Genomic DNA, 576716 nt, shown 5'->3' with positions numbered 1-576716 from the left:
AAGTGTGAAATGGAATGATGTCAAATACACATTGCCGTCGTTTGCTGTGCACAAAAAATAGATATTATTACGGCCTGGCGTGTATCTATGTGCACGATAAAATGTACTAAGAGTAAAGATATGTTTTATTTATTGCCTTAATTGGAAGAGAAATTATAGTTTAAGTTACGATTTTCTGTTATTTTGAGAGTAAAAGCTCAATACAACAAAGAGTCGTGAATATTCTAATCGAAGTTACCTACTTACGATTAGGTTCAAACCGAAGCCAACCTTTTCCTCATTTTGTGGAATGGGTAAGAATGAAATAAAACGTTTTAAATAATTGATTAAATGTTTGAAATTGCGTCAAAAGGTTGGTTGGTGAAAGATTTCCGTAATATTTAGGCATATTCTGGCCAGAATTGACCGGTTTTAGAATAAAATGAACGGATTTGTCTGTAGCCTTACTTGTGCTGAAATACAGCTCGATTGACACAAATGAAAAAACGACTTCGTTTTTTCATTTGTGAACTTTAACTTCCACAAAGTTGAGCCTGACACCATTGAACGTATACAGCTCGATTGTATGATGCACGCATTGTCTCAAACAAATTTTACCATCTCTCATATCCTGAATCTTATCCTATCTTGAATTAATGCTGCTATGAAGATCGCTTAACGTACTGGTGAGGTGATTTTTAATACGAAATTGAAAATCTATTATTTGTGTAGCAAAGTTAATGGTATATTGTTACATCTTTACTTTCTTGCCTTTAATTTTTTTGCTCTCACACACTATTGACGGGTATGGTATGGTATTTGGAGGAGGCGACCGGCAGCTAAGATCACTTGCGCCATGAGGGAAGGGTATGGAAGGAAGGGTGGAGAGAAACCCAGCGTCGGCATTAGCCTGCTCTTAACAAAAGGTGCCAAGGGGACCACGGATTAACGTCCCATTCGACGGACGGAGTATTACACTTGAAATGTCCTCCACACGACTCCTCTAGCAGGTATCGGGCAGTCTTTGAAAAATCTCTGCCACCGCCGGGGTTTGAACCCGAGCCCACGTGGTGTGAAGTTAACACTCAGCCCGCCACACCAACCCGATCCCCCCACTCTATTGACCTAAAATACATTTTATCATGCAAAAACGCTTCATGCATAAACTTTATTGTTATAAGCGAATATTGAAAATACTTTAAGCTTATCTCCGTTTTAATGCTTTCATTCATTCAAATGGGAGGCAATCAGTCAGCAATGTGCTCACGCATGCACACCTGAACAAAACAGTTAATTTTCTCTCAATGTGCTCACGCATGCACGCCTGAGCAAACCAGTTAATTTTCTCTAAAACCTGTCGTACTTCGACCAATTGTGGCCAATATATTCCAGAATATTCCGGAAAATTTAACCATTATTCTCGTTCCGGGAAGTATCTTCGGCTTTTCTTTTCTAGCGCTGCATGTCACGGGTATTTTTTCTGTACCCGAATATTTCCAGCGGTCGCTAGGTAGTCGTCATCCCAGCGAGTCCATCCCTCTTTGGAACTAGAGATTTAGTAATATAGTGAAAAAATTATTGCTTAAAATCAATATTGAAAATTCTACAAGTTTATCTCCGTTTTTACGTTATCATTCGTTCGAATGTGATGTAACCTACCGATGACAAGTTCACGCATGCACGCATACCGCGTCGAAGAACGTATATTGTAATGTATTCTCATTCCGGGAAGTATCTTAGACATTTCTTTTCTAGCGTTGTACGTCATGGATTTTTTCCTGGACCCGAATCGCTTCAGTGTTCTCTTGGACGTCTTTATCCGAGTGAGGCCATCTCCTCTTCGGAACTGGAAATTTTGTGCTATAATCATGCTTTATTGTTATAAATCCATATTTAAAATTCTTCAAGTTTATCTCCGTTTTTATTCGTTCGAATGGAAGGTTACCGGTAAAGGTAACGATAAAGTGTTCACGCATGCACGCACGCATAGTGGGTTGAAGATCATATATTGTAACATATTCTCATTCCGGGAAATGTCTTCGGCATTTTTTTTTCTAGCGTTGTACGTCATAGATTTTTTTCTGGACCCGAATCACTCCAGTGGTCACTAGAACGTCGTCATCGGAGTGGTGAAGCCATCTCCCCTTTCGGAACTGGAGATTTTTGCGGTCGAAAAATCGTCTCCCTGGGAAGGAAGAGGAGGGTCTGATTCTGTGGAGTTTCCCGAGTGGGGCCGGTCGGTCGGATGGAGCGTGTGGGGGGTGGGTTTCTTGGAAGGACGGGGAAGATGGCCGGACTGCGCGGGGGAGGGTCCACTACGAACGTTGGACGAGGAGATGAGGGGATGGTTGGGTAGTTAAGAGAGTTGGTCGGTGGTGTGTGGTGGGGTTTTGGAGAGGGGTCCCTTGGGATGGGTGAGGTGCAAAGTTCTCGGAGGAAGGCTGGCTGCTGCCGAGAGTGGAAGGAACAGCCTCAGAGTTGAGGGTGAGCGAGGGAAAGTGAATAGGGAGAGTCTGGGGTGGAGGCGCGTGATGAGGCCGAGTTGGAAGTGGGGTTGGGAATCAGGGACAGAAACTGAGGATGGCGATTTGGCTTTCGTGTCTAAGAGTAAGTCATACATGTGCCTTTTGTTCATGAATCCATTCTCATTGTGGCTGTGCAAGATAAAATTTCGCTGTCTTCTTGAAAATTATTTGATCTGTATAAGTTTTTTGACCCGTGGGAATATTCTAACACTTGTTATTCAAACGTATAACATATTACTTTTTTATGCGTAGAAAAGTATTTATACAGTGATAATTTCAAAGATAGACGTTTATATCGATAATATAAGTTGAACTCAAGTATCGTATTCCTTGAGTTGGAAAGAGGTGGATAAATAAATGGTGCGATTAGAAAATTGCAGCAAAATTGATATTTTCGGCGTGTCAGATGTGAAGCTATAGTATTTCTTCTCCAATTATTCTACGTCACCTACCTTCACCCTCATTACGGATTTACAATATATTATCTCGCTTTCTTTAGAATATTTTGATCCGAATAAAAAAAAAATGAGTGGTAAGATTAGAAAATTTCGTTTAGGCATGTTTTCAGCGTGTCAAATTCGAAACTATACCCTTTCTTCTTCAATAATTCTACGTCGCACGACGACGTTCTCTTTAAGGTTTAAAATGTACTGTCCCGCTTTATTGAGGGTGGCGATTTGGCTCTTGTGTCGATGAGTCGGTCATTCATGTGCCTTTCGTTCATGAATTCATTCTCATTACGGCTATGGGATATACTATCTCGTATTTTTCAAGCATACCGGGGCTAGCCACGGTGAAAACGTGACGGAGTCACCCGAAATGCACAAATTTTGCGAAAATTTCACAGAAAAAAATCATTCGCCTTGGGATCCCGTTCGAGGAGAGTGATTTTTTTTCTCATTCGAATTTTTACACGCATTATTTTCATTGCGCGCATTCAAGTTGATGGCTTAGTTTCGTATAGGGAGAGAGCCTGGCGCTTGTATTTGTGTACCTCAAATCATCTATGATGTTGGAAGTATGTGGAGTAAGAAGAAGCTAGGAATATGAAGTCAGTGGAGTGAAACAGTGTCTTTTCCTCCGGTACATTGTGTCCCTATCCCTCTTCTTAGGTCTCATCTTAGGTTAGTAGTCATATAATTGGAGAGGAAATCAAATCAAGCATCTTGATACGACGGGAATCGATTTGTGGAAGCGAAACTCTATGTCCTGGAAATCTCACATGTCCGTGCCTGTGGGAAATATCTTGGTTTTGCGGAGCATGGTAAAAATAAATTTATGTACTTTCCCTGATATAGCTGTGGGAAATGTGTTTTGAACAGTTATGCGTCATTTGGTATTATTTCCATTACCTCGAGTTTGACCTTTTCTTGAATTTTAGGTGCCTATTATGGTTTAAATTTTAGGTTTCATTAGAAAAGATCGCATGCTGTTTATATATACCAAATTAACTTCACGCATGTATAATTTTTTCTTAGGTATTCTCGCACTTTTTAACGAGAAGGAGCGCAATCAATAAGCAAAATGGAGATTTTATGGGAAAAATTCATTCTTCAATGTTAGCAGGTCAACTTTATCACCGTAGGTGAAGAAAATGGAAATGTATTAGCTTACGCTACCACACGCTAAGTTATTTGAATGGAGAAAACCAAAAAATACAATACAAATATAGTCTCCTACTTCATGATTTTGCTTACCTTTTCATGTAAATTTTTTATTTCTACTTTTACTCTGAACTATTAATAGTTAGCGCTAATTTTGCACCAATAATGTGACATGAAACAGTCGCTATTCGGCTTTTGAGGAATAAAAAGGAAAAACGTAATAAGCGAACTTTAATCATGGTAAATACATTCCTTATTATTATTTTCATCGAAGCACCTAAGCGTCATTAAAAATAGACTTTTATGAGAATTTAAAATTTTATACAACCTGTGTCGTTCATTTAACCAATATGACCAATTTAAGCAGAATTTATTTACTAATATTGAAGGCCTTGTCCACAATGTGGATTCATGACAATATTGTTATTATTTTCTTCCTCATCAATTTTTTATATAATTTAGCATTTTTGGATACCGATTGATTCTGCACCACCAATAAAGATGGATTTTTTAAACTTTCATGATCTTACTATAAAAGCTTGGCCAGAGTAACAAAAACGAGAAAATCATTAATAATGGCATCATAGCTACCAAAATTGTCAATTGTCAAAGCAGTGTTACAAAGGGGTGATAGAGTACGTACCTGCAATGTTTTAACGTTATTGGCCGGTCAAATTATGTTACTACCCCAACTCCCCAACCGTTTTTACTTTTCTCTCCACATATATATTGCCTCTCCAACGCTGCGCTGTGCGACCATAAAACCGCGAAATAATTTCTTTCCCGAAATTGAAATCTCGGCATGCTGTCGTGAGCGTCGGTTATCGGGGCTTAACTGTTATTGCCATATATTAGCAGCTTTACCCAATTGAAAAAGTTTGCCAATCTTCCCCGTTGCGTTCGTAACCCATTCTCTGTTTCGGAACGGCCCTTCGATACTCACTCCACCCTTCCACTAGCGATCAAATCTCCACCTAACCTCCCTTTCGACACATTTAATTGATGAGCCATTAATATCTGAAGCTATTGGTTCCGATACATCCCACCTCCTAGTCATCAGTAGCTTTTATCTGTTGAAAGAAAGTTAAATGCGAGATAATTGCAACATAGCGGTTGCCCGTTTCGCAGTTCTCACTATGAAGGCCTTCATCACGGACTTTCATCGATATCGTATGGTATTTGGAGGAGGCGACCGACAGCTGAGGTCATTTGCGCCATGAGGGAAGGGTGTGGAAGGAAGGGTGGAGAGAAACCCGGCGTCGGCGTCAGCCTGCTCTTAACGAAAGGCGCCAAGGGGACCACGGCTTAACGTCCCATCCGACGGACGGAGTGTTGCGCTTGAAATGTCCTCCACACAACATTCAAGCAGGGATCGGGCAGTCTCTGAAAATTCTCTGCCACTGCCGGGATTTGAACCCGAGCCCGCCGGGTGGGAAGCCAACACTCTAGCCACCACACCAACCCGATCCCCTCATCGATATCCATGACAAGTAAAAGCTCTCAACAAACTTAGACGATCATCGTATCTTAGTAATATTCTTATATTACTGAAATTACTTAAGTTATAAAACAATACATAGTTCTCTCACTGTTACCATCTATTACTTAATTATAACCGTATAACTCCTCGTGATTTAATAGCCGCTGAGATAAATTATTACATTCGCGTTGTTGTCTTCGCAAATAATCGCAAATAAATGTCCATACATTGGCCCCTTATGTGAAGCAAATTTTTTCTTGTTGTTTCCTGTTACTTAAATTTGTTAACTCACTAAATATTCATCACCTTTATGTTATGGCTTAAGTGGCATGTTACACCCTTCATAATAATGTTTAAGTGAAAGTTTTGGAAAAACCCGTGGGTAAAAATGCACAAAAACAAGATGTTGTCATAAAGCTCTTGCCTCTAATTCACCTGATTTTATAATTAAGCAATTAATTCGGATAATCGAGAAATAGGGGCAATGAAAATAAAACACGAGATCTACTACTATGTGAACATCTACTAAAATGTTAACAGATTTATCGGTGCTATTATGTAAAGCTTGCTGCGAAAAAAAGGCTATTTTTCTATGATTTGACGGACTTTTTTGCGTTTTCATGAGGCAATTACGTATATTTTTCTCTGTCCTGTAGAAATTCTGTGAATTCCGCTTTCCAAATCTCTTGCTTAAGAATCTTAACTTCTTTTCGTCGGTTTCCCTCCGCCTCCAGCTGTGGTCTTCGGGTGAAATGAATTTAGAGAGTAGTGCTCAATCAACGGTAAATTCGGGGCCAAATATTATTTTGTACATATCGGGTTTAGAATCATGCATTCTTTAGAAGGAAGGTATAAAACGGCTCTTAGATGATGAACCTTGGGTCATGAATTTAGCTGATCGTGCCGGGCAACAATTTAAATTCAACGGTAAATTCGGGAAGTGGAGAAGTGGGCATGTTGAAACATACTTGACCTGCTAGCTTGTTAGCCTATCTCTAAATGTTGACTCAGTTTTAATGGTACCTATCAGAGTTTGATGTCAAAAATTATTTTGTGGGTGTTGAGATTGAAACACTTTACCTGCTTGCTTTGTAGACTGTCTTTAAGTTTTGACACGGTTTTAATAGTTCCAGCAAGAGATTGCTGCTAAATATTATTTTGTGCAATGCACATGCCTCTAGCATGGGGGAGTGCTTTAACCGCTTTCTAGAGCCATTGCCCTACAACCTTTACTATCATCTTTTTCACCTCATCCCCTCGTGGTGGTCCTGAGGTTAATGAATACAGCTGACCCCAGTGGATAACAATGCAAACGGATCCAGTCATACTCCCAGCACTCCTACACTACCTTCTACTATCCTTTCCCGCCTTCCTTCCTGAATCCCAGGCTAAAAAACCATTTCTGTCATTTTTTGTTCCGGAACCGGTCGACCCGTCCCTCTTCTTTAATCGCTTTCCACGATATCCTTTTCTATCCCCACTTTCTCTTCCTCTCTTTCCGTACTCTTTCCGAAGAAAAAAAAAGTCGACGTGTCTCGGTTTTGCAATCATACATCTGCCGTGCGGGTAATTTCGCGGAGCAGTTGTTCCATGTTCTTTTAATGATACTGCTGCGTCTGTGCAATCTGGGTCATTGCGCTGCGTGGGCGGTTCGAGTTGCTGCTTTTTACCTGGGGAAAAAGAGCTCCTCGTGCCTAGTTTTATTTTCGTGATTGGGAAAGAATGAAGTTTTAAATTGTGGCAAAAGGCTGAGTTGAATTCAGCAAAGGAGTTGGTGGAATTTTTTCCCGCAATGCCGAGCGACGGTATTAAATTCATCTCCGTATTGCCTTCTGTACCTTTTTCTGTCAGCTACATTCTGGTTTCCATAGTACCAATAAAAAGTAAAATGGACACCATCTGTTGAAATAATTAAGTGTTTGTTTTTGTGATAATTTGATGGTGTGGAAGGCATTTAATAAGAAATGTGTATGGCGGAGATTTGACAGCAATGTCAATTAGTAATTCAGCGTGCAAGGCTTTCTTTTCATGATTTGTATAGTGAGACATGATGAAAAGTTGTCGCGTTATTGCTTTTCTTCAACTTAAATTCCAATTTTAGGGCAAGAGATTGAAACTGGGAGCCCAATTTTGATGTACCAATGGGTCATGAAATTTCATCATGGGTACCCATTTATAGACTCGGACTATTATTCCGGAATTTTTCGTCTTCAATCCTGTGCTTTTAATCTAAAGGAATCAAATACATAAAATATTCCGTATAGCTTGGTCAGAATTCTCATATTTTTAGTACCGATTGTAATCGTAGTTTTTAATATAAATTAGGTGTACATTCATAGTAAAATAATGCCGCAATCTTTTGTATTGCTTTACTTTGATTCGAAAGTATGTAGCTGGAGTAATTCTGTAATTAATAACTGTAATTGGTGTTCGGAAAGTGTTATATTTGGATTCAAAATTGGATTTTAACCATTTAGTAACCAATGAATCACACGCATCTAGTGTTAATTTTAAAGAGAATTATATTGTTAACGCTGCCAATGTATACAATATATGCTGAATGCTATGTCATGCTCCACTATTTGCCTTAGCTCATAGCTACGTATCTCGTTTCTCGTTAGCTATTGAACCTATGGTGTATTTAGAAAAATCCTTTGGGTGCAGACCAAAGTTTGAATACATCATCAAAACCTTTCATTCAGCTCGTAAAACGCAAAACTGTATTAGTTTACAGAGACCTGAGGCTTCTAAAGTGGAAAAATATTATTATCCAATAATTTTTATTCATTTATCGCCTCTTTGTTTGGTGACCCACTGGTAGATACTCCAAAGGTGCACATTTTCTTATCTGTGAAAGGAAAGTATTTTAATGGAAATACACCGTGGGTAGAGTGGAATTGGTGCTCAATTCTGACTTTGTGGACTCAAAATCCTTCTGTGCTCACAAGTTTGCACCTCTTGCGAAAAAGAAGCCGAGGTTTAGGACAGCTAGCCTGTCTGTGCTGCATAAATTTCGAAGAGCGTTGATGTTGATACTTTGAGCTGTAATAAATATAATACCATTTGTTTTCGGTGAATATTTTACCGGGTTTAAAAATTATTTATGCAATTCTGCTATGTGATTCTTCTTCAAATGGTAGGAAATGAAATGATATTTCGTAATTTGTAATCAACGTAGAACCGTGAAATAAAAAATAATAATTAAACATGGAGAACACAGATATCGCTACTACTCGAATAAAATCATTTTAATCCTTCCAATGCATCATGATTTATGAAATATGAATTATTTATGTGCACTTTACGTGTTTTTAAATTTTTAAGCTTTCAAAATAATTATATTGTTCCTCTAAATAGTGCTAAAATAAATAAAAAATCCGATGACAAGATACACTCGTCATTGCGCGGTTTGACATCGATTTTTTTCCAAATTGGGTATTTTATTGCACAAATAAATGAGTCAGTATTGTTTAGAAATATTGATACCCACCCTTTATTGAAAGCCAATTCAGTTTCTTAACTATGGAGGAGGATCAGAGGAAGCCATCAAAAGAGAGAAAAAGAAATATGTGTACTAAAGAGTAATTTGGTGCCGCCAACTCTCCCATGAAGAAATCCTAGAACACAGGCAACCCTAATAACGTACCGGTGTGGCGGTGGCTATGAATGTACGGCGTGAAGCGGAGACTTCATAAGTTGGATGTAGCTACGTACTTCAAACTAGAAGATAATATTACTCAAGCTGTCACAGCATGCTAAATAATTTTTTTCTATGAGCGCTTATAGCTCATTATTAACATATCATTGATGTTCTTAGCAGAAAAATAATTGTCATTAAATTCATTGGAAAGTCTCACGGTTGGAATGTGTAATGAATATAGCAGTATTTGAATGTATGGAGTATTTAATTTAATGTATTTAATTAATTAATAAGTATTAAATTTTAAAGTAAATAAAAAAAATATTTCAAAAAGTAGGACCATAATGATCAAACTATTTTTCGGTTAAGTAAAGTGTTATGTTCGCCTATTGTTTTTATGCTCTTCTATAAGTAGTAATTTAAGCTGATGGGAGCCGTGATATTTATGATTGCATTGAGGAATTAATAAATAAATGGAAACTTATGTATGAATCTTGGCATATCTAATACCTTGTCATATTTTACTTAATTTTACCCCGGGTATCTGATAGCTTTGATCAATGAAACGTCTGAGTTCAATAATACTTTATATTTCATTGCTATCAAAGTGATCCATTTCAAAATAAAGAATGAGAATGATGAATTGGTAGACGGCGTAAAAAAATAGTTTATCATGGTTATAGTCCAAGCAAGGACCAAGCATAAATTTGCCGTGTAAAGAATTATTTGGCTTAGCTGAGATGCGAACTTGGATGTCTTGATTGCTGGTCAGGCTTCCTACCAGTTACATCACAAAACCCTCTTCCTTCGAGGTGAATCTCAGGTAGCATACCTCTTGCCTCTATTTAGATTAGAGCTGAAGATGAGACATGTTGTATTCTGAGTCGTCTATTTTGGCTTCCAATCCTTAATCGCGAGATTTTTCTCCATTTATGCTTTTTAATTAGGCTGTGCTTTCTTAATAGTTGTGTAATAGTCCAATGTTTCATTTTTTTAACGCGAAAATAGTTTGAGTATCATTTGGTATGCGTATGCAAATTCGGCGTCTAATGATTTTGTCTTCCTGTTTTATCTTTTCCTCTGAAAGTGAATGGGAAGAATGATGTTTTCGACTGAATGATTCTCCCTGGTTTTTAAGTTATAATATTTCTTTTTAGTGTAGTGGATGTTAATTCACTCCTTGTAGTAAGCAATCTGAAACCTGTGATGGCGTTAATCTATGAGAATTATTCCTTTTTACTCCTATTAGGTTTCTCTTTAACAGTAGATTCTTGATACGGAGAATGTAGCCGACATTATTGTAAATTTATTCACTTTCTATTGGCTATTTGCCACGGGTATTGCCATTGAACTCAAATGCTTTTGTGACTCATCCCCTGCACTAAAGAAGTTTCAGTCACCGGTGGAAATATGATATGCTTGCTTTCAAATTGGCACGACAGTTAGGTATCTCATACATAATAGAATCTTGGTCCGCAGAATGCAGCGGACCCGAGCTTAAAATTATTTTTCTATTGGCTATTTTCCATGATTATTTTCATTCAAATACCTTATCACTTCAGCTTTCGCATGATCAAGCGTTTGCTAAGCTTTTGAGTTCTATGGCCGCCAATATATCTGAGTCTCTATTAAATACGCTGGCTATATATGCATATTTTTTCTGAAAAATTTCATTTCATATTATTTGCAGAATCGTTGGAAGTTGTGAGTGCGTGGTAGGGATGTGTTTGTGGTTCTCTTTTGGTCGATTAAGCTTTGTGTGATGGGCTTATGATTGAAAAATCATCGCAATCCCAGAAATAATACTACGGATAGCTGCGACGAATTCATTTCCATCCTTTTGACGAATGCGAAGAGGAAATATCATTGACTAAGTCGTACTCCAAATTTTTTCGGTTGTTGCAAACGGGTCAGGTTTAGTTTACAAAAATGTTTTGAGATATTCTCCACCCCTTCTCAACCATGGATTAAAATCTCGACTACATCTCTTTTTTCGTAATAGTTGCTTTGAGCGGGTAGACTTACGTGCTTACGTGAATGACACAATTTCCAGTTTCCCTACTGACTGCCAGGATATGCCTCTCTTGCTGAGGCAGGACTTGATTGTACGTGCAGTGTTATTTTATCTAAAAGCAATATCAATTGGGATTGGACTGCCTTTTCAGTTCCATGTAAAACGGAAAACCTTTGTACTTGGTTTACACCATGTAAACTTAAACTTGAAAAAATAACCGTGACCTTAAGCCGGTATGAATTTTTAAAGTATGTAATTATTCTCTGGGAAAAAAGCGTTTAAAACTTTTTATTATGGCTTATGACTTTTTAAATATCAAGGAATACGTGTAAAAAATCTTTTCTGAAGTAAAATATTTTAAAGACGCTTTGACTCATGTAAAGCAATAAATATCAAAAGGTACACTTAGAGCCAATTTCTCTTATCTCACAATGGCTTTTCGGCGAATTTTTTTTCTTCTTCTTTCTCAGGATAAAACATTAGTATTTTTACTTAATTTGAGGCCTTTTTGCTACCAGATCCTCTTGGCTTTGAGTTCGGTATGAATAATAGGTAGCATATCTTTTAACGGAGACAAAGTATTAAGTGTGGCAATATAAACTAATGCAGCCTCGTGTAGGTAGAAGTATGAACTTACGAATAGGTTGGTGAATAATTAATTTGTAATAATTCTCCTTCAATTGCGGCAAAATATGTATTACCTTGTGATGTTAGTGGTGATTATGGAACATGGTGGATAATCCGGAAATGTGAAACCACAAATTCCAAGGAGCTTCACCTAATCCTTGTAACGTCTCAACTAAGTTATCTCAAAATAAAATGATTTGGTTAATATTCGCAATTGAAACTTGTTAGATCACTATACTGTGTAAGAAAGTGCTATTTACCTAAACCTTAATTGAAATTGACTATTTGTGTGTGAAGACGGTCCTAAAACTCTACAATTTTTGAAGTCTTGAAACTGAAGTTATGAGTGATATTGAGCGAGAGATAAATATTGAGTCAGGCATAAGTAGAGGTTGAGAATATTACTGACATCTTTATCATCCGTAAGTGCCGTATTTTATGTTACTTATCGTACTTAGTAATTAAGGAGTAAGATTTAAGTGTGGAGACAGACATAGATAGATAGAGGTTGAAAATGATTTTGAAATCTATAGCATCTTCAAGTACTATATTTTATGTAAGTTATTTGCCACTGAAGGGGTATGATGGCCTATTAAATGTCAATTGACGTCACGCAGCCGGGACTTGAGATGCGGAGAGAAGGAGTAGCGGTCCGGGAATGTGGCGTGTCGGTGGCCGCGGAGGCGGAAGGACGGCTCGCGGAACGTGTCACGCTCGCCCGCGTGTCGGTGCACTGGTTCGTTAAGCTACCGCCAGTGGCGCGCGAGGAGACATCCTTCCGCTCGCTTTGTCAGTCCCCTTTTCCATGACTGACTTCCATCCTCTCCTCCCTCACCACCGACTCCATTGACCATCCCACTTGAGTGAATCAGGATTCGCTCAATGAAATAAAGGCCAAGTTAGGAAAAACAACAAACTTTGCCTTCGAATACTTAAATTTTTAAGGCACTAAGACCGGCATCTGCTAAAGTCAAATATAGTCGGGCCACCTATTATTTACTCGGAATAGTTACCAATAAAACGGAACCAAAATAATTTCGAATGAAATCTGAGTGCAATTTTGCACCTCAGCACAATGCGAACGTCAGAAATGATTTTTAAAAGGTATTTGCAGTAGTCAACTTGACTAGTTTCAACACCGATCCGAATCATTGCACACTGAACTCTTGAGGATACACCTTGGCTAAATATTCACAGTATTAGTAGTATATCCTAAATAAATATAGTTATTTACGAAAGATATGTAAGGCGTTTATTAAAACTGGGAAACTAAATATATTTTCATAATTTAGGCGAAGTCGTTGTAGCGATTTTCGTTTGGCTATGTTGCTAGCAGAGATCCTGGCGGCCATCTTGGGAGTTTTAGGCAGTTTTTTCAAATATTTTCCTTATCTTATCGTAAAGTTATACTTTCCCGTACATATTTATATTCTTCGTAACATTTCGCTTCTAATAAGTGCAGTCTCAACAACGCCTAGTTACAAACAGCTTCGGTATCTCGAAAAAACCGTATTTCTCCGTAAAACCCAATGCTATAGTGTCGTAATTTTACCGCTGAATATAAAAAAACGGCACTTTGTAATCCTTTTCTCTTGGGTTCCTTGAAAGTGCGTCTTTCAATGAACATGTGACCATGATTTCATCAAATTCTTGTTACTTATACCGAGACGTTCTGACTACCCTTATCGTTGAATAGTTTCGATTTGCTTTATCATTTTCCAGACTAGTGGTCTAATAGGTACATTCCAGGAAGCAGAGGCTCATTGTAGAAGAAAAAATGCACACATTTACATTTTACTAAATACTATCAGTGTCGTAGTAGAGCTTGATAAACATCTATATGATTTAAGTCACTAGTCTTGAAAATGATACAGAGTATCGGAACTAGTCGACGATTAGAGGTTAAGTTGAAGACAGCAAAGTTTTTTTTTTCGATTCTACAAGTTAAAGGCTTCAATTCAGTGCATGAAATAAAGGCTGTTTAATAAAGTATTGTTTGCAGGGTTATTAATGTTATTTCATGAAGTTGGGAGTTGTGTTGTTGGGAGTTGAAGATGCTCTGTAATCAGCTTGAAACAAAAATAACGTAGGTAAATAAGTGGAGTTTTCTTTAAGTACTTAATTTATACTCAATGCGGTTATCCCAGGATTGTTATCCTAGAGTCCTTTTGCCCTACATTCAAGCCAACTATTTATTTCAGCTCCTTTATATTATGATGACTATATCCGGACGGATTTGGAACATGTACATTGCAGTAACCGCAGGCTTATGGTAGAGGAAAAACATGTATGCATTTATATTTCAGTAAATACGTACTACTTCATGATTTCATATTAATGGTTAGGGACTTTGAAAATATAAAAAAATGCGATAAAAAACCAATTCCGGCATTGATTTTTATTTAATTTTTTTGTCCTTGCGTGTTTACAATAATATATTAAAAGCACAAATGAATATAGTTGACCGAGTTATAAGCGTTCGTTATATGATATAAGCTATATCACAGCTCGTGTATAGAAGTTAAGTGGATATTCTCGGACATTCGTGATGAATGAACCCTATATTATTTTTTGGTTATTGCCTCCCCTTCCTTCCATATTAACGTTACCACCGTGGTGACCTTAGACCGCATCCCATTGACTGTCGCTGCCCACCAGTGGGAAAGCAATATTGCCTGTCGTCCTTCGCTGCGAGAGAATCGTCTCGCCACCCCCTGTATCAGCTGCTGTCGAACCTTGCGATGTTCCTGCCCAGTGAGACGCGTCGACTTGGGACACTCGTGCTGCTGTCGGATCGGGAATTCCTCCATCGCCCCTCGGAGGTCACCGTAAAACCACGGTTTAGCGAACAATGTTGTCGAATGAATTCTAAAATAACCAAGGGTAGCTATACTACCGTTGCGATTGTCATATCTAAGGCTATTCATCTCCCAAGTGCATAGTATTAACATAATTCAGTTATATTTAGGATATGCTGATCCAACCTCTGTGCTCAGAACCGTGATTTCCTGAATGGCACAGTACTTGGGACATAAGATCAGTTTTGTTGCCATAGAGAGCTTTGTTTTCCGGAGAGTATAATGCAAATACTGATATAAACAATTAAAAACCTCAAATAAACAATTACAAAGACCTTGAATACCCTAGTTTTTCGTAATTGTTCCAAGTTCACTTTCTAGGATAGAATTTTAGCAAGAAAATTTATAATTCTGGAAACTGTCCTTGCCTGAATCACCTGACTCTTCGTGCTATGCTATCATTATAAGCTTTTACCGTATATAAACTATTGAAAATCGTAATAAAAACGTTACAAAGTTTAAAATAGACTGTTCGATGACTGCCTTGCCCTCAATAGGAGCAAAACTGTTCTATAGTTGGACCTCCGAGTGAAAGTTGAACAACAAGGATGAGAACAAGTATGACAACTAGAATGCTAGAAAACATGCAGCATTTCCGGTATACAAGTCCTGGATCACACAATACTTACTTTGCACCACTTATTGAGTTCTCGTTATTTTACTGAGATCTGTGATTAATCTGGATTATCCTTTTTTCAAAAATCCTGTGTTCGATATCCTAAATATTGAAAATTAACTTTATAATTATATTATAAATTAAACATTTCAAATCCATTTTATCACCTACTTAATCTCTTCTTACGAACAAAATGAAATGAATATGATTATTTGGTCACCAGATATCAACATTTATGAAAGTGTTAAGTGATGGCATATTACGGGGTGGAAATAATTTGGGATACCTGTCTTTAATAAGTTTCACTGAAAATAGAAATAAAATCATTACGATTATCATCCAATCGGTTACATAATTTTGTCGACAAAATAAACGTGACTAGCTTAAATATGAGAATCAATTTTTTTGCTCGCATAAATCAGAAATAAAATTTAACGATACCAAGCAACAACATTTTCAACCTATTTCTACCTTATATTTCTCAGAATGCACTATATTAATTTCTTTTAATTTAAGTCGTCTTTTACCGTAGTCATGGGATGCGCACTGTAAACGTAGTAAGGTAGTTACGCCCGAGCCGGATGTTTTCCCTTTCGTTGAATTCTAGGGAGCATCAGTGTTGGTCACGCGTTCGTCCGTCTGTGTACAGGTCGTCGCTTAGAGCGGTGATTTGAGAGGAAGACGGAGGGAGGGCAAGATTGATGGGATTCATAATTGGCGAGTGGACCGCCAGGGGGGGCCACTCTCTCCCTGCTGTTTGCGTGCGTGGGGACAGAAAGACGAAATGGGGACGATGTGACGGAAATTGTGATAAATGCAAAGAGCTTACCTACTTCCCTACGCTACTATTTCAGCTGGACCTTCAAAGTGGTGCGTTGAGGTTACATAATGCATATGTGTTTACCTAAGACTCCAAAACACTGTCAGGAAAATAAATAATATCCTGACTATTGAACAATAGCGTGATGTATCAAATGATGTCTTACCTTTGGAAAAATAATGGAATTCAGTAGAGAATGTTAAGTTTTCCGCCAGGACCTTCGGGAGTGTGTGTTGAGATTACGTCATGCATACCTAGTTTACCTAGAACTTCAAACCTCTGTCAGGATAATGAATAATATCCTGACAATTGAACAATAGCAAGATGTATTTGGCGATGTTTTACCAGTGGAAAAATAATTGAATGCAGAAGAAAATGCAAAGTTTTCCACCAGTTTATATTTAAAAAAACATCCACCTTTAGTCGTTTTCTTTCTCTTTTCATTAAGAATCTGTGATGTTCGTTGTATCTTTGAATAGCTGGTTCATTCAAAACAAATACTAATAATCCATTTGGCCAATGAAATCCATTAATATTGGGTATTATTTCGGACAACGTCTTTATTCATTTATAGGTAATTGGGTATCAATTAAATGTGTTTGTATGCATGTATGCAAGCATTAATGGCCTTTAGGTATGAATGCAATTCAAACCAGTGTCAGGAGAATTGATAATATCCTGACATTCGAACAATAACATGGTTTATTCTACGATGCTTTACCAGTGGAAAAATGATGGAATATATAGTTTGCGATGTTTTCCTACTCTAAAAACCAGTTTATATCAAAACTTGTCCATCTACGGTAGATGTATGCATCTTTTTATTATGAATATATGACGTATAGCTAGATCATTAAAGTAATAATTAATAATTCACCTGACTACTAAAATACATTAATATGGGGGATTATTTCTGTCAACTTATGTAGTTCATTAAATAATACTCTATTTAATATCAAATGTATTAATATGCGACATAATTTGGGACAAGTCAATCAATTATATATAGATCGTTTGGTATTCATTAAATGTGTTTGTATGCATGTATATAAGCATTTACGCTATTTATGTATGTATATACCTGCATACATAAAGATCCTTTTCCTTGAGAGTCATTAGCCTTCAAAGATGAGTGATGGAGGCAGTGATAAATCTTTCAAAAAACCCTTCGATTATGAATTATCATTTCACCACGCCTTTGACAATTCAGGAAAGGGAAAAAGGGTTTGATTTATTAAACGGGATTACCTGCGCAATTCCTCTTTTTCCCTCGCAGGCTTTTTGAAGAATGAAAAGGGGGAGAAAAATGATTCACGCGGTTTCTGCGATCGCTCTACCTCGTAAAATAAAAATGAGAAGGAATTCATCTCAGGAATGTAATGTCCCGCTGCGTACCTTCGCTATTGATAGATTTTCTAGGACCGGTGATCCTCTTTCATACCTACCTGTACGTATTGGTGGAATGCTGTGGAAGGTATTCATATTGAAAACTACTTTGTTTTAAATCCGCTGTTTTTTTATTTTCAAGCATATCCATGGGGAAGGGAGGATTTTTGAAAATCAGGGTACAATGAAGGGGGTTTTACACTAATTTTAACACTTTTAATAATCGAAAAAACTTTAAGAATTTATTAAAGAAATATTTTTTTTAATCCATGATTTTTCAGTATTTTGTTTTCTTTTATGTAGGAAAGAAATTGTGTTTTTATATTTCGGGGGGGGGGGGGGGGGGGGGTCTGAACCCCCGCACCCCTCCCTCGCTACGCCACAGCAATCCAGGTTTCGAATCAGGTGTGACATTGTCTATATGTGAAGATGGCGCTTCCAAGATAACCCAGGTGATGGCTCAAAATTAATGGGACTGGGTCGGTTTTGGAATCAAGACAGCGGATTTCAAACTGTGATTGCACTTGTTCTCTCATATGCAAGGAGGTTGTAAATATGTGGAGGCACTCTTTCCGAGTCTATAGCGTGGTAAAAGTTCCGGCATCTTGGTTTGACAATTTTTGGACTAAGTCTCCTGCTGATATTTTGATTTGGCTGTGTTCTGAAAATGCACTACAATGAGGGAAAACGCTACAACAATCAGTAGTATTTCGCCCGTGATTGTTATTGGATTTTTCCTTTCATTCGCGATTTTTCTATTAATGTATAAACACTGTGTCTGTTAGCCACTTTACTAGTGGGAATATCCTTGAAAATATACTTTATCAATGTCATTGTTAGATATCCGTTGGATATAATGAAATTCAATACCAGTATAAGTTCAAGTAAAAGGCTAGTTTATTTTCGTAAATTTTATTTTCAGCTGTGCTGGTTAAGGAACGTATTCATGGTGATTGATAATAAATTTTCTCTGGGAAAAGATGTTTGAGTCATAACTTCGCGAAGCCTACCGATGAAGTAAGAGAAAATTTTTAAATTGTACGTTCCATAGGTTATTTTAATACAGTAACGAGTTATGACCAAAAATTTCACCAAATAGTAAGCATTGACCCTTATGGGATTGTCAACGTTTTCGTCAAAGTGGGCGTGGCTTGTCCTACCCAAGCACGGCCGGCCACACTTCGCTCCACGCTCGAAACCAGTGGTGCCCCTTCCAGATATTTACAACCTCCTTGCTCATATCCAATAACCACCTGAAAGTTACAAAATTTACTATGATTAGGTCTAGTCGACGTGCTAGCGGTAATTATTCCCTAAATGTTTCTCGTGAACATCCATGCATCCCAATACTTTTCCTTCTAAGCGTCAAATTGTAAATATCTGCTCTTGCTGACTTTGTTTTTTTTTTAAATGTAGAACCAAGCAAGGAACTAAAATCGAGCGAATCTCTCTAGAACCAATATCACAAATGTTGTGCATTAAAATGTAATCTCTTTAAAAATAGCTGTCTATAATGCGTACCGTAACATTATATATTTTAGAGTGAACATTTAGTCTTCTAACTATTTGGTAAAGAGATAAGTGCTTTGATGTGTGCATCATTTATTATGCGTGTATCACGCTATTTTCATGTAGCTATCAATCTAAGTTAGACATAGGCTCAGTATCAGTAATCTATTCTACACTAAAATCAATAAATGTTGAAATCTAATTACAATTAAAATTTTTGTCGAAGTCGAAGAAAAAATTTAGGCGGTAATTATGAAGGTATTCATTCACAAATTAAACACGACCACCATAAGATCATGAGTATCATTTACGAGTCAATTTTATCCGTAAATATTTCATTTAAATCTTAAGAAAAACTCCCATTTTGTTGAGTATCAAAAATTCTAAAGCCTTGACTCTCTAAAAAGGAAATTTGGCTTAGGAGATTCTAGGGTACACGACAGACCCTCCAGGCCTTGTCGCTATGCAAGGACGCAGCAGTTTTATCGGAAAATGCCATCTTGCCGGAACGTCGACCGTGGGAATTTTAGAGGCGAGCGTAATATTCGCCTCAGCTAGCCTTCGCCAACGACGATATACCCTCCACCTGTCCGCCAAAGCGACCCAAACGTCACATCACGCTCCAAAGGTTTGGCCGGCGCAGCCCGAGGCATGGGTGGTGGGTTGAGTTCATTTGAGGGTATTCGGGACATCGTGTAGGATGGGTAGGAGGAGACGCATATGAGGGCCGGAGGGTAACCCCAGGATCACGGGGATGAGGAAACTTACCTTTCGGACGCGTCCACCTCTCTCTATAATTCTGCCGTAATCATTGCCCCGGAGTTTGCATCAGCACGCTGCGTTTGACCGGGTCAAATTGGACGAGAAGGCGGAACATCGTATTCGTCGAGATCCTCCTTTCCTTCGACACGATACTGCATCGGTTTGCTCTCATGGCCTGCCCCTGTGAGTGCGCATGGATCAGGCCGAAGGAGCTTTCATTGGAAAAAGTTGGGGCGCCTGATGGTTGGATAAACATGGATGCGGGGTCTGCACTATGACGAGGCTTAGAAATGATTGCGCATACGAGAGATTGAAAAAAAAGAGTTGGGTTACGGGTCAGTTGTTTGTGGCGGTATTTTGTGGAATTTGCTGAAAATTTTGTATGAATAAATTTAAAATTTGTTTTTCTACGGAATGCTTCACCAGGAGATGACGCTAGTTGTTAAAACCGTGGTAACAAAAATAAAAATATGTAATAATTGATAAAAACATTGTGGAAAACAAACTTTAAGTTTATTTATACAAAAAATTAGGTTAGAGGCATGTTCATGTGGGTGCGCGAGTCTTAGTTATAATACTGAATTAAATAACTATTTTGGAATTGCTTACAGGCATAGGCACATTTTGTATTCTAGTGTTGAGTAAAGGTAACTATCAACGATTTAGATATTTATACAAATGGGCACCTACAGGATATGTCATTAAATCAGTGTCATATTTTAAGTAAAGTCTCAGCTTTAACATGAACCAGAAGTCCTTACTGAGAGTATTTGGTGGAGAAATTGACGGAGTTGTATGATTTAAGGTACTTTTTTTTTGGCAACATTAAAAGAGGAATTGGTCAAATGTTGTGCACTAATTATTTTTTTATCAATACGGTCGTGGGCTATTCAGTTTGATATGTATTTGCGGACTTGAAGAAATTTTATAAGTATAATGATGTTAGGATCAAGCGTTTGCTCATCATTCCTCATCTACTGTTTTATTGAAACATTCCATTAATTATGAATGTTGAATATTTTTGAGTTTTTTTTTCTGAAATCAGACAATTTTTCCCTAATTCTACTTTCACTTGAATCCGATTTTGCCCAAAATACTAACAAAAAAAAGTACTAATACTAAAATATTTCAAGGTTTTGCAGCAAATGATTCTAGTCTAAATTTGAAAGTCACATGAGTTAAAGCACGGCATTTATATCATCGTACGATCACGTGATCTCAAACGTGATACTGCGTTTTCTGGGACGAGTCTGGCTGAATATTTACCCTCAGTCTTTTGACTTCTACCATCACCGTTCTACCATCACTTTACCGTTGTAATCGGCGTGATAAAGTTAAAAAATGGATGGAATGCAAAAACTATTCGTAAAAAACTCATCATAATAATCATCAATTCGAAAATCGGTATGACTTCTCTCTCCCATATGATGATGACCTATTCGTATTTACGTATTTATTTTGCTGCAAAAATGCCGCCAGGGTGTTCTCAGCAGGAGTTAAAACTGCAAACAAAATCATTTTAAATACGGTTGAAGGTGGAATCTTCAGTATTGGAATTTTGACACCCACATTTAAAAAAGTTATGAGCGGAGATTTGAAAATTCGTATTTATGATAAGTATTTTTTTAAGTCCACCTGTAAATTATCGGATGGTTGTGTATCGATTGACCCCGTGAATTTCAATCCATCCTTTTATGCTACCGATACGAAAATGCTTATACGAGCATGAATTTCCCAGGGTTAAAACATAACTTTAAGACCACACGCTAAGAAACGTCTGCAATGCATGAACAGTATGACAATGCGATAATGAGATATTTGGTAGAATATCGCAGAGCTCTGAGGAGACTATAGAGGAGGTGAAATGGAAAAGAAGCGGGAAAAGGATTCAATTCCTACTCAAAAAATCTTATTATCTCGTCATAATGAACACCAATCGGAAGATAGGTTTGACGAAGGCCTCCACTCCTCTATTCCATCTGCCCACATATTCATTGTATTACGTATTTTCTTTTTACACCCTTAATAACTTCTCCTCTGCAGGAGTGAAAACGAATTAAATCGTTAAAATCATTTTGTTTAAATCATACCATAATTATTGACTCGTCTCTTTTATTAATTTACTATTTAATCCTTTTTACTTTTTACTCTATTATTTTAAAACCTTGCAATAATCATTGGTGCCTCTACGTATCAAATTAATGTAATCATATTAATTCATAGCCGTTATGAAGGCATAAAAATTTACCGAAACGTTGGCAAAAAGTTTGCATAAAATTCTTAAAAAACTACACTGCAAGACACTAATCGACGTTAAAACTACTGGCAAAATCTTTTATAGTACGTATTATGAAGGTTCACACGAGTTAACACCCCAAGAACCGTCTGTAACGCATGAACTATGCGGCGATGCAATGATGAGATTGGCGGCCGAATACCGCAGAGCCCTGACGAGAGACGGTAGAGGAGGTGAAATGGACCAACATTCCCGGTACCCTCAATCCCTCTATCTCTCATCGCTCTCCTAGACCTGCTCATCACTCCAAAAGCTGTCCCACCCACCCAAGCGCCTTTCCAGTCCCTCGCAGACCTGTCTCGCCCCGTGACTCCATTCTCACCCGGATCTATCGCCGGTGTCCCCCGCTCATCATCATCCGGCCGTGCGATAGAAGAGGAAGGTTTTCGCGAAGTGCGGGCTCTGAGGAGAACGGCGGTCGACAGCGGAGAGTGAGAGAGAGACTGCTGGGCGGAACAGCAAATGACACTGACGTGAGGAGAAACTACGGAGGCGGGTGGGAGACGAAATCGTGTTTCCAATTGGTCCGTGGCGAGATATGTACCGGCTCCAACCACCCACGCCCCGCACAAATGCGAAAGTGTGAGACCACAGGGCCTCTATCTCACCTCAAGCCTTCATTACTTTCCACCGCCACTCCCGTGCTCATCAGCTCAGGCTACCACTAACGACACCGGTGGTAACCACGTATGCGTTGCATTAGGAGATTATCATTAAAGGTGTACTATCGATCAAGAAAGCGAATCACTGCCGGTCTATTCGAAGTTTTTGCTGGTATATTGGCCTTTCAAAACTAATGACATTTTCTTGATTACCCCTATAATGGCTTGTAACTGATAATGAGAAAGGGGAAGGTGATAGTCCAGTGGGTACAGTGTTTAACTGTTGATATAAATTAACGGATAGTTGTCCATTCATTGATTGAATAAATTACATTACAATCCTTTTATCTTATCAGTATGAAAATGTTGAAATGTGCATAAATTTCCCAGAGTAAAAATAAAGCTATATTTACACAAGTCCTTTGCAATATAGACGGATGTGGTTGTTGATGGTGAGTGTTTCACGTTGGAGAGATCCTCATGCTATGTATTTACCAATTGAAAAATATGGATTGCTAAATTCGAACATGACGTAGTTATTTTACTAAGTTATATCAAGTATCAGATGAATGTCTGGTAACTGATCTTATAGAACACAATCTAATCTAAATTCATTGGTCATATAAGTATGCTTCCCCAATTTTCGTTGAGTTGAAATGTTCCTCCATATGCAGTGGTTCTTTGTAAGATGGTCGAATGCGTAATCTTTATGCCTTTCCTGTGGAATGGGCCGTCATCTAGTGTAAAGAGTCTAGCGACAAAACGTGGCGTGAAGCGTAGTTTGTGTAACGATCTCACGAGCATGGCCGCGCCGAAAGCGCGTTGAAGAAGCTGTTCCGGTGAGTCCAAAGCTCATCACAGCCAGCCAGTTTACTAAAGGATATAGGACTAAAGGAAAAAAACATGGCGCATGTGTATCGTTGTCAGTGAGATGTAATGTTTGTCTGAAAATAAAACTAAAATCTGTTGAATTTTAGCAAGACTTAAAACATTAGAGCATTGAATGCGAGTATTTGATTTTTTAAATCAATCTAGAGATATATAAATTTTTTTTCGCTCTTGCAAAATTCGTGAATATTTTTTATTTTTTATGTATTTTGCTATACCCAGTCGATCGCGTTTGTTCCCTTTGCCAAATTTATATTACTAACTCCCTTTAGAAAATAATCACACGTACGTCTTGGCTTCTCACACCCTCAATTATAGGAATATCGCAAATCGCGGGCGATGCTACCGGATTGCCGCAGAGGTGTCCCTCCCCTCTCTTCCTTTACCCCGTTCCTTCCCTGACCTTCCCTCTACGCCACCCCCTCCCCCAACCTTTCCCCAACCCACTTCCACCGAAGGACGCATTTGGAATTCTAAATAGAGGGAAGAGGGGAGAGCCGAAGACTGATGCAGGAGGATCACTCGAGGGGACGTACCCTGATTTAGGAATGTCGCCTTTCCTACGAAACTGCGCATATTTGAAAGGCTGGCGTCGTGTTATTTCAGTGTTGCAGGAGTGTCGAGGCCATGAGCAGAGATGACGGGAATGATGATCATCGCTTCGAGTTCAACTTCGGGGCTCTCTTCGGGGACTGTCGTATTGATCTCCCATCTTCTTAACGTGTATGCGGTGATTTCTTTTGTTTTTCAAGGTTAATGCGCGCCCCAGTCTTTTCGGTTCTGCTCGGATGGAATTACAGTTGTGAGATGAACTTTAAAGTTAAATGGGATGTGGGATTAGTAGTTGAGAGGAGTTTCTCATCCGCATTTTTCCGATTGAAGTAATTGAAGTTTCATCGCTTGGGGATCATTTAAGTTTTTTTTTCTTTTTCAAGCCATGGAGACGCAATAGTTTTATATTTATTACGAAAAGGGAGAGATTCTGAGGGTCTAAAACCAATTTAAATAAGCTTTTCGCGCAGAATTTTAGCTTGAATTTTTATATGATTACTGCTGCATTAAAAACAGTAAATCGAAGTGTTTAAAACATCTTTTTAGTATGACAACGACTGTCGCATATAGTGTTGTTTAGAAATTATTGTTTGAGACGGTTATAAACCGCAACTGTACAATTTTTGTTGTTGTCCGTGATTCGGCTTTCAAAACTGCGTACCGGCTTTTTTTGCTGTAAAAAATTTGGAAACCTGTTTGTGATATATCTAACATTATTTTATTTATTATTGGTTGGCAGATTTCCGGGTTTTACAGAATCTTACATTATTGATTCAAAAACAAACTTTGTTATATTTCACACGTTATTATTTAAGAACTATCGGTTTCGACATTTTCGGGTTTTAAACAAGAGGTGATTGAATGTTTGATAGTGACTTGGTCTTGATTAAGGGGTGACAGAATTCTTTTTCCTCTTGATAATGACCTGAAAAAGTCGAAACCGGTAGAGGTTTACATAAATACTGCCAGGAATTTTAGAAAAAGTCTATTTTTGAATCTATCATGTCACCATTCCACGAGGTAAACTCGCGAGCTATTGATTTAAATACTAATATTGCCTCAGCAAAGTTGTGCGCATCATTATTATTTTGTGTTCTATCAGTTTCAATGAGTCACCGCCGAAACGTTAAAAACTACCATTCCAGTACAGTAAACTTAGTAAACGTTAGAACTTCCTGGTAAATATCTCAGTAATATTCAGTCATATTTGGGTGTTCAAATGAGTGGCAAGAGAGTTCGGCTTTATCACTTGTTTCCACTATCTTGAGATCCAAAGGTCATGGGCCAACTTGGCTTCCCGGGAGCCAAATGTAGTTTGTTTCGACGGTCCCTTATTGAATCACTTAGCTCGATGCGATAGTGCCGGGAAAGGGGACAATGAATATGGATAATGGGTTAAAAAATTCACCCTTCCCTCCTCGGCCAATCCTTGGGGTAACCCTCTGAATGAATTTTTTTTGGGGGCTTGTCAAGGTCAGGCTGGAAGGAAAGAGGCGACAGTTGGGGAATGTTTGTCGTCACGTTTTAACAGTGTACGAAATAAAGAAACAAACGTAGCCCTTCTCTTCTTATATGAATATATTTAAGTGGATGAAAGGTATAAAAAACAACCACCGTTACAAAAAACAACTTCCTGCCACGATTTGTATTGTAATAGTTTTTAGTTCACCACATACATTTTTTATTACATTTTATCTCAGTCTTGCCACCGTCAGTTCTTAGTGGCTGAAATAGTTTATTTATTGATGTGTGTTTATTTCATATTTGTTCACGCCTCTCTCTTATCTTAAATCTGCGCCTTTAATAGAACTTTCTTTTCCATAAAATCACTCATCAACCTCATAAACCAACTGCGTCTTCAAAAAAAGAAACCTTAAGAACTATGGGAAGTTCATTTGGTAATCTCATGGTTTTTTCTCTTTCAGGTAAGAACCTGCTCCTTCTTGGAATGTATACTCATCATCCTGTTAGTGTCTAAGGAGATGTCGTAAGTGGAAAATGTTTATATTTATATTTTCTTGTTTGATTGGAGGGAAATATTTATTCACATGTTACCCACCCGAAACTTGTCTTCGTCGTCTTGCATTTGTAACTTTAATTTGCGTCACTAAAATTACGAGGCGTTTTCATAGAAATCCATCAAAAATAATTGAATCAGAGGTAAATCAAAAGGTCTGGATCCGTCTTTATTTGTCCCTGACCCTCGATTGCGCGAAGTCTTGGAAAATATTTCTGCAAACTGAGATCGGTCCGTCTCCGAGTCGGCTTAAAAAAAACTACGTCCACTGGGTTGAGGAGGGCAGTTTGGGAAAAGGATCGAGAGTTTGCTGGCTTGAAATCTCCTGATGACGGTGAAAGGCTAACGGATAGCGCAGGCGGGAGTAAGTGTAAATATACGATTTTGGGCCGATGAAATTTGCGGTCATAAGGAAAAGGTCTCCGATTCCTTTCCAGTTCCCTGACGGTAAGTTTAGGATGAAAAGAAACGCTAGGAAGAGGAATTGTGATAGAATATAGGAATTAGCCAAATCTGGAGAATTTAAAGTACGGGGAATTTATTCCTGCACTTCCTGTGCTCGAGTAAAGAGTGACTTATACCTCACCTGGATATCCATGATGAATTACGCATATTCATACCCATGGTAAAATATGAGCCATATTCGTAAAGTAAGGGCCGTTTGCTTATATTTAAGTATTGGAGCTTTAGTACACAGTTTTACTCCTTCAGCGCCATCAACTGATTCATTGAGAGGCTATAGCAGCATTTTTAATGTTTCAGAAGTCGTTTGCCTGTCCGTGCATTCCAACAACGATATCCGCGACAATCCCGCCAGCTGTGAAGTGCGTTCTGTCATACAATTCTTGTATGGAAAAGGATTGCCGGCTGCTGAAATTCATCGGGAGTTATACCTAGTTTACAGTCCTACAGTTATGAGAGAAGGAAATGTTAGACAATGGGGCCTGAAACCAACTTCAAACAGTGACTCGGTGGACAACGTTTGCAAACCGAAAAGGAACTCGGCATTTTCAATTGGTTCAACTCTCAGGGGGCGAGCTTCTATGTGGAGGGGTAAAAGAAGCTGGTGCAGCGGTACGAAAAATGCTTATAAGTTAACGGTGATTATGTAGAGATGCGAAGTAGCTTTGTAGCTAACGAAAAAAAGCCAATGAAATGTGTTTCATATTGGTATATTTTTTCCTGTGATCAAACGACCCTTACTTCATGAATGTGCTTCGTGCATATTTAAAGAATATACGCTTGGTAGTATCGACACGAACTGAGGTTATTTTTTCCATAGATCTTAGAGTAATCGGACGTAGGCTTTATACTTAGAATTTATGCAACCTTTTTTGATGAATTTGGTGTACTATATTGAAAAACTCCTATATTCATATATTCTGCTGCTTTGTCTATGCTGATAATAAGGAGACTGTTCTTTTTTTTTTTGACACTCAGGTGATTTCCACTTTACTATAATCATTTTATATTTCCCAGCCATATTAATTTTTTTGATATTTAAATCTCCTTTTCTCTTATGTGAATTCTAAATTACATTTCATCACTTTCTTTTTTATTAGTTGATTGCATATTGTTTCTTATTTCATAGTTTACTTTTCCTCATTGAAATGACGACGGCTCACTGTTACTATTACCTCCGACACATTGTTAACTATGTTTGTGTTAGTGACTGCTTGCTTTACAACGCATAAAATAAAGGTTGTATGTTGGAAAAGTGTTATTGATTTTTTTTAAAGCTTAGTTCATAAATTATCCATTTCTTATTGCTTGGTTTAAATATACACTTTATTATTCTCTTTCATTTTTTGTTGACTCTAATTCTTCTTGCCTATTCCCTTGTTTCCGCACCAAAAATTCATGGGGTAAATTTGTCTCCTTATTAAACTCAATATATAATGTATTATAGAAAGAGATGTAACGAGGCTTAAAATATGATACACAGACCATGAAGAGTGAAACCAAATGAAAAAGCACTCTTTGCCTCAAGCGCTTTATCTGCTGAATCCCTGACCTTCACATGTGAACTTGTGTGTGGGAACGAATGGCCATAAATGTACCACTTCGTAAATGGTCATCAAACAACTCCTCGAAATCGTCAGTCTTCCGATCCCGTGGTGGATTGGCCGATGGACATGGAGCAAGCGGTAGAGAGGGACAGACTTCCATCGCCCACCGCTGCTTTTGCTCGGAACGGGCTTGTGTATTTTCTTGCTGGTGTCGAGCAAGGCAACCGCCCTGCATTAATGATTCGCGGGGCAGTCGAATACAGAGGCGCCACCTGGTGCGGAACAATGGCGGCAGACCACTCGGGACAGAAACAATTGCACCCGTGGATGTCAACAACTGGAACTCGGTGATAAATGAGACGTGACCTCCACGGTTGGACTGTCGGACCTCCAGCCGTTTCTCGGGTGACAGGCTCCCTTTCTTGATGAGGTGTTCATCGCCTCGCTCCCAACTTAGAGCGAGATTTTGATGATGAATCCTGTCATTATTTTTGCTTCGTTTTCAGATGGATGACTTTGAAGGCGCTTTGTGTATGTCACAGATGAAAACACGATGATATTGGTTAGGGTGTCAGGGAATTGGACATGATTATAATTCCTCTATAAAAAAACTGGGCGGATATTCTGGATATGTAATAGCGCTGCTTTATTCAGGAATGGCAACTTAGGTAGAAGAGTCACTTCCAACTCAAAGCGAGATTTTGATGATGAATCCTGTTTTTACTTGGTTCGTTTCCGGATGGGTAACTTTGAAGGCGCTTTATGCAAGCCACGTATGAAATCACGAAACACGAAGGCTTAAGATGACAGGGACTTTTTCTTGGTCGTAATTCCTCTATTTTGAAGAACTCGGCATATTTTCTTGCAATGAATTAGTAGTGATTTAATTAGGAATGGCACCTGAAGTCGAAGCACTACGTTCACAGTTCGGGATTTTTTTTATATCCTTAAAAACCGAATGGCTTTCACCTTTTGAAGGGGCTTGCAGAGAAGTTGATAAAAATTGCTTGTCTCGAAGGATGGAAACAATATGGTTTAAAAAATTGGTGCAGACGAAAGAATTACACAAAACATGAGTAGGTGCTCATTAAATTCCATTAGAAGTTATAATCGAATTGGATAAATTTGATTCTGGGGTGTATTATCCCTAGCTGTATTATTTAAGTAGGGAAAGCTAGAGATAGAAATGGATATTCTGTCATAATTAGTTCTACAAATTTTTCTCGATTATGACTGTACTAATCTTGTGGTTTAATTTTTCAATCGTTTATCCAGCAAATGAGGCTGTTGAAGATTTCATTCTTTAAAAGCCCTATGACCTTTGGATTTTGTCTGTTCCTCAGTTGAAGTGGCGTCAACTGCCAAGGCTGGGTGCTTCTTGATGTCTGTCACACGTTTTGAAATTAATGCCAAAGGGATGGTACCTTGATGTGGGTTGACATGTGGAGGTCAGGGCGTCGGGAGATACGATGATGAGCGTGACACGTGGCATGAGTTAGTTTTCAGGGAAATGTCTCATGACATCTGTATTTTATTTTATATTTCTGATGCTATTATTATTTTAATAATTATTTCTTGCTGTAATAATGACAAAATTAGTCGAATTTGCCTCAGGAATCTTCATTTGACTGAAGGAAAAAGTAGATAAACCGTTATTGGTGCTTCGTTTAATAACTTGTAATCTTTTGCGAGAACATAGATTTAGGAAATATTGGAAAATAGAACTAAGTATTACTAGGCTACGGTAGCGTAACTATTGGGGGATGAGAGGATAGATCCCCCCAAGGCCTCAGAGAAACAAAAAAAATATTTAAATTTATTGTCTACTTTTGACTACTATTATGATAATAACCACAACTGCTTAAAATTAAATTTTTAGTGCCAAAATGACGTAAAACATATTTCCAAGATGGCAATTTTTTTTAATTTCCTGGACCCAACGTTGCGTAGGGGGGGTCGTCGCCATCCCACCCGCTCCCATAGCATATTCCTAGTTACGCAACTGCTAGGCTAAAATACTCTAGTCTAGCTAGGATAGCTGTTTCGAAAGGGTGATGCACTATAAAAAATGTTAAGTTATTGTATTTCCTTCCCGCAGTGGTTATTACGTACTATGGTTGGAATCAATGGTGTCTATCCCCAGTATGTTTACCGATATACTCTTTTACTGTGATGACCATATGATATCCTTTATACAGTGGATATGAATTTTACTCTCACCGTCTCATTTACTACATTGGTTGCGGGAATATTCATATCGAAATCATCGCACTCTTTTTCGTATTTTTCTCAGCATCAAAAATGGAAGAGGGCAGTACTTTCTGAATGGGATTCCCATTCGAATCACCAGTATGACCGTGTGTTGGAAAATGCCTCGACCTTGCCCCTGCGATGTCGCTGCGTTCAGCAAGTCACCGGGAGTCTTTTTAAAGTATTTTCATTCGGAAGATTCTAAAGGAAGCTGGAGTCAAGCCGGAAAGAACGGTGCTGGCCGAACCGTGGGTAGGAAGTGAAAGGGATGCTGGCGATAAGGGTGAAACCGTGCTTCCCCGGATGGTCCGCCAGTAAGCGACATCCGGCGCTATGTTTATGTGGATGAGATATATTTTTGTTTGCGCTCTTTTAAGTCCCTGTTGACCCACCCATCCGCAAACATTCCGCCCCATCGATGACGCCGAGTTTTATTCCGTGCCATAACGGATTCCCATTTTCGGGTAGTCCACTCGTGGATGAGGGTCCCTAGGAGTAACAGGATATCGTTAACGCCAGCCATAATTTTGCCTGCGCCGAAAAATTTTTTTTCTCCCTTTTCCCACTTTCTGTTTTATTTTTTCCTCCACCCTGGCCATTTTGTTTTCGCCGTAAGGAGAATGGATGTCCCACGGCTAAAAAAGCTTGACCTTTGAGGAGAAAGTAGTGAGCTCTCCGAATTCCTCCTTCACCTCGCTCCGGTTTCTGGTTTAATGGATCGAATGAGATGTGGAAGTCAGAGTTAATTCATTCGGAAATTATAGGGTTTTCCATACTACTTGTTCATTGATGCTTTTAGGAAATGACTTAAATTGGGGATGCTTACTTTTATATTTTTGCCGTAATAATTATTTTAGCTTCTATACCTATTGTAGTGGTATTAACATGTAGTTTCTGTTTGCCACCTTAAAATAGATCAAATTAGCCTCTTATATGGCATGATACAAACCATCTAGAAATCATTGGAGGGTTTTGTTATTAAAACTCGCTTTCTAAGTGGAATAAAAAAACATTATATACCAAGGCTGGATAATGAGTTTTTTACTCCGTTTGCATCAATACTTGGCATGCTAACGTTCCTAGAGAATGTAATTTGGAAAATATGAAATTGGGTGACGGAACCACTTTTTATTAAAAATTTTCATATGATTTCTTTTTCACATTTAACTTTTAAAACTGAAAGTAAATCTAAGTCATCTCATAGGAATTCCAAGATATCGTTTTGCAGAAGTTCTTTCTACGAAAACCTGGATACGCATCAAAAGAAGATAGCTTATTTATTAAATTGGGATTGAGAATCTATGATGGGGAACAGTAAAAAAAGGTACCTTGCTTCCGTGAAATGTTTTACTGGATGTTGAAGACGCATAGCTTTAAAATTTCGAAGAAATTCCACAGGCATAGAAACAAAAACTCCTTTAATCGGCAAAGGCCGCTGCAAAATCATTTTTACCCCTCCTAAAGTAGCATTTCTGGTATGAATACATGTATTAAAGATTTGTTTTTGTGTCGTAAAATGCATGCTGTTTCTTCAGGAACCTTCATTTTATCATTTAATATGTAGATTAACATGTATCATGTCTTCCCTTGTAGCATTTCAGTCCAAGTATTTAATTTTTGTGGTTATTCACAATATTTGAGCGTCATTAGGCCATCATTTTAATGATAATTTGTGTTTAACCCGATAAATTTATATTATACCATACTTAATTTATTTTAGTTTATGTAAACATTTTCAAAACCTTTCTAGTTCTCATAAAAATATTGTTTATCGCTGGCCTCATTCACTTTTTACATATACCTAATTCAAAATGGAGCTTGCTTGCTATTTGTCCTTATTGTAACTATTCCATAAGAATTATTTATTTGTGGTAAGAGTGAAGTAGTCGTGAATACTAATAATAGATAGGATTTCATTGGAGAGGCTATCATGGAATGTATATTTCATTTAGTATACGTTTAATTATTTCAAATCTCATGAGCAGGTCATTGTCGTATCTAAACCATTCCCATCGGCTGTAACAACTCCTTTCAGTTGATATCACGGAAACAATTTATCGTGCGGCTGCAAAGTTGCACGGGAAATTTCATTTATATTCATTAACGTCCCTCATGGATTTCCCTTGTTCATTCAGCTTCACGGTGAACACTCGACTCTCTAGTATTCACTGAATCGCCTATCTCGTCGTGCACTCGTGCCTACGGTCGAAATGCATAACAAAGGACGATGGCCGTGCCGGCTGCGGGGGTATATATTGTGTGAGCCTGGTGCAGCGGACTGATAAAAACAAAATGCTCTCATTGAAAAACTTTGTAGACCACCGCAGTTCCGTCATTTTTAACCCCTCCTGCGCCTGAGGCATACGCTGTACCTCCTGAAAGCGGGCGGTGACATGAGATGCAGGCATAGGGGCTTGGTTTGTGTCCCTTATACGAATTTATTGTGCAAAACTGTTTGCTGGATTTGTTATCGGGAATGGTGTTCATGCCCATGGTTTGTTACTGCGCGGACAAACGGGCTCGCAGGAATTGTTTTCATTCGATCGACGGCCCCGTGTTTTATTTGTGTGAGATCAGTGAGACAGAGGTGTTTGACGTTTTTGACAGCCCAAATCTATTGCTTTGAATGATACACTTGCGAACTTCACTCCTGCGAAAGATTTTTCTTTTCGCTGCTGATGACAGAAAATATTTTTTTCCACCTCCCAAAATGCATGTATTTATTTCAGATATTCGTTGCTAAAGGTAAGCAATCTTTTAACATTGTAAAGAACTCCTTTCTTTGGATGTCGATTCAAAACATTTAGTGGTAACATTTTTTACACAGCCATAATGTGAAAATTTAATAAAAGACACATATATCTTTATTGCTTATTCCGCCCCAAGTTTTGAAAATGACGCTTGCATGCTCAGGAATAAATAATTTTTTTCTTTCGAACTGTGATAGACAAATTTAAACTGCGTAAAAAATTACTTGCAATTGTTGTGCAAGAGACGATGCTTGTAGGAGGAGATGTATTGATATTGAATGGTTCAGTGAGATATATGTGTTTTGCATTTCCCACTACAATAATTAGGTGATGAAGTCTCTGTCGTTTAAGAAGATTCGTTATGGTTTTACGAATCTTACAACATTATGTATAAGGGGTCAACCCAGAAGCACCAATGTAGCGTTCGTCCTTTCGATATAGCCATTAACGCTTTAACCGTACAAAATAGCTTATTTTATCCATGTAAGCAATAAACCTTGACTACCGTAGTGCCTTACACGTGCCTATCGTAGTGTTTGTCTCTTCAATTCAACTGACCATACCATATTATACCATTAAACTTTCTTACCGTTTTCTTCATCTTAATGGATTTCAATGATTTAGGCTGACGCATGTAATGAAAATTACTGTTCATGTTGGGAATTAATTATCCAACTTGGCATATGTATTCTCCACCGTGTTTTTAAGTGAGGGCCACCACATTATCACCAGAATATGTTCAATTTGAAGAGCCGCTGAACGGTACGAAAATCAGCTGCCTACCTTGTCAGATAATTAGCAACAGTAGTTTTGTCACTAGATTTCCATTGGCTCTGGAAAAAGTACATTAGGTGGCTTAATACAAACAGCCTTTCAAGGGAATAATAAAATTTTATCCCATAATGTTTTGCAGGCATATGAGAGCCATAGAAAGCAAATAAAATCAATAATTATCATTACGGTACTAAATATATTAGGATTTACTTCGTATTTACGAGGAAAGTAATGAATTAAAATATATTTTAATGGAAAAAAAACGCTATCTGTCTGCACAGATATTGGTCCCACTAGTATGCATATGATCATCAAAGTAGGGCTAAACTCAAGAAACTCCCTTGCTAACTACGTTGTCGCTGGTATTAAACGAGGTCTAGTACAAGGTTGAACCCATCTCAGATTTTGGTCACATCCGTCCTCGCAGCCTATGTACAATCCTTAAACAAACGACCTTCAGGTCAGTATATGCCATGAGAACCTTGAAAAGGAGCGAAGTTGGGTTGGCGGTGGCTCAACTCCTTGATGGAAGGCACGTCACCTCACCTTGTATAAGCCTCTCATTTCGAAGCACTCAGAGAAATTGCTTGGATTCTACCATCGCACGCTCTCCTGGCGTGACGATTCCTCTTCAAGGTGAAAGTAAATCCAACGGAGGACAAGCAACTAGTTGCATGTTCAGCCCAAGTCAAGGAGCCTTTACACCTGACCTGGCACAATAAACGGGAGAACGAAGATATCTGGGTTGAAGTAAGCCAGGCCTACCACTTCGTGGTCAGTTGAAGGACCTAATTTCTCAGTGCATTCCTTCTATGCCATCAAGAGTGCTGACCAGGGCTTAAAGTTCTCGGTGTTGATGAATGAATATCTTAATTGAATTGAATTGGTTTGGATTGCTTCAGAGAAGAGAACGCACCTAAGTATCAAATTCCAATCTGAAATATGTCTACATCTACATAATGCCCTGCGAGCCAATTTTAGGGTGCTTGGCATGGATACGTCTTTTGATAAATTTTAAACTGAATGTCAAGTTATCTTTTTTTTATCTTTACCTGGTATTGCGTAAGAAAAGAAATTTATTTCTTGTATTTCTATTTCCCAATGTTGATATTTACGTTGGAAAATTTAAATTTATTTTTTGAACGAATTTGTATTAGATACGAAGAAAAATTTGTGAAAAGCAATCTTCTTCAATTATTTATGGGTTATCCAATTTTGTCATTTCTGTGCATCTCGAATTATTTCGCTGAAAAGGTTCTTATTTGGAACTATGGTGCTTAGTGAAATAAATGTAATTGGCTCATCAGGATAGGATAATAATTGATATAAAAGGTAGTTAAACTGCTTGCACAAATATTTAATGCGTGTGACGTCTCACAGATCCATCATCTGGTACAAATTCTTGTGCCTGTATATATTGTGCAAGACTTTGCACCAGATGATTGCACCAGACGTCATACGCATTAAACAGTTGTGGAAAAGTACAACTACCTTTAATTTCTATATGTAGAACTTACACTATGCCACACATGAATTGGTTGAACATATAGGATACTTGCTAAATGGGTTCAGTGAGAAAATCGAAAGAACATCCTTCTCATTGGAACAATCCAGTTCAACTTTAAGCTGGACAAACATTATAGAGCGTAGACGTCAAGTGGTGAGAATATTTATGCATAATTCTCGTGACTCAAGGATAACTTGAAACTGTTCGCGCGTTGTTGCCACACATTTCGTGACCGTCGAGGCCTAGTGAAGGAATGGCCAACGTCGATATCCTGCATTCACCAAAATCCGACCCTGTCCTTCACCCGAACATCCTTTCCCTTTCCAAGTCCCCCTTCCCCAATTCCTCCCTTAGGTCCACCTTCCGAATATTGGCTCTGTATTTTTCAGGGACGTGTCCCAGCCGAAAGTTTCCCCAGCCACGAAGGACGACGCGGCAACGCTGGAAAGGGATAGGAAGTGATAGAGGAAACGCTATAGCTAAGGGTAGAGATAGCAATGCTGTTCTCCAATATGTGCTGGAGGAGGATGGTAGCGTAGAGGACTGCGTAAACATTTCGCCGAGTCTTAACAAGTATCGGGGTGGCGAATAGAATATTCTCGCCGACGATCAACGGGAAGCTATGGAATGTATTTTCGATAGACTTCCCTTCCGTGAGAGATAAGCCCTTCTGTTCGAAAACTTGGATGCTGAATTCGACCCTCCTCCCTCTTTCCGCCTCTATCGCATCTCTTAACCGTTGCTTCCTCCGGCCATCCTGTCCGTAAATAAGTAATTTAGTATCGAGGAACGCAGAAGCTTTCGTGCTCCTCCGGAAAACGGGATTTATTGTCCTGATTTCTTATAAAGACTTCCGAAACCAAGGAAAAGGCCTGTGATAGAAGGAATGGATGTACCGATCGGGGCAATCGGGAAATAGCGTTGTTTGGGACACATTCATTTGAAATATCAAATATTTTGATAAAATCTGTTTGACCGATGTTTACGTAAATCTTTATTCATTATTCAAATCAAGGGAATTCAGCATAGATTAATGATTTGCTTAATTTTTCCTTTTGCTCCTGTAGCCTTTCATGGCAATTATGATTTTGATTTTTCCATGGCTAAAAAGAGAATATTGATTTGTTGCTTCAAATTCCGTTTTTACGCAAAATTTTCCAGGGTTCTACCCTTTGAAATGTGTTTGTTATTACAATGCTGCATTTATTTGCATTTTTACTTGTTGGACACAAAATTATATATTTTTGCATTTGTAAGTGTCACGCTGACTTGCATTCCCACCATGGTTAGCTGTAGAGCAAGCAGATATATAATGCCTTCCTCCCACCCCCCTGCATCCGATGAGGAAAAGCTGGGAACTGCAAGCTAGCGGATGCGTTGGTGGGTAGAAGATACGACGTTGGAGTTGGTTTGGGGACGACTTGAGGGATGGTTGAACCTGAACGCGAATAAAGTGGAGTTATGAAAAGGACCGTGAATTTGTCACTAATTCCTTAATTCCCTTCCTCGCGTTCCCTCTGCTGCCTCCGGCGGACCCGAGAGACTTACACATTGGTTAATTTGGTCTATGATTCAATCCGAAGCTATCTCTCTCCCTTGGACATTTTGAAGTCTCTCTTACCCATTGGAAGTATTCCGAAATTTACTGCTACGCTCTCTTATGTAATCCTTTAAATAATTTTGAGCATCTTGTATAAGCATGGCCAATTTTTTTGTTTCCAAAGATTTTCTCCTTCGGAAGATAATGAAGAAACTACCCTCAGGTTGAGTCAATTAATACTCTTTGCCCTCATTTACGTTACTCACTGGTCGCGCAGAGCTGTCTGCCGGCCATCATCTTATTATTCATGCCTAGAAAAATACCACGTTTTAGTACTGATAACGGTAAGCGCCAAAATCTATTGGGAATGTTGACGGACAAGCCCCATACTTCGGGCGGAGGCTAACATTTCGTTTGAAACGATGACGTTCACTTCGTCCCTCAAATATTCGGGATATCAGTTGGTATGCGGATGAGAAAAGGGTTTTATAGGACAGGCAAGGGACGCCGTTCTGGCGGGATTTTCTCCTTGAACCCTCCCCCTCCATGACGTCAAGCGCTTCATATCAGTCTCACAAACACTTCCCCCTCAAGCAATTTGCATAACCAATGGCTGTTTGTCTTTCGCAATCTTCGTTGCTTTTATTGCCCGCTATCCATATAATTTAAGTTGTGTATTAGGGTACTCATGGGGTATTTTTTGGTCATAAATCGTTCATTTGTTTTTTATTTTAAAAAGTCATTTTTCCTGCTCGAACGCTCTTTTTTTGGTAACGCGATACTCTTTAATAGCTAATTTTGTCAAATTGAAATTTCCAGGACACATAGGGTTGACCGTTCTCAGCGTTTGCCTTTATCTTAAGTTCTTTCAAGATTGACCTAGGTGATTTCTCAAATATAAATATTTTATTTTTGTGATGCAAGTGATTGTTCATCATGTCTTATCTGCATAAACTGAAGTTTTCAAGGTCGCAGATCATTTTTAAATAAGTAATACGTCTCCAAAATCATGCAGTACAACTGACCGAAATTTGTTGCATCCTCTCAGCCTTAATATATGCAAGGGATCCTCGACAACATTGAAACATTGTTCCCTTTGCATTTCAATGCAGTTTTTAAAAACATAATTCTATGTATCTTTTTTTTATAATTTGACTACATTTAATTTCAAGTGCAACTAGAAAATGTATTCCTCTGCAAATATTTATAGTTTAACGAGGGTTTAGATAGAAAATGGGACTTCGTAGCCCCAATATTGTCATATGTAGACAAATTCTTATTATTATTACAACAAGTATGGTATTTAAAATGGAGCTGAAACTTGATAATATTCTGTTTTTGTCAAATCCTATTAATTTTATATTTAATAATGCATAGAAATATTAATATTAAAAGGGATTGTACACAGTGGATGAAAGATTCGACAAAAAATATTTTGACCCAACCGTAAACTTTGCCATACATATTTGGACGCAATTATTGGATTCCATTCATTGAACCTTACTGTCAGCATGAATTTACCCGTGACGAGCATTAGTAAATTTTGCTCGAACGGGCAAAAATACTCCCTCAGTTTCGTTTCAGAGCATTTCTCTTTTTATCCTTGTGTGCTGAAAAACAAATTGGAACCATGCAAACGCGAAAAAGAGGACAACTTGGAAGGGGAAACGGAACGGAAGGCGAAAATCGCGAGTTTTTCCGCCACGGAGGAATAAAAGAGATGTGAAAAAAATACGCCGAGGCAAAAAAAATCAGAGGAAACATAAGAATGGAGGAGATGACGAAAAATATAAACGTATACAATACACATTTACCGCACAGCTCGGGAAATATTACAGCGCATGGAAATGGCTCGAGGGACATAAAAACGAAGTACAGTGGCGACGTGTGCTTAGAGGGAGTGGGGAGAGTTGGAAATGAATTTTTTTTCCTTCTATAAAGTAATTTTTTCCTTTCTTTCTCACACCTCGTGTGGCCACGTGAAGGCTGTACTTATGTGTTATGTGTCCCGTTTTTCTATGGTGAGAGAAGCGAGAGACAAGAGGCGCGCGAGGCGGGAGTTTGGACAATTTTTGAGGTGAGATGGTTGTGTACACAACTCCGCGAGGTATGAAAGATGGAAGGGTGTTGAGCGTCCGAAGCGGCGGTCCCAGGATGTTGCCTCGCCCGCCGCACTTCTCTCATCTCGGGAATTATTTTTTTCTGCATAATTTTTCTCCGCGACAACAGAGAGATCGGTATCGCGTTACGGTGGAACGTCCCAATTCGTACTCCATTAATAATCCGCCTCATCGCTCGCGCCTCGTCCTTCACGCGTTCCAGATGGATATTTTATTTGTAAAATCGGTGTTGTAGAAAGGGGGATTTAATTCCACGGGAATCCGCGGGAAGGATTCGGATCCGCTACGTGGCCTCGTCTGTCTTTCCCGAGTTTTATTCCTAGGGGGCATGCTCCACACAGAGTTCATTTTAGGGACATGTCACTCTGGCATCGCTTCCCTTCTTACGCATCTCAAATTGTATATTCAGAATCATCCGAGTTTATACTTCCGAGTATTAAGTGTCATGATGCCAACCAATTTTACTAGCTGATGACTATATTCTGACTGACTGCCGACCTCGTTGGCCCTTTCCGGTTCAATTTTTTTATTAAAGTAATAAAAAAAAATAATTTTTAGGAAAAAAGAAATAATTGACAGCATTGATTATTGCCCTCTAAATGTCATTAGTTTATTGTTTAAAGTAAAAATCAACTGGTTACCAACAGAAAAGGAGTACCAACAGAAAATGCGACACCTCCTAGAAGACCCAACCTATCGAACCATCACCCGTGACCCGACTGACAGTATTGCAAGGAAGACATCTGCTCTACTTAAGAAGTCAATCCCAGCATCGGAGGATACAAAAACCTTATACCACCGGCCTCAGTTCCACCCAGGCTGTACGGCCTGCCCAAGGTGCACAAGGAAGGCGTTCCCTTACGGCCCATTGTGAGCGCAATAGGATCTCCGATGTATAACCTGGCGAGACATCTTACAAGTCTTCTGTCCCCCTTCGTGGGCCGGTGTAATCACCACGTTAAGAACTCCGCAGAATTCGTCCGGACCCTAAAAACAATTCAGATTGAAGAACAGGAGATGCTACTGAGCCTTGATGTCGTTTCGCTTTTCACCAGAGTCCCAATCAGTGACACATTGAAGCTCCTCGAGGCGAGATTCGACCAGAAGACCGTCGACCTCTTCCAACATGTCCATTCCTCAACGTACTTCCTGAATCAGGGGAAATTCTACGAACAGAAGGAAGGAGTACCCATGGGTTAATTCCACGGGAATCCGCGGGAAGGATTCGGATCCGCTACGTGGCCTCGTCTGTCTTTCCCGAGTTTTATTCCCGGGGGGCATGCTCAACACAGAGTACATTTTAGAGACATTGTCACTCTGGCGTCGCCAGGTTATCCGTCGGAGATCCTATTGCGCTCACAATGGGCCGTAAGGGAACGCCTTCCTTGTGCACCTTGGGAGTGGGAGTACCCCACTGTCACCGGTCATCGCCAATCTATTCATGGAGGACTTTGAGGAACGAGCACTTAAGTTGGCCCCTCTCCGCCCGAATCACTTTTTTAGATACGTGGATGACACATTCATAGTCTGGCCACATGGACCCGAGTCGCTGATGCCATTCCTCGCAAATATGAACAACGTCCACCCCAATATCAAGTTCACCGTGGGGACCGAAAAGGACAACCGGCTGCCCTTCCTAGACATCCTAATTGAACGAAGGGCCGACGGCAGCCTGGGACACAGCGTCTATCGAAAACCCACGCACACGGACCCGTACCTCAATGGAAGGAGCCACCACCACCCTGCGCAGAAGAATGGAGTTTTGAGAACTCTCATCCACCGAGCCAAAGCTGTCTCTGACACCGAAAACCTGAAGTCGGGAATCGAGCACCTGAGGACTACCTTCCGCTTAAATGGATTTACAGAGGGAGACATTAAAATGGCCCTAAAAAGTTCCTTAAAGAAAAAAGGAGAAGCCGAAAAACCTAAAGTGAAACCAACTGCGAGAGCCTGTCTACCATATGTCTCTACCGTATCCAACAAAATTGCCAGAATATTAAGGAGGCATAATGTGGAGACAATCCATAAACCACCAGGAAAACTCGAGGCCCTTCTCGGAACCACCAAGGACAAATTGGGATTGAAGACATCGGGAGTCTATCGCATTCCATGTGAATACGACCAAGTGTACATTGGGGAGACCGGACGCACCATTGAAAAATGGCTGAAGGAACACGAGAGATGCATCAGACTGTACTACCTTAATAACTCTGCGGTGGCCGAGCATAGTTTAGAAAATGGACACCGGATAAAATTTCAAGACAGAAATAATATGCCATGCCAACAATTACTGGGACCGTGTCGTAAAGGAAGCAGTGGAAATCAGACTTGAGAAGAGAAAAATGAACAGAGACGCCGGCTTCCACTTGAAAAATCTGAAGGGGGAGAGGACACGCATTGGCCCGACTGTCGACCGATCTGAGCCCACCTGAACCCAATGCGACGGTATATATGACGGACACATCTAGGCTAATCCATTCACCATGAAGACGATGGCAGACTTAGCCTTCGAAACGTCGGTGCAGAAAAACCCTTGTACCCGGCTGGAAACCTGAGAACTCTTCCTTACACAGTATAATTTTAATCCTTATTCCACCGGCCTTTTGCACCCCCCTGCTGTTGCGAAATGCTATAATATTATAATGGACATTTTTCATCAAATAGAGCTTACGTTGATATAAGGTGTAAATAATTTATACAATGTATTATATTTGGGAGACTAAAAATAATAAAATAAATTTTACTAACTAAATATTTTGTGAGTTACAGTAAAAGAATTTTCCTTTCTTTTCTCTTTAGACTCGACTTCATCTTCTCACACAATGATGTTTACCGTAGGCGATCAACTACTCAAATATTTATTTAGAAAGTCTTTCGCAAACCTCGTTTAAAAATAATATTTGCAGGGATTTTAGTCAATACAGAATATTGTCTTTGCTACTTTTCGCAGGAATATTTTGGTGCTTTTAAAGTAATATTATTTTACTAAATGCTGTGGCTAATGCTAAGCCGCATTGTTCGAGTTTAGTTCTTGACTTGGAATAGTTGATTTTTGAACGAAAATTGTAAAGATTTGTTGATATTATTTTAATAATTTTTTATCGTTTTAGACGTCGCGCATGCTATATAAGTTTTCTAATGTCGAAGGGGCTAGTTTGTGTTCTATCTTCATCCAATTTCCGCATTATGATTTCTCATCATTTAAGTGGAGGAACTTTCCCAAACACTTATAAGGCATTTATCCGAGGGTAAGGCTGGTAATCGTGTTTCCAGGAAGAAATCCTTCTCTGGAGACCCATGATGGATCACGGTGGAAGTTATCGATTCCTCACCGATTCCCCAGGCTTAGTCAAGGTCCGAGAATCAGAGTTTTTAATGGCCTCCTTCTCTGGTCTTTCGATTCCAGCAACGCGACAACCCCCAGGGATGAGGCCTTCGCCAAAAAGGAGGACTGGGTGCGTAAAGTACCTTGCGCGTTTCAAGTTTCGGAGGGTCGAAGTGCTTCTCTGGAAACATTTTGTCATGGGAACATTCGTCAAGAGAGTTAGGGTCTCGTTTGTTAGTGCTAGGTCATCATTGGATGAGAGGTTTTAAGCGTGATGACAAGGATTTAGAACCGAAATTAAAAACATGTCTTTTTTATAAAGTTCTATAAAAATAACCCACATAATTCAGTTAAATTATAATGAAATTGACGTTAGAACTTTACATGTGATTAAATTTTTGTGTTCATGGTAAGGGTTAAGTAAAATGTCAAATAGGATGATTTTTAAAATTTGATCGTGTTGACTATGTTTTTGTTAGACTTTTCAATCGTGAAAGTGTATGGTCTAGTTTTTATGTAATGATTTTTCACTGCTGGTTAAAATGAAAAAAAATACTCTGGGCAATGTAATTGCAAGTGTAAACAAAAACAGTGCAATTTCACCGCTACAATTTGATGGAGGTAGTATACCTGCTTAGCGACGAAAGTATTTCAGATACGCCGAATGCATGTATTTCAACTCTAGAAAATTTGGTTGTGGAATTTTCGGGGATAGTAATCGAAGATAATGAGGATGGATGAATGTACGAGTGTGCCAAGAGCACGGTGTTGTTTATATCTCAAGGCATTCTGAGTTGTCTGCAATTGAATTCCCTGGGGAAATGTAAGATTGCTGGTGAGGAGCATTAAATGTATTTTTTCGAACTCATGAGATCGTTTAACAGTTGATCGTAGTGAAAACCTACCAATAGGGCCTTTTGCCCTGCCGATATATCTGCTTTGTGACTGTATCATAGTATCATAGTTAGAAGATGAAATACGATGCTTTGAATATATGTTTTAAGGTTGTTGTCTACTTTAACATATAGTCGTTGCGGTTATCAGCGGAACATCCTTGGCCGGAACAACCTCGATTTTTCATCTCTTTTTTACGTCCAGCCGAACTAATACCTTCCAAGTATTAATTTAATAAAAATAATAATTTAATTCCGAGCTTTGCGATTGAAACCTATATTTTTGAAAAACCATACTAAAAATTTCATGCAATTTTGGAAAAAAATATCCCAAAACTTCAACAATAACAATAAGTAATAACAATAAACTGGAATATAAATTAAATATTCAGAACATTACAAAAGGAGGCACTTACGATATCTGGGCCATACTGTAGAGAATTATGAGGATGATAGAGAAAAAGGTCATGAGAAATGACACATTTGGAAATGAAGCCATGAGAAGAAGACAGAATGAATACTTGTGTTATAAAGATGCATTTAGTGCGGAGAAGATTGGTTTTGCTTTTATTTGAACATGAAATCTTATTTCATGGGTCCAAGGGGTAAGGGAAGGAAGATGGTTGCAGCCGGGGAGATTTCTATGGTATATAAAAGATGTGAGTAAAAGAATTCATTCGAGATTCGGAGAATTAGCTATGGGTTGGAGGAGAACAATCGGTTGAAAGCTGCTATTAGAAATTGTGTATCGCATTGATGAAATTGATGTGGCAGCAGTCGAGGATATATTAAAAAATATGGTCATGGATTGGTGCCTACGAGGAATGAAAATAATAGTTTACTATACGTTTACAAGTCTGAATGGCTTCTTCTTCGACTGCACTAAGAAATGGGTACTATCTGTAAAAATCTTCTGGGAGTGTGGGTATAGATGAATGGGATGCCAAGGAGGATGTGATATAACTACATGATTAATTCTGTGGTGAAATTGAACTGTAGTGGGGAAGGTGAGTAGTCTTTGGCACCACATCATTCAGTAATGAGGAGTGCGTATTGCATATCTTACCTAATTTAAACGGGCCGTTTATGGTTAAATATACTTTCAGGCATTACTGACAGTCAATGCGCAATTCAGATTGAAGTTAAAGCAAAGGAATTTTGTTAATGCAGTTATGGCTACGATTGATGCAATTATATGCATTCGATTGATGCATTTGATACTTGCATTTTGCAGTGTAATTATTGTAGCTACGGAAATTTAATTTATATAATGTATTTGGACGAAAATATATTATTTCTACATAACTTAAACGACTTTTTAGGTAATTTTTGGGTATTCGAACTACATATTGGCAGAAGAGTCAAACACACGTGACGTAAACATGTGTCAATCTCTTTTACTCACCCGCTTGAAATACGCAATAGTTGATTGACTCGTTTATATGTACTAGCTGTGTCTGTTTTATTTTATGTAATTCTCTAACAGCAATGGGATTCACCATCAATATGCTCTGTTCGAAGGGGATGAAAATAAATGAATCAAGTTAACGTGACTCTTATTAAATCTATGTTAAACATTTTTTTCCATTTTACGCGTGAACTTAACTGCTCCAGGTTTGTTGAAGATTATTATTCTTCTTGATTTTCTCTACCAATTTCCAATTCTGATGTGATACCTTAAAAATTCAGGTCTCAGCGTTAGAATTGGCGAAAATATTCGGCAGAATGAGAGCGTACTTTCAGGTTCTTAATCGTTTTGCATGCTTTCGGCTATCGTAATGCTACTCCAGGGAAATGGTCACTCCGCCACCCGAATAACTGGCTTTGGAGTTTTCATTTCTATTTAATTGGATTTTTGGACTTCTTTCGTGAAACTGAGGGAAAGGGTAGCTAAGCTCATTTTCCAATATCCCAGCGACTTTCCTCTTACGAACTCGGGGACGCAAGTTTAAGGGTGGTGTGTGATCTCGCCACCCCCATGTTCACTTTCTTCTAAAGGGGATAAGCCGTTTGGCTTGGGCGCTCGCTAGACTCGCTGCACCGCCATCTCCGTTTAGGAGGTTTCTCCAAGAAACGAGGTATGCATCATTTTACAGAAAATTTCAGGATATGGTCCCCTTTTTTATAATAACGTATTTATAAACTGGCTTTGTTGATTGTCATCTTTTCCAAGTCAAATCTTGCAATTCAATTTTAACCCACTTTCCTATGAGATATCAAGCTGGCATTTTTAAAATAACTCAGAACTAAATGATGATGCAGCATTGTGACACTTTAATTATGATTTTCGTATCTCGAATTTTGTTCACAATTTAAAATTAAATTAGGGGAATAGATAAAAAAATGGCCACCAAAGTCCTATGGCTACGCTGCAATAATTTATAGGAGCGAGAATAATGGACAGCCATACAATAAAAATGTTTGCATTAAAGCGTATTGAAAAATTGAACGAACAAAAATTGACAAACAAAAGATGATGAAGGATCAAAATCTATTGCGATGAAAACGTTGCTTTTTATGAAAATTTATTTTTTATATCTCAACTACTGAGGCAGCCATAAAAACAGTCTTTCCATGGCATAATTCCTCGCCTTTTATTTTGAAAATTGCATTTTTATATAGCCTCTTTGCCTGTTTTTTTTTTACCAAGTATTGGAGGAAGCAAAGAATGCAGCAAGAATTCAAGAATATACATGCCATTTCTATCACGAGACGGAGAAAATATTTGCCATACTTTAAAGATAATGGTAAAAATAAGATATAGGCTAATAACCAACTTATTTTTGAGTTATTCGAAAACGAATGCAGTGTTCGAGGTTAAATAACGTCAGTAACGTGAAAACCTTTGAAGCAGTAGTAGACTAAAATACCTTAAAAAGTGTGAACTTGAGGATATGAGGATTTAATCATATACGTTCACTCTTCCTTAAGTCTGATTTTTAACCTCGATAGATATATATCAAGGTGGAACATTTTTTTAACATCATATTAGGAAAGTATTTATTTTGAATCGCGTATTTGCGCACCTACCTCCTGTAGAATGGAAGCTTACTTCATTCGAAGAAGTGTTTTATTTTTTTGTTTTACGTTTTTCTCCTGACGTGATTTCGTTTATCGTGCCGGAAGGAAGTTCGGCAGCTTGGCTGAAGAGCCCTCTTTCGTCGCTGCTGCTTGGATGAGCTAGAAAAAAAATACGGGGGCAAGACGCTTTCGTCGAATATTTCGTTTTTTCCTTATCCAGACTCTCCTTTTTTCATCCTTTGAACGTTTCATGTACCTTTTTTGTTTCTCTATCCGTTCGTATTTTATGCATCTTCTTAATCCGGAATCTGAATATAGTGGTGTAGTTCGTCGGTCCTTGCATAGTTCTTTTATGGATGGATACAAACTGCCTCTACTGTAAGAAGGACTGCGGTGTTTAAGTGAAACGATTTCCGATTAGGAGTCTATTAACCTATTATTACCAATTTTTGCTTCTCAGCAATATAAGAAATGTATAAATTTTCAGCTATATTCAGAAAAGATTTATACTACGTGTTATTTTGTGCTTTAAAGTTTAATGGCGAAATATGTAGTTGCCGCAATTATTATGATAAAGTAGAAAATATTTACATTTATAAAATGAGAAGTTTTGAAATTTAATTTCTCCCAGAAGTAGATCTGAGTTATAAAGGGTTAATGGAAAATTTATCATATATTTCCATGTGGCTGAAAACTTGTAATTCTATTCAACACCTTTCTACTTTCAACACCATTCTAGCTGCGATGAGGGCTACGAGATCTTAATTCTCAGTAGCAGATACTCCTCAAGTAAAATTGAATGAGGTGTCGTAAAAATTATTACATGAGGAGTTTGAAGCCGATTGAATGCCAGTATTAGAGTTTGAGGTTAGTTAAGTTGTATCTTACTGACTGTGGCTAAGTTTCATCTTTAGTCTCTTTACGACATTTGGTTTATTTTGTCGTAATTGCCGAGAAAATATTTGGATCACCCGAGACATAGGTCTATGTCATGGCTAATAATGGTTTTGATACTATTCAGTAACCGGTGATAGTTCTTGGCAAAATATTACAAAATCGCCTAATTTTTATTTTGCCCTTCTCACTAGTTATGAAAACGTAGAACGTTTACTGAAGTTTTCTCATTTAAAATTGTTTGATTATGGTTAGTACGGTGCTTATTAACGAAATACATGCTTTTAAAAAGGGGTGATTTCAGCCAAAGTGCCTTGCAGTTGTCTAACACGGGGTGTTTCATCGATTTTTTACATAACATGCATTTTTTCTTTTTTTATTGCTTTTCCTTGAAAACGGAACAGGCGCTAATCATTCGATTCGCTCCATGACACCTTGATTAGGTCTTGTATATCGTTCCTTTTTTAGCCTCAGTAGACCTTGGGTCATTGAATATATGTTATTTCTACAGGTGATATTAAGTGAAAATACGATATATTGTTAACCTTTTTGCTCACAAAAATAAGATAAGATTAGGCCAAACTTTCGAAGTATAAGTTTTTGTCTCATGTAGCGACAACTACCTTTATTAATTAGACCACCTACGAGGTGAGTTCTTTCTGATCTTCATTTTCATGAAACAGTGTTGTTCACCATTAAATGTCCTCTCCATTAAGTCATAGGGAGGTCTTTCAAATATTGTTGGGCCTCTAATACCCTTTTTTGCCGCCGAACTCATCCACAGGCATGTACCAAACCCCACCAAAACGTTTGAGTCCTGTATTACTGCACCCTTGTCCCCTTTCTCCGGTCGCTATCCAGCCATCGAAATTCAACATATGCCATGTTGCCGTTGCAACCACTCCGGGCCGTTTTTATTTTCCATCGCACGAATGAGAGATTCTCGTTCTTTTCACTGTCGCTAGCCACCCTTTGTTTCCTGTCGTGGCGTGGCCAGTCAGAGTGGAGGCTTATCTTCGCTCTGTAGTCTGTAGGAAGCCGTTGTTGAGGAGACCGGCCTGTCGGTTTGTCGTGGGTTCCAATGTCACCAGGAAAAAAACAGCACAATCGGTTTGTTTTTCTCTTTGCCGGTAATTTTGCTCCCCTTTCATTTCAACGGGGACGAAAATATCGCACGCTTTGTCTGCTTTTTATATCCCCTCGCATGCGACAGTTTTGATACCGCTGCTTTTTGCGGCATCCGTGTTTGCGGGTGTATCTTGGGACTACAAGTTTTTATCGGAATAGATGGAGTGGAGTTATGAATTGACGTTAATTACTGATGCAACAGACAGGACCGGCCAAAATAACGAGGCATTTATGACACCCTATTTTTTACTAACTAAATGTTAGTTTACATTAGTGAATCCTAGAATTTTCATAATCAAATAGCGATTGACATTTTAGCGTATTGTATAAGCTATGAGGGTGAAAATATTCATCTCTATGTGCAGTCTTAAGGTCCTTTTCTTAAAATTTTGCAGAATAAAAGTGAATGATGGAAAATTTCAGTATATTTTGGGAAAATGTCGTATATAAATAATCAATTAACCGTCTCAAATTAACTGCGAATGTTACGGGTTTAAATAGCACGGATTCCACCAGTTCAGTTCGTTTGATATCGGGTACCTAAAATGATTCCAGTAAGACTAAATGCTATTATTATTTCATTGGAGCCCTTTCAAGATGTCAAAATTGTACCAGAAGAAAGCTATTTTCTTAAACCTTGCCGACCAACCTTTCCCTATTTATTATCACCATGAGCCCCAAGTCCTCGAGTATATATACTATAGCTTTATGATTTACCATGGATAATCATATCCCGCAAATACTGGTGTTACACAAAATTAAACGCCTTTCGTGAGTATGTAATCATATTTTTGCACACAATAATCACCTAGACCCGATGTTTGGACAAAATTTTAATGAAGATGATTTTCCTTAAATGGCTCCAATAATCCCAACGACCGATTTTAAATATGTATAGCTGAGACAATGAAACATTTAGAGTAAGTTAGAACTTAAAAATATGTTCAATAAAAATAGTTAAGCTTGGTTTTTTCAGCGGAAGCCTAATGCAGCCTTTATGCTAAAGATCTTAAATATGGCATTAATAGTAATCCCGTGAGTTTTAACTTATCTGCATTGTTTTAAAAGGTTAAAAATACTTTATTAATTTTAATAAATACTGTAAATTCATCACTGTTGTTTTATAAATGGTTTAGCCTTAAAACCAGTTTTTCTTGCACAAAAAGATATCACAAATCCATTACTTTGTCCAGTATTTTCGTACCTTTTCTTACAAGTCGAGAGAAATTATATTTTCGAGGAGAGGATAAGGGTTATGAGCCCTTTCTTGAGAATCGATTCGAGAACTGTAGAATTCTGCGCGTTGAATTAATGAAGGTACCATCCTTCTAATGTAAAACAGTCGGGGAAAGGGTCATCTAAATTCATTGTATTGAACTATATTTGGAGAGCTTTCCCTGAAATTAAGTGGAAAATAACCCCTTCTATTATGCAAAACAAAAGAGCTTCTTCGATATTAAAAGAGGACGAACAACTGTCTTTGTTGTCTTTAATTAATTCTTGCCCAACGCGTGAATGGGAAGCAATAAATCAAGGAGTTAGCGGGAATTATTTTTGGCTTCATTTTGATCCAGCATTTATAAGGAGCAGATGATGAAAGCTTTCAAGGAAAGCGGTTAAGGCGTCGATATATATTTTGGGAGAGCTCTTCTCAAAGCTTCCTTGATGCGAAATTAAAGTTGAAGAAAATAATGTATTGAGTACCAAGGGGAGAAATTCTCGCTGCGAATATGTATACGTGTACCTATTTCTTTCATAGTTTGCGGTTGATGGAGTTATATAACCGTCCATGTTTTTAATCATGATTGAATGAAGGTGGCTTGGAATATGTGTTCAATAACATTTCTCAATCTAAAAATAATTTTGGGCAGAAGTGTATCGCCTATTAAATACCATAGGAAGGGAATGGTAACGCACCGTGAAGCCTATGGCAATAATACCCTTCTTGGAGCCGTTTTACACGTTTTTTCGAGCCGTATTTCCAAAATTTGAGGTGTGTACGAAGGTGCAGTCGGAATTGCGTCGTGTAAAGCGGTGTATTGCTAGAACACATGCGAGAATGCGTGAATTTGAGATGGCAAAGTAGCCCCTGTTCTAATTTAGTTCATGCATTCGCGCAATTCCACGCCATTTTAGAAATTAATGCAGTTCTAACCTGCGCAATTCCGTTCCCCGCGTAAAACGGCCTATAACCATTGTCTTCTGCAAAAATGACGTTAGTTCGTCTAATTTTATTCGCTGTATGTCCTGTTATTGTGCAAAGGCTCACAAAGAGGCTGTAAAGTTTTGGCGTTTGAACGGGACTTTTGGTAAAACCCTCGCCGTAACTAAGCAATGTTTCTGCAGAAATTAATACTGTAAACAAGTGATGTAGAAATTCTTTCCTATGAGGCTTTTTACCTTCTTCTGCCAACTATTCATTGAAATTGTTTTGATCACATTATAAGATAATCAATAGAGTGGTTGTCAAAATAATAACTTACAAACGTTTTCATGTGCCTCAGATTTTTATTTACTGACCAAGATATTGGCAAACTCCAACAATTTCTAGGTGCTATCTGCCCTAAAGTTAATTTAGAGAGTTTTCGCAGAGGGAGAGCTGAATTAATTATTTAAAAACCCACGGATACTATGAACTTTGAAATTTGCTAAGAGATACTCGTGAAGAAAATTAAATTCTCTTTCCTATTCTAAATTAAATTTAATTATTACACGTGAGTTACGCTTGAATTGTTAGGGGAAGAGGAATAAAATTAGAATTTTACTCATGAAAAAAGAAAATATATTTCATATCCTCTTGCACTGGCAAGCAATTCTTCATTCCGCGGCCGGTGGCTTAAAAGAGATCTTCCCTTTCACCTGTATTTTAATCAAAGTAGGAAAGCTGAGGTCGGAGCTTGTTTACTATTGGAATGCAATGTTATTTTTTCGTCGCGGTTCCAGTTTACAGCTTCAAATCCTTACCGCCCATGGGACCTCAAAGTTATGCCATATGTTTCACGCCCCTGATTGAATGGGTGTCACCGAAAGAAAAAGTAGCGCAAAGCATTATTTCCACGGTATTCGGATTTCTTTGGTAGTTTCCTACGCGAAAGAAATATTTTTCATCCACGAAAAGTTAGTAGTAAAACTCTGAACTACATATTATTCTGAGAAAATAATTTTTGTTTAGTAACGTGAAGATAATCTGCAATTAAAATAAATTCGCATGACGGAATTTTTGAGAAGATAGTACTGGTAATAAAAGAGAATGATAGTGATATATGGCCATGGATGTAAGAAGTAGCACTTTCTAAAGCCAAAATCATGCTTAGTGTTCCTAATGCCTAATACAATTAGTGACCACATTGTTTTTGTTTGTGAAAATAAATAGGCGCATTTTTTGATATTTTACACCTGAAAAATTCCCAGTAATTTTAGGATTCACCTAATACAATTAAATACCAATTGACGCTTTGAAAAAGTGGAAATAAATCGTATTTTAACGGTGGCATTCTTCGAAAATTGGTGAATAACCTATCATTATAAACATGGAATCGTTACCAAAACTACTGACTCATATAAAAATTCCTGATGAATTCTAACATATAGAAGAATATTTAAAGTTTATCTGCTTATTGATCATTAATACAGTGGTTATCATAATGATAACTAACACACGTTTGCATTGACCTCAGACTTAAATTCTTCACTTGCTAAGACAAGGATAAACTGTGTCAATTTCTTGGTTCTAGGAAATTTGTAGTGGATTCAGATATTCTTTTATGAGGAGGAGCTGAATTTATTACTTTGCCATGAAATGATGAAATTTTGAAAAGGCATTCTACGCCTAAAAATAATGATTTTAACTTTTACGTTCCAGGAGGAAATTTTGGTATTTTTGACCAGCTCGAGGAAGGATTCCATTTCTTTTCCCCGTAGAAATTCGTCCCTGCTTTCTTCGAATTCTTCCCTGCTTTCTTACCGTGCAGGAAATATGACCGGGAATGAATCACAATTTCCTCCCTTTCCTCGGCACGGCGCGGCCCCGGAAGGTTTTAGCCCGCGAGGAAGCGGGTGATCTCCGGCGTTTTCCCTCGGAATCATCGGGACCTCTCCGGGGCGGCAATGTCAGATCCAGTACAAATCCTTTGCTTTTCCTTCCCGACCTAATCCCAGCACATTCCGGGTCAGCTTTTTTTCCAATGTTGAATCCCACCTCTTCGTCTTTCTTTTTCAACTGTCAAGCCGAACTTTGGAACTCATTTTTCCACGCCTATCCTCTCGCAGTTGGCCGGTCACTTTTTTTTTTCTTTGGCCCCCTTGCCTTAAAATTTATTCTTATCGGATCGGCTCCGCCTACAAGGAAGGCTTTTTTTTAGCGTTCGACGTTCAAAAGTGGAGAGTATGTCAAGAATCCTCACCTTTCCCGTTAGATGTCAGCGTGTGCCCTCGTGTGTCCTGGGATGGATCGCTCGCAGGTTTTTCCTAAACGCCTTTTTGCTGCCCAAGTGATATATATCCGCGCCCCTGAATTTTACCGGAAGATTTTCGATTGAATTAACAGCTCCCAATGGAAGGAACCGATGTCAAAAAGCGTGTATCCATGATTTGACGACACCTAACTAATCGAGGTGTTGGATGTGTGGATTTTGGTTGGTTTTACATCTATAGAAGGAGTTTGGAATGATAATATCATAAAAATCGCCATCATAGTCTTATAACGGTAATAATCTCACCATTATACAGGAAAAATTTAAAGCACCGCATGAGCGTTGTATTGGAACCACTGGTCACTTTGCTTCTTCTCATCTGTTGAATTTCGATACTTCCACTGCAAAAACCACGAATATCACAAATGAGGATCATTCCGTCGGTCTCTTAATTGTTGTCAACCACCGCGCATATAAATGGCTTTTATCGCCGATGGACAAATTGATCCGAGTTTCACGGGGAAATAAGGTATCATTAGGGATATCAACCGAAATTTATATACTTGATGTGATTTATCAAACTCATTGATTTTCAATGCTATTCCTCGCAATGTCAAAATTGTATTAGCAAAATAATGGGAAAAAGTGGATCGCATTGCACTCATTACCACGCAGCGGATATTTTTGAATACCTAATAACACGTTCACCTCTAGCGGTACCTATTGGTACCAGCTGGTAGTGCAGTGCTAAACGTAAAGTTTTTGTCATTTATCTTAATTTATTAGGGTTTGTGAGAGTTTAAAATTGATAAGAATATTTTTAATGACATTTTTCCGCAATTTTTCCATTTAAATGCTGTAATTGTCGCATTTAGAGCCGTTTGAAAATTGAGAATTATCAGCTAGCCCAAAAAAAACGGAATTTTTAGAGCGAGCATTTCGATTTTCTTTTCTCACGCCTTATGTACTGTAAATACAAAGGTTTTATTATGTAATTATAATTAATATAACATGTAGGTATATCTCATATAAAGAATGGTTCTTTGATGTGAGCCTAATATTTGGGATGTTATGATGCAAAACATTTTGGTGGCTACTCGTAACGCGTAGGTATTAGTGGTAAAAAAATAAATTCTGCTCCTAATGACTCAGAACTTCATTGAAATTTACATACATGATTACCACAAAAATCGCAGAAACATTTTGAGTAAGGCGTTACCGGGTTAAAACACGACCGGAGAGGTAAAAGAAATCAGCCTTCTATGGGATGGAACTGGGCCTCCTCCTTGGCAAAAATGCTCAACAACCGCCCACCGAATCAAATCCCCTCATAAAGTAGCCCAACAATACGAATGCGCTCATCTGGTAGTATCCGGGGCATAAACGCTCACCTTCAAAGCTTGGAGAATTGGAGGTGAGCGTTTATTCTTAATGCCATCTGAGAGCATTCGGATTGTTGGGCTAGTACTAGATGAGCGGATTTGATTTGGTGGGCGACTGTTGAGCGTTCGTGCAGTGGAGGTATCGATTTAACCTCATTTATTGCTATTAGTTAGGGTCATAGTTTGGTCTTATTTTATGTTTTTTTCAAACATTGGATCATTTTCACTACTTCTTTGTTTATTTTTGCCGTAGACGAAAGCCTATATGTGGGAATATTACGAATGAGGTACAGAAAGATATGAAAATTACCAATTGGTTAACTGCTTTTAAACAATGTAAAATGATCAATGACGATGAAAGTATGAATGGTGATAATCTATCATGTTATCACTGTCGCGTTTGTTAATAAATGAGGTTGAAAATCTATTTTATAGAAGTTCATGGAATTTTTCACGATACACGAGAGGATAAATTGTAAATCGAGTGGTGGGCCATCAAGCAATCCAGTTGAATCCTTAGTTGCGAAACTTGAACCCTGAAGGGCTAAGCCTTCTGCTGACGGGCACCTTCGTTCAATAAACTACCCACAAGAAGTAGGATGAGTCGACGAGCTCTGAAGAGAATTTGATCTTCTCAAGTTTATAACTTTTTTCAATTTAGGGAGATTAACGTGCGACGTTCCTCCGCCGAGACACTCTTGTGGTGCAATGGGGCATTTAGTGTTATTCGATGAGGAATGTGTTGGTGAATTAATGAAACGAGCCTAAGGCGAGAGGCATTCCATTTTCTTCTACCTTAGTAATGCATTGCTGATTTTTTACATGATTATTCAAACTTCATTGACGAAGCGCTAACGCTTCTAACTAAGCTCCGGTGGAACAGGGTTCGAATCCCGTCCGTGGCAAAGATTATTCAGATGTTTCTCGATCCTTACTTGAGTGGTTAATGGAGGGCAAGAATCATGAGGGTTCAAGGCGAACCCTCTTGAGGGTACAACGCACCGGGGCCGGGACCCATGCCCGAGGCTTATACGCCCGATCACCCGGGGAGGAGCTGGAGAGGAAGGGAAAAGGATAGAGGCGCCGCCGCGTTGGGAGCCCGCCGACGCCTCTGGGAATGGATAGGAGCGGAAGGGAGGGACGGGGAAAAACACCTTAACGCTATAGAAGCGAAAAGGGCCCACTAAATAGCGAAACCAAGCATACGCAATTAATTTTCTACCAATTCTAGTAGATTTTCCTATGAGGAAGAAAAATCTATCGATCGAATCGGTAGATTAAATGGAGGGCATTTCAAGTACAGCTTTTCGTCCGTCGGATGGGACGTCAAGTCATAGTTAGCTTGGCACCTTTCGTTAAGAGCAGGCTAATACTACGCCGGGTTTCTCTTCACCCTTTCCGTCTTACCTTTCTCTAATGGCGCGAATGATCTTGAGGGGAATCCATTAATTACGCGAGGCGTTCACGGAGGGGGGAGTAATCCTGGCAAGTATCACGTTATTTTTTTCCGCAAGAATCAGTGTGAAATGTGATTATAGATTACGATCTTAGTAATCTTAAATAATTGCCTAAACGTTTCGTAAATAAAAATAATTAAAAAATTGTTATTAAAAAAAACAAATTAAATGAAGCTCAAATTAAGGTATTTACACTGAAAAGTCGCGTGAGATTAAAGCGTAGGGGACGAGACAAATCTCACGATATCTCATCGAGGGGATAAGGTGGTTCAAAAATCGCCAAAATTACCTCGCGTAATTTTGGACGCCTCCTTACTCTCGGTCGCCTCCTCCAAATACAATATTATATTTAACGCAGATTTTGTGCAATTTACGGTGTTTTATGGATTCAGTATTTCATTGCAACTGGGTTTGATAGCACGAAAAAATCATCCATGCACCATTTTCTACTGTGGCGTACCTGTATCACAACGATACTTTTTGCGTCCTTCGCAACCGCGAGCCTTTTCAATGGGTTGTGTTGCTGATGGCCGTGTTCGGATTGAGTTCTCGTGTGATTGGACGGCGGCAGCTGTCCTGCAAACCGTCTCCCGGTCTCATCGGGACGCTTCAATCCCTCAGGTGCACACGTCGCAATGGCAGAGGCTCTGGGAAACTGTCCTCGGCTAGTTGACGAGACGTGCGGAGGAAGTCGATGCGACAAATTTCCATTCGAAGGCCATTCGATCCGAGGGTCTGTTCTTTTTAAAAATCTGGAACGCGGAGCTTTCTCCGTAATCCACGGCTGCGGATTCAGCCATTACGGTCACGCTAATTGGGCAGCTAATCCTACACATTATCTCTGGTCATCTTTCACATTGATGCCTCTTTTGAAAATCCCTTAAGCCTGGGATGTCGGTTGCATATTTAACGCTTTTTACTGAAAATGATATATTTTCCCTCCTAAAATCGATTTTTAAACTCCTCTTTATGCAGACTTCTTTGTTGTGATCCAAATTCTCTATTAGTTTTAAACTATTGCGTCCTACTGTTTGTCGCAGGATCGTATGAAGTCAAGAATCAACATTAACTTTCAATAAATGCCTTAAGATCTTGGTGCTTATCCCCTGGAAATAATTTTTCAGTATGTTTGTTTAACTCATAACTTTTTTTTACCGAAATATTTGTCTAATTTAGTGATAAGTGTTTATGTAATGATGATTTCAATTTTTGACATGAAATAGAGAATACTGCTTTCTTATCGCATTTATTACCTAGGCTCAAAACTATGTATTTGCGCTATTAATTTTGATTTTCACTATTTCGAAAATGACTCATTGTTTTTTAACTTATCACTCACTCTAAATCACGCTATATATTTTGGAGAATTACTTGCGTTTTCTTTTATTTTTCCTTATTTTTAAGAGGTCAATTTCTATAGATTATTCTGATAATGGTGTCAAAGGCATGTGATATTTTTACATGGTTAATGGTAAGTTAATCTCAATATGTAAACGAAAAAAGAGATCATTGCTTTCGTATCTTTGACTTCCATTTTAGAATAAAGGTGAACATTTCCATGGTATCTTTCATTAAATAAATTTGATAATTTCGGCATCTAATAGGTGATATGATACATTCAGTTTTTGTCTCAGAAAGAGTGCGCTGTCCTAATATCGTTGCAAATCATTGCGATCTGATATGCACGAAGTATATCCATTTATTTAGAGGATAAAGACATACAATATATTTTCATATAATGATAAAATAATCTCAATTTTTAAACATAAAATAGGGATAACTGCTTTCGTATCTGTATGTTCTATTTTAGAATAAAGGCAAACACTTCTTAATTATACTTCATAAAGTAAACGTGATAAATTGGTCATCTAAAAGGTGATGCGTGATATCCAGTTTTTGTTACCGAAAGAATGCTCTACCTCAATATGATTGCAAATCATCGCGATCTGATATGTAACAAACGTCTCGAATTATTCCCAGTTCTCATCTGTATTCGAATTTTGGTCATATCCGTCGGAATTTTTACGAGCGAAGATTTGCCTCGAGAACGCCATTGTTCAGAAAGTAGTGTAGGCCCCGGACGAGACCGGATTCAGGAAGAAATCATGTTGGGATTGCGATTTCATATTTTTTCCTCCCCGGTCTTTCTCTTGCCAAGAGGAAAAGATCGTTTCCTTTATCTCGGTAACCTCCTCCTCTTCCCGTCCCCTGCATTAATTGGTATTCACCGCATATACATTTTTATCGCTTGTGGGTTTTTTTCTTCTTATTTTTCAACATTCATAACTCTGACTCCGTGCGCTTAAAATTTGTAATTGCCCTGCGCGCGGTCCTTTTCTCTTGGTGTTTTTACAACCATCTTCCCTTCTCTTTGTGCTCTTCCTCTCGTAAGGGTAAGAAATTAGGTCAAGGAAATCCGAATGCGACAACTCGTTAATATCCAAGACAGTGAACTCGTACCAAAATTCTCCTAACCCACTGTTTCCGGAAGTTTTTTTTTTGGTGAATTACTCGAGGAATTTTAAATTTCGCGGAAAAAAATATTTTTTTTTCTTCTTTAGTGCCCCGGTGCAAAACTTAATTCTTCCCGCTCCTCATGTTGATTCAGCCCGAATAACAGGATTATGGCCTGAGCGAAACGCGCGGACTTGGATTTAGAAATTTTAGCTACGTTTTCCGGGTTTGTACTTTTTTAGGCGTGCCCACAATTTATGCTGTATCTACTTCTTTTGTTGTTCCTTGTTCCTTCGTGGAGTTTCTTGCTGTTTTAACGGCACAGTTCGTTCATTTTCATTTTTCTTTAAGTCACTGATTACGATAGGTTTCCGTAGAACACTTAAAATTTATTCTGGAAGGCTCTCTTTCCTTCAAGCACCTGTACAATTCATTATAAAGCCTACTTCCTTTCATACTATCTAAAAATCCAATACCTACTCTTCCTTCCTTTCCCTTATTTTCCCAAAATTCTACCCTCTAACTCAGTTTTCAACATCCTCTGCCCATTAAGTACTCCTTCTAGCCATACTTTCTGTCTCCTCCGTATCTAATTCATTAGATGCCTCATTTCCAGCACTTCGTCCTTCCTCCTCTCCTCTATCCACTTCATTTTCTCCATTCTTCTCCACACCCACATCTCGAATGCCTCCAGTATTCTCTCTTCCTCCTTCCTCAATGTCCACGTTTCCGCACCGTAAAGCGCTACTCTCCCTAACAGACTCTTCACTAACCTTTTTTTTAAACTCTTACATAGCGATCCTCTCATGAACTCCTCATCCTGTTCATGAACGCCTCCATTTCTGACGCAATTCTCTTCTTAATGTCCTTACTGTTGTATCCGTTTGCCTCAAATTTGGTGCCCAAATATTTGAAATAATCTTTCCGCTATGTGCATTGAGTCCAATTTAAACTGCGAAGGTTGGATTTGGCGGAATTTATCTAATAGCTTGTGAGTATTGCTATCCGCTAACGGTTAAAATATCCAATCGTACGAAAATCTCAGGAACTAACTCCATACATTTCAGCCACGCCCACATTTTATGCTCTACTCACTATGCTGTTGCGTCTTTCTATCTATTAATTAAAGGTTTTCATTGTATTTATGTCACGGTTTGTTCTTTAAAGTTATGAGTGCATTTTAAATGCCAGTAATGAATCAGCCAGAATTTATCAAGTGATTATCGCCCTGCGCTACGATTGGAATCCCATTTTATCTGGAAATTTTGTGAATCCATGCCGAATCAATCGACTCGTCGGAAGTTAATTACAAATTGTGAGATCTATTCTCTCATTTCCGCGAAGGCTCCGGAACTTTAACCAGAATTTTATTATCTCCACTTGCCAACATTTCTGCGTGAAAGGGACTCGAATGGCGGTAGAATTTGCATACTTTTGCAGTGAACTGTGCTTCTATCCTATGAGCCATGAAAAAAGAAATGTCGAGCGCATGGACCAGCGTGTTAATTTTTAACACTGGGCAGCATTCGTTCTATCGGGAATCGTTGTACTCTTTTGTGATTGGTCGATGAAATAATTTTCGAGCACTCGCCCACACGCAGCGCCGCTGGCATATCCAAGTCGGGCCACGAATGAAATGTGAATCAAGAGCCCGCTCTTTCTTATTGAGCCACTCTCCTAGATCCATAAAATGGACGTATTTACGGCGGTTTTGGGGAAATGAGGTGCAGTAATGAAATTTACGACTGCATATTAGTCGTTAATGCTTTTCGCTTCATAAGCCATAAAATGAAGCGGACCTTTTTTTTTGCAAAAATGATGGGTGGAATTTTGTCCAAGCTCGCCCGGCTAATGACAGTGATCATCCTTTTTATTGCAGTCGTTTTTTGCTATGTTCACTGGGATTTATATGAACCAGGGGATGGTGTATAACTGAGTTACCCACTTAGGGAGGGGCAATTTGGTCTGCCAATAAACATACGGTGTATAGTGAGAGAGAAAAGGTGTTCACCAAAATTAACGTTAGTGTTACAATAACCCTGTACTCATTTACTGGTCAACAGTCCGTCACTCATAATAAACAATGTTTAATGCAGAAAGGGAAACGGAATGTTGTCAATTTTGAAATAAGTTATTTTTATTTATTCTCATGATCATCGTATGAACTTACTGTTTAAGTATTCCTCGGTAAAGGTTTGCAGTGAATTTCTTTACAGCACGTCGCGTTTTGTTGTCTTGAGCAGCATTTTTAAATGCAAGTGGTATAATAAAAAAAACTCATCGTGCGCTCAATAAATGAAGTGAATAGATGTGGATCATAGGGTACAATTAGGACGAGATTCGTTAAAATTGAGATAGGTATTATTATTAAAAATCAGCAGGTATTACTGCTAATCAAACAAATTTTCCTCTTACCGCTGGAGCTAAATTCGTTCCAGTATTCAGGTGACTATTTTTTACGGTTTCAATTTAAAAGACTAGATATTCTCTTAACCCTTTATAACCCATTGTTGCTTCTAAGCAACATCAAAAATGCTTAAACTTTCAGCTCTATTTAGGTTAGGTATATCTAAGCTAAATATTATTTTGTAGCGTAAATTTTAATGACGAAATATTTAGCTGCCAGGATAATTATCATTGAGCGTAGCAATTTCAAGTTTTCCAAATGAAAAATCTTGAAATTTGATTTCTCCCAGAAACAGCTCTTGGTTAGAAAGGGTTAGTGGGAAAGGTATTATGACAAATAAAGTTGTTTTATAGGTATTGAAGGAGAAATATTAGGGCTACGAAATGGTAACGGTACGGCATATACTGGTAGGATGGTAACAGTATATTTGCGGCCATTAAGGAGCTGGTCATTTTTATGAAACGCTGGGTGAAGTGTAATGTGTGCGCGTGTTTTCAAAAAGAGGGAGAGCTTCCATTTCTACGGTATCGTATTGCTGGTTTGTCTCTTCTCCCTGTATTTTCGGAGCTCTTTTAGCTAAAAAGGATTTCAACGGTTGACGCAGGTTACGAAGACTGGTTTGAAGCTCTTGACGAGATGAGGATATACAATTCCCTCTCCCTTTGGTCGTGGACCCTCGTCAATCAAGGAGACTTCGTCGTTTGGCTGCTCGGGACAAAATTTTGATTGCGGCATTCATCGGAGGACACTTTCAAAAACCCTGTCGAGGTAAACAGTTCAGTTGGGTGCGGAATCTGTTGGTGATTTTTTGACGGCGCTGAAGCGAAATCTTCCCTTTCAATTTGTCGCGCAAAATCTGTTTATTATTCGAAATTTTTGGCTTCTAAAAGTGATGCTTCAATCCCAAATGTCTTCATTGTTTTCTCTTCTTTCCGTGTGAGGGATTCATTAATTACATGCTCAGGGGTGCTCGAAATATCGTATTTGGACCTGTTATGTAAGTGAAAAGTGCTTGCTTATGTCGTGTAAGTCATCGGGTATGATGGTTGATTTGCCAGTAAAAATTGATGGTTTTTCTCTTGGTTTATCATCCAAACAATACTCATTGCGAAATATCCCTTTAAACATGGTTTAGGGTGATAGTTACTTGGAAACATTTTTAAAGTGAGCGACTGAATATGGTTATATGTAGTGAAAATTATTCTCCGTTAGACATTTATACTGGCGATGGCGATTTGATATTTTTGTGGTATATTATGAAGAAAGGACAAAGTGCTACGAGTCTTCTCGCTCGTAACACTGACATTGCTTGGTAATCATGCATACAATGAGCAACTCCTTGTCTAATTAACTGTTTGATGCGATTCCGTTACTGCAATTGAAGATTCCAATTACGGATATCTCTATTCGTGATGAAAGTGCTCTTAATGTTTTGTTGTTTCGTGCTATTTGAGCTTGAATTTTACGGTTCGTAATTGAGGAAAGTGGAATAGCGCAGCGGACCTGCTATACAGAAGCGAAATATTGTGGTATGTTTCGTGCATTTGCAATTACGAGTGGGAGTGATTTTAATGAACAGTGATTATGCTCCCACGCGGGATTCTCATCCTCGATATCGCTGATGGTTCCCTGATCTGCTCTAAATTCATGGTGATTTGGCCTTCACTTGATTTCATTGGCCAATATTTGTAGTGACTTCCGCATTCTAAATTCATATCTCCTCGCTTCTTGCCGCATCCATTTTTACTGTAACTAGCGTAATCTCATTCCATGTTTCCAATCTATCATGTTCTAACGTGCAAGTCTTTTTTTCCGAAAGCATAGCGTTTTTTTAATATTTTAAAATGCATCTTTAAATTTTAATGTTTCTCTCTTGAATATTATCTTGCATTTAGTTTCTAACCTAACACATTGTTGTATGCGTTATCCTTGGATTTTTTGGCTCGGAGAAAAGTCTCAAAGTGCTAGTCATTCTATTTTTTAAGTGTGCAGCCGTGTTTGTTTTCAATGTAAGCGTAGAATTTGATAAAAGTTGCTCCTAGTAATTCATTGTGTGATAAGCTTCGAAAAATTGGTTCTCTGAACCGCAAACTTTTGCTAAGTACTCGAAGTGTATGTGTTTTCAAAGAGCGCACTTTATATAGTATTCAAATATTCAGAATAACTTCGTTTTGATAAACTGAATGTCGTGTATAAATTTATTACATATTATTTCCAGTGAGAACCTCAGTTTTTCCCCAATGGAAACAAATTTTAATTTAACTTTTGAAGGCTGGATTCGGAGGACTTCGAAAATTTGAACAACCAAAATCTCCCAGCGGCTTATCTGCTAGTGAAGTAATGTAGCTTTATTTTTATGGTTTTGGATTGAAATAAAAAGGGTGTATCTTTATTATTGCTTGTAATACCTCAGTTTTACCCAAAAGAGCATTCTGTATGTGGTAGTCGCTTCTGGAGAAACTGGACGCGTTTCCCGAAAAATTCTGGAGTGCGTAAGTTTAGTCGTAATAAATTCTTGAAAAGGGGCGATAAAATATATTTATATGCATGAAATAGCCCATACGGTCACATTTTTCTGAGAAGCTATCGAAGGTGTCTCGGTGATATTTTCTATGCCGGTGAAAATCTTTTTCATTGGTATTGTAGTCTCTCTCTTTCTCTTTAGCATTATATTTGTTATTGTTTCCATCTTCCATATCATTTTTATCGTCCTGTTTATTTATTATCTGTTCTCTGTCAGAATTTTCATTTTTTCAATCCTGGGTTTAGCTTGATGATTTAGGATAGTGCTTTCTCAAAAAAAGTCTAGTCGGGCAAGTATTTTACATTTTAGTTAGGGATGATACTCTTTATTCCAGAAGCGCCTGCGTTGTTTCTGAAAACTTATCACTGCCGGAACCTTTGTTTGGGATATCCAAAACATTTAGCACGAAAGAAACGCAATACTCAGTGTATACTATCTAATTTCTTTGTGCTTTGCCAGCATGATTATTGGCACGTACAAAAACTTTTTATTTATTCTGTGCAAAACAATTTCTTTATGCGTTCTAACACCATGAAGCTTTTTGTTCTATAGCTAGATAAACCATTGTCGCAGTTGTTTCATGAAAGAGCCGAAAATGATGTATGTTTCAAGGAAATAGGATGAATCTATAGGATAAGCTGACGGGGTCGAATGCTGAGGTCAAAAAGAGAGTGGCATAAGATAAGATGGGAATTGGGAGTCGAATATGCCAGGAGGAGTTCAGAAAGACGCGTTCGGAGGTAACATGGGTGAAAGGGAGTCGGGTTGACAGGAATAGCGCGAGAGGGAGATAGGGGAAGAAATCCTGCAAGAGGATTGTAAGTTACTCGAAGTATGAAATGCCATTATGGGAGTTATCCCTGGACCGTATGTGTCAAAGGTTTTAAATATGGCCTCTAAATTCTGAATCTTCCGTTCATTTTAACTCCGTTCAGAATCAATCATATGGTTAGTTCATACATTTCATGTTAATTATAATACAATGGCGTAACTAGGGATATGCTTGGGGGGGGGGGGGGGTGGGGGTGAGATGGCCTGGGGTAACTAACCCTACCCCTGGCAACTTTATGCAACTTGGGAAAATTTTTGAAAAATTGTATGCCTCTAAATACATTTTATATAATTTTGGCACTAAAGATTTCACTTTAAGCAGATGCAATTATTACATGTCCAAGCTAGGCAATAGGTAAAAATATTTATTTATTCATATGAGGCTTTGGGGGGGGGGGATCTATCCCCTTTTCCCCCTCAATAGTTATGCCACTGCATTCATGCATTTCATGTTAGTTCATGCACGAATGAAAGATAAATTGCCAAAACCTTCTTTTGATTCCTTTCTTCTGATATAAATTGAAGTCATCGAATTATTTCTTGGATATTTTATGAACTGCCATGACTACTAGCTTAGTACTTCGATTATTATTATTTTTTGTTATTTCGAATTCTTTGGCGGATAGAACTCACAGCACTGGGCAAGAAGCTTCAAATTAGCCGATGGCGAGAAAATTTATCGTCTCATTGGTAGAGCAAGGTAGGGTAAGATTTACTCATAATGATTCCGTAAGAATGATGAAGATATGGAATTGGGAGTTCTCAAAGCCGGTGTTGCCAAAATCATACTAAACTTTGAGAAAAATAAAATTTTTGTGATCTAGCTAATGAATGTCAATGGAGTGATATTTAAAAAAAGGGCTTGAAATAACTGTATTGCTTCATCCGCCAAATTAATACTTATGTTGTAAAATAGTACTTTAAAGAATATACTTGTTTCGTGATCAATGTTTTTCGCGTTAAAACTTTAATTTTTTCATTTATTAAGTGGATAGCTTTTCCTGATTCGTTCTACAGGAAGCTTTGCTGTTCGTTTAAGTATATGAACTTCGGAATGGTATCGCGGCACTATAACGACCTATTACGATATGATTTCTGCAAACGCAATTAAAAAAATAACGATCTCGCATCGAAGCATAAAATGCTAGAACCACTGAAGTGAGCAACAAATTAGTGGGGGAATTTTCCTATTCCAAAATATTCTGCATATCGATGGAGGTTCTTTGTACGTAGTGTCCAAATATATCAATCTTTGGGAGCCGTAAAGTGAATGAGTAAGTTTGAAAGAAAAACAGCAAACAGGCCATAGTCATACCGCCACATATCCATTCGTAAGTTCTCTCAAGTTGCATTAACTCCACTGGAGAAATATCTTCTTCTCTATATTCACCATAAGGATTTTCATACAGAGTTTTGCATCGGTATTGAGGTTAGGAGAGGACTGACTGATTCTACGGTATACCCTTAAAAAACTCAATATCAAGAATTAGGGCAGGCTGGTGCCGCACGGTGGCTCAAAATCGAAAAAAAGGTGGTCGAAATGGTTACCGCTTTTATTGCTAGTCGCTGTTGTATTATGAAGAAGCGTTTTACAAGATTTTTGTCCGCTGAATCCAAATTTGAAGTTATTTTTGTTGTATCTTTGATATTTTTGTTTTTATAAGGCCAATTATTTAATCAATTAAATGTTAAAAATAGAAATTGCATTCAATTTTTAATTCAAGGTGTTTATTGATACGCATCAAATAAATGGAGGTATTTTTTCAGATCTGTGAATGTTATTTGTTAAATTTAATATAATTGATAAATTATGTAAACAATTAAAGTTGACCGTTTTTAAATGCCACGGCATGCCGTGGTTATAGAGGATAAATAGGGAAATGTGTGTGGAGGATCTGCTGGTTAAGAACGGTGGGAGAAGGAAGTGGTCTTGGGAAAATCTGGAAGAGGGTGAGGAAATGGCTGGAAGATGTTTTTAAAGTTGCTCCACTATGACTTTAAGAGTAAAAGTGAGGATTTTGGACACTTTAAACTGGTTGAAAGACAATATGTATGGAGAAAAGGTTTGATTATGGAGTAAAAGACAGTATGACATATTGGATACACTACTTAAAGCTTATTAAGATTAGAAGTTATGGTCGAATGCACTTGGGCTAACAAATAAAAACCGTATTTGCGTCAATTGATAGAATTAGCGGAAAGTAGTCAAAACATAAGTCAGATGCGCTATTGTTTTTATGCTTCTATTCTCAATATTTTCAGTTTTTCCAGATAATTGGTAGAAAAGACTAATAGATTTTGCTTTTATTGGTGTAGACTCTTACTAAGACGAGATTGGTATTACGGAAACGAGTGCCCTCTCACATGTAGCATCTGAATGAAGATACCTGTCCTAAAGATAAGCATATTTTGGAAATCAGGTTAATTCAGAGGCAACCTTCTCATTTTCCTTCGCAGCCTTATCATATCCTCGCTCGATTTCCTCCTCTTCTTCATAAGAGCGTAGCATTTGTTTTCAGGAGAGAAAGGGTTGGTTGGTAGGCAGGCGATATGGAAACATCCTCTCCTTTTCGGCCATTTAATTCTCCACCATTCCACCTCCAGCTAGGCATTCTGCGAACTTGCCGTCCGTAGTGCCTGCATAACCCGGCCAGCTCACCAAATGGTCGAGACCACTAGTACCCCTAGCCTTTCTATAGATATTTCCCCGTCCTCCTTTGAGGAGGTTCTGCTGTTACTAAAAGGTTTGAAAATAATTTTAAAGCTGAATTGAGCAAAGAAAAATGTCAAAGTTTGTTTCAATATGACTGGAAGTGTAACAGTTAGGATTTTAGACACTATAAAATGGGGTGTAAGGCAATATATATTTAGTATAAGTTGATGCTAGGTACTATTTGAAGAAAAATTTTAAAGATGAACGCAGGTGTGAGCATGGTACATTAAATACGTTACTTTAAGCTTGTGATGATTAGAAGTTATGGTGGAATGCATTTGAGCCTACACATATATACATCCCGAATTTTGGTAACTTGATAGAATTAGCGGCAAGTGTTATCAGTAAATGCTCTGGGAAAGTGTTCTAAGTAAAATTTTTCATGAAATTTCTTGGTTACGTAGAAGACAAAAATCCATTTCATGGTGCGCAGATGGTGCACAGTTTGAAGTTCATATGTGAAAAGTAGAAATCGTTTTCTAGCTTTGTGAGTAAAAATAAGTGGGTTACCTATTCAAAACACTAATGTAATTTGCTAGAAAAACTTCAAGAATTTATTTGTTAATTACTCATAAAATGGTCTGGTGGCACTCCTTTGATTTATTTTTATTTTCATTCCAATCGTGTAACGAATTTTGCCTGTCTTTCTCTTTGAAAATGCATATATTTTTTGACTTAACATTTGAATAGGATATGATAATTTTCTTTCTTTATTCCTTATCACGATAGAAAAGTAGACATCAATCCACGAAAGATTACTTTCGATACCGAAATACTATTAGAAAAATCATAGTCGAGGAGAGAGTACTTGTGTAAACGTTCATAGTGAATTTTCCTCACGGTATGGAAGTCCAATTAGAATAAAATATTTTGCCAATAACGTAATTTAGGATGGATTTTATATTTGAACTTCGGTTCTGCATTTCGTTTACGATTCAAGAAAATATTTAGTGGAAAACCCATTTTTTTTTTCAAATCGTCAGTCGCTGACGTACTATTTAGAGATCATATTTTGGGAGTTTTATGAAAATGACATTTCCTTCATCTCTCGTTGGAATTTCGCTTTTCCCCTCGCATCTTCCACCCCCACCCTCCACCGCCCTCATTCTCTCTCGCGAGCAGAGCGTCAAATGCCGCCATTTCGACATCCGTACACGTAAACCCCGCCGGGATTCGCATCTCCTCTCATCCTCAGGGCCTTCCCCTTGCGCAAACTTTCCACCCACCCTGTGTCCCTGGCAGTTCCAAAACCTTGCAGGGATGTCTCGACCCCCTTCTCTCTCTCTCTCAGAGAGATTTCCCATTCACTCCCCCACTCCTCTCTCTCTCCCTGAAACGTTTCTTGGAAAGGTGGTTAACGACGGTGGCCTTGATTAGGTAATCACGGCCGCTTGGAGGTGGTGGTTGCATGATTCCAGGCTCAGGTGCTGGAATACGAGCTCACTTTTGCATTCCGCACGACTCTCATCCCTTCGTTTTCCACGGAAATAATCTAGGGGAATGGAGAAGCATCTTTTCGCGCTGCATAAGTCTGTTTTTCTCCGGAAGTATTTTGATAGCTCCCACAGTTTTATTTTTTTATACTTGCGCAGGGTTGTGTGTTTGATGCATAATAACATAGTCGAAATAATTGTCATAAGGAAAAATTTCCCGGGCCGGGAATCGAAGCACGGACCTTTGGATTTTCGAGATACATCGGTGAGCAATAAGCTATCCAGGTTCCTTCATGAAATTTTCATGAAATTTGAAATTTCATGAAAATGAACCTTGGTTCTTTATATGAAATTTCAGGCCCAACGTGTTAAAAGTACGATATATCCGTGATAAAATAAAAACAAAAAATTGTAATTTCCACACTTTAAAAAAATTCCACTGTCAACCATGGCTTCGATACTCAATGCCATTTTCAAGGTTGAAATTGACATAGTGTAAAAACTATGGTCGGTAGTGGAATTATGCATTAAATTGTGGAAATTACCATCTTTTGTTTCTATTTTATCATGAAGGTTCATAGTGTTAGATCACTGCGGTCAAGGATGGAAATATAATTAGATAGATTCACGTATTATTTCCGTTTTCAGCCACCAAGTAAATTATTGCAGGCTATGAAGAGTATTTTTAGCGCCTGAAAACGTAGGACTTTAGCAATTAGGTATTAATTGGTCAATTACTCTTTTTTAAAATTATTTTAATGCCTTATTTTCAGTTAATTCATGCAGACAAATTCTTACTCTTAGAATGCCAGTCTCTGATTAAAAACATTCTCTGGTATTCCGAGCCAAAGTAAGTGTTCTGTACAACGCGACACCTATTTGAGCGTCTGTTGAATTCCTCTTTTTTCCGAAATTGGAAATCCTATACAAAATATAAAATTAATGACTAAGCATGTCAATATTTATCACCGGTCGACTCTCGAAGGTTATTTTGCCGCTATTGTCTACCAATTTTTCATGTAATTTAATATTTTCATGCGTATATCATCTGTTATTCATTTTCTATCACTCGACTTTTATATATTATTCCTAAATTTAAGGCGAGTGTAACAAATGCTTGAATAATATCGTCATATTATAGTCTAGATAACCAGTTTAAATTGCAATGAATTCGTAAGTGCTAATTTTTTAGTTATAACTACTCAATAATTTAGCTCAGTGTGAAAAAAGATAGTTTAGCCAATGAAAACTTAAAATATGGTACGTAAACTTTAAACATGTCTGCATATCTTTGCATGAGAGAAGGCGGCGCAAGCTGTAATAGAATAGATAATTAATCAGAGAACTCATAGTAGTAAAGTAAGTATTTTGGGTATCATAAAGATCGCTGTTGATAGTCTTGATTGCATATTTTAAATTCGCCTCATTTTGATGCTTAAAAGTCCTATTTAGTCTCTGCGATTCTAATGTTTGTTGAGGAAAAATTGATCAAATCAGTTTCCAAAGGGTATTTTTGGCTCTTGGATCCGTGTACGTGTTTCATTGCTTTATGAAATGAATCTTAGATTGGAAACTAAGGTATGAATGTTCGGCGATCGTCTATACTATCAAAGATAAATCTTCTGAGCTGAAATATATTCGCAAATAAACAAGAGAAAAATAGGCGCACTTGTTTCAGTAGTGAGGTCAGTGCACAGTAGAAAAAGCATAAAAAACGAGTTTTTTAAATGCTTTTTCCGGCCATGCGGCGTTTGATAGACAGTTGCATATAAACAGCTCGAGTTTTTTTTTAACATTACATGTTAGTTTTTTGATATTTTCTGAGAATATAGAGAAACATTTCCCTGTAATTTATGTATTTTATTATGTTATGACAGCTAACGGACATTTTATTTACAAAATCGTGACACTTTTCACGTTGCAAAACTTGTCGTTAGAACGTTTTCACCTTGAAATGCTTTACTTATGATAATAATGGCCAATGCTTTGCATATCTTCAAAAATTGAAACGGTTTGGTGATTTGCGGAACATACAAAATCTTTACTAAAGAAGAATGAAAAAAAAACGTTTTAAAACTCTGTTAGGATGTAGCGAACATGACTTGGAGATCATTGTGCTTTATGCCAGCCCAGGTGTAACCAGTGCTATTTTAAATAACGATTTTTTTAAAAATGGCGTTTTATTGACAGTTGCATAGTATCAGATGGAAAATTTTGAAGCACATTCACTGGAAATTTAATGCCTAGCTATTTTTTGAGTTATTGGTGCAGTAATGTTTGTGGTTATGGTTCTAACCCTCCTAGGAAACAAACGTGTAGATAACGGTGAATGGCTCAGCCTTTTTCTTCCTTTAAGAACCTCGACCTTTGCTGTTTGTTGTCGGCGTAAGCATTAAGGAAATTGAAAAGCGGGATGCTATATTAACAGAGAATCCCGTTCATATTCTATATTTTTTTCATTATCTGCTTTCTTCCGCGCTAAGAAAAGTTAATCCAGACCATACTCGAATGTTGTGTGCATCAACCATGGTATTTAGTAGCTTTGCGATTTGAAATCGCTTCACGCCCGACATGGTGGAAATGATATTTATCCATGACAAGATTTAAACATCAAATGGTAATTTCCTCCCTTTTACGTACAACTTTACTACCGAGCATAGTTTTGACACTCTTGAAAATGAAATAGAGTAACAAAACCATATTCGGTGGTGAAGTTACATATTAAAGAATACCATAAAATTACCATATATTTATATTTAATCACGGATGTATCACATTTCCTCCAAGTCGAGCCTGAAATGATTTCATGTGCAAATAAACCCATATCGTTAGCTAAGTTCTATCAACACGTATCCCAAAATTTGGCCGGTTTGACACAGGTATCTTAAAAAAAAAGTGTTATGACATTAAAAAAATAATATCCAAGCAAAAATCAACTCTCTCTTTTCAAATGTATGCTTCTTTTTCAGTTTTATGAATTTTTGGTTTTTAAGTTTAGGGTACCATTAGAAAAAATTATAGTTTTGTTGCTCTCCTGAAAAGTTGCTATGCTTGAGATACGTTTTGTTAAAACTTAGCGATCGATATACTGCCTTCTTGAAATCATATCTCGCCCTTCAGCATTAATGCCATTTTAACTTTTATGTAACCGAAATATTTACATTATTGCAATGAGCTCACGGAAGACTCCTTAAAGAACTAGATTTCATTCAAGATACGTACACAAGTTGAAAATGACATAAAGGGTGTAAACTGTGGTCGGTAGTGGAGTTTATAGTTCATGGAGGTAGTGAAGTAGATAGTGGAGTGCATTAAAGTGTGGAAATAATATTTTTGCTCTTTTTTTTACACATATAATTGGTATCTTTGCCACCTTTTATTTGTGACCTGCTTCCCTCTTCGCTTTCTCCATTCACCTTCTTGCCATTATTTTCCTCAGCCTTCATAATTTTTTAAGGCTTCACCTTTTTTCGCTCCATCCCGTCTCTCCACATTCTTTTCTTGTTCTTCACCTTGGTCATTCCATCAAAAAAAGTAGCTACTCCACGCAATCGGCTAGAACAGTGTGAACTCAAGGTAATTAGTTTTTTTGCCTACCATTCTTAATTTATAAATTTATTATGATTCAAATTTTATAGAGAAAAAAATTATATTTACCAACAGAAAATAAATGCATTGATGGTTTTCTGCACATTAATAAGATAAAGAGGTGTGAAATATGAGAGATAATTATAAGTTTTCGATCGTTTACAGCGATAAGCAGCACGAAAGACAGTCGCAATCGTTGAGAAAGGCGCCAATTTGTGTCAAACGGCAGAAGAGGCAGATGAATGTATGCTTAAAATACTTCGCTTTTTTCATTCGCCTTCTTGCCATTATTTTCCTCCGCCTCCATCATATTCTTCTAAGGCTTCTCCCGTTTCCTTTTCTATCTTTTCTCTCCCTCACTCACCCCCGTATATCCTACACTCCATCCCCACGTTCTTTTCTCATTCACCACCTTGGTCATTCAATTTCTGGGAAATCATATGTACGCACCAGGATTGGGGAGAAGGGATATATTCTCTCCCTCTTCTTTTAGCATCCCTAAAAGCGTGGCAGGTTTCCCTTGGATACGAGATGTTTCGGCTGAAAATGCCGCAAAAGAAGCTCTCTCTCCCTCTCACCCCATCTTGCAGGGATAGCCTCGCTGACGGTCCTCATTATTCCCACTCATTGTTATGCCTTGGGGGCCAGATGGTGCCTTTTGCTCCTTTTTTTTATTGCACCCGGGAAGATTGCAAATCTTGGCGTTGGTGGCCGAGAGCAAAAAGTAAAAGTAATTAGATCTGAAATATAGTGTCTTTTTTTTGCTGCCGTTCGAAGATGTTTTTAAGGGTGTGAAATGTTTTTAGCCTCTTAAAGTAGATAGTTTAATTATGCTTGTCTACCCCGAGAAAATACAGCGTTGCGCAATCGACGATTTTGGAAGTAGAGGAGTGTATGCGTAATTATGTAACTAATGCTTCGAGACTGACGCGAGAAAGGCGGTGAAATCAGTAGTAATTGCAATGAAAAAAAAAATCCCCTGGACCTGGAGTCGAATATTGGCTCAATGGCGGTCCGAGCAACTGCGCAAACCACTATTCTGTCTAGGTCACTGAATTCCTATGCCAATTGATCCGAGACCCTCGCGGACCATCAAGAATGACAACGCGAGGGAGAAAGGATTTCAATGGAGCCACATCTGGTTGAAGTCACGCGGCAGGGCTCTAAATATTACACGTTATCGTCATGGTTTAGCGCCTTTAGCACCGGTTTGAGGCTCTCAGTCCAGGTCTCGATTCAAGAGAATTTTTTCTCATTGCAATTGACCGGCCAAGTAATGGGAAAGTCCTAAGAATAGTAGGAGATGAAATCGACTTAGCATAATGAAATCGACTTAGCATAATGAAAAGTAAAAATATTTATAGTTCACACGAGGGGCGTAGCTAGGAATACGCTCTGAGGGAGTCTGGGAGGGCGACCGTTGCCTGAAAATTTTTGAAAAATGGAAATACTTTTTCGTAATTTTGTATCTTAAAATTTGGGTTTAAATAAAAAGTTAGGTTGAAATTTAGACTCTTAATTAAGACTATTTGGTTAAAAGCTAGACTAGTTTTATATAATTTTTTACTCCGAGGCTTTGGGGGGATCCATTCCCTCAACCCCCCATAGTTACTCCACTGGTACACGCATAAATGTAATAGTTTATGACATAGGTTTGACTACAGTTTCCAGATGATGACGTTCCACGTCGTTACCTATGTCATACAGTATTAACATTACTTGGAATTTTAAAGTTTTTTCATTTAATTATGTTAACTAATATTACCTGAGAATTAAATAATGATGCCTCTTGGTTAATTGCGGTACCTGTTACTAATCGTTTGATGTACGACTTTAAATTGATTCTAACTGATGTCGTTGTGACGATTTATATCGTTTGTGAATGGGAAAATTTACGAATAAAGTATTAATTACATACGAAATAATTAATTGCAGAATTTCCTAACGGTTTATTTTCAAGGAACTAACAATTAAAAAAGGCGTGCAAATAGTTTTTATTATTAGTGGCGAAGAATAGAGCTTTCTGAAAAGTAATTAAAATTACCTGAAAGTGTAATAAATAGTCATTTCTCTTAGTTAATTTCTGCAGCTATCGTTGGGTGTACAACTTTAAATAGGTTCTCACTGATGTCTTTGTGATGCTTCGTTCTCTTTGTATCGTTTGTGGATGGGGCAATTTGCGTATGGCACCGAGCTATATGGGTGGTCACTCATGAAAATCAATCTTAATTTTCCATATCCCGACGACTGCGCGGACGATTTTTAATTGGTCTTTTCGAAACTCGACTCGGAATCTCCGCGGCGTCCCTTTTGAGTCAAACGTTGTTAAGCGTCGTCTCGATTCTTTCCGCTCGCACACCTTCCCCGTGTCCCGAGCTCTCATCGCTACAAATCTCATCAAGGCATTGCGGGATTCCAGTGATGATGAAAGCTTTTGCTGACGAAAAGCCGAACCGAATTACCCTTCCTTTTGCTGCATGGGGGCGAGCTCAAATGTATGAATGGAATCAGTCGTCGGGATAAAATACGTGTCGATGTTTTGAGTGGCCCTTGTTAATGAGACCACGGGAGGTTCTCTCGACGTGCTTTCCTCTTCCTACTGCAAGAGTTGAATTAATACTCCCGCGCGATAGAATTAAAAAAAATATTTATATCCGTACCTCCGTGCGGTAATTCACTTCGGAATGCGTTTCAGGCTGGGAGACAATGGAAATAAAGCGGGAAAGGATGTGTATGAAGACTTGTTATTCGAGCACGTTAGATTTTTTGTCATCGAGGTGAGTTCTGTGTGAGTTAGCAATGAACTTGTCCTGTTTCTGCGTGATCATTTGATTAATGCGCTGCAGATCGATGTGTTGGATTCGAGTCTTTGAGACCGAGTAATGAGGGTTTATTAAATTTTGGATGGAATGCGAATGTGAATGAAGACGTATTATTCGAGCGCGTCAGCTTTTTTTGTCATCGAGGTGAAATGTGTCTGAGTTAACGATGAACTTGTCCAGTTTTTGCGTGATCATTTGATTAATGCGCTGCAGATGCGCTGTCTGATGGATACAACTCTTTAGTTTGGGAAGGTTTTGATTATTATTAACTCAAATTTTGTTTTGGGTATTCATTCGGATTGTGAAAAAATTTTTTGCCTATTGGTCTAAGTGATTTCATGCATGTAATCTGAAACGCATTAAAATTATTTTATCTTTACAGTTAGTAATTGTTAACCTTGTATCATCTATGCATTACAAACCAAACTCCTATCTAAGCAAAATCTAAGGTCATGATGAAATTTCTCTAAGTAATTTAATCATGAATCGGGTCAGATCCCAAAACCAGGGAGCATATTAAATATTTTGTAAGATTTGGAATAAAGTAGATTGTTTGTAAGGTATGGATAACATATAGTTCTGAGACCTGCCTACAGTAGATAATTTATACAGATTGCCTCGTCAATTAGACTTTACTTTCATTAGTGACCACCTACACCTCGGTGTTTTACACACATTTCCCCATCCATTCGTTTTAGTATTCTATCGATTAAGGTAGGTTTCCATGGAGTGCTAAAGAAGTGATAACGGAGCCTTCCTTTCCTTCCAGCATTGCCTTCTTCAATTCACTGTAAGGCTTACCCCCTTTCAATCTATCCAAAATACTATTCTTTCTCATCCCCTTCCTCGTTTCCCAAACATTCTACCTTCTAACAACATTTTCAACATCCCCTCCCCGCAATGTACTCCCTCCATCCATACCTTCTGTTTCCTCCGTATCTCATCTAAAAGCTGCCTCTCCTCGCCAGCCACGTCCAGAATTTCGTCGCTCCTTTTCCTCTCCGTCCATTTCACCTTCTCAATTCATCTCCAAACCCACATCTCGAATGCCTCCATTGCTCAACCTCCCCATCAATAAACGATATAAAATCTACGGGCGCCAAAACGCTATACTATTGTGAAAGTTATTTACTGTCAATTATTCACTGTCATTGCACATTATGTCTTCAGGGAGCTTTTACTGCTATTCTGAGATTTAAAATAACTTCACTCTTTCCTTAAATCGTTTTAATTGAGTGAGTTTCACTCGTCTTAAAAGTCACTTCCGATACTTCTTACCATTTCACGTCATTATATTGCATCTCATTTGACAGAATTTATTCATAGTAAGCATTGTGATGTTCACAGTTATTGATTTTTCAATTCCAAGAATGCCTTCTCCCCACATTTTTTCTACATTTTTCTCTTCTTGCAAACTGATAGAATGAAAAAAAAATATTCGGAAAAGTTTTTCCTTTCTAACAATTTTTTCTGTTATGTTTGCCATTACGATATTTATAATTGGCTCTTATGAGAAGACGTGTTTAGAGTGGCTTCATCACGAAGAAAAATATGACGCGCATTAGCAATACAGTGGACCTTCTCACGCGGAAAACATTTGCTCCCTTTGATGTTCAAAGGATTCCCAAGTCTTATGGATTGTTTTTATTCGTCGAGTACGAGAGCTGAAAGCTATTAAAATTATACCCGAGCACACGGATGTAGTTTAAACTGTCTTTTAGAATCGATGAATTACTTGAAGTGCTTTTAGCATTCTCACCCATTAAAAATGTCTGCATTTACCTGTAGAATGAAAATAATGAAAAAGAGAAAAGTTGTTGAATAATAAAAAATAAATTATCTCTATCTCTTAGAATGAATGGAAATTCTGTATTTTTTAATCTAATTAGTAATCACAAGTTCTTTCGTATTTTTACGCCGAAATTCAGTTCCGTTTTTGCTACGTAGAATTGGATAGTAATAACATGTTATCCGATCTGTTGAATGAAGTGTATTTTATCCTTTTCTCATTTCTCTTTGGTTATTCTATGAACAATTGAGTTTTAATTTCTCGTTGTAATGGGGGAATCAGTGAATGAAAAGTCCTCAGGCATGCCTGAAAAGAGGAAATGTTTATTATTAGTGCTATAGCATAACAATTATAATGTAAGTTATAATTGTTATGCTGTAGCACTAAATTATATTCTTCTTCTGAATAAAAATTTCATTATCTATGAAATATTTGTTTGCCAGTATTGGGCCATTTTTTTGAGTGTTAAATTGATGTAATGCGCGTTGCGATATCATTAGCTGCTACATTATTATATTTCGTCCTCATTAACATCCCTATGTTATGAACTGAAGATTTGATTAAAACAATTTTCATATCTAATTCTTGAAACAATTACAACCCAATGTATTTTGTTGAATGTATTTTAACTCTTTCTCTTTTTTTCATTTTAGGTAATGCCAGAGTTTACATAATGGTCCTGCCAACTTTCCTGTCTCTGCAACTTACTGGTAAAGTCGGGTGAGAATATAATCATTATAATCCATACAAAGATATGTTGACTTTCGGGCAATATTTCGCGACGCATTAGCATATAAAATTTGAGAAAACCGCAGTGTATTTACTAATTTATGTTTCACTAAATATTATTTGGAATTCCCATATTATTAATTAATTACTGATATTAGCCGTGGAAATTGTATGAGGCTACATATTTGGTAAATGTGCGATGTTTTTCTTTCCCACTTCGCATTGTTTACAATGAGAACAGATGAATGTTCCTTTCTTTAAAGTGACGTGATACTTTAACTATCTCAAATAATAGGTCTTTTATCAATTATTCATTACGCTCTAACATGATATCGTGTTCCGCTGGTAGGTAGTTAGTCGGTGAATGTGATCTTCATAGCTTTTCGGTCTTTATAAATTTTCCTGCCGCTCACCCTATTTGTACACAGTTATTTATTAGTAATTATTTGTTAATTGGTAATTGGTTATTCAATTATTATACGTTCATTATTTTGAATGCATTCTTCTTCTTCCTAACTCGCAAATATTCTGTTTCCCCTTCAAATCTGTGCTTTTGTTAACCGAGTGAAGGACGCATCTGTACGGGTACGAGGTAGGCAGTACTTGGCATCAGTTGAGATTGACAGCGTGTGACTACGAAGAGGAGGCACTAATTGCGAGGGGCAGTTATGCCGGGGGGCTGCTTGGGGGTATGAGATAGTGGGAGAGATAGGCCGAGCGAATACTTGAGGATAGGATGAGGGTTAGAAGCGAGCGCGGAGAGGCAAAGATCCGTGGGCGAGGTGATAGTGGTGTGCCTGGGGCCGTTTCTTGTGGCTGGGAATCACTTCCGATGCTCACGTGAAATCTTCTCGGGTTATCCATCGAGTGAGTTGTTACGTCGGCCTACAACCAACTTACCCGGTAGAACCGTATCACCAGTACCATACCCCGGGAAAGAACAAAATAATATCCCTTCTCCATATTGAACCAGAGAGTCTTAGTGGTTGGAAACATATTCTTGTGGTACTGTGCATGTAAAAATGGAAAGTGAAGTTGGTGGATTCTGTTAAGTATATATTGGGCTTTATTAGGCTAATTTACCTATTTTAATTGAATGTATCACCTCTACTTCATGAAAAAAGCAAAATAAATTTTTAAATTATAATGATAAAATGATATTACTGGTACCAAATGTGTGGCCTATAGTGGACTCTCATAAGTAGCTTAGGTTTTCTTTATATCAGCCTTACAATGATACAAAAGTTTGAGGATATTAATTCTGATTGCCATGCGTGAAATTTATCTGCATTTCTGATTATTTTTCTCTGCGTAAAGCAGGATTTTAGGATGTGAGGAATATTATTAATGACGGGTTTACGAATCAAATATCTACCTACTCTTAAGAACGTAGTTAAGCTTATGTAATATCGCACGCCGCGATATTAATCTGTAAAAGAATTAAGTAGAATCTTATTTTGTTCACCGTTCCTTCTCAAAATTCCATAAAGTACAGTGTGTGTTCTGTAAAAAGTACGTTTATTTCATGTTGAATATAAGAATCGTAGAAAGGTTTTGTCAAAGGAAGTTACCGTAAGACTACCAATTTCCGTGATCACATTTCCCAATGTTTTTTCATCGAGAAGAAGATACTGGAACAAATTTAAGCGTTGATGATTCTGCATTTTTCTGTTTACAGCTCTAACTATCGGACATTAAATTGTTTCTATTTACCTTTACAAATTTTTAATTGGCACTTTTACAATGGGAAGGATTATTGTTACTCTTACTTTGGTTGAGCGTACTCACTACTTTAAAGCCAGCCTACTCTGCAACATTTTCCAATGCTATTCTCATTGGGTAGAAGTTTCTGGAATCATAATTTATGCATTGATTTTTCAGCTCTTTTATCTATTGCCCCCTTATTTTCGGACATTTAATTATTTCTTTTTACATTTGTCAAATTTTAATTGGTACTATTACAACAGGAATGATTATTCATAATTTGTACTTTTGCTGAGCGTATACACTGATTTACAGCAAGCCTACTCTAGACTACACTCTCATACTTTCTCGAGATTGTCCGGGTGTGGATCAGGAGAGACATGCCTTTTGTTTGCAGGAGAAAGACGACCTTATCTCATGCTGTTATTATCATCCGAATGGCAAAATCCATTAGCGTCACATTCCCCTCGGGGATGTCCTCCGTGTTTTTTTACGCAGAGCATGCACTCGGTCCAGGGTGAGCCTTATCTCGTTAGCGTCGTCACGGAAATCGCAACAAAGACGGAAGAGAGAGAGAGAGAGAGAGAGAGAGAGAGAAGAGGAGGACTCCTGTTATGTTGAGTTACATCCGCGGATGAGGAGACGAAATTGCCCAGAGCGTCCCATCAGGTCTGCAGATTTAGATGTGGGGATGGGAAATCTATTAATCAGTGTCAAAACCTCCTTCGCGGAACAGTGAGAGAGAGAGAAAGTGGTGCCTGAACGTGAGATGTTTGCCAGAAAGAGGATGTAGCAGGTGGCCTAGGGGACTTAGGGGAGCTCATCATTCATAGCTCTTATCTTATTGTTGTGTAGTTAAGAATATTTATCATTCCATCAATTGAACGATTGATCACCCTTTTGGACCCAAAATAGTTGTCATGGGGGTAAAAATATGATTTTTTACTTTTTCTATTGTCACGTCAATATTTCTTGAACTTTGATTTCCTCGTAGGAGTGTCATTACTAACTCTCTTCTCTCTCTCTCTTAAACGTTTCATTCTTCTATCCAAAAGTTGTTTTGGACATGTTAGTGAAATTGGTAGGTATTTTCAGCGAAATTGAGTGATCAAGTCGTGTAAAATTTGGAATATTATAGCGATTTGAACAATTTAAAATTCTCCTTGTTTTTTGTTGTAGTGAATTGCGAGAGTTTTATGCAGAGAAAAAGCACTAAAAATCGTTGACTGAAAATGCATTGTGAAATATATGTTTCAAATATTTATCTTAATCAAGGAAATTCGATGCATAATTCAATAAAATTCGTTTCAAATAATGAACGCCGAGGCCGGTCTGTATATACAATTTAGTATTCTTTCTTCCTATCTTGTTCAGTCGGTAACTAATCTATCTCAGTCGGTTGGAGTGTATCTTACAGATCCGTTAATTATGATTCATATTTGAGGATGAAAATCCTGTTAATATTTGATAAATAATGGCTGTTCTGAAGGGTACCGCAGCGACGTGTCGCTCCGTAGATTTTTATGTTGGCTAATTACTATTCTTTTATTCCAAGAATATAAGTGATTATGCTTTATATTAGAGCTTGATATTAAATCAATAATTTGGTAAATACGGTTAATCGATAGAAGCTTTAGTAACGGAAAGAAATGAAAGGAGTTAATAAATGACTTTGTTGAAACAGTGGAGGGATTTCGTATTCTTTGAATCCAATTTCTTTAAGTCCCTAGCTCGGTATCGGCAATATGTTTGAAGGAAGTAGACTTTTCCCTGGCATCTCTGTCGTGGTAAACTCTTTGTTCAAGAAGAGCTCTCAACAGCTGATTTTAATTCTTATTAGTGCTATCTCATGCATCAGCGTTCATGTAATTATTCATAATATGCTTTGTTGTATGAAAGTCTTTCCCGATATCTCAATATACGAGTTTGGTATATTATGGAAACTACTGCTAATTGATACTGCTCTTAAAGAAAAATACAGTTATTTTCTGATTCAATATCTGTATGTTGCAAACCTTCATATTTCTCTTTCCCAATCCCAAGATTGAAAACCAGGCTAATGTCTCATAACATCTTCTCTTTTCTTTAAAGAGCATACAGAGAGCCAGCCGTAAAAAAACCCATTCCGTAAATGGAGTTTTAAAGACGGGAAGGTTGAATTATGTCATACAGAATCTTTTGTTTTTCCTCTAATGAAGCAGGTATTCATTTTGTGACTGCGAAAACAAGGCACCGAAAAGGAAACGAACGAACCAAAGTGGAATGGCTTCTTCAAAGGGAAGCCGTCTTAACCATTTACCACCACTCACATTTCACTCTCGGGGGCCGGAGAAAGTGAACCAAATCTCGCTGTTTGAGAGTCCCTCTCCTCATATTCCTCCCTCTTTCATCATCATCATTATCATGGTTGATGATTTCCTCTCTTCCTCACCTTTATCAAAGGCGCTAATGGCTTCTGCCAATTACGAATCCGAAAACAATGCGTTTCCGCTTACGAACTCCCATCCCCTTTCTCTCACCTCTTTCTCGTCTGTTTTCACATTCCTCTGTGGTGTTCTTAAGGATAACATGCGATCTTCGCGCATGCCCTAGTTGCCATTCCCTTTCACTAATTACAGTTTTCATTGAGTTACTCTTCATTTCCTGCCTTGGAGTGTCTGTGTCTGCTGTGGAATAGTTGTTACTCTACTAGTCACCGTCGTAAACATATCATTAATAATCATTTTAGTCTGGGTCTCAGAGCATATCTACATCATCATCATCACTGGTGAACAATCCTAAGATTGGTTTGACGCAGCTATCCACTCTATTGTCCAATCAGTTAGCAAGGAAGAAGTCCTAAGAACATTAGGATAGAAGAGAAGCATCTAGAAAACCTTTATTGAATAGACGGAAAAATGCCTATTCGGCCACGTCTTGAGACGTGATGGCCTGATGAAGGCAATCGTAGAAGGCCAAGTAGATGGCAGCAACGGGAAAGGAAGATCTCGAAAAATATATGGAACAGGTAAACAATGATCTGAAAGAGATGAAATAATTCATAAGAGTAGAAAGACTAGCTGGTAGGGGAGTGGCGTTGAACGAATCCTAGGACGTTGAACAGTATCGATGATGAGGACGACGACGAGCTAAGACTATCACTTTATATAGTATTTATACATAGTTTTATAGTGTTGAGCTGTAAATAGTTAAACACTCGTATGTTATAAATATTTTGATTTTCAATTGTCGAGCAACGTCATTCAACGCGATTACGTCAAGTAATTGACGAACGATTCCCAAAAAAAATGATTTTTTAATTCAAAATACGGTCGAACTCTTTCATTAGGCGTGATGATTTTTTTGAGAATCAGCTAAATTTTTACATAAATTCTCTGCTATTTAAAGGATAAGAATTTATGGACAATTTAAATCGGTGTGGAATGGATATTTGCAAGAAAGGTACTGATCGTATGGGGAAGATAATATGAGAGGACTTGCCGACACACTTGTGGACATATACCGCACTGTTTATGAAACGGTTGTTAAATATACCCCTTAATTAAGAGTTATATTCAATCTTTAAACAAGATTGTGTGCCCATGCATCATTTATGTTTGTATTCCTGTTGAATCAATCCTCGTAATCCTCCAAGGAAAACCTTATGGGTAAGCAAAGCGAGCCAACACTGTATAACCGGAGGCAAATTTGGATGTGTTGTGAAAAAAGAAATCCATAGTCTCCGAGGAACCCGTCTCGGCGTCTTAGGGACATCCTTTGGAGGACGAAAAATCAAAACAAAAATCAAAGCGCCGTCTTCACATGTCGAATATCCCTCCCGTGCTAGGGCGGTCGGGGATAGCTCCCGTATACACGCTCTCCCGTACCCCCTGTTCAACTCCCGCGAGGACGTACCATGTTTGAGGATAGCCAACTGAGGGGAAGAAAGCTGATAAGGTAGGGATCTCGAGCGCAAGGCCCTTCGGGTAGAGAGAACAAGTTGCATCATAGACGGGCCGGAACGAGGCACGAGACATTTTCCCATCCTGCAGAGTTTGCGGTAAGTAGCGGCCGGAGGGAAGTATGTGCTTGGGAATGAAGGGGGAAAAAAGTTGGTTCGGGCAAGTTTCTCCTCGGTAGCATCCCCTTGCCTTTTCAGTCTCTTGGGGGAAGACGGGAGTTTCGGACCAGGTGAATGGGGTGGGGAGAAAAAAATTCCATCTCCGTGCCGCCGTCCTCCCAAGTCGTCCAAGAATCAAACCACCACCTCCCTCTCCAGCATTTACCCCCGCTCTGTACCCCTGGGAGGACGCTCGAAGGCGAGAAGAGCTGGATACGGTATAGAGGCTTGCTCGTGCGTAATGGGAGGGTATCGTGGGTGCGTAATGGGGAGTGGATCAGAGCGTTGACTTAGGGAGTGGATGAGGCGAGTATGAATTCACAGGAGAAAGGAACTGGGGGTGCTTGATTTGGATGTTTATTTTTCATTTATTATTCACTTTAAACCAACCGTGGATTTATTTCCTGCAATATTTCTTCCGTAATGTGTCATGTAATTACACTGGCTATGTATGATTATATTATAGCCATGTACCATTATATCGGTCTTTCTTTTGAATTACTCCTCGTAATCCTCCAAGGAAAACCTTAGGGGTAGGTAATGTGAGTTAACTCGGCATTAGTGAAGGCAAACTTGGTCGTGTTACGGAAAAAGAAATCCATACAGAAAAGTATCATGGTTGAATCGGCAGTAAATTGATTTTTAACTCACATGAGAAGTAAACTTTGATGGAGTAAAAAAAACCACAAAGATTGTTCCTTACAAAAACTATAATATAGTTGAAAATATCATTTCTATAATATCAGTGAAATCCTTTCGTAGTTTATCCGTATGCCTACGGAGAAATTTAAAAAATATCTTGTGTACATAGCATTATGATGAGCAGGGATGTACGATAGTGAGTTTAATTATTTTTTGATGTATTGGGAGCATATGCATGGAACAGTGAGTTTGTTCATCAATTATATGACTGTAGCCGATACTATGTGCAGTGATACACTGCGATCTTCATTCCATTTTATTTGTATGCAAGCAGAATGAGACACTGTCACGCAGTGGCGCAGCGATGGGGGCGGGGGGGTTTGGTGATAAAACCCCTTCATAGCTCAGGAAATGTTTTTAATAAAAAAAGTTTAATGTGAAAAATTTTGTAACTAATATTAGGGGATCATATGACTCAGAAACAAAGCATCGAACTATTCACATGGCCGTAAAACTCACCATTTTGAACCATTTATCGTAAAAAATTTCAACTGGCCCCCCCACCTCCCGATTACCCCGGCGGGTATCCCATACCCCCCGGACTCCCCAGTATTAGTTGCGCCGAAAACCACCCTAGCTTTAATTCTTAGATGCGGCTGTCACGTACAACTTGCGACAGCGATTTCCTGCGTTGATATGCAACCCACATTTTACTCATGTTATGAAGGGGGTATGTTTCCATAGGATACTAGGAGAGGAGTAAAGCAGGCCGTGAAATTCTATATGAATGGCATTAATTACGCCGTCAATTGGTATTGGGAAGGAGATAGGTACAATATTCCGTCCTATTTTAATGAGAGGATTAGTAGAACAGAAAATACATCTAAATAAATGGCAGCGGGAGACAAGAGCGCTGTACAGCGTCCACGCTTAGTAGCTTCAGCCGTATATCTTCCAATTTTCTCCGATTTCATAATATTTTCTCTTGTTCAAATCACTATTAACCAATACCTGTGATCGTAAAATATTACGGTACATTATATGGATCTATAAACTGAATATGATTGATAGTATACATCCTTCTATGGATTATTTCTGACTTATACCTCTAATTATGATTCCTTTAAACCTCGCTTCATTGGGGATAATGGCATAGCAAACTAAAATGAAGTACTGCTAAGTAATAGGCCGAGGTACTTCATCTGGATCTCCTGATCCGGAATTCTGACTGCGTACGAAGTCACTTATTTCTGCAGTACTTTGGAATTCGTCGTCGCCGACCTGCGAGATATAAGGGGTTTTTCACTCCGTCGCGACGGTGGCTTAGTAAGCATGACCCTAGCCACATGTGCCACAATGTGGACTTGTGATGTCAACATCTTGTTCGGTAAAACCGATCCCGAAGTTCGCTCTGAGAATATGGCTTGGTGGTGTAATTGGCCAACACACCTTACCGGCAATCGGGAGATCCTGGTTCGAATCCCGGATAAGTCAAATATTTTTTCATGGTGAACTTCATCCTTTGGTTTATTTGAAAATGAAGTAGCTTGTCTTGCCATCAGAATTAAAATTCACCATTGCTAATGATGGACCTGGACGTTTACGTTCTTCTGCACGAAATTTGTTCCTCTATTACACTCGAGGCTTAGATTGTTTGAACAATTGAGAATGGATATCTTTAAGATCGACACAGAGAACATAACATTAGAGCCACACTATATTTCCAGGTCCGATAGAAGCGATAAATTAAGAGAGATGTTTTGCCGAACGGAAAGATGTGGGAATTCGTTTTTCCCCCGAACCATAAAGGACTTTAATAAACGCTAGTCCCAACCTCGTTAGAGCACTTCATTTTTTTTGGCTGTAAACGGCTGGTGTCCTAACACCCCCTGCCACACGCCTTTTAGGCGGCTTACGGGGTATTATTTAGATGTAGATGTAGATGAAGACTAGCCCTCCCTGAGGTAGAGTTATGGGAATGGGGGGTGTATATATGTATACAAAGAAAGAGTTGAGCAATTCAATGAATCGCCTGTTAGGACCGTAGATGCCTTGCGCCGGCGTTGACGACTCTTGCGTCAACTCAAGATGGTGAAGCGGACTGGTTCTTCGGTACCCTGAATATATCCCTTCACCACATCCTTACCCTATCCACCAGAGGAGCTCCACGCTTACCTCACTTCTGTGCTCGTATTTGTGTGCGTGTGCTGGAGTTGGCGTAATTAGTATGGGCCTGAGTTAGAGTGGATAGGAAAGGAGGGGTAAGGGAATAGAGAGGGCGTGTGTTTATGCTGGGACCGAGTCGTAAATGTCAGGGGCAGCGTCCATTTGAGGGTTTCAAATGAGGACTCTCAGTGCGAGGGAATGGAGACTGAAACTTAATAGTACTGTGGAACCCCACTTGGCGTTGGTTTCCACTTACGAAGTATTCGGCGAACGAACTGAGATGATATTGCGGGCGCTTTATGAAAATTAAAATTTCGCCGATTATTACCGCTCGTACAATATTTCATCCATTACGTAATTCTACGCCTTGTTTGATTACGAAAACTCATTGAAATACAACGAAGTTTACATGTACTCATACTTTTAAAACGTACTCCTCGTTTGGAAATAATTCCGATCCTACGTACGATGTAGTGCTTTCTAGGATCGTGTGCTTGAAAGATTTTATATCAGAGAGCGATGATCTACCACCATTTTATATTAATCGAGTGTGTGCTGGCTCAGTTGGTTGGGTGTTTAGTTAGTGATGGAAGGTTTCGGGTTCAAATTCTGATTTATACCCTCCTGAAACTTCCAAAAAAAACCGCGAAAGGCAATGGTAAAAGGAAATGTCCCACGCTTATAACCTGAATGCGTGAATGTCTCATAACTGTGGCTTAGTTTGGGGTCAAGATTTACCCTCACCTATTGTAACCCATTTCGGGATTAAATCGCTTAATTCTCTTATTTGATCCATTTCGTTTCCTGACAAATATTTGGGGGAAGTCTTAAAGATTCTGCACGACCGAGAATGGATTTTAAGGATTGTGTATTGCTGTTGGACTTATCAGTGTTTAATGAAAGATTCATGGATCCGGATATGGAAATTGTGTTGGAATTTTATGTGGATGAAAAATATGTGTAGCTCCTTGGTAAGTTTCTGCGCTCGTCTCCAATTTTAAGCTCTGAATATCGATTGGTATTTCTTTGATTTAAGGTATTTCTGGTGAGGGATTAACTCTAATTATTACGATGGGAGATTTGCCGATCAAGGATTTATATCTTCCTTGCCATGAAAGTGAGCCAATGTATGAATAGGTCTTCTGTATACTGTTCCTCCGTACCAGAATACTCCCACCGTTGCCATATATATCCTATCTGTTCTAATCGCGTTCTAAAAGCAGCTTAATTTCGGAGAGGAATATGTCACATGAAACGAAGAGAGAGAGAGAGAGAGAAAAGTACAAAGCTCCTGTCATGGATCTGTAAATCCTGCACAAGTCCAGAATTATTGCGAACGTTGGTGGAGGAAATTATTAAAATGCAGAGATTTGTGTCATCTAGACGTTTAGGATAAATATAGGAAAACTGCAGGTGAGAACTAGGTTATATTATCGAGTTGATATTTAAAAAAAAATAATAATATCTCTAGCTTGATGCTAGCGATGTATGATGTCAAAAAGTGCTTTCGTACTCATAACTATCGAGATAATTCTATCCTTGTGTGGGAGATAGAGGACAGTAGGAGGAATCATTGAAATTCTTAATCATATCTGAAAAAGGGTCTGAAACGCAGTAATGTATCTCTTATAAAAAAGCAGTTTATATTCAAATGAGTTGTTGACCTATTTAGTAGTTGATCCAGTCGGGTATATTAACTGTGGATGGGTAATTTGCTGCTATCGTTGGTTGTTTGAGAACTAAATGATTACGAGACATGGCATTATCCCTTACGTACGCAAAATATGAGTACACAAACGTTAAGTACAAGTTGAAAGACCTATATGTTCTGCCTTATGGGTTTTAAATTAAGCTTCAAAATTAAGACTTGTGCCATCAACTGCATGTTTATTACGTGACAACCAATTCTGTCAGGAGTGTTGGGGACAAGTGCTACGTTACCTGCATTTGGAACTAAACCTCTTTTGGCGTGAATGTTACTCATAGCAGTGAATATTAAGCAAAATAAGAATATTAATAATTATATATCCATATTTCCTCCAACTTGTTCACGAGTTGGAAAGGCGCCATTACTCTGATTATAATACCTCTTATGAAGTTTATGGTCAATTAGGGGGTTCTTTTTAGTACGCTGTGAGACCCATTGATAGTATTACAAACAGCAATCTGGTCCAAGCATTACGCCCCCAGATATAATTATATGATATTTGCTTAGTCTCCTCTCAATGGACCTGGGTCACAATGATAATTCACGGGTGTGCATGAACATACGCATTAACCAAATTGAATACACGTCTTATCTCAACGCCATTACCATGCCATTCCTAATATAATCCCAATTCAATTGAAAAGTCCATTATCTCCGAGTGAAGGCTTTATGATATCCCATTTCCCCTTATGATGAACACCAGCGTCAAATACAAGAGGCAATTTTCTCAAACATTATACAAAGCGTGAGTGACAAATAGCGAATTAGGCATCCGTATTTCAAGCAGTGCTATTTTCCGAATGGTCAAGTTGTAACACGCCATGTTTTTGACTGAGCGGTGACTGGGATTCAACAGAATAAAAATATAAACCTATGACATTCGGCAAAAGGAAGAAGTAAATTTTCGGTATTATGGCATCTACAAAAATAGCTTACGACCTCAAGAAATATTGTATGAATGAATCATAATGCAGGTTAGTCGGCGCTGATTGCAGGGCTGAGGTAGGCGAAATATTTTATACTGACAGCGATGTGTCAAAACTAACATGTACATAATACATGGTCCAGGCGTTAAATGGCATTTTAATCACCTCAAGGTAAAGGATTATTGCGGCCCATCCGGTGAACTCAGGATTAATGAACTCGGGGATTATTCCCATCAATCGCTGTGGAGAAAAAAACATTTTGTGACCAATTGCTCAATATTTGAATACCTTGCTCATCATCAGGTAATTAAAATGTCGAGGTAAGAAATGTTTTCATATTGCTTCTTCGTCAAGTTCAAATGATATGTGAAGCATTCACATTGACTATGTAGGTCACTGTGTATATCAATTTTATTGCACCAGTGAGATAAATCTCTTTTATTATTGATCTAGCTTGAATATGAATGATTTAAATAGGTCTTTAAGGGTACAGGTGGTTCTTGAAATCACATTAGGGATATGATTATCAGATATGAGGGGCGTTGAATTTGCCTGCACTCTGATTGTCAATAGCTGCAACTTTTGATTGTATTGGACCTCATCCATGATGTTTTTTTTAACTGTAATCTATTTTATTATTAATGACGTATTCTTATCTATGTATCGATGTTTGAGTAACCTATTTATACAATATTTTTAGACCTCTAATCGAATTGAAATAGATTGATGTCATGACTCATGGAATAACTCACGTTGTCAGCTACCAATTTTTTACTTGGCGAAATGTATATATTTCTGTAGTTTTCCATAGTTTTAATTCAGTGTATACACATTAATAGAATGCCAAAATTTCAGTTAATCCTCATTTATATTTGCACGTTTTATTAAATGCCTCGTAATCAGATGCTATTCCATCAAAGATTATGATACAATTTCGGTCGTAATTGCCTAATAAGTTTGAGTTTTACGAGTGGTAACAACGACAATCCACATGCCTTGTCAGTCAGGCTTTGGATTTAATGTTCGTTAATGCCTAAAGCAAGCTGCGAAGCCCCTGCCCCTTTTCCCTCGCGGATTCTAATTGAAATCCACGCTGATGGTAAATGAGGTGAATTTCAAGTCTGGAAACGAGGTCGCGCGGATTTCGGGGATGCCAATCCATATTATACGCGGGTGCGATGTAAGTCTTGTCGTGCGGTGTCTTTCCGACGCGGCGGCGGCCGAGGCTGGATTAATGCAGCCGCCAATCCGTTCGAAATCAGCGGAGTGATAAACTAGATGAGAAGGAGAATAGAGAGGTACTCAAATTCCTGGTGGCGGAATATGGGATGTAAATTGGGAAAAAAGGAAGCCTGTGTGGAAGAGGAGAAGCAAGGAAGGAAGGAAGGACAAGAAGCGTGGGGAAGATTTCGGTTGATATGGGGAGGTGAAGGCATCTGGCTGCGGAAAACGGGTTACTCTTGGAATTCTTGGAAATCTCGTCGTTCGCTCATATCAGCACGATTGTGATTTCCCTCCAAGCGTAGAATGGGATGGAGGTTGTAGAGGCTATCATGCAATGTCTATTACAAGTGTTCATTCACAGTTATGAAATCCTGAGATTGAGAAGATGCAGCTCTTTCTTCATAAATTCAACCGATTCATGCGTTATATATACGGAGGGATATTCCATTGAATAAGTAGTTGGAATTTTTCATTATTATTTTTATGTCATCATGCATCTGTCTTTCACCAGTTGATGAGTGAGCCAAAACGCGTCGAACGCATTAAAATAGCTGTAAAAAAGATCAACTACCTTCAATTTCAACCATATTTTTCACCTGGTGATCATCTAATTTTAAATGTCAATCGGATGCATTTTTTAAAATTTAAGATGCGCAATACAAATGAGAACACTTGAAGGAGAGGCTAGTCTCTTTTTCTAAAATATTTTTATAAAATAAACTTCTAAGAAGATTTTTCTGAAATATTGTACCATATACCATTCGATATGCTGTTCCACAATATCTCTTCGGGTAGAGGTGGGCTGTTGGATAACCTCCTCAGTCCCAGGACATATCTACCAATATTTTTGGTCGGAATTTCATGTTTTCTGGTTAATTGCATGTTAGCAAATAACATTAGCGATTTCTGTGAACCATGATTTCGATGCATTGCATACAAAGCGCCAGGACCGAGGATGAAATTAGTGGGCTGTTCGATATGTCTGCCTATCATTCGATATTCTGTTCCACGATGTGTCTCCGGAAAAAGTTGATTTTGAAAATCATCTTCGTAAAATGTTCTCGGGATCTCCACCGGGTAAGGAATTGCATGACTGCCGTCGTTTCGATGTCCGTCTATGCCATCGACCTCAACATGAAAAATCAGAATTAAAAGAAAAATGTGGATCACGATTAATCTTACCAAGAGTTATTCACTAGCGGTCTCAAAACAAACTGCGCAAAATGCTCTCCATTGAAACACAAATTTCGCTGGATCATACACCGATGGGTGATAAATACAAAGATAACGTAATACATTCTTGATTTTCCTGAACCCAGCATTCTGTGAATAACTAAATGAGGAAGCGGCTGTCACAAAATGTAAACAGTGATCAAATTTTCCTCATCCGATGGTAAGAACACCGACCCCACACGTTAATAAAACAGCGATACGGACTATGGTCATTTAAGTAATAGAAATGAGCATTAGGGTGCGTCGAGGGCTAGGTCACATCCTCCGGCTGTGAGTGTCGAGTTAGGACGATGGCAGAGTCGGGCATCGAAACGTCAGAAGCTATGCAGTCCTGTCCCGGTGGCGATCCCGAGAACATTTTACCAAGTCTATTCGCCGGGAAAGCACTGAACATTTCTTTACAAAGCATACTTTCACTCTCACGGGGGACGCGTCGAGTAATTCCAGTAGATGCATATTAAATTTCTCGCGAACGCTCTCTCGAGAGAGTAAAAGGCGAGACCGTGTATAACAATAAATTAGGAGGGGAACACCCCCGCTGAGGGAGAATTTATGACTCATGGGCGGAGGGTGGTGAAGGAACCGCTCTTGTTGTGGCGTCGTCGACACGAGTCTCGTAGTCCCACCGTTTTCCACCTGTGTCTGTCTCGCCTTCTGTGTCATCCTAATCTCCGACCCCTCACCCCGCAGATGACACAGGTTCAACGAAAGATAAACGTAAGGAGAGCAAGAATTTGGCTTCGTGCAATGCAAATGAGGCCGACGGAAAACTTTGCATGAGGCACGAACCCGAAAATCGTGCGAGGATGTATCGCAACGTGTGCAGATGTCTCTCGTGTCTTGAGCCACGTGCGTTCTTTGGCGTGGGCTGCATATGCATGCATAAATGAAGAGTAAACGAGTTAAGGTGGTGAAATGGAATAAAAAATACGCGGATGTTTGATATCATCGAGAGACACGTAGCATTTAATAAATATAAGAGAAATGCTTAGTAAATTTAGTGTAGAAATCGTAGTAAGAATGAGGAGGCATATATCTGGAAGCCCTTAGAATTTTGGAGTTTATCTATATTATGAATTGAGGAAGAAACTTACAGGATATATATTTGTAATATGTTTAAAGGGGAATGGTATATGCGCCAAAACTTTTTCAACACTTCAACCGTGATACTATGAATAGGGCACTTTTTTCAGTTTCATCCTTTCGTCAAATATTTCCATATTTTATTCTAGTGCAGCTGATTTTATTTGCTGCACTTCCTTCAGCATCATTTACATACATTGAAAGTGAGATACCTTCGGTGAAAGGAAATCATATTTTGAGTAAATATGCCATTGTAGAGTAGCTTCAGATCTTGTAATAAGTATCTTGTATGATGCTAGGCACAATGTGGTGGAAGTTCTTAATATAAGTAAAATCGGAAATTGCAATATTTCCATTGAGTTTTATTTTGACACTACGGGTTACGTTGCTACGATAATGTTGTTTGTAGCAACGATACGCGTGGTGTCAAAATAAAACTCAGTGGAAATATTACAATTTCCAATTTGACTTTTCTTTTAATTAGTATTAACCTAGCTTTATTAAGTATGTTTATCAGTGCTATTTACACTCCCATGCTTCAAACTGAAGATTTTGGTAATCAATTGAAGTTACTTAGCAACACACTTTGAGCAGCAGCACTAATGGCAGAATTACCAGAGGTTTAATGGGAGGTGCAAAATGACCTAGCCCTCGACGCACCCTAATTCTCATTTCTATTACTTTAATGACCATAGTCCGTATCCCTATTGAAGTAACGTGTGGGGTCGGTGTTCCTACCATCGGATGAGGAAAATTTGATAATTATTTACATTTTGTGACAGTCACTTCCTCATTTAGTTATTCCCAGAATGCTGGGTTCTGGAAAATCTAGAATGCATTACGTTATCTTTGTATTTATCACCCATCGGTGTATGATCCAATAAAATTTGTGTTTCAATGGAGAGCGTTTTGCTCCATGTTTGTTTTGAGACCGCTAGTGAATAACTCTTTGTAAGATTAATCGTGATCCACATTTATCATTCAATTCTGATATTTTCATGTTTTGGTAAAGAAATTCCGATGACCGATATTTCTGCTATGCTCATATTCCCCGGTTAGTTTTTGCATTGCCTACACGTGTACCATCCGCATTTACAGTGACCTTACATGTGCCAGCATATTCCGAGATCGTTCAAGCGACCTATTAATTTCTTGTTTGTATATCCCATGGCTGTTTGCGTATTTCATTTCTCGTAATACACCCTCTCTCCCTTCAACAAACATCATTTCCTTTTTTCAAGTCCAACTTCAAATCGTTGTATCCAGCCCGCGTGCATTTCCAAGTGAAGCAATGTTTCAATAGTTTTTTTACAGAATAATTTACGTAGAAAAGGAGCGAGAAAGAGAACAAGTTAGTAATTTTGGTGTGAGCTCGCTTTTCCTCCCTTTCAAATCTGCAAAATTGAGGTACGGTTAGAGAATAAAATGGAATTAGAAATTGACCTTCCATCATTGCATTCATAGTAAGGGATTGGCTCCAACTTAGTCGTTTCTTCATTGATATTCTGAAGCTTAACTGTGAATGGATCCATCTGAGACACCGTGCGTATCGAAGTAAAATCACTGGAATTCCGTACTATCTCCAGCACTGTGCCGATATAAGCGTTTTCCCCACAAGGAATCCGCTAATATATTCAATATGTAGGGTTTCTAGTATTAATAAAGAACAAAATTCAATGAAGGGAATTTTTTTTGAAATTTCACGATTATCGCTCTACTGGCTAGAGTTTTGACTGAAATTAAGTTGAGAATATATCTCTGCAGCATTGTTTTGCGAGGCATGCAATTTTTTTGCTATCTTTAATTCGCGTTTTGAGGAGAAATTCAAGTAAAAAAAAGGTTGTAGCACAGGTTAAGCTATTTTATAATATATTTATTCTCTGTTTTTAAACAAAATTACCTTGTTAGACACATAATACCTCATTGTTGGAGATGTTTTCTTCTTATAGCCATTTCCTTTTCATACATGAAAAAGTAAAGATGAATGTTTATTGGGAGTGAGAGAAATATGAGAGTTTACAATAATTACTGTTAATCTGTTAAAACAAGCTGTTAATCTTTCGATCAAATAATTGTAATGATATTTTACTGAATATTAAAGAAATTCGACGTTTTTTGTTTGTGCTCAGTGATGATAACATGCACTTTTAACTTCATTTAAAAATTCGGCTGTTAAATTAACATATTAATTAAATTATTTCAAAACCACCTAATGCAGAAAATATTAGCAATTTTAGATCGGGGTATTCAACAAAGCAACAATCAAACATACACGAACATCCATACCCTGGATATGGGAAAACCACCCGGGAGGGACTCGAACCCGTGACTTCTTGCTTGGCAGGCTAAGACTTTACCCAACCGGCACCGAGGTCGACGAATTTGAATTTCCAAGTGCCCCGCATTTGTATTATTAGGATACGTTTGATATTTTTCTCCATCCTCAATGCCTGGACCTCCTGTGTTGACACCTTATTTACTTTTTACGTGTTTATTTTATTCTCTTTATCTACAAAGAACCTTCACGTTTAAAACAAACATGACCTTTTATCAGCGTCAGTTTGCAAAAATATTGCACCAAGTGTATTTGCTGAATATAATATAGGTCAACGCATGCAGCACAAATTATTTTGAAAGGAGCTTTTGATCCATGTCAAAATTTCTCGGGACTCCAATGCAATTTTCCTCACCCGTCGCATCCTTTCCTGCATTTGATCAGTTAAAAAAATATTTTTTCTTGAAAGCCCGAAGTGCGCCAACATTTTCCGATACCAGGCGGTCCTCATCCGGAGCACTTGTATCGCTGGCACAGCGCTATAATCACGATGAGGCGTTTGGGTGGCCCTCATTGGCAAAGGGCGGCAAAAGATGAAGGATAAAGAGTAGATTGAACAATATTATTAACGTGTCACGCACATACAAGTCCGTCTGCCTCCACAAAATCGATAATGTGACCCAGTCTTCCGAGTTTGATTAGACTGGGGCGTGCCTTCAGTCTTGCGCGTCATCGCTCGGTTTTTGTTTCCGCGTGGACAATGTCGGCTCGCCCCCGCATCTGGCGCTCAAGGGAGAATAAAAACGTTGCAACGCCGACGCTGCAGTCTGTTTGGGAACTCACTATAGTGGGTCTAACACTTCGACAGAACCTTCCTCCGGTTGATGTGTCGCAACATATTGAGTATTACTTCTCTCGTCTGCTGTATCCGTTAGTGAGAACGACAGAAGTTCAAGATTTTTTAGTGCAATGTGACAAAAAATGAGTTACGTGGCGTGAATGGTCTCTGTCATTTATTTTTGCCTTTTCCTTGCGACCAATTGTCTTTAATTTAGAGCTCGCAACTGCAAAAGCACTATATTTTTTAGCCTACCATAAATTTTATAAAGTTGACTCGTATTTAAAATAGAAATACACCTCTTTCTCATGACTTCTGTATTATGTATCGTCAGAATGTGTGCAAAAGTACCCACTATGTGTATTAATGTATATCGAGTCTGCCTACTATTTCTCTCTCCAAAATTTATACGTACACCCAGTTTCAGGTACATTTGGGTACACTGATACTTTGTATTAAACTAAAGCAGTAATATGTGACGTTGTTAATAAAATTTATTTTCAAGTGTAAAGCCCCCATTTTATCAGATGAAAATCTCTGAGTAGATCTAAACAAGAAAATTACGGGATGTATTGCATCACACCAATATTGAAATAAGAAATGCTAGTTGATCTAGTGGGTCTAGTGGGCTCAATGCGACGATAGTGTTTGTTTTTTCGTGGTTTCTTTCCATCGGAAAATTTATTTCCGTAAAGTGGTGTGATAAAAAAGAGAAATATCGCAATTACAAAAAGATCAATTCATAAGTATTTCATTTGCCTACCTTTTCGCTAAACCGCATTATCACCGAAGTTGGTGTTTCAGAGCGCCCTATATATAGTATTTGAGCGTTTGTATTTACCCTTGAGTTGTAGATCGTATGCAGTTTGAGTCCCTAGTCTGTAATAAATATTGATACTGTTCAGTGGCGGATCCAGGATGGGGAAAAATGTTTTTTTATTATCAAATCCGGATTCGAGCTTTCTTATATTGTCTAATCAAATGATTCTACGTGCAGTAAGATTACAAAGAGACGTACTCATTTTCGTGCATGATACTCTGGCGATGTACCCAAGGTACAGTATACCCATTCATCAGGCGCGCCGACTTACAAAAAATATTGGGGGGGCCCTAACCGGGGATCTTGCCCTGGGAAATTTTATAAGTAGTGAGTTTTAAGTTTTTTAAGCATTTTTGAAGAGTCATATGATCAACATTAGAACACGATAACTCGAATCTCGATACCTGAACACTCCGGGGAAAATCTACAAGCCTGACACATTATTTCCTCACACCCATAACGAATTTTTGAAGGGGCTCGGGCCCCTTCAGGCTCCATGGAGTCGGCGCCACTGCATGATAATATCACTTAATTAATTTCTTGAATTATTGGGGGGGCTCCGCCCCCCCAAAAGAATTATTGAGGGGGCTCGAGCCCCCTCAGGCCCCATGGAGTCGGCGCCTATGCCATTCATTCGTTCGCGTTGTGTAAAATTCGTTCGATTGTTCGTAATCCACTCTATATAATATCATAATAAATGAATTGCAACTCGGCTTAAAGTGTGTTGTGCGCGTGGTAATCCTTCTTTATCAGAGAGGGACTAAATCCTCAGTTGGCCCAGTTAACATGCAATCAGAAAAAAACTCTGCATTCGTTCACCTGATTAATTTATGCAGCCGTGACCTTCTTTGGTGCCTGGATGCAATGAAATCCCTTTTGCTAGAATCGAATTAGCTAGTTCTGTATCTGGTTGAGAGCAATCAATGGATCTGTGGGCCAACTCAATCCATGATCAATATTGCATTTTCACTTCGCAGACTTGGACTATAAAGTCTCTGGAAATCGCAGTTGCAAGTTAAAGCTAGTGCAAATGGGTTTCGTACCTATTCTCGATGATACATTTTGTAATTAGTTTTGAGTTGTCAGAGGTGGTGAATACATTCATTGTGAATGGTTGAGGAATTTATGGGTAAACACGCTGCGTAATGGAACGAATCGTCGTATGAAAAACTTGCTTGACCTTCTCGAGGTAAAATGAAATTTTAATTAACGTACGTTGCGGCCGCGGCGTACTTTTATGCAGAGGTTAGTGAGGTTTGAAGGAAATGGGAAAATAATTTTCGGGACAAAACGTGCGGTGACGAATTTCTTTGTTGATAATCTGTTTCTTGGCAGTAAAGTGAGACTGATTCGTGAGATAAAATTAGGTTCACACGATGGTGTGTGGGCGCTAGTCGTGAAATTTTCTGAGCATTGGATCAAATCCCAGAAGTACAACCTCGTGCACATGGTTCGGTTTGGAGATGAATGAGTTCTGTAATACATTATGTTTCTGCGAAGAGGAACGCGTTCATTGAAGCTCCAATTCGGTCCAAATTCAGTGGATAATAGCAGTCTTCGTAAAAGATAGTAGCTTAATGTTGTAGTTTTTAATGTAATTTTTTGACAATTCGACTAAAAATGTAATACTTTCACGGATATTGATGTTTATTTTAATGACTGATCTTGCTCGGGGCGCTTGCATTCTGTTTCAAACCCACCAATTTTATCTTATGCATTAATTAAAACAGATTTTCCTGGCAAGGTGTCTGGGGTACAGAATTTTGAGCCAACTTATTCACCTCATCCGTTATGGCCAGGCTTTCCGTGGTTGAGTTCTGAATTATTTGCCTCGCACATCCCAGTGCTGCATCTTCATGAACACTAATGGAAATAATTAAAGCCAGAAACATAGCTTCCCTCTCTAAAACCCATTGGAATGCGTTTTTCTGGATACTTAGGGGAATTCAAACAATGGAAATAGATAAAATCTTCTCGGGTTTGGCTCATGGTAAAGCTATTTGTTGCCAAAATCTCGATGAGAAAATCCCTCGTTAGGACTAAGAATTACTCAAATTTACATAAACAAAATAAATCGTAAATCGAAGCTAAGTGCAGTGATGATTGTACAAAATTACAATGATTGTACAATATTACGATGATTACTATGTCACTACAAGTTTAAGTTTTAATTATCGTTTTAAGAAAATGGAGTTATTTAAAGAGAAATCACTTTCTTAGCAGTTTTTACAACACATAATTATATTTACACAGTTGATTGTTTTGTATGTCAGCTGATTTCCGCTTAAATTTTGGTGTGGAGTTAAATATTTAAAAAAAATTTATCTCAGCTTTGCATTTTACTTCCTGATCCAAATCTCTCATTAAACTTATCTTTTTAAGTCAGTGTTAGTCCTGATCACGAAGTTTCATCGAAACTTTGGCCTTAGAAATCCTTACCCGTTACCAAATCCGGAGAAAATTTTATGTGTAGTATTCGCCGGAAAAGCCTAAGATCTTTTATGAAAACAAATTCGGCGTCCTTACTTCAGTGACCTAAAGGAGCCCACTGCAACGTCAGCAAAACTGTCTCCTTACGAATAGTACAGGCGGAATAATCACGGAAGAAACGGTAGCTAGCATGTAACCACTGAGCTACCGCATTTCTGTCGTTACCTTGCACATTGTATTACTGTATCGAATTGAACACAAACGGGAATAATTTCAAGCAGAAACACAGCTTCCCTCTCTATAACCTACGGAATCACGTTTTTCTAGGGATTTACCGGAATTCAGCAAAACAAAATTCGGCATCCTTACCTCAGTGACCTGAATGAGGCGACTGCAACGCCAGCGAAACCATTGCCTTACAAATGAGTACAGGTGGAAGGCTAACGGAAGAAACAGCGCTTAGCATGCGGCTACTGCGCTACCGCGTTTCTGTCGCACTTCGTAGTCCCCCAATATGACGCTGAATCGGCGACTCATGGCTTCCCTGAGGGGATCCTGCCCCTTGTGTGGGACGAATTGGAAGGGTGTGGAGGGCAGGTAGAGAAAAGAGCTGAAAGCGGCAGTGCGAGTGGCTGTAAAAGAGACCATCTTCCACCCTTCCCGTACAGATGCGAGTCACTCTCCCCATCATCGTGGCCCAACGCCTCCCATCCGTCCAAATCTGTTTGATGGATGAGGACGGAAAGAGGCAATGGGGAGAAGTCTTGGAAGGGAAGTCTTGGGATATCCATAGTAGTCGCCGAAGATGGCGGAGAAGCCAAACATCGTCTCTGCTCTTGCTTTCACTGCCTTTTCTTCCGTCCACAATCATCCCTGTCTGCGTGTTGACTCGCGGCCCCGTCGCGCTTGCCACGTCCGATCATAAAATATGTTCTCATGCATCGCCTGTGGTGGAAATATCTATTTTTTTTAGCCATTCCTGTTCTTTTCTGTTCGCTCAATGGAGTATTTCGTCATGATTCAATATTTTAGGAATTGAATACTTAATTGATTTTTGGCCTTTGTCCTCATCATCTTCACTTCACAATCGGAGTTAGGGTCAGGAAAGTGTGATGATTGATGTATATTTTTACTATTTTTAAATTACCTTTGTGTGTGTGTGTCCTGAATCTGGTATTAGGACTCTGGAAGAAGAGGGTTATGACATTTTTTTTCCATTTTGTGTTTTAGTTTACGGTGGAAACATTTACAAGATAATCTTCGCGCTGGAGTATTTTCTGAGAGCAATAATACTTTTCCTATTTTCCTCTGTAGTCTTTTGAAGTATATAAGCCAGGGATTACGTAATATGTTTCTAATATCCGCTTTTGCAGTTCTACTGCTTTTCAATTATTGCTACCTATACGCATTGAGTAACAGCGATGCTAAAATGTTGGATGTCTAAAATCTTATTTACTTTCATATTACGCTGCTATGGATTGTGTCGTGTTCGCAATCATTTTGCTTTATTACAAAAAGTGTTTCAATATACGGCTTAATTTTACAGACGATGATTTCAAAGTTCAGGCAAAAGATTCGCTGCGCGGTATCCACTTCGTAATGTTGAATATAGGCCATTTTGTTATTATTTTGGCTCAAGTTTCCTTGCTGCCTACTCTTTATAAGGATTTTTATTTTTTTAAAGTTTAATTTACTTTCAAAGTACTTTGATTGAGAATATGTCAGTTAGGATTTTATAATCGGAAATTGCTTCTTTTCATGCACTGAACTTGTGAATTTCCCATTTATTTATCTTTTTTAATTATAACTGGAAGCAAGAGTAGGTCTATGTCGACACGAAATGCCAAAGCATTCCATGTCATCCCGTTTGAAGCCTCACTCATCCAACACATCCTTCTGAAAAAGGAAGTTGATTAAAGAATAGTTACAACTACCAAGAAAAAGCATTGTTGAATTTAAGTAATTTATTTGTTGAGCCATTATGATGTGACCTCCTTTTTTCATCATAGCCTTTGCGCTCGGTAGACTCATTTTTTTAAGCGTACTTCTAATATTTTATAATGAAAGAGATGAGGAAACGACTTTCATCCGTTCCCTACTAATTTGATTGCAGGTTGAATTTTATGAGCGGTGATGCGTATGCTTTTGCTAAAAACATGTAAACATTTTTTCATTACATGATACAACCATTAACAAACTTTTATAATCTATATACTTACTTATATAATTACTTGAAACAAATGAAATTAGTTCCATGCTTATTACTGGCAGAAAATATATGAACTCATTGCTTTTTTTGATAAATTTTCTTTTCACGTTTCGTGCAGAAATTCCTCGATTAGAGTCGTATGCTACGATCTCGCTTCGATCGTCAGATCCTCACCTCTGTGTCAAGCCTACATTGTTTCATTTAATCGCCTCTGTAGTTGAAACTTCCTAAATAAGGAGTTGTGACCCCATGTTTGTGGGATAAATATGCTTAACCCTTTCGATCCCAGAGCTGTTTCTGGGAGAAATTAATTTCAAGACTTTTCATTTTAAAAACACGAAAATTTTGTACTCAATCATAATAATTGTGGCCGCTAAATATTTGGCATATAAAATTGCTAATGAACGCGTAGTCGAAATCTTTCCTGAATGGTGCTGAAAATATATACATTTTTGATGTTTCTTAGAGGCAACAGTGGGTTAAAATGGGTTAAAATTGTCTTCCTTACCACCCCCTGATGTATTGCAGGTCTCTCCTGAAACACCCTGTTTATGCGCGAGACCTTTAAAAGAAATTCGTCCCGCCCACTTTTGCATGGCCTTCTGGTTTTGGAATGACCTCGACACCAAGTCGGGGATCTGAGTGGAACAATCCTTTTACGGCTTCAAAACGGATTACGCGGTCCTGTAGGACCACCCTCTGGCGCCAAATAATCGAAAGCAAACAGAACTCGATAATGGGAATTTCGGCTCGAAAACGAGGGAGGACGATGTACGGAAAGTTGGTAAAAACATGGAGGCCCTTCGCTTGGTAGCCTAAGGGCCGAGAGATGCATGTGATAATCCTGGGTTTGAATTAAGTCTCCCAACTGATTATTCTGCGAGATTTCCAGGATATTCGGGTGAAGGTTGAATCATACTATGATCTGAAGGAATTAATGCGACATGAAAGAGATTTGGTTCCAATATTTTTTAACGATTTCTTGATTTAAAAAGTTTTACTAGCTAAAGTTTGTTTTTCTCAATAGTTTTTTAGAAAAGAATATTATTTCTCATTATTCATCCAAATCAATTAAATATTTAATCATATTTTTGGCGAATTTTAAATTATCACAGGAATATTTAGAAACCTTAGAAAAGAATATTATTTCTCATAATTCATCCAAATTAATTAAATATTTAATCATATTTTTGGTGAATTTTAAAGTATCACAGGGATATTTGTCTGTATTAGATTATTTTCTATTGTCCATGTTTCCTCTTTTATTCCTTTTTTATGCAGATGATCTTTTCTGTACTCTTTCATATTACCATGCTCTCCCACCAAATTTATGCCGGTAAACTTTGAGGAATAATTGAATTGGCTGCCCTATAAAGGTCACTCATACATCTACTCCGTTCATATTGTTAAGTGTGAATATATTAGTCATGTAGTTTCTAGAAGTCTAAAACAGGCACGAGGTATAAATTTAATTGGTTAAAAAAGAACATATCAAGATCTTTTTCTTGTTGTTTTAAATTTGTATGCATTTTTGATGAATTATGGACTGCAAATTGTAGCAAGAAGCTTGTATTTATTTCAGTTAGTATAATAATTAAATTCCCTTGGAATTTTCGCATGCATTTCTTTCGAAAAGCGAAATACACTTAAAAGTGCTGAACTCGCTTCATAGTCGACGTTAGGAAAGCTTTGTTCTTAAAGGAGAATTTTTGCTTAATTATTTGAAGCATGGTCATCGAAACGTAAAAATCGCAAGTATTTACTGCAAAATAGGCTTGTATAATTGTTATCCGGGAAGGTATATTCAGTTTTTCATTTTTAATGCCTTAGAGCTCACTTGATACCCTGGTAATTAGTTTGAACTGCTTACTGTGGCAATGAAAAAGAATTTTTCAGGGAAATTCCTATGACTTCATTGATTTTTGGCAGGATACATCATCACTCCACTGCCTAATTTTTACTTATAAGAGAACAGCTTTTAGTTTCATTAATAAATTCTTATGCTTAGCATAGAGTTGATTTTGTAACTTTATTTTTTCCATTGGTGTGTGTATGGTTTTTCCTTTATTTTGAAAATATCTTTGGACATTAGTCATCTTAACTGGATATTTTGTCAATTTTGCCGTTTTCAGATTTTGTAACCTCTGAATAATTGAAATAATGTTTTTAAATTGTAAACGTAGTTTTTTCATCCCATTTCATTCTGTCAGCAGTGGCCACGTTAAGTCGGGAATTAAGTGAATTATAACTAGGAGTTCGTCCGAAAATCACACCCTCAATTAGAGACCTTCAACCAAGATAAAGCCGAGACTAACATTAAAACAGGGAAAAAAGCTATTGGAGGTAGAATAATTCTGCCATTTGCGAAGAAGGATAACTAGTGATGGGAGAAGCAAGAAAGAAATTATCACCAGAATAGCTCAGGCAAAGGGAGAATTTCACCCCAAGGAAGATAAAGTGGGAACACAGTAAAGAAAAAATTTATCAGAACTTACATTTGAAGTATGACTCTTTGCAGAAGACAATTGTAGTAGCGGAGAAATGTAAGGTTGGGAGACCTTGGCATTGTAGTGCTGCAGAAAAATATGAGGATCAAATGGATCGACCGATTTATTAATAAGGATGTGCTAAAAAGAGTAGGGGAGGAGAGAAACCTTGTGAAAACCTTAATAAGAAGACGGAACAGCCTTATAACAGCCAAATCTTGAGGTATGATGGCCTGTTGAAGAAAATCGTCGAGGTACAAGTAGATGGCAAGAACTGGAAAGATAGACCGAATAAAAATAATGAAAAAAATATAATAATCGAATGAAAATGTATGAAAAAGATAAAGAATCATATAAAAGAGAATAAAAACGTAGGTGTGATAAGTTTGCTGATAGGAGAATTGAGTGGAGAGCTGCTTCAAACCGATCTTAGTATTGTGGACCAGTGATAATGATATTTTTTATAACCTAAAAACGCCGAATGTTCGTATTCTTTTAAGGAATTTAGAATCGGTATGCTTTTCTTCCACATTCCTGAGTCACTCGCCGAGGTAGATAAAACAACTTCTCACCCTTGTCTTTCAGTCTCCACCCTTTTTGCGCTCCTGCAGGAAGCGAAGACTTTGGCGTCGGCACTTCATTCTCCCCACATCGTCTCATTCACGCTCGAATGGATAAATTTTGCGGAGATAAAATGGCTGAGGCTTTTTCGGGGAGGGAGCTGGGGGTGTCCTTGAGAAAGAGAGATGGAAAGGCTGGTAAAGTGCATCGCGACGGGGCTACCGGGAAAAAGGCTGACTCCTCCCGACCAAGCCCCCCAGCCTAAACCTCTAAGTAGTCGCGTGAGATAAAGTTACGTGCAGTGTTGGCAAGTAGTCAAGTAATAGGAATTGGATTACTCGTAACGATTGGCTTTGCAGTAATTTGTACTTGTGACGATAACTTTGTACGAATTGTAATTTTTATTTGTAATTCACTCTTTACGGTGAAAGAGGAATCGTTAATTTCGTTGTGATTGCTCGTAATCGGCGATTACTGTACTAATTTCACTGATTTACCATGGCCTACAGATAACTTTGGGTCACTGAGTACCTTAACTTGCTTGTTTAGGTTCAGCCGCTATTGTGTTGTAGCCTAGTTGTGATGGGTAGAAAATAAGACGCCCCTTTTGTTGACACAGCAGTTATAATTGTTGCATCACAAGTGAAATTGCAAATTTATCAATCTCTATGGCTCAATTATTCCACTTGTTTTACCGAAACATTTGACAGTTTCCAGGTGGCGTCTAAAGTGGACAATCTCACGAGAAGTAAATGAAATTGTAAATTTAATTCTACTGATCACATCAGTAATCTATAGTCGTAATTGATTAATTTTTTACGAAGTAACTGTACATAGTTGAACCCAGTTACTTTTTTTCAGAACTTTTACCAACACTGGTTACGTAACTACTCGCGTCGGTGTATATTAACCCAGAATTTAAACTTGATGACATGATAAACGTGATTGGGAATGAATCTGGGATTTTTTAAAATGTGAAACTGAATCTATTTAAATCATTTTATTTTGAACTTTTCCATTAAATTCATCTATACTTATATACTACCCCGCAAGCAGCCTAAAAGACGTGTGGCAAGGGGCGTTAGGATACCAGTCGTTTACACATAAAAATTCAGTGGTATAAAGCGTAGTTTTTGAGACAATCTGCAAGTACCGTCTACTTATATACGTAAAAATTTTAATAACAGTGTACTGCAAACGCCCGCGAGGAGTCATAGAACGGTATTTTTCAAGGCGCAAACGCTAAATTGTGACTCAAAATGCGAATTTATGGACACAAAAGTGGCATGTAAAGAGATTGAAAAGTAGGTTATGATATCTCATGGGATGCAAAATGCTAAAATATCTAACTAAAGCTAAGTTTTATTCATTAAATTACATCTTTCGGGCCATACAGACCTGATGCCACTACCTAAGGGTTTTTCAAAACTTTTACCAACACTGGTTGCGTAGCCACTCGCGTCGAGTATGTTGACCCAGAATTTGAAACATCAAAGTAATAAAGGTCACATGATTGGGAATGAATCTGGGATTTTGTAGTAAGAAACTGAAGCTATTTAAAACATTTTCTTTTAAACTTATCCATTATATTCATCTAAATCTACATACTACCACGCAAGCTGCCTATAGGCGTGTGGCACGGGGGTGTATCCGCCAGCGTTAACTCCAAAACCCAGAGATACGATACATCCCCTCTCCTTTCCGTCAACCGCTATCATTTCTTCCTCTCATCGCCTCTGCAGACGCGGGGCTTCCTTTTGAATGCCCTCTCTCGCCTCTTGGGAAATGGCGAGGTGTGAAGTGGGAGAGCGTTCGATATGCTGCGGCTAGGTTTGCTCAGCGGGGTCGTTCACCAAGACCAAAAGTCGTAATTTATTAGAATAATTTGGCGTATTCGGTATTTAAATAATTCGTTAGAAGGAAAAAATGTTACAGCAATACAGCCTTCATTACTCAAAAACTCTCATACTTTTTAAAATAATCGCGAACGATGTTGCCCATTTTTTTTTTAGTTGGTGACGTCTTTAGATTTCTTAAACTATTTCTGAGAGAATTGCTCATTAAATCTAATAATCGCTCACAAGTGTGCCCACAAACTCGAACCCAGACAGACCGATAAATGAGGCCGAGTAGTAGCAAAGACGCGATGACCCGCTCCCTATGAAACGGCATCAAATTACCTTGTTAAGAGTTATGGCCGCCAATTTTTCGCTGCGCATATCTCGCGAAGTAGGTGACAGATCGAAAAATGGAAACATTCACGTCTCACCATTTTTCACTCTAAAGCAATAAAAAATAAAGGGACACTGGTTGACAAGCCCATTATTCGATCAATTGGTTATTCGTCTTGGCACTTTTAAATCTCTGGTTCTGAAAATCAAGAGTTACACATCCTTTTGAAATGCTTAAAGTCAATACTCGAAACGCGAGTTGGCCCAGGTATAGAAACTAACCTAATTTTTTCATAAAGAATTGAGTCTACTCACATTGATATAGCACCCGAGTTCCTCGATTGGTACTACTGAGAGAATTGCTCATTATAGGTCGATTAATAATTTCATGAAATGGCATCATTCTGCCAGAAGTTGAACTGGAGTAACAAAAACTGACTTCGCAGTATCTCTTTCGTGCAACCAAATGCTGATGTATTTGAGATTGAATTACTTGTGCTTGACTGTTGTAACGTTACTTATGAAATCTTTAAAAAATTTAAATATATTCGAAAGTTTTTTTCTGTTCAATACAAATGTACATGTACATACTTACATGAAAATATTTTATCTTTATAATATTCCACTTAACAGTTATTATTACCTAACGGGTTTGATTGCTGTAGCGGTGTCATCAAGGTTCTCACATTTGTACATGTTATCTTCAGGATAATCCGCAAGGCTCTGGCTCTTTTAGGGACCTTTTATTATGATCCACCAGTGTTGAATTCATTCGGGAATCATAAAATGTTTTGTTTGGGTTTAAATCATTTGTTCCTTGAATATCTTTCGAAAGAACTGGAAAAAGATGCTGAGACATGATTGAAATCAATGTAAAGGCATTCATAAAAAATGTTCATGAAGTAGGTATTCTTTGTCACATTTGTCGATTAATTGATTAAATCACGATATTGATAACGATTGATTTCATTTTTTTCAATTATTATCAATCTAGAAATAACAGCTTCTTCCCTTTATGGGCACATTGGCTTAGACTTGTGCGCAGTCGTAGTTGTAATATTTGGCGGATTCGGTTTCAAAATGCCTGCAGTTACGTAAAGATTACTTTCTGCGTTTTCATGAGCGAGTACAGTCAGCATTGTTGCGTGATGCAGTTAATTACGCTGAATATAACTATTGGTGCCTGTAGCAATGATGATTAGTCTCAAATTTTTGCCTTGCTGGCAATTCGAGATAATAAGAGATTTGATTCATTGTATTGACATCGGTATGGAAAATATAATTAACTAAACCATTTGAGATATTTGTCTGAAAAGCTCACCTATAGCTGTTTAATTTATTCGGAATATTCATTGAAATTTGTAGCGCCCAGGGTACTTTACCAGCACCGTTAGAAAAGTCCCTTCCCTCATTATGAACTCACCTACTCTACCTTCTCAAGTGAATAAAGTTGCGAATCGCCTTATTATGGCAGTAAAAGTTGGGGTTCCGTAGGACTTATTAAAGAGGATATTATCTGGGAAGTTATGATAGTATAGTATACCTACATACTAATTAATTAATCCTAACAGTAATGAATATAAGGTACAGAGAATGAGGGCTTAGGGGAGCCCTTCGAGGATACAACACACCGGGGCCGGGAACCAAGCCCGTGGCTTGCACGCCCAGACACCCGGGGAGGGGAAGGAAAGGAAGGAAAAAGGAAAGAGGCGCCGCCGCGATAGGAGCCCATCGACGCCTCTGGGATAGGATAGGTGCGGAAGGGACGGGACGGGGAAAAAAAACCTCAACGCTGTAGAAGCGAAGAGGGCCCAACTAAATAGCGAAACCAAGCAAAGCATTAATGTTCTAACGATTTTGGAGGATCATTCTATGAGGAAGAATAATCCAACGATCAAATCGTTAGATAAGTATAAGGTACAATATTATAGTCTTCTTCAATGGTTTATTTTACCCATTCTAAAGCATCTCTGCTCAAAGTCCTTGACGCCGTAATCCGAGAAAAAGAAAGTGAGGCGGCGCAACCTACATTCTACGTATGAGAAAATCAATGTCAGGGAGAAAGGATTGCTTTTGAGATGACACGCTTCTGACGGCAGTAAAAATAAATGTGAAAGAGGAATCTTCATCTGGGTGTCATTGTAAATAAAATTTCGCGCACACTCATTTCTGCTCATGTTTCCGACAATATCTTAGAAAGCCCTTGACCTCACTGCCGTCCGTAAATACTGTATGCGACGTATTTACAGCCGTTGCACGAAAATTAGTACTTCAAAACATCATTTGGGTCATTATTGTTAATCTCATAATTCATTATGCCCTTTTTTTGTATGAGAGACTCTCCTTTTAGAACTCATGAGGTTGGTATAATGAGGAGAAGTACACACATGCTATATTCACGATAATTTTAAAGTACGCTTTTCCATTTAATATGCGCTATTCAATATTATATGATTAATTTTATAATTGTTCATTCCCTAATTTTGACTATTAACCTTGAAAATGGTCGTCCAAGGAGGCAAAAGTCTTATCAGTCCTTTCCATGGTTTTCGAGTTAGTTGCGTGGAAGTTATTTTCAAGATTACATTTAATGGCAGCAATTAAAACTTTCGTCACTAAACAACTGTCTTCGCTGAAAGTCTTGATAAGGTACTTTGAGTACATTGTGTTATCGTAAATTTATTTTCTTCTTAACAAGGAAATTGACTTTTAGATTTATACCCACTGTTTATTTGAAACGAGAGTTAATTTTGTTTACTTTGGCAATGCTAACTCTTGTTGGATAATTATTCTTCTGAATTTAATCTCTTCTTATAAGCCTATGTATTCGTTACAGCATTGTACGTGTCCGGTAGTCTTTTATATGCATTGCATTCGTGCCAACAGAAGTGTCAAAATATAATTATATTTTCATAGCAAAATCGTGAAGGATATGTGGAAAACCAGTTTAAAAATGCGCACTACTTACTTTTTTCGCAAACCGTTGCTAAACTGGAAGCAGTAAAGCTGAAAATTTGAATTAAATACCACGTGTTTGGGTTTTCATACCCTTCACAATCCCTTTTGTAGGAGATAGGGAGATCTACATATAAATCTACATACTACCCTGCTAGCCGCATAAAAGCCGTTTACGCATAAAAAGAAAATGCGAACTTACAATTGGCATTTATGTAAGTCCTTTATGGGTCAGGGGAAAAACCGATTCCTATATCTATCCGTTCGGCTAAATATCTCTCTTAATTTATCGCTACTCTCGGACCTGGAAACATAGTGTGGCTCGAATATTGTGTTCTCCGTGTCGCTCTTAAAAATGTCTATTCTCAATTCTTCAAGCAATCTAAGCCTATCGCACATACTCAGAATCTCCAGCGGCTCCCAGCAAAATTTACTTATCATCTGCGTAACGCTGTCTGTACGCCCGGTACGTAACTGTTTTTGACGAATCGCGCAGCCCTCCTTTGTATTTTATTCAGTTCGCGAATTGAGTCTTTCTGCACCGGATCCCAAATAATCGCTGCATATTCAAGGTGCGGCAGGACGAGTACGAAATAGCATCCTTCTTTTACTTTCATGTCTCATTTCAAGATCATGTCGATCTACACTCCGTTTCATAACGCCTTGTGAATTGCTTGAATAAAGCCAAAATGTTTAACGCTAGCTTAAGAATGAACATCATACAGACTTCTACGATCCATCTTAAGATTAGCTATGGAATCAATTTGCTCGTTACATAAAACATTTATTTGTAATTACCATAAGCATCTACAAATAAGAGTGTGAGGTAGATAAGGTGGAAGGTGTTGATAGAGCAGCATACAAGAATATAAAGGAAATTCGCTGCGCCTTGTGAGTGATGTGACTCTCTGAGTTCAAAGTTGCATTTATTTAATTCCTTTATAGACAACAGCTAATTCGTGTAATTATCTGTTTGAAAATTTATGCTTATATTTTATTGCAGTCAGACCGATCACTAGTACGTGGTTTTCAAGTCTTCTATTGAATCATAAAATATTCTATATTTTTTAAATCAGTAAGTGTGTATTTTATTCTATATATTTTTAATTTTCCACTATTTTTATTTTGCGATCACTCAGGATACGTCAACGAGTAATAGCAAAAAAATTTATATTGCCTCTGAGTCAATGCGATGGTAATTGAAAAATCACCTTGACTTTGCCACTAAGTGCCGATATTTCTATCAAGTTTGTTTATTGTGTCTGCCTTTTTGTGGCAATAGTTTCTAAGTTTTTACTACTGCTGTTTGTCTTAAATGTAATTGGATGTTTTGTTTGAAATCTTTTTAATGCTTAGTGCTAAATTTTTCACTTAAGATCTCTTAAAGGCTTATTACCAGTAATTTTTGCATGGTAAATATTTTGTGTAATTATCAAATTGTTGTATGTTTTAACATTGAATGCTCTAAAATACATCTGGTACATTTTCACTGAATAATGCTCTAATTGCACTTTTAGAAATCCATTTTACTTGCCATTTTCTCTATGCAATAGCCAATCCCTCCATTTTATTGATAAGGTGTTACGCAAAGGCAGATAAATGGGGGCTTACGTGAAAATTGAAAATTATGCTATGTCACGCAAAAAATAAGTGAAAGTAATTCATTAGAATTAATATAAATGACTGAGATGCTGATGCTTTATGTCTAGGGGATAAATAACTTCCATCAAAGCATATAACTGCCTGCGTTCGATTGGTGTTTGATGTGACGTTAATACATGCATTGCTTCATCTGGGACATATCAATCTTGACTCACGGCAACTATGACCTACATGACGTCACGAGAATGAGACGTTTTTGGCTTGAAGTCTGTTTTGTCATTAATTTCAAACCAATGGGACACCAGGTTTGCAAAATAACCGCTCATCACTCATGGGCCACGCTCTCATTAAATTCGAAATTAATTCATACTCGGTCCTTTGTAGGCCATTTTTTCAGTACTAATTCCTGCATTGATATACCTCCATTTTGACTTTCTAATCTAATATAAGGCAAGTGAAATTATACCGTATATGTCATTCTTATCATTCCATCTTAACAGTTGAGAAATATTAATAACCTGCTGGTCACATTTTTGAAATAATGGATTTCTAAAGATTATTTTTGATGTTTGAGCTTTTGTTTTTCGCTATGTTTTGCTGTTTTTTGTGTTCCTCATCCAATCCCGTTTAACTCCTGGCCTATTTTATTTTCCAAACCCTTTCATTTATTTTCTTGCCTCATTATCACTTCATGCATGACCTCTTACAAAGAAAGTTATTAACCATGGATTCACCCTCCCACTGCATGCCACCTGCTTATTAGAACATTTTTAATTCATCATGCTCTCTTTTTCTGTTGCTAAAAAGGGTTTAATTCGTTAATTTTCTATTTACACAGCCATTTAGGCCTCGCGCTACTACTTCCACTATAGTTGTATCGTCTGCATGTCTACTTGTTCTCTTTTCTCTGTTTTTCTAGTTGATTCAAATGTTTCATGCATTCCTCAATACGCTTGCCATTGAAGCTGTATCGTCTGCATGTCTTCACATGTTCTATTTTTTAATCGATTCACATTTTCATCTCTAAAGTAAATTTTTCAATAATTCCACACTATGCTTGTCATGAAGCTGTATCGTCCGCATATCTTCAAATGCCCAGTTTTCTTCTATTTCTAACCGATTCACATGTTTCTTCTCTGCCGTAAAATTTTCAAATATTCCACAATACGCTTGTCATTGAAGCTGTACTATCCGCATGACTTCAATTATTCTATATTCTAATTGATTCACATGTTTCATCTCTACTGGTGATTGGCTAATGGGTTCTCTCTCTTTCTCTCCTTTTTTCTCTCTCTACCTCATGTCTCCCCCTTAACTTAAACCCTAATCCCTAAAATGTCCTGAACCTTACGCCTCCATTACTCCCCTCCCCCCACCATCATCACACAATCCCACGTTTAACCTGACCGTCTTGCCCCGGCATCCTAATTTCCTTTTCCATTCGTCCACCCTTTCGTCGTCTCTCTAACCCTTATCACTTCTCGCTTCCCTCAAAAACTTTCGTCCAAACGCCGACACTTCTCTCTCTCTCTCTCTGTCCGCACGAAACTCAACGTCTTATTCTTTTTCTCCTCCCATCCTCCTCGGACGTCTTCCCTCAAAACGTCCGATGCTACCCCATACCCGTTTCCCGGCCTCTTCCGTCCTCTATCCCCGCGTCCATAACCCTCTCCTTCCCCCCTAACGCTTGCTTCACACGAACCTGAATTCCATCCGCTTCCTTCTTGGCTTATCTGTACTGCGTCCACTTATCTCTTCCTCTTTACCCTCCGACATTACCTATAATTCTCCGCACACCCTACCTCACTCTCTCTCTCACGATCTTTTTCTTTATTTTGAAACCTCCCATATTATACACAAACACACAAATCTCCTCTCTCTTGCCTATGTGGTCTTAATTCACTTCGCATTTCTTTTTCCCGCCTGCTCTTTCAACCTTATAACTCTTACGTAACCTCTTTGCTTCGTCATCTCTCTCGATTGCTTTCTTCGTACTCACTATTATTCCCACGCTCTCAAATACTTCTACTCCTATTTTCTTCTCTATTTTCCCTTGGTCTTCATATTTTTTGTTTTCTGCTATGTTTTCCTGTTTTTTTGGTGTTCCACGTTCATCCCCGTGTAACTCCTGGTGGCCTATTTTCTTTACCAAACCTTTTTCATTTCTTTTCTCGATTCACACGCAACTCTTGCCTATGTGCTCCTAATTATTTCCGACATGTTCACTTCTCTCCTATTATTTTCATCTTCTTTCTTACTTTTACCGACATGTTTCCTCTCTCATACTTTTTATACATTTAAACTCTTTCCGTCTCTCTCCACACTCCTCTTTATATTCCCATCACATTCCGGCTTTCTCCACTCACGGCTTGGTTCCGCTATCCCTCTGGTGCACTCCATACTCATTGCCTCCATTGTATTCCTTCCTTACTTCTCCTTTTGCCACGAAAACATCCCCTGCGGCACTTTGCATCCGTCTCTCCACAAACCTTTTTGCGTCCACTTTACCACGTAATTTTTTATCTCCCTAAACGTCCGAACCTAACTCTCTCTCTCTCTGCCCTCATCTACCGTTTTCCTTGAAAACCGCGTTCCTCGCGTTATTAATTTTCATTTCCCAACCCTGGTGTTCGTCGTAATTATTCCCGACGTTTCCCTTCCCCTTCGTCCCGCGTGTATTTCTTCTTGTCCCTCGTCTTGTAACCTTTCCGTCCGTTTTACTCCCTGCTTTATGTCCCTCTTCCTTCCTCTCTCTGTGTTTCCCTCTTTCTTTGGCCTCGCACACTTTTTTTTTGGTCTTTGTCATCCCTTACTTTTTGTGTCTTATGCGTATTTCTACTGATTTTTACGGACTTTTTCAATATCTGATGACTTGACTTCCTGCCCTCACACAAACAAATTCTATGCACACACTCTTAAACACGCGTAAAAATAAAAAAAATGTCTATTCTCAATTATTCTTATGCCCTATACTTCACATTTCTCTCTCTTTCCCTTTTATCCCTTCACTTTTCCTTGTATTTCATTTTATTCTGCTCAATTTCTCGGTTTATACATTATTTCTGTCTTCAATTACCTATTGCTGCACCTACTCCTTTCCGTCCTCAATAACCCATTGCTGTGCTTATTCTATCCTGTTCTCAATAACCTATCGCTGTACTTACTTCATTAATGACTCTTATCCTCCTGTTTGACATTAATACAAAAATTTGACGCATAACTCTATCCTGTTCTCAATCATTCATTTTGCTTACTCTTGACACTCCTTTTATTCATGCTTACATTTTTGGACCACCTATCCTCTCCTCTCTTATGCGATATCCTATATCTTATCCCCTTCATGGCATTCGGCAACCCTGTTTTTATTCTCCTCTCTCCTTTTAACCTTGCCCAATTGTTCAAATCCACTCGAATTTCACTCACTCACTCCGTATATTCTCGTTCTTTCCTCCCTTTTCCCCAACTTTCCTCTCTGACCTCTTCGCACGCCGTCGCTTTTCCTCCTTCCTTTTTTATCTCCGACACATCTATCGTCGTCGTAACCGGGTCCTTTCTTTCTCTCCTCGCTTTCCCATCACCCTTTCTCTCTTTTCCCACCGGCGACACGATGATACCCTCCTCATTCCCCTTTACTTTTTGCGTTCATTTCGAAATGTGAACCTGTCCACAAACCGCAAATGCCTCTCTCTGCTTTGTACCTACATTTTTGTTGCCTCTTGCTCCACTCGCATACTACGTACTCCTTAAAAATGTCTCCATTTCGGGTTTGTATGGAAATTGTTCCACCCTCCCAAAATATTCACTTTTCTCTGTTTTGTGGGCTTACGCCGTTTTCAACAAACCACACCTGGCTATGACGCCTATCTGTGTGTATGTTGTGATGGCAAAAAATAACATTCTTCGCTCTCTCTCTCTCAACGTGTTCTCCATTTGTAATCCAATGCACCTGTTTCTCATGGGTGAACCGGAATGCGTAATACGACGCCGTTTCGTTCTTTCTCCTGTTCGCACAATCTCTTAACTTTGATGATTTATCGTTGTGACCTTTTGTCTTTTGTTTCTATTTTTTCCTTTCCGTATCCCATCCTTATTACCCTTCACGTATTCCTTTTCTTCTTTTGAATACAAATCAAACTTTTGTTATCAAACCCAACCGGCTTTCTGTCCCTTTGTGGGTGTATTGCGTGCAAATTATTCTTTATTTTGTTGTTTTTTCCCTTCTTGCTGATATGTGACACTACTCCTCCGTTTATTATTATCCCAAACATTCTACCATGGCTCTTTATTTTGTTTCCAATCACCTATTTGACCGATATTACATATATCTGTATATTTATTGAACACCTATGCTTCTCTCTACGTCGCAATCTTTTTTCAAATTCCCTCTTTCATCGATGACCGTGTTGTTATCCTGCTCCATCCTTACACAATCCTTACGTGTGTCTTTATGGCCCGAACCTCTCCATCGTCTTCACTCGATGGCAATTCAAAACTGACTCACACCCATCGCATCGCTCGCTGTTCCTGACGCGCTCTCCTCCTTGTTCGCCGTGCAACCATCACTTGCTCCACGCCCACACCTCCGCGCTCCGCCCCCATCCGTCCTCCAACCCCTAATATCCCTCCATTCCTCTGCACCCGACATCCGCCCTTGTCTACCGCTTCCGTCTCCGCTCCTCTTAAAAACTACTCACTCCTCTTCCTCTCCCTTACGTTCCTTGTCTTCTCCGCCTTTTTTCCTCTCAAAACTTCCTCTCTCTCTTCGTTTTTTTGCTCGTACTCCTTGCCTTCCTCGCTTTCCTACTCTCCTATCTTCACGCCGTATTTGTTTCCTCTCGAAAATACCCCCTTCGATCTCTAAACGTACGTTTTTTTTTACATTCTCATCATCCGGTTATTCCTGTATCCCTCAATTCCTCTTCGTTCTTCGCTGTATCCTATTCGAACATTTAAATGTTTGGCTTTGATATCTATCCTTCCCGGCCCTTCTATTCTCTTCCTTTTTAACCTTTCCTCCATCTCCCCTCTTTTTTTCAATTATCTCTCCCTCTAAATTCTCCTGACGCCTCCGTATTCGGTGCCTGTCTGTCCCAAATCCGTCCTCAAACCTCTTACTTCGCTCTTATTCACGCCTTGTCTTATCTTCCCCCTGTTCGCATGGTCTTCGGATCGCTCTCATGGCCTTCTCACTTCCACCAACCCCTTTTTTTTATCCCTCTTACCTCATCACTCTCTCTTCTCCTTCCATCCTTTTACTCTTCCTTACATTCTATTTTACCCTGCTCCATTTATCGGTTTTTATACCATCTCTGCCTTCAATAAACTATTGTTATATCTCCTCTATTCTGTCCCCTGTAACCTATTGCTGCACCTACTATATTCTGTCCTCAATAACCTATTGCTGTATTTACTCTATTCTGCCTTCGATAACTTATTGCTGTACCTACTCTACTCTGTCCCCAATAACCCATTGCTGTACTTCATTTATAACTTTCATCCTTCTGTTTCATATTAATACAAAAAATATAACTTATAACTCTATCCCGTTCTCATTTATTCATTTTGCTTATCCTTCACACCCATTTAATTCCTGCCTATAATTTCTGCCCATCTATCCTTCTCTTTCTTTTGCAATATCCTTTATCTTATCTCCTTCATGGCATCCGGCAACCCTGTTCTCATTCCATTCTGTCCTTTTACCCTTGTCTTTCTATCCTCTTTGGCTTCTCCCCTTTTTGTCACCTTCCAAACTATTACCGTCCTATTCCTTACCTTAACTGCCTTTATCTTCACCCTGATCCTCATTTCTCGGTCTTGCTCCTGCACCTCCGCATATTACGCCATAATTTCCCCTCTTGCATCGCTTCTTTTTGCCTCATTACCCCTTCGCTTATCCCTGTTTATCTTTCTCTCTTTCTTCTTGATGTCTCCATTTTTGGGACGTCTTTTTCGTTCCTCTCTGTGCGTTTCTCATCTATCCTTATTCCCCTCGTGTGTTCGCTCTCCCTCCGTTTTTTTTGTCCACATACCACATTCCTGCCTCCGTATCTTATCTGTGGCGCCATTCCTTCCCCCAAATACATGTTCTTGCTCCATATTCTTCGGCCTCATTCTCCTTGATGCCCCGCATTGAACCTCCTTCTTCGTTCACACGCTGAACCACCCGTAACTCTTTTTGTTTCCGCTTTTGCGATCGAAATTCTCCGTGCATGTCCTACATACCGAAACCCTTTTTTGCGTTAATACGTTAATATATTATTCTGTCCTGCTTTCCCACCTGCGCCCTTTGCATTCCATTCATCCTAACGTTTATTATTATTCCTGCATCCACCAAACCTCCCTTCCAATCTTTAAATTCCCATTCATGCTCCTTTCTTCTCCCTCTATCCTGTTGGCATATCCGTGGACTTTTCCCCACTTAAATTTTCTCCATCTCTTCATTGTTATGTTGTCCTTTAATCGCTTTACCGCCCGTAATAAACATTCCATCACTTTTCTTTACCACGTCTCCTCCTTGCATACTTCAATCATCCGCATTCTTCTCGCCTTTTGGCCTTCTTCATTGATCTGTCCTGTTCTCATTCATTCCTCATCCATTCATATTTTTCCTTTTTACTGACCCCGTTACCTTCCAATCACGTCTCCGATCCGGAAAAAATGAATACCAATCGCTTTCCTTCCGCCTCTGCCTACACATTCCCTGCTCACTTGTTCCCATTCTCCTCCGCCTCTCATATTTCTCTCTCTCACGCATTTCCTACCTCGATCCCTCGACTATTTTCCTCGTCTGATTCGATAACACGATCCCTCCATCATTCTCTTTCATATCTGTCTCCCTGCGCACATTCTTATTCCTTCACCATCGTTCGCATCCTCCCGATTTGCTCTCGTTCTACCCTCTCTGTCCTCCACGTTTTCCTTCTTCGCTTCCTTCTCACAATCTCCTTTCGCGACTCCCATCACTCTGGCCACGTCTCCTTACGTGCCAAACCTCCGGACAACCCAAACCTTCCTTGGACGACCTCGTACTCCTCAACCGCAACGGCTACCACCTTGATCTCTTCCTATCCTCACCATCCATCTTTGTTTCCTCCTTCGCTTCCTTCTCGCTATCCCCTTTCGTCGCTCTCATCACTCTGGCCACGTCTCCAAACCTCCGGACAACCCCGTGCCCGAAACCTTCGTCCTTCCACGACCTCGTCCTCCTCAACCGCAACTACAACCGCCGCCGAACGCTGCTACGCTTCTCTCCCCGTACCTCACCAATGAAGCTCTCTTGTCAGGTACGCTCCGCACCTACCAGCGCGCCGGCTGCGAAGGCGAGCAGGTCATCCTTCGCTGTCCGCCTGGCACTTCCATCTCCGTCCAGGTGGCCCAGTACGGTCGGCCCCCCGTCACCTCGCCCTCGCATCACTCCATCGTTTCTTCGTCGACGCTGTACAAGCCGCCGCCGCTCTGTCCCGGAGGCAATGCGCCGCCCAACCACGCCGTCAACACCACCTGCCATTGGCCCAGTGCGCTACAGGTGAGTCTTCTTCCTATTCAGCTTCCACTGCTATTGGGGGAACAAAACTGTTGTGTTTTTTCCACAGTCATTAGATGCATTGTGCTGGGACTAGACCACTACTCTTTTTAATGATGGCGGTATGTAATTGAGGTTGGATCGATTAGATAATTATAATTAGATAAATACTCTTAGATGCAGTGTGCTGAGACTTTTGATTGACCACTGTTACCTCGTTACCACCCAGTATAATGTGTATCACCCAGTGTACCACCAATGAATGCGGGGCATTCTGAAGAATAAAGTTGGTTTATCACCAGAATATTTCACTGGTTTACTAATCTCGACCATAGGAGCAACGTATCGAAACATTTTCACACTCACGAGAGGAAAATTGCTGGGCGGAAATGGTTTAAAGATGACAGCGATATTTTATGGAAGTTTGAACAATTATTATACTTAATTTATTACACAATTACTGATGAAATTTCATGAATTTTGTTGCATCATATTTTTTGTACTCGTCCTAAGGGTTCTAAAATAAGGAACAAAAGATAAAGTTGGTTCTCCTTCGTTTTAAAACCTGGCTCTTAAAATATAATTGTCGAAATGCTGCATTTGCAAAAAATTAGACGTAAAATGATTTGACGTAAATTGATGACACGTACAAAGAAAACCCTAACAATGTTTTTTCATCTAAAGTTTTAATGCACGCGATCAGTTTCAATGCTGTGTTGCTCATCCTCAAATTAAAAGCGGTGTCACTCACGGATTATGGCTTAATGCATAATTTATTTTTCCAAATGCGCTAATTTTTTCACTAAAAATAAAAGTTAAAAGTGCGACGGTTTCGTCACCGCTATAAATTTCCATCCCCTGAATTTCATGTAGCAATTATAGCGAATCGCCTTCTTTTTGACTGATAAAAGGGTTTAATAGAGCAAATGAGAAAATGGTGGTTTTATTTTTGCATTTGGGATGCTTTTAATAACCTGTTAATTATATGAAAATTCTTAGGTAATTCTTGTACAATTAATTGGATTCTTGAATTCTCTCTAAAGGAATTATATGTGGCTTTCCCCTCGGGCTTATACAGATGCGTATTTTTAGGAGTGGTTGTGAGAATCTATATCTGTGGGACTGAGTGTACGGAAATAAAAGAGCAGTTTTGTGCTTTGGAAAATCCTTAACTCAATTGCTTAGACTTTAATCTGTCGCTTTTATGTCAGCCAACTTAGTGATTGGCATCGCAAGGTGTACCAAATGTCGTGTCAGTTAGTTGAATACATAAATATTTACACAAGAATTTAAATTCTCCAAAGAAATAGTCGCATAAGCGAATGAATTTCTAATAATATTAAACTATTTTATTTCCATTTTTTTCATTGTGAATTCATGATGGCGATCATATTACTGGGCTTAACAAATACGTTTTACAATTTTAAAATAAATAAAGTTTTCTTGAGATATCTCCATTAGCAAGCAAGAGTATTTCTCGGGACCATGTTTATGGAATTGGGTATCACAGAGTTGATCGTGATTGCATTGTAGATACCATTCCGAAATTCAATAGAAAAGGCCGTACCTCTCAGGATGAAAATATGTTGCATAAATATGTACTAGTTTCTTACTGCGTACTACCCTCTTCCCTCGTTAGCTGCCGTCTTTTTATCCATTACTTTTGGAAAGTTAAGTCACCTGTCCACTCAGTATTACGTTTTAAATTAGATTTTCTCAATGCTAATATTCATTATTTATTGACCAAATTCGATGTCACTTATTTAATAAGTCCCTAAAATTTAGAAAAATGGATAGTAGTTTCGAGATTGACTTACCTTCGCCCTCCGTTCTTCGCTTTATTTTTGCTGGGATGATAAGATTATATACGCAGAAGTTGGGATGCAGTTCAGGAATTGGGTCTCCAGGGCGAATAAAGATCGGCAGTTGCTCGGGCAACGTATCCGGCGACCGTCCAAAATGTAGTGTCGATCCTCAGTCACTGCCTATATCCTGTGCGGTCGGCTGTCGTACCGATGTCCCCCGACCAAAGTACTCGGAGCACACGTCGCGATGCAAGGGAGCTGAAAAACGAGGGTGCCCCGAAGGGCTTTTGGACCCTATTGGTCGTGCAAACTTCCCTCTCATCCCGTCAACCAGCCCCGGCTTTCATTTGATCAATAGATTAATCAGTCAGAAGACTTACCCTATCCCTCCATATCTCTTCCTTTTTATCCTCTCTTCTCTCTCTCCGTCTCCTCCCGGGCAAAATGCACAATGGAGTCGTGTTCTCTTGAATTCCGGGACGTATCATCCCCAACACGGTTTCCCCCAACTTTATCTTCCGCGCGGGGACATAACTTTGCCGCTGTAAAGTGGACGGTTGATAAATTTCGCGGACGGGATGAGTGACGGTATCAACTCCGTACCGTAGTGGGTACATTTATTTCGTTGACGGTCCTCAATAAACTTGCCGTATCACCATTTTGTTCCTGTCCATCTCCAGTGTATAAAATTCGTCGCAGCCGGAAGCGGGAATAGATTTATCGGAGAGCGATTTATTTTCATTGGGAAAATTTTCATTGGCAAATTTTCTGGGTATCTCTTTGTTGGTAAAAGTGATATGATTCAAGAATTTATGCAGAGGAAGGAGTCATTTCGATGCCTAGGAAATCATTATGTATCGTAAATTCAGAAGTTGTTTTCCAAAAACCTCTATATTTTCTGAAAATTACTGCTTTGTTTTTTGTCTCACTCCGTCGAGGTTCTCTCCCTTTTTAATTTTCTTCTCAATAATCCCCTATCCTACCACCAACAACTCCTCAACAATGTTTAACATAAACAATAGAAAAATATCAAACGTTACAGAATCTGAGTTTGCATTGGTTGTTATTCGGTACCCATACACATATGCTTATAGTGATATCGTTAGAAGGGATTTTGTCACCTTTTTTTCATATGCTTAAATGTTGTTTCCTTGTTTGCTTGACGTAGGAACAACGAAAATGCAGTCTTTGAGCATCAGCATGAGCTTATTCGTTTCAAATAAGCTATTAATATAATCAAATTGAAAGCCGAGCCGAGCTTTGCGAAAAGTGTCGTTTATATAGGAATGATTAAAAAAATAAGCCTTGGAGGTAAATATTCGAGTTAAAAATTTTATGTTCTGAATAATGCTGTATTTTTTTAAAGAAAGCATTTTAACTATTTTATTTTTTTATGTCTGTTTGCTCTTGAGAATTTTATTTTGGCATATAATGGCAGAATATCGCAAAAATGTAGCTCACTGTGTGTGTTCTGTTGCTGTAAAATTTATGTAGAAAGCTGTAGAATTTCTTTATATGGAGTAGTTTTTCATCAAATGATGACCATTTGGGGGACTTAAAATACTTGTTTGTACATAATTAGGCGGTATAAATTCTTATCCAGTGAATTTTGAGATCCTCTGTGCAATATTGCATGGTATGTCTATTTATTGCACCAGTATGCAAAAAAGTCCTGTTGAAATACCTTATTTGGTGCAGCATCTGAGCCTGGGGCGTTGTATTAACTTTCGACCCTTGACTTACTTAGCTCGAGTTCATCCCATGATGGAGTAACTGTCGGAACACGAGAAGTTTTTGCATGGGCTATTAGTCTCCTCCATGATTCCGGTTCAATATATGCCCATTCACTTCCGCACGAACTCCTCCTTGCGCTAGGGGCGCTCCTTCAACCGCAGAGTACTTCTCAGGACGCCAGTTTCGTCAACGCCGTTGGACGCCATTTTCGTTCACATCGCTGCCCTGCCCTGGAGTGTAATCACTTGTTTTACCAGAGGATTCTTCCATGTTTTTTTTGTACTTGTCAAGGAAACAGGATTGCCAACGATGTTGCCACTAGCGCAAACTTGTGTACACCACCGGGTCGATTTTTTTTTTGCTTTTCTTCTTTCGTTTCCTCCCTTAGGTCGACGTAAACTTTTGTTGCAATGATTTTCCGGTCGAGAGGGCTAAATTTAGAGGGAACGCGTGCATCCCAAAGTGTATGCTAATTCCACTTAGCTCTCGGTTGTCTGTCTCTCAAGTTCTCATGCTGCCGCGTGTGCGGAGGGAGCAGCCGGCATGAAGGCTTTCGCGTAACATGCCGGCCGGGCAAGTTATGATGCATTAATTATGTGCTCACCCCGAACTTCGCTTTGTGTTGGCCGCCATAATGATGAAGGGATGATGCATGTCAAGGCGTGATGGTTGGAGGAGGTCTCGGAACAGTTTTTCTGTTTTCAACGTTGTTTTCATGTTTCATCTGATTTGTCCGCTCGTATTATAAAAGTGTTTCATTAAGATATGTTTGTCGTGGTGTCGATTTATCTGTGTAGATTTCTTATGTAAATTTTCGCTGTGGCAATAATGGCTGTTTTTCATGAGGTAGTGAGGTGTGAAAACATTTTTTATCTTGGAAAAAATCGCAAACAACACTAAAATCGTTAGTGAACTACAAAAATCCTTAGCAAATTTTCACACCGGACATCTATATCGAAAACAGCGCGTAATTATGTAGTTTCACTCAGTATAAAGACAGCGCAGACTCAGAACAAACAAATTGGACATCTTGTTCAATTTATTTGTTCTGAGTAAACAACTTGAAATGAGGATACCACAAATAACTTCGGTTATCAAGGTTCCTTTTATATGCCTATATATTATAAACATTGGTTATCTGTTTGTTGTGTTTTAGAAGTGAGAGTGTCAGGTTAAAAAATAAGGCTTTTTATATTTCACACAGTATATATTGAAAAACTCTACCGGTTTCGGCCTTTTCAGGTCATTATCAAGAGGTAACAGAACTTGTACTTGTTACCTGAATGCTCTAGGCTCTGCTACCTCTTGGTAATGAGATATGAAAAGGCTGAAACGGGTATAGTTTTTCGATAAAACTGCGTTGAAATATAGCAATGTATATTTTTGAAAAATATACACTGTATTTATATTTGATTTGAAATGAGATTGACGATTCAGTCGTTGAAAGGGCTTTTCGTACTTGGCGTCTAACATGCAGATGTTGGTGCATTTTTAATATTTGCACACACCTTTTTTTGTTCGCCGAATCATTCTTTTATTTTCATTCGAAAAAAGGGAACGCTTTTGAACATGGTGTGACATTTATCTTCTGCTCGCAGATCGGTGATCGTCTTACTTTTCATTGCCGCTTCCTTCCACTCCCTTTTGTTTCGACCGCTCCAATTAGCGTGCCAGGGTTCCGTGGAGTCGGTGCCAAATCATTGCTCTTCATTCGAAGCGGTCGTTTGAGTCTTCGGAAACGGGGACGCCTTCGATCGTTTAATTCGGCGACGACCGGATGACTCAATTTTCGGAGAAGGGCGTGAGATTGGCCGTAACAAAGGATCTCTCTCTGATCATGCCTTCTGATACCATCACTCTTTCCTTCCGTAATGTGCACCTTTATGTGGACTGGAGGGTTGGGCACGATTATTCTCCTGGGACGAAAAAAAAGAAATGGGGTATGAAGATCAGAAGCTGGCTGTGTTCCCAACTGGCTGATAGGATCTCTGTAGATCGCAAAATGTGGGTAAAAAAGAAACGTTGTTAGTATAAGAAGTAGAAAAACTTAGTGATGAGTAAAATAGGTGAAATAAAATGTACTTTCTGTTAATAGATGAGTAAAATTTTGACCTGAAGTGGTCAAACGTTAATGAAAATTATTGAGTTAGACAGTGGTTCTCAAACTTTGGTCCATTAAAGCTTTCAATGTGATCTGCTGGGCAGGTGAAGAAGCAGCCTGTGAATTGGAATTTTGAAAGCAGTAGTTCAATGGAAAAGGTGTAGGTGACTATTCGAGTCAGCTGAAGTTAGATCAATAAAATTAGGTGTAGTTGATTGGTGCTTGTATTTTCATAAGGAAGATCAGTATATTTGTGAATGCATTTTCCGAGTGGAAAATAAACTTGAAAGCGGATATGATTATCCATCGTCGGTAGAAGCACTTATTATATTCTGTTGATGATTATTCTTTCCTTAAGACAAACCTAATAACCAGTAAAATTAGTGAAATAAAATGCACGTTATGTTAATAGTGTAGTAAAATCCTTCCCCAAAGTGTAAGGTGTAGTGGTGATGATGTATTCAAGTCAGATGTGGTTTTCTCATTAAAATTGAATGTAGTTTTAATTCTTCGTTAGAACTGTCGCGGGTACTCGTCATGTTAAATAAAAATTATTAGGCTATGTCGCCGCGTCAATTTTTTTCGGTGGCCCCAACGTTTCCCGACCGACCGATGCTGTTCGCTTTCTCAGGGGATTCTGGTAAGAATTCCTTCTGGTAAGAGTCTGGTAAGAAAGATTCTTACCTGAATCCCTTGATAAAGCAAACAGCATCGGTCGAGAAACGTTGGTGCCATCCAAAAAAATTGACACGGCGACATAACCCAAAAGTTTTTAGTTAACTTAAATGTTGTTGGTTGGTACTTGTATTACCAGGCTGATCAGAATATTTTTAAATGCATTTTTCGAGGAGAGAATGAACTTGAAAGGATTATCCATCGATGATAGAAGCGCTCAATATATTCTGTTGGAAGATTATCCTTTTCAATCAAAAAGTAATAGATTGGTACTCAAATCTCGAATCCGAAATAATAAGTTATAGATGGCGCCGCCTACCTATTATTTGCTATAGAATATAAAAGTGGATCGTCCAGTCGGGAAATGAGGAGATGAAAGAAAGAATTCTTTAAAAAAAACCTAGGAAGAGGATGGAACAACTCAATCGGCCACATCATGCGAGACAATGTATTGATGAAGACAATCGTTGAATAAAAAATATACGGAAAGAAAGGCAAGGGACGGCCCCGAATGAGTTGCATAGGACAAGTTATGCAAAGAGTGAGATGTTAATTAAAAAATATAGAATATTTTAATTTCGTGAATATGAAAAGGTTTGCTACTATGAGAGCACAGTGGAGAACTGCGTAAAATCAATGTTCGGATTGATGACTTACGCCTATGAGAAGAACCACGAATATTATTAAGGATCCTTAAGTCGGCCTCACAATATGTCCTCATCCACCGCGCATGTTAATGGGTCCCCGCTCGCGTCAGTGATCGACAAATTGATCCGAGTTTTACGGAGAAATATGGTATAAATAGGGGTGTTGACCGAAATTTATATGCACGATGATGTAATCTATCAAATTCATAAATTTTCAATGCTCATCCTTGCAAATACAAACATATTGGAATAAAGTGGATCGCATTGCATTCATCACCGCGCCGCGGACATTTTTGAAAACCGATTAAAATGCGACAGTAATCAGCCTTCTATGGGATGGAATTGGGCCTACCCTATGCAGTACCCTTGAGAAGAACCCTCTGTATTGATCTTTGCAAAACACCCTCAAAGTCGCTCTCTATCCGTGCTGGTCGAACGGGAAACGGCGCAGAGGTTTGGGGCAACACGGATAATCGCTTGGAAACAGAGGATGCAACGCAAGCGGTCGACCGAACGGGGAGCGGAGACCACGCAGGCGTGACTTGAAGTGCGGGAAGGCGGAAAAGGACATCGCGGCGGCGGCGGACGCACTCTCGAACCACTCACTCGCAATCTCTCGCACTCAATCCGCACGCACCAGGGTAAATTCGCAAACTAGGCATCAACCGATCGCGCTCCCAAAAAGCCCCTTTCACAGCAGCTTAACTTTGGCGCAACTTTGCATAATATCACCCAGGCCCATAGCTGCAACATCTCACCAATCACAGCGGAGACCAGTGGCGGATCTATGGAGGGGCTAAGGAGGTTATAGCCCCCCCTTGGATATCCAAATTACACTAGATAGAATGGTAATTATTTTCCGACCCCCACTACTGCTGGAATTTTAACCACCACTTACTCCCCCCCGTGTCCCTATCCTGGATCCACCGCTGGCGGAGACCAAGGGTGGATCCAGAATTTTTTGGGGGGCAGGCGGGGAGAAAGAGGATCTGACAGGCAGTCGGTCTTCTCATATTTGGGATTAAATAAAAACCATGCAGCAATTACTGTACGAAATAATTTCTTTACTTTATAATGAAAGTTATTAATACGAAATTAAATGATTGACGCTCCGTTATACAAATTAGCGATTGTAATGATAACCGTATTAAAAATCTTGTCTATATTTTAAGCGCCTGGTTGGGTAACGTACCCCCGTGCCCCATTTTATGTTTTTGAGCTTTCAGGGCATAAATCACTTACCCAGACTGATTTGAAGTAAAATCGAAATAATAGCAAAAAAACAGATATGACATTTGTGCATAAGTCTCTCTTAACTTATCCTTCGGCGGGTAAGCGCATAGTCCCCTTCCTTGTTAGCAATTGCCTATGACAATCACACAAACCGATTTAGAATATATTTTCTTCGATCTATTGGTGGTTTTTGGGTTTACTGCCTTCGGAAATTTCATCACAGTGTAAATGTTGTAATAGCAAAGATTAGCATCAGTCACTCAAGGATGCGACAAAAATACTGACAATAAGAGAGGGATAAGGTGCTCAACAGTGGGAATTAGTGAGAAGTAGGTGTTATAATGTCTGAAGAATGGCGCGGAGATATTCTTTATCGATAGATTATTTAAGACACATTCACAGCAACTTATATCTGGAACACAATTACAAGCAAGACTCAGACTGCGAATCGATAGATGAATAAATATTAGAGGATTATAGATAGTTTCTACGATTCCGAAAAGGAACAAAATGCTCCTAATTACTCGTTTTTTTATTTAAGAGATATTTCTGCTTTTTCAAACTACAGTGACAGCACAAATGTCACAGTGGTTGGTACATGTGACAGTACCTTGTCGAGTTATACCTTTAAAAGTTATTTTGGACCAGTGAACGCTTTTTTCATCTACATAGTGGCGTCGAGTTAAGTTACGTTGTTGCGAGCGGGGATCAAAGTTTTCTGCACTCGCGCTCCGCGTTGTGGGGTTAGCGCACGACATCACACCCACCTTATCTCACATCTAGGCTCATCCCCGTCTCCCTTCACGAGGTGGAATGATTCGATGAATAATCGTCCCGCGCGCTCGTAATCGGCTTTGGAAGCGTTGGGCGGTTAAAGGGAGGCACAGAGAGAGAGAGAGGGAGTCCGGCGATGAAATAGCCGTCCCACGTGAAAGACGTCCGCGTAATTATTTCCTGCCTCTGAGGTAGGGGCGGTAGCGGTCGCGACTATTAGAACGTGGTGTCGTGGTACGTAGAGCAAACAGCCGGGCCGTCGCCTTCTGCTGTTTATGCCCCGTCGTGCTGGAATGCACAAGGTGATATCCTGCTGCAAATTGAGATCTAAAAAGAGATATGTCAGTGGATGGACGCAAAGCTTGATCTGATGCAAAGTAAATAAGCGAATAAGGTGGCACCTACTACATGATAAATGGCGTTTCATATCTTCTTACAACAGTAAGTCGCCAGGAATGTAAATCTCCTATCACAAAAACTCGGTATTACTTGGTTTTTATTGATCCATACCAAGAAGTAATATATTGCCTATCACAGCTCATAGTCAATAGCAATCGTGGAATCAATTACTGGAGGATTTTCGATATCTGTAAGAACTGTCAAAAGGCTTTGCTGTTTTCCATGCTTACAGTTAGAATTTTGAGAAAGACGAGGACTTCTCAAATAATGTCTTCACTAATTTAAGTCATGCTTTTTTAAATTGTTGTGAACTAGTAAGAAAAATATTCTCAACTTAAACGGCACACCAAGTTGTAGTGAGTTAGGCTTTAGCCTGCGAGCCACTATTTAAATACAGAAAATCACAATATTTGTACCTCTATAAGTGGGAGAGGTCACTCCGGAATATTTTTAAGCGAGAAACTGGGTAAGTTAGAAACCTCTAGATGCGAGAAATAATACCGGTCCCATGAAATCTCACATATTAAGGTTCGACTTTAATTGAATTTTGTAAAAGCCCCGAAAATCAATTACAATCTTATTATGTGGAAGAGGAAAGTTTTATTACTTTTCAGTATTCTCTCTGAGCCGGAAAAAAGACCGTCTCCGTGCGTTCACTACATTGGAGGATCGGTAAAAGGAAAACGGAACTCAGTTCGTGAGACTCTCAAGCCTCGCGACGTTTTCATGCTCCTTGCTTCGCCCGCGGCATCAAGGAATCAGACCCCCTTCATCACCTCGTAAAGCTTTGCACGTCTGCGTCAAGAAATATGTTTCCAAGTGATTTTACTTCTTCTGCCTGGGGTTGCGACCGTATCTTTGCGAGCGTAAAAGCCGTTGACTTTCCTGCCTTTCAAGCGGCATAAATAGATCGAATAGACCGTAGTACTATACCTCAATAAAATGCTCCCTTGGTGGTATGATATGATATCAAAAGCCCTCGGCGTTGCTTTCTTGGGCTTTTCATTCTGTTTTCATCAAAATTTGTGCCAGTTTCTGCTTGCTCCTGCGTGAGCTTTCAGCTTACGTTTTTCTATAGATTCTAAGTGAGAGAGGATGATGTTCTTTAAAGTATTTTGCGTATTTGAAAGTTTTTCACGTCGCAGAGTTGCAACCTTTTGTAATATTTTTAGGCAAATTAAAAGTACAAAATGATCACTTTTAGATCCTCGAATTTTTACCCTTACGTCATTCTAAAACAGCTATTTATTTTTATAATCATAGTAAAAAAATTTTTATTGAGAGTTGATATTTTTACAACTAATGAACTTGATTCACGAATGTAATGTGTAATTCTCTTTACTTAGAGAATGTATGACAGTAGGTAAAGACATCCCAAAGTCTACAGGTCTCATGAAAGCACCGTCATAATGGGGGAATAAATATTGTTTTTGCCTTGATGATGGTGTAAGTTATCCGTTTTTGCAGATGGAGTTACTATCTTAAGTTTAATATTTAAATTTGATGTTTCTAACGGTTTCCGGAGATACTACTTCTAATGTTCTGAACGTTGAGTACATATAGTGTACAAATTCCGATGTCCAATATTTCCTCATCTTTTATTGTCATCTCTTTAAACCATCTTTTTGGTATAACTTTCCGAGAAAACAAATCAGCAAATGTAATCTCAATTGTTTTTTGTTGGTAAAATCCAAAATATCTAGTGAAGTAATGAAGTCACGTTAACCGTCAAATAAGGATATTCAATAATTACTGCTATGGTGATAATTATTATCCAGGTACTGTTAAATATTAAATTTCTTTAGCATTATATATTTACAATTGATTGATCTCGTGAGCAATTGAAAGTATTTGTGGAAAATCGATGGGAATTTCGCCGTGTGCAACGGGTTTCATTAACATTTCTTCTATTCCTTGAATCGTAAAAGAATTTTGGGATGAAAGAGGAACTTATTGAACCGACAGTACTCGAGTATTGTCAAGTCGTCGTTTTATTGAATGTTCATGAACAATTCCTAACACACTAATGACTGTTATAAATTATAAATGGTTGGCTATATTCATTGAAAATTTTGCATAACTAAATGTGCTATAGTATTGAAATCTCTGATCACCAGCCGAAGCGGATGTGGAGGAATTTCGCCGTGTACATCGGAGTTCATTGACAAATGAAAGCCCTTTGACGACTTAAAATTACATATTTTCAATGAAATTCATTGAAAATTTAGTAAATACTGAATTTACTATCATTTAAAACCTGTGATAGCGAGCGAAAGTGGAGGGAGATGAATTTTGCCGAGTGTAACGTGGTTCATTACCTATTGTAAACGCTCTGACCCTTATAAATCAAAACAATTTAAGCACATCAATTTAAAATTTGGTTAAAATTAAATTTCCACCAATTTAAAAACTGCTATCGCCAGCCAAAGCGGAGGTAGAAGAATTCCGCCGAGTGTAAAGGAGTTCATTAACAATTCTTAACGCTAATATGACTCTTAGAAATAACAAGTTGTTAAGCATCTTCGTTGAAAATTTAGTAAAAACTAAATTTGTTATAATTTTGAAATCAAAATTCAATAACTCTTGCTTTACTTTGTGGTATTCCATCATAAGTTTTCCTGGATATACACAAATACCATTTATTATTAATTACTTATGCCCATTATTATTTATAAGGGTTTTAAGTAATTGTGTATATCCTGGAAAACTTAATTTTGAAATCTCTGATCTCCAGCCGAAGCGGAGGTAGGGGAATTTCGCCGTCTATAAAGGGGTCCTTAAACAATTTTTAACGCTTAAATTACTGTTAAAATTATAAATTTTCAAGCATATTCGTTGAAAATTTAGTAAAAACTGAACTTGCTATAGTTTTGAAATCTCTTATCTCCAGCCGAAGCGGAGGTAAAGGAATTTCGGCGTGTGTAAAGGTGTCCTTAACCAATTCTTAACGCTTAAATTACTGTTAAAATTATAAATTGTCAAGCATATTCGTTGAAAATTTAGTAAAAACTGAACTTGTTATAATTTTGAAATCTCTGATCGCCAGCCAGAAAAGCGGAGGTAGAGGAATTTCGCCGTGTGTAACGGGGTCGACGTAACAGCATGCGACTAGTAATGCCAGTGTGTGTTTGTCTGCTGCTTCTGCTGCTAAGGCCCGAGGGTGTAAAGTTGGCTGCGATGAGAGAGCAAATGTGACGGCAGAGAGAGGTTTGCGGGGCTTGAGCCTCGGTCATGTCACCATTGATCCGGGTAGTTGCCTCTCAGTGAAAACTTTACGCATATTCAGGCCAGTCAAATTAGCTCCCATGGTGAACCGACTTCTAGCCTCGGGCAGAAATGTCTCATTGGCGAGGAGGCACCGAGCATTCCCAAGTGCTCATAACCTCATTGGCAGGGGGATTAAGGGGATAGATGAACGCGCATGCAAAACATTTTTTTTTACCCTCAAAGAGGATTGCCGTTATACCCAAGATTCAGTGACAACGGATAATTCACGAAACCATTCAATGCTACTGAAATTACCTATAAGAGATGAAATTTTGTTGGTAAGTTCACGATAAAAAATACAAATGGTAATTTGCACACCTTGATAAAAAGCTCAACTACCGACCATGGTTTCGACATGCTATGCCATTTTCAAGGTCGAAATATATGTGTCGAAATAGGATATCGAACAAGGTTGAAATTATATGTAAAAATGTCGAAATAACATGTCAAAGCCATGGTCGGTAGTTGAGTTTTATATTAAAGCGTGAAAATTACCATTTGTAGATTTAATTATGGAATTATCGCACTTCCACCAAGTTAATATTGAAACAATTTTATGCGTTCGCGTTTCAAAGTTATTGAGCTTAAATACTTTAATTGAATAATTTTCTTGATAGATGAGCGCTTGCAAAACATTTTTTACCCTCAAGATTCAAGAAGATTGCCGTTATTCCCGAAATACAAAAGGAGACCAAGGAGAATTTGTCCCAGGGACAAAGAAGAATCCGTGAAACGATTCAATACTACTTTAATTACCTAATAAGGAAGAAATTTTGTTGGTAAGTTCGTGCTTTAAAGTTGTTGAGCTGTAATATTTGATTTGAATTATTTTTTGATAGATGAAAGGCTGCAAAACATTTTTTATCTTCAAAAAGTTGAGAGGAATGTCGTTATTGCCGAGATACCAGCAGAGTAACAGAAGAGAATTCGTGACACCATTCAATGATACTTTAATTACCTTGAATTTTGCGTGTTATATGCGTAATTTTACGATCCTTCCTACATTCTCGATTTTTGCTACGAGGGTATTATTACGCCATTCGTATTTTGAAAAATCGTAGTTTGCCATTTCTTATTAACAAAGTGGTATTAACCTCTACGAGTTTTCTTCAGAAAATACGTAGACTGATGTCATAAAACAAATATAATTAATTTTTTATTAATTATTAATAATTAATTTTGGAGTTACACGTCCCTATCCCCTTCAAAGTACTCCCTTCCCTGACGGAAACACTTATACCAACGGGGTTTCCACTTTTGGTGATAGTCCTGGAACGCTTCTGAAGCGATGCTCTTCGGGTGTGTCGTCGCATTTGTCTTGATCTTGGGAATCGTCTCATATGGTAATTTTTGCCCACTATTTGGAACTAGTATAGCATTTCTTCGGTCTCTGATTGAAATTATCTTTGAAAAGAATATGTGCAAGTGCATTCGTAAAATATCTTATAAAAACGGACTTCAAAAACCAACGTAAGCTTTACTTTCCTCGCAAACCATCATTTTTCTGATTCATTCTACGAGGATTCAAATTGAAAATATTTATTTTTTGATATTTCTTTAATGATGTTTTTCCTTTCGAATGTTGCGTTGTTTTAAGTCCGACGGGAATGGGCTTTTGAGCTCACTTTGTTGCTTTGGATGTACGGTAATAAAATAATTCCGTTTAACTTGATTGGAAAATTGGATTTTTTTATTATATCATTCTCAAAATTATGTCGGCTTCTTGTATGTTTTAGTTAGAACATTTTATAATTTTTTACTTAATCACTTGAAGGCTTATGGCGATGAAAGCTCGCATATCCAATGCGCATGAGGTAGCTGTTATAAAATGTTGTCTATTTTGAATTTTGAGACGCATTGAGAACGATTTCCACTGAATTGTCCATTTGACGTTCACAATACCATATGTTTTGACCATTTGTATACGAAGGAGTGAATACAAAATTGGAAGAAAAACTCCCGGTGTAACCTTTTCTATCAACTTTATAAATTATTTTTAGTCATTTTAATGTGGATGTTGTGCACCAAAGTAGTTACCAATAGCCGTAGCGATATATAGAGAATTATTATCTCAATTCAACTCTATGGTGGCTTGTTTTCGTTCAATTATGAAGAACAATAGGCTCAACATATGAATATGACGAAGAGATAACTACCGATGTATCAGTGCGTTGATACAAACGTTTTTTCGCATCGATTAGTTTGTTTGTTATTGGGATCGTCAAAAATAGCCACAGATGTGGACCGGGGCATCCGATACCCATTAAGCGCTCTTTGTTTTTGGCCTCTGCAGTGAAATTGTAATGAAGGACGTGAATATGGAATAGAATTGCTCACTATTCGCGCAAATTACCTCGTAGAGGGATTGAGGCTGGTCACGGAATAATGATATGATTACGAGCAAATTGCACTCCAATACACATGCATACATGCATGCCAGAGAGAGTGTATAGGTATTATCCGCACCCAAAACCAATTATCAAATGAACAAAGTTCCGAAAGAGCCGTGCTTGAAAATTCCCTTTATTCGACTTTCGCTGGGCCCATTTCTGTGGCCTGTGAGGGAGGGGTAGAAGGGTTTTTAGATTTTGAGTGGTTCGTTGCAGGTGTGGGAAGGGAAGAAAATTCGACGGAGAAGGTCTGTTGGACGAAAGGGAATGGAAATAGCTGCACGTGTTTAAAACAAGAGGGTTTAAAGGGCAAAGGTGATGCAAACAGGTTTTAATATTGTCTTTCTCTGCATATCTTAATAGTGCAAAATTATTTTCAGAGTGAAATGAAATAAATTCTTGGAGTTACGTGTGGATTAATCTATCAACTAATCTTAAGTAATAATAATAATAATAATAATAATTGAAATTTCTGAACAATAATAATCGAGCTCTCTGACAAGCCTCATGGCTAAGACGGACCAAGTTGTGTATAAAAATAAAGGTAATTGTTGTTATGTAATCATGATAATGTTTATTACTCCATAATAATTATGAGCAAAGACATTTGCAAAATGAAAGCAGCTTTAGTTAACTAGAAGGTGGACCTATGTTTAGGGTACCATCATTATATTATCAATTGTATTCCATGCATTGGTTTATAAATAGCGGAAAAAAGGATTCGCACCTTCATTAACAAAGTAATATCTTTGACTAAATATATTACCATTATTATGAAATTAGATTTAGCAAGGTAGTTCTTCAATTTTAAGATAAGAATAAAAGTAATATAATGAATAAATCATAAAATATCACGGGTAATCCTAATTCAGTAATTTCAGTAATACCTAATTTATTATTTTCATGTGTCGCCCATTCGCGATTTTGTTTCTATTTAATTATAAAGTATACCATATTAATTCTCAATGACCCGTGACGCATCGTACGCTTTTAAATAATTGCGGAAAAGGCCCTTTATATGTTATTTTTATTATGTCAAACTTCCATTATACCACTCCTTAATCGGTGGAATTAATGCCTATATACTGGACATTTCTTCTGTGGCTTGATTTAAACGGTTGATTATAAGGCACATGACCTCATGCTGCTTGAGTTCATTCTTATTTCATTATTTTCGTTAAATTCATAGCTTATCATTTCTCCCTTTATAGGCAACGAACTAAAATCTTTGGGCATAAACCGTGTTACCTCATAAAAACTCAGAAAATCATATTAAGTCACATTATATAGGCGACCATTATTTTATTGACGATTTATATAGGCATTTTATATGTTCTTTCATCTTTTACATCTGTAGGGAATGTTATTTATGATGCAATTAAGTTTCTTTTCTAATTGCTAGCTCTAGTGTATATAAAATATTACTAGGATTATACCCAGAATTTTCACTGGTAAGCCTTGAATTTTGATTGCCTTTAATGGAGTTGGCTTTGGGAAATCTCCTCTTGCATTTTGCGTTGTCTATCAAAAATAAATGACGGTAACAGATGGATGGGAAACCGATGAAGAGATTGGGAAGGGACATTGATGTTTTTTAGGAAAGTTGGAAGTTTCACATTTACGCGAAAGGTGGAAGGTCACAGTTTGTATGATACCCCATTTCAAACATGCTCCTGGATATATTGGCGTTAATTGAAGATTTCTGTTCAAATAGCTTGCTCAAATACGTTATTGAGATTTATTAGTTTTCATATTAGGATACCGTGTGTGTTTTATTGCATTGTTATTTTTTGCGAATCCTATGAGGTCGTGTTTTTAGTTATCTTGTTGACTAGGTGAAAATCTGTAATAACTTGCCCAAGGTAAAATTACCTTCGAGTGAAATTCACGTGTCTAGTTTGCTCTATATTAGCTTAAGGAGTCTTTCGTAAGTTTATTGCATAATGTAAAAATTTCGGTAGCACACATCGGCAAGATATGGTTTCATGTAGGCAGTATACAGATTTATTTGCACATGAAATATTGTCAGGCTTGACGTGGTGGAAATACAATATGTATCCATGATAAGACATTAACTCCGATAGGAATTACCACTCATTGCCACACCCATTACATCCCAATGTTGCTTCTCAGTGACATAAAAAATGTATAAATTTTCACCTCTATTCAGGATTGATTTAAATTATGTGTTCTTTTGTGCTGCAAAGTTATATGGTGAAATATGTAGCTGCCGCATCAATTATGGTTGAGTAAAAATTTTCACATTTTTAAAATGAAAAGTCTTGAAATGTAATTTCTCTCAGAAGCAGCTCTGAGTGAGAAAGGGTTTAATATATAACTCCACTACCGACTATGGTTTTGGCACTTTGTGTCATTTTTAAGGTACATATTTCATGGCATGGAAATGACACAGAGTTTCAAAAATATGGTGGGTAGTAAAGTTATATATAAAGGTGTGGACATTACTGTTGGCGTTTATATTTTATTTTGGGTTAATTAGCTTCATTTTTGGAATATATGTTTACTCATATGGTCGTTGTGGTCACCTCCCACTCCAAATATAATATAATTTCAAGTACTAATTGTATCATCTCCGCACCCCTATTCCATAAATCGCCTCCTGAAATTTTTCGTCGTTGCTCTCCGAGTTGGGTCAATTGGTGGGAGTGGACGGAAAATATCGAAATAGGATAGTAGGGCCAGGCCAGAGAACAGGTTGGCGATGGAGGCGAGAAGATTGCGGTGAAAGGAATTGGGACCGGGGGGGGGGGGGGAGGAGGAGATCGTTTTGTGGGGTTGAAACTTGGCCGATTTGTGGATCGCAGCTGCGACTCGCGGCGTATTGCAATCTTCTTTTCAACAAGACACCACCTCTCTCGCCTCAGTTTCTCATCTCTTTTTGAGAAAATCCTACCGCCTCCCGTCTTTTCTTTCGAGAGAAGATCAAGGCCAAACAGCTGTACCAAACATCCCTTTTTATTTCGTTGAACATTTTTTTTTCCTCCGGCTGAAATTCGTTGTTTCAGAAGTGCTTGTGTTTATACGCAAAACCAATTGTATAACTTCTCCCGTAATTAGTTTTGGCAAACCTTTTGAATAAATCAATGCTAGAGAAAACTATTGGAATAATGACAATGGTAAAGGTTGATGTGATTGATAGAGGACCGTCATTTAAAACGTGTAACCCTGAGTTGCTTATTTGACTTTAGAAACTCAAATCTGATGTTTAGAAACCCAAATATATCTCATTAAAAGAGTTAAACTGTTTGAAGTATTAGTAATAGTTACCATTTCGACTTTAAACATTTTAAGATTACATGTATATTCACGTTTACTTTTCAAACTTACTGAAAATAAATCGCATGGAACCCGAAAATAGTTCCTTGATGCAATTGACACATAAATATATGTAGACTTATTTCTTTGGTTTCTTTAGTTTATGCAGAGTTGCATCTCAATTTTTCAAAAATATTAATGAGAAAGTGAATAAATAAAAATTACTTTCGTTTGATTTTCCATGAATATAATAGGACGCTATTGACCTACCAGTTTATGATGCCAGTAGATTCTAATTCATTATTGGCTCTGCTGTAACATTTCTAAATCTTAAACATTAAATTTATGACTCGCATGAATTGCCATTGGAATGAACTCAAGTAGCAATACCAAATTGTCCATTTGCTTCGCGTGATGTACTTATGCACTGCGGTTTATTGACTGTCAATGTAGTGATTTGTAAGAATGAGATGGAATATTTTGATTTTGGAGGAATATGCGTACTCACTTGCATGTTGGGCGTGATGCGGGAAAAAGTCACACTTTCACTTACGCAGCTTGAAAGGAAAAAGTCGAGCATTCCAAGGAGACATAAATGTATTTTCGGAGACCCTGACTCTACCCTACCTCCGCTCCCTTTCTCTTCCGGGCTTGTGTTCCATACCCGACTTTCACCTCCTTAAGGCCCCTCAAACCTCCTTTGCCCTCTCTGTCTCTCCTTCCGCACTGCTTCGATGCCAAACTCCTCCTCTTCTTTTAACTCAATACACCGCAGTCACTTACGAAAGCCCCTTCCATCCTTCCCCGTACATGCGACCTTAAAAGTTGGGAGCACGTAAGTGAGGCATGTATAAAACTCGAATGGCTAATAGCACGTGAAAGACGAGTCTGTTTTACCCTAAGCACTGCATATAAAATTATCACGTCTGGATATCCGCCTTATTTGTCCAACATATTTGTAAATAAATGAAATGTAACACAACGTTCTACAAGAACACATGTATTGCATCTATTGATCCCTCAACATCTCATAGAGATATGCCATAGATCGTCCTAAGTTTCTGTTTTCCGCAGATGGAATTCACTTCCGAATGATTTTAAAGCATGCAAATCCCTGGCAAGTTTTAAAAGAAAATTGTTTGATGCAATAAATTCCAACGTGCTAAAATTAAAACAGAAATTGATTGGTAAATATTTTTGCATTGTTTTATTCTCATTCACGCTAGCCCTGTTTTTTATCTATTCACTTTATTTGTACACATTATTCAGGATTTTTGAGTTGTATTTAAAAAAATTATGTTTTATTTATTTGTTATTTATTTAAATGTATTACATTGGATTTTCATTTATCAAAATGCCTGAAGGACCAATGAATCCACGGTGGAAAATATTTTTTAATTAATTCATTTATTAATATACGTACCCTCGAGTTCCTCACCCAGCCAGAGCTTACCATTTCCCTCCTCTTCGACCGTGCCTCCTCCGTCTTCCCTCGCCCGAACACCTCCAACCCCCCTCCGCCTTCCTCTCCGCTCTGCTTCCCGAGTTGGCTGTGCTCGGGGTTATTTCCTTCCGCGTCTATTATTCATCAAATTCTGGTAGGAAGTTTCTCCACGCTCACTCACACTCCACCCCGCCCGCCTCACCGCAACTCCTCGAGCACACAAAACCCTGTGTGAGCGCCATCTTCCGATCCATTTGCCATCTCAGCCTTCTCGGTGGTGCATCCAGCGGCGGTGCAGGTTGGTGCTTACGTCATGAAATGTGTGCCGCGTGCGAAAATTGACGTGTCCTTGTTCCATGATGATTATGTGTAGGTATTTATTCACTTTTGCGAAAATCAAAGGGGAACAGAAATCCGATGAAAACTTTGAGATGGAGACGGAGGCATCACTTAGGAGATATTACTTACGGCATTACTTAAGGCAATACTTAACACATTTCTAAAGACGTTACTTAAGGCATTACTTCAGAAATTGTTTAAGGCATTACTTAAGACATTACTAAAAGCATTACTTAGCATTACTTAAGGCATGTTTTAAGGCATTACTAAAGGCATCATGTAAGGTACTACTTATGGTATCATCGACGTGAGTTCGGGGAGTTTGAGACTGGAGGGAGCCCTCTTCCACCTTGAAGGGGGATGTTGAAGATAAAATGAACAGATGGAGAATGATATGAAAAAGATGTGCCTCAAGGAGGTAAAAGAACTAGCTTGGGATTGGGAGAATAGGAAGGTTGCATTATTGCAATTTTAGGATTAAATTACAGTGTGTGCATCCAAAATTGTATTAATTATTACATATGTGGGACTATACCCTATAAAAACAAAGATTAATATTCTTTTTGTTAGCAAAATAAAAAATCAATAATTTGGAACAAACTTGGTGAAAAAATATCAATTAATAAAAATTTCCCAATTAAAATGCCGAATGAAAAGTAACTTAGACATAACTTTAAAAATCCATCTTCATACTTTTTTATAATTGAAATTAGAAGAACTGCTCTTAAAAACTAATTATATTAATCAAATATGTAAACACAACTATTACATGCAATAACTACAATATGCAAAATAATACCAATATTTAGTGGTCAGCAATTAACATATTGTAATATTTCATTTAAAAACTATCAATAGGAGAACAATTTTTTAAATGTTTTTGGGCCTGTTGTTCCGTAAATGACTCATTGTGACCAAGAAAGAATTTTAGAATTTCTTTGTACGATGTATAGGAAAATAAAGATACCCAGTATCGCATTGAGTGCGCATATCTCTGGAGAAGTTCACGGAAAACATGACAAATTCAGGGGATTTTTCTTTAAATAAGCACTACAAGTAGAATCCGAAGAAATATTTCCTTCGGATTTTACATTGAGTCATCGTATTAGGGGGTCATTAGGACATATTTTTTAAGTTTAAGAATTAACCAAATGCATGAATGAACAATATGATGCAATATAAAGTGCACCCTGCCTTCAATAGGAGAATAGCGAGTAACAAGGAAAATAATACATTTTAATGACACCACTGGGCTCTTTTTCTACGTGCGCATTTGGCTATTCCGTTCATCCCTCTATTCTTCGCCTTTAAGTCTTGTCGCGGTTTTTCCATTCATCTTTTCCTTTCATGACCCAGCCGAGGCGTCGGTTTTCCGCGCATCCCACTTCTTTTCTTTTTTCCTCTCGCGCTGGAGTCCTCCGAGAAAATAATTATGGAGGGAATGGAGGAACGAATTCGGGAGGGCCCATTTTTCTTTGACCCGCTGTCGCTGACCCCACTCCCGAGGTTGCTTCCTCATTTCCCGGGCGCGCGAACTGCCTCATGACGCTGTCTCGTTCGTCTTTTTTTTTATTTCAGAGGGGGTTATTTCCCGCCGCGCCTTTGACGCCATCGCACTTCCCCGTACGTTGCACAAACCGCATCGCCCTTGCACTGCGTGGGACAGTGGCGCCATCTGCATCCGGATCAATTAACCTTTTTCGGTCGCCTTTGAATCATTTTCTTTTCGCCTCAATGCATCACAGACGTTAAAAGGAATCGGGAAGGAGCTCTTCACGCTTCTAACTTATACTAGGCGCTCTCTACGCCTGCTGTTGTGGGAATCTTATGTAATCTTGACTTTATAATATGTCAGAATTTATGGGTGGTCTTGTTGTTGCTACACATTAAACTTGGATATTTCCATGAAAATAATGCTCAAATTATATTTTAATAGTACAAAATGTGAACAGGAATTCTGGATTGACGTTACATGTCTAAATTGTCGCTAAATAGAAAATTTGGTCCATGTTTCCACCATGTCCAATTGTTTTCGTTTCTCAACTAAGAAAGTAATTTTCGCGCTGCAGTGAAACTCCTTTGTGCCCACGATTTTCTTTCAGCGTTGCTATGGCCTGAGGAGACGCGAAAACTGAGGTCACAAGAAAAGCCTCCAGTGGTTCTATATCCTCGGAGAAAGCTCATAATATGAATGAATGTAAAGCTCGCCTTGAATGAAGCAAAAATGTGAAGTAATATCTCTTTATTCATCAGGGATAAAAATTTAGAAGGTTTAGCGTGACTTAAAATTCCTCCTAAAATGACAGCTTTTTGAATTCTGATTTCAATGTTACTTAATGTTAATAATGACTCCTGGAGCATATTTATTCCGTATATTCACAAAATAAACGTCCTTATATTAATTTAAGGTTTCTTAGATAGATAAAAATTACGTATACCCCATCGGTTTTAAAAGAAGTGGTATACGTATTAGTTGCACATCCAACCTTTAAACCTAGAAAACTTTAAATGGAATGACACAGTTAATAATGAGATAGATTTCTTGCATTTAACTTCAAGTTGATTAAATGCTAGATACAGATTCTAACAAATCCTCCTTAAATTACAGTCCCTATGTTCCCAACACCTCTTTATTACTCTTCAGCAACGTTTCTATACCTTGGAATCGCATTCGAAACTTCCCCTCTTCGCCCTCCGCGGATGAAATTTCATCATTTTTCTATTTTCTATTCTTAGGCAACATTTTCTTTCCGCGGTAGCGTCACGGGAGCTCACAATCTGCGATCATCGTCTCAGAGGGAAAACCTTGCGAGTGGCGCCCCTAGGGTGACGCGACAGCAAAATTTCGCGTTTGAGCCGTGTTGAGATCCAGACACTATTTCGTGCCTCTCTTTATGTACGCGGTGTATTGCGGTGGCTCTGAAGGAGTCGCATGTGGAGAGTGTTAGAGAAAAGTTTGGGTGAGGAAGAAGTCGTTTCATGAGACGGCATGAATTGTATCCACGGCGTAACAAAAGATGAAGAATATTTGTAAACCCCGAGCGCTCCGATTACAGGTCTTTCGCAGTGAGTAGTGCTCTTTAGTGACCCTCGAGAGTTGCATGTACTTCACCATACGGTCATCTGCATGTGTCAACTTTTTTGTTCTCATTCTGCCTTATCTCTTGTACTCACTTGGTCCAGCCCACTCGGCTTTTTAAAATGTAATTCTTTTACTGAGTGGTATGATGTTGAATATTTTCTTCTGTTCTCCTTTAAAAATTATCCTGGTTTTAATAAACAGAGAAAAGTATTCACTCTTTCATTTAAATATTTATTTTTTAATGAGTAAATCTCATAATTTGTTTTACACAGAAATGAGAAATATCTATTTTGTTGTCATAATTTGTCAATTTACTATTTAAATATTAATGAAGTCCTAATAAGGTGTATACCCGTAAACGTTGCCTTCCAGTTGGGCTGTTAATGTGAGTGCTCTATTAGTTCTATCAGCTTCAATGTAGGGATAAGATATTATTAGGAATTTAGTGCCTGATATTAAAAAGGTTAGAAAAACGCAAATTCAAGGTATAAAGCAATAAGTCCATCCTTAAGTTACCTCCGGTGTGGTCTCATCATTCTTTACCGTCATGAAACTCGGTCAATTTATCTCTTTGTAATACTTAACCTATTCGAGCATAATTAGATTTTTGTTAGCCGTTTCCTTGAAAAATGCCATTCAACTGTCGTTGAAAGACGACATACCTGCGGTACTGTCCATGCGAACATAGGAGAAAATCCTTTTATATGCCCTTGGCTGGTTTTTATTTTCTGATACGTGTTGCACTTCCTTACAATTTTCTGAAAACACCCCCATTAAATATTGGAACATTGTTTCTATTTGAATGTCAATTGATACACTTAAACCGTCAGGTATAAATGAATCGTATTAGGTGTTTAATTTTTTGGGGGTTATTATGACTTAAATTCCCAATATGTTTCATTGTGTAGTAAAATTAAAGCATAAGTATGTAGTGAATCACGCAATCATTTTACTGTGACATGATTTTGGCAGCTGGTTTTCTGGTTATGGTCTATGTGGGTAACGTACTATTTAAATAGATTATGGACGTGTAAATATTATTGCCAAAGATGTTGTGGATATTTCAGGGTAGTATTTTTATATGAGTATTTTTTCTAAACACAGAGTAAGTACAGAGATTAATAGAAGAAATTTACAAAGACTTGGTGGCCAACGTATGCGAGTAATTCACTATTCTGTGCTGACATGGAGGTTAAAATTAAATACAATGTTGATATGTAGTTGATTTCGTTTTTTTTTGCCATATGTCTGCATCAAACTATATTTAGAAAAAAAATCAATTTAACCCCATGGCTTTTCACCCCTTCAATTGTAATTTTTGTCTAGAAACGGAAAAACTAGATAAGTTACGGGACCCAGAAGTCCGGGGAGTTTTCTTAGAAATTGCTCCAAGGAAATAGGAGCGTTAATTTTCGGCACGCACGTTGATAATTCTTCAAATCACTTGCTCCCTTAAATTGCAAGGCAGCATTTCCGCAACCACTAAAAAATATGCGATACGATAATTCCTATAAGCCTATTGAAGGTGGAGGCACGGTAAATATGGATCGGAAACGTGTAAGGCAGCCAAACCATGGTGAAATCGGAATGCATATCGGATACGCGAAAAATAACTCAGTAGGTATTTTTTGGTTTCATTGAGAAAACTATTCTAGAAGTTCACTGGATTTAAGCGTATGTCATGGCAATACGCTTCGTAACCTTGGCCTATTGGTATATTGAATGTCAACTAACAACGCTTATAGGAAGAAATTTATCGATTATCGGCTTCCGATTCATTTTTATGATATGCCGTTGATACGTTTCAGGGACCTTGAGGCTGACAATGCAAACCTGAACATCTGCGAAATGCGAAGACATTATCTGGAAATGTCTTCCTTTATTTTCGAATACCGGGTTTATCCAACTTTGGAAAATGTTCACATCAGGTGAATAGAACTCAATTATTAAAGCGCTAATTATTACCATTTTGGGTATGATTGAGTCGTAGATACTAGTGAATCTCAATTATTCGAGGAAAATGATCCATTTGTTTCTCTGCAGGCGAAAGGAGGGAAGGATGGGGATACGATGAAACTGAAACGTGGTCGCCATTTAACGCATGATGAGTATCGTTACCATTTAGGATAATTTATTATTCTATGCTGACTTCACAGGAATATCTATCACCCATCCTGAATAATTGCCGCTCGAATACCCTGTAACTGCTGGGAGAGGGAGATGATTAGCAATGCGTGGCTCCCAGTAATATCTGGAAATACTGGAAGAAAATACCAGAAAGTTCCATTCCAACTTCCCTCTACCCCCCTCTTCAGGGGCGGGTCCAGAATTTTTTCTGGCACCAGGTTCTGAGAGACAAACGATCTTCTCATACGAGAGATTAAAAACAAGATGCAACAATTACTGAGGGAAATATTCTCTTAATTATAATATGAAGTTTAAAAATATGAAATTAAATGATTAAGACTCTGTAATACACAAAACAAAACAAACGTAATGATAACAGCGTAACAAATTTTGTCTATTTTTTAAGAGTCTGGGGGGGACCTGGGGGGACGTACCCCCCTAAATCCGCCTATGGCCCTCTTCCCCTTCTTCCCCCACCGTGACGATATATAAATAAATACGCAACCTTTCTATAGTACATTAGTCCTAAAGAGGCAGAGAGGAAGAAACGTTGACGACTCTATAGACGCAAGACGCGGGTTAATCCAAAAGTTTTATTAATTGATATCTCTCATGTAGTTTACAAACTAAGAATTGGCAAGTAAAAGGGCCTCATAAGTATAATAGACTAGCGGTCTCTTTTCATCTAAATCCGTCCATGCTTGGTATATTGCTCTGTGCCATTTAAAAATATCATCCCCATTTCTGCTGGCGGGGTTCTTACACAATTAAGCCTCGGAATTTTCCCATGTTTGTTCATTGATAGAAAAGGCTCTCAACTCAATTGGGAAGCAGTGCAGTTCCCCGGATTATAGCGTTGGTACAACGTGCAGTTAATATTCGTTTACTCGCTGCCATAAATTGTAAGGGTAGGGTATAGCCACGATGAAGCTCATTTGTCGTCGCCATTTAGCGCGAGCATGATGCTTATCGTTACCATTTAGGATAATTTAGTGTTCGCCTGCTGTCTTTGCAGGAATTCCTATCCCCCCGCCTCGAAATGGCCTTTTTCCTCGGAAAGGTTTTGGTGGCTCGATTAGGAAAAAAGCACCCTAGGCGGCCTAATTAAAACGGGATATCCTTCCTGCGTCCATATTTAACAATGATCGTCACTTATCAAAAATCGTTGCCCGTTAAGTCTCGGCCAACTCGATGTGGAGGATTTATTTTGTTTCCGAAATTAATGGCCCGTTAAACCAACTTAAATGTACCTTTGTGAAGCTCTTTGCCCATGGTACCGGTTGATAGTTAGGATGCGAAATGATTTCTCGTATACGGCTTCGGAATGTGCAGTACAGGGTGCAAATCCTAGGAGAATAGCAACCGGACAATGATTAGTGATCACTAATGGATGCTATCGCGTTGTACTTTCGGTGTCATTATTTAACGAGACGAATTCTGCTGAAGACGGTGTTATTAGATATTTTGGTGGTCCATTGTGTACGCCGCTGAAATAGCGATTCTATGAGTAACAATCCAATGACTTGAAATTTCCATCCGAATCCATAGTATAGTATTTGCTTATTTATAACCTTCCCTTGTAGTGATTATGCTATTCCAAACTTCCTCGTATTTCCTCTTTGCCCCAAATTTTGATATTTGTGGTGGACCGCAATGTCGATCTTTTTGTAATGGGAGGCAGAAAATGAGGTTGTTGTTTATCTATGTATCGTGAAGACTTAATTTTGGTAGTACACGTTAAGCGCATCCTGATTTTTGATACCTCCTTCATGTACAGCAACCTAAATAAATGTAACTGATGATTTCAGGCTTAATTTTGCGAAAACTTTCCATACTTGAAAATGAAAGAATAAACATTGTAATATTTATTTGATGATTGAATAATTCCTGGAGTATAGGTCATATAATGAAAAAAGGTTTTTGCCAACGTTTCGGTTTATTTTAAAGCCTTCATCAGGGCTATGAATGAAAATATGAGAGAAAAAAATGTAACCTAGTATATGTATTTAGAAAAATAAAGGGCTTTGTTAAGTTCAGTAATACATTTGAAAAAGTACAAACAGGGTTTCATAACATACTTACATTGTCAGGTACGCATTTCCAAATAAATTAGTGTACCTAACAACGTTTATTCTTTCATTTTACTCAATGGAAAGTTTTCACAAAGTTAAGCCTGATACCATCAGTCATATTTATTTAGGTCACTGTACAATGAACGTGTATTTACAGTGTACATTTACGAGGCGCCAAAAATCCGAATGCGGGATTCCTGCAAATAATTTCCGCCACAACAGAGATTGAACCTGGCCCCTTGGGATAGGAAGGCAATACCCTACTGAATTACTTTCGTATGCTCTCCTAGCGTACTTCTTCGTCCTGCCGTGCCGGATACAGCGCACCGCTCCGTATTCTCACACCACACGCCTTCTCTCCACTCACCCCACTTCCTCCAGCTCCCGCGGCTGGCTGACTGAATCACTTCGGGTCGTCCCTGACGCCGTCAAAATCTCATTTTCAGGTACGTTCGCGAAACTTGTATGAAGCCCATTGAGCTCCGAAGTCTCAGGGATTTATCCACCCTGCGTATCCCCGCGAGGGAGTGGATAAAAAAAGGACGAAAAAAAGAGAATCTTTCATCCCGGCATCTATTCTGTGGGTGTGGGTGTTTCCCCGTGAATTGGTTTGCGTAATTTTTGGTTGTCGATCCTGGAGGAAAATCGAATCGCCTAGTCTGTAGGTCAATCGATGTAGCCCTGTGATGTTAGAAGTGAATTAGTGGGTGGAAAAATATGCTTTGCTGAATCTCAGTGTTCTAGGCAAGCTACTTACTGCTTGTGACGCTGTCGTTAAGGCGACAGCTCAGCGTGGATGGGGTATTTGAGTGGCAATGTATGTACATTTCAAAAACGTTTTTCATGGTTGCATTTGACTGTGGCTTGCCTATATGTGAGAAATATTTATCTCCACAACCGGGGAATGGGAAGTAGCGGAATTAATTCACCCCTTTCTAAAGGACGTTAGGTTGTGAACTCTGTGGCATAAATATTATTTTCCTCGGTTTTCCTTGGTCTTTGCATCGAATATGTATGCTTTATATGCTATAGCTGATGATTTGATGTTAGGAGATTGGAAATATTTTCAAATCGAAAGAGAAAAAAGCAAAAATGCCAATTTGTAAAATTATTTTCATGCATTGATAGAAAATAACTCTGCCACGGTCGTTTAACTGCTAGTTGTGATTTTTGGCTGGAAATGACGCTGTTGTTTCTCTGTGCAGAATTTAGGCAACGCAATGAAGAAAAGTGAAAAACCAATGTTGGGGAAATGACCTTAGTTTAATGCTTTAATTGACATTATATTTCAATTTCCGAAGTTTGTGATAGTAGTCGGCAAAAGGAGGCTGGTGACATTTATCCAATCATAAATTTTTATTAATTAAAAAAATCCATCTTCAGTTATTATATTCTTTTCAAGATTCTCCGATGAATAGTTGACTGTACTAAATGTTATGAATTCGTTCCACTGGAATAAATACATTATAATTAAAATCGTTCTAGCTTATAATCATGCCCTCTATGATTCGACCATATATCTTCATGAAAGTTGACTCATACCTGTATTAATGATTTTCTCACTAATTGAGACATTCTTCCTCTTTCAGTCTCACTTTTAAAATCCCTATGATCATTAATGGTGGCGTAAACAGTATGGACCTTTCTCCAAACGGAAAGCATTTGGTAGTTCGTATAATTGAAAAATGGTTTTCATCTCGTCGCGTCGTTCTACTTCCAAGAAGTGGAGCAGGAAAACTCGTCGAATTTTGTGCGCCACTAACATGCAATGGCCCATAGAGGACAAACTCAAGAGTCATTAATTAAGTTAAAATAGCCCGTTTTTATCGGTATTTCAATTGGAAGTCTTTTTGATATAGTATGGTATTTGCAGGTGGCGACCCACAGCTTATCTCAATTATGCCTCGAGTGAAGGGTAGGGAAGAAAGGACGGAGTGACCCGTCGTCGGCATTTTCCTGCTCTTAATGTAATGCGCCAAGATACCCAAAGGCTTAACGTCCCATCCGACGAACTTAGTGCTGTACTTGAAGTACCCTCGACAAAGCGCTCAAACAGTGATCGAGGTCTCTGCCGCAGCTGGGAATTGAACCGAGAGCAATTGCCGAAATGAATAACCAATTATGATGGTAAGGATTTGAACCTTTGCCCTTCTTGAGGAAGATGATTTCTCTGTTAAAACCTACCTCATCTAGTGTTTCCTTTGATTTCAACGTTCCATTAATAACTAAAAAAATAAAGCTATAGGTCGTTAAATCTATTTGGAGAGATAATACCAAGGATAGAGGCAGTGGAGTTGGGAATGCCGAGGTGAATTTCAAAATTGAGCGAGAAATTCAACAACCATCAATGTAATAAATCATTGCATCCCAAAAATGTATTTTGTACTTATTGCCACACCACTGAAAACAGCGTTACTTGGCATTTACGCCGGGGATTTGCATAATTATCGCATGCATTTGTGAGCCACTATTATTTTATGATCCGTATCAATACCCAAATGTCATCGAGAAATTTTAAGTAGTTATATATTATTGGCATTTCAATTTAATGTTTTTCTTATATTAATATCCATGCCTAAGCGAGACTTAAACCAGAGGCCATCAGTTTGGAAGGACTTTACCCCGCCGCCATGGAGGCCGGAAAACGTTAAAGTTTGAAAGGATAGAACGTAAAGCTAATTCGTTCCAAATAGTGAGAGATTTTTCTTTTGGGGAATAAGGATTGAGAGCGGAAATGGAAGAAAATGAGACTAGAGGAGATCGCATCTCTTGATCAAAGTGGCTCGTGTTGTCGCGAAGGATTTTATCTCTTCTTTTGGGGAGGGGCTTTTTCGAGTAGTGCCTCTAAGGTGGAGGGTTAAACGGATTTTGTTATGTTTTAAGACGCGAGTTCTTCGCCGGAGTTAATGGCTCGCTCTCTCGGGAATTGTGAGGGCCTTTGTTATTTCGCTTCATTTTATTCTCCTTTGCCCGAGTCGCTCATTGTCTTCGCGTTTGCGATATTTCCCTCTCTTTTGTCTCTTGGCAGGCGCGTGTCCTTTTCGTTCCTTGTCTGAAACTTCATTCCCTTTTCTCTCTGTCATCCTCCTACTCCCAAAGTTCTCGGACTCTTCATAGTTTCCGTTCTTATTCTGCGGTCTCTTTTCTGTCCCTCCTGGGTTGATTATTCTGTTTTCCTTTTATATATATTCGTTAAGACGGTGTTTGTTATACAAGATCTTTGCTCCAGTAGATGAAGGGAAAATCGGGATTGTTAAACTCGTGGTGACCGAAGGCTGTTGTTTCTCACATTATAAAAGTATTCTACCAATTAAGGTTGGTTTTCAAAGATTATTTAAGAATTATTCTGGAAATCTCCCCTCCCTTCATGGACTTTTCTCCATGCACCTACAGTGTGGTATCTGAATTTTGCACCAAAGAACAGAAAAAAGCAATTGGAGATCTATAGGTCACACATAATTATAAATAGTGGTAAAAGTATTCTACCGATTAAGGTAGGTTGCCATGAAGTGCTTAAGAAAAATTATCGGCAGTATCCCCTCCCTTCGTGGGTCCCACTCTTCAATTCATAATAATGTCTATTCTTTTTTATTCTATCTAAAAATCGTAATCCCCTCCTTCCTCTCTCTCATCTACCTAACATTCTACCCTCTAACACTGTTTTCAACATCCTTTCCCCGCTGAGTACTCCCTCCATCCAAACCCTCTGTATCCTCCGTATGTCATCTATAAGCTACCTTTTCTCACCCACCATGTGCAGCACTTCATCGTTCCTCCTCTACATCCACTTTACTTTCACTGTTTTGGACATTGGTTTTGTAAAAATTAAACTTTGTAAGTACCAAATTCAGAGCATTATCGCATGGCACGAGATAAATGCTTCATGAGTAATCACTCTATTGCTTCCAAGAAAATGACCTCCTTTTGAACAATAGACTGCCTTATGAAGCCTTTTGGATGTCTGGAGAACACTTTAATTCGTAGCTATTAAGAGCACAATCCCAAGTTTCCGTGATTTGGATAAGTGTTGAATGCTGGAGAGACTGCACTAATCCGATATTTCATGAAGCTCACGGCCACAGTGCAGCTTTCAGCGAGTATTTAGATCCAGCCATCTCATGCGCAAGCTGACAGTCATCTTCCCTTCTTTCCTCATGAGCTTACGCCTCGGCCCTTTCTTTTGTTCTTCGCGTCTCAAACTTCCGTCCATCCTCTCTCTTTCGTGCCCAAACTCGCGTCTACCCTTCCGCGTCTGCTCACTCTTTATTAAAACAAAAGAAAGGGAGGAGGAATGGCATTAAGGTTGGAGATGCCTACCCCTTTCGCATACCTACACGCCCTTCTCACTCCGCTGTTTCGCGTGGACGACTCCCCACCTCCGCTCCTCATTAAGTCTCGCCTCCCTGCTGCCCTTCTCACTTACCAACTTCCTCTCCCACCTTCCGTTCATTCACTCCATTGTACCCGTCTTCGCTGCATTTACCAAGAGCCAGCCTTCCACCATTTTTCCCCGTGCTAACCACTGGAAATTTCTCTTCACAGTTACCATATCCAAGCCCTGGTTTCGAGTACCATTTGCAGAACGGTAAAAATGGAATAATGTAGTGAACATTTGGGTAAATGAAGTCCCGTTTACTATGAATTAACTTGGTGCAACGCGAATTTGTATCACTCCGATTGCCTCCTCCACCGTTTTTTCCCAGTAATAACCGCTTTTAATCCCCCCAGCCCTTATATTTAAGCAGTATTTGTTGAAAATTTAAAATGGAGAACATATTTGCGAAAATTAGGCAAGTGAAGTCCCGTTTATTTAGAATTAAATTGGAATAATTTGAATTAGTATCACTCTCACAGCCTTCCTCCATTTTTTCCCTTGCTTACCACTATACTTTTCACTCTTACCATCCCCAATCCCTGGTGTTCAATTAGCATTTGAAGAAAATAATAAATTTTGTAAAAATGCGAGCAAGCGAAGACTCATTCACTATGAATTAACCTGACGTAGCTTGAACTAGTATCACACCCGCAGCCTTCCACCATTTTCCCCTTTGCTAGCCACTGGATTTTTCAAAATTACTGTACCCTAACTGTGATGTGTAAGTGGCATATGCAGAACATTAGAAATGGATAAATGATTTTAAAATGTGGGCAAATGAAGCCCCTTTCACTATGTATTAACTTGAATTAGTATCGCTCCCACAGTCTTCCACCATTTTTCCCCTGTCTAACCACTATACTTTTCACACCCCAAATCCTGTTCAAGTAGCGTTTGCAGAACATTATAAATGTTGTAAAAATATGAGCTAGTGAAGTCCCATTCACTATGAATTAACTTGGCGTAACATGAACTAGAGTCACTCCAACAGCCATCCATCATTTTTCCCTTGCTTACCACTTTACTTTTCACTCTTACCATCCTCAAACCCTGGGGTTCAAGTAGCATTCGCAGAACATTATAAATGTGCTAAAATGCGAGCAAGCGAAGTCCTATTCACTATGAATTGACTTGAATTAATGTCACTCCCACATCCTTCCATAATTTTTTCCCTTGCTATACATTGTATATCCTCAAACCCTGATGTTTAAGTAACATTTTGGAACATAACAACAGGAAAAAAGTTGTGAAAATGCTGGCAAATGAATTTCGTTCACTATAATAAAATAATATGGCGTAGCTTGAATTAGTGTCACTCCGAAAACCTTCCACCATTTGTTCCTAAGATAAGCACTGTACTTTTCACAGCTATCATACCCAAACTCTTGTAATCGAGTAGCATTTGTAGAACGTTAAAAAAAATGGAAAAATTTAGTGAAAATTAGGTTATTGAAGTGCTTTTTGACTATGAATGAAGTTGGCTTAACTTGAATTTGTATCAATCCAACCAGCATGCAAAATATTTCATCAATCAAATCAGTTACCTCATAACAAGGTTTCCCTATAATAAAATTTTTTGGTATAAAAGCTGGCCACAAACAGTGCTGGTGAAAAAATTAGCAATTTTGTTTATGCTGAAGAGAAGAATTAATAAATGTAGTTTAGCCTATTCATGAGTCTGTGTGGAAATCGGTCTTCAAAAAACGACCTGATCAGTAACCGAATCATGAAAATAAGTCGCCAAGAGGTAGCCCTATGGTAACTTGATCACACAACTTAGTCATTAATTATTCCTTGAAAAATGATTTTTTAATTAATTTTTCTATTTCGAAATAAGGATACGTTGTTTGTTACATAGATGTATTTCAATGTAATAATGGAGTTCACAGCATGGTTATTAGATATTAATCGATCCCATGCCATTAGGTAGAAATAGTTTTTTGTATAGTTTTCTCTCTATATTTGTCTTTTGTCATTTATTTATTTATCCCTGTAGCACCGAAAACTGCTACATTGGCCTTTCACATCGGGGTTTTTAATTCAGAAATCAAACGCACACAAAATGCCCTGGAAACGGGCAACCTTCCCACGAGGGACTCGAACCCGCGACCTCTTGTGTAGCAGGCAAAGACTTTACTCCACTGCCACAGAAGCCGGAAAATATTGTAATTGACTTGATTTTCCAACCCTTATTTTTCTCGCTTGATTTCTTTGCGCCGTTGGATATATTCTGCTGCCATTGTTTTGTTAGCCCGTCATAATGTCATGATAACCGTCCTTGACGACCTGTATTTCCCCCTGTTTTCACTTCATTTTTTCTCCCTTCAATGATGAATCTTTCCCACTTCCTTGCGCGGTGTCGCTGGGTGAAATATGATTGCAATTTGTTACTGGTGTTTCGAGCGGGCGTGGGAGAAGGAAAAGAGCGTTCCACAAACAAAAGCATTAATTTAGGATACAAAACGCGTATTAACGCCCTAAGCGGCGAAATCCTCTCTGGAACGAGTATTGTCTTTTTTTAAATCAAGTTTTCTCTGACGATTCATTCGACTGAGTCCTTTTTTTAATTCGATTATCGTATGGTCGTATATATCTGAACAGTTGGTTTAGGGTAAAATCGTTTATTTATTTCTCCGAATCATTTGCTCGGGTTTCCCTTACTCCCATACGTTGTCAACGATTGGTCATTACCGCATACAGCAATATGTATGGCGAGTGTATCTTTGAAATTTTCAATCTCGGATAATTGTTTTTCACAAAAAGCTTCAATGAGAATCTAGAGTTATTTTGGATTTTCCTTAAGAAAATCAGATGAAGGATATCTCTGGTGAAGTCTTCTAGGGTTTTCCATCGGGTGAGCTGATTGTAAGCCCACGTTTCGATGGCTGTTTCTACCATCTGACCCCCCTTGACGCTCGTGAAGGGAGAGAAAATAAAGGAGCGTCGAACACTTGGATCAAACACTTATATTCAACCCACCCGGTGGAAAACCGGACAAGACCTCACCAGAATCATAGTATTTTTCATAGATATAGCCATAGATTTGTCTTACGTTTAAATGGTTGAGTTTCGATGTATTAAATATCCATCTATAACTGAAATCTAAAGCTAAAGTTTCAAATAAACGTTATCTCCTCTATCTTAATATTATTGCCTGCATACGGTGTTCATTATCTCAAACGATAATTAGTTAGATTTGATTTTGTACACTTCGTTATTGCTAAAGACGAAGATTATCTGTAATTCGTGGAAAGATCAGTGGTATCATGGATATAATAGCAGTAAAAATATTCCATTGTAAGGTTTCTTGGACATTACACTTTTGTTTAATTTTATAAGTAGTGGTATGAGTAAAGGTGAAATATATACAAGAAACCTTACGCAGCAGTGCCGAAACGTTTACTTTCCTTATTAATTTAAGTTTTCCTTTACTGTAAGTTACGTCTGAATATTTTAAAGTAAATACTTGCATTGGTTACAAATGTAAATATTAGAAATTTTGATACACCAAAATCGATAAAAGTTTAATTAGACTAGTATGCCTTTTCTTAACTTCCGGCACTGGTTTAAAGTATACCGGGACTAGCCGCGGTGATAACTTTTACGGGTAATAGGCGGTGGTAATTTTTCGCACGATTCCGGCACTGGTTAAGAAAAAAATCAACTGGTTTCCGACAACCTGACACCATGGGAAAGATAATTCAAATTATGAGAGGCATGAGCTATATATTATTAGGTGGAAGTTAGTGTGATGATGAAAAAGCAACTCCATGCTGTAATAAAGACATCAATATAATCGACTCTTGCGGAATTCAATTCAATTTATAGCGAAGGTATGATGCAAAAAGCCTTACAATGGTACGAGAAGGCTGAAAAATTTGGGTTTCATTGATTTTGATAATTATTTAAAGATTTTCGACCAAACATGATTGGTATTCTCTATAAATTATAGCTACGGTGGACACGTGGGCCATCGAAGAAATAAAATTCCAAACGTATTTTCATCATGCTCGAAGGCCTTAGAGTTTCCATCAATTATACTATGGGGCAGATTTTTTTAAATACTATCAGAAATGTTAGCCAAAAGTGAGATACTATAATTTACGGAAAACTGGTGATGCATTATAATATTTCATTAGTTGACACGTTTGCGTTCATCGTCATTAAAAATTGCTCGCCAATAAAAATGAAATATTATTTCTGCTAATTGGTGAAAAGATCTTCTAATATTTTTATTGCAAAATATAATTCTGTGGGTGGGAATTTTGGAAATTTCAGTTTAATTACCTTCAATGAAATACCAAAATGAGTGCTAATTATTTTATCTACTGAACCTTATTTACCTACTGTTTATTATTATTTAGGGTTAATCGTTATCACCATCATAAATTTTGTTGGCTGATGAAATATGGGAGGTGATTAATTTTTATCTTTTCGACAGGTAGCTCATGAATAATAATGCTATTAGCGCATGAAAATCAGTTTTTTTTTGGTGTAATTAGGCGTTAATAATTTACCTCTTGTTTTACTTCAATGCGATTTGCCAAACTTTTTATTGGATTAACCTTTTGATTTTAAGTATTATGTTATCTGAAAAAGTGGTAATCGTTTGGATTTAACCTTTAATCAAAATTAAAATAATTAAAATAACTTTTGAACTAATTTTACTACGGTCGTAGTGATTCATAAGTTTAATCTAATTCAGTAATTTAGTGGAATCACGGTTACGAAGTATTCTGTGGATTTTTTAAAGTTAATCTTGCACAAATTATTTATTTAGCATTTAAAAAATCTACGTTCTCTTATATTCAGCTCTGATGCGATAGTCAGAATGTCATTAGCACTAAGTTTGTATTGAAAAGAATATTTTTTTTTTATTGAACGAGTCCGGTATGTGAAAAGCAACTCCAAGTTGAAATAAATAAATCAATATAATCGACTCTAACGGCATGCGATTCATTTTATAGCGAGGAAATACCGTATTAGGCGTTTCAATGGTACGATAAGGCTTGAAAACTTGGGTTTCATTGATCGTGCTAGTTCTTTAAAGATTTTAGACTAGGCATAATTGATTTCTAGATAAACTATAGATAGGCTATACACGTGGGCGATCGGATAAATAGACTTCTGAACATATGCATTCTCTTATTAGTGATGGTTTGAATGTGCTTTTAAAGAAAACAGTACGCCTACGGTGAAGCAGTTACGTTTCTGTTAGTCTCCGAAACGACAACATTCCCATCAATTCGTCACTGGGAGCACTCTCAACCATGCTTCTTTCGTCTCGTTTCAATCGTTTTCATCCGATAATGGATCCTTTATCGACTTAGTTTCCGCAGCACACGACATGACTTTTCAGCCGAATGGCGTGGTTCCTCGGGACCTAAAAATTTCCAAACTTGCGCGGCGGGAGTCGTTCCCCATTCCCATAAACCTGCGGAACGAATTTCGGAGCAATTTATTGTGAATTGCTCCACTCTCTCGCGGTCCCTCTTTTTCATTAGCCGGAAGGCTATGGTTTTTTTCTCCCCTCCCTTTCACAAGAAAGGGGAAATGCTTGAGCAGTACGAGACAGTGAAACCTGCGGGGAAAAATAGTCGTTAGGATTTCCTTTAATGGGCTTAACTGCTCGTTTATCTGAACGTAGGTATCAAGGGGACTGCATAAAGGAGGCCCAATTCCATCCCATAGAGGGTTCAATTCTGTTGCCACTTTGGTTGCATATTAATCGGCTTTCAAAAATGTCCGCAGCGGGGTGATGAGTGCAATGCGATCCACTTTTTATAATATTTTGCAATATTATGTTTGTAATTGCGAGGAATGGCATGTAAAAGCTATTAATTTGATAGATCATATCATTTTGTATATATATGTCGGTTCACACTCCTAACGACATGTTATTTCCCCGAAATACTCGGATACTCGACTTTCGTAAACCATTCACATGTGCAGTGGGTGTCAACACATTTAGAGGCCGACTTGGAGATCCTCTTGAGTCCTAAAGAGTAATGAATTTGAAAAATAATATCAACATGAATCTAAATTTTGGTTAATACCCCTAATTATACCTTATTTTCCACTGATATTCGGAGTAATTTGTCCGTCAGCGACGCGAGTGGCGACTTTTGTAAACTTATTTAAACGCGCGATAAACCATTACGAGGCCGTCTTTAGGAACTTCTTTTGTAATATTTTGTTATTATGGTGTTTATCTTCCCTGCTATTCCCAAAAAAGGGAAATGCTTGAGGAATTTGATGCATTGGAACCTGTGGGAAAAATAGTCGTTTGAGTTTCATCCAATGGGCTTAACCGCTCGTTTTTCTGAACGTAGGTATGTACTGTCCGGGAGAAACACTCGCCTCGCAGAGCGCGGCGCGTGTGCGAGCGAAGTTGAAGCACCGGAAATGTAATCACAGTCGCCCGAGGGCCGTGAATCATTCCCCGGGACTCGATATGCCAGTGGGGATTAGCTTATAGTGTCGTTAATAAAGTCAGAGGAGCGGGATATGAGGGTTTCGGGAGAAAGGATATATGCGGATAGGGCTATGGGAAATCTCTCGACCCCTTCGCGCGTGGCTCCGTGCCAGCGGCTCTCGTCCGTACCAATGGGGTCAGAGGTCAGCGTGAAATATCATCGGGAATGATTCTTTTTTGTCTGTGTATGTGTTTGGGTGGGAAAGGGAGGGAGAAATTCGTATGGGCCCAGCTGCTTGAGGGTGGGCCGTTCTCCAGACTTATTTTCGGGAATGATATGCGCATGACCGTGGCGAGCACGGGTATTATTTTTTTTGTCTACATGGGCTATATTCGGAATGTACTTCATTATTGCCCCACGGCTCGGCTCCTTTCGTCCGAGGGGACCGCGTCTGCATGCATTTTATTGAGGGCGGTGCAGCGATGGAGCAGGCGGGAAATGCCGTGAAGGAATGGCGCGGGGTTGACTCCGGCCAATTTTTGCTCCCTCGATCCAAGTTAATTGCATTTTGGCCTGCTTTTACTTCGGTCTTTGACGCTCCTAGTTGGAGTTTTGCTTACTGTAGAATCGCTCCAGTGATATTTCTGGGTTTCGTGAATAACTATTAAAGCATTAAATGTTCCACATGTAGGGAGTCCTCTAGTAGCGTAAATACAAGCTGTCTCTGGCGTTGATTTTTTAATATATAATGAAGTTCTTTAAGGTTAATATTTTTGTGAAGGTGCTTTCCGATGATGAACTTATTGCATTGTAACTAATATTGCCTTTAATTGTCTGTAAATCCGTGGCGTAACTATGGAGGTGGGGATGAGAGGATAGATCCCCTCCAAAGCTTCAGAGAAATAAAAAAATATTTTAAATTATTGTCTAATTTAGAAATGTGATAACTTCATCTGCTTAAAGTTAAAGATAATTTATTATATCATGGCAGTGATAAGAGTCACTTAGTGCCAACCGGTGATTAAAATATGAATTTCATTCTGAAATTTGGAATTCCCAGACATCGGTTTGTGCTAAAAAAAAGTTTAGTTTTTAAAATATTAAGAAGCGACAGCTATGAGAGAAAATCAGAGATCTTATTGATAGCTACGTACTTGTAGGCAAGGAAAAAAAATATCCTCAATTGCTATCGCGGTCCATGAGCACCACTTCTTTGCTTTGAATGACTAAGCGGTTTTTTATTTCATTTTAAAATTTTTTTATCAAGGGCTAAATTTTAAGATATGAAAATACAAATCCGTGGTGTCACATAGTTCTTGGTGGGTAGGTTTTATTTATAAATTTATCAGGCCATCTGCTACCTCGGTTGTCATTATATTTTGTTTCAATGAGCCGTTTTTATACACTAAATGATTTTGGGTGATGTGATTTCAACTTTACGGTTTGTTGCGGAAAGTTAACATTTTCTAGATTTTCACTGTGGCTTAAATTAATTTTTTCTCGCTGCGCTCTGGCTGGGTGCCAGTGGTGTTCATAAAATATATGATTTTACGCCTTAAGGACACTCAAGATTAGTGTGATATCCTGTATTTATGATATGCTCCAGTACTCCATTGTGTTCCGTATTATGTGATTGTATTGCCACATTCTATTTCTTTGTGGCGGAGGCCAAAGAATGGTCAGTTCAACCGGATATGATTCATCTTTCGTCTCTCTCTAGCTATAGATTCTTTTTCGTACATGTATAGAGTCTGAGTGTGTTCTCCTACATGAAGAGAGCTATCAATGGAGTAGATTATAGAAAACTTATTGCGTGTTTGAACATAGACGCAGTAGAAAGTCATGCTCTGCTACTTTAGGTTGCAGTAAGAACTGGCAAGGCTTTTTATACCGAATGACGATGTTCTGAACTCTCTTTATTCCAAGAATTGAATGACTCTCCGTGAAATCGAAAACAATCCTAATGGTCGATTGAATCCCTATAAAGAAATACAGAATAAAATTTGTCGGAATAAAATTGATATAGACCGCTCAAGTGTTACGCTTGGCCAGATTGGGAAAATGTTTTTGTACCTAATATTCCTAAGTCAGTTTTATCTTTTCAATTGATATCTGGAATATAATCTAAAAGTATAAAAATACAGTGTTTTATTTAGTGGGAAGTCGAGAAATTTTAGAAGACTCGAGCCAATAATTTTCTGTTTAATACTTGGCCCTTCAGAGTGCAAATTAATGTAAATAATGGGAGGACTACTATTAATTTAACGATTGCGAATTTGAAATTATCTTAATAATTGTCTTTCGGTAATGTTAATATAATTTTATCTTTTTAATCCTTTATCCCTCTTAACATTGTAGTTTATCGATAAGCTGCGTGGTATTCTTATGTCATTGAACATTGGCTGAAATGCACCAATGGCGTTGCGGAACGTGAGACTAATAAATTACAAGTACTTCCATCTGGTGTAGTGATTGTGTATTGGTCAGAAACAACCTCATCCCCATAACATTGATTCTATGAGGTGCAAATTATTCGTATTGTGGTGATTTATACTCGTTGGGCCTGTAGAGATGAACTCCGTTGTGTTTGATCGGCGTGGTGGGCAATTTGCTTTGTTTTGTGCTCAGAAAAAAGTGTGTGAGGAAGGCGAAGATTAGGTCATTGGTGCAAAATTTGTCTGATAATTAGGTCTGAAACGATGATTTGAATATAATATTTCTTTAAAAAACATTCGTATTTACCTTGAAACAGTACGCCGGGGAAAACAAAAAACTATACAATAAAGACTTTTGCCATAGAGACACAATAGGGTGGTTTCCTTTTATTTTTTTATTGCCTAAGCCGAAAGATTATTACTCCTGGAGTACGCATTTCACACATTTAGATTTTTAAATGACGATATCTATTTTTCTCGATTAAATGAAAAGTGAAAATTTTCAAGCGCGCGAAAACGCGACGGGTAAGTATGAATGACGGGAAAAACCCGTGTGACGTCATTCTGGTTCCCGCTGCCGCAAAGTGAGGTGACCTTGGGGCGAGGACATGTGCGCTTCCAGGCGCAGGCTGCTGATGCAGGCTGCTAGCAGGTAGCAGAGAACCCTGCTAGCAGGTAGCGCTTGGCTTACTAATGGATTATTAATACCTTATCAAACGAAGGAAACTTTCCGACGATAGCCAGTTTTAATAGGTGGTTATTAAGACATGTTTCCCTGAACTCTGTGCCTCATGCATGCATTGGTAATCTCAGACGATGTAAAACTCCTATCTACTCGAGTAGAAACTAGGTCCCTGTGACGTCACGTGGAGTGGAATCGCATGGGCACCAATCTGGGCATTTTCAAATGCGGTTTAAATTGACCACTAACATTCGTCTAAACTGGAATTTCTAAAACCAAATAATTTGTATATTATGAATACACTAATGGTGGGTAACGAATCGCAATCAATGCCTTTCGTTTTCTTTGGTGAAGGAAACTACCCTATTGTAATATCCGTGTCTGTGTGCGAGAATTATTTTTTGTTGTGGTTAAGTGAGGACTAGGGGGTGGGTGGGGATATAAGCCGTGGCTGAATTTGACCCCGTTCATCGCCTTCATCCCACACCCTTTTCCCGACACACACTTCTGTGCCCAGTATCCACTCCATTTCTTGGCTACTCGCATGCATCCCCTCTCAGCTCTCCCAGAGGTCAGCAAAACAAATGAGCTCCCCTATTGCGATCCCGGGGAGCCTAGACACTCTCGCGGTCCACCAGTATTTCGTCCATCAGTCCGGTTGTTCCCGCTCTCTGTAGTTCCATTTCCATCCACTCCCGCGTAACTCCCTTTTGGCGCCCGAGCAACTGCAGCGTCGGTGAAGAGGAAGGAATATGTGCGGGTGGATTTGCGGAGTCCGTGTGATGGAGAAAGGTCGTCTCGGGATGTGGAGGGGTGGAATACCAAGGGAGGGGTTGGAAGGCGCGCGGCCAGTTCTGAAATCTGAACCTTTGAGTGTTGAACTCGATGCATACGCCAAAGCGTGGAATTGGGGCTACCTAACGGGTGAGGTTAGGCAGTATTGATCTCCACAATGAAGATCGGATATAATTCATTATCCGAAATAAGAAAAAATAAAATTGTTTTAGGTTTACTAATATGTTTAACCCTTTTCTGTCCAATTTTTTTATCATATTGTTTTTTTTTTCAAAATAATTTTTAAGAAAAAAATTGCATGATTGATTGTTGCCCTTTCAATGTTCTTCTTTTATTGTTCAAAGTAAACATCCACTAATTTTAAAAGTATCGATGTTCTATCATAAGAATTTATTCTTGGAAAATTTTCGATGCGTGATATCTCTTGAAATAATCCACCCTAAGCCCTTGTATATTAGCAGTGCCTTGTGATGTCAAGCTAAACTTTTCGTTGGATCTGAGGGCTTTTCACTTGGCCTGTAGAGTCTGCCTCGACGTTGGACCGCAAGGGATTATACCATTTCCGCCCACCGTAGCCGTATGGCTACATCCTAGCATTCTGACCATATGATGCTCTTGAAAGAAATCTGCACTCCTTTTTACTATAGAACTGTCGCAAATACGTTGTTGATGCTTACAATAACTTAATTCACCTATTAGTTTATTTTTAAAGCCGATCGAAATCAGCTCTCTGACCGAAAAAGACGGGTGCGAAACAGCAGTTCAATATGAACGGCTACTGCCGGTGAATTGCATGCGATTAACATAAAAGTAAACATGAGATGACACTGTATAGATTATTTTTACTTTTCTTTGTCCAAAAATATGTTTGCCTTGAAGACTCATCCCTTCTCTCAAGGTCACTCGTAGAAATTGAACAAAAGTAGATTCTGACCTCGTTGCCATCCAGTGTAGCGATGTGATTACGGGTCATTCCGAGGAAACAAGTTGATGTAGCTTCAAAAATTTTCAGAGCTGTTACTAAATACGACAATAGGAGCGACGTGCCTAAATATGTACACAATCCCAAGCTGAAACTGTTCTGGGCGGAAATGGGTTAAAAATGTACGACCAGGGATTCATAACATATATATCTCCAGGTTTACATACATAAATGGAAAAAATTTCCACCATATCAATAATTAATATTATAATTAACATCAAAACAATTTAGACTCTTTTAATCCGAAGGTATTCATGATTTATACTTAAATTTGAGCCTCCGTGTTCTTAAATTGTGGGGAGTCCCAATCGCAAACTTTGAGTTTATTTCATTTTTACTTCGTACAAGTTTTTTAAATACTTATTGTGCTGAGAAAGGAGTGTTATTAAAACTGCGTGATAGCAAATAAGCCACGAAAAAAATTCGAGAGTTTTGAATAGACTTGTTTCATTAAAGTAATATTTATATTTCCGATATATATTTCTCTTTTTGATTCCACCCTGTAGGATGATTCAATATTTTTTATGTGTTTGGTCCTTCTTGTAGGAAATGTTTAGGTATGCATACGTTCTGTCGTTATTTTTTTGTGAAACGTGTACATTCTTTCTATTGCGGGTAAAATAAAAATATATATTCTGGAAAGGTTAGCATTTGTGATATTTATTTATTTCCTGTAGAGCATAATGAAACTGCGTTTTTAAAGGTCAAGAACTATGGATAATATATAGAGATGGCTTAATGCCATACATATGATGAAGACAAAAAATATTAATGAGACATAGGTACCATTTAATGTGAAAGAAAAGGTAAAATTAATTCAAATGTCTACTCTGTCTAAATATCCAATACTTTAGTTCAACTCCAAATTTGCGGCCCACGATGTTTGGCATGGGAGAGCCTTATAATAATACACAGCTTATTTTAGCATCGTTGAAAATTTCCTCAATGGAACAGTCCTATAACTATGAAAATGATGAAGTACTTCTTTGTGTATTTCCAATTTCACGTTCACAACTAATCCAATGAAGTTCACTTCGAATAACAAGCAAGACTTGTTTTGTCTAACGCTCATGGTGACGTATTACGTGCAATAAGTGGTATGAAAATTCATGTGGAACGAAAGGCAGCTCTTATTTGCAATTGAAAACAGATGAAAAAGTTTGCCCGGAGTTAAATAACTTGTTTCATTTGTTATCACGTTGAGTGTAAAATGTTTTGAAAGTGACACGATTTTTATGCTTAACGTGAAGTTCTCGCTCGCTCCTTCATACATACATGAACACATTCCGGGAATTTCATAATTTTTTTAGAGTTTTATTGACAAAGTGTGACAGAGTAGAAAGACTTGAACACATTTATATTCTTGTTTGAAATGGTTTTCTTCTGGAGAAACATTTTACTGCACATCTTCCTCCCATCCTCATGACCCTGAGGGCGTTTAGTATCTGAGGACGACTGAGTTTTTTACGAAGCCTGATTAAAGATAACGGAGGATAGTCATCTCTCTATGCCATAAAAAAACTCCCGGCACTCTTAAATATCAAAACTTCCCGAGGAAATAGTCGTTTTATGAAAAACGTAAAAGAGGTAATGGGCTAAAACTGAGGGAGAAAATTAGGACTTACTTCCCTGAAGGGGGAAATTATTTTTTTAAACTGCGATCTGCTTTTCGAGAAACGCGTTGTGAGCTTAGACATATTCTATTCCACTTTTTTATCAGGGCTCAACTGCTGCCATTGAAGGCTGTGTCTTCCGCAGATAGACTTCCCGTCGTTATTTTAATGTTGTGGAAAGGAAACGAAATGAACGAAGGAATTGGTTGTCTTTCCTTCACTTCACTCCTTCCCTCGATTATGGATAACGTAATTAGTGTTGCCCATTTTTTTGGGCACGGCCCTGCGGGAAATAAAGCAAATTTAGGTCTTTAAAATCTTATGAGTTATCCCTATCGTCGCCTGAATTTTCATCGTATTTTCATTATAATTTGTCACTGAATTTCATGAAAAATCGCTTTGTATATTTTTTATGCTTTGCAGCATTTAATATAATAGAAAGGATTGTATTACTATTAATAATTGGTGTATTGCAAGCAAATTACAGTCGAATCAAAATAAGTTTTTTGTTATTAATGGAAAACAAAGATCATTCAATATGATTCAATTCCTGGGTTTGAAGAGAGTCCAAGAGAACCGTGACGTTACTCTTCTTTAAAGAAATGAGTATCTACCACATATGTCCCCTATAATACATATAAAAGTGGCATTGCCTATAGTATTGCAGAATTATTAAAAAATTCATTTTAAAATTACAGTAACCAGAAGTTATTGTCCAATATCGCTCCATTGTTATTTACTTTCCATGTTAGTATAAAGTAGCACGGTAAATGTCAGTCAATACCATTTAATAATGACTTAAATGATATGGAGAGTCTTTTTACATATTTTCAAATCAGCATTTATGTTCTAGTTGTAATAGACATGTTTTCTACGCACACGCATCCAATGCCATTAGATGTTATAGGAATTATAAAATTTTATATGATGTAAATAGGAAATATCTATATTAGAAACAACTAAGTTTTTTTTAATTGACAGCCAGTGGAGTAACTATATTTGGACCTACACTTTAAAATACTCGAAAATATGAAAATTTCTTGCATGAATTCTACTCAAGTTTCCAACCGGGTTAAGATCTGCATATTATAGGCCGACGTTTCGCTGCAGGGAAAATATCCCAACAAAACGTCGGTCTACAACATGTTGGCCCCAACGCGGTTGGAAACCCGAGAAGAATTCATTAAAGTCATTCACCGGGAAAAAAAGATTCTTCATCGCATGGTCATGGTTAGTGGATGGAAATAAGTACTCTATTTTAAATATACTTTCAGGGTATAAATGGAGTAAAACTTCCTCTCTAAGTCTTTCAATAAGTTCGTATTATCTCTTATAGGCTCTTTTTTTTAAGAGGATTTTATAAAATTCCCCACATGGTTTTGATTTACAGTTATCCCTGCTTGAAATTCACCTCAAATTCGCTCGTGACCTTTTAAAGGTGGCTCTTTTAAGAATGGAGGACTCCAGAGAGGCAGTTCAGCTCGCGATGTACGCCGTCTCGCCATTCCGAAATTCACTCGACTGGGACCTTTTTATTATTTCCATTTCCTACGCTGAGAACGAGTGACCGAAGAAAGAAATATATACTCGAACCTAATGCCCATCCGGTTTCATACAAAGAGTATGGAATGTGAGGGTATGGAGTGCCGGACTTCGCGACCCACGGTAGGAGGTTACGGGGGATATTACGCAAGGAAAGAAGCGGTCTCCGGCGGGTGACCTTTTTCTCTCTTAAGTTTCATTTTCGCCTTGAATTACGGGACAAGTTCGGAGCGGTAGCGCCGGTCTCAGCGCCGCGTCGTGCCAAACGAGTGTTTAGGGAGTAGCCGAGAGACCCTTAAATTTCGCGTTTTGCTCAGTGCGTGCCCCTTTCGCCTCTGATCCTAAATGTTTCCTGGAAAAGAATGGTCCAGTATTTTCGCTCCACCATTACAGGTCACCCGAGAGCCTGGCAGCCTTAATCTGGACTTCGGGTCATGCTCTGCAAACAAATTTCTGCGTTGAGTTTTCACTTACCCCCGATTTTTCCATTGAGTGAATGATACAGATTATGTGATAGCTTGTGGAAAGGAGCGTGTATAACTTTTTTCACTTCATATCTACCGTCATGTATTTTATTTTCCCCTGTTATCGTTTCGGTACATCATTTCACAATATAGGTGATATGAGCCTAGGGACACAATTCGTGGAAAATATTCATTTCAGGAAGGTAGCCTATAAATTATTGATTTTCTACCCTTTTCCAATTATGACACTTTCATGGTCTTAGAGTCATGCTCCGCGATCAAATTTCCGCATTGAGTTTTCACTTACTTATACCTGATTTTACGATTCAGTGAATAATACTGATTATGCGATTGCCCGAGGAGAAGAACATTTATGACTTTTCACTTAGTATCAACGGTCCGCATTTTATTTTTCCCAGTGATTGTTTCCGTAAATCTTTTTGCAATCAACTTGATGTGAGGCGAACAATTTGTGGAAAATATTCCTTGCAGAAAGAGAGCCTATTAATTATTGATTTAGCTACTATTAGACAATTATGAGACCTTCATGAACTGGGATCCTTGATCTGGACTTGGAGACATGCTCTTGCGTTGAGTTTTCACTTATCCATGGTTTTACGATTGAGTTAATAGTGCAGATTATGCTAATCCCTGTGGGTATGAAAATTTATAATTTTTTCTCTCCATGTCTACTGCTTGCATTTTATATTCTCCTGTTGTCTTTTTTGGTAAATATTTGCACGATAAAGGTGATGTGGTTGTAGGTACATAAATTGTGGGAAATATTCCTTGCAGAAAAGGAGCGTATTAATTAGTCAGTTACTCTCTAACAATTACAAGATATCCATGGGCTGAGATTCTTGATCTGGTCGGCGGGGCATTATCCACGTACAGTATGTGAGTTTGCAATGCGCTTTGCGAATCATATATATACGTTGCGCGATTATCTAATGATAGGCTTTTTCCCGTGGGAAATAATATCTGAAACTTCTTCAACTCATTCTTAAGTTCCATATTTTATCTGCACCAGCGATTGTTATGTTTTTTCACGATGATAATGATAGTATCATCTGTAACTAAATATGCCACACATTTTGACAGAAAATAATCTTATTAATCGGGATATAAGTAATTTTTGCAAGTACAAGATAATCAAGCGCCGTAATGCGAGATCTGGACTTCGGGTTATCCCACGAAATTGAAATTTATTCCTCAACATCCCTTGATTTAAATATACTTGATTAATGTAGATTTTGACCAGCTTTTGATATCCTTTTCTGTATTTTCTGTTGAAAAGAGAACTGAAAGTTAACTTTTGAAAGAAAAAAGTCGCATTCTTCCTTTTTTACATGGAAATGTGCAGATATCTCAGTGATGTTATAAATATTATGTAAGATATACTTATGCCCTGTTATTATTAGTTCCCTCAGATGTTTTTCAAACATTATTCCACTATTTCAAATATCTCTCCTTAATGCGTCTACTGAAAAATCTCCCTCGGGTAACAATCTATCTTTACCATTAAAATTTAAGAATAATTACTATTTTTAATATGAATTTTTATTTTGTCATTTTTAATCACCTCAAGTATAGGAATGTAGCCCATCCAGCTGCATCTTTCATACATGCCAGTAGCCTCGCTCAGTCCTTATCCACATTATAGTATTCATAACTCAGTTCCTCCTGGAGTATGTCAGCGTTATTAATAATATCGATTCCAATAAGTTGAAATAAAAAATTAGTCTCCAAAAAATCACACTCTCTGCGCAGGTTCAAATTTATCTGGCCAAAAATAACTTATCCCTCTTGTCTTTAATAACAGAAAATAGCAATTTTAGTAGAGAAACTGTTTAATGATGTTTGATAAGGGGAAATCGGACCTACGCCTGTTACTACCCAATGAAAGGTTTGTAAGCGCCGTTACATCATCGCTTATGGTTTGAAATTTGAGCCCAGATATGACTCCATGCGACAAATAAGAAGGATAAAGTGTATAAGGATATACTGAATTCAAGCATAAACTGCGTAGCCGAGCTCGGTAGTGAGGGCGAGCTAAGGTTTTTCCTGGAAATTTCGTGACTTGGAGGAGACGGAAGAGATATTATATGACGATCATACCATTATTTCGGTCGTTCTATACTGGCCCGATCCCTTGCTATATCAGCAGTAGTCTTAGATTGTCTGGGGCTCGCATACAAGTCCTCGATCCACATTATAACCACTAGCTACGAGTATTTCGCTGTTATTTAAGTGTATCTTTCTGAGGGCTAAATTGTAAATATTCGCTACTTCTAACGATCTATCATAATTATCCACTTATAATATCGTATTAAATCATGCGAGAACTTAGACGGTGGAATATAAGTTTACAATACCGGGAGTATAAAAAGTAAAGTAGGTAAAGGAGGAAAATGTATTATTATGTATCAAACGGATGAATTAGAAGAATCGATTTACCTTCATTAGTCCTTGGAATTAAAGCTTTAGCATTTTTGAATTCGTTTCACTTTGAGGAATAACTCATTCTTATTATTGTGTGCAAGTATGAAAACTCAACCAAGTAGCAACTTGTCGTAATAGTATCATCTTAAAAAACCGAGAATTCAACCAAGACATTGTACCTAATCAGGGATATTTACGTGAAATTTGCCCGCAAAAGATCGGACAGCCCTGTAAATAAAATGCGGTATTTTTTATCTTTCCCTGATTTTCAAAAACATAAGTTGAAATGAAAATTATTACTGGAAAGTTATTATAAAAAAATAGGTTGAAATTATACGATATTAAAGAAAAATAAATTGAAAAAAATAAAGAAGTTGATCTCTCTTTCATGAAATGTTAATCTTTCTAAATCTAGACCTCATTTCGAACAGCGTTCATGCTTTAACAGCAGCTGTTACGTAATTAACCCTCTTGCGTAGGGAGCAGTGGCGTAACTGTGGGGGTGGTGGGGGGGGGGGTAGAGAGGTTATATCCCCCCAAAGCCTCGGAGAAATTAAAAAAGAAATATAAAGCTATTTTTTAATTTTGAAATTTAATAACTGGTTAAATTTAATTTTTTAGTGTGAAAATTATGTAAAAAGTATTTCTAGGCATGTCATTTTTCATAAATTTTCGCGGACACCCCCAAGTTACCAGTAACCCCAGGCCATCCCATCCCCCCCAAAGCATATTCCTAGTTACGCCACTGGGAGGGAGTATTGCTTTTTTATTTTCCCGGTCTTTTAAACGCTGCCTTGGGGGGAGGACAACGACCGCTCCCGGTCCGCAGCGCAGCGGGCCTAGCTCCACTCTCCAGGTCCCGGGTCCCCGTTTCCTAATGTCCCATGGCGATCAACTCGATCGCAGCCTTGATTAGAATGGGGACTGCATATTGAGAAAGGAACTCGGGAAGTAATAGGCGATCTATCGTCGGCCAGGGGATATAAAATGCGTGTTGTGTCACTGTCTCAAACCAGCCTTTAGCCCGAATTACACGGTTATTTTTTTCCATCCCTTTTAAGGAACAGCTCCAATGATCGTTCCAATGATGACGAAAAAATTATTATTTCACGCAATGGCTCGAGGGATGGGATTTCAATTCCTTTTTCCATCCCTCAGCACGTCCCTTTTTTCGTCGTGGAAATCATTTCTTTCACCTTCCTTCAGCCAATCAAAACGAACGGCCGCCAACAGCGAATGTAAAGCCACGTTTGGCTTTTAATCGAATTATAGTTGTAAATAAGGAATATACGGACTAAGTGATGGAAAAAGGGACGGTAGGAATGAGCGTGTGATACAGAAAATGATTCAAACCACTTTTTTCCTGGATATAGACAGTTACTTATACCACTTATTTTATAAGAGCGCGACTCGGGTTTCAATGAGTAATCATCATCATCAGGCGCATGGTGATGATGATTACTCATTGAAACCCGGGTCGCGCTCTTATAAAATAAGTGGTATAAGTAATTGTCTATATCCAGGAAATAATGGAATACCACATAGTTAACCAAGAGTTAGTGAATTTTGATTCAAACCACATTGGGAAAACTATTTTCACTCCGTTCTGAACCAGTCTGGTTCCAGGAAATGAAAATTCACTTTATGAATTCCACACAATTTCTCAATTCACGACCCTGGTGTTGGCAACATTATCTTTTCAAATCAATGCAGGAGAACCTATATATTTTATGCATATATAATAAATGCGATGGTGGTTGGCGTAACATGGTGAAACTCCTTCATGATGCACAAAGGTTAAGAAAACACTTAGCTGTTTCACAAAATAAAATATATTGCGACCGGTTTCGATACAGCGTATCATCATCTGGCGATTGCCTACTCTGTATACGATATGATCATGTGATTCAGGCTTTAGGGGATTAAACCGTTAGTGAATGAATGCCAATGTTTGACATTTAGATGTTAGCTTTCTCTTATTCTTTTAATTCTTTTTATAAATTGTCTAATATTTCAATGGAGTATTATGCATCAAAGCGATGATATAAAATGAAAAACTTTAATATCACTTGACACTATTAAATCTTTCTTTACCACTTGCATATCAATATGACTTCACCCACACCAATTCCTTGTTTTTCTCTCTGTATCCAAGGCTCCAATTCAACACAAAACACTAAAAAATCAAAACCCAAATGCAACAAACAGACCATTGCACATTTGTGACGAGTTAGATTTTTGCTACTCTAAATTACAATTGCGAAGTAATTTGAAGTAGATTTTGATGCTTCATTCACAGGATGTGTCACTAAAAGATCCCTGAATGTTGAATTGCTTGGACCTTGTAGCTGGCGATTATCATGTATATTGATTTTTTGATGATTAGGTAGCTAATATATTGATTTATTGGCGAAGTAAGAACACTGAAATCCTGGTTACCATATGTATTTGACAAATGCTTCCCTTCTCTCAGCCAATCCCACTAAACTCCAGAAATATATGCCCTCCACTACTGGATTTCATGGTCCATCGAATATTTCCAAACAGAATACAGTGACGCTGTTATCCGCAATTTCCGACTTGGACGTAGAGACTCAGGAGATAATGAGCCATGGGGCAGCGAAGTCAAAAGCCCCGCTAAACGGGGCGAATATCGTTATTTTTCCTTACGTGACTTTCTTCATAAGGATAAGTGAAATGCTTTCAGTGGCCAGGCGCTAAAGAAAGCATACGATCTTTCGATAAAGTACTCCGCTGGTGGCCTTTCTTGGGATTACCCCTTTCTTCCCCCATTAAGTAGTGGAAAACAATTTGAGAAGCAAATAGTAGCTATAGGTATTGGGATAAAAACGGAAAGCGACCGCTGAAAGTAAGAGCTAGGTATTGCTAGACTGTTCAACGTTTGCGGCTTTACTTTGTGGAACCACGAAGTTAGAAACGAAAATTCACTTTAAGCGCTAAACGTTTGTTCCGTCGATATTTTCGGCAGTGAAACTTCATCATAGAGGTATACAATATATAGTTTCTCTTATTTTGTTTTTAAGTGATAATCTTTCCAAAACCAAGTTCAGGAATTGAGCAATTGTGTGGAATGCGCATAGTGAATTTTCATTTCCTGGAACCGGACTGGTTCAGAACGGAGCGAAAATAGTTTTCCCAAAGTGGTTGGGACTCTTCACTACTATATCGTTTTCGGGAATCTACAGTGAAGTTGTTGACTCTTGTGGAATTACGGTGTCGCGGGTTATAGTCAAAGCGAATCTGCCTAACTCTTAAGAATGCTTAATTACTTAAGTATCGAAAATCTTCTTTATTTTGAGTACTATCAAATTTTCTAGCCTGAATGCAATTGGTGGTATTATCCTTGAAGTGCGTTGAAAGCAAATATTGGTGGTTTTGAAGTCAAAACTTCCTTACAACGCTAACTTTGTTGTTCAACTTTAACCTTATCATAATCTGTGTTTAACGAGTATTGAGTGTTCTAATTTTCTGAGTGGCATTTATTAAGCGTGTCATTCCAAGCAATGCAGTGAAAAGTTAGAATTTCATTGTTTTTGGTAAGGAAGGACGCTAAATTCCATTGGGTTTATTATGTGGCGTTGTTAGGTTAAGCTTTTAAGCTCAGACAAGATGGCCTCCAGGTTCTGGAAACATCTTATAACTGTAATTAGCGAATCTGGTTGCATGTTAATGGAACTTTTTGTTTGTTGTTGGTTAATTTTCTACGGCCTAAAATGTTTCCAAGAAGAATTTTTTGTTAAAAAACCCTAACATCTGTTGGGAGTAGAAAATAATTTTTCCTAGAGCTATTATCAAATATTTGAATGAAGATGTACTGAGCTCTTTAACCAGTACTTTTTGGTATATAATTTGCATTGTTCTCTTATTCTTCGATTCATGAAACGTTTATATCTGATTCACGTCATTTCGATATTGATTTTGCTTTTCTAATTTCTCAAGGGACGTATTAGCTATTGGAAAATATTTGGCTATACGTCTTTAAATTTTTACCTAAAAGTGCCGGTATATTTAATTAAGAACCGTAGAAAACTGCGAAAAGATTAAGATATTTTACGGTTTTTATCTTTTGATCTCTTTGAGTGTTAATAATATTGATACATAACAATGATTAAACGGATAATGATACCTAAGTTCAGCAGTAAAGTTGCTGGTATCTCTAGAATTCATTCCTTGGTAAGCAACTATACCATGAAATTGATAATTATCTGAATTCTGCCATCAGTCTCTAGTTAAAAATTAAAATTTTAATTTAAATTTCGTGCCCCTTCATTCAGAACGGGGCGTAATAAAGGCCTCGACAAAATTTTAGTTTGATCAGGAAGAAAATGAACCGGACCATGGAACTTGTTAAATGAAGAGAACGCAGTTTATCCTTCAATTCTTCTCCGTTCAGTAATTAGATTTCGGTAGATCTTTTGTGGAGCGTCTGAGAAAGATCAACGATGATTCCATTATCTTTTTGTAAAGGATATCTTGGAAAGCTTGGTCGGGTGAGTAATCCAAATTTAGTCCCTCACCTAACGTCAAAGTTAAATTTTCAACTAATTCTCAATTAATGTAGTGAGCGCCTTTGAGGATCCCGTTTAATTTCAAAGTTCGTTGAGAATTTTATTTCATCTTTTTTCGTGAATGCAATAAGAGTATTTGAAACATCAGCATTTCTTGGCCTCAAAAGAGAAATGGATGTATTAATTATGTTAAGGAGTTCACCGTATTTATTTTGCCCACAATGCTCAGTCGTGACTTGAATTTAATGATGAATACATAAGATTACGGCTTTATATAATGAATCTTCTCAGACTTAACTCTTGAAGAACGCTTCTTGTACTTGATGCCATCAAAATGAAATTAGGTATTGCTATCTTCAGTGATAAGTCTGCGCTCTATGTGGGGGTAGGCCACTCTTTAGAAGATGCGTAGGTTAATGGATAGAAGACATCCTGGAACCAAAACTAATGAAATAGAATCTGACGATTGCACATTTACTGAGCAATAGCTATGGTGATATTCTAATATCATGTTTCTTAAAATAAAATTCTTAAAGTGAAGTACCTGTGAGTTATGATAACCTCGAACCTCTCGTGGGGAACACATATAAGGAATATTTGCGCCATGGCCCTGAAGAAATTAGGATTCGTCAAGCGTGTTGTGAGATTTTCGGATGAAAAAGTAAAAGAAAGGTGCTATTCCGCACTCTACCGACTGCACCTTGAATATGCAGGGAGAATATGGGATCCGGTGCAGAAAGACTTAATCCGCGAAATGAATAAAAGACAGATAAAGGCTGCTCGGTTCATCAAAAACTTCTACGGGCGTACAGACAGCGTTACACAGGTGTCAAGCGAATTAGGCTGGGAGCCGCTGGAGACTCAGAGGCTACGCGCTGGGCTTATATTGCTTGAACAATTGAGAATGGATATATTTAAGAGCTACACGGAGAACATAATATTATAGCCACACTCTATTTACAGGTCCGGCATAAGCGATATCTTAAGAGATATTTTGCTGAACGGATAGATATGGGAATTCCTTTTTCCCCCGAACCATAAAGGACTTTAATAAATGATACACGTAATTTCCTTAGAGCACATCCTTTTTATGTGTAAACAGCTGGTGTCCTAACACCCCCTGCCACACGCCTTTTAGGCGACTTTCGGGGTATTATTTAGATGTAGATGAACTTCAACATAACTATGATAAAAACTCAGACGAAACTCGTAAACGAATCCAGTGATTCAGTAAAACGTTGCGAAAAACTTCATAAGCAATTATTAGTTACTATCTTAAACAAAGATAAGTGACCAATATTTCAAGGTATTTTTATCTAATATATTCCTTGATGTGATGGGAAAGAATGAAGTAAAAAACGTTATTTTTAATTACGCATTTTCGTCAACATCAGCGATAAAATAAACAGCTGCTTCCGAAGATTGCGCGTATCTGTCGTCTCCCCAGGTATGCGGAATGTTTTCAGGTATTGTTACTATTTTTACTGTCCTTTTTGTAGTTGGAAACAATTTTGAAACTGAGTATAATATGCTATTACTAAATGCGTTTTTTCATTAAAATTAGCAAGAAAACGAGCGGAACCTCAAGTATTGCGCATATCTGTCAACTCCTTAGGTATACGCAAAAATCTAGGTGCATCATTTTGGCTAAGAAAAGAGAAATCATGACGTCTTTATTGTTGCTCTAAGGCTACGTAATGTACCCTCTTGAAGCCGACTATCCTCAGTGCTTGCGCATACGAGATTCTCGAGTCAAAATGGATGAAAATATAAGCTGCGAGGCCTCTTTCTGTTAGGTGAGCTTACTCTCTCTTAAAGCCGACTATCCTAGGCGTTCACGCTTGCGTGCCTTCTGAGTCAAAACAGATGAAAATATCAGCGATGTGGCTTGTCTTTTGAGCCCAATATCATGAATGCAGCGCAGTGCAACGCTATGGGATGGTCGTGTGAAACGAACTGGTAAATGAGGTTTTTTGGTCTGAAAATTTAGGCAAAATGTAATCCCAAGGCGGCAGTCTCCTGACTGCATTTCGACCTTTATGCAACGTACGTGGGTGAGCATCCTTTGTAGCGTGCATATTTTTTTGCCGCAATTTCGCTCCATGCCTCTGCCCTTCCATTTTTTCTGTTGCTGCATGGCGTGTTTTTATTTTTATTTCCCGTAAGATTTCCTAGAAAAGTTGGATGCTGCGTGAGGATTTCCTAAAAAGTTGATGAGCAAAATAATTTTTCTCCATGATTCAAATTTTCTTGAGGAACACAAAGAATTCACATTAGAGTAACCCTTGGTTCAATTGCATCACCAAAAGCATCGGAAGATATTTTGTGCCTAATGCAAGCATCTTGTAGTTTCAAAATTGCAGTTTTTGTTCTCCTCGAGGCATTACCAGATGGAGATATTTGTTATTTCCGAATTTTTAAATATTTCTGTATTATAACTCAATAGCATTCATAAGATTCGATAAAATGTAATTACCATGTAAGGTCTTCTTTGCGGATATTCTTTTGATGTGAATGAGAGATCGATCAGGAAAATTATAATATTTTAGTTTTCTAACAGGAACTTTTGGCTCTGGTGATGATGCTTATAGGGAACTTCAGGCAATCACGATGTTTGTGAATTTTAATTATGTTGGACTAATAGAAATTTTTGTAAAATTATGGTTTATGCTGGGTACTACAAGTTCCATTCGATGATGAGTATCGTAAAATTAATTACATGTTAGTGAAGTATGACGCTGCTGCATTTACTTAACCCCGTTAATTAAGTCATGTTCACGTTTCTGAAATACAGATAGTTTATCTCTGAATAAAATCACAGGGACATTAATTTTAACTATCAGTAACAATGAAGTGAGCAATATTTCTTAGTATTTAATCGTATTTTAAGTTGAAAATAATACCATAATAATGCTGAAATACATGTTACATGTGACGAATTATTGTGTTATTCATACATTTAATATTTTATTTTGCGTTTTCATTTCATGCCTGTAGGCTCTTACGTTAACAGATGGAGGTTTTTGCTATTTTCGGGTTTGTAAATATTTCCGTATTATATATCAGGCAATACCATTTATAATATTCGATATGAATGATTGTTCTGTAGACTTGTAAAATGTTTTTCTTCTATAAAAATTGTCCATGCTTTTCATTTTGGAGGTTTTGTCAGTTGATCCTACTTCATGGTATGCTTCCTTGCGTCATCGGAGTGGATTATGATCGCAACAAAGATGCACCTTTTTTTTGGCGTACCTTTGTTTGGAATATTAAAAATTGAAGAGCATGTACGACACTATGTATTCATAGGAGTAGGACTTTTTCTTGTTCCTTCAAGTCTGTTTCGTCAGTTAGCCATGTGTATCTTTGTAACGATCGACGAAAAAATATCACACTCGTTTGAAGGCTATTCAATTTGCTAGCGTTTCCATATCATAAAATAAATCTATATTTTTAAAGAAACGGCGAGGAATACCTTCTGAATGCATATTCAGTAAGTGAGTTTCGTCTCTGAGACACCTAGAACGCCGGAATTACCTAAACGAATTCACGTTTGACGAAATTTGGTACGCGAGAATCATCTGGATCTTGGGATATCACGCTGGATTCAGATGTGTTTTCCGTTCCTATGCGAAAATCTAAGGGCTAAATCTGAAATTCAGGCGTAGAAAAAGTTAATTTCCCTTCAACTTCAAAGATTGTCAAGAGGTTATAGAATACGGATTATTTGGTTTGATTCGAAAAAATGAAACAAACGAGTTTATTTGCCGGAAAGAGTTTTTAAGGACTGTGAAAGATCTTACTGTAGCTATTCAAATATTTTTTCAGCCAAAGCAGGAGGTATTTAGGAGAAAGCGCGACTCAGTTCTCTTTCAGTGATAGGACATTTTTTGCTGTCGTCTAATCCTTTAGCTTCACAGAGGTTCTTGATAATGGATGAAAAATAGCAGTAATAAGAATGATATTTCACTAAAATAAATATTCCCAATTTTGTGAACAATCCAATTTTAAAAATCACCTTAATTACAGAAGTTAATGCCTTAATGAGTGGTACATGTATTATGTAATGTTATGAAATATATCATTTCTGTCATCACCAATTTCAAGGATATTTCTTCATTTTTTGCGTAGGTATTTAGCTATTTTCGTTAATGGCTAATTTCTTATTTCGTTTGTTATGGTTTGATCACCTCGTAGACTTTATGCAGTTTTTTCCTGAAATTATGACTTTTTATTGGACGCAAAGTTCTCGTAAGTCATTGAATTTACTCGGAAAGCAAGTGGGTGCATTTAGAAAAGAAAACTTTCGTTAAATTTAAAATTTTGGATGAAAATGGGTCATTTAAAGGTGACAACATATGTCTTATTGTTCTCGATGACTTCGGAAGGATTTAAAGGCGCAATAAGTCAAGTATTTTAACGTTCCAGCCACGACCCTTCGTCGGTAAGAAAGGTGAATCGCCGTTGTGAGCGGCTTCAATAAACTGATTTCTATATCAATTTATTTTGTGCGTGGAGTTCAATTTTCCTCATTTTTGCATTTTCAAACTATTTTATTTCACCATCTATGATACCAACGAAGACAAGATCTTGGATCTGTGCTGACCCGCTCCGGAGTACGGCTTGATTTTGAAAATTTAAATAAACACCATGTGTTAATAATAATAAAATTATAGTTTTATTAAATGCCTATACAGTAAGTCATGTTGATAGTTTATTGAGGAAGCGTGGTTGCCTAGTGGGTAGTGCGCTTAGCTGCTTGTCTAGAGGTCTCGGATTCAAATCCTTCCTCGGATCAAATGAAGCCTTCGGACACTCCCAAACAAACTCCTCCAAGCGCGAGGTGGCCCAGGGAATGAAACTGAACTACCTCAGTGGAATGTGTTAAAATTCACAACCCTATGGCTTAGTTCGGGATGAGTTCTACCCTCACCTATCCTTTGTAACTTTTGGGTGAGATTGGGTGAATTGTTTACTAAGGTTTGGTGTATCATGACAGTTTTATTGATTCGACTTTTTAAACTATGCCTGAGATGAGAAAGTGCCCAGTAATTGTTTGAGTATAAATATCACTGTTATGTATTGGGTATACACTACTTTATAGCATAGTAAAAACCAAATACAAAATTGATGCAATTATTCATAGTTCAAAATAGTAACTTCTGTATTTATTAGGATTGAAACTTGATAGCACACGCGCATGAAGTCTTATCGGGATTTCCACCGATTTAGACCATCCTGTTTCACAACGGGCGACTCGTCCATGGGTCGATTTCACATGGTTTGGTATCCGAAAAAAGTTGGCAGAAGTAATATAACTATGTCATTTTCATTCTGTGGAAATTGAGGGCGCTTCATTTTTGTTACAAAAAACTCTATTGTAGTGTAAATAAGAAGGCTATAACTATTTTAAGGCTCGTAAGTGTGAAAACCCATTATAATAAAAAAATTTCTCTCTTGCAGGTGAGCACATATTTTTGCGATTCCAAATTGGTTTCTTCGAAGAATTAGTGAGTATGCAAATCGTTTCTTCTTCAAAGACCTTAGTTTATTTCACGGTCTCTTTCGCTTCCCTCGAATAAAAATATTGTCAAAGAAGACTTGACTGAATTGCATTCAAATTCAAGCATGATCCTGGCAATTTATTTTCGGTATTAAGTCATTTGAATACACTAACTGTAGTTTTTGTATCTATATAATTGGGTATGAAATAATTTATTCCTCAACTTGAATTCACTAAGTCACGATGGCGTTGAGAGTAGAGACCAGTGTATCAGAGCATGGGAATATCTATTTGTAGATAATAATTATATATACGTAAAGCACCCTTTTAGTTGAGAAATTACAGTAAATTTATCAGTACTCGTTTGAGTTGTAATTCAGTAATATTTATGAGGAGATCGTGTGAAAATAATCTGTTCTTATATTCTTTGAATACTTGTATGTAAAAGGGCAATGTGTTGTCTTTTAACAGTATCTTTTGGTTTAAAAATTCATGTATTTATGCTATATTTATGCATAAAATGATATGACATGCTTAAACTAATGTTATTGAGGTTTTCGCATATTTTTGTGTCCAAGTGATCCGAGAATACGAAGAAGTGTGCGAGAATGGATTGGTATAGATAGTTTTAAATTGTTAAATGCACTCGCATGGAAGATGAAGAAATATTTTAATGGCTCAAAAATGGTTTATCTGGCAATGAGCCACATATTGTTTTCCGCATTTAATTATTTATAACACGGTTGCAGCTAGAATACCGGAATGCTTCTATCAAATCATTGGATTTATTTGGATATCAGTCAAACTACTATAATGATCTTCTCTTCGATTTATTGAACGGTATGTTTGCCAATCTAATGGAGTTGTTCGTTTCGTAAAAAAAATTTAGAACTCCAGAAACGTTTTGAGCCTTCCATGCAAGTTGTTAGTTAGGTTTTAATAATTATGTGCCTCCATGCTCTTGGACATAAAATTCTTTTGCAGTATTCCTTTGTTCATTTTAGAGAGTAAAAACGTAAATAAGTGAGGAACTATTTGCAATACTGATTGGGTTGCTCAAGAAGTTGAATTTACTCATTTATTGTACTAGTTGTGAGGATATTTCTTTTTTCGTTAAGACCCATATTTGATGAATATTGTACGGGGTAATTTTAAGAGAAAATATTAATGTTAACCGAGAATGAATAGTGAGGTAAGAATAGTGAGTATGTAATGAAGTAAGAATAGTGAGCTATGACAATTATGCTATTCCCTAAAGGATGGGATTAGCATAATTGTCATAGCTCAATCAACCCATTAATGACTGAAAAAATTCGGCTAGCGATTTTTTACCATGTCAGGTTTTTCTAGCTTAGAGTCTTACAGCTGTGCTGGACTCCAAAAGGTGTGATGCACTCAATGTTCTCAGAAAACTCTTCTCTAAAATGGTAATTGCGTTCGCCTAATGGCGAGGTAATGAAGGTACCTAGTTCGCTCGTTTTTCACTGTAGCAGACGGCAAATTACCTGAGCCATTGAGAAGTAATGTTCTTCTTAATGTTCTTCCATCCAATCTATCAAACGCTCTGTTTGCCTATCTAATGGAGTAGTCCGCTTCAAAATGTTCAGCGCCAGTTATATTCATCGTACAGGCGGGTACTTACTGAAGCACTTAGTCGCTCTCGTGATGTTGTGTGTGTACATATTCCTCCTGTAGACTTAAAGGCTTGTGCTATTCTCGTTTGCGAGAATGTACTATTACGGTAATATCAGTAATTTCATGTACCCAATAATTTGGGGTTTTATTATCGCGTAGTGACTGAATCAATTTATGGTTCTGCTGCAATGAATGACGGTATTACAACAAGATTACTGGGAACATTTGGGGGCATAAATTACATTGATTTATATTTCTGAGAAATGTTTGTCTGTTCTTTTAACCTAAAGATAAAGATTGGAGTAGGTTTGAAAGAGTACATACAGCGCAAAGCTATGAAAGAAATGTCGATGAAAGTTCGAGAAACAAGTCATAGGTCGCAAATAAGATTTTATATCGGTAAAACATTTGCCTATAGTCTGTTTCTATCAGAGAAAATATTCATGGGGAAAACTTTGAAATGCCTGTAACTATAGCAGCTAATCGGAAGATATCAATCCGTATATACTAGTTGTTTCTACGTATTAACAATTTGTATGGCTCTGTGTATGAGTATGATTGGCTTAGGTACGTGCCTAGGTAGTGACTCGTCTGATTAGCCTACTTCCATTATTTGTTGAGGATATTAGTTTCCGCTATATGCATTTATGATTTTATATTATCTTTATATGAGTTGCTGTTTTAAATGATTGCCATTTCTAATTTTAATACACGATCTATTTATTTGATTCTGCTCTTTCACACCTCTCAAACGACTCGAATCTGGAGATGTGCCTTAGGGAAATTATTTTTTTTAATGAGGTCTTACTTCGTGGATGATATATTATCTTCTTTGAATCTTTCTATTGTCTTTAAATGAGTTGATGTTGCTTCATTTTCGCTAACAGCGCGCAATGCCCTTGAATAGAAATATTAATGAGACTTGTAGGGCTCAATTGATTGCAAATATTATCGCGGATCTGTATAATATCCATGAATTTAGGATTGAAGCATTATCTCGTCTGATGAGGGGACTGAAAATTATCTCGCCAGGAATTTAGTAGGTATTTAAGGGAATTCCAAGCTGAGGATATTTTACTGCTTACCACCTCTCGCCACCTCGTGGGTAACCGAAGAATGAGTGAAAATTAACGGACGCCCGAAGTCTAAAACGTCTGTTGCATGAATTTTTGATTATGGCCGCTGTTTGAAAACGGAAAGAGGGCTTCATGGGAATGAAATTTTCTCTCCACGCTGCCCAAAATCATGCAAATGTATGCCGCTAAAACTTCACCCCTAAAAGCTTTGATATTGCATTTAACTTTTTATTAAGGCACATGCACATACTACTCGGGGATAAATGGTGGGGCGAGGTGAAGTTTTACCCTCTTTATCGCGAGTCTCGTCGTTATTCTCTTCCCGAGGTACATCTTCAGGCCGAAACGGCGGCGGCCCAAGGTCTGGGCGTAAAGACTCCTTTAATTGTCCACCGTAAAGTATGTCCCCGGCGGGAACGATACGTTATCTACCGGTGCACTGGTTGAGAAGTACTGCTAACTGCTGCGTCTTCGCAAGGCGGTCCGTGGCTTTCTTCCCGAATCATTTTTTGTTATTTCTACTCAGGAGAGGAGTTCAGGTTAACTTATGGGAAGTAACTTTGCTAGAATTGCGTCGAGTAGGAATGAAACTCGTAGTAAATGAAAAATTTTAACGTTTTTGTGGGTATTAATTTTACGAATTAGTTGCTTTCACATTTGTTAAAGGTGTTTACCTTCTTTAAAAAAATTAATTGTTAATGAAAAATATGTTTAACTAGATATTTGTCATTGGGTAAAGGAATGATTATAGTGATTTCCAAATATTGTCAGATTTTGGTCTCATATGATTATATCGATGGTTTATTATCTTTTTTTTTAAAATATGGACAAATGTGATTTATCTTTAATTGTAACAGTCAGGCCACATTACCATCTCCAATCAACAGAACTCAATTGACTGATAAAATGTAATGTTTGAGGGGTGGTAGCAATTTCAACCCGTTTAAAATTGTTTTCCTTCTGCAAGCAAAGCAACTTTGATGTATCTCCGTGAAGTATCTACCATTGTTATCACGGGTGTATGTAAAATTAACTTTTTCTTATGATCCTAGTGAAGTGAAGTGATTTTGTCATGGATGTACGTGGTCGTTGGAACTTTGAAAACCGCTTCTAGATAAGAGTGTAGGGTCGTTTTGAGTTATACCTAGTTGAAGCGATAAACGGGTATGTTAAGCCATAAAGAAGAGAATGCCTCGTGAAATGGTATTTTCATGTAGTGAATTAGAGGAACCGAAATTTGGCGAACCAAGCAGGAAAATGCTGAGTTTCCTTTTATATATAATACAGGGATGAATAGCTTAATTAAAATCTCGCAGTTCTTCCCCAAGTTTCGTATTTGCTCATCATAGCATGTGGTTGTCCATATTTGCAAAGAATAAACTCCATACAGTATAATCAATACAGAAGTCCCTGTTTCGCCTATATTTTTTCATGCATTATTTATATCGACCGCCAAACATTTCATCTCTCGAATGCTAATTTGATGCTTGGCAGCTAGAATACATAAAGGAATTAGTTTAGCATAGTGAATATATCGATGATAAAATGATAAAAACACAAGTGGTAATTTCCAGACAATTTATTTTTACTCTTAACGACCGAACATGGTTTTGACACTTTGTGTCATTTTCAAGGTAATCCGACAAAAACTCTTTCGATATTTATACGCAGCCCAAGGTAGGAGGTGGGGGCATATGGATTTGGAGTGAGGAGAGTGGGAGGGGGAAGAGTTTAGGTGAACACTTCCTCCACACTTCCCCCTCCCACTCCCCTCACTCCAAATCCATATGTCCCCACCTCCTACCTTGGCCTGCGTATAAATACCGGGAGAGTTTTTGTTGGATTACCTTGAAAATGACACCAAGTGTCAAAACCATGGTCGGTCGTTAAGTATTAAAATAAATAGTCTGGAAATTACCATTTGTGTTTTTATCATGGATATATCGATATTCCATAAAGTCAAGCGTGAAACGATTTTATACATGAAAATATCGACTTTTTTGCGGCTACTGCTGAAGGACTCGTTAAATATACTAGGTATCAAATCCGACTAGGTTTATGTAGCATAAAATATCTATTTTTAGTAGGGATTGGAGATACAAAGTAGAAAACACTGAAAAATTATGGAATTGCAGTCGCTCCTATCATCAGGAATGAGAGTCATTTTCAATGATCCTTCCCTTCAGATGTGAATTCCTTCCGCGTTACATTTTTTTTAGCATGTGAATTGGCGAATATTTCAAACGCTACAGTCACGAGAGATGATGCAGTAGAAGAGAACGAGACATTATGCTATTTGAAATGATTCATTACACTATTATTCAAAAATTTTCTTGTAAAAATAACGGTCTGTACAGAGTTGCACCTTAACGCCCGTCCCTTTGTAATATTTTTTTTAAAAACGACTTGGACAGTTTTTTTGAGAATTTAAAACGTTATAAAATATTTGTTTAAAACACCAGCGCTTATTGTTATTTTTTGTTGGTCGATTTATTTTTCAGAGGAATTTTTTTTCTTATTATTTCTTGAGTTTTGAGTTTTTAATGTAAGCCCTTATTACTCATTTTATATGTTCGAAAACAGCGGTAATTGCTGGAACTAGTAATTTTCACCTTTGGGTGTCCCTTTTCTTTCATTGATAATGTCATCTGTTTTCCGATTTGAATTTTGCTATCAAGCTATTGAAGTGATAAGCGTACTTCATTTATGTGAGTTGTTTCGATAACATAAAAAGCGCAACTGGAGAGATATAACATTCTGTTGAGCTAATACCCATATTATGCTTTATCATTGATTAATGGCACTGTTATCAGGCCTTAATTACTTCCTGGTGTGTAGTGATATCAGCAAATTAAAATTATATTCCGTTCGAGGAGATTTTAATGGCTCACATGTAGTGCAGCGTGGGCAAGTTTAATACAATAATATATTCAACCCCAACCTTTGAATGATATAGGCATTGCTTTTATCGAGATGGCCGTAAAAAGCAACAGACAAATAAAACTCTCTCTGAATGTAATGAGAGGTAAATATGAATATTATCATTTTAGGATTTATTTTATGCAGCTGAACGCTGGACTCTCTTATCACCTAATCTTTCTGCATTTACCAGTGTTCTTTCCTTTATATCCGTTATGACTTGCCATTTATGATGTATGGGGTATTTTGGCATTCTTTCAGTCCAATTATATCCTTTGACGACTGTCTTCATCATATCATAATGCCTCATGATGTGACCAATCACATTGTCCTATCTTCTTCTTAACACTGTGAAAGCCAGCCGCTAATTTTAAAGCCCTACTGAAAAATCCAGCCATTTTTATTAAATTAGTACATTTTTTAAAACATTAGCATCAAAAATATATTTTTATCGATATGTATTTCAATAAAAATGGACTTTGCTCTTTTTTATGAATGAGTTGAATAACATTTATTGCTAATTTTTAAATACATAATTTAACAATGAAAACCTACTGTTTTTGAAAAATAAAATAAGTTGCAACATATAACGTACCGCCATAATATGCTTAATAATTTTTTATTACGCTCAATTTGAACTATTTAAAGCATGTAAATCAGAAAAAAGCATTGATCCAAGCAAAGCATTATAAATCCTGGATGAAAAAAGGGTCACTGCACCCTCAACGAATGGTACATCGGCCCAAAGAATTTTCACATTAAGTGGCCTAAGATAAGGATACCGGTAGATACAGAGGACTTTTCGTCCTCAAGATACAAAGTGAACTCTTTTTTCATCGAGCATTTGATATTTGAAATAACAGAACCACTAAGCAGTAAACTGGAAAAGTATCATGGGCGACATATTACGGCTTCACGCATACAAAGCCAATTAAATAGAAAGACGTAATATTACGTCCATGGCAATCATCAGAAAGATTAACAGGACGTAATATTACGTCCATGGCACGCAAAGTGTTAAGTCATTCAGAAGACGTCCCTTTTCTCCCACGCTTCTTAGCACTCCTTCATTACTCTTTCGGTCGATCCATTTCATCATCCACGAGCAAATAATTGGGAAGGCGTTGGGATATCTATCTTAATTCTCTTCGCTCGATGCGTAGATGCTATAGGTAGACAAATAAAGTGATAAATTTTCATCCTATACCCAGAAGTGTCAAATATGAATCATTTTACAGAACGTAACTTTTTACAATTCGATTCGCTTAAAAAAATCTTCGTTTTAATTGTGCCATTAATGATATGATGGAAGCCCTTCGGTTTTAATACGAGGTCTCGTATAATTGCTGTTAGACCTAACCGGATGGATCACTATGGAGATTTACATTATAGTTTTTATGAGCGAATATTTCTCTCATATTTCAATCTTGAAAATACGTTTTTCCATAGGCCGATAACTTTTTTACTCAATCAATGCGTACTGTCTTCTATATTTTTTTCCACAGAAATTTCCATTTAGATGTATGCTGCATATTATATTCACACTGCACCATATATACTTGGTAGCCATTGAATGCAAGTTAGTAAAAATTTGTGAAAAATGCCGAGGTTACGGAAAGTTTGATGCACGAATTTCGAGTGCACTCAGTGGTCATTTTTAGAGAACAATGTTTACTGCCTCGTATGCTGAAAGAGAAACACGTAACGAACCATATATCCCCGTTGCTTGGTCGCCAAATTTGCAATACATGACACTTTGATCCTTACCGCTGATTCATGCATGTTTGTTTTGAAAAAAAATAGCGAAAGAAAATCGCGTGAAGGGCTCGTGGAAAAGGATGGGAAATAGGTGTATCACAAGGCACGGACTGATGAATGAGCCTGCGGTTTATCAACGAGCATTGTTGCACGTTCGTAAATAAAAGTGCGGCGCAGAGACCAAAGCAAAAAGATAGGAATCTGCCTTTCCCTCGTTTTCATGTATTAGTAGCGCCGTTAACGGGTTTCCAACGGGGATGCGCAATAAATTGCAAAACTCCTCTCACCCACCTGTATGACTAACAACCACGAATTTCCCACCGCAAGGACTAGAAAGTCTGCATCCTACAATCACGATGGCCGATATCGTGATGGGTGGTCCGAAAATATATTGGTGCATGTCGCAGCTCATAACAGTGCTTGCGTCCTGTCTAGCTTTCCATCACTTCCTTTTTTTGTTGACCTTATGACAATAGAATGGTCACAGCTATCAGTAGACAATAGAATGGTCACAGTTTAGTATTTTTGGGGCTAGGTTAACCTTTTATGCCGCTAATCATGAAGAATGGTGATGTATTTTTTCAGGTAATAATACTGTAATTGCATCGTCTAAAGTGCTGTACAAATTTAGGAGATATTTTCACTTTATTTTATTACAATCATAATTGACATATATTTATCGTCTTCAATTCTTTCCTTTGAAAATATTGGTGGATGTATATAAAGATAATTTTTAGCGGTTTATGACTATTTTTCTTAATCTTCCTATCTGATTACTTTACATTTGCACTCTTTCATCAAATACTTCATATTTACCCTAGGAGCTCAGGCAGGGAAAGCATGGTAACTTGGTGGGTTTAGTTTGGCTCCTGATCATAGGTCCTAATGTTCAAATTCCAGCTCTGTCCCTATAGCAAGTAGCGAGGATGCCCATATGAAGGAATTGCCCACTACGTAAATATGTGTAAAACTCATACGTATGCGGCTTAGTCTGGAATGACGTATGCCTCAAATATCCAAATCAACCGTGGTATTGTATCACTGAGTGAGCGAGCACATTTGGCTCCTCCGACTTTAGTATTTTCATGTTTCCAAAGCATCATTTGCATTGATGCTCGTTTCTGCTCATACATACATTTATTTGTACTTGAATGTGTAAAGTTCTCACGTCCGTGGCTTAGTATGGGATGACCCCTACCCTCACCCATCCCAACCAACCGTCGTTTCGAACCACTGAGTCATTGAGCTCAGTTTGCACCTCTGAGTCTAGTATTTAGTATTTTTTCTAGTCACCGAGTCCTCATCTGAATGGATGCTCTTTTCTGCACTCGCATGCATTCATCCGTACGTGAAGTTGCACGCTCGGGAGCTGAACAGAGTCGACGATATCGAAGTCTGGAATGGAGTGGGTAGTGGGAGGGGTCGGTGGCCGATGTGGGCATGAAGTTATGTTGGGAGATTTGAGATAGCGGGTCGTGCGATATAAATTTTGCACAGATTGTTCTCTCAGATTGGGGGAAAATATCCGTGAACGATCGGTGTTGAAAAACTTCCGCACTCTTTCCCCTCCCCTATCTCCCCTCCCCTATCTCCCCTCCTCCCTCCCCCCTCCATACCACTTTTTCCCCTGTTTCCTACGTCCCACGAAATATCCCATCCAGTCACAAGCGCACCCTTTCCACATGGGTTCCCGATGCCCGGCCGGTGCGGCGGAAGTCTGAATACCCCATTTCACTCCTCTCCTCTCACCCTAACACGGCCTAGTGCACCATCTTTTCTCTTTCCCATCAACACCATGTGTGAGGGCAGTGTTCTTCGAAGGGTCGTTCAAGTCGTCGAGAAAAAGGTCGAGGTAGGATGCTGAGAATTGAAAGAATCCGAACCAATGCATGTGCTTTAAGTGGGGGAAAATTTTTTTATGACGTAATAAAAATAATAATGCATATTTACTCCATAACTGTGTGCATTATTTAAGTACATATAATTCGGAGCTTTAGGCAGCCTTAAAAGTACAAGCACCAGTATTGAGACTGCCTTCCGTAAATAAATGCATGGCATTGCTGGTGTTACTACACAAAATTGAAATTCTCCCAACACATATATGCACACTAAAAGAACCACTTTATGTATTTCAGTGTGTGAACAAAGATAGAATACATGCGTTTGCTTTTTAAATACATCGAGCTATTGTTATATAAAGATTTCACATGTTTATTTTTGGAGTATAATATGAGCTACAAATCTAATACAAAACTTCGAATTTTTTTATGGATAGCATCTATTTCTTTTAGAAGCTTTAGATTTTTTTTCTGTTTTTTTGCAAATTTTAATACCATAGTATACATTTAATATTTTAGGTCCTATGTGAGAATGTACCCACCCAGAGGTAATTCCTTATGAGTCTTTGTGGTAAATTATTATGCGCTGTGTTTGACGACTATTGAAGGGGCCTAGGGTTTTCAACATTAAGAAAGAATTGAAAAAATGATGTTGAAAATTGAATCAATCTGTGCCATCGGTTTGTTTCTTGGGGTAAAATATTTTTCTAGTGACCATTATTTACGGTTAATTCGGCTTATTTACTACTCGCATAAGTTATATCATGCGCCTTTTATTGGAAGCAAGCAATCGGTACTTTGATTAATCCAGCAGGGTTGATTCCACTCAGTTCTCTGAATGCGTATTTTTTGTTTTATTTTTATTAATTAAAAAAAACAAATACACGGCATTTATAACTTTTTATCTCAGAAATAGCGTTCCCGGCTAAAACTATGAAAAAAAATCTCATATCATTCTACTTGCATGTAATGTTGACTTCGAGATGGTCCGTCCATTGTGCTAAAATCACGATAAGAACGTGTTATTTTAATTTTTAGTGCGTATCTGTCAGTTAAATATCGTGTAAACAATAGAAATCCAATCCATTACGTCAAATCGGTTGCTGATGTAGGGAATTTCTAATATGAAATCTAAAAAAAAACATTAAACTAGGTGATTATTTTTGGGGATAAGAAAGAAATTATTTATATAATAATAATAATAGCAATAAATATAAGTCACCTATCTATTTTATTTACTCAATTAATGAGTAGGAGTTTAATTGATTTACAATTATAATTATACTGGGGAGACAAACCATAACGCGACACATGCTTTCACCTTAGTCTCTTTCAGCGTAAAAGAACTTCAACTGCCTCACTGGCGTGGGTGTAGATGCATAATTGATGTTTGTTGGATCTGTATCCACCAGTGTAATTTTATACCATTTGGGCAATCGGCGTTTCTCGTCGACTTTTATTTGTTATAGTAGTTGTCATGCATTTCTTATGCAATTAGCTACACATTTCGTTGTGTTCGTGGCATGAATTTAAATCGTGGAAATCATAGTTATAACTCCATTGACGATAAAGAAGTACTCAAGCAGAGGGAACAATGGAGAAAGGGATTGCTTCTCGCTCACTCATTGATACAACCCTACAGTTGGTTTGAATTACTCGTAGTGCCGGGCGCAGCTTCATGGCTTAACTCAACATGTTGAAAAATAAAAAAAACTTTTCTAACTCCACATAAACGTAATATGGTAAGACCTATGTTACTACGCGCCGAGATGATGACGTGTTACGTAGAATCGTAGGTCATACAACATTCAATCTATGAGAAATTAAAAAGTTTTTACGTATAAATACACTTGGTTTGAATTGATCAAGGAAGAGTTCACGCTGTAGTAAGCCATGGGTAAGCTTTGTAAAGTAAAATTTGTATTTCAAGCATTCAGGGCAGGAGGTTCAGATTCTTTCCCAGGAATACCTTACACTCCAGGGATTTCATTGGGCGTGTCGGAATACTTCACCCAGGATGTATTTGTAGTGCAGAGTACGAAGCAAGATGTGGTGGTTATGAAATGGCTTAAATAATGGTTGGAAGAGGAGATGGAAGCGAAGTATGTTGTTTTTCACGGGAGTTTGAGAAGCTCTATGGTATAAACGAAACAATCCATTTTAATGGAAATAAAGCAAATGATTGAGAATTTATTTCTACGTTGAATCATTTGCTTCAACAAATTTTCGGCTTTCATAGTATTTCCTGTACTTAATTTTTTCTAAAATTAGTTATCCGTTGTATGCGCATAAAATCAAGTTGACCAACTTTGAGCGATTGATATTCCCGTAGTTTTTGTTCCAGTAATTTGTTATTTTGGTATAAGAAAGCCAAATATATTATTAACAATTTGTATGAAACAAATTGCTTACGCCACTAAAATTGATTAATTTATTATAAAAACAAATTAGTGCTAGCTTCAATTAGTAAGACCGCAACAGACAGAAAGGATTCAAGCAGGTGGAACGACGGAGTATAGTGAAGCCAATCACTCATTCATTCTGAAGTTGGTTTGAATAGTTGAAGGTAGAGCTCACCCATGGATATGGCAGGGGTATTTGCCTTCACGGATTCAGGGTAGGGGGACCAGTGTCTTTTCTAGGGCTACATGCACTCCGAGGATTTCATTTGGTGGTGTCGGAAGGATTCACCCAGGATGTATTTGCAGTGCAGGGTGTGAAGTTTTGATTTGGTGGTGTGGAAGCGGGCTTAAGTAACGGTTAGTAGAGGAGATGGAAGCAAAGTATTATTTTTTGCACAGGGTGAGAGAAGAAGTTTCCATTAGGGCGAGGACTGGGACAAAACGATGCCGTAGGTTGAGATGAGTAGAGTTCCGCTCCAAGAGGAAAGAGTTTGGTAGGAGCTATAGCGTTGGCGAGGACAGGGAAGGAGGGGATAAGGGAGCACAAAGTGGAGTTGTAAATTGTCGTGCACTGCGGGCCATAAAGAGAGCAGCACCAGGCCAGATTTAATAGCGGTGAAAACTTCGTAGGAGTTGCCCAAAGTGGAGGAGTAATGTGTTAAATGTTTGTTAGGCGCCTCCTTTATACTGTTCGTCTTAATTTTTCTTCCCGTCTCTTCCTCCATGCGAACAGAGATAGCTAGTTATACATCTCGGTAGCATCTCGATAATGTATTTATAAATTTTCTTTGGCATAGGTATTCAAATAAGTAATTGTCCAGGGGCCGCTATACACGGTGAATGATCATGCGAATGAAATCATTCGCCGTGTGGAATAACGGAAAAATTATCCGATGAACCGTGATGCGCATGATCATTCAATGAAAATTAGAACGTGCTCTATTTTTGCTCGCATGATTCTGTGAATGAACGCTCTGCGGATGATTTCATTGGCTTGATCAATCAACATGATCATTCACCGTGTATAGCGGACTTAAGGCAGAAGTTTACCGATAGCGTCAGACGAAAATTACACAAAATATTCATCAAAAATGAGAAGAAAAAACAAAATTATCATAAAGATATCTATAACCAAAGACAGAAAACAGCACAAAGGTTATACAAAATTAATCCTTATCAGTGCTCTTTTTTACGTCTCATACATGCACTATAATCAGTTTATAAAAAAATTTCATCAAAAATGAGAAAAAAAATTATCATAAAGATATGTATTACTATAGGCAGAAAACAGCAAAAGGTTATAAAATTTTAATCCTAATCAGTACTCTTTCTTACGTCTCATACATGCTCTCTAAATTTTTATAAAAAAAATTTCATCAAAAATGAGAAAAAAATAAAATTATCATAAAGATGTATGTAACTATAGACAGAAAATAGCACAAAGGTTATACAAAAGTAATCCTAATCAGTACTGTTTTTTTCGTCTCATAAATACACTATTATCAATTTTTATCGATATTTTTTCACAGTTCACGCATGCAAAATGAAAATCAGCTGAAGGCTCAGTATTTTCTTTTTCAAAGAGGAATTTTAATAGAAATTACATGAACGTGGTGTAAATTAAAATGGTATTGCGTAGTGCATTAGTAGTCGGAGGAAGCTCACCACTCGATGCGCCATATGCACTGCGTTGACTTTGTATGCGTGTGTATTTACGTGTCTGTGTGCGCTCATTTGTGTGACGCTCCGAGTGGTCGTCTTTCGCTAAGACAGGCGCAAGCGTGTTGGGCGTAAAGGACAGAGAATAGAATAGAATAGAAATAGAAAATGAAATTTATTGTTCCAGGACAAGTGTGTCCCTTGTGGAACATACATGATTATAAATTTAATAGAGTCGGAAATATAACAAAAATATGTAGATTTACATTAAACATCGATGTCACAGGATGCAACTTATTGTTAGAACAAAAATACAAGTGTATTTATGTATATAATTATCAGCAAGACAAACGTATGAACTCATAAACACATCTGATTTTATTAACTTTAGCACAATATTCAGTTAACTTACAATATTCAATTCACATGTGGTAATATTTAATAGCATTCCTTTTTGAACTGACTTGCATTTTTAGATTTTTTTAAATCGTATAGCTATTGATTCCATATTTCGCAAGAGGTGACATAGAAAGACCTAACGTAAATAGATATTCGATAGTATGGTATGTAAATTTCTTCCATGTGGCGTGTTGGACGTTTAATTGTTTTAGCATTATATTGTACATTTTGATGTAAATATGTGGGAAGTGGGAAGGGACGGTCGCAAGTGATACAAACGAGGTCGCTCCTCCCTCCTGTGGGAGGAATTAGTGGTTCACTTATGGCCTTTTAAGAGCATATGCCGATCCAGTGGGAATTGGATCGCTCCACCGTTTAGACGTAACTTTTATCTTCAACCCAATGGTAATATTATCATGGGTATTTCTATAAATATTGATTCTAACAAGAAAAAGACTGAATAACCTATCTTTACTTATGCCGATCGTATTTTTATTTATTTTCACGACTTAAATGTATGGAAATCAAATTACCATTCGACCCAAGCATTCTGAAATACTTTCTCATGATGAAGATACCCCCCTACGAAAACCTTAGAGAACTTAATGTACATATAGATACTTATATCAACTTATTGGTTTTATTTTCAAGAGAACCTAGTAGTTGATACAGGTGAACATATTTTCGTTAGCGCGCTTGAAATCATGATTATATCTTGGTTATAATTTAAGTCTGTGGATTTTAAAAATCACTTGGGTCTTGAGAAATTTAGAAAGAGCAAAACCTCAACATATGGATCAAATAACCTCTTGGGCTACAGAAGGTGTTAACAGAATTCGGCTAGCGGAGGGTTTCAAGAAAGCGTATTACTGACAAGATAGAATATAATCCGAGGCGCCATTTCGTGATGGATGCTTAAAATTAGTAAAATAAGTGGAAGGAGTATTCCTTAAAAATAACCTGTTCGTATTCTCTTGTGTTATTTATACCCCTTATTTGATGGAATTTACACCCTTCTGTTCCTATTTAGCTTTAAGGAACACCTTTCTCCCGCATAACAAGGGAGAAAATTTGACTATTTTAGCGCATTTGCGCCTCTCTTGATGTATTGAGCTTTCACAAGCCCTCTTGAGTGATTAGCTCTTTAATTTGCTATTTTGGAATATCAAGATCTTTTCTTGCATTAGATTGGCAGTAAAAATATGTTGTTATCCGACGATACCAAGTTTTAAGGGGGATGATGGAAAGGCCTTTGCATACAAAACGTTTTCCTGTTGAGGGTGTAATCAAACTTCCTGACAGTCTCTTGTGACGGCGGTTGACTAATTATTCCTTGTTGGTTTACTTTATGGGTTATCGCTTGTTGTTTATTCTGCAACAGTTTTTGACGAGGAAAATATGAGTAAAAAGAAGTTTTACACGATAATCTATTGAAATATATTTAAATAAATTAACTATTTTTCTGAGATTTGCAAACACTTTGAAGGATGGGGTCCTCATTTAATGTGCTTCGCGGAATGATAACCTATCTTGATCTTATTGTGTTATCGTATAGAATCGTAAAGTCTTGAAGAGTGTAGTTCAAGAAAACAATATTACTCTGAATGTGAGAGAAGACAAAACAGTGTGAGCTCTACTTAAACGTTAAAGATAAACGTTTTGGGAAAATAACTTATATATTCTTCTAATGTATGGTAAAAATGCGTGTTAATGTAGCGAAAAATACATGAAGGTAGGCATTTATTTTAATTTTCCGGTTAAAATGGTTTTGCATTGTGTGATACGAATTTAACTATTATTTTACCTATTTTTTCGAGGATTTTTCTTTTTAACGATACAATATATCTTTGTGGAAAAATATCGAGCGTCATGTGGTTTAATTTTTTTGCAAAAGTATTTTCAACCTCATTACAGATGATAATCGAGGATGAAAATTCACTCACCTTGGTTGGTCGGGATAAAACAACACGCAAAGCATTAATGAAATAACATAGTGAAAGCAAATATGCGTGTGCGAGGACGATTGCTGAAAGAACAAATTTTGCGGCAATAAATCGAGTGAAAGGCCAATTTTGAATTGCATTCCAAACATTGAGATAACCCCCAAAATACCTCCGTGCCATCCTCCTGCGCATTCCTGCGTACTGCACCTCGAACGGGACTACCATCTATCTTTTCCGAGTCCTGTCAATTGAGTTTAATGTCCGTAGAGCAATTGATTGCTCGACGAGCTTTTAAGCAGCAATGGGATATTGGGCAACGATTTAATTTGAGCGCAGAAACAAACAACTGCCGTGTGTGTTGTGTTTGATTACGCACCTCTCTATCCCTTTCTGATGGTGTATTTTCCGTTATCCATTTTCTGGCATCCACACCGTTTCTAACACACTACCATCACATTTCCGATGCATGAATAATATGGGCATACATAGCTTTATTTTCAAGTGTAGGAATATCGACTATAGCAATAGAGTGTTAGTTCGCACTTACAATCTCTATATTTATGCCTCTCACAATACTCATCGGTCAAGCATTTTTTCTGTTTTATGACCGTAATATTTTCTTCCTCTTGGCCTATATCATGAATGGGATTACCTACCACTGTACCGTTCAATAACCCAACGCAGTTAGTTTTCATGTGTTTCATTGTGTGAAGATTCAAATCTGATTAGATGAATTCTTCTCCTATGGTCCATTTTCTATTAAAGTATTTGCAAAGACCTCTCCAATAATGTGTAGTTTATTGCAGGGGAATCAAGTTGGCGAGGTTTCTCTGGAGACATATTCATGCAACGATCTTCGGTCCCAGATCTTCATCAGTCAAGGGTCAAATTTGTGATTATCTTTACTGCGAACTGATTAGGCGTTGTAAAAACCCCTGGAGAGTTGATTATACGAAAATAAATCGTAGTGTGACGGTTAAATCTGACTTTAATGGCTTCTGCAAGATGAGAATATCCGAGCACTAAGGCATTTTGCGGGACAAAATAATCTAACTACCACTCGTGTTAGCTAATAAATCTATACCAGGTCGTCCGTACAATATCTATCAGGTTTCATAACTGAATTGATTTTTAATAAATTATTTATTGAGAAAATTGAAGCTAACAAAATATCTTTGCCATTTTCATAAAAACATTAACCGGATAAAATATGTAAAACTGAGCTATAGTTCATTGACAATGATTGCCCTGATAATAATACATTTTTTCAATACGCATTTTCGATATGGTTTCTATGTTAACTCTTCAAAGCCCAATGTAATATTCAAATGTCTCCGAAAAATGTCTCAGTTTTCGCTTTTTAAGTTATCCTTGCCTGAAATTTTATCTGCAAATAGATTTATAACATGCTGCAGTCAAGTCGATTCTAATGTGGCTAAATGTGGATCGGGTTTCATTATTGGTGAAGAATTAGCTTTTTACAAGGAACTCTTGTATGTGAATCAATCCAAAGCTTTTTTAAAAAATAATGTGTTAAAACGGTTCATGATGAGAATTGTACATATTTGTTGTTTGGTAAATTGGGACAAGAGCTTCGGCACAATGCGACGCGACGGCCGTAGTATATCCTTGAAGGTGGTCAATCCAACATACCATAGTGGCCCATTAGTTGCCTATATCCGCGGTAAAGTTGGATTCAATGGCGATTCGAGAAATTTCAAGTCAAATGACTTTTTTTTTACTAAAATCTTCTGGATATTTATGCATTATTTATAATTCGTTTCATGTCATTAAAAATTATTTTTAATTTGTTCTTCGTGAATCGGAAACACGGACCTGATGCACCACAATTAATGTCAATGCAAATTGTTCCAGTTAAAATTAGGCTACAATTAATTGCCTCAGCTCAAATAAAATAGTAAGTTTTGAAGTGAAATTATTGCGATACCAATTGTGTCAATAATGTATCTAATTACGAAATTATTTATTACAGTTTTTGGAAACGCATTATATTATCATATTTTTTCTCTTCCTACCGTCAAGAATTAAGCACGCTATTTTCCCTAAACCCACGGGAAGAAATTCTTTTATCCTCGAGTGATTGGTTTTTCAGGGCGAGTCTGAGTTGTACGAATGCGTATACGTACGTAGCGCCTCTCCCTCGGATCGAGGGAGCTAACCGCTCTACGCCGTGAACTGTGAGGCGGACATTGTGTTGGGGGCGATTCGAAATGGCGATTACCGCGCGTGAGTTTACATCACCATTCCTCTCCTATCTCCCTCAGTTCTGCGGGAGATAACGTGCCCTGGGCTTTATCGCCGGATCCTAATTGCAAGCGAGATTTTAAATGACCCTCGACTGTCGACACATGTATCCGTGCGTGGCCTTTCCAGAAATGCATACCTTTCCGCTGCACGCACGATGTGCGAGTGTGTGTCTGTGCTTTCGTGAACATATTTCGTGCAGCGGAATGCACATAAAAACGCAGGGTATCCAAAGCCAGTGGGTTTTGTGTGGGAAAAATCCTTCCTTTCTGATTTATTTTCTCTTCTGGTACATATTTTGTACCTTTTCTTTAGTTATTTGTTCTGCACGAAAATTTATCGGTTTTGGTGCATTTATCTGAAATTCCAAACGTGGTGAAAGTTTTTCCCTTCAACGAACCGATCCTTTCCATCCTGTGGGAACACGCTAGGTTTTTTAAAAATGTTGTGTTAAGCACTTCAGGACCTGATGTTACATATTGCTCGTAAGGGGTAAATTCAAATTGTATATATTTGTTACGTATTTTGGGGCTAAATGTCGCTGTGATTGCTATTTCTATTTCAGATTTAAAACATTATGCCAGCAAGCATATATATCCCTGATGTAAATTGACTTCTTTCATTTTGCAGTAACTAGGTAATAGATGTCGATATAGTTTATTAATGTATTCATTAGAAGGCCATTTTTGAACCGCAGTGCGAATATGCGTTAAATAATTGAAAATGTTTGATTAAAAACTAACTCCTCCTCATTTGTCCATCTTCTTATCTAGATCATAGTAATTGCAATCAGTATTTGCAGTTAAATTTTATTGATTTGTTAAAATTTATTTTAATTTCGTAATGTCTCCATGTTTATTGATAAGAAATATTTTATTAAAAAATAGTGTTTACTTGCAGCCCTTAAAGGCGCAATCTGGCGTACGTGCGAAGGCGCAATCAAAATTGCGTCGTGTAAAGCGGTGAATTGCTAGAACACATACGAGAATGCGTGGATACGAGACGGAAAAATAGCCCCTGTTCTAATTTCGTTCATGCATTCGCGCAATTCCACGCTATTTTAGAAATCAATGCAGCTCTAACCTGCGCAATTCCGTGCCCCGTGTAAAACGGCCTAAATAGCATATCTTTCTGCTATACATATTGCTGAAATTACCATTGCTTTAATTTCTTGTAATCACCATAAGAGTTTGTGTACATAAGCTTAATTTATTTCAGCCGTTCGTTAGCGGATTTTGACTGAGGTATGGCTAGAAACCTGGTCTCAGCATTATCATTTCATTTGCGAAAACGGATTCGAGAATGAAAGCTCAATAGCGTATTCTAGCATCCACTTAAAGTTCACGCAGAACCTAGTGAATGATAGAATGTGAAAGATATCCTCCCTTTAAAGTATTTATCTCGGAGATCTTAGAAATAGATGATATCTTTCTATTTATATGGGAAACCTATAATTTAACTCTTAAAACATTCTTATCCACTACCTTCTGCTGCCTTGTCCTTGTAGCAGTAATATTGCAATGTGTATGAGAAAGTATTCATTTATGGCTTGGTACTCTTAAGCCTTAAAAAAATGTTTTTTGATTCATATCAGTAAGCAAGCAGATTGGGCGTGTAGCAAAAGTTTTTTCCAATTGGATTTGGCATTTATAAAGTACATCATTATTTGTCTCGTACGTGAAGATAATCTATCGAAAACAATGTAATTAGTCTAAGAATTAGTGTATAGTATAGGACCGACAACATTTATTATTATAATTTCACTCTTTTTCACCCTTTGCCAATTACGAGAATGATAATTTTTGGGTTTCTTGCATTAATTAACTGAGACACTATGCCACATACGTCGCAGTAACCGGCTCTCCTATTGAAGAATTCTATTTATTGCTTGTCTGATCTTAATGGAATTGGTAGGTGAATACTACAAGCGACAGAAAATTAGCTGGGGGTTCTAAATCTCTTTTCAGGAGCGTAGTCCAGAGACCAAGCACAATTACTTGTGCGTCATCGTAGTAAAAGCCGAATGAATAATGGAATCATAAAGCGGACGCTATCCATGTGTTTTGGGAGAGCACCAAAGGCTTTTGCGTCTCCCATTTTCCATCTCGACTCTAAAAGCTGAGGCACTTAAGCTTTGCGTGTAGCATTAATTTTGATTCCCATGCATTTAATGCTTACTAGGGCTGCGAAATCGTAACAATGTCTCCCATGTTGCAGGCATCATAAAATGATGGAAAAACTCTTTACTAATTTATAAAGGTTTTAATTTTTCATGCCAGATTGTGTAACTGTTTTCTTTCTCCGTGAAACGACCTCTCTAAGATCATTTAGCCAAATATTTCATAGTAACTACTAGTTTTTCTAGCATCCTCGAAAAAGGCTCGCCAAACATGGTTTTAATAGCTGAATTAAATTTACTGCATGAATTAATCCGTATTTGTGAGTGTTACGCATTCGGGTTTATTGGTAGAGGATTAAAAGGAGGCCTTTCTCTTTATATTTTTTTTCTTAATCATTAATTCTTAATGTAAAAATAGTTAAATATAAATGCTTGAATATAGCTATCGTTGGAAAATTTTCCCACTATTTATAGTTCTTTGAGCCATTTTAAGAGCTATTTATTTAATCATATCAGAGAAATCAGATCCATGTTAACAACTAAAATGGCTTTTCTTTTGGACGAAAACTACCTTAGAGTTGATAATGATGGTTACCTAATAAAATTGAGAATATTTCAACGAAGTATGCATAATCAAGCAGAATTTTTATCAAGAAACTAAATCGATGAGTTATTGTCTTGGCATTTTGCTGATGGTAGCGACGCATTGTGGCTTATTGTTTTTTTTCCGCAGCTCTGAAATAAATGCTCATGAAATATGATGAAAATAATTATAATTACTGTTGTTAAATTAATGCGGTGGTAATTATTTGTGGTCCTTAAGTTTTCTTCGCAATTTATCAATTGTAATTTCGTGATTTCTAAAGATGCTCACTATGAACATAGCATTACAAAAATAGCTGTTTTCCGATAAAATCTCTATCTAAGCCGTCTATGTTTCCCATATGTTGAACTCCAAGTCTGAATGAACGAGGAAGTTAGAATTCGATAAAACGAGGAAATTGAGGATGCGTGTGTGGAAAATAATCTGTCGATGGATATGCAGGCATTCATTCCATTAGTGACAGCGACAGAAATTAGCGGGATTTTGAACGCATTGAGGTAAATATTGCTGTGTAGTTCACTCAAAGGTGAACTACTAGGCGCTATAATGTGGTAATAGACCGTATGGAGATAATTTTAAAAGAATTTTTCCGTTCCAGTAACTTCCACGTTAAGTGGATTCAAATTTTCGTCATAATGTCTGTTCATAACTTCCTAGCATCCAAAAGGGCTAAACCTAGAGCAAGCGGAATAGTATTGACATTAACTTTGCATACTACGAACCGCATCATCTGACTCTTCCATGCATATTTTGGTGAAATCAAAATTACAGGCTATTTATCACATTATTTGTACCACTTCCTCTGTCGGGTATTTAATGTTCTTAGGTCACGTACAAGTGGATGAATTCTGAAATATAAAAATTGACTCTTTCTCGGGAATTGATTTTAATTATTTTTACTGTACACTTATCCTACTTTCATGCTCTGTAAATTAGCTGGCAGATAAAAAATGCGGCTTTTGGAAGAGGTTATGCGACTTTATGGTCGTTGAATAACTGCTAATAATTTATTATTTCTAATTAATAAAATGATTTACTCTTTATATAGGTGTTCTGGGATTCGGTACTTCTATTTAGTTTTCAAAATTTGCATGACCATAATTGAAACGCTGTCTTTGATTTCTTAAAGTGAATTCAAATATAATTATTACGGCAATATGTTAAACATAGCTAGTAGAGGACTTATTTACTCACTGAATGGCATCCCTTCACTTTTTTCACTTCAATATATTTTTTGCTGATCAGCATACTCAGAGAAATTTCAAGGAAGCGAATACATTTAGTAGCAATAACCGGATCAGCAATTTGCCGCATAATTTGGCTCGATTTTAAACCCTTTCTTCAGTTCTTCGCCATAAAATGGATACATCACCAGTTCCTCTGACACGAAGCACATTCTACGAAATTAAGCGCTAGTGAACTCACCCATTTTTTTGAGAGGGTGGTATTGCGAGAAGTTCGGAGTGCCACTCCATGAAGACAGCTGGAGGCGCGAAGTACTTAAAGAGCAGGGCAAAAGAGGAGGGCATTTGACGTTGGGAATTGAAGCATTTTCGTCGAGAGAGAGAGAGAGAGAGAAAGAGAGAGAAAAATTTGCTGTGCCTATAATTTCGACTTTCAAGAACGATGCGCGAAGTCCCCGAGAGATGGCAGGCTGGCTGCTTGAGGACAGAGTCCTCTATATTGCCATATAATAACTACGAAGTTGAGTCGTCGCAATCCGCCATTGTTGGTCAAACCATTAATGGCGGGCTGTGTTGTAGCATAGGCGTAACGTTAAGTAGGTGCAGTTTTTTCCATTTTTGTAATTGATTAATAAGAGAGATGGGTGGTTCTTCTGCACCAAACTGTTCCAATAGTTGCAGGGATGGGTTCCGTTTTTTTGTTTTTCCTTGTAATCCTGAGGTAAGGGCGAAATGGTTACAAATGTGCGGGATGGATAAGTGGCAACCATAGCCGTCTTCCACAATTTGTGAGGTGAGTTAGAAGTTGATTTAATTCAATGTATTGGGTAAGTATCCATATGAAGATCAAGATTTACTTAGTTTCGGCTTAAGTTGATGAAAGGCTGTGATTTATTTCAAAGTTTAATACCTTTGGTACTCAGTTTTACGTTGTACGTGATGTAAACAGAAAAGAGTGCATAATAATTTCTGCTATCGTTGAGAGTTTTTCATGTTTATAAGGTTATTTGTGGCAATAGTTTTTAAAACGTTCATACACTCGTGAAACTAATACAAGTAACCCGAGATACATTCAAGTGATTAATTTAAACAATAAACATTAGAATACGCAACCTATTCACATGATGGAATGTGGTTAGTTGTTATTATTTCGTCTCGTGAAAGTTATACTTGTAAGTGTCCTTGAAAGTTATACTTGTAACCATAAAAGTGCTTTCACGTTTGAAATACCATGAGGAACTTTTACGTGCGATGGAATCAATGATACCAGTTTTTATTAAAGACTTACTGAAATAATGTAATATTTATGTCCCTTTTGGAACTACGTTATTGGTAACGAATGTTTGCAGGTAATTGTATTGGAATTCATGCTGGATTTTACACCTTGTAATTACATGTCACGTCTCCTCCGTACCTCATCTAAAAGCTGCCTCTCCTTGCCAACCATATAATCCTCATCCCATACTCCTCGCAACGCTCTTATAGCGCATTCACTAGAGCCTGAAGATCCCTCGCTGACTGGCTAATCAACGCCTGATCATCCGCGAATCTCACTGATTTGAACATCGTTCCTCCCACTTTTATTCCAGCTTCTAACTGTTCCCACGCTTCTCTTACCACTTCGTCGTTCCTTTTCCTCTCCGTCCATTTCACCTTCTCCATTCTTCTCTATACCCATACCTCGAATGCCTCGAGTCATCTCTCGTCTTCTTTCCTCAATGTCCACGTTTCCGCACCGTAAAGCGCTACACTCCAGATCAAACTCCTCGCTAACCTTTTCTTTAAACTCTTAAATAACAATCCTCTCAGAATTTCCTTCCGATTCACGAACGACTCCTTTGCTAATGCAATTCTCTTCCTAATGTCCTTACTACCGTATCCGTTTTCCTTTAACGTACTGCCTAAATAGTTGAACTGCTCAACCTGCTCAAATTTTTCACCACCCACCTTTATCTTAAGTCTCACATTCCTCGCTCGTGATGCTTTACAAAACCGCATAACCTTAGTTTTCTTGTGATTAATCCTCATCCCATACTCCTCGCAACGCTCGTATAGCGCATTCACTAGAGCCTGAAGATCCCTCGCTGACTGGCTAATCAACGCCTGATCATCCGCGAATCTCACTGATTTGAACATCGTTCCTCCCACTTTTATTCCAGCTTCTAACTGTTCCCACGCTTCTCTTACCATCTTCTCAGCATCATCATCATCATCATCACTGGTCAACAATCCTAGGATTGGTTTGACGCAGCTCTCCACTCAGTTCTCCTATCAGCTAATCTTTTCACACCTACGTAATTCTTCTCTTTCACATCTCTCTTTACTTGTTCCATATATTTTGTCCGAGGTCTTCCTTTTCCATTCTTGCCTTCCACTTGCCCTTCGACGATTGTCTTCATCAGGCCATCATGTCTCAAGATGTTGTAAGATCATAAGGTTGTTCCGTCTTCTTATTAAGGTTTTCATGAGGATTCTCTTCTCTCCTACCCTTCTTAGGACTTCCTCGTTACTAACTCGGTCGATCCATTTGATTTTCATCATTCTTCTGTAGCACCACATTTCGAAGGCCTCTATCCTTGCTTTCTCCGCTGCGGTCATTGTCCATGCCTCACTTCCTTATAGGAGCATACTCCAGATGTAGGTTCCTATGAATTGTTTCTTTACTTCCATATTTAAGTTTCCCGCTGTAAGCAGGTCTCTCTTTTGGTGGAATGCTCTCTTCGCCTGGGCTATTCTGCTGATAATTTCTTTCTTGCTTCTCCCGTCACTAGTTATCTTGCTTCCCAAATAACAGAATTCATCCACCTCTATCAGTTTTTGCCTCCCTATTTTAATGTTGGTCTTGACTTCTTCTCTTCTGCTGCATACTAAGATCTTGGTTTTCGTCGTGCTTATTTTCAGTTGATATCTACTCATTACCCGACCCATATTAGCCAGAATATTTTTCAAATCCTTCTCTGTTTCTGCTATAACGGCTATGTCATCGGCAAATCTTAGCATGCTAATTTTTTCTCCATGGATATTCACTCCCAATTCCTTTTATTTGATTTCATTAATGGCTTTCTCAATGTAAACGTTGAAAATTACGGGTGACAATGTACAGCCTTGTCGCAGCGCATACGATAAAAAGTAGGCATACGCGGCGATAGAGGACAGCCTTTACTCATACCTCGGCCAATGCTTACCCACCCAGGTTCTCCGTCCGCTACCCACACTTGCGCAGTCTGGGCCATATACAGATTACAAATTAGTCGTCTATCCCTCCAATACACACTTATTCTCTTGAGGATTTCCATTAACTCTAACCAGTTCAAGCTATCTAACGCTTCTTCAAAATCCACGGAAGAGCCATATGCGTCCTGGTCATATTCTAGGTTCCTCTCCACCAGGGACCTCATTATCGCTATTGCATCACGAGTTGACTTCCCTTTTCTGAAACCAAACAGATCTTCGCCCGAATACTCGTTTGCCCTCGCCTCCATTCGTCTGTTCAATACCCTCAGCACCACTTTCGTCGCATGCGATATTAGGGTGGTAGTCCTGTAATCTCCGCATCCCACAGCTTTCTTCGTTTTCGGTAGCGGAATTAAAACAGTCTTCACGAAATCCTCCGACCAACATCCCTCCTCATATATCCTGCGTACTAGTTTGGAAAACCTTTTCTTAGCTTCCTTCCCTAGATTCTTCAGAAGCTCACACGGGATATTGTCCACGCCCACTGCTTTACTAGCCTTCATATAACGAAGTGCTCTCTCTATTTCCGAATCTAATATCCCCGGCCCAAAATTATCCTCCCCCACTTCACTTTCATCCTCTATAGTCAATCTCTCCGGTCTGTTCCATCCTTCATAGAGATCCTCCACGTATTCTTTCCATGTACTCTATACATCTTTAGCTCGGTTAGCATCCTTACATCTTTAGCCTTAATGTTAGACATGGCTTGTCCTCTTTTGCCGCCCGATAGTGACTTAACTTTGGCGTACAACGCGCCTACTTCTCCATCCTTCTGGAACTTTTCCATTTCCTGAATCTGTCTTTTCCACCATTCCTCCCTTGCCCTCTTAGTTTCACGTAGTAATCGATTATTTAGTTACCTATACATTCTTTTGCCCTGATTTGTGTCCACGTTCTTCCACTACCTACTTTCCTCCATTTCTTTTACCATTCCCTCCGTAATCCAAGGCTTCTTTATCCTTCTGCTGTCAACGTAGCCAATTGACCTCTCCGCCGCATTGACTATTCCCGTTTTAATACTATCCCACCCTTCCTCTTCAGCCTTTGTACTTCCAGTCTCCCGTATGCTAATGTACACTTGTTCCTGATATCCTCCCCTTCAGGTTCTTTCTACGTTCCATTTCTTTGCCTTTCTAACTTTAGTACATAAGTGTTTTGAATCTTACGTTACATTTTATAAGTACTAGGTTGTGGTCTTAATCCGCATCTGCTGCTGGGAAGCTACGCCAGTTTTTCACACTATTCATAAACCTCTGTCTTACCATAATGCAGTGTATTTGATATCTCCCTACATCCCTTGGACTTTTCCATGTGTACCTTCGCCCTTTATGATGATTGAACCACGTGTTTGTGATGAATAACTTGTTTCTCCTGCAAAATTCTGCTGCTTTCTCATCCCTGTCGTTCCGAATTCCTAATCCAAGAGGGGTTAGATGGAAGATGGGACTTTCTAGTCCCAATCTCGCCCAATAAAGACGTATTATTATTATTATTCTTTATTCCACAAGATTTACTTGGAGGTCTGCCAGCGTCGGGCCTTGCCAAGACGCTGCCTCAAGTTACAATTCATTTAAAAACAATCTAACTGTTCTACATGTATCCAGTATTACATATTTTTGAACGTTATATATTGTGTTTCTTTTAATTTTTAATTGTTCAATTCCAAAATTTAGTGATGAATGTATTATTCCTGTTGATGATATTACTATGGGGATGATGGTGACCACGTCCTGTTTTCAGATAGTTTTTATTTGCCTTGCGAGGTCTTGATATTTTTGTTTCTTTTCCTCGTATTTCTTCTTAAGGTTGTGGTCAGCCGGAACTGCTATTTCAATTATAAAGGTCTGCTTTTCTTTTTTTTAAATCCAGATTATGTCTGGTCTGTTATGCTGGACAGGTTTGTCTGTGTAAATTGTGTTGTCCCAGTATAATTTGTAATTTTCATTTTCCAGCACTGTAGCAGGGGTGAAAAGGTAATATGGTTCATGATCCACTTTTAATCCGGTAACATACGCTATTTCTAAATAAATAATTTTGCATACATTATTGTGTCTTTTGGTGTATTCATTACCTACTAGATTCGTACATTCGCTAATTATGTGTTCTATCGTCTCACTCTTTGCATTACATTTGCGACATAAGTCATTTAATACGCTTCCGTCTTTGATCATATATTTCCTATAATTCTTCGTACCAATTACTCTGTCCTGGATGGCTACCATTGTCCCCTCCGTTTCCTTATATAGCTCACCTCTTTTTAACCAGGCATTTGATAGTGAGGCGTCTACACATTCCTGATGAAGAAATTTGTGATGAATGCCATGTATTTGCTTGCTTCTCCATGTGTCTTCTAGCTCCTCTATTTTTTCTTCATCTATCGATTTGTCTCTGACATTAAGCTGGAGTGGTGTTGCTTTATCATAATTTTTTACGACTGACTTATAGAGGTTAGTCGTCTCGCCTTTTTGGAAAAAGTAATTTCGAAATTTATCTATAATTCTGTAATGTACGTTCTTAATGCGTATTAAACCTCTACCACCATTTTTTCTCTTAATGTATAACCTTTCGACAGCAGCATTTGGATGATGTGATTTGTAATCTGTTAACGCTTTCCTTGTCAATCTATCTAGGTCTTCTAAATCCGTATTAGTCCAATGAATTACACCAAATGTATACGTTAAAGTTGGAACAGCAAATGTATTTATGGCTTTTGTTGTATTCCTGCTATTTAACTGCGTTTTAAGTATAAGTTGAAGCCTATTTTTATATTCTCTTGTGACTTTTTCCTTAATTTCTTTCTGTGGGATTTGAGTGTTCTGCAGTATGCCAAGATATTTATATTTTTCATGTTCTTCCATGTTTTCGATTTTTCCGTTATCTAAAAGAATATCTTGCCCTTTAACGTATCTCCCTTTATTAATTTCTAATTTTCTGCATTTATCTATTCCAAACTTCATACATATGTCATTACTAAAGCTCTCCGTTAATTTCAACATATAATTTAACTCCTTCTGATTGTGGGCATATATCTTTATATCATCCATGTAGAAAAGATGATTAATCATATGTGTCTGATTTCTATCAATTTTTAATTTGAATCCATATTTTGTTGAATTTAATATATTTGATAATGGGTTCACAGCTAGGCAGAACCATAATGGGCTCAGTGAATCCCCTTGAAATATTCCTTTTTTTATTTGGATAATACTACTTTGAATTTGACCTTGAGAGGTATTCAATACCAACTGAGTTTGCCACTTGCTCATTACTGTGTTTAGAAACTCCACAACTGAAATATCTATTTTGTAAATTTTTAAGATTTCTTTTAGCCAATAATGTGGAACCGAATCGTATGCCTTTTGGTAGTCTATGTATGCTATCAATAGATTTCTCTTGGCCTTTTCCGCAGTGTTCATAATTACACTGTCGATTATCAATTGCTCTTTACAGCCTTGTGATTTCTTTCTACATCCCTTTTGTTCCTCCGACAAGATTTCATGTGTCTCGATATGCTTGTAAATTTTTTTTTGCCAAAATTGATGATAGTATTTTATAGATTGTGGGTAGACATGTAATTGGTCTATATTTATTTGGGTCCATTGTATTATCGGATTTTGGTTTTAGGTATGTTATTCCTTGTGTGAGGAAGTTTGGTGAGGATTCTGGGTTTTTAAGGATCTCGTTTAGACCAAACGCTAGACTTTTGTGGATGGATGTGAATTTTTTATACCAATAATTCTGGATTTTATCTGCCCCTGGTGCTTTCCAACTTTGTGTGTTTCTCACACTCTCCGATACATCATTTTCTGTCATTTGTATTGCACCCATTTCTTCAACTTCTTTCATCCTATTCCTCTCTTCTTTAATCCAACTTGTCTCTTCTATCTTTTGATCAGCATCGTCAGCCCATATACTCGCCCAATGGGATTCTAGGTCAGCAATTATTATTATTATTATCCAAATTCTCCTACTTCGTTCCATCCCTCCCTTCCCCAACTAAAGCGTTCCAGTCCCCCATCACTACCAGATTTTTCTTACCCGGGGTTTCTCTAATTATTTCCTCGAGCTGTTCATACACCTCATCTACTTCATCCTCCCTATGATTGCTAGTGGGCATGTAAACTTGGACCACCACAAGGTCGGTGGGCCGCGCCTCAATTTCTATCACCAGAATCCTACGCTTACCTGATCTATACCTACCACACGCTTACCCATCTTACTGTTTAATACTAATAAAGCTATCTCTCGCTGGCTTACCTCCCCACCACTATATATAACCCTATACCCATCACTCTAATAGTCCCCCCAACCCTCCACCTCACCTCGCATAATCCTAAGATATCTATCCTCCCTTTATCCATTTCCCTTTTCATATATTCTAACTTCCCTGCCCTCATGATTGTCCTCACATTCCACGTCCCTACATTTATAGCCGACTTCTTCTTCCCCATCTTCTTGGTCTTCTTCTCTCTTCATTGCTGCTGCTGCTGGTGATGATGATAAGTATCTGCAAGGATTTCGCATGTTGACGACCCCGAGGACCTTGCCGACCCCGCTGCCGTGCCCGACACCCGCCCTTTGCGGACGGGTGCTGGTCGATGAGATTCCGAGGCTCATTTGGTTGTACTTCATGTTTTCAGGGAAGAGATAGTTGGTAGGGTTTCCCACTTCCATTCCAACAGTGTTTTTCACGTGACACCATCACGTGGACTACCTTTCGTCTGGCTCCTACCCTTCGACCTATTTAGCATGGGTGGCCCTACCGGGAATAATTTAGAATTAATCCCGTCAGTGCAGCTCTAGGGGTCATAGGGACGCGCAAGCCTTTCCACCGCGACACGGTTGTAGCCCAGGGAAAGGCAACATGCAGTACATGCACGTAATTATTTAGCCATTTAATCATTATGAAAACATTTTCGTGCGAGTTATCTTCGTTTTCCTTGCCACAGGTGCACTTATACGAATCAAAATTTGAATCCGCTCGGAAGGAAGGCTGGAATAAATTAAAAGCCTACTGATGTTCCGACGATTTTCGACGTCGCGAATTATCCTAAGCCTATTACACCAAAGAGGAGACCTCTCATATTCTATTTATTGTATATCGTTTCATACAAATGTTTTGCATGAAACCAAAATCATTGACGTGTGGTATCTCGATAGTGTTCCTTGGAAAAATCCCCTGTGTGTAATTCATGTTTGGCATAGTCGATGGCTGGATGATTCCAAGGTTTCGTTTCTTGGAGGGGTTGAGTGTTTTTGATGGCTAGATGCAGTCTTAGGAGCTGGAGATACTGAGCATGTCTTTATTTGTGCTTTTATTCATGTCATAAGCACCTATTACCCTGAGTTAAGGACTCCTAAAATCTCTTGTAGTTTGTCTTTTTCTATTATGCCTCATGATAGTGTCTTTCGGTAGTGTAAGTCATTTCTCATCTTCCATACGTGTCACCTGCGCTTGGTATTTTGCTGAGATATGACTACATATGTATATTTTTAAATGAAGTAATTATTAGCATTATCATTCATCTATAATTTTTTGAGAAATCAGCACAGTTGTTGAAAAATAGGCACGCAGTCTTTGTTAATGCTTATCATCTATCAAATGAGGTAGCTACTCAAATTGACGTGTTTGTTTGAATGTAAGATTGATCTATACATTACAAGTTCTTTTCTTTCACATTGCCTTTGTTTATATTCTGGCAATTTTTCAGTTATGCCATTTTTCATTACTTCTATAGCATCAGCCTTGCGACTTTACATTGAAAAATGGTTTTCAAAATACTTCTAGAGTAATTTAACAGAGTCACTAGTTGCTCTTGTGTTAAGCTGTTTTGATGGTCCATGATTGTCAATATACAATAGTATTTTCAGTGATTATTAAGCGCAATTGACTGTCAACCCATTAAAAGAAGGGTTCTATCAGGTCGTAATACGTTTAGTCTTTGCCGTGGTTTTATCTTTATTTTCACCGTTTCCATTGTTGTCATGCCTAGAAAATTTGTATTTATGTTACCGAAGGTTTCGGGAATTAGTATCAACTATCCGAAAATTACCAACATTCTTTGCATACCAAACAAACGAAGAAATCTGCCCACATCTCCTTATGGGTAAATGGGCTGCTAGGACTAACAATGGCGGACGTCGTCATTCCCATAGTGGAAGCCTATGCGACGACTCGACATGATGAGAGAGTAGTGTTGAGAGAGCAATCTAGAGGACTCTGCTTGAGGATAGTCGTCCAAGGACGAGCCATGAGGGAAAGAATGGGAATAGTGAGGCGAGATGCGTCACTCCATTTCAATCATACCTCTAGTGACTTTTAGGACGTGAACACTGAGTGAACCTTTTCTCTCGTCTCCGTAGGTTTTTTTTGCCCTTGTCTTGGTTGCTTTCTGCGCTTGTCATCCGTGACAAGGAAATGACTTCGCCGTCATGTTATGTTAAAGATAAACAAGCTATTTTGACAATAGAGAGAATTTTCCTTATTCAAACTGTAGTCTATTCGAATGAGGAAGTATTGTGATGGAATTATTGAATCTCCAAGTGTGTAGCTTCTGGAAAATTTTATTTATCTTATGCATTTCAAGTAAATGGCGTTAGGAAGTAAAGTCAAAGGGAAGGATTGTGAAAATGTTGCTTTTTTGGTGGTAGAGAGTTTTCCAATTTCGGGCTGTAGTTTACTCGCATTAAGAAGTATTTTACGGAAACATTGGACCTTAGTTTTACGTATTTTCTGGAGAATTTGATTTTTCAAGTGCAAGTGCAGTAAATAGCGCTTGGAAGTAAAGTCAAAGGGAAGGATTGTGAAAAAGTTCAAACAAGCAAATGAATGGTCAAAATGATCAAAAATTACCGAATAATAGTATATATTCAGGGTGTTTCTGGAGGGCAATACTTCAGGAGTTGGTTGGAGAGACAATTTTAATCAACTTTTGTCCCATAAACATGAGGTCGAACATCCTCAGTGACTGAGTTATGGCAACGTTTTGTTGGATTCACTTTGCAGCTGCCATGCAAACGCTAAATACCGTAATGCGCAGTGATGTAAGGGATCTGAAACTTGTGATTGTTGTTCTTCAGATATGTTTTTTTTAACTTTATGCAATACACAACGATGATGGTGGGTTATTCTTACAATCGTAGACATTTCAACATTCAAAGGCGTATTTTTCGAGATAAAAGCATTATTTTCAGAGGTAACTCAAAAAATTTCCTTTACTAAATTTATGGAAAATGTATTTTATTTGTAGTAGTAAGTATGTATGTATATTAGCTTTTGAGTGTATAAACGTTTGAAACAGTTAAAAAATTAACTGCGTCCTCATACGAGTTAATTTAATAAATTCACGCGAATGATAGTTGTTGAAACTTTAACCCATCTCGCTCACTCCATTCATGAAAATAGCTTTTTTAGGTGAAATCGGTTATAATATATAATAGTGCTTTGGTGAAAACATCTGAGACTCACGGGATTACTTTTTATAATGCATAAATATTTCTTTCGTACCTGTTTACTTGGATGCCATTTTTTCCACATAGATTTTATGTAATTACACTCGAAATGGTATTTTAAATCTTAACGGTGGAATTTTCCTCCCACGAACTCAGCATTAAATAGAGAGAGTAATTAAATTATTACCACGCATTGTATACACGCAAATCCCGAATAAAATACTTTTAATGCGTAAACCCTGTGGGCATAGGTAACATTATCCGTGATACTCAATGAATTCATTATTTAGGCTTAGTTTACGAAGATTGTTGACGGCTGAAAAACAATTTGAAAACAATAGTCTATAATTTAAGCTTTTACCCGTATAAAAATTATTATAAGTTTTTACAGATACCGTTGGTGCTATTGGAACATGTTGTTGAAAGGAAATTTTCATATATTCTTTATTTGTGCAACAGTGGGATAAAGTACCACTGCTGAGTGCACAGGAGTCAATAAGGAATTAAAATTTTGAGTGAGCTACTACTTGGTAATATTCTTTGTCACCGGTTTTATGTATTTTATTCCAAATTTATGGAGAGCGTTACACATAAATTTATGAGAAATTTATAGCAAAAAAAATGATAGCACGATGATTTTTCTTCCATGCGTCAATTTCCCACGATTATATATTTACTTTTTCCCTCTTTCAGCCTCCCCACATTTCTTTCCTTCACATTTTCGTCTACATTTCATTGCCAAGGCAAGCTTGTTTCTTTCATCAGCCCTTTTCATCTTCCTCGTCTTTTAATCTTCATTACGTCCTTCCTGCTTACTTTTCCTTCCGTTCATTTCGCTTTCGTCCGGCCTCATGTTGGCTCTTGCCTTCTCATTTCATCGCGCTTGCACTTTGTTGATTACAACGGTCAGCCCATTCTCGTGGCCTGACTTTTATTGATCCAAATAATTTCTCTCCTTGAGACCTCTGAAAAATATACTAGACGGCAGGAATAATATTAGGTATAATTCTATGAAAGCTGTTCATCAAGTAAAATTTAAATAACTTAGAATTGATTGCTATCAGTGCCAAGCCGCTTCCACACTGGTTAGGAAAAGAAATGATAGCAAAATTACACTTTTATCAATTTTGTTGCTTCAAAATTTCTAATGTGTAAATTCGAATTCAAAACAAAAATTTTCTCTAAAATATGCAGACGTAACTGGTAATCAAAAAAACACACAGAGTAATATTTCACTAGTAAAAAAGTTAAGGAAAGTGCGTTCCGCCACTGCTAATTTTGCTATGACACCACTGATTGCTATGTTTTCAAACGACATGATTTTCAGCCAAATGGGTATACTTATGATGCACTGCAAACTTGGCTATCCCTCTTCGTTATAAATCTTATGTAAGACGCGGGTTGGGTGTGGGAAATGTGTGGCAAGTAGATAGGAGGATGTTAGATGTGTTAGTTAGTGGGTGAAAGGTAAAGGTATTTAGGCATGGTTAAGTAGGAACTTAGATTTGAGTAGATAAAGTCTGATTGGGGGTTGTTGCTGGGAAATCCAGTGTTGCTGTTTGTTTGAGCTAGAGATTAGAGAAGAATAGAATTAGTCTCGTGAGAACAAGTAAGGCCTTGGTTATTAAGGGAATGCTCTTAATTTTATCATTTCTACGTCATCCCTGTTTTTAATTTTTGGTGTGAAGAATGGCTTAAGTTCATACGATAACTAGATACATTGTTATTTTTTTAAATAATGCTGACAATGAAATAGGAATACATTTTAAAGTAAATCTGATATCTTAGCTGAAGATTTATGACTCACTCTATTTCAATGAAAAAATATAAAAAAGCAAAAACGTTTTATATATTAAATTTTTACCCTATGATGGATTATCGTGAAAAAGTTATTTAGAATATACGTTTTATATAGTAAAATACATCATAAATATTCTTTCCATGCGTAGGTATAAAGTATAAATTATCCAGCATACATTTCTCAGCACTCATTTTTCTGTTGTTTTATTAATGTGCTATCTTTCATGAATACCCAAGATAAAGTATGTAAAATCAATAATTTGTCGCTGAGCATAGTTATGTGTTACTTCTAATGTGCGTAAGACATATTTAATGCTTTTGAGGACGAATGAAGAAGCATGGATGAGAGCGAAGGTGTTAGTGATCGAAATTGGGTCAGTGATACAAACATTGTTATCTGATGACGCAGAGTATTCCAATCTTGTCGATAAGAATACCATGAAAGGTAGAATTTCAGCACGCATATTGGCTGAGTTATCGCAGCACACCATAGCAAATGATAGGGATACTGATACGATACTATTCAAACAGATAAGCATATCATCGCTTTCTGCCACTTCAACTCCAGCTTAGTCTCTGTAAGCTAAATTCACCTCCAATGTATTCCAAGGCCATTTTCTCCCATAGATCCTATTGGTATAATATCTGGAAGTTTATGCTGATATTTTCCTGAGATTCTGTCTTTTTTAGGCTTAAATTAATCCTCCTGACATTATATTTTATTTTCGTAGCTGTGAATGTACCTCTCTTATACCTTTTTCCGTATAATAACTACACGTTGTGTCGATAATTAAATAAATAACTTTAATAAGACTGGAAAAGCAAATAATGCAGTTTTTGTATCCTTCATTATAAATAAAATGAATCATTGATTTGAACTATTTGCTGCATTTTAGCAGTACTATTTTCCATAGCATTTTTGTTTCCCTTAGTATGAAAAATACCCAATACTTGATAGATTGATACTTGATAGAACATGCAATTTCGTTTTATATACCCGAGTATCCATGTAGATTCTAATGAAATTTATATGGAAAGGTTTTCCAGTCATTCCGATTCGGTGCGGATGGTTATTAACTATTACTACCTTTCTGCAACTAAGTCGTTTACTTTTATACCCATTTTATCGTTTGCGAAGGAAATGGTGGAGGATTTATTTCAAAATTTCCAATTGTGTGAGGCTGTAAAATTGTTAATATTCTGACGAATTTGGGAAGAAAAACAAGGGAAAAATTATTCTTTCTCTCTTGGGCTACAAAATCATATTTGTCAATGCATAGTGCAAGCTTGTGGTAATTTACTACAAGTTTGAATTTTACTTTTCCCGTAAAAAATCCAAGTCTCATCATAATCATAATAAAAGAAAATGTTTAGATGTTTCTGCTCCATTTCAAATTCATCCATTGCAGTGTTTATCCATGTGTATTGTTCGCTAAGAAGTTTTCTTTTTCTTTCTATACTTCTTGCATCTTGTATTAAAAATAAGGAAATGGCAGAGAAAACGTGAAAATTTTCAAACATACGGGAAAAGTAAAACGTGAAAAATTTCTTTTTCCTATAAAAATTTTAACAAGGATATATGGTGGCTCTCTTTCATGGTTATGATGGTCATAAAGTTTTACCCCTAATAGTTAAGTTTTTTCCTCACGTATTTTACTCCCTTCTTCTCTATCTACTTCTCTCCCTTCTTTAAGCATGTGAAATCCTCCCCCACCCATTTCTTAAAGGTGTAAAGGTGATTTTCATTTGTAAAATACCTTTTTTGCATACTTGAGTTAGAGGGTGGCTCTGTGAGCCGAAACGCGTCGTGCGCATTAAAATATTGTGGAAAAATGCTACCAGCTTTTGTTTGAATATATCGAACTTCCACTATGTAACGCCTGAATCTGTTGAACTTATAGTTTACTCCCATTTACTAAAATTCCTTTAACCTTTTGTGGAGGAAGTTTGTTTGAAAATTTTTACACCATTCATGTACCATACTGGAGGCTTGTATCATCACCTTAGTCTTTACGTCTACTCGTCCTCTTCCCTCTTATCGTAGGTGTTTGGCATTTTAAGTTTTGTTCTTTCGTCAGTTTAGAATTCCTTGTTTCAATTTTCTCTGCTTCTTCTCCCTCCTCCTCTTTCATCTCGCGTTTCATCATCTTCTTTTGTGCCTCTTTCCTCTCCTCGCATCTAATCTCTTTTTTCCCATTTCCTCAAGTCTCCATTTTCATGTCCCTGCCTCCAACACAACACCCCAAACGCTGTTAACCATTCCCATTATTTCCTACTTCAGTTCCACTGTATTCAATCTTCTTTTCGCTCGTTTGATCATCTTCCCACGAGTTCTCTCCATCCATTTCCACCGTGGCCTCCCTTAATTTCCTCCCTCTTTACCTCTCATGTTTCTTCTCGTATACCTCTCTCTCTCTCGTATTCTCTCCGTCTCATCAACATCACCGCCTCCATCATCTTCCATCGTCTCTCATTCTTCCATCTTCCATTCAAAATCTCCTTTCCCATTCCCCATCCTTCTCGGAGACGTGGAGGGAGAACATAAACACAGAAGGATGGTTGTTTCACGTCCGGGATGTGGGCGGATTGAAGGCTCATCCGTTCTCCAACGTTGTGTTATCGGGCTCTAAACTGCGAGGCGAATTTTCGGATTAGGTGACGCGGCTCCGCGGGGTGGGCGTCTTTTCCCCTCGCCCTGTAATTCATCATAATTTAGCAGACCTTTAGTTCCGCTGATGGAATTACTTGATTCAGCTGGCTCTGACAAAGATCGTACTGTATCTGATTGTGAGGACATTTTTATTTATCCCTTCCAGTTTCTGGTCACGGATTGAATCAATATTTACTATTTTTACTCGGTAGCGCATTATTTGCTGATATGAGGAATACTAGGCTCTGTATCCATAATACTGGCTTGAACTTCTGAATATTTTTAGGATAGTCTGGATACCATACAATATCGTTTTAACAAGGCAAATAAATGGATAAAATGATAAAAGTGCCTGAAATTAATAGCTTAGACGTAGATTAACGTAGACTAAATTATTCAGTTGCTCACTTGGAAAAAAAATCCAGGAATGGCCATGGATTTATACCTGGGCACGGTTTATCTTTGATTACGTTTTAAAGTACCACATTATTTTATTTTTACCATGTTGCTGAGAAAAACATAACCATCTAACGCCGCTACGCGAGGTGGGGGTCTTCTCTTCTTGTCCTGTAATTTATCTTAGCGTAATTTATCTTAGCCTTTGATCGATTTAACTGGCTCTCTCAAACGCTGCAATCGTATTTTGACATTTTTTATTTTATTTCTCATACGGAGTTTTTCTTTGTCGATGAAACTTTTAATTGGCCGGTAAATCAAGATTTCCTAATTTTGACTATACTGTGCAGTATTGGTTAGTGTGGGTACTGTGAGGTGATATTAATCATACTGGAACACATTTCCTAATGTTGATTCAGGATTAGCTAAATACTATTTATGTAGCATTTTAACCAGACAAGGAAACGAAAAAGTAGTACATCAGTTCCTTATATTCATAGTTTCATTAATTTTCTGTATATTAAACTGTTATAAATTGTTATCTCTTTAAAGAGCTGACTTTTCTCTCTTAAGAAAACTATTTTGTGTCAGATTTCTATTGAATTTCTTCTTACATTGACATCGATAAGCTAGCAATGTTTGTGTCTACTTCTATCACCTACTACAGAGCTAGATATAGGTAGTGAGGAAACCGAATATATAACTACATTTAATTGATTTATTCTTTAAGATCCTTCAAGAGGGCTCATGCAAGTACATGGGGCCGTCATGATTGCAAAATATTTTTCCAATCGCGGTTATATGTTGATATTTGCATGCATCTTTATTCTTTGTGAAATAAATTTTTTTGAGTGAAAATTTTTTTCCAAGGCGAAAATTTTCAAACTCTTTGTATTGCTTAGCTGGATAATAGCTCATTTAGTCTCGAAACTTACTGAAATTGAAGCAAATATTTATACCTTTGCTGTCGTAATGAACTATCTTTAGTTTTTCTTGATTTCTCATTATCGTAGAGACATTGTATGCGAGAGTCGTAGTAAATATTGCTTCTCGAGCGTAAAGACTTACGGTCTATGTTGCATGGCTCATTTTCATTCAAGTTTTACTAAAAATGAGGGGGGATGTTATTTCTACGATCACTAGCGAGTGTTACTTCCCCTGGGTTCGTATGAAATGCTCCGTGAAGTAGAGACTTCGTTAATGTGTTAAAATCGAAATAAATATAACTTTCCAAAAGAAGAATATTTACGCTCTCTTACGGAGCTAAATGGTGCAACAGTTCGCTTGGAATCCGAGATTTACTGGGACTATCCGGAAACTTAGTAATGAGGCAAGTTCGGGAAAACTCGAATGGTCCTTTATGGAAGGACAAGGCGACCTCTTCTCGTTAAATTCTTCCGGGCGGTTGTTCGCCCCTCCGTCGAGTGCATCCGTTTGCGAGGCGCCTCAAAAATGCATCGAAGTTTTGTGCACTCTTGGTTCCTCTTACCCCCCTTACTTTCTGTCATCCGAGTTCCCGGAGGCTGGTAGAGCGTGTAGAATGTCCGTATTTTCTCCCGAATACAGCATATATCCGTTGCTGACGCGCTGAACGGTTAATTTTTTTTTAAATCAGAGCGATCTTTTTCCGTGAATCTCGGGGGTAGCCTCCTGTAGCCTCGAGCGAATGGTTGCAGCAAATTGTATATTTATATTTGAGTCCTCTCAGTGATTTGCGTTCATCGCGTAAAAAAGTAGGAGGGAGGTAAAGCTATCTAGGGTATGACTAAACTGTCGTATGGATGCACCCCCGTGAGGCCACGATGATAGTTTTTAGGGTCCAACTGAAATTGCTGGAAATATTGAAAGTGCTTTTCATACATAATTGAAATTGATATCGAAAGTATTTTCATTCACAAGCAAGATGCTTGCTGGTTTAACTCTTTCTCTCTCTCGTCTTTCCTCACACTCCCATTTGTTTCATGAACTTTTCATCTCAAGGCCTTTGTCTCCAGGAAAAAAATATGAAAAAGTTAAATTAGCGAAATTAAATATTATGTTCAGCTCATCAATTATTTCTCATGAGTCTTCCGTGTTTATTTCCAATTTTTGCACACTAATGTGGCTTACATTATTCTCATGCAAAGTTTGGTAGCCCTGATTTTGGTCCACCGCTCTCACAATGATCTTCGTCCTATATCATGTCTGCCTAAGAAGGTTATGCTCTTTCAAGACTTGGTGGTCATTGTATGCTGTTTGCTCATTGGATTACTCGTCTTGCCATTTTTCCCCGCAAGTCACATCAATTTCTGTCATTTGACTTCATGCTTTATGGAAACACTATTTTACCTGATTTACCTTCATATCGAGTAGTGAACGAACATGAAAGGTTGTACTCGAATTTAAACGTAGATCTGTATTGGAACAGTATCTTCTCTTTTCTCTCAGCCATAAGGATCCAACCGTTCTTTAGATCCCTATCTTTCTTTGAAAGGGGCATCTAGTTGCTAAATGATAGAGTTTGGTGTTTGCCTTTACGTGGGGACAGTAAAAGAACAGTATACTGATTGGAAGTATGCCTATGAACTACTTGGTCCTTTATGAATGATCGTGGACTGTTCCCGCTTCTATGCTCGGTGGGCCTCATCTTTTCGCATGATTCCATTAGACACATTTTTATCATGACGATATTGTGGGTTATAAACGGGTGTGGTTATTTTTACTAAAGGGTCCGTAGCCTTGCTAAGTAGAAGAAGAAATCAAAGAAAATCTTTCAAAGGGAAAATTATTTGAACTTCAGCTTAACCAAGGATAACTTGTATATGCTTGACTTAGTTATGCATGAATAAATGAAAGTTAATTAATGCTCTGGGTTTCCCCGTAAGAGTAAATAAAACACAGCAATTTCTGCTTAGACAAGAAAAATATAAATACGCCTGATTTGATAAACCAGATTTGATTGTAGCTATGTAACATATCAACAAATGAACAAATGCTTCCACGACATTTAAATTTAGAAACAAAGAAGCCATGGTGTGCAACTGCAATTTTCATAATTATGGATATATGTGCAGATAATGGCTGCTGAGATAAACACTAAAATGTTAATTAAACGAATCCATGGCAGATAGTGGATTTAAAAAAAAGTTCAAATGATGACGGTGATAGGAATTACGGATATAAATGCCCATTCTTTTAGTATTAACTATTAATTTAAATTCTTTACAAAGAATGTCATAAACTCTTTTACAGATTAATTACTCAATGTCTCGTCGCTTGCATTGATTTCCTACTTTCCATCTCTCTTGCTCAAAACGGAATACTCAGCTCGTATTTTCATTGTTGCTCGAATCGGATTATCCTTCGATTCCTAAAATTTGTATCAATAGATGCCGGCGCCTCATTGTCCCGATCCATGCCGTCGCGAACAAAACATCGTGAAATAAAAATGGTTTTGAAGGAATCGAGGAAGAAAATGAAGTCGTCTCGAATTCGGAATTCCAACTGTTCCCGCTCTGTTAGAGAGGTACATTCTTTGCCTTATTCTCTCCACCCCTTTTCTTTTACCCTCTCACCCCTGTCCTCCCCCCCACAGCCTGATTTATCCTACAACCCTCGTGTCCCTGTTCCAAAAATCCTCCCTTTTCCTCTCTCCAAAAACTGTCCCCCTCTCGTGAAAAACTCAGCTCTCCGAATACCTCCCGCAGGACTTCCTTCTCCTTCCCTTCCACTTTTATTTTTCCCCCTTACTCATCCTTCTCTTATTGCCCCGATTTTTTTTCTATAAATCTAACCACTCATCTCCTCTTCCACCATCTTCCCTCCTCCATCATTTTGCTCTCCCATCTTCGGATTTCTTCCCCTCTACTTGAGTATTTCCCGGTGAGTGTGTCTCCATGCCCTTCCTATTCCCTTCACGTTTGATAATTTTTTTTCAAAAAGGAAGGTGACCCCAATTTTTAATCCCATATCTCATGATTATGCATGATGCGATAAGCAGGAAAAAAGGGGCATGATGTGACCTGGAGCTTACTCGGTGCATGGTGGTATGTTTTATGGAACGGAGAACGCTCCTTATTTTGAACACAAATTAAGCTGGGAGTCGCTAGAGACTACGAGGCTTTATCCTTGAGTTAGACTGCTTTAAAAAATTGAGAAGAGATGTCTAGATATCTTCCATTTCGACACGGAAAATTTTGTTAGAGCGGCATCATATTTCTAGTTCCTACAGGAATTATTAAATGTGAGTTATACTTTTCTACTTTTACAATGCACAGTCCAAGCCACCACCAGGATGTATGGCACAGGGTGAATCCACATCAGGCATGTAGCAAACATTCTAGCCTTGATCAGACAAAAGCTCGCTTGCTGGACTCAGACAAAGCACACATGACAGCGAGATGCCATTGATCCAGAAATTAGGCGAATGCTAAGGACACGAACATGCTATCATGCAAATATAGCTATTAGTTAAGAAAATAGAACGAAAACTTAGCCTGAGATTCATTCATGAGTTATTACAAGAAATGCATGCAGATAACTGGTATTGACTGTCGCCGTAAGTTATTAAATATAAATGCAAAGCCTATTTTACGCAATTCGAGTCAACCTTTCCCCTAGCTAAAATAACTAGAGAGCTAAAACTTCTCCGAACGCCTAGGAGTTCATTGTTCCCCATAACCATATGGAGCTAAGAAAAAAGTTATACGTGTAATAGCCTAAATTTAGCTAAAAACGGATTTATAAATTATAAAAAACAAGGTATTACATCATCAAAAAAGAGCCGTGGTGTTTAATTAAAGGAAATTCTAAAATACAACGTATAATTTATGAATAATAAATGGGGTACCTATCCCACACATTCGTTAGCTTAAGTTTTCTAGGCATAGTCACGGTAGGGTTGAGATTAGGTATTCTTCCCCTACTCCATTTGATAGGAGGGTACGTTAAATGTTAACTTGACGCTTGAACGAGGTGGAAAGGCTCCATATTAGCAATTAGTAACACTTCGTGACTTCCACAATTTATTTTAAAAATACAAGCAGTTTCGGCTACCAATCCATATCAAGTACATAAAATTGTGAACTAGATAATGGCGTGGGGACCTCTTCGTAGGTACGAATAAATCACTGTGTTGGTATGCTGATACGGGGAGATTCTCAGCGGTGACCAAACCCCAGACTTTCATACGGAAAACCTTCACAATCACTCGCTCAAATCTGAAGGAACCTTTGCGAGGGTTTGGGTGCCTCGCTAAGGCTGCTTCCGTTGAGTAATCACACACAAAATCACTCACACACACTCAAACAACGCTTACTCCGTGGGATGAACTCTGGGAGAATGCTCGGAATCGAACGATGATAATGTCTTGATAGCCGAAACCGGTAGTATTTTTAAAAAATAAATCGTGGAAGACGCGAAGTTTCACTGCTAATATGGTGGTACATTTTCGCGTTCATACTATCAGCTATACTTCTATGCATGAACGTGTGCGTATTACTGCATCCGCCTTAAGAATCGAAACCCTCATCTCGTGGTAGAAGCGCTGTTATCCAGCACCGTTACACGACCGATACTCCCACAGTCCCCTGCTAAGCCTCAACTTGTACGACTCATTCCTCGATATTTTCGTTTCCCTCCGAAGAAATCCCTTCCTTGAGCATCATCCCACACACCCGGGGACCGCACCCCTGCCTCCCCGCTTTAATCCCCTCTCCGCGATCCCACGTGGAGCACCCCTTTTGGACCACCCGCATCCACGGCACCCCCCGCCATCGCATTCATCCACTCGCGAGAAAGAGATAATCAATCATGGCGAGGGAGCGTGAAGCGGAGGGTGGGGTTGGAGAGGTGGTTGATTTCCAATGGTAGTTTGTGGCGAAAAGGAGGTGTGTTGAAAAGGAGTCTTAAGAGCGAGTTGGCGGGGTGTGTGTAAGAAAGTGTTGATGTGACGAAAGGAGGCTGATAAAAAGGCCCTTTTTAGGTTTTGCGGGGGGGGGGGGGGGCGCAGGAGTTTCAGGGGGTGCTGCTGTCGAGGCTTGGATTAAAGAATGGCGGCATCGGTTAGAGTTTTTTTTTGGAGTGGGGAAAAGGGGACATTGACCGACTAAGTGGTGAGAGCATTTGCGTCTTGGAGAGCGGTTGAGGAATGATCAGCCCGATAATTTAGCGTAGGACGGATAGTTGTACATACCCCTATGACGTTTGAGGATGGGCAAACCCATGTAAAACTGTATTATACATGCTATTACGTTTTCTTGGAGTATTGATTTTTATTTAAGTAAATTCGGGTTACGTACTGGTAGTTACGAAGGAAAGCGTCAAAGTTATGCCCGTCATCCCCTTCAGATTGAAAATGTGGACTCATTGGTATTATGGCGAAGATATTTAAGCCGTAAAATAAATAGAATACCAAAGAAAGCGGTGTAATTAGTTAGAAACTGCTACCAGCCATTAAAGAACTTAATGCGACTTTGGTATAAATTAGTTAGGGAAACACTAGACACTCCGAGGTTATGCGCTAGGCTTTAAAGGTTGTGGAGCAATGAATGATCGATACCTTTGCTTTTGGCAAGAAGAGCATCATTAGAGAATCATAGCATACATCCGAGTCTGACAGAAAAGATGAAACATATGAGGTATTTCGTTGGTGGGATAGGTTTAGCCGTTCATTATAGTCTCTTGAATGAAGGAATTAAATAAATGGAAGGTCGCATTTAGGCAGTCAAATCTCTCAGAGTTCGCACCTAAATTTCTTTAGTGTTCTTGCTTTTTCAGCCAAACACCGATTTAGGCGAACTATGTAGAATTAGATAAGCAATGCAGAAAATCGGAAGAATTTTAACTTGAACCTCTCTAGACAATAATATAATTATCCATAGAAAATTTCGTACCATAAATCAATGCCACCTGGCGGGTAACCAAAGATTTCTTCATCCCACAAGAAGTGGCTATATCTGTAAAATTAGTTCTTAATAGAAATATTACAAAAAATCCAGAGCTTTATTTTTTAAATTTCCCGTGTCAACTATGCCCGTAATATTAATACGTTTACACCACGAGGAAGGATGTGCGAAATTGTCCTCTGAGACTTGCCACCGGTTATGAATTGATTCTACATTCAAAATAAGCTTGGTCAAATTTTTTGAACATGTTTTATTTTGCTATAGGTATTTCAAACTTTCCCATAAGCTAAGGGCATACATGTGTCCTAAATTTTTTGAAGCATTATAAACGGCTTGTTCCTTGGAATCAATGTTGAAGTCAAGCGATCAATGACAATATTAGTCGAGGAAATAAGTAAATACACCATAATAAGGGGTATTAGGTGCTTAAGATTTTCATGAAGAATGGTTTATTGTAGTTTTAGAGTGATTTAATCCCTTACCTATTTGATAATAATCATACTAGTTATAATAATCTAAGCGCGGAATATTAGTCATCATTTATAAAAATTAATTATTTCTTTCCTACGAATGTGTTGTGAAATCACTTGAAAAGAGATAATTCATTTACTTAGAGATATTCATGATTTCTGATAGATTTTCTTGTGACCAAAACCAATACATGATCGCTAAAACTCCTCGACAGTGATATTTCTCGATCACCGCGAGTTAATTTCGCGCTCAACTTATCGAATCGCCGCGGCCAATTTCGTCAAATAATGGCTCCATCCACCGATCCGAGTCCGATTGTTCCATCCATTTGCTTATTTCATTTCTGTTCGAAAGAGAGGAATTTGGTGAGGGGGATAAGAGAGGGGATGCGGTATGGACTGATAAGGGAGGATGGGAGGAAGACAGTGATAGAGAGAGAGGGGGTGGTTTTGTGAGACGAAAGGGCTCAGATTAAAAAAGTAAATGGCATGTAATGAGAACGGCTGGCGGAGGAGGAAGAGGAGACGGGACAGGTTGGGTGGAATGGTTAGAGGCTGCGGTGGCGGGTGAAGTGGATGAAGGTAATCGGGGGCTGGTTTGGGGGAATGAAGTGGATCTTTTCTTTTCTCACACCCAAAATCTCCTACGTATATATCTCTCTCTCTTTCTTTCTCTCTCTCTTTGTGTCCCAGAAAAAAATCCCAATCTCGTCCCCCTCCCCCACCTCTACTTCTCTACCTTTTTATTGATGGAGAAGAAGAGTGTGATAATTGAGACGTGGTGGAGAGGTCTCCTCACGGGTTGTTGGGACCCACGGGGTATCGGGAAAGGGCGAAGAAGGAAAGAGGTTGTCCTTTATAGATTTGAGGGGAGGGTCTAGGCAGGGAGGTTTGGGTGGAGGTTTTATGAGGGTGGAATAAAAAAAAAAGAAAAAAATATATATAAATTTTTGAGAAAAAAATCATTTTGGGTGGATTGATAAAAGAAAATGACGAGATGGGGTATTTTATTCTCGAAATCATTAAGCAGCTCTTATTCTTTGAAATCAAGTCATTTATGTTGTAACTTTGGCTTGAGTGAATTATATCCGCTCGTTGATATTCCCACCGATTACAGAGTGCGTGCACCTTACTCTGAACATTGCACTTGAAATAACTCATGAAATTGAAGCGTGGTCTTAAAGACGATAAGACCAAAGTTTTATGATGTAATGCAGGAGAAGAAATACTTTTTCTATAAATGGAGGACAACGTGATCTGTTACAAATGCTCTTGCAACAACTATCGCTATGTAGAATTTACTAAGCTATTGGTTTGTGATAACTTAATTCATTGCAGTAAAATAAAATAAAATAATTTTTTAATGATTTAGATAATTATTTCCTGACCTTTACTGCGTCAGCATACTCAGTAAAGCTTTGCTGAACTGAACATTCAATCATTGCCTCCCCAAAATAATGGAACCCCATTTACTAAGTGTTCATAGGCGAATGCACTTTAGCATTAATTATCTCCAATCGGTCCTACAGTCCATGGCAAGGATATTTATTTGCTGTTTCATATGTGCTAAACATATTGCTATTATTTCATAAGTTGATGTTTAAAATGGAGTATTATTCATATTTATAGTAAACTAGCTGACCCGGCGAACTTCGTACCGCTTAACAATCAATGAACTTACAGTTTACTTACACCATTTATAAATCAAGAGCGGCTGTATCGTTTTTAATCATGTTTTATTTATTATAATGAAATAAGGATACAAATTCAATAAAACTACGTAAATGAGTACCAAAATTGCTTGTTAGAAAGACATTTTCTTTATTGTATCTACATAGGGTGAATCGGAGCACGTTTACGCGGATTTTTTTCAACAAATTTTCTTACGTTTTAGCTTAAGAAATTTTGGGCATTGTGGTTTAATAAAGCAGTTCATGAAATAAAAATTATACGCATTCAGTTGTTGGCTATTTGCGTTATTAACTGTAAAAAAATGTTTTTAGGTCCAAGTCTGTTGCATACACTTGGCCCATTCAGGGGGCAGGTTGACACGACCCCAGACCGACGCTTGACTGATGCTCAAAATCGTGCAAGAAAAGCCCCTATGAAGCAGCATTCGCATTAAATGATTTAAGGCGCGCCAGTTTTAGTATCTCTGTTTGGAAAAAATGCACTGCGTAAACGTACTGCATGCGTAAACGCACCACGGTGAGCCCTACACATTCGGGTTTAATGTCTTGCGTCAAGCACCTTCTGAGAAACAACAGTTTTTGTTTTGTTATCAGGCGCAAGATGAAGCGGATGAAGCTAAATAAATATAGCGAAGCAAAGCAGTGACGCAGCGAGGGAAGGTTTTGGGGGATAAACCCCCCCCCCCCAAGAGCTTAGAGAATTTTTTTTATGAAAGATTTTGTTATTAATATTTGGGGGACGGATGACTAACAAACAAAACATATTTAACTATTCAAACAGCCACAAAACCCACTATTTTGAACCATTTATCTTAAAAAAATGTCTGGGGGAAGTGCCCCCACACTTCCCGCTTACCTTAGCGAGTTTTCTATACCCTACAGACCCGTGGTATTAGCTGCGCCCAAAACCCCCTATCCTAGCTACGCACTTGAAGCGAAGGAAGAAATACAGAGGATGGTTTATCGACTCGTGAACATAGTACGCTAAATTGACCATGAGAAAATCATGGGTTTTCATTAGCACATGAGCACAAACAACACAAAAACTGAAAGAATGACCATGCAATCTTTTAATCGTTATCACGAATGCAACACAAATTGTAAATTGAATACGTTTAGGCTCAAAAGGGCATATGAGTTGAGATCATGGAATCTACGGAATGAGGACTTCCTAACCTTTGAATTTTGCTTCGAGTAAAGTTGCGTGAATCACATTCATCACCAATTTTTTTTAATAATCAGTCACGTTCCGTTGGATAGTTATGGTTGGTTTAGGCTTCGAAAGATCATGAACACAGAAACTACATTTTTCTGTAAATCGTGCCTTGGTAAGCCAGGTACGTCCAAGGACTTAAAATATTCAGATAGATAGTTGGTGATTTCGTCTTCGTTTGTTACACATTTAAAAGATTCGAATCCATGCAGAGTACGAACTATTTGAATTTACCTCGTTTTAGTCATCCACATCTTCGTTCTTTCTCGCTAAATCAACTATCTTTGATTCTTTTGGTGATCAATCATATTCTGGAACTCTTTGTTGATGAGCTCACCTTCCGCTCACCTCAGGAACACGGACATTATCGTTTGTCAACAATTACTTGGAGATTTGTTTACAAACACGGTAGTTAAGTGTCAACTCGAGCTGGGCCACGGCTGGGCTTACAATCAGCTCGAATTAAATTTTTTAAATGTAATTTCAATTTAATTAATATTTTGAATATATTTAGTAATTAAAATGTTATATTGTTACTAAATTCAGTTATTAAAGTGGTAAAGACAAAACAAATTATTTAATTTGTAGTTTTGACCGACTTATCAATTGTTGTGTTACTATAACTCCTAAAAGCATGCCCATAGGAAAGAGATGAATTTTGTTTGTGAAATTATCCTTTTTTTAATAGCCTATATGTTAACCCCGCCTGAGACGAATCCAAAGAACCAAATCTCATTGAAATCGGTGCAGCCGTTCTCGAGTTATAAGTGTTCTAACTAACACGATTTTCGACTTTCTTTTATATATATAGATAACAGGTGGATTGGAAATGACGTTGAGTAATACTAATAGATTTTATTTCGTCTCTATGCATAAAATTTTAAACTTTCATTTATATACACTCTCTTCTTTCTTATATAATGAATGTACCAAAGCTTTCTAATTTACTTGCAGGAAAGATAATGAGCGAATCTACCATTTCTCCAGTATTCCTCCTCTTAATACTTTCATATATTCAATCGAGATATTAATTTTGCAAGCACAAGAGTATAGTATGTTTAAATAAAGTATGTTTATATGAAGAATGTTTATGTGTAGTATCTTTTTATGAAAAATCGACCAATTTGAGCATATTAAAGATTATAATTTGACTGTCAGTAACTTTATGTTGGTTTGCAGTTTTGCTGAATATGTTAATCGTGGAATATGTATTACGTAAATCGTGAGAATTGAAAGTCTTCTCTCGATTATTTTGGGGTTGGGGAGAGAAGTTTAGGATGGAACAAGGGATTCTTATCCTTTCATTTCCTCTCTTTGTCCCCGAGAAGTCTTTAATAAAGGAGTCGTGGTGGCGGCGAGCGGTAATCCTCCTTCATCTGTCTACGGTTCTTTTCATTTCTTCTTCTTCTTTTCGTCGCTGGCGTTCCCGCTGCGAATCGCAATCAAAGCGTTTTGTTGGGCCCGTTAAAGGATGGGATCTGGGAATGGAGTGTTCTGGGGATGGGTATGAGTTGAGCGGAGATCTGTTTCATTGAAAGGAAGGACGAGGAAAAATGTCCGAACGTAAGAGCAGAGGACATGCATGCTACCTCACGAATAGTTTGATCATACGGGTGTGACTCTTTGTTTTATTTTTTGTTTTCGTCAAAGATATTTTGTGGAACGTTATTTATTACCCTTTGCATTACTCAAGCATTATCTACAGCTAGTGGTGGTTATGTTTTGCTTGTTGATTTATTTTAAATTTAGGAACGTTAGGGTACTTATTGGATGAGGCGTGCATGTGGAAGTATCTCTCTTTTCTTATCATACTAATATTAGTGAAAATTTCGTGCGATGGGGATTTTGAAGAGCTCTCTGTACATGTAAAATGTGATGCGTAAACTATTTCTTCAAAAGAGGTGGTTTCTCGTGCTAAAATATCCTATTTCAAGGACCCGAAGCCTGAAGAAATTAGGTCACTCACAACATTTTAAAATATCGATTGAGCATAAAAGAGTCTTCGTGCTTACTTTTGCAAATATGCGATAATCTTAAATGAGCATTAAAGGCTCTTCATGTTTAGTTTTTTCGTTCTCATAATAAAGGTATATATTTTTGCTATCCTCATTCTTGCGAGACGGAAAGCCTAATTGGTATGCTATAATTGCATCGCACGTTACGGAATTCCCTTTAAAAACGCAAAATGATTTTAGATGTGCGTGATAGTTGAGTAAAATTATATTTTAGCATATTCAATTGCAATGGAAACGCCCACACAGGGGTAGCAGTTGACACAAGTTTCCGTGGCACAAACGATGGTATTAGCTCACATATACTCGCGGTGAGTTTACAGCAGTTTAGAAATTGAGTTCTTTATTCTCCCTGCGCTCTCTGTTTAACTATAATGAACGGAGTTGCATAACCTCTCTTCTTAACGTAATTTTGCTCTCTGTGTGTCTCTCTTTCATTTTATTAACGTTTCATCCCACACTCATTTCGTTTCTGCCTTCAATCCGAACGATTTTACGTTTGCACACGCTTTTCCGGCACACATCTTTAATTTGTTCCCGGAAATCTCACTCCAATCGTCGTGAAAATTCGATTTCCTCCTTTAACCTCAGGGAGTTTGTCGATGTAAATGCGAGACAAGAGTGATTCGCATTTTCGGCTGTTTAATTAAACGTCGAGTCTTTTGAGAGTTTGCTCGGAACGTATGCCTGTCGACCTTTTATCCAGCGTGTCCTAAGTGGTGTCGACTTCTCGGATTAAATCTCGATGAATAAGTGAGACAGCATTCCCAAAATGTTTACGCTGTTTCAAGTGTATTCGACGTTAATTTGATCGCTGCACCACCATGAAATCTATGTCACCGTCTACATGTCAGTGCCATAAAACTATTTTCTCTTACTACCAATGCGATATTAATTGACACTGATGAATAGGGAGTCGTGAGGCTCATGCAGAGACTTTTATCCAATGGTGGATCGTAATTTCATAATCATACGCTAATTTTTAGCCTCGTGTACGTTCCATCAACCGTATGCCAGTTCCGCTCGTAGTGGAACAGTTCAGTTCCGCATTAATAATATTTTAGGACATTCACCTTTATTACCGTGAACGGTTTCGTAATACACAAGCAAGACCCTGTAGGCATCGTCCTGCCTTTGTATATTTCTGTGCTTAATGCATGTAATTTAGATTTATAAATAGTATAACAACATGTTGAATGAAAATTAAACTATGTTTTTCCTCATAAAATATTTATTAGATCATTACCATGGTTTCAACGCACTGCGTCATCCTCAAATCTTTCAGCATTACGGAGTATTTATGTGGAAAAACATTGTTTAATTTTTAGTCAATATGAATAAATTCCATAAAGTAACGCCTTAAACCATCAACTAATTTAACATGATTGTGAAAAATCGAATAATTGCATAATGATAATATTGCATCACTTAATTGCCAAAAACCAACAATAATGTATATAATTTTACTTTTAATAATTCAAGTGAGTGATATTCCTTTTATAATTCACGTACTAATGAATTAAAATTAAATTTAAAAATCTATTTGAAATCCTTTATGAATATAGGACTAAAATCTGCTGTTCAACTCTTATTGGCATAGTCTCTGGTCTAGGATCTCTTAACAATTAAATCACTCTCTAGCTCATCCATTATAGCCATTTTTCCGAGTATCGCGCTGGTTTTAAACCTACTACACCAGTCAATGCGATAGTCGTCTCGTTCATCACAGGCATACGGGCGTTCTTGCTCCTTAGGTGCGGTAATCTAACCGACCAATTGTTTACATAGCCTTGGCATTCATTGGAAAAAATAGCTCTGATGCTGATTGTTCCAAAAAAATTCATGAATTAACTTCAATTCTTATTGATTGGTAAATTAACCAAAGAATTTTCATTGAAAAGACAAAGATTTAGTTTTAAATTAAAAGTAATGTTGGGTAATTAAAAATAAGAGAACAAAACTCTTTTAGGTTCACTTGTGTATTTGGTGTGAGCCTAAAATTGCAACCATGTTACGTAGAACCTGGGTGATGCCTTTTTTAATATAGAAGTGGATCTTTCGAAGTTTTCTTCTTTTATTTTTCATAATCGAAAGGCTTCATATATAAGACTGCAGTTATCAGTTAAACATTTATAGAGATAAAAGTTTTTACTGTGTATTTATAAAACAGCATCAATTATTTACTATTTTTTCCGAATGAAGACCATTGATTTCTGATCTCTTTCATCACTGGATGGCAAATAGATTAAAAAATAAATCTTAATATGCTGGCTCTGAAATTAGAAAGAAATCTAGTTACAATTTTTTTTAGCAAATGTATGTGTTCACATTCGTTAGAGGTGTATTACTAAATTCCTTATCGCGAACGTCCTCCTCACTTGAGGCTTAATTACGTTCCTCATTAATGGGTATTCACGTCGATACCATAGACGTAAATGTGTTCAATGAAATATTTCGTCATTCACCGCTACCTGTGTACTCACCGAGGGTTCGCTATTTATCCTTATCGGTTGCATTTGGATTCAAAATTTACTGAAGAGTGACGTACTTCTGGCTGTAATATTGTTAAGTCAATATCGGGTTTTATGTCAAATTCGCATTCTTATTCCTATGAATATTTCGTTGAGGACGAGGTCCATAAATCCTCACCGGATATTCCTAACCCTACTATGATGGATTGGATGGATGGATTGAGGTCGGATGTCCATTACGGGTGCAAAGTTCTTAAATAGGATTCTCTTGCTCCTATCAATTTCGTTAGCCGTGGTGTCCAGTCTGATTTGTCAAAACCCTTTCTGCAAGAGATAGTCAATATTGAAATCTCTTTGTAAAAGCCTCAATTTTCCTGAGGTCGGACGTACTTGCAAATACGCTATTGGGTTAATACATTTTAGAAAATAGCATTAGAAGGCATAGGGAATACCAAGGAGGATCGTATTTCTGACGAATTCAAAGGAGTAACCCGCATAAATTAGGGATAGAAAAAGCTATTTTAGCTTATTTATTAGCTGCTTAGGTGACAAAATTAATTTTGATTTAGTGAATCAGCTATTTTCCCATATATGGACACATTTTGTCTCATAACATTTCATATGGATAGTGTGTGTACTCTACCGTTCAGGCCTTTGGATTCTAATATTTGATATCTTATTGCTAAAACTAATAACTCAAGCTATTTTTTGTTCTAATGGGTTATTTTAAGTAAGGATAAATGCTCTTGTTTTGCTGGAAATGATAACGGATTTTAATTGTAAGTAGGCATTCCTGGACTGGCTTTATGCAATCCACATTTTCCTATTTTCTCTCGCATGGTTTTTTTATTGCAAGAGTGATATTTCGCCGACTTTCTAGTTTTATTATTTTCCTCAGTTTCATTGAGAACATACCATCAGCAATGACGCAACAAGTCAAATAGATTACTGCATGACAAACTGATCAGGTAATTTAGGATGGAATCATTCATTTACAAAAAAAGTTATTCATGCGTTTATTTTAGCATAATTTGTTTCATGTTTATAAATGTAGTTTCATGTTTACTTATAAAACGATGAATGAGGATTCATAAAGAAGAGGGAGAAATAATTTCTTGAAATTTGTCGATTTGCCTTTTTTGGAGAGATCTTTTTACACACAATTTTCTTCTCAACTTTCCATATACTTGGATGCCTTACATGTGGTATCATATCGTTCTCTATTCCAAAATCATGCATGCCTCTCTTTTTTATTACGACTCATTTAGTTTTACTTGATATTGTTGCTAGTCTTGTCTGACTGGGGAAAACTGGGCTTCCTGTGATGCAAGGAATAGTAAGTTTCCAACGAAATTTTGATGAGGACTATAAAATGTAATTTTGAGCAAATGCACCTTGATAATGATACTTTAAATAAAGTCTTTTCCACTTCTAATATAATCCATTTTCCCGCAAAATTTGTCCAAATGGGAAAAATTGCAAGCGATAGTGATAAATATATTACTTCTACATTTTGTTCGTATAATTATTTGTTGAAACAGCAATGAATATCCCATTTTGACGATTGTAAATTGTATCGGAAGTAATCATTCTATAAACAGTGCCATTTTTTGTAGACAAATGAGGGAGTATCTGAAGTGGTCCTTCATCATATAGTCGAGACTGGTCTTAGTACTGCATTTGTGTGTTTGTTCGTTTGCCAATAAGTGGAACACGTGTGTCGGCGGCCCATATAGCTAATTAGACTTCACCTTGATGCGCAGCGGTTGCCGTGGCCGGAATTCTGTACGCTTCATAATGCGTGGGTGGTATTATCGATAATTACAAGTGTGCATTGACACACTGAGAATATCGCATGTCCTGGGAGTACTAAAAACCAACGAGAAATCCCTCTTGGCTAGTGAGCGTCATTAAATTGCCGAATTCCCTCTGTACAGATATGATTTAGATAGTTTAATTATGCATGTGAGTCTCGACCATCAGAACATCATCTCATTTCCCCAATAGTGAGCTGACTTTAGTACTGATTTTCACGGTATTTCTCTGCCGGATAGTCATTTATCCCTTTTTCATAGTACACCTTAATTAAGTTTCCGTGACTATTAGGTGCAGCCCTCATCTGCTAAACGAAAGGTCACGGTTCGATTCCCACCTGGATGTATTTTGAAATACCTGTAATGGTTCACCTCAATAATTGTTAAGCAATTCCCATATCGGTATACGTTGACCTCTTCATGCAGTACTTAATCCGTTGTCTTTTCATGCTCTCTTCCCTTTAATATCATCTCAGTCTTTTTGGTTAACATTTGTTCATTTTGGCTACATTTTACTATTATCATTCTTCCTCATGATCTTGGATAGGTATCCATTGGCAGTTCAAAATGTCATCTGCATCCAGTTCACTCTTTTCTTCTGCTCATATCATTTCGGTCATGGTCGCCATTTCTTATTTTCCTAATTGATCTGCGCAGCATGATTAAGCCGCAGACTACCCAGTAGCATAAAGTTTGCAAATGCATTCAGTCACGCCTTGAGAACTAATATTGCTGTTGGTCACGATAAAATACTATCTATCAGATTTAAATGACGTCAGCTATAAGATGTGAAGTAAATATATTTTTCATTTTCCCTCATAAATATTTATATCAAATTTAGTCAATATGAAGAAAGATTTAGTGTTTTCCCGGTGAATAGACTTCGTGAAGAGTTCTCGGGATCGCCACCGGGTCGAGAACTGCATTACTGCTGACGTTACGATGTCCGACTCGGCCATTGTCACCCATAGCCCTGAGGACGATGGCCCAGTCGGGTATCGAAACGTCGGCATTAATGCAGTTCCTGACCCCGTGGCGATCCCGAGAACTATTCGTGGAGTTAATACGTTTCACTGTACTGCATTATCACGGGTGAAGCATATTGAGTCCCTTCCCCTTTTAACTAAATATTTATGTGGAAAAGTGCAATGTATTATCCATAAAAGATTACACTTCTACATCCATTTTCAAGGGACTCAAGTCGGTGAATAATATTAATTTTTTTAGTGTGCTATCCCAAGTTATATGAAGTTTTTTTCTTAGTTTTCCTATTCCTCTTGCTAGTTTCTGTTCTCAATGATTACTTTGGATAATTTCTGCTACAGCTTTTTTTTGCTTTTGGTTGCAAATAACTGTCCCAGGTGTATTTTTGATTTTTCCTGTTTAATTAGAAGTTGTTTTTTTGTGTTTGAATTTTCTTATCTGGCTAAGCTCAGAGCATTAATAAACATTCATTCGACCATTCATATGTAACTATATCAACCATGTACACGTTATCCTCAGTGCAGCTCAAGTTCAAATAATTTTCTTTTGAAAAATATTCTTTGATTTCTTCTAGTTACCAATGTTATTCACTACAGTGACCATCACCGAGGTTTCTTTAGTGGAACAGAAACTCACCCGTTTATCATCCGCTGTATCTTCAGGATAAAAAGGTGGCTTGAGGCACCATTAGGAAAGATAAAGCTCACAAAGAAGAGAAGTAGGTTCAGGTTCACTCTCATAAATAAATCTCCAAGTAGTTTAGAGTTAAACCTCCATTAAGTATGCTGTTATGATTTTGTCGAAAACAGAATTATGCCAGTTGTATTTATATTTTTGTTATTTGATCAGGAATTTTTGCATCTGTTTGCATTTGATCACATGGGGTAACCCAGGGAATTAATATACTTCATTCATCAAAAAATTGAGTGCCAATAATTGGATAGAAGGGAAAATACGAGCTTCTAAACGGAAGAAAGGTTGATAAAGATGGACAGGGTTATTAAAAAGGTTGATAGTACTAAGATGGAAAGCTTAAGAGTTTTTATATGGAAAATAGGAATGAGGGTTGGAATAAAAAATAAATTGTGTGAAGTGTATTTTTATATTTGTCGTTTGATCAGAAATTTTTGTGCGTGTTTGTATTTGCTCTTATGAGGAAAATCAGAACGTTAAGTACCGATGGTTGAAGAGAAGGAAAAATATGAATTGATGTGGGCAGAATTTTTAAATGGGAGAGAGGGGGGTTCACAGGAGATCTCGGGGCCTTTCCGGGGTTGATGGAAAACACCACAGGTCGAATGGGGGGTCGTCCGCCGGAAAATTTTGGGATTTTTGATGTTGAAAACATGATTTTATAGGCTCAAAAACAGTGAATTCCTACGAGTATTTATTAAAACATAATAAAAAAATTAGATGAAGTAAAACCTCAAATTGAAGGCAAAAGAGGGGGTTGAAACCCAAAACCCCCTCCCATCGGGGCTACGCCACCGAAAATACGGATTGCAAACCGAAGGAAACGTGGGAAAAGAAGGAGATGAATATAAAGAAAAGGCGGATAGTGCTATGACGAAAGACGGAAAGCTGTTGATTTTTTTCTCTGGAAAATAGGAGTGGGGGGGTCGGAGAGGAGGGATTTTTGGGAAAACTTTTTCAAGGGGTTCCAAAGTATGGCAATCATCAATTTCCGTGCCCGCAGACAAGCCCTTGCTGCTGGACCCGTAGCGCGGAGACGTTTTCTTTTGTCAGAGGGTTGGTAGGGGGAAGCTTCTCCTCCTCAGGGATTTATATCCGTTCGTTATGCCTCTATCTCACGATTTTTTCGACGGAAATTTGTCTTCCCTTCCCAGCTCAGCATGACTCTTTTGCTTTAATTCTACCGTGGCTCGATTTATATTTGGCAGCCTGATTGATGCAGGGAAGAGCATTGGATTAATATTTTCTGCGTTCAGTTTTTTGCTCGCATAAAATTCAGCATCTTTGTTTTTTTATAAATTTAATGGGAAGGCTTTTTTTCCCGTGTAATCTCTTGTAATTTCGTACATGGCTAACGAACCATCTTACCCTAAGCCTACGGATGTTATTAATATTTTTATGATTTGGTTGTAGGTGAAACTATTCCGGCCAGTTTAAATAAACAGCTTCAAATTTTCGGTAAAATACATTTGTGCGCCCCATTGGAGGTACATCAGTTTCATCAAATATAGTAGAATCATATTCTCTTTTTATATTAAAATGGGTTTATTACAGGACAGTATCTGAAAATCAATTTCCTAACCAGTTTTTCCGGTACATACTTTGATCTTATCTTTGGTTTAATATACCTATGTTTCATCTAAATGATTATGAAAAATCTAAACCTCTGACGAGTTTATTTTTGGTGATCTTGGTTAATGAAAAGAACGAGATTTTGAAAAAAATACAAACCTAGTCTCTCAGTCTTTCGGAAGGCGAACGAATTTTCTTCGCTGCATGTTCCTCTTTAGCTTTTCAAAAACGTGAGCATTGTCACCGTTGCGAAGCGAGCCGGATATTTTCCGCACAAACAAAGCTAGTATTCCGCTCCATCGGAATTTTTCAAAAAGTCACCGATTTCCGAAAATTACGGAAAAAAACAGAGAGGCCGCCACCATCGTTATACGGAGCTCGAGAGGAGAGACTGGAAGGGGAAGTTGGGACGGAAACCAAAAACTTAAAAAAAAAAAAAAAAAAAAAAATCCCCTAATCAGTTCGATGCTCGTTCTTACACTCCCTTCTGGAGGGATCGAAAAATCTTCGTGGTCCGTGGAAGAGAGAGGGACTCCCGTAATGCTCTTGCCCGCCACCCTCTTTCCCTTTCTCCCTTCTTCATTGAATACGGATGAAAAAGGATGGGAAGAGGTGGAAAAAACTGAAGATTTTTCATTCGCCTCATCTCCCTTCCTCCTCAAACAAAAGCGCAGCACGCCACGCACTAGTCCCCCGCGGATAGTGGAAATAAAAGGGTGGAAGGAAAATAATAAAAATATAAATAAATAAATGAAGAATCCCTCTTTCTCTCTCTCTCCCTACCATCTCTCACGCCGGAAGAATGAATCCCCAATTAATCTCCTGCGCCTTATTGTTTTCTGCCTCACGCTGCTTCCCCAAAGTCTTCCTCCGCGTCCTCGTTTTCTTCTTCATCACCACGCGCCACGCAGCAGCGCGTTATTTGCCGTGATTCGTGACCCTCTCTCTCCCTTGAGGAAACTCCCGTGAGACCATAGACCATCATCCATCGTAGACCTGATTCGTATTCAAATCCGAAACTCGCTCTCTCTCTCTCTCTCTCTCTGACCAAAATTTAGAACGCTCTGTACTCATCTGTGTGTCTCAAGAGGACTTGTAACGGCGTGAACTATCCAACCCCATTTTTATTTATTTTTTAAATTTCATTCGTTGTTTGAGTTATTTATTGTATAAATTTGTGTGATAATGTATGTTTTGATAGGTTGCTGCTTTAGATTATTTATTTTTTGTTTAAAACAACGTTGCCCTTTGTTTTTGGTAAAAAGAAATTTTTAGACAGAAGTCGTGGATTAAAGAGGGGCAATTCCAAATTGAGATTTCAAGGAAGTCTTTTTGATAATGACATTGATACGTTGAAATCGGTCAATTGCTGAATTAAGTCTTAAAAAAGAGGAATACAACTTAGTTAAATTGTTTTACCTACCATGTCAAAATTCTACCAAATACCTAATCTCGAAAATCATTGATTTAATGTCAAGGAGTTCTATATTATTTGAGGGTTCTCGATGTCACAGATTATTCATTCCTGCTCGATAGGTCTATTTATCGTGACATAATACTCGCACCAAACATTTTATTCAGAAATTCACCGAAAAGTACACTCTAGAAAAGTGCACTCTGCCTAAATCTGTATTTTCAATTGTTTCCTTTTCGTTTTCTCTTGCTGTAAAGTTTTGCCTTAATCTAGATTAGGAAAGAATCTGGAAAGGGAGTAATATGTCCTATTTATATAATGAAAAAGATAATTATGCTCTCCTTTTATTTAATCTATATTCTTTATCCTTTTGATTTACGCCAATTGGAAGAGCCTATATTCTTCAATTACCATAAAACGTTTTGCTCCTCTGTACTCGTTTCTATTTTGTCAAATATATAGGGTTTATCGTTATAAGCATTAGCAACTGTTAAATTTGAGAATTCGTATCATGTATAGCGCATAATGCCGTAGAATTGATTGCCAGTTCATTCTTAAGAAGATATAATTTCCATTTGATTTTTAAAAATATATTTAAGTATTCACAATCTGTTCCTAAATGACACATTGAGAATCAATAACGATGCAATTTGTTTAGTACTTAAGTAAGTACTTAGTAGTTGTTGTAGGATGACGTGGTTTGATAGAGCGGTTAGAACTAACTTCGGGTCACTGATCGAAAAGTTCGCGGTGCAAATCTCAAGCAAACCCCAGAAGGAATTCCTGAACTGGCGTGGTGGCCCAGGGAAAATCACTTCCCATTACAACCCTAATGAGTGATATCCTTACTCCTGTGACTTAATCAGGGTTGAGTCTTATCCGTAACAATCGAAACCAGGCCGGCCAGTAAAGTAAATAGGGGTTAAGTTCTCACCTTCCAAACAGAAGATATCGGTTTCGAGTATCATATAGGTGGTTTACCCCTGTGCAGGGCATGGATGTTTGTGATTGCACATTGTTTATCAGTAAATGTCAAAATTCGGACGGTAATCAGGGTCGGGAAAAGCATAGATATTTCGAGTTGATGAACAGAGTAAGCCCTCGTATTTGTCTTTTCTTAAGCCTCTATCTCTTGACCCTGTTCAACTCTTAGGATATTCAATAGTTTGGATTTTTCGAGCAAACTATGGAAAAGATCCAGTAGGCCACCAGGTCGGTCCAATGGCTAATACTAGCTAAGTTTCTCTTTTTTGTCACATTTGCTGCATTAATTTAAAAGTAGCTCCCAGTAGGACTTTTGAAACAACTTTCGACCAATTAAGTTAGCCTTTGTATTTGCTTTTCAATCAGTGCATTATTATCTGCGACACCCCATCTAAGACCTTAACACAAGCTAACAGGCAACCTAACATGTGCGGGTGCCTTGAGAATTAACAGGTAGGTACGCATTCGTTTGGGTTTTCTAAACACTCGATATCAGTGCGTTCTTCTCCTTTGATACGTGCAATTGTTATCCATGATGATAGTGTTATAACGCCGCACTGGTAAATTAGGTCGGTTGATGCACCGAGTGAGAAGTGTTTGTTTTCATTTTGACTCTTCTTAACCGCATCTAATCCCTTAGCACAAGATATCGGCGCGGATAAGGTTTCATTGACGTTAATGGAAGCTTACACATGAGTGCAGACCGTCCGCACGCGGAGGAGCCATCCGCGTGGCCCATCCGCCCCGCGGATCATCCGCGCGCGTACGGACCACAGAGACAGGTTTGTGCTTGCACCTGAACACGGACGGCTGATGCGGACCAAATAGATTTGCCTGTAGAATTAGAGCTAACTTGGAGATAACAGTGCGATCGCGTCTTTTTGCCATGGATAGTGAAATTGACATCGAGAAAATAATTGAAAAAATTATGGTTCATAACCGCGTAGTTCAGTAAATATGGTCACTAAAGCGGCTTTTGATATTCTTCGTGCCACAATAGAGTTCACCCAAATCCTCATTTGAGGGGCACTTTTCTTCCGATTCTTTCTGACCTGTAATACAGCAATTGCTTTAATTGCTTTTGGCAGCATGACGTTATTCTACCTTGGCAAGCTACACAAAGCTGACATTGTGCCGGACGCCAACAGATTTCGTCCACGCCTATGTGAAGAATGGCGCGCGTAGCGCGGACCGTCGGCGTCCATGTGAAACGGGCCTACCGAGTTGGAGGGTACCCTGTAACCGAATAGGTGCGCAATATTTTGGGTTCTCGTGATACCAGTTACTTCTTCTTTTTCAATGCATGCGCTTGTTGGCCGCGACAATGGAGCCCTAGTGCCGCACTGGTGAACTCGTTCGAACGCGCCCGTCAAATGGTGCCCTCTCTCTCTCTCTCTCTCTCCCGTGGTGGGAAAGGAGTGGAAGCAGAGAAAGAAGAGCAAAAAATATACCGATCGAGCAAATCATCCGTCGCTTTCGCTCGCGATGAAACGAACGTGGAGGAGGGGGGTAGTTCTGTCAGGGGGAATTTACGGCGCCTCCTGGGTGTCCCCCTCTCTGCTCCGCTGGGGTGCCTACTTCTCCCGCACCCTCTCATCCCCTGGTCCACAGGCGAGGAAGGGATTGCTGCTGCCGGTGGTGGTGGAAAACAATTCCCCGAGGGGAATGGCGGGTAGAGTGGAGACACGGGACGAACCCCTTCGGCGAGGGAAATAGATGCGGCCTCGACATTTTTTTCTCCTCTGGTGGCTGAAGGTGGTTTTGGGAGATGCGGTTGGGGTGTGCGGGGAAAAAAACAACTGGAGGCGGGAGGAGAGAAAGTGGCATAGTCGATTGAACGTGTGGCAAAGGGGAGGAAGGGAGAGATTTTTTTGAGCGTGTCCCCGTTAGCCGGTGCGATACACAAATTTCAGTGCCGCAGATGTGTTGGGAGTTACCTTTTTCCCCGAAAAATGGGGTATTTTTATAATTTCCAATGCCTGAAACATAGATGGAGTTGCCTTTATCAACGAAAAATGAGGTATTTCTCTTATTATCGCTGGGTGTCGAAGGAATTTATGGTACACTTCCGATAGTTGAGCCGGTATCACATGATACTTGACCTTTTGCAATTTCAAGGATATTCACCAGTTTGGTATTTTTCAAGCAAGTTATGAAAAAAATCCAGTATGTTGGCTAGTCGGCGCAATGGCTAATACTCGTTATGTTTCTCGTTTTTGTGACATTTGCAGTATTAATTAGCTAACAGTTCCTTGTTGGACCTTGGAAACTTCGACCATTGAAGTTAGCTTTTCTTTTTCTTTCCCTACCAGTCTTCAGTTTTTCTAATAAGTGCATTATTACCTGCTGACCCATTTGTGATAGAATATCTCCAAACAAACGTGATTCAAGTTCACGTGTAGTGTATGTGAACGGTTTTGAGCATGCACGGGTTGTTATTGGGTTTTGGTACACGTTCAAGTATCACGAAATTCAGGCTTAAAGCGAGAGAACTGAGAGCCTGCATTGTTTAGAGCGCAATCCATGTTTTGCCCTCAGAAACGGAGCCGAGAACGCGTTGCGTTGGTATTCTAATTAGAATGTTTGCATAAAGTAAACATACGTCAGAAGAAACTGGCGACTTCCCTTGGACAACACGTGAGTTGCAGAACTAGAATAGATTCACTGTTCTCACTACGAATGTTTGCTATGCGCACACTGTCGACCTCTGCTTAGCATTTCTTGCTGTGTAAAGAAACAAAGCTACAGACCTCGCCAGGAAATTTACCAATGGCTGCTTTATTTATTTTTTTACCTTCATCGCCCTAAAAACAGCACTATATGGACTTGAGAAGGGGGAATTTACGGCAGTAAGCATCAGAAAGTAACGCCTAACAGTGCCCTGGTTAGTGGTTACCTTCCCAGGTGGGACTCGAACCCGCGACCTTCAGCGTAGCAGGCGAGGACTGTACCATGACGCCATCGAGGGCGGATTTCTCCAAATTGTGCGACTTTTTACCTCATTGAGCCGAGTAGGGCTTTCAGACGGGCAAATGGATGGAAGGCCGTTGAAAACCTTCCCTGTGTCATTAGTCCGTATTCCCCCGATGATACCAACTCCGCTTTTCCGATATATTCCTTGATCCTTCCAAATCGGCAATCCAACAGATAAACAGCTTGTTTTGTAGCTATACAATAATGTAGTACATCTACCTACTACCCCACTAGCCGCCTAAAAAGGCGTGCGGCAGGGGGTGTTACGACATCACCGGTTTAAATATGAAAAGAAAATGCTCAAACAAAATTACGACTAACATTTATTGAAGCCCTTTATGAAGCGGGGAAAAACGACTTCCCATATCTTCCGTTCGGCGAAATATCTCTCTTAATGTATCACTTCTGTCTCAATCACTTCTTGTTTTCTATCATTTCCGCTTTGGAGTCTTATAACTGAAATCAAGAAATTTTTTCTTTGACATTTCTCATGTGTAAAGGAAAGTGGGAGCAAATTATGTAGCAATGATAAAATATTTGTTATATATGAATTCCACATGTTGTCAACATAAACGACTGGTGACTTACACACTCAGACAGATTCAAAACCTATCTTTCCTCGTGACTTTTATCATTTGCATCTATCCTGTTTCAGCAAAGATAGTGAATAACTGACTTCGTTTATTAAAACCAATTTTGTTCAATGCGTCCATTCTTGTCCCATCGTGTTTTTAGTATAATTGATCATTTAAAACTCCTGTAATTATCTTGCAATTTTGAGTAAACTTCAGATTACACTTATGAAAACATTTCATCGCAGTGATTTTACCAAGTTCTTACGGACGCGTTTTTTTGATCGTGATGAAACTTCCATTTCAAGCATGATGTATGTGAAAATTTGACTATCCCTGTATTTTGGAGGAGAGAAAAGTGAGTGACACAATAACACACATTTTTTATTATTATTCTATGAATAAAACAATTATGTTGCACTTTTTCGCTGCAAAAAAACTGACGTTGGTGATATGGTTGTATCAGAAAACTTGTAAAATCAATGCAGAAAAATTCCTGTTTCTAAAGTATAAAAATACTGACGAGAAATTTTCAAATTTGTGTTGAAAGGAAATAATGAAAACAGCGTCTGCTTTTATAATGCGAAAAATTTTAAAAATGATCACGCAAGTTTTTCAAGTCTTAATGAACGACTAATACTTCGTGATAGATTAAAAAGTAAAATTTGTTGTATTCAACAATATTTATTTAAAGACTCGACCGGTTTCAAAACTTTTTCGGTAAACCAACTAGTCGTTCACACCCAGTATTTCCGTGCCCGTAAGAACCGGTTGTTCACCTGCAGAAAGGTTTCTCGGGTTTTTCATCTGATAATTTGCTCCATGTCTCCCGACGTTTCGAAGAGCGACTTGCTCTTGATCTTCGGGTGATCTTCAAAATCATTCTGAATCGACTTCCTCTTAATCCTCGGGAGATCTTTTGAATCATTCATAAGATCCCCTGAGGATGAAGAGAAAATCGCTTTTCAAAGCGTCGGGATACATGGAGCAAATTACCCTTGGAAAATCCGAGAAACATTTCTGCAACTGATACGCCGAGAGAATCTATGATCCACTTTTTCACCTCTTGTTAATTACCTGAAAAGTTTGAAACCGGTTGATTCTTTTTTAAATACTGTGTGGAATACAACAAGAGTTTACTTTTTAATCGATCATGTAATGATAAAAAGTAACCTCGCAAGCCATTCATTTCAGACTAGTACTTCACTTAAGAAGATCGGTCGTGCGAGAGTGATGCTACCTCTGGACTGTTGACATTTTTAAATTTTGCGAGCGACAGTCACCGCGCTGACGGGACTCCCATCGCCACCATTTCTGACTGCGGGTAGTGTGCGGGCGTCGGTGAAAGTCCTCTGGGTGTGCTGCGGAATAATGTGGACTGAAGCGATGGGAGGCGCGGTTGGCTGGGGACCCAAAGTGTGGCCTATTGGGGTTCTCGCTTTAAAGGGTATGAGGAGGGTAAGGGTTTTAGCCTCCACTTCGTGAGACAGCGGATTGAGGGTGGGTGGGTGGAGGGAGGATGGGTGGATCCAGGGTTGGGCGGCTTAGGGAGTCGGTGATTAATCTCCAACTCCCCCTTTCTCTTGAAATCCTCGCGTGGTGGAAGAGAAGAAAAAAAAACACACTACGACTCCATCCCTCCATGGTGAGGCGTTGAATTTATTTCGTCATCATTATTTACTGTTTTAACCGAATTGACTGGCGGGTTATTCAGCAGGAAACGGTGCATTAACTTATCCCTTTTGCATTCATCTTTAAAACTTTCTTGTAAGAATGTTTTGCATTTGTTTTGGCCATTAATCTTTCATACGTCATGTCCAACGTACTCCATCTGTTTCTTTTTGTGCGTGTTCAGTGTTTGGTATTTTTCAAATTGCTAACATAGAAAATTCTGATGAAAATGGATAGGTTGGAGCATAATTATCTCACCGTTTAAGCCTGTTTATACCTATGCCTACCAAAGTGTTTCATTATACTATCTGTCCAAAACTTTCATGAGTAATTACGATCTTATTTTTGAACGAGAGTTAATTGCGAAGCTTCCGCTATTATGGACGTCAAACTATGACCTGTGGGAGTGCCCAGTAATGAACTCTCTACTAATTAAAGGATGAATACCATGGAAAATTATTGACGAGTATATGAAGCAATTGTTTCCTATCCCAAGTTTTTCATTGTATGAGCTTCAGTTGGAAAGTATGTAGGTTTGAGGTAATAAATAGATGTTACAGATTGGAGAGTGCAAAATGTATTTTCGTTTATAACTGACAATTTGTAATTGGCTAGGGTAGAAAAATAGATCCTCGTACCATCTTGTTCTGCACAAATCGAACAGAGCTAGGTTTTTTTAATTGGTCGACCCTCTCTCACAAGCATACCGTAATCAATGCATGCGAAAATTCTTTTGCACATTATTGCTTGTATAATCATGTATATTTCCGGGTTATATGTTTACATCAATGAAATGTTTTTAGTGGCTTGTAGCATATTCGATAGGTTTCATGACAAGTTGCATGGGAGTACTTTTTAATTCTCATTTTCCGTTACTTTTCCGTTATTTTACGTTTTACGAACAACAACCTAGCCACCATTTGGGTTCATAGTTTCTACAGAGTGTTGAGGACTATGTTAGAGATATTTACCTGTTCTACTACAGCTATTATTCAACATATTATCATCGCTTATTCGTGAGTGAGTTGTAAAATTTAACTGTGACAAACTGCTCAAAGGCAGTTGAAGGCTCTACGTCGAGATAAGGCAGAAACATTCACATGTTTCTGAAAGCCATTCGAGCGCAAACCATTTCTCGACGCAATATGCTTATGTTTCTCAGGATAAATCGCAATTATCCGTCTTTCAAGGTGTTATCTATTTAATGAGGAACGCAATGTTGTGACAATACCAATTCTTGACTTAATTGGCTGCCAAACGGTTGTCCCGGCAACCGACGACGGCAGTAAATAAATATCATCATTGTCTATTCGCACTAATTCCCGCTTTACCGTATCCTCATTCTTAAATAAAGCCTTTACTTAGTCACTCCGTCTTGTGGCTGGAAAAGAGGATGGTTATACAGTGAGAGATTAGAAGGGAGGAGGGGAAAGAGAGAGGCTTTCCTTGTTATTGTTGTTTCCAGTCGAGCGGCCCAGAATGGGGGAATTAGCGCAAGACTGACGCCCGGGATGAGGCGGCAGACGCCGCGGCATTTTGAAGGGAGGGTGCGGGGTGGTTTTATCACGGCCCTATGGGAGAGGAACGGCATTTTACCATCACTCCCGTGAGTTGGTTGAGTGTGAGGCGGTGAGGGCGGAAGGAAGTGGGGGATAGAAGAGTTGCTAATCTTCCTTCTTCACCATAAATTCTCATATTGGTCATTAATCACGCCGTCGAAAAATAACGGGCCTGTCCTCTATTTTTTACGCCCCCCCACCATCCATCCACCTATTTATCTCCTCGTCCTATATCTCTCTTCTTTTCCGCTACCAAAAAATGGGATGGCTCACGTCGTATATATTTACAGTCGCATGTATATACAGTGGCGGATACAGAGAGGAGCCAGAAATATATTCTGTGCCCAATACACCGTGCGAAGTAATGCTGTTGCAGAAATCTGGCATGGAACAAAATTTGCAAGTAAGGTGATCAGACGTCCGTGTTGTCCTTTTGAGTTGTTCGTGCGGTGTCCGGGCAATTTTTTTAAGAAACGGAAACTGTCCTCCATTTTGATAATCATGATTGTATGAATAGTAAATCTGGTTAAAGCCATTCAGAACTTCTCAAAATTTCTGAATATTTCTTCAGCATACCGGGGAACAATACAAATTCAGAAAGATTATTTTTCTAATTTCATATCATAGGAATTCCGATAAAACAAATTATAAAATTGCCTCAGTAAAAATTTATGACAAGAGTTCCGATAAAAATGCAAAAATTGCTTGAAAAAATTCGATCTACAGAAAAATTTACAAAATCATAGTGCAAAAAATTTTTATTGTTCTTATTTATGGAATTGTCTTTATTTTTCACGGGTCCCATTGTTCTCCCTTAATCCTCATTTTTATAGGGTCCTGTCCCCTTTTTCTCCTCATGGCATTCTGTCACTATTTACAAGCAAGTCGAGTGTGGAAATGAATTGGTCATTGGTGCCGGCAGAAACGATAAATATATGATTTAGTGTCTATGCAATGATTTTTACAAACTAATGAGTCTACAAGCCCTCACAGATGAAGAGAATGCCAATATGTGGCATAATTGCCAAGCTATATTTTCTATTTTACTTGATTTATTACTGCTGTTAAGGTTTTCGTCATTTTGAGTTTTGATTTTGCCTCCACCTCTGGGGTATCCAATTTACTCCAGATAAAATGGTAATATTGTTCAGTTGTCGAATGCATATTGGAGAGGGGAGCCCCGAAAAACCAATTTACTTTAAATTTAAATAAATGTTGGTTTTCAATACTTAAATCTTTAGGAAAATAAGCAATAGAATAACCTTTATGTGCTATTACAAGTCTAGAAATTCTCAAAATACTCACTATCTCCCGGACTCCACTACTGCTGGGAGATTACCCTCGGTATTCCCCAAATATCCCTTACCTTTCCCCTGCCCTTGATCCATATATACATATATTATACATATGTATACATACAGTGGTGGTATACATATATTTATTGGTGTGGTCGAACGCTTGAAAAGTGTGGCGCCACGTTTTTACGTCACTTAACGGAAAGCTCCCAAGACCATGCTGCATTACCGACTGTAAAATCGTTGATTCCGGGAAGTTTTTTATGCGGAGCATGTTTTTTTTTGCTCCTGTCGGCGAAAGATAAGAAACGCGAATGCAAATTGCGTGAGCGAAAATGTTCTGGCGATTTCTGGAGAAAAGATCTGGATGAGAGAGGGTTGTAGGAGTAATGGTTGGACGGCCATCGCACTCAAATCGGCGCTGGACGCGTTTACCACCGAAGGATATGCAGATTTTCGTCAAATGCTTAGGAGCTTTCAGCCTCTGCTCTTCACTCGCTGGACAGAAAGAAAACATAAGCCGAGAAAATGTTTCGAAAATGGGAAATCCTGTGGAATAGTAATTTTGGGAAGAAGATTTAAGGGAAGAGTAGAAATTTATCCCGTATTCAGTGCACCGTGCGAAGTAATATTGTTGAAAGCTGGTATGGAACAAAATTTGCAAGCACTTCGAGTATGAAAATCCATAAGTTATGCATGCCGCCAATAATTATGGAAATATTATCTTGTGACTATGGAGTGATGATTACAAATTCTTCATTCCACAAACTCTCATTTATGAAATGCATGCCATTACGGGCATCACTTCAAAGCCCTCTTTTCTATTTTTCCAATTCATCATTGTTACCTTCTTTTACCCGTTTTTTTATTTTGAGTTCAAATTTTAAGGCAAAATCATTCAATTATTTGGGCTTAATATCTTCATGTTCTTTCAGGAATTACGCGCAAAATAATTTAACTTCATAGTAAACCATGCAAGCAGGAGATATGAGTAGAAAACGAAAAAAATAGAAAATAAGCTCTTAATTTCGAGGTGATTTTCTGGGAATTTTAACTAGAAGAAATTGTTCTCGTTTTTTTGTGTAGATAATTATTTTCAGACCCATCCTTTGCAAAAATAAAAATAAAATTAATCATGCGAATCATATTTAGTTTAGCTGTCTTACAATTTTTAACTCCTGAATTTGAACTAGCATTATAAAACTCATCCTTGTTTTCCTTTGCCCCCATCATCGCTGTAAGTATTTATGTTTTTTATGCGAATCACTGGTCGGGGAAAATTGAAATGTCAAAGACCTAGAGAACCATGAAAAGAAGAAAAGTTCAATGGGATTACTTTTCAGGTGGTCTATAAATAAGCTCTGCTTGAATGAGCCATACAGTTTAAATCTTATACTACATATTAAAATGAATAGACAAAGACATTCACAGATTTCAGAAAGCTTTAGTACTCAGAGCTTTAATGCTTTAGTAAGTATAATATGTTTGAGCCTCACCGTGAGAAATAAAGTGTTTGAAAAATGCTTTACCGAACATTTTATCTATGCTTGTACGACTCGCGAGAACTATACTCTGTGGACAGATTTTTACGGTAGATGGAACCGTGATACAGAGCCAGCGCTAGCGTGAAAATTGGCTTAAAAAATGAAGCCCCGCAAAAATTTCCGTAAATTCATCCGGAGCGGAAGCTTTATTTCTTCCCTCATTTTACTTTTCTCTAATCCTTTCATTCATACTGTTTGTCTGCCTCGCAGTTTAAAGGGTGAAGGTATTTGAGTGAAGTGTCTTAATGGGCACAGTGCACATCTGGGCAGTAGAGGCCATAGATTCAAAGGCTTGGTTTAATATTTTCTTCATTTAAATGATTGTTTTAAGCTGATAAAGATGCATATTGGTATCATTGCATAAGTTTTTTATATCATCTTAAACCAAAGGAGAACCTATGTATCGTAAAAATTGATCAAATGAAGTGAAAATCTTCTCATTATTTTTGCTATCATTCCCAAAATTGATGTAGGTATTCAACATTACCACCATAGTAAGACCTCTCTGTCAATTATAATGATTAGCAGTTATTTGGTCTTCACCTGGATGATAGCAAATAGCATGTTTGAAGCTATGAAATTATACTATTCCATCATCCTTAGGGTTTTTAAGCTATTTTTCTGTCATGTTAGTCCACTTAATCGATCAAGTTAGCGTAGAGGAAACAATACACCTGCTTACGCTCTTTCGTCAGCATCGCAACGAAAATTCTATAGAAGTTAGCATGCGGTGCAACTCGCGTGAGGTGATTATTGCGCCCTAAGCTTGCATTAAGGCCAACAAGTTGGGAGATATTTTTAGTTTTATTTTTCATTTGTAGAAAAAACGTCGCATGTTGAAGGGGAGGGCATGGAAACACTAAGTACAGTTGTGTGAAAAACTCTCGGGCCTTCAGCTAGGTTAGAATTGTTTCCCTACCGACGTTTCAACAGTAATCATTACCTCAAGATGACAACACACTGACATGTTAAAACGCTGGCATAGATCCAGCCCTAACCTCGATGGAAGATCTAGAGCAGGGGTTCCCAAACTGGGGGTCGCGCCCCCCTGGGGGGGCGTGGACAAAGTCCAGGGGGGGCGTGACACCCAAATGAAATAAATAAAAAAATTACAATTTTTTTATTTATTTCATTAATAAAACAATAATTTCCTCAGATCTTTGAAATAAATTCTTTCTAAGTTTTCATAATTGTAATCTTTCCATTCTGCGCTACCGCATTCATCAGTGAACAAAAAAATCTACCTACTCACCGTATCAAGTAGGCACATACTTGCACGAGTACAAGTACTTGTGAAAGTAGGAGGTGGTATGTACGGCAACGTGGAAATAGGGTATTGCAAAATGGAAAGCTGGTATGTGTAGCGGGGGGGGGGTGGTGTGGCACAAAAAAGTTTGGGAACCCCTGATCTAGAGGTTTTCACCGACCCATTTCACCGGGAAAATTATAAGTCACTTATCATTCTGAAATTATCCATAAAACCGGAAGGGGTGAAAAAATTAACCAAAAACGGAAAAAACACTCAATGCGCTTGCTCTCACGAGCCGAAATCCAGCTATAGTGTCCAGCGGGTATGATGGAATGTCACGGCAGCATCGTGGGATTTCCATTTGATGCTTTATAGGTAGAAGAGAGACCTTAGTTTCCCTCGGGTCGGAATGCTACCGAATACCGTCACCAGGGAAAAAGATAGTGGGGGAGAGAGGCATGGTGAGAAATTTTCGCGCAGTTTGTGCATGTACTAGGCTCACGGTCGAAGAAATTAGGCACGAATATTACATTAGAGGATTCCTAATTCCGCCGCTAGAATTGTTATCGCTACGCGCGCATTCATACTTCAAAATCGCCACTCGCTACACTACCAGTCATCTATAAACAATTTTCACGAAGAAATGCACGGTAATAATATGTAACCGAGACGATAAATCATACAAACCACAAATTTAACTCATGCGAGACGATTGTCGACTAAAAAAGACCATTTCCGCCTCGGTTAATGGCGAAAGTCACCCTAAACGAGCGACATCTCTCTAGTGGCGCCGCCGAAAAAAATTGGCACGAAACTGCAACAGATATAACGCTTAACCGTCATGTTCTTGGGTCTCCTTTAATTGAGTCCCCTTGGAATTAGGGATTCTCCGTCTCTATGTAGCTTAGCTCAGAATCGCACCATGTGTAGTGGCTGTGTAGATTCAAAGAAGGGGAAGGGAGGGCCATTAAGGCGCGGAGGGAGAGTTGGCGCGATCCGCCATTAATCCAGCCCGCCAATTCGGAGCCGGTGGCAGCACTGTTGCGAAGGCGAAACACGTGCGAGCGGGCGGAACGTTGGGCATACGGATTCCCTGGGGTGACTGAATGAGAGCAGAGGATGGATGCGAGTGAAATGGAAGCCGAGGAGACAGATGCAGATGGAGAGTGGATGTCTGGTGGTTAAGAGAGACAGAGAGGTTAGGTTAGGTTAGGACGTCGTGGTGAAAGAGTTCAGATTGAGAAATTTTCGTGGAGTGGAGTCGAGGTGCATTGTTAGGCCGAAATCGGGGTGCCTGAAGAAAGACACTGTCTTCGCGAAAGCTTTTACCTTCCAGTCTAGCGTTATGAGTTCTTGGGCATTTTGAGTAAGAAAGTTACGGACAGATTGGGTTGCTTACGCTATAGGTAAGGGGTGGGAAGGAGTGATGGAGAGAGATACGCTATCGCTATTATCTTGTTCTCACAGAAAGGTGTCTACAGAGCCAGAGCTTAACGTTCCATGCGACGGATGGAGTTCTGTTCTGCACTCGAGGTACTGTCTACAAAGCAGACTCTGAAAAATCTCCACCACCAATGGGCTATAAACCTGGACCCACTAGGTTGGAAGTTAACCACCACTCTTGCCACCACACCTACCGATCCGCAGAAAATAAACACAGTTGTGCCAAACTTTAAGTGCTTTATCACCAAAAAATATCAAGCACGGCTGAGACGGTTTCTGAAAATTCTTTTCCAACTCCAAAATTTGAATCCAAGCACTGGAGATGGGAGTCCGTCTGCTCATTTACGAAAGGGACAACGGCCCCCTCCGCAGTTCACTTCGGTGAAATACTGGGAGCACAAATTTTCCTATAGTTCCCTCGTCTGTGGACTTTCACAATCTCTGACATTATAAAGTTGAAAGCAGCCCCGAAAGTACTAATCCTCATCTCTTACTGATCAACTTTCATAAATAATACTCTTCCAGTCCGAAAATCGTCGTCAACGCAGTTTATTAACCGTTATCCACGGTAGTTCAGATGTATGAGATCTGGTGTTTAGAAGAAACTATATCATGTTTAATACTCAGTCAGGTAGCCTGTCAGATTTTTAAGAGCCTTATCCGGTGTTCAATCTGAAAAAAATCATCTTTATTACAGGTACGCTATGGCGGCTTTCCTCATCATTGAACTGTTAAATAGTTAGGGCGATATTCAGTCTAGGCGTATTTCAGCCAGTTTTGGGAATCGGTAATGCTTGAAGAAGTCAGTCAAGTCACTTTAAAGTAAGGCATGGAAATATTGCCGTAAGGCCATTTGAGTTAAAAAGCTGATGAATATCATGCGTTAAAATAGCATGAATGTAAAAAGAATGGCAAAGGCGCGTGATAAATGCATCAACTGGATAGCGAGCTTAAGGAAAACTGCGATCAATTCTTGGAGTGAATGTGGAAATAAAATTCACTGAAACGTATCGATGTACTCCTTGGTTTAAGCCACTGTTTTCAATTTTCCTCATGATTGCAAATTATTTATCGCGGAGGGACTATTCCCTTGTTGGGAAATGAGTGGGTGGGTAAGAAAAAAGCATAGGGAGAAATTAACACCAATTTAATGTTTATTTTTGTATGTATCTTTTTAATTCGTGGGAACTACTTTGTCATTGTCCAAAGTTGAATTTTTACCCGTAAACCGATGGCATCAGTTTGAGGTCTTGGCTTTGTTGCAGCAGCTAGCTTGAATGTGTCATAAAATTGCATTGACATATTCTCCCCAAAGTCTCAATGATCTCAATATTTTTGTCCACCGGAGATGGAAAAAATTTCGCATTCTTTAGCCGGGATGGTGTGTACTCTGTTGTTCTTTGTGGTTGATAGATTGTGTGCGCTAGCCGGAGGAAAAGCGTACCGCGGGTGGTCCCAGATTGGTTCCGAGAATTAGGACACACAAGTGCGAGGCACTTGTTTCGCAAAATCCAAGCATATATTTTTTTCCATGGTGACCTTCACCTCTTAAACTGGTGTAAAACTCAGTCCAAAATGTTCGTAATTTTGGGTTCTCCTCAAAATTTTCATTAGGTCAAGAGACTTACAAAATCTCATTTTCTTTTGTGTGTGCGTGTTAGAAAAAAGAAATAACGTTCCGTTTCCCGTGTCAGTAACTGTGTATGCACCCTTGACGTGAGCAGGGGAGACATTTTATGCATGGTTGGAATTGCAGTTTTTCTGTGACTGCCGTGGAAAAAATAACTTGCGTCACTGAATTTGAACGCCTCGTTTCTCTCGGAGATGACGTGTTTTTCGCATTCATTTTTCTCGCGAAGAGTGTTCGTGATTTAGGTGTTTGGATTCGGGAAGCCGTAAAACTCTGTACGCTCTGCTGCCGTGAAATATCACCTACGACCCTGGAGCATCTGATATTCCCACTGGCTAAGTTGCATTTTAAATTTTACTTATTCTGCTTGTGTATTCGTATCCTACGTTAAGGGAGGTTTGTGGCAAACGATTTGTGGCGTGCAACAAACAATCAAATTTTTTAATTCAACCATTCTACATAATAACATTTAACTGTTTTATAGCTACAATGATAATAAATCACTATACTTTCCCACACTTTTTCCATTTTGCGTCATTAATCGATTTCTACGGTTCTTAATAATTTTCATGAGTTAAATTTACAACCTACCATCTTTTATATATAAAAACACGGGCTTGATGTAAAACTATCTTTTTAAAACGACGTGGAATCGTTGAAGTCGATGAAATAGAGAAATGTGATAGTGTAGAAGTGTTCTAGGGTATTTGTTATCATGGTGTATTTTACTTAACCCCCAAAGAAAAACCTTACTGCATCAGAGCCTACATAGCAAATCAATCAGCATCTCGGCATGAGAACTATCTTAAAAAAGTCTATAAGTGTTTTTGTATTTTCATTGCATAGATTATTCATAAAAAGTACACAAAAATATATGTATAAATGGACGGTATTTTTTCTTTATCTGTCTACGCAGGGACTTTTATCTTTGCATTTTTATTGCCACTTGATTTGTGTCTTTCTGCTTGGGTTTCATGGTCAATATATTTTATTTCCCATCAATTTAAGATCTTGGCACTTTATTCAATGAATTTGTTCCAGAAAATCCGCAAAATATTTTCCATGATTAAAAGAGTTTCAAAGCTACAAGACTGTCGTTGGAGGGGCATTTGTTTGGAAAATATTTTTGTACTATTCGAAAATGGAATTGTGAAACCAGATAACTAATTAATCATTTTTCTTATGCTTTACCCCCGGTGAGAACTAATTTGAATTTGAAATTGAAAAAATTTGTAGTTTTCACTGAGGGTGTGTCTCACGTCACATTTTTAGTGATAATCTTGCATATTATCCATGGCTGGGCTTCTATCGTTGCTGTCATAAAAATAGTTTCGATTGCTTTACATTTGATGTACATGATTTTTGAATGAAACTGGCAGACACAACCCATTCCATTGAATCAAAAGTCAAGCGTCTGAATTACACCTACGTGAGAATTTAGCTGGCGTGTGACTGGGTCAGCAAGCTGTACTTACCCGCTAAATGCGTCAAGGTGTGGTTTTAAAGATGCGGCATCATGATAAATTTTAGGCTTGTAAATTTCTCATATGCTCCCACACACTGCTTATTTTTACTACCATCCTGAATCATACGAAGAAAATTTCCTCTGATCCAAACACCAGCTTGTAAGAAAAATTATGAATTATGAATGAGATCATCTTCAGCGGTGGCGAATTGAATTTTTTTCTGAGCCTTAATATGAAATGTAATGGAACAGCCGTGAAATTCCATATTTTAACCGCGCGCGCGGTGGATATTTGCAAATCCTTTGATTCTGATGTGAGATAAAGTGCACTTTCAGGCCCGTCACTTTGATGGCATTCTCCGTTGAATATATCTGCATTTGAAATTTCCGAACCTCCTCCACATTGAAGGAACTGAAAGCCCTGGAGAGAAAATGGCTCGGGAAAAGTTATTTATGTCACAAAAAAATGTAAAATTCTTCATGAAATGTATTTTAAACGTTCTAGGGGATTCACTTGAATGTGCGAGGCATTCACCTCCTACAATTCTCAACGCATCATTATATGTTTCTTTTTTTTTTGCTCCAGCCCATGGTGTCGAAACACTCTCAAGTCTTTTGGCCCTGGAGCTAAATGGAGAAAGGTACCTGAGTGCCAAGGAGGCGGAAGAGGACTGGGAACGAGTAGAGAAGATGCTTAGAGATTGAAAAAGACGGGAAAAAAATAAATAAATGGCGGTTTAAGAGGGTTTCAAGTGAAATGGAGGGGAAATGAGAAAGAAATTGCTCGGAAGTAAGGGGAGAATTATGGAAATTGTGAAGGGGCGATGAGAAAAATTGAAAAATGTCGCTTTAATTTCTGTCATTAAATAGATATCTCCCCGCCGTTGACAGCATTGCTTTGAAAGATTTAATCATGGAAGTCACACACGTGCTGAAGGATAGGAGGTAATCTCCGCTCTGAAACTTTCTATCTATTGGTAATTTATATCTCCATTGGATAAAAAACACCTATTTCAACGTAAATTTTGAGTCGGTATTGTTTAGCAGTGTACATCCATAAACGATTACCTTGACGCATCATAGCGGAAAAAATGAAAATATGTATTTATTTCAAGTTAGACGATTTCGGGTCATGAAACCTAAAGCACTACCTTTTTGATTATTGGCTATTAATGCGTTTGTAAACAAGTTTTTCAACGTTATATCTATTTGCTTAGCTAATTGATGCATTTAAAAGATTAGGCTACTTTATATAGCATCTATTATTTGAATGTTAGTGAAACGGATATGCATATATAATTCAGTTTTTGTGGAGCATTTTACAATTTTCATTTTAATTATTTACAGTGTCTTCTCTAGAAGGCGAAATTTAAAAAAATCGAAGGAACATGTAGATTTAAATATTGAATTAAGTTCATTTACTTCAGTATACTTACCTATGATGTTATGTTTACTTTATCAATCAATCAATGGTTATCAATCTTTTATTAAAATCTCGCATTACCTTCAAATACTTCTGTCTCTGAAGATTAAAAAAATTCCGACGTTCAGGAGCAGAATAGTTCCCTTAGGCTCTTGGTGCCATCCTTGTTATCTAAGATCCACATCATCATCCATGGCAAAAGTCCCCATGAATACTTCTTAAACTGTATCTCCAGCCTCACTGCCTTAAATCTCGGTGTGCATAATCAAATCAAACCCTATACTTATATATAAACGTACTACGGCCGTTTAATAGTTGAAAGAATAAATTCCCAAAGGACGTACTCTTTGGCCGATCTTCATCGTTTGCAACCAGACTTATTACAAACAGGACTACGGTACTACGATGGGTAATTCACCCTCCCACTTCTTTCCTAACGTGTTCATGTCCTTCTTGGAAGAACAGTGCCGTTAAAAATTCCCCTACTTCCCACGGATCTAGTATAATGGTTACACTTATGAAATTATCGCTGTTTATGACTCTGAAATACTTAGAGTATGGACTTGGGGAATTTATTTCTTTCAACCAAAGAAACCATTATTTTCTGCATTCATATTTGAAGAATTTGGCTGTGGTTTGTGCCAATTCTCAAGCAGTTTGGAATTTTTTCTTATCCTCCCTGATCGCTCGGCTACATCCCATCTCTCGCACAATGTCTTGTGGAACATCATCCTTTAAGTTCGCTTTTGACGTTGATATTTAGAAGATGTGACAATTTTGACCCGAGCAGTTTTCAGGTATGAGTGTTTTTAAGTCGGAGGAGGTCTTGACGTGATTCGCTGGTATATCCGTTTGAGAAACCAGCGAAGAACCAGAAATGTTGAGTGACAGAGGTACGGGAAAGAATATGAAGTTGGTGTGGAGGAAGACGGGGAAATATTTGGAAGGGGGGCCTAATGTGGAGCGGTATCTCTCATCTGCGGGAAATCGCTTCGCTATACATTCCCCAAGGTTTCTGGAGGAATGATTTGAGAAGATTTCGACGGCGATGTTCGTGAAAATCTAGTCTCCCGGATAAACTCTCCTGGAGAGCATTTCTCCTCTTTGGAAGTGCAAGTCGAAATTGGGCGGGATAAGCCTGCCATTCATTACGTACGTGGCTTGACCGCGACAATTTGGAGTAGATAATGGAGAATGAGGAAATCTATCTTTTGTTGTTTTCAACTTGAGGCGTTTTATTTCCCTATAATCATGGTTGTTTTATTCATGACTTGCCAGTAATTATATCTAAATGAGAGTGTAATTAAAAACTCTTGGTAAAAAAAGTTTCTCGAATTTTTTATTTAAAATGAAGACATTTTACCATGCGAAGCAGCAAACTGTAGATTCTAAGAGAGGCAACAAGGTAGAAGTGAGCCTAAATATGTTCAACATGTTCATATCGCTTTAATTAGGCATTTATGTTTCTACTTAACCTTTTCTCAAGTTCTTTTGGTTATAATCATTAAGCGCACATGATGATCAGGAGCCTAAATATTTAATCCCATCTGCTCTGCCTTCAGCATTTTGTAACTGATTTCTCCGATCCATAATTAAGGGAAATGCACATATTAAAGTCAGAAATTGGAGATAAAAGAATGTCTTTATTTAGGTTTTTTATGTTTTGAACAATAAAGTTAGTACATTTTAATCTTACTTCGAAATAAAATGGTATATACCTGATCTTTAATGTATTACTCCCTTGAACTTCTGGGAATTGGTTTTCGATTAATTTATTTAATGGCACCAATTTTATTGTCATGATGATTGACACTAATACAGCATTATATTGGCCTTAATCTAGTAACTTTTATTTTTTTCTGCAGGTAGTTCATTTGAATACTTTTTTTGCTGTGAACTTTGACGACACGCTGGCTATTCTTGCGAACATCTCGTCCACTGGAATGGATCGGCGCTCTTAAGCACGCATTGTTTTGTCCATTAAAAAAATGTCACCTGTCCGCCCAGCAGTCTTTTCATTCACAGCTTATCAACCCATCTACATTCGCTTTCTCTCGTCAAGGCCAAGTTGAATGTTAATCAAGCGCGACCGTGAGACCGAATATTCCGGGCATATCGTCGTCGCTCCGCCGCGACACCAGATTAGCGAGGTCCGCTGTCATTCAGTCAACCGAGTGGTGTGTGGGTACCACTGGAAAATCTCCGACGGAACTTTTGGGTTTGAGAGGCAGCCGTGGGAGGCAGACGGGAGAGATGATGTCGAGGAATGTAACGAGTCCTCTCTGTCTTTGACATCTGACCAACGGGTTCATTATGCATTCATATCCTTGGCTTCGAGACGATCGGTCACGGATTTATTCCCACCGAACGAAATCACGTTTTCTTACAGGCAGTACAGCTAGCTTTTTGCCTGAGAAAGGGAGCAAGTTATATCGTTGCGTAGCGTTTATGTCCGATATGTCTGGCTCAAGTGTTTCATCTTTACAAGATCCGTAAAATTTGATCACTCCTAGGCCTTTGTTTGTGCCATTACCTGAGGACCAATGATAGTGGTATTAAATTTGTACCTTTTCCTTTCAATTGAGCGACCGGGGGTAGCTCTCATGTATGACATTCAATCCTAAATGCGTTTCAATGTTATCTTGGTAGTGGAAGATACATAAAAAAAAATATATACTAGCTGGACACGCGGCGTTGCTCAGGAAGGATATTACCCCGAGAAGTGGGAACCCTAGAACTTGGATTTCATGGTCAAATAGAAGGATTTTTATGTATTCGCTATTAGTGTGTCAATAGTTGTGCCTACCCAACAGGATATCAAACTGCAGAAGTTTTAGGATGTGACGTAGCAAACGGTAATGAGAAAACGACACATTGGACGCAACCAAATGTAGCATCACTGGGTTCGAGAGCATTAAATGTTTAGTATTAAGTTTTATTAGTTATTATTTAGTAAGCACTTATAATATTAAGTTTGGTTGCTATCCGTGCCACCCTATGGAAACTCATAACGGACTGGCAAATAGACATCCTCTTTTATATGTATAGATTTATATAAATTATTATGGCTCACTTTACAAAAAAATCACGTTCTTTATATGATATTTGTAAGCCATAGGATCTTAAATTTAAGTTTAAGTAAATGTGAATTACAAAAATCCCTTCAAAATAACAAATTTAGCGCTTTATGCAGCAAATAAAGGCTTCTCATATTTTCCATTGCATGATGACTGGGCAGGTTCTATGTTGCGAATATTTGGATCTTTTCCTAATAAAATCTACTAGAAAGTCGTTTGATACAATGCAGAAAGTTGAAAATGAAGCATTCCATTTTTTACACAACAAAACTATCAAGTTATGATGAGTGAACTTGATAATGTTGTTGTAACAACGAGGCGAATTCGAATAAATCCAGAGGAAATATTGCAATGCTTCCTTCGACTTATAAAAAAAAGTTCGATCAACTAGTCTAATTAAGAGCTAACAATTGTGTTAACAAGAATCACTGTGGCATCAAAATTTCTCTCTTCAAGCAGCACAAGTGTTTTATACTATGGTAATATACTGAGGAGTTTTATATTTATATTTGGAGATAGGAAAAAAAACAATATAGTAATTCAGATATCACATAAAAAAGAACGTAGCCACATTACCTTGTAATACATATGTGGATCCAGGCGGATTCCCTGCGGTACACGCCTCCCTGATCGCGCGCGGTGCAGAGGCGTGCATTTGAATCGTAAATGCCGGGCATGTCACGTAGATGGAGTGGACCGTTTCGTCCCCAGCGATTGTCTCGATCGCGTCTCATGAAACTACGGCGAGAGTTCACGGATCGGGCGTGATTACCTATCTACAAGCCTCATACCGTTGAGGTGTGTGTGTCCTGACAAGCCGTTCTCCCATTGCATTCGCCTAAGAATTATCGCCGGCTAACCGCCCTCATCCCACCGTCTAAGATACCTACCTGAATCCGTCGATTCCACGTGAATGATTGCGGAATCAAATTAACTGCCCGCACTGACGCTAGTTACCCATTTCTCATCATTCCCCCCCCATTCCTCTTCTACACAATCAATGCCGACCCCTAAGGCTGCTTATCAAGCGGGCAGTCTCAGATCGGTGGTTCCGCATGTATCACTTGACATCCGTTCCTCCTTTGCCCTTTGACCTATTGATCATATTACTTTCATTCATGCATTTTGATAGTGGGGTAATGGCCTGTTTATAGTGGTGTCTGGTGCTGAAGACAAGCTACATATGTGCTCCTTCCCTTCTCTCCCTTCACCCACGCAACTGCCTTCTCCTCCTCTCCCATCTTCACCATCAAAATGAAATGTGTGGAGAGTATTGTTGTTACACTTAACCATTCCTGTGACACGGTATTTTTTGCTTCTGTCGTAGGTGTTTAGTCTGGGGCTGCGTTTTCTCCCGATTTTCATCCCATGGAGTTTCGCGGAATCTGGGAATAAAGTGCCTATTTCCTAATTCAATTTTTGCGCGATTGGGCAATCGTATTGTTTATACTTGCTCAAACCTCTCGTTTAATCAAGCCCCAAGATTGATTGTCTCGTTGTTTTCATCGCCTATATTGCGTCATTTTCCCAAAATTTTACCCTTTAACACTGTTTTCAACGAAAATATTCGGCAAATGAGGAGGATGGAAGGAAAGAATAGGATGTTTAGATTGAACGAAAGGGATTCGTCCTTATTACGAATTTAAGACGTAAGTCTAAAAAAGGAAGGAAGGGTGACAGAATACTACTCAAACACATCATGCAAACCTAACTAAATCGGTAGAATACTTAAATAATTATATATATTACCTAATTCGAACATATTATAGCTTTTATTTTTCGCAAGTACCGAATGTTCCGTATTTTTCTAATTCCATGTCCCTCTGAAAACTATCAGGCTTTATTTATGCGTATTTTTTTGGATTAATTTATTGGTAATTATTCATCCAACGAAGGATCCAAAAGAATCTATATTACCACTTTTATGGTATTTTTCTTAAAATCATTTCAGTTGGAAGTAAATCACTACATAAAGCTCCGAAGCCGTAACAAAAATGGATAGAATATATTCATATTTTATATTTCTGTTCTTATTCTCTTCCAGTAATCGAAGACCTAACGCAATATTCTCTCGTATGCATTCACTCTGCGCAAACAATTGATTGAGGATAAAAAAGGGAGATTATATGTGATAAAAGTTCCTGTCTTATACTTGGGATCAGATTCCTCATTATGTGCACTGCGTGTTTCACGAGGAATATGCAATACTTCAGACAGTGATAGTGGAGACAATTTTCAGCATTTTTGTACCATAAACATGGGGTCGCAACTCCTTAGTTACTTAACTATGGCAACGCAAACATTTATTAGATGCACTTTGTAGTTGCCATGAAAATGGTTTTTCTTGGATATCCAGCTCTCGCGATATTTTATTTAGTTCTCTGGATTTGGGACATCAAATGATTCAGGTTGGATGAAAATGTGCAATTATAATTGTCTGAAACAATCTCAAAGTGGGTTGGATTGAGCAATCGTATTGTTTATACTTGCTGAAAGCTCTCGTTCATTTAAGCTCAAAGATTGATTGTCGAGATATTTTCTTCAAAAATTAAAATTGTTGAGGGAAATCTTGAGATTTTCGCAAACTTGGTCGATAATAAAGTGATGAGTTCTCTATTTGGTTACGGCGTCGTAAATCCCACGTATAATGATTACCTTTTTTCATGGATTTCACAATAAATTATGCTTTTATTAACGAATCATTGCCTGTAGCAATGTTTAGTGATATTGTTATGCACATTACTTTTTGCACAGAATCCGTTCTTACATTTTAATTTTGTAGGTTAATACTTATATTATTAGCATGAGTCGCATTTTTACATAGTTTTAGAAATGTCGCAGTGTCTGGTCAAGGTGTGTCACCGAAAATGAACCAACTCTCAGCTCAAATGCCAAGTTTTCATTAAAGGGTATCGATAGACTCTATACGCGTTTTGAGTATTTTTTTCTTCCTTTCTTGAGTACAAAAAAGGATCCCAAAGTTAGTACCATATCTAGTTTTCGGAAACTTCGCGTAATAGAAGGAATTTAGAAGAAAATAACAGATTTATAAGGGACATTTTAATGCATAAACCGTTAGGAATAACCTTTGATGCATTCTTTTTTGAAGTTCACTCAGCTACACTCTTTTACCTGTATTAATTTCGGATTTAGTTGCCACGCGAAAGCGCTTTTAATACCAGGGGCATGTCCTGTTGACTGGGTAGCCGGGAAATAGACGGTGCGCGGGAGTGCAGTCTGGTCTTGGAGCAGCAACAGTTGGTCTTATCCGAATGTTTTTGTCCAAAATACCCGCGGTTTTTCACTTCCGCGATGAAATTCACTCGCTCCCAACGAGGTTGTGCTAAAAAATCAAGACCTGCAGATGGATGAGAAAAATATTTTTGCGACAGCATGAGCGACCAACTTGTTATCAAACGAGTGTACTCTTGCTCCCTGTAGTATTTCGGGAAACTTTTCTAGACTTAAATTCAGGTGCATTTTTAGAGTTGCTTGTGTTATGATAAATTTATTAATTAAATTAAAAATTAATTTAAAAATGTGGGGTAGTGCAGAGATTGTTGTTTAGAAGTGAGTCGGAAAAATGTCTTAGAAGGAAAAATACTGGAAAGTTGGGGTGAATTTGAAGAAAAGAAAAAAAATGCAGAGAGGATTTAGGTACAAACATGTATTGTAAAATAATTAATCGCGAATGGAAAAGGGAACCTAATTCAAGGGATGAAAATAACGAATTAGAATAAGTATTAATGGGTAAATATAATTTAGACTCAATGTGGGGACTTCTTATGTTGTATTTGTTCAGTGGCGGATCTATGGGGACTATAGCCCCCCCTTGGAAATCCAATTTACACTAGATAGAATGGTAATATTGTTCGGACCCGCAATACTTCTGGGAGCTTACCCCATACTTAGCCCCCCCCCCTGTGCCTGTTCTTGATCCGCAACTGTATTTGTAGAGAATCATGTCCGAAAAGTTATCAAGGGGGTACGTCAGTGGTGCTTTCGACACGTTTACTGAGAGGAATATAATCACCTATGTTCATCACCGAGGCGTAATTTCTCGGATTAATTTGGCTTTCCACCGAGTTCATCTATACTGCCGCAACCAAGTTGTTCCATCAGCGACATCCGGCTCCACCCTCTCTGATTAGGAGTGAGTTACCTCTCTGCTGACCTTTGGTCATCATATCACAACCCTGATAATTTATCATAACGCATGCTTAGAAGCCGACGAGGATTCCCCCTTTGGTAGTTCCTTTGCTCTATTACCTCGCTACTTGTTTCCTTGAGTGTTTCTTCACGTGTCCTAAGCCATAAAGGAGAAAAATCCGTGATTCCTCCCTCGCTACCAGCCGATCATCTTGAGCTTGAAGGGTTAAAGAAACTATTTTACGGCATTCATAATCCTGTTAGTACGAACAGGCCGTTTTCCATTCAAATCCAAATGCATGTCTTGCCTAAAAATTGAGAAGAAACTAAGGAGGATGTTCTTCAATTCCCACCCTCAAAGAACCGCAGCTGGATATCTTCACGTTCTGCATAAAAGGTGAAAAACATAATCTGGAATCGATGTAAACTCTTAGATTTTATCAAGGAAATTTTTAAATATTTTGCCTAAAAATTTGCCTAGTATTTTATTCGTATCGTGCCGTATTGTAACCTCTTTACCATATCATTGGTTCACGGGTTCACTTCGTGGAATGGTTACGTGATAGAATACAAGATAAATTTTGTTATTTTCGTATAAAAACGTTTCTGGCTCGATTATGTGGAAGTTCGATATACATGATAAAAGAACACAAATGATAATTTCTACACTTTTAATTCGAATCTCAGCAACCAATAATGCTTTCAACACATTTTCTCATTTTCAAGGTGACAAAATGTGTTTAAACTATGGTCAGTTTTTGAGTATTGAGTTAAAAGGGTGGGAATTAACATTTGCGTTCTTTTATCGTGGATTTTTTTCCGCACTGTATTCATTAAAATTTCTACCGGTTTCGACCTTTTCAGGTCATAATCAGAAGGGAATAGAACGAAAATATAACACGAAACAGCACAAGAGATAACAGAACAAAATGTAATATTACCTCTTGTCATCCCTTGATAATGACCAGTAAATGTCTAAACCAGTAGGTTTTAAAATAAATATTGTGTGGAAAGCCGCAAAATTAATTTTTCTGTTTTCTTTAATTCTATCTCTCTTTAATCTTTTTTCATCTAATTATCTATGTGTTGAATCAAGATGAGTACTTTACCTTGAAATAATATTGTGGAGCATTCCAAGGTACAAACTTTGTTTTTTCACTTGTGTAGGGTCCATGATTCATGATATGATAATGATTATTTTCTATCTCTCCCTTCTCCAGTATTCGCTGCTGCAGACGGTGGTCGAGGCTTGCCAGAAGAAACCACACTGCAAGTTCCAGGTGACGGCGAAGGCGTTGGGCGGAGCCGCGGCCGCGGTTGAGGACATCTGCCCCGGATCCTCCAAGTTCGTCGAAGTGGCGTACAAGTGCCGACCGTGTAAGTATTCGAATAGAAAGGAAAGGGCACGCGCAAAATTCCATTCGGGATTCCACACCTGGATTCGAACCGGGACCCTATGTTCAATGTTTGGGATTCGCTCTCCGGCTATGGCTGATTGCCGCAGGACTTGTACCTACTGCTCGGCGCATAATATGTTAAGCTGCCCTGATCATCTTTTTTTGTGAAGTCCACAAATTTCCATTAACGCTTCGGTAAAATAACTGGTTGAAGTACTCGGCCGGAAATAGAGAGGTCCAGATTCGAATCCCGGTTAAGGCGAATGATTTTTCTCGTGTGGAATTCCGCATATTTGTGCAAGGTGACTCCGTTAAGTTATCTAAAGTAAATTACTCCGTATCTTTTCTTACTGTGCATTCTCAGCATCGCATGAAAAACTTGACGGCTAACTTTTCCCGGAGAAACATCTTGGAACTAGTTTCTCTCTTTAACAGGTTTTCTGTGTAAATGACGTGACAGCCAGATTCCTCCCCTTCAAGCGGGCCAAATGCTCAGGCGAGCATTCGAAATTTATTTCAATAACTCTCGCAAAAAGTTTTCAGAACGTTTTAGCGATTGTCTTTAGCTTAATTTTCCCTATAATCCTCATAAATTAGTTAAATTAGATTTAGTTAGATTAGAAATAGCTATATTAGATTAGAATTAGTGTAAATACCATAAGAAGTAGTATAAATACCGGCTTTTTTCGGAGAGATATCGTGAAACAGCACATCAAATGATACACAAAGGTATCGTTCTGCCCTCTAGTTTTATTCAACAGCTCACTACACGTTTTTCGACTGCCTTGCAATCACAAGCAGACACAATACCTTGGTTTTTGTAGTATATAGTAATTAAATTTAACTAGTGGGCAGTACTATATCATTGTGTGTTATTATTTGTGTGAATGCTATTTTTTTCGAGGGTTCCTCACCCTTGAGGGAACTGAAGGCGAAATTATATATACAGCAACAGGTCACTCTTGCTTGGCTTCGAGTGGGACCGATCCACTTGAAAAACCTTTTGTCCCGGCCTAACGGAGCGAGGGTGAAGAACTCCCCTACACCTTTCCAACAAGGAACGCTCCTTCGCTTTGTATTTGAAGTCCCTCGGTACATGTTATCATTAGCCATTTCCTATCATGTCATCATGGTCATTGGCACCTCTAGAGTCCTTATTTACTAGCTTTCTGACGCATTACCCGACTTAGCATTTATAATGAGACTCTTTGAGTAATTCCTACATTACTCCCTCTTAACAAATGACCATTTACTTTTATCTTTATGACATAAAGAACACAGGCCAAATACTCACAATAACTTTTGCAATATACCCATAGTGATGAATCATTTTAGATGCATATCATGTTATGAGAATACGTAACTCGTTTTAAGAGCTCTGAATTGTGAAATATATTGAGAGGATTTCTTAGCATTCGATAGCGAGACCATCACCTATCACACAGAAACTCAAAAATCTTCCTCGTGATTAGAACCAGTTAAGCTGCTTGGAAGATTATAATCACTTTTACATGTAAACAATATAATATGAGCTACCAAAGCTAGGATAGATATTTTTGTCTTCGTTGGGTAGCAAATTAAACACATAAACTGTATGTTGTTTTGATCAACGCCGTCGACAATTGTTAATCGTCTTACAATGGAAGTAATTTTTTAATATTTTGATCTGAGTACACCTATTAATTTATGTTGCGGCGGACTTAATTCGTGATAAAGTAGTATCACTCAATTACGATTTTTTGATAAAAATGCTCAGTAAATCTAAATTTGCTCTTTCAGAATGTTTGTGAATTTCTCGATAGAACATTTACTTCTGAATTATCGTGCTAATGTTTCGTCGCTCTGAGATAAAAATTTGATTATTTTTGCTTCCGGCATAAATAACTGATCCTTCACTACTATTTTTTAATAACTACTACGATAAATTATTTATTTAGCGCCAAGAGTGTACAACATCCTCACTCATAATGAATAACTTTAATCAATTTATGCCGTACCATACCCAAGTCTGTTTCTGAAATGTCATCATTTTAAGACCATGCGTCGTGCGGTGGGACTTAAGCGGATGAGTCCTTGCCATAATTAACTTCGCTATTTCGGCTTGGATAAATGCTATCAGCCACAATTTTCGTGGTAAATTTACTCGTCCCAAAAGGAGAATACTCCTTGAGATTAAAATCTCCTTTCTCAACACGCAAAATACAGACGGCGCCCATTAAAAAGCAGTTTTCTGGTTCTGATTCTGAAAGGTCTTTTGTGGCTGGTCGTTAATTCTAGTTAGCTAGGTTAATTGAAAATCTGGTTAAAGGTAAGCGAGGTCTTTGATTACTCGCGAAAAGGAGGATTTGGGTGAAGAATATTCGTGAAGAATTGCAATCAGGCGAGCGCGGGTGAATAAATTGCATTTGCTTCTGCGAAGAGAATTGTCTTTGCCATCATAAGCATGGCTTAGTTTTCTTGATTTCTGTGAAGGAGAGTGGTGTACTTACCGTTTAAAGAGAATAATTAGCAAGCAGAGTTTTGTATTTTGGTATAAAAATACATAATTAAGAGCTGTTAATTCTTGCCTTTCTCGTAATCTTAATTTTAATTATCTTCAAACATCTCAAACTCTAAACATTTCATAATCTATTCAACCGCATTACCTCTGGTTCAAAAATATTTTGGGAAGCACATGACAAATTGGTAACTGTAAATTAGGTTTTCCTAAATTGGAATGAATTTGAGTTTTTCAAACTTGCGAATTAACTGACGGCAAAAGATATGATTTAGTTGCACCTCTGTTGCTTTGCATTGCGAACAAATAATATCATGTCAGTATAAATTATTTCTACATAACATTATCAATGGGTTACTGGAAGCTGAATCAATATTAATAAATGAGAATTTTGTACCAAGATATTATAACAATTTTTTATTAGATTTTTATAATTTTATTATGCTGTGTTAATTTAGAGAGAGTGCTGTTTTACTAGGTTTTTCTAGGTACGGTAAACTATTACTTACAACGATGTTTCTCGACTTATCATAGCTAATGAATAAGCCATTTATTAATCTGGTCCATCATAAGTAAATGTACGCCAAATTAACCCCTTCATTCAATCATTTTCTGATTGTCATGCTCTTATCCTCTGTCCATTTTTTCTATAGTTCTTTGTTAGTAATGTGGTAGATAATGAAATGATATTTTATAGTTTTTATCAGCATGAAACATTGAAATAATAAGCGATTTTTACCTAATATTGTAAAGCATTTGGTTAAATACATCGAGAAAACAGATGTTGCTACTCGTAAAAAATAATTTTCTTACTACCAATGCATCAAATTTTATGAAATATGAGTTCTTTATGGACATTATGGTTGTTTTAAATTTGCTGAACTTTCAAAATATTTGCATTTTTCCCCTTAATAGCGCTACAATTATTAAAATCTGATGACGACTTGCACTCGTCACTGCGTGATTTGGCACCGGAAGTTCATGACGATGTAAACTCGTCATTATAGCGGATTAGATATTTTGTAATTCTTTGTTAAAACTTTCGCGGGTGCTCGTCATCTTATATATAAAAATGAATCGCAAAATGTGTTGGTAAGCGCATAACTCAACAACGCCTGGACCAATTTGGCCAATTCTTTTTTTAAAATGTTCGTTGAAGCCCAAGGATGGTTCTTACGGCGAGAAAAAAATCGAATAATTGCCGGGAAACCCTAAAAACAGCCCTTTTCTTTTTCACACCTGGGACCTGGGACGACGAAGTCCAGAGTCGGGACCTGGGACGACGGAATTTCGGATCTCGAAAAAAGATCAACCCACGGTGGGATCAGACTACGGCACCAGTACGATCATACTACGGAATAGACCTACGAATCTGCAGGCGCTCGAAGGGAAGAAAATTTTTTTGACGATTTTCGAAGTGCCGAAAAATTTCAGTCCAGAGTCCGGACCTGGGACGACGGAATTCGGACGACATTTTTCAAAGTCCGAAGCCGGACCTGAGACGACGGAGGGACTTCGAAAAATTTTCGAAAGCGGGGGTCTCGCCGAGTAAAGCAAGACGAATCCCCAAAGCTAGGGCTGAGTCTCAAGAGATCGCAGCGTGGCAGCTACTCTACCGAGTACAACACCCCGCTCGGTACCAAAGTCGTCTACAGACAATTCCGAGACCCGACGCCGTCCTCAGTCGGTCACCCATGTTCGACCGCTTGGGGGAGGCATCCCGTCGGCGCTGGATACGCCCCGGGAGCCCCGGTTTCCCCGATCGGCAAGTCGGCTCGGATGCCGACGAACCCCTAAGCAAGGCGCGTCGACTAAGAGCAAGAAAAGTGTCTCGAGCCTGCCGGCTCTCGGGCCTCCTCAAATCACCGTTGCCTCATCGGCTAGAGGGGATTCTGCCTTAGAGGCGTTCAGGCATAATCCCAATAATTCACACCGAATTATTACCAGGGTGACGGTTCTGTTCAGGATAATTTTTTGCAAAGAATATAAAAAAGGTAGGAACAAAACACTGCCACATGACAAATATTTTTGACAGGACGAAGTCTGTCGGGTCAGCTAGTTATGAATAAAAAAAACGGGGCAGTCGTGGGACTGGCCGACAGAAGTGAAAACTGAAATCATTATTATCCATTTATTTGTTATATAGATTTAATATTATTAAAGAACTAATTTTTCCAGTAATACTCATTTTTCAACAAAAATTTTAATTATTTTTTTCAGCAAACTGTTTATTATCAAATAGATATTAAAAATACGATGTGTATGAATAGAAAGTAACATCATTTATATATTAAAATATAATATGCTTTTATTTCTTTGCCGTACAAAATTTTTACACCTATAATTTATGTTACAATATAACATGCTTTTATTGCACTATTTTACAATATTTTTAAAACTAGTTTACATAAAACATTTTATACTTCCGAAAAGTTAACTTTCATGTACAGTTTGAACAAGACTTTCACCATCTTGACGACCAGCACCATCATCATCAATTTGTAAAACTGAAACAATAGGGTTATGATAGAAAAAGTACATATGTACAGTATAGAACTAGAAGCAGACAGATGCCAGCATTCAGTATGTAAAAGTATAGCGGTGACGCAACCTATACCATTGTATACACTATACACACTATACATATGTATATCGCGGTGTCGGGTCGGTGACGCTCACGCGAATTCTATGCTTTTTCCCCATCCCGCAAAAGTGCTTAACGCCGCTAAAGAAGTTTTCACTTCAAAACTTTGGGCTGTGTCGCCGCGTCAATTCTTGGGTTGCTCCAACGTTTGCCGAACGATGCTGGTCGCTTCTTCAAGGGATTCTGAAGAGTTGGGAATTGAAATTCTTTTATATAGGTATCTGTGTCAGGTGGTGGGGGGAGGGGAGCGGGAGGATGAAGGAGTGGGCTGCTTATTGTTTTTTCTCACTACGGGTTGCCAAGTACGGCTAATTTTAATGCCGTTGTCTCTGTTGAAGTTGTTCTTTTCTTCTTTGGATATTTCAATGGCTTCTCTGGCGAGTCTCCGTTTAAAACCTTTTACTTTAGCTAGGATTTTGGCTTCCTTGAGGTCGATTGTGTGGCCAAGCGCTGCGTGTTCGCCTACCGTGGACTTCGTTGACTGCCCCAGTCGAATCACTCTCTCGTGCTCCTCTAGACGTATTTTGACTGATCTGTCTGTTTCGCCGATGTAGTTCTTCCCGCAGGTCTGGCAAGGAATTCGGTAGACCCCTTCCACTTGTAGTGGATTTATATCCTTAACGGTTTTTAGGAGATGTTTTATCTGTATGTGAGGCGAGAAGGTTAACCTAATCTGGAAATTTCGTAGGATATTTCCTATTACCGTTGTGGCCACCCAAGAATTGACGCGGCGGTATATCCCAAAAGTTTTTATTCATAATAAATAGATATTTTGTTTTCGCTTGGTAGCAAATAAAGCACTTAAACTGTATCCTATGGTATGCATACGTGAACGAGGCTTGGAGATGGTTTGTTAATTAGTAATGATATATGATTGGGATAGATTAATCATCGTCTTCATTTCCCCTTCCTTCTTCCTTTGCAGTCGAGTTCCGGAGCAAAGTAGCGTGTGAGGATGAGGCGGCCGAGTTGAAGTGTGGCTCCCACGCCCGGATCGCCGTCTACTCTGCAAGCTTCGGGCGAACTGAGTACGAGAGCATCCAGTGTCCGCAGCCGCAAGGCGTCCCCGAAGAGAGTGAGTATCTAAACCCCTGGGAAACAATGAAAATCCCCCAAAAGACGCGGTGGGCATTAAAGTCTCTCACGGTCATATTGCTCTATTCAAACCTGGAATTAAAATTAGTAACAATATTGATAGATTAATTATCAGGAAGTCTAAAACTAAGAAACTAAATCCCTTGATTATGAATCCATCGATATTGTTTGTAATTCAAATTTTACTTATGTAAACCTAGTTAAACCTCTTAATAATGACCAGAAAAGGTTAAAAATTGTGTCTCTGTGTGTACTGACATTAACTTAAATTATTTATATATATATATATATATATATATATAAATAGTTCAAGTTAATAACGATAAACACAGAGACACAAAAAAGAAACACTCACATTGAAAAAATAAACTCGTCGAAGCTATCGAAGCACTTCAGGCTTCTTCGTCAGCTGAAGAATGAATGGTGAGGAAAGGAGAGGGTTGGAAAAGGGAAAAGAGGGGTAAGGGGAGAGGTGTATGGGGAGGGGGAGTTAGGAATAGGGGTTAGGATGCAACGTTCAGACCCGGAGAGCTATTGGCTTGAAAGTGCCAAATGCACGCCAATTCGAGGGTGTGGAGGTTGAGGGCGGAGTCGGTGGGAGGGAGGGAGGCAATAATGGATACTTTGTAGCAATGATTGAAAATGGAATCATGTGAAAGACAATGTGTAGGAACTGGTAGAGAGGAGTGGGGGGAAGATGGACAACAGGAGGCGCGATGATTGTTAATTCTGAGATTGAGAGGGGTAGTGCATAGGCCAATATAGAAAGCAGGGCAGAAATTACAATGAAGAAGGTAGATGATGTTGGTGGAAGTACAAGTAGTGGAGGGGAAAATCGGTAGGCATTTAAGCTTGGGGAGAAAAGAGGCAGGGGGTGGAGAGAATATCTTGCAGGTTTTACACCTGGGACGATTGCAAGGTGAGGGTGTGGAGATAGTGACTGACTGTGACTTTTGGAGAGGGCGGGTGGCTTTAAATATGGTGTTTAAATTCGGTGGTCTCTTAAATGTTATCCGAGGAGTGGACGGGAAAATCTGAGAGGTGGACTTGTGTTTGGAAAGGATGGGGTACAGGTCCTTCAATAAGTTTTGTAGCAAATGAGCACCAGGGAAGTAGGTTGTGAGCAGAGAAGGAGAGCAATGTTTGTCTGCGCGGGGTTTATTGTGAATAGCCGGTTTTTTTCTTATTTTGTTCAACAAGAGTTTTTCGGGGTAGCCGCGGTGAAGAAGAGAGGTGTGGAGTTTGGAGAGGAATTTTTGAAGGTCTTCGGGGTTATTACAGATTCTGTGTCCCCGGACAGAGAGGGAATAAGGGATGGAACGTTTGGTGTGTGGTGGATGGCAACTGCTGTAGTGAAGGTATTGTTGTTTGTTGGTAGCTTTGATGTGAACCGATGTTTTGAATTTGTTATTATCTGAAAGGTGTATGTCCACATCTAGGAAGGTGATATTGGTTTTGGAGATGGAAGAGGTGAAAGAGACTGAGGCAGAAGCGTTAAGTGAAGAAACAAAGGTATTGAGAGAGTCGATGTCATGAGGCCAGAGAATGAAAATGTCATCTATGTATCTGAGCCAAAGAAGAGGTTTTAGAGGGTAATCAGTGAGGAAATTTTCTTCAAACAGGCCAAGGAAAAGATTTGCATAAGAAGGGCTAAACCTACTGCCCATGGCGCAGCCAGATATTTGCAGATAGTAGTTATTGTTAAAAGAGAAGGCATTGTGGGTGAGAATGAAATGGGAAAGATCAAGAAGGAAGTCAGTGCTAGGGTTTTGAGGAGTGGGTCGTAATGAAAGATAGTGGCGGAGAGCAGCGAGTCCCTCAGAATGAGGGATTGAAGTGTAAAGTGAGGTTACATCAATAGTGGCCATGATAATGGGTTGATTGGGGGGGAGGGAAATGGAGTTGAGTTTAGAAAGGAAGTCATGAGAATCTTTGATGTATGATGGAAGGGACTGAACGAAGGGTTGGAGATAGAAATCAACGAAGGCCGATATTCGCTCCGTAGGAGAGTTGCGAGAGGAAACTATGGGGCGGCCTGGGTTATTAGTTTTATGAATTTTTGGAAGGATGTAGAAAGATGGCGAAGTGGGGTGAGCTGGTAAGAGAAGAGAAATGTCTGACTGGCTTAGGCCCTCAGAGGGAGCATTTGTTTTTAGTAGGGCATTCAATTCTGTGTGAAAATCAGAGGTAGGATCTGATGAGAGAGGGGAGTAGGAGGAAGGGTCTCCTAGTAGTCGGTTGCACTCTGATATGTAGTCACTGGTGTCAAGTACAACGACCGTGGAACCTTTGTCGGCCGAGGTAATCACTATGTTAGGGTTTTTTTGGAGTTTCCTGATGGCGGCGGACTCCGAGGGGGAGAGATTTGGCGGCGGGTGGAGAGAGCGTAGGAAAGATTCACTCGAAGCCCTAGAGAGGAGACAGTTGATAAAAATTTCAAGCGGGTGGTGGGGAGGAAGAGGTTTGGGCTGGTGAGAGGACGGGGAGCGGAATTTGAAGAGGGCATTGTGAACACCCTCCGGAGTCTGTTGTCTCATGTGGGAATTCCAGAAAACCTTCCACCGAAGGTTTCGGCAAAAATGCAAAATGTCCGTGAGAAGAGTAGTGGGGTTAATCCTAGGCGTTGGGGAGAAAGAGAGTCCGCGGTTGAGGACAGAAACCTCGGCGGGGCTGAGCTTAGCGGAAGAAAGGTTTACCACTTGCTGGTCGGTGGGTTCCAATGGGTCCCGGTCGTTAGGGTCAATTGGCAAAGGATCGCGTCGGGGAGGCCGGGTTGAGCGCTCCGGGGCCGCTGTGGGTCGCGGCGGAGGTGGGGGTGGAGGGGGGAGTTTAAAAAGTGTGGCCAGGTCTGGTTTGACACCTATGAGTGGAGGGGGGGCCTGTGGGTGGGGTGAGAGACGCAGGGGGAGGGAAAGGCCATCTCGGAAGTGTGAAATGCATAGGGAAGAGAGTTTGTGCAGTGAATTCTCGCGTTTCTTCTCGAGGAAGAGGTGCGCCGAAACTAGAATCGTGTTAACTTCCTTAAGAAGGTGAGGTGAACAGAGTGAAATTAATTTTATGAGAGAGAGCAGAGAGTTATAATATTGATCAACTAACCCTTGGTATTGCGTGAGAGTGAATTGGCATAGGGAAAGCGAGTATTGAAAAGAAAGAATGTGGAAGGAGGGACGCAGAATAGGTGGAATGCCCGAGAGAGCGAATTTTACTCGAAGGCCATTCGGAAAAGTACCTAGTGAAATGCAGGATGAGAGAAATTCCGTGTGGCAAGTGTATTGGGCTAGTTTGAAGGAGAATTTTTTGATTCGTTTAATCCAAAATGTAGTAGGTTGAACGTGATCCATTGCAAGGGAAGTGGGAATAGGAGATGAAAGAGAAATGAAGAGAGGAAGCTTGGATTAAAGGAGATGAAAGGAGAGACAGGACATTGAGGGAAGTCAGCTACAACTCACAGTACAGGAACCGAAGAGGCGGCCGATGGACGGACGAAGAAGAAGATGATGCGCCGATCCAGGCACAATTCATTCTTCAGCTGACGAAGAAGCCTGAAGTGCTTCGATAGCTTCGACGAGTTTATTTTTTCAATGTGAGTGTTTCTTTTTTGTGTCTCTGTGTTTATCGTTATTAACTTGAACTATTTATATTACGTGCCACGTGCATATCATATTTTCCAAAACATTGTGTATATATATATATATATATATATAATTTATATATATATAATTTGTATAAACATATCTTGACACTTGACTCTTACGCAGAGCTGGTTTTGCAGCTCTCTCCTTGGTTTTCGAGTAAGCAGAGTCTAAGTTATTTTCCTGTACGACGAAGTTGTTTTCCTCGACGGATCAGGTCTGATAATAACTCATATCTGGTCTGAAGATGTGACCAGAATATACCACGCAACGTCATACTGGAAAAACAAATTCGACGAAGCTAACTCGAAAACTATGAAGAGAACCTCATAAAAATACTTTTACTAGATTATAAAATTTGAAAAAATAAATACAGGAATTCGTTAAAAAGAGTCTACTCAATACTTTCGGATTATTTAAAGCGATAGCTTAAGTTTTAAACGAGGAAAGCTATCATCAGGACGTACACAGTTAATATTTTGCAAAACTTACTTGGATATGAAGACTTACAAGTTTGAAGAAAGTACTGGAGTAATTTTTTTGTATATTTTTTATTATGTGGGATACAGTCAAACAGTGAAAAGGGTGTACTACGAAAATATGCGCCCCGAAAATTTCAAGATGATAGCTTAAGTTTCAACCAAGTCGTGCCTCACGTGATAAAGACCAAGTGGTGCGTCATCTTAACCCGGCGGTGTATCCATCGCATCTACCCGCCCGTTCCTCGAGCTCGCAACTCGGCTGCCTCTCTAACACGTGACGTGGCGGCGAAGCCTCTCTTCATTCTCCGCCAACATTCCCGCGGTCGCGTTCAATCGCGGATTGAATTTGAATGCCTTGGCTCACCGGAAGATCGGTCTGCGTCAACAGATGCGAGTCGATTACGCAGCGGCAGCATTCCTTCCTTCCGTCGTCTCGGACTTGGGATTCTGCGCCTGTTGCTCCTCTTCCCCGCTGTTTGTTCTGGGGCGCCACGTTCGTCGTTGCGTCGTCTCCCGAGTGAACTTGCGAGATCGCTCCTTTAAACTCATTTCTCCAGGAGATCAGCGTTGATTTCTACAATTTCATTCCCATGTTGAAATAGAAGTTAGTTGCACTTTTCCACAATAATATTGTTACTTAATATTACACCCTCATGTTAATAATAATATTATTATCCATATTTAAAAACGAAATGGCTAAAAAACTTAAATTTATTCCGTAAATATCGTAGTAATTTTTCATCGCTATGAGATAAATTACTTATAGTTTGATGATTTGTGCTGTCGGGCTAATTAACTGATCCATCGCTATTATGCGATGAATGTTTTTCTTAAGCACTAAGAGTGTTCAAATCCTCTCTTGTAATACTAACTGTAATGAAGTTAAGGGTGGTTGCTCTTTTCCACAAAATGTTGTTATGAATATTGTTATTATTATTAACATGATAATATAATAATCAATAACAATATTTTTGTGGAAAATTGCGAATACCTTTTGGTTCAATATGGGGATTAACTTGATACTATTATTAGCATAATATTATTATTGTTGTAGAAAATGCAACTATCTTATATTTAAATATATCCAACTTCCACTATTCGGTTGAACTCATTCTAATGTGTTCATCTCGTACGACTCTTTCTCTCTTGTATGTCTAAGTTCGCTAATAAAGCTTCTTATTTTATTTTGAAATGGAAATATTATTGCTTCTCTTATTTTATTCATTAGAGAATAATTTTCCATGCTATGCAAAGCATACATTTTTTACGAAATTAAGTTACAGGATAGAAATAAAAATCATATTTTAACTCAAATTATCATGAATGAATAGTGAGTGTTTTTCTCGCTCATCACTTAGCGATTCTACCCGAAAGTTTTTTGGGAAAGTTTTTTGGGAAAGTTTTGGGCAGATCTCACAACGCTCTATGTCATTAGCTTGTGAATAGTGAGGCCAAATCCATTCCCTGGAAAAGTTCGCACTTCGCAGGTTTTATACTCGGTTTTGTGTGTCCTAGGGAACACCAAGAATAAAACCAGTGGTGTGGAATTGACGCGGGATTTGGTGTAGTGACTCTTCGATTAGCAGCTGAATGCTATGTCCATTAGACATTGGGCTGCCTCTCCAAAATTAATAAGTTCATTTTTTTCTTAATGTATGATATTTTCTTATCATTTCTTTATCCCACGCTGTTTCTATAATGAATAAAAAATAAATTGTAATAAAAGCTGGGACAATTTTGCCATGATTTAATCAAATAAAATGCGTTTATGTATTTAAGTTTTATAAATTTTTAAAATCAGAAATGATTTCGATTGTAAGAAAATTCTACTTCCTTAGATACATATGCCCTGAATCAGTGTTAAAAATGGTATATTATGCTCTCGTTAATTCAAGATAGCAATACGGAATAGCCTGCTGGGGTGGAGCATATTTTATCAACATTAAACCATTGATAGTGGCGCAAAAAAGGGTTATCAGGGTTATAACGCGATCGTATAGGAAAAGCCACTCATTTTCTCTTTTCAAAAAATTAGATATCCTCCCACTAAGGCATTTATTCATTTATAAAGTCCTTAGAGTTTTCTATAACCGTAGTGGTGAAAAGGCCAGACCACAAACTTATGATATCAGATCTTGGAGAAACTTCCATATACCTAGGCCGACGATTTATCGACAGTCATACAACTACTTAGGGCCTAAATTGTTTAGTATGTTACCCAGTAATGCAGCAAACTCGGAAAAAAGATGGGGATTTGCATCCGCTGTAAAAAAATGGCTTATGAGGTGTGAGGAAGTAGAGTTTCTACTAAGAAAGGTGGCTTAAAAAGTTTACAATAAAAGGTATATTGTATATTCTATGTATTTAATTATGCGTTTATATAAGTAAAATAGTTATCCTCGTGCAAATATTTGAAATACCATATTGTAATAATGAATGAAATCGGCAAGAGAACAAAACACTGAATGCAAAGAAATTTTACTTCTCATGTGTGCTAGCACCAGACCTATGTAAAAAATTTAAGATGGTAGCCCCAAAACTATACAATAAGGGGTACCTATATATTCCAATATTATTTAAGTATGTCCTATTGTAATATATTTGAATGTTAATGGAATAAAGTTATATATTATTATATATATGATTATTAAATAAATTGTGGAAGCCACAGTGTTTTCATTGCTAATCTGGGGCCATTCCACCACGTGCAAGCTTGAAGTTTCGATTTAATAAATTATCAGCCCTAGTTTTGATGCTTAGAATAGTGCAGTGTAGTGACTTAGGTACCTACTGTTTGAAATGTTGATCACCTTCTCTAAATTTCATTCTGCCCACAGCTTGCCTTGTGAGCTACGCCACGGAGACTGCGATGCAAATGTGTCACGGCAAGAGGAAATGCATTCTCAACGCGAACGCTGCCACCTTCGGCAACCCTTGCAAGCAGGAGTCCCGCATGTACCTCAAAATCGTCTATACCTGCGGTAAGTCTCTCTACGAGAGTTTTTTATTAGCATCTTGCTGTATTTAATAGTTGATTGTGCTTTTATTTTATTCAGAAAGAGAAATGTTATAATTTAGGATTACTGGGACTGATTTGGTGATAACTTTGCGGGAATCACCCGCAACGTAAAAATTGTGCGAAAATCCGGAGAGAAAAAATCATTTGCATTGACCTGGATTCGAACCCTTTCCCCGATTTCCGGTTGAGTACATCATAGACCTTGTCCGGTATAGTTTACAAATTTTCACTACTCAAGTACTCAACTCAAGGATCCGGGTTCGAATCCCGGTCAGGGTGAATGATTTTTTTCTCTGTAGATTTTTGCAAAAAATATAATATCAGGAGTGTTACTTTATTGTACGACCTACGTAAAATCCTAGTGTTTTTCTTCTGCATGGGGAAATCTTTCTGCAGAAAAATCAAATCATGATTTCGATTGTAGTGGCGTATGCCGCCCGAATGACGGCGTGGAGTTTCCGTATCCCCGCCCTTCCAGCACTATTCTAACCCCGGAGGCGTCGGCGGACTCCATATCGCGGCGTTGCTTCTGTCCTTTTGTTCCTTCCAATCCATACCTCTCCCCAGGGTGACTAGGCGCATAAATTAAGGTACTTGTTCCTGGCCCTGGTATGTTGTAACCTTCTAGTAAGGGCCCGCCCTGGGTCCTCATCCGCTGTTACTTTATTGCACGCTCGTGCTACGTTTTATGAACGGAAGAAAAATGATTTTATTTGTATGCGAAGACCCACGCACCGATTTCAAAGTATGGTTGAATGAATTATAGGTTCGGCCTACCTCCATTAGATGCATGGGGCACTCATATTTTTTCCACAAACAAGCGAACAGTGAATGCAAACTGGAAATTCGATTTTTAAGCTCTTTAAAGGTTAAAATGGTTTCACCTTTCTCTATTCTGTGATGAAATAGGAGGAAACTATTCCCTCTTATCCCCCTCCACTCAACTTCTGGGATCGAAACTAAACCATGAGAAGCAAATTTTCGATTAATTTAGTTTCGTTCCAGGGAATAAAGTTCCATCCCGGGTCGAAACTAAACTCCTTGTTGATTTTAATTTCGTGAGGGAACGAAACTAAACCTAGGCATACTCTTGTTTCCCTCCTGGTGGAATCGAAATATTTTCGTTTCGTTTCCCTTGCCATCACTGCCGGAAACCAACAACTTCCTTAATGGGAGTGCTGGAGGCACGAGTACCGGGTTTTTACTACTGATATTATTGGTAAATAATGGTGACAGTATATTTGCACCCTCAAGACGATGACATATCCATGATCTTGAAGCGGCACGCCGCGGCGACTCCGAGCGACAATGCAACGAAGCTGGAAACTTAAGGTCCTCTTATACTTGTAGGAGAGTGGAAAACTCTCATTTGCTATCCCGTAGTGACATTTGTAGGCGCAGTCTAAAGCAATTTTATCGACAGTTTAACGTTGTGGACTTGAAATAACAACTGAAATATATAAAGCTGAGATGCAGACGTTGGAAATAGTGTTGCATTCGAGCAATTTATATTAGTAAAACAAAGAAGAAGCTTTAGAATTTATGATTTCTCCTTGATAAATTGTAAATATTCCCTAAAAGGTATACATTTTCTCTAACCAATCATTCATTTCAATTGCTAGCTTTTGGTTTCAAATAATTAAACTTTAAAGGAATAAAATCTAAATATTATTTATCTATTGTAAATTTTCCTATTAAGTAAGTATCCGTAAGTAGCTAACCGGAATCTATTTTCTGTATGAATATATATTCTCAGACGCGAAATGTCTTCTCGGGTGTCACACCGGGTGATATATCCTAATGACCGAGAAGTTTCGCCAGACGACTTCTCTATCATCGCGTGGGAGTTTTTTTCACTGCTTTCAGTTTGCGTTCTGACAAAGTAATTGAGATCATGAGGTCACAAGTCATCTGTAGGAACGTCGGCTTTATTAGAAAATCATCGCCCGTCGCAAAGCCCGAGAAAAGCTCTTGCATTCAATTCTCTGAAAGATCACATAATTAATTGTTTTATCTTTGTTAACTATTACGTTCTCATGCAGTGCAACTTGATTATTATGGCCTCGGCAGTAACGTCAACACGGATGTAATGTCATTCGTTCCTCCGTCATATTAAAGTGTAAGCATTCATAAAACCTCGAATTTATCGTCAATTGATTTCCAAAGCCTCGTATGTAGCGTCAAGAAAATCCGGCTCCAAGCTACAAAGTAATATACAGTTTGATGAATTTTTTTGCATAAAATTTAAATAGCACAACACTATTGGTCGGAAACATAATGAAGATACACTTTTGTATGTTCCACAAGAGTTTTTAATACCGACCCAGGTTTCGGCAGTACACTGTCATTATCAAGGTGAATATACAAAAATTTTGCGAGCTTATATATACCTTAGGGAGAGGGGGGTTAAGACAGGGAGGAGGTGGTGATGGTGGGAGGGGAAAGGCTAACGAGGAATAGTTTCCTCAAGGTCAGTGGGTTTACTTGCCGAGTCCAGCAGAACTGATAATAAAGGGGAGGAGTGGGAGGGGTACAAAAGGTCGTTTACTACCCGTACATTTTTGTTTCGACATGCTCTTAAAATTTCTAACTGCTCAAGAAAATCCAACTTTTTACCTTTACAAAGATTGCGGAGAACCTTGACATTGAAATCAATGCTATGGTTGCAGTCTAACAAATGTTTAGCAAGTTAGAGGTTGAATCGCCTCTTACCTCTTATTGGTCGTAATTTTAGTCGTATTTACACCAATAATCTTATTAAAGTATTTTTATCATGAAAAATCGTAACTTATTATTCCTCCTGCGTTGTTGATTAATTAGTAAAAATAACTCTTTTACAGTGTCTTTCTGATGTAGCGTCAACAATTGTGTGGTCCCTTAATTAAATAGCGCCATAACCAAGTTATCCTGTAATTTTACTCGCAAGGTATGTTTTAATTTTATGCTATTATTCGAGAAAATGATGCGTAGTTTCAATTTAGGAAGTATGCGGTAATAATACGAGCTTCATTGCACGCGCTGTTGTCATGCACAAATGGTGTTCGTCTGACTATCTTTATTAATCACGCACGGATGATATTAAACCGTGCGCCGTAATCACCACAAGGTGCCTTTTCATGAAAACATATCGCCTCCCATTGCCTGAGTTTGGTGCTGCAGTCTTACTCCGAGAGCTGTCGCATAAATTATGGCCAACTCAGTTCCCCCACTCCTCCGCGCGCAGAATGCGTTCCTCAAACGGATTCTCGTGATTCGACTCGAATGGAAATGGTCCTGCATAAACCAATTCATCTACTTCATTGGGTAAGACCATGCATGAATTTGAACCGTTCGCTTTAATTAACAGATGAAACCGCATCTTGCTCTTCTGTTGATTATATTCTTTTATTCCCTTTAGTAAACGTTTTTCTACCTTTAAAATTAGGTAAGGAAATTTAAGGCAGTTCGATTCTTTGTCAAAGTCGTTCCCTTTAATTAACAAATGAAACCGCTACCTTCACATTTGTTGATTGCACTTGTTTCTTCTCTTTCCAAAGCATTTTTATGTCTTCTATAGTGGCCAGGAAAGCTCTGATTAGTTCAAATCGTGTTGTTTACATCGCTAAGAGAACCCCATGGTAAAAAATAGAGATTGTTCTTTCACTAAAGTTTGTCAAAGTCTTCAGTACATGGCGTAGGATTGCTGATGGATAAATTGAATTCCCGAGCCGTATCAAACGCGGTGGAAGGACTTATTAATTACTACCCTAACTTACTTACTTGCTGAATAACAAGTTCTTTGAAATTTACCATTTCAAGGGCAACTTCATCATCTTACGCTCAAAGTGCTAACATAAGTATGATAGATCTGTACCCCAGTTCTGGCTATTTTCAATACTCTTGAGTTATTTCATAACAACTAACCTTTAATGCGAGGAATAGATATTTGATGTCATATTAAAGAATGGAATTTGCTTTTGTTTTTTCATTTGTTTACTTTGAATTTTTTCCACTTTGCTTAAAAATGGCAAGCTACGATGTTTCAAAAGATGGATAGATAGATTGCAAAAATCAAAGGATTTCACGTGGCGTAATATTACGCTCACTACACACAAAATGTTAAAAATTACATAAGTACATAAAAAAATGAAAGTGGACTTGAAGGAATATTTATTGATGTGATATGATGGCTGTTGAGGCATTACCGCATCCGTGAAGGAGTGGATGTACCTACACGCGGCTCTTGTTCAACTTGAGTTTTTGCCATGTAAAATAAGTCGGAGGGAAGTGTGGGTATAACGTTCTTTATCGTTGGAAACCACTCTTCCCTTTTCATTGAAGAGATAAAATTGATCATGTTGCGTCGAATACCCCAGCGTCTCCCTCTATCCCAGTCAATTTTCCGAGTTCTAATGGTTCAAATGGGTCCACGCGTTCGCATTTATTACCTGAGAGCGAAATAACTCATCGCGTCCGTACTCCCGCTTGCTAATAGTGTTTCGTTTTCCTTGCGTCCAATTACAGGTGCATCGTCGGAGACGAGTTCGTAAATAATTATTTCCCGCGGTGCAGTGCCGTTGGTTACTTATTCCCTCTGGTGCTTTCAAGTCGAACTGCTCTATCGCCCATCTGGTCTACTCTAGGGGTCGTTATTCTTTTTTTTTTATAGATCGTCTTGCCATCCGATGCGTGCCCCGTTTCGTCATTTTGTTCGGGAATATATATATATAGTTTGCCGACCCCCAATAGGCCTTCTATTGTGGTTTTAGTGTGACGTGCAGGGAAATGTTTTGCACTGAATCATTTGCATTTAACGGGCGAGTCAGGGATATTCCCCAGCGCGTTGCCGAGGAGTTACAACTGACCCCATAATCTATGGGAACGCGATAAAACCCTGACCCCATTTTGGTGTTTATGTGAGGAAATAGGCGGACGATAGATATACTTGGTATAAGTGGTGGGATAAAATTCGTGCAGTATATTCTTCGAAAGGCACTAAATTACCAAAAAAGCATTCTGTAAACAGCGTTAATATGCGTAAAAAAACTATGGAACTTAATTTGTACGCATGTTTGCTCTCATTGTTATGCACCGAGGTTCATTTGCGCTCATGCACGACTGTTAATCATTTGTTAACTATTTAGAACTACTGAAAATCATGTGTGCCTGTTGAGCTTTGGAGTAAAATAATTTGAAAATGTGAATGCGTTTATTTATTTTTATGTTTGAAAGCTGAGCGAAGATTTTATTTCACTGCCGGAAAAATTTACGTCTATTTGAATTTCAAACGATCTATTGCAATGAATTCTGTGAAAATTTTAAAACATGCTATTTTATTTTCATTTAGGCCGCAATCATTTACAAAGCTCGCTGTGGAATCAGCGAAGTGTCGCTATACCCTTTTATGTTGTAATTTAAATATTTTTTTCAACGTAGCACATCCTCTTTTGCCTATATGTGGTCACAATTTGCGTCGATTCCTCGGACGTTCTCAACATTTCTGCATTAATGCTGCTAAGCTTTCAATGTCTAATTTAACTTTAAAATTCACATTTTCCACATGGAAACGAGTTTCAATGCAACTAAACGGTCATGTTGACTATATATTTACCTATATATAATTATCTTTAACTAGTATTACCAACTTTATAATTTCCGAATATGCGGGGTAGACCCTTTTTCAGCATATACCTATCTGAATATCGCGGGGATTTCACATATTAGGTACGGACTAAGGTCGTTATTTCGAGGGTTCATTACTTTCCGCGGTCCATTTGTGGTATGCAATGCTTAATTTCGGTCGGAACGCACTGGAATGGTGGAATTGGGTTAATTAAAAAAGTCATCGTGTTTTAATATTTCGTAAAACATGATTCCTCAGTGCAGCTGAAAATTACAGTTTTAAAAATCGGAAGTTTTAGAGGGACGTTGGCTTGTATTTGAAAGTCATGCGTAGATTAAATGTGTGGGTATGCGTTCCGGTACCTAAAATTTTATAAATAAAACACAGACCTGTTATGGGTGGACAAGTGGCTTTTATCTGGTAATCAATTATTTTCGAATTTGTTTTTTAAGCTGTTGAAATGAAAACTGACATTGGAAGGTCACCTTTAAGATAAAAATCTTTTATTTTTTCCCTATTTTACGGCGCCCCGTTTCTCCTTCACCCCTGAATCCGTTACCGTCTCATAAAAATTTTATATTTGAGATAAATATTAAAATTTTATAAATACTCATACTAGCAATAGTCTTCTCTATGTCTCCAGAACATTGTAAGATGGTAACTTAATTTATATACGAGTGCATGAAACGGTTCCAGGATTGACATGGTGGAAGTGCGATACATTTTTGATAAAATATAAACAACAAATGATCATTTCGAAACTAAGAAAAATTCGAAATTGATAAAAGCCTGGATGTACTTCGTAATGATGTTTTGTTCTGTCATGACTCAGCTTTGTTAAGCCTCCCCATGAGGGAAAAACCTTTACCTTAAACCTTACCCTAATTTTTTATCTTTTTTATCCATTGGCATTCATTAATTAGTCCACCCAAACTGCTTACTACACTCCACTATCATATGAATTGGCAACTGCAAAAAGGTATAATGTCCAAGGTGGAGAATTTTTATTTTTTAAAGTTGTTGCTAGGTGCAGGACTCAACGTAACGTTTATAGCGTAAATGTATCAACCATCATAATAGTCTTTTTACTGATGCCTATATTCCTTCATTTCCGTATTGATAACCTTGCAAAGAGAGCCCTGGCCCAGAGGAAGAGGAGGCCGGATTGTGGCTTCATCTGGGTCAGGTAAAAGAAACAAATCAAATTAACGATTCCTACAAAATGGGAACATGTCATGCTATTAATACCGAGTGGACATGTTTCCTTTTAGTTGAAAACGTTTAGTCTTGGACCTAGCAACAATTTAAATTTAAAAAAGACATATTGTCCAACTTGGACATTATCCCTTTCTGCAGGTAGCGATTAATATAGCCCCTCCTCCTACTTTGGCTCTGGTATAAATGCATGAAGAATACCATATTTGATCACCTTGAAGGTGTTGAAACCATTGTCAGTAGTGGAGTTATATATTAAAGTGAGGAAATTACCATTTGTTGCTTATACATTTTAAATGTGTGAAACGCAAAAAAAACAGCAAATAAGACCTGCTGAGAAGGAGTGAGACGTTCTATTCACCATTAAAAGCAAATAAAAAGCCAGCCTTGAATATTCATACATTCCTGGGCGCGAGTTTGACCGATGAATTTCTCAGCTTACTCTCTTAGTGCCTGACTATGTCCATGTAGTAGCAAAGGGATAGGAGTGAAATTAGGGTCAACTCCTTATGAACCGATCTTTTCGAATTCATGCGTATTACACACCATCAATCCAAAAATCGTGAGCTGCTTGACCACTTCTCGGTATTTTCCAACAATGAATTCTCAGAGCATAAAATATAAACCGAGAATATCAGTGGTATGTAGAAAATCTCGAATCATTTATGCTTTATGTACGATTATGCTCTGAATGTGACAAGTTTTCCGATGGGCCAACAGCTAACTGCGATATTTCTAATCGTGCGGGCTTTCCTTCTTATCTATTGGCGCATGAGATGAGGCTGACTGCTGCAAAAAATACTCATCTAGTGGTTATGTGACTACGCATTTCTCTTTTAATTAATCTAGCCATAATTTTATATCCATTTTAAAACATTCAGAATCTGCGCGATCATCATGAAAAATGACATCCCTTGCGGCTTTAAAATGACTACAGTTTTTTTATTGAATAAGACAATTAAAGTTTGGGTAATTTTTCAGAGTATTGAAGCTTAATTCTAATGTTGGCCACTACCATTATCGACCCCATAATATAATCAAGGGTTCATGGGGTTTAATTTGGGTTCTTATGTATTCTCTGCCATTAACTTACATCTGGCTATCTCTAATGCTTTAAAGATATTGTATACTAATATCGTGAGATTTTAAGTTATTTTTATCTAATTTTACGTTCAGTTTTTAAAATATTCATTTAATGAATTTTATTGGTAGCTACTTTCCCTCTTTGACTGCATTTAGCTTTTCTAAACATCTTTTTACGGCATACCTCCATTTATTCTCGTTCATTTTCCACATGGATGTCATTCTTATTTTGCCTATTTTTGTCTAACATTCCATGAATATTTTGTTCGAGCTTTTCCCATGACTTCTTCAAATTCACAGCCCCGCGATTCGACGTGAATGCGAACCTGGTACGTGATTAACAATGGAGGCTCTCATATCTCTCTCGCAGATGAGTTCATTAGAAGCGAATTATTTTCTTTTTCCTGTACAGGACTTCCTTTTTAAAACCTCATTTGTTTGGAGTGAAGGCTCACTTTTTATTTGCCACGTTTTTTTTCTTCAATTTATGACTTGCGCATAGGCCTGCATTTGACGTGTCCGTAAACACATTGTGAAGGGAATAGATTCGATACTTGTCGGCTTTTAAAAAATATCGTATAAAAATGGAAACATATTTTGAAAAAAGCGGCTCGCCGACACGAATTGTCGCCCTAAAAATATAAAACTACCCGTTAGGCCTGTTATGGGAGGCATCAAAACGTAAACATATCGTTTGGTGTAGATTGCGAAACTCTTGTATTCCCTTTTTTTTCGAAGCGTGGCCATCACGTGTTACTGTGGAAACGTGAAACGTAGTACCGTTCGTAATATTTTTATGGCATGTGAATTTTTTTGTTTCCCATGAGCTCTTTCCCCTAGGTGACTTCTCTTTTCACTGGTCGTACGAAGTGATTACGTGACAGGATTTCATTGCTGTTATGGTGATACCCTGTAGATTATTGAAAAAAAATTGTAGCTCTTAAATATTTATAGCTCTGTCTTGAATTAGTGGAAGTTTGAACGAGCGTTGCTCAAGTTTGAATAACGTGTGTTTCTATACGATGCATCTTTTAGCAACTCTCATCCTCAGCTTCCCATTGTGTTACATATTTCTCACCTCTATTCGTTTAAAATGATTTCTCCGTCGCACGATTAGCAATTACTTCTACTACCATGAAGTCCTATTAATATTATACTTCCTTTTGCTTTTTGTCAGCTTGCAGTTTTATGTGTTATAAAAATAACCTTTCCATCTTCCTTTCAACCGATTCTGTGACTTATTACAAGAAGGGAAGACCAAAAAACGTATTCTCATTGTCAGCAAGGTGCAAATGTTTCTTATTGATTATAGATTGTTGCATGGAATACAATTCATGGATAGTATTGAGAGTCAAAACAATGCCACGCATAGCTTAAGACATCTGAGTTTCATGCAGTGTTGAAAGCTTACTACAGTGATGTCGCTATCACGTATATAATTTCTTAGAAATCAAATATTACCCCGTCATTATTTTTTTTCTCCATGCAATTCCTCTTTTCTCGCAAAGTTGAATAAATCATCCTTCCCGGTAGAGATTTTTGAAATCTGATTCGATCCTTTGCCGGCGAATAATTCCGGTAAAATCTTCTCGGGATTCCCACTTGGTTAATGTATCCATGACGGCCAACTTTTCAAGTTCCAACTCGGGGTTCATCCTCAGGGCTGAATGTTGTTATATTAACAATAAACAACAGCACTGGCCATTGTATATAAACTAACCCGGTGGGAATCCCGACAAGAGTTTACCTGAATCTTCCTTCGTTTCTATGAATGCGAGCTATGAGAACATCTTTACTTTATTTCACTTTGAACGTGCGAAGTGCAAAGTTTTACATAAATACATATACCTAGCATACGTAACCTTCAAGCCCAAGTACTCAACAGACCTTGCTCGTATCGAAGGGCTAAAATTGTATCCGTTTCAGTGCGGGGAAGGGCAGGTTTTAGAGTTGATAATACGATCTTGGCCGCCGGCATGCAACTGGGGTAAACAACCCCCTTGTCGCATCTGAGGTTGTGCTTTGCTTCCGCATGTGGGGACGGGTCGTAAAGATCGCTAGGTTAGTCTCTCCCGTTTCACGATCGAGGCCCGCGGCTCATCGGGGAGGACTGAAAAATTTAGCCCTCAAAGCCCGACCCCCACGGCTCGCGTGGGATTTGCCGTTACTTATTAACGAACGCGTGCGAACGTCCTCTGCTTAAGCACTCCACTGAGATGGCTACCTTACCTTCCCGTGGCCGGAGGTTTCTTCTTTTTTTTCATTACCGATGAGCTCGTTTGCTTCCAACACAACCTCCGTATCAATCACTTCGCCACGCTCTTCTTGCCTCCGTCTTACGCCACGCCGTGTGTGTAGGTAACTGATAGCAGTGATTTCCCTCCCCCTCCTACCTCAAGCTCGAAGCCGCAAAAGCCCTTGCCGTAATTGGTTCTTCTCTTCCTCTCCTTTAGTTTCTTTTTTTCCTTGTCCAGTGTTTCGCGTATCTTTCTTATTCCTAACTCATAGCTAGCTATTTTTTTGGGTATAGAGCGATGGAATTTACAGCATTAACAAAATTCTCAGTACTCGCGTCACTCAAATTTTTTAAATTTTAATATACCGTGACTAGCCACGGTGATAACTCTACGGAGTCACCTAAAATGCACAATTTTTGCGAAAAAATCATTCCCCTCAAACCCGGATCTCCTGATATGTGGTCGAGTGCTTTAGCCACTTATGCTACCGAGGCGTCATTCTCCACTGTGAGTATTTGTGGACTATAGCGGACAAGATGGTTTGGACTGCTGAGTTATCACCGTCTCAAAGTGCGCACGACTTGGACTGCTAGTAGCATTCTTATTTTGTTTTTAATTTTCATGTGAGTGACTTTGTTCTACTTGGAATATTCTCGTGAAACTATTTCATCAGCTACAGTGGAATGAAAGATTTGCGTTTGTTTAAGGAAAGTCAACCCGTGTCGCAGTTATAATAATTAGGAGGAAACAACTTGTCAGTGCAGCTTGTAGCATTATATAGCATATGCACTCCAATCGACGATAAAATTACGTCACGGTAGCAAATCGTGATTGGTATCCCTACTTTCTAGTTTAAAAGGTGAAAATTTTCATCATATTCAAGGAGGTATGTTTACGGAGTTTATCCAAGAATGAGATTTAATTTTCGAGAGGGACTATTCAGCAAATGTATCTGCCATCAACAGGGCTAACAACTCTTCATGAACATCCAATGCCAAATCGCGCAATGATGAGTGTATCCCGTAACCAGATTATTTTTAATTTTAGCAGAACTTAGGGGATTATTATAAATATTGTGAAATTTTAACAATGAAACAACATCCATAATGAACATAAAGAATTCATATTTATCGAAATAAATTCATTGGAAGAAATAAAATGATTTTTTACGACTAGCAATAGCTATTTTATCGATGTATTTAACTGGATAAATTACCATTATTATTAATAAACTATTCTACCGATTAAGATAGATTTATAGGGAGTACTTAGGAAAAACTCTGGGAGCCTCCCTTTCCATCAAGCACTTCCCTTTTCAATTCCCTGTAAGGGCTACTCCCTTTCATTCTATCTAAAAATCCTTATCTTTTCCTTCCTTCCCTCGTTTACCTAACATTCTACCCTCTAGCACTGTTTAACATGAAATTATAATCATTCTTACTATATTTCACTGTTAAGCGTTGATTACAAACTACAAAATATCATTTCATTAATACCATTCCATTTGAAAGGAGCCACAGAAAAAATAAATAGAGGATAGGAGTTCAATATTCATAAAATAAATTGGTATTCATAAAATAAAGGGGTTAATAATCCCTCCATTGTCTACATTCTCTTTCCTGTACAGTTCCGCGCAAGGTGTTGAAGGAGCGTTACGAGGAGAAGACGGAAGATGGAGACTGGGGCCAGGGCGATGACGACGAAGACGAGGAAGAGGACCCATCGAGAGCCAACGAGGAATACGACTCGTACGGCGGCAACGACGAGGACCTCTTCCGAGAGTCGAGCCCCTTCTCGCCGCCGCCTCTCAGGCCCGACGACGAGGACGGCGAGTTCGGCGGGGGGCCCGGCAAGGCCCAGCCGTCGCTCGTGGGCAAGGCCGTCCCAGGGGGCCCGACGCCCAGGCCCCATTCCAAAGGGGGCTCGCTTCCTGCGCAGTCCGGCGGTGAGTGTTCTGAGAAATCATCAGATTGCCTCTCTGTACAGCTGCACGCACACCTCACTTCACGCTGCGAGTACCCTGGGATGTATAAAGAATGTGTTTGTAAAGAAAGGAGGAAAACATAATAACCCTTTAAATATTGAAATCGTTAGTTAAAGAGTGTAAATATTGAAGAGTTAGTTTTTCCCGGTGTGTAGTTAGAAGGAATAATTCTCATATTTATCTCCGGGTGTGGTTTTGTGTAATTGGTCCCAAATTTTCTTTTGACATGTATCTATATGTGCGCATTAAATATTTGTATTTTTCAAATTAATTATCAAGAACTTTTCTCATTGTAAGTAAAAAATCATAAGGTTTATTCAGTTCTGGATGTTTTTACGAAAAATATTTATTTCTCTTTTTTATCTCTGCTTCTAATGGAATATACCTCAAGGAGGTTGCAAGTTAAATATTTCCATGCAGATTTTGTATGCCTCTAAAATATATAACGAGCAATCCATTCTTTTTTGCAAGCAGACATTTCAAATGAAGCACTTTGCTACTGTGAAAATCATTTAGCTATACTCCCCACTTCGGTGAATTAATTACTTTTACTCATCCATGGTGCGCAGTCGATCGCCACTTTTATGGATATCGTATTTTGCTCCGCTACAGTTACATTTGATGCTATCTATTCTCTGTCATAACCTATGCTTTATATTTATAAAACCAGGGTACTCCAGCGTGAAATGAGTTTTGAAAACTGCCGTTTCCTGTTCATGTCGAGTGTGCATAACTGTATATTGTATGTTGGTGATGTTTGGTCTTGCTTACATTGTTGTTTGTATTCATTTTTTTGCTGACGTATGTCACGCTCCAGATTTAGAGTGGATGAATTGGTTTGGCTGTAGGCCAAACAGATGTGCAGTTAGCATGTTGATGGAAACGGCTCAGCAACTTAAGTGGGGTGGAAAGTAATATGTGCTGGACTGGAATAAAATTCTGTGGGAGGAAGCAGACAGGGAGAAGTTGACGCCAGATACTATTTCGTGGCATGTCAATATCCCGAATTGATTCGGAGTAACAGTTTATTTTGAATGATACTCGCACGAAATTAATCCAATTTTCAGAAAACAGTAACTTGTTAAACGCATTACATGAGCTGGTTCCATCGATTGTTTAGCATAAATGAGGAGAAAATACAAGAGCTCACTGCTGTCAATATTGTAAATATGCAAAATTAGCTTATAGCGTTTTCTAGTCGTGATAGACTGTAGAGCTTCATTGTTTTTTTGTTTCTGTGGACATAATGTGAAATTCGATCGCAGAGGTGGTCAATTCGAGATGAAAAAGTGTTTTCCTTTAACGCAGAAATGAGTTACAAAAACTAATGCGATCAAATCTACTGGTGTCCCACTTTTCATGACTTGATCCATTTATAACCGTGATGGTGAGTCTTTGAAGGGGAGGCTTTGATTGGAAATCTTACCGCATCGGCATTTTTAGAAAAAAAGGAAAACATTTTCATCGATTGACTTCCTGTGCTTACACATCTTTCTTTCAGGGCAGGGATGCTGCCGTAATGAAAGGAAGTATTTTCTCTTTGAAGTCGTGATTTTCCTCCTTTTATTGCCTAATCGTAGTCACTGCATTATGCAATTATATCTTCAGCTCTTTATCTCCTCTTTCTTATCTTTATTTCTCTTTAAGTGGTTCGCTTTCTCCTTCCTTATGACTTATTCATGGCGTAGCTAGACTCTTTGCATGCCGTTCACCACCTCTTCTGCATATTTTAATGATGTTTCCAGCCTTCCTGAGTGTGGGAGATCGGGATCCACTTACATCCACGGTGGCGTTGCACCCATCGTTTTTCGTGTGAAAGACCTTCACCCAATAATTCCTTTACCTTTCATCGTTGCAGCTCTGTAAGCCTATGAAAAAAGCTTCCAGCCGATTACTGTGTTCCATTTCTTTGCATTCCTTAAATTTTACAATAATTATTTTTATGCACTCCGTACTCTTTGTGATTTTGCGTCGACTTTCATATTAATGTCACGTTTGTAGTGGTACCTTTACGTTTTCGGTGACTGTGAACATGTTTTAGTACGAGCGTGATGCGCCCGCTCCCAGCGGGCTTCCCCCGCTCTTTTCAATGCAGGTCCACAGAGGGATAGTCGCGTTTCTAATTTTAAAATGTAGAAAAGAAGGCAGGGTCTTATGTACAAATTTAATTGGAATGTTCATGTACAAATTGAGATCAGAGGACTTCTTTAAACACAACATTGTAATTACACTATCCTCTGTTAAACGCGCATGATGACTAATACTTACGTATCAACAGGAGACTTGAATGTGAAATCAGCCGCATTTTGGTAAAAGTTATGTAAAGAATGCGAGATATTGTTGCAAATGAACAAATGTATCAGTTCGTGCGCCGTTAACCTCAGGAATATTTACCGGTTTTTGTTTTTTCTGTGTTTTTTTAATTTATTTAAAAACCAATTTCAGGAAACAATAGAAATATTTGTAAGATATGCCGTCGCATGTTCTCTGATAAATTCTGTGCATTTTGGTACCTAATTTGTAGAGTTTGGTTGCGTTTAAGTTGAGAAAAAGGTATCTATATAGTAGAAATAATATAGATGATTCCTCAAATTTGTGCGCGCTCTATCAGCCCTGCATCTATGTCTTTACCTGGATGTTTTATAGATTTCAAATTAATTATTATCACCATTTGTCTTCCATCATGATTAATCCCGGTGATTCGTATTCCTTGAACATGAATTTGATTTTAAATAAAGGAAGGTGGTTCTTCATTATAACTTTCTAGGGTGTCCATGAAGGAAAATCCGTCCATCCGAACCAAAATATTAAAAAAAAAATTCTAAACAATCTTATGTCTCATAAAGGTAAAAACGTTATTTTTGGTGGAAAAAAGGTAAAGGCATTCATTTTTCCTATCGAAGCTCAGGTGCTTGCAAAATATAATATTTTCTCCAGGCTGCTCCTTTCAGGGATTCGGATAAAAAAGGAATATATGCATTAATAAGCTTAAAAAGTAAATAGGAGGGCAGAAAGTCCTTGGAATACCTTTATCAAGGTAGCAAGTATAGCCTACGACGACGACGCCATGTAAATATCCCTAAGGAAGGCGAAAGACGAAGTCTAGCACTTCATCATTCTCCTTATTAAGGGATATTCCTCTTCCAATGCGTCCACTTCACCTTCTACATTCCTCTCCACGCCAATATTTTGAACGCCCTTAGTCTCCTCTCATCCTCCATCCTCAACGTTCAAGTTTCCGCACTATTGTCCGAAAGAGGGGGCAAAATATTTGTCGGCTTCCTTTTCTCACTCTATTGTACATAAGGCAATACGGAGATATCAGTTCCTCCTCACTCATGTTTCCTGACATTCCACGAAAAATATTCTTTCTATCAAGGGTAATACTAAATTGAGGAGGTCCAGTTCCATTAAATTAAGGTTGATTACTGTTGCCGATCCGGCCACGTTTTAATCGATTTTCATAAATGTCCCCTGCGCGGCGATGTTTGTTTTGCGATTCAATTTTTTTACAAAATTTTGCAGTACTGCGTTTGCAATCGCAAAGAATGGTATTGAATAGCTATGAATTTGATAAAACGTCATCATGAATATAAATTTTGTAAAATACTTAATTATACCTTATTCCCCCCTTCAAACTCGGATCACTTCGCCCGTTCGGGATGCGGTGGCGACTTCTTTAAACCAAATAGACCGTGAGGTATCCCGGCGAATTATATTGATAAATCTTCTAGGGTATGGCAAGATTGACTTATTATTTGCATGGTACTTGGAGGAGGCGACCGACAGCTGCGGTCATTAGCGCCATGAGGAAATGGTAGGGAAGGAAGGGTGGAGAGAAACCCGGCGTCGGCATTAGCCTGCTCGTAACGAAAGGCGTCAAGGGGACCACGGCTTAATGTCCCATCCGACGGACTAAGTGCTGCGCTTGGAATCTCCTCCCGATAACATTCAAGCAGGGACCGGACGGTCTCTGAAAATTTTTTGAACCTAGGTTTTCGCACCCGGAAGCCGTTATAAACGAAGTCTCTGAAAATCTCTGCCACCGCCGGGATTGGAACTCGACCCCACGGGGTAGGAAGCCAACACTCCAGCTACCACACCAACCCGATCCCCATGACTTGGTATTGACGTCACTTATTCTTTCTCAGTCCTAGCCCTGATGACGACCAAGAATTTTCTCGTCAAAACGTTGGCCTTTAACAGCCTTACCCAGTGCCAAAGCCTATAAGATGTCATTAATTCTTCAAACCCAATTAAATGCGTAGTGAGTGACGGCACATCTGGAGGCCGACTTGAGGATCCCACTTTTGTAGTATTCGTGCTTTCTACCTAGGGGACTGCATAGAGGAGGCCCAATTCCATCCCATAGAAGGCATTCCAATGACTTCTGTTGTCATTTCCGTCGCATTTTAATCGACTTTCTAAAATGTCCTCAGCGCGGTGATGAGTGCAATGCGACCCACTTCTTTCAAAAGTTTTCGTTATAATGCTTGTAATTGCAGGGAATAGCATTGAAAAGTAATGAATTACATAAATGACTTCGTCATGAATGAAGGTTTTGGTAGACACCCCTAGTAATACCTTATTTCCCCGCGAAATTCAAATCAATATTTCCGTCAGCGACGCGAGTGGCAACTTCTGTATACCCATTTAAATGCGTGGTGAGTGACAACCAAGGATGTTGTAAATATACTGGAGGGGGCACCACTGGTTCCGTGCGTTGAGCGCAGTGTGTCAGGAATGGGGGTGCTTGGGTAGGAAATCCACGCCCACTTTGACCAAAACATTGATTTCTTTATTTCAATAGTCCGACACCGTGTACCTCACCTCCGTAATTATTCTCGCTCTGAAGTAATGTCTGCCCTATCATTGGTCCCACTATCCTCCCGAAGGAATTTCCACGATATTTCCTTCATTTACAATGCCTTAAATGGCAAGTTCCGATCCTCAGATATGCTGCCTTTCTTTTCACTCCACATTCCCACCCGCGCCGTCCGTAATAACCACCTACTACACCAACCTAAATTCCGCCTTTCTCTCTCTCAGAGATCACTTTTTTACAGACTCCGTACCTCCTTCAATTCCATTTCGAGTACTCACCCTTCCCTGGATCTTTCAATGCCCATAAGATTATTCAAGAGGCAACTTCGAAAAGCCATCTACTGAATCCCTTTTTTTTCCCTTTTTTATATCCTTTTTATAGTTTTTTTATAGTTTATATTTGTTAAAGCTGCAGATTTTATGTTTTGTATTCAATGTAAAGGCCATTATGGCTGTGTTTGAATAATTTAATAAATAAATAAGAGTAAATGCTATCTATTTGGTGACATATTCGGTGATGGTTGTTACATTAACACTAGAACCGCTGAACTTTCCAACCCCACCAAAACCGCGGCATAGGACTTCTTTGTTCCATTGACAAAATACGTTGATCCTGTCATGTTTAAGTATAATTGACGGTTTTTTTGTGGTTTATGTGAAAAAGACACGTGTTTAGGTAATGTTTAAAACGTTTTATTAAGTATAACTAGGAATACAGTAAACTTATTTTGACGTGTTGGTTGCAAGCTCAGACCTGCAGACGCGCCGGGCAGAGGTGACGCGGCCGGCGCTGCGTGAGCAGGCGGCCGGCGCAGTGCACAGATTATTCCCTTCTGCGCTTCCAACTGGCAGAATAACGGTATCTGTGCATTGCCCTTCGTAATAAACTGTTATTATGCTAAATACAAAGTAAGTGTACAAAAAAAACTGAAATTTTATGTTTTCCCCATGTGGGTCAAAAAAGTCCCATCCCGCGGTTCTAGGTAAATCGTCGTTTTTCTCGCGAACCAAACATTGTACTATGTTTTCAATATGACCATTCGAAAGAACATTAAAAATTACTAAAATTCAGAAAATTTCAAAGGGATAAAATCACTAGTACATGAATGGCAAACATTTGCAAAGGGCGATGGGACAAAAAAGTCCCGTCCGCGGTTCTAGTGTTAAAATAAAAGATCGCAAACGAACACAGTAAACCTTTTTTCTATCATTATGGGAAGGCTTTGTGAAAATATGCCTCGATAATCTTTTCCCAAGGAAAAATTATTGTCAGTCACCACAGTTCCGCTGTGCAACTAGCTTAGCCGAAAATAACATTTTACAAGTGTAAAATATCCACTCCCCTGCACTTCTGCTGGTAATTAATAAGATTACAACCAATGGAAATCTTGCGTTAGGGGACCGGTCGCTATAATAGTACGAAAGTATGTTCACGACGAAGTATTATCACCACGATATGACTCTGGACAGTTAAATATACAGAGTAGTATGACGATTGATCGGAAAACTCCGACTACAGTCAAGAAGTAATTGCTGCATTTTCATTTTATGAATCAGAGGCGATATAAGGAATAGAGTACTTGATTATATACGCACACTGTTTCAAGGCTAAGTCTGGAAATTGTCAAACTAAGATGGCGGAATTCTGACCACGCGTAAAACTCGTATACCTACAGCGCCTCCAAATATTTACAACCTCCTTGTTGCCAACACATTTGGATGCTGACTTGAGGATCCCTTTTTATAGTATTCGTGCTACTACACTCACGATTGTACACATTCCATCGTGTTCTACCTTCGAAAACCGAAATGCCTTTGGCGAGACTGTCGCCTTCAGTGGACTACGAACCCGCTAGGGCGAGGAAATCCACACACATCTCCTCAGAGTCCCAAAAGCGTTGATTTTGCAACTTTATGATTAGGTTACGTGGCTTACTGTCGAACGCACACAGGACTTTGCCGTGTGATCCCCCTCCCTTTCCGCTTTGCCGTCAAAACTTGTGTGCGCGGGCCCGTCGGAAATCTGGTCGAGAAATCTTATGGAGGGAGGAGTTCTAAAGGGAGGGAGGACTGAAGGAGTTCCGCTCAGTTTACGTGCCTCAACGTTCGTCGGCTCTGTGTGCGCTGTCAATCGCAAGTTTCCCGAATTTGGAAGTCTCCGCTCCCATTCCTTTCGTCTACTGACCTTCCCCATGACGGAATCTCCACCACCACACCGACTCCAGATAGCGGTCCCGTAGGCAATGGATACCATTTCTTCAACGGTGTGCGAGATAACCTTAATAATCTTCAAGCTCATGGATACATCTAGTTACCTATTACTATATTGTAGAATAATGTGTGTCATTGCGAGAAAATAGCATTGAAAAGTTATACATTTTATAGATCAGATAATCATGTTATATATGATTTAACACTTTCCCGGCGAACAACTTTTGAAAAATCTTCTCGGGATACCGCGCGGGTAAGATTATTTGAGAGCGCGCGAGAGTTTCGGGTACCGACTCGCTACCCATTCTCACGGCTACTGATAGAAAATTCGAAATGAGCGTTGAAGCCCAGCGTTAGAAGGGGCCGGATTGGTCGAGATGCGATTGTTGTCGTGGAAGACCGTGGACTAGCGTAGACTTAGCTCTGGTAAGCATAACTCTTTTAAGAAGAAGAAAAAACAAAAAAAAAAAGTCTTGAAAGAGTTATGCTTGCCAGAGCTAAGTCTACGCTGGTCCACAGTCTTCCGCGACAACAATCGGATCTCGACCAATCCGGCCCCTCCTAACGCTGGGCTTCAACGCTCATTTCGAATTTTCTATCAGTAGCCGTGAGAATGGGTAGCGAGTCGGTACCCGAAACGTCGGCGCTCTCAAATAATCCTACCCGCGCGGTATCCCGAGAAGATTTTTCAAAAGATCATCATGTGTTTACATTTTGCTTAATACTCCTAATTATACCATATTTCAGTGAATCTCAGATCAATTTGTCTGTCAGCGACGCGAGAGGCGACTTTAGTGGGTTATTCTCCCATAATCGTACAAAATAATGTCCATGGACTGCCATAAAAAACCAAAACTGGTAAATCAAAAATAAAGTGGTATATTATTATATGTACCCTTTTACTAATTTTAGTGACAAATTAATAAATAAATAAAATATATTCCCCAAATTCAATGTTCACAGACTATGATTCATCATGTCCGTGAACAGTCCTACATAGATTTTCGAAGAGGTATTTAGTGTATTAACAACCTTTACCTAATAATTTATTATAAAATCTATGATTAAACAAGATAAAACAATATAAGCATTCCAAAAAATTCATTTTGGGTTGCTTTTATTACATAATATTTATTATAAAAAAAACATATGTCCTACCGAAAAAAGCAATGTCCGTAGACACACAGGAAAAAGGGGGAATCATTCAAATGATATGGTGGCAGCACTGAAAAATCAGTGTGCAGAGAAAGATATTGTCAGCTATATTGGGTTGTTTGAGTTTATACTTAGTTTAGTGAATATTTTAACGGTGGAAGAAAAATTTTAACTATAACTTAATTTAGAGGAAATCCTTATGTCCGTGGACGTCATGTCCGTCGAGATCATTTTCGTGAAATCTGCAGTCCATGGACTTAACAGATGGTAACGGACATGATGATACCTACACGATGACTAGTTGCAGAATATCCAATGACAAAAAAAATTTCGTGAGTAAACACAATACTCCTAATGAAACACTGACTTGCAATTTTCCACAAAAATAAAATTTAATTCGACTCGAGTTTCGATGTTACTACATCATTTTCAAGGTACAAGTTGTGATGATGTAGTAACATCGAAACTCGAGTCGAATTAAATTTTATTTTTGTGGAAAATTGCAAGTCAGTGTTTCATTATGAATCAATTCCACTCCATCTCGCTTGATTCTTCGAATTTTATACACAATACTCCTCTTCTGCTATGCACGTGGACGTATATATCATGTCCGTAGATAGCAAAAAAGTAAAAATAAAATAGTGTACAAATATTACTAACGATCTCTGCCACCTACTTCATTAGATTGTATGATTGACAAACGGTAATTACGCAGTTCTGGTTGTAAATAACAAAAATTATTATTTTTTTTCATTTTGCCTGTAGAAAATGTACTTTTTTTTGGAGATTGACCCTAGTACACCCCTTTAAATGAGCGGTGGGTGACAACACATTTAGAGGCATAGTTGAGGATCCGCTTTTGTAATATTCGTGATTTCGACTCTGAGATTTGAGGGAGGGAGCTAGAAGTGTCTGCAGTTTGACTCTTTTAACTCCCTGCGTTGATTCGGAGGGGAGGATTCGGATTTCTTCCCCGTTCTGACTCGCAGACGGCAGCTGGGCACGACTGACTGAGAGAGAGGGGAGGCGGTATATCTCGGACTTCGAGTTGATGTGCCCTCCGGTTGCGTCTACCTTAAATGGAGCGCCGGCACGCCAGCCGCCGCACCTGCGGCCTTGTCAAACTGGGCCCTCGCAGCTGGTTTGCCCTCCCAATCGAAGCTCTCCCCCACACGCTCCGCAGCCTCTCGTTTTAGTGCTTCGTAAACGGCTGTTCCTCCGTGGAGTCTCCCCGTCCGACTTGAAAAATGTGCAGGAACGATCGTGCACTGCCGAACTCCTACAAATTGATTCGACTAGGTTTTCTCGCCATTCCTCCGAAGATTTTATTCTGCCTGAGGCCTCAATCTGTGATTCTTCCGATTTTACGGGTCGTAATTTTTGTTTTAGTACTTGATTATTGGAATAAATGTCTTTATTGCGGAAATATACACACCATGGGCGTACCCAGTGAGGGGCAGGAGGGGGCAGTTGCCCCTTCCTAGACGTAAAAATCGCATAAGTCTTTAAGAAAAATCAGGGCTGGGTTGAAACGAAAATTTTCGACAAATTTTCTTTAAACCGACGAAAAATGATATTAGTGTAAGACATGTGGCAAAAATAACTTTTTCAGGCAAATAATTAAAAAAAAGGTAGTAAAGCGCTGTTACAGCTTTCTTGAAATGTTAGTTTCACTCACCTCTTCCATACTTAAATATTACAACTTGAACAACCATACTCTCCCCCCTAGTTTTGATCCTGGGTACGCCCTTGATACACACTAAGGGTGAAGTACACCATGAAAAAAAATTTGGCTCACCCGGGATCCCAAATATTTTACTGTGGTGAACTACATCCTTGGTGTTTATAGATTTGCACTCGTGCGCGTGACTGCATATGAAGTCACTTGTTTTATGCAGTGCTTTGACATTGTGGAAATAGTGGTGGACCAGAGAGTATAGATTTTTGTGGAAACTATGTTTTTTGTTATATGTAAAGTTTCAAGCATTTCCTGAACTTGTTTTCCTGGAATACAGTCTGCAGTTTGAAGATTTTTGTTTTTTTTTTACTGCAGAGAAGCTAAATATTACAATTTTTAAATGGAGACGTGGGAGCTTAGTGGGTCAAGCTGTTGGCTATTGATCAGGGTTCCCGGTTCTAATTTCGGTTGAAGGTATCGGACATACTCATTTAGGACATAAAAATATAATTGTACGTTGGTTTATGCTATTTACTTCGTTGAAATTCTTATTCATAATTGGCTGTAGTACATTTCGCAGTACTATCATGCAATGCAAAGATAGTCAATTCGGAATAAACGTCGTGCGTAGCAGTGACGTAGCCAGGAACTTTGTTCGGGGATAGGGTCCAAAATCAGGGGAGAAAATTTTTGAAAAACAGGGTATGAATTAATGGGTTTTAAACTAATTTTATCCCTTTTCATAATTGAAATAACTTCATTTGTTAAAGAAATACTTTGTAAATTCATGATTTTTCAATATTTTATTTTCTTTAATGAAGGAAAATAATTGTGTTTTTATATTTTGGGGGGGGGGGTCCGGACCTCCTGGACCTCCCCCCTGGCTACGCCACTGGTGCGTAGATTAGACTTAATTACAAAACTTCGGAGTATCGGTGCAGCTTATTCCATTATGAAATTAATGATACTTTCTGCAGTGGTTATATCAAATTTCGCCGAAACACCTTGATTCCAGTTTCATTATTGTAATTAATTTTTTACACTTATAGACCGATAGTGTATTTAAAAATGACATTCTCAGATTGTTTTGCGTTGTATTTTTCTACTACATACACTGACGCTAATTGTAAAATTATGTGATATTTAAACTATCTATACCCTCTCCTTTATTCTACCTATTCCTTCGTAATTTTTTTTGCTGTAGAATTCATTATCCAAGTTTTACGAAGAAAATTAAAATTAACTGAATGACTTTTAAGGGTGATTTCATTCATCTTTCATTTCGAGTTTTTATACTTTGGTACTCTAAATTGGAGTGTCGGAATTACGTTTGTTTAATAACATAATGAAATCATTTACTCTTGAATTAATGATTACACCTTAATGCATACTTTTTCTCCGTTGCTTCCATGGTATATCAATAAGTTCGAGCGTAAGTATTTAGATTTTCGTTTATCGGACGGTTAGCCACATTTAGAGTTTAAATGAGTTCACTCCATAATATACGAACGCCAACTTTTACCCAAAAAATTCCATATTCGATATTTTTGTATATCTAAAGTAAATTCTTTCCATAGGATAGCAGTTTAATGTTGATTTTGGCATGTGTTTCCTCGAAACTCCCAATTTTCAAATGGTTCTCTCTCGAGTTCAGAAAATACCGAAGTTCTATTTATTTAAGTTATGTGAGTTGAAGTTCCACGACCTCGCCAAATAGGGTCCCTGATCTTCATGTATTGAATAATTAATATGCTTGCTCCAATCAGCTTAATGCCTATCCTTCGGAACGTCTATCCGAACCATTCTGTTGAGGAATTTCGGTGGAGAGACCATTAAACCCGAGCTTAAATAGGTTGATGCATGAAGGTGCCTCAGTTTCCCTCGTTTAGGCCAAATAAGACCAAAATAGTGAGGGGCTGGTTCGGGGGTAATGGTGTGAGGGAGCTGCTGCCGATTCATCAAGGTGTCAACGAGCCATCGAGGTCCCGGCCCGCCCCCGCCATTAGCCCTGTCAAAGATGCCATACTTCCTGCGAAACTGGCGAGAGGTCTCACTGGTCGATTTAGGGATGAGGAAGGAGATAAGAGTGCTTGCCCTCGTTGCCTTTGACTTCTCCGCCCTGCCTCTCAATGGATCTTTGGTCATTGAACCGGCCTTCAATGCAGTTCAAACTGAAATGTGGGACCATGATGATGCATAAAATATTAATAGTAATTTACACACTTAAAATACGAGTGGTCCGAAAAATGACATTTTAGGGATCATTTCTGCCCTCTGTGGGAAATGTGCGAACTTAAATCAGGGTCTAGAAATTACTAGCCCTGTTGCTTTTTGTCTATTCTCTTAATTTTACATAACTTAACTTGTCTTGTGATTTAATTACTTGTCTCTAAATTACAGGGTCTAAATAAATCTGTGACAGGATACTGCTCGAAATTTGTTGTCCATTATCACCCATCGCACAGCCATAGAATTCCTTTGATTAACTTTTTACTCCGAAAATTTAATGCTTAAAGTTATAATAATCAGTACTTATCAAGGAAATGTGCTAAAATGCAGTAATTTAATCTCAATAGGTTTTTGTCTCCAAAATCTGCCTTATTTTTTTTTATTTTAACTTTACGGCTCAGAATGCACTGGTTAATATTATCTTACTGTGAAAAATTGTTGGATCTGAGACCCTGATTCGCAGCGTTCGCAACTTTCCCGCATAGGACAAAAATGAAAAAAGTCATATTTTGGCCCACCCTAATATACCAGTCAACTACCAGCCATGGTTTAGACGCTATTATATCTTTTATTCTCTAGGTAATGGTGTCGAATAGTGCTAAATGATGGTGTAAACCTCCGGCTCCCCTCCCCCCACCAACTGACGCAGATACCTATATAAATGATCATTAATTCCCATCTCTTCACAATCCCTTGAAAAAGCGACCAGCATCGGTCGGGAAACGTTGGGGCCACCCAAGAATTTACGCGGCGACGTAGCCCAAAAGTTTTTAATCATCATGATGGTGAATTTCTTCACACCCTTGAAAATGACATAAAAAGTCGATACCATGGTCGGTAGTGGATGTATTCATTAAATTGCGGAAATAACCATTTGTTTATTTATATTTTAACATTTTTATATCGCATTTCCAACGTGTCAAGCCTGAAATTATTTCATATACCCTTCCAGCGTTTAAATTTTCGCTGCTACATTAGCTGATGTCAGTTCTAAAATAATGTGATATTTGAAGTCGCTATACGATTTCGTTTTTGTTACCTTTTCGTTTGTAACTTTTTGCCGTAGAAGTCATTGTACATGTTTGGCAAGGAAAAATTGAAATTAACTGAAGAAGTTTAAAGAATCGTTTCATTCAATCTTCATTTCGAGATATTATACTGTAGTGCTCTAAATTGGAGTGTGAGAATCATGTTTGCTTTGTTTCAAATGGAGCCACCCATATTAACCCATTAACCCCATGTTGCTGCTCAGAAGTAACATAAAAATGTATAAACTTTCTGCTATATTCAGGAAAGATGTTAACTACGTGTTCTTTTGTACTGTAAATTTTAATGGCGAAATATGTAGCTGCCGCCATAATTATGATTGAGTAGAAAATATTCACCTTTTTTTAAATAAGAATTCTTGAAAATAAATTTCTCCCAGAAGCAGCTCTGGGTTAAAAAGGGTTAATCAACGCCCTTATTATGACGTCAGTCGCTCTTGAGCGAATATTTTCGCCTAAATATACGTTTTTCTTCCGTTACCGCCATATACACTAATTAGCTCGATAACACATCTTTAGTTTTTTCGTTCATCGGACGGTTACTTATATTTACAGTTTAAATGGGTTCACTTTCAAAAATATGCTCCAACTTTTACCCTATAAATAATCCACCCTCGATGCTTTCTTAAATACCACGATACATTTTTTTTTCGTTCAAGTCGTGTTGCATGTGTTGGAGTTGAATCTATCTCTCGCTCGCCTAGATTTTCTTCTCCCCACCCCTCCTCCAGTTCTCCTGTTTCGAGTGCACCCTTTAAAAGACCACCCCCTCCTCAGCGAGTGTCGCCTTTCCCTTTAATTTCGCTCGTCCCTCTCCCCCGTCCTCGTGGCATCAGTTACAACACGTCCATCACGACCCGTCCTCGACTTCCCAGCCCAAAGGGAACCTTCTACCGAAAAATATCATCAGCGTCCTCGCGGACCGAGCCACCATCGTTCAAAATATTTACGCGCAGGGCGTCAAGTTAGAGCCAAAAGAGGAGAAGGTCCTCTTGTCTACTTATCGCTCGCGTGTGTGACCCGACGCTGTCATCTAAACAGATCGCTTTTCCTCGGAGCGGGAAGAAATTAACACCGCCGATATAAGGGCCGCGCTGGAGGAAAATGGATACTGATCGATCATCATCATTGATTGATTGATTGATTCCCCGTTTGTTCCGCTCTGGACGGAACTTTCTTTCAAAAATTTTCCTCGAGTTTATCCTCCTTCTGTCTCCTCGGCTAGCTCTCTGAGGAGAATGTTTTTCCTGCTTACGGGGTGGAAAAGGAAAGACGATGGTCGATGAGGCGTAATAACCCCGTGATTGAGGTAGACCCGCATGTCCAAAGTTGGGGGAAAAAGGCGGTCGAACTTGTTCTTGCTGCCTTGCACCTTCTCTTTCTATCATTATCAGTATGGTCTTTAGCGCGATGAGTTTTCCTTTGTTGCTTATTATCCCTGCCTTTTCTAACTTTAAAACTTTGAGATTGATCCGACTTTTAATCCTGGTGAATTGCACGGGCTTATGCTAAAATCTGTAAAGCTTAAATTAGCTTGTATTAACTTGTAAAGGTAAATTAGCTTGATCGCAATGCAAGGTAATGCGCTTAATTCGGTGTATGAAGAGAATTTCTGAGATTTTTTTTTCATATTTAAATAAATCAATGATAGAAGGAGGTTATCTAGATATATGTTTTGGAAGACATCGAAGGATTAGAAAATGAAAATTATAATCATTGGCTCGGTTTATCGAAGGTATAAGGTGTTAAGTTCTAACTCTCAAGGATATATTAAAAACTAACTTTCTTATATTTCATTCAGTATTTATTGGAATGTGTACCAGTTTTTCGACTGCTTTAGATTATCACTAAGCAGACGTCATGATAATGATCTGAAAAAGTCATAATAGGTCGAGTTTTCAAAAAATTCTGTATGGAATAAAACAACGTTTATTTTTGAATCAATCTTCTCACCATTCCAATAAGTGAACTCGCAAAACATTGATTTGACACTAAATCTGATTTATTATGAAGGTTAAGTAGAATGTTGTTGGTCCTTGGATAGTATATCTATCAATCTCCCTCGCGTTGCTATCCTTGATGTCCGCGAGGGCCTGACGTCTAGTACCATGTGCCTCGGTAAAATTGCAGTGGGTAATCGGGAACCTGGTTGGCGTAATGGTCTTTGCAGGTCCGTTGTTCGATTCCCAGTTCAGGCGAATTTGTTCCCATGGCAAGTCATGTATACTTCATATGGTCTGCTAAGTGTCCCGGAAAGCCAAAGGTCTGCGGTTCGATTCCTGGTAAAGGGTGATTTTATGTATATTTCATCGCCGTTCACGTGACAGACATCAAAATATTACACAGTATATCTTCCCACTATCCTTCCGATATCGGAACATTCTTTTCCAGACCCAATGTTGGGAGACTTACGTTCTTTCATGTGGTTTCTTCCAACGAATGATCCAGCTATCAGATCCGTTTTAAATCCAATTCGATCAGCCATTAATACCAAATTATTTCCCATCTAAACCGATCATTCTTTTCAACATCCCTGCTGGATCGCTTATCTCGAACACCCCACACTCTCCTAGTTTCATTCCTGGTCCCTCGTAATATTCTCTCCTTTTCAAAAATGAAAAAAATATACTTTCATTCACTCTCCTTTCCAATAAATTTTTTTTGTTCGTTTAAAAAAAATATTCCATCCTTTTCCCCGCGTCCGCTTCGAAGCAAACGACCGCCTAATCCCGATTCCGGAGAGATGCAGCTCTGATATCCGCTCTGTATGGTGAGTTGTTGGCTATATCTCGCCAACGGATCGCGTTGAGTCGGAAATTTCGGCTCGTCCCGTGAAAAGATACGCCCCCAAACCGTATCCGATGGTTGGGTGGTCCTGCTTTTTTTCATCGCCCGAATTCGTGACGACGTATTTCCTTCCCGATATCCAGCTTAATGAGGTCTAATGCTATTTAATTGGTCTTTCTCATTCTGGGTCCGCTTTTTATAATCGAATCCAGCGATGGGTGTGTTCCTGTCCTCCGCTCACGTTTTCATTGGTTCTTGTTCCGAGAACAGGAATCGCTATGGTAATAATTTACGATTAATGCAATTCGAAACATTTTCTTTGAGTAAGATTTACGTTATTTATTTCATAAAGTAATCAACCGGCCAAGGTTGGTTAATCCTTGGTTACACGCTAAGCGGGGATTTTGCCGTAATTTGCGAAAGTCCGAAATAGCGCTTTTACTGCGCATAGATTATTGGGGGCACACTTTGGTATCCTATTTCTGTACTTCTTCCTCGACCAAGAACATTACCTTCTGCGATTCCTTAAGAAAAATTATTTGAAATATTAATGAAAAATTTGCATATTATTATATGCATTATTTATGCTTGTGTATGAAAGAGAAAAATATTCAAAGTGCTTTTAATATTAGTGGTTATCCAAATGCGTTAAAATACCCTAAAATTATAACTTCATATTCTACTTCATTCATTCACTCTGCGCCTTAAGCGCAAACATACAAATAAATTCAGAGGTAAGGAAAGAAAGGGACTGGAACATATAATAGATAAAGGACGAGGACAACGGTGCTGTAGTAGATGGAGAAAGCCAGAAATCAGAGAGTAAAAATGCGGCCTGACTGGGACTCGAACCCAGAATCTCCCGGTTGTCGGCCGGGTGCCAGGACGCTACCAGGACGCTTACAATTAGATTTACCATGATTTCGGTGGGGGTTGGTAGCGGAACGTGAATATAATAATATAAACATATTAAAGTGCTGTAAAAAGGCTGCAAGCGTGCTCTGGCGCTATCCTCGCGGGCGCGTGTAGCTAAGGGTTAATATGGATGATTTTGTGAGTAAACCTAGCCTGCCTAGATTGGACCCCTAGCTTTAAAATAAGGCCTACTCTTATTACTGTTCCTTCAATTAATCCTATTCTCTTCCCTCCCCTCCTTTGTTTATTCGACATTCATTCTTCTGACATTTAATTTATTCATTTTTCCAAGGGGACTATATAGAGGCCATCCCATAGAAGGCTGATTTCTGTTGCCAATTTGGTCGCATTTTTACCGGCTTTAAAAAATGTCCGCGACGCAATGATGAATACACTGCGATCCACTTTTTTCCAATGTTTGCGTTATAATATTTATAATAGCAAGGAATAGCACTGAAAAGTAATGAATTCGATAGATTGCATCATCACGTTTACCAATTTCGATCAATACCCCTAATTATATCTTATTTCTCCGAGAAACTCTGATCCATTTGTCCGTCAGGACGCGAGTGGCAACTTGTGTAAACACATTTAAATGCGCGGTGGTTGACAACACATTTATAGGAGGACTTGAGGATCCTCTCTTGTAATATTCCCGCATTATTCAATGCAGGAAGACTTGATCCGTGAACCTAACTCTTCAGTTGGCGCGTGGACCACATGGGTAGCCATGGTGTTTCATTCGTGTGCCGTTTTTCGTAGGATGGCATTATATACTCGTGATTTTCAGTAGCTGCACATCATTAAGTCCTTAAAACCCTCACATAGTTGTTTGTTAGTTATCGGCAGATGTTTGGCATTAAACAGCGCGCAAAAGGAAGCGGGCGTGAGTGCCACACGCGTGGCCCAGTGTTTTCGATGCTCATAATATTTCGCGATTTATCGGTAAAACTGAATTTTGTTTGAAATTTAATTATAGATTTGTTCCGTTGTGACAAAAAATCACTATACAAAAGAAAAGTCCAAATTTGTTATTTTTTAAAATATTTTTTTACAAAAATTTGAAAAGTTAAGTTGATAAAAAATTTAATTTGGGCCTATTATTGTGGCCCAAGGTCCCATCCGCGTAGCAAAATTTAACAAGCCCTCTGAAGGGCTAATAAAATACAAAGTAAGCTGCTCGCAAACTGCTGCGGGCGGACAGAAAGCGTTAAACAGATGGTAAACGAATTAGGTTGGGAGCCGCCAGAGACTCAGAGGCTGCGCTTTAGGCTCAGAGTACTTCAGCAATTGAGAATGGATACCTTTAAGATCGACAAGGATAATATCATATCAGAATCCCAATACAATTCCAGGTCCGACAGAAACCAAAAGTTAAGAGAGGTGTTTTACCGAACGGCAGTGTGGTAGCCAGGTATTTTGTTCGGGTTTTTTTTATTTAGAGGGTTTTAGAATGATTTGAACACTTTTCACAATCGAAAAAACTTCATTTTTTAAACAAATCCATTGTAAATTAAAGATTTTTCCAAATTTCGTTCTCTTTTATGAAGCTAAGTAATTGTCGCACTGAATAGTAGAGGCCTTCACGTTATAGAAATCCATCTTACTGATTTGTGAATGAAAAAGTTTGCTGTTTCTACAATTTGGAACTTTATTTTCCTGACTAGTTTCGATACACTGTATCTATGAATATGAAACAGTGTATCGAAACTAGTCAGGAAAATAAAGTTCCAAATTGTAGAGACAGCAAAGTTTTTCATTCACAAATCACTAAGTAATTGTGTTTTTATATATTTCGGGAAGGGAGGGTCCACACCCCCCGGACTTCCCCCCTCGCTCTGCCACTGCCGAACGGATAGGCATGACTTGTTTTTCCTCCGCATGATAAAGGACTTCAATAAATGCTAAGTGTATTGCCGTTGAAGCATTTCCTTTTTATGCGTAAACGGCTGTTATACGTGGATAAGCATTTTTCCTCCTAATGCAGATTTGAATATCACCTCTCTACATCCGAAACCTATCTCTTTCCCATCCTATCCGAAAGTTTCCTCACCCCGCTCGCCTTGTCGAACACTTTATCCTTCCTCTTCCTCTCCGTTCATGTCGCCTTCTCCATTCTCCATATCGGGAAGTTATTGACCAAAATACCTTTTAATTTCGGCTACTTCCATCCTAAGAGCAATATGTGATTAAATATTTTTTTACGCTCGTTTGAGGTTTTTGGATCTGTCATATTCTTGAAACATTAATTATACCTCATCAAGGTGTGCATTAAGTGAAAATTGGATTGTATTGAAACTTTTTCGATGTTTCACACTAAGGCTTGTTCGTTTGCGTTGAGAATAAAGAATGGTTCTGTCCACCACACCGGTGTAGTGATAATTTTTAATCTGTTTATTGATTTGTCTCGGTCAAATGATTTGTAGCTTTTGGATGAATGGCCGTGAAGTTATTACAATTTCAATTTTTTTCGGGTTTTGTAAGCCTCTATTTTTAATTTATCATTGGAATCGGATTATTTTGAGTCGATATATTCCGTGAATTCTTTTTTCATCACATATTTAATCACTAAAACCGGAAAAGAATAATAAACAGTTCGAATTATTGGAGTTGCGGTAGCTTAATAAGCCTTTGTCGCTCTACCAATTTTTCATGATTTCACTCTTCAGAAATAAATTATATACATTTATTTTATTGACAGTTTTGTTGTCAGCGACTCTCATTTATCATTTTTGCGTTCATCATTATGATGGAATTGGGTTGGTTCGATGAACAGTGTTATTTTTCTCGTTGTTTGCCATGGCACATATAATATAAATGTAAACGTTTGTTCAATTCTTGAAAAATTATGATCATTTTGTAAAAATGAGTGAAAAGCGTCATTTTTGCTGATTTTTAATAGCCTATTTTTCGAGAGGGGTATTATTTACGGTTAAAGTTTATTTACAGAGATTGCATGAAAAAATTCAATTTTCAATTTTTACACCTAAGGAAACGGTGGGGTAGCATATTTGAATTTGTGGTTGAGGGAAATGTTGTCAAAAGATTTACTCTATATGCGATGAAAAATTTAAAGATGATAGGTTTGCTTTCAAACGAGTGATGCACCGCGAAAAAAATACTGTTCGTACGGGAGTGATGCGTCCCCTTAAGTCCCCGTAGTTCCGCATTTCCTTTTTATATATTTTTCAATTTTCCGCCCGGCACGGCGCTTGAGAGAACGGCGGACCAGGTTTAGTATTTAGGTCCCCACAAGTATTAGGTTTGAATCTCGTAGTACGGTTTAACTTCTTCTTGGTGATGAACCACTGCCTCTAGGCAGCCATTGCTTTGTATATTTCCGCTACGAATTCCTCGTTTACAACTTACGCTACCATCCTAATATTAACGGGTTTATTAAATAAAATCACTCTTTCTGCTCTTGCAAATCACAGTCTAGACTATAGCCATCATTTTGATTTCGAGAACACCAAAATTTTAGACATAGAAACCAATTTTAAGAAAAGATTATTTAAAGAAATGTTTTACATATCAAAATCAAATAACAGTTGCAATAAAAGATCGGACATCGAACACCTAAGTAAAATTTATTATTATTTAATTCATCGAAATTAGAATTGTTTAGTATAATTTAGATACCATTTGTTAACAAATGAATCAATATTTATTAGTAACCATGATTAGCCTAGTAACGAAAATTTTCTATCACAGGTATGTTGTTTAATTCTGTTCACAATTTTTAATTTACCAATGAATTTGTACTGCACAATTGTATTCAAAATTTTTGTAACCACTTAATTAATTTATTTTCTTTATTTTCTTTGTAAACATTCATCATAATTAAGAGCCCTGAGGAAGGAGAATAAATCTCAGAAACGTTGGCAAAAAGTGTATTTAATTTAAATCATGACCTATACTCCAAAATCATAAACACTACATTGTTGTAATAATAAGGAAGGTCAGGAGAAGAAACTGTATTCATTAACGGGGTATATTTTATTATAGATATCCATACAGCATTTGCCATCATCTGTTTTAAAAGTAAAAAATTTTACAGCTGAGAAAATTATGAGGTAAAATTTTTGAATTTGCGATTCAGGAAAATTCGGCGGCGGCGGTGTAAAGCCCACCAAACAAGAGGTCATGTGCTCGAGTCTCACTTGGATAGAAACCCTTTGTACAGGGAATGTTTTTTCTCGCACGTTTAATTCTTGAAATGTAAAAACCCCGACTTAAAAGGCCAATAAGTGCTGTTTTTGGTGGTGTGGAAGTAAATTAATAAATAAAATGTTGCCAAAGATTTACTCTATAAACGATGAAAAATTTATAAATAATAGCTCAGCTTTCAAGTGACTCATTCCTCGCGAAATAAAACCTTTCGTACGAAAAAGATGGGCCACCTTAAACTCCCGTGGTTTCGCATTTCCTTTTTCACATTTTTCAATTTTCCGCCCGGCGCTGGAGAGAAGGGCGGACCGGGTCAAGTGTATATCCCCGCCCTGCTTTGCTTGGCGTCCGTGGCCTCTCGGCCTCCTTCCTCATGGAATAAGTGTAATACTGACGAGGAGGCGAGCTTTTCTTTCATCCCCGTTCACCCGCCGCGAGTCGGTGAGTGTTATTTGATGCGTCGTGAAAAATGATGGTTTCGTCCGGCAGGCCGACCATAATCGCCTCTCTGGAGAGAAAGAGAGCGTTCCAGTCCTTCGCTTGTAAAGTGGCGGAAGCATGCGGGGGAGTCTTACGTCGTGGATGGTTTTCTTGTGAGTGGATTTCTTTTCACACTCCGAATTTTACTGCGGGTCTACCTACCCCCTCTGAAGGAAAGGGATTACGTCACGGAGGATGCGAGCCGTGTCGAGATTTTTATGATGATGGTCCTCTTTAAAGTTCGTCTTTTCCGTGCTCCATTGTCTTTTTTACCTTCCATTGTCGCGGGTTTTTATGACGGAAAGGTATTTTTTAATCATAATATTCGTTTTAAAATTAGTGAAAAGTGAGTATTCATGGATCCACTTGGAGGGAAAGTTTTAATGGCTGAGTAATTTGTCAATGTTAGTTAAACATCGCGAAAGTAAACGAGTTGAATTATAATGACACTGAAGTGGAATCAAATTGCTAGTGAAATGCTCGCTAGAAACTTTACTCATAGCCTCATATACATTCACTGCTTATTTTTTGATTGTTTTTGCCATCAAAGTATTTTACACGGAATAGAATTATTTTTTATCCAGTACCTATTTTCAGAATTATGTTGTTATGACAACTTGGTTATGTTTGTATGAGTGGTACTCATAGTCAATGGAAAATAGTTACGTAGTAAAACAGACTTTGGCATTTTATCAAGCCATCATTTCATCACCACCGCACACTAAGCTCTGGACTGGTTACAAAGTTAAGAATATGTTTTTTTCTGTGAAAGCAGTTAGACCTTAATTTAAAGCAAATTGTGGATTTTTGTAATTGAACCGTACTGTCTCAGTCATGGCTATCTATGTATAGGAAATGATGAAGAGGAGCTTGTGAATTTATTTGGGCTGAAGTATTCTCTTCTTGATCGATTCAGGATGTGGAAGGCATCTTAGATCATCATTTTAGAAATTAACTACAATAGAAGTGTCATTTTGGGATTAGATCAAAGGATTAAACTGAATTTAAACTGCTATTAGGTTAATATCTAGGAATCCTCTTTTGACTTTGTAATCTAACGAGCTGGTATCTTGTTTGGTCCATTAACTAGTAGGAGTCGTGGATTTCATTTGAACCTCAAAGATTAGATGGACTGGGTTTGATGAGAAATTATTGGGAATGTATGAAAATGCAACGCTAAAGGCCAGCGTTAAAAGTATGCCCTAGATGAAGTCAAAATGCGTTGATTGGTTCGTTTATATTTTTTAATGACATTTCCCCGTACTGTCCTTTACTTTTATTAAACGACGGTAACTTAAAATTATAATAATACCCAATATTATCAAGGTACGGCTTTTATGATTTAATATTAATTTTATTTTTGACGCACCTCTTTCCTCGTTGCTGCAGAGGAACACGAATTTTCAGCCTGAAATATCTGCTGATTTTACGCTTAGGCAACCTCTGATTTTGGACCCATATGAAATTCCAGTTTTGTAACCAACATTTCTAAATATCTATAGACACACAGCAAAAATGTAACAAATAATAATAGTAACAAGGGCGCATTTTTAAATTTTATCGGTAGTTGGATTTACTTCTGTTTTTGGTGAAAACTTTGAAATCCTTGCGGAGAAATTTTTATCTTATTTATTTATTTTATTCTCAAACCACCGAATACAGCTCTCAAAGGCCATTTCATATAGGGGGCCAAATTCGGCAATTGCACTTAACGAACATCGATGCCCTGGATAGGGGAAACTTACCCATGCGGGACTCGAACCCGCAACTAGGCGAGGACTTTACCCCGCCGCTACCGAGGTCGGCCGGAAATTTTGCGGAATCTGAGTGGGATCATCACATTCCAGCAGGTTTGATTCGCGGCACATGCGATCCTATTCCCTTAAACCAGCACAGCATTCCTCCGTGGGCGACGCTCTCTCAATTGCCCCGATTCCTCCCCCACTTCCCCGCCGAGCCTTATCCTACTCGCACTATCTCTTCCTCTCAGTGCCCCCATTAAAGCGGACCTCGGTCCAAGGGTACACAGACACACACACACAACCCCTTCACCCCCACACGCCTTGACCCGCCCGCGCCGTCGCAAATTGGCGTCACCGACACCTTACGATCCTCTCTCCCTCTTTTCCTTTCCTCTCATTAGCCACGGCCCCACTCGAGACTCGAGACCTCTCTCCGTCGGACATCTTTGGACCGCGTACGTTCTCTCTCGCTCTGCGAGCGCAGCGCCTCTGTCGGCGGCCTCTTAAAACTCGCGCCTCACAGATTCGCCTGCGGGTTCCGTTTCCTTCCGTCCTTCCTTCTTCACGCTGAAAGGACCTCGTTTTCGCTCTTCTTTCCCGCGTCCCCATTCCTTATTATGCGGCTGTCCTCCCCGCGATTCTCGGTCAACGTTATAAAGCTTGCGCTACATCTACATTCTACAACGCAAGCCGCCTTTAAGTAGTATTATCATCGTTAATGAAATGAAAAACTTTGTTCTATTCCAACAATTTATTTTTAGTCACGATTATAGTTTCAACGCAGTGGTGTAATCCTCAGGCAAATTTTATAGTTTCTTTTTGAGATAGCAAACCATCTTAATTTATAGTTTCAGTCGGACCTAGAAATGTGGCGGGGTTCTGATATGATGATCTCCGCGCACTTAAAGATATCCATTCTCAATTGCTCAAGCAATGGAAGTGTAGCGCATAGCCTCCGAGCCTCTTCATGTTACTTGATCAAGCAAAGCAAAGAGGATATCGGGCGTTATTTGAGAGAGTCCCCGCGATTCTAGACCAATGGGATGAAGCTCGCGCTTCATCTACGTCTACGTACTAACCCAAAAGCCGCCTTTAACTAATATTTTCCTCGTTAATGAAATGAAAAACTTTATTGTACTATTCCACTAATTTAAGAGTTGGCACATTAAAGGTATTAAGTCGGGAAGAAATCAAAATTTCGTTTTTTCGTGGAGGATGTAATACATGCGAATGTCAATGGCATGGACAAGGTAGAAAGTCAATTGGTTCAATTTATCAGTTGCTATGAATGACGAAGTTTGTGTACTAATGTAAGCTTCACCATGTTGGCAAAACTATTTCTTTCGTCGTCTGTAAAATTCTCATCTACTGACTTACTAACTTTCCTATGTCAACGCTTCAATTTATGTTTAGGTACCGCTTATTTCGGCGAAGCGCCGTCATCCGTACACGCCTCAGGATGACGGCGCTGCATTGAAACTATTAACGTGGAAGATCCACCAGGGCAAAGTTATTGTTTTGATCTATTGCATACCATGCAACTCCCTAGGAAAGTGCTCAGCCGCCTGATCAATTAACACTATCCGCTCCCTATAGAATCTTAATGGGCCTGTGTAACTTTTGCGTTAGATGCATCTTCAAATGGTGCATGTTGCCTAATAAATTGAAGACATGCAATGAATGATATGCTGAATTTAAGAAAAAAGTGCCGTTATCTCCTGAATGGTTTGAAAATGATTTTTGCCTAGTATATTTGGGTGCTGGTAATTTTATGTCTTGCGAAAATCTATGAATACTTATTTAGTCAAGAAACTAGCATCCATCACAGTTTTTAGAACATTTTTGGCAAACCACTAAAATCGCTCATTTAGCGAAAGAGTTTTGCTCTAAGCTAATCTCAAACGAGAGGATTATAATGTTTTTCTTTCCAAAATTGAATGACTTTGGAATACCTGAAATCCTAATAGAATGCCTTCCATGAATCATAGCTATTGTTCGGTGATTCTCCAATTTAAAAATGAAACCACGCACTAGCTTCTCCTTATTTCCATAATTCCCATCATGTGAAAGTTTTCTACGCCCTCACTGTTTGTCATATGGCATACAAAATTCGTCACATTATGAAGAATCTGAGGTTTTCCGGTGAATAACTTGATTGGATTATTTTCAGGTTTCCAACTAGGTTAGAGTCTGCCTGTTGTTGGCCAAAGCACGGTGGTGCGAAATCGGAAAATGCCGGACAAAAGTCCAAAGTGAATTGTTTTAGATAGAGACCTGAAACTTAGCGTAAATACTCATAAACTATGGCCAATAATACATTTTATGCCACTTTTGATAAATATGACCCATTATTGAGATTAAAAGAACCAAACATGACCAATTTTTCAAAAACTTTTTCTTCGAAAGTCTTTGTATTTAGGCCGGTTTTGTTGCGTTGGTATGATTTGTATTGAAGATTTCTCATATCATCTATCTTGTTTGCAAAGCAAGATGTCGGACCCGTTTTTCACCTAAAAATTTAAAAGAAGTAGGCATTATGTTTCGTTTATGAAATACATATTATACTGGAAATATAATGGTATATAACTCTGGAAATTTGAATTATAGTGTAGAGATTTCTTAAGAATACCAAGCAGAAATCTTGGAAAATCTTTCTCATCATCAGCCCTGAAGATGACGGGAAACGTCTCCCAATGAAACATCGGCCTGCAATATGCAGACCCTGACCCGGTTGGAAACCCGGAAATAAAACATTCGATTCCTTTATTACCAAGTATCGAACCACTACTTAAGTGAGTTCGCGCTTAGCTCGGTGGATTCCCGCTTTTTGAGAAGTTGTCTCGCATATAACTGCCTTCGGAGTACATATTCCAGCCTATAGCCTTGACCTAGGCGACCGCCGACGCGGGAATGCCAGGCGATTGCGCTCGCGGTAAAGATTTGTCGGAGAGGCGTGGTCGACTTCTTCTCATATGTGTTCGTACTGTTCGCAGCGGCGACCGTTTTCAAGGAATGTGAGACGGATTATTCTCTCTGCTTCTCTCATCCTCCCTCCCTCCCTACCTTCCTTCCTTACCCTTTTCTGAGTGCTCCGCTGTGGCCATAATGAAAGTAGTTCCAGGACGTTGAGCTGGGATTTTCCGGTGCGATCCTTACGTCTTCCTCTACGTCAAGTGCGCGCTCAAGATGCGGGCTTCGTGATGCTCGTCGCGCTTCCTTGTCCTCTCTGCCGCGGTGAGCATTGTTTGCGCGCTCATCACCGTCGGAAATGTTGCGTTCGCTCAGCTTAAAGGGAATGTCTCCGTCTTGGCAAAATTATCCTTGACGTGGTAAAAAGGTTTAAGCGCAAGTTAGGTAGATGATACCTTTGGACTCTGTAATTTTTATTTATTTTATTTATTCCTCTACCGTCGAAAGCAGTATTATTCACCTGATCTTAGGTTCTCCCGGCGTATCAGGTGCAGAAAAGTTTCTCTGGTTCTCCACCGGTTTCTCTTCTCCATGTCTCCCGACGTTTCGAGCAATGACTTGATGTTCATCCTCAGGGCATCTTCTGAATGCCGTTTCTGAAAATTTGACACGCATATATGCACCCCATCCATGGTCAGGTGTATCCTGATTGGTTCTCGCATGTTGTGCTTTTCCCGCCATTTTTGTTGTATATAAAGGATTTTATTATTGGTCACCAAGCATTACTGATTTGGAACCCATTGTCTCTATTGATGTTGTTACGGTTCATGCTGATATGAATGGTTTCCTTGACAGGGCGGTCTCATTAGCCAAGTGCCCGGAAGAGCAGTTTCGTCTCCTTCCATTGTATTGCATTGTCCTCACTGATGCTATGCTCCGCCACTGCAGACTCTTACGGTTTGGCCAGTCGTAAGTGCCTCTGATGTTCAAGCCGTTTGTGTTCTCTAATTTGCAACGGGGTTTTTAACTAACCAATCTAACGTACACATTCATCCATGCCCTGGATACGGGAAACCTCCCCAGGTGGGACTTGAACTCGCGCCTTCTGTCTTGGCAGGCAAGGACCTTAACTCGCCTCCACCGAGGCCGACAAGGATACTTTCAAAAATTCTGGCGTACTTTACGAAAATATTCTATAGCAATTGCTGACATTCATACGTAAAACCTTTCCCAATAATCGATTTCATCGTTTCATCTATAAATTGTATTCTATCATCAAATAAACAAACACTTGACAACATGGTAATCATGTGACGCGCTTTCAAGAGCCATGGTCATGAGTAGATGCTTGTTTGTATTGAAATTATTCCGGCTTCTTATGGTCTAAATTTGTTTTGGTATGACCAATACCAAGGTTTCAAATTATTCTGTTATTTTAATTTATGTACAAGAGGAAATCAAGTATGTAAAGTTCCTGCATAAATAATGTCTCATTTTTCTGGAATCATATCGAAAGGTGATTAGGGAGCCACGGCTGAACGTCCCATTCGACGGACGGAGTTTTGAAGTGTCTTCTATATAACATTCAAGCACGGATAGGGTGCCGTCCGAAAATTCTCTGCCACCGCCGGGATTTGATCCCGGTCCTACGAGGTGTGAAGCCAACACTCCAACCATTACACCAACCCGGTCCCCTCGTCAGCTGTAAAGCTTTATCTAACGGATCCATGGTTGTGTGCAAAAATATAGTATACAGGATTCTCCCCTCCCGCGATTCCTATGATTCTCGCCGGTTACCGTATATATTAACCCTCTGATATTAGCGCTCCAGTCGCTAGTATAAATGTCAATATTCATGTTAGCCCGAAATGCAACCGCTACGCGGTGAATTTAATGTTTTTTTTGCTAAACATTAAGCTTATATCAACTGCAAACGAGCATGTTATCATAACCGCGAGTTTATATACAGTTTCCAGGTTATGAATATAATGAAAAAATAGTTCCTATCATAGAAATACTTTCCAGTGAAAATATTTTACATGATTGCTAATAGGAGGCTTCTGTAAAAGAAAAAGTAGAAAGAAATTTTGAGAAAAAGTACCGAGGTCTAACCTCGTTTATGGAACCTTGGCATGGTAGTAGCATGGTACGGCGCAGTGGTTAGACATCATAACCACTGCGCCGTAATAATATTTTTACGAATACAATTCTGAAGGGAATTCAGAGCCGAGCCTAGTGCCGCTAGTGACAAAAGTTGGAGGGCGATTTAACTAATTATAAAACCCAATGTTCCTTCCAAGTTATACAAATACTTAAAGTAATTTTCAGCTCTATTCTGGAAAGATTAAAACTGCATGTTATTTTGTGCTGCAAAGTTTAATGGTGAAATATGCAGCTGCCACAATAATTATGATTAAGTTGAAAATGTTCATTTTTACAAATAATAAGTCTTGAAATTCAATGTATCCCAGAAGCAGCTCTGGGTTAGAAAGGGTTAAAGGGACCGTGTTCACTCTAGTACTTCTACTGCGACCTACTATCGGCGCAAAAACGGTAGAACGCTTAACTTTAAGCATTCATATGAAATTCTGCCCTCGTCCCATGGCAATACACTACCAAAATGGTGATTTTTGTCCTTGTGGTTTATTTTAACTAAGAGGAACAATATTTTTTCCATATAGCATACGCAACTACGATGTTCATGTATTATTTATTCTACACCTCGGAAATTGAAGACCACGTTTCGACCATTTAAAAAATAAAAAATAGGATAAATTTAATTTTAAAAAGCTATTTGTAATTGGAAGATATCGTTCTTTCTATAAAAAAACAGTGAAGTGATCCAATTAAATATTTTTCCCGTGACGAGATGAAGCACATAACCGTTTCGCCGTTGCCATAGTTTTTCACGTGCTCTTCTTCACTCTTTCGGCCGTAGAAGTTAAACGTTTAAGTTTAAACAGTGTTTAATGGTTCATTGTTGTAGTCGAATATGCAATGAGTAAAATGGCGTATTAAAAGACCCTATGGAACTTCGGCAGGATTTCATACAAACGTTTAAATATCGGCCTTCTACCTTTTTTTTGCGCTGATATTAGTAGAGCCTCCTATAGAAATATAAAATCTAAGGATTGGTGGTGAGGTGAGCTTTCCTCTTTTGTTGCATCGTGCTGCTCTTCTCTTCCGCGCCTCTTCCATCCCTCGGCAAGTTACCTCGCGGATCCCCGGCGGTCGTATCAGTCCTCCTCATCTTTTCCTCCCTCGCGGGGCTATAAATTTCACCCTCCATAATCAATAGCTCACCCCCTCTTATCCCCAGATGCCGTTCTCCCGTCTTCCATCTCTTTCTCATTCTCCGGAACACCTCTTAATTTCTCCTCCCTTCCGCTGATATCTCTGCTGTTTTGTTTCCATGCGACCAACCACCTTCATCGTAAAGCTCCTTTGTACAGACAGAAATCACGTACTTCCGTGCACACGTTCGTGTTCTTCCTCTTTAAGTAACAGAAAGTGTTAAAGAATATTTTTCGTGACAATCTGCGTGAAGATTTTTAGTTCATAGAGTTATAGTGGTCTCAGAGTTATGTAAACATTAATGCCGGTGGTGATCCATTTTCATGCTTTCTATCTCTGACGCTTGTGAAAAAAAAACTTTTTAAATACCAGTCGTCAATATGCGTGTTTATTTTTTGAGACAGCACGTTAAATTCCTTCCTCATTTTCTTCGTAAAATAGCAAAAACTAGTCCTAAACTCATGGTTTTTCTTTCGTCTAAAATTAACAGAATTAAGAACTTTCTTTGTATATTCTTGTGATCATTTGTCTTATTTTCATAATCTTTGTCTCCATATTAATGATATATATCAATATCAACGACTTTTAGTATCACCTGCCTGCATTTATTTTTTTCTTACAACCCACTGTGTATCATTCGTGAATTAAGATGTAAAGGATGCCTGTGGACGTCATTCGTATTTTTACACTTGAAAAACACTTCATTTTTAAGCGACTATCAATGTTTCATCTGCAATTTATATAATTATTAAATATCAACTTAGGCTGTATTTTTTGTGCATCGTGAATTGTTTTACCTGATAACCATTGAAGCAAAGTATATTTCAAAACATAAAACATCACTGAGGTTAGAAAATTTTTCGAGTTTTCTCCATGAACTCTATGTCAACTATTTTTTTTTAATTTGATTTTCCCGGTTCCATTCCACGTTTACTTTGATTTGAATGGCCTTCAAATGCTCCGTTACGCTCACACCAGACGCTTCAGCCTCCAAATCTCTCCAAGTATTCCTCCTTGCTCCTGCCACACCAATAATTAGTCTTGGCATACTCGCGCGCCCAATCCGCCATTTCTCCCCGACACGGAGGGCGAGCTTGAGAAGCAATCTGTGACTGAGAAGGAAGCGGATGGATGGGAGTGTTTGCTAACATGTGGAAGTTGCCTCGCCTCGGAAGAGTAGGTGTGCTACAGAGAATGGGAGGGACTGAATAGGTGTTATTACGGGTGTCAGAATCTCTGGATGGAAGGGAAATCGTTGTTTTAGGAAGCGTACACGTGGAGGTGGCCAAGCACACCATGGAAATTTCTCATCTAATCAACCATTGTCCCAGGGTCTATTCATATTCGACTAAGGAATTTCATCCCCATATGTGTAAAGTGAATCACTAACATAAGAAATATACGAATTTTTGTAAAAATAGAGGATTGTCAGGGAGGATACCTAATAATATTGGGATGAAAAGGATATTTTTCCAGGTCATGAAAATGTTGAAAATCATTGTATGAGTCTCTCATTACGATCGCACTTGTATTTTGAGGCTGACAAGTAATTATAAAGCCTAAATTTTATGGTTTCCTATTTCTAATTTATGTGGCAGAAGTGATTAATGTAGTGATCCCGGATTAGATTGATTTCGATGCCTCTTATGCATTGATTGCAAAATATATCGTCTTGTTTTTTGGTAATAGTATAAATGGGAAGTCCTCCCTCAATAAGGTATAGTGAAAGGTGGTTTGTGATTCATGCTCTACTTCAAGCCTTGCTTCCACTATCGGCTTCCATATTTATTTTTTACGGTTAAATTTTGTGAATTGTATTTCTTTTAATGAAAAGATGGACACAAGATGTATACTTTCTTTGTTGAGGCTTCCGACCGTTTTTTTTCAGATTTAAGATTCAAGCGTAATAGAGTAGAGTTTTTCCATAATGAAATAGCTATTTGCAATTCCTATCGATCATAAAATTTATTACGACCTATTTTTCAATGTTACACTATTATCCTCAATGTTTCAATGTTACCTTAAAGATAATGCTCTAAGGTTGAAACCTACATGATACTACATTAATTTAAATGTTTCAATGTTACCTTAAAGATAATATAGTAACGTTGAAAACCACATGATACTACATTAATTTATATGTTTCAATGTAACCTTTTAGATTATTTTTTAAAGTTGAAGCCTACATGATACTACATTAACTTAAATTTTTCAATGTTACCTTTTAGATAATATTGTAACGTTGACACCTACAGAATACTACATTAACTTCAATGTTACCTTAAAAATAATGTAGTAACATTGAAACCTAGGTCGTGATAAATTTTACAATCGTGGAAAATTCGTATTTATTGCAATACTCTATAGTTGACGTTTAAATGATTCGGAAGGTAAGAGATTTACTTTGCAGATTTCCCCTACTATAGTTTTCTTGTTGTAGCGCAACTGGATATTGAGTGATATATGAGGGTTATAAAGATGGGAAAGTAAGGTTAAAATTATGTTTCCCGCTCCAGTCTCCCCTGGCTTTTCTCCCCGGGAAGGAGGGGAGACCGCGTCTCCCCCTTATTGCTATTCACGTGCAAGCGGCAGCGGGAACTGTAAGCCAATGTCGGGACGCCCTTATTAAGTGGGAGCGGTGGATTCCGCGGCGGCCGACACCAGCTCATCCCCGCGTCGCGTCTCTTCCCTCCGAGGCCACATCCCTTTCTCTCGTGTTCCACCAACCTCCCAAGACGGGGCTGAACATCAGCCACCCCCTCCTTCTCTAAGCATATTGTTTTTCCTTTGTTTCCTTACTGCTCTTGTCCTCCTACCAGCACTGCCAACTCTTTTTTTGAAAATATTTTTATTTCATTTTTTTATTTACTTAAAATACATGCTTAAAATAAATACTTACATACTTAAAATGCCCACATAAAGCAATTTTTTCAAACTACAGTGACCCAATATCATAAAAATATATAATACATAACGAAAAACAAATGCATTAAATGTAATTTGAATCAGATGCATAAAAAATGACGAGGATAAAATACGAAAAAAAATATGCGATTGAAAACATGGGACAAGTGACTTAGAACGCAGTCAAGAGTACCGGTGCAAACTTGCATGCACCAAAGATGAAATTCGCCATGAAAAAATCATTTGTCGTAGCTGGATTCCAACCAGGATTTCACGATAGCTGGTCAGGTAGCCTGCTAGATACACCACCAAGCCATCTTCTTCTATGATGACTCTCAGACTGGTTTAACCGAACAAGGTGTTAACACCATAAGTGCACACTGTTGCTCAGGAGGCGGTTGTCGTGCTTACTGAGTCAATATCGGAGAATAAAACCCTCTTAGTCGCTATTCCGTGACGAACGTTTTCCAAAGTACTGCATTGAACAAGTACCTTTGTATGCATTCACACGCATGGAATCTCCCAATCAGGAGATCCTGGTTCGAATACCTTGTAAGCGAAATGATTTTTTTAGAGGTGACTTTCATCTTTTAATATATAAAAGATCATACCACTTTTCCACAAAACTTTTTACTGCGTACAACGCGTTTTGGCTCACTGAGCCATCATCTGGTACATGTATATGCTATCGCCTTCGTTCGGGAGCGTGATTGATTTTGGGAGCGTTGTTGCCCATATAGTTGCGCGTTGTCACAAGTTCAAAACCCGGGTAAAGCCATAGGACACCAACAGATAAAATCCTCGAAGTGCGAGGTGGCCCAGAGAAAGAAACTGGCTCCTTAACCCTGATTGTTGTGATACTGACATACCCGAGGTTAAGTCCGGGTCTTCTCCCCCGGACAAAGACAATGATTGGTCAGCCGTGGCTAGTCAGTGGTCACTTCATAATGGGCCTCATACCTTTTCTCCCAGTCTTACAGTCAGTCTCATCGATATATCGGTTGGCAGTCCTGCTTCCTACGTGTTTTCACCCCTTCCTCGTTCACCGGTTCCGATCTGTACCCTTCCCTGTGACCGGAGGCGTAACCAGAAGGGAGGCTAGGTCCATATACGTCCATTTTCCCATCAGTCCTCGTCTCACTTCCTGCAGGTTTTTTTCTCCTTTGCTCGCCACCAGCTTTCCCTCCGCCTATGGCAACTATTGGAGGGGTGGAGAAAATAAGGGATGGGGGCGGGTCGGGGAAACATGATGATAGGGAGAGGGGGATGGTGCCCCAACCCCAACCCTCTCTCCCAAGATGGCTAGCTCCCTGGAGACAATGCGTTCCTTCGTAAACATACGTATTTTATCGTTTCTCTCTCTCTTTCTTTCCCCTTACTGTCTTGAATGCTCTTCTCTTTCCCATGGTCTATGCAGGCCTCGGTGGCAGCTGGGTAGAGTACTCGTCTGCCAAACAAGAGGTCGCGGGATCGATTCCCGCCAGGGTAGGTTTGCCCCAATCAGGGCATGGTTGCTCGTGTGTTTGTAATTGTTAAATTTGTTATTAGTGACGTACTGTTTCGGCTACTCGCACGAATTTTTATCTTCATTTGACCTCTGGATCAGTTTTGTGCAAAGTAGGGTATGGTATTTGAAGGAGGCGACCGACTGCTGAGGTCATTTGCGCCATGAGGGAAGGGTATGGAAGGAAGGGTGGAGAGAAACACGTCGTTGGCAATAGCCTGTTTTTAGCGAAAGGCGCCAAGGGGACTATGTCTTGACCAGGGGCGCAGCTAGGAATTAAGGCTGGGGGGGTTAATACTAATAATACCAGGATGTGTGGGGGTAAAGAATACCCACCAGGATAAGCGGTATGTGCGAGATTAGTAAATTGCGGAATTTTAAGATAAATAGCTCAAAATGGTGAGATTTACGGCTTTATGAGGGATATTTTATTAATCCTTAAACTCTTCTATTAGTGATATCAATCCAATTAAGTAAAATGGATTAAAATTAAAAATTTCTCTGAGTTCTGGGGGGGGGGGTTCATCCCCAAAAACCCCCCTCGCTGCGCCACTGGTTTTGACATCTTATTCGACGGACGGAGTGTTGAGCTTGAAATGTCCTTCACACAGCATACAAACAGGGATCGGGCTTTCTCTAAAAAATCTCTGCAACCATATGCCTGCAACCAATCTCATTAACATAAATTTTGGTTAAAACACCTAATTATACCATGTTTTCCCAGTCAAACTCGGATCACTCTCGCCCGTCAGCGACGCGGTGGCGACTTCTTGAAACCCAAAAGGTCGTAAGTTTTCCCGGCGAATACTATTGATAAAATCTTTTAGTGTTTGGCGAGATTGACTTATTATTGGTATGGTACTAAGAGCAGGCGACCGACGGCTAAGGTCATTTGTGCCATGAGGGAAAGGTAGGGAAAGAAGGGTGGAGAGAAACCTGGCGTCGGCATTAGCCTGCTCTTAACGAAAGGCGCCAAGGGGACTATGGCTTAACGACCCATCCGACGGACGAAATATTGCGCTTGAAATCTCCTCCACATAGCATTCAAGCAGGAATTGGGTAGTCTCTGAAAATTCTCTGTCACGGCCGGAATTCGAACCCCACCCCTCGGGGTAGGGAGCCAACACTCTAGCCACCACAACAACCCGATTCCCCTTCGTGCGAAGTTTTACCGTTTTGGCTCAAGTGGTTACTTTGACCCCTGGTGAAAACTTTATGCTCAAAAATGGTATTGGAACTTCCTACTCCAGTTCATGTACATGGAATTACTTAATAACGCTGGACTTTTCGATGAAGAGCGACAGAATCTCAGCACGAACGAAAGTTGTGCCATCGGGTCTGGAAAGCTGGGTAGCTGACCTTTCGAAAAAATTGCATTCCCTAAGTCAGGGGTCTTCAACCTTTTTCATGCAATGGCCAAAAATCGATTTCAAAATGTCCGAAGAGCCACAATGCTCCAAGTCATTTTACCACCCCAAAACAGTAGAAAACATTAAAAAAGTGCATTAATATTTAATGGTTATAAATTTCAATCGATCAATACGATTTTTGTCATTGTTTATTATTGACTTGTGTGTTAATAATTTGTTCGCGAAACAATATTATTTTTATCCTCTACGAGCCGCAAGACATTAGCCGGCGGGCCGCATGCGGCCCGGGAGCTGCGGGTTGAGGACCCTTGCTCTAAGTCGTCCCTACATTTTTCTTTAAGTCACATTTATTAGTCATTTAGCCACACAGTTAAGTATTTGCAGCAAATGTACTGGAAAAGAAGGTACTAGAAACTTGAATTCGAGGCAAGAGAACGGTGGTATGTTTGAGCGAGTGAGCGCGTTTTTTAATTCTGCAACTTCTCCATGAAAATCTAGTCCCGCATCCGCCCTAAAACTTTTCCCATTAAAAATTCCCCAATCGCTTTTCTTAAATAATTCCCCACATCGCTCAGTCTCTCATCCCTTCCAGCCATCTTATCCCAAACTTAATGAGCTTCGTCAACAATATTTTGTTGCGGTTTGTGATATAGCTTATAAAATACAGGGACCTGCATATTTCTGTTTGTGATCCGCTTTGAAGGAGCGTGTGACGTCATTAACTTTGGTTTTTCGTCTCGAGCCGCTAGAGGAGTGGGTAACGGATCAAAAATAGAAAAAATACGTTTCTGTGTAGTATTTTAAGCCGTTTCTGTGTAGTATTTTAAGGCCGCATCTTAAACCGTTTCCTACTTTTCAACCTGTTCACCACGAAAACTCTACTTTAATGATGTCACACACTCCTTCAAAGCGGGTCACTGCCTGTTAGCAACTCCTTGTTTTGACCTCGCTTGTTTTGTTGTTGTATACACCTTTTTCCCGCAATGAGTTACCGAATAACCCTGAACAAACTAGGAACCTAAAACCTGATGACGTAAGTTACTCATGACCAGATACGGCAACTTGAGCGTTTGATTTTAATTTTAAACTTATGAGACGATGGACGAGGTAGAAAGATATCTTTTTCGTTCTTATTTACCTTTTCGCCGACCGAATTCCTTTAACGAATTCATTCTTCTGATCTGAGAGAATGATCCCATTCCTGTTGAAAGTTTGATATAAATTGCAGAGTATTCAAATTTTGTACCTACTACTAATTATGACGTCCTTCTGCTAGACAGAGACTCAAATTTTTTCTGTTAATACCTTTAATTTCTTTGCTCAGCTATTTTTGTTTAGTTGTTTAAGCGTGTTTTCTCGGAATAGAAGCTAATGTAATGTTGTAATATCTAGGTGCATATTCTCTGCTACAGCGTTGTCCGCTGTTTTTTATAGAAACCATGTATCATCTTCGGTTCCACTATTCACCCTCCTGAGTCATCTCTTTCCAATATCGTCCTGGTGGCGCTATATTCGATGGCTTCTTGCTCGTGGATAGGTTGTTTTTACGCTTTCCTCTCAATGTATCGTTGCCGCCTGGGCGAACCCCGAGATCATCTTTTTTCCGAAATGGTCCCCTTGTTTTTTCTCGGAAGCTTTTTGGTACACTATGGTGGTCGTCTTTCTTTTCCTGTGTGACCGAAAAGTGAACTCTTTCCTGATGGTCGAGGAATTTTTTTTTGTCACCCAAGAAATGTTTCTATAGCATTATATTGCGTGGAAACTCGTGAGCGTCTTACTCGGAAAAAAAACACGCTATCTTTAGTCCACCCGCCCGTAAACATCAGATATTAAGATGAGATCTAGCGCAGAAGTTTTGATGGAATTTTTCCTAATGCGGTTTTCCAACGAAGTTTCTTTGAATTATCTACGGATGCAGTTTTCAATTGTGCCAGACAACATTATTCACCTCGAAAAAAAGATTAGTTGCTTCTTTTTTTTCTGTTACTCTTACTCCCAACTGTTTTTTTGTAAGCGGATGGTTTGTTTGTCTGCTAACTCGAAGCATTTTTCCAAGGTAATACTTAATAAATTGTTTCTGTTTTCTCTATTTAATTGTATGAAGTTCCCCATACTGTGCTTGAATTCTTCTAATGTACATGAATCTCTGGTCAAGTGTAATTAATGATCTTGTAAAGTCATTTGCAAAGTGATCCGAAAATCAAGCCAAAAGAATCAAATAAGAATATGAATGGTCAAATTGTATCTACTTTATTTATTTTTAAAGTATTTGAAAAAATACTTCCTTTTAACAACTGCTACTCCCAGGCACTCTCTCAGTGAAAATTACGATTTCGAAAAAGTTCTTCCAAATAAGAGCTCACGATCAGTATTATGTTTGATTGCGTATAAAAAATTGCATCAATTCCGCTAATGCTGTTGATATTGTTTCAAAGGCATATCTCTGTTCCATGGAATAGTTGCTCGGCTGGATTTTGAAACAGAGTTTCGAAGTGACTCCAAAAGAATGATCTTTGTGATCTAGTGTTGGAATATTAGGTACATCATTTAACGGGGTCATTTTGCATGGTAAACACAGTCCATAACAAGCTGCTGTATCGAAATGGATCAAATCAAATCCCATTGCGGAATTTTAACTAGGCTCACGGGTTAATTTACGAACGATCTCGCTATCTAAAGGCCTAGCTTTGTTTGCAGCATAAAAGCTATTATTTCATTTTCATTCATTTGCTTGGGTTTTTCTCTTTGACGGTAGGGGGTCCTGTGTTTACTTAGGATTCATTAATTTGGTACACATCATGCTCAAAATGGAAAAATTATGGTTATGCAGTGAATAATCGTTCCACTAAAACGTCCTTCATGCGACGTTGCTGTTTTCCGGCGGAGAAGAGACCCTTTGGGAAACGCTCTTTAGGCGAGGTACCTTTATGAGATAATAACAGCAGAATATATTAATTGAGTGAGATTACCCAGTTACTGATACATTTTTCTACATTATTTACATGGCATATATAACTCTGAACTCATACTTGAATGACTTCTAACCGACAGATGGAAAAATACTTGGCTAATTTCGTTCATTCGTCCCTACAATTTTGTTCGAATAAATAATGTTTTAATATAATTTTTCGTGAAATGGATATGCATACATTTTCACATTTATGGCCATGATTAACTGCTAGTCTGCTGTGGTTTCACGGATTATGCAGTCGATATACTTTTCGTGCGCATAAGTCTTTAGAAGCTCCTCAAATTGTTGCCAATGATTTTTCTTACCTTTAGTTATTTTTCGCATATCATACACCCTTGCTGTTGATAATTGCGTTTTTATCGTGAGTTATTTCCCGTAGCTACAAGTAGAGTATGCATTTTTTGCTTATACTTGAAATTCTTGACTTTTATCAGCCCCATTTTCATTAGACATCTACAATGATATAACTTCATAACCTAAATAGCACCTGTGTTACTATATGTGATTATTAACTGACTATATTGCGTCCTATTAAACTTTATATTGATCGCGTTTTTTTATTAATTAGCTATAACCATACTGAATTACCTGTGAGTAAAAACATATCCGGAAAGTAACAATTGGTATCACCTTAATTCCCTAGAGTACTTCTTTTTAATCAGTACCCCTCCACTGTATTTTCCCGAAAGATAGGATAATTTTTACCCTTTTGATTATCAGCCAATGCAAAAAGTATTTGCTAATATAGTTTCCCTGCAATATTTCCCTATTTTTTCTTTGTCGTAACTATTGAGAAAAGAAGAGTTCCTATCCTTTAATGTCCCTCGCTTTCACGACATATTGCTTTTCGAGTCTTTTCTCGTGAGAAAAAAAGTGACTCCATGATGTAGTTATCTGCCTACTCCATTTTCAGTTAATTTGCTATTCAGCGTAGTCCTCAAATTCTACCATTTATAGATCCTCCTCCAAAATAACCTCCGTCTACTCCCAATGGCCGAGGAGATAATATTTCCCAATTTCGTCCTTCCGTTTTTTTTTCCTCTTTCCATCTTTCAATCAACTCCCTCGTATCCCGCATCACACCTTCCACTATATCTCACACCGCCCACGTTTATTTACGTCATCTGGTCTAACTTGGACCTCCAGAATCCCTCATTCCTTTACCCCATCTCAGCACTGTTTCCACCTAACCCCCTATAAGTAAAGATCCGTATTTTCTTCCCATCTGATGCTTCCTTTGGTCTACCATTCTCGGAAGCACCAGAATTATCCCTAAGCATAACGGAGCGACTTTTCTTAGAACGATTAAATATGTAAGGGTCAGCTTATGGTGCAAAACTCTCAAAAAAGCGAAGAATCTTTCAATTTCTGTTTCCCTCGCTCGTTCCATCTTCGTTGAGAGATTTTTTTCGAGCCTCTTTTATGTTTTTTTCCTTCTCCCATCCGCCCTACGATATTTTCCCCGGCAATTTTCCAAGGTCGTTGTTTCTCCTGTTATTGCTGCCTACTCCAATTTCAGGGAGCATTGTTTGTGTCGCAGAGGGTTACAGGAATGTGTCCGAAAATTGCTACGATATCGTTAGTCGTTTTTTTTCATTTCTTCATTTCGTCCCAGTAACATTCAATTAGGGTGGTGCTAGAAGCTTTCACTCCGGCTTACTCATTCTTTCATCACTTTTGTTTCTCATCAAGGGATATCAAATTAATGCTTGAGATCTTGCATCCCCTGTCCATTTGAACTTTCATTTTTACTTTGAATATCTAGTGTTACCGTGTACAATACTCTTTTTTGGAATAGTTTTGTGGCATTTATGCTCATGTTACTTCTGCTGCGTAAACATGTGAATTCCATTTTCCAATTTTAGCAGAATCTGCTCAAGAATCAGATTTTAATGCTCTAATCAGAAAAACGAGTTTAGATTAATATCTTTCTTTCAAAATATAATTGTGTTTTCCCCTCAACGTAGAAATTGGATATTCAGAATTCTATGATTACATCTTTGCACTCATTAACATATTGGATTCATTTTTAGTCCTTAAGAATTTGCTCTCGTAAATTATTTCCCTATGCTCTTTTAGTTGTATGCTCATTTGAACTTCCTCATTTTTCGATACACGATGATTAAGATGATTAGATTAAATCACTTATCATTCTACTGTTCATTTTATGTATGGTTTACTTGAGAATCATTTAACGTACAGACGTACCCCCACTTCTCTGGCAGGTAAAAGAACTATATAATTTTCATTTCAAAATAGTTAATGTATCAATTTTTTAGTGTAGTTATAAATCACAAAGTTAAACAGAACCATGTAAATCATTCTTCAGTATTTAAAGTAGGAGTGTATATTTAGTGAATGCCTAATCAAGGTATATATAGTGACCTCTCAAGCTTATTTTCTACCAGAACCATATCGCGTTATATTCCCAGAAAAACTTATTACTTCATCCAGATGCAAAGTTAGTGTGAACTAACGACTCTGAATCAACAATTTCTGATCATTCCTTCCACAAAATGTTACTGAACCATTCATTGACTAAACCAAACCTTTATTGAAGCAAGTTAAATTTATCATATTCTATCCTATCCCTCAACCTGTTCCTTTAAAAGTTGTTGAGTTGTGACCTTAGTTCTTACCACGTTTTTCTTAAATCAATTTTTTGTCTGCTTTTTTGTCCATTCGAGCAACATCTTGCAACTCAAATAGATCCCAGTTCCCAATCAGCTATCGAATTTTCAATACTGATCAGAAACAGATGGTATTACATTCTTGCGCTATTTCTAGTTCTTTGGAGACATTATGACAATTTTCGACGGATTCATTTTTTGTATTTATCGCTCAGATTGAGAATACATTTGACAGTTCGCGATAATTCAAAACTGTTTCCGGCCATCCAGCTGGTACTGAGTGAACGTAAACAATCCCTTGGTCGCCAAGTTTTTGTATATTTCTTCTCTCAAATTTTGTTGCTGACTCTTTTAAGGAAAATATCACTTGTACCTTTTGGCTCCTCACCCCCTCAACAGCTACTCAGCTGTGACGGAACCTATTTCTTGAATGACGCGATGATCTGATGTGATAATGATTACCTAACCCTTCACACCTTGAAATTAAATCTCGCCTTATTTTCATCTGCTCAAAGATATACCAGAACCTAATTAAGTTCCCCCTTCTTCCTATGTCGCGAAAGGCGTTGATTGGAGCATATACTAGATATCTTTCCTTTTCCTCCTCTGATGACCTGATACCTCCCCAGCGAGGAAAATACATTCGGAAGATTTCCTTCCTTTAAAGATTGGAATTTTATGTATCAAGCCATTTAGCATTCGACGATGTGTTACTCTGCTACGTACTGTACATTCTAATTCTAAGTCGTGAACAATAAACGCAATTACTGGCCTGTTGTCCCAATACTCACCTGATATTTCAGCCTAAGGCGAGGTGTGTTTTGAATACGTGATGTTATTTCAAACATAGTAACCTCATATCAAAACGCGGGGTATAATTTCAAGCATATATTTTGGTTGCGACCGGGGGCGGATTCACAATCAGATTGGAGGAGAGGGTCATGGCTTGGGTCCGGGGAATATGGACTACCCCTCGGGGAGAAGAGCGTTTTTATCGTAGGTGTGATACGCTCTATGTTAAATACAATTCAAGCTACTCTCACGTTTGGGACTTGTAGCCGTGCATTTGCACATGAAATCACTTTTATCCTTTACAAGAATACAAAAATTACTAAACAAATAAAAATTTGAAAAAAATTGATAAAATTTGGGGGTGTCATGGTCCATGTGACCCCCACCATAAATCCATCCCTATCTAAAGAGTAATCCACTAATAATTTTCTGAAGTGAAGTGTACTTGTAGCCATGCGTTTTCGCATACACTCATTTACTTCTTTATGAAGATACACAAGCTATAATACAAATGAAAATTTAAATTTTGTTCAAATATGACCCCTTATATGACCCCTGTGTACTTGTAGCCATGCGTTTTCGCATACACTCATTTACTTCTTTATGAAGATACACAAGCTATAATACAAATGAAAATTTAAATTTTGTTCAAATATGACCCCTTATATGACCCCTGTGTACTTGTAGCCATGCGTTTTCGCATACACTCATTTACTTCTTTATGAAGATACACAAGCTATAATACAAATGAAAATTTAAATTTTGTTCAAATATGACCCCTTATATGACCCCTGTGATCATCCCCCCGCTAAAGCCACCCCTGGGCGTGAGAAAATTTTCTCCAGAAAAACGTATATTTGGAATCGATTCACTTTCATTCTAATTAAAAATATGGAGCTTCTTGAAAATTCTTCGACGCAGAAGCTTTTGTTTCGAAAAACATTTTTTGGAGAACTTTCGAGGTGGGAAGCATGTGGGTTCGAACAACACGTGGAGTCAAGCTCAAGAGATCTCACAAGTGGGTCAGCGTGCTATTATTTCCCCCTTGAGAGAGCGAGGGTCGCGGAGGGTGGCAAATTGCACCGGGTGCCTGGATAGATGTGGGAAACGCGAAGCGGGCAAGAAATGATGACGCAAGGTGTGTGTGGTGCATTCGGGTGCACTCGCGACGAGGTATTAATGCGCTGCTTTCGCAAGTGGCGGTCGAATTCGTCGCACGAATATTACCAAAACTTGCTCGGACGCTTAAAGTGAGAAAGACCTGAAATAAAACAGTCCCAGGAGAGTGTGTCTCAGAGTTGGGATTCTGTTGAAGTTATAACTTTAATATGCTACGTGCACATCGCAAGAACATTACTCTTCCTTTTGACAAGGCTTGGAGCTTGGTTCGCGTAACTGCTGAAACTCTAGGCAATGGTGGAGGACGCGTCTAATGGTGTTACTATGAGAACCCCGTAAGTTACCATGAAACAGGGGAAGCTTTGATATATATCCGTGCACATTTGCATTGCAGTTGCCTATTGGTGCCATGTACGGAATTTTGGTAAATACGTAATTGTAATGGCTCAGCTTCCGTGCTTCGTTATTACTACATTACTACATATACGGTATTTCTATACTCTCGTCTTGAAATGCTGATCTTCAAGTTTATTATTATGGTGACAATCTTTACTGTTGTACTGTAAGATGTTGATTGAAGTTGAAACGTATAGCGACCGTTTGCCATTAATCTTTCGTGTCCTTAGGATACGATTTCTCTCTTTGGATACTTATTAATTACATATGATGCGAGACCTAATATTTTATTTGCTTCTGTCTTCTCATTCTGCTTTTTTCACCTTTTTTCGTTGTTCATGTTCTAATATTCTCCAATGTTTCTCTCCTTCTGTCATCTTTTGGTATTTCATGTACTAACGGTGTGGCACAATGTAATTAATCCACAGTTTTATTTATTTGGGCTTATCATCCTTCTCATTTGTATTTATATTTCCATTATTAACCATTCATAGATATATACTGCTAATTTGTGGGTGAAATGGATGTTAGGTAACTTGATTCAGATTCATTATTGCTTGCATATCATCAGAAAATATTGTAAACAAACGCTAGAAGCTGGAAGTTGAACTATAGATTGTATAGGTATTCAGTATCTCTTGCCGTAGACTTTTAAATATCAGGTGCATAACGAAGGGAGATAATTGGTGAAGAATTGATTTCACGCTGATAGAATTTAAATCTACGTGGATGAAAATTCATGTAGGATGTATCTGCGTGTTATCAAAAAAATTTTAGGGTTTTGCTTAAGTTTTTGTATGCGTATGTAAAATGGCGTTAAGAGATTTTAAACGTTTTTCATTTGTATCCATCGTCCAACATACCAGTGAAGTAGACTTTAACATAGAGTTCATATTTAACGAAAAAGAAAGATTTTTTTATTCAATTTAATTTTATTTCAATGCTATTATTGCTCGATATTAATTAACATCTTTTCTGGAAGACCTGGTTAAAATATTTTCAATATTGTACAAGAATATTTAATGGGTATGTATTAAAATTTAATTCAAGGCATACCTTTCAACCTCCTTACGATGAATTGTCCCAAATCATGGAGGGATAAAGCAACTGTAAATATTGTGAAACGCCTCAGCGTTTATTAATAGATGGTTACTTTGCCGCCAGCAGATATTGTAAAAAGCGATATTCAATCGGGATTAAAGTTTTTTCTTTTCCTTTTGTACAAACGGCAAATTTTATTATTCTTGTGATGGAGATTCTGTTTTCACACGTAAACGATTTTATCTTCTGATTGTATAGTCATTAATGAACTCTTTGGCCAAAGTAATAGCTTAGAAACTAATCCTTGGGTTCTATAAAATGTTAACTTAGTTATAGCTTCTGCTATATTTTAACTTTGCTGTACATTTTTCAATGTTAATCCATGTACAAAAATTATTTCAAATAATGCTTTTGATAATATTAACAATGAATATATTGCGTAAAATTTGTTTTAGCTTTTCCTTCAAATGCTTATGTGTTTGTCCGCTAATGAGTTTATGAATAATTTCATGCTAACAAAGCAAAACGTTAATTGTCAACAAGGGTTTTTTAGATGGAGGTTTTTAAGGGTTTTAGAGCGATTAAGTGAATCAAATTTAAATTTTGCTTTCATGAAGCCTGAAACCCTAATGTTGAAATTGCCAGTATCCATTATTAATTATGTAAATTCAATCTTCTTTAGATTGATAATAATCATAAATTTGTAATGCAGGCATAATGATTAGGGGTATATCCACATTATTTGTTTGCCTGATATTAAATTTATTAATTTGACACATGTTATATGTAAATGTGCAGCTATACAATCATAATTATTCGATTCACTCATTTAATGACGTCACCATTCCTCCCCTTAACAAAAACTTTCTTTGCTCATATTAAAGAGATATGTTCTGGTGAATTATAATTTTGTGATTTTGTATCTTAATTGGACTCTTCCAGAATTTAAAAATGTTATGAATGCTTATTTTTTGCAAAAAACATAAATAAATGGTTCATAAATTCGTGGAGACGTGCGTTCTTAAAGAGATTATCAGATTCAGCCCAGCTTATAACTTAAATGAATATGAAAATATGTGCTCAAAAAGTCATCTCCTTTGTTCCACTGATTTAGTTTATATATTGATGCAAGGGAGTCGAGGATAATATAGAAATTTTGAACTAAATTAGCAATGCGATAGTAGTTACTCACGAGGAGTTCCTTTTAAAATAAATCAATTACAATTAGGTAAAATTTGACTGAAAAATATAACATCTGTGGGATTCAATCTCTTTTTCTGGTCAACCAACTTCACTTTATTAATTAATGAATTATTTGCAGACTATGCTATTCTTAAATGTGATGGGAATAAGGTCGCAAGCTGTACTTATATTTCTTGGGTTCACGCCGTAGTTTCCTTAACGTATTCGGTTCTTTTCATTACACCTCGCGAAATGTTCTGTAACTCTTCATCTTACACACCAGACCTATATAGTAGAATAAGTGATTTCGTGTTTTAAACAAACTGGGCGTTTTAATATAATGGACTGCGTCTTCAAGGAATTGGAATATTTTCATTTATGTCCTGTCAACTTTTATCTTGGAATTTAGGAAATATGAAACTAACATGAAAAAATTCGTAGGTTTCATAGTTCACGGCGAACCCACGGTATTTACAATTTGTTTTTTTTCACAATTTCCTCCTCTCATTTTCGATTCAAATATTTATTTACATCCATGGTTTATGTTCTTTCCCGTATCAATCCCGGGGACACCTTTTGAACCTACTTTTTTCCAACCCTTTTTCACCCGTCGCTTTCACTTGTTTTCTCTTTCTTTTTCTTTCGCCCCTCGCTTGTGTCTCTTCCCTCCACGCCCGACTCTTTAGCGGAGGTAGACAGGCACGCGGTCATCGGCAGCACCCAATACCCTTACCTCCGCCGTCGGACCGGTGCTGGCGGTGCGCACACCAGCAAGCCCCAAGTGGCTGTCCTCCGAAGCCCACGTCCCCGCTTGCAGCTCCGATCCTCCACCACCCAACCCACACCACCCTTGCCTCCCCTGACATCTTCCTACCTCGTGACGGACCGACCCCCGCAAGAGGAGGAGGAGGAACGGGACCAGGAAAGCGATGAGGAAATGCTGAGGGAGGGTGAGTCAGGGGGAGGGTCTCCGGATGACGTCCAGGGGGACAGAGGGGGTTGGCCGCCGCCCCCCGAATATCCTCGGTCTTCATCTTCCTCTCCGGACGAGGTCCTGCCCTCCCCGCCTTTCCCCTCCTCCTCCCCCCCCGACCCCTCCGTCGTGACCATCGTCAACTGCACGGTCACCGTCCTCACGGAGAGGAACCACGTCATCGGGTTCATTACGGAGTGGATTCATGCGTACCACTTCCTGTCACGTGAGTATGTGGGGGGTTCTGGGAATGCGTTGGTGCGTGTGTTGTTGATTGTGTGTGTGTTTGGGTGAATATGTGAGTGTGAGTGAATAGCGCCAAAAGTGGAATTTTTTTCATGCAAAGCCGAATAGTTTTTTTTAAATATAAGAATGAATTTTTGATGTAATTGAGAAAGTGTAAGAATAAATTTACTTTCATTTGATCTTTATTTCAGCTCAAACGATTCAATGGTTACCGAGATACAGCACTTCAAAGTGTTGTATCTGGCATTGTTGTGAGGAATGAAGGAGGTGGTCGACAGTAAATGTTTTCGATTAAATTGATGATACTGACGCCAGTTTTAAGGAGGAATTGAAATGTGCGTAGTTCGTTTTTCAGTTGAATCCGGTAACCATCCAAGAAGATTGTGGTTCTAAACTGATAAATCGTAGGGAAAACATCCACTTTTGTTAAGTTTATAATCATTTTCATCCTCGAACCTTATGGTTCATTCCGCAACGTGCAGTGCGTTTTTGATTGAATTGAACCCTGACACAACCCCTTCACACGCTACGTATTTAATTGAGAAAATATACGTAGGTGTGAAAAGAATGGCTGATAATAGAATTGAGTGGAGAGCTGCGTTAAACCTGCGATTTTTGAGTAGTGACGGTTATGATTTCTCGTATTTAAAGGAAACAAATGCTTGCGGCTTAGTCGGATTTGACCTCTTTGACCCTTACCTATTCAAGTCAACCTTCGGGTTAAATTGGGAATCTTATGTTCGGGAATGTTTTGAAAATAATTAAACTTTAAGGGAGAGGGAGCCATTACTCTGATTCCTTTGGCATATGAACTTGATGGAAGTTCTCTAAATATCGCTTTTTCAACAGAGGCAAGGCAGTTTCTTGAGTCGGTGGCAATAGATCTTGGGACGGTTGGCAGGTGCTGAGAATGGGCTCGCGGTGGAGCGAGTGTGGTGGGCTTGGGATCAGAGAGCCGCACGCCATGCGGTCTGGCCACTGACCCCTCATTCGCTAATTGCTCCACTCGGCATTTTCGCACGGCGCCACGCTGTTATTGTATGTGCGGGGAGCATGCCCGTAGACGTGGCTTGCAGCATCCCAAATCATCCGAGGTACAATCTGAATGACGATTCGTGTCCTTACCGCCGCAGGACTGAGTAGGAGGTCGGGGAGTTGGTTGATTTTTTTTTCTCTTTCGTTCCGTTGTGTTTGTGTGCGTATGTGTTTGCAGGGAGTGGAGTTTTCGTATTGCGGAAGCATTTGCACTCTGGAGGCTAATGAGTGGGCGGCCGTAGGGTGCGCGGAACTAATTGGGAAGGCGAGGGAAATATTAACTCGAGGCACGAGTCCGCTGTGGCCGATTTACGTGTCAATATTTCTCTCTCCCTCTCTCTTCACCGCCAACTCACGTTGTGGAGTGTAGAACGCGTACTTGGGATCAGATTTGTTTCTAGTAGACGAGGATAGAAATGGTTTTAATGCATATCAACCCATCTTTGACGAATTCATGATACGGGACCAGTGAAGTACAGCAGCGGATACAGGATAGGGACGAAGGTGGGCTGGGGGGCCCTCCTCTCCTGTATGTATTTAACAACTGGAAAAAATTCTATTTATCAATAAATATCATTTTATGCAGTGTTAATTCAACACACAAGAGGAGGGCTATAGCCTATCCTAGCCTCTCTCTGAGTCCGCCACTGATGAAGTGTATTATTGATGAATTTTTGTGTAGAGAGGGTCCGTGTTGATGAATACGTAATAATCACTTCGCCAAGTTAAACCAGGATAAATTTTCCTTGGAATGTGGCTATGGTTAATCTTACGAGTATGGTCAATAGAAGTTGATAGGAAGTATAAATGGAATGGCAATGGAAATGATTAAGCCAATTTTATATCTAATAAATTGAAAATAATATAAGTCATACGTTTACACGGTGATCTGCCTGATATTCTTATTAACGTCTAATAACGTGCTTCTAAATGAAAAAAATCCCTGAGGGGAAGACGGGACTTAGTTGACCATATTATAAGGCGTGGTGGCCTGATGAAAATAATCATACAAGGGCAAGTGGAAGGGAAGAGGGTTAAAGGACGGCTCCAAGTTTTGCTGGCCTCGGTGGCGGCGGGGTAACGTTCTCGCCTGCCAAACAAGAGGTCGCGGGTTCGAGTCCCGCCTGGGTCGGTTTCCCCGGTCCAGAGCATGGTCGTTTGTGTACGGTTACTTGTTACATTTGTTGAAAACCCCGGTGTAAAATGGCCAATAAGAGCTGTGTCCGGTGGTTTGAGAATAAAATTAAAAAAAAAAATAAAAAAATAGGATAAGTTATAAAGGACGTAAAAGAGAAGAAATACGTCACTATGAGCGAAAGGTTAGCGGAATAGGGTGGTTTCCTATTATTTTTTTATTGCCTAAATCGAAAGATTATTATTACACCTGGTACGTATTTCACGCATTTAGATTTTTAAATGACGATATTGACTTTCCGACCTTAGCCAGTTTTAATAGGTGATTATTAAGACATGTTTCCCTGAGCTCTGTGCCTCATGCATGCATTGGTAACCTCAAACGATGTATAACTCCCATCTTCTCGTATAGGAACTAGGTCCCTGTGACGTCACGTGGAGTGGCATCGCATGGGCGCCAATATGGCCCTTTTCAAATGAGGATAAAAATGGACCATTGCCATTCATCTAAACCGCTATTTCTAAAACGAAATAATTTGTATATTTTGAATACACTAATGGTGGGTAACGAATCGCAATCAATGCTTTTCGTTTTCTTTGATGAAGGAAACTACCCTATTGAAGAGAGGAATGGAGAGCTGCGTCAAACTAATCTTACTAATGTTAAGTTTTCCTGGATATCACACAATTACTTATGCCACTTATTTTTACAGAGCGCAAAAAAATAAAAATATATTTAAAAATAATAAAAAATAAAAAATTTAAATTTAAAAAATTAAAAATATTAAATTACAAAAAAATTCAAAAATTAATACATGGAATACCATAAAGTAAATCAAGAGTTAGTGAATTTTCTTCCTATTGTTGACCAATGATGATGATGATGCTAAATAATGTGGTAAATTCATGTATCAAGTAAGCACGATAAAGATTTTCTATGTGTAGGATGAAGATAAGGGAAGGACGCTATTGTGAGGTTGATGATCTGATTGCGGTCCGCAGAGAAGGCGCAGATGAGTGTGGCGTGGTAGGTTGACGGAGTGGCAAGGGAATTGGTTCGGACGAGGAAGTGAAGAGACATGACGAGAAGCAGCGAGGCGAAGGTGCTCTAGGACGAGGCTCCGCCGAGATATTCATGCATATATCTCGGTGGTCTCGGCTGAGGGAGGCTTGGGAAGCTGAACAAGGCGTTTCATTTTTGAGAATCGTGTGTCCCCACTCCACGTCTGTAATTTTCTTGAGTTAAGTTGAATGGTGGGAATTTATCGTGGGAAGCCGCGCCCATTTCCCCGACCCTTGAGTATATCTCCTCGCCATATCTCATCTAATGTTATGTGATGTGGTGGTTGAGTGATCTGACCGAGACTGAAAAATCCTCGTTTGCATTCATTAGAATGTTAGAAAAAGCTGAGAAGTTTAATTTTCTGCTTTAAATATTTTTATGACAAATACGTAAAAATCTTAGAAAATTTTTTCTCGTTTATTTTATTTTAATTGTGAAATTTTTGGAAACTCTTGACAAAAATACCGTCCATTTCAGAGGAAAGCTTCAAAACTTCAGGGGGAAATATTCGCTCTAGAACACCCTGCAGGTGCTAAGAGTTGTTCGAGCTATTTTTTTTACAATTTTCACCATAACGTTCTTCAATCTTACTCCCTTCAAACTGTTGCGGTGGTAAGGGGAATAAGTTTTTTAGGCAGTTCTTGGTAATCTACTCTTTTTATTTTGATATTGAAGAATTTTGAATAATTGCTCTAATTTAATAATTTATTGGCGTGGTAATCCGACCTTTCATGCTTTCAAATTAATATAAAACTAATGTGATATGCTTTACACTCAATAATTTTGTTTGAAAGCGAAAATATTGTATTCTAAACTGTCATTTGTCATGTCATTTTCCCCAAAATAATTGTTGGAAAAATATTCTACGACCCGCGAACTTGACAATGACGAAAGAGTCCCCCTCGAGATTTCGGTCTAGTCAAATAATATTTCCTCAGTAGATTTTTTTTAATTTTTGTAAATAAAGGAGCGGAATAATGCGAGGCACTTAGCCTCGCTTTATTAGGTGTATGCGATCAATGGGGTGGTATGTTCTGAGATACAATTACAATGACCAACTATTCACTTTGATATTTTCGAGCCAAATAGCTTAAGTGGTAGGTGTTATTGATCTTATTCATTGCCTCCACGCATAAAAAACCAGGTGCTTTTATTTAGCAATTTCATTTTATTTGAAAGTGCCTCTAATTTTCGTGTCTTTTTCGTGTATGCCGTAAGCTAAATTGAACGTTTTTTTCAATTTTGTAATTCATTTCAATGTATATTCAACACAAATCGCTCTTCACCTGCGATGTTTTTCCACAAATTAAGTATATTTTACGTTTCGCTCAGGTTTTGGTATGTGGAAGTATCTCGAGAAATGTCTTTCCTAGAGGCTCCTTCAAATACAAGTTTGAATTTGTATCTAACGCTCTACTGAGAGCAACTGGACGTAAATAGGGTTGTCTGCGAGAAAATAAAAGAGCAGTCAACCCAACAATCAGGGTTTAATGCGTCCCTGCCCTTGCTTAAGAGCTGCCATCCATCACTTCCTTTACTAAACTTGTAAGTAATCGCTAATGGCTTCGTTCATAAATTGAATGGACGTGGTCAGTGTCCGAGTGCTTCTGTGTTTCTGTCAAGCGGTGCACTTCTGATCGTTCCGTACGAAGTGGAACTCAAATTGCCTTCTGCAGTCGGCATGAATTGAGCATCGTTAAGTGTTTGCCGTACCTTCTCGTCATTGCGTTGCATACCGCCCTTCTCTCACTTCAAATGCGTCTGTGGTCGGTCTTCGGGGAATGCAGCCACTGTGGGTTCGTATATTCCGCTCAACGGTTCACCGGGACACATAACAGGCGCCGTTCAGAATACGAGGCGAGTTCCGAGTTTGTTGAACCAAACGAGCGGGTACTTTAGGTAAAGAGTCATTAAATGATGTGTTTATCATATCGAACGTGCAGGTTATCGCTCGTAATTGGATTCCGCGTCCAGCCTGCTGGTTATTTGTCCAAATGCTCTTGCAATGTAAACAATCGAGAACAATATTACCGTGTTAATAGTTTTGGGTAATTAATGCCCCGATGAGAGTATTATTAACACCTAGTTAAATTTATTCAAGAATTACTAGTTAAAACTACTCTCACCTGCCCTCGCTGATTAACTAGAAGGGTTTCGGTCAATATATTACTGATATTCAATTAGCTTTGCAAGAGTAATTAATACCATCCTAATGATCTTGATGCTGCGGTCAAGAGTAACGCCAATTTCTTCTTCCCTCACAACGTCGGAAAGAATTTTCTGGTAAAATGATACTTCAGAATGAAGACTAATAAGAACCTTTCATCTAGTTTTCCTTCCGGGGAGATTTTCGATGGAATTTTTCCTTTTACTGGGGAATAAATTTAATTTGTACTGGGTAGAAAAGAGGTGTTGGGAGAGTTGCTATGGAGAAATAGAATACAGAAATGGGGTCAAAGAATTAAGAACCGATAAAAAATATTTTCAAAAATGGTATACTTTTTGCTACCTTGTTTTAATGTACAGTTTTAATGTAGTTAAGTGGCCAGTTGGTCACTTTTTTATCAAGTTTCCTCATTTTATTTCTTCTCTTTTCCTCTGCGAATTTAACCTATTATAGCAGTGGTGTAAAAATTCTTAATGTACGCATTAACTTTTTCACTAACTTAGTGGATGTACGTTATTTTATTAATTGACTTGAGGCATATAATTTTTTAGATGTTGAAGAACAGGGCGTAAAATATTGTTCGAGTGTTTAGTCTTAGTTCTCCAAGGAGCCTTGATGCGTTTCGGTAGCTTCTGCTTCAGCCGTATATTTACGCAGAGTTAATTTGATCTTCACGAGAGGAATGTGGGGCGCAAGCATCGGTGCTAACAGCAAATAGAAAAGAATATTTTCCAAAATTTCATGATTTTCTCCCTTGGTTATGTTTCCAAAATCAATGATCGTAAAATCTCTAGTATGTTCTGGAACAAGTTTCATCTTTTACTAGATTGAGTAAACCGGAATTTTATGGGTCGGTCAATTTTGGAATAGAGCCATTTTAGACGTAGATAAGGGAAGAGCATTTTACGACTCGCTGCATTTCTGGGAACGCTTCAAAATTTCGGAAGACTGAATCTATAGTTTTACTGTTGTTCTTGAGTTATCAAAGGCATTTGCGCAGTTTGTTGCGTTTTTCGTTCGCGCTTACTTCGTCCTTGCTTCTTGTAGTTACCCATCAAGAGTAGAACTCGAAATATGGTTAAAATACTGGAAAGAATAAAAAAGTATGATTTATTCCCATTTCTTAAGTAACTAATGCAGGAGAATTCACGGTCTCAGTATTAATATGTTATGTATCAATGCATAATGTTAAATTTGAAATGAATCCACTGTGAAACCTTACATGTACCAGGGTTCCCACTCCACCTTGAAAATCTTAAAACCGTGAATTAGCCGTGAATTTCGTATACCGTGAAAAAACCTGGAAATAGCCGTGAATTTCGTCATAAAACCTTTAAAATGTCTCAATCCTGATTTTACGATCGTAGGACAACGATTGATAGGTTAAAAGAAAAATGGATATTTTGATCATATTTGAAGGTTAGTCTCGCGCAGACATGGCCGCGGATTCATCTGCACACGGATATTCGAAGCGCATTTATTTGTCCGTGTGCTATGACCCAGATGGCACAGAATCCTCCGTATCTAATTCGTATGCAGATACTATCCATTGACTACCGCTTCGTCGCTTTTCGTCAATGGATACTATCTGCATACGAATTAGATACGGAGGATTCTGTGCCATCTGGGGATGATACAATGACCTTAAGCCTGTACCAAAGCCGGAAGACTGGTAACCAAAGTATTCATTAACACGTGCGAAAATTCAGACTCTTCTTAACTCTTCCCTGGCACCCTGGTCCCTCTATTTTCCCACTCACAACCTTTCGCCGGAGCTGAATTTTGCAAACGTAATGTGACGTCAGAAGAGACAGCACTTTGATAGCTACGTTTGCATTTACGGTGTCTGCCGCGTTTGTTAAAATTTTAGTGAACGTGAGCCGATGATTGTTACGTGATAAATATTTCTGCCTAAAATGCTTTATCTACAACCAGTGAATTTGAAGACATTTAGACAGTGAAAACCTGGAAATAACCGTGAATTTTATAATTGAGATTGAGTGGGAACCCTGATGTACTGTTTTAACTACACAACTAAGTGGCTGAAATCTGAGCCAATAGTGTCAACTTAATCTTCTGTAAACCTATCCTAACGAAGGTAATATGCCTGCGTTGAAATTAAGATGTGTAAATTATATGAATATTTTATCTTGCTTGAGATAGGGTCATTGAAATTATTGATTTGCTACTGGAAGTATCAGCTATCATGCTTTAATGATCATGCTAATTATTAACAGATGTAACGAGGATATCTTTGGTTTTTTAAGGTACATTGAGCGACTAAAAGTCTTTTAATTCCGCATTAATTTACTCGGCATCATTTTAATAGAAATTTCTTGTAATTGGCATCTCCATACGCTGCAATGGCCCTAAAAATAGGTGAATTAAATTATTACCGCAGTAAATTCTTGGTTTCAACCGTAATGATGGCAGGATGAACTCGGAACGCAAGCTTGGTGACATTTAAATCGAATCCACAACTCTTAGACGAATGGATAATGATTTAAAGTAATGGTTATTCAGCTATGGTAAATATTTTACACGATGCGGCGGGGATTTTTGATTGTAGTCGCTTTGAAAAATTCAGAATGACATACTCGGAATCAATTGTTCCAGTTCTGCGTACCAAAATGGCCTGCGTTGCTCGGCGGGAAATGGGTTAAATTTTATTTTTTATCCATTTAAATGACGTTTTCATGAAATTTTATTTGTAATTATGACCTTATAATGAAATCGCTAGTAATTTTAATCATCAGTCAAATAACAGGTAGTTATTACTTCTCGTATAAATATAATGTTGCTTTTGAATTCCCTATGCGATATTTCAATTTAAAACCCTCTGTATTTGACATGGACGAGTGAGCATATTTATTAATATGAAAATTTTACTCATATACTCATCAGCGTGTTTCCTTCTAAGTATTCATTTTAGACCAATGAAGATACCATCCACGGAAGATGTTATATTTAAATAATACCTTCTTACATAAAGTTATGATGAATAGTATTTGTTGTACGTATATGTTACGAAGTTTTGGGAGAACCAGTTATACTTCAAAGGCGTACGATGCCGAGAATCGCATTGTTGCACGTTTCCCTGGCATTCTACTGCTCTAGTGTGTTCATCAAAGGTACCTTTCTCCGGAGGGAACGCTGCTTCAGTTCTGAGTCACCGCTTCGATGGAGGCGTTCTTTTCTTTTTCGCTGGGGTCCATCGGGCGTTAAAGGGCTCGTTCGATGTTCCGACGTTCGTCTCGGCAAAGAAGCATTTTGGAGGAAGAGGATGGGAGACATTAGCGCCGGGAGTGACAGTCGGAGTGAAATATGGCGTGGCGGGAGGTGAAAAAATAAAACTCAGGGAATGCATCAGCGAAAATGTAGAACAGTTGCCAGAGATGCAGTTACTCCCATAGTACGTATTGGAGGTTGTTTGTTGACGAGCTTGTGGAGTTCTTTTAGATCTTTTTCAAAACTACTACAAATTTAATTTCTATTAAGTATTTCAAAGTAGCGTTTGCTGTCACTATACATTTGAAAAATTGACGATTTATATAAATTTACGTTGAATGGTGATATCTAATGTACTGATATGGCGTATGTAAATCCAAATTTTTTGTCGATGTTAGGAAAGATACATGTAAGTTCTCAATGGGAAGGAGAATAAATTCATTCATTCAAAGTATTGTAATCGTTACACTGATATTCTGCAACCCTTCATAGCTCTCCTATACAAGCTAGATCCTCGGTGTGACAGTTGCCAGAGCTGCAGTGTTTTCAATACTAGGCACTGGAGGTTTATTTGTTGTCGAGCTTATAGATTCTATTTTACAGCTCTTTTTAAAAAGTACCCATTTGATATCTTTTATGTTGGCAAAGTAGCGTTTGTTCTCATAATAATTGACGATTTATGAAAATTTACGATGAATGGTAAAATTTAATTTAGAAATCCAATTTTTTTTATTGAGGGAAAGAAAGATACATTTTATTGATCCACACAAACGAGAATAAATTCATTCATTTGTAGGATTGCAATCATTGTACATTAACATTGATATTCTACAAACCTTGATTGCTGTTTTCTTATAAGCTAATTCCTCCTTCGAATTTTTCAATAAATCGATCCGTTAGTAACTGATTTCGATTTTGCTAAAAGGTCAAGCATTAAATTTCGACAAATCATCGATTGCTAAAATAATCGATTTCGACCGACATTTTTTCAGAAGTTTGATACGCTTCCAATCATATTTACGATTTGCATGGTTTCGATTACAAATTGATTGCTGGAAAAATAAATTTTCACGGAAAATTTTCCACGCATTTGACACGACTCCAATCATGCTCATGGTGTACACGGCGTTCACGCCAGACATTTGACACGACCTTTTCGCCCTCCACTTTTTCTTTCCAACCTGTGATAGAGTGGAGGCGATCTATTCTTGTGATAGATCGGCGCCAATCGTTCATACGAGCGTTGTCCCTTCGCCTTTGTGCGTGCGAGGTTCCTCTATTCTCCAACCGCGGGTTAAAAGAGTGCACGAGGAGCTGAAGGAGTAAAGGATGTAGAAGTGGTGGCCCGTTTCCGGCGTCTCTCTTTGAAACTAATCTCCTAAGGAAGCTCGAGTGGATGGTAGGGTGCGGCTGATGCTCTCTGAAGTTGTGTCGAGCTTAGGAGAGAAGTCCCGAAGCATAGGGAAGCGGGTACAAGATGGAAGGGAAGGATGATTGGGTGGTGGGTTAGCGGGTATTTTGGAGGAAAGAGAAATAACGCTAAACAAAGGAGAAATGATTGGCGGGGAAGTGAAGGGAGTTTGGTGACTGATTATGACAAGGTGGCAAGGATCAGTAATGCCAATATAGACCGTAAGGATGAAGGGAATGACATAGTACTTATTAGTCCAGCGTATGATATTTATTACTATCTAAAGCCATGAAGAAGCGTGTTTGCCCAGGTGGTTGACATTGATCGGAATTATTCCGATGGAAGTTCGCGACTGATTATGACGTACCGACAAGGATCAGTGGTACCGATATAGTCCATACACAGGCGATATAGGCTAGTTTTATCTATGTATATTTTCATTCCGATATGAGCTCTCGTTGTGAGTCTTTGAAATTTTTCGGTAGCAAAAAATTTTCAATTAATTCCAATGAGTTATTTCCAGCAACTGCTCTTCATCCACTCGGAACGTAATGAAAACCGATCGAAATAATTCCGATCAGTGTCCAGGGGGTAGAGGCAACGGCTGCTTACCGCAGGATCATTTTTCCACGGGTTTCAAATCCTGTATCAAACCTTTGGACACTTCCGAACGAAAGTCATTGATGATAACCAGGTATACTACTAGCTACTATAACGAATGCAAGTCCTCAGGATGGAAAGAAACGTACGATTAGGATAGGATCAAGAATTTCATAGAAAACATGAGGAAATAAAATATCCGCCCGCACGAATTTTTACTTTCATTTGACGTCATTGCCTTATCGGATGGTAATATACAGCGAAATCACAAATTTGGGAACTGAAGAATATTTATAGGATGTGATTATGAAGGAGAAATTCTCCGCTTTGGTATTGGTTTATTGTGAAACATTATCGACATAGTGTACTATACTCAAACATTCAAGCCTGAACAAGTTCCAGTATCGAGAAATTGTGGAATAGTGTGTCTATAGTATAAAATACTCTAGCCGTACTGTTTTTAAAACGTTATTTTATACGATTGGTGGTTTAATTGATTTTATTTATGATACTTTAAGTGTTGGTTTATTGATTTTCTTCATCACAATGCATCGTATTCACGTAAGCTATTCAATGTGGAAAATATGTGCTTGGTTTTACATAGTGATTATCATGGTTCATTTTGAGATTTCCTCTCTGTGACACCTGATAAATTTGAACAGTCGATGCGGTATTACTGGTGAGTCCTTGCAGGGTACCTGATAAGATGGCAAGTCTGCAGTATAATGTAATTATCGCATGCATGCAATCAATTCCTTCTTACCGTAGTGCATGTAGGAGACGTGCACGAAGTGATTGATGTTTTTATCTCTGTTACTGTTAAGGTATGTCTTTGAAATTTAGAGTTAATATGATTGGTATTGTGCATTTTGTCGGATAGTACGTCTTTGTTTTCATGATTTCACTGGATATTTATTGTTTCTTTTTCATTTATAAAGCTTTGTATTGTGATCTCAATGATTCTGTTCCATTTGCATATTCAAAATATCTTTCACTTCTAAATGATGAACAATTTTATATATTAGGTACATTAATTTTTACTGAATTTGAAATGAAGAATAATATGTTCAATCATAGACCTTGAAAAGATCTATGTGTACAACAGCAAAAATTCCATCGTCCAACCGTTGGTATTTATATGCTAATTGTTTTAAATACTTAATATCAATTTCTGAAATTTGGCGGAAGCTAATATTTTGAAATATACAATCTTATACTCGCAATATAATTTTTAAATATGCCTTTTGAAGGATGAGTTGAAACTATTTCATTTTTTGTTATTCCCTTTTAACGAGAGGCAGTGTTCTTTCATCGGCATAGTCTGTGACTTATTCCGAGGGAGATCCAAAGAATACTTTTAGGCTTATTTGTTTTCCATATTAAAACATATATTTGAAACATTGAAATCCCTCTTGTTTCAGGTGAAATTACCTATTATATTCAACAGGGTAGCAGAATTGAAATTAATTAATGGAGCATTTTACATCACCTATGATTTATGATGCATTAGAATGGAAACAAATGAGGGTAATTAATTACGGAGAACTACTTTTCTGGCACCTTATGAAACATTCATTATTTTTCAGTCATGAAACATCGTTAAATGATAATGTTTCGACTCAAAATTATCTCAATCATTATCAAATATTCGCGTGAATGTCGAATCTGCGTGAAATGCAGTGCTAGAGAGGCTTCGTGATTGGTCGGAATAATTAAATCCCGTTGGAGACGGGTCATTATTTTAATTTCTGCCAGAGGAAATTGCACCGTGCAACCTCCAAAACCGGTGATTTCCGTCCGACCGGGAAAAGGGCTCGCGCTCCATTTCACCTTCGAACCTCAACGGCCCCATTTGATTAGTCCCATTTTGGAATTGATCGAAGGCGCGATTCAGAGTGGCGGGAATTGGATCTCGAATAGTTGCTGAGTAGGTAGCTTAAAGCGAGGTCGTAAAACTGCCTTGCGTCATAAATGTTGCACGAAATCCGGGGAACGAATCCTATTCCCCTCTCTCTGGGTAATTTTTAACGGGACTAATCTGGAATCTGTGCCCGTGTTTGTTTTGCTAGTGAGAGGAGTGGTGGTGGGAGTTGAAACTTTAAAAAAAGTCGGTTGAACGTCATGTGGGTGAGATAAACGCCCGTATTGCTGGGAGAAAAAATAATAAGGATGCGTCGAGTGGTTTTATAACGCATTGCCCATTCGCGCAATGACCTGGAGTGCCGATCCGGCCATCAATGATTCGTCAAATGCTACAGGAGAGGGTTTGAGAGGAGGTCGATGAAACTTTCACGACGTGCAAACCAGAGTGGAACTTTTTTTATCCGTGATTTCGTGTGTTGAGGTTTTGAAGGGCACTCGGTTGGAGGTGTATGTTCGTGGCAAAATGGATCCTGATAATGGTCTTTTGCATTGGTTAAGGATTTCCGACTCGTCTCGTACCAATACTTGTAAACATTTTACGACATCCTTCTACCACACTCCCTTCCCTTGCTCTTTTGCCCGAACTTATTTCGAAAAAAATATATATTCGACATAAATTGAAAGTGAGGCCAGCCATCAGATCTTTCTTCATTGAGCAGTTTGGGGTATAGGTGGATTTAGGGGGGGGGGCACAGGGGCACGTGCCCCCCCATACGCTAAAAATATAGACAAGATTTTTAATACGGTTATCATTCAGCTCGTTTTATTTTGTGTATTACGGAGCCTCAATCATTTCATTTTATGTTAACATTTATCATATGAAAATAAAGAAAATGTTTTCCACAGTAATTGTTACATTTTGTTTTTAATCTCAAATATCTTTGAGACCCTCGTGACCCCCCCCCTAGAAATAATTCCTGGATCCGCTCCTAGCATGGAAATAACAAGACGTAAGTAGTCAGCAAATTCCATTTGTCTTACGTAAATACCAAGATATGGCCAATCGCGTATTTCATAAGAAAATCGAATCGAATTTCGATTAAACTAACCCCTAAGTGAAAAAAACCGCGACCGTATTGGTTTTCCTTGCCGGAATTGGTCATTCTCATTATAATAACTGTTGAGATTCCGCCATAAATGATTCATCAAATCCATTTGTCAAAGGGAGGTCAACTAAAATTTCACGACGCGCTGAAACCGGGCTGGAACGTTTTTTTATCCGTGATTTCGTATGTTGAGGTTTTTTAAGGGTACTCGGTTGTATTGTAGGCATGCTTCCGTCTTGGATAAGTGATCCTGATAATTGTCTTCTGCGTTTTTTAAGGTTTTCCGACTCATCTTGTACCAATACTTGTAAACGTTTTACCACATCCTTCTACCACACTCTCTTCCCTTTCTCTTCTGCTGGAACTTATTTTGAAAAAAATATATATATTCGATATAAATTGAAAGTGATCCCAGCCACCATATCTTTCTCCATTAAGCAGCATGGGGAACACCGAGATGCACGAAGTCAGTATATTCCATTTGTCTTATGGCAATACCAAGATATGCCCAATCGCGTATTTGATTAGAAAATCGAATCGAATTTTGATTGAATCAACCCCGTAAGTGAAAAAAACCGACCGCATTGGTTTCCATTGCCGGAATCGGTCATTTCCATTATAATTATATTTAAAGTATCCCGCCATCAATGATACATAAAATGTATTGGTCGAAGGGAGGTCAATGAAACTTTCACGATGCGCTGAAACCAGACTGGAACTTTTTTTATCCGTGATTTTGTGTGTTGAGGTTTTTTAAGGGTACTCGGTTGTACTGTAGACATGCGTTCGTGGCAAAAGGGATCCCGATAATGGTCTTTTGCGTTGGTTAAGGTTTCCGACCTATCTCGTACCCATGCTTGTAAACGTTTTACGACATCCGTCTACCACACTCCTTTCCCTTGCTCTTCTGCCGGAACTTCTTTTGAAAAAAAATTATATATATATCTCCGTCCCTCCCTTCTCTTCAACAGTTTTAATTATTCATCCTGAGCTTGTTTACTCTCGCCGAGAGGCTTGGAGTCTGCTTTATGGATCCCGGGAAAACTTTTTAAGTCCGCGCGAACAACAACGTTTTAGGGCTCCGGGATGCCTCTTCGTCTCGGTTGACGTCCCTTCTTTCTTGTTTTTTTTTTACTTTTTCCAACTTAAATCAAAGTTGAAATTTCCCTCGGTTGACGTTTTGGGAAAACAGCGTCCTTCGGTGAGGCCCCCTTCATCCTCAGCGGTGAAAATACTACAGTTTTTTTTTTTAATTGATGGAGATTCTTTGGATTAGACGTGTCCTGTGTCTGTGAGTGAGGATATGTAATTTGACTAAAAGGCGAATACCTTACGTAAGTGTCGTAGGTGAGAGGGAGAAAGCATGGCAGTTTTGCTGAGTAAGGCATTGAACTATTGTCCTTGCGTATTCTGGCTAGCCAAAGAAATGGCTCAAATTGTGGAACATTTTCAGATCATGCATCATTCATGTAAATCACCTAGAAGATGAATCATCTGTCTTAACGAAGGTTCAAATTTGTGCTCGCTGACTCTCAACTCTTTTACAATGGTGCTCATAGTATACGTGCCTTTAGTGTCGTATGGTAATGCCTTACGTATGCATGTCAATGCTGATTATTTGATACTTATTTGGGATTGAGTTAGCATCTAATGTGAAAAAAAAGGTTGTAGTTGCGATAATCTTCCATATTTTAAACTATCTGCCTCCGATTATAATACGTGATTTTATCAAAAAATTGCAAATTTTCTAAAACACAGTATCCATGAATTACATCGAATTCTCTACTTTAAAATTTACTTATATTATTTGATTCGCTCCCACATCGCACATAGCTAGCAAACACAGCTCTCCGAAAATAGATGTGAAATGTCAAGAGTTTTATAAAATTTTGTAGAAGTAATTGATTAATATTGTAAGTTATAGAGTTACTTATCCAGTTTCTTTAAGTTTTCATTCGATATTAACCTCACTAGGGTGGCATCGGCTCTCACAGGAAATGATTGCATTAGGCACCATTTTCACTGTCCAACATGTTTATATTTCTCTAATTTTTCCCCGCCATTCCTTCCTTTCAAAATTTTTTCACAAATTCCCCTTTTACTCTGTATCTCATTTGCGTTTTTCTTCTCTCTCCACGCCCGCAGGCAACCGGGAGAAGCTCTATCTTTACGTCTGCGTGAGCGTCGGCGGCGGCCTCGTGGTTCTCCTCTCGGCTGTCGCGGGGCGCCTCTACCTCAGCCGGCGGCGCGAGAACCGGCGAATGCGGAGACGAGGAGTGGGGCGGGGGGGCGGCCAGGGACACTCCTCCTCCTCCGGGGGCGGCTCCGGCGGCGACGAGGGCAACTCCGGCGGGGACTCCAGCACCGGCGCCCGCGGAGGAGTCACGCTGCCCAACGGCTTCCTCGCCGCCGAAGACGTCGACATGATGAGCGAGATTGACGCGGACATAGATCTGATGGTTGCGACAACGTCCCCCAGACCACCTCCCCCCAGCCAGCAACCCGTGCAGATCGTGAGCTCCGCGGACGGCGAAGTGCTGGGCGTCAGCGGGCCAGGTGGGGTGGTATCCATGCAGCCGATCGGGGGCGGCGGGGGCCATCCGCCCCCACCTCCGGGAGGTGGCGGGGGCAGGACCCCCGTGCCGCCCCCGTTCGTCCCGCCCAGCCACGTCCCACAGCCGCCGGTGGGGCAGGTGGTGCGTTACGGCCACCCCCGCGCCGGGGGCAGCGTCTTGGGGGTGCGGAGGCAGGACAGCGACACGAACCCGAGGTCACTGAGCCGGAGTGGGAACAACCAGTATTACTATGCGTGAATGTACGGTAAGCGTGTTTGGAAGGCGTTCTACTACTCGGAGCACAAGGTTAAGAGGCCCAAGTGTCCCGTGATACAGATCACGGAATATGTCGACGAGGCGGAGGAGACGGAAGAAGCAGGACTCCCAACCGATTCTTAGAGAATAAAAAAGTGTGTTCCGCATACATATATACTACGTTCAAGAGATACACACTTACGAGTGCATTTTTGCACACGTGTAAACTACTTTTTAAAATATGTATGCGCGCACACACTAGCACACATTTATATTTTTGTCAAAACCGGCGTGCCCAGATGAAAAAATAAATATTGGATTTTTTCACACAGGCATTTTTCAAACAGGGTGTCTTTTCTTAAATGGATAAATAAAAAATGGAAAAGGAATTAGATTGCTACGGATTTATTCATTATTTGCAGAGGATGTTTGCTTTGGAAAGTAATTTCCTCGAGTGAAAGGGAGTTTCATTTTTGAAGATTCAAACGGGGCTACATTTAAACCGGCGTCTTTTCTGTGTCGGCCTTAATGCGATCGTATCTCTCATGAGATTAAAATCTTTTCTTCGCGTAATTTACGAGACCTTTAGGGTTTCAAGTCGAAAGTTCCTCCGTCTTTTCGGACTATGCAGAGTATGTATTATCCGGAGATTCAAATTGAAATTTCACTTCAAAACGTACGTCTCTGGAACGGAGGGCTGATTGCATTCAACCTTCCCGCTCATTGTCTTAAAACATGCACTCTTGTTTCACGGAGAACACGTAATCTGAGGAAAGAAATTAATTGAAATGGAATTTCGTAGCCTTCCATTCACTTCAGAATAAATTTGAGATTAATAATCATCGAGCAATAATTGCTTTTATTGGATGTTAAGGGGTGAGGTTACCTCTTTTTCCACTCAGTTAAAAAGTTCGAGCTAAAAGTGGACTGGGTTGAGTAAAAAATATATAATGTTTCTTTAGCCCGATGAATGATTATGGAAGAAATAAGTAGGAAATCTAATGCATATCTAATTCCGCTCATGTTCAGTTTAACTTTGAATTGACGCCAATTTTCTTTTAATCGGAATGGGAGTGCCATTATGAGAGCTTCAAGTAGAATTACGCTTTCCAAACACCATCGGATGACGCATAAGTTAACTAAAAATTCCCCCACCACCCCAGCTCATTTCATCCAATACCTCTCCAATGATATTGTATTTATACCTTGAAAATATCCCCATTCCCTTCTACCTCCCAGCATCGAGAACACAGCAAACGTGTGTCAATTTTTTTGCAAACGTGCGCAAAATCTCTCCCCTAAGACAGGAGTGTCGCGTCGCAAAGTGAAGTGCTACCAAAAAATGAGAACGTGTTGATTCTCACTATCTAAACTTGACCTCTAAACGGTGCATTTTCTTCGCCTGTGGGACGGGTAACGCATAGAAACTCTACAAGGGACCACAAATTTAAAAGGAAACGTTTCTGTGTGCGGCGGCCAAGACTTTGTGACTGATAAAAACCTCTCCCGGCCTGAATAAATTGTTGAATGTCACTTTTCGATCGAGTGGAAGGGAACTTGAAAAACATTTCTGGACTGTACTTCTTCAGTACTCTTGAAAAATACCAAATTTTGGATGGCGCCGTAATTCCTGACGGGGGACATTGGATGGGTTTAACGTGACAAGACGACACGAATTTCATGTGCGTGTGTGTAATGTAAAATTTACGTATAAATCCGTGTGGATGCATGTTCTAGCAGATTTTTAAAATTTCCTGGGGAGCATGAGCGTGCACATGTATTTATATGCGTGTGACAACCGTGCGTATACATTGAATGAAATCGTGGTCCATTTGTTTTCGCTAGTTTGACCAAAATGAACTTGTGAAAAGAGGCAGTGGTTTATTTCTTCTGAGTGTGTGCGCAGCGAGTAAGCAAGCAGACGTCTTCAAAAAAAATCTATCGAGTAGTAGTTCGAGAAGTGTGGTTACATTAATCACTTTAATTGTTGGAGGATGTGTTTAAAGTGTGACGCGGTTCGAGTGTGCATGTTGTTACGTGTGGGTGAATTTAAAACGTGTTCTTTCAGGTGAAGTAAGTAATCTTCGAACAAAGTTTTTAGGGATCTCGCATGTATTTTTTTCTTTCAAAGAAGTGTATATTTATATTTTATTCACCTTCTTCGTGGGATGAGTCGAGTGTCGTGTGTGAGTTTGAATCTCATGGAAAACAATTGAGTGGAGCCTCGCGTTTGCACGTCAATATCGACTTAGCAACGAGGTGGTGTGAAGATTTTTCATTCGGTGCCATACGGATCTTAAAATTCGAAAGTGCGTGGATCTTCTGCTCGATGGATCCACACCATTTGAAGGAAAACATTCTGGAAAGAAATCCTGGTGCTTGTCTGTTCTCCTTCATGCGTGCTCTAGTGGGTTTTGTATGCCATTCAATGGACGCAGGCTTGTGTGTTTTTACATGCTCAAAACGTCTGACCTGTGTTGAGCACGTGTGGGACCTACATTCTCCTCTGTATACTCCCTTTGTTTCCAAAACTGCCCCTTTTATCTTCCCCGTTCCTGTCTTTGTTGCCACATCGAACGAAGTGGCGCAAGATGTGAAGCACTGAGGTATTAGAGTTGAGTTTGAGCCGTTTCTAACTCGAACATTTGTTCTCGTTTCATGTATATCATCATTTTAATATTATCGTATTTCATAATATATTATATATTGTTTTGTTGAAACACGGGCAATGAACGTGTAACGATTTTTTTTCTTATTTATTTAGTATGACGTGCAAAAGTACGAGTATTTAGCTCTAATTTTGTTTTTATGACACATTAAAAGGCAAGAATATGTTTGATCGAAAACAGTTTTGAATACTGTAGTTTCTCTAAAAAAATTAATATATTACTGAAGTGAAAACCAATCATTTTCTCTTAGTTAAATTTATTTTATTCATCGCTGGGCATACATTTTTTAACGAATGACAAGAAAAGAAATAATTTTGAAGTGAATTTATTGAAATATCTGTTGTTGAAGTTTTCTGTTACGTAAATAGGAAACTAACTTTTGTACTAGTATATTGGAGAAAAATAAAAGCATATAAATTCGTACAGCGGATTTATTTATTTGGATGGATTACATTTATGATGATGGAACATACAAATGATATTGACCTATTGTGTTGTATTCATAACTTCAGGGTAGTCTTGTGCGTTCGTATGTACTCATGAAGTGATATTTGAGGACCTTAAACATCGAAACATTCCATGCTCAGATCCAGGATCACATTCATCATAAAAATATTTTAATTTGAAATATTTCCTGCCTTAATGAAGAAGCTAATATTTTTTCCTTAGCAAGCATACCGCGTTAGTCTCATCGAATGCGGTCATTATTCACCATGCTCTCAGGATTCTCGTATTTTAACTACATTCCTACAATTTTTCGCTGCTTAAGATGCTAGAATAACCCAAAATTGGCTGTAGTTCATCATTTAACGGGTTTAAATTCCTCCTTGGATGTCGTCATCTCTGGGAGTTCTTTCTTTCTTCTTCCTCACCCGAATCAATTTTTTAAAGAAATTTCTGTATGGGGTTCGCTCGTATTCCGTGCTTAATCTTGAAGAAGTTCTATCCATCAAGGTTAATCCCTCCGTGACGTAGATGTATCGTCATTATCTCCCTTACCGTCTCTATAATCACTGTACAAGATGAGGAGACGTTGGATATGAAGTAGTTCACCTCTCCATACCCCTCGTGTTCTCTAGGAAAATCTCTACACAATGTGCTTCACTATCTGTCGAATCTAGATCAAGGATCCTTTTCCCCAGCAATAATTTGAGAACCATAAATTATGCTTTATTTGAATTACCACTTTTTATTATTTGGTTCCGGTTACTCATGTGATTATAAAATTTTAATTGCAAACAAGGCCTAGTGTTATTTATTTTGCTAATCTTAGGTAGTAAAGAGGCTTGCTATTTTAGGGAAATAACGATAGCGTACGAGACTTGGTGGGAACCTTTTTCGTTTGAGTTGACGGAATAAAAAAGCTTTTTAAAGAAGCTTTTTTTCGCATGGTGATTAATTTTCTCCGACCATGGTTTCGTTACAGGGAAACAATCTGACACTAACTTTAAAATATTGCGCTGTAACGAAGCTATGATCGGGAAAAATAAATCACCGTGTGAAAAAAGAAAGTTTTTATTACTTCAACTACTATTTTAGGGAACATTGAACTGCGTACAAAGGGAGCCAATGATAATGATCCCAAATAACAGCTTAGCTTTATTCAGTCAAAGCGAATTAGAGACACCTGGCAGAAAAAAATTATGTTTGGTGCATTGATCAGTAGAAGTAAAATATTGAAGCCTGCACTCATTGGAGATTGTTTACTAAATAAGCTGCTAGTAGAATCATACTGTCAGTGGAATTTGAAACCTTAAAATGATGCTTATGTATCAAAATGCACCCAAAAGTATTATTCTGTGACATTTTTTTTGTATTCCCTGCTATAAAAATGTGGTTTTTTTGCCGTGGAGACATAATTTAATGATGATTTGCACAATCTCAAATTATGTGAGACTGTGCAACCATATTGTTTATACTTGCTGAAAGATTTCGTCTAATTTAGCCGAAAGATTAATTTTTCAGACAATTATAATCGCTCATTCTCGTCCAACCTTAATTATTTTATGTCCTTAAGAATTCAGTGTCATAAAAAATTTCCAAAAAGGCTGGATACCCAAGAAATACCGTTTCCATGGTAACTGCAAAGTGCATCAAATAAATTTTTGCATTGCCATAGCTCGGTAACTAAGGAGTTGCCGTGTCTCATGTTAAAGGACAAAAAATGTTTAAAATTTTCTCCCCTAAATCCTCCTGCAGTATTGAAGATTTCTCGTGAAAAACTCTGTATAAACAAGATAGCGTTTATATCCCCACGGATTGTTCCTCATTTGGTAAATCACGCATGGTTGCAATGAGTGGTGAATTTATTTGGGAGATTTTAAACAAAATTCACTAACTCTTGGTTAACTATGTGGTATTCCATTATTTCCTGGATATAGACAGTTACTTATACCACTTATTTTATAAGACCGCGACCCGGGTTTCAATGAGTAATCATCATCATCAGGCGCTAATTATAATTAAATTATAATTAGCGCCTGATGATGATGATTACTCATTGAAAACCGGGTCGCGGTCTTATAAAATAAGTGGTATAAGTAACTGTCTATATCCAGGAAAGAGATTTTAAACATCTTTTGGTCATTTACCCTTTCCAATCGCTTTGTTTGGTTCCCAAGAGGATCATTCGCATCATTCTGATTACCCCGGCTATTTCAGAGCTGGCGCCGCGTTTCTCCTTCCTCGCCCGAAGCAATTAATTTTTTTGTTAGCCATCTCTCGCCGCCACAAAAAGCTCTGCCAACGGTTGGATTGCTCTATTCATTGGAATTTTAGTGTTTCGAGCATTGAAAATAAAACCCGGCACAAAATTCTCCTTTCTTTTCCACTGATTCCAGCGAAAACGCTGTGAACTCTACTTTCTGGTGGAATGTAATAAATTTTTAAATTACAGGTTGATGGCCGAAATTCGAGACGGAGTCGATGAATTTTCTGCAGGTTTACACTTCCGCAAATGGTAAATTTCTCAGCCTGGAGGAGTATCTGGGTTGGATGATGAAAAGATTCTAGGGTTTCTAATTCTAAAGCCTTGTTGTTGCAGCCTGGCTCTTCATATCTCCATGGCCTTCCTAGATTTCGGAGCACAGGTAAGCCACATCATTCCCTCAGTTGTAATTTTTTTCCTGTCGAAGACTGGTTGAATTCAGCGGCAGCAAATCACATGAGATAATAATACCGCATTCACTACCTATTTGTGGTTTTCTGTTACAGTGATATCATAAATTAGCGTTGCTTGATTTTACATCTTACATGCTGCAAGGGTATATGCTAATGGATTGGGTTCCAGTGTATGTACTATGTTTAACAGTGGGTAATTCTCCTTTTATCTATCCTAGATTGAAATCTATTTTGATTTTAGGAACTAAGATATGAAAAGATGGGTACACGTCTATAAAGTAGTGAAAGTGTTTTTATTTGTTTGGGATATTTGTTATGTATATTTATTGAGTTTTTTGTTTAAGTCAACTGATGATGAAACTAACATCAACTAGCTCCATTATATCGCTGAATGAATCTTAAAAAAAAACTTGCGATGAAAGTCTCCGATATCAAGTAATAGAAATGATTTCATAATCGATCACTGAAACTTTCTGCTTGGCTACTAAGTAATGGAAATTTATTTTATGCCTCTGTGGAACTATTTAAAACTTAACCCTGAAATTATCGAATGAATTTGCAATTATGAAATCGATTGAAAGTAATTGGTGCAAATTCCAGATGTCTTGTATGAGGCCTTAGTTTACTAGTCTACGGTGGACACTTGCGGAAGACAATGGAAAATATGCAAAACATCTAAAATATTACGAACTACTTCTATTGACTGTGGCTTAGGGCAAATCTAGCCTAAAATTGGTGAGAGGTTTTCGTGAACTATGGCGGGCGGCGTGTAAGCGTCTTGGGAATTCACATCGCAATCTGCGGATATTCCTAGTGCTTAGAGGAGTTCATGCAAGTCAACCGTCTCTCCGGAGTCAATTTGTGTGTATGGAGCGGGATCACTAGTGCCTTTGTGGCGTATGAATTCCAAATGCCAACACCAATCGGAACTACGAGTACTCTCGGCATTAATCAGCCGGCTTTGATCTTACTCTTCGACGCGCGATATACTCGCGCCACTAGCGCGGCAGTGGCGTTCATCAACACGCACTGCCCTGATTCAATCCATTCAATACTCATTCTCAGAACTAAGGGGTGAGGGAGTGGTACGTGGATAAAAATATGTCGGCACTGAGGTACAATACTGATGTGATAGAATCAAAAATATTTTTTTTTTATTCCACAAACAATTTATTAACAAACTCCACTAATACTGAAACTAATGTTTTGTTGACAGAAAATCATCCATCTTGACTTCCACTATGGCTCAAGTTTCTACATAGTGAAATTTAGTTTATGTAGATTCCTGATAAATAATATTTTAAGAAAAAAATATTCATTATTATTTAGTTTTTGGTAGGATTTTTACGTAAGCACCGGTATATTTATACGTGCCTACGGGCATTTACAACTGCTCGTTCATTCAATCACATACTACTCATAACGAAAACATTTTCATGTATTCATGCAGTAAAAAAAGGGGGAACGGGACAACGATTGGACAAAGGCATTTGCATGGAAAGTGGACGACGGTCAAGTTGAAAATGAGATAACATTTTTTTGGTGAAGTATCTAAATTTTATGTATAAGGAAGCATAAATTTCTATTTTGCAACACGAAAAAAAGGTTGTTACAGTCAGTTCCGATGTATTGGATCGTAGTATTGGAGGGAATTTGAGTCATATGAAGGAAATGATTATTTATGCTGCGTACGGTCGTCACGATGAGAAAGTACGACCTTCGAGGAATATTTCAATGGATTGACTAAGTTAGAATTGTGAAGATGCGATTTTATCCCTCGACGATTGCCTTTGTCAGGCCATCATTTCTAAAAGATATGATTTATTAGGTTGTTCCCTCTTCTTGCCAATGTTTTCATTCGTTTTGTCTTCTGTTATTTAAGTTAAGCCACGGTGATAACGTTGCGGATTCAACAGAAATGCAAAAACTTTGCGGAAATTCCAAAGAGAAAAATATCTTTCTCCTACTCTCCTGAGGGCTTATCCATGACTTAATAGTAATAATATGTACGTGGTAACTACTTTTCATTTTTTAATCATTGTAATCCGTGTAATAATAATATTAATAAAAATAAATTATTCAAAGTAAATCCTGGGTGGTAAGACATAACAGATGACAAATGTAGATTTTTTCAAGTGCCACAAACATCCAACACATTATATGTGGCTGTAAGATGTTAGCTAATACAGAATATTTAAGTAGACATAATGAAGTTGCAAAAATATTCCACCAAAAAATGGCCTACCTACACAAGTTAATAGATACCAAGACCCCATACTATGAATATCACCCCGAAATAGCGCTTGAAAATAGCGCATATAAAATTTACTACGATTTGCCTATTCAAACAGATAAAACTATAGTTAAAAATGGACCAGATATAATGTTGATTGACAAGAAATATTGAACGTGTTACATAGCTGATATTGCTGTGCCACTGTCGCATAACACCGAAAAGACAATAGCCGGAAAAATAAACAAGTACCAAGAATTGGCAATAGAAATAAAGAGAATATGGAATAGGTTTATATAGCTCCAATTGACATCTCAGCTACCGGTATCATCCCAAAATATATACAAAACAGTTTCAAAATACTCAGCCTTCACCCAAATTCAAAAACCATCAAATTGCAACCCTCACCAAAACATCAAATTGCGAAAGGCTGTAATAATTTCAACCTGTCATAACTCAACGCAATAGTACAGCAAAAAGTTACCTTCGTGACAACCCGTGCACTTCTAACTAAAACAGCGTTGTAAAAACTGAAGAATATTCAAACGAAAAAATAATAACATTTTTGATGTATTTTTTATCGCAAGGATACAAGGATAATTGCTTAAAGAATACTTACATTTGATAGTTACATTTTCATATGATAGTTTCACATAAGTGTAAAAAATAGCCATTCGTTAACATAAATAAAAATAAAAAATGTATAATCAAATAAATAGTCACAATATATAAAATATTAAAATATTAAAAATTTTACAAGCGATAAAATAAACTCTGACAAATATCATATTGTCATTTTATAAAATTGTATAGTAAAAGATATCTTCAAATGAAACATTTATATTCATTGATTTTTACAGTTAATTAAAACGTAATTTTTACATTTTAAAGGTGCTGCTTAGCATTATGCTTATCAGCAGGCTCCATTATCATCTTTACCCTTACCGTACACTTATTAAATGTTTACACCTAGACAATATACACATACCCCTGCATACATATGAGCATTACAATAATAATAATTGTAATATCGTGGATGTGCCATTACGTCGACGGTGTGGACACCGTCCACCCCTGTGATGAGATTTCTACGGCTGTGCAACTCTCGCCCCTCGTGTTTACATCCTCTCCTCCGACCGCTGCCTCACCCGCGCCCCCGCATTCCCGTTTCCCCAGTCCAACCCTTCCCCCTCCTATCTCACCCCCCCCCACAGTTCCAAGATTAGACGGAAGCCCTCGCCCCTCCCCTTCGGAATGGAGAGCCAACTCGGTCCCCCAGCCCTTTCCTTTTTTTCTTCACTCCCTCCCACTCGACCCTAATTCCTCGCGCTCTCCATCACTGCCGCTCTCAACCCCCACACCCTTCATCTACATCTACACACTACCACGCGAGCCGCCTCAATAGGGGGGTGGCGGGGGGTGTTATCTCAGTAATTATTAACCTTTCCTCAAGCGCAATATTTGAATAGGGTAGTTTCCTTCCTCAAAGTATACGAAAGGCATTGATTGCGATTCGTTGCCCACCATTAGTGTATTCATAATATACAAATTATTGGGTTTTAGAAATCCCAGTTTAACCTCATTTGAAAAAGGCCAAATTGGCGCTCATGCGATGCCACTCCACGTGACGCCACAGGGACCTAGATGCTATACGAGTAGTCAGGAGTTTTGCATCGTCTGAGATGTTTATCAGTGCATGCATGAGACAAGAGCTCAGGGAAACATCTCTTAATAGTCACCTATTAAAATTGCCTAAAGTCGGAAAGTTTCCTTCGTTTGATAGGGTAGGAATAATCCTTATTTTAACCTACCTGCTATATGGGTACTCTGCCCCCTGCTAGCAGCCTGCATCGTAGCGGCGTTCACAGCCTCTCACCAAGGTGGCCTCACACGGCGGCAACGGGAGCCATAATGACGTCATACAGGCTTTTCCCAGCATTCATACTTAGCCTTCGCGTTTTCACGCGCTTGAAAATGTTCACTTTTCATTTAATCGCGTAAAATAGGTATCGTAATTTAAAAATCTAAAAGCGCGACTGCATAACTCCGGATTCTTCAGCCGCATTTGTCGTTTGTGATTGGCAAAAGATTCAAAATCCATCCTGCTTTCGTCTTCAGGTCGAAGGGGACTATTTTTGATTATTCGCCGCCTTACCGTCCTTCCTTGCCTTGAGCTCTAATCGGTCATCACTCTCTTCCACACGTTGCTGATTGGGTGCTTCACCCGTACGGCGAAGTGTGTTTTTGGATTCACAGGTGTTCAGATGGTGCTTCACTTCCACACAGCATGGTCATGTGTTGGTGCCGTGGCAGTGTAGGAGGAAGGCAAGGGAGGGGATTAACTACCCCTTCCCACGTTCAATTGTATCAGGCTCAACTTTGTAGAAGTTGATATACACAAATGAAAAGACGACTTCTTGACTTCCACTGATTAAATTTCTTTGTGGGACATGTTTCGATCCATAGAGGTTTTGAAAATGACCTAAATATCTAGGAAAATCCTTTACCACCTGGCACTCTTATATATCCTCTCGCGTCCGTATTTGAACCGTGGTCGGGACGGAGATTTAAAATCAAATAGAATCCTCTTGGGTCGCAGGCCGGGAATTGTACACATGAATGCGAAGGGCCGAGTTGGTATCAAGTGACCACTTGAAGACCAAGTTTCTCTCAAGATGACTTCCTTGTGGTAACACAAGCGCGTGACTTGAACGTTGAGATTCCTCCCTTGAGGGGCATGCAGAATGTGCGGAAGTAGCATTGCTCCTTCCTTTGTGGTCTGCCATTTACGGTTGAGGACCATGGGGAGAGTTTTGACGACTCCAGCTTAGTCAGCTGACTTTCATTCCGTTACTACGACCATTATGTGAATGAACCTTGCCTTCTCATTTTAAATGGAGCAATATCATCTGACTGTTTATCTGACTATCACTTAATAATAAATAATACCTGTGGGTCCGAAATGTGCGAAGAGAATACATAATTTTATCGATAAATGTGTTGAGATTTGGTAAGCATTAACATCATAACTTTCCACACGGCCTCAGTTAACTTGATGCGAAGCTGAGGTTTCACGAGGTTATAATCTGATGGCACCACTGGGGAGGTAGGCTTTTGATTTGTCCGCCCTCTCTATTTTAAAATTCCCTCTCTCCTTCCTTGGACGCAATCCGACCGTCATTTGGTTATTTTTTTTGATGTTCAACTGTCTCAAGATTTTTTGCCTGCTCGGGACACATCCGTCTGAGGTGAAGGAGAGGTATTTGAGTAGGCAATGCGTCTTTGGCCGTGCTAGTCAGCCATTGGCCTGAAACCAGCATCGCCTCGGAAGCATGGTAAGCACTAAACTTCACGTTATCTACCCTTATTCCCGTTATTATTCTTGCTCTCAGCATCACCTCTCTTACCGTTTTCTTTTATTTTGTGCCTGGCTCTCATAGACTTGCCTCCTATTTTATTTTACGTTGTGGAATTGAATTCCTTTAGTGAGGGAAAATCCCTAAAAAGCTATTAATAAGGCGATGGCAACATCAAACAACATATTCTGTCGGTCAATCGAAATGAACGCTGCTGAAAGTGAGCACGAGGCTGGCGGAATGGCAAGCATAGTTCCTGGATCGAGAAATGAAATCTCGAGCTGTATTCGGATATTCGACTCCTCAGAATGCGTAAATACCTATATTCAGATCTTACGTAGGAAGGGATCAAGTAGGTCTCAGCCATATCTAACTCATTGTCACTAATAGCAGAGGTAATTCAAAGTGATGGAAAGAAAATGACAAATTTCAAAGTTGGCAATGCGGTGAGTAATCGTAATGCCGCAAGTAGGAACTAGCCTTGCAATTGCGATAACCGGTTTAGAGGAAAAAGATCATGAACATCACCATGTCACCATGTCGGATACGCCAGGCAGCCATTACATATGTTGTCAAACTCAGCTTATTTGATTGGGCCTGCAAGAGACCACTCGCATCACTGGCGATAGAGCGAAATTTAAGGGTATATGAAATTCACCAGACTTTGAATTAATCCGTGGCGAGCTCTACCCTCGAATTAAAATACTAACCCTAGGATTAAAACATAAGTGATTGATTCTGTCTGCTAATGCCTGTGTCTCAAATATGAAATTTTTCCTAAGCACTTTCTCGGAGATAACATTATTATATTTGAAAGACGGGTAAATACTGAAAAGGGCTGTTATACACATCATTAAAATAACAAGATATATTACGTTTATCCCATATTATACGGATAATGATGAAAAAACGAGTGGTTAAGCATGAGTGAAGCGTACTCGTAAATTTAATTGAAAATGGCCCCATTTCAGATCTTTCAGCTCACACAAAACCGCAACCTCGTACCTATACGTGTATCCTGAATATAAGATATTCACACGGCTTTGGCTAAGTTTGGGGGAAACTCTACCACCACCTATGAAAATCAACCTTCCTGTTGAATCCCTGAGTAAGTGAAGTCATCGATAGGCCCATGGAGTTTATATCATTTATGGATAAGCCTGCTGAAATGGAACATTAGGTCTTACGAGTTAATGTCTAAATGCATGAACGCGAGAATGAACAACAAAACGCACCGTGTAATAACCCAACTTGTGCGTATGCAAAAGCAGAAAATGGGACATGTTCTAATTTGATTCTTGCATTCGTACATATTCCGTTCCGCTCCACCAAAATCGTTCACACACTCAGCAATTAATTCGTTCGTGTTAATGTATCGTGTGAACAGGTCCTAATACTATTCGCAATATATGGATGGGCATAATCACATTGGTTATTCTAACCCATGAGCACAAACCATAATCCGTTACCATATCAGACTTGAGCATAATTTGTGAGTAAAGAGATAGTCACCTCAAACTTTACATACTCCAACAATAATTTTTTTTTCATTTTCGCGATGTAGACGCTGATAACAATAGTAGTGCTTGAACTTACTTACTATAACATATGATTTTAATGATTATTGTTATTATTATTACTATTGTATCTATTATTATCATTTAAAAACACCCTTCCAGTCCCAAAAGCGTCAATTCCCCTACACCGAGTGCTTTTCTAGGACTTTAATGTAAAGACGTGAACTTAGCTCAACCTCCCCCATTTTCCCCATCATTCCATTTCCCACCCCACTCCCTCTTCAATTCTCCACTCCTCCCTTGGTCCCCTCTCTCTCATTGCTTTCTTTTTCTCCACCCCTCTTGTCTGTGCGTCATCCTGCTCGCTCGAGGCAGAGCTACGATGCCAAGAACGCGATGCAATGGAGGTGGGTGGACTCGCGTGTGGGATCACCGGAGCGTGGGTAGCGAACAGAGATGGTTCAAGTACTGGCGAAAAGCAACTGTAATCACTTTATAATGTCATACAATTAAGTAAACGATATCAAATTCAACCGCCGTTCGTATTTAATTTCAGTTTGCTCGTTGTCTCTAGATGTATTGATGCCATTAGTGACCTTGTATAACAGCTTATTTTCCCAATGATCCCTCCTTATTTTCCATCCCCAAATGTCATTATTGCATTTGGACCATGAAAGACATGCAGTACTACTTGTACGATGCGAAGAACCTTTTCCTATTTATAGTTTCTATAAAGTAAACCCGAAAACTTTAATTTAGGTAAATCTGCTTTTTATTATCTGTAGTCTGTAACAAGTACTTACCAAAATATTCCAAGGAACTAGCTACTTTTTATGTAAAACTTTTTGGATGTTTCCTAAAAATAAAATAAAGGTGAACCTGTAGTAGGCTGGCTGCTATTTTTCACTTTTTTTAGCATTTTGAATATACAAATGAATTTTTCCATAAAGGTTTGCCTTATCTCGTTTATACCGTATGCACTCACACGCCCTCATTATTCTAACTCTATGAGTGGATAAGTGGCGATTTCTGTAAGGTAACAACGGGTAAATTTTTAAAAACAGATTTTTTTTAAAGTCAACAATTTCTGAGTTTAATTTTTCCAACTTTTTTTTCAATGAATCGGACACTCCCAGCTCTGATTGCATGGTGGGAAGCGCAGGGTTGTGTGTGAAGCACAGAGCCCAAATAAGAGCACTTTAGCGTGTGGCGAGAGTGTGTAACCACCTCTCCTCGGTGCGTCAGTTTCCAAAATCTCCTCTTCCGGACTCGGAATGCTGATTCTGAATCCAGAGTGAGATAAGTGTGTTGTGGGTTCCATACATTCAGGGTATTTCTGTTATTTACCGTCGCTAATACCTCAAAAAGTACTTCGCATTGGCAGCTAAAACCAAACGCCGTGGGTATCGATTTCCTATCACATAGCAAAATTTGAAGGAGATCTGGTGGTGATACTTAATAGAATATCCTTGCTAGAAGAAAAATTAGTGACCATTAATTTAGAAAGTTCTTCATTTTAGGATACTACCAAGTCAGTTGCTGTGGCAATGAAAACAATTCCGCTAGAACTACTGCCAGCATCTTCAGGTCGAAGATGAAATGCGCCATGGCCATGATGGATGACTGCCGGCATTTTCAGATCACCTTCGACCTGAAGACGCTGGGAGTAGTACCAGCGAAAACGTTGTCATCGCCACAGCAACCGACGCGGTAGTAACCGGAAATGAAGAACTTCTTAGCACACAGTGGAAATCTCGTTTCTCACATTAATTTAGAAGTTACTGGTTTGTTTTCCAATCAATTTTGCACCAATATTGATTGCAAGGGCTCATTTTTAATGGAATCATTGCAAAAGTGTTAATGTAGTGATCCGGAAATGGAAGATTCCTATTTCCAAAACATGTATAAATATGTTCAACTTAAGGCTGAATGGGGATATTTGGTGGATCTTGGTGACAGTAAACATAATGAAAGATACACTAGTTTTATGTTCCATAAAAGTGTAATTGACCGACCCCGGTTTCGACATGTCATTTGTACCTTTGAAAATGACATAATGTACATGTCGAAACCTGAGTTGGTCAATGACTGCTAATTTCCGGGTTCTCCAGCCGCGTCTGTCGTTTATAGTTGACTACAGTTTCGGAAGCCATCCTGCTTCCGTCTTCAGGTCGAAGGTGAGAAGTGTTCATTTTTTGCCGTCTTATATAGCACTGGCCGATCTCCTCCTGTGCGCTGATTGGTCAGAACTCTTTTCCAAACGTTGCTGATTGGGTAGCCGTTGTCCCTGTTAATATTTTGCCTTTTGTGGATTTCAATCGCTTCCCTAATTTGCCTTGGGTAGTAGCGACTCTCTTTTGCCACTATCTTCGCTTTTTCAAATTCAATGTTATGGCCGGCCTCACTCCAAACATGCTCTGCAATGGCTGACAAGTGCAGTTGTTTTTTATTGGTAGCCCTCACATGCTCCTTCATCCTTGTCGTGGAAAATCATATGTTGGCGAAACATGCCGAGGAATGGCGACAAGGATGAAGGAGCATGTGAGGGCTACCAATAAAAAACAACTGCACTTGTCAGCCATTGCAGAGCATGTTTGGAGTGAGGCCGGCCATAACATTGAATTTGAAAAAGCGAAGATAGTGGCAAAAGAGAGTCGCTACTACCCAAGGCAAATTAGGGAAGCGATTGAAATCCACAAAAGGCAAAATATTAACAGGGACAACGGCTACCCAATCAGCAACGTTTGGAAGAGAGTTCTGACCAATCAGCGCACAGGAGGAGATCGGCCAGTGCTATATAAGACGGCAAAAAATGAACACTTCTCACCTTCGACCTGAAGACGGAAGCAGGATGGCTTCCGAAACTGTAGTCAACTATAAACGACAGACGCGGCTGGAGAACCCGGAAATTAGCAGTCATCGTGAACGACGCCGCGGAAACCTACGCACTAATTTCACTGAGTTGGTCAATTTAACTGTTGTGGAACATACAAATCAGTGTATATTTTATTACATTACATGCATAAATATATTGTTGGGTGACGTCTCAGAATATCCTACTTGGTCGAACTATGCCTCGGGATTTGTACCTTTCACTTTCAAAAAACACTAAACCTTCCTCTTTCTATTTCTCTTTTTCGAAAGCAACCATCTGGCACTTAGTGACTTAGTCATCACTCGAGACTGGTCACTCGTCTCTCGTCAGTGGTCAGTCACAATGTAGCCGTCAGTTGGAGTCGAAGCTCAGACCGTATGACCTTGCTACTGAAGCGTTTCGTTAACTACCCGTGCAATCACCACCAGCTCCTTTCCTCCCCGAGACTTTGGTAATAACCTAACGTTTGGCTATTCTGGACGCAAAGTTTCATTATTAAGTTACGTATTTTCATAGAACTGATTTGGCAATTGAGGTTTTAAATGGAAATATACATTGGATTAAAAACTTCAAATATTTGTGTGTGATTATTCGTATCCCGACACCAAGGGCAAGAACCCACGCTAAAAGCGTTGAACCCGCGACTTAGGTTCACGGCCGTACCGCTACATTAAATTAAACTTTTGTAGTGATCCGGAAATGGAAGATTTCCATTTCCAAAATATGCATAAATATGTTGTTGTGTGACGTCTCAGAATAGCCAGCTGTGACAAAATATGCCTTGGGATTTGCACCTTTTCACTTTCAAGAACGCCTAACCTTCCTCTTCCCCTTCCTTTCCCCTTCCTCTTGGACGAAAACATCCTGGTTCCACTTCCCTATATAATGGCACGGTGGAGATGCTATTGACTGACGCACTCAGGAACTCACTCAGTAACTCACAGTTGGAGTCGAAGCACGGGCCGTATGGCCCGTGCGACCTAAGCGCCTCGCTATCCACCCGTGCCATCACCAGCAGCTCCTCTCCTTCCCGAGACTTTTGGTAATGTTCTAAATTTTGGCTATTCTAGACGCACAAATTACTTTATGTATATTCATTGAATTGATTTGGAAACTGGGATTTCAAAGGGAAATAAACTTTGGGTTAAAACTTCAAATACTTGTGTGTGATTATTCGCTTCCCGACACCAAGGGCAAGAACCCGCACCCTTACACTTTGATAGGAAGACCTAATGACTATATGACGCTGTACGTTTAGCTTTTATTACAGAGAGGACTTTTCAAGGGAGGCATAAATATATTCTCAACTTTCGTAAAATGATCCTTAAGCAAGTAACCTCAATGGATACAAAATGCATGTTGAAGCAACGATCTATGTTTTTAATTGATTCAAACTAAGACTTAATAGGTATGTCCTTTGTAATTATGTTGCTCATTGCCTTTATCTGATAAAATATCTAAAAAAGCGTGACGGAAATTCAATTTATCCTTTTTCTGCCATGATTAATATATTTACTTGCATCAAAGTTTTCTAAATAAATGTTGGACAATTCATGAAGTCTTGTGGGACGAGGGGCAATTACCGTAAGACTACACACAGGGACTAATTATGTTACCTGCGAGATTGGATTATAAAGTTCTGTGGAGGCATGCAATTGTCTCTTGTTAGTACATTCTTTACTGGAGTTGAAACCCCATCACGACAAAACTAATGCTGTACTCCCTGCGTGTGAGGGCTAATTTCAGTCATTGCTAATGAGCATTTATGGGCATCGTTGGCTCATGTTAACGAACGCTTTTAGTGGTGTTCCCCATAAATGTTAGTTGCTACGTGGCTAACGCAATTGATGCTGGCCCTTTTGCTCTGTGGATGAGCATTATCATCACTCATTACTTGCATTCGCATTACGCTCATTATGCATTATACTTGTACCACCTAGTATTATCGGCATGTTAATCAATGAAAACATTCGTTGCGGTGGTAAAAAGAAACACAAGACTCTCTAACCCTGTGCAGGACTGGCAAATAGACTTATGAATCACTTACATTAATTTTAGCTGGAGAAGTTTAGTTTATTTTAATTTACCATGTGTTGATTTATGTCAGTAATGGAGGGTATTATTAAAGACGATGAATTTGCAAGAACATAGTGCATATGAATATACCGAAGTCTCCCTAAATATTTGTCTAGAAATATAAAATTTTGTTGATAAATTGGTGCTATTAATAAAAATCTGTTTTACTTATGGTATAAAAAAACGGTTCAGTTGAAAAATACTGATGCTATAGAAACATCGTTTCAGCATCATTACCGGTTCTGCCTGCTGAACCACTATACCAAAGTGGCAAACGGTTTTTCTTTGGTGAACCAGTCCAGAATTTCTTGAACCGCACAGCCCTAGGTAAAGTTATTCGTCTTTTCATTGGCATAAGTAATTTAATCATGAATGAAGAATAAATGAAAAATCTTCGCTGAAGTAAAATACAATGAAAGAGTATACTTTGTTAGGTTCACTAATACGTTTGAAAAAGCAATACCCGGGTATCGCAACATAGTTATATCGTCTGTTTACATCGTTACATCCCCGCCCTACGATATAACTTTGCTATGAAGCCCGGTTCGTGCTTTTTCGAATATGTTAATGAACCTAAAAACTTAATTCTTTCATTTCCCATACGGAAAATATTTCACAGAGTCGAGCCTGAAGCCATCAGTTACATTCATTAAAAGAAATGTTAAATTCACGCATAATATTGTAGCAATACTTTTTTCCATTTTGATTAATTTATGGTGTCATGACAACCTCACCACACACAAGGGATGAGAAGAATGACCTGCAGGTTGGTGCTTAGAAGTAGGTATTTATTATTTTCACATAGATATGATTAAGTCTTAGAATTCGCCTCAAAGGTGCCCAGTCGTTTTATAATAATTTCATCTGTTACTATTTATGATAGCTATATGTGAGTAATTGGAGTAAAGGAACGAACGCAGTGAAGTATTACGCGGTTCTAATGATGTTCCTCTTGCGAATGAATCGCCGTTTCTTGTCGCCGACTGTGCAGTGTTAACGCTTAATCCGAGCCTCCATTATTCATCTGCTGCGCTTGGTTTCATTCCATGCCCGTCGCGATCAGGCAGAAGTGGGTAGTTTCATCCTATTTGCGCCAATGGACTCTCGACCCAGTAATGAGGAATGCCTTGGCTTGATGAGATGGGGAGGGAATCCACAGGAAGCTGTCTGAGAGATCTACGCCTTGCAAGTCATTCCATCAAGATGGCTGAAAATCATAAGATCGTGCCGATAGAAAAATTTTGCTATTTCTTAAATATTATACATGCACATTATGTGGTGTCAGTCATTAAAATACTAAATTTTGCTTTTTCACACTTGCTAGTATTGCTAGTGCCGGCAGCCAGCTTGATTTTGGCCTTGTTATAAGATATATATTATCCAAATACAAAACCCCTTTTCAAAGACCTAGAAATTTTAGAGTTTGTACGAAAAGGGTGTATTGAACTGCGTAGAAACAGACCGCGGGTTCCAGCACCGGCTCGCATAGTTTAGTCCCTCGCAGTCTACTTGATTCTTTTGTTGAATATATTTGATTAAGTAGATGGTGAAGTCTGCTGGGGTACTCCACCGCATAATTACCTCCATGGCTGCCTACGTTTCGGGGTACGAATCGTACTCCATAATCAGGGCTGAATGTGTTCTTTTACATTTGATTAAAGTGCACCCAGTATAGGCGTCGATGAAAGTTTTACCAGAGCGTGTAAAATTGGCCCTAGACTTATTTATAATGCGTGGTACTTTCCGATACTCAAGTCATGAGCCGGAGCTTACACGGGCGTTGAAGACAGTATGAACCATATGCTGGACAAAATATTGGAGGTGAAAAAAATATTGAATATGCAGTACTTACACGGAAATTTGTGGAGATTGCAAGCTTAGAGACTCGAGGTCTGAGACACTATCCGTTCTTAAGTTTCATGACCTCATGAATATCAATGGTTTTAATCTACCAGCCACTGCCCGATCGGAGTAAGGTTTCAACTTGTGCAATTTTGTATAAACTATGAATTATTTTTCATCGACATACTAGCTTGTCACTGGCACCGTGTGCATACTGATATTTTGTTTATGCAAGAAAATGAGCATTGACCACTTTTAGCAAAGAATTGGAAAGGCATCTTTCTTTGTATCACACTGAGTGGATCTTTAGCTGTATTAATTTTCCATTTTTTTCCCTAAATGGAGAATACACCAACCTCAATCCTTTCCTAAACAAAAGTTTCTGTGAGACAACCCGTTATAAATGATACTTAATTATTATTGAAATAGGTTCGGCTTATTTGTTCCCATATTACATTTACATGAATTTCCATATAAAAATTTCATGCATAGTAATGGTGCATTATTACTTGAGAGTGGGCTAAACACATCAGTATTGCTACGAGGTTGACTGCGAACTCCTCTCCTGAATTAATGCGTCTCTATGCTCTCTGACTTATTGAATTACGCTGTATTAATGTGATTAGCTTCCTGTGTATTAAACCTCTCCTTTAGCCTATGTTTAGTCTTCGGAGTAGTTGGTTACACATCGAGCGCTCATTCGGCTGCGCAATTCACGAAAGCCGAAGCAAATATGAAAACGGCAGGTCAAAATGCTGATATCATTTAAAATACTACTTTGGGAAAGTTGGTGATAAAATAATTCAAAATGGTTTGAAATCGTAATATTTTTTTCTCAAAATTTTCCACTGTTAGTTCTAAATTAAACAGGGGAAAAAGTTCCCCAGGCAGTAACTCAACGCTACGATTCAAACAATGCTATTGATGGAATCAGACAGAAGTTCGCCTACCATGAAAAGATGAAGGTACATCACTCGCTTTGGATGTTTAATCTTGGCCGAAGTTACTAAATGTTGGCCTTTTCAATCCTAAATCTGATGGCAAGATCGTAATAAGTGGCTATATGCAAGGAAAAGAATGCCCTAAAATAGGGCTTAACTATGCGGACGATGAGACTTGCTCATAGATTAGTCACGCATATTAAAACAGAGGGTTCATCAGTCAGCCACGATATGTGTTGCCACCCGAGGATAATTGCATAGGATTTACGATGGTTGCTATTCTCATCGCTGACGGTAGAGTGATTCAAATTTCAAGAAGAAATAAGCTTGATTACTTTATTCCCGAAATATATATTCATGATGCTATAGTCTATCAAATACTTAACTAATTGATGCTTACCTCGCGATCGCGTATCGCTATGCACTCATGGCCCGCGCCGTGGGTGGTGTAGAGATTTTTAAACCCATTAAAATCACAGGGACAGTATGAATAAAGGTAGTAAAAAAAGGGACGGAGCCTATTCTTTGTACACCTACATCTACACCTCCTTTATGCCACCTTTTGGGAGTTTAGCTGGGGGTGAGCAATCACCATCGTGCAGCATTGAATAGAATTTCCACATGCACACCATATGGTCATAAAAATGCTACGCATATTATAAAATTTATAATTCCATATTCAAGTAAATGCAAAAGTTGGCAACTGCTTATGAAGGTAATCTACCTATGAGGCTAGGACATGCAAAATATGCTATTTGATATACATAGCAATGATAATACATCCTATATTGGTGATACATGCTATTTGATATGCATTACATACATGGTATTTGAAATACTACAAAAATTCTGAAATATGAATTAAGAAACATATAAGTCAACTAACTCATTAGTTAGTCCTTACACTGTCTGTATAGTGTCTTATCCATCGCAGAAAAAAATACGCTCTGAATCTTTATTTTACTACAATACATCTCTCTTATTTTATTTTTATGATCCGATATACTTTAGTAAATTGGCGTTCGAAAGGTATGGCTAACAGCATCGGAAAATAAATTGCTCTTTAATTGTAGTCCCCTTAGGTTTAGTATTAATGTCCATTCTCTGTGAGGAAGTATGAATCATATGGCGAAGGGCAATGCAAGCTACAAACAAGCTGAATCATCTGCTACGCCTGCAACCCGTACTCCCGAACGCTTTTTACCACGGAGTCTTAACCAGCAATGGGGATAGGAATGCAGGAACGTGGGGTCGCCTTTGGCGCAGATCCACCCTTGAGCTGCAGGTGCTCAATCGAGTACCTACCTTTTCCCCCTTTGCTTTGATGCGCCAAAAGTCCCCTGTGGTGGGTGGTGATGGCGAAGACATTCATTCGAGCCAAGGATTCATTATGAAAGTACCATTGAGTGCGGTGTATACCTTTCTCAAGGAATGGAATGTGTGCTGTTTGTGGTAGGGTTGCGAGAAAACGTGTGGTTTTTTCAAGTTCATCCACCGTTATCAATACGATCAAAAGGAAGGTCACTGATTTAAATTTGAAAATGCGATAAGATAAAAAATAAGTTGTCAAACTCGCTGCATTTTCGTGCGCAAGTAGGTCGAATGTTATGTTTTGTATTAGATATCCTCTTCAGATCTGTAAGTGTATCTTTCGCAAAAAATTTTCCTCGTTTTTCTGCAGAAACTGAACTAAAAATATTAGTCCGCTTTAAAAAATTGTAATTGTACTGAAAGTAACCCCTTGTATCGCCCATGATACGTAAAAATAATGAAAAAATTACTAGAAAAGGTTTTTATGCAAAAGTAAAAAATGGATACATGTTATTAATTATATTATACTATTTAACTTTATTAATACACTTACATGCATTGATACCAATTAAGATGATTCTATTGAAATAATATCAATTAATAGCGGTAAATAGTATCAATAAGTGGTACAACTCTTTCTTAATGCCACTCCTTGTAGAGTAACACCATAACTGGAATCTTTCGTCATCGTCTACGCTTGAGATCCAAGAGAGAGATGGAAAACAGCTGAATATGTTCAAGCGCAGAATGTATCGAATACGATACAAGCAGCGCTCATCACTTGGATACACTCAGATCATTAAATGATAAAAATCAGATGTATCATCTATGATGCACTGGGACGGAGGAGGATATTGTGTATACTTCCCATCGCATGAACGTCATTAGAACATGTTCACTCTCTAACGCTCGATACGGTATACGGGACTTAACGAACATTTAGTTTAGTATTTTGAATTTAATAGATAATAAATACCGATTGAGGCTTGAAAGTTAAAACTCACCACCTGTCAAAATCGTTTGATGGTATCTGAAGATATAAATCATTGCTCATACAGTATAAATCTCTAATTTATCAACTCTTAAGATAGAGCAGGTTATATTCTTGCTTGATATTATCAATAACATATACTTACACTTATATATTACCTACACAATATATGTTATATACACAATTATGTTTTTGGAAGTAATAACATATTATGTGGAAGTAACAAAGTGTATATTATTGATAATATGGAGCCCTTCCACCACGTCCAATCTTCGAGTTTCGATTTAATTTCGAGTTCTAGCTTGTTACCCTTTTATCAAAATATCGCGCCTTCTGCGCTTGAGTAAAATATATTGTTAATTTAAACAGTAAGGAAATGTCTTAAATTTCCAGCAGGGACTTGCAAGGGGAAGAAGGCTGTGGCCTGTGCTGGCACCAAGTTACGTACTCAGCTTTGGCCATTCGTATCTTTGCTACCTGCTCTTAAGCCAAAAGTATCTTTTTTTATATTTACTCCGTGATAGTGAATGCATCATCCACATCTACTCGTACATATCATCTCGCAAGTCGTTTCAATTACCGTGTGGTGGGTGTTGTCTGGACACCAACCGTGAATAGTAAAATTAATTAAAATAAAAAAAGCACCCGTTAGATATATTTGACTTCTTTGTCTCCCCTGGCTTTCATTTAGTCCCGAATTTGTCGGGGATGAACGAATTCCTAAGCATAATCGCTCGGCAAAACAGGTCCATTAATTTATAATTTCTGTCGGCCCTAGAAACATAGATACAAACTCGAAAGTTCAAAGATGATGTTGTCCGTGTCTCAGTGAATGGTACCTGTTTTTAGCAGGGATGGAAAGTAAAACGAAAGGAAAGACAAAACTAGTAAAATTTCAATACTTTCGTTCCCGGGAGCGAAATATGGAAACGAAACGAAATGGATTTAAATCATTACAAGCTAAGGAGAGCTAAACTCGGAGTGGAAACGAAATCGGCGTCAAAATTACTTCGGTTAAAAGCTAAACTAACACTCTGGGACGAAAAGAAACACAGATAATGTTTCGCGCCGGAGGGACCACGTGCTTCACCTTCGAAAAGTTTAGTTTCGACCAAGGAAGGCAAGTGAAACAAAACTAAATTGTTTCATTTCGACCCGAGTGTAACGATAATACAAAGGCCTAGGTTTAGTTTCGTTCCCGCACGAAATTAAAACAACCAGTTAAGTTTCGATCCCAGAAGTTGAGCAGAGGGGGATATGAGGGAATATATTCGACCCATTGCGGTAGACATACGTGAAGAGAGGTAAAAATAATGAACTTAAAAATCAAATGGCCAGCTTGCGCTCACCATTCTCCTGTTGGTGGTAAAAGTATGAGTGCCCCATGCATCTAACGGCGATAGGCTGAAACTCTACTTCATTCAACCATATTCGTACTCGGTGTCTGGGTCATACGCTTAAAAAAATAAACAAGATTTTTGATACGGTTATCATTGCGTTCGTTTTATATTAATAAGGAGCGTACATATACGTTATACGGAGCCTTAATAATTTAATTTAGAGGTAATACATTCATATCAAAACAAAGTGAATATTTCCTATAGTAATTGGTGTATTTTTTTAGTCTCAAAAATAAAAATACCTGTCTTACGCGTATGCCTCCCCCAGAAACAAATCCTGAATCCACCCCTGCACGGATACACGGGTTAATGTACAGTCACTTTCAAAAGTAGGTCCCCACGGCCAGCGCGAGCAACTACGTTTTTCTCGGAGGTCGAACTTCGGGTATTGGCTATGCCTTCTGTGTCTTGAACGGGCCAGTTTGACTTACTCTCACCGTCCGCGCAAGTCTTCCCGAGGCATTCTTCACTATTCCTAAATTCTTCGTGACTTCCCTGACTCCCAGTGCCACAACACAAGGCGAAGCATATGTTCTCAGTCATAGGATTCCCACCCTGATAGTATTCTGAGATGGATATTCCGAGTAGTCTGGCTTGCACTAAAAAATAACGAGACGTATCTGCGTCGCAACGCACATGTGATGAAGAAACGAAAATTGGAATTTACGTCTGAAAGAGTATTCATAAAGTTTCCTACAAAATAACCTTCTAGATTATACCTTTAACACATTATTACCAACATCATCAATTTTATCATCATCATCAGCTATTTAACTTGTAAACATTGAAAAAATGTCTGAAAATCTTTAACCGCCGGCATGGATGAACGCGATGACGGATGGTAACCGTGACGCAAATGACAATATTTACATAGGCGTATATATTTACGTATTTTTCACCAGGCGATGTGAAGAAAAAATATTGGAGTAACATGCTCGAAATGCTCCGTAAATTTATTTGCACAATATGTTTTGTATAAGATTACCAAACTACACAGATGTCTCCTCTCTTCCTCGTGCGATGGGTTACTTGCCGGAAAAACCCATATATTCTTCTCCGCTTTCTTCGGTGGTGGAATTGTTTGGCTGTGTGGGGGGGGGGGAGGTTCACGCGGCCTTCCTACCTCTGAAATCGTGCGTGGGGCTCTTGACGACGGTTAAAGTTGTCAAGTTGCACCATTTGTACTACCTGATCAAGTCGAATCGATCCCCAGTGGACAAGGAACGTGTAAGCAATACGCGAAGGTCGACTTCGGAGAATAACGGAGACGGCTGCGCCAGGTATGGGGACCGACTTTTGAAAGTGACTGTACGGGCAAGGAAACTGTAGAATAGGGTGGTGCGAAAAAACTCAAGTTCCAAATTTCGTGTCGTAATAGTGCGGAAAAGTTGCGATACGTTAGTACAAGAAAAACAAAAAAAGAATTATTAAAATCGGACGTCATCTTCCGATCCCGCAAAGCACCTGAAAAAATGACAAAAATGAAAAAAATTGTTTTTCTTTTCGTTGTAAAAAAATGAAATTTAATTAATATCTTTTAACGCTGTAGCAAAAAATGATTACAAATATAATAGGTTATTATGTATATATGCATATTTATGGCTTTTAACTGTTATTACCGATCGCACTAGATCATTAAAAATGTATAAATTTTGCAATTTAGCCGGTTTTTCAGAGTTGTGTCATAATAACTTAAGGTAATATTTTAGTCTAAAATACATGTTTGATTATGCAGCTCTTCCTTTGTTTATATATGATTTAATAATATTTAAACAACCCAGAACTCACCGCGGAGAGGTGGCTGCACTTTTGAGTTCTACCGACACCCTCCATCCATCCAACCAATGAGGGTTACTGCTTCTACAATATTTAAATTTTTTGTCCTTCTTTTAAATTTTAACTTTTGAAAACTACTTTGTACTGCGATTTAGTGGTAAGGTCTGGCATAATGGACCTTGATTTGAATTAGCCCTAATAAATCCATCTCTGGATCGATAGCCACAAAGCTTAAGGGATGCCTCCGTTACCAATTTCACACACGGCTCCATTTCTTGCGTGTGATATGGGAAGTTATAATATCCCAATCTTGTTTATCGCCAGATTCAATGAAGGAAGCTATTTCTTCATTAGTAATTATTCTCATAAGAAGAGGTGGAGTAGATAGTTTGACTACATTCCAGTCAATCAATTCTATATGGTCAGTTATTTCGAAGTTCATGGTAGGAGTAATGAAGTTTACGATAGGTTTTCCTTTTGGTTAAGTCTGCCTGGCTATAAATACTCTTTTTAGCCCTAGCTCTCTAATGTGCCTTCTGTAATCAAAAACCATCGCCATCAATACATTCTCTTCGTGATCAAATTTAAAGTTCCGTTCAATAACAGGGAAAACTGCTTTCTTTTAATATCCAGGTATGTATCGAGAGGTTTCCTTTGCTCTGTCCACACGAGCCATCTAGCATGTGAAAATGGTCCAGTATCCCGGTTTGCTAAGTCATTTGGAAAGTCGCCACTTGTGATTGCTTGACTAATGTCAATAAGGTATATTTGGTCCTTGCTCAAAATGTATCTATCAACTTGTAGAATTTCACATTGAATTGTTTGGAAATGCAGTTTGGAAGCTTTCCATAACCATTCATATTAGTCCAATTGGCCCACTAAATGATTTTTGGCCACTTGTTTCACCATCTAAATACTGAAAAATATGACAAAAGTAATTCAATGAAATGAAGTAACCCAACTGCCCACTGCAGCGGGTGACATTGGTGTTTTACGAGCTTTCTAATAGTGCAACCTTTCCATCTAATGTTGATGTTCGTGCCATCACAACAAACTAACTCTAAGAACTCTAATGATAGTCCTTGATCAGAGAGATAAGATAGTATGGAGACCACTATATCTTTAGCAGACCCGGAGCTTGGAGAAACATAACTTGTAGACCAGAGAAATATAACCGTGTAGCTCACCTAAATCGTGATAGATTTGCTGTAAATCGCTTATAATATTTTTCTTTTCCCTTTTAATTCTACATCGGTCAATGAACTTAGTATATTCTTCAGTTATAACACCAATGTCTACAAGTACACTTGATGCTATAGCAGCAGCTGTACGGTGAGACATCCCGTGTTGATCTCAATGAAAAGCTGTACTTTGGAATTTTACCTTCATTTGCCATGGTGATTTACATTTTTTTGGATGTACTAGGCATGTAATCTTCCTAGTCAACAAATTTCTCCTTGATTGTTGAACTTTGCGTTGCGTCATTTAAAACCTCAACATCTTCACTTTCGGTTTCAATAGGGTTAACATGCTGCCTTTTTTAAGTACAATTTTGCCTTTCAATTCCATTGGTCAGTTTTATTGTCATTTTTGATCTAAAGAGCTAATTAAAACTTCTCAAAAATTATCCTCAAGTAATTATTACAAAACTCTGAAAAACCGGCTAAATTGCAAAATTTATACATTTTTAATGATCTTGTGCGATCGGTAATAACAGTTAAAAGCCATAAATATGCACATATAAATAATAACCTATGCTATTTGTAATCATTTTTTGCTACAGCGTTAAAAGATATTAATTTAATTTAATTTTTTTACAACGAAAAAAAACAATTTTTTTTCATTTTTGTCATTTTTTCAGGTGCTTTGCGGGATCGGAAGATGACGTCCGATTTTAATAATTCTTTTTTTGTTTTTCTTGTACTAACGTATCGCAACTTTTCCGCACTATTACGACACGAAATTTGGAACTTGAGTTTTTTCGCACCACCCTACTGTAGAAGCCTTTGAAATAAGGTGCTATAGAAGAGTGATGAGGATCAAATGGATCGACCTAGTTAGTAATGAGGAAGTCCTAAGAAGGTTAGGAAAGAAAAGAAGCCTTATGAAATCCTAGATGGGATGGCGGAATAACCTTATAGGCCATATCTTGAGATATGATAGCCTGATGATAAAAATCGTTGAAGGACAAGTAAATGGCAAGATCGGAAAAGGAAAACCTTGAACAAAATATATGGAACAGGTATAGAAGCATTTGAAAGAGAAAATATAAGAAGGTGTGAATAGATTAGCTAATAGAAGAATTGAGTAGAGTGCTGAGTCAAACCAATCTTAGGATAGTTGATTAAAAACTTTTTGGACTATGTCGCCGCGTCAATTTTCGGGGGCAGGGGGGCAGCGTTTCCCGGCCGATGCTGTTCGCTTTTACGAGGGAATCCCGCTTCGCAAGGGTCGCTCTATTAAAGGAACCAAGATTCCCTTGAAAAAGTGACCTGCATTGGTCGGGATACGTTGGTACCATCCAAAACTGACGCGCCAACATAGCCCAAAAAGTTTTCAACTAACATGCCCAATGCCGGCGAAATGCTGGCCTCGGTAGCAGTGGGGTTATGTCATCATTCGTCAAAGCTAAGGTCGCGGGTTCGAGTCCCGTCTGGGCAGGTTTCTCCCTACTCACAGCATGTTTGTTTCTACGTGTATAATTGTTAAAATGTTATGAAAACCTCGATACAAAAGGCTAAATAGCGCTTTTTTCGGTGTTGGGGCAATAAACAAATAATTAAAAATAGAAGTTTTAACGAGCAATCTTATAATTTTAGACGGTGATGAACAATAATGATTATGGGTATCTTCTTCATATCTTTATAACGTTTGTTGTCACTGATGGTGCTGTCACACCCATGGTAGAAAACTTAACCTAAGGACGAGCTGCGTCAAAACAATCTTAATGCCGTTTTACACGGGGCACGTGCTTGCACAATCTGACATGTGTACGAAGGTGCAGGCAAAATTGCGACGTGTAGTGCGATGAATATGCTAAAACACATGCGAGAATGTGTGGTCGTGAGATGGCAAAATAGCCCCTGTTCCAATTTCGATCATCCATTCACGCAATTCTACGCCATTTTATAAATTTATGCAGTTCTAACCTGCGAAATTCCGTGCCCCGTGTAAAACGGCCTTTAGGAAAAGTACTGAACATTGGGCTGAGTGCTTAAGCGCCCCTTTTCGCTTGGCCCCCTTCGTGGCCGCATGCTTTGCGCACCGCTTATACTGACTTACCCTGTTCGCTATTACAAACATTATTCTGAAAAATGTTGGAAAAAGTGGATCGCATTGCTTTCATCACCTCGCCGCGGACATGTTTGAAAAAAGATTAAAATGCGAATTAAGTGGCAACAGAAGCCAGCCTTCTTTGGGATGGAATTGAGTCTCCTCTATGCAGTCTTCTTGGTTAGGAGAGAGAGCGCCATTGCGAACTTTAACGGGGAAATTTAGGATTGTTGACCAGTGACGCTGAGACGGATTAGTAGCGCAGTGGACAAGCAGACGCGGCACCACGGCGAGCACCAGTTGTCAGCTTGGGCAACGAGCAGATCTATCTCCGTTCCTCCCGCAAGTGCTTTCCCCTAGCGCTCCATTCCACGCGCGCGGGCGAAAGCCTTTTAAAAACCGCGCGACTCATCTCACTCCTCCTCCGCTTTTCCTCCCCCAGCCACCCACTCCGCTCAGCCGGGCGACCGCCAGCCAAACCCCTTCCCACACCTCGTCTCTCTGCTCGCATTCCCCTCAATCCTCAACACCCCCTCCGCTCCCTCCCCTCCTCCCCCCTCTGAGGATGCCCCGGGCTTAGGGTGGCGAGCCATGAGGTAGGCCAGCACACTAGTATCCCTCAGTAGTAGTCTACTCCTCTTCCTTCTCCACACACGATCTTTTTCGACTTCCTTACTTCCTCTTTGTCTCTCCGCCTTGTACCGCTCGCCGACCAAGCACGCGGCACGTGCTGTCTTGGTAGCAAGTCGGAAAAGGCGGTGCCGAACGGGAAGGTCCCGGGTTCGACCCCTTGGTGCGCTGGTTCCTGCGAATAATAGCGAACGACGATACGAATTTGACCTCGATGATTGGCTTGACCCTTTCAAAGAGTTCTCCTGGCTGCTGAAGTGTAGTGACGTTTGTCGTTAAAGAACAGTTGAGTTGATCCGACTTGGGATCCACGTGCTAATGTGATCATTAAGCGTGCATTCCTAAGGTTATTGGCTGAACATGTGCGCGTGACAGTTGTTATCGAGTTCATGTGGTGAAGTGACGGTTGTCATCGAAGAGTAATTGTGAGTTGTCAGTCCTGGAAATCCACGTGCTCACGAAAATATCCTCCTTGAAATTGTTCGCTACTCCTGCTGGCGATTATACTGTGAAGTGTCAGTAAACTGCGGAGAACAACTTTGTTTCGGCCCCTAACCTTCCGATAGACTAATATAAAGTTTAGATTTCAATTAGGAAACTAGCTGTGTTTGCTACTTCATCCGTTTGCCAGATGGATCGTAGATGATCCTCTGCTCCCTTGGGATTTTTAAAAGGCAGTACAACTACATTTTCAACGACGAAATAAAGTGAAAAGACGAAACTTAAACTCAAATTGGCTGTCCCCAGACCCCTTTCATCGGAAATAACGTCATATTCTCTCCTCGTCCTGATCTCTGATTTTAATCGACTCAATCTCCGCCAGATTGTCTGATAGAATCTCCCCTTGTGATCCGTGTTCCTCCTTTGGTGGAGTGCTTAGGACGCCTACTGCACCCGTCACCATGGCAACGACGCTCCTGTTGATCGCGGCGCTGGTCTTCGCGGTGACCCAGCAAACTCGGGCCGACAACTTGGGTGAGTAGCAGCGGACTATGACGGGTCGGGACGGAGCGTGTGGAAGTCCGTCCCATCCCAAGTGGCGTAAAGTCACTTATCTAAAGGTTGTTTTACACGGTGCAAGTCATTGCGCAGGTTGGCACTGGATGCATTTTTTAAATCGTGAGAATGTGAACTCGGAATTAGAGCAGGGGCTATTTTTCCATCTCACATCCATGCATTCTCGCATGCGTTCTAGCTATTCACCGCTTCACAAGACGGAATATCGGCTGAACCTTCGTGCATACGTCAGGTTATAACTGCACTTGTTTCTCATTATGACGTGAAATTGCACGAATACACGATCGGCATTAGATCAGGGGTCGTTTAGCCATCTCATATTCATTCATTCTCGCATACATTATAGCACTTCACCGCTTTACACGACTCACGCCTTCGTGCACACGTCAGAAAACGGCCTTAAAGGTGAAGAATCTGAGCTTTTTTCCATTGAATAGCATGGATGAAATCTTCTCGGGTTTCCAACCGGGTCAGGGTCTGCATGGTGTAGCCCGAAGTTTCGTTGAGAGACTGTCCGAACATCCTCAGGGCCTTAAAGGTATTCGTGCGGAATTTCTGACATTGTGTAAATATAAACAAGAGCGATTGACGGCTTCTGCTAATGAGACCGTGGTTGAAGTCTAGGAATTTTTGGTCATGGGATGAGTCTCATTGGCCGGCCTATGACGGTAGCGTTTGTTTTCATGCTGCATATTAATTATTATTGCATTATTCTACGGATTAAGGTAGGTTTGCATGGAGTATTCAGGAAGCATCCGACGGTGTCCCCTCCGTCCATGAACTTCCCTCACCAATTCATAATAAGGGCCTACTTTCTTTCATTCTATTTAAAAATCCTATTCTTTTCCGTCCTCTCCCTCGACTACTCAAAATTACACTCTCTTAAACTGTTTTCTACATCCCCTACTCGCCAATGGTGGATCCAGGACAGGGACAAGGGGGAGGGGCTTAGATTACGATTCGGGGTAGTGTAAATTGAATACCCGTCCCTGGATTGAATAGCCCCTCTTTGGTTCTCCCACTGAATAGTAACATAGCAAAAGCGTGTGAAACAGGCCCCTAAGTTTAGAGATAATTTGTATTTCAATTCGTTGGAGCAGGTAAATATGTGATTGGCTGATTGCTCTGCTGACGACATGTTTTACAAACTGCAACGTTTGCGAAACATGTCTCGTCGCCTGAGATAAACAGGCGCGGGAAAGAACCTGAAAGCAGCCAATCATCGACACCACTCATGGGAATCTTTCCAACATCAAAGGAAATATGTTTTAAAAAATATAACTAAACACTTTTGTACAAAGTGGTAACCCCTAAATACTTCGATTTTACTTGTGTGTGTTTTAGTGGGGGTCTCTTGCCCCCTTAGCCATATAATTGCTATATCTTCTGTCTCTTCCGTATCTCATCAAGAAGCTGCCTCTCTTTACCCACCATGTCCAGCACTTCGTCGTTCCTCCTCCTTTCCGTCCACCTTATTTTTCTCCACACCCGCACCTCGAACACCTCCAGTCTTCTCTCGTTCTCCTTCTCCTTCTAAAGAGTCCATGTTTCCGCACCGTAAAGCGCTACATCCTAGATCACTCTTCACAAACCTTTTCTTTAAATTAAATTGGAAAATTTATTTTCGTTAAATCCATTATTCATGGATGAAGAGAAGTATGGGGATTTTACTAAAATCGTTTTGAGTTTTCACCTATATTTTTCGGTATTTCTCACATTTTCCATGTCCCATAATATAAACTAAGTTGAAATTTCAGTGTTTCTCTCAGCCAGTGGCGTAGCGAGGGGGGAGGTACGGTGGATGCGGATCCACAAACTGTAGAAACACAATTATTTTACTTCATAAAATAAAACAATGAATTTACAAAAGACTTCTACGGTAAATGAAGTTTTTCCGACTATGAATATTGTTAAAATTAGTAAAAAAAACACCTGTACTTAGTACCTAGTTTTCAAAAATATTCCCCCTTGGTTTTTTTAACCCCCCCTCCGAAAAAAAATCCTGGCTATCTCTTCCTGCAATCAGTATTCAGCCATCTTGAACGCTCTTGCATGTGTGTACTCTGTGATCGATAATTCATTGCTGTATGCTGCGGTCATTAGCTCATGGGATACTCATAAACTATACAACAATATTCTCCTCCGCTCTTGGTTACTGCACAGGCAACTCGAGAGTTCACTTTGTATTTGTTTTGAGGTGTACCAATGAGTACCGTGAGGTAGAAAGTAATTTAAATCAGTTCCGATATGGATATTGGAAGTTGGCGTTTGCTGGTCGGATAGTGTCGATTTTGATTTTGCGTTGAGCCCAGGTTGAGAACGAAATTGAAATGGCAATATCGCCGATCAATTGACCCCTACCTCTCCCCTGCGACATTTTGCCCGGTTGACATCGCAGATTTGCCGATTCTGACGATAGCTTTTGTTTCGGTGTTGTTTGTTCCTGTCGATAATTTTATTTCCATTGAGTCTAACGCTTTTCGAGATAATAAGGTACTTAGTGCTGGCTTCCCAACCAATGCGTCCGGGTTCAAACCTCGCTGGTGGCGGATATTTTTCAGAAATCTGCTTCAATGCTTTGTTGAGGGCATTTCAAGTACGACGCTCAGTCCGTCGGATGGGACGTTAAATCGCGATCCCCCCGACGCCTTTCGTTAAGGGCAGGCTAATGCCGACGCCGGGTTCTCTCCACTCATCCTTCCCTACCCTTCTTTTATTGTGTAAATTACCTCAGTTAACGGTCGCAACCTTTGAACACAAGAAGCGGTCGATAGATTATAATGAAATTCATTTATAAGCTATTGAATTTAACGACTAATGCCTTACTTAATTTTGACTAATGCATTCCCACTTTTAGCACTGTTAATTTTTTTTAAAGTGTTCCAACAGGTACCGTTAAAAATGGTGCGTTTTCGACCTTAACATCATTAGTAGTATTGGTTCATATTGGCATAAGCTTTCCAAGTTTAAATTTTCGTGGTAAATATTTCTCCATCCTGTATACGATTAAAAGTTTTCAAGGCTACTAATATTTAGGAATTCTTCTTGGGCTCTTCTTCAGGTTAATGGCTTCATTTCTGCCAAAAAAGAAATGGAAAAGGAGCAAATAACCTGGTTTACACCCCAATAAATGCTCCTAAATTAGTCATTCTCACTAAACCCCGCTCGCAATCAACAGAAAAATAGAAAAATATACCTTCAATCTTTTCCATAATTTAAAGGATGTATATTACAGCTGATTATATTTTTTCCTAGCTTGTCAGTATCAAAGGAATCGAATTCACATGCTGGTTATTCGTCCAGACATACTAAATAATGACATTTAAAATTTTCCTGGAGTCATTGCGCGTCAATTCAACTGTAAAATTTTCAGATATGGCCCTTGGGGAAATGTAATTTGATTGAATTTTACTTCTTGCCATCTTATGATAGCAATATGAAAACTCTTTGTTGCTTTATAAAACGTTGGCTCATAAGCCATAGATGGGGGGGGGGGGTTTCTTTTATATGAATCACTAACTGTAGAAAGGCATCATGACCTCTCGGTTTTGTAAGGGTGACATGTTTCCTTTTAGTAGGAAACGTTGAGTCTTGCACCTAGCAACAACTTAAAGAAATTAAAAAGGAAAATCGTCCAACTTGCATATAATGTCTTAATGCAATGAGCGATTCATTTAGAGTCATGGATTATATTTTACACATCATCAGTCGTTAGTATTTGGTTCACTATTATCTACATGCTTAAGCCTAATTTCATCAAAATTTTGCTTCAGGATGGCGATTCATTCAGGAAAATACTTTCATTGGTGGAAATATATTGAAATTCGTGAATATAATGGGACTTTTTTTTAGGTACTGTCGATTATCACATGGAAAATTACCAATTAAATCTCTTCGTGCATAAATCATTTCAATGAGGCCATGGTGAGTGTCAGTTTTGGTGGTCTTAATTAAATTGGTGATGTTAACAGCTTTTTCGCAATGGCTACGGTTAAGTAGACTCATTTTCAGAGGCTGAGAAGGCTTGATTATGGATCATAATAGTTTAATTATAATTGACTTTCTGATTGGACGTCATACGATTTTTTCCTTCTCAAGTGGTAGAGGTCGATTTTGATGCTAATTGCTTTTAAATCTCAGCAAAGGACGTGATATTAAACTACCTCATATCATTCTCATTGGGATTTTTTTTTAATCATTCAATTTCCTGATATTCTTGTTTCTGGGAAACCCTTGTTTAATTCCAGTTAGACCTCAGCGTTAAGTTTTTTTTTGCGTTGAGTATCGATCAATGTGATCAACAATTTAATCACTTGTAATGATTAGTGTTATTAAGATTCTTGAACGATCATATTTGCTTTAAGCTACTAATTATACTTTCCAATATCCATTTTGATTCTTTTTTCTTTTTTGAGGTAATCGCCTCCATCGCCAATCTTCCAGCTTATTCTGCTCGTTGCATTGATAATATGTTCCTTGGGAATTCTTCAAAAATTCAGGGAATTCAATAAGTTTTTAATATCTCTTTATCATTATAAGTAATACGTAAAGCAATTCAAGAAAATTGAAATTTCGTTGTTTAATAAGCTTTTTTCTCATCGCACGAGAAAGTTTTAGGTTGGTGCCAAGAATAGCGATGTAAATGTTTTCGTCTTATGTTTAAATATTATGTGCAATGTTTTTATTTTACGTTTTTCCGTATGTCACCGGCCTCGGTGGTGGCGGCTTAAGCCCTTGCATGCCACACAATAGGTCCTGTATTCGAACCTTGATTTTAATTTAAAAACCTTGATTTAAAAGGCCATCGGTGCCGTTTTAGGTGGTGCGGGAATAAATAACACAACAAAAAATAAAAATAACGTATTATTGATTCAACCTGACTATGAAGGAAACATAGGGATTGCATTTCCACCATTACGAAGCACAGGATATAAAAATCAATTAATTTTTTAAACAAGTCTTTTCCTTGTGAATTTAGAATGAAATGGAGTTCTCTCCTCTTAATTAACGAGATGGACATCTAGGGACATCAATGCGCTGGGAGATGAAAAAAAAACCCTCATGTAATTTGGATCCATGCCCTCTTGATCAAAACTCCACCAGAATGGCTGTCTACCTATATTGCAGAATTGCATCATTGATGATATTTTCTAATGGTTTCTGCGAATATGGAAGCATATTTTACGTGAACTATTATTTCCTCTAGGAAGTGCGAGTGAGGTTTGGCAAGACAAAATACACCTACTCATTCATACACGTGTTAATTCAATCTGAGTTCATATTCACTACACTTTCCGCCCTTTGATAAGTAATTAAAGTAATCCTTCCGCTGTAAATAGTCTCTTGGATTAGGAACGCTCTCTATAATCACAATGGAGCTAACGATGATTAATGGTGAGTGATGTATTATATGTTTAATAAGACTCTATTGTTCCATTAATGGAATATTATAGTTGAGCGAATAGGCGCATACTTTGTGGAAGGAATTTGTCAAATTATACGGTTCCGCTTGTTATCTGATGGAATATTAATCTGGAACAATAGTATAATGGGTACAATACCTGCTGAATGGGGAACAATCTCTTTAGGAACCGGGAGACGTATATCGAATTGCGATTTAATATTTGGAGTACTATTAACAACCAAAAAAGCTTAAAACATTATTCTTTTTCCCTGATTCATCTACAATAAATGATGTTTTTATCGAGACGGAGTTAACGGAGGTGAATAGGCATCTCGTGGCAGAAATTATAGTGAATAGGATAAGTATTTAAATTTGAAGGAAAAAAAATTTCCTGTAACCCGCAAAGGAAAACTTTGAGCTTACTCGGTTTGACGCCCGTAAAAAGAACTTAATAGGAGGAAATTATTAATATTTCGTTCCAAGGAAAGTGTCATTATGGCATTTTGTAACGATTCTAAGGAAATTTGATGGCCAAAGGAAAATTCAAATTTAATATCCTCAAGTTCTGCTTTCAAATAATGAAATTCTTATAGTTCTCCAATCACGTGCAACCAAATGGGAATATAAAACTTTGATTCCTTAGGAAAATTAGCTAAATTGATTCCCGAGAAAAGCTTAAAATCAAAGCTTTCGCAAGGAATTTCCCATCGGAACCTTACTTATTTATGGAAACTGTAACATATAGATGGCTGAGTTCTAACAACACGTATCTCAAAACTAACAACTTTTAAAGAGAGCAAAAAACGATTAATTTTTTCTAACCATATGCTAAAATTAAAAGCAAAAAATTCATAAAACTGAAAAAGAAACATACATTTGCCAAAAAAGAGTTGTTTTTTGCTTGAATTTTATTTTTTAATGCTATTACACTTTGTTTAATATTATTTATTTAATAACATTTGAGATACGTGTTGTTAGAACTCAGCCATTGATATATTTCTTTCCGTTAATTTTTATATTTGTTCTTCGTTTTCTCAATTTCTTGCATGTAATTTCCCTGGTAGTTAGTTAATTTTCGCCTCCTAAAGGTCTCGTATTTTATAAATGTATTTTCTGCGGATTTCATTTACCTCCTTGGTATTTTCGTACATACCGGCGGAATTCAGTCCAAGACAATACCGATAAAATTTCTATGGGGGCGGTGATTTCTCCGCTCGAAGGGTATGGATGTCTGTTGATGTTCATACCGGAGCTTTATTTTCAATTTGCGTGCATATTTGAATAATTAATTTTATCTGCTGTTCACATGCCCTCTTGGTCAAAGCGTTGCTCCGCTCAAAGTGATGCTCTTTCCCTGCCAAAATATTCAACCACCTTTGTGAACAATTACAAAAATGAGGGCTTAAATTGTCTTCCCATAACTATAGTAATGAAATATTCCAGATCGTAATTTTATCTAAGATCATTTCAAATTTAATTTTTCATTGGTGAGTTAAATAACATTTAGTAAAATAGGAAAAGAAAAAATGAAAGAGGTAGATGGACTCTGTTATTTGGGAAGCAGGACAACTAGCGATGGGAGAATCAAGAAAGAAATACTCAGCAGAATAGCCCAGGTGCAGAGTGAATTCCACCAAAAGAAAGATCTACGTAGAGCGGAAAATTTGAACGTAGAAGTAAAGAAAGAGTTTATCAGAACTTACATTTAGAGTATGCTTCCCTACAGAAGTGTGGCAGTGAAATCTAGGGTATGGGCAATTGATATGTGTTGCCACAGAAGAACAATGGGGATCAAATGGATCGACCGAGTGAGTAATGAAAAACTACTAAGAATAAGGGGAGAGAAGAGAAGCCTCATAAAAACCTTGATAAGAAGACGGAACAACTTTATAGGCCATATCTTGAGACATGATGGTCTGGTGAAGACAATCGTAGAGGGACAAGTAGATCACAAAGAGTGGAAAAAGAGGACCTCGAATGAAATGTATTGAACAAGTAAAGATGGGTGTGAAAGAGAAGAAAAGTGCGGCTGAGAAATGATTAGCTGATAGTAGAACTGAGTGGACTGCTACATCAAACTAATCTTAGGCTAATTGACCAGTGATGATGATGGTGAAGCGACTTGATGGAAATGTCCACTCCAATATGCCTAGGCATGAGTGGAAAGTCGCAAAATACGACGGGTTCAGCATGGAGTCAGCTGAGATTGGAATTAATAAGCTTCGTTCTGTTAAAAAATACGTGCAATTTGGATCTATTTTTAACAGAGAGGTATAAGAAACAATAGAGTATTTAAAAAACGCATTTGAAACACGTTCACGTTTTTATTTGATAAAGTTTATTGATGCCCTAGATTTTCACTCAAAATCTTCTTCATTCCCAGAAAGTTATACCCATCACATTCCTTATCTTCTTAACTCATCTCTGTTGCGTAAATTTCCATTAATGCCATTCTTTTTTGCCATTTGTGTCCGGAAATATCCACAAGAGTATTGAATATGTATTTTAATAGATAAATATTGTATTCAATCATACATAAATTCTAATAGCCGTCGATTTACTGGGAATGATTTTAATCGTTGTCATATACTGAAGTAATTGAATCCAAATAAAGCATCTTCCACCTATATATCTTCAGGTTAAATGCTTTTTTGAATACTCATACTGCTTTCTTGTCCCGTAAGATTTTTGAAAATATTTTATTAGTGGAATTATGACAATCTGTCACATCGCTTTCCCCTGATTACCCCGCTGCTCTTTAAATGCATGCCTAATAAAGATACAAAGAGAAAATGTCAGTGAAAAAGTCTTAGGCAATTAAAGGAATGAAGTATTCGCTAGTTCCCTTGTCAGTCCTGGAAGAAGCAAGGTGGACCAACAATTGATATGCTATAGTTTCATTATGTGCAGTATTTTCTATCCTGAACAGTATTAAATCCAATTATTGTGACACATATTTCTTCAACTTTTTGTTATTCGGTCTATCTTCGCATGGTCATGGTCATTAAAGGAGAGGATGGTTATGTAAGAGTGCTTAGTAAAAAACTAGTGAAGAGTCTGATTAGGAGTGAAGCCCTTTACGGCGAGGAAATATGAATTTTAAGTAAAGAGAAAGAGAAATGACTGGAAAAAAAAGACCGGCGATAATGAAGTTGGTGTAGAGGAAAATGCGGAGGGTGAAGTGAACATTAGAAGAATGAACGTCAAAGTGATAGACATGGTGGGGGGATATAGGAAACTTCTAGCGAGTCTGTCTTGATGGAAGCGAGTGCTTAGCGAGTAGGGAATACTGAAGTTAGCTGTTCTGGAGGAGGGCTGTTAGGTAAGCGAGGAAAATGGTGGAAGAGAATACAATAAATGGGTAGAGCGAACGGGAATAGGCCTCACCGGGAATGGAAGAGGAAAGTTCGATTCAGGGGATTCAGATTGAGCATCGAATTTTGGGGGGGTCATGACCTGGGTTCGGGGAGTAAGGTTTATCCTCCCAGAGTAAGGGGTCGTTTTTCAAGGGGGGAGTTCAACGCTTTACGATAAATATAGCTCAAACTTCTCTCAAGTTTGGGACTTAGCAGTGCATTTTCATATACACTCCCGTAACTCTTTTTCAAGCATGCACAAACTAAGAAAGTATTACATTAAAATTTTATGATGAAATCTGGGGGGGTCATGACTCCTGTAACTCATCCCTCCCACCGAATACACCGCTGGTTCGATTTGGTGTGGTGAGGGGCAATCGTTGTGAGTCACAAAATGCTCCACATAGAACTCCCTGAATCGGTAGAATACCTTTAATTATAATAATGATTATCACATGATCATTAAGACAAATAATATACAGTTAAACGTAACAGTACGATGTAAAGAAGTTAAGGCAGGCCTGAGAGAAGCGAAAAAAGTATTATAAAAGTTTTTTACATTTTTCATTGACCTGTATTACTCTCATATGTTATCTGAGAAGTCATTTCTTGTCACTGCCCTTTCAACAAGATATATATCTGCATGTGTATGTAATTTATAACTAACCATATAGTTACTGTAATAGTACTATAATAGTAATACTAGTAATAGTTACTATAATATAGTTACTATATAAACTATTAGTAATTTCTGGCTTGTCTGCACTTCTATTCTACCTCCAGTTATTATGTGTACGTGATCTTTCCCCGATCTCCCTTCAAACTAGCACATCTTGAATTGACGAGGACACTTTTGATATAATATCAATATTTCCTCCGATTTTAAGATGGAAAACGATATTTAATGTACCTATTATGCTACAAAAGCGCCTGGTAACCCAATATAATTCTAAGTTATCCTGTTTAGATAGCAATTTTATTGGTGCAAAGTGAAAAATGTGCTAAACTAAAAAGAAGAAAGACGCATTGTTATATAGCAAGTCGTCACCCAAATCTAGCATTAACAAAAGTAAGAAGTGTTTATTTTCGTATTTCTATTTGGCATTATTTTGTCAATTTTGATGAACTACATATAAAACCTGCCATTTACAAGCATCTCGATAGAGAATATGATGCATTGAATGTTTTCCCGTTTTAATTAATGCCGTAATACTAGTATGGTACTTTAAAATGATGTAAACTGTTCAATAAATAAAAACGCATAGCTCAATTGAAATAGCTCTATATTTATGCCTGCAAAAAATGTACCGAGGTAATTACGCAAAAGTGAGGAATGCTGACGCCTGCGTGTAACTGGATGTTCTTCTTAAGTGAGGCGGCGTGCTCTTATGAAAATTGGAACTCATTACCTGTCACTTGCCCGAGCGAATGTGTGTTCGAAGTGCACGAAAGGCTGCCATAGTGCACAACGCCCTCTCGCGGATAATGAGGCCGTTCGCTCGCTGGCATTCCCAGGCGGACAAAAAATCGATCCCCCGCTATAACTACTTCGCCACCTGTCGCTCCACTGACTGCACCCTTTAGTTATGGCTTCACGTGTGCCTTCGTTATGTTTGCTACACTCCTCCCCCCGAGGAAGAAAGGTCTTGAACCAACCATTCCCTCCGGTTTGGCTTTTGACATTCTTCGCTCATCGGTTGTTCACGTTAAGATCTGTTTCGAGTCTATTTTGTGCGATATTCCTTTATCTAGAATATGGAATTATAATCAATAATATTTGTTTTTTATTTCATTGATTTAAAATCACATGATTATTAACAAAAAATATTTGCTTGTGCAAAATAGTTCAACTTTGGAATTGATTGTATTTCTAATGTGTAAGTACTTAAAAAAATACTTAAGATATACGTACAATACGTATATGCTGCAGATGTTAGCCTTATTCTGAAGACCTTAAATGGCAATACATCAAATGCAGCTGTAATTAAGAAAAATCCTAGCTATTAACCTAGATACATTAATCAAAATTCTCAGCACGCTTCGAAATAAGCAAGCACGTAAACTGTAGAAATTATGGTCCTGACACACCTCATCAGGATTGTCGGCAGTTTCCATATTAAATGCATTAATGAAAAATTAAATATAAAAACTTTCGGTAAATTCAGATAAAATTAATAATGTAATTACAAATAAAATTATTAATAATATCACCATCATCATCATATGGAATTTGAGATTGATTTTAAGGTATTATTATGAAAAAAATATTTGTCTTGGGTAATAATGGCTGGAAAAACGCCGTCTTATTCGATTGGTGTAACCAGATTTTCAGCTCTGAAACTTACATATTTTACCAAGCATATCTATTTTTAAAGAATTGAGTCGTGCTGAGACTTGTAGTAAGACAATATATATCCAGCTCAATTGTGTGAAATTTTAATAGTTAGAACTATATTTGTGATAGTGACATTTGGTCTTCAAAATAAGGCTATTATTCGAAGATCATCAAAATTTATAGCAAAGTATCCATTGAGTTTGAGGCATCAGGTATTTTGTTGAAACATAAGATACCTCAATATTATTACAGGTAATTGGTTTAATTCAAGGATTTTACTTTTTTCTGGAGAATATATTATCCCCTATTTATATTGCTGAAAGTCATTAGGTGTGGAAAGATTAGCCGGTATGAGAATTGAGTGGAGAGCGGCGTCAAACCAATCTTAAGATTGTTGACCAGTGATGATGGTGAAGTAAAAACTGTTGTTGTTGTTAGTTTAACATTATCTCTTCTTCAACCTTGTGGTCTCAACTGTTGGTATACCCTTTTCCTGAACTTAAAAAAGAAATCTCGACGAGAAAACCCATCTAGCTTCTCACGCCATCACCTTGTTTTCTGTTTGCTGTGCGGCGACTTTGTTTTTCCTTGTGCTTCCCCGAGGCATTTTTATATCTTATACTCCGCTGACGCATCTGATGGAGGGAACTCCTGGCAAGTTGAAGTGGAGCGGTTTGGTGAGGGGGAGGTTTAGAGGGGAGGTGGGGGGTGTAGGAGAATGGTTGTCACGAGGAACGAAAGTGGCATGCTGTTGTTTCATCTTGGCAGTGATTCAGGAAGAGGTGGCATGCAAATAAGGTTTGTTTACCATTTTTCCCTCTGTTCCCTGGGGGAAGAAAAATGTGAGCTCGAGGAGGCACGCCGTCAAATGATTAACAGGGTATCAACTTAAAAGAGGCTGGGGAAACACCTTCCTAGTTTCCCCGTCGACTCCTCACCGACGCTACTGAGAGGACGAGGGCGATAGTTTCTGATGCTGTCGGTCTCTTGAGGCTTTCACGCGCGCCAAATTCTCTCGGGCAATGCGCATACACGATTGGAAAAAGGCGAGTCAATACTTGCCCCCTTAACTTTACTTAACTGGGAGTATTTGTGCAGTATATACATGTAGCGTGTGTTGATTCACAACAACTAAAAATGGGATGACTCGACTTAGCTGAGTAATTAGTTGAGGAAAGTCCAAAATCTCGATAAAGAGAGAATTGAAGAGTGAAGATAGTTTTGTCTATGGTAGGACATAAAGACTATCATAAAACATCTTATAACAATTTGGCGATTGATACCCGGTTTTTGTAGGCCCTCGATTATCTACTTCTATGTATAATTCTCCAGATAGTCCCTTCAATAAATATACCTCTAATACTGTGGAAGTACAAGGATCAAATGATGCGCATGTGACGTGTGTTCATGCCTGGTTTAGCATTTTTGTGTACACGCACCACTTCACTCACCATTGGAACGACGAAGTGCTGGACTTTTTGTGCAGCATTTCATATAATGTTTACTAATGCTTTTTGTACACCTTTGCGTTGCTCCTGGAAAAGTCACATCGTTAAAAAATGCTAAATATTTTATTTCCGATTATATTTCATATCGTGGATTATTCTCTTCGTGCATTGATTCTACCCGATTTTTTACGAGATATCTGCCGCAAGAATAGTTTGAATTGCTCCACAACTTCTTTGTGAGAAGCGATCGCTAATTAGGTATAAGCTGATGTGAGTTTCGTGGATATCGATAGAATTTTTAACCACCGTAGACGTGTCCACCACTCCCAATATCACTAGCAGAAACACCCCCATATATTCATTCTTTCGCTACACCCGGAAATCATCGGAAGAAAATCTCGTATTTCGCATGATAATTATGCCTTTTAAGCCAATGGATTTACGTTCCATCTGTTGGAATCTTATTCTCGCTTTTAGTAGAAAAAAATTGAAACTTGTTATAAATTATCACGCTCACATAGTCAGGGGCGCCGACTTATAAAAAATATTGGGGGGTTCCCATATCGGAGGTCTTGCCCCAGGAAGAGGTTAAATTGAAAGTATGTCGCAGCACCGAAACACTACCATGATTCACACCACTTGATTCAGTTAACCTACTTAACCTTATGATTATTTGTTTCAACACTCATTGTTGAATTTATTTTGAAAGGTAACTATCGTCAAGCATGGGAAATAAAAATCACCAATATATTTTTGTGATTTCACAAAGCATAATATAACTTAATTATTTTCGTGAATTATTGAAGGGGCTCCGCCCCCCCAAACGAATCTTTGAGGGGGCTCGGGCCCCCTCAGGCCCCATGCAGTCGGCGCCACTGCACATAGTGCTCAAATGTATACCCAACATTTATCAATTTGTCGACGTCATTAGATCAATGTGCACTTGATAGACGTTTTAAAAGTTTAGCATCGACCCGAGATTCGTGTGCCTATCTCATGTAATGAAATTATACCATACGTCTCGGAGTTATTAAAGATGAGGATTAGGGCAAGTTTGGATAAAGTATCCTTTCATTGACCACCGTAGACAAATAAACCACTAATTTTCATTTTTAAATTAATACTAATGTATTTTCACCATTCCCTCCGCGATTATAAGCGATTGTCATTGTAGGGTTTGCTAAAGTAAGGTCAGCTTTTTAATCTCTGACTTTAGATGGGTGATCTTGGGGATGCCCTAAGTATTAACGTAGGATTTGAACCCAGGAATATTCGTTCAAGAGCCAATAACTATGCGCAACTGAATACCCCACTCCCCCGTTATATGAAAGTATTTACACAGGCAGTATAAATAAAAAAATACGGAAAAACGTATATTTTGTATAGGCCTCCCTCTAGAAGTGACAAAAAAAATGCGATGAAGTATTCGACACTTAACACTCGGAAAGGTAAAAATGGCAGAGTTGCGATGCCTTTCAAAATGGTGTGAGCTCTGTCATTACCACCGAGGGCGGTTTTTAACGCTCGCCAGTAAAAGAAATTTTTGAGGGACCATTCAATTGCGAACAATAAGCACTTCAACGCCGCGCTACCGTGGCGAAGTTTCAATCGTCCTTCGTTAGGCGGGCGAACGCGCGAGCATCTTATATATTTTTAATGACTATTCATTGTTTCGATCGCCGTGGGTCTATCTCCACACCCGTGATGACATCAATCGAGAAGGCGGGGGAAAAGGGGAGAGTTAAGGGGGCGTCAAGTGTCTGCGGCGGAAGGCGGTTCAACTTTTACCCTCCTCTCTCGCTCTAGTCGCTCCGAGGGTTTTAAAGAGAAGGAAGGAGTAGCGAACATATTTTATTCCTTAAATTGCTTACGGAGCGCAGACGTTTCGCTCTCTCCCCCCTTTCCTTCTTTCTACCTCTCTCGTGTTCTTTTAAGAGCCATGCGGCATAATCGGGGACAAAATTCGCAACCAGGGGCGTCAATGACCTCTTGCCGGAGAAGGTTAAGGGGCGGGTGAAGAGTAAAGGGTGGAGGTTATGGAGCCGAAAGAGGGGAAGTGAAGCCTCGTTCATAGCAATTTATATATAACGTAACTTTACCTGAATATGGCGTCGAAGAGCCCCCTTCACAACAGCTTAACTTGGCGTATCTTAACTTAATATAGCGCAGTCTAATCAGACCCAATCAAACTCCGTGTATCAATCATTTCAGACATTTCCGTTGCATTGTATCATGAAAGGTTACGCGGGATTTCACCCGGGTTAACTTCTCTATCACGGCCGACTTTTGATGAATGAGTGGTCTATTGTCATCAGAGTATGTCCTGATGCATCATACTAAAAATATCAATGCGTAGCCGTAGTGTACTACGCTGTTTACTCTCTCAAATTGCCTGTTAGGTGTAAAATAATTGAGAACCACTTGAAAGCTCCTGGTCGATCAGATATTATCAACTTTAGGGCCAGGTAGTTTTAATAAAGTCGTCAAGATTTTCTGTAAAAACTCATATTTTTCATTATGAATGTAACTGTGGTAATGCAGTTTAAGCAGCGCTATCTGCCTCTGCAGCGCTGCTATTTACTCCGCATGTCAACACACGCGATCTTAATAATGCGTGGGTTACGTAATGTATCCCAGCGCTTGTGACACAGCCCATTCGAGTTTAATTGAGATAGGCACGGTCATGATCAAAGCTTTTGTGCAGCAGTACCAACGTTCAAAATTCGATTTTCATAGTGCAGGAGAAAGTAAAGGAATGCAAAATTGAAAATTACGGTCAATTCTTTGACTGATATGGATTTTGATCCTACTTTTCCGGTAACATATGAGGAGCTTAGAAGCCAAGAGGTACAAGTGACTTTCTTTCTAAACAGAGTTAGGTTCAGAAATCAGGTAAAGAAAACAAACGGTATCAACTAGACATTCTTCAGTGAATTTTATTTAACACTCGATGTCAACACAAAACAAAGACTCAATCGTTTCCATTTGTTACCAAGTTTTTGTTTATTTATTCTATTAATTTCTATTCCTAACTCTGTTTAGAAAATAATCACTTGTACCCCAAGAAATCTCACCCCTCATATAAGAGGGTGTGAAAAACTTCAAGCCAATCCGACAACGGGGAGTGGGTTAAATATCACTTTCAGGATGCAATCGATGAAAGAGACACACAGACAAAGCAGGTTAAAGCGTGTAAAAATGGTTTTGAAAAAGCTGAGCGCAAAAAAGTACACACATTATGCCTTCTTCATTGCCTTTCGTCCTATGTTAACGTTCCTCCTTAAATCCCATCCACTGAACTTTAGCATGGTTTAGATAGCGATATCTATTCTTTTCCGCATTGGTTTATTTGAAAATAAAACGTATAGGAAGCCTAAATGCGGTGGAATTTGAGCGTTCGTGGACTATTTTATTTTCTTTCGTTTCTTATCTTGCCTCTCTTTCTCAATTCGATCAATAATAAGCAGAAGAAAGTAAGTGCGCAAAATTTCAAGCCAATCCAACAATGGGAAGTAATTTAAAAAATAAATAACAGGTTTCCATCCATGAAAAAGACCAAGCATGTTAAAGAAAAAACGCGTAAAAACGGTATAGAAAAACGTATCACGCCATCTTCATTGCCTTATATTCCTTTCTAAAGTTCTTCATTCAATCCCTCCCATTCAACAATTAACATGGCGTAGATGACGAAATCTATTCTTTTCCGAATTCATTCCTTAGGAGAGAATGTATAGAAAGGCTATATACGATGGAAAGTGCGCATTTTTTGGACTATTTTATTTTCTTTCTATCTGCCTTTCTCTTCCCGCTCCTTCCATTTCACTTCGCTCAACAGTTTGCAGAGCGTAGATGACGATAACCAGACTCCTCGGGATCTCACTCCTTCAAAGAGAAAAAAAAATTATGAAGAGAGGAAAACCCCTTCGGGCTAAGCCACCACTCTCACCCAGCAGGGCTTCTCAATTTCCTCTTGAATGGGGCAGTTCTCCCTCCTTCCAGGGCCCTATTCGATTCCGTCGAAGCGCATTTCCCTCCCCAGCCCACCAAAGCCTCCACTTTTTACCTCTCCTTCATCGTGGAAGTCTTTTTTTTTTTCGAATACATCCCCCTCTTTATTATTTTTCCCTTCAGCATGAGACACTGCTATTACCACCCCGCCTTACTTCCTCTCTCACATAACCAATATCCCTCTAAGAGGCTCAAGGTTTTTTTCTCTCGCCATATTCAGACCGCTTTACGTGTGGACAGAAGCTGTCTCCGTTTCACGCGGACTTCGTCGTGAAACCTTGAATTATCTCATTTCATACCGGCGGCGACCAAACCGTTGCTCCGAAATTGAAATGCAAGTTTTTCCCATGGTGCAATGCATATATTGATGCTAACTCTCGGCTTCGGTGGCGGTGGGGTTAGGACTCGCCGAAAGAGAAGCCACTACCAAAGCCAAGTTCACAGGTTCGAGTCCCGTCTTGGTAGGTATCTCGGAATCGGATGTTTGAGTACTTTTAACTAGGGCTTTCAATAATTAGTTAGGGTTTCAATAGGTAGCGTTCTTTTTGGTGGTGTTGTAATAAGTAAAAATTAAGTAGCAGAAATAGTAAAAATTTCTCTTTTATTGGGTCTGATTTTTGAATGTATGTATTTGGTTAGGAATTATGATTACAAATGACCCAAATGAGAAGTGTATTGTCCTTAAATGCGGTATGTAGTCAGCTCTCCTTGGTATGCGTGTAGCCAGAAATTCCTTTAATGGGCGAGGCAGAGGCTAATGACGCTTGCAGAAAACCAAACTTCACGCCTTCACGCCAAGAATCATGCAGCGTATCTCATCCACTTACAGCCTAGAAGCCTCATTATTTTGTGTGCACTAATCAATGCTCTAATTTCTCGGTAACTGAAACTATTTCAGAGACTTGAACTTTAGCCTCTCTCGTGGTCATATACCAATTACTCTTCTTGCATGTTTGCTTTCTGGGGAAAAAATATTACTTCTTGAGTACTTCGAAGGTAGTACCTACCTACCTTTCTTAAATCGAAATGAGATGATAATTTCTATTTCACTGTTATAGTTCCTTATGTTCCTCTTTAATTCTCAGCTGTTTCTAAAACTTTGGACATTTGCTCAATAAGAAATATATTCTATGATTTACTTGTCGTAAAGGGTAATTTCATAAGATATTGCCTTTATAAGTGGTGAATTATAATGTTAAGCCTAAAATATTTTAATAAGCGAATGGGATATCAAACCATATTCATATCTTATGAATTGAGTCTTGGTTAATATTAAATTTGCTAGAATATAGAAGCTATTATGATTGCACGAGCCTCTTGGATTATGGATGATATTGAAAAATTAATGTCTGAAAAAGGAAAATAAGCGAGTTTGAGCAACAGGACTCTATAGCTATATAAAAGAGCTGAGATATGGCTAAGGAGGAGATGGTAGGTTGGGGGAAATTATGGAGGGAAAAAAGAATGTATTCAGTGTGTATTATGAGGAAACGAAATTTGGAAGGTGGCTGCATAAAGGGGGAATTGGGCATAAGAAGGAAAGACGGGTGGGTGGGGGGTTAGCATAGGGATTGAGGATGCTTTTATCAATGTGGCCTTTGAAGGTAAAGATAGAGATAATTTTTTTACAAAAAAGCAAGAGATGAGAGGAAAAATTGTGGAGGAAAATTATGAAGCTGTGGAACAATATGATGTGAGTCCTGCCAATTTTTCCTTGTATATCCATACATAGATAGATAAATTTATAGGATTCTTTGATATGTTATTACAAATACACAGGCCCCGTCAAATAAAGAAAAATGGTAAAATACAGTGAAAAGGTAGAACATATATTTGAAAAGTTGAACAGCATGCGACAATATTATCAGTCATTTGACACGAATTCTCTTACCTGGTAAAACAATTGGTCATAGAAATATTTTTTCAATTTAATTTTAAAATACGTCAGTCTTTGCTGATTTTTTATCTCTACTGGAAAATCGTTAAATAATTTGTAACCCATATGTGTAGGCCCTTTGATATAAAGAGTAAGATTGTGCGTGCTGGTTACGTAATTGGATTTTTTTCAATCATCTTGCTGTGGACATTTTATTTGTGTTTTAGCAAAGGATGCTCTTATCAATTGGATTGAGGATGCTCTTTTCAATGCGCCTTTTGAAGATAAATGTAGATATGTATTTTGTCAAAAAGGAGAAGAGGCGGGATGAAAAAAATGAGGAGGAAATTTATGAAAGTGTGGAAAAACATGAAACAATCCCTTCCAACTTTTCCTTGTACGTCTATGCATATTTTCCTGCTGAAAGATAACTAACCCGTGCCAAAAACATTTCTATCTGGTGTTCTTTTTGTGATTAATTTCACTCTGAGGTCTCGAATGACCGTTGATTTGGGATTTAAAATGGGTACATTGAAGCTTAAAGGAGTAGGGAAATGATTATCCCTTGAATGCACGGTAATAGGCTAGTTTCCTTCATCAAAGAAAACGAAAGTCATTGATTGCGATTCGTTACCCACCATTACTGTATTCATAATATACAAATTATTTCGTTTTAGAAATACCGGTTTAGACGGCGGCAGCGGGAACCAGAAATACGCCACACGGAGAGATTTCCCGGCATTCATACTTACGCGTCGCGTTTTCGCGCGCTTGAAAATTTTCACTTTTCATTTAATCGCGAAAAATAGATATCGTCATTTAAAAATCTAAAAGCGTGAAATACGTACTCCAGGAGTAATAATCTTTCGATTTAGGCAATAAAAAATAAAAGGAAACCACCCTATTTTTGAAATTATTAAAATTTGTTATTTGATGAAATTTAACGTACCTACTCTAGAAAATGCTATACTCAATTATAGAAATAATGGTATTCTGTCTTTTTAAAATGTTACGTCCCATATTACCAAAAGACAGGGAAATGAATTAAATATTATTTGGAGGAGTTTATTTGAAGTAATTCTTATCCTAATTCTGAGGTGTTCAGGAAGGAAAACATTGATCATTTTCATTATTTTAGGACAACCTCACCTTAAAGTATTGAATAAATTAGCATCAAAGAAAATAATAATTGATATGTGATCAATTCCAGATGCAATACTATTTATTTTTAATATTAATTTTATTGTTAGTACTTAACTCGCAATTCATGGGAAAATTATATAGCCTAAGAAAAAATATTTTGGTGGAGGAAATAATTTTAAATTAATGTGAATAGGATTTGAAACGGTGTCCTATGTGGCAATGCTCCTTTGAGCATATTATAATGGGAGAGACAGCGCAGTAATTTTTCACTCTATGTACATTAAACCTCGACTGGTATCGACATGTCTCACGTCATTCTCAATAATTGTTTCTTGCATGGACGTATCAACATCGATCGACCAGTCTTTTTGACTAATAACGAGGTTAAAATGACGCTATTATCTAGATAGCTAGGAGAAGGTCATACGCAAAAGAGACCTAACAAGATTTTACCGTACCTCAAATATGGAAATTTTACCTTGGTATTATCTTGGAGGTAAAAGGTTAATACTTTTGACTAGGGAAAATATTTCCTGGGGTTTAGCCGATGAAACATAAATTTTTAAAATATATAGTGCAAGGTTTAATTGATTAATTTAAAACACATTTTAGAAGCCAAGTGGGAGTAATGGATTCCTTTAATTTATTATTATTAATGAATGCCTTATTTCTATTGCTTAATACATTCGGATGCCGACGGAGCTATGGCGATCGAAATCCAATTTCATTTGTACAAGGGGAGTTTAGAAGAAACGATTTGAGGATGAACCATTTATTAAAGAATTTAATAATAAATTATCCAATTTCCTCGTAGGCTCTCTGTGAAGTAGTAATTGATTTGAGGCTAAAAATTGGCTTTTCTCTAAGGTATCGAAGCCATATATTCATTTCTGACCCGATGGTCCAAGCTTCTGAAACGTAGAGTAAATGATTGCACTTACTCCAATCTTTCTCTTTTGTGGTGAATGTCGGCCAAAGTTTTATCTTCTCCGCATACAAGTATCTTGGTTTTATTCCTGCTTATTTTCGCATTTTATTCCTGAAACACTTTTTCAAATTTGTTCATTGAGTCCTGTCGGTCTTCATCGATTCAGCGATGGCTGCGATGTCGTTTGCAAATCTTAGCACGTACATTTTTACTCCATTCGCCTTGATCCCATTAATTCGATGTTTTTCTATGCCCTTTGTCGATTTTTCCGTGAACAAAATGAAGGGTGCTGGTGAACGGTTTCATACTTGCTGGACTCATTTGTTAATTTTTGCCTTTATATTTCATTTTACTGGCGTGCGTTTGTTGGCCACCTGGTCCCTTTTGAGCTTATTCGTACATAACCGTAATAATTCGTAAATAATACATGATGGTGCTCTTTTTACGATTGTACTTTACTCTCACTAAGACCTGGAGTTCTTTTAATCACCGTCAGACAGCCATTGAGGGTGTACGCGTTGTGTTACGTATGTATATATGTACACAGTGAAGATCAACATCAACAAACGATGCAAAGGCGGCGTATTGAGCACTAACTTCATCAGAGCCATCGGAGCTGCGGCCACAGGCTTACCCCAAAAGGCACTGAACCCAATTCCGATGGATGGTGGACTGCAGGATTCCGGCGTATAGATATCGTGTGTTTTAATGCCGTTGGCAAACATTTTTTTTGGGCGCTGCGTGAATGTGGATATCCGTTGCATTTGTCCACCGTGGTCTGCGGTTAAAACCCACCAGTCTTATCGTGCCGCAGGCTTGTGTGGCCGACGCTAGGTGAATTCCAGCTCTTTCACGGGGGTATTTTGGTTGAACTGGTCTGAGCGTTGGTTACTTTTTTTTAAATCTCTCTGAATTGGGTTAAAACTCATCCTACCCGTGGTCTACTAAAATAATCCAGTTATTCGAGTTCAGGGCGTAGAAATTTGGGCAAGGGTATAACGCTGATTTCTTTAATAGGCCAAATGAACTTGTGATTATGAAACTATTTACTTTTCTCCTTTTATATTTTATTTTTCGTTCGTTATTTTGCGAATTTTAGCTCGTAGTTTAGTCATTGAAGTCATAACAAGTTTTCAACTGCCGTATCCGAATATGGGTATTTAAATTTTTACGCTAGAATCTAACGGTAAGCATTGAAAAATTGATTTCCTGATCGACGAGTATTAAGTATTTGCCTTTTTACAGACACTAATCCGCCAAATAAGTGTAAGCTGAATTTTTGTAATTTAAAGGGCAATTCATTTTTAGTTCGTTTCAATTCACTTTTTCGAGCATCGTAAGTTGCTTACTATACATGGACTCAATCAAAAAACTTAATTTTTGTTCTAAAGAAACTTAATCAACGGATAAGGTAAAATGCTACGTATTTCTTAGTAGTTGTCACCTCGACAGTTTTAATAAAATAACGACCGAAGAACTTAATCTGAGGAGAATATTTCACACGTAAATACAAGCTTTTCGCAAAAACATATTAATATTTCTCACAGACGTTGACAAGGTGAGGCATATATATATATATATATATAGAGTGTAATGGAATGGTACTCTGCTTAGTAGGTACGGATGGAGCTCGTCATACCAAAAGTCGTCTAAAATAAAGGGGGACCAATATTTTGAGTCTAAGTAGAAAATTTATATTTTAAACAATATAGTACATATTTAATTCATTTTTTTCATGATTTCATACCAATGCGTAAGAGATATTTATTAACTTCATTAAATAGCATTTGACTAATTTAGTTTTCTTCTCGGGAAATCTTCTCCTGAAAATTAGGTGGTTCTTCTTACCACGATCACGATGTAAATTACTGAAAACTGTCAATGTCTTCTTCAGGTATGAGGGCATAATAGATCCTGGTGAGAATCAGTCGTATAACCTGCCTTGAAAGACGTTTCCGTGGAAATACCTTGGGCAAGCAAGACTTTCATTAAAATTTACTTATCGTCCAGAAACAATCTACGCTTGCTTCCAATCTACCTTTTTGGTATTTTTATGGCATAGATTCTTATCTCTCCTTACTTTTCGCCTCATTTCAAGCCGTCAAAGTTGACTCTTTCTCTCTCTTTGCTACTTTACCAGTGTTATTCTTTTGTATCACCTATCTCACCTCGCTATCTTTAATTTCATCACATTGTCCGTATGTTCACCTCGCCTCCACGAAAGTTTTCTTGCTGAAACTTCCTCGCGTAACATTTCAAAACTTATTTCACCCTGCAATTTTGCTCGTTCCGCTTATCTATCTACGTATGCATATCTCGCAGGCATTCAATTACGTTCATCCCTCCTACTCCGCCTATATAATTGTTTCTTAAAACTGAACTGATCCTGCTTCGGCCTAGTTTTGATATTTCAACTGGTTGATCCCCCCATGGAGTGCATAACGGTATATGAATCAGAAGTTTTTTCTCTCTGCCAAACCAATAAAATACCTTATTTGTAATTTATGTCAATTTTGGTCTTCAATTGAAAGTAATATAAGAAATGATTCCAAAAAAATCTTATTGTGTATCATTTCACAGCTTATTTCGTAATATATATTATAAATACTATTGCAGTAAGGCGAAAGAATTTTCTCTTTGTAGCTCTTGCACATAAGAGAACTTATCAGTCCCGCTCCAATGGCGTTTATGCGCTTTTAATCGCTTGTTTAAAATATACACTTTTATCTCGCAATTTTACTGGAACATTAGAAATGATTAGATGGGATACGGAGGAGACACAAGGTATGGATGGAGGGAGTACGTAGCGGAGAGGGTATGTTAAAGACAGTGTTAGAGGGCAGAATGTTGGGTAAACGAGGGAAAGAAAGAGAATAGGAATTTTTAGATAGAATGAAAGGGAGTAGGTCTTATTTTGAATTGAAGAGGGACATGCATGATGGACGGGGAGGCAACCCGAATCCTTTTTAAGTACCACATGGAAACCTACCTTAATCGGTAGAATGCATAAAAAATTAGAAATTATCTCGTCAAAATGTACCTGTTAATAAAATAAAAATTATAAGCTTCATTGATTTTTAGGGATCAAAATATGAGATACCGTCCGATGGTCGATTAAATAAATCGTAAAATAATTAAAGATGTTTTCTCAAGTTTAGAAGGCGTCTTCAGCGAAAAAAGAAAAACATGCGACGGCTACCCCGCTGTAGAAACAGAGAAGACGGGAGCTCAGCAAGATGGGGGCTGGGTTCCACCTTCGGGACCCGAGGCAGACTCGTCCGCCGGCGTTTGGCGGCTCTCTCCCCGGTCTCACTCTCTCCTTTTAATCGGTGGGTCAATTAATCCACGGGGTGCCCGGGGCCGCCCACTCAACCCTCTCCATCCGGCAGAAGATTAAAAGGGTCCCGGGTAGGAGCAAAGGAGTATGGCGGGGGGTGTGTAAGCGGGAAATTGTGCGGGAACGAAGGAAGAAGGTTTTCGAGGAGGGTTTTGCAGTAGTAGTAACTGACTTCTCTCTCTCTCATCTCGGCCAACTCCAAAGGGAGTCGCCTTGAGACGTAGTATATTCTGCCTCCTCATCCTCCCACGCCAGCGGCCCCTTTTGCCTCGGAGCAAAGGAATTCTGATCCGGTGTTTAAGCGAGGAGGTTCGTGAGGAGGAGTAAAAGAGCGTGGCGATGATTAAAAGCGTTTATTTCGAGTTTTCCGCAGAGTTTTCTCTTCCACGGTCGGCACCGCGTTCGTATCATACGGTCGGTTTGCTTACTTTTAGCACATGCCTTTTTCAATCTTAAACTGCTGGGATATATGTATCTAGTTTTTCTCGAGAAACGTGTCATTGACTTCTCATACTGTATCCGTATACCATTAAAATTCCAAGAAATAAATTCTTTAAAAAATATCAAATGATGAATTTGTGCGTCTAGAATAGCCAAAATTTAAAATATTACCAATATCTGGGGAAGAAGAGGAGCCGCTTGGTGATGACACGGGTGGATAGCGAGGCGCTTCAGTAGCATTGGCCATATGGCCCGCGCTTCGACTCACAGTGACGGCTACATCGTGAATGACCACTGATGAGTGACGAGTACTAGTGATGACTGAGTATCAATAGCATCTCCACCGTGCCATTGCATACGAAATGTGAAACTAGGATATTTTCGACAAAGAGGAAGAAAGGAGAGCCGTTCTAAAAAGTGAGTGGTACGGTTAATCCCGAGAAATAGTTTGACATAGCCTGCTATTCTTTGACGTCACACAACAACATATTTATGCCTATTATTAGACATGGAATTATTCCATTTCTGGATCACTTCAGATGGTTCTCTTAGCGTGGGCTATTCCGATGATAATTTCTTAATCATCATTTTTCGAAAAGTATTAGCAATAAATTTTTTAGTTTTCAAAAAAGCGTTTTTCGTATTTAACTTCATTAATTATGAGAATGGGTAAATATCTCACCTTCCATCACCCCTGGGTTCTTTGGAAACGTCTTGCGCCATTCCATACGCCAATTTCGATTCGGTATTCAAGCAGTTTTACTGGCTCATAAGACTTTAGGAAGGGACGACAATTAAAGCGTTTATATCCAGTTTTTCACTGCCTTTCTTCCCACAAGTGGGCGTCACATGCATGCCATGCGCTCGGTTAAGGTCCATGAATGATTTTTTTTGTCAAAGGAAAGATGGCTTTGAGCCTTTAATTGCGGGTATATGCATCTCGTTTTGTAACCAGGAATATGTGCTCTGGTTTATCATGTTACAAAGAACTCCACTTTGTACCCTCTTTGAAGTGATCTTTGAAATTTTCACGAGTCCCTCTTTGCTGTTTTCTTATAATTATCTCTCCACTTCATTTTTCTTTCGCTCCTGTTTCCCTGTTATCATGTTGATATACAAGTATAGTAAAATTTTCAATAAATTAATTTAGCCTTCTTAAACCTACACATTTATCTCTATTCCAACTGGCACTAAGAAAGAGTGGGTGATAAGCATGCTTATTTTATAGCAGGTTGATTATAGCCTACCTAATGTATTTGATACGCATGTTAGGAAAATAATAGAAAATAAAAATATATTTTTATAATAAACAGATATAAAAATAATATCGCGAACTAAAAAAAACTAATTTTTTGATTAATTCAATTGAAAAATTCAATCAATTTTTCAAAGGACATTGATGAAAACAAATTTGTTGTCTCGTATGATTTTCCTTCTCGTTCCTTAAAATGATTGCGGCGCCACCATCGGTCCTGTTTGAACTAATCTCCATGAATAATTTTAAATTCAGCACAACAATCGAGGTGGGCAGTTTAAAGTATTATAAAAGTGTCATGATATTACATCGTTATCTTATTTTGATATGCCCTGAAATTTTCAGCTTTATAAAATATCGGAAATTGGCTTAGCAATGAGCTGCAGTATTTGCCCGGGAGGGTGAAAAACAACAAAACGAGTTTATAAAAACAACGGTATAACACAATATGGTATTATTGATCAAGGGAGTTTACGAAAACATTTGTGCATCACGCATATATTCGCAACCTTGGTTGGTTCTGGAGTAGATACATATCCGCAGAAGCGAAGCCACAGCACTTAATACAAAAATGCAATAATACCTCTTAAATCCTATGCAATGATGCTTCGTAATCAGCCATCTTTCTGGGAAACAACATTCAAGATATACTCTCTATGAGAGCCTCCCTTGAAATGCACAAATGATTAGCAATTCCTCTTGTTTTAATGGTAATTATGAAGTTTTGTGATTGGCTAAGCTCCTTTCAGAACTCTTATTTTCGAATTTTGTCTGAAAAGTTTTAATTTTCTCGCATACAATGTTATCTCTTTCGCTGAGAAACGCCTTGTATGTTATTCTTAATTACCACGCCTATCTTTCTTAAGTGGCGCCAGCTGCTGATTTATGGCTGCTTGGGGAATTTTGTTATAATGCATTCAAAGAATTTCGGAAACTAAACACATAAAAAGTGGTTGAGCGGCAATTTTGGTGGAATGTAAATACCTTTTAGTATGAATTCCTGAGAACTTGCCATCGTTCTTGGCCGCATTGGGATAGGCCCTTTGCCAGGAAATTGTATCGCCTGGGAAAATTCTTTATTCCAGCATAGTTAAAATTAAAGCTGACATGAAACTATGCCATCATTAGCGTTGAAAGTTGGCTGTGAGGACAAATTGATAAGAATTATAATCATATATTTATCGAAAGATACTTTTGCAATGTGGATGCAAATAGATATACTCACCTTTTACGAATAATTCGTTTTTATGTAAAAGAGTTTACGAAATAATTTTCAAAGGAAGTTTTCGGATAAGGCGCAAGGTACAGATGATAATGAATGTCAATGATAATGAAAAGAAATTCCTATGCAATTACAAAAAGATTCATACGTAAGAGATTTGATCGTAAGGCAGATTCAATCCAGCTAATCCCAGGATTATTTATTGGCTGTTAATGATAGTGATGATAGTATGATGATAATGACGACCTAAGAAGATCAGGAGATTACTATTGGACGAATACCAATATTACTACTGCCAGATGATAACCTGATAAATGTTTTGAATTCCGGATTTTGATCTCTTTAAATTAGGTACGAGGATGGTTTGAAAGGTTCTCGGAATCACCACGAGCTGTCAGCGCTAGTACAACGAACTTTTCACGTGATATCCATAGGACTGTTCGCTATAAACAAATGGCACATCAATGCTCGTGGAAAATAACTGTGGCGGTGACGTGGCTCTTTTGTTGTTCCCGCATAGTGATTTGCGAAGATGGAAAAAATCGAGGTTCGTGCAGTGATTAAGTACTTCTGAAAAATAGGTATGAATGCAAAGGATATTCATACCGGTTTCCAGAATACACTATGGGACTCTGATCCTTCATAGTCAAATGTTGCCAAGATGACATATGAATTTAAATTTGGTCGGGAGAGCTTAGATGATGATCCGCGCATAGGTCTGCCAAGAAGTGTCACTACTCCAGAATTCATTACACAAGTGTCCAAAATGGTAATTGAGGAGCGCCGATTGGAAGTGGGTGAAATTGCTCTTTCTTGCTAGATGTCATATAAAAGGGTAAATTATATTTTAACTGAAAAATTGGAAATGAAAAAATTATCTGCAAAATGAGTGCCGCGACTCTTGACGCTGGATCAAAAACGCATGAGAATGGACATATCGGAACAATGTTTGACCCGTTTTAGGGAAAACGAACATGTTTTTTTAGACCGGTTTGTGACCAAAGATAAAACTTGGGTCCATTGCTATTCCCCAGAGACAAAAACACAGCCAAAGCTGTGGAAACATGATGATTATCCACCACCAAATAAAGCAAAGACAATTCTTTCGACTGGAAAGGTCATGGTATCAGTGTTCTGGGATATGAAAGGGATTCTGTTTATAGATTGTCTCCCCACTAGGCAGAAAATTACTAGAGAATACTATGCTAACTTCTTGGACTAATTGCAACAAAATATACGCGAAAAAAGGCCAGGTTTAGCAAGGAAGAAAGTCATCTTCCATCAATGCAATGCGCGCCTGGACACATGTGCTGTCGCCACGGCAAAATAACACGAACTATGATATTAATTGTTGCCACTTCCGCTTCATTCACCTAATGTGCCTCCGTTAGACTACCATCTCTTCCCAAAACTGAATTTTTTTCATGGTGGACTTGGTGGATAAAATTATTCACTGCAAATGAAGAACTCATAGCCGGAGGTGACAACTTTTTTGCAGGCCTAAAGAAATCTCATTTTCTAGATGGGATCAAGGCACTAGAATATAGTTGGACCAAATGGAGTAATCTACAAGGAGACTATATTGAGAAATAAAAAAAGTTTCAGTGATGTAAGAACATTTTTTCAATTCCATTCCGAGAACTTTTCAAACCAATCTCGTATAAGGCTATGAGTGACTGTTTCACTAAAAGCTGGTTATAATCTTGTATTCTAGTTGTTATTTAGTGTTTCATCGATCTTCAGAAAGTTTCTCCATACAATATCAAATTCTATGTTCTTATGTAACGTTATTGGTCCTATCACTTAATGTTTTACTAATTCTATAATTTTAATTTGATAATCCTTGCAGTTCCTCTTTACAAATTTGTGATTTTTTTAAAATACTGAAGTGGTTATTATGCCTACGCTGAACATCCTTAACTAAAAGTTTTCCTCATGTTTTTAAGTAATGGTGTTGGTTTGTGAGGTCGAAAATTATCACACTTTTTTCCGTAATGAACACTTAATGCGCAGATGAGTGTTATACATATGTAAGTGGAGAAAATGGAGAACGTTGGCAATAAAAATATACCATGGAAACGAATATTTCCGTTTCATATGTTTAGTTGCGGCAAAAATGCTTTCCTAATTATACGAAAAAAAAAATTTATTGGATCAGGAATTCCTACCAAAAATGTCCAACTTATTTATTAAATGGAGAAGTTTATTTTCATTCCGTGAAGGCTTTTGTTGGCCGAATATGTAGCAGCACGTACTATATAGCTAACCAAATAGTCCATGCAACTGTTTCCGTGTTTCTAGCTCAAGCTGTTTAATAATGCAGCTACTTTCTTTATTGTACGCTCTACGGTGAAACATAGGGCACTACTATTAGAATTACTCCCTAGATGAACAGTTTTTGAGATTTTTTACTCATTACCATGCACTTAATTGGACAAGTTTACGACATGAAACTTCCGCCATTGCGGGAGCAATGAAAACAGTTGACGGACTTAATTGCCCTTTCTGTGCTGAACCTAATATCCTCAGAATTGTAAAAATAGGCTCAAGGGTTCAAGAAGAAGAGAAAATCTAAATAAAATAGACTAATGTAGGCAATTATTTGTTTTGTGTGAACAAAGGCACCTTAAATCATGGCTGGAAACGTGAATCTGATAGTTTTTCTTAGGAAAGCGATTTTATCACACGTTAAAACAACGCTTGCATTTTGTTTCCCGATATTCCGTGAGGGAAAAGTTCATTTTCATTAAAGATAATGTTTTTTTACCCTCGATTCACAGTGATATTCATGTTTCTGAGCTAAAATGGTTGTTTTGGTTATCTCTCTGACGTTTGATTTTAGTCTGCAATCTTTTCTAAATTATTGTAATATAAAATACTAGAAGCATCGATAATTGGACAGCAGAAGCAGCAAAATAAAAGAGAAACACTCAATATCCCTCCGTACCTTCAATTCAGCAGTATCACAAATAATTGGGAAAGTCCAGAACTGGCATTTGTATAATCCACAATTTATCTCCTGCCTGCTGATCTACACATAAGGGTATTTAGATACCTCTGAAGAATCATCAAAATTTCAAGAAAGTTTGATGATCCTTCAAAATTATTATGACAGTGATATCAAGATCCCGTTGAATATACCATTTTGGATATCTTTTTGGCGCGAAGCGTTACATTTTGGTGGAAACAGTTGGTAACTTTCATACTCAAGCGAGATCATGCTTCAGAGATATTAAGGGACATGATACCTAATGAATTTCCCTCGCATACCCACACCCTCATCCCTTTGTGATGGTTGTCTCGACCTCTGCTCACCTTCTTCCAGTTTAGTAAAGGTTTGCTCCATTTGCCATCTTGCTTTCTTGTGTACTCCATATTCGTTTGCGTAAAATGGAAATTTCAGCCTTGAATTCAGGGATACATCTAGTTTTTCAACAGGAATATACCACATATTTTCGTTTATTCTCGTTACCAATTCGTTTCCTTTTCTTCAGACAAATTTATCTCAGTCTCAGCGCGTTAAAATTCACACTTTTAACTGCAAAATCGGCTCATAACTGAATGAGATTGTTAATTTCGCAGGGATTACAATGGTTAAATACGGGTCCTGCACCTGAAGGCGTAGCTGAGCCGAATAAAAAGCAGCATGTCTATGATAATGAGGCAGGTATAATTTGTGGTAATATTCATTCTCTTAAAAGGAGAGTTATATGAATGATAAAAATACTTTGCGCACGAAATGGTAACAATTAGTTTTTTATAGTCTATCGTGTTGGTTTGCAGATGTTGCAATAGTGCTGATGTATCAATGAATTTGTAATCTTCGTTGCTATTTTCTCCCAAGTAGTGAGTGAATGAGATGTTGTTCTTTGAGGCTTGTCCTAGTTGTGATGCATTGATTTTTAAATTTTCCAAGATACTCCGTCCTTCTACCCATATCATGCCAAGATAATAAATTATGTGATGATTATATGCATTTAAATTTCGAGCTTAGGTGGTATTAAATGAAGTAAAATCTTCTCCTACTGTTTTCTCTTACGAAGATAATTAGATTCCTGTGATTAAATCTCACGAAATAATCTGCTTAGACTTTTACTGCCCTCAAAATTTATGGATAAAACTATGCTAATGGAGATAGGTTCAAAAATAAATTTTTTTTATTTGCTCCACACAGTATTCATAAATAATACTGGAACGGTTTCGACCTTTTCAGGTCATTATCAAGAGATAAAAGAACTTTCGCATAGTGCGTTCTTTTACCTCTTGATCATGGCCTGAAAAGATCGAAACTAGTATACAGCTGTTTCTTTAATAAATATCGTGTGTAATATTACAAAGTTTATTTTTTAATCTATCATTTCACCGATCTACGAAGTAAATTCTCAAACCATCGATTTCCTCTGCTAGTCAAGTTTTTGGCCAGAAGATAATCTATGTATTTTCATATATAATTCGTATTAACTGGCTCTTGCCCTCCGTCAATATTTACTAAATCAGAGAAGCCATCGAAATGCTATCGGTTTGTTTTGTTTTTTAATGCGTTACTAGCGTGCGCTATCGTATTCGGCATCCATCTCGCACTCCCCACCCCTCGTTTCTTTTTATCGACTTAGCCGCCATAAAATTGACCGATCGCCTTGGCGTGTTTATTACGATGACGATGATTATAAAAGAAATTAATCTACTTCTAAAGCCCGGATTTTCATCAGAGCGAGCAATTTGTGAGTTATTAATCCGCATTGAGTATCATCCCGTCATCTTTTCGTATCTCTCACCGAATCCGGGCGTGACGGAGGGGCGGGGGGGAGAATGAATATAAATTGGTCTGAAGGCTCCTGGGTGGTATTGCTACGGGCCATCTACAAGAATTATCTCCCCTTCTATCTCTCCCGCTTAAGCCCATCGTCGACTTCCCGATCCACCAGTTTCCCAGCGCACATTACGTTTTTTTATCCTCCTTCGGCTGATTCCAATCCTTTTCCATCCTGTCCGTTTGGCTGTCGTCTATTACAAGGATTTTTTAAGGCCTGGCTACACGGTGCAATTAACCCGTGCGAGTTGATGTCCAAATGTATGAACGATTTTAGTGAACCGGAATAGAAATGTACGATTGAATGAACTAAATTGAACAAAATATATCACAGGCCCAGGTTTGAAATATGGTGGAATATGCTTTTAGTTTTGAAAAGCAATGGAATATCTGCCATACTTTAAATTCTTTAAAAAGCAAAATTAATGGCGGACTAACGGAAATTCGGCATTTTCTTCAATCTCTTACGGCCATAATTATTTAAGCACACGAAGTGTGTTGATTGTAGGTGGAATATGCTTTAAGTTTTGAAAAATAATGGAACAGCTACCATGCCTAAAATTCTTTAAAAAGCAATATTAACGGTGGACTAACGGAAATGTCAGCATATTAATTCTGTGCTTCTCAAACCTCGTTAGTTAACTCCATATTTAGCTGAGGTGACCTCAATGACTTGAGGATAGGTATGACTCAAAAATGAACAGTTATCACAAAAGAATGGGTATTTTGTTAAAATGTACGCCATTAAGTCGATTAATATTGTGGCAGAGCGCAAGTGGTCTAGTTTAAGAGGCGCAAGTGTAAGTTTTTGTTCCCAGAAAGTATAGTCCCCTTTCGATTTGCCACCTTGTGATTTTTTCTCGCCGGAGTTTTTGGAAATTCCCTGTTTATGTGAATCGTACGAGGACCCTACAAGCTTTGAACTCTAATATCTACGAAAAAAATTGTCAGCCAAACGACTTCTTTGCTGGCAAGAGCAATGACAAATGCCAGAAATTAGTTTACTCGGTGTATGGAGGATGGGGGACCTAATTTGATACCTAAAATGATGATAAACATACCTAATTTGATCTTTAAAAACTCTATGTACAGGCATTTAAATATGTGACTACATTATGAAAAAAGTAATTTAAAATTGTCAAATTTTGGGTTTTCCCGACGCATAATTTCAAGGAAAATTATCGAGTTTGTTTTTCGTTTTTCTTTTTGTTTTTCTTCGTATGGCATTGGATAATTTCTCCCAACGTTTCAACGGCTGAGTCAGCCATCGTCTTCAGGGGTAGAATTTTTACGGTATTTATTTATTAACATACTTGATTGCCCAGATTGATAATTGATGACTGATAATAAAAAATTTCTTTCAATGGTTTTCATTAAGTTTTGAGGAAAGAAAGTTACGTTACCGCTCCCTGAAGGTACTACGTCCCTCGTCAGCATACCTGATAGGGGTTCGTGGCCCATCCTTTTGGTCCTGTTCCTTGGCCTTCCGTCCATGCTGTACTTGGTGTTTCCACTCGAGTGCGCCCAACCAGTGCCAATGTTTTCCTTCCCCGCGTGGAGCGTGCCCAAATGTTTACGCACGTGAGTCCGCTAGAGTTCATTCTCCTCCTTACGAGCGAAACTGATTTGACAGGGGAGGGATAACCACAGAGGAGAGTGCGGGATAATTTTACCCTCGCACGAATTGGGGAGTGCTCCCCTCTCGGCCTTGTATTAATGGGTTTTTAACATGCCTCTGGATGTTCTTCATCTCCGCGGTGTGAGGGCGACGTCTGTTTATTTTTTCCCCTAACTCCCAAACATTGTTATTGTTTCTGGAGTGTTGATCACCAGATGAGTGTACAACAGTCATTTTCGATGGAATATACGAGTTGTCTCTCAGATCGTATTTGGAAGTTTTTTTTCGGAGGAAAATATATGCATCTGATAAAACTGACATTCTTAAAAATATGAGGTTTTCACGGTGAATGACTTAAATATATTCTTCTCGGGTTTCCAACCGCGTTAGTGTCTGCGTGTTGTAGACCGGCGTTTCCTTGGGAGACTTTGCCAAAATTTTCAGAGGTAATGATTCATTAGATGCTGGGAAAGTCTCCCTAACGAAATTTTGGCCTACAACATGTAGACATTAACCGGGTACGAAAGCCGAAAAAAATCCATCCAAACTGACAATCTGGTTAGATAAATGAGCGATGGATTTAATGAATTTTATCGCATCATCTTTCAGAGGTTACGCAGCGTATTAAGCATTATTTTTTCCTTTGAAAGTGGTCCATGCGTCTCTGTTTGCATCCTGCTGCTTGCATTAGGATCCCATCTCGTCTTAACTATGAAGAGTTTCGCAGGAATTTGAATATTCATGTTAGATTTGGCTTATTTTTTTTCCGGTCATGATTTTACAATTTAATCTCTCATTCATGATCTCCATTTCATCTATTGGCCTCCGATCCAAGTACATCACTTAAAAATACTTCCTTTGACTGTGGTTTTAACTATGAAAATACCCCTTCCTCTTAGCCGGACGACTTTTAAAATTTTTGCTCCCGAATCCTACAGTATTTGGTGTTTGGTTGCTCCTGGGTTATCTTTATGTTTACGCACATCGTCTAAAACAGTCTAACCCAACATCTGTGATTTCGATAAGGGGTTCCTGAAATATCTACTTTTGAGGAGGAAAACCAACGCGTGGTTAATTAAACAATTGGTTAATTTAAACAATTACCTAAAACGTTAAAAAATATGAAGATTTCTGATCGACCCCTTCAATTAGAAGATAATTATTTTGCACTAATAAATGCTGAACACAACTGCGCCCCAATGCATGCATTTTTTCAAGTGGGTAAATGAAGTGGGACAATTAAGTTGATGAACCAAAATTTAAACAATAAATTTGACATAAGAATGTCTTCGGCACAACCATCCTGAAATGCATACGGAAACATTTTAATTTTTATAATGTCTCAGACTGTTTAACTTTCTGCCAGCCAAAAAAATTACTGTCTGCAGGAAATTGACTTAGGTGCCTATTTTTTTAATCGCTGTGCTCGTATTTCAACCATGTGCGCGTATCCACTTTCTTGTCATTAGCATACCTTATGCTCAGTCACATGTTGTCTAATGTGATGCCCAAATTGAAAGGTACCAAAAATAGACCATCTAGACCGGACTGACGACTAATGTCTCAGGAGGACGAGGGACTGTTAACTATGAAAATAACCCATCTCTCCAGTTCAATTTGAATTTCGTTTCTTCTTTGCCATTATGCTGGCCTCGGTGGCGCCGGGGTAAAGTCCCCGACTGCTAACCTAGAGGTCGCGGGTTCGAATCCCGCCTGGGTGGTTTGAACACCTTCCAGGGCATGGATGTATGTGATTGTGAAACAAGTTAATTGTAAGAGAGGACTATGTAGTCCTAAATTCGCTTGTGAAATAAAGACGACATCATTATTATTATTATTATTATCATTATTATTATTATGCTATCACACTGCTCCCAGGAAATGCATAATAAATACTGTTCTCTTCATCTACTCTCGTGATTTCTTCTTGCGACAGAATGTATCGACGTTATGCACTTGATTAACGCGCTCATATTCTTTTCGATATTTCGAATCTGTTCACCTGCACCCTCATTCCTATCAATAACATACCTTTTATCCAACCGCATGGTGACTGAGGTACCCACGTCCTAATAGAAAGGTACCAAAAGTTTCTGCAAACCAAAACCTTACTGTCCACAGGAAATTGACTTAGGCACCTATATTTTTTAAGTCGCTACAGTCGTATGCCAACCATATGCGCGTATCGTTTAACCACATGATGTCTAACGTGATGCCCAAATTGAAAGGTACCAGAAATAGACCATCTACACCGGAGTGACGACTAATGGCTCAGGAGGACGAAGAACTGTTAACTATGAAAATACCCCATATCCTCCCTAGCCCTACAACTCCCAACTATTTTTCTCCTAGACGATGGCGCCGGGGCGAAAGGCGGAGATGAGGGGGTTCTTGCTCTGCTAATGAATTCCTGAACACATCCACGCCCCATTGGACTTTCCGCGCCGACACAATAACAAATCGTCCGGGGCCTTCCTTGTCCTATTATCTATCTTCTTTCCGCCCGCTATCTCACTCGTCTCCCGCCCTTCACTTTCCCTATCCTTCTCCTTACGGAGGAAACTCACTCACTCACGACACGGCAGAGGAACAGCGCGGACGCAAATAGGCTCTGGCGAGAGGGGGAACGCCAAGGGAAAGGACGTAGGATTCCAAACATCTCCCCCACCGCTGACCCCCATTGGCAAGGCAGCTCCCGCTGTCGGCTCCCCGGGGGGAAATCAGGTCTCAATCTCCCTCTATCTCTTAAGTCAGAGTCAAATAGGTTTGGAAACGGGTATAAGAATCCACCCACGAATATTACATTAGGGGATTCTCAAGTCCACCGCTAGAATTGTAGTTGTTAATGGAAAAACGTCGGTCAAAATTGATTTTTCGGGCGATCGATTTTTAATCGGAACGAAAAGCTCGACTTTGGAACAAAAATGGAAATTTCAACGGAAAGATCGATTGATCGAACAAAATCGACGGATAAAAAAAAACAATCTGTACAAAAACATGAACATCAAATGCTTACGAAATACACTCAAAATACACACTTGATGTAGAGAAAATATCTCAAAAATCTAATAAGGAAGCACCCGGAAATTATTCGTAGTAAAACTTTACAAATATACACGCTTTAAAATTTCTTGATAACTGCTTAGAACCATTTGGCTCCACTGAAATTTTTAAGCATAATTACCACATTTGTTTTCATGATGAGCCTTTCCAAATTTACCGACCTTATATAAAAGTCTTTCACTTGGGACGGAGGACGTTATCATAGGCTGGTAATGACGCTGCAGAGATCAAACGAAATGGTTAGGATCAAAGTTTGCATTCAAACTCGAATATTAAGACTCAATCTTGATTTCCTCCATCCTTGGCCTAAAAAAGTCGATTTTAGATTTTAATCGAAATCGATTTTTACTTATCTAGCTCCGCGCGCATCAAAATCAGATTTCAAAATCGCCACTTGCGGCGCTACCAGTAATAGATTTTAACTTTTTACGAGGAAACAAACGGTGGTAATACGTGACCGAGCCAATACGTACCATATAAACCACGCATTTAAAGCTCACGAGACGATTGTCAACATAAAAATGCTACTTCCAATGCCGTTAATGACGAAAGTCACACTGAACGAGATACTACTGCCTAGTGGCGCCGCCGAATAAAATGCGCGCGAAACGGCAACAGATATAACGCCATGTTCTTGGACCTCTTTCAGTAGAGTTCCCTTGAATTTGGAATTTCCAAGTTAATAATTGAAAACACTGCATCAACACAATGCATTAAAACTTGCCCGTAAATGCGTTGTGACGCTCCACGCATTTAAACGGGTTTACTAAAATCCCCGCTCGCCTCGCCGACGGCAGAGCAATTCAAATTTCACGGGAAAATAAGCTATGATCACCGCTGTTAACCGAAATGTACATTGTTAGATGTGTAGAGTGTAGTGTAGGTAGTGATCTACCAAATTTGCAATATTTCACGCCAATTTTTCAAAACCGACTAAAATTTGATCAAATGGGCAACATGAATAATGCTTCAGCGCGATGGACTGGGGTCGGCTGTATGTAGTCCCCTCGGATTGGCAGCAATGCACAGTGTAAGTTTTTTTAATAACATATAAAATCTTTGTTGCTATTTCATTACTTTAAGCTTTACTGGCATAAGCTTTAACTCTCTGAAATTCAACAATAATTCAATGTGGGCAGTCATTACGAAATTTGATCATCTTTGAGGTCAAGTGATTTGTTTAAAAAAGTTACATGTGAAAAACGGTTTCCGTCAAAACACGCGCTTACATATTGACAGCAATTTTTTAATGTGCCGAAATCCATACTCAAACTATTTTTGAGGTTTTGTCCAGCTTTTTTCTTCGCTTTCAGCCCACTGTACGACGTAGCACTCGGGAAGTTCGCATCGTTTCGCACTGACTGTGAGCGAGGTCAGTGAGAACTTCATTTAAGAGATTTAATGGTACGTAGTGAGAACAGATGTCTCGCTCAGCATCGTGTACGGTGAACTCTCCTCGCATATATATGCTGGCTGCCGTACAAACGGAGGGATAGGATACTCCCCCGCAAAGACGCTGCCTGTCTCCTCCTTCCTCCCATGCCGTCTTCTTCAGCCCTTCTTATCCAATCTCTTTTTCCTTTCATTTTCCACTTCCCCTCTCAACTGTGGGCCGTGTCTACTTTTAAACTGTCCTCCCACCTTCCTTACCTCAACGGTTGCCGCTCCTTTTACTCCCCCAGATCCCGCTTTACGCTCAACTCCTTTCACCTTCCCTCTGATAATACTTTATCCTCCCTTAGGCATGTGGACCTACACAAACGGGCACATGTATTTGTGGGTCAAAAACTATGTTTATGAGTCCGAAAGACAACAAAGTTATCAAAAAATTCTCATGTAGGCACTACTGTATCATCTCCTAACCATGTGGTCCCGCAAAGGCTGGTATCCGAGTATTTTGAGGTTGAAAATTACGTCTATGTGTCTGAAGGCTACTAATTTATCGAATATTTCTAGTTTAGTTACTACTGTATATTCACCTTCCCATGTGGTTCTACTTAGACTGACATCCCAGTATTTGGGGGACATAAATTACGTGTATATGTCCGAAAGGATTCTAATTCACCAAATATTTCTATGCATAATGTGCAGATGTCTGAATTCCGAACCTTTTCAGAAAGGAACGTAAGAAATCGTTTCAGGGTTGGCGTAGTGAAAATGCTATGTATCAATGATGAAATACAAACAATAAATTGTAATTACCACACTTAAATGTGTCAAACTTAAATGTATGACGGAGTGTCGAAGGTTGTTTTGGATAAAAGTGAGGATAGAGCTCACCCGAGATTAAGTCTTAGGTAAGGAGCTCAGTTATTTTTCCTGGATCCTTTCGCACCTCATAATATTTGTGGGACCGAAGCGTCAGTTGAGATTTAATCCTGGAGTCGAACAGTTGCCCAACGCTTTACTTACTGAGCCGCCAAGCTCCTTTTTTGGAACTCAAGGAGAACTTATTTCATTTCTGATTAGCATAAATAGTCACTGTTAATCAACTCGTAAATATGGCATGCTCATTTTTCCTAACGTTTTTATTTTAATATCTATAAGTTGGCCATTGTGGGTGGTAAAAAAACATTATTTGCTATTTAGTAACGAGGGAGGGACATAGATCATGCTGCAGATAAAATTTAGAAATAAATGCGCTTGTTTTCATGAATCGCGGAAAAAAGTAAATATTTTCATTCGAGAATACGGCACGCAATAGTATTTCAAGATTCACAAATAATCAGCTTAGAAAAGCAAATTTTGTCGCGAGCACATTCAAAACCCATTTTCTTTTGCATCTACTCTTCATGCGTATCTAGTTTCACCATCTGGCTTGGCCTAATCCGCTACTGTATCCCTTTCTTTCCTTTATCTTGTTTTTCTATTGTCAAGGTGTTCGCTTCCCTGACGAGGATTTCTAAATTAACTGAACGCTTAGCGTAACGGGCAATTAGACTCTAGATTATTTCCCTTCCCATGACCCCATGCCGCCACTATTAAACTTCTGACCTCATCCGACCTAACTCCTCTCCAACATCCAAAACTTCCTCTTGCCACCCACACCAGCACCGACGAAAAAAAAAGTATCCCATCCCTGACATCGACGCCATGGGCGGTTGATTACACCACCGCCCGTGTTTATCGGATGCCGAGGCGGAAAATAACATTCTCCCGGCGATCTCCTGGTCGTAACTGTTTCTTTTGCTCACTTTTTTTTCAAGAAACCCGGTGGTTTGGATGTCGGAAAGAGAGCAAGAGGAGGAAAGGGGTAGAGGGGGGAGTATTATTTTATTTTTTCCTCTCAACCACCTACTTATTTATTTACATTCTAGTTTTTCAAGAGTTTCTTCCCTCCGAGAGTGTGCGCCGGGGAGTTTGATTGCTGTTTCGCCGAGGAAAACAAATTCAAGTTAATTATCCCGCGGGGTGCGCTGGGCTGAGGAAAACGGTGGCGATGAAACGGAAATCCTTTAAAAAATAAATGGGGGTGGTGAGGGATGTTGGAGGCCGTTCTTCTGGAAGTGTGTGTGTGTGTGCGTGGAGTATATTCGTCTCTCCTCCTCGTAGGAGTCGCTCACCTTTTTCCACAAACTAGGGTAACCAACTGCGCTGGTTCCGCTGAAGAATCTCAAACGTATAAAATCATAAGATTCTTACGAGGTGGAGTGGAATTTGTCCTTCATAACCATAGGTTGACAAGCGCAAGATTGGTTTTTACATAGATCTTCATTACGCTCTTCTACGTGGCATTCTTTTAATACAGACGTATATCTTCTCCATGATAAAATAGCCGGCCTCGGTGGCGCCGGGGTAAAGTCCACGACTGCTAACCTAGAGGTCGCGGGTTCGTATCCCGCCTGGGTGTTTGTGATTGTTTGTGCCATGGATGTTTGTGATCGTCAGTCTAGTTAATTGTGAGAGAGGACAATGTTGTCCTAAACTCGCTTGAAAAATTAAGACGAAAATAATTATTTTAATTAATTTCGTCTTTAATAATTAATTAAAATTATTATTATTATTAAATTATTAAAATATAAATAAAAAAGGTATTTCATACCTTTCCATTCTCTTCAGTACATTTATCTATATCCGAGTAAAAATTTCTGGCTTCCGCGCAGTCTTCTGAATCGGAATCAGATGAATGACACACTTCGTCAGTCTCACCATCACTTCCAACAATAAGATTTATAATAACTTCGATGTCAGTTGGATCATCGACATTCAAATTGCTCCTCAAAGAGTTGCGTCTCATCCGCAGACACAAAAAGCACTGATGCGGACACTCGCAATATATTTCTCAAATATGAGGCACGTAATCGACAGGTTTTTTCGTTCCGTGCAAAGATCTGAAGGCAGACTGCCTCAAAATAGTGGTAAAAACTAAACTCTTTTTAGATACAAAGAAGTTCACCCCGAAAGATGGAGTCAACTTTGTCATAAATGACTTTTCATGCTAGAATAGTCTGACATGTGCATTACGAGCACTTCCAGATGAAGCGCATCAATACGCCTTGCTTTTCGCAAGAGTTACATTTATCTCAAAAGATTTTGAGTAAACTCCCTGATAATGATGTGGACTAGGTACTTGCGTTGAATTTTATTTGTAAATCAACAAAGTGCATTAGACAAATTTTAGTTCGAGAGAGATGGAGAGAGTGTGCAATACTACTGAATAAAAAAAACAGTTGAATCCTACAGGCTCAATCCTCATCGCAGAATTTAATTGTATCATCGCCCGCCGAATTACACCTAAATCGTGCACTAGCTTTCATTACGTACTCTGTCTCTCTCTCACCACCCAATGATGACATTGCTGTGTTCCTCAGAATCCCTCGTTTATGAAGATTATTGATTATTCCAATGCGCGCTCATTCGGCACTCATTGTTAGTGAATTTACAGTGTCATCCGATTGGGTGATCCAAATAGCCACCGTTAAATATTTAAATACAATGGAAATCAAGCCTCTTGGTATTAGCACATCTACAGGACATCATTTGTCTAAAGAAATAATATTTTTCTCGGAAGATTTTGGTGAAACAGTCAGCTACTTAAGTTGACAGGGTCCTCCTTTGGAGGTAATTAGACCCCAATCATGATCTAATTCTCTAAGACATTTATTTCTGCAAAGTTCGTGTAACACCATGGAGTATAGAAAAGAGTTGACTTCTGAGACTTTGTATGCTATATCGTAATATCATTCCCACCATTGTTAACCCCTCAAACCTTAAGTCATAGCACATACCTTACGTCGCTCAGAGTACAAACTCTCACCACTGAATGACTTCCTTGTTGCGCTCCTCAATTCACTTGTCGAAGAGGATTATTAATTAGCAAAATTCCTACACCTCAGTCCCCTACGCTCACCTTGCATTGTTAGCAATTCTGTGACGCCATCCAATTACGCTACGCTATTGTGTCTCCAAGTCTCTCAACGCCCCCGTGGACAGCAGGCGTTCCCAAAGGGGGACCAGCCCTTTTCCTGCATCAACACACCTATCGCCCGGATTTCCACTCCAAATTTTGCCGCATTGTTGAAATCCTTTCTTTTCTTATTTTCTCCATCATCGACGCGGTAGACTCCCTTTTTAATGGCGAAGAAAGGGATACCTAATCCAAGGAAGTTCCGCAAGGGAACAAGGGATTTCAACTTCTTCAGCTCCCCACTCTCATTAGCAAAGACGTTAATGAACCAATCAATCGATCATCTGGCCTTTCGACCTTTTTGAGTCTCTTCTCTTCCACCCTTTTTCTCATTTTATCGTTTCCTGCGACCATTCCCGGAAACCCATATCTCTCAAACCTCGGTTCTCTCCATCCATTCATTCTCAGCCGTATTCTGCCAGTGATGGTGGTTTGGAAGGAGGTGCGTAATGTACCTATCTCAGATTAGCAAAAAGAAGAGTGAGCGAGGTAGTTCAGTGGGTATTGCTTCTGACCGAAGGGACCCAGTTTCAAATCCTGAGTGAAGTCTTCGAGATAAGGTCTAACGGATAATTTATTCCTCAAGCCTAATCTGTAAAGAAGGTTAGTTGAATGGATAGTTTGAGGCGTTAGTTTTTGAAATTGCTTCATGTCCAATCAAAAAAATCTTTTGGAATGCACATATATTATACAGCTTTGCTGACACATGAATGTGTCGTACAGTGTATATTTTAATATCTATGTGTCTTGTCTAATTGTAATATCCATGTGTAAATGTACTAGGTTTTCTCGATTCAACGAATAGATTCGTAAACTTTTTTGTGCGTGTTTGGTTGTTTTTTTTTAATCTTTGGTGAATTAAAAACTTTTATTTACTTGTTTACCTTCCTTACCTTCAAAAAACACCTACATTTAATTCTTCAATTTGTTTCATGAAGAGGAAGCGTGAAGCCTTTGGACCAACAAAAAATATCCCGAGTTGACCTAAGGAATGAAAATGGCCACACCCTACTCTGAATGTAATTCTTCGTCATTCACAAACTAGTGGCTCAGTCTATATTAAAATCTACTATCACTTATACAAATTAAGTTCGAGTGGAAAATCTTAATGCAGGAATGGCAAAGAAGCGAAATTAATGTGAATGCACGATGCAGAATTGAATACTTTGAGGGAAATTTATCGTGAAATGGAAGACTCTGGATTAAATAAAAATATATATTCTTAACGTTCTGGAATAAAATTCTCCAAATACCTGAAGGCATTAAGGTAGTCGAGAAAGGAGACTCAGATATTTATTACATGCTCCGATCTCTAAATTTACTGTGATGATAATGATAGGTTCTCACTTTGGTATGGATGAGAATTTAGGTTGGCATTCCTCTTGCCATACCTTCTCGAAAGCCTCTGTATTCAATATCGGACATTTTGTGGGAACTGTAGGCTTCTAGAGGCGGAATGTCCTAATTGGAATTCGGGTCCATCCTCCAATTATCTTCTTAGCAGTCATGACTGTAAAGGAATCGCTGATCTCATAAAGGGAAGGCCCTCCAGCTTGTGGTCCTGGTATTAGATACTAAAATTTCCTCAAAGGTAAGAAGAGAAAGCGGCAGAATTGATATCAACCCTATTGAACAATCAGAAATTCTGTGGAAAGCATAGCAGACGATGATTATTTTCTCAATGAAGCTCAAGGTATAGGCTTAAAAGAAAATTCTTTTATGTCCCGATTCAATCCCACCCTATAAGACGCCGAATTAATGACGCAATAGGGAAATTTTCTGCGAATGTGGTGGTCAATGGTATGGAGGTTACATTCCCACTAACCATCACAGGAGTAATTTTGGTGGAGAGGCTGTAATTGGCCTCTGCTATGGATTTCCCAAGTAAAATGGCACAGTGAGTTTCAGTGGCGTAACTAGTAATATGCTATGGGAGGGCGACCCCCAAGGCAACCCGCGTTCGGGAAAATTTTTGAAAAATGATATGCCTGGAAGTATATTTCACATCATTTTGTCACTTGAAATATAACTTAAAGCAGATGCAGATATTATGTGTCAAAAATAGACAATAGCTTTAAATATTTTTTTGATTCTCTGAGGCTTTTGGGGGGATCTATACCCCCCATAGTTACGCCACTGGTAAGTTGGGTGTTCATGAGGAGTGGTACCAGTTTTTTCTGGCTACTGGTAACCTTAAACTATTTTTTAATTCAAAACATTCTGATAAAACTTTACTCGTGATCCAAAGGCATTAGAATGGATGAGGCAAACAACTTGATTGTTGATTTCGAGGCATGTCTCTTGAGAGTAGGAAGTTTCAATAGACCCGCATAATTAGGCCCAAAGTCCACTTAGCTCTCAACTAGTAAGAGGCCTATTTCATGGCTTCTCGAGACATTGTGACTCTCAAAAAAACGTATCCTTTTTATTACCCGCATCGATCCCCAACTGATTCATTGGCCCAACCCATTCGTATAATTAAATAATAGCTTCACATGAAAACTATTTCATTCAGTATCGAAGAGGAATTTTATTAATTTCAAACGCACGCTAGGAGGCCCATTGCCTGCTAGTAATCTCTTCTTTCAATGGGAGAAATTTTGCGTCTGTACATTCATTGGCAGCCAGAAAAACGCTCCGATAGACTTTGACGTGGCCTTGAATCTCTGTTATGTTCTTTTCCGTAGTTCATGAGATTGCTACCTTTGTGGCAAGTTGGGACAGAGTTATTGGGAATACCAATACCACACTGTTCCGCTGAACAATGTCTTCTTCCACAATTTTTATTCAAAGCACATGGGAATGTTTTTTATATCTTTTAAATATAATTAACATCATGAAATACTATTAAGGAAATGAAGATTAATTAACGCAGCTGTGGGGGTGGAGATGAAATAAGCCATGTTTTGAAACAGAGATTTAGATTACTGCCTAAAAATAAAGGACAGCTGTAGAAATCCATTCTGTCAATCCAGTCTCAAGGTTATGTTTTCATGCGTTGAAGGTATCACAGAGTGTTGAAATTTTAATTCTTATTTTATTCCAAAAGTTACAAAATATAGCAATCATCATCATCATCTAGAGTAAACTATCCGGAGATTAATTAATTGTAGCGGGCGTAACTTTGTGGAAATCCTTTATCGTAGGAGTAGAAGACGCACAAAATTGCCTATTTCCACATAGTAATTTATTGTGAAAGACCATGGTTTCGATACAGCGTAACGTTGTCAAGGTGAGATTCGGAGATTTGTTTGACGTGGATCTTCAATCTGTTCTCCCATTAGGTGGCCTTTTTCAATTTATGTGATTATTTTATTTAATATCTTAAATAACCTGCTCTTTGGAATGAATTCTGGGGCTTTCTTTTCCTATTTTTATATCCACGTGGCCTTCGATGATTGTCTTCATCAGTTCCTCATGGTGTGGCCGATTAAGCAGCTCCTTCTTCATCTTAGGGATTATTATAGGCTTATCTTTTCTCCCCCACCCCAAAGGACTTCATTGGTTCTCATTTGATTTCACGTTTCGATTACTACGATGGGATTGTAATTGCATGAAAAAATTGCAAAATGGGTGATATTCCGCAATCGAATTGCTGATACTCGCTCAAAGCTTTCGTTCAATTAATCTCAAAGATTAAGACCGTTTTCATGGTAAATGCAAATTGCATTCAAAAATACTTTTGCGTTGCCATAGATAATTAAATAAGGAGCTGTGACTCCATGTTTATGGACAAATAATTCTAAAAATCGTCTCCCCTAACACCTTGTGAAGTATTGCAGATTTCTCCTGAAACATCCTGTATTACGTATATTATACAAATCAAAATTTTGAACACTACACCTTCATTTTAGGTAAAAAGTACTAATTTTTACCTTGGCCAAAACTAAACTGTCACCTTTTTTTGCTGGTATAAGGCTAATTGCCTGGTAAAATTTTTGAAAAAAATTGAGGTTTTTAGGAAAACTGTTTCCCATATTTGCCGTACCTCAGTTTTTCATAGTTTTCTCGACTTTTCCTCTCACTGTTTTCTTTGCGCGATGATATATATTTTTCAATCTAAATCTCTCACAACCCTTTTCCCGAGGCTGAGTACGCACCTTTCACTCATTTCTAATCCCACTCACTTTCACCGCCCCCTTCCACCTGCGCCAACCCCACCTCCCCCGCGTTATAACCGTTTCATTTCCCATTTGCTTCCAGTCTAAAACCCTTCACCTTCATCCAGAAGCCTCGGCTCCGAGAAAAGCAATCCCACTTCCAGATTCCCTCTCATCTCCTCATGATCCTCCGCAAACCCTATTCTCCCTCTGTCTACCTTTCCACCTCGCCTGGTCCTCCACTTTTCTGAGCGCGAACACCACGATTTCGCGATGATTCTCACGGCGTCGATGTAAAATATACGGGAGCTATATCGCGTTGAGTTGGCGGTCATCTGATGATTGCGGTCGTGTATGTCCTATCATGATTGTGTCAAATAGTTTTGGATCATGTGAATAGTATTCCGAAGGTTGAGGCAGAGGAAAGAATGAAATGAAAAAGAAACAACCCTGGTAATTTTTCACTGGAAATTTTTATTGACACGATGCGTTTCAACGTTGAGGCGTCATTTTCAAGTACCTTGACGCCTGAAAAGGGTCGTACCAATAAACATTTCCAGTGAAAAGTTACCAAGGATGTTTATATTACATTTCAACATGCATTTTCACAATGTTAAAACCAAATTGATTGATTAAGAGGATATAATATTAGCCAACCCATTTCCGCCCAGAAATAATCTGCGATATTTCCAACCGCGGATCGGCCTTCCTTGGAAGAGGTGTAAATTCGACACTGCGCTTGAATCACACGAAAATGGAAAGTTTTTGGGGAAAACTTCTGATGCATGTTTTAAACAATTTCACTCCAACCAATTATCGTTCACTTTTCTCAAAGTTCATGGCAGGGACTTCAAAATAAGGAAAAATGGTACTTGGGAGATGGAAAAAATCGGGACATTGAGCAACAAAACTTGTGCGGTAAACAGTGCCGGGTATTTATGAGTCCAGAAATGGCCATATACTTCGCCACTAAACATTATTAATGTATACAATTCGGTTTTAAGAGGGGTATGGGGTGAGAGAGAATAGGGTGTATGGGTAGGTTGGAAAAGAATAGTCCTTTATGTGAAGTACGTACGAATATATAACTCATTCTCAGGCTAGAATTGGTGAAACCATATTTCTATATTTGGAATAAACGTATTTGTTTAATGTTTTACAAAAACTGTTCACATCTTAGGTCTCAAAAGTAGTGTAGTGGGTGATATTCATGATTATTAAAGAAGATTTTCGCGAAGATTCCTTTGAAATGGCAAATATTACTGAAGGGGAAAAATGTTTCAACATTTCAATGTAAATGTTGAGGTTTGTGTGCTTATTTAGATACTCTCAATTTGCGATGAGATTGTTCGGGAGCATTCGCTAGTCAAATAGTTACGTCATGCGCATCCATTCCAAGGAGCTATCACATTTTCAGGGCTAACACATCAGTAGGGCATCTCTCATATCGAGTTTTGGTTTGAAGTGTCGGGAAGCTTCACCCTAAATTTGAATCTCGGGTCCTAAATTAACTTTACCACCGGTCCACCCAATAGACTACGATGTTCCCTGACTGCTACATCTTTAAATTATTCGTGTTAATTTGTCTTTCGATATGAGCAGTGGCACATACAGATCAATGAGTCAGAGTCTAGATATAGTAAGATATAAGAGCATAAATATATTACGATGCCAATGCATACAGTGATGCATACAACGATAGATATTTGTGGAATATGAAAGAGTAATTTTTTTGGGCAATTTCGCTAAATCTCATTCAGAAGAATTTAATTTACTATTAAATCAAGATGATGGTGAAACGAATATTATTTTTAATGGATTCAGACAATCCAAAAACTTAAATAATAGGATAAATTAATGTCGATTGATAGGAGGAAACAAGATAACAGTTTTAAATATGTTTATCTTAGCTCAATGCAATTCAACCGCTAGGTCATCATGGGGTACATACTTCTACATACCTTTTTTTCCCATCCCTTCTTCAGGTACATATTTTCAACGAATAGATATTATTTCAAGTGCATATCGCCTGCCTCAAAGTCAATTTCATTAATATCGATTCTTTATTAGTCGTAGAATAGAGTCCAAAAAGACTCCGTCAGCCCAAAATAATTACTGCCGCGCAATTTTCATTTAAAAAGTACTTGTACGTTCTTATCATTCACGAAGTACGAAAATTTACGCTTTGAAATAGAAATCACAATATTTGAAGGTGTTATTTTGTGCATTTTGATTCAATTTAACAGCTGAAAAGGTATTTTTTGTTGTTTTTCATTTTAAAGACCTGGAAGGAACTAAATCAAGTTTTATCCTTCGCTCCTTCTCGAAAGTCGAGATTTTCCGAGAACGGTCTAGTCCGTTTCCTTTTCTCCTCGGTAAGATTTCTGTGAGGGTTGGTCCCTCCGTCGGGAATTAACATAGGCGGGAGAACATTATACAGTCGGTTGAAACGAAAATTTTCAACGGAGAATGGTCTCACCGTCTTCCATTTGATGCTCGTTAATTGCGGTGCTTAACTGATTCAGGATTTCTAGGGAGAAACATTTTCCTTTCGTGCCTTGGTGTGTTTCTTACACGTAAAGCTCTCGAAAGTTGTGCAGAGGGTGATATTCATGATTCTCAAAGAAGATTCTCTTGAAGATTCCTTTGGAATGGCAAGTATTACTGAAAAGGAAAAAAAATCAGCTTTTCAATTTTAAGAGATGACTGCTGAGGTTTCTTTGCTTATTCAGTATCTCTCAACTTGCGATGATTTGTGTGAATTTACATATTTACGTGCAGAACGGTCAAAGAAAGGTGTCCAAGAAACAAATTTTGCTCAAAGATACTCGTATCTGAGCTTTTTTTGTAACATGAAGGCAGTGGATTTGGGGTCTCGGTTTAAGCATAAAAATGAGATTGTTTTTAATTTTCGCATACGTTGTTTGCTTAAAACATTTTAAAAAAACCTCAAAGAGTTTTATTAGCTTGCAACGGCCTTTTAAGTCGCATTTTTCGTAATTATGAGTAGTATAAAATTAAGTATCAATTACATAATAATTTATGTATCGTTATATCGTATAATTATATCGTAACCCACATGCTATAAGCGTATTGACTAATTATTATTAACGAAAATGAATATCAAATAATTATTATTGCGGTCATTTTTTTCTATGAGATATGATGTATGAGACTTAGGATTGTGACCCAATATATGTCCGTCTAGATGTGGATTTCTTTATTTTATATGTAGGCTTTAAAATGATTTACTTAAATTGAGGCTACATCTCATAAGACTACTGATTTACCGTTCTATTTTTAAATGAGAATTCTTCATTTTTTTCAGGGAATACCAGAAATTTTTTCGCATGAAAATGATAATTTAATTTTTGTAAATTTCCTGTAAAACTGTTAGGATGCAGGATTTTTGATGAAAATGTCTTGTGCCATTTATGCGAATCTTCTGCTGGCAATATTTGTGCCTTTCATACAGGTAAATGAAAGATTAACTTTTGAAAGACAACTGGACTTTGACGACACCTTCATGTTTTGAAGTCGGTATGAGCTTCAAAAAACTTTCGGTTTCCAAAGTGAACATACAATCATGTGCAAAATTCAACCATGCTGTAAGTGAAAGCAGGCAATACTTCACTATAGAAGGAATATACATGCATTTTAGCGTATTATATAAATATCTAGGAATTATGTTACTTTATTGAGGTTTTTCTGTCACTACTTTTCCTTTATTTACGGAAGATTTCATGAGCGTGAGGAACGTAAGGCATGTATAGGATTTTTTTTATTGCAATAGCCGTTTATTGATAGATTTCCTTTGAAACAACCAAGAATTTCCCCGATAATCTGCACTCGGACGAACCTTTCGGCAAATTCTTGGAATGAAACACGCTGTGAACTTCTCGATACATACCCCTTACAACGCATTGGGTTGATGAACGATTGGTTTGCTACAAATAGCCCCACAAAGTTAACCCCGTGTGTTTAGGAAAGACATTTCACGTTGGGCATCTGATCATACGGGCAATTCACGAGAGTCGGAAGCAGAGCGTCAACAGAAAGCGTTGCGCCTTGTTTCGGTTAAACGGTTGAGCAAATGCCGACACCTGCTATTCTCCAAATGCCTCGCTCCGAACGCAGTAAAGGCCGCGAAAGGAATTTATTCTCGCTCGGCGTTCGAATGCTTCGTTGATGCCGACATGTGCCCGTGGCCTCACGCTTGAAGCGGCCAGGCCGTCCGTCATCCCTGTTAGACTATTACTGCCCTCGGCACCTCAGGCCCTGAGCACACCAACTGCCCTGTGCCCTATCGACAGATATCTCTTCACCGCACCGTCGCTCCACAAAGGAACCATGACGTGCCGCTAGCCCGGAGTATCCATCAACTCCCTTGCTGTCCCTTTGGAAAGTTTCCACTGCAAAGTTCTGGCTCAGCGTTTTCGCTGTAGTACGTTACAAAATTTCTGTTTGAATGACCGTAGGTTTCCAACAAAAACTTCGCTCGGTGTTATCGTCGTTGCTATTCCGTATTATATGGTAGAACACTAAATGGATATCATAGCCAAGGGGGCTTCATAGGGTAGATTTCCTCCCTTTGACTCACATTGCAATTTTATATTGTAATATAGGCTGCATTTTCCGGGTTTCACCGCGTCGTGGTTGTGTTGGAGACAACAGTTTCTTCTGCATTCTAGCAGGCGTCTTCAGGTCGAAGTCCAGCATTACATTACCAGCGCACCGCGGAAGCTTTTGCACTAATTTTATATTGCATTTTAATCGGTTTTAGAAAATATCCTCAGCGCCGCAATGAGTTCAGGGGCATCCATTTCTATTCATTGAATTTGCCATAAGTTACGTTAACTTACGTGGAATAGCATAAAAGAGTTATGTATGTGATATATTATAGCTCAGAAAGATTAAATTCGGTTAACAGCAGCACTATTAATGATCGTAAATTTCACCGTGAAATTTGGATTGCCCTGTTGTCTTTTAAATGTGGGTTAGCGACAACGCATACAATGGCTGATTGGAAAATACTCTTTTGTAGTATACGTGGTTATAGTATAGGGCGATTCTTGCTGGCATTCGTTTCTGCTATCTTTTACTAATCTTGCTATCACGACAATTTTCCGCAGTTTTCAAATGTAATGACGAGATATAATATGAACTATCTATATCTTAGCAAAATATAGATAAAGTTAACTCTAGTTATTTAGATTGTGATTGTGTGTGAGATTTGTGTCAAATTGCGGGGAATTCCAAAATATATTATTTTGACTATTATTTATTGATTTATCATTAACGCTCAAACTTTTCGCCACTAAATTTTCAAGTACTTACAGAATTTTCAATGCTTGAATATATTCAGCGATAGGTTATACATGACTATAGGTACTCATTGCTTGGTTGGGAATGCTTTAAAGAATATGAATATTCTAGCTAAACATAGCCAGAATACTTGTAAGTAAATATATAGGCTTCTAGATTAAGAGTTCTTAAATTTTCCCACTGTTTAAAGTTATAATTATAGCTCTCTTTGACCCAATATGGTATGGCTGTTGTGTCCCTAGACATTTCCTACACATGTGTCAATGTAGTGTGATGAGGGATCAATACCACATCAGAATTCGCATCACTGAAATAGCTGACATATCGAGAGAAAAGAAATTCAGCGCTGTCAAACTGGTATGACTAGCATACCACCGCAACGATCTACAAAGGACTAGGTACAAGCAAAGCTGAACTAATGCCAAGACAAAGTATCATCATAAAGGTCTTTCACCAACAAAATTTCAGCAATTTCTCAGTCCTTTCCACAAATTCTATTCAGGTGCATTTAAATTCCCGTGGACCTGCGCTGAGAAATCGGTTTCTCTAACGTAATGAGGAATCTCCTATACACTTCTATCTATTCTCCACTAGCGAGCATAGATAAAAATGCGGCCTTCCTGAAGTGGAGAGTAGTTATATCCGTATATGGGTAGTGAAGTTTAATGTGCGTGTATTTGTAAATTTTTATTACTTATAGTTCAGATATGTATAATTTATATTATAAGTGCATTTTTTTCTGCTAATCAAATGTTTATTTTGAGTGTTCTTTGAATGAATAATAAACATTGTTTTTGTACAAACTCTTTTTCAATGGAACCGTTGATTTTTTCATCCAATGTATATTTCGGTTCAAATTTTGATTTCTGTTGAAAGGCCGAGTTTCTCATTTCAACTAAAAATCGATTGCTCGAAAAATCGATTTCTACGGACATTTTCCCATCACTAGTCGAGGAAACGGCAAAAAACCGAGAATTTTGTTCTATGTATTTTACAAGTATATTTTGAATGGATAGTAAAAATGTTTTATACAAGCTGTTCTTAAAAGAACCATCGATTTTTCGATTAATCGATTTTTTGGTTCAAATTTCGATTTTTGTCGAAAAGTCGAGATTTTCATTTCGATAAAAAATCTATAACTCGAATATATTTTGACCAAAATTTTTACATCACTAACCAAGCTCTCATCGGACTGTACAGAGGAAAAGAATAACCGGGGTCGAGAATGATAAGGGACTACTCCAAATACTGCTTGACATTTTTCCATCATTAACGAAGTTCTGATCGGACTGTATTCATAAATAAAGAATAAGTGGGACCGAACGTGATGAGGAACTACGCTTCTAAAATATAAGGAAGAAAGCTAAGGTGAGAACGATAATGTAAAGGAAAAACTGAACCCCCAAACCAGTCGTAAGGACGGCGCATCCCGACAAAATCGCGTCCCCTTGAGACTTTTTTTTGTCACCGTCCTAGCGAATAGGAGCCCAGTGGACTTGGACTGGAGTGGAAAGCGGGGTAAGACGGTGAAAGCGATGGTACGGACGCTGGAGGAAGAGTGGAGAGTTATAAAAGATCGATCTGGAAGCTAGAGGGATGAAAGGGAATAAACGAGGAGGAAAAATGGTGCCTTGGAACGAAAGAGAAACGATGGAATACAAGGGAAGGGGTACATAAAGAGTAGGAAGCGAACGGTGAGTGAGATTTTAAGGGAGAAGCGTTTCCCCCCCTTGGAATATAAATTGGGCATTGTCGATAATGCCGCGTCTCGCATATTGCATCATATCGCGTCGCCAAAGGCAGCAATCAATCGTTCGCGTCTCGCATATCGGCCTTGACTTGTTCATTCAGTTCAATGTCTCCCGCGGTTATACCTCCATTGTAATGTTGCATTCATTTTTAAACTCTTACTTTTGATATGATTTAAGATATTCTTCTACAGTTAAAATGAAATAATTTAAGATTACAGTTTACTATTATTTAGAACTTCCACAACATCAAACGCATATCAAACAAGTTCGATTGTTTTGTTAGAATTTTATACAATTGTGTTTTTGAGTACATGATGTGAGATTTTGAGTATATTATTCATTTTTAAACTCGTACTTTTGATATAATTTTATGTATTCTTCTGTAGTTAAAATGATATACTTTAAGAGTTCAGTTTACTAATATTTAGAACTTCCACCATATCAAAAGCATATAAAGCAAGTTAGGTTGTTTTGTTAGAATTTTATACATATGTGTTTTTGAGTACATGATGTGAGATTTTGAGTACATTATTCATTTTTAAACTCTTACTTTTGATATAAACTTGTGTTCTTTTACATTTAAAATGAAATATTTTATGATTTCAGTTTACTAATATTTAGAACTTCCACCACATCAAACGCATATCAAACAAGTTCGGTAGATTGTTTTGTTAGAATATCTTACATTTGTGTTTTTGAGTACATGATGTGAGGGTGGCAATTTATTACGGCAAATATCATTTTATTTACATCAGTCGTAGTAGAAAATATTATATTGAAAACAAGCTCAGCATTTGGCTATCTTCACAAGGTTATTTCCTGCCCAAAATAGCTCTCATCAATAGTTTTAATTAACAATAGTGTTATAAACGAAGGAAAAGTATCTAATAGAGGCATTAAGAGCAACTTTATAGCTAGGGATCAGCTGCAATACAAGCCTAATCCTTGGAAATAAAATTTAAATAGTACAAATGGAAATAAAAAGCAGTAATTAGGATGAAAGAGCAATAAAAATAAAGACTTCGGTTCAGTTAAGCTCTGATCTACATCATTCCCCTTCTTTTCTTGGAGAATTGCTCTCTGCTAATTCCTTACATTATTTACGCTTAGAAAAAAAAGAACTCGTACATGGAGTGCTTTTAATTCCTGCATTTTTACGTTCTCTTAAATCCTTCAGGATTCGACCCGAAACGCTTTCAAGGACTTTCACCTCGTCGACGCTATTTCTTTCATGTCTCAACCAAATCCTCAAAAATTTACTTTTTCTCACTCCCTGACCTCCCTTCTTCTCAATATCCTCGTGGATTCTGCACTCGGCTTCCAGCTCCGAACCTTTTGATGAAAATTATCCTCGCGCTGAGAAGAAGGGAACGCTCCAGAGCCGTTCAGCAACTCAGCGACTGGGGTATTATTCCTTGGAATTAGCTATTGTCACGCTGTTTCACGCGCTAAATTACGCGTGCTCTCCGCGTGAATATCAATATACCTACTTTTTTCGATTTTATGAACACATTGACGAACGCGTCTACAGTAGTTTTCCCACTTTAATTCAGAATCTTTAAGGATTTCAGATAGTTAAGAATGTTTAAGGATTTAATTGTTTTTTGTGATGAGTAACAAGAAAAACTATTGCTTGACATTTTCGGAAAGTGAAGACATTACGAAAGGAATTATTCATCTCTTTCCTCTACATACTTATTGTAAAACAGTCGAAGAATATAGCTATTTCTCGAAAATAAAAAAGTAAGGAGAAGCAAATAAACTGAATGTATGATTGATTTTTTATGTATTGAGTAAGTTGGTAAATATCGAGTAGGTACTACCTATTGCTCATACAAATGTAGCTATGATGTCTTTGATCACAAAATGACGAATGACACCTCATGGAATGAAGGTTTTATAACAATATTTTATCTTTACTTATCAACCAAATTAAATCAGTTAGACTGTATAGTCCTTTCTTACAATTGCATTGATGGACAAATGCATGCATCCATGCCCTGGTTATTAGAAAGTCCACCTAGGCGAGACTCGAACCCGCGACCCGCCGCTCCGCCGCCTCCGTTGTTCATGATTTTGATAACTAACCGGAGGATATTAGACTTCATTAAAGAGATATGATCTCGATGAGGCTTTATGTAAGCCTAATTATGGAATATTTATTAGAAAATGTTGGTACCCTAAAATTGAGATCTTTTTGAAGTTTATCTATAACAATCTATTTACGGAGGGAAAAAACCGTTTGATTTGTTGTTAGCGAAAAAGTCTATGTGACCAAATATGTGTAAAGTATAATTATAAATATCGTAAAATTATTATTATTCTTAAAGAGGATGTTGTGTTCAGCGTGCATTTTTCGAATTATGTAGAAAATAGTGAGGACTGTGAGTCAATATTTTGTTTACATTGCAATCTTTTCAAATAGAAGCATGGGTACTAATAGCTATTGGTGGCAAATTTAGAAGAATAAGAATTTTCCTTCGCGTCGGAATCATTATGGAAGAGCTTCAAAGAGCGAAACTTTCCAGTACTATTGAACTTATTACTCATTGAACGCGCATCGCAAGGTTCCGTATTCTACTGTATTTTTTTTACCCGCGCACCGAAACCGCGGAGAGGAAATGAAAGGCTCAAAAGACTATTCTCAGAGTGTGCCTAGAAGGATACCTAACATCTCGGCGAATGCTTTCCGGAGCCTCGCGACGAGACGGTCGACGATATTGTGTAAATCGTTCCGCTGCAACTCGAACAATGGGCCATTCGCAAAAGGATTGGAGGAACTTTCAATAGGGCCCTTATTATCCGCAGAGCACATTTGCGAGGAGGAGGGAGGGTATCATTCAAGGCTGATAGGGGAATGGCGGAGGAGGAGTTGCAAAATGCACGTGTTTTACCCCGGGCTGACGTCATTAAGAAAAGAGATCTCGCCGTGGGAGCGACTTCAAAGGTTTAGTAGTTAGGAAACCTTATGAACGATCGGCGATGCCGTGCCGTCGATTGGACAATGTGAATCACTGTGAAGAGGAGAGGGAAGGAGAGTAAAAAAAGAGTGAATATATGTGTGCGTTTGGAAGCCATGCGAAATGAAATGATGCTTCCAATCACGGAAATGCGTCCGCTTGACTGAAGTAGCTGTGCGGCGTATCGTTCCGAGCAAAAAAATAATATGATGAATTCACTCGTTTGAAGTATAATCTTTTTGAAGTGAAGTTTTTTGGGTCCTTTGACCGTTTGGTACATGTCCAGTTTACTAATAAATGTTAAAATATGGTATTTGCTCGTGCACATAAATTCAATCATTGAAATGAAACATTGATTATAGCAGCAATATGGAAACAAAGTAAATTAACATCAAAATTGAAGAGGTCAATATTCAAACACGTGAAGGTCATTCTATTGAAGGTCAAACAAGCTAAAAAATACTTCGTTTTAGATCAGTTGAAGAGTGGGAATAGAGAGAATTTACTAGTCATACGGGTCACTTATGATGCATGGACGAATATATACTACTATTATACTCTATATTTCAAAGTATGCATATCTTCCAGTATACCGTATAATGACTATGGCCGTATTTTTGAAAGTAATACAAAATAATGACTTCTCTTCCTCCATAAGGACAAAGCTATACTACAGATACATTAGGCCTAATTTTGAAATTTTGGCACATGATTACGATTCCTTGTACAGATTACAGCACTTCAATCCTATTTAAATGTTAATGTCCGCGGCCTGGGCAGAACTTATTCCTTTTGTCTACGTAGGCTCATCTCATACTCTTCATTCGCATAATATGTGCCTGAATAATGTGAATTATTTGTCATAAAGATCTTTTTCATTGCCAAGTTGACGCTTAATTTTTAAAATTAGAATGACGTTGCATCAAAATAAAAAATTCTTCTTTGTTTAAATCAGCCAATCATTCGTTCTTCAATTAAGGTGCTCGGCATTCGTCGTATACGTAAGTGAGATTTTACGGGGGTGCTATGCTATGCTGTAACCTCCAATTTGGACAGGACGCTTAGACGGTCTCATTAGTTCCGAAATGTCAGAGCCGTCAAATTTTGTGAAGGTAAAATATCTGTAGCAAACGTGACATTAAGAATTCGAATTCGACAAGAAGATTCGAATCAGGCGTTTGCTATCAAACTCGGTAAATCAATAGCTTCTTTTTCTCACGGACGTCGATACTCGACTAGATACATTGTTGATGAGATTCCTGTTAGCAAAACTTTACAAAATAAATGATATGATTCTCATCGCGAGCAGATGAGCTTTCAACATATTATCTCAATCCCTCATCGTTCAGCTATAACGGAAATTAATTTACTATGAGTTGCTAAAAGGGTTTTAGGACAGGATTCCATAAAAAATTCTGAGCAGCACCTTTTTTTCATTTCCATTGGAACGCTAAACCACAAAAATAACACTGCAGCTGCGAAAGAGTAAAAGAACGAGGAGATAAAGTCTAAAGTAATGCAGGCCAGACGTTAACGTTCTCTCTCTGCTAGCAGTCCGAAATATTTCTAGAAGAGCTATGGTGTAGCGTGAGTAGTGGGCAGCTGGATAGCTTCACTTAAGAGCATTACTGAGACTCTTTCTAAGCCGTAGTCTTTTCCACGAAACCCCTTCCATAGTCCTGGTAAGGAGCAGAGTAACATCTTGAAAATGGTGCTGGAAGGAAAGAAAACAACACAAATATGGGTAAAAATAATAAGCAGAGGGAATGGACTCTAAAAATTTGGAATAAAATTATTGCTATTGAGATCCAAGTATATGTATCTATGTATATGTATCAAATATATGTATAACTAGCAAGTATATGTCAGTACTCGTATAGGTAATCAAATGATCTTCCTTTGTCAACTTTTTGGTTTATCATAAATGCAATCATCTAGGGTACTGAATAGGAAATGTTTATGAGCTCAATTATAACATTACGTAGATAATATAAACATAAGCATCAGCAAATTAAAAGAAGTACAATTGGCTTAGAAGTAATTCCTATTTTAGTAGATTCTGTCTCAGTATTAATTAATTATGATGATGTACCCTAATATCAAATTTATTTGGTAATCACCCCCGGTTGATTGTCTTCATTTTAGGCTTTTTTAAATAATCTACGGAATTTGACAGTTATACTACACATATTTCTTCTTACGTAGCCCAAATGAGGAAATTCCTTATATTCCAAAACATTGGATAAGGAATATATTTTAATCTCCTGAATTGACCTCACTATTTTTTGTGAATTTATGAATTAAGAGGTAGGTAAGAAAACTTTTTTGTTCAGTAGATCAATTTTTTGGTCATTTGAGATCAAATTGTGTTGCTGATTTGGTTTTGTTTAAATCAAGTAATATCAATTTTAATCTTCTGTAAAATTACTCTCTATATTTCTTGGAATTACTATTACTTTGCTGCTGACAAGTGATAAGCAAATCAAGACACTGCTTTGGCGATGAGCAATCTCATGTGAAGCAGTTTTTTAAGTTATCAGATCGATAACTGATAGCGATTGAAAAATGTAGTAAATGCACTAGAAGTCTCTATCGAGTCTTCTGATGCCATGTGAAAGTGGTGGCGTGGGTTGGGCAAAGCATAACAGTACAGGATATCATAGAAGCGGACCTATCAAGAGCACTGGAAGGCAATTTTTTAAAAGCAATTCTATTCCACATATATAAAATATTTATTTTATGTATGTGGAATAATATATCAAATGTAATATATATTATTTATTATATTTTTTTATATTTCCAATATTATTCGTGAAGAATTTCAGAAGACCTGCAGCCAATCGGAGGACACCTGAGCCGCATTGTTGTCCTCGGCAAACGGTCGATCCAGTTCAGTGTGAAATTGGACATCCATAAAGTAACACGGCCTTGAGGATGGGAGACAAGTCGTCTCTCGAAACGTCGGCTTATATAAAAGCATTAAAATGGCTGAGAACCCGAGAAATATTCATCAGTAGTATTCACCAGGAAAAATTAAAATCTTTTATTATTCCACATGCTTTGCCATTAAATATTACTAACTAAAAGGCTTTCCAAATTCGATCATAATAAAAATTATGTACTCTCATGAACTTAAAAACGGTGGAAGGCGGTATTTTGCCTGTTTTGTTTACAACCCTCACTGTTAACAACTAAGCTTAGAGATAACTCTATAAATTGAGCTCTTAACATCCCGGACTAACAGCTTTGTTTAGGGAAGGAGTTAAATTTAAGTCGGTTTGCCTCCACGATTGTCTTGTTACGAGAGCGTGCCACAAAATCTATTGGAATGAGGCTATAATGCGGAGTGCCACAGAACGACCTCGTCGAACACATTTGGGTTATATATATGCATCCAGCTAGCGAGGCCGTTAAACACTCCCAGAATCAAACGGCCCATATCCACCCTCCCACGCCATTCCTTCCTCTCACCATACCATAGCAATCCTTTTCTTCTGCCTCCCACGCAAACAGCTAGAGAGGGCGCTGTTCAGCCAGATTTCCCTTTCAAACGATCGTGTGCCAAGTCGTTCATCCAGGTCCATCTCGGTCAGAATGATAGCTCATTTTAATGAGCCGTTCGTTGAAAGTTAGTGAACTCGTTCACCACATTTTGAAAGTGCCGATCGCAGTAATAGTTTTAAAAACAATGATGCACGCAATTTTCCTTTTTCGATTAATTTTCCTTCTTTTTCAGTAGTTTTTGTCAAAAAATCGGAGACCTATACCCTTTGGTAGATAAGTTGATGACGTCACGGTCATGCCAATAGTTCCTCCGCTTCTCAGCTCCTACTAGGTCAAGTGTATAGCCCTAAAGTGGCTCATTGCTGCTTATCCTCTCATGAATAATTCCTTCCTTCAGTGAAAGCTTCTTTCAGACTGATTAATGAGCCAAAAATCTTAATCATAGCCAGCACAAAAAATCTTTATCTGTAATCTTACATTCTTTCTTTCTTTCGCGTTTTCTTGTATTGAATTTGCAATAGAATGGATGATCGGGGGACAGTTTTTTCGTCGTCATTTAACTTTCATTTCAATCTAACGAGTCATTTATTGAAATTCTTTTTCATATGTTTGGGAACAACCTCATTTAGAGCAGTTGAATCTATGACCTTAAATAAGATTAAAATTTCGGTATGGTTGCTGTTTCAAAGCTGGTTTTGTTAATGAAATATATACCATGGATTGATAACACTGAGTCTTACTTTTTAATCATAAATTTCTTCTAATTCTCGCACCAATTTCTCTTCCTTACCTTAGAATGTGCTGGTGGCGCTTTGATTGGTGCTTTTTTACGACCTTCAAGGTTTGAATTAGAGATGTAAATGTCTGTTGAGATTCATCGTACAGGCAATGAGGGTACATGTGTTACTATAATAAATTATAATTGTATAATTTCCAGCTACGATTCTTGGATAGTATAGTTTTCTTTATTTTTTTTAAATGTAGGTATCTTTAAATATCCTGCAATTTCGATAACAATTATAGTAACCAAGAAAAAAATGTCATTGGGAAATTCAAACGTTTTTGCACATATTTTGAATGTATATAAAGCGTAGGTAATTAAGTTATAAAAAATTTGGAAGGCGTTTCTGCTCCGAAATATCTCAATGCAGTTCAGTACCTACATTTTTTAGAAAGGAGGTTGGAAACCCTTATGTATTGAAATGCCTTGGGTCATAGGCAGCATAATGATAGCACCAAAAATGGCGTGATTCTAATGCTTTAGATGAAGAGGGCTGCTATTGAGAAGACTAAATGACAAAATGTTGCTATAAAAGTTGCGTGTCAAAAGCTAGTAGAATGAATTGCACTCATATTTTGTTTGAAAATTTAATTTTTGGTCAGTGAATTATGCCTTGTCTGGCTATGAACAAAAAGTTTCAAAGATATGCCTTCATGGGGCCGTGGTTAGTCTATTTATAATTTATTTTTTGAATTATCCTTGTGCAATAAAAGTATTCAAACCCATATTTCAAAACCAATTTGAGCTTGGGGTCTACACGTAGGAAACGGTTGCCAACCTTTTCAAAAGAGAAGCGGTTATCATTACCAAAACGCAGTATATACCCCTGCAGTTTTGTGGAAGTCAACTGCAATGTTAAAGTTTTGTTCATTTTTATTCATTTTTACTTTAAACAAGTGCTCTGATTGCGTCTTCTCCCTTCCGCAACGGACTACACTACTGGCCTCTGCAATCACTGTAGGTTTCGGTTCACGATCCACTCTATCTTAGCGTCATATCGAGTCGGCCATTAATCACCGTGTTCCCACGTTGTTTGTGGAATAAAGGGACTTGCTTGTATGCGGAAACCGAGAACAGGAGAACATGCTGTTCAATTCACAGCTGAGATTTTACATCAATTTCATTTCTGCTAGTAAGGAATGACACAGCATTAGCTTTCAGTAAAAATGAGGAAATTTGCATGAAAAGCAGAAAATCTGTCCATATGGCAATATATTTGAGGAAATGGTATGCATTCATAGTAGTACCTAATATCTCATTTTTTTCAAAATTTCGTGGCAAATTTTTCGCAATAGGAGGTCATTTGCTCGTTTTTGCCATAGACCAGGTACTTGTTTTTACAAACTAATTAAAGGTATTGAATCAGTCAATATTATGCCTAAATTATGACAGTTGACCCCTTCCAACCGACGTCAGTGGATTACGATACTGGAATGATCCCAAGAGCCCATTTCATTTATCCTTTAAAACTATGAATGGAAGGAAGGACAAAATGAAACATATTGTACAGTTTTTCCTTTGATGCATTATAAATCCGATAAAAGTGTTTGATTTCGAAGATGACATGTAAGAAATTATGTGAAAAGAAAATGAATTCCGTATCTAATATAAAATCTACATAAGGAATGAGAATGTACATGGAGGGAAATAAATCGTGCAAAAATTGCATTATTTCCACAATATTGGTTAAAAAAAGGGAATACATTGCTACCGCGTGGCCAATATTTTTTTGAGATTTATAAATATGGCTACCATATAGAATGTTTCAAGGTACACTTGTCAAAAATTTTATCATGCCTAAAATATGAAAATGTTACCTCAATGAACATAGTGTATGATGTCAAAACCTCGGTAATATCATTAAACATTCGTCGAACATATAATATTAGGGTATCTGTTACTATGTTTGATAATATAATGTGAAACCCTTTAAGAATGACATGTTGTTTAGTGTCGAAACCTTAATCATGCCATTTCAAATTTGTGAAACATACAATGTTAGTGTATCTTTGATTATGTTTGATAATATAATGCATAACTCTTTGAGGATGACATAATTTATAGTGGCGAAACCTAGATCAGACCTTAAAAATATTTGTGAAGCATACGGTATTAATGCAATTGTGGTAATGGTTTCTCTCATATCTGTGGCTTGGTGCAAAAATGGCCAATGTGAAAATCGCCAACTTTCCAGGAGATCAGTATGGAGTTATAATGGAATATTCAACCTTATTTAAAACTGAAGCTAAAATAAGTTTTCTACTAGGAATTTTAAGAAAATTATTACTTTAAATCCCTTCTGCACGTCTGTTTTTCTATATTTTTATTTTTTGTAGATTTTATTTTTCAAAAATTTGTTGTGACAATGGCCCAAAAGCTGCTATAATTTTTTTCCTATTTGTTTCGGACATTGGCTCTATTTGAACTGCATTTTTCTCAATATTTATGGAGGTTTAATTACGATAGAGTAATTTTTTGACATTGGCCCTTAAAGCACCAAGCCTAATATATAATTTTTAACCCTTTAAGAATGGAAAAGTGCATAGTGTCGAAACCAGGTTCAGATCATTAATATATTTGTGAACATGCAATGTTAGTATATCTATAGTAATGTTTCCTGCTACACTGTTCCACCAAATGTCGCCATCCACCCTCCAGTTGGTTCTTCGCTCTTTTCCCACTCTTCTGGAGAAAATAGATGAGGATGATGTAGGAGAAAAAGGGAGGAAAGAAGGTGTAAAACAAAAGGGCATCTTCTCCTCACCCCCCCCCCACTCGCGCTATCTATTTTTTTGCCCTCCTCCTACCATCGCCATGTCATTATCTCGGCTTCCCTTCCCCCTCCGCCTCGGGCTTATCCCTTAACAGCTCGAGCTCGGGGAAAACATTCCCTGTCTCCGACTCCTTTTTCCATAGCTTTCCGAAAACGGCGTGGGAGGAGCTTTCCTCGAAGGGATATTCGAAAGAAAGTAGGGAGGAAGGCTGAGATGGCGGAAGTGAGTGCGAAAAAAAAGTGTACCGGGATGGGTATAAATGGAAGTTTTCTTTTCTTAAAGGGCGAGGGAAGGTTCTCGTTCGTGGAAGAAAGATGAGGGATGAGCCGAACGAAATGAAAATAAGGAGGTAATATAATGGTTATTCCCTCCTTACGCAAAAAAAATAATGTGAAAATAATTTATTGCTTCGCAGTAAAATTCACCCAATATGGGCATTTTTATGTGCGTTTTCAAGAAGCCAGTTGTAGTTCTCAGGAAATGCGCATGTAACCTACATGCTATATCAATAAGTAAATACGGAATCTCTCGGTGATCCGGCAGATATCGGACCAGAGCACTTCCGGATTACTGAAAATCGCTAATAATGAAGAAATTAAACGACGGAAGCTCTGTTTTAATGACAACATACGAGCATATAATATATTCTACTATACACTGTACTAGTATATACACGAAATTGAAGAGTTAACGTAAAGTAATACAGCAAGGACTACTTCTCCCCTCCATTCCCATGGCGGGACAACTTTTTGTGCTTGTCTCCCCTGTCAGTAAGCACTACTTCCTCTATTTGCTGAATTAGAATATGCTCTCCTGCGGAGTAGAATGCTGGAAATTACCGAGCTACACGCTTGGTATCTGCCTTTATAACAAACGCCGGATTTCTGTTAAATCATTACAATTAATTGTTACAAAATTAGGGCTACTTTCCTTGTCCGAACGGTTTGAAGACCACGTCAAGTCATGTTTCAGTAAATTGTTTGATCGATAAATATCCCATCTTAGCTTCAGACATAAATGAAATACCTCAATAGTGGCTCTTTCATTCTTCATGGTAAACTAGTCACTAGAGACTCATAAAAGAGTACTTATTGTTTTTATACTTTTATTTATGCATTCCTGTACCACTGAAATCAGCGCATACTATCCATTCAGATCGCGTTTTTTTCACTAAATTTTCAATTACGCGAATGACTACGCCATAAATTTAGGCAAATTATACTGGCCGAACTCAAACCCGTAACCTCTTGTTTGACAGTCAAGGACTTCACACCGCCGTCACCGAGGTCGCAGCTTGCTCTAGGCAATTATAAAATTATTAAAATTATCCACCACCGGGGGAGGAACGATAATTTCATATTTCACTAAACAATGACCTTCATTGCTGAATATTTGGGTTTACGTTAAAAGAAATATCTAATTGATACTTTTTTGTGTACATGTAGGTACACATCAGGCATTCGCATATTTAAATCGACAGGAAGCGGGTGATGGTGGAGGTCAAAAGTACGTGTATTTCGTGTATTTATGGAGGGAACGGCTTAATGAAAAGGCATAAAGACTGTAGGCGTTTGTAAAAGAGTTCTTCTAGACGCCTTTAATGCTAACAAGTGAGCCCTTATAAAGCGGCATAGGAAGCAGATGAAAAGCCGGATTTAGCAGAGATTGCTTTGAAGTGGTGTCCGCAATCGGACGAGACGGCCTGGGGTCATAAGCAATACAAATACAGCCACTCTGGGTTTTATTTATTAAAAAAGGGTTGGAATTTTTTATTATTGCTTTGCGGAATTACTTCTTGTAGTGAAACTTGTTTTCGGCGTTCGTCTAATGCATCAGAAAGGTTGCTGAGTTTTTCACCGATGTAGAGATATATAACCGCACCAAATGAATGTTATGGATGGTTTAAGTGGACTAATACTTTAATGACTTTACTATAAACTTCAAGGATTTCAGTAACTATCGTTTTATTTATGGCAAGGATATGCTCACTTTTCCATGTATCAGCAAATACCCTAGTTATGCGCGGAAAACACCTTGCAGTGCATTGCGCCCTCATTGAACTTCACTTAATGCCGGGTTCCTGTTGCAAAATATATAGTGGCCAATAGTCATAGTAAAGCAGGTTTGCCTTGGCGACATGCGTTGGTAGTAAGTCATCAAGACCGAATTTTTAAGTGCACGTTGAACAACGAAGTGCAACTTTTCACACGTGAATTTGTGAAATTATCCTACTCGTTGGCTCACTACACTGTTACTACAGCTGTAAAAGTGTGAAAAATGAATTTGATTCTGGCCCTCTTTGCCCCCCCTTTTTGGTATATAACCCACAGCAACGCTACTTGTACTGCTAGTCCTATGAATATGATACAGTGTATTGAAACTAGTCAGGAAAATAAAGTTCCAAATTGTAGAAACAGCAAAGTTTTTCATTCACAAATCAGTAAGATGGATTTCTAAAACGTGAAGGCCTCTACTATTCAGTGCAGCAGGTTATTCACTTTTCTTTCGTTTTTACTTTGTCATCGTTCATTGAGCTGGCTCGAACTTAAAATAACTGATACACGCTACGCACTCTTACATTACCTCCATAGTTTGGTGGATACAATTGTATTAGTAGATCTGTTTGACAAAACCGGTATGGTAAACTGAAGGATAGAAATATATGGAAATATAGTTAAAGTATTCTTCAAATTCAGAGTTTTAGCTTCCACTACTCTAACTAGAAGCACCACTGCGATCATGACTTGAAATTGGTGAATCACTTGTCATTACCGTACCTAAATATGACGGAAACCGGTTTTTTCTCGTGTTTATTAATGAAAAGCCTAAGTTTATTTAAAATCATCATCAGTGTCCAACAATCCTAAGATTTGACGAAGCTCTTCCCACAATTCTCCTTTCAGCTAATACTTTTACACCTGCGCACTTCTTGTGTTTCACATCCTTCTTTACCTGGTGGTATTCCAGCATCCTCTACCACTCACTCAAACGGCGGGCTCTGAAGTGTGTAGAAGTGTGCACTAGGGTTGGCCAAAAAAAGTTTTTTTTCTATGATCAAATTTTACCTATGCGGGAAAATTGCGAAATGATATCAGGATTTTGTGCACAACTTTTTTTTTCAAATCGAATGATATTAATCACTGCCGCCCGAGCTCTAAAGTTTAAAATTTTGTGCAAAATCTTCAAGAGAGATTTAAGAATCAAACGGTTATGAAGACTAATTTTATGCAAATATGGGATTATGAATAATTTAAAGAGTGGATACAAGTTCATGGTTTATAAAAATGATATTTTAAGTTTATTTGACAAAATATATGGTTCAAACAATACCTATTAATAAACAACAATTAATACAGTGTATACCACCCGCAAAACATAACTCATTTTTGCCTAGGTATTCGTGATTCCAGCCAACTACACGCCAACTACCGGGCGAAAGTAGAATCACTGGTCCGGGTATACTTTTGCGCACGGCTCATTCAGAAAAGGTTCTTCTGAGGAGAAGTAGTGTCGTTTGCTTGCGATGGAGAATATTCCGATGACTTTTTTCCAAGAAAAGGGAAATCTAACAAGAATTGCTGTGTGCCACAGTGTTCTTTAAGGCCTGTAGGGACACCGTAGTTCGATTTCACGAATTTCCAAAGCAAGGCGATGTTTTCTATCGCAGGAATGATTGGTGTGAGATGGAGAAGGTCGATCGACGGAATTTGTGGATCCACCGGCTGAAAATCGGGAAAAAGGTGACGAAGAGCATGCTGGTGTGTTCTTTGCACTTCATAAAGAACGATTATATATTACCGGGTACGTATACATTTTTCTATTTCACTTTTTTTCTCTTAATTTGTTTCAACGTGGCTGAGATCACGTTGTGAAGTCGATGCGAATGTTAACCTACTTGTAGTTATCTATGTTTTAACGTGTTCTTTCTCAATAGATTTTCCAGCAAGACATCGATTTTTGAAGAGATGTGCTGTCCCGTCTATGAATTTACCAATATCGTCGATAGAAAAATCTCCAGTTTGAGTACACAGACGGCATGGACGACGAGGAGAGCCAATTAAGGTAGGTATTTCAAAGGAATGTATTATTTAATCTTGTAGTTTTCAGCCGTATATTAAAAATCAAAATTCATTGATTAGCAACCATAGTTAAGGCTAACTGAGTAGTAACAAGGAAGTGGTTATTAGCTGTTTTGGTTATAGAGTGCTGAACTTGCTATCTTTCTCGTATTTAGTGGTTGTGATAGTATATTGGGACACTGCATAAGTTGTGATTTTTTCGAATGAATTGTGGCTTGGAAGTGCAGCCCTATTTTTTATAGATGTTTAAAAACGTTGCCGAAAAATAAAAGTGCATACATCATGCAAAAGGTTGCATTATATCAGCGTGATGTGATGCAGCTATTGAAAAAAGTTTTTTACCAATGCCAAGTACTGTTTTGAATCATTGTAATGTGGTTATTTTTTATTTAGATCCAAAGTGGAGGGTTTGTGGAGGCAGTTGCTGAGTGTGATGAGGCCGATATCCACCAGATTATTGCAAGCCCCATTGATGAGCCCACTAAAGATTTTTCGATGTAAACTCAAGAGGTTGCAGCTGCTGAGGCCCTGATATCCATTGGAAATGGAGATGTTAGGGGTGTACAATGTAGTATTGGCACTCAATGTGTGAATGAGACAAGGGATTTTGGGTGCCAGGTAACTAGTGGTGACTTTCACTCGACGGTGGCTGACATGATCGTCAGTGAGAGGAACCTATACACGATGACTGGCCTCGATTCCTTTCTGCAATTGGCCAGTTTAGTTACTTTGTTTTCGGAACTTCAGCCTGACAACATGAGGTACTTCTTAAACAACAAGTGCAAAATAATTTTATCGCTCACGAAAATGAAGCTAAACTTATCCTTTGCCGTGCTGGCACATATTTTACACATTGTATGGCAGCATATAATAATTTTTTTCATTCCATGGCTTCATCATGTACTTGTATCACATTCTTCCATATCAAGTGTAATTTTATTTGTTTTTGCATTGTTTTGCCTTCCTTAAAAAGGGGGATGAATGACATTAGTTCCATGGTGTAACTCGGCTGTTATTGAAGTCTAAATCTAGTTTGAACATTGTAAATCAGCCCAGATATTACCATCGTATAATTATGGGGAGTTACACCACTTGGACATATTTTACTTATTGTATTGCACTGTATTATATATTTTGTCATTCTGCCTTCATTAATGTACCACAAACTTCCATATAAAGTGTATTTTTTTGCAGTGTTTTGCCTTCCTTATAAAGAAGGATAAATATCATTAATTCCATTTTGCAAACTGGCTGTTATTAAAATCTAAATCTAGTTTGAACATTGTAAATCATCCAAGATATGACTACAACTGTTGGATATTACACCACTTGGGCATATTTTACTTATTGTATTGCTTTGTACTATATTTTTTTTATTCCATGGTTTCATAATGTACTTAAACCACGTACTTCCGCATCAAGTGTACCATGAATGATAATGTTGTCAATGCTAATCATGTCATTTGTGTATTATCTTTGTATACATCTCCCATTAGATATCTCCGACTCCTTTGGAAAACATATATCGACTGATATAAATTTTGTTATCTTGTTTCATTTAACTCCTTCAAGACCCCAGTTGCTTGCTGTCCATGTCACCAAGGTTACCTCTTTTGCATGTTAGAATGTATTTCTTATGTTCTCTATGTAGCTTACTGTGAATGACATCTTTTCACTCCATACTCCTTTTGATGGAAGAAGGTACGTATTCCATGCAGGGACAATGGGCGTACATAAAATACATGAATTTCTTTTTATCTGCGCATATTTTCTGAGAAACAGATGCCATTATGGAAAAGCATTGGTCTAACCTTTGGGGGTATAATTGGTCTTAGCTAAAGGGGCTGCTGGTATCTCATGGGTCTGGGGAGGAAGGGGATAAATCCGCCTATGAGTCAGTATGTGGTTGTATTGCTATGATCTATGATGAATTGGTGATTTCATTCAGGTAGGTTAGTTCTGTACATTTTTCAGTGGGCCCAATTTTAATCCTTAATCTGAGTATTTACATGTATAATTGCAGTCATATATGACCAGTGAATTGTTTAGGTAATACCTAACTAACTAATTATCTTTCGGCTTGATTATAGTTTTTGATCGAAGCTGTAACTTTATTTATTTTTTTTTATTCGAGGCATAGGATAGAGAATTGAAGGATATGTACCAGAGAAAGAGGTCAGTGTAGCCCAAAGTGGTCGTGGTCTATGGTTAAAACAGCTCCTCTTTAAGGTACCTGGCACAAAAGGTTTCTCCATTCAGTTATATCCCAACAAAAACAATTTTAATGTAAATTTAATTTATTTTGAAATTAGTAAGAAGCTTGAAATTTCTCCTTTATGACTGCTTATTTGTTAAATTTCTTTCCTTCATATTAGCTTTCTTCTGCCATAATTGTATGGTACTCTTACCACTGACTTGATGGACACTGCAACATCCACAAAGTAGTAATAAATGATTGGCATTTTTTGCATTATTATTCATGAATACTAAAGGTTAAATTAATGTAGCATAAAATTATTAACCATTAATAGCTACTAATGTAACTGGGTTGTCTACGAATGGTTTCTACCTATTCCTAAACAATTCCCGCTTTGCGAGAACAATCAAACTTCCGGATCTCGATTTTTTCATCAATTGTTAGGCTAATGAGACCGTTTATTTGAAGCGGTTCCTTGGTAAGGCCACTTGTTTGAAGAACAAGAGCCGTTATTTTTAATTCACAGCCATTTCCTTGGTGAAGCCCCACAGGGATCATCAAACCCGCGTTTAAAACGCTCTCCCCTTCAAAGATATTTCGTTGGCTGCAATTTCCACCCAAATATCACACAATTTCTTAATAGGCCACAAAAACTTTGCTACTCATGTTCCTTAGAATACAATTTAGTCCGAAAACGAATAACGGTGCCGATATGCGCAATCGAATCCACAGCAATAAGGAGAATCACGGAGATTGCAATTGAAATGTGTTGTTATTCACGAGAAGTATACCCGGACTGACGGCCATTTTGGATTATGACGTCAGCGACGACAGCGCCGCTAGTGGTATTTGGTTTCCGAATAGCATCGTTTCGAAAATTCCATTTTTGGGGGAAAATTGCAGATAAAATGATATTTATTTCGAATGAAGTTCATTTTTTTAGTAGATAAGGCATCATGTGGTAGTAGATAATCCCTCAAAAAGTAATAATGAGGTAAATTATTTTAAAATAACATCAATCATAACGACGAATAACATACCTGTGGATCTATTTTCAACACCTGAACACCAAGCACTAAGTTGTTCTCTGTTAATTCCATGGATAAACTACCCAGAACTCACCATGAGTGAGTGGCCTCCATTGAGTTCCACCCGTGCCCCTCAAACAACCTTCCAAACGATTAGGAGAGGATTGACGCAATGGCGAAAATAGAGAAAAAGCGTACCAGGTGTGAAGTGGAGTGCGTGATATTTGGTGCACCCGAAAAGTTCCACTCTTTAATATCATCCATTATCCCATGTTTGCATAAAATTAGTCTTCATAACCGTTTCATTTTGAAATCATCCTGATTTTTCGCAGATTTTTAAACTTTAGAGCTCGGGCGGCAGTGGTTAATATTATCCGATTTGAAAAAAAAATGTCTGCGATATACTTATATAATTTCGCAACTTTTCCGCGCGGGGAAAATTTGATCAGGAAAAAAACACTTTTTCAGGCCGACCCTAGTCTGCACCTTTTCCTGGTAGAGATAGATGTCAATGGGTTGATATTCTTCCTTTCATCTCAATATTTAGAGGTACAGACTAAAGTGATAGCGACGCCTTTTCGAGGTGAAAGCAAGCGGTGAGTTAGTCGGTTCGTCCAGGGAGCGTCCATTATTTACGTGAGGGCATTTTGGCAATTTTTGGGCTCCCCTCAGTGAGATATCGTGAGATTTCTCTCGAGCCCTTTCCTCTAACTTGAGATCGTTCAAAATTCGTATTTTCAGTGTAAATACGTTAACCTGTGCTTCATTGCATTTGATTTATTACAAAAAAACAATATTCTACACTGTTTCATGTGGAAAAAATGTGATACTTGCTAGGATCACCCCCCTCTCCCAGTCGTTATATTGAATAAGAATCGGCTTGACCCCACTAAACGCCTCATGCAGTTAACGAATGCCACGAAATGGTTTTTAAGATGTAGATATGGACTAGGGTTATGATGAAAATGGGAGGATTGAACTCCACCGTATGACTCGCGGGAATCGTTCCGCGTCGAACGCCGTTCGGGAACTTAGGCTGCTGCAATTACGCGACTGCGGTGGACCCGGGTATATGATGCGAAGCCACAGATAGGTCGTGAGATGGGTATTAAACGGGAGAGATGAAACTGGAATTTGGCCATCGGAGGCCATTGATGGCTTTGACAGAGGTAGGGAAAGCCTTTGGAGGAGTAGGAATAGTGTGAGTCGCGGACATTTTCTTGCTAAAACGATATACTCTATTTGTTAATATGTGGTGCATCCATGTGTTGACACACGATGCATATTAGCATAGAGTAAGTATATATAGAGGGCTCACCGCACGTACAAAAATCGTATACGTTTTTGGCGTAGTTCTAGAGCGGTTAACCAGACGTCACTAGAAGAATTTTGGCAATTTTTTTAATTTGCTCGTTCCACAAGTATAAAAAAATATTCTGAAGCAGAAAGGGTTGCTACGTTTAGTGAAGACATTTATTCTTCGATTTTGTTTATAACAATTGTTATAAAAAATATTTTCTCGAATTTCGGCTAGTTACTTGACTTTTCCGAGTTTATATTCCTAATCCATTTTCCGGCAGACTGTTCTTAGTATAAAGTTGAAACTTGCAGGAAATGTTTATAGTACATTTTTTTCGATACTGGTAAACTTAAATTTGTTCAAAACTTAGTTACAACTTTGTTATGTGTGTTTATATATCTTTCGGACGAAAAATTTGGAATTTTGCAGGGTAAAAATCAATCGCCTGCTAACTTTCGTATCTTACGATATAGGTCCATATATGCTGCGTATGAAATTTGGACAAAACTATAAATTTATTTTTGGTGAAAGAATTGTAACTTTATCTCGATTACAAGGGGAGTTATGAATTTTTAATGGCCGCGCCTCGTCAGGCTTTCCTTACTGGCCTGGGTCTACGCAGAAAGCTCCCGCCTCCTAAGGAGTTCGTTTTGCCATCAGATAGGTTGGCGAAGTGAGGGTTTTGTTTTGACGAGGAAGAGATTTTCTGCGTGAGGGAAGACCTTTTCGCTTCAAGAGAAAATATAAATCTTATTGATGGTCATCGCATCGCTGAACGATCAACATATCGAATGAAATACATTTCGCGTAGTGTGCTTCAGAACTTCAGTTAGGAAATACCTCACTTTGGTGAAGTGTAAATGCTATTTACAACACCAAGTGCCGGAAAATTACAATAAAAATGGAATGCGAGATTGGATCTCTACACTGAACAGCAATGCACTGTTAGCCTTTCGCTATCGGTCATAGCCTCTTCACCACAGTTGGTAACTAAAGCTTAAAAGTAGTTGGTAAGGAATTCTTAAGCGCGCAGCTGCAAACGAACACAAAGAGGTATGGATCACCAGTAGCATTTTTGGGAATAGGGGTGGTCAGTGACCTTGATTTGTTTGCTCGATAGCGGGATGAGTAATGGCCTATTCTGTTACCACGTCGAATATGGAAAGATATCTTTCGGCTCTACCAGTTTCCTACTTCGGATCTTACGTATGGGGCCGGGGATCATCTAATATATGTTTTTGTCTTACCTTGAGACCTTATTCTGATCATAGTTATGATAATCGTCGTCTCGTCAATAACAAGACGCATAATCGTTTGAGGAAAGTTTTGTTTTAAGCGTTAGCATTTAGTTGAGGTTCTTAAAAGTAAAACAAATAGCGGCTGCAATTGGGCCCGGGTTCACTCATTGCTTAAATTCTTACCTCATTATATGAATGAATCCCTTCTCCCAGGTGCCGAAAAACTAAGTATGTAAAGATACATTTTACGCGGTGAGTATTTATACAGCAATATCGAATGGAGTATTTTTGGCATATTCCGATTTAAGTTGCTGCGGCACTAGAAAAATATGGCGATTCAAAACTATCCGCCCTCCTCTCTTTCGGAATTAAACCTCCTATTATGCAGTTTTGTGAATCGAAACTGCTAGCAAAGTTTGCTTCGTAGGCCTTATGGGGAATCCTAATCCGTAGGCTAAAATATGTTATCGCGTTAGAATCTTGAGTTATACATTCATTAATTGTTATAAAACATTTGATTCTATGTATACTATGTATAATATATATATTAGATATTGATTGCTTTTCGTACACAATTTAACAACCCAAAACCTATTTTTTTTGTCTTTGATAACAAGTTATTCATTTAAATACAGATTTTGAACACTACTACAGGATTTGTTATAATCATGCAACATAAAGTAGGTTCGAAGATTTTCGCGGCGTTGATCAGATAATCTCTGCATTCTCTTCGGGTTTCCACCGCGTCCGTTGGCTTTTGTCGAAACTGTTCTCGCCAAAAGGCAACGGACGCGGTGGAAACCCGAAGAGAAGGCAGAGATCATGCAACATAAAGTTTTAAGTCCAAACTTCGAACTGCAACCGACCTGTTGACGAGCCTTTCCGGAGATACTTCCTCTGAGTGCCTGAAATGTCATCTATCAATGATTTTCCCGAGGTGTAACCCTCATTTTCCTCCATTGTTGGGGACTTATGTCCCGACGAGTAAAAAGTAGTGATGTGTTTTTAGAAGGTTAAAAAACTTCCATCTGATGTAAAAAAATTTCGACGGAGTCGACGTACAAGTAGCCTTCCGGCGCGAGAATGTAGGAAATCTAAATTGTGCGATACATATAATTATATTACCTTTGCTAATCCAAGTACATCTCACCGTATGAAAGTTAATCAAAACCAAGTTGATTTTGATCAATCAATTAGAAGGTAAACGAAGAAGATTTGATTATTTCCAAAGCAGAAAAAAGGAACTGTGTGCTAACCCGTAATAAGGTATAATGCATCGCCAAATGTGATGATGTGTTGGAGGATACTTCATTCGTGATTCTTCCCCGTGATCCAACGGATAGATTCCAAGAAAGTGTTTAAAAAGCTTTATCTTCCTGCTTTAATTTATAAATTAGCTCCCAAATTAAATATCATCTTTAGGCAATTGCCTGGTTTTTCACCAAAATGTAATATTAATAGCCCCATCATTTTGCCACAGAAACTTCAACACCTCATACGTCACCATCCAACTCCAAGCTAGTTTCTTTTGACGTAAAAAATCTATTTACTTCTGTACCTGTACAAACAACTTTGTTACTTATGAGAGACTTACTGAGAGACCACAACATTAAAAACAGTGAGTCTTGTGAACTTCATTGTCTAATGGAACAGTGTGCCAGCCAAAATTAGTTTTTGTACAATAAGAATATTCATCACCAAACAGACGGCCTTGAGATGTGGTATTCCCTTTCACCTGAAATAGCCGAAACATTTACGGACAATTCAAAACGCCAATTATTTGATTCGGGCATTCTATCTCATCTAACATCTTCTGGTACCGTTATGTTGACTACATCATTTGCCGCTGGACCGGAATTGTCAGACAATAGAGTAGTTTCCTTCATCAAAGAAAACGATAGGCATTGATTGCGATTCGTTACCCACCATTAGTGTATTCGTAATACACAAATTATTTGGTTCTTGAAATACCGGTTTAGACGAATGGCAACCGTCAAATTTTATCCTCATTTGAAAAAGGACAGATTGGCGCCCATGCGATTCCACTCCACGAGACGTCATAGGGACCTAGTTTCTACACGAGAGGATAGGAGTTATACATCGTCTGAGGTTACCAATACATGCATGAGGCACAGAGCTCAGGGAAACATGTCTTAATAATCACCTATTAAAACTGGCTAAGGTCGGAAAGTTTTCTTCGTTTGATAAGGTATTAATAAACCTTTTTTAAGCCAAGCGCTACCAGCCAGCAAGGTACTCAGCTATCCACTAGCATCCTGCGTCCTATCAGCGCTCAGAGCCTCGATCAAGGTCACTTCACAAGGAGAGAGGGGGAACCAGAAATGCGTCTCACGGACTTTCCTACTTACGCGTCGCGTTTTTGCGCGCTTGAAATTTTTCACTTTTCATTTAATCGCGAAAAATAGATATCGTCATTTAAAAATCTAAAAGCGCGAAATACGTACTCCAGGAGTAATAATCTTTCGATTTAGGCAATAAAAAAATAAAAGGAAACCACCCTATTAGATAATTTTCTGAATCTTTTAAATCCTCGACATCCTAATATTACCTTCGTAGTAGAAATAGAATCCAAAAAGCACCTAAACTTTCTCGATCTCTCCGTATCCATAGTTGATCACAAACATGAATTTGGTATTTACAGAAACCCTTGTTATGGTGATACAATCATTCAGAGTTACTGATGCCATCCAACCACCCAAAAGTTATCCTCCTTTCATTCTATGTTACATAGATTAATCAATTTACCTTCAAATGCAGTCAATTTTAATTGTGAACTTCCCACAATGAAATCAATTGCAATTTCAAATGGCTACAGCTTAAATACTTAAACTAGAATCCTTCAGAGAAAGTTGAAAACGCGAGCCATTCCCCGAAAATTAATTCAATATTTCTTTCTGCAACCCTTGCACTCTCGGTGAAGTTCTGTGTCGTAACAAAGGCAAAATGGAACCCGGCATCCGGAATCAATGCATCATTTACAAAGTTAATTGTAAATCATGCAACTTGCGTTACATTGGTCAAACATGCAGAAGTTTCATTATCAGAATGAAAGAACATAGAAGGTGCAGGACAATTGGGATAAAACGTTACTTCTCGCCAAAAATTTGGTACACACTTTACATTCTTGTCATTTTCAACCAGAATTTTCTCCACCCCTTCAGTAAGCGCACAAGGCTTGATGTTTTAGAGCAATTTGAAATAGTAAAAATTGATACAAATATTCTAATGAATGAACAAGGGTTTGTCACCCACTCTCATCTCCTTAGCAGCCCCTTCCCGAAAACAAATGGTCAAATTCTTTCTTCGCCCACTCCTTAACCAACTCCAACCTCCACATTGTTTTTTTTTCCGTCCGCCCACCCTCTCTCCCGTATTGTGTTGACCATTTTCATCCGCCTGCAATCCCTTCTTAGTACTCCTGCTAATTCTCACTCCTTTCTCAGCTTCCCTTTGGCTACTCCTCTTCCCCGCTTCTTTCCTGCTTCGCTACTTACTCCCACCACTCCATTTCTAACGAAAGCCGCATAGTGGTCCCAAATCGAAAAAAGCTGGCCAAAAGTCATTTTTTCGACTTTTTACGAGGAAGTTTTGAATTATGCATTCGGATTCCACAGGATATGGCCTATAATATTTCGTACCCGATAGGTCTGTGTGATTATTATGTTGACCTGTGTAACCCGTCAAACATGGGCGTGTTCAGCCAAAAACGCCCGAGGCGTAGAAATAGTCGATTTTAGAGTAATTCAACTTAATACATGACTATTTAAATTCATGGGATTCCACAATGAAATCAATTGCAAACATAGCTATTTAAATTCATGGGATTCATCTGTCAATTTTACTACGGTAAGTTTGCATATTTTTTCATAATACTTTGGTATTTTCTGCTCGTTTCAGAATTTATTATAACAATATTAAGTTATTTATAATGTTTGCTATTTTTGGGCCTATTTTTAGTCAAATGTGTCGATATAGTTTTGTGCTCCCGTGCTCCTCAAAGATTCCTATGCTGAATCCTTGGAAAGAGTATGTACAACAAGGTGGAGAAAAAAATCCTGCTTATTCTGGCCTATCCGACATCTAGAGGGTTTTAAGTTGAGCGGTGCACGCTCCGCTGAGGGCGGCTGGCCGGCGGGAGGCAGTGGCATTATCGCTCAAATATACCTATATCGGTGGTCAAACTTGCATGGTGTATACTTAGCATAATTCTACATCCTGTAAGATTACATACATCGAGTGCTTCACGCCTATCGTATGCACACTTCTCGTTTGTGCACTCACCTTCAAATATTCATGAAAACAATGAGGGCCGGTTTTCATTCTCTTAATAAGAAACATATTGAGTGATCAAAAGCGACTACTTACGTCACTATGCGATACTCTTACAGTAACCACAAGATGCTTTTCTCTGCAAAACCTTCCTCATATTTTTAGAGAAGAGATCCCTTACATGTTGTACAGTGTTGTAGGCACGTTATTCTGAAATATGATCTTAGAGGTAAGAGAAATAAATGCTCCCTAATGAATTATTCATAGGATCATTTCAACAGCCCATAGACGTAGATAGGATGAAATTCGGAGGGAGAAATTCGCCTAAACCACCCAAGGAAGCGTGCATCTTGCAAGTGCATTTTTTAATAATAATGGAATGAGGATGACGGCCTCCCTCACCAGAGCCATTGCATGGATGTGGTGAATATTTCCCACTCAGTTTTATTTAATGATTTTCTTAGTGAATAAGTGCTGTGCTCCAAACTGTGTTAACACGGCGAACTCGAGAAACTTCTTCTGTGCAGATAATTAAAGCACTTGATTTGCCACTGTTTGGCATTCAAATTTCAGGATACGCCGGAAACTCAAAAGCAAGTCTATATAAGCTTGTATATCTTTTATTCAGTATCAACTCATAGTTTCCGGTTTGTTATTGGTTAGAAATAGACAACTTTTAGAAATTACATTAATCGTTTCAACCGTAAATACACCTCTTAAATTTGAATTCTGGGTGCCGCCATTTTTTTCGTACCTTGCGGTGTACAATACAAATACAGAGAGAAAAGAATATTCATAAGCAAAGAAGAAGGAATATGTCGTGGAATATTTTTAACTAAGATTTCGACTGAATGAAATCAGGCATGCCAAAAATATTCTGACACGTTTTGTGCGAAGAATGTTTTCTTGAAATAACCGAGAAAGTGGAATCAAAGCTCAGGACAGATGAGCATTTCAAAGAGACGTTCAAAAGCTGGTTGTAGAAAGATATGAAGTACTAAAATGAAGAGATATCGTAAAAATAATGCCAAAATCAGATTCAGACAATCGAAATCACTTTTGATGCAATTTTAGATAAAATTACGCCGTTAATTATTTTGGCCAGCTTTTTTCAATTTGGGACCACTGTGCGCCGCCTCTCTTTTTACCCTAACCCTCTTTTAACTCCTCTCAACCCCCCCGTGGATTTCACGTAACTCTTCACTTGTATCTTTCCTCACTTTCTCCACTCTGTACACCTGTTTCCCACCCCTTCTTCAAGCATGTCAAATCCTCACAAACCCCTTTTCTCAAAGGTAAAAATGTTATGTTTATATGTAAGATACTGTCTTGAGCTAGATGATGGGTCTGTGAGCCGAAACGCGTCGTAGGCATTAAAATGTTTTGGAAGATAGCTACCAGATTTTATTTAAATAAATGTGAATTCTTTTGTGTATTTTTTTTCGCATGTTGTTGTTCGCAAACTTTTACGTTTTATATGTCCTTTATTCCTGAAATAAGAATCTCCAAACCAACAACTCCTATTATCATAAATGTGTCCCCGCTTTTGCAACAAATTTTCAGCGTGGAACTAATTCACGGGTAATATTTCCTTGCCTTATTAAAATGAGTGCAGAAAGTTTCACAAAGTGGCTCAGCATCATGTCTGCCGACAAAATACCATCGGCGATATTATCTCTCAAATTTGCCATTGTTCCATTAACGCATTGCGGACGGCTGTAGCACCTCGTCAAAGGAATCATTCTGTATCACATTGTATTACACTGCTAAATGTAAAACCTGGTAAAACCCCTCCAAAGTCCATTCGATATTCGAGCATATCTCCTCTCACAATTTCATCAACATCTGTGGTGGTTAAGTGAATACTTCCGTAACTCTGTCTAATTGATAGCCTATTCGTTTAGTTTTGCGAATATACATATATTTATAGGGCCTGGGACCCCCTGAAAATTCCCTTTCTCTCCTGCTTGGCTTTCGGACAGCAATCTTTGAAGTGCATGAGACAGTTAAAACACTTATTCACACTGCATGTTGTAAAAGTGTTTTCAGTAGTGATGGGGAAAGCCAAGCAGAGAGAAGAGGGAAGATTCGTGGAAGACGCAGCTCACCAGGCGAAAAAGAAATCCCTCCTGTAGGACCCATACTATTGCCCGATTCCTCTTTCTGGTATACGAGTGAGCCTATCGAGCCTATCCTCTTCCCTCGATGCTTGGGAGAGTTAGGAAGAGGGGAGGGCGGGAAGGAAAGGAGACAGGCGAGGGAAAGAGAGAGACCTTGAACGCGCTCTCTCTCGCACCTTGTGTGCCCCTCTGATGCCATCTATCTGCTGTGGGAGAATTAAAACTGTCGATACGCTTTCCTCCTATGCCGTGAGCCCTCTATAATATACTTACTCTATGATATTAGATATTGCAAGAATGTAGGTATTAATTACCTCGTCATGCGACGTTTCTGCCACATAAATAAGTAATATCGCCATTGGATGCAATAATCGGGTGACATCGAATATGTACTCTCGGTTTAAATTGCGAACCGATTTAAACATTAAGCCACACAAAGAGGATGTGCTACGTGAAAGGAATTGAACGTATGTGTGGGCCACTGAAAAAAACTTAAAAGTTTAGAGTATGCAGCGATTGTGCAAATATGGCAATAAGTGCCTTTAGAATCTAAAATTCCAATTTCTAGTTTCAATTTTTATTTACTATTTTGTTGCTTTAAACAGAGGATATGTAAGATATTCAATCCCCTGGATCACATTGTAGCATTATGATCGAACCCTTAAAAACTGAAAAATTAGTCACCTTGTAAAATATCAATGCAAGAAATAAAAGGCATGTCTTCATAAACGTTTCCGGGCTACTCATTATTACAAACAAATTATTATTAAAATAGTTTCGTTCGAATTAATTCGGGGTATATTTTTTATTGCATCAAGTAGAACAGAGAGAACATGTATTAGTAATACCTGAGGAAGTTTATATTACGCTAGATTTTGTGCTGAAATTATCGTCCAAACTTATATATTCTCGCGATGAATCTTGCAGTCGCTTATTGTCTCCATTTAAAGTATTTTTTTCCTCTCTCCAAGGACTTTATTCCTCAAAATGCCTCCTTTTTTGTGCAACATGAAGCTATTGGGTAAAATAAATAGAATTGAAAAGGGAACTGAAGTAGTTTCTCGCATCAGCGCCATTAAATTTACATTTTAAGTCTATAAAATTTGGATAAACTTTCAGAAAGAGGTTTTCTTGCATCAAACCGCCTCAAATTAATGCTTAGAAAGAATTGAGTTCAATGGATGGCTAAGGTCAAAGGGATTAAGTTCGACTACACATTATTATTTTCTCACCTTCTTGACAAATATTTAAGTTCTGGTAATGTAATCCGTATTTGCCTCGAGTGTTCTTGGTGGACAACTATTAGCTACACTTACATATGGACTGTTTCCTGATAGAGTCAAGATAATTAATATTATAGAATAATACGATATGAAAGGATGTTGTAACTATAATATGATACTTAACTATTCATCGACTGGATTATTTCCTTTTCCCAGAATGTTTGATTAATTCTAATTAGTTTATTTAAGGTACTACTGTGATGTGTACGGTGAGTCAAATCAGGTACATAGTACTACGCCCTAGTTATTCTTTATCTTTACCTGGATTCCGAAATAAATCGAGACAAATAGCAGTGTAACTCACGTCCTAATGCTAAATATGGGGAATATTTTTTCAGTATAAGCTTATTTTGACTGCTAAAAAATGTTTATGGCTAAAAATTTTGCTTATGTTAATGACTACAATTTGGTAATTGATTTCAATCACGATGCAAGTTGTTACTTCATCGAACTAATAATCAATGTAATAGTCTCGATAGTTGATAAATTTTTGTATCTATAAGCATTCTTACATTCCCCTCGAGTCTTTTTGTTTCATTGTTAAATATTTTTGTATTTCAGTATTCAACTGTGTATTTAAATTTTATCCTTTTTGATTGAAGGCTATTGAAAGTAATTATTTAGGGAAAAATTCATAAAGAACTGTTAGATTCTCGAATTAGAAAACAAACGGTAACTTTTGGAATAGATTCGTATGCTTTGGGAACATTAAAATATCGGGAATTTTACCGTCCTTTTAATCTTCTTCTTTCTACTATACTCATGAACTCAAAAGAATTCAAAATAACGGAAAAGCCGCCGCTTCCTTGTCCAAACAAGAATTGGAATCCAACATTTGAAAACGTAGTTACAGTAACAGTGCTTATAAAAAATACGCAAATGTCGGTAAAATAAGTCACTTGAAATTTCCCCTTCTTTTTGGCATTTTATAAAAATGCTGCTTAAAATATACTCATAAATGAGAAGCCCATTTGTAATTTAAATGCTCATATTTTAAGATAAATACTTCTTGAGTTTAAATTCATTGATGGTTGTTTGGAAGTGATTAGTTCCATGATTCCGTGAGCATATGGCATGGTAGAGATTTTAACCCACGTGCGGGGGCGCCTGATATTTTACTCGACCGGGCGCATGACATACTTTGTTCGTGATACATGAATTTATATGATAACACTCATTTTTTGTCAAAATTTATCTTTATTTTGAAAATTAGATCTTGTACATTTATAGGTGATATAGGCATAAAAGTACACACGTAGTATACGACCGGTCACGCGGCGTAATTTTAAAGCCACGGCTGTCGAGTACCTCTCGCCGATCTAAAAAAAAAAAATTAATATTGCTTTGAAAACTCACCCCATAGGCAGTCAAAATGACGTTGTAAGAATACTCAAGGCCATTCAAGAAAAGCAAAGCATGAGGTACACGCCCGGTCGCGCGGAGTACTTAGTACGCCACGGGTGTCGGTTCCTCTTACAGATCTAAAAATTAATTAGCTACAATACTTTAAGCTTTGAAAACTCGCACAATAGACAGTCAAAGTACATTTTAGGAGTACACGAGGTCATTCTGGACCAGAATGTTTGTACAATAGCGGAAAACTTGGTTTTCGAAGATTTGCGTACTTTATACGCCACCGCGCCCGCTCGAGGGTTAATGAATGGATTAATAAATATTGATAGTCATTCTGTCAGAAAACGAGAAATAGTAAATAAAAATGTATTTCTCGTATTCAAACTTCCCGTTGATACGTTAGAATAGATGGACGAATTAATGTATTGAGAATGTGAATAAAACGCGTGGTAAGAGTAGTGTTTCTGCCGCCTTTTTTTGCAATTTTTCAACGCAAATTTTAGAGAGCGACCAAAATGTTAATCATTCAAATGATAGTAACTTTGCGTAACACACACAAAGGTAATAGGGTTGTTTCCTTCATCAAAGAAAACGAAAGGCATTGATTGCGAGTCGTTACCCGCCTTTAGTGTATTCATAATATACAAATTATTTGGTTTAAGAAATCCCAGTTTAGACGAATGGCAATTGCCAATTAGAAAAAGGCCAGATTGGCGCCCATGCGATGCCACTCCACTTGACGTCACAGGGACCTAGTTTCTATACGAGTAGATAGGAGTTTTACATCGTCTGAGGTTACCAATGCGTACGTGAGGCGCAGAGCTCAGGGAAACATCTCTTAATAATCACCTATTAAAACTGCCTATGGTCGGAAAGTTTCCTTCGTTTGATAAGGTATTAATAATCCTTATTTAAGTCAAGCGCTACCTGCTAGTAGGGTACTCCGCTACCTGCTAGCATCCAGCGTCGTATGGGCGCTCAAAGCCTTGTCCCAAGGTCATCTCACTTGGCGGCAGCGGGAACCACAAATACGTCTTACGGGCTTTTCCCAGCATTCATGCTTAGCCGTCGCGTTTTCGCTAGCTTGAAAATTATCACTTTTCATTCAATCGCGAAAAATAGATATCGTCATTTAAGGCGTCACATAAGGTCATCTAAGGGCGTGAAATACGTACTCCAGGAGTAATAATCTTTCGATTTGGGCAATAAAAAATAATATGGAACCACCCTATTGTCTTAGTTTTGCCCATAAGTTATCACTATCAAGTAGTACCGTTATTACGATTTACTCCGTTATCTTTTCGTGGATTGCTTTCTCACGTCGGCGCGGTAAGTATATAACATAAAGAGAATTCAGAGAGCGGTTACCAGCGATATCGTATGCCGCTGCAGTCCCGAGAAGAAATACGCCCTTAATGCGAATCAAATTAGGCTCCTAAGTATCGCGGATATTTTTTGTGCTCACATGTGTAGCCTTAATTATTATTATTAAAGGCGGTAATTTTGGTGGATTTGGAATTATCTAAAATTGCCCATTTTTATAATGGTGGTCAATTTTTCTCAGTTCATATTTAGCAGGTTTTTGGCTTATCAGATTGCAGTTTCCTGGAGTAATTTTCTTATGCATGACGTTCTTTGCTCGAAGGCTGTTTGAAACAATCATGAAGGCTCTTTCTTTTCACTGCAGGATAACCATTTTTTTCTGTAACCCGAAAATTGTGACATTATCTTACTTTGGAGTGCTCGTTCTCTTTTTTTAAATTAGATCACTACCAGAAAGTCGTACCTTGCTCACCTTCTCTCAGGATACTGCAGGATGTTGAGTTTTATGCTCTACATTCCATTTAAATGCGTGTTGGTTCGTGGCCCAACATTTCACTCAGTAGAGTTGTAAGGAAAACGAAGTGATCCATGGAAAGGTTATGTCGGCAGCATAATGAACTCAATCCAATTCCAAATGGTACCCTCGAATTTCAGAAGGGATATACGATCGGGTTGAGATTTGCATTTCCCTTGTCTTACTCCAAATCAACATCCAAGAACAGGTCATTTACGTTACCCGACACGACCAATAACTGTCTTGCGTTGCCTGAAAAGCATTTGGGCGAAACCGAAGTACCTATACTGTCACATTTAGTCTTCTCATTTCACTTAACATATTTTCGACTTTTGATTTTCAAAGAATATTTTTTGAACTTTTTGGGTTGCGTATTTTCAGAATGATTTTTCGAACAATGGTTTTCACGGAATATTCTATCAAATTTATGATAAAAGGTAATTATAATTGAGTGCAAAAATAAATATTTTCAATTAGTCTTTTGGTTCACAAAGTTACACCAGTGGAATAGACCCGATTAATCAAAATGTTGAGTTTACACAGAAGAGAAGAGTTGATTGAACATCTAAAACTGAAAGAGATAAGGTGATGAAAGAAATATAGCTGACCTGGAGACTAAAGAAAATACTGAAGTACCATTTTTTGTTTGAAATTATAGGGGTCCAACGTTTTTTATCCATTTTACAGGGCTGTCGAAAACGCTTAGGCACAGTGTGCACAGAGAATTATTGAAGAAAGCGAATTATTGTGCGACATAACTTATAATTCCCTTCGTTTCTGCATTGCGCATAAATGCAATCTTTTTGGAAAATAAGGGAAGAAAGCCGCCCGGAAAATACATTTTGTTTTGATTTTGCTGATTAAAGGGTTTTAATTGATGCTTCCCCAGGTACTTGGAACGGTCTTCTCATGGAATATCTCACTTTCTTCAAATAAAATCTTATTTCAAGTAGCCATTTGACGCACTTATTGCTATCCTCGTTCCTACTATGGAGACGGCTATGGAGAGAAATGCTGGGGGTATTTCAATAAAACGCAACAACTAAGAAAAAACACGACATATTGGTGTCTTACATACATGTGTAATTATTTTATATTGATGAGGTTATACTGGTTCGAATTAATGATAAAATATGTTTACACTTAATGAAATATAAATGTTTTTATTTCAATGTCATAAAGTTGAACACATTTTTTCAAGAGCCGATATATCGGCCCACCGCAATGAGTGTTTCAACTATTAATCATTCTAATTTCCCCAGCCTTGGGTACTTCGAGTCTAAATAATACCAGAGTAACGCAGAAAACCATTGTTTTATAAGATTTTAAGAAATAGACATAAGACAATGATATTCGTCCTTTTATCGGTTGTCCACTCATTACTTTCCTTGAATCTTCTGGCAGGTACAGAACAAATTAACCTAGGCAAAAACATATTTATAATTTCGAAATATTCAGAAATATCTCCGCGGTTTATCAGTTTTTTGCATCATTGAATCGTTTCGAGAGGATAATTTACTTGGGGCTAGATAGCACGAAGTTATCGCGAAATCGTAATAGCTTGTATCCAGATCAATTCCTACATTGTAGTGCTACAAAAAATTGATTAAGTAATTTGATGATAAGATCAGTTGGTCTTGTATGATGTTGGGCATGGTATGGTCAAAGTTCTTAATATTCGTAAAATCAGACACTGCAATATTTCCACTGAGTTTTATTATGACACTATGCGTTTCGTCGTGACAAACACTTGAAAATATTGTTTGTAACGACGAAACGCGTAGTGTCATAATAAAACTCAGTGGAAATATTGCATTTTCTACTTTAACTAAGATCAGTTGGTCCTGTGATTTAAACTATTCGATAAGTTTCAAAAGTTACTGCCTCCAAAAATCAAATTGCTACCATATGCTCCAAATATTACCTACCTTAATGAGAATTCTCATGCAAAAATGTTTTATAATGACTTTTTTGCCCACCAGCACTCAATGTTTTTCATGCAAATACAATATGGGTGACCAATGCATATTTATCATGCTTTGTGGCGTATTTTTAATCAAATATTTGCTTTCAAATTCAGGTTCCCCCCCCCCCCCATTTTCTCAATTCATGAATATGCATGCATTCAGTTGCTGTTTTTTACGTCTTCTCAGGAAAAGGTGCGCACAAAAAATTCACATCGAGCTTTCCATCAAACATTATTTGCTGAAGAAGATGAAGATATATTTTTTGATACGTTATACTTTTTATGCCTTGTTTCCAGCTAGCGTACGTGAGCCCAATGAAACACTCTGGAGTTACGCAAAAATATTACAGTAAAAAACTGCATGCAGAGCGTAAAAAAATACTCAGAAATACTGATATTTTTTCTTTTATGGCATGTCACCCATTCACGAAATTTAAGTCCATTTTAATTTCCAATAATTAAAATTTGCCAAACTGACAAATCCAAGAAGTTAAAAACATAATACTGATTATAATAATACTAATAATAATATCGTCTTTGTTTCACAAGCCAAATTTAGTCCTCTCTTACCATTCACTTGTTTTACAATCACATACATCCACGCCCTGGATGGTGGTCAAACCACCCAGACGGGATTCTCACCCGCGACCTCTAGGTTAGCAGTTGGGAACTTTTCCCCGGCGCCACCGAGTCCATCAGGGAAGGCATGCACCAATTCCTTATTTCGATCACGATAGGCACGGATAGAGCTACCCTGCGAGTAACCTGTAAGCGTGTGTATGTCACAGATTCGGAGTCGTCATTGTTGAACTTTGTTGCCCCATAATTCCTGGCTCACCAACTCCTGGTTCTCGATAGGCGCGGATAGAGCTATCCCGGGATTAGGCTATGAGCGTGAGAATGTCGCAGATTGAGAGTCATCATTGAAAAACATTTTTGGCCCTTAAATTGATTCGATCACGAAATCTATGATACTATCGGCGAAAGTAGGTCGCTTGGCTCTCATCAATATCAAAACCTTTCGTAGGATACTCGTTATTCATCTTTCCGGGGATTATGTGTTTCTTCTCAAGGGCGCAGGAATGTAGGATACTTTGCATCAAGCCGAGTAGGGTATCGATAATATCTTAGCGATCTATCAAAGCCGGATCTCTTGGATATTAGTTAGTCCCCATGACTTTTTCACTTTCAGCCAGCCGGGCTCTCTCTCCGATGACGATGTTCAGGGTCCGTGACAGCTCCAAAGGCGGATGCTCTCTTAATTGGATTTCTCCATCGCTGCGAACCTGCTCCGGATTACTGCCTCCATGCGAGCCAGGCAGCCCTCCCGTGTTTTCTTTGTGATTCCTCTATTTTTAATTTTTTTATCCCCTTATAACTATCGGCCATTAATGATTTTGAGCGTCAATTTTTTTCACTGGATTGTAAAAGATAAAATTTGAACTAACGTAGAGGACCATCAGGCCTCTGTACTTACTAATATGTGCAAAGGATAGTTTATATTTTTCAAAGGGAAATAGGATTTCTAAACTTAGAAACTGAAAATTTGAAAATTTTAAACATTGTATTGCGTAATTGATTGTTTATAGCCCAAAAATCTTTACTCTTACAAAAATTCTCTTTAATTATGTGAAGATGGAAAATAAATTTGGCCATGAAAGCCTCTGAACTTACAAACTTACATGCAAAGGATAATATAAACTATTCAAATTGAAAAAGTATTCTTACCTTAGAGACTGAAAATTGGATATTTTGAACAGTTTTATTGCGTATTAATTGATTGTTTGCAGTCCAAAAATCTTTACTCTAACAAACATTCTCTCTAATTTTATGAAGATGTGAAGTGGATTTGGCCATGAAAGAAATTTTCATCGGAAAGGAAATGTTTTTACAGTGTAATAAATTTTCGGGTATAACCAGTTACTGGGTAAAAGTGATGAAATATTGTTTCTCATAATATGATACAGCTAAATCGCTTTCCATAAGGTTCCAATAAAAAGAGGTTTCTTACCTATATAGGGCCATGATTGACTGTGAAAATTTACTAGCACAACATTTAGAGCCTTTCCCAAATATATCAAATATTTTAAACACTAAGCGTGCTATGGGCGTAATATTACGCCACGTGAAATCCTTAGATTTTTTATACGAGCGTAATATTATGCCATTCACATTTTGAAAAATCTTAATTTGCCATTAAAAAAAATAAAGTGGTACCTCTAAATAAACAAATAAAAAAACAAAAGAAAAATTTATGCTTTAAAATGATACTGAGCCCGTCTCTTTCGTTTGAGGGTTTTCTTCGACTGGCTTCAAAAATAAAGTAATAAGTGGATTCAGTTATTGCAGACTTCAGCAACATATTTGTGACAGTTCGATAGTTAAAATGAGAGTGGTTTTTCTTCAAGAGTCTCATATGTTCAGAACGTTAGTATGTAGAAATGAGAACGTCGTTTGAGTATGAGTTAGTATGTCGCTACGGTGGTCGGAAATGGGTTAAACGCAATATATGTACCTACTCATCTTTTGCATTTCCTCCATATTGTGAGTTTTAGCGACAGCGTTTTAAAATTAATATATTATAATTAATGATTTCAGGCTTAACTGTGTGAAACCTTTCCGTTATGCAAAATTAAATAAATGTACTGTGATGGTTTGACTGACATATTTGAAAAAGCAAAACTATTCTTTCATAACATAGTACATAGAACCGTGGATTTCATAAAATAGAACCTGATGATATAGCTATATTATGAAACCTGGGTCGTGCTTTTTCAAAAAAAATTAGTGAATATGACAAAGTATATTTTTTCACTTTCCGTAAAATCTTTAAACGCGCCGAAACAGCATGCGCTGGGATGAACGAGTCAATAATGGTAATAAGGGGGAGACAAAGGAGCGGTAGGTTGCTTCCGAAATTGACGTGGTTGTATAAAACGACGAGCCCTCTCAATAGCATCCTCTCGAGCGACCCTTGAGAGCACCGCAGAGAGCCGAAGAGTCGACGATTAAAATATCTATCGCGCAAAAGATGGCGTGGGCGGAAAAGGGCAATCTTCCCTCTTAAAAACCCACGCAATCCCTCCAGAAAATTTCCATCTTCCTCTCAACCTACCACATATTTTCGGTGCGGGAAACTTCTTCAGGTAACTCGATCTAGTAGTGAGCTACATCCTCGAAGTGATTATTCGTTAATATTGTATTTATTAAAAATAACATAAAAATATGCCAGGTTGGGCAGAAGCACAGGGCAAAAAAAGATACAAAAAGATTTAAAAAACACACACAGAACTAAATTTTTGGTGGTATACATCCACCTTCGTCAGAGTTTGGTTACCTACAAAAAAAAGGTTACCTGCAAAAAAAATGTAAAAAACACTCACAGAACTAAATTTTAAGGTAAACTAACTCTGAGGAAGGTGGACGTATACCACCGAAAATTTAGTTCAGTGAGTGTTTTTTAATCTTTTTGTATCTTTTTGTGTCCTGCGCTTCTGCCCAACCTGGGATATTTTTATGTTATTTACCTTGTCGATGAACATTTCGAAGTATTTATTAAACATTCGTATATATCATTATAGCAATTGAAATGAGGGGTTGAAAAGCCAGCGGGCACAAGGTTTTTTTTCTAAACGAAGTTATAAACATAAATTAGATAAATAAAATAACGTATTATTCCTAATCTGTGAAAAAACAAAGTTTAATCTTTCAGAGACATACGCGTGTCCCTTGGCCATTAAGTTCTCGTTTATTTCTTTTATCAAAATCTGTACCTTACTCTGTTAAGAAAGGAAATCACTTGTACCCCTTGGTTTCTCACCCCCTTATATGGTCATGGATGTTCCCTGAATTCTCAAGAATAAGGGGTGTTTATTAATGCCATTTCTTTCAAAGTTAATCAGTCCTTTGATGTGCGTGATGCGATTATGAAAAGGTGGCTTCAGAGGAATTCTTCTGTGTACAAATAAGAGCTGAGATTTTTATGAAACAGTTCTCCCTTATTGTAGTGGCCCCTCGTTGATATTGATTGTAATATTTCTTATACATTAGGTGAACGAACAAAAAGAAAAATATTTTATAGATTTTCCTTGTGTAAGTACTATGAGGGAGAAAGTGGAAATTTCAATGGCACGAGAGTACAAATTTCAGCATTCGGGTGCTTCAACTCTCTTGCGCGTAAAGTATTATTTGGCATTATGCTTGAAATTTTAGAGGCTTATGGGTAAGAGCCAAAGGTTGACTTGCGCGTCATGTATGACTGCGATTTATACTTTAAAGTTAAGTGTACTATGAAAGGCAAAGAATGTTAGAATCACTAGTAGTACTATACTACAGGATTAACTTCTAAGCCAATAGCAGTGTACTAATAAGGACAATAAATTTATTTTATCATTTCTCTTCCATTATAGTGTCTTAAAATTGATACTGAAGGATATTTTTCTGAGCGACCATCTATATCTACATTTACATATTACCCTATGAGCCGTGGAATTTAAGGGATTTGCTTCTTCTACGCCTTATTTTGCAAGCCGCCTCAATAGACGAGTAATGGCGAATGTTAGGACACCATCCGGTAACCTTCAAGAGAAACAAAAAAATTAAGTACGTGTTCTGAGATTTGACTGCCTGAGTTGACCTTGCATATTTATTGAACCTCTATATTTTTCTGGGGAAAACGAACTCGTTTGCCTATCATTCCATAATATATAATGCTCTTATTTCATAGCTTCTGTTAGACTTGGTAATGTAGATCGGTTTGCGGATGATATTCTCCATGTCCTCCTGAAAGATATCTTTCATTGCCGCGGCAATCTAATTATAGTACTTATCCTTCAATCGTGTATCTCACTTTTGTCGCTTTCCATTGTACGTTAGTTAAATAAGTACTAATAGACATTTAAAAATTGGCATTTCACCAGCTAGCCGCGATGGAAAAGTAGCCAGCACCGTGATTTCGTATGCGTTCCGTATGAAGTGGAAGACCTCAACTCGCACATCCATCTGCCTCATTTCCCGTTCACGACCACTCGTGCCATTTCGACACCGCATGGAATCCGGCTTTTGTTTTGCCCATTTGGTGATTGTCTCTTGTGTATATGAGTTTGTTTTCAGGGTTTAAGGGAACCCTGGCACTTAACGCACTCTGTTTTTGGAGTGATGCTTGCGTTGAAAGCATGACTACGAAGCTTATTTGTAAACGTCCGGATTTAATTTTCGATCACACGGTCAGTTGTAGTGATTGCCCTCTCCTTTATTCATGGCTATCATAGAATTTGAGGCCATATAGAACAGGGTTAAGAGTTAAACAATATTTAGATTCCAGGATACAAGTTAGATTAAATCATTCCCTTATCAGTTCTAGTCTTTACCAGTTTGAATTATAGCCTGCCAACTTACCATGTAATGAATTTTTCAGTCCATATTGGCTGTTACAATTTTTTCTTGCCAAATAATGCTAGAGGTGTATCATTTAGAGAAACCTTCTATGATAACTATTGAGACGGAAAGGAGAATACGACAAACGTACTACGGTATGAGAGTAGGAATTTTGGATTTTTATAACGGTCGTATGAAAAGTACTCTTAGTCACAGAGGAGGAATTCGATGTTGAGCAACGATGAGGAATTCCTCTGATTTTATTTCTGTTTCAGAGTTTTCCAGTTTGGCAATTTGCTGTCACAACTTTTTGCAAGCTAGATAATCTTTGAGGCACATCATTTGTATAAACTGACTAGAGATTGAATAGGTGAGGACCGTTGCTATTATCTCATCATTATGTAACGGTTAGAAATATTTATATGTCCGTCTTCACCTTCATGGACGTTATCAAATATTCTTTCTTGACCAATATACTATATTAAACATATTAAGTTATTAAAATCGATCAGTTTATTAAAGAACATATATTTTACGCTTTTAGCTCCTTTTCGCCCTGATATGTGCAAATTACTTTACAACATCTCACCAATGTGAGTTTGATTTTGGTTTCTGTCTATGAGTCTAATGTACAGGGAAACATATGATTATATGGAGGTAATCCCTTTAAAATTTAAAGTTCACGGTAATAATATCTGGCTCATTTAGAGATCAACCGCATTAATATCTGGCAGAAATAAAGGTGTAAAGTAGTATAATCCTGTTACAAATCTTAATCAAATGAAGTGGCATATACTTTCATGTGGTGCTTGATAGCTACTGGAAGGAAGTTTATGCGTGAGTAATTTTTTTATCCTATCAGCGCTATTTATTTTACAGTTTGTGGAACGTTCTGATATTTCTCCATCAAATATATATTAATCTAGTGCTTGACGCATGATATAAGTTTTAGAAAATTAAATTGTAATAAAAATGGCATTTTAAAATAGGAAAAAAAGCTTGCTTTCTCTGGCTGCAACTCACTACGAAGACAGAAAAGCGGAAGGGGGTTATATTGGTTCGCGTAACTTTTTTTCTCGGTTAGCTCCTTCGTGGCCTTGGCCATACAGATTCATGCTTGGCTTCCGGGGCCGAAAGACTGGTGTTGTCCCCGGTTTTATTAAATGAAACTCTATCAATGAAAAAAGTCTGCTCACCTCCCGAAAAAAACGACTTCTCCTCGCAAACTTGAAGCATGGGATATTTCTTCGTCAAGTCTCGCGTACGTAGTATTTTTGCATACCTCCTCGCACCCAAAGTTGTTTGCCTGAGTCGTGGAAGTCTTCTTCTCTCTTTGGAGCTAGCCCGTCTGCAGAGGGGTCCTCATCTTTAATAGATTTTCCTCCGCCGAGCCGGAGGATTGTTGACAAGTGGCTGGAGCCAACGTCACGGTAAAAAGACCGGTTGCAAATGCTGTGGCAAAGCGTACCGGAGGCTAAAACGATAATTATGAAAAGGGTGGACGCTGCATTCCCTCATCCATATGTAGGATCTTCTTCAGGGTATACCGTGTTTTTTTCTGGAGGACAGTCGTTTTTCAAATGACGTGTTGTTACCTGCGACTTTGAATATTCTTTTTGAGTAAACAGTTTTTCAGCTGAGCTCTCCTCTATAATTTTCGAGTCAAGTTTTGTATGCATTAAGCGAAACAGTCCCTTTTCCTTGCAAAAAAATATGTACCAGGAATTAGATTAACAATTTGATATAGCACTGAGAGTATTTCCCAATCGTATGAAAAATTGCACGCATTGATCATTTCGGCAAACCTGACGGGATTTTCTATAATAACACGGCGGATATTTCTCCAGCTTTCTTTTTAAATTCCTGATTATAATATTTTTCATAATGTGGAGTTTTTTCATGCGTGAGAGGTAATTTTATTTACACAAAAATTGTTACAGAACCCGATTTCCTCCATTTTTTCTGCAGTCAATGAGTTTCTTGCGTAAATTTACATGGGCTCTGGATTCCTCTCAGTTGAATCAATATTTTTTTGTATGTAATATAATAAATTAACTGAGATATGCTTGTAGATACTTCGCTTTCCTGCGTTTGCTCTGCATGAAAAATTTGAAAATTTGCCGCAGTCTTTTCTCAGATGTTTATGCATTTTTAAGAAACAGGCAATTAGTCAAAAGAGCCCATTTCATATGTGTTGAAATCTCCGATACGTTACCACAAATTGAGACGATTTATTGGAGATGTTAACGAAAAGTTAACAAAATGCGACCGGTTGAGCGGAGGAGATGAGAATGCGTATGCATAATCAATGGCTTGAAAGATTATAAAGCTACGGGAAAAGAGAGAGCAGGTTAGAAATTTGAGGGAAAGGATGCAATAACATGTTATCATAGGATCCCACCTCTACAGATTTAAGAGGATGACCTTTCGGAAATTCAAATGGTAAAGGACAGTAAAGCGATGCGATACGTTTGGTTTATGAATCACTCTAATTATTCAGTCATTTGAAGAGAGAAATAAAAAACGTAATTAATGATGTATTTGGTTTCAAAAATATTACCTTAGAGAAAAAAAAACATTATCCCTAGATGAATGGATTTGACTCAGTGGGCGATTTTTGAGCGCTTGTGCATTGGAGGTACCTATCGCAATTTTTAATGAAAATATCTAGTGATGATTCAAGATTTAAAAGTATAGTTTGCTATGAATTGATATTTTCCGAGCGATAGATTCAGCGATTCAGACTCGAGCGATAATTGATACCACTCATATCACACAGAATCACTAAATTTTTTGACTTAATGATTCATGAGCCGACCGTAGGGCCATTTTCATTAAACTATTGTTATTTGACTAAATTACAGCATTTGATTTTCTCATTATACTTCTGGAAAACATCTGTAAAATTGATTTGACACAGCTTTCCACTAGTTTCTCCTTTCAGATAATCTTTGTTTAATACTTAATGAAAACGTCGTGTTGAGGTTTTTAAGCTTTGTTGTTATGACTTATTTGGCAGAATGAACTTCATACTAGTAATTATGCGAGGATATTTGATTTCAGATACAATTTACATTTTTCTTATGCTTAGAGCAGCAAAAGTTTGATTTTTAAATGCAATATCTAAATCATATTGGGTGGAAAGGCCATTTTCTCGCATTGACAGTTGATGTAGTTGAACTAGAAGAAGATATTTTGAGAATTTGATGAAAGCGACATTTTTATTGTTTCATAGCGGAACCTGCGTATGTTTTTGTAAATTTTAATTTCTAATTGTACGTTAAACAAAACTGTTAAAATGCGTTTCCTCTGGACGTCACGGAGACGTGGCTTAATTAACAGTGGTACAGTGGGATTGTGGACAATAGGCAGAAGCGAGATGGCCGTCATTATTGACCTCGTAGACTAGAAGTGAGCCGTAGATACCGGAGTAAACATGAGGAGCTAGTCTCTCAGTAAACAATGCTGTAGCTAAGCTATTTTCTGAGTAAATAGTTGAACAATAGAATTTTGGGGCCCATTACTGTAGCATTACCTTGTGGCCTATGAAGGGCTTCCTTTTAAGGAATTAATCTTTTTATTACTCCTATCTCTCAAATGTTTAAGAATATTTTTTCTCGTTCTGTTGTTTTAGCTTGACTTGAACGTGATGGCAAATAGTAGCTTACAGAAAGTTAAGTAGAGGCGAAGAGGCTTTCAAGCAAGCAACAAATGCGTGACACAATTTGGAGCCCTGAGATTAGGTGTCCATGGTTTTAGTCAGGTGCTGATCCTCCTTTCATGGTCATAGTGTCATAGGATTTATTTCTTAAAATATCGGAAATTCTGCGTTCAAAATTGACCTGATTTGTCATACTTTTGTCCTAATTCTGTCAGTGAAGAAGTGATATGTGGTGAGTTATCGCTACGGTGCAGTTTTTCCTCGTGATATACCATTATATTTGTTATATATTGTCATGAGTTTGGTCATATTTTAAATCATTATTTATGCTAGTGCCTTTAGAAGTCTAAAATTGGATAATATTTTAGTGGTTTAAAATTTATTGGAGGTATTTTTCACCTTCAACTCGGAATTGGTTCGATGATTTGAAAAAAATATTTAAATTAAGTCAGGGTTATTGCAAGTGACTTTTCGTTCAAATAGAAATTGTTATGTAAGTTCTTGAGCTTATTGACATGAAAAATTATTCATAATTAAGTTTATTGATTTAGTCATCTGTTAATATGCATTTATAAACTCTTACTATTACTATGTATTCCTGGATGTTTTAGTAATGAGTGGTATAAAATTTCAATGAATTTTTGACGAGGTAGTTAGGATGCAACAGAAAGTGGTAGTCATTTATTTCACGGCCTTGCATCCTAAAGAATATCCAAAATTTGTTTCTGTAAATTATTTAAAAGAATCCGTTTGAATATTTCTCAACTTCTGATGGATAATTTAAAACAGTACCAGCCTTATTTTCCATCTCACATCAACTTCTAGGCAATATTTTATTAATAATTAAAGCTACAGAAATAAATCTTGAGGACACATCACTCCATCTCGATCGGTTGTTTTTTTAATGGCAAATTGCTGGATTGAAACATAGACTATCATTTTATATTGTTTACACGAGTAAAATAGGATTTAGTCAGCGGTTGCATGTTTTGTGAGTATAAATTACACGCCCAAGTTGACTCCGTGATAAAAATGCCATATATACGGCACATGTATCCATGAATTGCATTGTATGAAAATTTTTTATCAAGTAATAACCCACGCAGGAAGACTGGTGGAGCAAAAGCAAAGCGTCCTCAAAAAGAATATCGGAGAAAATATATTATGCCCGGTTTAAGATCGAATTGAGTGCGTCAAAGCTAAATTCACGCTGTAAAATTCCGTATACAGAAATATTCAATGCGTAATCTGGTCCGGGAGATAATGGCGACAAATACCACGTTTTAGTTTGGGATAAAATGAGTTTTTAATTTTCTTTACCTCAATTTTTAAGGTTGATTAATCAACATATAAAAAGAAAAAAGGAGTAAAATAAGCCATCACTTCAATATCGTCATCATCTCATTGCATAATAAAGGAGTACAAGGAAAAGGATAAGAGGAAGTAATCTGTATAATAATATCAATCAGAAACGCATCTTTTGGAGCATCAGATATAAAAATTTTAAACAATAATCCGAGGCAACCCTTAGCACATATTAAAGCACTGAAGAACGTATAAAAAAATATCAAAACGTTGGGCAAGAATGCTTTCATTTGATTCTGACCGGCTTACTCCAGGTTCGTTAATCAACATTAAGTTGGGAAACCTTGGACAATGAATCCTCATTGAAATAATTTTATGCTTGCTCCCTCTCTCTCTCTCTCTCTCACACCCTGTCTGATATCGCAAATGTAATCTACGGATGCCATGGGAGGAGAGTGGTTGGGATGGAACGGCAGAACATACACGCAATACCAGCTTAACGCCACCGGCGCCAATATTGACTCCCGACGTACAGTGCCAAGCTCCCCACACTCATTTCGCCCCCCTACCCATCTTACCTTCTGCCATTCCACATCTCCAACCAATGTTCCTCCCATATCCACTTGTCTGTAATCCTAAATCCGCGCCTTGAACTCCGAGGGTGTACCTTACCTTTGGACCTCTTTAGAGGGAATGGTGAGGATCAAGTTAAGACTTTAGTACTCGCCGAATTTCTTCAGGTTCAACCCATTTACGGCGCCAAGGTTAAATATAAGTACTAAATGATCATGAGACGGCCTCGGCGGCGGCGCGGTAGTGCTTGCCTGCCAAACAAGAGGTCGCGGGTTCGAGTCTCACCCGGGTAGGTTGCCCCAATCCAGGTAATGGGTGTTGGTGTGCATTCAAGTTGTTGTTGAAAAACGCCAGTAAAGCACTGTTTTCAGTGGTTCGAAGAAAAAAATTAAGGCTAATTATTTTACTATTCATCATAATGTGTGTCATGAAATTAGAGCTATATAAACCGAAAATTAAGATATTTACGAAATCATTAATGGACCGATCTCAGGAAATACTTGGTTAAAATTGCTATATTAATAAATTATAACATTGTCTCAATACGTGTTAGAGCATCCCGTGGAAAAACATGTTGAAAATTTCGTCTTTTTACGGTTCATATCATCCCAAAAAAGTTAGTTTTGAAAATTCATCAATTAAGCAAGTTACATAGATCCTTATTCTTGAGGATTGTCCGGTAAAATTTTATTTAAGCTGCAAAGATAAGGCTTCAAATGAAGAAGATCAGTCGTCTATGGAGGTGAATTTGGGCAACCTACCTACTTGACAGCCTTAATTAAACATATTAAACCACACCCAAAAAAACTATTGAAGTTTAAGTAAAATATTTTGTTACTAACTTCTAAGGCTTGGTTTTTAGCCATTATGATCGACTTTCCACCGACTGAATGCGGCGTCGATATTTACATAACTTATTAAATAAAACATTCTTTTATTTAGCGGTATAGGCGTTTATGTAGAATGCAATGGCGGATTCGGCAACGTATATTATATTTGGGGGGGTCACGACCTGGGTCTAAGGAATATGGAATTCCCTCCCCCGGGGGAGTAGGTTTTTTATTCGTAAATTTTTTTAAATACCCATTTTTAACGAATTTTGGAGCCAAAAATTTCATTTTTACTCTAAATGGAAGACGAAATTGAACAATTTTAGTCATTCTAAGGTTGGAAAAGAATGAAATTAATAAATATGAAAACTTTTAGACAAATTTTGTGGAGAGGGGTCGTGTGACCCCCATAAATCCGACCCTGGGCTAGCATGTAGCGACGATAATGATGGTGATCTGTTACGTAGAAAAGGTTTAATCATTATTGGGCATAAAATGTGCGAGGCGACTTGGCTCCCCGTATTGTCAATCTATATTCTCTTTTTCCTATCACAATTCAATTTCTTGTCCCGTTTAGGTTTTCATTTCTGACAAAGACTGGACTTCACAAAAATCATTGCAACTTGGGGTAACTAAGAAAGTAGAAGAAATACTTCGTACCTTTTGAGTAGACTTACTTTGTATTTGGTCTTTAAAGCAGAGACTCGGAGACACAACTGTAACAGTAACTGTGGTGACATAACTAGTATTTTTGTGATGCATATAAGAGTAAATGTTTCTTTTTCCTGATCATAGTCATTATCAAGGGAAGTGGCAGTACATATTGACGCTCTCGTATGCCCTCCAAAATCGATGATGAGATCAATATTCGGTCTGAATGATGATAGGTGATATTTCTCTCCTTAGTTTGACTGCGATTAAGCAAGTGGTTCCAGTTTAATATGGCGTGAATGATTTATCAATTTTGGATATCAAGATTTCTTTTAGGAGTTTGACATAGCTCTCGTTTTTATGCATCGACATGAATTGTTTTTTCGAGAATAGACAGATACTAGGTACATATTCCGTTTGAAACTATAGTATCACTATGCTCTAGCTGTGACTTCTATCTTCTTCGAATTAATGTTTGTTACCTCCTGTCGGCCTAAATTCATGAGCAGTGTCGGATATCTAGATTTAAAAGTAGATCAAGTAATATCACCTCTAAGGTAGTCCACCCTGCAAAACAAGCATGTGAAGATGGCCAGATAACATGGGTGTGACGGGACTGGAAGATTGTCTCTTTACCCAGGTCAGTTCATTTTGTTCCTATCGCGGTTATTCCAGTCGCAGACATGAAAATTTTCGATAACTTTCCACCCCATCCCTTTCGTTGGAAACCCGCATGATATTTTACAGCGCCTCGAACCGATGCAAAACTAATTTTCTTTCTCTCGTTTCATACGGCTGTGCAAACGAAAGGCGGAAACACTGTCCGTGGCATTAGAAGGGTGGCGGATTACTGGAGGTGCGGTTGCTGCAAAAGCTGCGTATATTTATGGTGTGCGATGGTGATAGGAATATTTGCTCTGGCTTTCGCTCAACGCGGGTGAAATTGTCTTCGTCCGCTTTCCTTCCCATATATTTTACGTTACCTAGTCAGATGTAAAACCGCAGGCATATGATAAAAACGCATCCCTGAAAGTTTAGATGAATTTCATTCTCAAATTTCATTAATTCCGTATCATCTATCGAACAGAATTACAGCAGATTGGTATATGCTCTCATGACTAGGATATCTTAGTAGTTATTTAACCTTGCCACCAAAAGAATATAAAAAATTACCAGTAAATTTTTAGTTTTTCTGAGACCATAACAAAGGTGTGTATCGCCACGCGAATTCTTCTGATCGATAAAATTTTAAATTATCGCTGAGATTCTTGTCGCCTTAATATTTTTCTTAACTTACGATGAAGGTGTTTTTTTTAATTAAAAATATTTACACCTAACAAAACTTCCGTTCGTATCTGTTTTACTGCAATCCTTGACGTAACTGATGATCACTGAGGGCTAATTTCTCTGATATATTTCGAGACAGTTGGATTAAAGTATGTATTTATTAATTATGTATTTTTTAAATAATTGGTGATTGAACATGTAAATACGATAACAAATCTTTTAAACTGGCTAAAATTAGATTTTGGACTTCGCATAAACTATTAGAGGACTATACTTAAAAAATAACTGTAATTCAAAGATAACCTGGCAAATAGGTTTGAATGGAAATTAAATTTTCATGAATCCGGAAGGTAGTTTTTTTTCTAGGAAGATCTTGTGCTGGCAAATATTTATTTTTGTTAGCCCTCTAATCTAGTCCTCTTAATTTATATAATATTATCAATTCTGCGAATACAGAGATTGGATTATTGCGGACGTATCGGAAGTTAATGCCCAGTAATACATGATTTTTATTTTGAATACAAATTATAATTCATATTACATTTAAAAAAATCATTTTCTGCGGTCAGTGGTCACACATTTTTACTGCCCAGGAAAGGCCGTAAAAATACGGCATTAAAATGCAGGGTGTTATTGATATTGATTTTAGAAGACAGGAAACAAAATAATAGATCTACCAATAGGCTTCATAGCCAAATGAATATAAAAGTAAACAATATCCACATATTACTGCATTAAGTTTTGAAGGTAAAATTTGGCTAATGAGATATGCTTCGCTTTTACTGCCATTTATGGCCATTTTAGCACAAAGAATGGGCGCATTTGAAAATGATGGATACCAAGAGCAATGTCTACTAGTTCATCAAAGCAATATTGTATTACAAGGTGGCCGCCTCCTAATTTCCTCTCGCCCAGGATTATGATCATCATCTCAAAATATTTCCAGTGCTAACCGTCGAAAAGTTCCAACTCTGCGGAAAATTCAATTACCTACTTACGGAGAACGAATTGCAGAAGATCAGATCCAATACTTGAATTTTCTCGAGAAGTTTGGGTGTGCAATGATATTGATCCTCAAACCTAGTATCAGTGAGCAACGGAAAGACCTCTTTCGCTTTTTTGTCTCCCTTTCTGCTGATGTCTTCATTACTCGCTACACACATTTTGTAACCCATTATAAACCGATAGGGGCCATTATCGTCGTTGCTCGCAAAGTTTTTCAATCTTACCTCAGCGATTCTGTGAGCTTTGTTGCGAGATGTGGCTTGATACTCAAGGTTCCTAATCCTTACATTGGCCCTTATTTATTTTAATCGCTCCTGGGGTAGGAACTAATACAGTAGTTGTTTTCAGGAGATCTTTCTATTAAAGTATCTCAAGCCGAATTTGAAGTTGTGATACTTTTTTTTTATTTGTTCACCAAAAAGTCTATTTTCTTCTTTTTCCTGTCATTTTCACTGGTTTTTAAAAGATACCCCTTTTCCCATACCTTTTTAAAATGGAAAACATCGAGCAAGGATTAAGGGAAGAGAAATAGCAAAAAGTAGACTTGGCATCTTCTTTCGTATTGTACAGTGCTTATGTATAAAATGTTTTCCGAATCAAATGCTCATATTGTTAAGTTAATAGGCATTGTATGCATTTTTTTGTGTTTGATGATCGAAATCATGTCACAAGTTGATCAATAAAGCTGCGTTAAAATTTTCTCTTTTTGTTACTCGATTTCTTCATTTTAAGCCAACAAAAGATAGAAAACTGCATCAATTACAAACACTTGGAGGCACCGCCTTTCCCAAATGGTGTTAATGCGCATTTTAGTGGAAAGAGATTTCCTTAATAAGTTCCATTGAGTTTAATTACTTTATTCAGCCGGTAAAACCAGTATTAAGTTATATTTCATTGGTTGATAAGAGCATTTTTGAGCAGAACAAACAATTAATACTATTCGTAAAAATCCATCCAATCTGCTCTACCGTTTCCGCATCGTAATATATGCCCTTCTTGTTTCGTAAGCTTTAATATGCCGCTTTAAGATGTCAGGGTGAATATTATTCCGGTATGAAACAATAACGGCAATTAGTTTTGTAATGCTATCAACTGTGGTGACCCCTTGCCGTAAAAGTCGATAGAATTTATATTAATTTTTCTCAGTCCAAGCATGGAACTGAAACTCTTCCTCTTTCGGCAAAATTTTACCGCCTTTTCTAGACATGCAAGTGAATCCTTAAACCTTTTCGTGATAGCTATCATCAGATCTCCCTTTGGAATCAGCGGAAAGAGGTAATTAAGTTGCTTAAGATAGGCTTAACAACTCTCGCATTCACTTTTATCCGCGTTATACACGATGAAATAATGTTTTCGAGGCCCAGAAGCAACGGCGTCGAAATTTACGCAAACCGATCCGCAAAACGGCCTTCCTCGAAAAAAAAAAAAGAAAAAAAAAACTCTCCGGACTCATCGTTTCTGCCCAGAAGTTTCCCCTTTTTCAGCCTTTATCGGTGCGGGGAAACGCTCCATTGCGGCCGCCATGACGATCCGCCTCTCCTGACAAGAGAATAAACAACCGCGTAAGGTACGGGGGAAGGGAGGGGAAAAAGGAGGAAATTAATACCACGGCTTCGCATTTTTTCGTTATTATTTTTCTTCGCTTAATCGTGATAGCTTCCCTAAACAGAATTAATCCTCTTTCGGCCTCCTCCTTTAGGTCTCCCACCACTTAGCACGTCCTCCCTCGAGGCTCACGAAAACTTAAATGCCCCACACCCTCTCACTCCACGATGTTTCCAACCCCAAAAAATTCTTCTCCACCTTCTTCTCCCTCTTTCACTTGCCGAGAAAAAGGAAAAATACCGACGATACTTGCGGTTTTCCGGGGCAATTTATGAATTTAATTAATACGCTCCAGACTCGAGGGAGTTGGACGTGGATAGGAAGGGAGGATTGGTCCAGATGGAAGTGTGAGAGAGTGATGCAAGATGAAGGGTGAGAAATGCGTAAGGAACAGAAAAAGGATGGTAGTAAAAAGGGTTGGATTAAAACGAGGTCGAAGGGAAAGAGCATGAATTTTGTGGGTAGGGATAGGAGAGAGTATTTTTGGAGTATGGAAGAGATCTGAGTATTTAAAAAATGTAACTTTAATTTTTTCCAATATTAATGATGACCTGCAATAATTACTTAAGTAAGATCACGAGCGACGGGAGAAGCAAGAAAGAAATTACCAGCAGAACAGCGCAAGCGAAGAGAGCATTTCACCGAAAGAAAGACCTGCTTACTACGGGAAACGTAATATGGAAGTAAAGAAACAATTTGTAAGAACCTACATTTGGAGTATACTCCTATACGGAAGTGAGGCATGGACGATGACAGCAGCGCAGAAAGCAAGGATTGAGGCCTACGAAATGTGGTGCTGCAGAAGAATGATAAGGATCAAATAGATCGACCGAGTTGGCAATCAGGAAGTCCTAAGAAGAGTAGGAGAGAGAAGAAGCCCCATGAAAACCTCAAGAAGAAGACAGAAAAACCTCCTAGGCTATATATTGAGACATGATGGCCCGATAAAGAACAGAAATCTCTTGTGAAAGAAAAGAAAAGAAAAACTCTTGTGGAAAAGAACGAAAAGATGACAGAACGGAAAAGGAAGACCTAGAATGAAATAAATGAAGCAGGTAAGGACGGATGTGAAAGAGAAGAAATACGTAGGCGAGAAAAAGATAGGAGAATTGAGGGCAGAGCTGCGTCAAACCAATCTTACGATTGTCGACCAGTAATGATGAATACTTTTTAAAACGATTAGGAACACAGCCGAAGGAAAATTATTAAAACGAGAAAGCCCACCCAGAAATTGAAGAAGGTGAATTAGAAAGACCTCTACAGTAACAATGGTGTTCATGACCAATATGATGAAGATAAAATCCTTCGTCCACCTTCAGGTAAGAATGCGATATGGCATTATTTTGAGCCCAGAAGATAATTTTTTACCCTGACGAACGTTCAACATCTCATCAAATGGGTTCTCAAAATTCGACAAATTAATGAAATATTTCCATATCCCTAGAGAGAAAGAGCTCTTTCTAGTTAAGATATACTGACACGGCTAGTTTGTTGCACTGATGAATTTTACCGAGAAATAAGGTGAGGAAAAATACTTGCATGCAATTCATAAACTTAGACAGCTTTTGTATCTTCCACAAGAGTTTTTAATACCGACCCAGGTTTCAGCAGTACACACTGTCAATATCAAGGCCTTGATAATGACAGTGTGTACTGCCGAAACCTGGGTCGGTATTAAAAACTCTTGTGGAACATACAAAAGTGTATCTTCATTATGTTTCCTGTCAACAAGTTCCACCAAATATCGCCTTCCAACCTTAAGCTGATTAGACAGCTTTGTTTAATTTTTCCTCTATGCGTGATGCTTTGCAATTTCCAAAGTAAAAATATGTGCTTGTTACTACCATAGGGAGATTTTCTGGGTGAACTAAAATATACTATAATTACGAAAGTTATTTAATAATCGGTAGATTTTTCCGTTCAATAACGTGTAAAATTTCAACCATTAGTCATCCAATGATATGCAACTGCGCTGACCTCAGTATTTTTCACGAAATTACATCGTAACTACGCAGCGATGCATTATAACGATTGTTAAATCACAAAACCAGTAAGGGAGTGGTCCAGATGGTAGTTGGAGAGAGAGAGAGAGAGAGAGAGAGAGTGATGCAAGAAGAATGATGTGAGACGCGGAAGAAACGGAAGTAGGGTGGTCGTAAAATGTGTTGGATTAAAACAGGGTCGAAGGGGCAGTGCATGAATTTTCTGAGGAGGGACAGGAGGGATGTATTTTTGGAGTATGGAGGAGCTCTTGGGGTGGTCGGAGAGGGAATTAACCCAAGGTTTAGAAGAATTAACCTCCCAGCGGACTTCCCAGAGGGGAGCTAGATTAGCTTGCCTTTCGGGGTTAAAGAAAAGAAAATGAAATCCAAAGAAAATTAGGTAAAAGAAGTTGAGAAAACAGTCGTGGAAAGACAACAATCGAATATTTTAATTTATTGTACTTTTTAGACATTTTTTATTTTAAGGCACCGAAATAATCCGAAGACATGTTCAATTTTATGCTGAATCTAATTCAACTATATTTTTATTTTTATTTTAAGCCCTATAATGTGGCGAAACATGACCTCATTTATCATGTATTGACTAATTTTCACAGATCATCATGCCTAATAAAAATTATTTCTACTAATCACCGACTATTTTTATTGTTATGATATTTGGAATTTTTATCACTGCACCATGTACAGTGTGTACATTTTACTTATAATACGTTGAAATAGTAGCAAATAATGGTCTTTCTTCTTCAATGTACCGATAGTACAAAAACATTTTCACCATCTCTTCATAAGTGGGCTAAACCCCTGAACCTTTGCCCCTGAACTTTTCGGGTGCACCAAATATCACGCACTCCACTCCACACCTGGTACGCTTTCTCTCTATTTTCGCCATTACGTCATTCCTCTCGTAACCTTTGGAAGACTGGTATATGGGACTCGGGTGGAGCTTAATGGTAGCCACTTCCTCATGGTGAATTCTTGGAAGATTCTTCACGAAACTAGCAGAGAGCCACTTAGTGAAATGCTTGGTGTTTAGGTTCTGCTCTTTCTCAGCTTTGGATAAATTACTTGTTGAAAATAGCTCCACAGATACGTTATTCGTCATTATGATTGATGTTAATTTAAAATAATTTACCTTATTATAACTTTTTGTGGGATTATTTGAAACCATATGCTGAATTATTTACTAAAAATGAAATTCAATCGAAATAAATATTATTTTATCTGCAAATTAGCCCGCAAAATGGAATTTTCGAAACGATGCTCTATGTATGCAAAAAGGCGTTATGTTGTGCGAGTGTCTAATTTTGTTGTTTATTATTAGACATTGTTTGAGCCATAGATAATGTCAAATAGACTTAAAATTTCACTTTTGTAAACTATAAGCATGTATCTACTCTTTAATATTATTCATTATCCCATATTTGCATGAAATTAGTCTTCATAACCGTTTGATTATGAAATCACCCTGATTTTTCGCAAAACTTTAAACTTTAGAGCTCGGGTGGCAGTGGTTAATATCATTCGATATGAAAAAATTTTTTGAGCGAGATCCTTATATCATTTCGCAGCTTTGATCAGGAAAACAACCTTTTTACGGCCCACCCTAATAAGTATACAAATCAGCCTCAAAAACTAAAAATAAATTAATTGTAGCTTAAGCAAATTTAACACCTCAAAGAATTCATGATTTATTTGAAGACTGATGAATTTATTTTTTGACATAAAAAGTTATGATATTGGTTCCACCAATGGCGTAACTAAGAATATGCTATGGAGGGTGATTGGGGGTCTGGGGAGGTACCCCACTCCCTCCCCAGGCAACGGGAATATGTTTGAAATTTGACACGCCTGGAAATACATTTTACACCCTTTAGGCCGAGTTTCACCCGTAAATCTACGGGAAATCATAGCAGCAGGGAAAATATTATATATAAGTATACTATAGAATTTTCTGAGGCTTTGGGTGGGGGATCTGTCCCCTCATCGAAACCCCCCCCCCCAATAGTTACGCTAATGGGATCCATTCAATCATCCCTTCGAAACAAGTGAGATTTTTAGATGGATTAAAAATACCATCATTAGTTGTCGGTAAAACTGATTCTGAGCCTAAAGAAATATTATATTTTGGATTGAGTGCATCAAGAAAAGCGTTTCTGATTAGTTTATTCTGATGTATTTCTACCTTAAATTTTTACGCTTGAAGCATTCGGAGTGTAGAAAAAAATTGAAAATAATATATTAACAAATCATCAGATTCGTCACTCTTAAGGAAAGCATTCAAAGGAGTTTGGTGAGATAGCGCTAAGAATCTATCTTAAAAAAGAGTATGTTTTTGTCTGTTCGCTATGCATTTCTGTACGGCTCCAGGGTTACAACCCAAGTTAGTACGTAGGTGTGTTTCGTACCCCCAAAGCCAGTAAAGCTAGGGCTTCTGGATATGTCCGTCTCGTCCTATGCGTCATTTTCTCAATGGCAGTAGCCTTTATATTTGCATCCACGGAAGAAGAAAATAATAAAACTTTTACCAGCATGTTATCTCAAAATTTTAAATTACAAATATGGTGATCGTATTTGAAATTCCTAGTGTGTCCATTAATATTTAATTTTTATGTATTGAAGGATTAGTGTTCGGTTTTAGTGGTGATTAGTAGAAATACTTAATTATTATTAGGTAGGATAGTCGGTGAAAATTTATCAATCAATTCTAAATGAAGTCACTTTGCGTTATATTATATGGCTTTTGATAGAAATAAAAGCTTGGCGGTATTTGATCCGAAATAAAATTGAAGGCGTTGGGTTGTTTCTGAAAATAGTAAGTGTAGGCTAAAACGAAAAGAAGTACGTTTCTTTTAAATGCTATGAATGCCTTGTGGTTTTCAATTAGCTATTCATCATTTTCTTTGTGGTGCTTCTAAAAAGTTAGGGTCTCTCGCCAATTACGACTCAGTTGGTATCCTTGTGGCAAAAAGTAAAAATTAATTTGCCATTTATTCCAGCCGGGATTCAAACAGAAATGAAAGAAACGCTTAAAAGACGATGTTTTTGTAATTTCGTAGTTTGACTTTGTCCTCCGTAGCTTCCTCTTAAGTAACCAAAATAGCTCTTTTTCTGTATACCTTCACCTCGCGAAATTTTCCTCAAGGCTGTATTCGAAAGAGAAATTCGCGAGGGAAATTAACCGTCGTCTTGAGTGGAAAAAAGTTGCACGCTAGAAATGTTTCTCTACTGAGATCTTTCCTCGACTTTTTCATTCACTCTTCCGAACAGGACGTTAGTGGTGCTTTTCATTTAATAGCGGCGCAAAATAAACGTTCATGGCTTGTCGGCGGTTGGTTTTATGATTAGGTACTCATCTTAATGCATCGCAGAATAGTCATGACGTACTTTCGTGAAAAATACTGAGGTCAGCGCAGTTACATATCATTGGATGACTAATGGTTGGAATGGTTTCCACCGTTTTTGCACAGCTTTACGCGTTATTGAACGGAAAAATCAACCGATTATTAAATAACTTTCGTAAGAATAGTATATTTTAGTTCACCCAGAAAATCTCCCTATGGTAGTAACATGCACATATTTTGACTTTTTGGAAATTACAATGCATCACGCATAGAAGAAAGATTAAAATGCTGTCAAAGTAAATGAGAATGCATGCACGTATTTTCCTCATCTTATTTATCGGTAAAATTCATCAGTGTAACAAACAAGCCCTATCAGAATCTCGCAACTAGAATGACCTCTTTCTCTCTAGGGATATGGAAATATTTCATTAATTGGTCGAATTTTGAGAACCCATTTGATGAGGTGTTCAACATTCGTCGGAGTAATTATTTCCTGGGATCCAAAAACCCCTATATTGGACTCAAATATTATGAAGAGAGACGAAGTATTTTGCTTTAAGCATTAATATTAGCGCAATTACGACCTTAGAGAGGTCTGATGAATTCACCTCGTGGAATTTAAGGGTAAAGCTTTCAGCTGTTATTAGTCAATGTTTTAAAAAGTGTTGCAGGCCATTATACACATCGAGGAAAAATTTTAGTAACAATGTCCAACTACCCGGATACATTTTATTGGAATTTGTTGTTTGTCACTTTTATCTCATCTCAATGCAAAGCTTTTAATGGTTAATGTTACTCGCTTCCATGTTCCCGCCACATGTTTTGTAACATGTGTTCTGGTGGGAACTTGAATACCGTTTCGACATTCTCCGAGCTACAAAGGGGGCACACGTTGAAGTTTACTAACGCCAGTGGTCTTAAAAAAACTAGCGACACGGACCTATGTAACAGCATCAAATTTAAATTAATACCTATTTCAAACGGTTATTCTGTAACAAATTTTTACAATCAGGGCCAGACTATATGCCCACCCTGCATATATTTGCGTATATTTTGGACGGGGATTCAAACGAATTGGTCAGATCCGTGGTGTGAAGATAATCCGGGAGAAATTATTCTCCCCGTAAGTGACATATGGACGGGAGTTTCGGCGCGAGGGCGGAAACGCGCGTGGTAGCGACCGCGAGTGTGGGAGGACGTGTACATATTCATGGTCCCCGAAATGTATAACCTCGTGCCGCAAAGAGTTACGTGCCCCTCCTTTATGCTGAACAACTCTTACTCCGCGAGGGGTATATTTTCCTTTCCTTCCCCGCCTCGCCTCCTCGCCTTCAGCCCACTTCAACTTTTACGCCGCCTTGGTTAGCATAGGATAAACAGAGAGACCGTTGTTGATATTACCATTCCTCTGTTGAGGACAAGTTAGTGCTTTAGTCGACATTCTCAAGGTAAACATCCGAAATCCCTTTCCCCCCCTCCCCGCTAGCAATTCCTCTCTGACTGCCTCCAAAGCCCTTTGCTACCGGCCCGGACGGTTGCAGAACCACCACCGTCTTCCCCCTCCACCCTTGCTCCGGGCCACTGAGAAAGACCCCGCTCTTCTCAGTAACCCCTGCTATGGCCCTCTCTGATGTACCACATTAATTCATTCATATGGTATGAAATAGTGTGACTTAAAGGAGCTAATCGAAACAGGAGTTTTGAATCCAATTTTGCATAAACAGAGAATTTTCCGGCGTGATATTGTGAAATTGGGTAATGAAGTGGCAATTTTCCTACTGATATGCATAAAATACGACAAATTTTCAAATTATAAACTACAAATGGTAATTTCCACACTCTAAGGTAAAATTCTACTACTGACTCCACTCCACTTTGGTTTCGATATTCTATGTCATTTTCAAGGTGATGCAATAAACACTCATATATTTATACCAATAGCCGAGGTAGGAAGATAGGGTATGGGCAAGGTAGGGAAATACGGAAGTTTTGAATCACTCCAGCCAGGCAAATTTTGTAGTATTAAGTTCTATAATTTGCTTTTATAATTGTTCTTACATCTTGAAATAATCAGGGTGATATGGATAAGGCTTTTTAGGCATTTACTTTATAAAAAATCAGGTAGAATTATGATGAGGTTACCATGAAGTGTGCGATGGTTTACAGGAATAATGAATATGAGATTGAACTATATTAAATATACTAAGATTCAATAAAATATTCAGTTTCAATTAAGCCGTCCTCTAAGGAATTCTTGTGGTCGGTGTTCTTTGATATTTTCCAAGAATTAAATGTTTGAGTAAGACACCAAAAATTTTGGAAATCAAAATTTTTCCTTTTATTTTGATTTTTATCGATTACTTAGCATATTTATTACCACGGAACGTTTATAAACAGAAAACAGAATTGTAATATGAAAGAGGGCAACAAATCGTCGGAATATATGTTTGCCCTTTCGCTGCAAATATAAGGTCAAAATAATCTGAAAACAAAGATACAGAAAATCCAATACCTTCCTGGTTTGTTCACATTTCACGGAACACTCAGTATAAAGAAGAGTTTGCTTTAGCTAGATGTCTTGTTTATCATCAAATAGGGTAAATTACTAAATCATTAAACACTTAAGAAGGAATTTCACGTGAAAGGATTTTCTGATATTTGAACGAAACAAATAAAATTTCTGGTAATCAGCAGGGAAGAAATTCCTCGCTGAAAAATAATAATAATTTTATAATAATAATTTTTCTTTATTATACAAGCGAATTTAGGACAGAGTTGTCCTCTCTTACAATTAACTTGTTAGACATTCACAAACATCCATGCCCTGGATGGTAGTCAAGCCACCCAGGCGGGATTCGAACCCGCGACATCTAGGTTGGCAGTCGGGGACTTTACCCCGGCGCCACCGAGGCCGGCAAAAATATAGTAGGACATTAAAGAGACATGTATCTCTCAATAGAATAAATGATGAGAAATATCATAAAATGTTTCGACAGTGAGTGTTTTTCTCTAAACTTCCATCTTAAACCCCGTAAGTGTTTAAAAGGATCGCTAAGTTTTTATTCTCGGGAAAGAATCGCCTTCAACTGAGAATTCTTTCTCACCCCAAGTCATTAATGTTGAATTTACAACCCTCGAGTATCGGAGGAAGATGCTGGTTCGGCGTCGCAAAAGGCTCCGAGTGGAGGTGATAAGTGCCTTTTGTAGTTGTATACTTTATAGCGACATTCATTGGTTGGGCTAGAAATTTGAGTGCCAGCGAAGGATGTCGCAGTATCATTTAGTAGCGATGCATTATGCCGGTTAAAGACTCCGCAGCGCTTCCTTCCTGGACCGTGAAACAAATGGCCTTTTGGGATAGCAGCTTTATGGCCCGGAATGTGGTAATGCAATGCCATTTGTCATGGCAAAGAAGTCCCCAATACTCAAAATAATAACCCTTCCTTCCCTGGTGATAATGCATTTGGGCTGGCAGCAGGGTGTATCTGCCTGTTAAAATGTGGAGCATAACTCCAAGGTTGAGGCTTGCTCTTAGAGGTTGCCTTTAAATTTAGTGCCTAATATTTAAGCGGCCGGAATTCAGTTTACGCCAAAGCTGGAAAAAAAGCATATCAGATTCACTACTGCATGTCAAAGTAGTTATGTTGTATTTTGTTAACTAATAAAACTGCTTTTGGGAAAATGTAGTCACCCATATTTCGTGAAAAAATGTGGGTGTTTCAAAATTTTGATGATTCTTTGCTACCAAATCAATTTATAAAAAAAAATCAATAATCGGAAGTACCCATAATGATCGTGATGATTTATTTATAGTATTTATCTGGCTCCAATTTATGAATTTAACGATGTCAGTCAACATACCAATCTCTCAGTTAGGAAATTAAATCGAACAAATGACTGATGAAACCATATGACAACTGACTTATTTGATCACAAGCAGGCCATATATCCATTGAATAACAAATTCAAATAAAACATTAGGGGTGTTAAGATAAAAGCGTCGCTTGTTTTAAATGAAGGCTTGAGATCTTACCTAATTATTATATTTTTTCCTAACTGATGCCTTTTCCTCTCTGCTTGTTCGATTTTCAATGGGTACAATTCCCTTTGGTAAAAATTAAAAAAAAATTTTCATCATAAGAAATGTATGATTGATATTCCTTGATAGGATTCTAAGCTAGTAGTTAAGCGAAAAGAATGGCAAAAATGCTTTTTTCGTATCTTTTAATTTTTAATTGATTACTGATCTTTGCCGAGTCGCTCATTGGAGTTAAATGGACGATTTTGTAGCTTATTTGGAGACGATTTATTGATCTTCCAAAGGTTACATCAACGTTGTTGGATAGTATTATCTGGTATATAATTAAAAGTACTTTGGTGATAATGTTTCGTATGCCAGATGGACTTCAATTAAGGATTCTATTGTCGTTTTTTGACAATCTGAAGTTCAGTGTATTATATTTAAGATATTAAGACTGATCCTAGAGTCGTGAATTTGTAATGGGATTGAAGTGGGTTCTTATATCTGTTAATCAGACATTGGGAAAATTTCTTCTCAATGTTGTATAATTTTGCACAAAGGAATTTCTCTTTATGCTGCCCAGTTCCCCATAGCAAGCATTTGTAATGAGGGATGTGGAAACAAAAGCGCCACTTGAAATAATTTTGATCGAAAGCTTTCGCCGGTACGTGAATTGCAATTACATCCTCTGGTGTATATTATATGCATGCATCTTAGCAGATTACTCATGACTTTTTTCCATCTGTTTTGAATTTTAAGCTGCCGAGATGAAAAGTCGATGGATAAATAAGCCATTTTCTACAGTTCATCGATAGTTGTACGAGAAACCATGACGATATACCCTTTAAGTCTGGGCGTACACAGCTTTATGGCTAACCTCGGCGGATATGTGATATTTCCAACACGCTTTCACCTTATAGCACGCCTCCACACTATATCAAGTTCTTCATCTACGTCAGTAGCGGATACAGAAAACACTTAAAGGGGGGTGGGGCGCAAAAGATATTTTGAGCTACCTATATTTTTATCGTAATGAAAAATAATCATGTTACAGGCGAAATTTTAGAAAGTTTTATTCAAACTACTGATACACACATACAAGACAATGCCATCTTATGATAAGAAAAAGTTACAGTTGTGGTTCTGCAATGTTCGGAAATGAAGGCGCCCCCGCAAGGGGGGTGATCCTCCTGCGCCCCCCATATGTATCCGCCGATGATCTACGTACTGCCGATCTAACAAATCTCTCTGAAACTGCTTAGATGATCTTTGAAGGAAGGAAAAACTTCTTCGTTTCTGCCTTTATAATCATAAGTGGTTGTTTTTTTTTCTCCTTGCTGCTGTGGAGAGCTTCTCACGTTCTCTGTGGCTAGGGCATATATAGGCTACTCGTGAGGAATGTAAGGGAATCAGATCAAAGGTAACTCATCACATAATATCATTCTAAAGAGGAAGAATGACTCCCACTCAATTGGCAGTATTTTTTCTCGATTTTAAAATGTAGTAATAATATATTTTCTCCTTAAACAATTCAAACATTTTACAATCATTGATACGAGACCAATTTTTTATCTTTAGGTGACCCCAGAGGCTATTGATTGTCGCTGGGATCACCTTCAGAAATACAATCGTAATACTGTGCATATTGTTGCATAATAAAAAATGTCTTGATGCCTTCCAGATTGTAATATCGTACAATTTATGTATAAGTAATATACAACGAAGAGACACTAAAGAGAAAGAATGTAATTGAAATCTAATTAAAAAGGAAAATGGTTTGAAAATGCTTCTATGACGTATCCCTTATAATATTTCCAGACGTATTGTTTGTTTAAAACTTTAATTTCCATATTGAAAGTTTCAGGGCATATAGTGTAGAACCTTGTCAAAACTCATCTACATCTCAAACAAGAAACATTTGCTAAATATGTAATTATGAGGTCAATAGGGAAGTACACTAGTGTTTCAAATGCACCAAACACATTTTTTAAATTAGAGTTCAGAATAACATAATGTCGTAAAACCACAGTTTAAATCCTAATAGTGAATACTTGATTCGAGATGACCGTCCGAAATATGGAAAAATTCAAAGGCCGCTAAAACGGGTGTCCATGTTGAATATTGGCCGTGACGTCACAAGGCAGTAGCAGAAGGCAGCTTCTACGCCATTTAGTTCTACCACTATTATTGCATAGAAAAATTACAGAATTTGAGGGAATCCGTTTTTTGCTGTCATAAAATATCTTCAGAATATATATGTGGCTGCTTCTCTTTTGAGTAAATGACTTCATCATTGCGTAATATATTAATATTCATTTACGTGTCAACGTCAAGTTTGGAAAGAGTAGTACGAATAGCACATTGAATCTTTAATAATTAGATGATGGTATTTATTTTTCGCTGGGTATATTTTGGCACAATGCCGTTTATCATGCAAAAACTTTTTTGTAAGAACTGAGTCAAACTAATAAACCTATTTCAGACGTTTGCTGCAAGACTTGTTCGTTGCGTATGTATTCACGCCGGCCGGAACGTTCGCCCTTCGCAACTAGAATCATGGGATGTTAGCCTTATTTCCGTGCTGGCTGGTTGTTGCAATGGTTCGCTGTCCAGGATGGGTTCAAGAAAAGATAATCTTGGTTGGGAGAAGGAAAATTCCAACGATTTATAAATGGTATACCAAACTTTGATGTATTTATGGTCACTGAGTTTTTGAAAAAGGAGGACAGGTTCAACGCTCCATAGAAATGCGAGACGTTAAGGCTAACAAGGGGAGACCACGTACCTTGCTCCATCTTTTTCAATTAGGGACTTAGTTAGGCTGTAATTAATTAATTTTCATGCGTTACTTTTCACAAGTCATATATATAAATCCAAAATATCCTCCGTTACCCTATGGGTCGGTTGGGGTAGTGGTAGCGTGTACGACTTCAAGAAAAAATTTAACATTTTAGCGCACACCAACCCTTGTAGTCATTGTATCTCTGCGTTTGTAATGACACTGCTAAAATACCTAAACGCCATTATGATGATAATAAATTGTCTCATGTCCCACCCTAAGGACCAGGGCTCAAGACTTCGTCATGGCATTATATTTTGTTGTCTTCATTGTGATCATACGGCGTCAAGTTTATCATTAATCATAATTGCAGCAATCATTGACATGGGACAATTTATTATCATCATAATGGCGTTTAGGTATTTTAGCAGTGTCATTACAAACGCAGAGATACAATGACTACAAGGGTTGGTGTGCGCTAAAATGTTAATTTTCTCTTCGCTTATATTGACTAACTTCCACATTAAAAATGAAAACCACTCTTGTAAGAGCACATACCATTAAAGGCTCGCGGCAAGCAACAATATGCTTACAGACATAATTAATAAGAACACAAAGCGAGTATAAAATGCCATATATCTCGAACACTTCTAATTCAGATTGCTCCAAAGGGAGTTTACTTACTCAGTACCTACCTCAGTACCTTGTACTCAGTACCTACCAGTTTACCTCAGTAGCAGTGCCAAAAGAACCTTCCGAAATATAATTTCAATTAACAAATAGGATGAAATAAAAGTTGATAACCCTGGACCGGGCGCGCTGGCGTATAAAATACGTCAATCTTTGAAAACCAAGGATTTCAACATTCTACGTACATTCTGGGCTAGAATGGTCTCGTGTATTCCTACAATGTAATTTGACTGCCTATATTGCGAGTTTTCAAAGTTCGAGGTATTGTAGCTAATTTTTTAGATCAGCAATATGAACCCGTCACCAGTGGAGCATAAATTACGCCGCGCGACCTGCCGTGTACGTTTATATATATCACCTATAAATGTACTAATTTCAACAAATAATGATTAACTTAAACAAAAATCGTTTTTTATCATATATGCACATATCATGGGCAAAGTACGAATTTTGCCCGGTCGTGTAAAATAACAGTCGCGCCATAATTCTTTAACCAGACTACTTTCAGTTTATAAATTACGTAGGTCTTCGCGGAAGATGCTATATTTTGACTCAACACACTTTCTGATATGACTGAGGTACCTATTAAGTAAATTATTATAATATAAATATCAATTTGATCTTAAAATACCTTCAAATGATCTTCAAAACAGAATATCATCGATAGGTAAGAGTCTGGAGCAGCCTTGAACCATTTATTCCGTATAGCTTGTGCTTAAGGCACGGGAATGAATATCTTCTCAAGGCTTTTGTTTCGACGTCGAGATGAAATTTGGAACAAAAACTCATTTATAATTCTATTTTGAATTCATGTTTTCGGTACTAGACGACATTTTTAGGAAGCAAACTCCACCGATTCCCGGAAACTCTCGCCGCGCTAAAGAAGGCGACGGAATACAGCGATACTCCAATGGTGACTGCTGCCTTGTGACGTCACATCTCAATCAAGATGGAGGCACTGTGTTTCAGCGCAACATGAAATTTTCCGACTTTCAAAACGTTTTAAAGTGCATACCCCAGATGCAGAAAATAAAAGTGACTATACTAATGTTTCTTTTTTAGGCTAAACTTTCAAATTCAGCAATAAAAAAAAATTAGTGCACTTCCCTATTATGATGTTTGGGATACTGTTCATCATTGAAATGAGATTTTCCTATACACATTTAAAATATCAATAGGATAGCGTATAAATAAGGTAGGAAATACCTTAGGAAACGTTATCGGTGGAGGGACAGTAATCCTGCTTATTAAGAAGAAACTGTCCAGTTTTCATCTCGAAATATTTCAGCGATAGGCCCTTCGAATACTCATTGAGACACGTTCTTCCTCTCGTGAAGGGGATTACTCCAAACATGTTGCCCTGGAGCTACGAAGTAGTTGGCCAAAGATTCACCTTCTCTCTATCCACCGAAGCATAAACAAACTTTGAAACAAGCCCATATACCTCTTTCGTCTACCACGCCGTCTTTCTTCCCTCCCAACCTTGTGCAGCTGTTCCTCTGCCCATTCTGGTAGTCCAGCAAATGTCTGCCATACTTGGGCCCCCTTCCTGTTACCTCTCGCCCTACGGGTAACTTCCTTTCTATTACGTGCCTTTCCATGCCTTCGATGTTCAGCCATCTGATTAAACTGACCATTTTAGTAAAACATTCGCCGTTTCCCGCGAGGGTTAATTTACCTTCCATTTACCTTTAATTTTTTATATAAAATCAATTAACGAATATGGCGATTATTTACAATCTTCTTTCCTAATGCAATGTGCCATGAGATCGTATATTATAATATTATTGTAGAAAAATCATTGATTTCATCACAAAAACTGGATTTTACGTTGAAATAGCAAGCTCTATATTTAAATTTTTATCTTTTTTGAATACAGGATGAACTCTGAAAAAAGTGGTACTAATGATACGATCCAGATTGCCCAGTAAAGAGCAGGTATAGAATTATTGTGAGAGAGTAACAAAGGCTGATTGAATAAAAGTGTATCGAACTTTTATACTTGGGCTGCCGGATCTTTTGACCCAAACCCATATGAGGAATTCACTGTATTGATACATAATGCAGAAAAGAAGAAACGGACCTAGAGATAAAAAATGAAGCAAGTTAGATGAGAACCAAAGGCCAAATTAACTGTTATCAAAATATCAAGATGTTATTAGTAAATGACAAAATTCACTGTAGAGAATCAAATTTATGGATGGTAAAGACTTAAAAGGGGTGTAAGCAAGGGGAATAAACTTCTAACAAACGACGGTGTTATGCCTTGCTTTGGAATCATTTATTGCTGTAACTTTTTAAATTTTAAGGAATATAGTGTGTCATAATTCATTTATAAGGACCTTATAATTCCTAATAAATTTATTTGAACCATCTGTGTAAGTAAACCAGAATTTTTGTTGCGGATGATTTCCTTCGAATAATTTTATGAGGCGATACAAAGTAATAGTTTGCCATCACAATGATTAACAAATTCCATCAAGTTACGTCTTAGAAAACGGATAAGTCGTATAGAAATCAATTTCTATCAACTCCCAAGCATCAGTTATCATCCATTCTTGAGGGATCGAGAACTATTGAATGTAGGAACTTTGTCACATAGGCAACCGTGCGACAAAGAGGGTGCTGCCCTGAGTTGATTTTCTCGTGGGAGAAGAGTGAAAACCATACTGCGTATCGGAAGGTACCACTTCTTTGGAGTGCCTACTCAAGTGATCGTGGAGGCGGGAAAGGAAACGGTGAGGTATAGGGCTCGAGTTTCTCAAGACGACCAGTCACTTCGACCGCATGATGGAATTACTTTCCCACTATTCTCCTTCTAGCTGAAAATCGGTACGAGTGGGTGGTCGAAATCCGCAGGTAACTTTTGGAGTTGAGAATTAGACGAGCTTGCGGCTTATAATGTCGCCGTAGGGCCGACTTTCTCTCCCTATTTCAACGAGAACTTCACTCTCGTAGAGTTAGTTCTGCCCCTATTCTTTTTACTATTACGGCTGGAATATTCATCCTAGCGAGTACAGCTGAACGAATAACGCTCCATTCGTTAGTATTATAAAATTAATTTCTTTCGCTATCATATAATTATATTTTATTTGTAGTTGTAAGAGGGCGGATGCTGGCTCGTCATGTTCGAAAGCAAATACCTAAGCATCCCACGCTCTCTCCGTTCTTTTCCTCAGCTTGCACATCCCTCTGGTTTCCGGTCGCTCCTTTCCCACCTATAGGTACTGCAACATCAGCGACCTACGAGCCTCACACGCCACGGTGGTGGCAACGAATCGGAGAGGTGAATGCCGGTCACGTGGGGACGCCTAAGGTGGACTTGGGAGAGTAAGAAGCTTGGCAGCGGGGAGTCAACCGCGAGATGTAGAGAGAGCAACATCAACTTGGGGATCAATAAAAGAATGGTCTTTATCTCACAAAATCTTTCAATTCTGTTCCCTGTACTTCCTCTGACGGACCAGTAGCGGTCGTAAATCTTACATTGGTGTCGGAAGTGTCGGATCTTAGTCAGAGGAGGATACATATCAGAAGATAAGACCATGTCTTCTCGAATCAGTTTAGGCGGACGAGAGGTGGAGCTCCAGCATGCCATGGACGAACTGTGCGAACGGCTCCGCAAGGTCGAAACGGAAAATAAGAGGCTGAAGGATAGCAGCGCGGCAACCGCGATAGAAACTCGACCACAGCTCGCATATTTCACGGCGGTTGGCGAGTTTTCGGGAAAAGTCGAGGAGGATGTCGACGCCTTCTTTTCAAAGTTGGAGGGAATCGCAGATCTCGGTGGATGGTCCGATGCCGATAGATTGCGAGTCGCTAAGCTGCGTATGCTCGGAGACGCTAATATTTTCATTCGTAGTAAAGACGAATGCCGCGAGGCAGACTCGTACGAAGTTTTTAAGGCTCTCGTTACGACGCGGTACCGCTCCAAAAAGAGCGCGCGGTTTTTCCGGGAGATGTTGTCGAACCTCCGCATGTCACCGGGCGAAGGCATTGAGGCATTCGCTGACCGAGTGCGGGCGATAAATGCGCGAACCTACTCCACTGAGGGCCCAGCAGAACGAGTGGCGGAGCGACGTGTCGAGGCGGATCAGCGGGCGCTCGACACGTTCCTACGTGGGCTAACTGGGGAGGTTGGCCATCAGTGTCGACTGACTGCCCCTGAGACCTTCGATGCTGCCATCGCTAACGCCATCCGGATCCAGGAGACTGAGAGGAGGCCGGCGGAGGGACCAAGGGATGGACCACCCGCCCGCCGAGTATTCCATGCCCCTAGCCAGCGCGTCTGTTTCAACTGCGGGCAGCCCGGTCACCTTTCCAAGCAGTGCAGCCGAGGAAGGCGCTGTTTTATCTGCGGAGGGGGAGATCATCTGGCCCGTGATTGTAGGAGCCGCAGCGGGGTCCAACAGGCGGGAGATTTAAACGGCGCTGGGGCCGGAAGAGCCACCGAATCCGGCCCCTGGTAAGTGTAATCCTACCTCGTGTGGGCAGTAGAGGGGATTCATGCGATTTGGTGGCAGTAGTTAATATTTTAGGAAGAAAATGTAAAATGCTTATAGACACGGGGGCTCAGATTTCCCTAATCAGGCGCGCTGTATGTGGAGCAGACAAAATCAGAGCACCTGCGGTCAGAATTTTGGGTATTGCTGGGGGAAAAATGTGGAATTACGGGGAGAAAGAAGTGACCTTTTTTGTGGGGGCAGTGAAGTATGATGTAAATATGCAAGTGGTTGAGCAAGTTGCAGAATTTGACGGGATTTTAGGTTTGGATTTTCTTAAGAAATATGGGGCATCAATTGATGTGAGTGGGGGTAAACTTTTTGTTGGCAAAAATAGTTGGCCATTAACAGGGGAACTAGTAGAGAAGAAACAGGACCTGAAGGACGAGATAAGCCCTAATAAGAAGGAGAGTAGTTCTAAAAGACACGAAAAAACTATTAAAAATGTAGAGTTGAGGTTAGAAAATCCTATATCTGTGCCGCCGCGTAGCGAAAAAATAATTAGAACAACAATTGTAAGTGAAACCTCCTTTCAGGGTCGCGAAGTTATTGTGGAACCCATAATTCCGGATGTTGAGGGGTGTGCCGTGGCTCGTAGTTTGAGCAGCGTAGGCGAAGATAACTCTGTTATCTTTCAAGTGGCGAATTTTGGGACAGAGGAATTAAATTTCCCAAAGGGGACGTTATTGGCTACGGTAGACGAGCTAGTTACAGGGTTGGCGGGCGAAAGTGATGTGGTAAGAGTTGGCCAATTAGGGACGATAGAAAATGTCACCGATAAATTAAATTTTGCTGACAAGCTAAGTCACCTATGGCCTGATGAGGTGAATGTGTTGAGGCCTGTCCTGGAGGAATTTCGTGACCTTTTTAGTCATAAGAAAAATCTACCTGCGACAGATATCGCGTACCACCACATACCTACTAATGAGGCGAAGCCCATATATCGTCGCCCATACCGCACTCCGTACCATCAGAAGCCATTGGTAGAGAAATTTGTGCAAGAGCAACTTGAGGCTGGGATAATTACACCTAGTGAAAGCCCATGGGCATCACCAGTCGTTATCGTGCCAAAGAAATCCACAGATGGGAAGCCGGATTTTAGATTTTGTGTAGATTTTCGGCAATTGAACTCCATTACAACACCCGATGTCTATCCGATTCCAAATATCGTCGATACTCTTGATTATTTGGGGGGGTGTAAATATTTCACGACCTTAGACATGACCAGCGGGTATCATCAAATACCCATGCACCCTGAATCGCAGCCTAAAACTGGTTTCGTAGTCGAGAGTGGGCACTACGAATACACTAGAATGCCATTTGGTTTGCGAAATGCCCCTGCTACCTTTCAGCGAATGATGGACGGAGTGCTCCGCGGATTAAAACCCTTACAGTGTTTAGTATATTTAGATGATGTTATTGTATTCAGTAGCGGAATTAAAGAACACTCCGAGAGATTGAGACGAGTTTTCGAAAAATTGAGGGAATCAAAACTTTCATTAAAATTTGAAAAATGCCACTTTGCCTTAGAACAAGTAAATTATCTCGGCCATATTATTTCGAAAGAGGGTGTGCGGCCCGACCCGGGAAAGATTGACGCTGTAAAAAACTTTCCAACCCCAACGAATGTGAAAGAGTTGCAATCTTTTCTCGGTCTAGCTAACTATTACCGACGCTTTGTCGATCGATACGCCGAGCTGGCCAGGCCCCTTACAAGGCTTTTGAAGAAGGGAACAGCGTTTATCTGGGGACCGGATTGTCAACACGCAATGGGGGTTTTAAAGGATGCACTGACTTGTAGCCCCGTACTTGTATACCCTGATTTTAACAAACCCTTTATCCTCTCCACGGACGCAAGTAATTTTGCCCTTGGGGCCGTCTTATCACAAGAGGTCGCAGGAGAGGAGCATCCAATAGCGTATGCATCTCGGCAACTAAATGTCGCGGAAATCAATTATTCCACGACGGAAAAAGAATTGCTGGCGATAATTTGGAGTGTTCAGCATTGGAGGCCTTATTTATTTGGGAAAAATTTTAAAATTGTAACAGATCACGCAGCATTGAAATGGCTTTTCAGTATGAAGGACCCCTCTAGCAGATTGATGCGATGGACGTTAAAGCTCGGCGAATATAACTATTCCGTTATTCACAAGCCAGGAAAACTCCACCTTAACGCCGACGGGTTAAGCCGAAAGATACGAGTGGTGGAGGCAATGGATGACGAAGATTGGAAGAGGTACCAAGCCGAGGATACGGAATGCCAGGAGTGGAAGTCGTGCGAGAGTTTTGAGGAGAAAAATGGACTGTTGTTCCGATCGACAAGTGAGGGATTAAAGGTGGTGGTTCCTGTGAGCCGACGGGAAACTGTGTTCCGCCAACATCACGACCACGCTCTGTCAGGACACCTAGGAGTAAAGCCGACTATTAGACGAATACGACAGATGTACTGGTGGCCCTCCCTTGATAAGGATGTGAGAGAGATGATTGCTAGCTGTGTTCCTTGTAATCAACGCAGCCCTTACGGCAAGACGAGGGCACCCTTAAAGAAACTTCCAGTAAGTACCTCCCCATTTTCCTTCATCAGCATAGATATTGTTGGGCCCCTACCGCGCACCTCGAACGGCAACCGGTTTATACTTACAATTCTCGATCATTTTTCACGGTATTTAGAGATGGTGGCCATTCCATCACAGACAGCGGAAGTAGTGGCCGACGCTCTACTTAGGCGGTGGATTTTGAAATTCGGTGTTCCTGATTATATACTGTCCGATCAGGGCCCCAACTTTGAGTCGGCTTTATTCCAGAATTTGTGTAAATTTCTAGGGATATCTAAATTACGTACATCACCCTTTCACCCCAGCTGTAACGGAAGGTGTGAGAGAGTGCATCGAACCATCTCGCAAATGCTTAGCCACTATGTTAATGGAAGAGACAATAGCTGGGATGTGTGGTTAGCGTTTTCGGTGGCCGGATATAATTCATCCTATCATAGTAGCACGCGATTGACTCCGTTCAAGGTGATTTTCGGTCGCGAAATGAAGACGCCCTTCCATTGCTTAGAGACCGTAGAGACTGGTACGAGAGATTCATATGTGGACGAACTAAGTGATCAACTCAAGCAGATTTGGAAAGAATGTTTGGGGAACAGTAAGAGGGCCCTTGAATCGCAGGCAAGGCAATACAACAAGAGGAGCAGGGATGTGAACTACCAGCCGGGTCAATACGTTTACCTAAACGACCCCTGTATAAAGCCCGGCAGAATCCGCAAGTTCCACAAACCGTTTTCGGGGCCTTATAAAATCCTTGAGGTGCTCAATGACTCTAATCTACGTTTGCAGCTACGTTTTAGGACTATCGTGGTGCATAAAGACCGCGTTAAAGCACATAGGGGTGTGAGAAATAAGGAACATGAATTCGCAGACGCGATCAGGGGCGAGAAAAGGCGTGGGCGTCCGAGATTACTGATGGCGAGAGGGAAAGGAGTTGAGGAAGCATCAACGTCTCCGGAAATCGTTTCCACCTCCCCTTCTTTCACTCCAAATGCAACAACGAGGAAGAAAGAAATAGTGACAGTTTTCCCCCCTGTCCCTTCTTCGAAAATTGATGCCGTTTCCGATTTGGAGAGCGAGGCATCTTGGTCGGCGGTTTCCGACCATTCGGAGGACGAGCGCGGAGGCGAATGGAAAGCCGACCGACCACGCCCACTCCGAGCAGAGCAGCCGTTACCTCAGCGTTCGCCGTACCCGTTGCGAAGTAGGCGGCGGGTTGCTGATAAAGACAAGGAAGACCCCGTGGAGATTGTTGACACGTCGGCGGCGACCTTGCCCGTCACGACCTTGCCTCCCACCATGTCCCCACCCCCTTTTGAAGATAGCGCGGACCGCGTGAAGATAACGCAGGCAGCAGCGGAGACTCCTTTGACCACCATGCCCCCTGAAGTCCTCCCATCCCTCAGTGCAAATTCCCCCGAAGTGTGTCCCAGTGCATATGATGAGCAAAGCAGCGAGAGTAATTGTGAAAGTACGACGCTAGCCGTTTGCCCATATAATTTGAGGCCACGGCCATGTTAAAAAGTGAGTGATGAGGCCATTATGGTGTTGGCCGAGTGTTTGCCCGAGGGGCGATGAGTGTATGTAAGTCTACGTATGTAGCCTCTATATCAGTGCGACGGGACAAAGTGTTTTCCATTTGGATAATGGAGTACTAGTTGAGAAACATCTTAATAAATTGGTGATTGCATTATGTCCTTTCATGAAACGAACAATGATTTAGTATGTTACGGAATTTTGAGTAGGTAATGCTATCATCTTAGCCAAGTTGATTATATGAAAAATACAGTGTTTTAGTTGATCCAAGGGTTGGAATGATTATGCATTGCGGAATAGTATGATGTTTTCTGACGTTTTATTGGGTGTTGGGTTATTGTGGTATTTCATTTTGAATGTCTTATTTTTTTAAAAATTGTCCACTCTGTGTCCAATTTTGTTTTGCGGGAGGGCGATGTAAGAGGGCGGATGCTGGCTCGTCATGTTCGAAAGCAAATACCTAAGCATCCCACGCTCTCTCCGTTCTTTTCCTCAGCTTGCACATCCCTCTGGTTTCCGGTCGCTCCTTTCCCACCTATAGGTACTGCAACATCAGCGACCTACGAGCCTCACACGCCACGGTGGTGGCAACGAATCGGAGAGGTGAATGCCGGTCACGTGGGGACGCCTAAGGTGGACTTGGGAGAGTAAGAAGCTTGGCAGCGGGGAGTCAACCGCGAGATGTAGAGAGAGCAACATCAACTTGGGGATCAATAAAAGAATGGTCTTTATCTCACAAAATCTTTCAATTCTGTTCCCTGTACTTCCTCTGACGGACCAGTAGCGGTCGTAAATCTTACATAGTTTTATTATTATTGAAAACAGTATAACACCATAAGGTTGTAACCTTAAATTCATTTCCTTCGTAATGAGTGTCTCCTAATTAACCGAGATAACTTCAATTATTATTTTAGACTGCGATGTGAATTTTGCCCTCTTGATGTTTGGTTGTTTCCGTATTCTGCGATTTTACCATCCACTTTGGCATGGTAAAATTTACACGGCTCCTCTATATATTGGACCATTCTGTAATATTTCTCATAGTTTGTACCATGGAGAAGTGTTAAAATTTCTTTATTCCGTATCGATTGGATCATAGTGGCCTTAGTTATTTTATTCGTAGAAAAATCTTGTCGAAACTTATGTAATAAAAAAAAATTCTCCCGTATTTCTATCTCCTACACCTTTTTTGATTGGTATTGTGTATAAGTACATGTAAATTAATCAGATGCGAATGGCATCACAAGCATAAATCTCAAGCGACAAGATACTGTACAAACTGTCAAAACTTTGAATTTTTTATCACAGGCTTATTAGACAGGTTGAAGAACTGGGATACTTTTCATTAAGGCCCTAGGGCTGCCTTTTTATTACTCCTTAAGAGTTGATTTATTCTAACTTACATTTCCATTAAGATGCAACGAGAAACTCAAGAGAACGAATCAAAACAACCGTGTAGAAGCTCTAGCTACCCTCGTCCTCCTTTAATTCGCTAGTTTTATTCCGATTAGTTATCCACTACCCAGGTTGTATTCCCTAGTTACGTTACACTCTACTCGTTATCAAATGAATCCTGAATTAAGGGAAAAATAGAGAACGATTGCATGGCGCACAATTCCTTTGTCCGGATCGTTTTCGCGTGAGATTAAACTTCTTCCAGAAACTCCTCGGAAGAGATGACAGCACGGAGAAAAGAGAAATAAAAATATCGAACAACGCAAAGGAAACTTGGAAAATCCCTTTAAAATGAGCAAGTGGAGTATTATGTGGAATACAGCCGCTTCGTTCTATTCCACGGCCCCCAGTGCGTCGGCTCCAGAGGATGTTCTCTGTGTATTCTCGCCGCTCTTTTCAAAAGCGAGGTTATTTTATTCAATTCAGTCCGCTTTCCCTGTGACGCACTGGCTGATTTTCTGCATCAGTTGAACGAGCAGTGCGCTGCAATTAAGTTAAACTCGGCTGGATTCACAGAGAGATGCCTACGGTTGAAAGTGCATGTTCTGCGGGGAATAATGAATGGGACTCATTGTTCGCGGCATCCACTCTGAAATGACGGCGAGATGAATGCGTTCGCTTTGAAAAAAAGGAGTAAAGTGTCCAATAAAAGGCGTAAAAATTCTTTCGAGAAGAAACGTGTGGCTTAAACACGAATTTTGCTCTTAGTGAGCAAGCAAAATTAAGTAATGATTAAAATATTTGATTTAATTACACAGATACAATTCTGGGGAGTGACTTGCGGATATTTTATAGACTGCAATGAGCACACTGGCGACTTTATTTAGTGTTTCAAAAATAATCAACCGATAATAATTGAAAATGTTTATCCTATAATTGTGATTTAACAGCACTCGTAATTTTCTTGTTTGGTTCATGACCTTTGACAGGCAGCAACTGTAATTTTAAAAATTTTGTGTCCTATTACTGTAACAATTGATATCAACCTTTTACCTAAACTTGTTTTACGTATTTTGTGTATCATAAGTCTTTATACAATGATGCTTACGGGAATTTTTGTTTTCGATAATCAGTTTGAAAATTAAACGTCTTTTAACTATAATTAGTAACTAAGGAGTAGCGACCTCTTGTTTATGGACAAAGAAATTCTTAAAAATTGTCAACTTTACCACTCCCTGAATTACTGCAGATTCCTCCTGAAACACCCTGCATAAACAACTAGCATGCTTAAGAAAATAAAGAAAACCGCGATCGGTGGTGTAGGAGTGGTGCGCTTATCTTAGCACAGGCATGAAGAAGAGTGAAAGGATCTGTTTAGGAGCGGGAGATTGAACTAGGTTCAGGGCTGGGGGTGGGGATTAAGAGGTTGTAGTCCTGTTGTGCGGGCGAGTGGAAAGCTTCCAAAAGGATGTTCCTGCGTGAGCTTGTTGGTTTGTTTGTGGACTGAGCAAGTGAAACTGGGGAAGACAGTAGTTAAGACGAGGAGGTTACAACGCGGAGAGAGTGTTCGTCGGAAGTTTCAGGAAACTATGCGAGTCGAGTTTCAAGTTGATGCGGAGGATATTAAATCACCCTTACACCATATTTGGGCGAGCCGGCCAAAGTGAGGGATACACTGGCCGACATATGGTTGAGGGTGCTGTAGTAATCAGCATAGATGAGCTCCAGGGTATTTCCTGCATGGACGCCTACGCTGGAAATGTTTTCCTTATCCAGGAAAAGCTGTTAGCATCTCCAACTCGCCCGAATAGAGGGACGGGCTGCTATGTTTAGTATTTCCTCCTTGACCGTCATCCTGCTTTAATTATCTCCCTTCAAGATGGTCTTGCAACTATTTATTTAGCGTATTTCGTTGTCTTGGGCGTGATTTCATTGAATCGAATAGAATTCAATGATTTAAGCGTGATGGAGTGGAATTTTTCCATATTTAAGTAAACACTTGCAATTTTCCACGCTTATAAAACTTGTTAGAATCTTGGTTTCAATGTTACTACATCAACTTTGAAGATGATGTGGTAAAATTGAAACCGAGGGCGTAATAAATTTTATTATCATGGAAAATTGCTAGTATTTATTTTATGCAGTCGGTGTAACATAATGATGTATAAATAATTCCGTAATTTCAAATAAATTTTATACTGTACGACTAAGATATTGGCGTTGCATGACGTGCCTTGACAAACCCTACGTCGTTCAGCAATAAGTTTTTGTGAAATTATAAAGTTTTTTTTTTACTTTTCCTTGTACTTATTGAATCTCTAAAAATAGTTCCTTCCACCATAACTCCCTTTCATAAAATTTTAAACTCGTTCATCGGCAAAAGATTCTCGTCTCACACTCTAAAGTGAGACATGATTTTTACATTCCCAGATTAAAAATGGAATGACGCTGCTTGTAAAACGAATTATTTATCATTCCGATACATCCCCAAATAGCTTTTCTTGACGCTTCAAATTGATATTTGTAATTGCCAGTGCCTTACTTTAAAAAAATATCATATTGAATAATGACAACTAGTTGAACCTTTTCCTCTTTAAATTGAGAGATGATACCAGAAGAATTTTTGTATCAATACTCCCGTTTTATCACACCCTTTTTCCATCAATACGGAACTGCGAACATCTCCATCAGTTAGTTTTACAGATTGATATCCACACAGTTGATTCCACAGATATCAATCTGAGGAACTAGCTGATACTAATAAATACTTGATGGTTCATAAAACAACATTAGTATTATTTACAATAATGTGCTGACCAACACTTTTGAAACGTTTTTCTTATTAATTTTTACAAAATGTTTGTCCACTGTGATGTTTATTGATGGATGATATGTGGACAATGTGGTGCAGTATTGATGAAAAAGAGCAATAACCAGAAAAGTTATTTTAGCTGTAACAGCTGATTGAAAAACGATATTTTGTGAAGCTGACAACCCTATTAATTAAGCACAAATGATCATCTTGTCATTTTTGCACCTATGTCAGTCATAATGCTTACTATTGCTAAGTATTTAAATAGTTTGTATATGTTTTATTTCATAGCCCCGAAGAAGCGGAAAACTTTCGAGGAGAAATTACTTGACTCTCTTTGCAATCGAATCCAGCGTCCAAAAATTTTCCCATGGAGTTTTTCTCCTTTCCAGTTTATTCTCTCAGGGACATGGAGACAGGGCACCACTGTGCTCGTCATGAAAAGATTGGACGTCATTAAAAATGGAAGACTTTCGCTGCATCTCTTAGTCATCTGGCTCCGGGTTTGCTTGCGCCTTGTTACGCATTCTATTTACGTGGCAAAACAGTCACAGTAGCCAGTGACGAAGTTAACGAGTAAAAGGGTTGAACAAAATACACGGTCTGGGGATGAAAAAAAACAGTAGTCTCATGCCATGGAAAGTGAGTAAGAAGCTTGCCGCAGTGAGCATTTGTAAATCCCATGACCGAGAAGGGACAGCAGAGGAAAAGACTCGGGAAAGACGGAAAAGCTGAAAAGAGATGGAAAAGCTCTCGCTCTGAATGTATGTACTCTTCCACGAAGCGGGAAATATGGGACAGAGGAAACGGGGCAAAGATAATAAAACCAGAGTCGAAATGACGGCGAGGGAGAAGAGAGGGCTGTTTGTGGAGACGGGAGAAGAATGTATGAATGTGAGCCCATGAAGACGCAGTGGTGAAGTAAAAGGCAAGCACCCAAGCAACTCCTTAAAGGAGAAGAGGAGAGAATCCGAGAGGGATCAGAAAGAAAGATTTGCAACGCACGAGAATGGATGGAGAAGACAAAATGTTACAAGGCTGTGGAGAGAATTGAGGGCTTCAAACAAAGGATTGAAGATGCGAATGTAAGAGGCGTAATCTGCGTCGCCAACGCTGAAAAATTCTTCGTGCCTCTCAGTTTTTCGTTTTACGTTCGCTGTGAATGAGGCTGAATAGACTTTTGGTGACAAAAAAGCTAGATCATGAAAACTATTGTATATGCCTGCAAAAGTGGGCATTAGTAACAACCGTGGGTGGGTGGATAGACTAGTGGTGATGAAAAAGCTAGAATATGAAAACTACTGTATATACGTGCAAAAGAGGGTATTGATAACAATTGGTAACAGAAGTGGTATGCCTCAAATAGCGGATAAAGTTTGCTAAAACTGCAAAAAATAGTGTTATAATGCCTTGTTAGAGAGACACTTCCTTAATTTAATGTTGATAAGGTAGACCGGGGCACGATTTCGCGGATTTTTTTTTCAATGGATTTTCTAATGTTTATGTTTTATTTCAACTACATTACCAGCCATGGTTTCAAAACTCTGTCATTTCCCTTGAAAATGACATATTGTTAAATATGAATTCCGGAGATTACCATTTGTTGACGATATCAATCGATGAATGACATTATGGGTATCAACCAATCAAGGATAAGATAAGTGAACATTTCATGGGAAGAAAATCTTTTCTTAAGGAGTAATGAATTTCCAGGAGTTGAAAATATCCCATTGGAGAGCATTGTTCAATATCCATTGTGATTAAAGCATAATAATTGGGTCATTATACTATCGTAGACCATTGCCCTAAGGAGCAAGGTTAGAAATTTAGCATGCACGATGAAAATATGTTTTCAGGTCGATGTGGTGGACAAGATTATTTCTCAGTCAATAGGAATAATTATCATCAGTACAACTAATCTTCTTCTAGACTGGGACTCAGGAAAATGTAGACATTAAATAAAATTCCAACCTTATGCTTGTTTCGATATTTTCACTACAAATACTTTCTTTAGCATTGTTTTTTTAACCTTTGTTACATTACTTTGAATGTCCTCGGTGGTAGTTCTAACATTTGCAGGTGATACGTAGTGCATTGGTGTAGATAACTCATCTGTATGCATATAATCTCACCGTGTGCCAAGAGAATGAAAATATTTCTTTAAAATGAGAGCCTTTTGGGGATTTATCTTCATGGATCGCATCTCGGGAGAGACACCTCTGAATTTACGGAGGCGATGGATGTTGGTGGTCTGAAATGCTTTCAGCAGTAAATTGCCGCAATGCGGTTTCACCACCGGAAGGATGCGATAATATCCTTCCACGTTTCACTGGTGCACTACCAATCATGAAACTGCAGCACGACGAGTGAGTTCACCCTCGAGCGCTAATATGTTCGGCTGCCGCTGGAATTTTCTTGATTGCGATCAGAAAGCCATGGTGGCCGTAAGAAGCTCCGCAAGCTCATGTCCTCCTTTCTTCCTACAAGTACAACGCATAATTCACTCCTTGTATTTTGATAAACTAAATTCACTAACTCTTGCTTTACTTTGTGGTTTTCCATTATAAGTTTTCCTGGATATACAAAATTACTTATACCACTTATTTTTTATATCAGAGCGCAACCCGGGTTCCAATGAGTTATCATATTCGGGCGCAAATTATTATTTGTTTATCTAATTATTGTTACCTAGTTTCTTGATGATTTTTAAAACGGATTTTAAAAGCCAGAATAGGGGAAAAGGGTGGGTAGAGATATTCATTTATAAGAGTACTGTCCTGACTTTCAATAATTTGCGCCTGAAGATGATGATAATTCATTGAAACCCGGGCCGCGCTCTGATTTAAAATAAGTAGTGTAAGTAATTGTGTATATTCAGGAAAACATTTTATAAACTTATACATTTTTCACACCTATTTGAATAAATAAATGTGAAATAGGCTATGAATGCGATGATAAGATTTGAGCCACAAATTTATTTACTTTGGACTTAAATATTAAAACTTTATGCATATTATACTTCATTACCTACAATACACCATACTTTCTTTCTACAAGTACTACGCATAATCCGATCATTGTATTTTGATGAATTTGTAAACTTTTCCCAACATATTTGTACAAAAAAGAAGTGAGAAATATTATCAATATCCATAATAAAACATAAACTACAAATGGTAATTTCCATCCTTTCTATATCAAACTTCACTGCCAACCAAAGTCTCAACGCTTTATGTCATTTTAAAGGGAAGTTACGTTAAGTTTTGAAATATAGTGGAGTTTAATTGTGTGAAAATTAGCATTTGTTGTTTACATTTTATCAGGAATGAATTGAATTTCCACCTCGTCAAGCCTAAAACGATTTCAAGCGTTATAAATACCGTTTTTAATGGAACGATAGCGACTATAATGCACAGTGCACCCATATTAATGACTAGAGAGTCTGAAAACGGTTTTATAGTTCACAAAACTATTTGAAAAATATATAGTTTTGCTAAAAGTTCACTCTCACTAGTGGTACTTACAATTAGAGGCTCTAGCATTATTGAATAGTTTTTTTAAATCAACCTTTAAAGACATGGAATGCAATCTATTATCATAGAGAAAAGGAATCTAGTTCATAGCTAAGAGAGAGCAGGTGGAACTCGATAACAAGTGCTCAAAACGTTGATTGGGGCTAAAGTGGAACATATGGAATTTACTACCTGAGTTGCATAGATTTAGCTACACACTTATTTGACCATTGATTTTATTGAATAGCAACTTTAAGATTAATTCTCTGCTTCACTATTTGTGTTGCTTTAACGTTTCACAACCAATGCTGGTTTCATTTTCAATGGAATTTCAATAGTTAGGGTTACCCAAACAGGGAGTCGAGAAAAATATCATATAAAGTTTTCACTCGCAATTTGGAGGTTTTTTCATTAGAATTTAAGGATTCCAAAATTATTCACCCTAAAAAGTCTTATCTACAATTATATTTTCCAGCACAATGGCTTGGAATATAAAATTTGGATAGTACAAAATCAACTGTCTTATTAATAGAGACGAACTTGTTAGTTACGAAAGAACAATAACGAGTCGGAATATGATAACGAGAGTAGGAATTAGAAAAAAAATCTCGGATGCAGTTGCCATTATTAGTACAAGGAACTAAGTTTACACTGATTTTAGGATTAATACCAGAAAAACGAGGTGTTAAATTGAAATGTATTGGAGCGTATTTAAATGTGAATTTAAATAAAAAACCGTTCTTTGCGAACCATACTCGTACTTCCGACGGGAGAAGTGTTCTTTTTCTTGGGCAGTCCTTTCACGTATTTCATCTTAAGAGCTCGTGATTATGGTAGAGCAAATTGGGGGAATGTAGCGTGAGGTTCTCGAGGGCAGGAGGGGTGAATGCCTTTTGAGGAGGCGGCTGGAGGAGGTGTGGGAAAAAGGGCGCCCTCTCATGGCCTGGAAGCTAAGTGCGTACCTACCTACGCAGTCCATAAGGCCCGCCACCTCTCTTTCGAAAGGTGCCAATTCCCTGCGTTTCCACCCTTGGAGGTGCTCGGGTGTAATTACGGGCAAGGGGGTTTCGAGGGGAGGACGAATGGGACTCCTTGTAGGCGTTCTGAAGGGAGGAGGGACCTCACTCTATATGAAGCCTCTTTCACAATGCCTTAACTTGACTTGACGTGAATTAGGGATTGATATCACCGCGAATTTGTTGAAGCAGTATTTAAAGCAGAGGAAATAATGATGCCTAATAAATTATTTCATGCGTTGCATATGACACCATAATGGTCACCTGCATGCATAAAATTCAGTTTCAAGGATATCTGATACTAACATTGAATAAAAAAACCACTTTTTTCAAAATTAGGATATTTTTCCGATGCTGATAACTTTTTGACTGAGCGATTCGATTTTCAGTGACCCCAATCCATTATTATCTGATGTAGAGTATAATTTTTGACTGATGAGGTGAAGCTGATCTACATGTTTTAGACAAATGCAATAACTCTGTTTAAAGGATACGAGTTTCAATGACGATTATATTCAACATTTTTACATTATATTTTGTTACTTAACAACTAACAGCGGTGTAACTTTGTATAACGTGAAATATAGTGGAGTATATCTCAATTATTTAACTGATTTCGACTGTTTAATCAGGTTGGATTAATGTATCGCGACCTCTGCTATTAGTTTTCTTTGAGGAATCCCATTATTACGCGGTGAGACGTAAATAAAATCACTTTGATCATCGATCACATAAGTTTCTACGCAGCATTCAACTTCATCTAATTTACTTTGATAATGGCAAGGAAGATAGCATTTTCTTTCTATTTCCCCAAACATTTACTGAATTTCGCTAAATTGCTTGTAATATTCATCTATCATCTTAGTCATTCATCATTATTTATCATAATAATATTCACCCCAAGAAAAGCGATAGTAACTAGTAGTAGTGATTGAAATGAAAACGAGGACTAATAGTTTAAAAAATTCATGGTTTAATTGATTCAGTAGTAGATGACCCATTAATAATTACTTTATGTATCACAATATACCGCGAAAGTCTCAACGAATAATTCCATTTCATGTAATAATTAGGTAAGAGAAAAGCATTTAGCATTGCCCACCGGTATTTATGAAAACTGATAAATATCATAAAATAATAATTTCTTATTTATCTACCTGGTAATAAACCAAAAGTGATTCAAGTCTGTAATCGCCTAATTTTAAAAGAAATTAAGTAGACGGTAAGGAGAGGTAAGTTTTTGCAGCAAATATAGCTTCCTCTGTCTAAAATTTTCTACTAAGTTTTAAACAAGTCAACGCTAAATTTGCTTCTATTTTTTCGTGAGTTGGTGAAGTTGACGTTCCGGTTCATTTACTCGATCAGGTATGACCACTAACTGAGGGAGGATGAGGCTCAAATAACTGTAAAAAGCAATGAAACGTACACATAAGGCATATTCACAATGCCGAGGAATATTTAAGATGCGGTAATCCGATCGGCATGAGCACGTGACGACATCAACTTATTTCCGAAGTATGGTATGGTATTTGGAGGAGGCGACCGACAGCTGAGGTCATTTGCGACGTGAAGGAAGGGTGTGATAGAAAGGGTGGAAAGAAACCCGGCCTCCAAATTTTATTATCCTGCTCTTAACGAAAGGCGCCAGGGGACCACGTTTTAACGTCCCATCCGACGGACGGAGTGTTGCTCTTGAAATGTCCTCCTCACAACATTCAACCAGGGATCGGGCAGTCTCTGAAACTTCTCTACCACCGCCGAAATTTGACCTCGAGACCACTGGTTGGGAAGCCAAAACTCTAGTCACCACACCAACCCGATCCCCACTTATTACCAAAGGCCAACGCTTTTTTTGGCCGCGAATAGGCTCGAAAATTAAAAGGCTAGTGCGAAGAATCGGAAAACGAAAAAATGTGGGCCTTTTTATTTTTCAAACTCTATCACAATGGAAAATAAAAGAAAATTGGTGAGCATGTGGCCAAGTTAAGTTGTAGTTAGTAAGGGTGCACAGTAGCCTAGATTGTGGATGAGTGGGGCAGGCATGCATATGGGTATGGATCGGCGGAAGGTCGTTGATCGGCAGTTGACTGCACTAGTGGCGGAATAAGCTGAGAGTTGAGGGCGTGGACGGAGGTGGACAAAGGGATATACGGAGCAGGGGAGTGGAATATTCAACGGAGGGGAAAATATGCATTACAGATGGCGGAATATGCCACTTGAGAATTTTGGGAGGGAGTGCTGTGATAAGTGCAACTATATCCAACAGAACGCTATTGTCGATGCTGTCAATAACTATCCTTGCACATTATCAATAATACTAAAGGCAACATTTATTAATATGCGTAAAAATGTTGAATATGACCGTCATTGGAATTAGTATCCTTTTAATACAGGTATTTAATTTGTCAATTACATGTAGATTAGTAACAATTTATCAACCAAAACATTTTCTTCTTCAATCCATAAAAATTGATTAAGGTTGGGTAAGTAAAAATCCAAAAAGTTATTGTCTATTCCAAAAGTTAGCAGCACCAGAAAAATATCCCAATATTGATGAAACTTCTTATTCACTTTTAGTTTGAAATAACCTTAAAATTGAATTTTATGCATGCAGGAAACAATTATAATATCATATGCAACGCGTGAAATAATTTATTAGACATCGTTTTACTGTCTGCTTAAAAGACTGCTTCAAAAGATTTGACATGATATTAAACAGGTGCATAGACTGCAGCTGAGATGGCGTGACTTGTTACTGCCGCACGACATTCACTGTACCACCATAAAACCAGATTTCAATGGCCGAATGTACTTTTTGGGATACTGATTTTTATCAATTGAGGCGGTGAATGACGTATTTGGCGAATAAAAAAAAGATATTCATGATCGCATGAAAATCGTTGCCACTACCGTCTTGGCGGACCCGTTGATCACTGCCAGGAAAACGCCAAATTTCATGGAAATATTTTCAATGGTTTCACACGTTGAGAAATGGCACCGAAGGGACTGACAGTTACGATAACCCCATGACGCATTCATATTCGAAGGAACCTCTCAATGGTGAACTCTGTCGGCCGCCATGAAAAACGACCTTGGGGAGAGGTCGTTAACGGGTAAGCCATTCAAGGTGGAGATGCATCTAGAGAGCATTTTCTTTTTTTATAGAAGCGGTCGTTACGCTTCTTCAGCCTATTCGATCAACTGTATTCTAATTATAAGCATTGCTTCAAGCTAGTCCTTCAAAATAAAAACGATGCAAGAAAAATAATAATGAGATTTTGTCTTGCGTTTTAATTGTTCAAGGTAATGCCATTTTTATTTAAATGCTCCCATACCAATTAATTCAGCACATATTGGTATTTTTATATCGGGTATTTAACAAATTTAACAATTGTATGTGCGCGAGCAACCATGCCCTTAATAAAAGGCAACCTACCCAGTTAGGAACCGCAACTTCTTGTTTGGCTGGCGAGGAACACCCTGCCGCCACCAATGTTGGAAAGGCATTTTAGTTCGGAAAACTATAAAGGTATATTTAGATCACCATTTCCGCACAGCTTAAATATATTTTTAAATTTTTTAGGCTACATCTTCAATCTTGCCGAAATTAAAATGTATATTTCAAATACAGTGTGAGAAACTCATCACAGAAGGTTTTTTTAATGATTTATTTTTACTTATTTTGATAACCAAGCAACAATATTCTACATAAATACGGTAAAAATATTAGTTTCTTGCACAAAAGTTACGGTAAAGGGTTTGATTTTTATCTGAATTAACTCTTGAGTGTCACTATTTCTACATAATTGATCATCCTCATAAAAGAAGTTGAATCAAAAATATTCAAAGCCTCAGCGTTAAAAATAGAGGTAATATTATAAGGAGTAGACAACATTGGTTTATTGCAAGTTCTCGTAAAGGGTTATATTAATAGCTGGAGAACGTTTAAGTGTATCAATGATCATCTTAAAAAAGAAAGATGAATCAAAAATATTTAAGGTCTTAGCGTTGAAAATAGAGTTAAAGAAAAATAAGCCATAGATTGGGTGGCATCGTAAACTCAAGGAAAAAGTTCAAAGGAAAAGAGTTGTTTTGGTGGCTAATATTTAGGATGGAAAACCGGTCATAAAGACAATTTATAACGCAAGCGTCCTCCGCTTTAATCGAGAACTGCCTGTTCCGCGCACGAGGCGAGAGGAATGTAAACGCACTCTGTTATGAATGATATCATTTGAACGTACGGGACCAATTTACGTCTTGCTGGCATAAATCTTTTTTCTCTCCCGGGCAAAGGACGGTCCTTTTGGGCGAAAAAGCCATTTCGCGAAGGTGGCAGCAATGTAAGTTATTCAAATGCATTATCGCGGTGGCCGAGGAGCCAAGGAGACGCCCATATCCCTCTAAAGTCGTTTGCCGATGCTCCAGATACCGCCCTAGCCCTGACGTCGGCGACTCTCCCACCTTAGTCATCTCACCTATTCTTTATGAAGTCACAATGGGAAGTCTACGTCTGGGGGGTCCGCGACCCTTTGAAAGGAGACGTGAATGAGAAAGGGAGATGAAGGGTCCTGGGAAAAATTAGGGTATGGGAAGGGAAGTCTCTGGACAGTTGAAGAAGATTAGATTGAAAGAGGATAAAGAAAAAGCGAAGAAACGTGAAAGATTAGGCATAATCCAAAGCAATCTGAAAGGAAAATTCCCACTTTGAGCAGTTCCCGTACGTGAATTCACACCTGAAGCTAAGGTCATTGTTAAACTTCTGCTGTTACTTTTTCTCTTTGATATTCTCGTTTTATATTCACTATAATGTATCCGCCCATCTCTATATTATCCCCTTATACATTTTCGTTAATTGTTTATTATGAGCTCTGTTTTGTTGTACTAGGGTCACTCCATATCTAATGCACCAAATTTTCCTGACACCAAAGGCCTTATTCTTGGCACTTCCAATTTTTAAAGTGTATTAGTCCATCACTTAGGAACATCATGTCACATACCAACATAATATCCCTCCTTTTCAACAGCCTTGCGCCACCTTGGAACTAAGGCCTGCATTCCTGTTCGGTAAAATTCTGACTCGGCGCGTTGAACAATAAGAGGTGTTAGTGCAGTATGGAGTCTACCGCTGTGTCCGCAATATTCAATATTGGCGTGACCGTTCTCACCAGATACTCGTTGTGCCCCCTGACTAACTGTACTGAGATCGACATCATCATCTCTATATACCCTCTTCAACCTTTCGAGAATATTTCCGACCGTCTCGTTCTTACAACAAAGGAACTCCATTAAAGCGCGTTGCTTTTAATGGACATCAAATGCTTCCGCCATCTTATAGAAATTCTGCTACCACGCCACGATCTGTATTGCTTTCAAATAAATTTGAATAGAAGCGGGAAATATTCTTCTATACATTCTGTTAATTAGAAGTGCCTGGAGTTACAATTGTGGGGTCAGGATATTTGTGTACATTACTTCTGGAGTTCCCCTCGTAAAATCCCATTATATTCTTAGTGGAAAAGTCCAAGAACAATTAGTCATGTTGTTATCATTAATATTTTATGCAATAAGAACTTAAACCCGCCTTCAGTTGTGTCACATTTTGGAACACTATTAGTGGCGCGGCGTCTCACAGACACCGTTTTAGAAAGGTTAAAAAATGTTTGAAAGTAGAAATAACAGATTTAAGTAAAATAAATCATTCATTGAATACTTAGCTTAAAGAATGGAAAAAAGTTATGCGTAATAATGATGGATATATTTGTTTTAATTAAAGACTGAACACTACTTATTTGAACGTTTCCTACAGTTTTTCTTTCTTCGAAATTATATTAGCTTGTTTAATTTCTATGGTAAATGCAAACATATTTTTCCTAGTTTCACTAATAACCTAGCAAATAATTTTGACTGCAGGGGGAATAACTTTTTCGGAGATATTTTATATTGAAAAAGCGTTCAGTTGAACTTCAACCAATTTGCCAAATGTAGATACGCTGAATCATTGTCTAAGTAAATACGCTTTTTTCCTAATTACTAATTGGAACAAAGTGAAGGGCTGATAGTAGCATTGATCGGTGGGTTTTAAAATTTTCTCTGTCAAGAGTACAATTATTCTTTAAATGGCAAGAATCTCAGAACGCATTGAATTCAGCTTCATCCTGCGAGTCTGTGACCCACGCAACGCCATTTTCACTAGTGGATAGGAGTCGGTACATCACGACTGGAACTGGGCGCAACAAATTTTATTTAATGTCATAAACCAACCACTATAAATGTTCATACTAGAATTTAATTCGATACAAATTGAGTTTTGCTGTTATGTTGCATGTACTTAAAAATGAAATTGTTGATAAAAATGAATCCGTGAATGTTAAGCGTTCTGTACCTGTTAAGGTCGTGATGATACATTTTTTGGCGTTGATGATGCATGATTAATTTCGAACGATTTGTATGCTGCTAGAAATTTCCACGGTCCTGAAAATATTTTGCTTGATTCACGACAAAAGCATACAAATTTCCTGATTAGACTTCTAAAAATGGTTTTATAGATAAAAGAGAGACTTTGCACAAATAATCAATATTTTGGTCCTGATTCTCCATCGGTAGGGTTAGATTTGGAATTTGGAATATTGATGAAAACTTAGCACATCTATCTAAACTAAAAATAGGAAGATTTCGCAGAGAAAAATCTTTTCTCTTGACTAGAATTCAAACTCAGACTTCCAAATTTCATTTTTATTCCATTTACTCCTCAGATTTATTATGGACATCACAAAGTTTGACGTCTGTGCAAATTTTTAGATGGATCTGCTAAGTCCAAAAAATAGAACAACTCACCAACCTCCTTTAAACTGGAATTGAGGCGTAGAAATACTCTACAGGATAAAACGTTGCTTGCATTGGGTGGGGTAGCCTTATTCGGCAGGGGCACCAACAGGCTAGAATGACCATGCTGACAGACGCCTTCATCGATTGAAGCCGAGATCGAGTTCGGGTGCTTTTATATCCTTCATATTTCCTATGCAATTCGCCATATTCTCTTTTCTTTTTAAGGCTCTAAGGGGAGAGGAAGGTTCTGTGTGCCGGCAGCGGCTGGCCGCCATAACCTTTTTAAAGACGATGTTTTTTTTTCGCCTAAGGGTCACCAATCCTTGCCTTTCGGTGGGACCGCACTTTGAGAGCGCTGGTTTGCCAAGCGTAACTGCCTTACAGTAGTGGTCGGGCAACACGGAAGCAAAACGTGCGCACGTTTCGAGGCGGGAGGGGCCGTTTCACTCCGTAGTGGAGAAGTGGGCTATCGGGGTTCAAATGTGGAGGCGTGGGTGCATGAAAGCTCTTTGTAGTGGGTGCTGGGAGAAATTTCCGCCCTCTTATTGTAAGCTGCGGCCGTCAAGTGAGCGGTTTTTCTCATGTTTAGGAGACTCGCCTCGCGGCCGCAGTCGCTCGGTGCGGGAGAAGCAGAGTTTGCACGATTCTTATTAAGCAAGAAGGATATACGTGGAGAATTTTGTGTTTCAAGAATATGTTTGTTATTTATTGATTCAAAAATATGTACGTTATTTATTCATGAATGGTATACCAACATTAACGCAACCATTTTTTCGCTGATTTGAGCTCGTTCTACTTTGTTGAAGTTTATTCGGGATTGCTACCGGATAAGGTTCTCCATCTCTGCCGACGTTTCGATGGCCGAGTCGTCCATCTACAGCCCTGATGACGATGGACGACTCGGCCATCGAAACGTCGGCAGAGATGGAGAACCTTATCCGGTGGCAATCCCGAATAAACTTCAACAACAGCATACGCCGGGAAAACCTCAATCTTTCTTCGTTCTACTTTGGTTTCGTGTATGTATGTTGCGTATCCATATTAATTTAATTACAAATCTTAGATTAGGATTTTCTGTTTACCGAAATTTCTGGCACTGGTGAAATCGTTGAGCAATCATTTATTACACCATTCTTGTATCAAGTATGAAAAAATTATCGTATAGCTGAAATATATTATCTTCGGCTTTATCAATATATTTTGAGATGTTTGCAAGTGTTCATCGTTTACTTTCATGGACCTTTTTTACTACTCACAGTAATTTTACTTAAATTTAAGAATATGTTTGTTATTTATTCATTAAAGTATGTTTTTGTTATTTATTAATGAATGGAATGCCAGTATTAATTTAACCTTGTCCTTAGAATGGACCATGATTTTTGTTGATTTGTGATAATGTTATGTTTATAGTTGAATTACCATGGAAAAAATTTCCCCGGACCGAAAATCGAACCACGGACCTTTGGGTTTCCGGAAATGCAATGGTCCGCGGTTCCATTCTCGGACGAGGGGAATTTTTTGCTTGGCAATCCATGTATATTTCACCGCTGTTCACAAGGCTTGCTCCGAAACATCACACAAAATGCAATCTTTGTGCGGTGAATCTTCATTATGTGTCGACTTGAATATTTAGTAGCGAATCTTTTATTGGTCGTTTTTGTTTGCAGACATCTCTAGAATTGGTGAAATCGTTGAGATAATATTTATATCTCTATAATCACCAATAAAAAATATATCGTATGCATGAAAAATATATTAATTTGGCTTTACCAATGAATTTCGATATTTTTGCGTAGTATTCAGCGTTAATTTTTCATGGAATTATTTTATGACTCACAGTAAAAAAATTTTATTTTACTTTATTCATTTAAAATATACTTTTTAATTTAATTTTGATTATTTATTTCACAGTAATTTATTTTTAAATAACTGTGAATTAAATAGTATTACTGTAAATTACTGTGAGTCATAATCACTATAAACTCATCAACTCGATTACAATGAAGTTACAGCGATGAAATTTGCGGTGGCCATTCCAAAACGGTAAAGGAAAATTCGAAAGACTGGTCATAATTTGCTCATTCTGAACACATGTGATCTAGGTCCACTCGTGATATGACTCGGATTAGCCGGCGTAATAGTGTAAAAGGGTGATATGTGGATTGTTTCTCGTAGGATACAATTCACCACCTAATTTCGTGGAATGCAATCCTGCGTGCGTGGAAATTTAGACCCATCAAGAGCTCAGGAGTTGATCCTTTTTTAACTAAAAGGTTTTTCGGCGAAGGAGACCTGTTAGTTCTGAATGAGCCTAATAGTTTATGGCGAAATTATTATGATTGACATTGTAATTTTTGTCATTTTTACTGTTTATGTCAAAAATCTAATTTTTTGCCTTCTATTTAAAGGGCTGCTTATTTATAGTGACTAAGTTATTACCTAACTTATTTACTATCAATTTCCATTAATGAAATAGAAATAAATTATTATTATTATTTATGATTGATTATTTATTTATATCTATTTAATTAATGAAACTATGTTAATAACTTAGTTACTATAAAAAAACAATCCTGTGAAAATAAGATATGCCAAAATTCTTGTGTCTTCCCTCTTTTTCTTTTTTTATAATCTTATTGTAAAAAATATATATTGCTTGTAACCTTTTATATATGTTTCAATATTGTAAAATCATTTTTTCATTTAAAGCCCCAATGATAGTTTAAAATAAACCGAAGCCTAGGCAAAAAACTTTTGCATTATTTGGTCTAAACTCTAATAAATTAAGATCATAATACAAATATTAATAAATTTTATATTTTAATATGAAAGCTATAAATACTCACATATTAATACCTTTGATATTAAAAGTAAGGGTATATTTCTCAGAGTGATCGCTGCATTTGGTTTTTCATCCCAAATATGAGAAGATTGTTTGCCTGTCAGATTCTGCTACATTTTTGATCCCAGAAAAAATCTTGGATATTCCCTTGTCGCCTCTATCACTTCATAACGTACTTTGTTACACTAGTGAGTGAAATCCGAAAGCGAGAAAAAAATTAATTTAGCCCTATGACTTAGTGTATGATCGTTATAGTGATGTCCCTCACATTTAGGAGATATTTCTTCTTTAAACGTGAATATTGAAAATATTGCCTTGAATTTTTGCCGAACAGCGCTTCATCAGAAATTTATGTGCCGAGAATCCACACCAAAAAGCCATACCCTTGTTTCTGTAACGGATCTCGTCCGAAACATTGAATAAGGCTTAAGTTACGATAGCACAAACATTGCGCAAGCTGCTTTTATTTCACTTCCTGCTGGATCAGATTCTGTGTGGATGATGGTGCCGCCCTGAGGCTTTGATCCCTCCGCTCTTGGTAAAAAAAAAACATAAAACCCACTCACCGTTCCGCCAAAATTTCCACAAATTCTCCCTCTCGGCTATTTTCACCATCATCTCTGTTTAAACCGAAAAACTTTCGTAATATTGGTATCCTCTGTGGGTACGAAAGTTGGTTTTGTTTCTTCGGTTTTTTTTCCAGAACATTTTCTCTGGGACAACTTGAGTCCTTTGCCGGTGCTCTAAAATTTTATTAGATAACCCCATTTCTCGCCTCTCACATAGCCTCTCGTCAAGTAATCAAGATAAAATTAGTTGGTAAGTGTCAAAGGTCATACATCCAAGGAAACGGAGGCACGGAATAAATTTTGTGGAATATTGAGGTTATCTAACGCAAGCTTTGCTATCTTTCAATTTAGCGCAATAGAATTATGGGAAAAGGGCGGAATTATCCATATCGTATCATTGGCGATAGTGACGACTACATTGGGCTGCGAAACGATAATGACTATGGATTAAGACCATGAGACGTGCAATGAGACTTTTTTGCGCAATATTATTGAGTGTTGATCAATGTGCATATATTTCTGGCCATTGTATTCTAAGCCATAGCTTTTCATCCCTGATTTTTTTTTATTATAATGGCTTTTACAAAAATCTGCAAACAATCTGTAAACTATGTCTTTCTTAAGGCTCGCGCGAAAAAGGTGGTAAAAAATATAATGAATGGATGTATGTATCTTTCCTTATCTTCCATAAAGGAATTAAGAAAGTTAAATTCATTAACTTGTATAGTAAATAGGCTATTCTAACACATATATTCGGACATGAAGAAATGAGACTTTGAAAATATGTTAAGGAAAAAAATCATCATTGGTGTAGTACAGGACAAGTTTAGCGTTGACTTTAAACATAACTTGGTGTTTTTACTAACGTCAGAGGATGCTAAGAATGATTCAGTTCATAATTAAAGCAAAGATGTTCTGCCAAATGGAAAACCAATAGCTATTTAAGTAATACGTTATAATTATCTCTGAAAATGGATTCAGTAGTGTGTGATTACTCTTAAAGCATCCATATCGGTAGTGAATTTTACTGAGCCAGGATCAATAATCATTGAATTGAGGAAGCTCCAAAACCATTGCTGTTTCGTATTTCAGAAACGTAAGTCTCCTGGAAATTACATACCCGCGTCGAAATCTGTCGTCAACAATAATATTGAGTGGTGTGAATTGTAAAAGGCGTAATAATAAGAGTGCATCTAGTATCCCCGAAGTAGTTCACCATCCGTATGTAGTACAGGATAGTATCGAATTTTAGATTCTGATTTTGTTGCGCTAAAATGATATAAACCAAAGTACTTTTTTACTAAAATTATCAGCGAAGGGGTGAAAATAAATTCAGCTATATCACGTCAAACCCCATACATTAGAATCGGAAGCCTAGATTGATAGTAATTAAATTGAGGAAACTACAAAAACATTGTTGTTTTGGATTTCGATAACTTTAGTCACCTTGAAATTAGATGCATGAGTCCTCACTTGTACTAGTGAGTGGTGTGTATTGTAAAAGGGGGAAAAATTTGTAAAGAATGCATCAAGTATCCCCAACGCAGATCACCATCCGTATGTAGTGCAGAACAGTATCCTTCACCGCAGCGAAAGCGTTAAAATGAATTAAACTAAACTACGGTAAACTCAAGACCAATTATAATTGGAATCAGATGCAATGCAGCTAACAAGTCAACCCGATCCCTTTTGGACCCAAATTAATTAAGTAAATTGTCAGTTATAAAGAGGAGGAGTGCGACGGATGGGTAAAACGTGGGGTTGGAAGATGGCGTATGTGGGATGAGGAACCGGAATTGCTCGGCGGAAGGAGATGATAAAAGTAAGAGACAGGCTTCGGGCGAAGACGGATGAGAGGCTGCGAAGGCGCGCCCATCTCCGCAGCTCCCAGAACCCCAACCCCCCACCTAGATGTCGTCATCATCCTTCATCTTTATCGTGAAAATTATCGCCCCTCCTCCGTGCGAAAAAAAAAACATCACAATTCAGGCAGAACGATTCTCTGGAAAAAAAATAAACAGGGTATTAATCCCGAACGTACTGTGCGCCCACGTTCATTTATTTGGGGAGAGAAAGAGAGAGAGAGAAGTTCATGCTCTCTCTATCTCTTTTCCTGCCTTATACTTCTCTCCTCTCCATATACTTGATATTTTCTCTCACTCCTTGGAATTCGTTATGCACCACGAGGGCCCATGGTGAGATAAAAGTAGTTTTGAGTCTAGTGGGTAAGTACGAAGTTTTTATGCGGCTAGAAAAACACGTTAGATATAATTTTAGATTCTGGTTTTATCGCACAAAAATGATTTATACCAAAGTACTTTTTCGTTAAATGCTCTGGAAATAATTTTCAGCGAGATTTGTCAATAAGTAAAGTGGTGTGTTACGGCTTGAATGAATTTTTTTTCCTAACTCCACTCCTCTAAATTCTCCTCGATAATGGTAGAACTTAAATGTATATAATTATTATAAGACAATTGGTGGTCTTTGGTCTTTTGTGGTCAAATTTTGTTGGATTTATTTTAATTTATAATCAGTAGAATTTTCAGTATTATGAGTCGAAGAGATTTTAAAAAAAGTTACCTCCTAAACTTTTCTTTACTTAAAAAACTCATTAATTACAGCACCTCTATAATTTCATTGTATCTTGGTCTTTAACAGTAAGAATTTGTAACAAGATTAGCAAAAGCCTAAGGCATGGTAATAGAGCACGAATTAATAATTGTTTTGCTACTTCTACTAGGTTCTTTTCTTCATGATTATTTCTTAGTATTGTATTCCAAAGGGAATTTACTGCTTGTTGAAAAAGAAATCGCATGAAAATGAACATGGCATATTTATAATTCATCCTTTAAAAACTTCATATCACGATGCATTTTTAAAGGAATAAATTTCTTTCTATTTTCTCGACTAATTCTGGTAATAATTTGTAATTTTCGATAGGAAAAAAAATTATGCGGCATCTAAGTTCATTCAAAATGACAGTGTAAATTGGGTCAGAAAAAGAAGTATGCTTTGAAAGTGGCGACTTTTATTTGTGGAGGAACATTTTAAGTTAATGGTCGTTAAAATCCGGAGGGAGAAAAAGTGAAAAAATTAGATAATTAAATGGGAAAGTCAAAGAAAATTACTAAGATAATATATGACACTCATTTGTTTTTGTCTATTGGTAAAATTTGCATTAAAGAGTAAAAATAAGATTCACGAGCTGACCTTTTGGTGATAGTGAACGTGGGAAACATATCCAGATGTATTTTTATTTTCTATTTATTCCACCTGTTTGGTTCAATCGATTGGTTCGAATCGTCGTAAGGTTTAACCTCTACTACTGTGGCCACGTAAAGTTCTTAAGTAGTTTGGAAGAGATAAATAAAGATTTTGAAACAGACATCCCCCATCCAACCTCAAAGGTCTCAACCTAGCGTTTCCACTCGTAATTAAAGAGTCCAAGATTTTATTTTCATTCACAAACTTTTCCCGAGTGAAGGAGAGATCGAAAAAGGGGTTTCGTGTGCCTGTAGTGCCCTGAGGGGTGAAGAACGATGGTTTATTAATCGCGGCGTCGACTTGAAAACTCCATTCCTGAATGATGAACAGGTCGGAGTGGGAAGATTAGGGAGCTTGTAGGTCCTGGGTGGCATATCACATAAGATGCCGCAAAAGACTCATTAAGAAGGAAAGGAGAATGAGGTTTAAGGCGAGGGAAAAGAGAGATGTTGGAGGAAAGTGGTTTGTTTTTGACCGTAGAGGAGAACGGTTGTGTGAAGTAAGGAAGGGAAAAGGATAGGGATAAGGATTATCGAGAGAGAGAGAGAGTAGTGGTGAAATGCAAATGTCTTCTATGACAAGCGGTGATAGAGGGAGGGGTCGCTGGGATTCATCATAAGAGGTCGGGGGCGAAGTGGGTTGAGACAGAAAGGGATGAGGTTTGTCCAAGGGCAAGGGGGAGGGCAATATAGTGGGGGTGCGTAGAGTTGAACGAAGGTCAGTGGTGAATTCTTTGGGAAAAGGGTAAAAGCGGCAGTCTCTGGTCATACTTATGCTACAGGGATATTTTTCCAAGGACAGACAAGATGAGTTAATGGATAATTTTAATCGAAGCCAAAAATTTGAAATGGCAAGTGGTGTTCTAAAGCTTTTAGATGTGGGTTGCGGTGCTCGGAAGAATATATGGTGTTAAGGAACGACAATTTGTTAAAGTAGCTATAAGAAAGAGTAGGAGTTCCTTAAAATCAACCCATAATCGAATAGATAAATTAGAATCTGGCTGCACCTGAAATTTCTACGAAATAACCTTCAGCACACTTGAGGGAAAGTGGATTAAATGTTTCTTTACATGGGATTTTATATTTATAATTGTGTTAGAATGATCAATTTTCTGTCAAGAAAAGTAAAGCATCCCCCAAGCTTTCCTAATAAAATGTTCTCTCATTTACAATCGCAGTTTACGTTGCTGAGTAAGTGTCTGCAAATAGCCGACTAATGCATTTGCAATCTGGCGTTAGAACATCGCAAAAGACTGCTACAATTTTAGACTATTGGTTTTACTTTTAACATATGTTATTGGTATAAAACTTCTACTTTTTTACCTTTTAAGTGTAATTATTAGTCATACATGATTAGAAGTCTGATTTATCATCCATGAGATGATTGGCGGATTGTTTTTGAAGAATTCCTTTGAGCGTACCTTGTCTATAAACATTGAGAGTAAACAATTTCAAGCGGTAGGTATAACACTATGCAAAATTGTTAATTGATTCTCATCACCATCTCGGTTATGTTGAAATAGATAAAAACAAACAGATAGGGAAGAATTTTCCGAATCCAATATTCTTAAGAACCATGCAACAGAGGCCGAGCTTTTTATTGGAAAATATTTCTTAATTTTGCAAGTAGGTATGTATGCTATCATCTAATTACGGTATTGATTACATTTATATAAGTATCTTTAGTAAGAAGTAGATATAAACGGCAGAAAATCGGCAATATCCCGGCAGTAGCAGAGAATTTTAAAAGACTGCCCGATCCCTACTTGAGTGTTGTGAGGAGGACATTTCAAGCGCAACACTCCGTCCATTGGATGGGACGTTAAGCCGTGGTCTCTTAAGCGCAGGCTAATGCCGACGCCGGGTTTCTCTCCATCCTTCCTTCCATACCCTTTCCTCATGGCGCAAAAGACCTCAGCAGTCGGTCGCCTCCTCCAAATACCATACCAGCTAATAGCTATCAATGATAACGAATCGATCACTAAACTTCACACGCTTAAATAATCCCTTTTTTTCTACAAAATTAACTACGCCCAGTGCCAATACGCTGAACTATTATGGTGGCTGATATATTACACAGGCCAACAATGAAAAAACGTTTTACTGAAAATACCTTATTCTTATGTTTTTAAAGTTGCTGAATCCAAATATGATGGTTTTAAAGTTTGTTACCCACCATTTATTCACATTTTATAGTTACATTTATAAAATCAAGCAATACTTTTAGAATTCAACAGCTTTTTTATAGTTATAATATTGTGGAAAAAGTAGGTCTAATGAACGAAGATAATGGGGGATTACTGTTGGTACTTCACCGATAAGTTCAGCAAGCGATTCACCGCAGAAAAAGCTACACAAGAAGCTTCAAGGAAAAGAGGGAAAGAAAATGAAGACTAATTCCAGTTGACAAGTGAACCCTGCATTATCAGGCTGTAGCAAATACAAACAATTTTATCATGATGTAGTGAACACTAAATACAAACAATTTTATGATGTAACACAGTGTTTTATTGATTTCCCTATATACCTTATAGGGGTATTAGACTAAATATTAAATACATATTGCTTGGAAACTATGGGTGATACAAAAAAACTAAGGCCAGGTTTGGATTCGGCACATAAAAATCTATAGATTTAAAGATCAGCTATTAAAGTAAAAAAAGTAAAAAAAAAAATTTTGTTAGCCTGTGTTATTGATCACATTTACTGATGAATAGAGACTAATTCGAAAATCAGTCTAAATCGCGGCAAGTGACGTTATAAATCGGTCAGAAACCAGTAAGTAAGGGTGCCTAATCCAATGATAATATCCAAGAAAGAGGCATAAAGCATCAAAAAGAGTAACGGATACGCTTCGGAATCGAAAATGAACATCAAGTCCAAAGACTAAAAAGTAGGAACGTAATTTAATCAACGGAAACGCTCCCATCCAAGCTTGGCATCGTACTGAAATCGATAGTCAACCTCTGGGACTGACAAAAGCCTTGAGCGTGGTCATTCCTCATTTTCCAAGAATCGTCAGCAATTGGCTTACGTCCAAAGGGATTAGAGTAAATTCCGGGTTCGGAAAGTCTTAAATTTTCTTTTACCAATGATACCGTGTACATGAAAGTATCAACCCTAAAGTCTCATTCAGTATATTTTTATGTCACGTAGCATGGCGTGACTTGAAGCATTAGGAGTACAGACTGCAGCTTGAAAATACTGTCCACAAGTTCACAGCCTCTTACTGCAGCGTTACTTGAATTGACAGAGTCGGTGACTGAGAGGAGCCTTGCTTTCTATTGTTTGCAGTCATTAAGAAAAAAATATTGTCTATTGCAGTGTCTAAAAACAATAGAAGATGTTTTCTTTTATTTGGGTCATAAAAAACTAAGATGCACCAAGACAAACGAAGTGTTAGTATTCACGGTGAAGGCAATTTCACAGGCGTTATTTTATATTATTTAACCAAACGTAGATTGCAATAGACAAAATGAAGCGACTGAGTTTGAAGGGATCAATTTTCAGAAAAAAATTGGGAAGATGCACTTAAGAAGAGAAAGATATACATAAAATGACATGGCTTAGAACGGGAAGGCAGATGCCAGAGGAAATATATGTGTGCCATGGTGCGCTTAGGATGATGCGATGCTGTTTAAATAAATATTCACCATATTTCTGTTATTTTTGACTGTAGTTGCATATTATGTAATAAAAATATAGACCCATAATTTTCCGTTTTCGATCCTTCGCATTCTTCTCGAGCTATTTGCGTCCAAATATCGACGACCTTAAACCTACCGCAGATGAGTTGATGACATAACAAGCTCATAACGAGAGGTTCATCGCTTCTCAGATGCTCCTCAAACACATTCATGGACTACTCTATGTTCTTTGTTGCTCACAACCTTATAATTTTTTACCCCAGAGAAAGGTTTTCCTTGATCGAGTATATGAACCCAAGCTCTCATGGCGTCACCAACTCGTGAACTCGCGATTATTATTATTTTTAATTCGCGTTTTCTGTATTTGAACTTGCGATACGATGAATGAAAGTGGAAGATTTCTTTTCGTCGTGGATTATCTTCCTTTTCCATCTTAAAAATTGTTTTTGATAAATTTTAACCTCGAATGTGAGTGAATGGTCTCATTACATTGACAATTGGTCTTTAGGATAAATTAGTTAAAAAAGCCCTAATTTCGTCATTGTTCTCATTATATCAAATATGTTGAATCAATTTTTGGTCTCGCTTTTGCATAAAAAATGGGAGTTTGGAACAAACTTTTCCTTTTTCTTGTGGCTACGAAACGATTCTAATGATGTATGAAAACATCTGAGATAAAGTAATGTTGTGTCTGCATCTCCCAAAACTAATAACAAAACTAACATCAAGTCTGAAGGATGGGGACGGAGCGAAAGCGGATAAAAGCGGGTGAAATGAATGGACGGGGGTTGCCCGTCATCGGCTGATGTATTTTTTTCCTCAAGGAAGGGGATGAGAAATAATGGGAGCATTGGAAGCGGGAATTAGCTCCTATCTCTTCGTTTTCTGAGGCTGAGGCGGATATAAGGGTAGGTCGAGTATGCTTGGATGGGATTCCCGTCAAATATCGTCTGTGCGCTAGTATTTCTTGCTCTGGCATAATTTATTTTCAGCTCTTTGAAATCTTTATTTATAATTTTACGTTTTTATCTCAACGTAATATGAACCATGAAAGAAATGAAGCGCATAGCGAGATATTTATGGTAAATTGGCATGGTGAATGTCGTATTAAGCAGAAGCCGTGGCTGAAGCGAAGCGACACCGAGTTCAATACGTTAACATGAATCTCGTGATATGTTAGATCTTAGTGAAGGCAAGTTTGGTGTTTTGGTATCTTTAAGGGTAAAATAGTAAGTTAAAGGGAGGTGAGGAAGGTAAAATATGACGTTATTCTTCTTGCTGACTGATTTGTTTCTTTAAATCATCATTCAGACTTTCGAAAATCGTGGTGTTAAATATATTTCAGATTTGTATCTTGATATAACTTTGATTCCATTTAATGTTATATTTATTTTCTTTCAATGAAGTATTCTCTGGAAAAGGTGCAATGATCTAGTAGTTGAAAATACAACAAAACTTTTGGTAATTGATGGACAGGTGCATTGATTTCATTTCATATGGTACGAAGAAAAGTCTTATTCAGATCTCTGATGGAATACTTTTGCGTTCTCCAGCTCTATTTAATATATTTTTGTAGCCACAAGGAAAAATCTGAAATTAGAAAATGTTTTCATTAGGTATTCTTGGAATGCAAAAATTAGTATAAGAAATTAAGGACATCGACAGCTGAGAAAACTTAAAAATTAAAATTTAGAGTGCTATGATCCTAGAGAGAAAAAAATCAGTCACCTTGACCGGATTTCGAACCCGGATCCCCCGATTTCCGGTCGAGTGCTTTTGCCTTTAGGGGAATGATGCATATTTATTTGAGGCATATTTATTCGGTAAATTTCTTCATACCGAATATTCGATATATATTCCTTATGAGGTATGTATATATATTGAATTATTATAAAAGACACTTCGAAATGTTCCTCGACGAGGTAAATAACATATAGAAACCACAAGTTTGGCAGAATCACAGTTCACAAAAAAGATTAAAAAAAACACTCACAGTAAGTACTAAATTTTCGGTGGCGTATTACCACCTTCCTCAGAGTTAGGTAGGAGACTAAAGCATAGTCTCCTACCTAACTCTGAGGACTCTATCGACCGCCCTGTGAGTGTTTTTTTATCTTTTTTGTGAAGTGTGATTCTGCCCAACCTGTGGTTTTTTAATGTTATTGAATTATAAAAGGTATATTCATTGAATAAATATACCTTACATTATTGAGATGTGTATAATTGAGAGTAAACCTCAGAATTACAAAATGTAATCATCTAGAAGGAGACTTAACCTAAACTTAGATCTGTTTCCCTTCAAATCCACTCTACCATTCCACTCGCGTTTTAAATAAGGTCCTCACCGTAAAGAATTATTTGGCATTGGAGATTCGGAACGCCCCTGTTGCTCGCTTGGTTGCCTGTATCGGCATAAGGCGCTCACTTTTCCTCTTCACCTCACGCAACCCCTGCCCTCCTCGTCTTCCCTTCGAATCGTATTGGGTCGGATTTCCGGCGAACCAAAAATGACGCTCACGCAATCGGCGTCGCATTATGGAAACGGAGAATCTGCGAGTGGAATTTGGAGGAATTCTTTTCTCGCCCTTGTGAGAAATTTTGCGTGTAGGGAACCTGAGTTTTGTAACCGATAAGAGAGGGAAGAGAGAAGGAACAATGGAATCACGGTAAAAGGTACCCACGCGAACCTAGCAGATGCCTAGATGGGTGAAAAGGGCTTCAAAGGAAAGCGTAAGGAATTATAATAAATGTAGAGGAAATGTTTAAAAGGAGAATTTGGAAAAGTCAGGATAAAGGAATGTCTGTTGTGACCTGCCAGATGGCACGCCGAACGTAGGGAATGTGGGTACAGAAAACTTGGGAGAATACTTTCAAAAAATAAGGTATAGAATGTTGATATCATGATCAAAAAGACATCTATGGGTTGAGCATTGGGCCACTGAACAAGGGTTTATGGATTCAATTCCAAGTAAAGCTTTTGAAGACTATATAGAAATCATCAAAGTGAGAGCTGGAAAAGGGAAAATAACCTTCCTCTGTACACAAATGAGGGTGAATAACATACCTGCAGCATAGTCTGTGTGGAATAGGTATACGTTGTTGATAATCATATCAAACGAAACATCTATGGGTTTAGCAATGGGCCGCCAACCATGTTTTATGGGTTCAATTTCAGGTGAAGCCTTTGAACACTACATAGAAATACTCAATAAGATCCCAGAAAAAATAACCTGATTCTCTACAAGAATGATTATAAATCTGACTGAAATGACTCGTGTAGGCTCTACCCTCGTATATCCAAACAAGCATCGGGCATAATCGCTGAATGGGTGAAGTTATAGCAAAGACTATCGTGATAGTAAGTGTATAGTCCCATGTTTTCCGGGTTTGCACCGCGTTGTTTCATGCCTTATCTACCAGAAAATCAGACCTGAAATATCACATCATCAGATTTCAATTAACCCGTTAACGCCTAGCGGTACCAAATGGTACCGGCTGGTAGTGCAGAGCTAAACGTTACTTTTTTGTCATTCATCGTTATTTATTAGTGTTTTTGAGAGTTTAAAATTGATAAGAATATTTTAATAACATTTTCCCGAAAAGTTTGGTATTTTAAAGCCGTCATTAACGCATTTAGATCCGTTCGAAATTTGTAAATTATCAACTAGCCCAAAAAATCGGATTTTTTAGACCAAGCATTTCGATTTTCTTTACTTACGCCTTATGCACTGTTAATACAAAGGTTTATTATGAAATTATGGTTGTTATAACATGTACATCTCATATAAAGTATGGTTATTTGATATGAGCCTAATATTTGGGATGTAGTGATGCAAAATATTTTAGTGGTACCACATGGTACCGCTATAAGTGGTAACTTACCATAAGGCGTACTTATTAGTGGTAAAAGAATAAATTTTGCACCTAATGACTCCGAATTTCATTGACATTTAGATACATGATCACCACAAAAATCGCAGAAACTTTTTAATTCAGGCGTTACCGGGTTAAAGGTGGTAACTTTACGACTATAGGAGCAACGTGCCTAAATATCTTCACAACCGCAAGCAAAAAGTTTTCTGGGCGAAAAAGGGTTAAATTGCATCCTAAGTGACAAGATAAATGGAGCCTCTTCGGGACAGACTCCTTTCTCCATGCGATCCTAATGATTCTCACTAACCATGATCCACAATGATGAAGAAAGTGCTTGCACTGTTGATTATGTATTCATTTTGCTTTTAGGTCAACTTTTATCTCCAACATTTTATCTATATTTGAATGCTAGTGTGCACGTGATACCTCGTCCCTATGATGAGATTTCGAAACCTGATTTCCTCCTTTCTCACGAGCTTGATTATGATAACATCATTTTCCTCTTCACTCAAACTTCACCGTTAGTAAAACCCTTAGTACCGCGGAAATTATCCTATAAATCTCACTTATTTATCGCAGAATCACGACGAATCATTTTTTTCTTCGGCGAATCGGATGAGAGTTTATTGCGTGTGAAGAAGAAGTCATTACTGAAATATACTTAGTACTTCCGAAATAATCCTTGAAACCTCACTCATTAATCGCAGAATAATTTTTTTCTTCGGTGTATTAGATGAGTGTTTCATCCGTGTGAAACTTGACGAAATGGGAAGAACTTTTTTAGCTGGAGTGGGAAATGGTAGGTGTCCTTTGGCGTGATAGTGCTAGAGGATGGAGACGGGGGAAATGATGAAGGACGGGTTACAAGGGGACTTGGAGACGGATAGAAGTGGTGTCGGGGCTGAAGCCTTGAGGGTTTCGAGATAAAGGACGTGGGACGGGTAGCGATTTTGAGGACAATGGCTCCCGCCTTGATCTTGATTGGAAGGTAAGATGTGGCGGTCGGGTTGCTGTCGGGTGCCCGCGGGCGGGGGGTCATGGCTGCCCCGGGAGGTCGTGAGAGAGAAGCCCTGGGGGGTTGGGGAGGAGGAGAAAAGGGGTTTGATGGAAGGTTTCTAGTTGTGGAGACGGGTGTGGGTGGCGCCGGATCCGAGCACAAGAAAGAGACAATGGCTTCGGGGCGTAGGAATTCGTTGATACGTTCGTGAATTTCAATCGACCGCCCTGTGAATGCTTGCTCCAGTCGCACGGGAATTACAAGTGTAACTTTTTTACAGCACGGGATATTTCTATCATTCCACTTACAGACTTTCTAAGCGTAGGATTTCATTCTAAGGGACAGGAGTATATGGATGAAATTATGAAACGGGATATGCAGTGCGCGCATGTTAAAACGGTCACGCATTAGATCCTGGGCAGTATTTTCCGGCATCAGAAAATTGAAAATTGTATCTTATTCAATTGAATTGAAAATTGTTAAATTGTTTTTATTTGTTAGCATAACATAAAATATTATAACACGGAAACACAATATATTACTCTTAGTGACGCTGCCCGATATTTAAGCTCTTGCTTCTAAGCCGAAAAGTGCAAATAGTCAAACTATCGGTTTTATGGTGGTTTAACACTAGGAATACCGGACTTGACACCCCCCCTAGAACTACCGAATGGAGTCATTTTGACTCCTACCTTATAATTGTTTATTTTTGCTGTTTATGTCTGTTTTTATTGATAGATTGCATAAGTTTATCATTTTTGTTAATAATAGCAATATTTCAGACGTCGTTTTAACAAAAAAATATATTTTTTTAAAATGCGAAATTCGACAGTGTTAATTTGAAATTCTATTTTCTTACATGTTATGTTGTTTTAATAGAATTATAATGGAGGAATTGGATAAAACAGCAAACGTAGATCTTTCAACACATTTTATCATATTGTTTGAATGATCAAAAATATTACTTAGGCTACATGGTAGTTGGGAAGATAATTAACTAAAGCAAAAAAATGCAGTTGATACGCCACGCATTTGTCTAAGGTGCTTTAGAGTTCAAGCATTGTCGTTCATTTTCATTGCCCACACAAAGACTTTTGGCAGGTCTTACAATTCCCAACTGATAGATTATTTTTGCACTTTGGTTTTGCCTGGAAATAATTTTTTTGCAGAAACCCGTCAGAAGAATCTGCGGCATTGGACACGCAACGCTTTTATCTACATCTAACATGAGGATCAGCCAACTCTGTAACGAGCTTTTTCTAAAAAGTCTTGCGCGAAATGTTTTAGATAGTCTCATTGTACACTATCCATGAACACCTGCTAAGTCGGGAGTATTTTCCAACGAGTAGATAGGCTATCACTGAGTAGACGTTCTTGTGGTATATTTGTGATTTCATCTCTTTTGGTTCTTCTATTCTCTTTTATTTACCTTTCCGACAATGCTAGTACCCTGGATTTTTTGCTGTTCAGCGAGTTTGACTGAGGTAAAGTAATTATATACAGTAACATTTCGCCCTTTTTCAGAAATGGTTGCATTAGTTTCAGTACTGCTAAACGGCAATCTGCATGAAGTGAATTACCTTTTCCAGCATAAGGGAAGGCATTTGCAAGATATTTGCTCTCCTTGTCAACAGGTAGCCAATATTCATGGCCGTATTTGTCCGGATTAGAAGGAATGTACAGAGTAAAATATACCTAATTACACTGGGAAAAAGTTGTTCATCAACTATAATGTACGGACCAGGTTTGTAACAAGCAATGTAATTCTCTATGAATCTATCGTACACTATTGAAAAAGAGGGCAAACTTGACAGTTTTGAGCCGCTGGAATCAATTAGATTTCTCATCAACTCTTAGACATTGCAAAATGTTAACAAACCTAGTCGTTCGTTGTAGAAAATGGTATTCCCCAGTCGTTTGACCAAATACTCTCAATAGAGTAATCATTTGTACCTGATATTTCTCGGGAATAAATTTGGCTATACATGCAACTAGCTCCACATCGGAAAGTGTAAAATCTTCGTAATTTTGCCTGCGTGGTTCCACAATTGTACATCGCTTTATGTGAGTCAGTATAAACGAATCGATAAATAATCGTATATAATACCTTTTTTTGTAACAACCCATGAAAGGGAAAGTAAATGTAAATTACTGCTTATATTTCGCACGCGTTTTGTCTGAATCTTCAGACTCACTAGAAACGTTTTGAGGAATAAAATCCTCGACTTCGTCACAGCCGAAATGATATTTTGTTTCGCGTTCCGATTCACCTTCCGGTATAGAATGCAACATAGATAGGACTTCTTCACGCTTTCGCCTACTTCTTCTAGCCATACTCCCAGTCAGGAAAAATGAAATCCTTGCTTCATAGGAGTTTTGCAGTCCACTCGAGAAGTCACTGGATTCACTAATGCAAAGGACAGCGCACGGTTTTCCTGTGCGGCACCCGGCAGCCAGCGCTGTCAGAGCCGAACGTGCTAGGACAGTAACTTCATTTCATTCTACTGATTTATTTTCCTGGTTCATCAGTATATCAATTTTTCTGGGGAATCGGTATATCAGAGGTACTTTTTCATATTTGAAAATCAACTTCCACGCAGTCAAGGCTGAAATAAAAGTGCTGCAGCGCAATGCACAGTATTAGCGGGCGGCGGCAAAGGTGGGCGGCGAGAAGGAAGGGGTAACGGAGGAGGGACAGACACAACAGATTCTAAACACATGGATTTGAAAATGCTATGAATTGCATATTCACCACTTTATCGCAAGGTAAAATAATATCAGGACATTCACATAGTTTGTAGATCCAAACACAGACCCGTAAAATAAGAAATGCTTTCAAAGTCTCGCAAATATGGGCCAAAAGGAAAATAATTGTATATTTAAGCCTTTGATTGATTTATATTAATTATTATTGACATAAGAAGAGATAAAAACTTGTATAAATATTACTATTTGGCGAAAAGACAAGCAAAATACACTAGGGAGTCAAAATGACTCCCTTTGGTAGTTTAAGGTAAATTTTGAAAAACGTGCACTATTTTATTTTCTAGAATTATTTTAATCGCACAGCCTTATTTTGTGTCGAAAATGAATAAAAGTCACGGAATTTCAGGCCGGAATTCGGAAAATTTTAGACAGGGCAGAGAAATAAAAATGGCGAGGAGTCAAAATGACTCCATCGGTAGTTCTAGTGTTAATTATTAAAATAAATAATCATCCAGCAAATAAACAATTTTTAAAACAAATCAGGGTTATTTATTCAGTTAAAACTTGATGTAATAAGAGTATGATTTAAAAAATCGGTGTGTTTGTTGTACCAAAAAATGACATTTTAGAGGTTTTTCTAGAAGATTTTACGTTTTATTAAATTACCTTTGGCATTTCTTGCCAGTGCTTCTCCAAATAGGTGGCACTAAGGGAGTTAGCAATGAAATAGGGAAAGAAGAATGAAATTAGGAAATGACTGAAAGGGTAATATTCTGAGAACATTTTTAAAACGAATTACTAAGCAGTAGAAGTGGGACAGTACGGTCCGGTGACAATGTATTGAAATAATTAGAGCCGAGCCAGTATATCTGCCATCGGTTGTTGACACCTCTGATAATAGGCTTCACTATTCCGTCTAATCTTTTTATCTTCTCTCACTTTTTTTGAGGAGACAATGTTTCAATAATGTCCCTCTATACCCTTATTATTATCCTTCTTATAAGAATAAGATTTTTCTGCTCTTAGTGAGGTTTCATTATGAAGTTCATTGTGAGACATATGGGCGTATATTTGTTGGTCTTACAGGCCAGCCTCCATGTACTCCAACCTGAATAGCCGAGGTTTTTCTCTTCTTCTTCCTTCTCCAATACCGTTATGGACCACCTCGGATATTTCATTTCCACGGGAACACAATATCTGGATGGCATTCCCCTATTCGCCAACAGGGGAGGCTCCCAATGCCGGTCAGTCAATCCCTCCCAGCACAATTAGAATATAACACCCCTCCCAACACAATAGAAATACTACTTACAGATAAAAATGTATAATACATTAATAGAATGCATTCAGAATTCGGCATGTTATAAACACTCATGTTCAGTATTGTTTTAACAAGTCTATTTTAAGAATTTTGGGTGTCATGAAACTCAGTTCTAGAAAATTAGTCACTGAGAAAGAACGAAATCTTATTTTTGGCTAATTTTGCGTTCCACATATTTTTGCGCCGACGCAAGCGACAAGATACGGTTCGTCATCATAGGTGGCCAAGCGTGAGGTTAAGTTTGGGCGCGAAAGACTGGTGAGCGAGTTATAATTGCATTGCGCCCATATTATTTGGATACACAATGATAATTACTAAAAGTTAAAACTTCATAACGTGGAGGAATATTGGATTTACGAAGAGGTATAGTAACATATATAAACACAGTGTGGACTAACATCTTTGACATTTTCAACTGTGTTTTTTTCATTAAGCAATTTCGCAGATTTACGACAGGGAAGATATTGTGCATATTTGCTAACGAAACGATGATTTTAGCACACGCCCACATATATATCGTCAGTTTATCATCCGCTTGGTTTCGGTTGGAGATAGGCTCCGATTTTACGAAATTTCTTCAATCATATTCTCCGATCGACTCCAAATATCATCCCATTTTTTCGGTCGACGAATGTCTCTCCCACCGCGCTAATCGGATTTCACGCCATTGTCACGCCGTCTCGAGGGAACATATTCAATTGGAGCACCGGTTTCACTGTTTACGGATCAAAAGAGAAAGTTTATTGCTCTCACCCAGCATTCCATGGAGTATATACCTACCTGCCCACATGAAATTCCACCGGATGTTTTCGAATAAACCGATAAAATTTGAGTCGAATTTCTCTCCCGGAATCTCAATGGCGCTCTTTTAAAACTCACAAAATTCCAACAGGGATGATTTTGTTTCTCTGTCAACATTTCGTTTTCTATTTTTTTGCCCCCTTTTAACCAATATTAGAGATGAAATGAATCTACCTGCGAGAATACGTCCTCTCTCGATCGGACTGTATATCTATGGATTAACTTTTTTCCGCGAGTTTTTAGAATTGCACGGCGCGGGCATGCTTTTTTCTAAAAGGTCCATACAGTAATATCAGTAAAGTACACTTAATATTGTTATGACTGCTTGGTAATTACGTTAGGATTAAGTCTGGAGCTACGGATCAGTGTAATCTTAAATCATGCCGTCGTTACTTCACATTCGACTCAAATTTTCACTCGCCTACACAGAAAACACCAATACCTGTTTGCTACCATATCTATAATAATTGGAATAGAGTTTATGATTTTCAGTCTCTTCTGTTCAATTTATTAAACATTAGTACCAAACGTATTTCAAATTCAGCTGGTTTGAGACAGGTACCTTAAACAAAGTGTAATAACACTAAAAAAACCAAATACAAGCAAAAAACAACTCTTCGCGTGCAAATAAATGCTTCTTTTTCAGCTTTATGAACTTTTGGTTTTTAATTTCAGTGTACAAGTAAAAACAATAATAGTTTTTTTTCTCTCATGAAAAGTTGATATTTTTGAGATACGTGTTGTTAGAATATAGCCATCGATATATATCTGTATAATTTGGGTATACGTTTCCGTGTAGCCGAGAAGTTGTATTAGTACCCGGTGTCAATAACTCGGATCATAGTCAGAGTAACCTATGTATTTCTGATTGCCATTGGGCTGGCATTTTCTAAAAATAAATATTAATTTCAAGATACGCTTACCGCCAAAATGTATTTTTCAGTAAATAATAGGACACCGTGGCAATTGCAGACTAAAAAACTGTATCAATAATCGGTGTCCATAGTTCGGTTTGTTGTCAGTCTTACCTATGCCATTCTTATTGCCTGTCTATTCTATTCTGTCAACATATTTCATTCTCTCTTGATCGAACCCTTTCCTTAATGATGTCAACGTCCTTTTTTGTACGTTTCCTTCACCAGGTTGCTGTGTTTTGCATGCACATGCGTGCGTATGTATAGGTATTATTTGGGTACATGCGTCTGTGTAGCCGTCAGGCAATTGAAAGGAGAGTTCTTCCGGTGGGACCGTACCAACAATAACCTCCCACACCCCCCCCCCCCTGGCTGGAAAGTGGAGATTTGGTCCCGGGGTCGGACGGCGGGTCAAAGAAATTGTCTCTCTGCAGGAAGCCAAGCCCAGATGGACCCATTTGCGATCTTATCTGGCCCACCCCATCTCCGCCCAACCGTGCCTTTCCTCCAATTCCCCAGACTCGGGCAACCCATGCCATACACTCTCCCTACCTCGCCACTTCCTCCTGTTTCCTTCCACCGAGGGTAGAGAGCCTCATAGCGGCGGAACCGAGATGCCATCGCGGAAGCGGGGGTGGAGGAAAGAGGAAGGAGAGGGATGTGAGAGTTTGAGGAAGAGCAGCTTGACAGATATGCCCGCCCCCATTGGAGCGTTACAGCCGATGGTAAATATAGACCATTTCTAAAGCGAGGCGACGTTAGTGATACTTGTGGAACATTATGGTTGAATTGGATATATGTTTATAAAACTCGCGACAGAAGAATGTATGGGATGGCGGGGAGAGATTGAAAGGAATCAAGTTCTATGCCAAATTAGGGAGTATACCATTAGTTGAGCAGCTCAAATGGCAAAACTTAAACAGTTTAAAGCACCTTAATATTACCATTTCCCTCGGCGTGGAGAAGAATGGAAAATTTGAAATAGGGGGAAAGGAACGAAAATGTGGATTACTCAAACTAGGTAAATCAGGATCAAATAGTTGGTACTCTGTATGAATTCATATATTTTAATTGCAACTAACAAAAGAAGACGAAGTCACCAACTATGCATCTGAATATTTAAAGGTCTTGGACGTACCTGGCTTACCACGGCACGATTTACAGCTAAAGGTAGGCTCTTTGTTCATGATCTTTTGAAATCTAAACCAAGGAAAAGTATTCAACGGAACGCGTTTGGTGATTTAAAAAAACTAATAATGAATATGATTCACGTCACTACACTCAAAGGAAAATTCAAAGATGACGAAGTTCTCATTCCGAAGATTCCATGATCCCAACTTGTATGCCCTTTTGAACTTACGAATTCCAGTTCGTTTTGCATTCGTGATGGTGATTAACAAATCACTAAGTCAATATTTCGGTGTTTGTGCTCACATGCTCATGAAAAATCCAAGATTTTATATGTAAACGTTCACGTTCACGAGTAGGTAAACCATCTGCTTAATCTCTACCTTTGCTTCGCTATATTTATTTCTATTCATCCGCTTTATCTTGCGACTGATGAATAAAACAAAAACTGTCATATATCAGAAGGTGCTTAACTCAAGAGATTAAACCCGAATGTGTAGGAGCCGGGGTAAGTTTACGCAGTGCATTTCCACGAACCGAGTTATAACTTGCGCGCCACGAGAATATGACATATTAATGCTGCTCTCTAGGGGCTATTTTCAAGAGATTTTTAGCCTCAGTCAAGTATCGGTCTAGCGTGGCGTAAACCTTCTCCAAGAACGGGTTTGATGTTGATAATTGCTTTATAAGACCACAGTGTCTTAAATTTCCTAAGTTAAAAAATATTAGACAATTCATTGAAAAAATCCGCATGTAAATGCCTTGGTCTATTTCCCCGGTGTAGTTTGAATAAAGAAAATATATAAATAAGATGCCATTGTTATTATTATTTATGTTTTCTAATTTTTTAAAATTTTATTACCGTTAGCTAAATATTATTAAAATCAGTACGGCTGCTCTTGGTTAATAAATGGTGTAACTAAACTGTTCAGTGATTAAAAGGCGGTGCGAAGTTCGCCGGGTCAGCTAATATATTTAATCGTGTCAGAAGTTGTGAATGAGATGGTGGTTGAAGATAGAAAGGAATCGAATTCTATGTCAAATAAGGGCACATGCCTTTTCCGGAGCAGCTCAAATTACAGAACTCCAGCAGTGGAAGATATAAAATAAAAAAAAACATCCTAAAATAAATATCCGTACACGGAGGCAGATTCAGCATCAAATTTATGCACATATGCTACGCTGTACGGTAAACACAACTGAAATTTCTCTCACGTTTGCCTTTTAGCCATGCGATTGCATTTCACTCCTTTTACTCCTTTGCAATGATACAAAAACTATTAAACTAATAAACATTTCGTTATTTGATAGAATTTGGTGGGTTCATGGCCCCAGTGACCACACCCTCTAGACCTGCCCCTGCCTATACATCACCATTATGCTCAATATACGTCTCTCCCTCCCATACAACAACATAGAATCAGGCAGAACTCCGGGATTTGATCCGCGTTAGTTCACATTGGAAGCAGAGGTTAACGAGAAGGATATCCAGGAAGCCGAGTTCTGCCGATTTTTGCTATCGGAGGCCAGGGAGATAATTTGTTGGAGCATAATGGTGCTGCACGGGTAGATTTTTTAATGAATCATATATCTTGCACTGTTTTAAAGTTTCCGGGTTAACTTTGTAAAACTATGACATAGAAAAGGAAATTCACAATTTATAAAATGCTTTTTAGGTTCTGTATAGGCAATTTATGAATATCAACCGTGATTTGACACTTACGTCATTATCAAAGACTACCTTAATAAGCTGAATTTAGACTGTTTAGTATACCTAATTTTAATCTCTTTGTTCTATTACACCCAGTTTTTATGGCTTATTAAGAGGCCATTTTATGTTAGGGTATTACTTTGTACTGCAAAAAATGTCATGGAAGATATTTCTATAGTTTAAACTGTAGGATTGATAAAATTTGCGTAGCGTTACATGATATGTCAATGCTGCTTATAAATAAGAATGGTTTTGTCCCTACATTGGTTTAGGTGAAACTCCCACTGAAAAAAATATCTCAAGTGCATCTTTCAGCCATTAATTTGAAAATGCTTTCTTTGCTCTAATCTTAGCAGAAAATATCAGTTTCAATGAATATATCAAAACGATGACCTGTGGCTAATATTTGTTGCCATGGATTCATTGGACTAGTATAGGGTTATTACGCGCAAGAATTAAATTGCCTAAGGTTTACAAAGAGAGGAAAAGAGGAAATTGATGTTCTCGAGTGTAAAAAGAAACAAAGGGTGAAACTTAGGCCGGCTGAGAACAAGGAATTGGAATATCTTCCAATTGAAAGGAACTTCAGAAATTCATAAGAATATTTTCCAGGATAATCCTGTCGTAAAACTCTTTGGAGCAAGTGGAGAGGAAGGGACCGAATGGGATCTCGTTTGATATTTTTCATTGCGAAAGGAAACCTAGGTGAGATTCTATTCCATGATTTTCAAATAATAAGGCCATGCAGTGTTTCCTGATTCCTAAGCCAATCTCAATGCGTGATTTTCTCTTTTCCTCAGTATCCCGTTGTCTCTATGGGGTTGGCGGAGAGACCAATATATCGTAAAATATGAGGAACCTTCAAAACTCTCTAACTAAATTTCCAACAGGATAATTCAGTGAAAACCTTCAGAATTTCCATTATTTACCGTTTATTTATTGTTAATGATTTTGTAATGATACAAAGGAAATTAAAATCAAACGTTACATCAATGACAACATTTTTTTGATTTATAAATATGCATATAAATAGCATAAATGCGTTGAAGATTAAATGGAAAAATGTTGCTTTAGCCATTAATATGTTATGGCTTTGCGATTGTTCCTTTAAATTGGATGATATATTTTGAGTTCAAACGCATAGCTACCAAAGTATTGCCTCATTGAATGAGATATTTATTTTTCATACACGTCATGCCATCAATCGAGAACAAATATTATATATTTTCTTGAAAAACAGGAAACTCCTGGCTAAATACTACCAGTTTTATGCTACTCTTCTCACCCTCAATTTCCACTATTAGCAAGGGAAATGTGTAGAAACCTAATGCGAAATAACCGGAAAAAAACAAAGAAATCTTCTCGGATAAAAACGGAAAAATCTCGGGTATTTTATTTTTGATGACTAATTGGCCTTCCTGAGTCAGGGGTTGAAGAAATGGGACTTACCAATAAAGTAACACTGACTGCTTGAGTGTTGAAAAGTCTGTCTAAATTTTTCCAGTTTTACACTCTTCTGCTCACTCTCAATTTCCCCTAATAGCAAACTTTATGTGTTAAAAAATAATGGAAAATAACAGGGAAAAATAAAGAATGACATACTCGAGAAAACAGGAGAAAACTTAGGGTGGGTATTTATTTTCGATGACCGAATGGCCTTCCTGAGTCAAGGGGTTGAAGGAAAGGGAGCAGAGGAGAGCAGTCGGAGAATACGTTTTGGTGGTGGCGTCGAAAAGACTGAATAATGGAAAGATGTAATCCTGTCTTGCGATCGAGCGAGCGATCCCAAAGCTTTATCCGGAGAGATTCCGGGGAGCTTTGTTCGTCCGGTTGGAATAGACCGAGAAAAAAGGGAGTGGAGGGCAGAGATAGGGAGGGCATCTGGTGGAAGGAATTAAATAGTTAAAAGGAGAAAGGGAGTGGAGCGTATGCGGACTGCGAAGGACCGACGCGACGCAGGTCGGACGTACGGCTAGGACAGTCGAACCTTTTCATCGGGATACGAAACAGTGACTGCGGTATCTCACTCTCTTCTCCTTTTTTTTATTCGCAAGCGCTGGAGAATCCTTTTCAAATGCGTAACAATAGGGGACGGGTTCACAATGGGAGAAAAATTCGGTAAAACCGGGAGAAAGGGGGGAGGAGGATGATAGAACGTTTGGGAGGTAGGCTATGTTGAGGAAGAGTATGGGGTGAGGATAAGAGATAGATAGGCTAAGCACATATATACATGTGTGTGTATGGGTATATAAAACTAGGTGAAGGGATTAAGTGAGGAGGCTAAGAGATCGGAGGTCGGGAAAAGTTGGAAGATTTAAGGCAAGTGGAAGTGATGGGAAGGAAAGAAGCGGAAAAGGGGATAGACCCGTGGGTATACTAGTGGGAGGAGAAGGTCGGTGGACCCTCAGGCCGGCAGAAAGATCCGTGTATCCTAGTGAGAGAGGAGTTGCAAGGTCGCAAAAGTGGTGGAAGTCTTGGGGGCAAAATAGAGGCGAGCATATGTGGTAAAGGACAAAGACGAGGGATAGAATTTCCATTAATCTGTAACGGCATCAATTTGCAACGTGTAAGTGACTCTTCTCATGGTGAGTGACAGGGTGACTTTCAATATACAATACCATCGGGACTATTTCGCAGCTCTAACAAATGGTTATCCACCGATACACTCCATTCCACAGTATTGCAGTGATTGCTCCAGTTAATCCATGCACGCTTCCTTCAAACCTATAGTAAATATAGAGGGCACTTTCTATACACCGAACTTTGGTAAAATGTACTCGATATCGCCAGCATAAACACTATTTTACTACATTAATTTATTAAAAATATCGCTACCAAGAGAGGCTTTTATTATACTTGATGTAAATTGTTGTGCACGTTTGAATTAATATCTGTAAATACAGAATACAATACTTACATCAATGAAAGGGATACAAAACTTGCTTCAATTTCAGCCTGTTATCATGAAATTCATATGAAATCGTTTTTACTTGAGATAAACCTTGCCAAACAGACTGAAACACTTATTTTATTTCATTTCACGGAGCATGATGTGACGAAGTACTGCAAGAGCATTAGATGTAAAAGATTGAATTTTGTTGGAGATGCTCATATCCCAACTATACGTACACATTATTATAATATTCCTCCGGAATTGCAAATGCTTCTCTCGCCAACTATCATTTCGATCACATTATCCGTGTACCCATTCAAGCTTCTTTTAGTACAATTGTCATTAGTGTAAAATTTCCATAAATATGCTTGGAAACCTTGCATAGTGATTTAGGAAAACTCCACTTGAATTTTTGTCTTCACCTTAGTGGACGATGCCGAAACATTCCAAGCCATAAAACGCAGCTAAGTGCTAATGTACTACCGTAAGTATTATCTGATGAATATCTCATAATGACGAGAAAGCATAGACGATAACCACAGCTCGGGTGTTCTGGGTGAAGCCATCCCAAATTAGATGCTACGAAAGGAAGAAAAAAGAGCATATGGATTTATCATGGGAGCAATTAGAAATTCCTGAGAAGAGTGGCAGAATGGTATCTGACAACCCTAAGAAGATAACGGGACATATCAGTGAGCCTCGTCATAAGAAGTGATGGTCTCTTGAAGACATCGTAAATAGAAAAGGCAGACATGAAGACCACTTGAGGGAGGCCTCTAAGGAGATTTATGGAGAAGGTGATGAACGATGTCAAAGAGAAGAATCGTCTCAATGTGAAAAGATGGCTGATAGGGGTAGTTGGGGGAAGAGTTACGTCTCTGATCTCATCCTCAGTAACGTTGAATGATGATTTAATGTTACTAAAATTATTTTACACGAAATAATATTTCAATAAGTATTTATTATCGTGGACTCATTGATACTTTAGGCATTGATAAACAAACCAAAATAATACATTTTCATGAACGAAAAATAAATAAAAAATACAAGAAAACAATTCTGAATAATGTACTCATACAGAGTGTGTAGATTATAAAAAAATACATCGAGTGAATGAAGATGCAACAATTCTAATAAATACTACGATCAATTTCTCTTTCCATGCTAGGATTTTGGAATTTATTTCACAGGAAACTTGGCGTTTAAAACAAAAGGAAAGGATTTGTGTGTTTTAAAATCATACGGTAGTGAATTCCATCAGCGGGAAATGGAAACTATGAAAGATCTTCGATATATCTGTGTATGATGGTGTGGGATCAATAGTTCCGATAGATGCGTACTTGTATAACGTTGTAGTATGTTTATTTGAAACATAAATATGATGAAAAAATAATGCGAGCATCCAGACTTGAGAAGTTTTAAATTAAAAATTTCTTTAAAAATTTCTAAGGATATACAGGTTTTAAAATCATCCATAATGTGAATTCTATCTGCGGAAATAACGTCCCTAGGGAGAGAAACATTTTAAAATTCGATGAAAATTGTTTTAAAATAAGTCTCTTGGCATGAAAGGGTTATAAAGGGTTCGTGCCGATGCGGTCCTCTGGCTAGAGTGTGTGTCAGTGTGCAGGCAGACGTGTGGCCACCAGATGGCAGAGGAGACAGGCCGCCTCCATTATCTCCAATGCCCTGGTAATCTCTGAGAAGTCCCCTTTCGGCCTCGGTACCTCAAAGGCATCTGCCGCCCGTCAAAGCCCGCCCCCAATGCGTTCACGTGCCACCATGGTACGTTTTTTTCATCCTTTCGTCGTAGACTTCCCCTGCTTCCATAACCTCGCACCCCTTTTACTAACATGCTGATGCAACGCTCATTATGAAGGAATTTTCCGATGCAAGTATGAATGTGTATGGATAGCGATATAAGGATGTAATTCTTTTGAGATATCAGAATGTGGATCACCATGTGCTTAATTGAGCTCTAATGAACATTTTTACTACACTATTCGTACCATTAATTACGAGAAAATCGTCACTTTTATCATAATTGGAAGGATTTCTAAGTTAACGGTGGGATTAATCACATTTTTTTATAGGATCGTGTGAACAGCAATCAATTAGTGTACCAACTACTATTCCATAGCTGCAACACTATCGCACACATTTGAATGGCGTGGTGAGGTTGTAAAATCATTTAAATTGTTTTTTAATTTAATTAATTTCGAAATTATTCCTATGCATTTTCTAATAGAATTACTCCTAGTTAAATATGCGATTAATTTATTGGTGTGATTGATTGCCTCTCCGATACTAAGTGATTTTTCACGCCATTGGCTTCAATAATATTAGCTCTGTTCTCAGCCAAGAGGATCAAGCTTCAATCCACTACTTTCCACTAGAACCTCAATTTCCGCAATGTTCTTGTCTTTAAAGAAGACTGACCCGTAAACTGTTGCATTTTAACCTCTCCTCCTTCCAATTATATCATTCTTTATTCTTCACCCCCTTTAACTTCCATTACGCTATGGATTAGAGCCAACATCTTAACTTGCGATGGCCACTGCATAAACATCACGTGCACCAAGACCTACGTAAAAAACGTATTCTCGACTAGGCAATTCTTCAAGTTGGTTTTCTCGCGTGGAATTTTATTTTTCATGCATTTTTGACTTGACCTTTTTGTTGCCCGGGAAACGTTGGGGTGTTTTCTGATAATTTCTTTTCAATGTCTTGCCTGATATGCGGCATGATATGGAGGAAGTTCTTCATATTAGTTGAATGAAAATTTGCAATATTTGTGAAGGATTCCTTTGGAAATATTTCAATATTTCCTTTAACAAAAATACTTAAAAATTCAAGATTTAATAGTTAACTTGAGTATTGCATTATTTCACAGGATACCTTTAGAAATTGCAAATTATCATTTAACTAATTATTTTCGTTGGTGCAATATGGAGAGGGTTCTTAAGTGAGTTCTGATGGCTTAATTAAATTAAAATAGTTAAATAACAACACCTAATTCAATTCGATGTGCACTCTTTTATCGTTCTCCGCTGAATGACTCTTCATTTATTTTGAACATAACAACTTCAAGGCAATAATGCAAAACGGCCAATACAACGTACAAACACGATAAAACTATAAAATCAAAACGATAAAAAGTAAACTACATGAAAATGAATTAGGGCACATGGAACCCTTCATCAAATAGACATTTTTTCTCTTGTCCATTCTTTCCCGTAGCTTGGTAAAGTCATCGTGACTTTGAAACCTACGCAATTTCTTCCTCTTCCAAACCAATCCCCGCCTTTCCAACTAGCCAACCTCTTATCGACCCTCCCAAGGGGATGAAACAACTCAGTAATATTTTTTTTATTGATTTACAACCCTTTTTTCTCATCTTCACCTCAACCTTCCTCCCACATTTCACTCATTGCAATAAACAAATAAAAATCTCATCATAAACTTATTACTTATTTAAGGTGTCTAGGGTGCGATCCATGCTTACTTTTTTCTCATTGTAAGTAAATCCTTTAATATTATTTATGAAATATGTTTATGAACGGATTTGTATTTCTCGGTCATTTCTTGCACTGTATGTAACCAGGGCGAATCTTACTTGACGGTGTTTCCAAAAATTTTCTTATTGCTGGTTAAATATCGAGAAATTTTTTAATCTGAATCAATAAATAAATTAAAAAGAAATCAATTAAGTAAAATCAATGCATAAATGAAAATCAATGAACTAATAAAAATGAATCAGTAAATAAATAGCAATAAATAAATAAAAATCAATAAAAAATAAAAATAAAAACTCCATAGATTTTTTTCTTTTGTCCTCTCTTTTCCGTAGCATGGTAAAGCGTTCTTGACTTTGAAACCTACGCAACTTCTTCCTCTTCCGAACCAATTCCCGTCTCTCCGACTTCCTATTGACCCTCCCAAGGGGATGAACCAACCCAGTAATATTTTTTTTGCTTTCCAACCCTTTTTTTCTCGTCTTCGCCTCAATCTTTCTCCCACTCGCGCGCGTCCCACACTTCCTTCTCGTCGCCCATTTCGGTCTCCTCTTGCTAACGGATTTTCCCTCGACCCTTCAACTTTTCTTCAACCCCAATTTCCACTTTTTCATCTCCCTTTGCGTCAGCACCCTCAGGATCCTGAGAGAAGGGAGATACGCGTGTGGGTAGGAACAAAGCACTCTCACTTAAAATTGAAGAGCCGTGGGATGTTAGGAAAAGGTTAGAAGCATTGATGTGGGCGGCTTATAGAAAGAGATTGAAAGAATACGTTGAGTTTCTCACGTGGTTGATCGAGTGTTTGAAAATGTTTTTCCTCATAATAGGGATGAAAACATGGTATTCGTTGCATGCACGCGTTAGGATTGGGCGAATGTTGGTGTAACCCTTGCTCTCGTAAATAGTAAAGCCATTGTCTTCAATTCCTTCCGAAATGAGTTCCTAAAGAATTAAATTTTGAAATAAAAAACGGTGATAAAAATGAACTTCATCGCTGACCGTTTTCTAGTTATCAAATTTGTACTGCTTTCCCATTTCCACAATTAAGATGAAATGATGTCATTAAACTATGAGGATATTTTTACAATTATTGAGTTTTTTATCTCAACCACCCTGACGAATTTTGTCTTCAAACCATCCAAAAATCACCTTCAGTGTTTAATACTGTATTAAACATAGCATCCTCGATTTACTCCTTTCCTTAAAAATTCGCCAAGATTGTACAAGATAAAGTAAGGTGCTGTGCTTGAGAAAATGAGCGGAGACGCCACTTCAGGAGTTGGAATAATAAAAAGAGCATCAGTTGGGAGAGCGAAGCGACTGTTTAAGTCACGAATGCTGCATTGATGTTTTAAACTGTGGATTTGTGATAGGTTCTTCTTTCCATAATCATGACGAAAAAATATCATTAATTTATATTGATATTTGTTCATAATTATTGGTATTTTTATCCCGACGATCCTAGAAATATTTACATGATATACAAAAACTTTAAGCATTAAATGCTGTGAGAAATAACCGCCTTGTGTTACTCTTTTCCTAAAAATACCCCTCTAGAAACTACATGATAAGGTAGGGTTCTGGGCAGGAGAAAATATGTGAGAAGGCTGCCTCAGGGATTGGAATAAAAAAAAACCCGACACTTGGGAGAGCGAAAAGACTAAGTCAGTCTAAGACTGAGTCAAAATTAGAGCAATAAAGTTTTCAAGTTTGGATTTGTGGTACCTTCTCCTTTCAATAATATTAAAATTATATCTTTAATGTGTATAGGTAATTTTTCATAGTGAGTTTTTATTACGATGTCTCAACGACCCTTACGAATATTTCCTCCGAACTATCCACGAAAAAATTTCAGCATTAATTACTATTGGGAAATATAACGTCCTCGTGTTACTCGTTTCCAAAAATATATCCGTCAAGAATGTCCGCGATAAGGTAGTATTCTGGGCAGGTGAAAATATGCGGGAAGGTCGCTTCAGGGGTTGGAATAATAAAAAGCGCGTCACTTGGGAGAGAACGAAGTGACTTTTTAAGTCGCGAGAAGATTCCCCCAGGGCGGGGGGCACAGCGAATATTTTTTCATCACACCCTTTCCCGCATTTTTTTCCTCCCGCTAATGCAGACGCTGGGTTTCGTCAAGTCCACCCTTTCTCCCTGCTCTTTCGCCCGGGGCGACAAGCACAACCAGTCCGCCCCACTCTCGAGTCCTATCCATCTTCCAACCTTCACCCCTACCCCCCAAAGCGCCCCTCTGAATTTCACGTGTCCACCTCAGGGGCTGTTTTCGCTGTAGTTTTCCGGATTCCGGGACGGCCGCGACTCGCCGATGGAATGTTCGGCGTTCGCGGGGGAAAGGTAGGAGAGGGTAGGGGTAGTTACGGTGCACCTGTTACGGCGGTGGAAGAATTTACGGACGCGGAGAGTTCCCCGAGCTGATGGATGACGATGGGCTATACTCGGGAAATACTTCCTCTTCTCCACCAGTATATACAACTCTCTCGCATTCTTTACGGTTGTGTCCACGAGAGGGCGTTCAGAGAGTGAGTTCTTGGTAGTACGCCGTTCAATTTGCCATTTTTGTCGTGGTTTTTCGCAATCCATGTACTCAATTGGCTTCAAAGGGTATGGAAGTTATCGATGGCTAAGTTCTAACAACACGTATCTCAAATTCGGCCGGTTTGAGATAGGTATCTTAAAAAAAAGTGTAATAACATTAAAAAATAAAATACCAGCAAAAACCAACTCTTCGTTTGCAAATGAATGCTTCTTTTTCAGTTTTATGAACTTCTGGTATTAAATTTCAGTGTAAAGTAAAAGAAACTAATTGTTTTTTTAGCTCTCCTGAAAAGTTGCTTTTCTTTTGATACGTGTTGTTAGAACTCAGCTATCGTTATGCACTCTATGGTAAATCATGGTAAATTTTCGATTATATTGTTATATATGTCGCCCTCTCCTCTTGCTCTGAGTATCTGGGTGGACGCTGTCGTGGTACTTTATGGGTTCTTGGAGGCTGGGGTGGGAGCGTCCGAGGGTCACGTATAGAGTAAAGGCGAGATTTTTTAGGTCCATCTGCTCATTTCAAGTGTTAGGTCGACCGGCAAGACGTCATAATTTTGGCAGACGTCCTTCAAAGCCGTGTTGGGATTTAAATGTGAAATTAGGGGTTTTTGCTTAATGGGCCACCTGTACACTGGCCAAATAATGCAGTTGCTCTCGCTGGAAAACTGCTTCCGAGAAAATCCTTTGCAAAGGACTCTTCTCACGCCACCCACTGCAGCCTCCTGGTCCAGAGAATGGCATGAATACCCCAGAATTTCTGTACTCGGGGAAAAATATCTAAGGTGCAGACGAAGGCACTGCTACGCTCCGGCCGGGGCTTAATAAACATCTTCCATAGCCAACGCTTGATTTTCTACTCTTTGGTTCTTATACCCATTCTTTGAGAATTCGGCCTAACCACTCGGGTCGGAGATCTATAGTTGTTGTTTATTGTTGCGTTCTGTCTTTCAGAACACAACAACATGATCATTGGCAAAATTCAAAATACCTGAATACATTATTGATATTTTTTTTCACTATGATGGAAAGGATCTATATCCATGTCCGATAATGTTTGCCCGATTTCCACCTACCACGGAAATTTCGAGGCAGTATATTAGTAATTAAAAATTGAAAATCAAGGCATTTCCTTACCTCATCAACTATCATAGGAATGACAGATATGTCACCTCTATTTTCAGTTAGTAGACCCTGGAAAATAATATTTATGATCAATTCCGATAATCTGCTAAGCCATTTTCGACCTACGTCGGACATTCTAAGTCAAAATAAATGGTGATTAAAAATTTAAATATTGAATATTACGGTACTTTCTACTGAACTTTGTCTTCCCTTTCCCGAAGAAATAACATCGTCTAGTCGAGAATTTCATGTGTTTTTGAAGCTATATGAACCCTTTTAGTCTAAATAGTAAGATAGCTTGCAATTCTTAAATGTAAAAGGCTGCTATTTTTAGACAAAAAAATAAATTTATCAATAAGAATTATTTAAAAATTGATTCTTGAAATTTCACCCAAAGCACGTTTATGCTTAAACAGCACTAGATAGTTTTATAACAAACAGATTTTTTTGGGAAGCAGTAAATCAAGGATATTATGATTCCTGTAGTATTCAATGGTGATTTTTTTGGATGGTTCGGAGGCAAAATTCTTGGCAATCGTTGAGGTAAAAAATCTTGGATCACTAAACGTTCCTCTTCTTTGTTAAAAATAGGAAGCGGAGAAGTCATAATTAACAGCACGACAACTATGACAAAACTAATCTTGCAGCTTGAAACTTGCAAAGGCATAACAGCAAATAAACAAAGCATGAGTCATCAACGTAAAACGACAGTACTACCGAAATAAACAAAGATATTACTTAATTGCGGGCATTAATTGACTTGCCCTCGTATATACTGCCCGCGATTTAAAAAGCCATACCTATAACTCTCTCAACTGGCTGGCTTTTAATTATTCCAACCCCTGAAGGAGCCATTACCGTAACGACTACCGTTTTCATGGTTGATTGTGGAAAAGCTATGAAGCTGATGGTTATATCTCTCAGCATTAATTATGCTAAAATCACTACGGGAGCGAATTATTACTGACAAATAAAGCGTCACATTGGGCCAAAACGGTTTTCTAGATGAATTAAGAATCAATAAACATGAATGTTTCCAGCGAAAGTTCATCTAACTAATCTAAGTAAATTCACCGTAAGTTGATCTATCATGAAGATAGAAAGGAGGAGGATGTGATTATGAAGAATTATTTCGTTATCCAAGTTCCACGCAAGTACTGAAACATCAGATGAAAATTCCCTCACTATAAATGCGTCAACAATTTCAATGTAGCAAATGATTGCCCACACGTATCTCGATTTGAGTTATTCTATTCGTGCGAAGACATAAAGGCAGCTTGTATTGAAAAATAAATAAAACCAAACGGTCGTTTAGATTTTAAAAGACCTTTTATTATTGAGCGCAATAATCAAAATAAGGCATTAAAAAAAAAGAACAGCATGAACTTACCGTTACAAAATTAAAGCGACTCTATTTTGAAAGATTTTATCCCCATATCTCTACCAAAACTCCAGCATTAGACAAAAATTCATCGCTCGAATACTTGTTTTGATTTGCGTTGGATGATTGTAGTCAATTTTTTCGCATTCTTAAGTACCTAGTGTTTTTGCTTTATGAATGAAAATGGAGTCCAGTTTTTTTAATACTTGTGAAGAACTAGTGAATAAACTAACTAGGAAAAAGATAAACGAAGGGTTGAATTTTACCAATATTATTTTAAACTTCACTCATTTTCTGGTGTGCAACAAACAGGCTTAGTCAAATAATATGCGATCAAGCTGAATTTTTCTACGGTTTGTGTTTCCCAATGAAACCTCATTATTAACTAATAGTAGCGGGCGTAAATTGGTGGTAACCCTTAATCAAAGGATTATTAGCAATATTAACTTGGCTTTTTCTACATAGTGACTTTTATTATGTCAGTCCACGGTTTCATTACAGCGTATTATCAAGAGATCAACTCCTTAACTTCATCAAAGTATTTTTCCGCATGCAACTTTAAAATAAATTCCTTTTTTTCACAACCCTAGCCGATCATTATAGCTGAAAAACACATAGAGCCATGGCAAGGACAACTTGAGATACGAAAGTAAATTTTAACACGTGAATCATGCAATGCAATGAATATAACGGACACCCTGAATATGGGAAGCGAAAACCTTCATGCTTAGAGGCCATTCTCCTTGCCAAAGGCAGCTCCCGTCTTCTCCCGCCATCCGCATGACTTTCTGAGCGAGACGATGCTAAATTATCGCCTGTTGGGACGCACGAGCGACGGCGGCTTGGCCTCGGAGTAATGAGGCGGAAGGACTCCTTCGGGCTCCCCTTCCGATCACTCATCGCCTCGCCTCGCCGCCATCTTCAAAATTTCGACTCGTGTGTTTGCCTACTCTTCCTCCTGCGACGGTATTCAACGTAAGGGAAATGACTCTACGTAGTCCTTCGGACCTTAGGTTCAAAATTTGTTGTAATGAAGATATCAATGCACTCTCCCAATTAATAATTTATTTAGTTATTTATTTATCAAATTGTCCGCGTACAGCATATTTTGCCATTTTATAGTGGCACAGTATAACAAACTTAAAAAGCACGAACACAATGGGACAATGAATTTAAATAAATAACAATACATTTCCAAATAGTAGAGATAACAATTACAGAAATTTAAAGAGACAAATAAGAAATAATGAGTGAATGGTTGGCTGGGGTACCACAAAAACATCTTGCAGGCTCACTATTATGATGACATCAATGTTACTATTCCGTGTCGAACTGCTTCTGCCTTGGCTGTAGTCTTGTGTTGTTACGGTGGATAATGAAAATCTCTATAATTCATGAAGACGTCAGTAACTATACACGTTTGTATTTTTATAATATGATAACGATAATATCTTGTCTCTTTGTATCAGGTAAGTGCTTAGACAACTTGTCCGGCAGTAGCGGACCAACAGAGGACATATTAGAAATAGTCTCAGGCGTTTCTTAGTGGAAGAATTTTAGATTTATTATAGAGATACGTAAAAATCGCACTTTCTTTTTATTTTATCGCACTTAATGAGGTAGATGACAATGAAATGTAGCAAAACACAGTTATATTAAAAAATAAATAATATTTTAAATAATTATGTTGTAGAACAATAATAAATGAAGGAATAAATCATATAATGTCGGAGGTGTAGGTTGCCCGCGCCCAATTGTAGTTCGCGCCCACGTGGAGTCCCAGCCAACTAGCAGCTGGCCAGTCGCTCTCATGCTTTAAGCGGTGAGTGTCGGCGGAGCATTTAAACTGCGCTAGGCACAAAATGTACGAATTTTGCTGTTGAAAAGGCAAGTTTGCGTAAAAATATCATAAAGTCCAGTCATCGCATCTATGTCGCATTTATTTGCGCACATCGCATCTACATCGCATTTATCGCATTTGCGATTTTCACGCATCTCTATTTTTTATGCAATATTTTCCACTATTTTATTGGAGAGAGTGACCCAAGTTTTGATAAATCACTGGTTTTTTTAAAATGTTCAATGATGATGGAGCGAGTACTTAGCGGAGAGGGGATGTTGAAAACGGTGTTAGAGGGTAGAATGTTAGATAAAAGAGGGAGGGTAAGGAAGAAAATAGGATTTTTAGATAGAATGAAAGGGAGTAGGCCTTACAGTGAATCGAAGAAGGCAGTACTGGAAGGAATTCTTTATTACTCCATGTAGACCTACCTTAATCGGTAGAATATTATAATACTAATATAATGTCGAAGATAAAAGTTTGAATTAGTGGAAGTATTCAACTAGTATTCGTTCCATCATGGAAACTGTGAGAGCGGCCATGGCTGACCATCACCAACGAATTTACGTGGGACTGTATTTTCACAAAAGGTTGAGGACCCCAAAATTGGGTCCACCGAACTTGTCCATACTATGGAGGAACTCCCATCGTTTTTCTTCACCGTTCACAGCAGGAGAGAAGACGAACATTATCAACGCGCGAGAGAGGGAATTCTTTTCGGAGGGAAAGAACACCATAAAACTGCCACCATCAGAGAGAGATAGAGCATTATGGCATCGAGTTTTTAAAACCGAGCGACGCGGCAGTTTGGCTCCGTTCTACTCTAATCGAGTTGAAGTACGGTCTGCTAGGATCAATTCGCCGATCCGGCCGGGTGAGTCCCACGCGCAAGTACCGAGACGGTCGCGTCTGCTACCGCGGAAGCCAAAAGCACTCGAGCCATAAATTCCCTCTATGACGCCGGTGCTACAGTTCATTTAATTTAAAACTGATCGATTTTTTTTCCCTAGACGGAGAACTTACGCTTCCATTATGGCGTTTGTGCAATCACTCGAGGGAGCCAATTAACTGAGTAAGTCGTGTTAACACCATGACTTCTATTTTTTTAATCGATGAAATGTACTCGACTTCTATATTTTTTATGGCGATTAAATACTGTCATTAAGCTAACTGGCGCTAAAGAGTTTTGATTTTATTTTCTTGACCTCAATTATTTAATGTTGATTAACGGCTCGGAGTACATTCTTAGACCTATACTCCGAGACGCATATCCACGAATGATAGAAATAAGGATCCTGAAGTCGGCCTCTGAGTGTGTTTTCACACACCGTGCATTTCAATGGGTTTACAAAAGTCACCACTCGTGTCGCTGATGGAAAAAACGATCCGATTTTCACGGGGAAACAAGGTATTATTAAAGGTGTTTAACAAAACTTATACATGGTTATGTAACCGTGCGGAAGATGTAATCTATAAAACTCACAACCTTTCAATGATATTTCTCACAATTAAAAACATTTTACGGCAAAATATTGGAAAATAATTGGATCGAATTGTACTCATCACCGCACCGCGGACATATTTGAAAGCCGATTATAATGCAAAAGAAGTAACAACCGCATTCATCCTTATAGGGGATGGAATTGGGTTTACTCCATGCAGTCCCCTTGAGTAAATCAACACTATATATTTTTGATAAATAATACCGTTGTTATGTTTTGTAATTTGTAGGAGAAAAATTTCACATAAGATTTATGCATATTAATAAATATTGAACTCAAATTGGAAAATGTTATTTTATCCAGCCATGTCTTCCTTATTTCACTGTAAGATAACGGAAATTATGAAATTATGGGAAATATGAAATTATCTTTATTTCAATTTTACCATACGTTCTTGACATGCCTAAAATGACTACGCATTTCTAATTTACGTTTCTATGTATTCAAATAAGGAATGAAATTGTATATTTCAATTAGGAAAGAATATATTCGGTATTTTGGTTCTTCATAATCCTAGTATTTGTGTCTTAGGAAAATTATTTTATTGTTTCTTTCTTCCAATTAATTAGTTCAATTTCTTACCTATTCCTTTTCTGCTCCTGCGGGGGAAGCAAAATTGAGGTTTTGAAATGAAAACTTGGGTAATTATTTTCCAATCTAAGTTTTTCTGGTAATGGTACAATTTGAAACATTTCTATTAAATTTTAATATGCTTTCAAAATTAGATAAAACCTCACTCTGTTGACATTCCTGCAAAGATGTGTTTTATTTTTAATTGTAGATACGTTTTTATAACGTTGAGTATTATTATAAATTCTCTTCAAATGTTTTTAGAAATATCCGGGTAAATGGAACCTCTAGGGGGAGGTACCACACGATACAAACAGTGTCAAAGAAAGGAGAAAAAATTAGAACAGTCCTTGTTTCACGAGCTCCATTTTGTTAGAGCAGGTGGTCAATAATCCCCAACTGTAGAGTTCATCCCACAAGAGACTAATACAGCCATTACAATTGAGATGGGTTTTCCTTCAAACCAAACTGTCCACCTAAGTCGGACGTTTCCATGTTTTGCCTCCGTTCTCAACTGTGTCCTGTCTCGTCAGCATGGACCCCGAAGAATTGACTCGCAAGACTTGCACGTTGTTCTTGTCCCGCACGCCCCTAACGGGCCGTACCGCAAGCCCTCCCGAGTCTTATCCTTCTCGCTTAACTCCGATGTTTTTCCCGCAAAATAGGGCAGCACCACCGCACCGGAAGCGAAGTTACCTCTTCGAGTATAACCCTTGTAGGTTTTGCACCCCAGTATTCTCCCGCGAATGGGTTAGCCTTCTCGGAAACGACGCGTCCGCAATAGAAATGAGACAGTTCCACGTGGTAGTATAACTGTCGGTGCTCCCTCTCCTTTTTTTTTGCAAGAATTCGCTCCTCCGCATTGACCTGTGTCCTTCCGTCTGGGATCCTCTCCCAACCGAGGCGTCTGCAGTAGCGCCGCCCCGTGGGAAGTGCGTGGGACGACAGACGCCCACGCGAGGTCCCTTCGGGGGCAAATATTGAAAATGTTATCGCGTTCGGGTCGAGCATTCCTCGAAGGTGCTGATGTGTGCTTCCGAGAAGATGAAGCGATCCGTGCCCGCACTCGTTCGTCCATGTCGCCTTCATTCTCTTTAATTTTGGAATGAATGCTGAAATGCCTGTGGAAACGTCTAAGGCTTAGGCTAGTGGAAATTTTGATATTCATGAAAATTTTAAAACAAAAATTGCTATGAATAAATGAAAATTTATTTCAATATTTGGATGCTAACGAATCATTTCTTATTAATAGCATTTTTTTTGGCATATTACACTATTTTATAACAGTTTATATTGATAGTATTCTATTGTGTGGCAACCATCGTTCGTGAGAACGTATACTCGTTGGGATAAATAATAGTTGGATTTTATTTTAACTAACTTAAAGCCAGCTCAGTAGTTGAAGCGTTATAGAAATCAGGTGTAAGTTGGAGGAAAATACGAGCATGATTTATTCCGCACGAGGACAATTGTTATGGACCATAGTTTCGCCTCATTATAGGTACCATCACAAACTTTAACACTTCGTGAATATTGTAATATGCTTAGGAAACAGTGCTCTATTTAATTGATCCGTTATTATTAAAACATTTAAATTTATTTTATAGCAGCATTTTCATTACAGTTACAGAAATCCAGGTATATGAGGAGATAGATTCTTCGCCATGCATAATACTACTATACAACATACTTGATAGACATTGTTGTATCCAATACGTGCGTACAAAATATCATGAAGACCTATATCACTGAGGTTGAAAAATATGAAGAGCTCAAGAAGGAAATTGGGAGATTGTGGAAATCAGAGAAAGTATTTTCATATCAATTATGATCTCTGCAGGTGTAGTGCCACACTCGATGTACCACGGTTTAAAATAATATCGCATCACCAAAAAAAGTTTTTCGTTTCGATACAAAAAGCCACAACTTTAAATAGTTGTCATTATAAAAAAAAACGAAATTCTGAATAATAAGAGTACTTGGTGTAACCCGTAGCTTGCCTAAAACTAGCAAAAATGGTGTCGGAGAAAAATACTTATAATTCCTTTAGACTATTGGTATAGATTGATAGAACTGTATTTCTTTTGATTTAGTAGGAATCATCGAGCTTATGAACCCAAATCACATCAACGAGACAGTGTGTGAGGTGGGTGGATATACGTGTGGAGGTGGAATTCATGCTTGGCCGCTGACCGCGGGAATGGAAATCGGGAATACGAAACATGCGCCTAATTTAGCGATGCCCTTCATCCCAGCCCCGTTGCAAGGCCGCGGCGGCGGACCCTTGGCGTCTGGCCGTGATGAAATATTGGGTCGTGACGACGCTCAGGGATTCCGCCCACGTAGTGCAGTGGCTCCCCCCTCACGGGCAAAGCGGGCAAAGGGAATGGGCAGGACGTGTGTGGGCAAGCGTTTGAAGCAAAGACATAAGCCATCGGCCACGGGCGTCTAATGCTCCTAAGCCTCTCGGATCTGAAAGGATGGGTAGTTGAAGGCGAGACGCATGTACACGATTTTCTTAAAATTCTTATGCACTGATGGTAGGGAGTTATACCCTTCTTCCACAGCCATCATTGGTTTATAGTCGATCTTAAATTAATTTGAGGATGTATTGTGAACAATTTAGATATTTTTACTACAAATTTTTATGGAAAAATAAATTAGGTAATGTGCCATAAAATTGCCTCTTCAGTACTTTCATATTTATGTTGGAGCAGTTGAGAGAAAAGTTATGGCATAAAAAAATTCTCCTCTTGCAGCCATTCTCACTGAATTATAAAATAAAACACGACTATAAAGTTTTTGCCCACTTTTTTTAGCCGGTGACGTCATCAGATCATTGGTGAATTTAATTTATCAGGAAGAACATTTTACTGAAACATGGAATCGTTCGCTAGAGAGTATGAGCAGCGAAGTACCACTCACAGCGAATGGGTGGAGTTGCGGCGAAGTAGCAACACGCTCGGCATGAGAGCTTGTCGTCATCAACTTATCTGAGAAAGGGTTGAAACCTGTTATATTTTGCGGTGGTTTGCTCGAGCATTGCGTGTTGAAAATAAATATACGGTTTTTTTGTTCCAAAATCTACCAAAATCAGCAAAAAATTAAATTGTCGAAGAAGCTCATCGCACGTGCTCCACGAAAGGTGATTGGAAGAAAATAGTTAGTAGTACAAAAAGGAACAGAAATGCGGAGTTCCTAATATTGGCAGAGATTTCCCTAAGACCTGCATGCCCAAGCTAAGGTAATTTGTGGAAGGCAATTTAGGTATAATAGTGGGCTGGGGTGGTCAATAAAGAACATATTTGAAAGTTGCAGTTGCGGTTACATATTTTATGCGGTGGAAAACTAACAACAGAAAAATTCAGCTTCATAGCACATTAATCGATCCCGTTTGTTTTCCAATGAGTATACACAAAAAAAATTCATCCGCACTTGCATCATTCAAAAAATGTCTTTTTAGGGATCCTTATCATCATGACTCGTTCAATTGTGTTTACCGACATATCTTTTGTTAAGATAAGGCTTACGACTTTTCACTATCTTCACGACTCTATCCTTTTGCGGCAACTTCACGTAAGCTTTACGTGGCTTTATCCAACGAGACGCAAGTTATGACAACTCATATGAACTTTCTGATCCGACAGTGAGCTCAAAGGTCGCCTGTGGAGTTCAGGAGGCTTACATTGGGTAGCATTAATGGCGCTTCATCGATTTCCTGGACACTATAGATAGCTGAGCACATCCACGTCATTGGGTAAGGGTATAGACATGAGAATGGCTAAAACTTTGGCGTACTAAGGGTTTGCTATATCTCAACATAAGGAGATAGGAAGGCATGACTTAACGGATATCTGATAGGTAATCTCAGAACCAGCAGCGAAATATGTCCCATTATCTTAGAATGGTGTTCGATGTGTTGCAATATTTATTCTACGATTCGCTTTTTGGTTACTCTACTAGTTCTACGTCAATTAGTTCTAGGGTTTTAGACGATTTTAGGGAGGGATAATCTATGACTTGTTATATCTCGCCTCGTTCACTCCAAATATTTTTATGACTCAGTCAGTCAGTGGTCAGGATTGGGTTTTATGCTATATATTGGTGATTCCCAGTGGCAGTGTCCAAAGTAAGCCCCTTTCTCACTTTGCGTTCTTTCGTATGCAAGTTGTTAATTAGAGGAAGTGAACGTTGAAAGTTTTGCCACTGAGAAGTGAGTGTTCAGCAAATTCCGCCATCGGCAACAGCCTCCTCCCCCTAGGAAAGGCGCCAATGGGGACCACGTCTTAACCGTTACATCCGACGGGGGGAGTGCTGAACTTGAAGCAGTGGCGGATATAGACGGAGGCGCAGGGAGCGCGCACCCCCCCCCCTTGTGGGGCTGCCCGTATTGCCAAACATTGCAGAACCACAATTTTTACTTTTTTATATCATAAGGTGGCATTGTTTTGTATTTTTACGTAATCACTTAAAACCTTCTTAAACTTTGCACGTGATTTGATTATTTTTTATTGCCATAAAAGTAAAGGTAACTCAAGGTTTTTTTGCGCCCCCCCCTTTAGTATATTCTGCATCCGCTACTGACTTGAAGTGCTCTCGAATGAGCACTTATGTTGGGACTGGGTAACTAAAAACTAACTCCACCAGGATGAAAACCCGTGCCTACTAGGTAAAATACAAGCACAATTCATCTCTAATCACTTATGCAGGGATCATTTGGCCTAAAAAACCTCCAGCACCGCTGGCATCGAACCCGGGCCCGCTGGATGGTATGCCAACACATTATTCATTACACCAACCCGATTTCCTAATAGTTTCGTAAGGGTATCTTTTCATTCTATGGCAAGAATTTCTCATTGCTAACATTATCAATCAGTTGGATTAGTTCAACGCGAGAAATATCATTTAATCGCTGATAATGGCACGTATTTTCCTTCTTTTCTTCAAATCAATTTTTCCTCTCTAGGGATTTGACCGAGACGGTTCAATACTTATTTTCTTTCAAGTCGGAAATAATTCCCCTCAATTTATATCTGTAATTGGTTTGATAGAATTTTAAAGCATTACCCGCTTTTAACTGAGAGCCACGTTAGCTGAGATCAAGTGATCGATTCCATTAATAAATAATTATCTATCCTCCTTGAAAAACGAGGGCTCCGTAAAAATCAATACTCTGATAAGCTTAAAGCTCATTAATTCTAATATCCATAGCACTCGTGCACTGACGTACGAAATTATCTCTGGTAATACATACTGAATTAAGGCAAACGCAATCATTGCAAGAAGGTTGGAGTTGCTTTAACGTTGCTTAGGGAAAGAATCGATTGCTATACTGACGAGTACTACAATTGCTGCCTCACTCCTAATCGTAACTTTCGTAAGCAACTGAAAGGACTTTATGCACTTGAACTATTTAGCATGCAAAAATTTAACTTATTTCAGTTTTTTTACTAATTCTACAAAAATATATTCATATATATTTTATGGCAGATAAAAGGATATTTATTATTAAATGCAAAAACAATTTCACTTTAATCGTTCAAAATTAGATGAGAATGAAATGTAACTAGAATATTATTGAAGAAGTCTTTATATGATCATTTTTTGAAGATTTTTAGAGTAATAATTGGTGTTAGCTTAAATCTTAAGTATATTAGGTTCGAAAGTGAATGATAGTTTGAAAAGTCTTTCCCATTTATTGTAGTTTTATCCTGCTGCTTAAAAAAGGAATTGTATTATCTAAAAAATTGGTAATTATAGTAAGAGAAAGTGAAAAACCTCTGTTTAACATTTCTTTTGCTTCATTGTTTATGCCTGTCTTAATTTTGCAATGGAAGTGGCTCAAAGAGGGAGATGGGGTTACAAAAGAATGCAAGTCAAGGAAATAGTTAAAGAAAATTCAGAAACTAAGGAAAAATATTAATTTATATCCAGCCATTTTCGTACTTAATGTTTGCAAGTACTCCAGTAAGGAACACAAACCTTCGAACTTATCATCACAGTGAATATGATTTCAATTCATTAATACGCTTTGATTTTTTGATGCTAGAGTGTGGTGGAAAGCTACCAATTTTGGATAGGAATTATCATAATCACAATAATTAACAAAACGTAAATATTTTTAGCTTATCTAGGGACTTATTTTCAGGTTGATCCAATTTTTAAAAACGCTTGAGCCATATTCTACACTTTGCGCTAATTAAAATGTATTTAAAATGAAATTAATGACCATTTGTCCTTTTTCTTTCAGGTAAGTGGCGCACTCCTTCTCTTTCGATCTCCAGTTTCTACAATGAATAAAACTTGTAAGTAAGAACTTGAAATAATCTATAAAAATGAGTATTTGCTGTTAGGTGGATGTCATCGCATCAAGATTCTTTATGCTTAATTTATTCCGCCTGTAATTTAATGTGAGCCAACAAATTAGGATTTACTAGCAACCGTATAATGCTACCTTAAAGATATTTAAAATACCTATGACTCAATGTCGTTCCATTTCATTTAAAGCTGAAGTAGAAGTTGCATTCACAACTTTGTAACTATTATTTTGAAATTATCATCAGACAGTTTTTTCAATCGCAAAGCATCAAAAATATTTATTGTAATGTTGTAAAACAGGGACAAAAACTGCATTATATTTCAACAGTGGTTCGATTTTTCCGTAATTTTCATTTTTTTTTAATGTGTGTAATTCAATTTTTGGTGATATCGCTCATACTAAATTTCCACTTCAACATCAATTAAAAATAAATGCTATAAAGCCTTTAGAATAAACATTTACTGTGAAACGCTACGGAGGTTAAGTATTTTATTTATAGACGAAAATCCATTTCAACAACCTTGTAAAATTAATTATAAAAACGCCTATAAGACTTTACTGCTTATATTTTTAAGCATTCAGTGTATCCAGAGGGAATTCATACTATAGATTATGATTTGCTAGTTTCCCAAGTATGCCAGAGAAGAACAGCTATTTCTTTCTTTGGTTGACTGCTGCAAAGTTTTTTTTTTACTAAGAACATATTTTACGTACTCGAGGACAAAATACTATGCTTTTAAGATAAAATTAATATTATGCTTATCCTGAAGCGCTTCTTTAAGTAGTTCTCAAGATCATGGTTTTTAATATAAAAAGAATATCAGGGAAAACTTTAAATATTCTCAAGCCGGCCTTGGAGAGATGTGGGTAAAGTCAGTCCCAAAGACAAGGGGAAGTAAAAGACCGGATTCTCCACGCAGAAGCGCAGGTTTCATTTTGCGACCGCAAGAGTGCTCCCGAGGAAGGAAAAAAAAATACTCCGAGTGTGCGATGAAGCAAAGGGACCCTCTCTCATTTCACGTGTTTTTATGAGACCGAACTCGAGAAGGCGGAAGAAGAGTATGGAGAAGAAAAAAGAGAATCGCGAGGCGCCTCCTCGCTCTCTCTCTGGAGTGGCGATGGCTTCTTTTCGAGCGGACAAGATGCCCCAACACGTGGCCGTAGGATACAATTCACACGCTTTTTTCTCCTTCTCCTGCACTGCTGCCCTTTACGCCGGCCTTTCTCGGCCTGGAGAGCCCAAAATCCCTCAGGATGGACCCTCTTCACGATAGTAACAAAAAAGAGACGATGTGCGAGCGATAGAGAAAAAGGATAGAGGGGATATAGCGTGTGGTAAGAAGAGGAGAAGCTTTGTCCGAAGGACCTCGACCTTCCCGGCCCCCACTTGGATACGGCGCGAATAAGCGTAAAAAGAATTTGCATATTTCCGTGTTCTCACGGGGACAGACATTTTATTTCCCGGAAAGAGGTGAGGTAACTCGTGTTACGAATCTGTTGGTTGAAGACATGTCCAGAAACTCCCTCAGGTGGTCCCGTTGTAATTTTACTAATTAGTTTCCGTGGCGAGAGGGGTTAATTATCTATGATTGCTTTTGAATGTGGTGTGTTTTCAGTTTTCCTCATCTCCGTAACGATGGAGGAGAATAATCTTTATTAAATATAGTTTTAATCCTGTTAAAGGCGTGTTTGAGACGCATAAGAATTTTAAGGCGCAGCGCAGGGGAGTTATCCATTTTCCATCAGTCTCACAATTATGTATATGCGTTACATGTTACGACGCATAAATATAATTGGGAAAAGAAGGTATTATATATAGTCTTTCTCCACGATTAAAATGTTTTACAGACAATGTTATTTTTATTTGCTGCTAAGTAATTCATTTCAATTATTAATAATAATAGCATTTATTCGTGTATACTACTTGGTCCTTCTAAGCTGTAAGGCATGTAAAAAGGTTCCATTTATATTACATAGTGGGTATCGCAAGTGTAGAATTGGTATTAAAGTTAAAATTTTAATTAAATTAATATGATTATTATAATATACCATAATTATATTCAAAAACAATTATTTGATATTGAAATTATAAAAAAATCTGAATTTATTCCTTAATTTTTTTTAAACTGTATACTTGTATTTAATGTAAGGATATACTTTATGAGTGCATAAAGCCTTTTTCTCTTAGTTCCCTCCCCAACTCCTTTGTTTTATTGGATTATATTTTGCAAATTATAGTAAAACTTCAACCATGCCGCGTATATGAGATGACGCATTTGTTTGAAATTGGTATCCATAAATCGGCGAAAATATTGTATTTTTACATAGTTGATATGCTCTTTAGGAAACATAAAGGGAGTTAACTAGGCTCAGTTACATCTTTTCATTAAGATATTTAGGTTTTATACTTAATGATGAAATGTTAAACATAAAATACCATTGATTTGAATCATTAACAGGTCGAAAAAGGCCAAATATCCCTGTAAGGAAACTGTAATGTAGAAATTATTTAAAATTTTAACATCCTGTGTTCTTTTTCTGGTTAGGTGTTCATTCATAGCCAAAGTTAGGCTATTTGCGTTTAAGGAGCCAAATAAAAAAAGCCGAATTCCTTTTCTTGGTTATCTGCATTTTCCCACGAACAAAGTATTGATATTTTATCATTTTCAATAATACTACTAATCGGTCATGGAGTATGCTATATAAATGAGCAAACAGGTAGTTTTATTCTTTTATTCAATTTTTGTAGCATAATCTTTCTTGCAAAGCGAATCGAGTCGAAAATTTGGCCCAATGAAAAGGACCCCATCCGTTTAAACATAACGTAAAAATAAAACGTCGGTTTTTTTTGAGCGAGGTTAACTTCGAAACAAAAAGTTTATTTTTGCTTTAATCGACCCTCAGAGCGATTTCAAAAAGAGAGTTTATCGTCCCACAGAAAGACAGATGAGGAAAAGAGGAAAGAAACTTGCTCAATTTGCTCAACGAAGACGTGGGTGAGATAGCTGTTTTGGTCGGATTCAGTTTTTTTCGTTTATTTTTCGTCCAAAATTGTTTGAAATAGAGCCACCGCCTCACTACCTTCTACCGGCCATGCGAGAGATAGGTGCCCTATCTCCCTTACGTAATTCTTGAAATGGGCTCTGAGTGGAATTTCTCAGGAGACATTTCCCATATATACAACAAGCATTAAAGCTTCTTATTTCATTGAAGATTCTCATTTCAAGTCAGACTTCTCGCTCTAACCCTACCACCCGAGAATTGTTTTTTTTTTTCAAAGTTACTGCCTAAGAAATACAGAGCTCATTTTGGTCCGTAACGTATGAAGCGCTGTTTTGTATCTCCAAATGTTATACCTGTACCCACCGTTTTCCATTATATCCGGTTTCTGCCATGCTATCTTGAGCAGTCTCCTCTTATATAACCTGGTCTCACATTTCCTTATCTTCGACTCTGTTATCTGCTTAAAGTTCTCCCTACATGTAAACTACTGGTTACTTGTTGATAAGTTCCTCACGCTAAATCTATAGTGCTACTGCTTTCTGCTCCGGAAAATTTTATTAATTTCCTTATGAGTGGAATAAAGCAGAAATTTATCACACAATTTAGAATAAAATGCTACAACAGGGTCAGCAAATGAATGTAGCTAGTCTTCAAATGGCTTTAATTATTACTGTTTCATCATCCTCTGCTATAATCTTTAACCTGTTCACAATAAGGTAGGTGGTTCCTATCCAGGGCATGGATGTTTGTGATAGTCTATTGTTAATGTTGTAACCCACGCTGTAAAGGCCATTCTGTGCTGTTTGCGGGGAATTGAGAAATAAATAAATAATAATTGCTCTTCACCTGTATATTCCTTTTTAGCTTATTATGGATTGGAATAGGATGATATTGGTATTATAATAACTGGATAATCATCCTGGGGTTAACTTATGCTAATTTTAAACTTACTTTCACCGCTTCAATAAGTATACCTTTTTTGGCTAAATTTCCAGTCTTAGGTGATTGTTTTCTGTCTTTATAAGTATATTCTCATTATTTTACTACTTCATCATGTCGTTAACGTAAAGAAAGATCATTGAGTGCATTTCCACAACTTGGTGAGGTTCTTTTTCACACCATATCCCATTGAGGCAAATCTTCACAAAATCTGGAATTTCACCTGCTCTAAAATTAAGCAATTCTGGTACAATTGTTTTGATTTTCTCCAGCATATTCCTGCAAATATAATCACCAGCTGGTGACATTAATATCAATGCCGTTAACCTAGGGGTTAGTAACCCTCCATTTATTCCATTTTCATTGCAATTCCTTCACTTTCCCATACTTTCCTCTGCCCATAAATTTCATGGTACATCGTAAGTAACTATTTTTTATTATTTCAGTTGAGCTTTCCCCGCATTTTCCATCAACTCCCTGTAATACCTCCCGATCAATTGTTTGTAGTACTTGATAAGGCCTGATTCTCTGTTCCAAATGTACTCTTTTTCTCTTAATATTTTGTTAGTTTCATCATTTGATGGGGAATAAAAGAAAGTATGGGCAAGATGTAAGAAGTGATGGGAATATATTTTCTAAGACAAGGTGTCGTCGATACCCCTTGAAGCTACGTTGGTATTTGATATGCAAGTGGAGCAAGACACTTTTAGAAGAATAAAACGTACCCCTCGGTCATTAATAGCATTTAATTGTTATTTTAGACCATCAACTCTCAGATTTTCAAGTTCTAGTCCTATCTTGAGCTCCCATTTCATCGCAGCAAGGAAAGTATTGAGTACGAAGTGTAGCGTGCATTGCAGGATATAAGAGAAACCGTCAAGATAATCGAATACCCCATTTCTCATTCTCTTTTGCTAACAATGCATCATCCTCTGTTTTCCGTGCTTAAATATGTTTTTATATTCATCTAAGCATTCTTTTCCTTTGATTTCGTGGTACAAAATTTCTTCTGTTACCAGTTTCATGTAAATAGATGTATCTCTATAAATGACAGTCAATGATTGAAAATGCCTGACCAAAGTTGAAGTTTTAATAATTTATATTTTATCAATAAATTATGCTACATAGATATAATTGACCTCATTTCTTTACCCCTTACTTGTTCGTGTAATAAGGTGGACGATTTACCGTTCATATTTGCATTTAATCTTATCAAAACTCCGTGATCTAAAACCAGAATTTCTCGAATTCAGAAGAAATACTATTCTTTAATGGGGGCATACAACCACAGCTTAAAGAAAGAGAAAGAGGTGGTAGCGATTATTTTTCTAGCTATGTGCGAAATCAATGTTAAATATTGCACAGAAAATAAAATAATACAATATTGAATTCCTCCGACCGAATATTACATACATCCTCTATTCCTTAGTAAACGAGAGCGAAAATACCTCGAAATATGAGTACGCATATTCCATGGATGTTTTTATAATTAAATCAAATCAAAATGCTTAAATTTTGAAATGGACTACCACTAACCAGTGGGCAATAGGCAATATTCTCTTGATCTATAAATTATAGAACCAAAGTGAACAATGCCGTGTAAAAAAGCAGGGATGCATCCGTTTCTAATACTAGCAAAGAATGAAAATTAGGTACACCATCGCCACCGTGAAACTACAAAAAGAGAAATTATGATGACGTAAGGCGACATCTTCCACCAAAGTATTGATCCACCCCAATGCGTTATCCTTCCGCTACATCTGAACTCATTTAAAATGTATTCCAATGAGAATATGGCTCATTCTGACCCTGTAATTTCCTCAAATACCTCACACTACCAACCCTCAAAGTCCTATCTCTCCCCTATGCCCCCCACTGACCCCTGGGCAGAGGTGGACTGGTAAAACCGCCCACCCAAACCTCCCAACACACACCTACCTACTAACAGTGGCGAGCGCCGACACTTAGGCCATTCAGGGGCCACCAAGCGGCTACGGTACGCTCGGGGGACCATAACGACGGCTTTTACGAGGCCTTTCATTGACTCCCTTGCCGATGCAGTCCGAGCCGCGGCTCCGCGATACAATGCGGGGCTCGCTCCTCGGCCGCAAGGAACTCCACGCCCACCCAATCACCACCGCCTCCTCCTCCGCGGGGCCTCCTTCCTCAAGTCCGCACAAAGACAGCCAGCCACGTGCCGAATGCGATGCTAAACGGGAGAGCTATCCTGGCCACACTTATCCATAATAAGCTCTACGAAAATTACTTAGAAAAGATATAAATCCTTAATAATGACATATTATGTTGAAACCATGGTCCGTATTTGAGTTTTGAATTAAAGTGTGGAATTTACCATTTCTAGTTTTTATCATGGATACATCGGATTACCACCAAATCAACACTGAAACGATTTTTTACGTCTGGGAATACATGTTCTAGGGGTCTATGCTCGCTTTTCAAATGTCGCAAGGTATCGAACTATTTTTTTATTTATTTTATTCATCTACTTCATGTAATCAATCTAGTCCTTTTCCTCACTCCCCCGTCTAGTCCTAAATCTAAGATGGGCAAAATGAAAATCGTAGAAAAGAGTTTCAAATAGGCAACTCATTATTTATTTAATTTGAGCATAAATTCGAAAGGATCGGGTCGATGTGGTGGTGAGAGTATTGGATTATTCCCACCCCGAGGGTTCGGGTTAAAGTATGGTGTGATTGGCGCTTGGACTTAAGTGCGAGTGCGGGCGTAGCAGACAAAAAGTATTAAGGTGCCTTTACACTATGTAACATGTTATATAAACATGTCATATGTAACAAGTTACTTGTAACATTTTCTTATATATAACATTTATTTTATAGCAATAGTCCAGCGGAACCAAAAATGCACAAATAATATGTTATAGATTCAGTCGTAGTCCACCCGTCACCTGGCTATCCCCAGGACGTGTTGCATCGGCCTCCTCTTCACTCAGTAATTCAACTTGAAGGTTAACCTCATCAGTCCCGGGACCTATCTACGAATCTATGGGGAAATAAGTATCCCAACATAGGTTGTGCCTCCACTATAGTTCCGCGGAAAATGGGCTTTTCCTTTCCAGTGAGCTATTATTCTTTGGTCGGCGAGGGAAATTCAAACAAGGCTAACCATCTCCTTTCTTCGTCGTAAAAATACCCGACCGATCACTGACTCTCCCTCAACCAGAGCGTGGATCGCGATGAACTCCAAAAAAATAGGCGCATTTCACGGAATCATGTGCACACATCTAAAATTTCGTGTGCATGTCTCAACGAAACGACAAATATATAACTACAGACCAGAGAAAGGTTTCTCTAGAGGTAAATTAGACAATCAACGAGTTGTATCCAATAGTCTGAATGGGATACAATTCGTCAGGACCGAGGAGATTAAAGTCTTCCTCCCAGGATACAAAGCCATGACCCACAATTTCTTGAATACCAGCTTAGTTCACGTGATATTGTGAGTCGTACATACGCTACCGCATTCTCTGGACTTAACAAGGTCAAGTATAGTGTGATTGAGGCTTGGGCATGAATGCGAGTCTGGGCGTAACGTACATTCCAGCGAGAGAACGTGGCTTCATCGCACAGCATCGCTGCCCGTGTGTGGCGAACCCTCTCTTCCCCCCCCCCACACTGCTTTGGTTCCGCTTCACTTCCACCAATCACCCGTCCTCCCCCACCCATTTGCCACAAGGCCAGTACAAATGGCACACGTGACCCGGGACACGGTTCGTCGGACCAGCTCTGGAGGGGGTGAGGGGATTTAGAAGGGGTGGCTGGATAGGAAACCCTGGGGGTATGCATGAGGATTGCATAAGATACCGGGCAAGGGGGTGGTGGAGGGGAGAGTGGGGGACAAGGGTCCAGTCTTGGTGTCCCGCATGCATGTATTAGGCTAATTGGATATTCCGCGAGATCCTTTGTCAAGGGGCGCGTTCAACCATTTAGAAAAGAGCTTGCTCGGGATAATTTGGGTCACTCGGCAATAGTACCAGCGCCTTCGTTTTGCCCTCTTTTTTTCGCTGCTCAGGGATCGCATTCTCTTCATGAATGGGTTTTAAAGGGTGTGGAAGGGACTTGTGTCTCCTTTCCCTCTAACCCAACTGATCGCGGTACTTAAGTACGTGAGCTCATGACTATCCCAACCCACGAAGCGCGATCTCATCACATCTGACTGAGGGACCATTCGACAGCCTTCCGGCCCATTCAACCTCCTCCACTCCCTGGTGCCATTTGACGCGACTGTTGTCGTGGAGCGTGGCTGCCTGTATGACAAAGGAGGCGATGAGAGCGCGCGCGCACGCTAGGCGTTTAAGTGTCTCTTCGTTAACATTGTAATTCATGTGTCGCGACGTCGCGTAGCCGTCTTGGGAACTTTTTTCTAAGCTAGACAAACCGAATATTCAGCTAGCAGGGGTGCTAAAGGGGAATGGATGCGAAAATGGGCCGGGAGGTGTAGAGGTGAAGATTTATGATGCAGACGTGATCCGCTGAGGCGGCGTCGTCATTAAAATTTGCCTCCGGCCGGTCCTCCTTCTTATTGGCGGTCGAAGCAGTTATTTTTCCCTCCGGTCGTGCGGGGTGATGCAATGAATGCAAGATGCGTTCGCAGTCGAGTCGTTTATCATGAGATTCCTTTCGTCGGTTCGCTCCGAAAGCCTGTAAGGGATGGGATATTCTGGAAGCCGATGGTGATAGACGCTTAAGGGCACCATTCGTTCAAGTGATAGGCTCGTTGTCTTAAAGGTACCTTTCTTCCTCTAAGGTTAAGATAGAAGAGTCGTTTTTTGTCACCTACTTTTACTTTGTATTGGCAGAAAATTATGGCTTATTTTTGCCTGAGGTGGCGGTAAATGACATCTTAGTTATCCGGTAAATCTAGTAAATATCATGACCGTTAAGGAAACGTGCTGCCTAAAAGGTAATATTTTTCATTTTCTTGAAACCTGCGAGAAAAAATGTCCTTATAAGATTTCAAATCATTATTTTTTATTATTTAAGGAGGTATTTGTTGCCCATCTAATTTTTCATCCATTGCATTCGTTTTCTTTTGATGTGGAAGGGGAAAATTCTTTGAATTCACCAGGTTCTTTTTTTTATCCTTGGCTCTAACCTTAATTATCTATATTTTTGTGCAATTGATTCACTTAAAACTTTTAATTTGGATTAACTGCCTATCATAATAACATATTTACGTGGCTACATACCATTTACTTTTATTTTTTTAAGTAGTTTGTGTGTCTTTATTTTAATATATTAATGTATTGGTTTGCGATGTTTTTCTTGGAAAACTTTTCTTTTTTAATTTTTGTTTTCATTCATTTGAATGCGTCGCTACAATAGTGAGAGACGATCATGCTTTTCCATTAATCAAATATTCAGAATTTTCAGAGTAAGTATCACTATTGGTATGTCATTTTATTTCTCTTTGTCATCTAGTACCTAAATTGTATTTTTCCATCAATTACTGCATTTAATAGGGAAGTTCAGGTTGAAATACTGTGCTAAATTCTTCAAAAGATGAACTATTATACGAATTGATTCTTTAATTAGTTAAATTTCTTGAGAGGGTTTGTGGAAATAGCAAAAATGATATTTTCTTTCGAAAAATAATCTTTGTGGACCTCTTCAAGTTCTATCCTCCCATCAGAATTATTTTTTGTGAGGTTGCCCTTCTATCAGGTTTATTTTGCTTCCCACGAAAGAAATACATCTCGAGTTCACTTGATGCTGCTGGCCCTTGACCTTTGGAGTGATCTTAAGAGACCAGCTCGGGTTGAACGAACGGGTCGGAGCAATTCCATTCGAGGAGGAGATTTCTTTTTCAAAATAGACTCTTACAAATTCAGCAGTGTATTCCTTTCTTTCAACGTTCTTTTTCACAGAGGCTAAACTAAATACCCATAATAATGGAATGTTTTCTTCCCAGAAATAAATAAATGATTCCAAACATCCACTCGGAAATACTTCAGAATCGATAAAAACGGAGGCAATCGAAAGAACCATCGCCGCATTCTTTAAAAGTGGAACGTATTGAAATGAATAAGATAGCACATATATTTACTCGCTGTCAATAAAGTATGAAAAAATGGACGGTAAAGGAAATTTAAATTAAAAAAAAAATTACTGATTTTTTTTGTGTTTTAAGTTGACCATTCAAAACGGGGTGAATGAAAAGAGGAGGATAATCATACAAAAATATTAAATAAGCAAATAATAACCAAAGAAAATTTAATACCCATAGCAATGGAATATATTCTTCTAGGTAATAAAAAATAATCTCAGATATTCATCATTATCTATCATGATCATGCACCTGAAAATGCCATGGAATCGATTAAAACGTAGACTATCTTAGAACCGTTTCCCCATTCTATAATGTAGGAACATGTTGAAAAGGAATTGAGAGACAAATATTTACTCGCTGACCTAAAAGTAAGGAAAAATGGACAGTAAAAACATTGGGATTTACAAAAACATTTTCACTGAATTCTTCCGCGTTTAAAGTTGGCCATTCTGTACGGGATGGTGAGGGAAGGACTGGATTGTTTAAACAAGTGAGACTAAATACATAACTAAATAGTAAGTAAAGATAACCACCCTTAGTAATGGCATATTTTCTTACAAAAAATAAATAAATGATTTTAAACACTTATCATGCTCAGAAGAACGATCCTTTAATACGGAAACGTGTTGAAATGACGTGGAGAGTAAGAATATTTACTCGCTGGCCTAAAAAAGTATGAATAAAGGGACGATAAAAAAACAGGGAATATAAAAACATGGCTGAATTTTATTCCATGGAAAGTTGGCCATCCTGGACAGGGAGGTGAGGATAAGGTATGGATTGGTTAAGCAAAGAAGGGTAACAAAAAAAATAATTGGGGAAAAATGAAGACACCGCACTTTTTTATCCTCGCCAATTTCACCCCGCGCTCTCGTTCGCGTAAATGCATCAAATACTCGAGAGCAGCAGCAGCAGGAGGCTCGCGCGAAACATTTTCAAGTGGGATCGCGTGTGCAATTCGAGTTGTGGCGTGGAAGAGGGCGAGAGGGAGAGAGGACGAGTAGGGTTTTAAGCCAGGGGCTAGCGGAAGCGGTTGAAGAGAGAGAGAGAAGTAGAAAGAGATGCAGAAAGGGACCCAAAGGTGGAATGCAAAGGCGAAAAAGATGCAGCAGATGGGAAAATGGGCGAGTTGGGTGGATGGCACCGTTTTAGAGATTTCAAAAGTGGAGTAAGAGATACTTGGATGCGAGACCAGGCAAT

General features: G+C 38.3%; 2 protein-coding genes across 2 annotated transcripts; both read left to right on the top strand.

Annotated features, from left to right (window-relative positions):
* The first annotated feature begins 40695 nt into the window (after nt 1-40695).
* Nucleotides 40696-41457, top strand: LOC124159718. Its single transcript, XM_046535629.1, has one exon. The coding sequence runs from the start codon at nt 40696-40698 to the stop codon at nt 41455-41457; it is 762 nt and encodes a 253-aa protein (XP_046391585.1).
* Nucleotides 41458-116504: 75047 nt separating this feature from the next.
* On the top strand, nt 116505-353271 carry LOC124159717. Its single transcript, XM_046535627.1, has 8 exons — nt 116505-116532; nt 117331-117584; nt 261530-261686; nt 267773-267922; nt 274894-275037; nt 286840-287157; nt 333230-333742; nt 349515-353271. Exons 1-8 carry the CDS (start codon nt 116505-116507, stop codon nt 350180-350182), a joined length of 2232 nt encoding a protein of 743 aa, XP_046391583.1. The 3' UTR covers nt 350183-353271.
* Nucleotides 353272-576716: the final 223445 nt, after the last annotated feature.

The sequence above is a fragment of the Ischnura elegans genome, chromosome 5, assembly GCF_921293095.1.
Source record: "Ischnura elegans chromosome 5, ioIscEleg1.1, whole genome shotgun sequence".
Classification (NCBI taxonomy): domain Eukaryota; kingdom Metazoa; phylum Arthropoda; class Insecta; order Odonata; family Coenagrionidae; genus Ischnura; species Ischnura elegans.
This window is presented reverse-complemented; position numbering and strand designations above follow the sequence as displayed.

Excerpts from the sequence above, each read along its gene's own strand:
- LOC124159717 (XM_046535627.1), top strand. The coding sequence starts at position 116,505 with ATGTTGTCCTTTAATCGCTTTACCGCCC. Across the intron at positions 267,923-274,893 it reads GCAAGGCGTCCCCGAAGAGA|CTTGCCTTGTGAGCTACGCC; the intron begins GTGAGTATCTAA and ends TTCTGCCCACAG. Across the intron at positions 275,038-286,839 it reads CAAAATCGTCTATACCTGCG|TTCCGCGCAAGGTGTTGAAG; the intron begins GTAAGTCTCTCT and ends TTTCCTGTACAG.
- LOC124159718 (XM_046535629.1), top strand. The coding sequence starts at position 40,696 with ATGAACAACGTCCACCCCAATATCAAGTTCACCGTGGGGACCGAAAAG.